Source organism: Hemitrygon akajei, chromosome 10 (assembly GCF_048418815.1).
Source record: "Hemitrygon akajei chromosome 10, sHemAka1.3, whole genome shotgun sequence".
Lineage (NCBI taxonomy): Eukaryota > Metazoa > Chordata > Chondrichthyes > Myliobatiformes > Dasyatidae > Hemitrygon > Hemitrygon akajei.
This window is the reverse complement of record NC_133133.1, coordinates 164390770-164892152: the sequence shown is the minus strand read 5'-3', so window position 1 is coordinate 164892152 and position 501383 is coordinate 164390770. Positions and strand designations below refer to the sequence as shown.

The window sequence follows — 501383 nt, the reverse complement described above, 5'->3', positions numbered from 1 at the left end:
TTCAGTAGTCTTAAAAGCTGTATATACCCTTATGGAGTTGGTGAAGAGATGGATAGAATTTAATGCTGAGAAACTTGAAGCATTGGAGTGTTCTGTTCTGGTGAGAAGAAAAGTGCAAAACTGAGGCTCAAATCTAAAAGGAGTTCAGGAGCCCTAGAGTATATTTGCACAGTTCATTGAAAGTGACAGAGCAGGTTAACAATATGCATTGGGCTGCCAGGCTTTATAAAAACACGTGACTAAGAAAATCACAATTAAAGAATTACAAGACACTGATATGGCCACAACTGGAGTATTGGACTCAGTTATGCCTCCCAGACATTAGGAAAGAGGTGAAGTTATGTGGAGAAAATGCAGCAGATAGATTGATCTTAGAGTAGGGTATAAGGTTGGCATGACATTGAGGGCTGAAGGACCTGTAATGTACTGTAGTGTTCTACATTCTATGTTCCAAGAGATTTTCCAATGTGATTCCTGGGAAGAGAGATGTTAGATATGTTGATAGACTGGATAACTTGGAATAAAGGAAGCTGTGAGATCTCGTCGAGGTACAGTATTTGAAATCATGAAGGGTAAAGGCAGAGTAAATAGAGAAAAATTCTCTCCATTGGTGAAGGGATTAGGAACCAGAGGACATAGAATAAAACTGACAAAGAATGGAAAGTGAAATGAATTTTATTTTAAACAGTGAAAATGTTTAGTACAGAAAACACTTTAAGGATAGATTCACTTGTGGAATTCAGGAGGGACCAGGTTCAGTTCAAAGTAAGTTTTATTTTCAAAGTACATCTTTGTCACCATCTACAACCCTGGGATTCATTTCCTTGTGGGCACTCTCAACAAATCTATAGAATAGTATCTATAACAGGATCAATGCAAGATCAACCAAAGTGCAGATGACAACAAACTGTGCAAATGCATATATAAATAAGTAGCAATAAATAACAAAAACATGAGATAAAAAGTTATTGAAAGTGAGATGATTGGTTGTTGGAACATTTCAATGATGGGGCAAGTAGAGTTGAGTGTTGTTATCCCCTTCTATTCAAGAGCCTGATGGTTGATGGGTAGTAACTGTTCCTGAACCTGGCTGTGTGAGTCCTGAGGCTCTTGTACCTCCTACCTGATGGCAGTAGCAAGAGCATGACCTGGTGGTGGGAATATCTGATGATGGATGCTGCTTTCCTACAACAACGTTTCATGTTGTTGTGCTCAATGGTTGCAAGAGCTTTACCCATGATGTACCGGGCCAAATCCACTATTTTTTAACATTCAAGAAGGTTATCGACACCTTCAAATTCTTCACAGTCCAAACTTGTTGAAGTAGTGAAATCATTTAATTTTTACTTCTGATGGTTTCTGGCATCTCCAAGCCTGAATGCTTGAAATCACAGTGAGCAAAACTGTTCTGAATTGTCTTACTGTTTATTCCTTGTCAGCTATCAGTGACAAAATGCACTGCTTTTGAACACAAATAAACACAACAGATGCTATTTAAAAGCTGTTCGCTGGAAGTATGGTGTAGCATTTAACAGCTACAAAAGTGCACACTACTAACATTAGCTTGAAACTGTTCAGCAACGGTCTGTTGACCCAATTAAGCAGCATGGTGTCCCAAATAAATGAAGGGAAGCCTGGAAATGTTCTTGATTGTTTTTTGTTCTTTAAGCATTGTCCCAATTAAGCAGCTGTCCAATTAACTGATGGCCCAATTAACCAGACTCCACCGTACTTACTAATAAACAGTTTTTGTGCAGTAAGAAACAGACAAAGTTTCTGCAGACGCTGCCTGATCTGAGTATTTCCAACATTCTCCCATTTCCAGCATCTACATTTTATCTGCTTTTATTTACTGATTCACTTTTGCTCCACCTTTAATTTTTTCAAATAATTGATTTTGTGTTTCATTCCTTAAGGTATATTGGTTCTTGAAAAGTTTAAAAAGACAAAGGTACTGCAGGTGATTTGGAATGCAACTCCACTTAAAATTCCCTGCACTGATTGTTAGTTACATGCAGATCTAGAAGTACACAAGCAGGAAATCTGTCTATTGGAGAAATTCAGAGGACTAGAGAAAAAGGGATGTGGAGCTGAATATTCAGGGCAAATAAAGCTAACTCCCTGTTTATGAGGTACAAGTGACCCACTCTGCATTTTATGTGCAGTGCAGAGCAGTACCCTGTGCAATGGACAGGGAAAGGCACTCTGTGAGGAAGTTGACAGGCACAATGATGAATAAATTTCTCATGCAGAATTTCCCCATGGGTGGTATCAGAATGTTGCAAACAATGTTTTCCCATTTTTGCACATACTTTTCCATTATTTACACCCACATTTTAGTGTAGGCTGAAAAATAAAAATTACTGCAGATGATCAGGACCCTCATAAAAGAACGAAATTCACACCATAAACTTCACGTGTGAAAATTAGAAATGCCATCCATTGTTCGTTCCCACACACTAAGCACAGCATGTTTCAGAAAATGCAATCATTTAGGCTTTTCAATGTTTATAGAGCATAATTTTGCATTATAAATATATTCAATGAAGCCAAGTATCAATTAGGTCTTTTGAGTTACTTAACCCGAAATGCAGTGTGATATTACTTGAGTGAATGGAACCCTTGTGAAACCATAATCCATTGTTTGTGTTATCAACATTCCAACCACAAGGTTCCAGAAAATCCGACATTAAAGAAGTTGCACAATTCATCGTTTTCTTCCAGCTTTGATCGTTAAAAACGTCCTCAATTTCAAATGTGTCTTTTTTTCATTCTTTTCTTTCTATAACATTGCCTAACCTATTTAAATTTATTTTTGATGTTTAATTTATTCATATGCATCCATCAGTTTCAAAACAACAGAGGCCAATTGTTTTCACTGAATATTAGCATTCTTCCATCATGTAGACCAAACTCTCTTACTAAACCAGGGGGTTCCCATTCTGGGGCCCATGAACATCTCGATTAATAGTGGGGGGGTCTGTGGCATAAAGAAGTTTGGGAAATCCTGAATTGAACAATCTATCCATTTACACTAATACGAAAGAATAAATCTGGATGGATGTGTATAATGAACAAAGTTGTCCAAGCATCACAAGAAAGAAAACTTTTAAACCTTCATTAAATAAGATAGGAAACAAAATCAGTATTAATAAATGCATGAAAATGTATACATGCTCTATATATTATATATGCTATCACTATTGTAGTTTACGTATCAAGGATGAAGAAGAAAATTGCAATTAAATTATTATTTTTTCCCTGCTGTGTCTAATATTCTGGATTGACATTTGCATCTTTTTGAACTAGAATAATCTTTAAAAATCTCTGACATATGTAGCATTTTGATGCAGTTTATTTCTATTTTCTCTTTCAGAGAAAAAACTTGCTTCACTCCCTGTTTGCATGTTTCAGAATAAGTGTAGTGAAAATTCTTTCCTCCCATGATTTTCCAACCCAGCAATTTGAACATAAATGTGCCAAAGAGATTAATCTTTCACTTCAGTTAACTCACAAGACAACTGAGAATTGTCTGGATCATGAACCTATCAGAATTTTATTTTGAATGTCTGGACGAGCAATCAATCCTACTGTGAGCTGTGATCAGCTAAGGAGAAGCAGTAATGGATTTATCAAGCTTCCTCAGATAAATACTCACAAGAGTTATACTGCAGCATTACCAAATGAAAGTTGACATCAAGGCACATTGAAATTTTTGGGAGGTGATTAAAAAGGATAAGTTTTTAAGGACATGTCAGTCCATGGACTCCTCTACTGCTGTGATGAGATCACACTCAGGTTAGAGAATCAACACCTTATATTCCATTTGGATAACCTCCAACCTAATGGCATGAACATCGATTTCTCGAACTTCAGTAATTGCCTTTCCCCTCCTCCCCTGCACCATTCCCCGTTCCAGTTTCCCTCTTTCACCTTATCTCCTTACCTGCCCATCACCTCTCTCTGGTGCTCCTCTCCCTTCCCTTTCTTCCATGGTCTTCTACCCTTTCCTATCAGATTCCCTTTTCTCCAGCCCGTTATCTCTTCCACCAATCAACTTCACCCCTCCCTCCCCTCTCAGTTTCACCTGTCACCTACCACCTTGTACTTCTTCCTCCCCTCCCCCAACTTCTTCCTCTGACCTCTCACCTTTCTTTCTAGTCCAGATGAAGGGTCTCAGCCCAAAACATTGACTGTTTACTCTTTCCCAAAGATACTGCCCAACCTGCTGTGTTCCTCCACCATTTTATGGATGTTGCTTGGATTTCCAGCATCTACAGATTTTCTCATGTTTGAATTTTTAAGGAGGAAAGTAAATCAGGAAGGTTTGCCCAACAAATTCCAAGGCCAGCATATATTGTTCTTCCTTGATAGCATAAATACTCTCGAAACAATGATTTTCATCTCCTTTTGGCTCCGAACATTCAGTTAATTGGAATCATTTCTCACCTGTACACAAATGCTTAGAAATTTGGCCTGTTCGTGACCATTTTGCATGCAACCTTTGCAGATTGGGACAGGTACTTCCCAGAAATATTAATCCTTGTTGCTGATTGTTATTCTTGGCCAGGTAACTCAAACTGTAGCATCCAAACATGCTTGGCAGCAGAAACCAGTATTTAAAATTTGTTCATGATTTCCCCTATCTGGACATTGCCAGCAAGTCCTTTACTGCCTGTCCCTAAATGCTCTTGAGAAAATGGAGTACTGGAACCCCAGAGGTCATTCTGGTAGGGTAAGGAGTTTGCGGATTTAGACCGTCCAGGAATCTATTTTCAAATCACGATTGTGTGCACCTTGGAGAGGAACATGAGAGTGGTAGAGGACCCATGTCCCTCATGATGGTGGAAGCTGTCAGACTGTTCAAGCAAGTAAATCATGCATATTACTGGCATTGCATCAAAGTAGTAGAAGGAATGAATGTTTTGGATGGTGGACAGGGTTCCATTAAGCAATCTGCTTTAATCTGTATGATGTTAAGCTTCCTGAGTGTAGAAGATGTCCTCGTCCAGGCAAGTGAACAGTATTGCATCACACTTCTTGCAGATAGTGGAAAGGCTTTGGCAATTAGGAAATGGGGCAATTCATGGGCTACTGAGCTGTCTTTGTGGCCAAAGTATTTGTGTGACTGGTCTACCCTAGTTTTTGTTTAGTGGTGAACCTATGTTATTGCCGGTGAGGAAATTCGATGATGTTATACCATTGAAAGCCAAGGGATGTGGTCATATTCTGTCTTGATGGAGAAGATTATCCTCCGGCACAAATGTTGCTTGCCAATGATCATAAACATGAAAATGTCTGCAGATGACAGAAATACAGAGCAACACACACACACAAAGTTCTGGAAGAACTCAGCAGGTCAGGCAGCATCTATGGAAATGAATAAATAGTCGACATTTTGGGCTAAGACCCTTCTCCAGGACTGAAAGGGAAGGGGGAAGATACCAGAATTGAAAGGTGAGGTGAGGGGAAGGAGGCAAGCTGGAAGGTGATAGGTGAAGTCAGCTGGATAGAAAAGGCCAAGTGCTGGAGAAGAAGGAATCTGAAAGGAGAGGGGAGTGGACAATAGGACAATTACCATTTTGTTAAATTGCCAAAGCTTGGCTGCAAGGAGCAAACACCCCTTCTTCTGACAGAAGGGAATGAAGGCCATTTATGCAACAGATGAAGATAATTGGGCCTAGAACTTTGCTATGAGGAACCCCTGTAATGATATGTCAATACTGGGATTGCTGACTTCAAATGAAAATACTATTTCTGTTTGTGTTAAATGTGACTTCAACAATTGGGGTATCTTCCACTGAAAATTCCACAGATTTAAATTTTATTAGGTCTTCTTCAATCTCTCAAAGCATTGCCACCTCGATTCACCTTTAGAATTCAACTCTGTGACCTATGCGATAAGATCTGAAGCTGGTTGGTGATGCTGAAACCCAAACTGAGCAGCTTATCAATAACCTCGTGCTGACAACACTTTCAGCAATAGCTTCCATTACGTTGTTGATGACTGAGAGCAGACTAATTGGAGAGTAGCTAGCCAGATTGGATTTCTCCAATCATCTAGCAATGATGGGCACAAAATCATCAAAAAAATTAACGCCAAATGATAATTCCCCACAAAAAAAAACAAGGAGGTTATGTGCAAATACACTATAGAGTATGTTAAGGTATGATATTCTGGCCCAGAAATTATAGTGTACAGGTGATGACTTCTGCACCAACCAGCACTGTGATTTTTCTTTCACACAACGCTAAACATTCCAAACCAAGGGCGTTTCTGGAGATTCAATGGGAATGAAGCATAGGCTGCTGGAGGCCTCATTAGAGGAGGGCTAATTCTACCATTCATTCACATCCATTTGAATAGTAGCTACAAAGAAAGCACGACGGCAGCTATATTTCATTCGGAGTTTTAGGAGATTTGGACTGTCACCAAAAACACTCTCAAGTCTTTATAGGTGTACCATGGCAAGTATTCTAACTGGCTTCAGCACCATCTAGAAATGGGGGGAGGGCAGTGGCTACTGCAAAGGAGTTAAGTAAGCTGCAGAGAATTGTAAACTTAGTCTGCTCCATCATGGACACTAGTCTCCATAGTATCAAGGACATCTTCAAGGTGCGATGCCTCAGAAAGGTGGTTCTCCATTATTAAGGTCTCCCACCACCCAGGACATGCCATCTTCTTATTGCTACCATCAGGAAGGAGGTACAGGAGCCTGAAGGCACACACTTAACAATTCAAGAGCAGCATGTTCTTCTCTGCCATCTGATTTCTGAATGGATATTGAACCTACGAACACTACCTCACTACTTTTTTATTTCTATTTTTGACTACTTATTTAATTTAACTATTTACTATATATATACTTACTGAAATTCACATTTTTTTCTCTATTATTATGTATTGCATTGCACTGTTGCGGCAAAGACGACAAATTTCATGATAACACACACAAGATGCTGGTAGAACACAGCAGGCTAGGCAGATATATGACACTGATATTACACCTGATTCTGAATTCTTCTCCACGTAAGTATTGTGAAGTTTAAAGCCTTAATTTCCATTCCTGCACCATACTCTGTTCCTGAGCACAGCCCAACACTATTCCATCAAATTATTCTGAAAGCAAACCAGACCATTTGGAAAATTTATTATCATATTGACAGCAAGTTGGGCTCCAGATAAAAAATTCATACCATTAATAAGATTTTCCTACCTTCATAACAAGATCTAATGAGTCCAAAGCTCAGAAACTCTGCTTCCGAATTCTCTCCCATGCTTTTGTTACCACTTGATTATTCCAACATAATCTTAGCCGAACTGCCCCATTCGGTGGTTTGTAAATATGAGATAATTCGAAATCCTATTGTTCAAGTAGTAATTCCACCATGTATTCATTCTGTGCATGCTGTTGTACATGGGTCCCTAGCCGAACAATAGGTCAATAGGTCAAATTAAAAATTCCCATTTTTCACTCATATTATTCTCTCTGTGTCTATGATGTCCTCTAACCTCGCAAGTCCAGCTCCTCCGAATTCCCCAAGCAATTTTAACACCACACAATTTAAACTGTGAAATTTTCTTTCTTAATCCCTTTGCCTTTTGGGCTCTCTTTCACTTTCAGAGTCATTCCTTAAAACTTTTATCTTTGACCTTTTGATCATCTGACCCAGTGGAATTATGAAACATACGACCCCTTTTCACTTAAAGCTGGGCGCAAATTAATCCATGACATTATTTCAAAGAAGAACAGAGCATTATATTTGACCCATTGTACAATTTTTCCCTGATTCAGTCACAAATAAATTTGGAGTTTGGCAGATCATTATTGTGGGAACTTGCTTTGCCAAAAACTGCTGGCACAATTCCTATATTAGAAGATGACTCTAATGCTAACCATTCCATTGGTTTGAAGTGCCTGGGATTGTCTGGAGCCACAAAATGTGCTGTATGGATGCACATCTTTCCTTAATGTCTCCCCTTTGGTACAGTACCCAATTATGTTTTATGATTTGTCTTAAGATATTATACTACATCAAATAGTACTGTATGATTTTGTTGCAATTTGAAACAAATTAAATAGCTGAGCTTTAGATTTAATCTTGCGAAATATAAATTTACGTTATTGAGTATGTGCTTGAATTTTGTGAGAATTCATTTATTGGAATCATAAACATTAAAATTGTTTGTGTCACGCATTTTATTTTACATTTGTTTTATGGGAAAATTAGTAGACCAGTAAATATACTGTTATACTTGATGCAACATTGAACTAGATGAAATCCTGCAAAAAAAATAGTGGTTTCTGTTTTGCACAAGATTACTATGGAAACTTGTTTTTGGAATTACAATTTGCAATGGTAAGATAAATATCCCAGTGGATTCACATTTCATTCTGAGGTATACTTAAGTTATATATTGATCATTTTTAATCACGCACCAAACAGGGGCACTTGTTCAGTTTCCTTATGAATTCTGGAAAATTCTGAGCTACCCTTATGTAATACAAAGACCATTTATGATCAACAGTACATGTAAACCAAAATAGTGGTACAGATTTTATCATTAAAATGACAAGGCTTGTTAAAAATAGCCTTTATTACTCTGAAACTTCCAACATCTAACCATGTGCAGATAAATTTCAAAATAGAGAAGCTACTGTTAATACATCCTAATCATCCACAGGAGGTACTATATAACCTTTGCAAAGGAATAATTTGAGTCTTTTCATTTCTTAGGTACTATTCTTGGCATAAATTCTACTGTCTTGAGATGATTGGAATATTTTAACAAAATAGCAAGTCCTAATTACTACTGAAACTGCTTTTGAGACCTGTAAAGATAATTGTACTTATGTACTATGTAATAACCTTAGATTAATTGTTCTAAAATTATCTGTATTTTAAATAGTAAAACTGTTTTTGAGTCCATATTTCAAACCTAATGAAATAATTAATGCTAAATTTAGATTTTCTCACTTCCTAGTTTGCTTTATGTCAGATTACTTTAATATAATTGGCTGATGGCATGGCTGTGACTAGATACAAAAATCTTCTGTGGGAAATGATTAACAAAAACTCATAGCAACACAGGCAAAATACTGGAGGAACTCAGCCGGTTAGGCATCTGCAGATCCTTCCTGTGTTAACAATAACTCATGTTAGGTCTGAGGAGATCCATTTTGCACAGACACTAAAGCTTTATAGTTAATTTTCTTCCAAGTCAACAGAAAGCAATATTCCAAAAATCTGGCTATTGAAGTCAGAATGTGTGTTAAGTGAAATGCGCGAGCAATATGCACTGCTTAACATGCTATGGTGAAACAGAAGTCTGCTTCATGAGACTATTAGGATTAGACGGAAATCTGATAAAAACTGTTCAAAGTTTAGAAGAGGTTTAATAAGATAAATGGGATAAAAACAATTTTGAGCACTGAGAGTTGAACACTATAATTGAAAAGAAAGAATTAAGGACATATGAGAAATTATTTAATGAAGGGGGATATAAGAAAATAACATGCCCTGCTAGAAAGTATGATAAATGCAAAATTAATAAATCTCTTAAAGGGCTTTTGAGAAAAGTCAGGTTTAAGATCAAGTGAAAAGTCCTTTCTGAGTCACTGGACTAAACATAATAAGCCCAACAAACAATTCCTATGTTGTAACTAAATGTAATTCTAACCTGGCTTCCAGTAGTGTAATACAGTGACTATAAATGGCTATAGATTACTGGCAAATTGGTTTACTATTGTTACGAGTATCAGGGTGCAGTGAAAAACTTGTCTTACATACCATCCATACAAATCAATTCACTACAACAGTGCATTCGGGCAGTAGAAGGTAATACAATTACAGAGTGGAGAAGGAAGGGTAATAGTACAGAGAAACTGCAATGTGCAAGTCACAACGAGATAGATTGTGAGGTCAAGAGTCCATCTTAGCATACTAGGGACCCATTCAGTAGTCTTATAACAGTGGGATAGAAGCTGTCCTTGACCCCTGGTAATCCATGCTTGCAGGTCTTTCTATTTTCTGCCCGATGGGAGAGGGGAGAAGAGAGGAGGTTTGAGGAGGGCGTGGTCTTTGATGATGTTGGCTTCTTTACCCAGACAGGGAAAAGTGAGTCTGCTGAGGTTGGTTTCTGTGATGTCCTGAGCTGTGTTTGCAACTCTCTGCAATATCTTCTAGATGTGGGCAGTACAGTTGCCATACTAAACTATGGTGCATCTAGATAAGATGCTTTCTATGTAATATGGATTAAAATTGATGGGTGTCAAAGGGTACATGCCAGATTTCATTAGCCTACTGAGAAAGCAGAGGCATTGGAGAACTTTGGTTTGCCACAGAGTCGATGCTGTTGGACCAGGGCAGGCGATGTTCACTCCCTGGAACTTGAAGCTCTCAACCCTCCCACTGCAGCACCGCTGATGTAAATGGCAGACTGTGCCCTGTCCCCCACCCCTTCTGAAAGTCAATGACCCACCTCTCTCCATCACTTCCTCTGGCAGTTTATCTCTTAAAGAGTCATCAAGCGATACGGTATGAAAGCAGGCTATTCAGCCCACGATGTCCATGCTGTATTAAGTGCTGTCCATGCCATGACTTGACCAATAGACTTCTATGTTGAGGAAATTCCAACGCTCATTATTTTCAGATAAAGGAAAAATATCTATAGGTATTATTCAATGAAAAATCGTGATTGTCAATTTTTGCCTAAGCTTTTCTCATCTGCTTATCATCCTCCTTCATTCTGTTACTTTCAGATTTGCCTGATTGCCTTTGTAAAACTCACTGAGATAAATACACATTATCCTGTTCAACATGCATTGCTGAGTCAAGGTCATCAAAAGTTGATCAACCTTAATTGAAGATGGAAATACTTGGAATGTCTTAAAGATCTAATAAATATAAACTTACTTATTTCATATTTTAAACACTCATGCTCCATTTCAGTTTCTTGACCACTCTGTTTATAAATATGATTGTTTAGACACTTAAACTACATTGAACATTCATATCTTTTACTTATTTTGGATTATGTTCAATTCTTTAACTTTTATCAAAATGGCTCTAGTGCCAGAGCAAAGAAGAAAATTAAATGAGGTAAATTCAGTATATGGTTGAAAGTAATCTCACATGAAGGACACCTTCTTATGAAAAGTGTTTGACGGCTCTGGGCCTGTAGAATTCAGAAGAATGAAGAGTGGCCTCATTGAAACCTATCGAATGGGTAAAGGCCTTAGTACACTGGATGCGGAGAGGATGTTTCCTCTGGTGGGAGAGACTAAGATCAGAGGACACAGCCTCGGAATAGAGGGACATCCTTTTAGAAGGAGATGAGGAGGAATTTCTTGAGCCAGGGAGTGGTGAATCTGTGGAATTCATTGCCACAGGCAGCTGTGAAGGCCACATCTTTATGTATATATATGGCAGTAGTTGATAGCGGTTGACAGGGCAAGAAGGAATATGGGGAGAAGGCAGGAGATTGGGTCTGAGAGAAAAATTGGATCACCCATGATGAAATAGTGCAGCATATTTGATGGGCCAAATGGCCTAATTCTGCTCCTATATTTTATGATCCGACAATCTTATATCTCATCAGAGTTTCCCTCTTCTATGATAACACCTTCCTTTTATCAGAAAATATCACCATCAGGAACCTTTCCATCACCATCATGCATTCTTTCCATTAGCATCAGGCAATCCCTCTATCATCATCAGTTAGTGTCCCCCCCCCCCCCCATCATCATCAGACATTTCATCACCATCAGACCTTCACTCCATTACCTTCTGTTCCCTCTTCATCGGTCACCTCCTCCAAAAGATATCCCTTCTTCACTATTTGACATGCCCTCCCTTACCATCAGTTGCCCTCTGCGGCAACATCAACCACCAACCCCCTGCACCATGATGCCCCTCAAAAGGAAAATGGATTGATGTAAGCCTGCAATTCTGACATGAATTGCTAAATGACTTGGTGGCGAGGTGGAGATATGTCCCTGCCAAAGGAAGTTTAAGGCACTCCTTCCCTCTGTTCGTCTACAGGTCACCTTTGGGCAAGGTGAGGCACCTGCTTAGTCCGCCAATAAGTGCCATGTAAATCCATGGGAGCAGGCTGTGGATGGTCGTATGAGCAGCTAGTGCATGTCACAATTCCTTGTTATGCAACCATTGATACCAGGCAGGCAATCTCTGAAGAGAATTGATAATGGCTGTGGTCGCCCATCTTGTAACAAAACTGCCCAGAAGAAGGCAATGGCAAACTAATTCTGGACAAAAACTTAGTAAGAACAATCATGATCAAAGACATGATTGCCAATGTCATATGACATGGCGCAAAATGAACAAACAATTTGCTAAATCTATACATCTAATTAGTGCATTTTGTAAAGGAAATTGCATGCTCATACAGTGTCAAAACAATGGAGAATGTGTTCATTATGGCAAATCGCTAGAAGAAAAATGGACTTCTAATGAATAAAAAGCATTTTAAAAAATTATAAATAATTTTCCCAAGAATAGCACATCTGCTGAGGCAGGGAGCTATTGAAACTAACGTCTCCGGATATTTTTCTAGTTGCTTCTATTGTACAAAAACGATGATAACATTTCTTCTGTCACCATGGGCATTCCACATCCATGGTTAAATTGCAACAAAAAATATTTCTAAAATTTTTATTATGCAAATTGTTGCCATGGAAAAGTCAGCAGACCAGAAGGCCGTGAGATTTACTTAAATGAAACTCGGGAAATGTCTCTAACGGCTTTCTGTCCCCACTGGAGTGTGAAGGGGCAGAAATATCAGTGCAAAGAAGGATTACACCTCACAGCTTTTATGCATTGTGCCATGGTAGTGCAGTGATTAGCATGACACTATTACAGCTCAGGGTGTTCTGGAGTTCAGAGTTCGATTCTGGCATTTACTCCTGTAAGGAGTCTCTGTACATATTCCCTGTGGAATGTGTGGATTTTCTCCAGTTTCCTTCCACAGTCCAAAGACATACTGGGTAGGTCAAATGGCCATTGTAATCAGGTGATTAGGTTAGGGATCGTCAAGGTTGTCAGGGATTGCTAGGGTGGCCCGGCTCAAGAAGCTGGAAAGGCCTAGTCCACGCTGTATCGCTAACTAGATAATAAATTAAGGGGACGTACGGCACATCCTCAATTCAGCCGCAATACAACATCGCATAAGATTGTCTAAAAGACATTGAGGAAGAGTCAAGTAGTTTCCAGGCACGTGGATTTGGCATGAGGGGGATTTGTTGTTGGGGCACTTGCTTTCTTTGTTTCTTGTGTGGTCTACATTATTTAACATTTCACTTGTGTGAAGATCTATTTGCATATATAAACGCCCACGCACATAGAACACTGCGGGTCAGATGCTGGGGGGTACAATCATTCTTTGCAGTGACATATGCTGCTGGTGCTGTTTCGCACTCCTGTTGGAACAGATGGTGATCGTAGGTGGGTGGGGGTTTATTTTAGAGAACACAATGTTGAACTAGAGCTGCATTATTCTACTATATATTTTTGTTCTATTTTCATGGTGCGAACGTTCTCAACTAAACATTTATCAGCTTTACTTGAGATCTTTCCCCCATAACTTATTTTTTGTTTGAGTTCACACATGAATTTTTCCAACTCATCAAATGTGGTGAGAAGTTCTATTTCTACACGTTTAACTGATCAGAGGACTGCTTTTCATTGTGTAAAAAATTATCCTTTCATCTTCCTTCTAATATTACTGCATGATTACTTTGTTCCAACTACTACACACTCAGTGACAACTTTATTGGTTACCTCCTGTACCTAATAAAATGGCATTGAGCGTGTGCTCATGGTCTTCTGCTTTTGCAGCCCATCCACTGTGAAATTTGACGTGCTGTGCATCTGGAGATGCATTTCTGCATGCCCAAGTTGTAATGCCATGGCTTCTTGAGTTAATGTTGCCTTCCTGTCAGCTTGGTTGGAGAGAGTAGTGTTTAGGTGTTTTTGATTTGCTCTTTAGCTGGTTCAGCACAACATTGTGTTCCAAGTTCAAAGTATGTTTTTTATCAAAGTTTGTATACAACATACAACCTTGAGATTGGTCTCCTAACAGGCAGACAGATGGCCTGCTCCTGTTCTGTACTGTTCAATGTTTGACGTTCTATGAACCGGTCTGGCCACTCCCCTCTGACCTCGCTCATTAACAAGGTGTTTTAAGTGCCGCTCACTGGATGTTTCTTTGGGGTTTCTTTCATCATGGTCTGTAAACTCTAGAAACTGTTACACATGAAAATCCCAGGAATTCAGCAGTTTCTGAGATACTCAAACCACCCCATCTGGCACCAACAATTATTCCACGGTCAAAGTCACTTGGACATAGAGACACATTTCTTCCCCATTCTGATGTTTGGTCAGAGCAACAATTGAACGTTTGATCATGTCTGTATGTTTTCATACATTGAGTTGCTGCCACATAATTAACTGAGTTGATGTTTGCACTAACTAGCAGCTGTACAGGTGTACCTAATAAAGTGGCCACTAAGTGAATTTCTCTTTATCCCATGTCTACACTATATGTGACATATGTGTAGCTTCAGCTCAGGCATGTACTCTGGGTGGAAACCCGTTGATCAACAGCGAATTGTCTATGCACATAAATCACAAAGTTTAACTTCAGAACTCTGAAGAGAATTAAGTCATTGTAGACCAGCAATAAAACTATGTTCCAAGAACATGTCTTTATAATCAGAATGAGTGATACTAACAATAATTAACAATAATGAGCTATATTTTAATCTTATCCCCTGCCATTAGCACTGCAGGATTTCCATGGTTAAGAAGCAATGGGAAAAGAAAATTTAACATTAACATCTCCCAACAGACATTGGGCTGTATCTTGACCTTCAACATCTGTTGACATATTACAAGTTAAAGTTCAGGTAATTAGTAATTAGAACCTATCCTATCTTAAAATACCAAACATGACAAAATCTACAGATTAAATATGCCCAGTTCTAATTCATACAGGTGACCAATCTCCTTGTGGAAGACGGGTTGTTAATTAAATGTATTATAAGAGGCTGTTTTAATTTTTACAGTTATTCCAATTTTAACTAATGTTAGCCTGCTTTCTCAAGCCTTGGTAAAGTTCAAAGTTTAAAATTTATTATCAGAGTGCATACATGTCACAACATACAAGCCTGAGATTCTTTTCTGCTTTGCAGTAAACTGTAAACATCAGGGACTATGAACTGCCAACAAACTGTGCAACTACAGATATAAATAAATTGTAATAAATAACGAACATGAAATAACATAATAACATCCATCAATATAACAAATAACAGAGTCCTTAATGAGAGTAGCTATCCCCTTTTATGGCAGCAGCGAGAAAAGAGCATGGCCTGGGTGGTGAGGATCTTTGATGATGGATGCTGCTTTTCTACAGCAACATTTCATGTAGATGTGCTTAATGGTTGGGAGAGTTTTCTGCTCAAAGGCGTTGGTGTTCCCATACCAGGCCATAATGTATTGAATTGAATTGAATGATTGTATTGTCATTATACATAGGTACAATGAAACTCTGTTTGGCTTCCTCTCAGGCAATCAAACAAAGCAGTAGATAAAAACAAGACAGTAATAGAAATTAAATAGATAAGTAGCAGAAATTAAGTTACAGCAGCACCAGGATGTCACAGTAATGCACAAAGTGCCATTAGTGCAAGTATTTGAGTCCTTGTGTGTGCTCACAGTTTCAGTCATTGTTCTGTGGGAGTAGCCAGCCAGCAATCTTCCCACCACACATCTACAGAAGTTTGCCAAGGTTTTTGATAGCATACCGAACCTTCACAGACTCCTGAGGAAGCAGAGGCCCTGTAGTGCTTTCTTTACTACGTATAATATTTAAATGATGGGTCCAGGACAGGTCCTCTGTGATAGTCACACCTAGAATTTTAAAGTTACTGACCCTCTCCACCTCTTATCCTCTGATGAGGTTCATGGACCTCTGGTTTCCCTCTCCTGAAGTTTACTATCAGTTCCTTGGTCTTATTGACATTGGTTGTTGTTATTAAACCACTCAGCCAAGTTTTCAATCTTCCTCTTGTGTGCTGATTCATCACCCCTTTGATACAGCCCACAACAGTGGTGTCATCAGCAAACTTGTTAATGGTGTTGGAGCTGTACTTAGTCACACAGTCATGGGTATAAAGTGAGTAGATCAGGAGGCTAAGCACACATTCCTGTGGAGATCCTGTGCTGATGGAGATGATGGAGGAGGACTTTTTCCAACCCAGACTGACTGGAGTCTACAAGCAAGGAAATCCAGGATCTAATTGCACAGTGGGGTATTGACACCCAGGTCTTGGAGTTTACTGCTTAGTTTTGAAGGGATGATGATATTAAGTGCTGAGTTGTAATCAATAAGGAGCATTCTGCTTTATCTATCTTTGCTGCCCAGATGTTCCAGGGTTGTATGAAGAGCCAACAAGATAGCATCAGCTGTAGACCTGTTGCTTTGGTAGGCGAATTGGAGCGGATTCAAGTCGCCATTCAGACAGGAATTGGTATACTCCAATACTAGCCTCTCAAAACACTTCATCACTGTGGATTTAAGTGCCACTGGGCGATAGTCATTTCGACAGGTTACCATGATCTTCTTGGGCACCGGTACGATTGAAGCATCATAGGCTCTCTTCAAAGATTGGGAGGAACAGCAATATTTTATTCTTGTCCAAATAATAACTCAATCAAAGAGCCCGCAAGCCCATTACCACCTCTCCAGAAGCTGGACCCCTCACCAGATTGGATACCCCTTCCAACACCATTGAGACACAACACAAATGCAATTGTAGACGTTGGAGTGAACTCACACAAACCCCTCCCTTCCTCAGCCCTCAGGTCCCTGTTTCACAAGTATTAAGACCTTGTGGTCTACAACCTACAAGATCTCTGCCACCCATTATTAAGATTTTTAACAACGATTAGATACCTTGACCACCATTGAACACCACTGCTTTCATATTTCCCCACCGTTCCTCAGCTGGACTCTAAATGCTGGGCTGCTTTACTTGACTGTGGCCTTTTATATTCAATAATCAGCCTGATTTTGTGACAATGATAAAAAAGACAAGCTTAAAGGAGTCTACCGATCAACTGCTGGACATTCAAGGAACACATTCTTTCAAATTTGTTGCTCTTAAAACATAAATCCTCATCTAGACCTCTCAGCTGGGTTAATAAACTGGTCTGACTTTCAGTGAAATTAAAAATAATACTTGATTTATTATCATTGAAAAACATTAATGAAATATAATTTAATTCAACTTAATTCATTGTTATAATAATTTAATGATCTCTGATAACACTGGGCAACAAAGATTTTGTGTCTTGAATACTTTTGGGTACACCTTATGGATTTTGGGCTGCTGATCATGAAAATCACCATGAAATTTCTCTTCCACCCACCTTTTTTAAAAAATTGCCTATAATTGTAATTTCAATTCATAATTCAAGTCAGAATAATTGATACTAAGATTAAGGAATGCACTTTTGTTGGTCCACCAATCAAACAGTTAATCAATGCAGACAATTTATCATTTGCCTACTGGGACTGGAGAAAATCACATGGAATGTATTCAAGGATGTTGAAAATAGTCTAGGCAATGACACAGCACCAAGCTACATGTAGCTGTCTGGCAACATGCTTCAAGCATACAAAACACTGAAGTACAATATGTCACTAAAGATTCATTTTCTGCTTTCACATTTAAACCTTTTCTCTGCAAACCTTGGTGTTGTCAGAGACGAGCATGGTGAAAGGTTTCATCAGGAGATTGTGCTCATCGAGAAATGGTATCAGGAAATTGGAATCCATCAGAATTGGCAGATTACTGTTGGACACGTAAGTGAGAAGCCTCAGACACTGAGTAAAAATGAAAATCATCAATAAAACATTTTTAGCTTAGTTTAGCTATTGCAATGTATCAGCACTATCATGTAATTAAAGACATTATATTCAATAAAAGTTAATTTCTTGTTTCTCCAAATTCCTACATGATGCAAGTAGTCTGAAATTATATTTGTGTTTAACTTCAAGCACCTTTACCTACTGTACACTGGGAAGTATTTCACAGGAGGCAATTAACCAGCACATCTTTGGTGCGTGGAAGAAACTGGAACATTTGAGGGCTTTGGAAGAACATGCGAACTCCACACAAGCAGTGCCCTAGGCCAAAATTGAAGCTGAGTCTCTGGGGGGGTAAGGTAGCAATGTTAACTACTGCGCTACCACATTGCACTACCATACTGTCCAGGATCATTTTTCTGTAAGACTCTTTAATGAACAGCTTTAATGAAATTGCAATAAATTAGTATTTTGTTTATTCATTATACGTGAGCGATCATGGCCTTTCCGTGACCATAATTGTTCTTGGCATATTTTTTATCAGAAACGGTTTGCCACTTCCTTCTCCTGAGCAGCAGTAATTAATCATAGTTCAAAATATTTAAAAAATTCAGTGATTGCATTTTTTTGAGTCTAGGCACTTTGTTGGCAAGGATTACATTAACATTTTGGGACTACGTAACCTATTATATTTGAGTTTGAAGGTGCTCGGTTCATTCCACATTGAAAATAAATTATATTTTAATGAAGGCTCTGGCAGGATATTATTGAGAATCTAGTGCCACCTGTAGGTGAAAATGTTACATGGTTTTGAAGACTTCTCAACTCAGCCAATGAGTGCTGCATTCAGTGGAAATATTAATACTCCATCTTGAGGGAGAGGTTTTACATTGAGAGCTGGTGGGCATGTGACTTATGGAGACAAAACCAAGTTTTCTCTTCGACATTGATTTTTTTGGGGAGCAGAACCAGGCCTACAATCTAAATCACACTGAGTGTCATTGATATATAGTATCTCTTATAACAGGGGTTCCCAATCTTTTATTATGTCATGAACCCCTACCATTAACCAACGGGTTAATTCCCACTCAAACTGCACTGAGAATACACATTTTCATTGTGTATTCCAACAAATTTAAAAATAAGTTGATAGGAGAGTTATGAAGATTACATGGACTGTGACCAGAGAAGCTACCTAAAACCAAACATCCTATCTCAATAGTGCACTGGGAAACTTGCAGGCCTTGAAGCATTTTCTTTGGTACTGAGGGATGACAATTTCCTGGAGATGGGCCTGGAATTTCTCCTGGAGATTTCCTGGACATGACATATCCTATGTTTCTCCAGGCACTGCAGAAGGCAAAAGAATAAAGAGAACTCTACTATCTCCTCACATTTCCCCTTCCCTTCTGAAGGAAGTTATCTGCAGCAACAGTATAATCATCCAGAGCATCCTGAAGGGTCCTCTCAAGCTAGCCAGTGCCCGGATCCAAGAGCTGAAGTTTACTACTGTGAGAAGTGAGTTTAATTTCATGCTCCTTTCTGTGACTCCCCTCATGTCCAAAGGCCTACTCATCTGCAGCTCTCAAGCCAATGTCACTCACTTACAAAAAACATTTATTTATCTTCAGATTCTGGCAAGTGGCTGAGAAATCTTCTACTAACATTCGAAGTTCAAAGTACGTTTATTATCAAAGTATGTACCTCAGAACCCTGAGGTTCGTCTTCCCCACAGACAGCCACGAAACAAAGAAGCACCATGGAACCTGTTCAAAGAAAATATCAAACAGCCAATGTGCAAAAAAAATGGACAAATCGTGCAAACGGCAAAGAGATGAGTGGAAAACACAGAATATAAAACATCAAACCACGGAGTCACTGAAACAGTCTAGAAATGTTCAGTTTAGTTCAATTCATTTTGATTTAGTGCTATGTCATTCGTTGACTGCAGGACACAGAGTCAGTCCAGTCCAATCAAAATCACACAAAATTGCAAAAAAAAAACTAGAAACCAGAAACACATCATGTCACGAACTGCAGAGTCTAATCCACAAATCGCATTGCCCACAACTGTGTGGCTACGCACAGCTCAAATTTCGCCAACGAACTTGCTAATAGTACAACCAGTGTTGGCAGAGTCTCAGATGGTGATGCAAGGGCATTACAGGAGTGAGATATAACAGTTAGCTGAGTGGTGTTGCAGCAACATCATTGTACTCAACGTCAGCAAGACCAAAGAGTTGATCATGGACTTCAGAAAGGATAAGATGAGGGAACACAAACCAATCCTCACAGGGGGATCAGAAGTGAGCAACTTCAAGATCCTGGGTGTCAATATCTCTAAGGGCCTGACCTATATGTAACATGTCGATGCAGCTATAAAAAAGACAAGACAGTGACTATATTTCATTTGGAGTTTGAGGAGATTTAGTTTGTTATTTAAAACACTTGGAAACTTCTACAGATGTACTGTGAGGATCATTCTGACAGGCTGTATCACTGTCTGGTATGGGGAGGCTACATTAGTCGATGGAGTCAGTTCCATCATGGATACTAGCCTCCATAGTATCCAAGACATCCACAAGGAGCAGTGTTTTAGGAAGATGACGCCCATCATTAAAGATGCCCACCACCCAGGACATGCCCTCTTTTCATTGTTACTATTGGGAAAAGGTACAGAAGCCTGAAGGCACACACTCAGGAACAGCTTCTTCTCTGCCATCCAATTTCCAAATGGACATTGAACCCATGAATGCCACCGCACTACTTACTTGTTTCTGTTTTTTTTTGCACTGCTTATTTTAAATTAACTAATTACAAGGGGTGATTGATAAGTTTGTGGCCCAAGGTAGAAGGGGTCAATTTTAGAAAACCTAGCACATTTATTTTTCCTACATTTAAACACTTAGTCCAGCGGTTGTGGAGCATACGGATCCCTACTTTGTAGAAGTCGGCATCTTGGACCTCCAGAAGTGGTCCACAGCAGGGGTGATTGATAAGTTCATGGCCTAAGGTCGAAGGAGATAAGTTATACAGCTCTCATTACATGCACGTGCAGTTCAACTCTTTGAGTGATTATGCAGAAAGTTTGAAGTTAGTAACCTTTGTAGTATCTCTGTTTCAGATAATTGAAAATTGCAAGTAAGCACTGTCTGAGAAAATGGACAACATCGGCCTCCGTGCAGTCATCCGCTACCTCGGTCTCAAGGGCTTATCACCCAGGGAGGGCCACCAGGACATGGTGGCAACACTAGGGGAGGGTGAAAAATAAATGTGCTAGGCTTTCCAAAATTGACTCCTTCTACCTTAGCCCACAAACTTATCAATCACCCCTCATAATAGACATATATATATATTTAGTGTAATTAATTTTTTCTCTATATTTATTTATCATGTATTGCATTGTACTGCTGCCATGGAGTTAACAAATTTCATGTCATATGCCAGTGATATTAAACCGGATTCTGATTCTGATTAAACCTGGTCCAAGACCCAAGATGCCCACACTATCCTCCAGCAGCACTGAATGAGAGAGACCAGTCAAACAGAGGCAAATGGCACTGAACACACGCTCATCTTCTGCTCTCGTCCTCGTTCATGTCCACCTTGCTCAACGCTTTCATCAGAAAACCCGGCGAGAAATGGAGTCGATCATGGGAACTCTAGGCCACACACTGTGCTCAAGTGCTCACCAAACTCCCTCAGAGTCAGAAAAGCACCAGATCATTCAATCAGCTCAACACACACCCGTCAAAATGTAAATCTCAGGTTCCAATAGTAGCAGAATCATATTTCAAAGAAGAGGTAAAAGGAGAAGAAGGAAAAGAAGTGGTTTTGTGAAGTGTCTGAAGGATGTTCATCACCTGCATCTGTCCCATTGATCGCACTTCTGCTCCCACCCTGCCTCCATCCAGACTGAATGGAGACACAGATGTCTTGATCCTTGCCTTGGTCCTTACTTCTCCTTCTACCAAGCCTCACATACAGCACAATACCCAGTTAATTACTCACATGAATAATACCAAAATGCAAAGAAACCTGGAAAAGCCTATCCTAGATTACCAGGATTGAATGAATGAATGGAATTAATTTATTTTGGGCGGTACAAACAACAAAAAGCATCATTTACAATGATGATTTCATAACGATGATTTCATGGGACAAAATTACAACAAAAACATAGATATTCTTTAAAACAGACCGAAAGGGCGTAGGCTGAAGCTACAGCTCATTACGCCTACCCCTCTTACTTATACAACAACATATTTGGCGTCAATCATCACATCAAAAACAAAAAAATTCATAATCTTTTAACACAAAATCCAATTCCAAATATCATTTATTTACATTACTCCCATTCATTTTAAATCATGCATTTTATATTTGTTCATTAAATAATTTTTAAATAATTTAAAAAACTTTTTAAGTGTGGTACATGTTTTTAAACTCTCACTACAACTGTTCCATGGATTCACCCCTCTGACTGAAATACAATGATTTTTTACATTTGTTCTTATCCTTTATTTTTGAAATAAACATGTTCCTCTCAAATCATGTTGACTTTCTCTCATTTTAAACATTGGATATTTTGTGGTAGCTGTCCATTTTTTACTTTATACATAATTTGTATTATTTTAAAATCTACAAAATCTTTGAATTTTAAAGTATTTAGTTGAATAAATAGTGGATTAATTGGCTCATAATAACTTGTCTTATTTACAACTCATATAACTTTCTTCTGGAGTAGAAAACTTCATGGGATATACTTCGTAGCCAGCATCACCACCACTCATGTCTATGGCACCATGCAAGTTTTCAGCAGCTTGGTCACATTGTAAGTCCATTTTAAGACCATGCTCCTGGATAAACCCAAGCAGGTGCATGACTGTAAGCCTTTTCTCAAGGTCTTGCCCTCTCTCTGCCACTTCAGTAAATTCCCTGGACCAGTGAGTGAGTGGGCTCAGCGACGTATGATAAATTCCCCTCCGGCTTCTGCTCTCTGGTAGCCTGAGTTCAGTAGCCTTCAAGCTCATATCTAATATTAAACACAAGAAATTCTGCAGATGCTGGAAATCCAAAGCTTCTTCATGGGCCCTTAGCTCCCAATGGAACACAGGCCACTGATGACCTCCGATATCTATTGTCCAACGTTGGTGGTATGGTTGGAGTTCATCAACACTTCTGCAAACCATTGCATCCACTGAACGGGGGAGTGGCCTATACAACTTCACCAGAGCCCTGGTGGTTGGCCTTACCCGATTCCACCTCTCATAACGGGGACATGGAGTTGGACTTTGAGAGGCGGAAATCCAAAGCCACACACACAAAATGCTGGAGGAACTCAGCAAGTCAGGCAGCATCTATGGAAATGAATAAATAGTTGACGTTTTGGGCTGATATGCTTCTTCAGGATTGGAAAGGAAGGGGGAAGATGACAGAATAGAAAGGTGAGGTGAGGTGAAGGAGGATAGCTCAGAGATGATAGGTGAAGCCAGGTGGGTAGATGAAGGAGTCTGATAGGAGATATCTAATATTGCCCACAGCATTAAATAACACATTGGCTTTTAGTGCTAAATGTGCTATAGAGTCATGGAATCAGATTCAGAATCAGGTTTATTATCACCAGCATGTGACGTGAAATTTGTTAACTTAGCAGCAGCAGTTCAATGTGATACATAATCTAGCTGAGAGAAAAAAGATAATAATAAATAAAAAAAATTAAAAATAAACAAGTAATTCAATTATGTATATTGAATAGATCTAAAAAAAAACATACAAAAACAGAAATACTGTATATTAAAAAAAAAGTGAGGTAGTGTCCAAAGATTTAGGAAGCGGATGGCAGAGGGGAAGAAGCTGTTTCTGAATCACAGAATGTGTGCCTTCAGGCTTCTGTACCTCCTACCTGATGGTAACAGCGAGAAAAAGGCATGCCCTGGGTGCTGGAGGTCCTTAATAAAGGACGCTGCCTTTCTGAGACACTGCTCCCTAAAGAAATCCTGGGTACTTTGTAAGCTAGTACCCAAACTGACTAGATTTATAACCTTCTGCAGCTTCATTCGGTCCTGTGCAGTAGCCCCTCCATACCAGACAGTGATGCAGCCTGTCAGAATGCTCTCCACAGTACAACTATTGGATTATATTCAGCCTCACAAATTCATTTAATTGTTCTGTCCCTGGTAAGACCTTAGAAGCAGAAACTCTCAACCACACGAACAACTTGCAAAGATATGAGCCATGAGTTGGAAAACTGAATTTACATGAAATTCATTATTAGCCAGAAAAGCATCATGAATTTAATGTATTGTGAACTTCCATTTTTCTATAAAGTCAAAACAATGCATGGACATACACAGAATAATCTTTTCTTTGGCAAAAATAAATAAAAGCCAATTATTAATTCTGCCTGTGTGATGAGGTCTTTGAATATATTAAGGTGGTCCATTCATTTCTTCCACTTAACAGACAACATAATCAAAAATTAAATATGAAGAAAGTTAATAGCATTCTACTAAAGAGTTGTTCTGTGATTGTAGGTTCTCCTTGGCAAGTTTGCAGAAGTTATAACATTTCTTATCCTGTTCCCAGGGTTCTGCAGTCAGCCTTTCTTAAGCTTATTTAGTTTTTATTGACATTCAGCAAGGGAGTAGACCCTTCCAGCCCTTCGAGCTGCACTACCCAGAAATCCCCCAATTTAACCCTAGCCTAATCACGGGACAATTTACAATGATCAATTAACCTACCGACTGGTATATCTTTGGACTGTGGGAAGAAACCCATGTGGTCACAGGGAGAATGTACAAATTCCTTACATGCAGCGGCAGGAACTGAACCCAGGTTGCTGGTACAGTAAAGCGTTGTGCTAACCACTACGCTACCATGCCACCCCCACTCTGCTTGACTGTGAAATTATTGTTGGCAATACTTGGCTATGGTTGGGTAGATAAAGAAAGACAGAGGGAGCTCTCTGACGGAATTGTACACAAAGACATTTGGGGGCACCACATTCTAAAGTCATACCAGTTGTAAGGTTAATAATCATTGTAAATTGACCTGTGATTAGGCTAGGATTAAATAGGTGTGATGCTGGGCGCCGTGACTCAAGGTGCCCGAAAGGCCTATTCTGCTCTGTATCTCAATAAATTAATAAATAGACCTTATAAATTTCAATCATCTCTCAGCTTCTGCCACTCCAGGGAAAATAACCCAATTTTATCCATCCTGTCCTCACAACACATGGTGTCTAATCCAGATAGCCTCGAGGTAAACCTTTTTTGTACTATCTTCAAGATCTCCACATTCTTCCTATAATGGGATGACCAAAATTGCATAAAATTCCCCAGTTACAGCCTCCCTGGAATTTTATAAAACTGCAACATAAATTCCTGATTCTTGAACTCAATATGTTAACTACGTAATAAAAGCAAGCATGTCTTTATTACCCTATCAGCCTGTGTCACCACTTTCAGGGAGCAGTCAGTTTGGACCACAAGATCCCTTTGTACATATCCTCTATTAAGAGTCCTCCCATTATCAGAGCTCTGCCATAGAGTTGCTGATTCATAGAAAAGTACAGCACAGAAACAGGCCCTTCTGCCCATCTAGTCTATGCTGAACCATTTAAACTGCCTACTCAGATCGACCTGCACCGGGACCATGAATCCCCATACCCCTACTACCCATGTACCTATCCAAACTTCTCTAAAATAATGAGCTCACATGCACCACTTGCGCAGGCAGCTCAGTCCACACTTTCACGACTCTCTGCAGGAAGAAGTTTCCCCTCATGTTCCCCTTAAACTTTTTATCTTTCACCCTAACCCAGTGGGAAAAGCCTGCTTGCATTTACTCTATCTACAGCCGTCATAATTTTGTATACCTCTATCAAATCTCCCCTCAGTCTTCCACATTCCAAGGAATAATGTCCGAACCTATTCAGTCTTCTCTTATAACTCAGGTCCTCCGGTCCCAGCAACATCCTTGTAAATTTTCTCTATACTCTTTCAACCTTATTTATATCTTTCCCATAGGTAGGGGTCCCTTTATATTTGATCTCCAAAAGTGCAACACCTCACACTTGGTGGATTAAGCTCCATCTATCATTATCCCTATCTGCAACAGATGCCTATTCCACTCTATCCCTTTGACTGTTCACAGCACTGGCAATCTTTGTATCATTTGCGAGTTACAGAATGTTTCCATCACATCATGTATTAAACCCTGGATGCATTCTCAAAATGTTTAAATAATTCGCCTTTGGAATGATTCCATTGTAGCGGTGTGCTACACACAGCGCTGAAATAACGACACAGAGTCGGTGAGCTGCAGTTGCAAAAATGGTTTATTCAAACTTCGCGACCTCGCTTTAAAGCCTTCCTGTTCCCGCCCTCCCCGGGCGGGAATGCTGTAGGGAGCACGTATTCACAGTCCCGTCCCGCGCGCGGGCTTTTCCCCTTGCTGGTGAAGCAGGCTTGGCGCCCTTTTTGGGACCGGCCTCAATCCCGGCGCGCGCCACTTTGTGAGCCGGTTCGAGTGCGCTGGGAAGTGGGTCGCCACATAACCCCACCCACCCAGAACCAGCGATACACCCCCCCCCCCCCAATGTCCTCAGTCTGGGTCGGTCCCTCTTTGGGAGGTCTGCCTCTGCGCCGCGGTGCCTGAGTCTCGACTGGCTGCGCCAAGTCCACATGGGCCAGTTTGAGTCGGTCCACTGTGAAAACCTCCTCTTTCCCCCCGATGTCCAGCACGAATGTGGACCCGTTGTTTCTGATCACCGTAAATGGCCCCTCGTAGGGCCGTTGTAGCGGTGTCCGGTGTCCGCCCCATCATACAAAAACAAACTTACAGTTCTGTAAGTCTTTGGGTACACAGGTCGGGTTCTACCCATGCTGCGAAGTGGGTACGGGGGCCAGGTTACAGAGCCTCTCGCGTAGTCTGCCCAGGACTGCTGCGGGTTCTTCCTCTTTCCCCCTTGGGGCTGGTATGAACTCTCCTGGGACGACCAGGGGTGTGCCGTACACCAACTCGGCCGACGAGGTTTGCAGATCCTCTTTGGACGCCGTGCGGATTCTGAGCAGGACCCAGGGGAGCTCGTCCACCCAGTTAGGCCCTTTGAGGTGGGCCATGAGAGCCGACTTCAGGTGACAGTGGAAACGCTCCACTAGTCCGTTCAACTGTGGGTGGTAGGCAGTTGTGTGATGCAGCTGTGTCCCCAAAAGGCTGGCCATAGCTGACCACAGGCCGGAGGTGAACTGGGCGCCTCTGTCGGAGGTAATGTGGGCCGGTACACCAAAGCGGGATACCCAGGTGGCAATCAGTGCCTGGACGCAAGATTCGGAGGTGGTGTCGGTGAGCGGGATCGCCTCTGGCCATCTTGTGAACCAGTCTACGATAGTCAGGAGGTGCCGTGCTCCTCGTGACACCTGCAGGGGGCCCACAATATCCACATGAATGTGGCCGAAACGTCGGCGGGTGGGGTGGAACTGCTGCGGCAGAGCTTTGGTGTGCCGCTGCACCTTGGCTGTTTGGCACTGCGCGCACGTTCTGGCCCATTCACTGACCTGCTTGCGGAGTCCGTGCCAAACGAACCTGTTGGCTACCATCCGGACGGTTGTCCTGATGGAGGGGTGCGCTAAGTTATGAATGGAGTTGAAAACGCGCCGCCGCCAGGCTGCCGGAACGACGGGGCGGGGTTGGCCGGTGGTGACGTCACAGAGTAGGGTCCTCTCAGCTGGGCCTACGGGGAGGTCCTGGAGCTGCAAACCCGAGACTGCAGTCCTGTAACTAGGGATCTCCTTGTCTGCCTGCTGCGCCTCCGCCAGTGCTTCATAGTTTACCCCCTGGGACAGGGCTTGGATGTTAGGGCGGGAGAGGGCATCCGCCACAACATTGCCCTTTCCCGAGACATGCCGGACATCCATCGTGTATTCGGAGATGTAGGACAGATGCCGCTGCTGGCGGACGACCAGGGGTCTGATGCTTTTGTGAACACAAAGCTAAGAGGTTTGTGGTCCGTGAACACGGTGAAGGGCCTACCTTCTAAGAAGTACCTGAAATGCCGGATTGGCAGGTATAGCGCCAACAGCTCCCGGTCGAAAGCACTGTATTTGAGCTCGGGTGGTCGTAGGTGCTTGCTGAAAAATGCCAGGGGTTGCCAGCGACCCTCAATGAGTTGCTCCAGCACTCCACCGACTGCCGTGTTAGATGCGTCCACTATGAGGGCGGTAGGAATGTCCGTTCTGGGGTGCACTAGCATCGCGGCATTTGCTAAGGCTTCTTTGGTTTTAACGAAAGCGGCGGCGGACTCCTCGTCTCAGGTAATGTCTTTGCCCTTGCATGATTCAGGCTGCTGAGGGGAGGAAGCGGTGGTAGAAATTCACCATACCCAAGAATTCCTGAAGGCCTTTGATTGTGTTGGGTCGGGGGAAATGGTGGACCGCGTCTAACTTGGCGGGCAGAGGGGTTGCCCCATCTTTAGTAATCCTGTGGCCCATGAAGTCGATGGTGTCGAGCCCGAACTGGCATTTGGCCGGGTTGATTGTTAGGCCGTATTCACTCAGTCAGGCGTAGAGTTGACGGAGGTGGGACAGATGCTCCTGACGACTACTGTTGGCTATGAGGATGTCGTCCAAATAGATGAAAGCGAAGTCCAGGTCGCATCCCACTGCGTCCATTAACCGCTGGAATGTCTGTGCGGCATTCTTTAGGCCGAACGGCATGCCTAGGAACTCGAAAAGGCCGAACGGGGTGATGAGTGCCGTTTTGGGGACGTCGTCTGGATGCATTGGGATTTGATGGTATCCCCGGACGAGGTCTACCTTGGAGAAGATCCGTGCACCGTGCAGGTTTGCTGCAAAGTCCTGAATGTGCGGCACAGGGTAGCGGTCCGGTGTGGTAGCCTCGTTCAGCCTGTAGTAGTCGCCGCATGGTCTCCAGCCCCCTGTTGCTTTGGGCACCATGTGCAGGGGGGAGGCCCATGGGCTGTCGGACCGCCGTACGATCCCCAATTCCTCCATCCTCTTGAACTCCTCCTTCACCAGTCGGAGCTTGTCTGGGGGAAGCCTTCGAGCACGGGCGTGGAGGGGCGGTCTATGTGTCGGGTTGTTGTGCTGTATGCTGTGGCTGGGCATGGCTGCCGTGAACTGCGGTGCCAGAACAGATGAGAAATCTGCCAGGACTCTGGTGCAGTCGTTGTCGAACAGCGTGATGGAGTCTAGGTGTGGGGCCAGCAACTGGGCTTCACCCAGGGAGAATGTTTGAAAAGTCTCAGCGTGGACCAGTCTCCTCCCTTGCAGGTCGACCAGTAGGAAGTGAGCTCATAAAAAATCCACTCCCAGGAGCGGTTGGGCTACGGTGGCCAGTGTGAAGTCCCACGTGAACCGGCTGGAGCCGAACTGTAGCCATACCGTACGGGTGCCGTAGGTCCTTACTGTGCTGCCGTTCACGGCCCTCAGGGTGGGACCCAGTTCTCTGTTGCGGGTGTTGTAACTCGTCGGAGGTAAGACGTTGATCTCGGCTCCGGTGTCGACCCGACTGCTTGTCCCAGGCATACAGGAGGCTATCCCGATGGCCAGCCGCCATAGCCATCAGTAGCGGCTGGCCCTGGCGTTTCCCGGGAACTTGGAGGGCGGGCTACAGCGGCAGGCTTCTGCGCCCCACCGCTGGTGGTAGAAGCACCATCATTCATTGGTCTCCTCACCCCTGCCTCTGGGGTTAGCGGGCTCTGCTGCCGGGCCTGGTCTGGTTTGCTGCTGGGAGTGTGGCCTGGTGATCTGTGCGATGGACGCCCCACTCTCCTTCTTGGCTTTCCACAGCACGTCTGCCCGGGCCGCCACCTTCCGGGGGTCGCTGAAATCCGCGTCGGACAGCAGCATGCGTATGTCCTTGGGCAGCTGTTCCAGGAATGCCTGCTCAAACATGAGGCAGGGCTTGTGTCCTCCAGCCAGGGACAGCATCTCGTTCATCAAAGCCAATGGCGGCCTGTCTCCCAAACCATCCAGGTGCAGTAAGCGGGCAGCTCGCTCGCGCCATGAGAGTCCGAAAGTCCTTATGAGCAGGACTTTGAATTCTGTGTATTTGCCATGCTCCGGGGGCGACTGTATGAACTCCTCACCCCGGGCGGCTGTCTCCTGGTCGAGGGAGCTCACCACGTAGTAGTAACGTGTGGCATCCGAGGGTATCTGCCGAATGTGGAATTGGGCTTCTGTTTGCTGGAACCATAGGTGAGGTCGCAGCGTCCAGAAGCTTGGCAGTTTCAACGAAACTGCATGAACAGATGCGGCGTCGTTCATCTCCGGTCCAAATATCGTTTGGGCCATCGGGGTCACCAATTGTAGCGGTGTGCTACACACAGCGCTGAAATAATGACACAGAGTCGGTGAGCTGCAGTTGCAAAAAAGGTTTATTCAAACTTCGCGGCCTTGCTTTAAAGCCTTCCTGTTCCCGCCCTCCCCGGGCGGGAATGCTGTAGGGGGCGTACATTCACAGTCCCGTCCTGCGCGCGGGCTTTTCCCCTTGCTGGTGAAGCAGGCTTGGCGCCCTTTTTGGGACCGGCCTCAATGCCTGCGCGCGCCACTTTGTGAGCCGGTTCGAGTGCGCTGGGAAGTGGGTCGCCGCACCATTACACTATTTTATCTAAATCCTCAGCTAACGACAGGTACAGGGAATAGTAAAATGATTCAGTGCTGCTGTAACTTCCACTATAACTTTTTCACATGGAATTTGTGGTTTTATTTCACCTTATACTATTCTGTTTAAATAGAAACTTGAATTGTGATCCTTGTGACTTAGATGATATTGTCCAGATGATGTCTCTGTTACACAGTTCATACAGAACCATCATGTAAGAAAGCAAATCTTCTCACACTGTGGCACAATTCCACATGTCTAGGGCAACAAGAAACTCAGTCTGCATTATTACACCAAATGCCGTCAGTGTACCAATGAGAGTAACGATTGACAAATATATCTATTGAAAGAATACAAATTCAAAGTAAATTTTATTATCAAAGTACATATATGTCATCATATACAACTCTGAGATCCATTTTCTTGTGGGTATACTTAACAACTCTATGCAATAGTATCTATAACAGAATCAAAAGAAGACTGCACATCTCGGGTGTTCAACCGGAGTTCAGAAGACAACAAAGTGAGCAGATGCAAATATAAATAAATTGCAATAAATATCGAGAACATGAGATGAAGAGTCCTCGAAAGTGAGTCCACTGGTTGTGGAAACATTGCGTGTACGTGTGCATGCGTGTACATGCCGATCTTTTTCCTACAAATCGATTTTGGCTCGCTGTCTTCCCAATTCTGATGAGTGAACCTACACTGTACATACATTATTTCTACTTTATATAGGCTGTGTATTTATCATATAATTCCTCCTTTTGCTATATGTTTGTGTTATTTTAAGTTTTATGTGTTATTTGGTATGATTTGGTAGGTTAGTTTTTGGATCAGGGAATGCTCAAAAATTTTTCCCATATAAATTAACGGTAATTGCTTTTCCACTTTACAACATTTCGGCTTACAAACGGTGTCATAGGAACACTCTACCTTTGGATAGCGGGGGAAACCTGTATTGGTGTTTCCATATCAGGCTGTGATGCAGCCAATGAATATACTCCCCTCCACAAACCTATGGAAGTTGTGGCACACAAGTGGATTCTACTTTTACTGATATCTATAACATAATGGTAATAATATGCATAAATAAAAATCTGTGTCCTTTTTAATGTTATTGGATTTGACAGCAGCCCACCCTGGCTGCCTGCACTGCAAGACACAGCAGTCTAATCTGGAAGGCGGCCCTGTATATGCCTACAGTCATTGTCTAAAAGCAGAGCTGCAGGTTGGAGCTTTGCTTTATGTCAAAGCCGTCAATTATTTTATTAGAGGCATCTGGAGACCGCTAGAATTAAAGTAATAAAACAAATGCATTGTCGGAGTTTTGAAATAAAGTTATTCAAAATATTGGAAAATGACTTAGAATACAATAATATCAAACACAATTAAAGTAATAGATCTTTCCCTTTTCCTCCTCTGCCACAGACCTAGAAATGTCAGTGGTATCAATACAATTTCGGGTCATAGTGGGATTTCTTCAGTGCAATGCAACAAATCCCAGCCTCACCATGATCCTCACTATCCAAAACCGTGGGCTGTTCAGCGGTGCCCGAGCGCTGTCCTATTCACCCCTGGAATTTGTTGGTAAGTCCTGGACTCATACAGTGTGACAGTATATCTCGGACTTCGTTTTCAAAGGCTGAATGCCGGTGGTTCCATTCATGAGAATTCAAATCAATCCCTTCCGATGATCATGCAGCAAGTATTCTTGTCGAGAGTGCTGATTTATGACAATTGAGAGGCTGGGAACCTCAAGAGAGCAGAATATTTTATTTGTTGTGGTCTTCAAAGAGATCATGAAAATTAATTCACTTTTTCATCATTAATTCACTACCTTGGTAGTGCTTCTGCTCAGAATTTGCTTATACTGTAGTTCATTTATTTTTATTAGTAAATCTTTGCCAGAGGCCAGAGTGGGAAATAGAAGAGGGGGGAGTGCAGAGGGAATTTTTTTTAACTGGAAGGAGAAATCGATATTCATGCCATCAGGTTGGAGGTTACTTAGACAGAATATACGGTTTTGCTCCTCCACCCTGAAGATGGCCTTACCGTGACGCAAGAGGAGGCCATGGAATGACATGTCAGAACGTGAATGAGAATCAGAATTAAAATGGTTCGCCACCGGGAAATTCCACTTTAGACAGATGGAGTGGCGGTGCTCAATGAAGCGGTCCTCCAGTTTACGACCAGTGTAGAGGCCGCAACGTCAGTAGATTCGGACACGATAGATGACCCCAGCAGAATCACAGCTGAAGTGTTGTCTCACCTGGAAGGACTGTTTGGGGCCCTGTATGGAGCTGAGGGAGGAGGTGAATGGGCAGGTGTTGATAAAGTCAGTGTCCCTCTGTCCCTCTTACAGGAATATGTGCCACGAGGTAGATTAATGGAGAAGGGTGAATGGATAAGGGAATCATAGAGGGAGTGATCCCTCCAGAAAGCAGGGAGTTGGGGGGTGGATATAGAGAGGTGCTTGGTGGTAGGATCCCTTTGGAGATTGCGGAAGTTCTAGAATATGTGTTGGATTTGGAGGCTCATGGTAAAAACAAGAGGAACTCTATCCCTGATATGGCTGTGGGACGATTGGGTGAGCATGGATGTCTGGGAAATGGAGGGGATGCGGATGAGGGCAGAATCAATGGTGGAGGAGGGGATAACCCATTCTTTGAAGGAGGACATCTCTGATGTCTTGGAAAGGAAAGCCTCATCCTGGGAACAGATGCGGCAGAGATGAAGAAACTGGGAAAAGAGAACAGCACTTTACTGGAGACAGGGTGGGAAGAGGCATAGTTAAGATAGCTGTGGAAATCAGTAGGTTTATAAAAGATGTCGGACAACAGTTTGTCTCCAGAAATGGAGACTCAGAGATTGAAAAGGGGAGGGCAGTGTCAGAAATGGACCAAGTGAATTTAAGGGCAGGGTGGAGGTTGGTGGCAAAGTTAATGAAGTTGATAAGCTCAGCTTCGGTGCAGGAAGCAGCACCAGTGCAGTGGCCAATACAGCACAGGAAGAGTTTGGGACCATTTTCATGGAAGACTTGGAGCATCGACTGCTCTACATAGCCAATGAAGGAGCAGACAGCTGAGGAACATGGCTACCCATTAAGTCTGGAAAAAGTGAGAAGAGCTGAAGAAATTGTGGAGGGTGAGGACCAGTTCTGCCAGATGGAGGAGGGGAACCAGTCAGGTCTGTTGTCAAGAAAGAAGTGAAGAGAGTTGAGGCCTTCTTGTTGGGTGATAGAAGTGTATAGGGTCTGGACATCCATGGTGAAAATGAGGTGGCCAGGGCAAGGGAATTGAAAGTTAGTGAGGAGATTGAGAGCATAAGAAGTGTCATGGATGTATATGGTAAGGTACTGAACGAAGGGTATAGATTGGATTTGAATATATATATATATAGGAACCAAGGGTATATATTGGATTCGAGGTACAAAGACTCAAATTCAGAAGGGTAGGAGCAGGCAGAGACAATGGACCTACCTGGACAGTCAGGCTTGTAGATCTTTGGTAGGAGGTAGAAACGAGCAGAGCGGGGTCAGGGAACTATGAGTTTGGTGGCAGTGGGTGGGAGTTCTCCAGGGCTGATAAAGTCAGTGGTGGTTTTCCGCTGATTTGGAGTGGGGTCCTATCCAATAGGTAGGTAAGAGGAGGTGTCTGAGAGTTACCGCCTGGCTTAAGCAAGTCCGTCACACTACAACAGCAAACCCCTTTGTCTGTGGGCTTGATGGTAGGGTGGGATTGGTGCAGAGAGAGTGGAGGGCAGTGCGTTCAGAGGGGGTAAGGTTCGAGGAGGAGAAAGCAGTGCTGAAGTTGAACCGGCTGATGTTTTGTCGGCAATCGCAGATGAAACGATCCGGAGCAGACCGTCGTAGAAGAGGAGGAGGGGTCATCAGTGCAGGGTGGGGAATTCGCATCAAAGAAGTGAGCTCGGTGACAGAGACAATGGAAGAAGAGCTCGGTGTTGTGGCAAGTGCGGGACTCACCAAGGTACAGATGTAGGGGCACAAAGGTGGAGCCTGTTGAGGACAGAAAGGTATGCCTCAGAGAGGGGAAGGTCAGAGGGAATAGTGAAGACACGGCAGGGATTGGAGCTGGGATTAGAGTGGGGAGGAGAGATGGTGGCATCAGAGGAGGTGTTCAGGGAAGGTAGGGTGAGAGGAAGATGGAGGTTCTGAAAATCCAAGGGATGATGGGGCAGCCTGAGAGACCAGGCATGGAGAGTGGTGGTGAGGGAGGTCTAGTGGCAGCAAGGAAAGTCTCAGTGTGGGGTTGAGGTCCAGGCTGGAGCTGGAGCTAGAGGCTGCATGCTATGCAGTGTGAAAGCGTCCAGGGTTGAAGGAACTGGAGTTGGTGGTGGTGGAATCCGAGGTCTGGATCTGCCTGGAACCGGTTGGCGACAAAAGAGAGCTGACAGCCATGTGGGACAAAGCGGTGGTGATGACAAAGTCTCAAGAACGATATATGATGGTGGTGTGATCACATGGTAAAAGGATTGGAGGGCAGCAGAGATTTCGGGGGGAACAGTGAGAGAGGGTTTCACTGAACTCTTGTCGAAGAGAAGATTTAAATTTCTTCAAAGTAGGCATCCTCCGAAGAGACTTTGCAGGTTCTCATGGTTCATTGAAACAAAAGTTGATTAAATTGAAATGAAGATTTATAAATGGTGTTACAACACAGCAGGCAGGTAACAACCTAAAAGTTTCTTTCAAGATAAAGTCACTCTCTGAAAATGACCTGGAGAGATACAGAGGATATTTTTCCTTATGTGCTTGGAGTTTTGGAGAAGTAGCTTTCCTCATAGTTAAACTAATTTTAAAGTACACAAGTTTCACTCATTCCACCTTCTTGCAAATAATATTTACCATTGCTTTATTTAACGAACATAGTTGCCAACTGGGTTGAACCAGAGTGTTATGCCAAAGTTCCATCTTTAACCCATGGCTTTAACCCAGGTAGACCAAGTGTACCCCAGTGCAAAGGAGACAAGAAATGAGGATAGAGTTCAATGAAGAATCTTTGAGCATTGGCTTGAGCAGAACACAGGCTTGACTTGAGAATCACTACTCACAAGGAAAGTAAACTCAAGTCCGAGCAAATGACAAAAAGTACAGAGGGGACTCAAGTAGAGAATCAACACAAACCATTGGTGCATTGATAACTAAAACAAGACAGAGCTGAAAATAATCAATTAATAATCAGGGAGGAAGAGCATCAGAGGATCCTGACACACTGTGGTGATCAGCCCATGTGGTAAACATGACGGAAACCCTCCAAGCAGTTTATGGCCGTGCCCGACAGCTCAGGGCGATCGGGGTGGTAACAGTGTCCCTGCTCAGGTCTGGGTCTAGGATGTCATAAGAGGGAACTCTCAAACTTTCCAATCCATCAAGAACTGGAGCCAGCTACAAACGAGATGGAAGTCCTGAAGCCATGGACCGTGTACACTGGCTGACCATCAATGATGTGAGGAGCACAGGGCAGTCTTGTGACTGGCGCCAGTGGACAGTTTTAGATGGGAGACCTGGAACGTGGATTTGAATTGGAAGGCCTGTGACAACTGGAGATGGTAGGTGAGTGGACTGATCCAATAGAGAACCATGAACAGTCCAAAGTAGCGTGGTGCCAGTTTCTAAGAATCAATCTATGGAGGAAGTTGTTTGGTGGGGAGTGAGACCCTTTGAAGGAATGAAGGGCCTAGTCACCTTCATCAGTTGCCGTGCCATTGTTGTTGCAGACAGGCTTTCAGCAGGGCTGCCTGAGCTTTTATTTTCCAGTTCTACTGGCAATGACAGACCAACTATTCAGCAGATGGAACTCCTACCTCAGAATCCTAATCAGAAACAGAGAGGCTGGATAAGCAAACTGACACTCAAAGGGAGATATATCCATAGAAGACCAGTGGAGAGTGTTGAGCAAACTCTGCCCAGAGTGGATGATCACCCCAAGTAGATGGTTGCCTGGGACAACACGTCTCCTCCAAGGCCAGGTTGGTCTTCTCCATCAGCCCATTAGACGGGAAGTGAAATTCAGATGAGAAGCTGACCACAGATTCAACAAGTCAACAGAAAGTCTTCCAGAACCAGGACCTAAACTTACCCAAGACATGCACTCTAACCTCGCAATACAGCATAAGGTTGGTTATCTCCCAAACTGAGGGAAGCTCGGGTAAGGCACAATTCGGCAAGTCTTGGAGAACTGATCCACCACCACCATAATCACGGTGCTACCTCACGGTGGTGACAGACCAATATGGAATCCATGGAGATATGGAACCAGGGATGGGAAGGAATGGGCAGTGGGTGTGGAAGCCCCTGTGGACTTGATCTGCGGTTCTTGTTCTGGGCACAGATGTATCAGGCTGCTATTTATGATTTAATATCCCCATCCATCCCTGGCCACCAGAACCACCACTTGATGAACTCCACCTTTTCAGCAGTCTCCATCTGTCCTGCAGTGCATGATGCATGACCCGAGAACAAGAAGACCATTTGTGGAGTGCGCCAGTGAACCAGTCAATTTGTGGATTGTGGAGGGCCAACCGAGAGTGTCCTAAGATCAATGGGAACTCAGGAGAATGAATAAAGTGAAACTGAATAGCCTCATTATGTTCTATATGGAGACAGATGGGTGGCAGGTCCTTCCAGGACCCAAGGGTCTTCCATCCAGAGCCATGGCCATTACCGGTTGGTCGAGGTGGACCAGGGGTACTCGCAGATGTCTTGCTAACCCAAGGTCCATGAAATTACCTGCTGTGCCAGAATCTATGAATGCTCCCAGGGCATGTTGTTGTTCTCCCCAGGAGATGGAGGTGGACGGCATGACCCCAGATGTAGTAGATCTGAGATGAATGGTGGAACCTGGCACAGACCTCCCTTCCCTGGATCAGTCTGGATGTTTTCCCGACAACTCAGGACATGCAGAACAGAAGTAGCATGGCTCATCACAGTAGAGGCAGAACTTTCCCTTCATTCTCTGGTCCCACTCAGCCAGAAAAAGTTGGGTTCTGCCCAGTTGCATCAATTCCTCTGGAGGAAGTTGAGGGGAGCTGGCGGGTGTGCATGACCGCACCAAGGACGTTCAGCCTGAAGGGACTGACAAACCTAAAGGACTCATCGTAATGCTCTCTTCCACTTTCCGGTGACCGTTGTCAACCCAGATAGGGATATTAATGAGAACTTTGAGATCTTCATCTGGATCTCTGGCTGCCAATTCATCTTTACTTTCAGCTGCAGTGCTGGTGGAACATGGCTATAAGGGCTTCATCGTTCCAGCCAGGGTGTGGAATTCAATTGCTTGGTCAGCCACGCTACGGTACCATGATGAAGTTGGAGGAGTCAGTTAGCCACCTCTCACCCACTGAATGGGTGGTCAGACACCTTCTTCATTTCCCTGAGAAGAGGGACACTTCTGCACAACTTTCCCAGAGCACCATCGCCCAGGCAAGAGCATTGCCAGAGAGGAGATGGAAAATATGGGCCACATTGCAACAGTCAGAGGGGACCTTAGTGGTTTGCAGCTTGAAAGCCAGAGAATGCTGAGTAAAGACCCTTCTGCAGGTCCCTGTTTTAGCTTCACATCATGCAGGCTCCAGCAAGTCAGGAGACGTGGGAGTCAGAGTGGTAGCAGGGGTTTGCTGGCTCAGCTAGATGATCTCTGTGAGTGTCTGCAGGGTGATCAAGATCTGCTGGAGCACACGCTCATGTTCATTCACCATGACTTCCTGGCTGGTCAGCACTGATCAGAGATCCTCATACTCTGCTGAGTCCATCTTGTGGCTCAGTCTTGCTGTAGTGAGGTGATTGCCAGGCTGGGTTGAACTGGAATTATTATGGTCAAGTTCCATATCTTTAACCATGGACTACCAGGAGAAACTTAGACCAGGTGCCAAGGAGACCAGAGACAAGGATGGAGATCATCAATGGGTCTTCACTTCCAGATTGGCTTGTAGAGGACACGGGCTAGAACTTACAGTGCAGGTAAACTCAAGATTGAGCAAAGACAAACAAAACAGAGGAAACTTAAGGAGAGACACAAAACAAAGTACAGGTGCACTGATAACTAAAACCAGAAGCAGGTGAAAATAATCAACCGATAATCAGTGGAGGAGGAGCATTGGCAACCTGGAAGAATCTGGTTCTCCTAATCTTCAGACCAAAGCATGACAGGTTTAGCTGTCACATCAGCTGACAAAGTGCTGCCTTTTTCACTACAGATGATTTGTGTATTGGAAATAACAGAGCAACACACAGAAAATACTGAAGGATCTCAGTTAGTCAGGGAGCAGACTTGGAGGGCAATGAACTGTCAACATTCATTTCCTCCCACTGATGAAGGGTCTTCACCTGAAGCATCAACTGTTCAATACCCTCCGCAGATGCTGCCTGGCCCCCGGGTCCATCCAGCATTTTGTGTATTGCTCTAGATTTCTAGCATCTACAGTCTCTCTTGTGTCTCCATGTTGAAAGTACCGGATTTATTTTTCTGGCTCCCATGTGGAGTAACATTCCATCCATGCCAACTCATAGATTCCGATCTAGCCACTGGCGCTGGAGTTGTACTCTCAGTTAGCACAAAGTCTCTGCCATCTCATTGTGAACAAATCTGTGAATTAAGTTAAAAAAAACTAAGAAAGAAATGTTATTTTCCTGAGTGCCTTGCGTCCCATCACTCTTGTTTTAAATTCTGTGGAGGTTGATTATTGCTTTTGCATGGTTGAGCATATTGTGCTGCTATTTTTGCTTTACAGCTATGCAGTGTCAGATGATACTCACTGCTGATAATAATCTGACAGTTATAACGTGGACTCTGGTGAATCATGTTCTCCTCCCACAACAATTTACACTGCTAAGCAGCACTAAATCTCAAAATAGCTCATTGGAACAAACTATAGATATAAAAAGACTTATGTATATAATGTTTTTTAAAAAACTATGGCAACCATAGTTCCCACTTAAACTATGAACAGCTATATTTTAAAGTTCTGGTTGAGAGAATTGTTCATTAAAAACTGAAAAAAGCGCAACACACACAAAATGCTTGAGGGACTCAGTGGGTCAGGCAGCATCAATGGAAAATAATAGACATTTGACCCTTTGGCCCAAGACCCTTCTTCAGGATTGAGAAGGGGGGAAGATGCCAGAATAAAAAAAGGTGGGGGGGAGGGAAAGGAGGCTAGCTGGAAGATGATAGTTGAAGCCAGGCGGGTGGGAAAGGTCAAGGGCTGGAGAAGAAAGAAAGAAGAGCAATTTAAAACATACTTTTACAGTTATTTTGCTGTGCCTTCTCATTTTGTAAATTACTTTATTGGATATGCTCAAAAGCTGAATTATACATATGTATTTGCTTGCAATATCTGAAGAATTCAGGTCAAAAATAAAGTTGATATATATGGATGCTAATATATTTATTTTGGATTATAGTTTGTAGATTTTTCCATTTTAACCCCAGTTAATACATTCAAGTCAAATGCAGTTTTAACTGGTCAAACAGGCAGTTATTCATTTAGGTTCCTTTATATTTCCCTTGCTTCTGGGATTCCCACAGAAAATCCAAAATTCTTCTGCAATATTTTTTGAAGTTTCTCTTAAGTTTCCTTGGTTTTATTTTATTTAATTTTATTTTACAGTGTTCAGTGATACTGCCTGGCATAGGCTTTTCTGGTCCTCCGAGCCATGCCATCCCAGCAAACCTCAACAATCCTAATTAACCCTAACCTAATCACAAGACAATTTACAATAACCAATTAACCTACATGGTACTGTTTGGACTTTGGGAGGAAGCCAAAGGACTCTGGGAAAACCCACACATTCCACAGGGAGGACATACAGACTCCTTACAGATAGCACCAGAATTCAACTCCAAATTCCAGAACACCTTGGGCTAATCCCCCACCTTCTGCAGTTGAATCTGAATGCTGCCATCAGGTCAACAGAATGCTTCCCACCATTTTACCTGGGGAAACTGAGTGGCAACACACAGCTGAGACAGGAGTTAATATCTTCCCAGCCTCACATGGCCAAGGTTAGGACAGTCTACCTACCACCTCAAACTAACCCCACACAGTATCACCTTGGACATCAAAATAGTACACCATGAAGTACAAAGCTGGTAAAAGATTATGAAAACTATAAACCTACTTTATTTTCTCTGATGTTGTTTGACCTAGTGTGTAAATTATGTTTGCTTCTTCTCACCTGTCTATTCCTACCCCTGGGTCCTCCCTTCCTTCCCTTTCTCCTATTCCCCAGTCTTCTCTTCTATCAGATACCTTCTTTTCCCACCCTTGACCTTTCCCATCCTCCTGGCTTTACCTATCAACTTCCAGTTGGGCTCCTTCCTCTCTCCCCACCATTTAATTCAGGCATCTTCCCCCTTCCTTCTCAGTTCTGAAGAAGGATCTCAGCCCAAAACATCAGCTGTTTACTCTTTTCCATTGATGCTGCCTGACCTGTTGAGTTCCTCCACCATTTTGAGTGTGTTACTTTGGATTTCCAGCATCTGTAAATTTTCACATGTTTGTTAAATAAATCAATATATGATTATAATAATGATATATTGAAGTGGATATGTTAACCATATTCCAAAGCACCCAGGTGAATAGTAGTAATCAAAGGGTGTGACTATTTGAATATTTAATCCTTCAAACTTCAAAAAACCTGTTAACAAAGGGTAAAGAAGAAATTGAGCTTGAACTATGTTCTGCTGTGGATGATGGATTCACAATGCCCATGGAACTAGAATCCAAAGAAAAGGGGAATCTTACCATGGGGTGGTTAAATGTACAGAAGTAGATGAGTGTCATCCACAAGAAATCATGTGTTAGCTGTTCCCCATTTAAATGTATTAAGCAGTTGCTTTTGGAAGATGTCTCATGTTAATTCAAATTCATATATGCAATACACTAGAAGTTATAGGGACTCAGCAAATCAGGCAACACCTATAGAGGGCAATGAGGACAATGAATGTTTTGGGCAAGACTCTTCATCTGGGCTGAAAGAGAAGAGGGGGGGTAGTCAACATAAAGAGGTGAGGCAGAGGGTGGGGCAAGGGCTAGCAAGCAGTAGGTGGATCCAGATGAGGAGATTCTGCTTTCAGATGGAATCAGGCGAGGAGAGGGATAGGTGGAAGTTGTGACAAAGTTTGGGAGGTGACAGGTAGAAGCAACAAAGGGCTGAAGATGATGGATAGGAAGGGGGAGCATGAAACCAAATAGGTAGGTTGGACAGGTGGGAACAGTGGGGGGTGGGGGTAGGATGTGTGGGTGATGGGTAGATAGAGTGCGTAGGAGAAGAGACAGAAACTGTTGATCAGAATCCAGAGTATGGGTGGCCTGTGAAGAAGTCAGAGCAGATTAGAAGGAGAAAGAAAAGGGCAGAAGGGGAACAAATTACCTGAAACTGGAGAATCCAATGCCTATGCTGTCAAGTTGTAGATTATACAATTAGAACATGAGGTGCTGTCCTTTAGTTTTATGCTCCAGATTCCAGCACCTGATTGTTAGTTGCCAAAGTAGATTTGGCTTACTCTTTGCAAACAGAACATACCTGAGCAGTGTTACATGTTGTTAGGTAGGTAGCACAGGTATAGTGTAATGTTATGTTCAGCAAGATGCATGGATAATTCTGGAGCACAAGCCTTCAGCATCACAGCTGAGATATTGCCTGGCCTCAGCCCTCTGTTATTATCAGCCAGAACTGAGCTGAGTGAAGTTTGGGAAATGAAAGTAACATTAGGGGAAAATTAAAACAGATCATCCACTCAGTGCTTCTGGCTGAAGATGGTTAAAAATGTTTCAGGACTATTGCTGGTACTCATATACTGGACTGAGTCATCATTGAGGATGGAAATGTTCTGCAAGAACCCTTTCTTTTTTACCTGATCAAGTGCATGCTATTATTCACAACTGTGTGGTTTATTATTTTATTATTGCTTAGTAATAATACCTGCCTTTACTGTTCAGCTGCCAGAGGGCAGAATGTGCCCAGGGAGTACTAGTGGAGTCTGGAACGTTGAGACTGTGAAGTCTCACTGGTTGGGCATGAATACCACCCAGGACTTGCTCCCTTCTCGCTGCTTCCATCAAGAAGAAGGTACAGGAGGCACAGGACTGACACCAGCAGGCTGAAGAACATACCACCCCATCAGGCTCTTGAACCAAAGGGGATAACTTCATTCAACTTCACTTGCCCCATCATTGAAATTATTCCACAACTAATGAATGCACTTTCAAGGATTCATCATCTCATGTTCTCGATATTTATTGCTTATTTATTTATTATTATTATTTCTGTGTTTTTATACTTCCACAGTTTGTTGTCTTTTGCACTCTGGTGGAATGCTCAAGTTGTGGTCTTTTATTGATTCGGTTATGGTTATTATTCTATAGATTTATTGATTATGCTCACAAGAAAGTGAATATCAAGGTTGTATATGGTAGCATATACAGTATAGTACTTTAATAATAAAGTTACTTTGAACTTTGAATATGTCTTGCTGGACAATCCACACAATTTAGAACCTGTTGCCAAATGTTAATGATGAGAACATTGGCAAGGCGACTGGACAATTGCCATGTCCAAATCTGGTGCCAAAATCAGTGCCAGATTATCAGTCCCATGTTATTCATTGAGTATTAAAGTAGGCGATTGGTACTGCTGATTGATTTGCTAGACAATTTCAGGAAATAGTTAACCATTTTGCAGTGGCTCTTGAGAATCTTTCAGACCAAGCCAAGTAAAAATGTCAAGCTTTCTTATCTGATTACTATTAGAGCAAGAGAGGTCCTTTTTTTTGTAAATTTCATGAACATCATTACTGAGACACAATTGAGAATTTTCTATCCCATTGTTCCATGCTCTGATTTGAACAGTTCAGGTAATTTATTCTACCAACTGCAAATGTACCCATTATCTTTCAGTTCCATTTAGTCAAGGAAAAAAAATGTTGACAATTGACTGAATATTACCATTGATAATTAATGTCTTTGATCAGAAAAACTAATGCCTCTTTAGGAGAGAATTGTTCAATCCACATGTGTTACCTATATTCTTCCTAAATTTCCTGGATTCTGGGGAGGTCTCAAAGGATTGGGAAACTACAGATATATCACTCCTCAAGAAAGCAGGGGATCATGCAATATTCAGTCCAATATCTCATTGAGACAGTGCAAGAATCCATTATTAGCTGGATGTTAAGATCATACAGAATCAATGTTTTTTAATTGATGTAATTGTTCATTATCAACCTTGGGTGGATATGGTGTGTTTGGATTTTCATAAGACATTTGACTGCCAAATAAAATCTTACAAAGCAAAAGCAAATTGGAGAGGGGTAATGTATTAACATGGATAGGAAGTGACTAAGTAACCTAAAACAGAAGGATGGTATAAATTGGTCATCTTCAGATTAACAGTCAATAACTGGCGAGGTGCCACAGGGATCAATGCTGGAGTCTCATTTAGTTATTCAGATTCTGATGAAGGGGCTGAGTGTACCACAGTCAAGTTTTCTGATGTTGCAAGAATAGATGGGTTACAAAGTTGTAAGAACACAAGCAACTTGCTGAGAGATGCAGATAGGTTGAATGAGTGAGCAGCATGTTTCCACGTGGGAACAGGTGAGGCTATATGTTTTTTTTTGTGACTCTGTGTGTGCTCACTACTTTGAAAATGCTTCGTACCTTTTGCACCTTGGCTCCAGAGGAATGCTGTTTCATTCAGCTGTATTCATGTATGGGTTGAATGATAATTAAACTTGAATTTGATTTGATCCAGCTTGGAAGGAAAAAATTAAAAAGAAAACCATTATTGAAAGAGAGTGCAACTATGAAGAATGTTGCAGTATAAAGTTGCCTGGGGTCCTAATACACACAAAATAATCAACAAGCAAATATAGTGTGTAATTGGGGGACAAATTGTTGTTGACCATCGATACAAGTGGTATGAGTACAAGAGTAAGGAAGCAGTGATGCAACTTTACAGGAAGCTGGTGAGGCCACACTTGAAGCATTTGGAAAAAATGGCCCAAAGGATCATTAGGGACCTGAGTCACCCCAATCACAATCTATTCCAGCTGCTACCGTCCGCGGCATAAAAGCCAGGACCAGCAGGCTCCGGGACAGCTTCTTCCACCAGGCCATCAGATTGATTAACTCACACCGATTTGAGTGTATTTCTATATTACATTGACTGTTATATTTATTATAAATTACTATGATTGCACATCGCACATGTAACACAATCCATAGAAGGTTCACTGAGCTGATTTTTGAAAAGATGAGTTAATGAACAAAACGAGTTTGAGCTGACTGGCCTACACTCCCTGATGGATAATTGTATTGAAACCTATCTGTTTCTGAAGGTGACTGATAACGTGGCTGTTTGGATGTTTCTCAAAACAGAATGTTTAGAACTCAGGGACATAGTTTCAGAATGAGGGGTCACCCAGTTCAGATGTGTTGAGGAGCTGGTTCTTCTCGTATAGAGTGGTGAATCTTTGGAATTCTGTATCAAAGGCTGACATTATCAGACAGTTAAACTACAAGGCATATGGTGATAGACCGGGAAAATAGTGTGGAGGCTAAGGTCAAATCAGCTAAGACCTTGTTGAATCACAGAACTGTTGGAAGGACTAATTCACTTTCTGCAATTGTTGTGACTGAGGCTGCCCAGTTGAATCACTGGTGGGGATCTTTTGGGACCACTGGGATAGGATGTGCAAGAGTATCCTTCCAATTGGTGTCAGTAGTATTTCGGAACAATTTGAGACCAACGAGTTACACAAGCCCACTTGTATTCTTCATGAACAAAAAACATTATTATCAATTACAAAGCAGCATTCAAATACGGGTGAGTGCTTTAATGTAACTAAATTCCAAAATTTAAAAATGTGAAGACGATTCAGCTCAACAATTGCATTCTTTTAACTAAAGCCTGAATTGGTTGATTTTGACCAGTTGCATTTACATGATCCCTGAAAAGACAGGACAGTGTGTGGTTAACCCCTTTGAGAAATGCCAAACTGGCAAGCTGGTTATGTTAGTATAGCTCTAAAACAGTTTTCGTTGAGATACCATGGGCGATCGTTGAAGTTGAATAAGACATTGGTAAGGCCTGTTTTGGATTATTGTCTGCTATTTTGGTCACCTACCTACAGGAAATATATAAATAAAGTTGAAAGAGTACAAAGAAAATTTACAAGGAAGTTGCTGGGACCTGGAGGGCCTGAGATATATGGAAATATTGAATAGGTTAGGATTTTATTACTTAGCACATAGAAGATTTGGTAGAGGTGTACAAAACTATGAGGGATATAGATAGGGTAAATGCAAGTAGGCTTTTTTTTAATGAGGCTGGGCGGGACTACAACCGGGGTCATGGGTTAAGGGAGAAAGGTGAAAAGTTTAAGGGGAACTTGAGAGGGAACTTCTTCACTCAGAGGATAGTGTGAGTATGGAACCAGCTGGCAACGCAAGTGGTGCATGGGGGCTCGATTTCAACGTTTAAGAGAAGTTTGGATAGGTTTATTGATGGTAGGGGTATGAAGGGCTATGATTTGGGTACAGGTCGATGGGACTTAGCAGGTTAAATGGGCCGAAAGGGGCTCCTCTGTGCTGCACTTTTAATGACTCTATGTACTGTCATCAGCTGCTACGGAATCACTTTTATTTTACCTCTCTGATTTAGCGAGCGACCATATCCTCCATTTCCTCTACCATCTGTTCCTGTCCTTTAAACACTGGGTAAAATCGCAGCTGATGAGTATTGTTGTGTTTCGAAGGCGCAGAAGAAATGGATATAATCTGGGGCCGGGTGGATCGGAGCAAACTGACTTTTCGTGTTTACGTTTCTAAGTGCGAGGTATAATGTTAGAATGAAGTATTTCGGTTTTATAAATAAGTACGGACATGTGCATTAACTTCAGTTCTAAAGTAACATGGAAAGGATCCAGAGGAGGCTCACCAGAATGATTCCGGGAATGAAAGGATTATATGGAGCGTTTCATGGCCCTGGGCCTGTACTCGCTGAGGTTTAGAAGAATGCTGGGGATGGGGATGGGAATGGAGGGGGGGGGGTGGAATCTCAGTGAAAACCGATAGAACATTGAAAGGCCTAGATCGAGTGGATGTGAATAGGATGCTCCCTGGAGTGGGGGAGTCTAGGAATAGGGGCACAGTCTCAAGACAGAAGGCCGTCCCTTTAGAACAGATAAGGAGAAATCTCTTTACCCAGAGGGTGGTGAATCTGTGGAATTAATTTTTATGGACGGATGTAGAGGCCATGTCATTGGGTGTATTTAAAGCAGAGGTGACACATTCTTGACTAGTAAGGGCGTCAAAGGTTACGGGGACAAGACAGGAGAATGGGGTTGAAAGGGATAGTAAATCAGCCATGACGGAATTCCGGAGCAGAATCGATAGGCCGAATGGCCTATTTCTGCTCCCGTGACTTATATAGCCTTACAGAAGCCGCATTAAACTATGATGAAACGCACGTCCCGCGAATTCGAATTAATTCTGTAAGCGTTCAGGTCTGTATTGCTGAATGATACTTCGTTAAGATGTAACTATGGGACTGAAATTCAGGGAGGCCACACGTCGACCCCCAGCAAGAAGCTGTGCACTCGACAAATGTTTATTTCACAGTCCGAAGGCAAGCTCATGAAGCCCAATTGTTCTGCAAACCGATGTTTGGCAGGAAAACCGGAAACTCTCCTGGGAATCGGCAGCTTCTGAAGGGGACAGGGTGGGGGAGAAGAATAAGGTTTCGGGGCGGGGATCTTTCATGAGAAAATTTGGGATCGTTTGCTGCTCTAAAGTGTAATGCTAGCCAGCTCGAAAATCATTTGTGTTTTCCCTTCAAAATACAAGCATGCCTCAACTTCAAAGATATCCTGGCGTGGCTTCGCAGCGCGTTCAAATAAACCAAAAGTACAAATAATTGGATTTATAAAAAATCTTTCGCGATTTTATTTAATTCTTAAATACAATTATTTTAACAGCGACTAATGAATATACCATTATTTACAAATATACAGTTCCTGTTTATAGCAGAGTTTTATTTCATTGAACTTTATATCCACATGATGGGCTATAATTTGCTTTGGAATTGATTGAGGATCTAAAGAACATGGTAGACTGGCTGGCTGGGAGTGGTAGGCTGCGAGGAATCGCTGACATGTGGGGATGTGGTCCTTCCGTCCGGTCCTGAAAGGAGACAACGCTCGGGGGACGGTGAAATCCGCTCCACTATGTTGGACAGATAGTCCAAGCTGGAAACAGCAAGACCTCGGCTGCTGGAACAAACTAGAGGAAAATAAAAGCGTAGAAAACAATGTAAACCGTCCTCAAGTTAGTATCGGAATAAATACTTGCATTTCTCTGTCATTTAAAAAATATTGTGGAGGAAGGCAAGTTAATCGGTCTCAAGACTTTTCACTGACCTGAACTGGCGCGACAGAACCCGTTACCCTATATGATACTCTCCTGTAAACAATGCATCATTTCCATCGGATGCATGATCTTTGTTCCAAATCTTTTCGATGATAGCGCACCCCATGAAAGACACAATTTCTAATATTTGTTTATTCTGATAAATGGTCAACCGCAAATATTTCATCAATTTATTTAAAAATGCTCCACTAAATCCTTCGGAGTTTCGTACTACAAAGATAATAATACTACAACAGAACTTTTAACAACACACACAAAATGCTAGAGGAACTCAGAAGGTCAGGCAGCATTTATCGAGGGAAATGAACAGTCTCGGGCCGAGACCCTTCATCGTGCCCCTTGAAAAAAAATTGTGTATACATAACCTTTAATTCTCTTCATTGATGAATTTCATCTGGGGAATACATTTTGTCCACATTTTGTGGTTTTTATTTCCTTTAATGTGTTAATCGTGGTCTACCTTTAGCGCCCCGGTTCAAAGTCAAAAATTTAACGAGTTCAAGAACCATTACAAAGTTGCGCATATAATTCAAATGGATGCTCGAATACAGTACTTAAAGTAAGAATATCTCTGTGAAGGGCTGAAGGAAGACTCCACCTGCGCTTAGCCAACAGTAAAAGTTCCATAAATGTATTTCGAAGAGGGGTAGGAGAGTTTTTCTGGTCCCCTGATCAATACAGATTCTTGGACTAATTCTACTCGACAGTTCACCTTGTCATTGTCATATCAACAGTGGGAGGTTGAGTATGCGTAAATTAATGTTCTCTGTTTAGGACAGAAGCAACTTGAAATGCATTTTATGCACTATAATGTTTTGGGGGAATATTTTGGATATTTGAAATACGTCAGAATTGCAAAATCACCGTATTTCTTCGATGTTTTATGAAATACCTACTGTATGTAACGTCAACCAACCTTCATCTAATCAGTATTTCTAGAACCTGCCTTAATTGCTGCCCTGTGTCAATATTTATTGTTAGCGTTAAAGCGAGTAAATTATATTTAGCGTTAATAAATCATTTCTAAAGGACTTCCAATGTAACGTGGCCGAAATTTTAGTCGCACCCGAAAAACCGTTTTGTTCTGACGGAACAACTTCCTCAACTTCACCTCAAATTCAGAATTCAAGAATTCATGGCGCTGGTTTCCTTTTGTTCTCACTAATTCACTGATCGCCGAGAATGGTTCTAGAGTAGTTTAAAGTACTTTAAAAAAGTGGTGACGGTAGATGGAGGGGGGAGTTCATTCAAGATGACACTGCCCTACCGCGTAAGAAGCCATTTGTAATTAGTCTGGTTAACTGTCTTTGGCAGGCGTTCTGATTTGCCGTTTCTCACAAGCTGTGAACTTCGGTGTACAGCAATTTAGTCTCGGCATCTTTCAAGACAGATTTACGAAGAGGTGCAAGCTGAGTTCATGGGAACAAGGACGTACCATTCTGTAATTCCGAACAGTAAATGCGGTCAGAGATGATGCTCCTTCTAGACCAAACGGGACTGTTACATACCATCTGCAAAATAAAAGGAACACACACAAGGAAATCAAAGTAAAGCAAACTGCAAGTTTAATTTAAGACTTCAAAAAGTTCGATGTTAAAAGCGCACTTTAAACGCCAAGTGTTTTGATTGCTCTTGGATGGAAGCAACCCCATCTGTTAATTAGACATAGTGAGTTCCTTCATCACACCATGGCTTTCTCACGGAACATTACATACTGTATGTCAATATCCCTGCACAGAAATGTGCATTGTGTTATCCATGGAAAATGGATTGCATGTCTATGCAGTAAACTTTAATTGCGCTGGTTCAGATTTTTTCCTATATTAAATTCACCTTGAAGTCTTGGCTTCGACTGTGAAAGCTTAGTGCAGTAAAGAGGCTTCACTGGTTGTTGCCTAAGATAACACTGCTGTTGCTGGCTCCTGTGGATAGCAATAGGTGCAGAGGTGGGAATGTCATTATCCCTGCCTCCAAAGAGATCAATGTGTGTGGCAGCAACTGTTAGTGAGGAGGCAAGAAGAAACACTCGGTCACACTTAATGGGACCCAGACATCATATGCTTCAAGCACTGAACATCAGCGAACATTACACCTAATTTCCAACGTGCTAATGAAGATGTGTAGCTATTGTTCCTCTCTCTCTCTCTGACACACTCATTCTCTCCATGATCTCTCTCTCTCTCTCTCTCTCTCTCACACACACACACACACACACACACACACACACACACACACACACACACACACACACACACACACACACACACACACACACACACACACACACACACACACACACACACACACACACACACACACACACACACAATCTTTCTCCTTCCCAAACTAGTTAAGGAAATATTTCGTTGGAAAGAATCTCCGACAGCTGTGAACGCAAAGTTTGACGATTCTCGCAGCTGTCCTCGATTTTCAACACTCGGCCTTTGGATAGAGTCAAGACAAGGCTCGGGGAGTGTTGTAGTTAAAACACGGAATCGGATCAGTGATTTTCGGGAGTGGTTTACAGCGAAAATATATTGACTTTATTCGTGAAAGCTACGGAATACCAGAATGGTCATAAGTGAACTGAAATACTGGAAATATTGCGTCAGAATAAACAGCGATGTCGTTAATTGCTTAAAGCTTGATTAATTCTTTTTTTTTGAAAAACATAAACAGACTTGACTTTTCGAAAGACTGCATCGTTTAGTTACAGGTATTTTGATAATGTATCCTTAAGTTTGTTAAATAATGCAATTGTTTACGATCGAAAACTGTTCAATTACATCAATCCTCTTGATGTTAATCCGTGGACGTTGTTCCATCGAGAACAGTTTTATAACTACCCCGACCTATTATTGATTCAATTCCACTGGGGAATGTAATGTATCAGGTGGGATGGTACTCAGTAGTCTAAGTACCATATTACATCTGGTAATCTTATGAATCAAATTGGGAAGTATTTCCTTTCACGCACGAGTATGTATTCCCCACTGTCTGTAATCCACTAATTTCTATTCCACTCAATGGAACGGAAAATGCAATCAGCTGTAAACTTCAGTCTTTGTTAGAAGAACAGATGAAACAGCTTTTGCATACAAGCATGTAATCGATATTTACAAACTCATGAATAACAGATTTTCTTCCAAGGCATGAAAAAGAAAGTTTTATGAGCAAATGTTTGGACTGATTACCAGAAGTTTTCGTTTTGCTTTATTGTACAAAGAACGCAGGAACCCAAAATACGCCTGTTAAACGACGGAATGAATGATTGCGTCTCATATACGAAGGAATGCGTTTCTACGGCAAATAAAGTGGATCATGGAAATAAACCTTTATGACGCACGATGCAATTCGGCCCATCCTGCATATACTGATAAGCACACAGCTTTCATATTGAGATCTCACATTGCTACTAATTGCATTTTCCTGATAATATAGTACAGTGTGTCTGTGTGAGAGGGAGAGTGTGAGTGTGTGTGAGAGAGCGAGGAGAATGGAAGAGGGGTTGCGGGATCGAATATACCGATTCTGTAAATTGGTGCTCACCATTCCGTCTGAACAATTTGATGTGGGGCTTCCCGGCTCCGAATTGCCATTGCCCGGGAGGTTATAATAGTTCGCCACCTGTTCTCTGAGAAGCTCCTGTAGGCTCTCGATGTAGCTGATGGCGTTCCTCAGGATCTCCACTTTGGGCAGCCGCTGATTCGGATTGGCGCTTGTGCATCTCTTCAGAGTCTCGAAAGCCTGGTTCACTTTCTTAAGTCTTCTCCTCTCTCTCATGGTAGCTGCCTTTCTCCTGTCGGTGTTGGAGCTTTTGCGTTTGCAAGCTTTGCAAGCCCACATCAGGCAGTGGCCCGCCTGGTGGTGGCCATTTGGTGCTTTGATATGCTCCTCTTCAGTTCCACGGGACTTCAGCTTGTGGTCCCCAAACACTACCGCGCCGTGCTCAGAATCATCAGCAAAGTCCGCCTCCTCGGGCGATGACAGACAAGAATTATCGGAGAACAGATCGGAAGGAGAAAAGTGGCAGTCGACCATGATATCCATTTGTAATAATAGCGAAACAAAGGCTTCGGTGAAACTCAAGACCTGCACAGACTCGTTTCCGTGTAACTACACTAGCCGGGGAGTTCAAAGACAAACATCGGTTCGAATCACAGTAAAGTGCCTTCGGCTCAACACTCAAGAGCTCTTTATATACACACGATGAGGTCCGTCACACCGGCGAACGCTCCGACTTTCCCAAATGTCATTAACCCCAGATCCGTCCCATGGGTATCTCATTAACCTCTGCTGAGTCGGCAAGGTCTCCTCCCACAATTCAAACGGAACACTGTGCGAGGAAAAAGGGAGTTCCAGAGAACCATTCCAATCAGAGGAGAGCTTCCAACTGCTGGGAAATAATAATATGCAGAAAGCGGAAAATTAGAGCGTTCCCTTGTTGTTTTTTGAAAATGCAAATCATCTCTGTCCACTTCCCAGAATATCTTTGCGAGGTTCTGTTAATGCCAATACTGCTTATTTGGGTCCTCTGCTAAAGTGCGCGACCTCAGTTACAAAGTAATTTGTTACGTGAATTACTTGATGTTTTATTCACGTTGGCTTCTTGCATATTAGTTAATATGTTTTCAAATAAAAAAATAACGGGAAGGGATCTGAATTAGTGAAACTAATGTACAATGCGTGGCGTGTTTAGTACGAAATGACAATTCGTAATCAATGGAAGGACAGAATAATGAGTGGATAGAGTGGAGAAAATCGTTTTTAAGCAATGTTACTAGTGGATATAATTCCTTGTTTTCATTTCCCCTTTGTCAGACTATTTTAAATTCACTGGAAAGAGAACCCTTCGAAACTGTGTGTCTATATTTAAAGCAAAGAATTTCGCGAGTTAATTTCAAATGTTGAGAAGGCCACGTTACGCGCAGCGCCTTTCTATATCAGAATGTGCTCCCCCCAGCCGTGTAGCTGTCTTTTAAGACTGTGGGTCAAATGAAACTTGTCGAAAGCCCTGACATGATGCTTCTCAGGCTGCAGATTGTAAAAGGGCAGCTCTACTGCTCCTTCGGGTTTGCTAATTTTATGGGTGAAACGAATTCGCACCGTTACAGATGCGTCCCAGCTGTAACTTCGCCAGATCTTTTAAAGGTGCAAGAGTCCTCTGCAAAAATGTGTCGGGGAAAATTCACGCACACAGGCGACATTTCTTACCCAAAAGTTTGTATGTATGGGTCAGACAACCTCTTAAGTGGTCATTAAATCGGTAATGGAGCGTATGGGTGAGTGTTTGTTAGATTAGTAGCAGGTGGAGGGACATTGAAAGCCACTCGTCCCTAAAGGAATAGATGTCCATTTGCGTGTAATATTTTGTTTGTATAATCTAGAGGGATTTACTGATTTGGGTTATATTCCCCTATTTAATTTTAAACAATTCGTTGTAAAAAAAAAACTTGTTCTCGACACCGCAGTTTTGAAGAAAGGAATTTGTAACTCAAAGGGAATCAATGAACAAAGTACAAATAAATAAATTGATCGCAGAAAAGAGAAAAAAAATAACTTTGAACCGTAATGAAAGTTGTCTACTAAAACTGATGTTTTTCTGACGAAGACTAGTTTACTAATTCATGAAATGAGTTTACGCACTGAATCCCTAAACCATACTTTAAATCCATTGGGACACGTTGCCTTCGTTTTTACTGCGGCAGTTTGGTATGCTTTCCGAAAGTGCTTATCAAAACAACCGCCAAAAGAAGTAAGCAACCGCTAAAGAACCGCAAAGGTGAAGACGGAAGGTGTAAGGCGAAAAAGACATTGGAAACTGAGGTGTTAAAACTCCAGCCATGACAGCAAACATATTTCTTTGCTTTTATAGCGCAGCATCAAACTTTCCCGAGCCCTAACCGATTCATTATTATAATTGGCAAGCCACACTTGCCAACTGGCATATTTTATAATCGCGTTTTATTATATATATATTTTGTGCCTAAGAAGAGCCACGTTTCTAAAACGGATACTTTCTTCACTTTTTAAATATGATTTAACCATCTGTGACAATCTTTTGCATCGTAAAATAGCTTCTGCACAGAATTTATAGAACTTCGAATGTCACGTAGTGTGCCCAGTCCGTGCCTACATCAGCACTCAAATGCATTCTTCTCACTGTCCGTAACTATGTTAACACGAGCTTGCTATCGCAATATTAGTTCCAACCTGCGTGGGGAACATACAGCAAAGTTGTCTTACATCTGTCAAAACATTCGAATGCTTGTCTTTGCGACCTTCTTTTCTCATGTTTTATCGGCGTACGCACTTGCCTGACACTTTCTGTTCGGTGTGGACGATACCAGTAGAAACACAGCTGAAGAAGACATTGAGCTTTGCTGTTCTAATCGTCTTCCAAGAGAGATCAAAGTGAGTTAATTTTCTATGACCCTCGTAAGAGTTAAGCTTGGCTGTATTTCTCATTTGAAGTGCGAGCAAGGACGAGCAGCTGGCCTATGTGCAAGTAACACATTTAGTTACAAGACTACTGAATAGTTCGCAGGAGGTGGTGTATGTGTTTTTAAGTACTGCCAAACCAATAAAGAAGCGCATTGCACCTAAACCAGGCAATGAATATATATATAATCCACCTGTTTTATCAATATACAAGTAGACTTGCAAACGCCCTATCTTCACTTTGGCGGTACCCGTAATCGGATCCGATGTGCAATCTCTGAGCGTTACCCGAATTGTGTAGTGGACACTGTCGGTCTGGCCGGAGAAACCCTGGATCTTGCAAAGTGCATCAGCCAATTAAGTTGAATCCAATTCAAATCGACTTTGCTAGATTAAACATTACTGCTCATTGATAAGATGTGAAATAGAACTTCTGTTTGCCACATGCCACGAATAAGAGCCCTTGTCGGGGCAGGAGTGTCCCTCCTGCAGTGGACTCAAACAAGCCACCTTCTGAAAATCTGGCACTCGGGTTTAGTGCACGCAATGGCGTCGATTCAATCCATAGATACGCCGATATAATGCAGCAAACGCAAACCAAATATTTGACCAATAAGTGCCTGCCCCCAACAGTTGAAAATACCGTTGAAAAACTTACTCAAAATCCGTGAGTTATTATACTTTGTGTTATTTTACTACTGAATTACTCTTTTTGAATCCTTAAGGCTTCAGGTTTGAGATATATTGCCTTTGGTTATTTAAAATGAAATAATCACAACTAAGCCGTGTTTTAGAAGACAAATAAACCTCATTTATTGAGTTAAACATTAAAGGTTAGACCTTGAAAACGAAACCTTCACTATTTCCTTAAACACTATGTACATATCTGATAAGATCTCCAATTCACTTTCATTAATTCTTGAGCTGGCAGTTCTCCAACCAAATCCCTCTGGAAATAGCATTGATTAAATCCCAACCTTTGATCCCGAAATCGTTCTTGGGAATCTCAGTATACCTGAGATAAATTTCTTTTCATATAAAGTAGACTTCTAATTGTCATAATTATTTTTGGACGCAAACAATACTATTGCCCTCACATTAAAGGGTGGCCTAAAAGATATGCGACGTAAAGTTATTGTATATAGAACTAATCAGTGATTGTATCCATTAGTTTTGAGCAATATGTCAGTTACCCAATAATACTGCATTCGAGATTGACTTCAGTCAGGTGATACTATTTTATATGTTATTATTTTAAGGCGAAGTAAGAAGCAAAACAGCCATTATTAGCGTAAGCATAATAAAAAAAAATCATCTTGAGTTCCTTACTAAAGGTAAACAGCATCATTGTGACAGGTAAATGAGCGACTATGAACATCGAACAAAAACATCAACTGCCAGCCCAAATCTCAAGATCGGGATTCAATTGAGTTGTCTTCGGGCAAACACAATCCTCTCCAACGCACGCAAAATGCTGGAGGAATTCAGCAGGCGAGGCAGCATCTGTGGAAAAGCGTAAACAGTCGACGTTTCGGGCCAAGACCCTTCATCAGTCCCCGTCACGGCCCGAAACGGAAATTTTTACTCTTCTACATAAATGCTGCCGGCCCTGCTGAGTGTCTCCTGTATTTTGTGTTTGATGCCTTGGATTTCCAGCATCTGCAGACTTCCTTGCGTTTGTGAATCTAAACCCTCTTATTTTTAAATGGACATGTTAGCCCCCAAATTCTAAAAGTGGGAATATTTTATGATAAATCTCTCCTGGCCCGCCGTTACCAATACAGTATACGGTAATAAATACAAAATTAACAATTGCCTTGGGTATGCTTATTGCTTTTCAGAATGTAACTGTATAACCTTTCACTTTTCTCCTAAGCATCCCAAAGCGCTTTCAACTAATCACGTACGTTTGAAGCATATGGAAGATATTCTATAAAGGTGCTGCATAAACAATCAGTTTAGGAAGAGTTGATAATAATTTATTGCAGTCAGCTAAACCAAAATAAATGTGCATTCTCAAACAACGGCATCTGAAGTTGCCAGATATTGTTCACTAAATTAGTGGGAACAGATTTAAATGATTTCCGAAAACATCCTCTTTCTTACACTGTAGTTTTTTCACCTCTTTTGAAAGGGTGGATAACAGTTAAGACATTGTCACTATAGGTATACAAAGAGAGATCTCTAAACAAATACTGTAGTTAAAAACTGAAGTAGCGATGATAGTTACGCCCATATCGTGAGCTTTTGAAAACTTTTTCTCTAATACACAATAAGGCAAGCCCCATGTCGAAGGAAGTGTAACTATCGCGAACGGGGTTTATAAAGAAAGTGAGTAATACACACGAAATGCAGTAGGAACTCAGCAGGTCAAGCAGCATCTGTGCGGGGGAATAAACGGTAGCCCAAAAGTTCGACTGTCCATTCGTGACCACTTGCTGAGTCCCTCCAGCATTGTGTATGTGTGTTGCTCAAGATTTCCAGCATCTGCAGAATCTCTTGTAAACAAAGTGAAGAGCTCTGACTGCGCTGCTGCCAGTTTAACACAGCATTTAAGTCCCAATCGGAAGCATGACTAGGAGATAAGTGTGCGTTACAATGATATTTATATCCATTCCGAAATAAGTTTTATAAAACTAGGGCGAATCTTCTATTACCGATTGCATTGCTCTTATTCCATGCGCGAGTCAGTAACTTTAATTAATTTCTGACACACTGGATAGTGTTTCTAAAACGAATTAATCTCGAGAGAGAGAGGGGAAAAAGAATCTAACAGTACCGCAGGAAACTATTCGCCACACCACGCTTTCTGATGGGGACAATCAGTCACAGTCAGCAAGTTTTGCCATTGCGTGGAAAAGTTTCTATTTCAAACATTTATCCAAAAAATCCCCCTTTAATGCTCCCTATTAAATCTGTCTTCTTCCAGTCGATTCAATTCAGATCATAACAATTGGCCAGCTAATGTACCTCAGCTCTCTTCCGATGCCGAACTTGACCTTGTGGTTACTGGCATTCTGCCAACATCGGTAAATTAATTAATCGAAAACTTCAGAATCATGAACACACGAATTAAATCTTCATCTATTCTTCTCTCTGGAGATTTCAGTTCCAACATCCAGTGATGTTTATGTAATCAAGGGATATCATCTATAGTGCAGGTCTAATAGATTTCATCTCCTCCCCTTGACACGACTTCTAATGTGCGTTGTCCACAATAGGCCACCAGACTCCAACCCCAATTATAAATCAGTTTCTAAAGGATTACAATAATTTGGCTAAACTTCTTTTCACGGTGTTTTCAACACCGAAGCCAGGAATTTTTAAGCAATCTTATCCCCCCAGCTCCAACTTCTCCGTGCCAGTCTGTTTGCTGGTAAAATCTCAGGTGACAATGATGAGGTGTGGTACATGGGATGGTTGAGGAATTGATTGCGAAATTCAGGACGATGAAGTCGGGATAACATAAACCAGCCCTCATTGAGGGTTCCACGGTGGAAAGGGTGAGCTTCTTTAAATTCCTGGGGGTCGTCATCTCAGAGGATCTGTCCTGGCTGGAGTCAGAAGGAAGTTTAGGAGTTCGCGGTGATTTGCTATGTCACCAACGACGCTTGAAGTTTTTAGAGAGGTGGAGGCGGAGTGCATTCTTACTGGTTGCATCATGCCAGGTATGGAGCTTCCAAAGCTCCAAGATGTTGACGAGAGCTGTAGACTCAGCCAGCTCCCTCAAGGGCACAACCCTCCCCCCCCCCTAGCGGGGACATCTCCTTAAGAAGGTCCTCAACACACAGGACATGCTCGCTCTTCATTACCACCACCAGGGAGAAGGTACAGTAGTCTGAAGACACAGATTCAATAAACCAGAAACAGCTTCGCCACCCACCCATCCCCATCAAATTTCTGAATGAATACTGCCTCATTATTGTTCTTTTCCGCACTATATTTATTTAGTAGTATTTTTATGTCTTTGCTACCGCAAAACAACAAATTTCGTATTATTTAAAGCATTGATAATAAACCTGATAATGAATTAGCACGTTCTCCCCGTGACCGCGTGGGTTTCCTCCAAATGCTCTGGTTTCCCACCACAGTCCAAAGATGCACCGGTTGGTAGGTTAGTTGGTCATTGTAAATTGTCCCGTGATTAGGCTAGGGTTAAATTGGGAGATTGCCGGGCGGTGATTCCGAGTGGCATCTCAATAAACGAATTAAGTAAATAAATCTGCGTTGTTTTCATGTCTAATATCATCTTTCTGACTGCCCGTCCATTTCTAATTTTCAAGTTTTTTGTAATGTTGAAAGGATTCCCTCGGGTACACTACCACATAAGAACCGCCCTTTGGAAAAACACGTGTAATTCCCTCACTTCTCCCTCGTAATCAATTTGAATTTCTTTCATCAGTTGTCCTTGTATTTTCAAGCTTCAGTGTTGCATGATATAACACTTCATGTATGCCAATATGTTAAGTTATAATACTGGAACCACTTAGTCAAACTTTTGTATTTGTTATCTACCCTGGCTTATAAAGGACGTTATGTCCATCACTACTTTGCTAGTCCCGTGTTACGTCATTCTACATTTGATGTCTACAGGTCTAGAAGTCTGAACCTGAGGTTGGAAGCCCAATGTCTGCGAGTTGGAGAGCCCTGGGCCAAGGATTGGAGGCTCCGAATCACTCTGTCCAGGGTGTGTGAGGGGTGGGAGGGTATGAAAGCGTCTTGTTTTGCTGTTTTGTTCCATTGTTGCTGATTGTGTTCTGTCTTGTGTTGTGTTGAATAATGTGTGCATGTTACGTTGGCACCAGAATGTGGGGTAACAATGTGGGCATGTTATGTTGGCACCAGAATGTGGGGCAACAATGTGGGCATGTCATGTTGGCACCGGAATGTGGGGCAACAATGTGGGCATGTTATGTTGGCACCGGAATGTGGGGCAACAATGTGGGCATGTTATGTTGGCAGTGGAATGTGGGGCAACAATGTGGGCATGTTATGTTGGCACCAGAATGTGGGGCAACAATGTGGGCATGTTATGTTGGCACCAGAATGTGTGGCAACAATGTGGGCATGTTATGTTGGCACCAGAATGTGGGGCAACAATGTGGGCATGTTATGTTGGCACCAGAATGTGGGGCAACAATGTGGGCATGTTATGTTGGCAGTGGAATGTGCGGCAACAATGTGGGCATGTTATGTTGGCACCAGAATGTGGGGCAACAATGTGGGCATGTCATGTTGGCAGTGGAATGTGCGGCAACAATGTGGGCATGTCATGTTAGCACCAGAATGTGGGGCAACAATGTGGGCATGTTATGTTGGCAGTGGAATGTGCGGCAACAATGTGGGCATGTTATGTTGGCACCAGAATGTGGGGCAACAATGTGGGCATGTTATGTTGGCAGTGGAATGTGCGGCAACAATGTGGGCATGTTATGTTGGCACCAGAATGTGGGGCAACAATGTGGGCATGTCATGTTGGCAGTGGAATGTGCGGCAACAATGTGGGCATGTTATGTTAGCACCAGAATGTGGGGCAACAATGTGGGCATGTTATGTTGGCACCAGAATGTGGGGCAACAATGTGGGCATGTCATGTTGGCACCGGAATGTGGGGCAACAATGTGGGCATGTTATGTTGGCACCGGAATGTGGGGCAACAATGTGGGCATGTTATGTTGGCACCGGAATGTGGAGCAACAATGTGGGCATGTTATGTTGGCACCAGAATGTGGGGCAACAATGTGGGCATGTCATGTTGGCAGTGGAATGTGGGGCAACAATGTGGGCATGTCATGTTGGCACCAGAATGTGTGGCAACACTTGTGGACTGCCCCCAGCACATCCTTGGGTGTGTTGGTTGTTAACACAAACAACGCATTTCACTGAAAGGTTCGATGTACACGTGACAAATGAATCCGTATCAGAATCTAAATCTGGACCCCAGTATTTTGGATCCCCACCCCCCAAGAGTAACAAATCAAATGCTGATATACAGATGGCATTTCTGATTTACCCATCTATCAAATCTCTACGACAGGCAAGACAGTACTGGATCAGATCTATAGAAAGAAAAGGTATATGACTATCTGAATTTAGTAACACTACATATAATTGTCACAGCGTCCTTGATTAAATGTCAAGGTTTCCAATTCAACTCTACCGAGTCAGCAGCATAAAATAGAATGGACACACTCAGTTGAAGACGGTGAAACATAAACGAACTGTTTTCTGGTTTAATCTAGGGAATTGTTTTGTTTCTAATCATTAAGTGAAGTAGCTGTATGTAATTCAGGAAGGATTGCGTTAATTTTCGTGAAACTTGCCGCGGAGAACATCTGGATCTAATAATTTTCTTACTCTTCAATATCACTAGTACACAATTATATTGCCACCTATTTCAATGGTAATAATTTAAAATCTGAAATCTATATTTCAAATCCAACAGTTTAACTCAGTCCCCACCTGTACTAATGCATCTGATTGGTAAAAGTTTCTTTCAAATGAATTAGTCATATTGGCCTCTGAAGGCCGGAAGTTCAGTGTGACTGGTGGTAATTGAAAGGTTCAAAGGTTAACTGCTCCCCTGGAACATCAGGAATGTTAGGACCGCTGTTTCGCGACGCAAACTTGAACCGAAGGCGGACTCCGAGGACACCGCCGATATCCAGTTCAGCACCGGTTCAATTAGGACAAGAACCGGGAAACGTGCTGGATTACTCTTGTGATATTTGGTCGTTGCTCACCTGATTTTGGCGCACGGTTGAGCCAAAATATCTTGCGACAAAATTGCAAATCCTCACATTTGCAATTTCAACCGCATCATTTCGATTAATAAATTAAAGTGAAAATCGTTTACTTAATTCAACCTCAAAATGCAAGCTCGTTATTTTATAGTAATACTGATTAATATTTTAAAACTTTTTTTTACCGCAAATAATGTTGTGCTGTTGGTCAGCAGCAAGTTCTCTACGTTCAACAGGGTCCAGGATTATTGTCATATGAATTCTGGAGCGTTTAGTCACCGACTTGTTCAGGCTGCGCCATCCTTACAGTTATCGTGAGATAAGTTGCTTATCATTCTTTTTAGGAAAATATTTATTCATGGATTAAAGCTACCTTTTCGGTACTTAAGAATTCAAAAGATGATAATCCTTGTCAAAGAGAGAAGCAAGGTTGAAGGGAATTATGAATTGTCAGATTGTGTTTCAATATTTTGACTAAGGGTATTCAGGACACTTCAGAATGATACTGGCGATTGGCCTGCTTTCCAGATCAATCCAGATGGATCTATCATTGGGAGATCAAACTCTTCCCATTTCATATCAGATACGCCAAAAAAAAATCAATATCAATACATAAACTTGCCTGGAGAAGTGAGAAAAAAGTTTCAGCCTGCCATAACATTTGTGAAATTAAAATTGAATATCCTCCAGGAGAACCAGGGCCTTATCGTGGTTTGGAGGCTTGTGTGTCTCAATGACCCGGAGAGCTAAGTTGGCTGGAGTCAGAGCTTTATGCTTTGGCTCTTGGTAGGGTCACCCATGCCAAACAGGTCAAAGGGTAGAGGCCAGACTAAGAGTGGTCCACTGGTCCTCCAGGTTTGGGGCTTCAGCTCAGGGCTAACAACAGTAGTATGGAAGCAACAATGAAGAATCATTCTACCTCTGAGCTTGACGGTATTCCTGAGTCTCCACCCAGGACTTGCATGACTGACAGTAGTGAAAACCGAGTTCCTGACATGATGAAGCAAGCCCTGAACACCACCAGAGATGGAGGACCTTCATTGCTGCCTTAAGTGCCAGGGTGTAACGGGCAATAGGTAGAGTCAATGAAACTTTTCAAAAGGAAACTTGACAAAGCGGCTTCGAGGAGGAAATTTCATGGTCATGGGAAAAAACAGAAATGGGGGAATAATAAAATAGTTCTTTTGAAAGACTTATCGGCATGGTTGGCCAAATGATGATCTCCTAGCAAACTTTATGGTTCTGGTTGGTAATCTCTGCTGTTTCTTCTATCCAATAATGAAACCATAATCACATGGAAATTTATGTGATGAAGGATAGCCATTTGGCTCACTGTAACAATGCTATCAGAAAGGAGCTGTGCTGTGCAATCCTATTTTCTGATCTTGCTCCATAGTCTTGCAAAAATTTATTGGGCAACACCAGGACACTTTAGACTTAAAGAGAAAAAAAAAATCAGCAATCAATAAGCAAGTCGGGCAGAACATACAGAAAGGGGTCCACACACATAAAATGCTGGGGAAATGCAGGAAGTCAGGAGCATCCATGGATGGGAAAAACAGTCTATGTTTTGGGCAAAGAAATTTCTTCAGTCCTTTAATTTCTAGTCCAAATGAAGGGTTTCAGCCCAAAACTTTGACTGTTTATTCCCCTTCCATAGTTGCTGCCTGACCTACTGAGTTCCTCCAGCATTCTTTGTTTGTTGCTCTGGATTTCGAGTATCTGCAGAATTGTTTTGTGTTCATGCCGTGGAAAGAGATGCAGAACTAGCATTGTCTCGTTTTCACTTCCTACACAACCCACTGAGTGTTTTCAGCATTTTCTGTTTCACTGAGCACTTGCAATGTGTTCTCCTATTACTTTTGCTTAGCACTGCAGTGGCTGCCTCTGCCATCTCTGCTGCAGAATACTGCTCTGCCCCATGACCCTGTGCCAACACCTGCATAGATGTGCAGCTAAATGCCATCCTGCTGATGCCCACTCCATTGCGGTTGTAATATGCCCTGACTGCTGATTATCAGGTCCTCGTTTGGATGCAAGCTGATTGTCCCAAAACCAGGTGTGGACTCGAGTTCCAAACATACCCCTTTCTTTTGTGCAAGACATCTCATTTCTCCATTTCCTATCTCCACATGTCAGCAAGTGGGTTGACTAGTTGCATAATAGAATGTGAAGGTTTTTAAATCATCAGAAGAAAAAATAGTAAGAATAATAACAAACCAATTCTGTTTCCATAATCTTCCTAGGCATTGAACCCCATAATTTGATAATTTTCTGAGAATTCTTCTCAACTTCTCTTTAAGCCTTTTATTGATTGGTTAAGGTATTTCTGATCCAATTTATATAGTTCTCTAATAATTTTCTGCAACTTGTTGTGTCTTTCCTCAGCTTTACTTCTTCCAATGAAAACAATTCCAATTTAGCTGACCTTTCCTTGTTAAAATGATCAAATTCTGGGAAGAAAAATCTAATGTGTATTCCCTCTATTTGTGTCACATCTCTGTAATATGGTGGCAATGACTGCACATGATTGTACTCTTCTAGACCATTTAATCCTCTATTTTGTGTTGTAACTGAAATGCTGATCCAGTTTGTGTCAGAACTGAATAAACATGATGAAAGATCCATAACCAAAACAATAACATAGTTTTACTCTCTCCACAGATGCTGCTTGGCCCATTAGATATTTGAAACACTCGATTTTACTTCAGATTTTAAGCACCTGCAATATTTTGTGTTCCATCATTTTAGAACGGTTGTTTGATTCTCTTTTTTTGTCCCTATTCATTGCCTTCTTCATACATTCTCTTCAGAAAGATAAGTTACAATATTTTTAAAAATCACCGGTCTCTCTTACAGTAGCTACACTCCAATTCTTTTGGTCTCCCTACTCCCTCTTTACACTTCTTCAGACCCCAGAATTAAAATATGTTTGATATTTAGCTTTCCTTCGTTCCACTGAAAGGCTATCAATCTGTAACATTAACTCTGTTTCTTACTCCACAGATACTATCCAACTTGCTGAGTACTACATGAGAAATTGAGAAACAGAATTAGGAGTATACCATTCAGCATAATCTGCATGCTGCACTTATTTTAGTGAGATCATGATGGAGCTTTCATCTCTGTGCCAATCTCCTGCTCAGAAGGAGATTGCACTAAATTCCTAGTCCACTAAATGCACTAGATTGCACTGAACTAAATTCCCCAAAACATTTATTAAAGTTTGTCTTCAGTATACTTAGCAACTGGACCCTCTACATTCTCCTTAGGGAGTGAATTCCTACACTGTCCTGAATGGTTAACCCCCTGTGATCCTTGATTCTAGACATAGCAGCCATGGGAAAGATCATTTCCACATCTGCCCTTGAAAGAATTTAATACAATTCTATGACACCATCTTTCGTTCCTCTAAGCTCAGAGATAAATATGGCAGTCTGCTTAATGTTTCATCCTACATTAAACTTTTCATTCCAAAATCTGAGAGAGCTCTGCTGCAATCTCTCCATCACAAGTGGTCTTCCTTAGATAGGGAGACCAGAACTAAACACAATATTTCAACTGCAGTCTTTTCATTTAAGTTTCATCTAAGTTTCTTATCATTTAAGAAGGAAATCTCCACTCATATGCTCGAATTTTCCTGACCAACAATTTTCACCTTTTTTAATTTTTGCTGTACCTGCATGTCAGTTTTCGGTAATTCATTAACAAGAATACTCAGTTGCTCCAACAACTTTGAAACTCATGATTGAAAAATGCTTTGTGTTTACTACCAAAGTGAATTACAGTGCTACATATTTTTCCACATTATATCTCATCTTCCATTTTCTTGCTCTATCACTTAACCCCTCTACTTCCCTGCATGAAGCCTCTGGGTTCCCTCTCCACAGCCCACACTGTCAATCACTTAGTATTATCAATAAACTGGGATATATTGTGCTGGATTCCCAGCACCATTTTCTGTACTCCAATTGTCATGGTCTCCAAACCCAAAAGCGAAATTAATTCCTATTGTTTTCTGCTCATTACTGAATCCCAAATTCATGCCAATATATTACTCCAATACTACACATTTTAATCATTTCTTATGCGGTACCTTAAAGGAAGCATTTTCTTGAACCATATCAGCTGACTCCCTCTTAACTGTTCTTATTATAACCTGAAAAATATCCAACAGATTGCTCCAATGTGTTTTCCATTTTAAAATCCGACTTAGTACATTCAATCCTCTTATTATTTACGAAGAGATCTGTTACCTCCTAAGTTACCGATTCCTGGCTATTTTCCTGTTGTTGACATCAAAGTGCAAAATTCAAAGTTCAGGCTAACAGGTCTAATATTTTGTCCTTACTTAACTAGTGGGATTATATTCACTTTCCTCCAAATTGTGGGACCACTTCAAGAATCCATGGACAATGATAGCCACTTTTATTACTTTAGTCAATGTCCTACAATCCCATCCCAAGGATTTATCTCTTTTCATTCCCGTCAATTTGTCTGAAACTAATTTTTAATTAATGCTATTTTTGGAACTCTATATTCACACCAGATCTGTAATTCTGCACTATTTCCAGAATTTTCCATTTATATTTTAGTGTTCAACTGCTCACCACTAGCCTTTCCTTCATATAAATAATGAAACAATTTTTGAACCAAGATGCCAGATTTCTTTGTGGAAAAAATGGGGATCCACCCGACTTCACTTATCACCTTCTAGCTTGTACTCCTTCTCCTTGCATCCATCTTTTTTATTTTGGCTTCTTCCCCATTTCTTTCCAGTTCCAATGAATGGACTCGGCCGAAACGTCCACTCTTTATTTCTTTCCATAGGTGCTGCCTGACCTGTGGAGTTTCTGTTAGGGTGGATGTTAAAAATGTTTCGATTATTGGGAGAACAGTTAAAACTGGGGGGGGGGGGGCACAGTTACAAGATTACAAGGTTGCAATTTACATGAGATTTTCTTCTCATAGAGGTCGATGAATCCCTGGAATTCTCTGTCCCAGGACATTATGGAAGCCAGATCATTGGGGACCTTTTAAAGTAGAATTGGATAAATTTATCTAAAAGTCAGGGATTTAATCACTATGGAGATGGTCACATGAGGCTTGGAGCTAATCAGCTATGCCTATTTTGAAAGGTGGGGTGGGTGTGATGAGCCCATTGACTGTCCTACTTTCTTATGCTCTTCTGTAGACCGGATTTCACCTGGTTCTAAAGCAAAGGGGAGTAAAACTCCTTGGAGGCCGCATCAAGTTGCCTTTCTTCAGCGTGCATAAAATGCACATCTACTGGGGTATCAAACTTGAACTGCTAAGGTATCTCTCACCCTTTATGTCAAATGCAGTTCTTCGTTTATTGTTTAGTGCTTAAAAAATACAGTGCTTCCAAATGATGGCCGGCTTCGCCCATGAGTTCCATAACGATTGTTGCCGTGATTCAAGCCACAAAGGAGAAAGAGACCATCCCAATGCAAACCTACCCTGCTGGCATCGGAACCGCGGCGTCGCAATAGTTACTGAAATGGAAACGCCGGGCAGCGGTAGAAAAGTTGTGTAACTCTAATTCAAAGCTCCAGGGGTTAAATTTTACTTTGATTCCAGTTGTGTTTCCAACAAGAAATAACAGGATTTAGAAATATCGACACAAATGCAACAAATCAGATTACACATTATAAAACAACATCGGCCGTCAATTGCCCTGGAATAAACGTCTTCGAGTGAGTTTGGATGTGTACTCCTTTCTGGATTTGTTCGCTCTCAGCCACTCATGCATCAGGAATTCCTAGCTGTCACCATCCGTGGCCACTGAACAGAAATTCAGTAAACTATGAAACAGCTGCAGTTTTGAGAAAGTGAACTAAACACAGTCTCCCTCCTACAGCAGTGAATTCGGCAGCATGGTAGCTAAAATGCTGAATATTTGAATTTATGCAAGCATATTCATCGTGACTGGATCACCTCTAGTCTTATCTCTGGATTAACTCTTAACAACATTAACCCTTGGAAGTCAATACCGGGGCCTTCGGGGCGACTATTCAAGACCTCGTCGACTGACTATATATTTACTGGGCTGTTAGTTCTGTTCTTCTCGGGGAAACAACATGACCAGACACGGCGCCCAAATATTTTTAAAACATCAAATAAAGGATTTTATTCCTTTTTTTTACAATGTAAATTCAATACACATCGCTTAAAACGAACATATCTTATAAAATTATGAAACGTCACTGGATATAAGCGCGCAGATTTTTTTTACAAACCTATTTACAAGGTATTATAACCCTCAAATCGTTGCTTTAGTGTTAATCTTGGTCGATTACATCGTTTTTTGGCCTTTTCCTGCTACTAATGGGAATGATTGATTTTTTTTTCTAAAATCGACATTTTCAAACAATATTACATTATTTCGTCCTGGTACAACACAGCAAAACGCTATAGGGCAAGCAAGTGCAGTTTAACAAACCATCACTATTTCATTCTAGTTCGAAGTGATCACTTGTAATGATTACTTTGCATTCAACTCTTGGTTGTATAGTGTAGTCGATTCGTCCGTTGAGATACTGTCTACTATGGAGGTCAGGTAACGAAGGCTGCTGGTTCCTGATGATTCCGAGTTATTTCCTGATTAAAAGAAAACAGTCGTCACGGAAGAAATTAGTGCCGGTTGTCAGAGGAGAGCTCGGGCGGTCCCAACTCGCCGGGGTGCTCCCGCGCACAAAGTTCGGAAAACTCAAACCGTGCCTCCAGATCAAGATTAAAACATCGTTGAAACTCGATTCGTTGTTTTTTTTTGTCAACTTGTTATGGGCAATGAGATATTTATCAATAATGAACTATTTACACTGGCAAATATTGTGGCGAGTAACTGCAGCCCCGTTGACAGACGGGTTACTCGGCGACGTATATTTACCTTCTTTGTGGAGTTTAGTCAGGATGTTGGAATGATCAGACAGGTTTCCCCATCCAGAAGGACAGGTGTTTGTTCCCCATCGGCCCTCAGTGTCCACCTGAAACGAAAGCGGGAGACGTTAGACAATGAACCCCTGAACGAGCCGGGGTGCCAGAATGCGACCGGTGTCCGGCACGTTTCTGACCGCCTACCTGTGAATGGGAGCCGATGCAAGCATTGGTCGACTCCACGTTTTCCCGAAGCTTATCTTGCTGGTCAAGACTTTGCAACAGATCCTGCAGTTTCTCGATGTAGTGAATGGCGCTGCGGAGAATCTCCACTTTGGGAAGCCTTTGATTAGGGTTTGGCACCGTCCTGCGCTTTAACGCCTCGAAAGCCTCGTTGATTTTCTTGAGCCTCCTCCTCTCTCTGAGAGTCGCCGCCTTCCTTCTGTCAGTAGTGGCTGATTTCCTTTTGCAAGCTTTACATGCCCAGATCAAGCACTGCCCGGGACAGTGGGACTTCAGGCTCGGCGGTGCATACACGTGCTCCTCGCCGCCGCTGTCACAGCTAGGTTCGGGTTGGCCAGCATCTCCGACAGGAGACAGACCGCCCTCGCTTCCCGGGTACAGGGGGGATACGGCAGTTCCATCCAAGTGTGTAAAAACCATACTCTCGCCAACCAGATATCGCTGATCGTGACAGAAAAAGGGATTGGTTTCAAACAGCTCCATCATTATCGATCCCGCGTCTTTATGATTGTATTGGTCTATGAATGTGTTTGAGAAATAGAGAGAGAGAGAGAGAGAGGGAGAGGGAGAGATAGAGCGAGAGAGAGAGAGAGAGAGAGAGAGAGAGAGAGGGGAGAGAGGGAGAGAGAGAGGATCAAAAGCTATTGAGGGGTTTGGATGGCATTTAAACAGTTGGATGACAAGTTCCTATGCTATATATACATACATACATATATATAGAAGCAGGTGTAATTCTATCCAACTATTAGCTGTCGCATTGCATCAAACTCCCAAGACCTGTCTTGCCGAGCTGTCTAAGTACTGTCATTATTACAGCGATTCTATTTTAGAAACCCAACATGTCCAGGACTGAAGAAACTCGCTTAGTTACTTTAGTGATAACTTCCGGAGAGCTCTTCGGTGTGAAAAGTTTCCTCTGAATGCTGAGTTCTGAATAAAGTCCGTTATATTCTGTTTATTTTTATCATGTTGATTTATTACTATATGGAATAAACCAAACGTAGATTAAAACTTTTATTCTTATTAATATTTAGTTTATTCTCTGGAAATATACAACCCATTTGAGCTCTATTTTAACGTTTAACAGAAATTTGGATGGGTGCGTGGATGTTAGGGGTATGGAGAGTTATGGTCCCGGTGCAGGTCGATGGGAGTAGGCAGTTTAAATGGTTCAGCACAGACTAGATGGGCCGAATGGCCTATTTCTGCGCTATTACGTTTTAACGTTAAGCGTGTCCTAAACATTGAGCAATTCCCTACCTGCAGGAGGACCCCAGGCCGAAGCCAGAAGCAGGTACTCAAGTCATAAATAGTGAAATCACAGTTTCATTTATCACCAGTCGATAATTAAACGATTCTTACATGTCGCGCATTTCAGATAATATTACTTATTCCCTTTTAGCTATTATAATACAACTGCTAATTTGTTTTACTTGTGATTTGAACAAAACTATCGTTAAACTTTTGTTCTCTTCACTTTTTCTTTTTAGTGACGCGGACTTGGAAGTGTAATACAGGATGTGGTCATCCTGTTCTTTTGAACAGTACGCCACGATGAATGCATAAAACTACAATTTACACATCGAAGTGTCTCGGGACACTGAAGTATTTTATTGGTCCTACCTTATAAAGAAATAACAATTTGTTTGGTTGAGGCAAAATGTAGGAAATTAGATTTGGATGAGCTTCAATATTTAGGGCGTCTTAGGGACACACTTCTTACTGACACAGGTGTTGGAAACCCACTGTCAAGTTCCCCTGATAAGCAGTCGTGACTGAGAAAAAAAAACACACCCAGTCGTTCCTGAGAGATTTCATTGGGCATTACTGGGGGCGGATCATCACTGATTGGGCATTTAGCAATCTGTTGCTGAGTGCTAAGTGTTCTGTCCTAACATTGCACTGGGTTTTAATTGGGTAAATCGTATATATAAATCTTACACTACTCTGCTAATGCTGTTTTCTTTTTAATGCAACAAACTGAAGCTGTATAACCAATATCCGTACTTCTAACTTTATTTTATATTTTTATTCTTCATAATTGTTGAATGAGTTTTTTTCCCAAAACACCACAGCAAATTCCTAATACATGTAAATATACATGACAAATAAAGTTGATCCTAAAGAAAAAAAATCGAAACAAACTCCTCCATCTGCCGTAATGCTGAAGTTTTAAAATGTTAATTCTTAATAGATTTTGGGTTGCTCATTTATTTGGAATGCGAGGAATATTCAATTTCAATGCTCTGTTTCTTCGCTGTGATATAGTTTCAGAGAATAGATACTGCAGCGTGTACACATGCATGTCTGTTTTTGTTTAACACGATTCAGGTGGCAGTTGGGACAACGCAAAACTTCCAGTGGTCCATGGAGAAGGGTCATCACTTTTCCGCAAGCTGATTAAAGACAAGCTACAAGTCTCGCCGCAACCGCGATCATCAGTAAAACGTACGTAAATGTTCAGAGAAAACTGTAGAAATGATTGAAAAGAATGATTCCGGGGACAAATGACTTTCGTTTTTTAAATAGGCTAAAGGAGTTCGGGTTGTTTTCCCTGGGATGGAACAGGTTGAGGGAGGGGTGTCACGGTCCCTTCTGGCATCGCCCACCTGGTTATTTTCCTCAGGAATTGGGCCTCAATCACCTCGTTTATTTCCCAATCATTCCCAGGTTCCACTAAGTACAAACACGTGCTTTCCATCAGCAAATGCAGTATAAAGATCCTGCGACCACAACTAGGAGCTGCCAGTTCGTTGGTCGATCGTGTACGAGTAACCTCGTTCCATGGTTTTTTAGGACTATCAGTTCTAGTCTAGCATCGTTCCTGAATTCTCTACTAAAACCAAGACTCCGGGTAAAGCCTCCCTTGGCACCGATTCCGCGCTCGCTACCACCGTAACGCCTCCCTACTCGGCCTCCGCGCCCGCGTTCAGCACTTGGGTTCGTCCTTGTAACAAGGGGGTCTGACAAAGGTATGGAGGGAATTGTCACAGCTCATACATTGAAACTGTTCTTCGTGATGGAAGGGCAAGGATCATGGGACTTAAAATGAAGAAAAAGTGCAAAAACCCAAAGAGAGCTGAGGAGAAGACAACTCCGACAACGCCTATGATTAGGGTCTGAGTTGGTCTGCCAGGGTAGCTGTGGAGGTATAACTGTAGTCTTTGAAAGAAAGCTTGATGAATATCTGAATGGAGATACATTGTAAAGTTTTAGGGTGATTGAGTGGAAATGAGCTTGAGTTGTTTTTATATACTCAGTATGGACACAATGGACGAAATAACTTTTTGTGCAGCTCATTCGCCGAGTCCCGTTTTGTATGGCATGGACGATCACGGTCTTTCCATGACCATGATTGTTCTCGGTAAATTTTTCTACAGAAGTGGTTTGCCATTGATTTATCCTAGGCGGTGTCTTTACAAGACAGGAGACCCCAGCCATTATCAATACTCTTCAGAGATTGCCTGGCATCAGTGATTGCATAACCAGGACTTGTGATGAGCACCAGCTGCTCGTACGACCAACCATCACCCCCTCCCTTGGCTTCACATGACCCTGATCAGGGGACTAAGCAGGTACTACACCTTGTCCAAGGCTAGCGGAGGGAAGAAGAGTCTCATACCTTCTTTGGTCGAGATGTATCTCCACCCCGCCACCCATTTTGTGCTGTTACTATTCTGTAATTCAGAGTGAAGCAGAAATCGAGCGAGGTAAGTTTTTTTAAATGTTTATGATACATTACTTTATATAAACTAATTTCAGAAAAAATATAATAAAACAGAAAAGCTGCAATGATGTTTTGCACATGATATAAGCTTACGAATGCCATAATGACTTTTATTAATGTATTTATTATGAAGGAATTTTACTATTTATGAATTAGTCATAGTTCAATATGACTCCAGATGTTTTTACAATTTTGACATGATTTGGTTTTGTAGAAAGTATATTCATTCTTAAAGAATGATGAAAGTTTTTAGTTACCAATGAAACTTTATTAAAGAATCAGTCGAAACATGTTGATATTGGTGTGGAGATATCTGGATGTATGTAGATAAGTTTATCCAATAATCACCTTGGGCAATGATATGTTTCTGATATATGAAAGCAATATGAGATTACACTAAACCTTCAGGAGCATAAGAAATAGGACTAAAAGTCCATTTAGCTCCTTGATTCTGCTCTCTATTCAATAAATCATTGGCTGATCTGATATTGGCCTCATCTCCACTTTCCTGATAGTTCCCCAGAAACTCTGAAATCCCTTTAGCTTAAAAAATCCTAGCATGTGTATACTTGGAGATGTGGAATACATATCCCTTTTGGGTTGAAATTTCTGAAAACTGACAATGATCTGAAAGAACATTGAAGAAACAAGATTCCCCTTCATCTCCATGAAGGAGTGCCTAATGCAAAAAAAATCTCCATGTCTTTGAATCTTCTAGGAGGGAAAACATTCAAAGTTCTCAGCATACAACAAATTTCAGTAAAATCAAGCTGCCTCCTTATAAACTTCAATGAGCAAATGCCCAACCTCTTCAGTTTTTCCTTGTTAGCATAACTTTTCATTCTAGAAATCAATCCAATGAACCTTTTCTGAACGATCTGTTTTCTGAAACTATCAGGCCTTAAATGAAGAGAATAAAATGCAGTTGTAATCTCATCAACACCTAGCATAGTCATAGCAAGGTATAGGATGTTGAAACAAATGAAAGGACTAACTACTAAAGAGTATGATATAGAAGTTCCAAAGTTATATAGTCTATAGTTAGTATAAAACCTTAACGAATGTCACCCAACAACAGAATAGCTAGATTGTCAACTCATTGTTAAAGAAAGCATTGAAACCTCACACTACCAGAGAAGATGAGAACTCCTGTGTCCCACATTCTGGCTATTAACCACAATCTTGCCAACTACATTTAAGCAAATGTGGAATCAGTATTTAAAGATCAGCAATTAAATTTTGTTCTATTTCTTATGACTCCCTGGTACCGTTCTATTATCCTTTGTCTCGCCTCTTCTCACTTCTATGTACAGGCCCTCAGCAGGTTATGAACAGTTTGCAAGTCAGAAATGCAGCTGTGAACCAAGTTCCCACTTGGCAGAAGATGCCCGCAGGACCACAGCAGTGAACAAATCTTTCTGGCTGGTTGCTCAAATGCTTGTTAATATATACTGGCTGAACATAGGTCAGTATTCATAAGCAGGAAAAAATTTGTACTGGCTAACTTCTCTCTACAATCAGTACAGATGGAGGGTCACAGCCTGAAATGTTGACCATTTGTCTCCACTGATGCTGCTTGGCCAGTGTTTTTTAATTCCATATTCCAACATCTGCAGTCACTTGTCTTTCATTGTGTATATATGTTGTCTGTAGCATCTTGGATTGCCTGAATTGGTTCCCATGGTTGCTACACCAAACAAATGACTTCTTCAGGAGTAAGTTACTAATTATGAAATGCTTTTTGTCATGTTGGATCCTTTTCACTCCGTCAAGGTTTTATGGATTTTGTTTTTCAAACAAACCGAGACGGCTTCTTGGAGACTAAGTACGGGACGGGGGTTGGGGGATGACGCGCTATCCATCCAATAACTAAGCTCCAAAGTCGAAGAATACCTTCGATATTCAATTAAGTAACCAGCAAATCAAACAATCTTGAAACGATTTTCAAAAAATGAAACTAAAACTAGCAAAATAATGGAATGAATAGTCTTAGCGTATTTAAATGTAATTAAGTTAATTGTTCTTAAACATATTCAAGGATATTCAAGTGTATTTAGTGATTTTAAGCGATCAACAAAATGATATCACCTCCGGCCTACTCTCTAGCTCTTCCCAAACTAGAATGACTAAAGACGAAGCCTGTATACCTAACTGAAAGCTTTGCTTCTACCAGGTGACAACTACAAGCAATAAACAGAAAAGTGGTTAAGGTGTTCATCTAGTTATCTGAAGGTTGCTAGTTCGAGCCTTGGCTGAGGCTGCGTGTGTGTCCTTGAGCAAGGTACTTAAGCACACATTGCTCTGCGACAACACTGGTGCCAAGCTGTATGGGTCCTAACGCCCTTCCCTTGGACAACATTGGTGGCATGGAGAGGGGAGACTTGCAGCTTGGGCAACTGCTGGTCTTCCATTTTTATATTTAAAAAAAAAAAAAACAATCTTGCCCAGTTTGCTTCCTGGAAACTTTCCAAGGTGCAAATCCATGGTCTATCAAGACTACTGGAGGCCTGCACACACCCACCCATAATAAACATGCAATATAACGTACAATGCAGATAGAAACTGGATATGTGACTCCTACAGATTTAGAGCTGGTTATAAAAACTTGGAGAAAATATTGCTGTCACATTTGCATATGTTAATTTTGGTTGGCTACACAAGTTGGGTGAACCCCAATCAGCTGTTTTATTTCGGAGGCTGTCCCATTTCCATTTCTGTTGTCATAGTCATAGAGTTCCACAGCATGGAAACAGGGTTTTGCACAATCTCATCCATGCTAACTAAGATGCCTACTAGGGCCAGTCGCATTCAGCCTGTGTTTGGCTGATAACCAAACCTTTCCTATACTGTCCAGTTACTGTACTTGTCTCTACTCTGGCAGTTCATTCTGTGTACCCATCATCCTCTGTGGGGGAAAAAGTTGCTACTCAGGACCTATTTACATTTTCCCCTCCTCCTAAACTTGCACCCTCCTGTTTCAGACTTCTCCAGCCAAGGAAAAAGACCATGACCATTCATCTTCCACAGACCTCCACAAGGTCACCTCTCAGGGTCCTTCATTCCAGGGATAATAGTCCCATCTTATCCACATTCTCCCTATAGCTCACGTTTTAGTCCCAACAACATCCCTGTGAATCTTTCCTGCACCCTCTCTAGCTCAATCACATCCTTCCTTTAGTATGGTGGCCAGAACTGCACATCGGTGAAAGCAGAAATGCTCCACCCAGCCCGGCAGTGAAAGGAGGAGGTTTGGAAATAGGGCTAGTAACCCCATCCCGTTTTTTTTTTTTTTAAAAAAAAAACCTAGTTCTACAGAAATGACAACAGAACCTCTAAAGGCCTCGTCCCTGAGCGAGGAAAGATCTTTACCTAGAAGACATATGGATGGACTACACCTGGACTTGAAAGACAGAGGACTATAATGAGCTGTTATTGGTGGCTTATGCCCCAATAGGGGTGATGGGATTCAGAAGGATGCCATATTCCTCCTTCACCCTCCTGTGCACATGTGACCACATTCAGGGAACTGTGTACTTGTGCACTTGGGTCACACTGTTTTTCAATGCTCTTCAGGACCCTGCCATTCATTGTGTATGTCCCGCCTTGGTTCAGCTTACCAAAATGCAATACTTTGCACTTATCCGAGTTAAATTCCATTTGCTATTGCATTGCTCAGACCCAGTTGATGCAGATCTTGTTGTAACCCTAGATAGCCTTTTTCACTGCCCACTAACTGTCACCCACAAGCTTACTAATCCTGTCACCTATGTTCTCCTCCAATACATTAATCTTTATGACAAACAATAGGGATAAGTACTATCCCTACAGCACATCACCAGTTGCAGGCTTCCAATCTGAAAAAACCTTTCATTCCCACCCGCTAACTCTTATTACCAAGCCAATTTTGTATCTGTTTGACTAGCTAACCCAGATCCCATGTGACCTATTTAATGACTTTGCTTAAGTCAGGGGTTCCTAACCTGGGGTCCATGGACCCCTCGGTTAATGGTATTGGTACATAAGATAGATTGGAAACCCCTGGCTTAAGTCCATGTAGACTATGTATATCACTCTAACCTTGAATTTCCTTTGTTTCTGGATATATAGATGTACATCAAAATAAAAAAAATCTTAAATTAACTTTATTGAAGTTACATGAAGCTGTTGAAATCTATTATTGAAACCTGAAGCAATTCCTCCAATGGGAGCATCTTTTATGTCTCCTCCCCTCCCCACCTCACCCAGCTTCACTTCTTTCTTTTCTAACTCCTGTTTATTGCTTGTATTTAATAGCATTTAGACAGCCATTTCAGCAGAGCCTTGGTTTCACCACTGGTGTAAAATGATATCGGATCCATTTCACTACTCTTGGGACAGGATATGGGCAAAGCAGAGGACACTCAAATTTCAAATCATTGAAATTTAGAGAAAACGAATACATTTCCTGCATGGAGAAAAGATGTTGATGAATATTCTTGGGTAATACAAGATTAAAATGTGTAGGGAATTCTAAACGTGCAGAAAATATTACAAATAAAGAAACCACACACAAAACTCTGGAGGAACTCGGCAGGTCAGGCAGCACGTATGGAAAAGAGTAAACAGTCGATGTTTTGGGCCAAGACCCTTCATCAGGAGAGAAAAGATAAGTAAGCTGGGGAGAAGGGAAGAAGAAATACAAGGTGCTAGGTAATGAGTGAAACCAGGAGATGGGGAGAGGGATGAAGTAAAGAGCTGGGAAGTTGATTGGTGAAAGAGATAAGGGCTGGAGAAGGGGGAATCTGATAGGAGAGGACAGGAGGCCATGGAAGAAAGAAAAGGGGGAGGCGAACCAGAGGGAGGCAATGGGCAGGTAAGAATATAAGGTGAGAGGGAAATGGTGAAGGAGAGGTGGGGATTGATGCAGATCCTGTTGTGACCCTGGATAGCTTTTTTTCAGTGCCCACTGTCACCCACAAGCTTACTAATTCTGCTCCTCCAACCTGAGTGTGGCTTCATCGTGGCAGTTTCAAGAAACTGATCGATAGCAGGTGTGCAAAAGGACAAGGCAAAATACCTTGGATTAAACTAATTAAGATGGTAATCATTTGCACAACAAATCATTTAACTGGGTAGGTCACTGTCTTTTTCAATAAGTAATCTGCTGGAAGAACTTGGGGTCAAGCAGCGTCTGTGGGAGGAAAGGAATTGTCCATGTTTCCACCAAACACTGCATCAGGGCAATTTATCTTCTTCTTGTTTATTATCCATTGGAAATCAATTATTAAAACGATTTTCATGCAACCAAGCAATGTTGGACATGTTTCCATTTTTCTGGTGATGCTGATAGTACTGCAGTTGTTCATTATTTTTAGGTTGAACAGAGAAGCATAGTTCACACACAAGCAAAAGTTAATGTAAGCTTGCCCTTGGTAGAAGTTGAACCGCCGGTGTATAGGATGTGGTAGAAAACATAGGGGATTATTTTGTTCTTTAGGAATTCATTTAACCATAAATATTCTTATTTCAGGAGACCCCCTCATATAGCTTTGTAAGGTCGCAACTGAATATTGCTTTCTGGAAATTATTTTATTAAGTGTTACTCCAAGGAAGGAAGCTGCTTTCCTCCTAACTGATGCATTCTCAGGAATTGGACTGGAGACTCCAAAAGCAATCTGTGTGCAAAATAGACCAAATGCATCGGGAAACCTCTTCCCAATTCCTTCAGGTATGCCTTGACTCTCATTCAAATACTGTTCAGAAAGCATTCAGGATTATTCTATTCTATTTAAGGAAGAGAACAATAGTTTTATTTCTTTTACTAAAGTACTATAAATTAAATATAATTAAATCAAAGAAAATCAGCTTAGGAATTCTGGAGGAAGTGCAGTTCTCCAGAGTAGTTAAAATTACATGTGAAGCAGAGCAAGCATTCTCAATCAATCCTAGTTCACAACTATTATTATGAACATTGCATACAATGATTTTAAAAAATGTAGTTTTAAACCACACTTAAATACTCTGAGTTCAACTATTGTTCTCCAGAGATCATTTATCCAAAGATAATGAAATCCTAAACATTTCTCTATTCACGCTCCTGTGTGTACCTGTTTTAGAGGTAATTAATTATTGGAGATATTACAGTTCAATTTTAGTGATAGCGAATTCTCCATAGATATTATATGCATTGAGGTTTGAGTTGTAGCAAAATATTGTTTTGGAAAACTTTTCTCAACACTTTCCAGTGTTTGCATGTAATCTTTAACTGCTTTGATGACCGAGTTTTAACATTGATTGTTTGTGTAAACTAGTTGACCTCAAAAGTCAATTCCAGTCTTATCATGTTGCTTGAAGTTTAGGGAAGTTGTTCAGGATACTACTCACACACACTCAAATTGCTGTATCATTGAAACAATTTACAACTGCCAACTACATGTAGCATTAAAAAAACATACAAATGGCAAAAATGAACATATGTAATTCCCATGAATGCAACATTTAATTTAGATCTTTTTCTCACTGTTAGCTGCCCTCAGAGGGTTTTGACTTTGACAAGGTGCTAGTTTCTTCTATTAATAAGCTATCCTTATCTTTGGTGATACTTTGAGCCCTATAATCAAGCACCTGAGGCAGTGCTGGAAACTACCTACCGGTACTTGTATTTGGATTTAGGGTGATGAAGCACTTCATTTGGCAGGAAGGGCCAAATTCATCAAAACGCTGAGCTCAGCTACTGTGCTTTTTAAATCTCTGGTGGCCGACACCAACTGTGCAACCACTTACATGCAGCAATTGTTCTTCAGTCAATAGGGCTATTGTGCTAAATAATCAGCTGTTCCAGTGAGATGTTCTGCTAAATTCAAAATGAGAACTATGAAGTAAAGGAATCCAAAACGCTATTGACATGACGAAACCTTACAAAATACTGAGTTCATTGTGAAAATGACTTGTAAGAAAATAATTTCTTTCCTGATATTGCACCTTTCAATACATGTAAGTCAAAAACTTTGGTTTCTGTATGGTGCAAAATAAAATAAATAGCAAAGTAATTAAGCAACAAATAAGATATTGGAGGGACCTTAGCGGGCCAGGCTGCATCTATTTAAGTGGAGAGAATGGGCAATCCAGATGAATGGACATGGCCCAAAGTGTCTTCACTGTCCATTACTCTCTAAACCGCTTCAGAGACAGCAAAGCATAGTGAGGTTTTAAGCGAAGCATGAGGCCTTGAAGCCTGGAGAAGGGGCGCGAGCACATGATCAATTTCTTGCCAATTAAAGCATCAAGGAAGATTGAAATCATGGAGGCGAGAGCAGAAGGTGAGCGGGTGCTCAGCGCTGTCTGCCAGGCTCTTACTCGCAGCTGCTGGGGGAAGGTGGCAGTTTCTCTCGTCCCTCTTGCTCCTCGTTTCCAGAGGAAGGTCCCTGTGTTCGAACGGTCTCTGTACCCCTTGATGCTACCAGAGTCCTGAGTCTTGGGCAAGGTTTAATCGACACATTCTGTGGATTGGACTCTGCAGTTCACGTTGTGGTGTGCTCCTGGCCACTCCTTTGCTTGGTGCCTCTTTGTGCGGTTTTTATCGGGATGGCCTGCTGATAATGAACAACACAGCACTAGACTGAGCTGAACTGAAAATGCCAGGACTTTGTGGGTTGGTGTTTGATACTCTATGCTTTTCTCTTGTTTTATTTTGCTGTCAGAACCATAGAACACTACAGCACAGAAAGCAGGCCATTTGGCCCTTCTAGTCTATGCTGAAACTTTATTCTGCTCGTCCCATTGACCTGCACCCAGTCCATAACCCTCCAGATCTCTCCCATCCATGTATCTATCCAATTTTTTCTTAAAATTATGTGCAATTTTAAAATTTTTGTACATTGGGTGGCATTGTGGGGGGCGATGTTTGGTATTTTTCTTTGAGTGGGTTCCATGGTGTTCTTTGTTTCCTGGCTGCCTGTGGAATAACAAATCCCAGGGTTGTATACGGCATACATACTCTGATAATAAATGTACTCTGAATCTTTAGATACTGCCTGACCCACTGAGTTTGTACAGCATCCTGTGTGTTGCTCCAGATTCCAGCACCTGCAGTCTCTTCGGTCTCTAGTGAAGTATTTAGTGCTTTGTACTCAGACAAATGTTTGTTCTTCAGGTACATAGCAAGGGAGTGACAGAAGCAACTCCGACCAGATACCATGGCTGCAATGCAGGACTTCACTGGAATTTTCAGTGCAATAAAATTACTCACATTTCACACCATTTACTTGTGCATTTATAGCTCTCATGTCATTGTAATGATGTAAGGACTGTATTCCATTTCAGTTTTCAATGTTGAGACACAAGTAAGAAATACCAACATTATGAGAAGGTTTATGGGTAGATGGGTGTAGAAAGGTCTTTGATGGTCAGAATGGACATGATGGGCCTGAAGGCCTGTTCCTGTGCTTTGCATCTCTAGAACTAAATGAATTGATATGAATCTTATTTTACAGTATTCTTTTAAAGTTTGTTAAATTTGTTATTTAAGAGATTCAGTTATTAGTTTAAAACACAATTTCAAATATTTCCAAGAAATATTTACTAACGTATCTTCTGTTTTATTACTTGAACTATTAAAAGTGTTTGATAACGTGCTGGTGACTATTTTTTTCAATTTTAGTTCTTTTGAGGTTTAGAAGTTCGTAGGACTTGTAAAGCGTAAATTAACGGTATCTATTTCCTCATATTGTGACACACTAACACTTACTAAGATTCTTAATATCAGGATAAATATTTCCTGGAAATGTGCTAGTAATGATAGTAAATTACTCACAATTAGATCACTATACTGATGTGCTTCTAGGCTAGACTCAGGCAAAACAATTAATATTGAATTGAACAAGCTAGACAGAATAAAGCCCAAATGAACTTCAAAGCTATTTCCTCATGCTCAAGTATTAATTAAAACAGAGAAAACTTGAGAAGTAAACATGGCAGAGAGAAAATACAGAAATACATTGGAACGGAAAACAAAAATGCTCTGTGTGCTTTGTAACAGATCTTTCACTAAGTGCATAGCTTATGGTATGAATAACTCTGATCTAAACTGAAGCAAATAGCAGAGCAATTACCCTGAAATTTTTCTGATGGACCATTTCAAGCATAAGCAATTGTGACAATTGCTTAATTCTGATGTCATAATACATATGATTTCTCTCACCTCATTATATTCCTATTTGATAGAACAAAACTAGCTAATGTATAATTTGACTAGAGCTAAGACTGCACCTTGTATTGTGTGTAAATTTTCACACGTTAACAACTAACACTAAAGTTATGTTTGTAAATATATTTAGATAGTAAAATAGTTATTTGCTTTATTCAGATTGAGTGTATAATGGATACTAATCTAGGACCTGAAACATTAAACAGCTTGACAGGATGAAATACAACAGATGTATATGAGGGTGTGGAATTTGGAGGGTTATGACACTTCATTAATTTTACAGTGCAAATAAGTTCCATTAAGTTCTGCCTGAAGTGGTGGAAGATTTATAATTTGCCTGCTTTAGTAAGAGGTTAGGATTTATGATGACTTTATTTTAGGATGACAGTATATATCTATTCCACAAATGACACTTTATGTACTGATCTAAAGTATGTGAGTATCATTTATGAATGAGGAATGCTACCACATTGAAGGTGAATTATTAAATAGCATCTGAGATTCCAATTAAAATAAAACAGTTGCTTTGGAATGATCCTTTTGGAAAACACATTAACAATAATTTTCCACACTACCTGCTTCATTTAGAAGTTTGCATTAGGACCTTGTTTTGGGATTTGCTCTCAGCAGAAGGGAAGAACAGGTGTTTTAATCCCCAGATTCCAGCCTTTTTGCTTAACGTGTTAAACGATGAAGTAGGTAAATTAGAAAGCAGTGTGCCTCAGGAGATTTAACCCTTTATTCAGACACTTTATTACCTTCAATGATCTCTACAGGGCTTTGTGTCAGTACTTTAGCAGAAGATACGCTCAACTTTGATTTGGGGGGGGGGGGGAGCCCTCTCTAGTATCTTCTGATTTTTGCTGCTATTAAATTCTTCTACCACTACCTCAACATAATTGTTTTGTCTTGGTAAGACTCTCGTGATTCTGAGACTTGAGGATATTTTTCCTCTTGTGGCAAAGCTGGGTGTTTCGCCTAATATCAGTTAGATTGTACATTACTTTCAAATGAGTTCCTTCAGATTTACAAATCTGTATAAACACAAGTTAAGCTATCTGGACAGGTGAATCTGAACACTGGACTCGTGAGAATGGATAGTGTTCTGTTGGAAGGCAGAGGACAAGGTTTATGGCAGAAATCTCAGCAGTGTGGAGGAGCAGAGGGGTCTTGGGGTCTACATACACCGATCCTTCGAATCTGCTGTGCAAGTTGATACGTTAGTTAAGAAGACATATGGTGTGTTGGACTTCATTAGTTAGGGGATTGAATACAAGAGCCACAAGCTAAGGTTGCAGCTTTATCAAACTCTAGTTAGACTGCACATGGAATTTGTGTAATAAACCATACAAGAACAATGATGTAATGCTGAGGCTTTATAAGACATTTTTGAGGGCTCACCTTAAGTATTGTGAAGAGTTTTGGGCCACTCATCTTAGAAAAGATGTGCTGGTATTGGAAAGGGTCCAGAGGAGGTCCACAAAGATGATTCTGGGAATGAAAGTGTTAATATACAAGGAACATTTGATGGCTCTGGGTCTGTACTTATGAATTTGTAGAATTTGTTGCCACATGCAGCTGTGGAGGCCAGGTCATTGGGTGTATTTAAGGCAGAGATTGATAGGCTCTTGATTGGACGTGGCATCAAAGGTTTATGGGGAGAAGGCCGGGAACTGGGGTTGAGGTGGAGCGAAAAAAGGATCAGCCATGATGGAATGGCAGAGCAGACTTGATGGGCCAAGTGGCCTAATTCTGCTCCTGTGTCTTATGGAATATTGTTTGTTACTGGTCACTGCATAATAATAAGTACATGGAAGTTTTAGAGAGGGTGCAGAAGAGATTTACCAGAATACTGCTTAGATTAGCGAGCATGTCTTATGAGTGACCTAGGGCTTTTCTCTCTGGAATGAAGGAGGATGAGAGGTGATTTTATAGAGGCATATAAAATGATGATAGGCATAGAAAGAGCGGACGGCTAGCACCTTTTCTCTACAGCAGCAATGGCTAATATGACAGGGCGTAAGTTTAACGTGGTTAGAGGAAAGCATAGGGGGAAATCGGAGGTAGGTGTTTAACACAGAGTGGTAAGTGTGTGGAACACACGGCCAGTGTGGTGGTAGAGGCAGATACATTAGGGACATTTAAGGGAGATAAGCACATGGATGAAAGAAAAATTAAGGGCTATATGGCAGGGAAGGGTTAGATTGATCTTGGAGTAGGCTAGAAGCTCTGCACAATGAGAGCCAAAGGGCCTGTACTCTCCTGCATTGATCTATGTTCTACGTGAGTGACTGAGGTTATTGGTTCCGCCATTGTTTACCTCTCTCGGTGAAAATGGATGTATATCTACTTTAGAGAAAATGCTTTCTTGCTTTCTTCTTTCCAGCTTAGCACACAAAAGGGTCACCATTAATCATGAAGTGTGAGGAAGAGCACAAAATTGTGATCTTTGACTATTTAAATGTAGTCAGCACAAATGACTTAATATACCATTAATATTGCCCTTGAACTTCTCCAGAATTTACAGCCCTGCCTGCATTATCTGTCCTGGTCCAGTCTGTTAGCTACTCATCTCAGTTAATTTCCTTTTCCCTGTGTTCCACTGGGCTCCTTGATTAGGGCACCTGATCCTCATTCGAACCGACAGCATAAAGACTCCGGCTTCCATCTACTCGCTGCTGGTTCGTCACGTCAGCAGAGCGGTGATGAAAGTTCCAAGCTCGAGTCGAGTTCCGAGCCGCCGAGAATAAGGGACCGTGTTCGTGAGCTTCTTTGTGTCAAGATTTGTATTGTCAGTCATTGGTTGGTTTAGTCGTCTTGTTCCCAGCTGAGTAGGTCCGGCCGTTTGCCGCTACTCTGAGTTGGGAATTCTGTCTCTTTGTATCCAGCTGAGGATTGCTGGCCGTTTGCCACTCCTCTGAGCCAAGATATGAATCGTCTGTCTTTATTTGGTGTTGTCATCTCTGTTCCGAGTTCCAGTCCAGTGAGGGCTTCATGGTCCAGTCCAGTCCAAGTCACGTCCAAGTCCGTCTCCATCCCAAGTCTCTGTGCCTGTGTCCTGCACTTGGGTCGCTCCAGCCACTTATTGCAACATAATCATCCAGCGTCTCATTTTCACAAGTGATCTCCCACCGTTAGGAATTGGAAGCAATTCCTGTGACAGGTGAACACAAGCTATTTAATCTGGTAAGTACTTGAGAATTCTAATCATATTATAGAGATAGGAGAATGCGACTTAACCAGACACACTTGATGCCAGGTTGAACTGAAGTCTGAGTCACAGAGCACTCGAGCAGAGAAACAGGACCTTCAACCCACCTACTCCATGCTGAACAATTAATCTACACGGTACCTGGACTATAGCCCTCCACAGCCCATGCATCCACGTTTCTATTAAATATTGAAATCAAACCCACATTTATCACTTCTGCTGGCAGCTCGTTCTATACTCTCACCACTTTGAGTCAAGAAGTTCATGTTCACCTCGAGCTTTTCACCTTTCATCCTTAACCCATAAAGTCTAATTCTACTCTTGCCCAAGCTCAATGGAAAAAGCCTGCTTACATTTCCTTTATCCTTTATCTATGCCCCTCATAATTTTTATACCCCCTATCAAATCTCTCCACATTCACCTACACTTTAGGTAATAAAGTCCTAAGCCATTCAGCCTTTCCTTATGGCTCAGGTTCACAAGTCCTGCAACATCCTTGTAAATTCTCCCTGCACTCCTTCAATTTTATGGATAATTCTCCTGAAGGCAGGTGACCACAATACTCCAGATTAGGCCTCACCAACTTCTTATACAACTTCAACATAACATCACAATTCCTGTACTTAGAACTTTGATTTATGAAGGCCAATGTGGCAAAAGCTCTTTACAACTCCATCTTCTTGTGATGTCACTGTCAAAGAATTGGGAATCTGTGTTCCAAGATCCCTCTGTTCTACCACACTCTGTAGTGCTCTACCGTTCACTGTGTAAGTCCTGCCCAGATTTATCCACCCAGAGTGTAACACCTCACACTTCTCTGCATCAAATTCTGTCTTTCATTTTTCCTCCCATTCTTCCACCCAGACCAGGCCCTGCTGTAAGCTTTGATAGTCTTCCTTGTTGTCTACTATGTCCAAATCTTGGTATCATCTTCAAATTTGCTGATACAGTTTACTGCATTGCCATCCAGATCATTGATATAAATGGACCCAGCACTGATCCCTGTGGCACTTCACTAGGTACGGGCCTCCAGTCAGAGAGGCAACCATCGATTATCACTCCTTGACTTTTCCGGCGAACCGATGTCTAATCCAATTTACTACCTCGGTGACTGGACCTTCTTGACCAACCTCGCATGTGGGACTTTGTCAAAAACCTTCTCAAAATCCAATTAGATGACATTCACTACCTTGCCTGCATCAACTTACCTGGTAACTTCCTTGAAAAGCTCTATTAGATGGGTTAGACATGACCTACCACGCACAAAACCATATTGACTGTCCCTGTCTATCCAAATCCTTAAATACTCAGTCCCTTATAATGCCTTCCAATAACTTATCTGACGACTGATGTCAGGCCCACGACTTTATAATTTCCAGATTTATTTCTAGTGCCTTTCTTAAAGGAAAGAACAAAATTGGCTATCCTCCAGTCCTTTGGCAGCTCACCTGTTGCTAAGGATTTTTAAAACATCTCTGCTGGAGTCCCTGCAATTTCTGCATTAGCCTTCCATATGGTCCGAGAGAACACCTTGTCAGGCCCCAGGGATTAATCCACCCTAGTTTGCCTCAAGACAACAAACGCCTCCTCTTCTGTAATCTGAGTAGGGTCCATAACCTCTCTGCTGTTTTGCTTCACTCCTATAGACTCTGTATCCATCCCCAAGCAAATACAGATGCAAAAAAATCTATTTAAGATCTCACCCCTCTCTTTTGACTCCATGTATAGATGACCACTCTGATCTTCCAGAGGACTAATTTTCTCCCTTGCAAACCTTTTCTCTTGTTATCTCTGTAAAAACCCATGGGATTCTCTTTCACCTTGACTTGCTAGAGCAACCTCATGCCTTTTTTTTAGCCCTCATGAATTCCTCCTTAAATTTTCTCTTGCATTTCTTATATATTGAAGTACCTCATTTGTTCCTTCCTGCATGTACCTGCTAAGTACTTCCTCCTTAACCAGAGCCTCAATATCTCTTGAAAGCCAAGGTTCCCTGAAACTGCGTTTTATTCCAACAGGAACATACAGCAGTATACAAAGTAGTATACCTATAATTGAGGGGAACAGTCACAGGGGTCCTCTGCACTGGCTGCCTATTCCCTTGTCCTGTCCTGACAGTCGCCCAGTTACCTACAGTACGTCCTGCACCTTGTGTGTAAATACCTCCTGACGGTTATCCCCTTAGCCTCTGAATGATTTGGAGTATATCCAGCTCCAGCTCCAGTTCCTTAACATGGTCTGTTTGAAGCTGCAGTTGAATACACTTTTACTTTTATTTTTATTTTATTTAGAGACACAGCGCAGTACAGGCCCTTTTGGCCCACCAAGCTACACTGCCCAACATCCACCGATTGAACCCTAGCCTAATCACGGGACAATTTACAGTGATCAATTAACTTACTAACTGGTACGTCTTTGGACTGTGGGAGGAAAGCGGAGCACCCGGAGGAAACCCACGCGCACCCAGGAAGAACGAGCAAACTTTCGTACGGAGGACACTGGAATTGAGCTCTGGCACCCTTAGCTGTATTAGCGACATGTCAACTTCCACACTGCCATGGTGCCCCACTTCTTGCTGATGTAGCTGTCAGGGACACAGGAGGTCTCCCTGCCATCCCACATCCTGCAAGAGGAGCATTCCACTACACTGTCTGGCATACCTCCTGTTCCAACAGTTTTGAAAAATCTACCTACAGCCTGTATTTCTCCTTGCTGAAGCCTCCATGAACTCCTCACTCTAACACTGGCCCACTCACAAAATGGCTTCCCTGCTCAGGCCTGACTTCTTTTTACTGGAACTTGCCAAGTGCCTAATATGCACAATCCAACATCTTGTGGCGTGTGGTGAGCAAAATGTTCAGACTGTCCCTGCTTGCTTCCTTAGAAATCCCTCTCTCACTACACACACTCAAGATTGAATATTCAAGATTGTTCAATGTCATTTCCAGTTCATAAGTGTGAAGGAGAATGAAATAGTTGTTACTGTGACTCTGATGCAGTGAAAACAATACAATAAATATAAACACACAAGTTAAGCTTGTATAGATAGATTGTACATGCATAAAGTGACGCTAGGCACAGGAGTATCTGTATAATGTGACTAACAGGAGATAATAAAGTAGTAGTGATTGGGGGTGTTGACAATAGACAATAGGTGCAGAAGTAGACCATTCGGCCCTTCGAGCCTGCACCTCCATTTTGAGATCATGGCTGATCAACTACTATCAATACCCGGTTCCTGCCTTGTCCCCATATCCCTTGATTCCCCTATCCATAAGATACCTATCTAGCTCCTTCTTGAAAGCATCCAGAGAATTGGCCTCCACTACCTTCCGAGGCAGTGCATTCCAGACCCCCACAACTCTCTGGGAGAAGAAGTTTTTCCTTAACTCTGTCCTAAATGACCGACCCCTTATTCTCAAACCATGCCCTCTGGTACTGGACTCTCCCAGCATCTGGAACATATTTCCTGCCTCTATCTTGTCCAATCCCTTAATAATCTTATATGTTTCAATCAGAGGACTGGGTTGGTGGGTGGCAGCGTTGATCAGCCTTACTGCTTGGGGAAAGTAACTTTTTTTGAGTCTGGTGGTCTTGGCATGGATGCTACATAGCCCCCTCCCTGATTGGAGTGGAACAGATAGTCAATGAGTGGGATCCTTTATGATGTTACTGGCCCTTTTCTGGCAATGTTCTGTATATATGTCCTTGATGATAGCTAGACTGGTGCCAGTGATGCGTTGGGCTGTTTTGACTACCCGTAGTAAGGCCTTCCTATAGAATGATGTGAGAATAGATGTCCATAGTCCAGCTCTTCTCAGCCTCCTCAGAATGTAGAGGCATCGGTGAGACTTCCTTATTGTGTAGAATGTGTTCTACACTCAGTGTTTCTCAGTGATGTAAGGCACACAGACTTTTAATGAATTGAATTTGTTTAAATCTTACATTTGTCCCACAAAATGAGGGAGTAAAAATCTTTGCGTTATGACTCTGTCGCAATGTGCAGACATGTGAATTTATAAGTCTAATGGCTTGTAGAAAGAAGCTCTTCCATAGCCTGTTGGTCCTGGCTTTAATGCTGCGGTACCATTTACCAGACGGAACCAAATGAAAGAGTTTATGGTTGGGGTGACTGGTTTCCCCAATGATTGCTCCTGCTCGGTAATTTTTAAATCTCTCTCTCACTACACACACTCCAATATCTCCTAGTGATGTGTACCACACAGACTTGCTGGAGTCACTATGGAACATTTGATGTTCATTCCAATATTCAGATTTGAGAAATTATCGTTAGCAGAAGTATTGATAAGAATCTACAACGTATAAAGTGATTCCAGTCTTCTGCCATCACACATCATGTTAACTATTAAACGTCATCAAGTTATGTGCCAAGGTTAAGTGGGTACTTTTCACTACTTATGCCACTCCCTTTAATATGATTTTGCCTGCTGCAGTTTTATGCCATCCCATTCCACTGGATCCTTTCTGCTAATTCTAATAACTAGAATTTTATTACAGACACTGGAAATGCTGCTGCTGCTGTTGGTGCTTTTGGTGTCAAGACTTCAACTTCCTTATACTTTAACAGCATTCCATCTTTTACTGGTACAGTACCACCACTAAAGTAATTCCTTCAGATTTCACAAATTATACTTACAATTCCATGATTTATAACTTTTTAAGTTTGGTAATCTGATTCTTGCCAGAGTTTACACAATCACTGCTCGACTGAAGTGGTCACACAATTTCTGGCAGGGCCCACAGTGTATGAACGGACTGGTGAAAGTGTAGCTCTCTTATCTTTAGAGAACAGACTGAAACAGCTAAAGTTTTGGGAATCATGTCAAATTTCAATGTTAATGCATTTATTAATATTTCCCAGTACAGCAGTTTTCATTGATAGACATTTCTGATAAAACATGATGAACAACAAATATTAAACAGCATCTACTGTGTAGTTCTTAGAACCCTTGTGTTATTATAATAATGCTTATGCAGCTGTTAAAGAAGGATTATTAAGAAATAATGAAAAATGCAATTTGATTAGAGAGATTAAAGTTTAGGGATTAACTATTAAATCTTTTCCTGGGAGATATGTTTTCATTTGCTGTAACTTTGCCTGCACTTGACCTTGGCATAAGTTTTGCCTTTGTTGGATATGTTGTAGGAAACTTTGGCCTCCTATGGAGCTTTAAGGTCTAATGTACTTATACAGTTTGCAGCACATGTCACCTGTTGAAATAAGTAGACATCACTTGATTTGAAGTTCTAAAGGAACTGTCGCTTGCATAATAAATACTACTGTGGCTAGTAAAGCAGCAGTTTGTATTTCACTGTTAACTTCTGTAGTTTAATATCTTGCATCTTAAATTTTGTGTAGTGCTTATTTCCTATTTGCAGAACACTATCAGGATGAATGGAATACTTTTAGGTATTTTAGAATGCTGGAAGTACATTAATTGTTATTTGAAAGTGCTCCAAATTAGGCAAGTGTAGTATATTTTGAGAATTTTATTTGCATTTTAACTCAACCCCGCAGAATGCAAATTCATTTATTTATCTAGCAGAATTATAATCTACAATCCACTTTTATACTTAGAGACCATGTAATGCACCTGTTTAAAAGAATCATATCCTGTTTAAATAAAATATCACATTTTAGATATTTCTGTTGAAGCTCTGCTTATGTTTTAACATCAAAATATATGTTTGTGAGATAACAAATTAAATTCTCATGCAGAAACTATTATTCTTGTCTCTCTATTATGCAGTCTCTCTATTGTGGCAGTACTAACAATCACGTCAGGTGTGAGATATATAGTTTACAATAATTTTATTGATATAGTTTACAATAATTTTAACAGAACAATTAATTATAATCCTTAGTTTTGGACCTATTTTGACATATGCAATGTTTAAAAAATATATTTCTAGAAGTACAATATCATAGGTTCAAATAAGAGAATAATAATGATATAAATGCATTATTTTATTGAATGGGATACGGAATAGGAGAGAGTAGAGCTTTTAAAGAAGGACTGGGAGGTGTAATATGCTATTTGATTCATAAGGTATGAGAGCATAAGTACAATAGGCCTTTAAATTAAACACTGCTCTATGGCAGTGCCTGGTGTGGTCATTCATTAGAGTCCAAAATCTATTTCAGAACAGAGTACACTATGAAGTAGTCCTAAACTGTTGTATAAATTCTAAGTTTAAAAAACTGGCTTAGATATTGTATGGTGTAATATTGTAATACACCATTCTATTGGATCATTCATAATGAAATATTCACGCCAACACACATTTGTAAATAGTTCGTCAGTTCTCTATGCAGTGCGATCAACATTTAATCAATGCCAGCTATCCTCTGTGCATGCAGTTTAATGATAGTGTAATGCTCAGTCACTAATGGGTCTCATTTTGAGCTGAACAAGACCTGCTCCTATAATATTTAAAGGAGCTGTCCCTACCTAGACTGCATCTGGTGAATCCAATTGTGAATATTCTTCTGGACTGGACATTCTTCCTTCAGCTACGTCCCCTTTAATTGTAATATCATCCATTCTACACCCATGACCGGGCTTTACTCTTCCCCACTGTCATTTTAATGTCAGCTATAGCTCTTTGGATCTCTTCCCTCATCATCCCTAACTGATCTTCCCCCTGACAGCACCCCATCCACCATATCTTTGCTGCAATCTAACACTTTTATCTTCCCCAACCTTCTCTCCATATCCCTCCTTAGGTTTCTCTAATCTTACCTTCATGATCTATGCACCCATACTCGCCCTACCACATGCCTGGGCAATAACCTTGTCTTACTGCCTAATCTTCTCATTGCAGCCATCACACAATTTATTTCATACAATCTCACACACATGCTGCCTGTTCCCACCATGATCTCCCTTTCCTGATCAATGCTCCTTGCCATACAATTTTTTCATCAATGGCATTCCCAACTCCCTATTGTCTCCTGTTCCCCAAACCTCCCATGTCTTTGCATATCCTACTGCACCTCCAAATGCAGCATTCTTGTTTATACCATGCACAAATAATTGGATGTAGGTCCTTGGCAGCCTCAATCCAAACTGGCCTAGGTCCTCTACACTGTTTCTTCAAAGCCTGGAAACACTTATTGAGCAATTTCTAGCCGATGTTGTTTCACTACAGATACAATGTGTTCAAGAACCATAAAAACGTAACAGGTAGGAGCAGGAGTAGGTTATCTGGCCAGTCAAGCCATCAATAAGATCATCCGTGATCTGTCTCGCCTCCATAGCTCTTAATTCCCCTACTTTACAAAATTTACCTAACTGTCTCTTACACATCTACTGCTTCCCAGGGCAGAAAGTTCCACAGATTCACTGCTCTCTGGCAAAGACAGTTCTTCTTCCTCTCCATCCTAAATCTACTCCCTCAAATCTCGAGGCTATGTGTTCAAGTTCTTGTCTCAACTTCCTTGCCTTTATCTTGTCTATCCTTTTTCATAATTTTCTGTTTCCATAAGATCCCCTCTCATTCTTTTGAATTCCATCAAGTATAGCCCAGGCATTTCAATCTCTCTTCATCTCTGGAATCTACCTGGTGAACATCCACTGCACAGCCTCCAAAGTCAATTATCTATTTTATCAAGTAGAGACCAAGACTGTATGCAGTGCTCCAGGTGCAGTCTCACCAAGACTGTGTATAATTGCAGCATAACCTTACTGCTCTTACATTCAGCCCTTCTATAACAAACGCCAACTTTCTATTTATCTTCTCGGTTGCACCTTCAACCAAGCTTTAGCGATTCATGTACAAGCTCTCCCAAGTCCCTCTGCACAACAGTATGTTGCAATTTTTCATCATTAAATAATATGCTGATACACAATTTTTCCTTATCAAGTGGATAATCTCACATTTATCAATATTGTACTCCATCTACAAGACCCCTGCCCACTCACTTAACCTATCCATATCTCTCTGTAGATTCTCCATATCTTCTGCACAATTTCCTTTTCTACTCAATATAGTGTCACCAGCAAACAGAAACACTACACTTAGTCCCCTCTTCTGAATCGCTAATGTATATCGTGAACAGTAGCAGGCCCAATACCAACCCTGCAGCACTCTGCTCACCACTGGCTGCCAACAAGAGCAACACCCATTTATCCCAACTCTCCAACTTCCAGTAATTCCCTCCCCCCTCCCTTCCCCCATCCCAGTTTCACTCTGCCTCCTCCAGCTGCCTATCACCTCCCTCATGATTCTGTCTTCTTCTACCACCCATAGTGCTTTCCCCTTACATTCCTTCTTCACCTTTCCTCCCTATCCCCTCCCTGCTTCCCCTCCCCCACCCCTTGATCTTTCCCCTTACTGATTTTTCACCTGGCACCTACCAGCCTTCTCCTTCCCACCCTCCCCCCACCTTATCTATAGGGCCCCTGCCTCCTCCCTCTTCAGTCCTGACGAAGGGTCTCGGCCCGAAACATTGACTGTTCGTTTCCACAGATGCTGTCCGACCTGCTGAGTTCCTCTAGCATGTTGAGCGTGTTACTTTATCCCAACTTTGTCTTTTATTGGTCATCAAATACTCTAACCATGCTTATACACCACCCTCAGCTCCATGCACCCTTATCTTTATAGATAGTATTTTATGCAGCACCTTTTAAAACACCTTCTGGAAATCTGTGTGTACAACACCCACTTGGCCCCCTCTATCCACCATGCTCAATTCATCCTCCAAGAACTCCAGTAAATTTGTGAGAATAGTATGGGCACTTTCCAGATGAAAGTGATAAGGAACTGCTTGCAGTGTTCACTTAGTAAACTTTTTTGGTCAGTCATGTAGTTTATAATTATGTTGTGATAAACTTGTTTGACAGTGCAGAAGAATTGTGAAATGGATCCGTTTCCTCCTCTTTTCGATGTCTAGTACAGTAACAAGACTCCCTGGAACTAAAGAATGGAACTTCATCAGGATGAGAACAAGGCCCAATCTGATAACTTTGAGCTGGCGCGGAGCAGTGAGTGTAAACAGCGGAGTGTCCCTGAAGAGCTACTGTCTGAACTGCAGTAAGAGATTAATCTCTGTGGTGTCAGAAGGGTGAGTGTTCAGCTGTTCAGGATCACAGACTGTTCTGCCTGTGAAGACTGAGCTCAACAACCGACTCCAGCAGCCAACATTTTGCTGCAAAGCATTGGATCAGAAGTAGAGATCATAGAATAATAAAACTTTTCAAATCTGCACACTTTAAATATATATTTACTTCAGGACCACATTACTTTCACAACAAAAGCACACTTCTATCTTAACATACGTGCTCCTAAACAAGATTATGTCATGAAAATTTTACATTTACATTGTATTTGGCTCACTTTACATTAAAGATTGCAAAGCTACTAAGTAAGCAGTACAATGAAATAAAAATGTAGCAATGTGATATATTAAGTGAGGAAAATAAATACAAAGAACTTATTATCCATCCAAGCCAAATACAAAAGTGTAATGCAGCATTTAATAAAGACACTGGTGATTATCATGCTTGTAATTTAACATTGCCTATTTACAGATTAATTTTGGCCCTTACTTGTAGAAGCTCTCGTGCTAATTTTTTCAGAGCAAGTTTAATAAAAGCTTTTTAATACTCTTTAGCAGGTCTGAGAACTACATGGTTGTTTCCTCCCATTCCAATTCCACGTCACCTAAAAGAAATTAACAAGATGAATAGTATAGTAATTTTAATCCATATTAGAGCCACTCATTCTTAATAACTAACTCTGCATTTTGTGGTCAATAACAAAGGAATTTCGCACCTTAAACTCTAGGGGAGGGTTTCCCAGTCTGGGGTCCACAGGTGCCTCGAAGAATGGTAGAAGTCCATGGCATAAAAATGTTGGGAACTCCTGCTCTAAGGAAAGTGTTTCTATATAGGTTTGTAAAGGTCAAAACAAGCAAGGATTTCTTATTCAGAGTAAGAGGCCTAGGGCATCTTCACCCACTGGCCTCGTATGTGGCCTCAGCCAATTCGTACTTCAAGACATTTGAAGGGGTGTGACACTAAGTTGGGATCAGAATTGTGGGTGATTGTTGATAGGACCGAGAAGTCATCACAGAGTCCATAACTGAGGGTGTGGGACGTACACAGGCAAATGATAGCTAAGATATCTTCACATTCGTAGTATGTGTAAATTTACACAGAATTTTTAAACATCTTGATTTTTTAAAAAACTTCCTTGGCCCTGGTTCCTTGATTTGGCTAACCTCCTAACTTGGACATTGTCAGAAACAACGTTAAAATTGTGCATGACTTTTATAAAGTAATCACATCATAATACTACTGTGTAAAGTTGGTTGGCTCTTTGAGGGTGAGTATTAAGTTAGTTAGGACTAGCTGGGGTCATAACTGCAGAGCAACACACTCACACCCTTACTTTTATAATAAAACCTTTTTTGTCATGCAAGAACAACTCAGCACAACTGATTGAACCTGTGTCACTTGTGGCTTTTGAGTCTCACAGGCTCATTTATTAATTGACAATTACAATTAATGATTAAAGGATACGTTTAATATATGACACATTAACTATAGTATATGGTTGTAAAAATAATCTCAACTGAAAAGCTTGTTTTTTGTAAGTATCCTCACTTATTATTTTCCATTCAGCAAAGAAGTGGAGAAAATGAGCACACTGATTTTAGTAAACCAATGTGATTTTTGGACCTAAAATCCATAGAAAATAAAGTTCTATTTTCTGATGTTTTCTATTTTTTCAGGTTTTCCTTCTTCACCTGGAAAGGAGTGAGGAGGGGGTGGTCTGAATTCACTCCTGCTGGTTTTATTACAAATGGCAAGATTAGGTGTTCTGCAGTTGAAGAGACTTGTACTATTGGATTTCCAGTCCATTTAATTAGATATAGGAGCAGAAGTAGGCCATTCGGCCCATTGAGTCTACTCTGCCATTCAATCATGGCTGATCCAATTCTTCCAGTCATCCCCACTCCCCTGCCTTCATCCCTTACTCTTTGATGCCCTGGCTAATCAAGAACCTATCTACCTCTGCCTTAAATGCATCCAATGACTTAGCCTCCACAGCCACTCATGGCAACAAATTTCACAGATTTACAGTACCATCCTCTGACTAAATCAATTTCTCTGCATTTCTGTTCTAAATGGATGTCCTTCAACCCTGAAGTTGTGCCCTCTTGTCCTAGACTCCCCTACCATAGGAAATAACTTTGCCAAATCTAATCTGTTCAGGCCTTTTAACATTCGGAATGTTTCTCTGAGATCGCCCTTCATTCTCCTGAACTCCAGGGAATATAGCCCAAGAGCTGCCAGACATTCCTCATACAGTAACACTTTCATTCCTGGAATCATTCTCGTGAATCTTCTTTGAACCCTCTCCAATGTCAGTATACCCTTTCTAAAATAAGGAGCCCAAAACTGCACACAATACTCCAAGTGTGATCTCACGAGTGCCTTATAGAGCCTCAACATCATATCCCTGCTCTTATATTCTATACCTCTAGAAATGAATGCCAACATTGCATTCGCCTTCTTCACAACCGACTCAACCTGGATATTAACCTTTTGAGTATCCTGCACAAGGACTCCCAAGTCCCTTTCCATCTCTGTATTTTGAATTCTCTCCCCATTAAATAATAGTCTGCCCGTTTATTTCTTCCACCAAAGTGCATGACCATACACTTTCCAACATTGTATTTCATTTGCCACTTCTTTGCCCATCCCCCTCAGCTACCTAAGTCTCTGTTTCCTCAACACTACCCGCTCCTCCACCTATCTTTGTATCATCGGCAAATTTAGCCGCAAATCCATTAATTCCCATAGTCCAAGTCATTGACATACATCATATAAAGCAGCAGTCCCAACAACAACCCCTGTGGAACTCCACTGGTAACCAGCATCCAGCCAGAATAGGATCCTTTTATTCCCACTCGCTGTTTTCTGCCGATCAGCCAATGCTCCACCCGTGCTAGTAACTCCCCTGTAATTCCATGCGCTCTTATCTTGCTAAGCAGCCTCATATGCGGCACCTTGTCAAAGGCCTTCTGAAAATCCAAGTACAGCACATCCACCGCATCTCCTCTGTTTACCCTGCTTGTAATTTCCTCAAAAAATTGCAGTAGGTTAGTCAGGCAGGATTTTCCTTTCAGGAAACCATGCTGGCCTATCTTGTCATGTGCCTCCAGGTACTCTATAATCTTATCCCTAACGATCAATTCCAACAACTTCCCAACCACTGATGTCAGGCTAACAGGTCTATAGTTTCCTTTCTGCTGCCCTTCTTAAATAGCAGAGCAACATTCACAATTTTCCAGTCACCTGGTACAATGCCAGAATCTATCAATTCTTGGAAGATCATTGTGAATGCCTCCGCAATCTCTCCAGCTACTTCCTTCAGAACCCGAGGGTGCATTCCATCAGGTCCAGGAGATTTATCCACCCTCAGACCTTTAAGCTTACCGAGCACCTTCTCAGTCGTAATTTTCACTGCACAAACTTCACTTCCCTGACGCTCTTAACCGTCCAGTATACTGCAGATGTCTTCCATTGTTAAGACTGATACAAAATATGCATTCAGTTCCTCTGACATCTCCGCGTCTCTCATTACAAATATCTCCAGCATCATTTTCTGTTGGTCCTATATCTATCCCCAGCTCTCTTTTACCCTTTATATATTTTAAAAAGCTTTTAGTATCTTCTTTGATACTAGTCGCCAGCTTCCTTTCATAATTAATCTTTTACTTCCTAATGACCTTCTTAGTTTAGTACTGCAAGTTTTTAAAAACTTCCCAATCCTCTATCTTCCCACTAGCTTTGGCTTCCTTGTATGCCCTCTCATTCGCTTTTACTTTGGCACTGACTTCACTTGTCAGCCACGGTGAGGACTGTGACTTTAACTCTGTTTTGATGATTAGGAACTCAGTAATATTCCTCAAGTACTTAACCACCAGAAGCCTCCTAATATTAAGCATCAGAAAGCACCACTTTACATCAGCTCTGCAAAGACTGTACTATAAGCTAGTATTTTGATTGTAGAAATTAATTTTACAGAGTGAGAAGCAGGAAACTGAGTTTCATGGAGTCATTATAGAACATAGAAATCTACAGCACATTACAGACCCTCGGCCCACAATGTTGTGCCGAACATGTCACCTACTTAGAAGCTTCCTAGAACTTCCCTGCTGCATAATAATTATAAATATGTACAATTTGCTGTTACATATTACAAAGTTAGGGAAAAAATCACTTACTACATGTGTGCTGCATTCCTTTATTACTTTAAATAGCAGTTTAAAACGGTATTAAATATTTAATATCTGCTTAAACTGGTACGAGTGCGGTTTAAATATAGGCTGATCTTCATTATGTTTCAATATATTAGATTCTATCATTGTTTAACGCCAGAAATGTGACAAAAAGTGTCCTTTTCCATGATAGTCACATTTACAGATAATGAAATTTATTGCAAAAATCTGTCCTATTACCTTCCATTGTATCTAGAGAGTCCATCTTTTGTAAAGCAGCATAATTTACGAACCACAGTGAACGACTGTTTCCTTTGTTATTCATCAGATCCAAAGCACACTGATGTAAGAACATATATTGAGCCTGCATTCAATTAGATGTTCAGATATTAAAAATGAAAAATTCAAACAAAATACAACTAATATTAGAAATTGAAAAGAAATAATTTATCAATAGAAATTATTTGGCACCACATAAATTCTTTAATAAATTCAGTATGTATAGATATTCTTAATTTCAACAGAGAATATTGAGCAAAGGATTTCTTGATCTCTTTTCTTTATAACATGCTGTGCAATGGTAACAATGACTAAAGAATATTAATCATCAATGTCAATTAAACTGTCAATATAACACTCATAATTAAAGCTGAATACTTGAGAATCAGTTGTTCAAAGTAAATTTATTATCAAAGTACATATATGTCACCATCTACAACACTGAGATTCACTTCTTGCAGGCATACTCAGCAAATCTATACAATAGTACCTATAACAGGATCAATGAAAGATAATCTAGAGTGCAGAAGACAACAAACTGTGGAAGTGCAAATATAAATAAATAGTAATAAATAATGAGAACATGAGGTAACAAGTTAAAGCGTCCTTAAAGTGAGATCATTGATTGGGGAAACTTTTAATGAGAGATTAAAAACATGGTCAACTGCCGGCTAACGTTGTTTTCAATCTTTAAACAGTATCAAGGAATTATGCAGCTTTCAGGTTGGTGTAATGTCATCATCACCTGTGATCTTTTTTCATATTTCTTTTAGCCTCTTAGATATGAAAAAATCCATGGAGCTTACCAACATCTGTTAGGAGGAGCTGAAATTAAAAGCTGTCATATGCGAAAGCTCATGGAAACAAGTCCATGACATTTGACTGTAGTGAGGGTGGAATTATTTTTGAAGTTTGCTTGTTCAGTATTTATCTTTATGCTGCCACAATACATACAACACACAGTAAAACAAATCATATAGAATGAGATGCTTAAAGGGGAAATACCTTCTGTGTTTCAAAATCTACCTAGTGGATCGCTGTTGGATTTTGTCTCAAGTTGCTACCAAGGGCAGAAAACACTTTTTATCGATAAAAATAAGATTGAAGCAGTTGGTGAAATGATGCAAAAATACAAACTGTAACTGAATGACCATTTTTGTCCTCATATTTATTGATTGATTGATCAATACCCAGTGCGGAATATAGATGCAGTGCTACGCAGCAACATGCAATTCAATCCTAGCCTAACCACGGGACAGTTTACAATGATCAATTAACCTACCAACTGAACGTCTTTGGACTGTGGAAGGAAACTGGAGCACCTGGAGGAAACCAATAATAGAACAGTGGAGTGAAAAGCCATCCATATAATCCTTTGGATTTAAGAAAACTCTAAACCCTTGGAAAGTTGTCAAATTAAGGCTGTGTAGGAGTTTGATATAGACTAAATCGATTAGTTAATTACGTTCAAGAGAAAATCGGCGGATTCTGGAAATCCAAGCAACACACACAAAATGCTGGAGGAACTCAGCAGGCCAGGCAGCATCTATGGAACGGACTAGTCGACGTTTCAGGATTACCCTTTTCTATAGATGCTGCCTGGTCTGCTGGGTTCCTCCAGCATTTTGTGTGTGTTGCTCAGTTAATCATCTTTGTCATCCTGTACATAAGTACATGCACTGCTTCAAAGAAACACGCATCTATTATTTCTTAAAATGTATTCTGCAGTGCAATTCAAGAAATGTATTCATTTATTAAGATACAAAGAACTGTACTGAAACTGCAACTAACAATTATAACAAACCCAGACTGACATTTTTAAGTGGTTCTTTTCAAATAGTGTTGAATCGTGACTTCATTCATTTATGATCATTTGTTTTATTGCACTTGTGCTGGACTGTAGACTAGGCCCTTCAATTTCATTTTACGGGTACTTTCAAGTTGGAATACAGTATTTCCACTATATCTTTTTGCTGATGAGACAAATTGACTCAAAGCAGCTATTTGCAAATTTTTCACTGGACCCAAATCCAATATCAACATTACAGAATTTATCCTGATGCATGAGAGCATGCAACACAGAAGGTCACCCTACAAAGCAGTACTGCTGAGTTACATTAAGAATCTATAGGCAATGTCAATACAATTAACATGCTGTGACAACTTGAATTTCAACAAAATTAAAATGAAACAGAAACATTGATCTGTCAGTTATCAACAAGAACGCAGAGCCCAAATATTACATTTTCTACATTCTTACCAAGTTCTGAACCATGCACATTCGTTCACTTCGTAAATCTGCCACAAATCCAAAGATATCCACAAAGTCATGGTGCTTCACATGTTGTATCAGATGATCGAGTGCAATAAAAACACCTGTCCTCCCTACGCCAGCACTGATGTGTAGAAATAGAGAAAAACAAGTCTTGGTCAGCTCTGTACAACATTCGTCCACTCATTCACTTAGTTTCACATGTTTGTCTAATGACACACTGATACATCCGTTTCTAACTCTCCATGATAAAGCTGAAATGGGGCAAGGAAAGCAGAGGGAAAATTCATTGGTAAACTTGAGAAAGTCTGTAGATACTGGAAATCCAATGCAACACACACAAAACATTGGAACTCAGCAGATCAGGCAGGATCTGGAGAAATGAACAAATAGTTGCCGTTTCTGGCTGACACCCTTCTTCAGGACACAAAATTCAGTTGGGTGGTTTTTGCTGCCTTAGTTTGCAATATTCTAACAGCACTGACTTCTAATTTCACAGTTCATAGATATCACTGGAACAAAATATTCAGGCAATGGTTTATAATTTTATGTGAAATATACACAATGGCAATAAAGCATAGATGGATAAAGAAATATGTCTTTATTTATAGAACATCCAGCAGTATTATAATGCATTATAAATAAATCTGTTAAACAATGACTTACCTGCAGTGGACAATGATAGGAGTATTATCATTGGCTCTGTTTGCTCGAATTAGCTTTGCAAAATGGATCAGAGCTGCACTGGTCTCTGGGACACCATGCTCAGGCCAAGACGTAAAGTTGAAATGAGTCACCATCATAAAATCACCATACTGTCAAATAGGTATTGAAGCAAAATAACATTAAGATCATGAAAACACTCAAGGGCAATATGTATCTCCAGTAACATTAAGGATACCAAATGAATTTTTAAGTAAGTTTTATAACGAAGGAACTTAATAACTGAGCTCTGGAAGCTGACTAGAAAGAGAGCACCAAGAAAGAGTGTGTTTAGCACCAATGACTGGAAATAAATTTCTAATCAAATGCTTGTAGCTGAGATCGAGTAGGTTAACTTGTAAATGCAAAAGGATTTTGTGCTTTCCTGGTGTATTCTTTGTTATTCTTTTTCAAAAGTGCAATGAAAATACAAGAACAAATTAAATAAAGGGGTTGTTTGCAATATTAGTGGAGGTTTGATCATTTGGGATCCTAAGAAGGGTTTGCTTTGGTTCTATTAATGTCTATTTGAATTTCATGGGCAGATTCTACTAAAAGCCACTTACACTGAGCTTCAATTTTTTAATGAAAAATGTTCCAGTATTTCCACTTATTTACTATATGGTTCAAAGGAATAACAATCTAAAACAGGTTCCCAACCCGAGGTTCACAGACCCCCATTAATGGTAAGACTCCATGGCATAAAGAATGACTGGGAACCCCTGATCTAAAAGTCCATTATGACAATCTCTGTCTTACAAGGTTATTTCACTATCAAAAATTTCACATAAAACCAGTGAAGTACCTTCTCAATTTTCAGTTCTCGGATGGTCCAATCTGCCTGAATGTTTTCTGCTAGTTTAGTGATCACAATATCTCCAAATACAGTAACTGGCTTGTTGTCCTCTGGCCAATACTGGTGGCACCGTATCTGAGTAAAAATATACACTGATTATGTATTGTTGTGGAATTCAGTAGGTTTAGTTACCATGGTAAAATATTGTATACAATGCAATTTGAACCATTTGATCAGCACTAGCCACTGAATTGTTCAAAATTCCCTAGGTATCCTTGTAGTTATGGGCCTATGCTATAAGTCCTTGGTTGGCCTCCTGAGAACCCGGGCTTGTGCCCACCTCTTGCGAAAACTCCAAGGCAGAATGGGGAGATTCCACATCTCTCGGCTCTGCAGGATCCAGTGTATGCTTAGGGGCTATTGTGCCCTATCATGGTAAAAAATATTGGCTTCACTCATTGGGCAAATTTGGAGCATTTTTAAAAATGCATAGATTTATATAAGTTTATAAATAAAATTATGGAGAACCCATTTCCTTTAGCATGGAGATCAATCACATGAAGGCAGTGATATAAGGTAATTGGTAGAAGAATGGAAAGATAGCTGCCAAGGAAACTTCATTTCATGCAAAGGATGACAGGTCCCTGAACATAATGCTGAGGCCAGATATCCTCATTATATTTTAAATATATTTCAATGTACATTAATGTAACATAACATAATGAGAGCTCCTCTGAGAGTCAAGAATTGTAATTAGATAGGACAGCCCTTTTTGGGCTAACCTGGATAAAATATATAGATTGGTCCCTTGTCCTGCAACTTCTATGAGTCCATGAAATAGAAAGCCAGGAGGTGGTGTGGGCAGATCAGAAGACCAGTCCACAGAAATGTGTTTGCGTATATTTGTAGTATTGGCCTTGTCAGAAAACGGACTCAGGAATTCTTAAACGCAAGAAAGTCTGAAGATGCTGGAAATCCAAAACAGCGCGCGCGTGCGCGCGCCGCGCACACACACACACACACACACACACACACACACACACACACACACACACACACACACACACACACACACACACACACACACACACACACACACAATGGTAGAGGAACTCAGCAGGTGAGGCACCATCTCTGGAAATTAATAAACAGCCAATGTTTTGGGCTGAGACCCTTCTTCAAACTCAGGAATGGAATTTGGGAGATAGGGAAGAGACAAGACATTTATCTGGTTAAGAAAGGATTTCAATTTCCAACAGAAGACTGACCCACTTGTGGTGCAGACACAGAGTTACATTTATTTGCTGGCCTGCTGGAAATAATCCAAAAATCTGCAGTGGGGCAGTGGTAGAGGCATGGGTAAATACAAATAAGGCATGACTGCATTTTTAATAAGTTCAAATATGATCTAAATACCACTAATTTTGCATTCAATATTATGTAAATGTTCACTAACCAATTATAGATGTGTTAAATCTTGCAAATTTCAGATTAATTTACCTGCAGGGATAAATAGTTTCAGATAATGAACGAGACAAAATGACATCTTCCAATAGTGACTTACTCTGCCCTTTTCAAAACAGTGAGTTAACATAACAATGGATTTTGATCTTGTCTCCCAAATCATCCTCCAAAAGTCTGCGACTGTTCCTGGTAAGGGACCTTGTGTAGCAATGAATTCATTTGGACAGAGGTAACCCTATAAAATAAAATTAAAAAGTAAATCAAACACATTAAAATATAACAACTACTTTTAAACTGTTTGAGATATTTGTAAATCTTAATTCTTCACTGGCTAGCGATGAGACGCAGGTGACTGGAGGACAGCAAGTACAGTACCATTACGTGGTCCTATTGCATTTTACCAGCAGATTGTTTACAGGAACAGGAAAGGTACTTTCCCAAAGGGAGTCATTATGCTGTTTTATTGTGTTTTAGTAGGACACTTGGGAATGGAAGTCATTGATTGAAATCTCACTGCAGTGGGTGAAATATGTAAAACTATGCTTTCTAGTACTCTTAAGAGCAAACACGAGGAAATCTGCAGATGCCGGAAATTCAAGCAACACACACAAAATGCTGGTGGAACACAGCAGGCCAGGCAGCATCTATAGAGAGAAGCCTACAAAGGGTCTCAGCCCGAAACGTGGGTTGCTTTCTAGTACTGCTCTGCACGGTCATGACACCATATCCGACGGACATGAAAGAAGTAAGGGTGCTACCTAAAGTAAAGCAGTGGACTTCTCCCACAGTTCTGGCAAACAACATGGAAAAACATTGCAACACACACAAAATGCTGCTGGAATGCAGCAGGCCAGGCAGCATCTATAGGAAGAAGTACAGTCGACGTTTCGGGCCGAGACCCTTCGTCAGGACTAACTGAAAGAAAATATAGTAAGAGATTTGAAAGTGGGAGGGGTAGGTGGAGATATGAAATGATAGGAGAAGACAGGAGGGGGTGGGATTAAGCTAAGAACTGTAAAGTTGTTTGGCAAAAGGGATACACAGCTGGAGAAGGGAGAGGATCATGGGACGGGAGGCCTAGGGAGAAAGAAAGGGGGAGGGGAGCACCAGAGGGAGATGGAGAACAGTCAAGGAGTGATAGTGAGAGGGGCAGAGAGAGGAAAAAAGAGAAGGGGGGAATAAATAAGTAAATAAGGGATGGGGTAAGAAGGGGAGGAGGGGCATTAATGGACGTTAGAGAAACCAATGTTCATGCCATCAGGTTGGAGGCTACCCAGAGGGAATATCAGGTGTTGTTCCTCCAACCTGAGTGTGGCTTCATCTTGACAGTGGAGGAGACCTGGATTGACAGAATGGGAATGGGACATGGAATTAAAATGTATGGCCACTGCGAGATCCTGCTTTCTCTGGCAGACAGAGAAAACAATCCACACATTTTAATTCCACATCCCATTCCCATTCTGTCAATCCAGGCCTCCTCCACTGTCAAGATGAAGCCACACTCAGGTTGGAGGAACAACACCTGCTATTCCGTCTGGGTAGCTTCCAACCTGATGGCATGAACATTGATTTCTCTAACTTCTGTTAATGCCCCTTCCCCTTCTTACCCCACCCCTTATCTATTTATTTATTTATTAATTGTCCCTCCCCCTTTTTCTCTCTCTGCCCCTCTCACTATCACTCCTTGACTGTTCTCCATCTCCCTCTGGTGCTCCCCTCCCCCTTTCTTTCTCCCTAGGCCTCCCGTCCCATGATCCTCTCCCTTCTCCAACTGTGTAGCCCTTTTGCCAATCAACTTCCCAGCTCTTAGCTTCATCCCTCCCCCTCCCGTCTTCTCCTATCATTTTGCATTTCCCCCTCCCCCTCTCAAATCTCTTACTATCTCTTCTTTTAGTTAGTCCTGACGAAGGGTCTCGGCCCGAAACGTCGACTGTACTTCTTCCTATAGATGCTGCCTGGCCTGCTGCGTTCCACAACTGTGCATTGCTCGAATTTCCAGCATCTGCAGATTTCCTCGTGTTTGCGTGGAAAAACATTACCTACTCACTTACCTCAATGCTGTTTATGAGACATTTCTAAGAGAAAATTTGATACTTTATATACCTATTTGATAAGAGAATATACAGCACAAAATCAGCTCATCAGGTTCATGTAGATGACTGTGATGTTTAGGACATGCTGAGGAGAGGATAGTCGCTTTACAAATGCAGTTCTTTGTTGTTGTGGCACACTGGGTGGCAACTTTGCTGCTTCTTTAGCATTTTGTCTGTTTTATTAGGAGGCTCAATGCTCAACCCACCACAGATGGGAAGTGTGCCAGGAGCCCGGCAGATTCGAACCTGTGACCACTCACTTTGAAGTCCGGTGCACATTTCACCACACCACCGGTTGACTTTATTCTCTAAAGGAAACTAAATCAAATGCGTGTTAAGTGCATTTATGGTTTTGTTAGACATTTCCTACTCAGTGTAAATCCTTTGTCTCACAATATGATTACATTCACTATCATTATGGTAGAGCAGCTGCGATGGGTCAAATGACCTAACTCTGTACCTATGTCTTATGGTCTTATGATGAAGTAACCTTCACTATTTCAGATATTGATAAACATTCTGTGGAAAAATTGGGTAGAATTAATTGATGTAACCTCCATTCCCTAAGTGGTAAGTTAAATAACATCCAAAGAGAGGATTTTGTAAGGGGTAAGGATATTAAGATGATACCCAGATGCAAATGAATATTTGATGCAAGTAAATAATACCCAAGTAATATAGGTAATCAATTAATTAATCAACCTGGGTGAAATAGGTAATTGATCAAGTAATCAATCAAGTTGCTTAGACAAGGGAGTGAAACCGATGGCATTTAAATAGAGAAACCAACATACAGATAAAATAAAGAATTTGATATTTGGGCAGTTGTTCTGAGATAGGAAACTCAGGTACATTTTTCAAAAAGTGGAAGAATAGGAACACTTTCTCTATTTTGTTTAGCATGTTCCTCTGTGGGCACCACTTCCCAAAAGAATGGACCTTGGCTGATGAGAATATGAAATACAGGTAGAATTGAACTTACCGACACATAGCTAGCATTGATGAAATCAGACCCTGGTACACTAGGCTCGAGCATGAGTTTCACTCTGTTGTTATTATCTATAGAAAAGTCAAAAAATAATCTTTATATTTGTTCCATGATTTTGCTAATAATCTTTCTCAAATCATTTAGTCTTTATTTATGGGGCACATCAACTCAGAACACCTGTTTCAAATAACTTAATTTGCAATCCTAAATTACATTAGATAAGGAACAGTATGTTCTCTATCTTGCACACAGTTAATGCTTAAAATAATAAGGGCATTGCTCCTTTATTAAGTTAAAAATGCAGTAGCATTGACGACGGAGACACAGATCCAATTTTAGCACTGATAAGATCTTAGTCTTAATTCATAGTCCATGACAAACACCATTCTGATCTTTGATCTACCGCAGATCATTCACCCCTTAAAATGCTTTGTTATTCTTCAAGGGATCACTAGCATGCAAGCAAACAGATTCTGCCTATCTTAGTTACTTTTCACTTGGGAAGGGGGAAGGACATATGAATAAGGAATGCTAAATTTGGATTAACAGTTACATCACAAATCTTGAAAGCTATTAGGTATAATGTTTCATGCACCTGTAGATTAACGTTTGTGTAATTGATATGGAAATCAGATTTTACAGTGCTAAATACCTTGCAGAAACAGATCTGGAAAAATCAAAATTGGTAAATATTGTTTTCTGATGGTTTACCAGCCAAATAAACTGTAATTATTTACAACACAGATCACACATTAGCAGTATTGTAAAGACCATATTACTAAGGTTGGGTAACACCTAAAAGACTTAAAACAATGTGAGGAATAAGAAATAGCTATTTTAGAAATATTAACAAGATGGATGCCATTGGGCTGCATCTTGCCAGAGTCCATGATAAGGATCTACCTCATTTGGAAATAGATGAGGAGAAATTTCGTCATTTAGAACGTTGCCTATGTTAAATTCATTGTCAAAGATGGCTGTGCTGTTAAATCGATTAATAGTTGCTTGGCCATCAAGGGAAATGACACAGACAAGAAAGTGGATGAGGTCTGATATCAGCTATGGTCTTGTTAGATGATGCAGCAGGTTCAGTGGGCTTATCATTAGTAATATTACTTTTCTGTTTCCTGTTTCGTGGCTGCCCGTGGAAGGATGAATCTCAGAGTTGTATTCTGTGTACATACTTTGATAAGAAATGTACTTTGAACTTTTGAAATGTTACTTTTTCTCTCTCCGTAGATTTGCCTTACCTTCTAAGTATTTCCAGCTTTTCCTACATTTCTACTCCTTATGTTCTCATCACATAATATTCAGTTTAACAAATACTTCCAGTATTTCCCGAAACCTTTCAAACTTTTTCTTTCCACTCAAAAATAAAATGTACCAATAATACACTAATTTGTTGTCCTTCAGACAGAAGAATGCAGAAAAATGTTTGGAAGACACTGCTAATTTTTCCTGGTTTACTTTTGTTTTCACAAGAAATATTGTTTTGATGCTTTTAGCTCAACTGGTGTGCCAGTGTGTACGGGTATAGATTTGATAGGGATCATTAAAATGGTGCACTTGCATTAAAAAATTCAGTAGAATGTGAAAAAATTGCTGCTTCAATTGCATGCTGTTCAGTAGAAGCAGGTCAGCTCCTCAGCTACAGCACAATGTTACTGTATTAGGTCAGGTTTGATCTTATTGAATGAAGAGCAGATTCCATCCATGGGGTTATGGTGATGGCAGTAAATGGGAGAAATAGTGTTCCAGTCCTTTCATAGAGATCTCCAACTGGCCTAAATCTGACTCTATATCTTATGGCCTTTTCTGGGGCTGTGAAGGAAAATAGATCAGCCATGATGAAATGGCGGAGCAGACTCGATGGGCCAAATGGCCTAATTCTGCTCCTGTAGCTTATGGTCTTAACTCCAAACTACGGGGTGCATAATCACTCAGATGCCAAATGTGGTCCCTGGTCACTCTGAGGAAGTAATAAGTAGTGTAAAAAGAGAAAAAAAATGTGAAGTAGTGTTCATGGGTTCAATATCCATTCAGAAATCGGATGGCAGAGAGGAAGAGGCTGTTCCTGAATTGTTGAGTGTGTGCCTTCAGGCTCTTGTACCTCCTCCCTGATGGTAGCAATGAGAAGAGGGCATGTCCTGGGTGATGGAAATCCTTAACAATGGATGCCACTTATTTGAAAAATCGCTTCTTGAAGATATCATGAATGCTGGGGAGGCTAGTTCCCATGATGGAGATGGCTGAGTTTACAACTTCCGGCAGCTTATTTCCATCCTGTCCAGTACACCCACCCCCTCATCTGTGTGTGCTGAAGTACTCAGCAAATAAAAATTAATCTGTGAGAGCCAGTGCCCAGAATGGACCCTTCAATTCAACTAAGGTTCTGTTATGTGGCTTACTCCTTACTTTGGTGTCAGTGTGATCTTCCGATCTAATTTCTGTCAAACTGAAGGAAGTAATGAGACAGAGTCAGATCACTGAGAAAGTGCCATTGGTGGGTACAATTGCAATGGGTACATGGATAGCAAACATTTAGAGAGGTAGATGGTAAATGCAGACAAATGGGACTGGCTGAAGTAGGCAAATTAGTCAGCATGGATGAGTTGGGCCACAGGGCTTGTTTGCACAACGAGCCTGATAAAAGCTGTCAATGCCATTGTGGGAACGAATAATGAGGGGAAATGACACGCATACTCAAGTGAATTATGTGTGCTCCAATTTCTTGATGGGTAGGATTTCAACAGGAAACAATGCAAAACTGGTACAAATGGCTTTTATGCATGATTAAGAATATAAAAAACGGAGAAATTGATCCAGTTTCTAGGCATACATTTTAACAGCTGTTTATTTTGATGTGATATGTTTGTAACTGATGATTCCATACATGGTGAGCTACTGATGAGAGTGTATGACCACTGCGAAGTGATGAGTAAAAATCAGCTGCTTCATACACAAGACCAGAATGAGTCATTTCTTGTGGCTCCTGTGCACCTCCTAGTGGTTATTTTAAGAGCAGACTGGGAAACAGAAAGTATGGAACTTTCCCACTAGACCTCTTAACTGAGGAATAGTGTGCGGTCCATGTGTATGAAAGAAATTAAAAACAACTTGCTAAAATAGAGGGATTGGATAAAACAACTGCAAGCTAATTGGTGAGCATTTCCAGATGTGGAAACATCTGATTTGGAAAACAGCATGTGAAAGTGGAGATGGAACTGATTTTTGGCATAACTCTACTGGATGTGTTGTGACAATTATGATTATTCTGGCTTCAACTCTAACTAATGTTATGCAAGAATTTACTCCAGTATAACTTCTAAATATTTTTCTGAACATTGGTCCGTGTTCTTATAAGAGAATTCTCCAATGAACAATCATCATGCATTTCTTGACATTATTTAGCATGAAGGTTTACTCATCTATAACATGAGTGAATAAAAAGTATTGTTAGCCAGTCTTACAAGTGTTTGGTTTAAAACAAATACTTTATAACTTATGGTCAGTCTGTTCAAAATTAAACTCTAAAAATTGTTTTGAAAATACCGTATACAAAATCCTTTACCAGTTTATTTTACATAACTTACACGGTTTTATATTTGCAAAGCGATTTTTGGTTCGGTTCCAAGGCAAGTCAGCATCAGATGATGTGAGCTCTTGGCCTATCTTGGGGAGTTCCTGTAAAGCAGAGTCTGATAAATAAGGTGCATAAGAAATGGGAGTAGGATTAGGCCTTCCAGCCCTTTAAGCTGGCTCGTGCTTCATAAACTTCTAGCACATCTGGAATAATTATACTGCATGAAAGATTTATTTTCAAGCTAAATGCATTCCCCATTAAACCTTATAACATATGGGACAATGTTTAAAAGTAGAAAGATTTGTCAAATCCATTGTAGAGATCCTAAATTTATTAGGTAGGATAGCAAATGAATATGAGTCCAGAGTGTGGGGCATGGTTTCCTAATATCAGTAAAGTACAGAAGGGGTCATCAACAATATAGTTAAGATATAGTTATCAACAAACTAAATATTCTGAGAATCATAACACAGCCTTATCCAAAGATGGATAAGGTGAAGCTCAGGGGTGAACTGAGAGTGACAGCCTCCAGCACAAGGGACGCGGAGACCCCATTGAACTGAATTCACAGAGAATCAGGGCAGTAAGTTTCTCTGGCTATAGTCATGCATTACATTTCCCAGCAAGTTCTAGCCCAGCAGAGTCTAATCCAAAGATTAAGGAAGTGAATTTTAATGTAAATTCGATTTGATGAAAGTCCCACTGCTGCCTGTAAGGAGTTTGTATGTTCATCCTGTGACCACATGGGTTTCTTCTGGGTGCTCCAGTGTCCTCCCCACAGTACAAAGACTGGTTGGTAGGTCAATTGGTCATTGTAAGATTGGGCTGGGATTAAATAGGGGAATTGCTGGGTGGTGTGGCTCAAAAGACTGGAAGGGCCTATTCTGCACAGTCACCCAATAAATATATTGTATCAGTTACTGTATTATAATGAACCAGTTATACAAAGCTGCCAGTTGAGTAGTTAGCCATTTTGGAGATCGCTGAGTCATTATTTTTCCTAAAGAAAAGTGCCACACACAGAGAAAAAAGTTGACTATTTGAATTTATTTTTAGTAATGAAGCAGCCAAGAATTGATACATGCACGTTACGTTGAGGATGCTTTCTATTTAATGAACTGGATCAAGATGTTTGACATCATGAGCTCAGCCAAACTGGAGTTCATATTCGAGTGCAGCTTAACTCCTGCACTTGCTTGTCTTACTCTTCAGACTAGAAGCAAAGCACTGAGATGCTGAGATCAGGGGTTGACTGCTCTTTACATACAGCATCTTTCTGCCAGGTACTGCAGGTGGCCTCATTTAAACAGGGTAATCAAACCATGGAAATGGCTAAGTGTGGATAAGTGTTTGAAATATTTTATTTTAATGAATTCGGTTATTAAACATTTAAAGTCAGTAGCAAAACTTTTCACAGCAGTAAGCTGTCGTAGGGAGCCAGGATACTCCATAGCCTTGGACTCAGCACTGTGCTGGTAGGCACCAATTGAAGCTCAATCCATTTCACAAGATCCCTCAGTTTTTGCACTGGCTGCCTTATTCCACTCTCAACATCTGGGGAAAGTAAGTCTGTATAGTGGGAGAAGCGCAGAGTAATTCAAGTAAACCGGGCCTCCTCGTTCAGAAAGAGTGTCAGCAGCAACATAACTCTTTTCATCAAAATGAAAGAAACTTAAGTCTGACACGGATACATTTTGGAAGTTAGAAACAAAATGAGCCAGAAAGCATGGATTCAAAGGACTATTTTCTCCAGACAATGTTCCTCTGATTTAAACCAAATCTCATTCTCTTTACAGAAGCCAATCCTCATCAGGGGATCAGAGGTGAAGGGGGTCAACAACTTTAAATTCCTCAGTGTTATCATTTCAGAGGATCTGTCCTGGGTCCAGCATGTAAGTGCCATTACAAAGAAATCACAGCAGCACCTCTACTTTCTTAGATGTCTGCAAAGATTCGGCACATCAGCTAAAACTTCAACAAACCTCTATAGATGAGAGGTGGAGAGTATATTGATTAGCTGCATCAAAGCCTGGTGTGGATACACCAATGCCCTTATATAGAAAATCTTACAAAACGGTCAAAGTGCAAAGTAAATTTACTACCAAAATACAAATATGTCACCATTACAAACCTGAGATTAGTTTTCTGGTGGGAACATTCAATAAATTCAATAACTATAATAGAATCAATGAAAGAACACACCATTAGAGCAGACAACAAGAGTGCAGAATACAATAAACTGTGCCAATAGTGTATACAGCCCAGTCCATCACGGTAAACACCTCCCCACCACTGAGCACATCTACAACGAGTCCTGTCACAGGGCCCCCAACATCCAGGTCATGTTCACTTCTCGCTGCTGACATCAGGAAGGAGGTACAGGAGCCTCAGGTCTCACAACACCAGGTTCAGGAACAGTTATTACCCCTCAACCGTCAGGCTCCTGAACCAGAGGGGATAACTTCACTCACTCCACCACTGAACTGTTCCCACAACCTATGAAGTCGCCTTCAAGAATTCTTCATCTTTTGTTCTCGATACTTATTGCTTATTTACTTTTTATTATTTTGTTTGTTTTGTATTTGCACAGTGTTGTTTTTTGCACATTGGTTGTTTGTCTGTCTCTGCCACATGTTGTTTTTCATTGATCCTATTCTGGTTTTTTGTACTTACTGTGAATGCCCACACAAAAATGAATCTCAGGGTAATATATGGTCATCCCCAAATAATATGAAACAAATATTAACACTATAATTTTGGACTAAGTATATTTCTTTTATATAATTCCTTTTATCAATTACATTTCCTTCTCTGGCCTCACTATCCCTTTTCAAGTAAGATCATGAGAGACCTGTATTTCTCCATTGCCAAAATTATAGACTGCTCCAGGAATTGAATTTCATGTTTTAAAACTAGATTACAAATGCAGGCTTCACTGAGGAGCAGTCCAATGTGTTGAAAATATCTTGATGCTTTTGCAGAAGAACGGAACATTTAAAAACCATAAACTACCTTTCTCTAATGAATGACACCCTAGCAAGGAAAGTGTCATTATGGGGTGGTCTGGTAGGGATAAGCCTACACTGACACGGTTGGTAAATGACTCCGATTAGGTCACCACATATAGTGAAGAATCTAAATCAGTGTAACATTACTAAATAAACATCAGATCTGGTAACTAGGTATTGATTATCAAGGCTAGTGTTCTTACCAGTCTCACATGCACTAAACTAGACATGAATTGTGACATGCAAAGCTGCCAAATTCTTTGTGTGTTGTGACAACTGTTGGGAGACATACCGCAAATTCTTCTTGAAATTTCAAGTTGTTGTTAACACAGAGCTCTTCCACATGCTGCAGAAATGATTTCTTGTTAATGGGCCTGGGGTAGATAGAAGTAAAAAAAATGACAAACTTAGTTCAATCCTGTTTAAAATTTGCCACCTACGTATAATATTTCTGCTGTAGAATATACTCCAAGAACTCCTTAAAATAAGGTGCAAGTCTTTTTGATGAAAACATTTTGAAATAATAGTGAACTTATTTGGAAAGATATTTATCAATACAGCAAAAGGATCCAACATTCTTTGAAGATAATATGTAAAACCGTGTTTTTTTCCCTGTAAATTGGAATAAATATGTGTAATCAAAGTATTATGATTCTAAAAGTCACATGCTTCTTGCACTCCAAGGGATTTTAAAAGAGCCAGCATTGCTTCCAAAGTTAAAACACAGACATATGAGTTCATTCCAGAGGGAAACAAAAAGCCCTTCTCCAGTTACCATGCAATTGGTCATGCTTTTATGATTTATACTCCATTTGGAAGTTTGGCTTCTAATCTGACAGAAATGGAAAAGAAATCACAGATCAAATGTTATCAATCTAGGAACAAAAAGCAAGTTGTAACTACTTACTTGAGAGACTTCCTATAACTGAGTAATCTGCAATGCAAATATTTTGTGAAGTGTTATAAGTGTTTCAACTCTTTAGGATATAAAATGAAGTACCATTAAGGGTAGTGAAGGGTAGTGTGCATCATGAAAATAGAAAAGAGATCATATTCATTTTTTAATGCATTTGATGATTACTTTCTAAAAACTAATGTAAAGTCAGTATGAGATATAACTAGAGCATATACTAAGCAATGTGGTTTTCAGTATTATTTATTAATGTTTAACATTTATTTTTTGTCACTGAATATTTTAACATAGAACAGCACATTACAGTACGGTCCCCTTGAATAATGATGTTTTGCCAACCAATATAAACAATCAACTTCATCCTTCCCTCTTACACAGCCCATAACCCTCTAACTTTACTTACATCCATGGGCATATACAAGAGACGTTTAAGTGCCCCCATTGTGTCAGCCTCTGTCACCATTCCTGGAAGTGCGTTCCAGGCACCCAACACTCTCTAAGTAAAAAATCTATCTTTAACATCTTCCCTAAAGTTTAATCCACTCACCTTGAATGGATATCCTTTAGTATTGGCCATCACTGCCATGGGAAAAAGATTTCTGTCTGTCCACTCAATGGCTCTCATAATCATATACACCTCTATCAAGTTGCCTCTCATCCTCCTTTGCTCCAAAAGAGTAAAGCCCTGGACTTCTCTACCTTCCCTCATATGCTCTCTAATCCAGGCAGCACCCTGGTAAATCTCCTTTGCACTCTCTGTTGCTCCATCTCCAGTGGATCAAGTGTAACATGGTTGGATTTGAGTGGGTTTCCCCTCAAAAGATCCCACAATGGATGAACACTGCAGATTGTGGCAAGGATGGGCAACTAGATAGATCAAGTGCAACCTAAGTGGTACTTGCACCCATTGCCTAACAAATTAGGTTTTCTCCATTGATCTGAAAGGTTTCTACAGAGTGACTGCTGAATGACACAACTAGAAATTTTACTGCAGGAACTTCAGGGCCATTATATTTATGTTTAGGACTTCTAAGGGTTCTGCTTTTCCAAAAAAAGATACTCTAATGTGCTCTTGTAACTGGAACACCACCTTTAATTACTATAGAATTTTATGCACTTTTTTTTAAACTTTAGAATTTTTGTAAGGTTCTACCCTTTAAAACCCATATAAATTACTGTCCTGTCCATTTTCACAGATGTTCTCATGATATATTTTAATGTTTTTTTCTAAATATGCATTTCACATTTAGAGTATTAATTTTACTTCAAGCAATTTTATAGCTGAATCTTGCAGCTGGGCACATAATGACTTTTTATTAAATTTGTTATGGCCATAAACATTATCCCTGTTTTCCATAACTACAATATAGTTCAAGGGTTTGTCAAAAAACTACACATCCACTAATTTTGTTTTGTTGGCAGCAGGAGAAAGTTCTGAAATTTAAAAGTATAAAGATACAGATAAATATTATCATAACTTCTGCTGTATGGGCTAGCATCACCTGATGCCATCACTATTAGAAATGAAAGAAACCAGCATATTGAACTCTGTAATGTCCATCTAGTTGTAAAATACATCAGTGAAGTTAAAATTTACTCAAGCAACTGTATAAAGCAGCACAGTACATAAAAATAAAAAGATTAATTTATGATTTTACTTCAGACTCTTACCAGAGTAAAACATCTCTTAAAAATTCTTATTAAATCATGAAATTTAATTATTTATGTCCTATTTGCTTCATTCAAATCCTGCGTTGTACAGTAATAGTTGTCGAGGGATACAGCACAGAAATGGCCCCTCTGGCCCACTGACTATTTTGCCCACCTACATTAATCCCATTCGCCTCCATTAGGAATCTACTTTTCAATACCCAGCCTATTGAGTATATGTCAAAGTGCCTCTTAAATGCAGTAATTGTATCTAATTCTACCACCTCATCTGGCATTGTGTTCCATAACCATTCTGTGTACAAGATGTACCACTCAGATCCTTTTAAAACTCCCTCCTAACTGAAATCCCTGCGCTTGCCTTTGACACACCTATCTTCAGAAATGGATTTTGACTACCTCCCTCTCATAACATTATACATCAATCAGATCATCTCTCAGCTTCCTTCACTCCAGGGAAAACAAGCTTAGACTATCCAATCTCTCCTCAATATCCAAAGTCCTCCAGTCCAGCCAATGTTCAGTTGAATCTCCTCTGCCATTCTTCCATCACAACCAATTCCTTTCTGTAGTGTACTTACCAGAACGGAACACAATACTCCAAGTCACTTAGTTTGAAAAAATTATTGCCTTATAAATGGTATACTTTTATTTCATCAGGTAATGCATTATGTACAGTATGTATTATTGGATACATAGTATTCAATGTTCATTTCTGGAATCCAAAAAAAAACCTTATCTAAAGAGCAGGATAAAATTAACAAAAATAGTTGCTGAGTTCACAGACAAAACTGTAGAAAATTAATAATTTTATAGAATCAGAATCAGGTTTATTATCACTGGCATGTGACGTGAAATTTGTTAACTTGGCAGCTGCAGTTCAATGCAATACATAGTAAGTAAATCGATTACAGTGTATGTATATTAAATAGATTAAGAATTGTGCAAAAAATATGTTTTTAAAAAATGAGGTAGTCTCCAAGGGTTCAAAGTCAATTTTGGAATCAGATGGCAGAGGGGAAGAAGCTGTTCCTGAATGGCTGAGTGTGTGTCTTCAGGCTTCTGTACCTCCTACCTGATGGTAACAGTGAGAAAAGGGCATGCCCTGGGTGCTGGTGGTCCTTAATAATACACGCTGCCTTTCTCAGACACCGCTCCCTGAAGATGTCCTGGGTATGTTGTTTTTATAAATTAAGTATTAAGTACTGTATAAATGTTTGTGGGCACATTTGATTCTGAGGAGAAAGCAGCTTATATGAAAAAAATATTTTTTCTTAAGCATTCCAATGATGTCATTACATGTTTACATGAATGAATTCAGTCATTTACGTAAACTTTTATCAGTCAACGTTCTCTGGTGTGTTGCAGATCAATACTGCAATCTGAGGATTTGATTGGTTTGGTATGAAGGTCTGCTGCAGAAACTAATGAGTCTGATTTCTGGACTGGGTGAATTAACACCAATCCCTGGGCATCAATGAAAAGAAGCCCAGAGATCCTGGGAGCAGCCAAGATCAAGGCTAAAGACCTCGGGAGTACTTCAAGCAAGAGATCATCAGCACAAAAGATGCAGAGGATCTGTAATTCCAGCAATATTCAAATGTATGTACTGCCTTGCTCATATACATATTACACTTCATTGTTAAACAAAAATTGTTTCAACAGCTCCTGAGAGCTTTGACCTTGACTTTGGCAGCTCCCAGGGTCTCCAGGCTCCTTTTTGTTGATGCCCAGGTCTTGTTGATTCACTCAGTCTGGATGCTGGACTCAGCAGTTTCTGCAGCAGTCCCTCAAGCCGAATCAATCACAACCCAGATTACACCACTGAGCCTAGAACTAGGGACTTAGCCTCAAGATTCAGGGGAAATAATTTAAGATTGAGATGAGGAGAAACTGTTTTTCCCAGAGAGTAGTGAATCTGTGGAATTCTTTGCCCAGGGAAGCAGTATTTGTAGGACTATTAAAACCTATAAGAGTTTAATCATTAATCACATTTTACTCTGTATTAAATTTAAGTGTTCTTTCCAGTTCTTTTAAAATTCTTATTCTATTGAATATGAGATACTGCTTTCAAATTACATTTCATGGAAGAGGACAAGAGAACATCATGAAGACATGCCAGGAAGATGCTCTCTAGAACAAACTCTCTAGATCCAAAAACCTGGAGGCCAGGCCCTGCAACTTAATAATAATCAAAAGAATTTTGCCATAGCAAAAACTAAAATGCTGGAAGAAATGAGTGGATGAAGCAGCCTCTGTGGAGGCAAAGAGATGGTTAGTGCTTTGGGTCAAGACACTGCATCAGTTCCTCCCGCAGTTTATTATTTACTCCAGTTTCCAACATCTGCAGTACTTGATGTCTATGGATAGAGTCACAGAATCATAGAAATGTACAGGACAGAATCAGGCCCTTTGGCCCATCTAGTCCATGCCGAAACATTTAAACTGCCTAGTCCCATTGACCTACACTGGGACCACAGCCCTTCATACTCCTACCACGTAGCTAGCTGTTGAAATCAAGCTCACATGTACCACTTGTGTTGAAAGCTCATTCCGCACTCTCATGCCCCTCTGAGTGAAGAAGTTTTTCCTCATGTTCCCCTTAAACTTTTCAGCTTTCACCTTTAACCCATGGCCCCTAGTTGTAGTCGCACCCAACCTCAGCGGAAGAAAAGTCTGTTTGCATTTACCCTATCTATACCCCTCGTAATTTAGTATAGTTCTTCCCATAGTCTTCAATCTGTTGGAAGATTGTTACAAAATGCTAAAAGTGAAGTTGCTACCAACCTCTATTAATGGCACAACTTCTCTAAAACATATAAATTCACTTCCTTCCTCAACTTTTTGTCTACCTCCTTCAGACTGCTAAATGTGTAATTAGTTTCCCTGCTATCAAATATAATTAACATCAACCTGTTGCATTGTTGAGCAAAGGCAGTATGTCTCATATCAATCGAATAGCACCAGAAGCATAACAAACAATTTTTGCATGATTTTACCATCTGATGGATTTTCTATAGGCTTCTGTAAGTTCTTACAGTAATAAAATAGATGGTGTTTTAAAAGCAAAGATCTAAAATATATTATATTCTTACTTTAAACATAGCACTCAAGGTAACTTTTAAGGCACAAAATTATGTTGGAAATTCAATGATTGTTTAAAACTTTAAATAAAAGAACAACATTTCTTGAAAAAGTTTCCTAAGGTCCCTGGTCCTTATCTTGCACAAAGTCTCTACTCTAAATGCTAAAACCCCTTTAGTATTCCATTTTCATATGCACTGCCTGGACCCTTCTGAATGTGTGGTGCTTATAGGCATGGGTGCTAATTACATTAGTATGTTGTATTTTACTAATGTCGCTTGAGTAGAACTTTGTCAATTCCTACAAAATGGATTTTATGTCTAAGACTTCATACCTTTGAAACAGGGGCAAAATGGCCAATTGTAATCAATTACAATCAATTACCATGAACAAGGAAACTTTCTATTCTGTGTATCCGGCAAAGAATTGTATTCCCTAGGCTCAAGTAACCAATGGGAGGCATTTTAATCATTTGCTGAAGTCTGCAATTTTCAGCTCAAAACAAAACAGACTTCAGAAACTTAGAAAGAAGTGAGCAATTAGAATTGACCAGTGATATTTGTAAACAAAATAAAGCACTACTTGGCTTAGGATTAGCTTGCAGAACAATGTGTCAACACTCTAAAGACAAGTCATTTTTTCCAGCTTGACATGTCACTGGTGAATCTCAGTGACTTCTGGCTGGTGGCTAACGAAACAAGGAAAATCACAAAATGCTTTGCTAAATCACTCTATTTCTGGCAAATAATCATCGCAAGCAATAGTCTGTATCTCCCTTTTGGATGGAGGCAATCCAACGTGGCAGAGCCGAAGCAAGGCAAGACAGCAGGCCCATCGCCAAGACCAAGGAAGACCCAAGGTTCGATTGATTTAAGCGCTGGGCTGAATCAGAAAGGTCAGGTACAGTTCAAATCAAGGTGGCTGGGTCCAGATCCCAGAGTGTATCGAAGCGAATGAATCCGATGTTCAGACGATTATTTAGGTGCTGGGCCAGATTGTGGTGAACTACATATACCTGTCTGGACACGCCCCCTTGCTGACTGCTCCTGTGGCTCCTCCCACAGACCCCGGTATAAAGGCGATTGAGGCCTGAGCCCGGCCTCATTCTCCAGGATGTAGTATGGTGGTCAACTATTGCTTGTTCTTTCTTCCAGTCAATAAAAGCCGATATCTTGACTTCACGTCTCAGAGAGAGTTATTGATGGTGCATCACAGATTGAAAAAGGTCAACGGGTGTCGGGGCCTGGGGCAAGGGTTGGCTGGTTCAGCTTGCTACTCTGCGACATTTACACAGCTCTGCGCGCAATTAAGGAAGTGTCTGTGGACAAATGCTCTTTGTGAACTTCAGTTCAGAACGCTATACGTTAGTGTTTATTGGTTCATGTTTTGTTTTTTCATGGATTCTTTTGTTTCATGGCTGTCTGTTGGGAGACCAATCTCATCATTGTATAATGTAGATACACCTTGATGATAAATGTATTTTGAACTTTGGTAGCTTGGTTTTATTTGATTCTTAATGAAACATGGGATGATAAGGAACTGATGAGACATTGGCAGGGGCACAAAACAGTTGACTCCTTGCCTGTGTCAGGATAACAGCACTCTTAAGAGAATGAATACTTCACTTACTGGATGACATAAATCTCCTTGCGTCTAAAGAATAGCGAGGAATAACTGGAAGAAAGGAGCCATCAGAATGTTAGTTTGGAGGTAACCAGAATTTTGAACCTGAAAGCCAATGTACCAGGCATGCTCTCAGATTTTTATGCATACAGTTGGAACAGTGGTTTGTAACATGCAGGTACTTTTGTCAGCAAGCCAATGTTGCTTCCACACAAGCAAATCTTCAACACTGCACCAGCATGACGTACTCATTACCAAACCACATGTATGACATTCATGCTGCAAAACAGGGCCACTCTTAAATTGATTTAGTGATAGTTAATTTACAGAGTATTTACAGATGCAAATATGCACATAAACCTTTTAAGGAAAATTTAAGTACATGTCTTAAGTTTAAACTATTCAAAGTTGTAGGTAGTAGAACTCTTTTATCTCAGGCAAACTCTAGTTGTATAACCTTGGAAACATGGAATTGCCTCTCAAAGTCCGACCCTACGTCACTGTTGTGAGAGGTGGAGATGGGTAAGGCCGGCCAACAGGGCTCTGGTGAAGCTGTAGAGGCCAATCCCCTGTACAGTGGATACAATGGACTACAGAAACATTGATGAACTCTAACCAGACCACTGACTTTGGATGAGGGGGGGGGCGGGAGAGTATCAATGGCCTATGCTCCATTGGGAGCTAGGGCCCAGGAAGAAGAAGAAGAAACATTGAATTTTAGATTTATTTTACTTGCTTCAGCTTTTCTCCCGCTTTATTGTGAATTAAATTGTAGAACTATAAAGTACTTGGTTCTATTAACTCTAACTAGTCTGCATTATATTTGCTGATTCAAACTTCCCCAAGGTTGCATTTTAATTCTGACATTTACAAATTCTATTTACAGGAAGATGAATGGCACTTGCATACAGGGACAATTCATGTCTGATCCATAATGTACAGGCTTACAAATAGACCTCCATCTAAATGAAGTAGGCTTTTGTCCTCCTTCAATGGATGGTGACAGGACTCACCATTAATGGCAGCCCAGTGATGAGAATTCAATGCACCATGAGGATGAATAAACCACACAAGATGAACAACCATTATCTGGATCATCTAGACCACACTGGGGAGTTTCATAAGAATAGGGATAGAATTTTAACAATGGCAAGATTTCAATGCATATTTGGGACTGAAAAGATGATCTAAATTTATAATTCTGAGTCCTAATCTTTGTAGGGGAAGAAGGCATGGGTGCAGATGTCAACAAAAATTCAATCCTGATTTCGGGCTATCAGGAGACAGTCATCAGATATTTGATGTGTAAAACCATCAGAGGACACATATCACCAGAAAGAGAATATCAGAAACACGTGCTTCAGTCTGAGCACCAGATTTTTGGCATGGTGATATTTCCTCCTCAACTTCAGTTTCCAAAAAAAAAAATCTGTATTAGAAACAATGGTTAAATGCTTAGGCCAATAAATTTAATTTTTACCTTTCAGTCTTACCATACTGACTTACAGATTACTCTCACCATTAAAAGCCATAAATATTTTAAATGTTGCATTCTCCAACATAATCTGTTAGGTACTACATTCCTAATTGTTTTAATATATATTTTTAAAATTTTACTGAAATACAGAGTGGAGTAGGCCCTTCCAGCCCTTTAAGCCATGTCACCCAGCAATCCTAGACTAATCCTAGACTAGACTAGATTTAGATTTAGATTAGATTTAGACTAGATTTTAGACTAGACTAGATTTAATCCTAGACTAAGCACGAGACAATTTACAATGACCAATTAACCTACCAACTAGTATGTCTTTGGACTGTGGGAGGAAACTGGAGACATGGAGGAACCACAGATGGTCACTGGGCGAATGTACGAACTCCATATAGGCAGTGGTGGGAATTGAACAAAGTTATTGAGCTAAACACTACACTACCATGATTTTGATCACTGTTTTCAATGAAAACATGTAACCTTAATGTTCTATTAAACTTAACAAACTGTATGATATTCAATTTCAATTTTATTTAATTTATCTGTTCTTCCTTGTAGAATTAAGGAATTTATAAAGAAAATGATATTTAATAAGCAAATTATAATCTCAATTTTAGGTCAGGGCACAGAACGACACAACACAAGTTGTTACACATTGAGGTACACTCGGTAATATACTCACACTTTTCAGATTAAGCTTGGAAAAAATTATACTTTTGACCAATTGAGACTTAGTTCGATTCAAGAATGAAGCTTAAGCATCATGTTAAAACAATAATTAAAACAATGTTATATATCCATGCAAATCTAGGGACATCCCATTTTTAAGCACAAACAATATTTTGTTGTGTTGCTTCATGCTCAAGGAGGTCCTTCATCTGTTTTTGGTGTGAAGCGGCTGAAAGATGAGATTTTGCCTTCTGAAAAGGAATTGAGTGACCTCAGTAAATTACAGCACCGCAAACACTTCCAAACAAGCAGTGGTCAGAATAGGGTCAGGACCCCTTGGTTACTTGCACATCTGAAGCTCACCGAGTCAGCTTCTCCTCCCTCAGCTCCAGGTCTGTCACTGCGATCATCTGGTCCAGTTTGAATTTAGTGTCAATAATTTCTGCATCCCTTGGAGAGTATGTACCACCTTCCTTCTGCTTCTGCCTTATTCTGTTTATGGATTACCAACACAAGCAGACATGGAAGATTATTAAATACAGCAAACAATTCCTTTGTCTTCAAGGAGACACAGACTGGAAGAAATTTGCATTCTGATACAAATTAAATTCTGACAAAACAATGTAAAAATACTGAGGACATTTCCTTGCCTAAAAGAAACTTGGAGTAAGATCGAAAGCTGGAGTATTTTCAAGCTTCTTATATACTTTGATGCAATAGTACAAATACATAGAGAAATTTTGTGACTAATTAAATAGTATTATCCCTAAATTAATAGCAGTATTTTGATTAACTATACACTGAAGTTGTCAGAATAATTCCTGGGTAAGTTAGTTTTATTAAAATAAGTTTGAGCATCTGTAAGATTTATCCATCCTACCTTGCAATAACGTAGCCAACAATCACAAGGAGGACGATAGAAAGCACACACAAAGTCACTGCGAGTACTATTTCAATCGTTCTTCCTGACAAACCTTCAGCTGCAAAATCAAGAGTGTGTTGGAAAAGAATACTTAATGTTTCTAATTACAGTTATCCAATAGCACTGCTTCTTTATACTACAATTCCACTAATAGCCTTATTCTTTATAATTGTGCCTTTATTATATAGAATAATGAGTTATACTGTACTTTGAAGTCTAGTATCACATCTGATTCTTTTCAAAACTGCAAATACATTTTGTCTTTAAAAGACAATAATCCGCCAAACAATGTTTCAGACGTCTTCCTGGAGCAGATGAGTAACATTCCAAATGAGAAACATTTTTGTTTTCTTGAAATAAAGTTTGGATTTTGTAAATCCCACTGACTTCATAGGAATGCTGTTGGGTTGGTATTCTTGCCATTAGTCGACAGGACAGAGGTTGTTAACTCTCAAATTCTCCAAGGAAGTGCAATAAACTCTAGGGCCCAAAATGCTCACTCCAAGCATTTCTCCAGCAGAGAAAGTGTAAATGATATACTTTCACAGATCTCAAGATCTCATTAAACTTTCTGGTAGATATAAGTACAGTGATTTTCCTCATTAATGAAGTGATAAAGAATCCATTTGCTTAGATGGGAATCAAAATCACGTAAATTTAAACTATAATTTAGGAAGTGAAATGTAATCCTGGTTCAGGAGAAAATCCTGGTGAAAGACTTAATGAAAGTGTACACTTTTATAGCATATTGTAACATAGCTGCTAAAATCAGCTAACTTTTAAAAAATCATTGAAGTCCTTGAAGAGTAAAACAAATGAACCAACAAAATCAAAGAACTGCAGAAAATAATTGGAAGCAAAATTAGGAAAAAACAGGACTCTGGTTTCACCATCATTAGTTGCTTTGAACTGCATGAAGCAACAAAGCTTTGTTTATACAGGTTCATTAAACTCAGTGAAATCAGTGCCCTGTATAAACAATTTAACTATTTCATACCCTGATTCTTATGACACAAGATACCTTCCTAATGATTAAGATTTTTAAAAACAAAATCAGAATAAATGATTAATTAACACTCTAGTACAAAGTTTGGTAGCTATAGTTAATAGTTTTATACATCAATGTTCCCACTGAAGAATTAATACTGAAAATGCTGTGGAATTAATTCTGTAACAGATAACAGATTACAAGCTAAGTTAATAGGACAATAATATTTGGCAGTTTTACTTTAACAATTACACTGACATTATTTTCTATGTTTTACAGTAACTAGTGAAATGTTTGTTGTGTTAGAAGTTCTACAATATATACCAAACTAATCAAAATTAAAGTGCTTTCTTAGTAGTGTTGCAGGATTTTGGCTAGCAGAACTCAGAATACCAATCAGATTGGTATGCACTATCAAAACCAATGCCTTTCCATTTCTGCTATAATATGAACACACTTTCAAGGACTCTTCATCTCATGTTCTCAAGATTTAATGCTTATTTATTATTTATTCTTTTTGTATTTGCACAGTTTGTTGTCTTCTGCACTGTGGTCGAACACCCTAGTTAGGCGGTCTTTCATAGATTCTGTTATGGTTATTATTCTACAGATTTAAGTATACCCACAAGAAAATGAATCTCAAGGTTGTATATAATGGCATAAATGTATGATAATAAAATTTCCTTTGAACTTTGAATATACAATTGATTTAATATAGGGTTTTGACTGGCTGAGTTTCTCAAGCAGTTGTTTGTCAATATAATTTTCAATTCCTGGGCCTGGCATTGATTCTTAAATTTACAATTCTCACATAGCTTATAAGTTCCAACGTTGATCTCATAAACAGAACAGTGGATATTCCTTTTGGTATAAACAGAATGCAGTCAGTTTTTAAGTTTCTCAGGCCAACATTGAAATTTCAATGAATGTTATTATCAGCACTGTAAATGAAAATTATTAACAGTTTTCAGCATTGCATGGTCAAAAATGAATTGTATATAGTGGCAAATTTTTAAATGGTAATCCTCTTGTCATATCTCCATGTTTCTGTAGAATCGATGAGGATTGAGCATGGGGAGATTTACAAACCTTTGGAGCCTAAAAGCTATTGTGAAAATGGTAAAATACTTTGACTGCAAATGACATGAGGGCCATTTAATGTTATAGCACAATCTTAGGCACAATTGTATGATAATTAGAGTGTATGAAACACAAGCATGAGCAGACTAAGATACTCGGTGATTTTTGTCTTCTGTTATTTTCCTGTACCAGCTCCATATTCCACTATTTCCTTTGTGTTCAAAAATATATTGATCTCTGATTTGAATATACTCAGAGAATAAGCTTCCACACCAGTCTTGGGTGGAAAATTCCAAAAATTCACGACCCACTGTGTGCATCAGTTTCCTCAATTAATCCTGAATGGCAGACACCTTATTGTGATCGCTGGTATCAGACATCCCAGTCAAGGAAACACTACCCCTATATGTATCCTCTCAAACTCTGCAAGACGTTTGAACTTAAGGTCTGAGATCAATTGTAAAAGTTGATTGGCATATATAGAGTAAAGTGCAACTCTGATTTGACCACTTCTGTATGTGTGATATGTCTACATATAAATGATGCTGTGGCAGAAATTGATTTGCAGAGGATGTTTGATATTTTGATTACTAGAGAAATAGACCTGGAATATACATTCAGAAATCATCAGGAACAGGAATGTAGATCATAGTGGATGGAAACAGAACCTCTGACTCTAGTGGCGATGAACAGAACAGGCATACGCTATTGAGGTGGCACCATTTTAGCACAAGCGTTAAAGAACTATATTTATGTCCTAGCAACTGAATTTAAGATCAACACCTTTCATCATCTCGAATGACTAACACTAAACACTCACACCATCATAAATGAAGTAGTCAAATATACACAATAATACTGCCAGAAAAGGGAAGGCTATTTTGCATGAATTACCTAGTGTTTTGACTGGATCAGAGTAATCAGAATCTGTAAATTGGTCTTGAAAGTTTGTTGCCCGAAATTTGAATCTAAGAAAAATGACAAAATTATGATAAATAAAGTTGAGTGGGAAACACCATTTTACTCTTTTCCTCACTAATATGTAAAAAAATGGATATGATACTCTCACATATTAATATTAGTCTACTCCAAAAGCAAGCCTGAATGTCTTATAGATATAGGTATACATATATTTATTGATTTATTTCGCGATAGACTGCAGAGCAGGCCTTTCCAGCCCATCGAGCTGCACAATCCAGCAGCTCACCTAACACACTCAAGTTGATCTCCAAATTCCAATGCCTCCAGCGGTGATAGCGTTGTGAATCCTGATGTAAGAACATTAGACTCCTGAGATCTGAGCCAACTCATCATGTCAGTTTTGGCTCAATGGTACCTCTATGCACTGAGGTTGACGCTTTCTTTCTCAGGACATCACAGATGTCCTCCTTTTTCAAACAGCAGGTTTTCCCTTCTTCCACCATTGATGCTGCCCTCACCCATATCTCCTCCTTTATCTGGATATCAGCACTTACCCCATATTCTCACTGCCTTAACAGGGATAGAGTTCTGCTTGTCCTCACCTATCACCCCACGAACTTCCACATCCAACACGTCCTCCTCTGTAACTTCCGCCATCTTCAGCAGGATCCAACCACAAAACACATCATTACTTCCCTTCTCTTCCACTCTCTGCCTTCCCCAGGGATCACTCCCTCTGTGATTCCCTTGTCCATTCATCCCTCCCCACTAATCTCCAACCTGGCACTTATCCCACAAATGGCAGAAGTACTACACATGCCCAATCACCTCCATTCTGGTCCTCAAATGGTTCTACAGGGCAAGGCAAATTTTCACCTGCAAATCTGTTGGGATTATCTATTGTATCCGATGTCTCCAATGTGGCCTTTACTATACTGGTGAGACCCAATGTAGACTGGGGGCATCATTTTGTCAACCACATCAGTTCCATCTGGAAAAAGTTGGATTTCCTGGAGGCCAACCATTTCAATTTCTCTCCCCATTCCCTTTCCAACATTTCAGTCCTTAGCCTCCTCTTCTACTTCTATGAGGCCACTCTCAGGTTGGAGAAGCAACCCCCCCCCCCATATTCCATATAGGTAGCCTCTAAGCTGATGGCATGAACATCGATTTCTCCAAATTCCAGTAATTTATCCCCCTCCTTATTCCCTTTTCATCAATTTCCCCACTCTGGCTTCTTACCTCTTCTCCTCACCTGCCTATCACCTCCCCTCGTTCCTCTTCTCCTTCCCTTTCCCCTATGGTCCACTCTCCTCTCCTGTCAGATTCCTTCTTCTCCACCTCTTTGCCTTTTTCACTCATCGACTCCCAGTTTCCTTCTTCATCGCCCCTCCCCCACCTATGTGGCTTCACTTTCTAGCTTGTCCTCCTCTACGCCTACCTAATTCCCCTTCCTTTTCAGTCCTGAAGAAGGGTCTCAGTCCTAAACATCAACTGTTCATTCATTTCCATAGGTGCTGCCTGACCTGCTGAGATCCCCCAGCATTTTGTGTGTGTTGTTCTGGATTTCCAGCATCTGCAGGGTCTCTTGTGCTGATCAAAATATTAAGTTTAATGCATCATGTAGTTGATTTCATTCATTTATTTTATCATGGTGTGCAGAGGGTTAATACTTAGATAAATTTATGGAATATGGCCCATATTGTCTTTGTATATTACCGCTTGAGAACTGATTCTACAGCTGTAATACTGAAAGAATTGTTTTGGATGATCTTCATGGCCAGCTGACAAAACTTAAAATTCCTGCCGTATCTCAGTACGTGACAATAATATCACAAAAACAATACCAATTCCCAACAATGCTATTTCCAAGATGTTTGACTTTATTCTCAGCCATGGATAACATCTTCAGATTCAGATTCAGTTTATTGTCATTTAGAAACCACAAATGCAATGCAGTTTAAAAATGAGACAACGTTCCTCCAGAATGATATCACAAAAGCACATGACAAAACAGACTACAGCAGAAAATCCATCTTACATAGTTGGATTACATAGTTACATAGAAAAAACATCTTACATAGTTGACAAGGCTCCTGACCATGAATTCTGCTCTCACTGTTTCTCCCCATTCCTAGAACCAGAGTAGGACAGGGCTATAAGCAGCACTGGGGCCCCACAGGGACTGTATTGGTTCCCGTCCTGTAAACCCCGTCTACCTCAGACTTTAGGTACAACACTGAGTCAGGTCATCTGCAGAAATTCTCTGATGATTCAGCAATAGTTGGATGTACAAAGGGAGGACGGGAGGATGTATACAGGGCCCTGGTGGAAGACTTTGTAGACCAGTCTGTCGCTACCAGTACAATCTTCTCCGCAGTGGTGCGCTGGGGCAATGGCTTCAACATGGGTGAAGCCAATTGGCTCAATAAATTGATTAGAAAGACTGGCTCTGTTATAGGAGTCAAACTGGACACACTGGAGACTGTGGCTGAACAAAGGACCCTACAAAAAATCCTGGCAATTCTGGACAATGTTTCTCTCTCTCTGCATGCCACCTTGGCTGAACAGAGGAGCACTTTTAGTAATAGACTAAGACAACTGCGCTGCTCCAAAGAGCACTATACGAGGTCATTCTTACCCTGGGTCATTGGGTTCTATAATGAGTCAACCTATAGCCGGGGAAGTGATGACCTCTCGTGTTAGACTGTTTGAGGCAACTTATTTTTTATTCCTTCTTACTTCTCTTGTAATATTTGTATATCTGTGCACTTGTAATATCCTTGGGGATCAATAACGTATCTATTTACCTATCTATCCTCCTTGTCCTCATTTTATTTGCCATTGGCGTTCTTGTTCCGTTAATTCTGTTCTCTGACTTCTTACACTTCCAAATGAATACCACGCTCAGATGCCTCTACACTCTCACACACTTCAGCAGTCCCGAGGGACCACTTACTCCAGATTTCAATTCACCCTTCTATTTCCAGCAGCTCCTTTTGACAAAACCTTCCAATGCAAAACTTCCTTTTACACTTCCCTCCCGACTGTCCAGCACCTGGGGCCCAGGGCCAAAATACTCTTTCTGATATTAGTGATTTAACTACATGTCCTTTTAGTTTAGTATATTGCATTCACAATGTAGTCTCCTATACAATAAGGAGTTCTATTGCAGACTGGTTGATCACTTTCTGTAACATCAGAATCGGGCTTAACATCATCAGCATATGTCATGAAATTTGTTTTTTTAAATTTTTTTATTGAATTTTCAAATAGGTTACAGAATAGAAAGAAAAAATATAATATCAGCCCTCCCCCCTCCCCTTAACCCCTCCCCCTAACATATCTCTATATATATGAAAAAGAGGAGAAAAAAAGAAAGAAAAAAAGAAAAAAGAAAGAAAGAAAGAGTGCCTGGATATTGGAAGATCCCCACATGCTCCATGGAGTTCAAAATAGCTTTAATATATATATTTATTTCTTTCCCCAGATGACCAATAATTTTATCTTCGGAGCACCTATATATTTAATCCTATCTCTTGCAAATAAGGGTGCCAAATTTTCAGAAGTAAATCATATTTATTTCTTAAATTATAAGTAATTTTTTCAAGTGGAATGCAGCTGAAAATTTCATTCTTCCAACGATTTATACTTAAGTATAAATCCGATTTCCAAGTAACTGCAATAGCCTTTTTGGCTACTGCCAATGCAATTTTTATGAATTCTTTCTGATATTTGTTCAATTTGGGTTTCGGTTTTATCCCTTCAATATCACCTAGTAAGAATAATATTGGGTTGTGTGGAAGTTGTGTTCCAATAATTTGTTCCAGTAAAACTCTTAAATTTGTCCAAAAAGGTTGAATTTTAAAACAAGACCAAGTAGAGTGTAAAAAAGTACCAATTTCTTGATTACATCAAAAACATTGGTCAGATAAATTTGGGTTTAATCTGTTTATTTTTTGTGGTGTAATATATAATTGATGTAAAAAATTATATTGTACTAATCTTAGTCGAACATTTGTTGTATTTGTCATACTGTCAAGACATAGTCTTGACCAACTTGTTTCATCAATTTTAATATTCAAATCAGTTTCCCATTTTTGTCTTGACGTCATGAAATTTGTTGTATTTGTGGCAGTAGTACATGCAAGACATAAAAAAACAAAAAAAGAATACACACGTGTATACATACATAAAAGTTAAATTAAATAAGTAGTGCAAAAATAAAAATAAAAGATAGTGAGGTGGAGCTCATGGGTTCACTGCCCATTCACTCCATAAGTATGCATGATCAGTTTTATTGTCCATGGCACCTTGTTTCCTAATGCTGGGATAATTTGTAGAAAAGTGGAATACTTGCTATCCTGGAACCACATACATTTCCTGCTTTCCTCACACACACACACACACACACACACACACACACACACACACACACACACACACACACACACACACACACACACACACACACACACACACACACACACACACACACACACACACACACACACACACACACACACACACACACACACTTCTCCCTGATGAATGGACATAGCACTGTTTCTGTGTACCCTTTCATGTGGCAACTCCAAAACTCTACTCATTTCTAAATGATTGCTGCATTTATTCTGCTGAAAATTATGTTGCAATATAAATCAAAATTTTACTTACAGGTATTCTTTATCACTCTTTAGAGGGCCATTGCAAATTTGTTTTACATTGTGCTGACATGAATTTTCAGCTCCAATGGTGTATGTCTCTTCATTAGCATTTTGTCTCTGTGTGTTCGTTCTGCTGCATGGAGGGTTTGTAAAGCCTTCATTTGCAAAGTATGGCTTTGGCTTCTTTACATAAGCATCATACCAAGTAGAAATATTTTTATCGTTCATAGCTGTTAAGAAATTAACCAATATTAATGCAAAATAAAAACTGTGAAACGAAACATTTTTAAAACCTGTACACCAAAATTTCTAACTCTTGGTGTGATCTTGATTATTGTGATAAAAATTTAAATCTATAGAAGGTCTTGAAAGCTTGATATTTTTCTTCCTTCTCCTAAGTTTAAACTTATAATGCATATTCTCCTTGTGGTGACTCAGAGGCCTGGATTACTGCTCATTTTCTTTCTTGATTATCCCTCCTTTTCAGCTTTTGCAGTGGAGACAGATTGACAGAGGACCTTCCTTCTTTCAGATGTTCAGTCTGAGGCCCACCCCTTTGAATGTTTCAGTGAAGTATCAACAGAGCTTTGCTTTCAGTGAATATAAATGCAAGTGTCATCTGAAGACTGTAAGCAAATGATTATGCCCATTACAACAGAGGGCCAAAATAGAGGTGAGATGCAGCGGCACATCACTGTGAAGAGCACTGAGGTGATGAAAAGGGACTTCCTTGACTCTGTCTGCACTGGAATTGTGTCTACGGTGAGCAGAATTTTCTCTGGTATGTTACAGGGGGAAGTCATACTCCAAATCAGGAATTCCATGCAACAGAATTCTGATATCTTCATGATTTTTATATCATTAAGCTTCACATTCACATCACCTCAGAAACACATAGGAAGATTGAAAAGAGGATTTTGGTGATGTGCCTGACACCAGTTGGATTGGATCTATGACGTACACTTTAGATTAGGGTCATAGTTTGCATGTTATGATATTGCAGGTGTAGAAAGTTAATGAATTTCTTAGAAAGCCAAATTTCAGAAGGCTGTGGCAAGACCCTTTTTCTTTGACAAAGCTGAAGGCTTTAGTGAAGCCAAAACAACTCTGTACAGAGGTTGATGCTTGTTACAGTTTCCTTGAATGTTCTGCGCAGTGAAGATCATATTTATTGCCTTTCCTGATGGGGGAATGTGGATTCTGACTCCAGAAAGACCTCTTTGGCCACTGGTAAGAGCCAGTGAGGAGAATCATTAAAATGACTTACCTTAAGGCACACAGGAGGGAGATCTACTTTTGTTATAGTATTTGGATAATCTCATTGAAGATGGTCATAATTATCAGCTATGCAAATAACGTGGCCTTCTCACAAGGCCTTAGTATGAGTGCATAGAATATTATATTTGCATATAATACATAAATAAATAAAGATCTACTTGTTGTATAAATGCACATTCCTGAGAAGATCCTTGCAGCAGAATCCACCCTGGAAGTTGGATTGCATAGGTTTGTCAACATTCTGCAGATATTGGCTTTTTCAACAAATTATTTAATCTGCTAATTCGACATACAATCAGAATGTAACTTCATCTTGCATTGGTTCTCTTTCCTGTAGTTCACTAAGTTGAAGGAGTGGCAAGAAAAGGGAATATATTGAGTGTTCATTTTTAATGCTTCAATGTACATAATTTTTCATTGGAAGTTTTTGACCTGGAAATCAGCTATTTATACTGATTATGACAAACTTCCTATTGAGTCACTTTCACGGATTTGATCAAACCTCATCATGGCAGTCTGGTACATTTTGTCAATGTATTTATATTTAATTTCTTGGAAAAGAATAATAAATTACCTCTTATTTCAGTCACGATTACTTGGATTTTCTTGATGGACCCATGTTCATCAGTGAAGTAGCACACAGGCATTCTGATTGTAATTGTTGTGGAAGTTGCTTTAAATATTCCATTTTTATCTAAAGCTGGAACTGGCTTGAGTTTAGGTTTAGGTGGAGCTGTAGAGGAAGAAAAGGCATAATCAAGGATCAACATTATTCACCATATTTATTTACATTTGCTGGGTTGGTGTGATAAGCAACAAAAGCTACATTCAGAATTATAATGAATGAAGAATTATATACAAATAAACATAAAATGGAAGCTTTGAACATTATTCTTATGTATTAAATTCTAAGACTATGACAATCCATATTAAGTTCAGTAATACAACCTAATAACTGCATAAGTTATATTATTTGTACCATATACACTACTGTGCAAAAGTCAGGCATATATATATAGCTAAGGTGCCTAAGGCTTTCGCACAGTACTGTAGTAATTTTATGTATTGTACTGTACTGCTGCCACAAAAAAAACAACTTTCATGACATACGTTAGCAATGATAAACCCGATTCTGAAATGGGTCTCTATTGTGGACTGAGAGTGAGAAGGGGACAGGGAGAGGAGAATTATGGTTGGGAAAAGAGGAAAGAAGAGGGGAGGGAGCAGGAAGCATCATTCTGTAATGAATAATAAACCAACCCTTTGGAATCAAATGACCTTGCCTGGTGTCTCAGGGCTGGGTGTGCCTACACCTTACCCTGGGATTCCTTCTCTGTCATCTGCCTCACACCTCTCCCGCAGCGTTCTACCCTTACCATTCCCAACATCCTATGCTCCTGCCAGATTTACCAACTCGATCTCTACTCCATGTTGATAAATACAGTACTGTGCAAAAATCTTAGGCACCCTAGTTATATATATGTGCCTAAGACTTCTGCACAGTACTGTACTGTTTATGTAATGTATTTACATAATTACATGCAATTATTACATAAGAATTTTTTACTTCCTAACACCATTTGAGTAATATTCTAGCACCAAAACCCCGTACTTTCATAGACCATATGATGAGATGTTTGCTCTGGAGGTGAAATGAATGGTGGTGGCATCCGTCGGTCTCGAGAGACCATGGATCTGCGCCTGGAGTTTCCAGGGTGCAGGCCTGGGCAGGGTTGTATGGGAGACTGGCAGTTGCCCAAGCTGCAGGCCTTCCCCTCTCCATGCCACCGATGTTGTCCAAGGGAAGGGCACTAGGACCCATGCAGCTTGGCAGAGCAATGTGTTGTTAAGTGCCTTGCTCAAGGACACAAACACGCTGCCTCAGCTGAGGCTCAAACCAGTGACCTTCAGGTTACTAGTCTGATGCCTTGCTCACTAGGCCATGCACCAATACTTCCTTCTGTATTCACCAAGGGGAAGGTTGTTACAGATAGAGACTAAGTGGAGAAGTATGCTTTTTTCTGGAACAGGTTGGTATTGAGAAGGTGGAGCTGATGGATACCACAGAACACAAAAGAGTTGGTAACCCAGGATGTTATGGGAAACAAGAGAGAAGACAATTGTAGCTTTTATAGAGATGCTTGCATTTTCATTAGCCACAGATGAATCCCAGATGACGAGAGGATAGCTGATGTTGTTCCTTTATCTGAGGGTAAGCGAAGTAAAGTTTACCCTTAAAGGAAGGACAGACAAGTAGGCTGATGAACCTGATTCTGGTGCTAGGTAACTTCTTGGAAAACTCTTGGGAATTAGATTTATGTACATTTGGAGAGGCAAGTGTAGGTTATCAGTATAGCTTTGTGTGAAAGAAATCATATCTCAATAATCTGATTGAGTGTTTGAGAATTTAGCTGAGAATTTTAATGAAGGCAGGGTGGTAAACATTAAATTTTAATGAAGGGTGGTAAACATTAAATTTAACTCACCAAATAGCTAAAGATTGTTTTGTGATAAGAAGCAGATATTGTTGGTAGAAGGATGTTTTTCTGGTTGGAAGTTTGGAATCACTGATGTACCACAGGGATCAGGACTGGGACCTTTATTGCTTCAGATATATATTAACAACTTGGAAATGTGTGCAGTCAGTAAGGCTGGTGCTTTTGAAGATGAGGATGAAAATTGGTCAGATTATGGATAGTGAGGAAGATTGTCTAAAGCTACAGCAGGATATTAATCAGATGGAAATTTGGGAGAAGAAATAAATGACATTACCTTATCCTTCTCAGGACGTACAGTATACAGTTAGTTTTAGGGCTTTACAGAATGTTGATGAACAGGGAATCCATGGGGTTTAAGTTCATAGTTCCCTGAAAGCGGCAACAGAGGTGAATAGCATGGTGAAGAGGTACATGGCAAGTTTGATTTAACATTTGTCTGTAATTGTACTGGAATAGCTGGGCTAGAAGCATAGTTAGTCGTGGAGCTTAGGTCTTAATTCAGCTGAGGTGTTAAATGTTTTCGTTGAACCTAGTACTCACAGTTGTTTGTTGATGATATGTGGAGTGAATTCAACTGACTTAAGGATGACACAATTGACACTGGAGAAGGTTCAGAGGAAGTTCACAAAAATGATTCCAGGATTGAATGGCTTGTTATACATAGAGCTCTGGGCCTGTATACACTAGAATTCAATGAGGGGTGACCTCACTGAAACCTATTGAACAGTGAAAGGCCTTGATAGAGTGGATGTGGAGAGGACGTTTCCTGTGGTGGGGGAGTCTAAGACCAGAGGACATAGCCTCAGAATAGAGGGGCTTCCTTTTAGAACAGAGATGAGGATGAATTTCTTCGGTCAGAGAGTGGAATTCTTTGCCACAGGCAGCTGTGGAGGTCAAGTCTTTGTGTACATTTAAGGCAGAGGTTTACAGATTCTTGACTGGTCAGGACATGAAGGGATACGGGGAAAATGCAGTGAGATTGAGGCCTAGAGGAAAATTGGATGAGCCGTGATGAAATGGTGGAGCAGTCTCGATGGGCCAAATAGCCAATCTCTGATCCTGCATCTTATGGTCTTAATGTCACTTACTCCTCAATAACCCACTAAGTAATTCCAAGTTTAGTTTTTGCAAGAATGACTTGGTTCCAGGTCTTATTAAGGCCATCAAAGTGGCCCAAGCTGGCATCAAGGAACTCTGGGAAATAGGTATCATGGCAGGAACACTTCAGTAGTTAGAGTCATACATTGCATAAAGGAAAGTGCTTGTGACTGTCAGATGTCTAATGCCCGAACATCACTGCAGCAGGTCCTTAGGGGAGTGACTGAAGAGTAGCCATCTTCAGTTGGTTCATCAGTGACCTGCTCTGCATCTCAGAAATGGGGTGGTTTGCTGATGATTATACAATGTCCAACACAGGGCAGTATGGTAGCACAGTAGTTAGTGTAACACTTTTTCAGTACCAGTGATGTTGCGGTCACAATCGGCAGTTCAATTCCCATCTCTGTCTGCAAGCAGTTTGTATTTTCTCTTCAGAACTCCAGGTGCTCCAGTTTCCTTCCACATTCCAAAGATGTACAGGTTAGGATTAGCATATGTGGGCACGGTCTGTTGGCACCGGAAAATAGTGCACCTTGTGTGCTGTCTTCAGCACGTCTTCCGACTGTGTTGGTTGTTGAGCAGATGACGCATTTTACTGCGTGTTTCAATGATTTGATGTACATGTGACAAATGAAGCTCATCTTTTATCTTCATAATTCTATTCACAACTCCTCAGTGAATTAGGTAATCCACATGTGCATGCAGCAAGAGTTGGACAACATTCAAGCAAGGGCTGGCAAATCACAAATAGTTTGTGTACCACCATAGTCAACGACCATCTCTAATGAGAGAGAGTTGAACCACATACTCTTGGCATTCAACCAGTCCCCCAGCACCAACATTCTGGGTGAGAGTCACCATTGGCTAAAATCTCACTGGACCAGCCTCATACATACTATAGCTTCAAGAACAGGTTATTGGCAGCAGCAACATCTCAACATTTTATACACCAATATTATTTCATCACCTACAAGGAACAGTCAGAAAGGTAACAAGAATATCATCCATCTGTCTGGATGAGTGAAGCTTCAATGACACTCAGGAAGCATGTCAGTGGCCAAGACCGAAGGGGAGAGCATTCCAGCACAGTGGGTGTGATGGTCACCGCCAATGAAATGTACCCTGTTTACTTAGGCTAATCTCAATTTAGGGCGGCATGGCTGCACACAGTAGTGGTTAGCACAAAGCTTTACATTAACAGGTGATCCAGGTTCAATTCCCACTGCTGTCTGTGAGGAGTTTGTTTGTTCTCCCCATGACCGCGTGGGTTTCCTCCGGGTGCTTCGGTTTCCTTCCACAGTCTAAAGACGTACTGGTTGGTAGGTTAATTGATCATTGAAAATTGTCCCACGATTAGGCTAGGATTATATCAGGGGATTGCTGGGCAATGTGACTTGAAGGGTCAGGAGGGCCTATTCCGCACTGTATCTCAATCAATCAATAAGTAAAGAATTTTTTTAAAAAGTACCTTCCAAACCCATGATCTCTACTGCCAAGGGGGAGTAAAGACTTTGGGTATTGAGAACACAACACCTTGACGTAAGATATATTTTACCGTTCATTTAAAATGTGTTCAGCTGTGTTATGGACTGATTTCAACTTCTAAATGTTAACACAGGGCCAGATTCCTGTTGCATTCTGATTCTTATCATGATCTGCCTTCTCTTCTTAATTCACTTAATGTTCGTGCATACAGATTAATGTCCACGTGTGAATGGCATATAGAAATACAACCAATACCTTCATGGAGACCTGAGAACACCCACAGTGTCCAAGATATCCACTAATGATCCTAACTTCTCACCAGAAGCATTCAGATGTGTTATGATGCAGCAAATAACTTCTTATTATTCTCACTTCTGATTTCTTACTACTCTCTCAAACATTTACATGGCGGTTATAATTGAGAGGTTAATTATGCCAAAAATGTTAAAAAGAAAACCTTTTACATCCATGGTGACTGTCTGTTCTGATGTCTGAGGTCCAATACCAGCTCCATTCACAGCACGGACCTTGGAAAATAAGGATTGGCATTCAAATAAACAGAAAAAAAGTCGTTCACTTAAGGAAGGTAGAATTTAAATAATATTAAGCAGTTTCTACCTCCAGAACAGGGGTTCCCAACCTGGGGTCCAAGCTTGATGGTATTGGTTCATGGCATAAACAGGGTTGGGAACCCCTGCTCTCGAATATGATCTCATTCAATGTCATAGTCCTCTTCTAAAGATTATTGCATGATTCTGTAGCAGTGCTTACCAATACACACTGAAACAATGTGATATTGTAAAACACACTATTCAAGTAATTATATCCACCATTCTCAAAAATGAACCAGAAATTTCAGAAGTATCAAATGACTGAAGCACTTTGAAATTGTTTTTCATAAAAATAATATTTAAAAGAGCTTTTATTTGAAATACTTAATAGCTCTCCAGTTATGAGGAGAAAAATCATCAATCTTTTATTCTACAAGTATCTAAGAGCCTATTTTAATTAACTGTTGGTTAGCTTTCTATACAAAGAAATGTATATCCATGCTTTTCTACAGAGACCAGTTCACTATAGGAAAACATGTTCTCAATTCTCCTAGAGTTGTCTAATCAAAGTTCTATCCAAGTTTAAACATAACTCCTCTCCTGCTCTTTTCTATCCCTTTAAGAATAAAGTACAGTGGTTTGTTATAAACACAAGAGCTTGTGCAGATGTTGGAATGGTCTGTTAGCTTTTTAATAAGCTCATTAACATTTAATGTTTGGTGATTTCCTCACTTCCTTCCATGCCTCCATAAGACAATCAAGATCAGTTTTCAATGAGAAAGTGACCTCTTAATTATTCTCCAAAAATGATTACAAGATAAACATGTATGTCTTATTGACATTCTGGGAACATTGACCGTTTTATGGAAACGGAAATGATAAGTTGTCTCTTACCCATATGCTGTATGTGTTTCCACCTTTTAACCCTTCTATGACAACACTGAGTGTTTCGTTCTTTTCCACAGTTGTCAAATTGTTTATTCTGGGTTCAGCAGCTGCTCCTTCTTTGTGAATGATAGCCTGGTATCCATGAATATTACCATTTGGCATAGATGGTGGCAGGAAAGATGCATAGACTTTCGTCACCTCATCTGGTATTTTCTGAAGGGTAAAATTCTGTGGTGCATCTTCAGGCACTAAGAAATAAGTGTTTTAGTGAGTTATTCTGACATATCAATCATGATCTTTGATAAGGTTTGGGTGAAGTGCATAACTTCCTGCCTTAATAGTTCTGGTGGGAAGCATAACTCTCATAATGGAAATGTAGATTTCCGCAGTACATGATCATATGGTAAGTATTTTAAATGGTTTAAAATGAACAGTTAGCACCTACACTTCATGTATGCATTTATGGTAAATTCACTGATGTTGCAGTTCCATTGTGGAGGGGACATTCAAAGCTGTGACCACAATGTTGCGGAACATATATCAGATACAGAGTATTGATTACTCAAATGCCCCACACGTTTCTCAGTTATTTCTACTGAACAAAATACAGTCTCATCAGAAACTTAACTCGGCTCTACCCATTCAATGTTCGATATATAATACGACTTATTAACAACAAAACCAAAACTGTACTTGGAAATACAACAAAAATCCTCATTCATAAATCATGAAAATATCTTAAAGTGCAACTTATGTTTTATGTACATACGAGTTTCAAGGGTCCTAATGGTGACTGGTTCACTGGCTTTGCCGTGAACTTTGGCTTCTTCTTCTCTGCCTGTGAATGCAGTGACGATTATAGTGTATCTAGTGAATGGCTTTAAACCAGAGATCTCACAGGTTTTGTTCTGCTTTTCTGTTCTAACAATGGTCATTGTGCTTTCTCCATTATCTGTCTGCAAGGAATTAAAAATATAGTGTTGGAATATGACATTAACTCATATATATCCTGTACACATCTCAAGATTGACATATATCCAAGACTAAGTAAGTATATACATTTTTTCCATGCTTTATCTATTTTCAATATAATGATGGATTTAAAAGCATTGCGTTCGTCAAAATAAATACCACCTTTAAAAATGGCCTATAACAATGCCAACCCACTGTCAAGTTTGTGAAAACACTTTCAAACTTACTTTAAAAAATTCCAAAGGAATAATCAAGCTAATAAAAATGGTTAACAAATTTAAAACATACAAAATGCTTATACACAAATTAAGGAAAGTTCAAGAAGTACTATTACTTATGGTGATACCTTGGAATTTCCTTCTTCTATTGAAATCAAATAAGAATTCCCTGTTCCAGATCTAACCTGGTGCAGTAATAAAAGCAGAAAATGCAGAAACATTCAGCAGATCAGGCAGCATCTGTGAAAAGAGAAAGAGAGTTAATTTTTCGGGTCAAAGACCCGTCATCAAAACGGGGAAAATGGAAAAATCAAATGAGTTTTAGGTTGCAAAGTCGGTGCAGAGAGATGGATAAGACAATGGGAATATCCCTGGTAGAGCGAAGTTAGGGTTGCCAAGATGATCCCATTTGGTTGCAAGATTAATAAGAGTAGTTGAGAGAGAGGAAAAACAAAGCAATGTATTAAACCTATGACATGAAGGTGAGAGCTGCTGCCAAGTCCTAAAACCAAAAGCAGAAGTTAGAAATGCCCAGCAAATCAGCCAGTGACTGTGGAGGGAGAAAAACTGTGTGTTACTGCAGGTGGACAACCTCACTGTAGTTCTGATACAGGCAGAAAATGTTATCTGAATTTGTTGAGTTAGATATTGAGTACAAAGACCACAAACACATTCAGATGGAAGATGTGTTGCTATTCCTCAAGCTTATAACTGGCCTCAATTGGAACAGTGCAGGAAGCCGCAAATAGGTCAGATTGGGAGGGGATGGAGAATTTAGCTGATAGGCAAGTATTAGATTACTTTGTGCCTATGGATCAAATGGCATTGTTTCACAAAGACCTCATCCAATCTGCTTTTGTTTCTCCAATGTAGACTACATAGTTAAGTTTTAAGAATTCAATTGAATCATAATCCTGCCTCCATTGAGACCACAGGGCCAAGCTTGGGTTTCCACTTGTCTGCTTACCTTTATTCTCCATCCGATTTCTACTCTGACCTGTCTGCAGCATCCTGCAGTGTTTTAATGAGGTCCAGCATAAGCTTGAGGAATAGGACATCATCTCCCATCAGGTCACATTGTTGTCTTTGAGACTCAATATCAAATGCAACAGCTTTGAAGAAATTGCTTCTGTTTCTTGTATCAGAACTGGCCAATTCTCTGTAAGATTATTCACCTGAAACATTAACGTCATGTTTCTCTCTTCACGGATCTGATGGGGTATTTCCAGCATTCTCCTTCCAGTTTCAGATCTTGACAAAAGCTCTGTCCTGCATTTCACAGCTTTATCAATCTCCTCTTGTTGTTTTTTACCTCTCTCTCCAATTACCCTGATTAATCCATCAACTAGGCAGATTTGTAAATGACAGGATCATGTGGGTAACACTAGCCTTACTCTAGCAGAAATATTTGCTTTGCCCTATCCATCCTACCTCTACTCCTTCCGCAATTTGAAGCCAGCCTCATTTTTCTCACTTTCCCAGTTTTGATAAAGAGTCTTCAATCTGAATCAATTACTCCATTTTTCTTTTCACAGATGCTGCCCGACTTACTGAGTGTTTCCAAAATGATGTTTCATTTCAGATTTACAGCTTCTATGGTATTTTAAAAATTTAATAATGCTGGTGGTGATTGTTCCAGTGGATTCATAAATGCAATGCTGGAATTGCCTTCTATTGTGTACTTTACTTTCTGAGTGTCATCAGGAGATTATTCTTGAGTAGATGCCAGAAAAACGGTGGATGCCTACATTCCCAAGTTTGTTGCCACTTCCATAGTAAAATACTGACAAGTTGTGTGTGGAACTGACAGCTATTTCTGCCAGAATGTGGCCATACTTTTCTCTCAGTCTCCTTCATCTCCCTGATGTTATGCTGATAACTATTTTTATTAGTAATCTCACTAAACTCAATTTTCTATCTTCATTTAAAAATCTAATATGGGGCACTATTATGCTACATATTATCAAAAAATGTGCTGATAAACATTTTGAATTGCAAATTGATTTCTATTTCAATTACCACAAGTTATTCTTCGATTTTTTTTAGATCCTTTATTGATCATATCAGTTATTTATGAGATTCTGCTTGAACTCAAATGCAACTGCTAAAATATTTAGACAGCTAACGCCATTTAATAGTGTTAGATGGTACACTTTAATGGATGTACAACTAACCCTACAGAGATCTAACCATGACTGAAATCAGTGATACGCTATTCAATCTTTTGTTTCTCCCATTGATAATTGCACTATTTCAGTTTTTCTGAAAAAACTAAAACTAATCATAGCAGTGTAACAACTGCTGCAGAAAATTTAAACAACCAACATTAAATTGCCCATGTACTTCGGATTAAATTTGCAAATGCTGTACTACGGTAATTTAAATGGAATTATATGTCAATATGACTTTTTTAAACAAATGATTCATAAAGATATTAGGAATGATTTTCCAAATTTGTGCATCTGGTTGGAGTGGTTTCCAGCTAGGTGATACAAATTCACCAAGTAATTATTCCACAAATTAGGTGAAAAATTGTTTAAAACTGAGCTTTTGTTTTACTTGATGTTTTACAAGACGGTGCCAGTGAACAACATGACCAACGACGACGTCCCACGGACAGTTCACAAAACTACCGGTACTTCTTTTACTGTGTGAGGATGACTCCCAGAGTTGTATTATGTATACATACTTTGATAATACATTTACTTTGAATCTTTGAACTTGTTTGTACTTTTTGCGGATTGTAGGATATGTGAATTGATTTCTTTAAATGCTTTCCAAAATTTTACATTAGTGGAGGAGAAATGCTGAAGTTCAGATGCCTCTCCTTATGTCAGGCTGGATAATGGCGGGGAGAAGGTTCCTGGACTACCTGCCCTGATGACTAGCTCAGAAAATGAGATGAACAGAAGTCCGATAACATGCATCCTTACCATAAGTGCTTATGAAAAGGGAAGAAAGTCACCTATAAATTAAAGGGTGATATCATCTGAAATTAAAAGTATACGGTTTCATGGACAAAACAATATACTTACTGTACTGAAGTAGCAAGATTGTCAATTAAACATCTGGCAGTTTATTTGAAGAAACTTGTCAAAATTGTTGTAAACCATCAGAGTACAGAAAACAAATGGCTTTCATTTTTTTCTTGCTAGCCAAGGCAAATCTCTTACCAGAATTACATCAATAAGATAGGAAGGTGGATCTGCAGGTATTTCCCAGGCAACCTCAATGATATCGTAGGATTTTACTGTAACAGTGACATTTTCTGGAGGGTCATCTGGATCTGCAGAATAAAATTATTTCTTCTCAAATGGTTCAATATTGAAAATGTTGTGCAGAGCAATTATAATATTACAATTATAATATTCATTATTCACATCAACTAATCATGATTTGATTTAAAACTATACACTTGACTGTGAATGTAAAATCTATTAGGTGATTATAAATGGGATTAGAGCAATGTATAAACTGTAGTATTTCAAATCAGTGATGCAGTACTAAACAGAATTTTAATTCATTAGAATATTATAAGGAAGTATGAAGAAAGGAGTTGAATAGTTAACATTTTGCCAGAAACATTTCTCATTTTGCACTTGATTCTCCTCTCCCAACAGCAGTTCTGGAAGTTTCACCCAAGGATTATGATTGTCGTAATGAGGAATTGGCATTAAGTGAATAGAAATGTTCAAGGAGAATGGATAAAAGGAAGGAGGTGGTTCCCTCCCAGCTGGATGTTTGGGATAATAAGGCTGCTTGTGGAAGTCAGAATACACCGGTATTGATGGGATTTGTTTCTATCGTCAGGCCCTGAGGAGGTAGAGCAAAAGAGGACTGTGTCCATCAAGCTTTCGATTGCAGTAACGTCATGAAGACTTAGATTTCCTTGCATACAACAATGTATTTTGAGATATGTGGTTAATGAAAATATATTTCTTTCCTTGTTATTCAAGTGGACCGTCGATCTGCAGCTCTACAGTATCCTTTCTAATGGCAGCCGTGAATTCAGCATTCTTTGAACTTCGGTGGTCCCTGTCTAGCAAGTTTCTTGGACTACCACGTGCTATTCTATCAATGCTCTGAATGACTCTTAGTTCACTTTTTTTTTAAAAGATGGTTGAATAATAAATTTTCCAGTGAATGTGGTACTTTTAACAGGAAAACGTGAAACTGAATCAAGTGGGTTTAAAGAGGTCCCAGCCAACAGAACTCAGTGAGTTTAAAGAGAACTGGGAATCAGCATCCTGGTAAGTGGCCAGGGAATGGGGAGCAAGGACCCAATGGGTGGAGAGGGAGTGCTATAACATCACTTGATGAACAAGATGTCGAACCATCAGGAATTTGCATGAACACAAGAGATTTTGCAGATGCTGGAAATCCAGAGCCATAGACACAAAATGCTCAGGGAACTCAGAAGCTCAAATGGTATCTAAGAAAATGAATAAACAGTTGACATTTCTGCCAAGGTCCTTCATCTGGACTGGAAATGAAGGGGGGGGGGCAAAGACACCAGAATAAAAAAGGGGTGAGGGGAAGGGGGAACAAGCAAGAAGGTGACAGATAAATCCAAAGTACACTGAAGATGCTGGGATCAAATCAACATGTACAACAAGCTGGAGGAACTCAGGAGGTCGGGCAGCATCCGTGGAAACGAGCAGTCAACATTTCAGGCTGAGACCCTTCGTCAGGACTGAAGAGGGGGGGGCAGGGGCCCTATAAAGAGGGTGGGTGAGGGTGGGAAGGAGAAGGCTGGTGGGTGCCAGGTGAAAAACCAATCAGAGGAAATATCAAGGGGTGGGGGAGGGGAAGCAGGGAGGGGATAGGCAGGAAAGGTGAAGAAGGAATGTAAGGGGAAAGCACTGTGTAGTAGAAGAAGGCAGAATCATGAGAGAGGTGGTAGGCAGCTGGAGGAGGAGGCAGAGTGAAACTGGGATGGGGAAAGGGAGAGGGAGGGAATTACCGGAAGTTGCAGAATTCGATGTTCATGTCAAGGGGCTGGAGACTACCCAGACGGTATATGAGGTGTTGCTCATCTATGTCCATGCATGGCTTCCTCTACTGCCATGATGAGGCCAAACTCAGGTTGGAGGAGCAACACCACATACACTGTTTGGGTAGTCTCCAGCCCCTTGGTATGAACATCGAATTCTCCAACTTCCGGTAATTCCCCCTCTCTCCCTTCCCCCATCCCATTTTCACTCTGCCTCCTCCTCCAGCTGCCTATCACCTCTCTCATGATTCTGCCTTCTTCTACTACACACTTTCCCCGTACATTCCTTCTTCACCTTTCCTGCCTATCCCCTCCCTGCTTCCCCTCAATCTTTCCCCTGATTGGTTTTTCACCTGGCACCTACCAGCCTTCTCCTTCCCACCCTCCCCCCACCTTCTTTAAAGGGCCCCTGCCCCCTTCCTCTTCAGTCCTGACAAAGGGTCTTGGCCCGAAACGTTGACTGTTCATTTCCACGGATGCTGCCCAACCTGCTGAGTTCCTCCAGTTTGACAGATAAATCCAGGTGGGTGGGAAAGCAAAAGGGTTGGAGAAGAAGGAATACAAGAGCTAAAGTTGAAGTTGAAATACCTGAAAAGATCAAGGTATTACAAGTAGAATACAAATTTCATATTTTGGTACCAAGATACAATATTTTTAGTTACACTAATTTTCATGAAATTTCATACACAGTGGCATTGGCTAATGAAATGTATATTCACCAAAAGTCATTATTTCTGAAAAGGACATCTTAAATGTATAACTGAAAAATTGCCTAGTATGACATCTTATATAGTGATTTTGATGAACTTTAGTTGGAATCCCAGGGGCTGTCACTGCTTTATTTAAAGTAGTGTTAAATCAAGCTCAGTAAGTACTGCTGGATATGGACATTTCTGTGTCTCTTCCTTATAAATCATAGTAACTTTCTGTGCAAGAATTCTCTGTTCTCATTCTCTCATTCCTAGAAAAGCTGTCCACTTCCTGTTCTGAACACTGTTTCTCTGCTTTCCACAGTAATGCATTTTCTGTAACTAATACCCATAATTTCCTGATTATCATGCTTCTATTGCTGCGATGGGATTTGGGCTGTAACAGAGGTCAAGGGCTGACTTTGTTGCCCGGCTGCAGAAGCTGGAGCTAGAACAGATTTGTTGGAAGGTAAATCTGGATATTATATCATTTCTGACTCATCCTCACAGTAGCTTAAACAGTTTCTTTAAAGGACAGGCTATGACCACTGAATGGGAATATTTGAACTTGTGTCAATAAGTACACTGTATATTTTTTATGTCAGCACGACATACTTTGCTATGTATGGAACAGTTATTAGTACATCTCAATCAAATATTATAAATAAAAAAGTTTTTAATGCAGGAGCACCTTAAAAAAACAAATATGGAATGCTATTTTATATATAGCATTACTCTTCAAACAGTATTTTTGTCTATAAGACCACAAGATATAGGAGCAGAATCAGGCCATTTGGCCCATCAAGTCTGCTCGCCACTTCATTATGGGTGATCCATTTTCCCTCTCAGCTCCAGTCTCCTGCCTTCTTCCCATATCCCTACATGCCCTGACTAATCAAGGATCTCTGAACCTCTGCTTTAGATATACCTAAAGACTTGGACTCCACATTGCCTGTGGCAATGAATTTTACAGAGTCACCACTCTCTGGTTAAAGAAATTCCTCTACATCTCCATTCTAAATGTACACCCCTCTATTCTGAGGCTGCGTCCTCTGGTCTTAGACTCTCCTACCACAGCAAATATCCTCTCCACATCCACTCTAGTAAGGCCTTTCAAAATTCAATAGGTTTCAATTAGGTCACCTCTCGTTTTTCTGAATTCCACTGAGTACAGGAATCAAACGGTCTTCATGTGACAAGCCTTTCAATCATGGTGTCATTTTTGTGAACTTCCTTTGAACCCTCTCCAATGTCCGCACATCACTTCTTAGATGAGGGGCCCAAAACTGCTCACAGTACTTCAAGTGAGGCCACACCCCCCCCCCCCCCCCCCCCAGTGCTTATAAAGACATAACCTTCCATCCTTGTTTTTATATTCTAGTCCTAGCTGTCTAGTTCACATTCATTTTTGCGGACGTCAAACATTTTACAAAGTCATCATAAAAATTTTCACAAGAAATTATTTTGTTAGTGGAATTCAGGGGAATGGAAAGTTTACTTGAAGGGAAACATATAATTTCATTGCAAAACAAGTAAACTATCATCGCTGTACATTTACTGACATATCTTGACAATTATTTCAATCCATACTTACAGCCAACAGTTGTTTTTGCTGAAATCCAATCTGAATAGTTGCTAAAGCCAGCGTTTGTACCAACAGAAACCCTAAATCTGTACCATCGAAACTTCTTTAATTTAGATACAATGGTGTCCATGGTGTTATTATCGCCCTCAATCTCATAGCTTTCAATTCTCTCAGCTTCAATGCATTCTTGATTTTGCCAGTCCATGCAAGATGCAGAACGTAACTGCAGGCTGATCCTGAAAAACCTTAAATGACCAGGTATAATATCCGGCCGTTTCCACCTCAAAATAACATGGGTTGATTGAGTGCCAACTATTTCGAGATTCCTAGGAGCACTTGGGACTGAAAGGTATAATTTCATTAATCATTGCTTCTGCTTTACAAATTTATTTTATAAATATAAAGATAACCCAGATCTTACATCTCAGTGTTATTCAATGAATCATAAACCTACATGAACTATGAATGACACCTCTGTTTAGAATTTCAACCGCTTTCAATTTCAAAGGCCACAACTGCTATATCTTACAAAGTAAATCTTTTTGTACCATGTTAATTTTATTCATTTACAGGCTGGGGCATCAATGTCAAGTTTAGCTTGTAACTCCTATTCCTAATTGTTTTTCAGAATTTCAGGTTACTTCTTGAGCCCTGCAGCCATCTGCTCAAGGCACTCCAATACTCCTGCTGGGTAGGGAATTTCAGGATGATGGAGATGGAGGAGGAGGAGAAGAAGAAAGCCCTTAACTCCAAGTGTAGTCATCGGGATGTCGTCATGACAGCGTTTTTTTTTAGCGGGCTTTTTTGATTTTTTTTCAAGTTGCTACCTTGATGCTCAACTAAGAAAGCGTGCAAGGGAACCGGCTGGATTCAAACTCGGGAGCCTTCGCTCCGAAGTCCGGTGCTGATGCCACTACGCCACCAGCCAGCCATCAATGATGATGGCAGTGGGGATAAACTTCCATGTCATGATGGTGTGCATCTTGAAGGGGAAACCGCAGCTGGCCTCATATGTTTCCTGTCCTTGTTTTTCAATGTGGCTGGGTTGTGAGGTGCTGTGAAAGAAACCTTGGTGAGTTACTGCAGTGCATTTTACAGATGGTGCAAACTGTGCCCAGAATATACTGGTGGTGAAAGGAATTAATGTTTGTGGTAGTGTTTCGATTCTTCTCATTTATTCTGAAGAACACTGCACAGTATAGTTGACCAGATGCTGATGGGACCATATTCTAATTTGTATGAACATGCAATATATAAACTATTACAATCTCCTTTGTAAGGTTCAAGATTTATTTTCATGAACATGTGTTGCAGAAATAGCCCAATAAGTAGTCTTTAAAGGGCTTACCCAAAGCTATTCCTGAAAATGGGAAGTCAACCATTTTACATTTATGTATTATCAGGTCAACAATCCTCTTGATCCTTTGCCTCCCTAGCAATTACTAATATGATTGCCTCTCCCTCTTTAATGCAGAATGTGAGGCCAGAGTACTATACTTCCTGCAGTGCAATTCCAACAAGGTACCCACTGTGTCCACTGGTTTGTCACTAACAGTCTGCAGCCATTATCAATGCAAACCCAGGGATGGATAATCTCAGGCCTCCTACCACAAGAAGTGAGGATATGGTGCATTCACTCTGTCCATCATGTGTATAGTCTGTGCTAGTTGTGTGAATTAATGATTTGGAAATATTAAGAAACAAGCAGTACAATCAGAACTTATTTCCATACCTGTCACAGAGTACTGCATTATTACTAGATAATCAGTGTCATCGGATTCATTAAATGGAGCAGAACTTTACAGTTCCATGACTGTTTCTGAATCCTTTAAGTGCAGTTATGCACAACATTCCCATATGCATAAGGTCAAAGTAAATTTATTATCAAAGTACATATATGTCAACATATCCATCTCTGAGATTCATTTTCTGTGGGCATACTTAATAAATCCATAATAGAATCAATGATCCTTCTTACTTTAAGCTGACCATGCCATCTGGAATTTCTCTAAGACCGAGTCATAAAGTTGGACCAATCCTCTTCCCTTCACATACTGTTGCCCTCTACTCCATTTTGAGCTAGAATGAACTGCACAGCATTTGATGCTTCTGCTAACTGATTTCTCAATGCACCTAGTTCCATATCTCCATGTATATCACTCAGGGCATTTTCTTTCCCGTTATTAATTAAAAATCGTAGGTCAAGTAATGAATTGTAACATTTTACTTTCAGAAAAGACAAAGTCAACTTGGATTTGTCTTGTGTCAGTCAGAATAGGAAATGATGCTGAAGTTATAACTAACCCAGAAATACAGCTAACAACCTAGATCTGAGAGTTCACATCCCAAAAGAGCTGTGAGGAAGTTCAAATTCAGGTATTTAACTGAGGTTTCCTCATGTGAAGGTAACCTGCTGCCGTTCATGGGTCTGGTCAATGTGTGACTCCAGTCCAGATGCGGTTGAATCCTAACTGCATCTTCAGTTCAAGAATACTTAAAGATGGATAATAAAATGTAACATACACATACTGTCAGCATATAAAACAAACAGTAACTTTAACAAAATTAAATTTTCTAATAAATGTAAACATAAATTTATTACACATCTTGGAGGTTTTCAGGGTGTGAATACTTCAGATTAAATCTTATGAAAGGTATACCTGCTTCTGTTAATGTCGTAATGGTACAGTTTTTGCTTTCTCCTTGGCCCAGAGAGTTAGCCGCTGCTATACTCAGCTGATAAGAAGTATTTGATTGAAGTGCTGTAAAAGTATACATATGATCTCTGGACAAAACTTTTTGAACATTATTTCCAAATATAAGTATATTATAAATGATAATTCCGTCTGATTTTAAGGGTGGGTCCCATTTGATTGTGATCGATTGCCAACTTGTTGCATTGCAGTGAAGATTTTGGATGGCATCTGGAACTGTAAAAGAGATTAAACTGAGGTCCAGATAAAGACAAGACTGTACTGACAAATTTTATCCAAACATTTTTTTCTTTTTTTGTATGTTGATCATTTCATTAAGTTTATTTATAAAAAATGATATTGAAACAATACATGAGCAGTGAGATTGTTATCTCACTGGATTAACAATATTTCTATTTCATTACAGGTGAGAGGGGTCAAACAGGGAAAGTGTGATCTGTAGGGGAAAAGGCTTGAGGGGCCTCATTCCTCATTGACATATTCCTGTTTCTACTTCTTAAGTTCCTATTAAAAGTGAAGACATAAAATTGGATTGGAGACAGAAACTAATGAGTCACCAGTTTAATATGTACATTTAAAGTTCAAAGTAAATTGATTATCAAAGTATACATACTATATACAAACTTGAGATTAATTTTCTTGCAGGCACCCACAAGAAAATAAAGAAATACAATAAAATCTACAAAAAAAACACAAAACAAAGACTTATGTAAAAGAGGTCAAATCATGCAAATAAAAAGTAAACAAACAATACAAAGAACACGAGTTGCAGAGTGTCTGAAAGTGAGAGTCCAGGCTGAGGAGTCCGTTCATCACTGAGCGGAGTGAAGCTGGCCCAGGGACCCGATGGTTGCAGAGTGTCTGAAAGAGAGAGTCCAGCTGAGGAGTCCGTTCATCACTGAGCGGAGTGAAGCTGGCCCAGGGACCCGATGGTTGCAGAGTGTCTGAAAGTGAGAGTCCAGGCTGAGGAGTCCGTTCATCACTGAGCGGAGTGAAGCTGGCCCAGGGACCCGATGGCTGCAGAGTGCCTGAAAGAGAGAGTCCAGCTGAGGAGTCCGTTCATCACTGAGCGGAGTGAAGCTGGCCCAGGGACCCGATGGCTGGAGAGTGCCTGAAAGTGAGAGTCCAGGCTGAGGAGTCCGTTCATCACTGAGCGGAGTGAAGCTGGCCCAGGGACCCGATGGTTGCAGAGTGTCTGAAAGAGAGAGTCCAGCTGAGGAGTCCGTTCATCACTGAGCGGAGTGAAGCTGGCCCAGGGACCCGATGGCTGCAGAGTGCCTGAAAGAGAGAGTCCAGCTGAGGAGTCCGTTCATCACTGAGCGGAGTGAAGCTGGCCCAGGGACCCGATGGTTGCAGAGTGTCTGAAAGTGAGAGTCCAGGCTGAGGAGTCCGTTCATCACTGAGCGGAGTGAAGCTGGCCCAGGGACCCAATGGTTGCAGAGTGTCTGAAAGTGAGAGTCCAGGCTGAGGAGTCCGTTCATCACTGAGCGGAGTGAAGCTGGCCCAGGGACCCGATGGTTGCAGAGTGCCTGAAAGTGAGAGTCCAGGCTGAGGAGTCCGTTCATCACTGAGGCAAGTGAAGCTGGTCCAGGAGCCCGATGGCTGGAGGCAACAAATACTCCCGAACCTGGGGGCCAGGAGAACAAGACGGCTGCACCTCCCACCAGGGTGAATTTTCCTGAACCACTGAATTAATCCAGTAGTTTGTATTTAGCTCCAGATAATAGCTTCGGCAGCCTTCTACGTCTCTATTTACGTTTGTAAATCGTACATATGCATGATCACTCGAGTTGAGTGTGATGTTCTCTTAAGGGGTTGTCTATTCCCTTAATGCAGAACCCCTGGATGTGTCTTTGTTTAAAGTGGGGAGACTGATGCACAGGAAGCCACCACACAGCCTTGACAGTTCAGGGTCGAGGCCCAATGCAATGTAAGGCGACTGGGAGCCCTTCACTGCTGCAGCCTTCCTCATCTATCACTGCTGTAGTGATGTGTTATCACCTTCTGCCAGCTCCACTGTTGAGGTCCTGGATGGATTGCACTTTGTCTGGAACCTCTCCCTTGACCTTACCACCATGGGTAATCCTAACAGTGCGTTCCATAATTCAACTTGGCACAACAAGGTTCCCATTGGAGATCAAGGTTAGCAAGGCATCTTTTTTTGAGGAAGATAAACCGGCATGGATTAGAATAGAAATGGACAAAATAGGAGAAAACGTACCAGAAGATTTTATATATAAATGGGAATCTAAATGGATACGGGAAAAGAAAGAATCTCCTATATTAAAACATTTGATTGATTTATGGAATAAGATAAATGTTGATGATGAGACAAAAAAATCTTTATTAGCAAAGAGATCTTTAATTCAAAATAGACTTATTCCTTTTACAATGGATAATCAACTTTTATATAATTGGTTTCAACAAGGGATTAAATATATAGGAGATTGTTTTGAAGGAGGTATATTAATGTCATTTGATCAACTAAAGAATAAATATAAAATATCAAATAACACTTTATTTTGTTACTTTCAATTAAGGGCTTATATAAGAGAAAAACTAGGTCAAACAATGTTATTGCCGAAATCTAAAGAAATAGAAATTTTAATTCAAAAAGGAAATATTAAAAAATTTATATCTTGTATGTATAATTTGATTCAAAACCAGGCAACTAAACAAGGAGTCCATAAGTCAAGACAAAAATGGGAAAGTGATTTGAATATTAAAATTGAAGAAACAAATTGGTCAAGACTGTGTCTTGACAGTATGACAAATACAATAAATGTTCGGTTAAGATTAGTGCAATATAATTTTTTACATCAATTATATATTACACCACAAAAAATAAATAAATTAAATCCAAGTTTATCTGATCAGTGTTTCCGATGTAACCAAGAAACTGGTACATTTTTACATTCTACATGGTCTTGCTCTAAAATTCAACCTTTTTGGACAAATTTAAGACTTTTATTGGAACAAATTACGGGAATAAAACTTCCTCATAATCCAATATTACTTTTACTAGGTGATATTGAAGGGACAAAACCAAAACTCAAACTTAATAAATATCAGAAAGAATTTATAAAAACTGCGCTGGCTGTAGCCAAAAAGGCTATTGCAATTACTTGGAAATCAGATACATATTTAAGTATAGATTGTTGGAAAAAAGAAATCTATGGCTGTATTCCATTAGAAAAAATTACTTATAACTTAAGAGATAAATATGAAACATTTTTGAAAATCTGGGGCCCTTATTTACAAAAGACAGGATTAAATATATAGGTGCTCTGAAGAGAAAATTAATGGCTACTTGGGGAAAAAAAAATAAATATATATACTAAAGTTATTAAGAACTCCATGGAGCATGTGGAGACCTACCAACAACCAGGCACTCTTTCTTTCTTTCTTTTCTTTCTTTCTTAATTTTTTTTTATATAGGGTAGTTAGGGGGGAGGGATTAAGGGGAGGGGGGAAGGGTCACATATCTTTTTTCTCTTCACTTGTAATCATTTAAAAATTTAAATAAAATTTAGAAAAAAAAAAAGGTTAGCAAGGGAGTACGGCAGGAATTGTCTGACTTTCATCAAAGCATTGAAAGCCAGGAACCTCTACACTTAGTTCACTGTGGAACTGTTATTCTAAGAGCAGTTTTTCGGACACTGTGGCATTCATGGTTTATACACGGAAAATGGAAGAATGTTGTATTGGGCGAAAGAAGACTAGCCCCGGCCATAAGGGAGAAGAAGATAATTGGTGACCAAAGAGGCACTAGTTGCAGTCAGGGGTAGGGTTAGCAGTGGGGTCATGCTTGGGAGTAGCCCCTCGCCACCAAAGCACAGAAATTCCTCTTAATTAACTTCTCTATGTAGCGAATACCTTTGATGCTTCCTCAGAAAGACACTAATGCCTTCTGGTCCCACTCCTTGTTATGTCACTGGCTATAAAAGACAGCAATATACTCCATTTTTATTTCTGTTTTCCAGGCAGGGACAGGAAAATGGTAACATTCATATTTTTGTTATTGGTCATATATAGATGTATCAGAAAGCAAATTGGTTAATTGTTCAGTCAAGCACTAAGATAAGCACATTCAAGGGCAACAGAGCATCTGCTCGGGTTGCATCTCAAGAGGGGTTCCCAGTTTCAGAATGGTGTTGTCTGGACACGTGATCAGAGCATGCCCTAAATTCACAGTAACATTTGTGAAACGTCAGAGATTTCACTCTTTCAATGATCACATATCTTGTGTGTAGCCACAAGAAAGCTCAATAAGTGAGTGCATAATTCCCAAGATTCTTCCATGATGCAGCTGCATTTTCTCAGTCAAATTTCTGCACAGGTTCCGAACAAGTAACGGTAATAAATGATGTGGATAAACCCTACCACTTCAGAGAGAATAATGATTTAATCCATACAAAGCTAGTGGATGAGTTACTGCTCCTGGTCTTATATGTCGTGGATTCAGATGAACAGATATTTAGCAGACTACACAAATTCATCATTGGCCCCTTGACATTAAAAAAAAGTTTGCTAAACAATTAACACTTTGCTTCAATATCCTCCAAGCCGTTACCACTAAGTATCTCCCTACTTTCCAAGGTGATGAAAAAAGAAACAGGCTTCTATGGCTACATTTGATCCTGGGTCCTATTGTAATGGTTTGAACGCCAAATGATTGACTGTGTTCCAAAATCAAATCAAATAATCAAAATTAATATAATTCCAGTACATCACGTGATTTATTTTGCCTTGCTATTTCTATCTTTATCAATTCTACCTGAGTAACCAATAGAGATGTCAGCAGCTGTGTATTTTTCACATTTTGATTTTGACAGAACACTGCAGGTTTGCCATACTGACATAGGTATGACAGACTGACCTGAGACCTAAACCTTACACATGTAAATTGCACTTCTAGTGGAAATTATGCTGAAGAAACTGCCAGGAAAGCAAAAACGTTTGTTGAAAAATTGCAAATCAAATATTTTCTGATGATTCTGTTTGGTAGAACCACATAAATCATATAAATTAAAAGGCAAAGCATAACTATTAGATGCCAATGCACAAGGGGTGGCATGGTAGTGTAGTGGTTAGCACAACGTTTTACAGTACCAGTGACCAGGGTTCAATTCCCACCTCTGCCTGTAAGAAGTTTGTATGTCCTCCCCATGACCTCATAGGTTTCCTCCCACAGTCCAAAGATATACCGTTTGGTAGGCTAATAGGCCATTATAAACTGTCCCATGATTAGGCTAGGATTAAATTGGGGAATTGCTGGGCAGCACAGCTCGAAGGGCCAAGAGGGCCTATTCTGTATCTCTATTAATAATAATTAAATAAAATTGACAGCATTATTTTATGATAGAACAAACTTACATACTTAAAACAACCTAAATTAAACATCAAGGGTGAACAAACCTGATTCATTTACTTTGAAAGTTACAGTATTACTGAATTGATCTCCATTTCCCATTTTTGTAAAAGCTGATACACTGATGAAATATTCATGCAGTAGTTCAAAGCCAGTGAGTCTTGCTTCCTGAAATGATCCTGATACATTCTTAAAACATAGAAGAAAATGGAGTGAGATTTTTAATATCATATTTTTTGTTGGTATTAGAATATTGTTCCCTATAATGTGTTTTATGTTGTGGACAAAGTAATACTTTGAAGGACTAAGCAAAAAAATTGATTGGAATATATAAACAGCAAATTATATTGTTAATTAATTACCATCAAGGAATTGCATAATTTAGCAGGTATTATGGTATTTATCCTATTTAGATCAGATATCTTCACATTTTGTTGATATAGAATTTGTATGGGTACTATTTCTGCAAATGTTGTTATGTAGAACAGGGTACATAGAGACATTCAAGAGTCTTTTTGATATCATTACTGGTTACCGTTATCTTTGAGAATGAAGTAAACATTTTACATACCTTGCATATACACTCTGTGACCATTTGATTAGGTACACCTGCTCGTTAATACACATATCAAGTCAGCCAATCACATGGCAGCAACTCTATGCATAAAACCATGCAGATATTGGTCATGAGTTCAGTTGATGTTCAGCCCAAATATCAGAACAGAGCTGAAATGTGATTTAAGTGACCTTGACAGTGAAATCATTGTTGGTGCCAGACAGGGTGTACAGTGTATCAGAAACTGATCTCCTGTGATTTTCACATACAACAGTCCCTCTATGAAATAATAAACATCCAGTGTGAGCAGCATTTTGTGGATGAAAAAACCTTGTTAATGAAAGAGTTCAGTGCAGAATGGCCAGACTGGTTCAAACTGACAGGAAGGCAACAGCAATTCAATTAACCATGTGTTACGACAGAGGTGTACAAAAGAGCATCTCTGAATGCACGGGCTACAGCAGCGGAAGACCACAAGCATACACTCAGTAGCCACTTTATTAGTTACAAAAGGTACTAATAAAGTGGCCGTTGAGTGTATATACAGTGGATATCATCGAGCCAGTGGGCCATCAGTTAATCAGGGCAGCCACTTATTTGGGAAAATGCTTAAAGAACAAAAATTAATCAAGAAAATAGCTAGGATTCCTTTTGTTTATTTGGGATAATATGCCACTTAATTGGGACAGGAGACGGTTTCTGAACAGTTTGCAACTAGTGTCAGCTCAGTTGCATCCGCTCGTGTGGCTGTTGGACACAACACCATGCTTAGAGTGAACAGTTTGAAATGCCATTATAGTTGCATGTTCTTGAGTATGTTCAGCATTTGGGCTGATGGACACCAATTCAAAAAGCAGTGATTTTTAAATATTTTGTTTTTTTATTTGACTTTAAATACTGTATGAAGACTAGGAAAGTGATGAAGAATCTGAACATGAGCTAATGACCTGCACAGGATGTCAGGAAATGTATTGTTGGGTTACAACACTACGTCATGCAGAAAGGCAATGAAGGCAGTTCATTATCTGCACTCAATGTCAGAGCTGATTTTTTTCATTTACAGTCAATCAAAAGAACATGGCAGTATGCACTTGATGAATTCCTCTGCCGATAACTATTAGGAACCAATACACAGATTTATAGTACTAAAATACCGGCAGTGTTCTAGTTTCATCAGTCCTAATGAAGGTTCTCTGCCTGAAAAGTTGACTGTTTACTCGTTTCCATAGATGGTGCCTGAGCTGTTAAGTTTCACAGCATTTTGTGTGTCCTGTTCAGTGTTCTGATTTGCTCTGTACTTCATTTAAATATATAAGTTGTTACAAGGTTAAATGGTAGCTTGTCTTTTTTATACCTTGATAACTATTTCTATGAAAAATTGGCATAACATCTTAATTGGGCGAAATGTAAAATAAATGTCAAAATGGCTGAGGAGACGTGTCTAGTGTGGTAGTGTGGTGGGAAGTGCTTGTTGTTCTCACTTTCAGCTTCCACTGCTGGCTAGCAGTCTTGCGAAAAGGAGAGCTGAATGTGTAAGTCTCTCCCTGCCAATACATAGCCTTTCCAACAGCAAGCCTCATGTAGTGCCTCCTCGCTGGCAATACACAGAAACTGAACTTCTGTTGGACTCAGGCTGAACTACAGAGGATGGGGAGGAGGTCTGGCCCCTGCATGCAGCACGCAGGCTCACTGGTGTGTGAACGCACGCTGGCACTTGTGAACCAGAACCCCAGCTATGGGTAAGCAGCCCCACTGCCTTGTGGGCAGGAGAGACGAAGGCTATGGGAGTAAACCCAGGCAGCAAATCTAGAGAGGAGCTCCTATGGCAGGTGGACATCATTGAACTTCCTTCCAGCAGCTCCTGCAGCTAAGCTGATAGCAAGTATATTGCTTTGCAGAGAGGGGTATCTTGATGACTGGGCATCTCAGGATCTCCATGCCTTCCACCCAGGCTTGTGATGACGATCATCTCTGCCCATTGCCCTTCAAGACAGACGGATGCCAACCAACCATATACACACACATACTTTGAGTATCTTGAGTACTTTGACTGGTATACCAGAATAAATAGAATACTCAAATCAAAACTAAAGCTTCAAGTGGTACCTTAAAATATATACTTCCATTTGTGTTGTCAATTATTTTAAAACTGTAGAGTTCCACAATACCATTTGGCATAGGACTAGGTTTCCAGCTAACCAAGACGGAATCTGCTGTATAGTTTATTATCACCAGGTCTTGCGGAGGAGCTGACGGCACTGAAAAAAGTTTCAAACCAGTCACAAAATTATGCACAGACTGCCTATCTTAATTGGCTAATTAAAATTTAGTTTAATATCTCAGTCACTATATGCTATTGACTCCCAAAACATCCGAATTACAAACTTACCATCTTCCTCAGTGTGTACATCAATCAGTTCACTCATCTGAATTTCATCTGTCAGGGAAGAGCAGGCTAACATCCACAGTTTATAGTGACTGAATTTGGTCAAGTTGGCTAAAATTACAGATGTATTAACACTGTCACCATTAATGACCTGCTCAAAATCTGTGACATTCTGAAAAGCAGAAATAAATATGTTATTGTTTGTTCCTTTTCAGGCATTTAACACAACAAAAATATTAAAATAAGTTAAACATATGCACTTCTATTTATAATTTAACATTTCATAATGCTATATTATATCTACATTTATATTTTAGGCCATAAGACCATAAGATATAGTAGCAGGATTATGCCATTTTGCCTACTGAATGGCAAGTCTGCTGCACCATTCCGTCATGGTTGACTTATTATCCCTCTCAACCCCTTTCTTCTGCAATCTCCCTGTGACCTTTGATGCCTGTCCTAATCAAAAATCTATCAATCTCCATCTTAAAAATACCCAATGATCTGACCTCCACAACCAATGGTAGCAATGAATTCCTCAGATTCACCACCCTCTGGCTAAAGAAATTCCGCCTCATCTCTGTGGTAAAGGGATGTCCTTCTACTCTGAGTCTGTGCTCGTTCGATCTTGACTCCCCCACTAGAGGAAACATCCGCTCCATGTCTACTCTATCCAGGCCTTTCAACGTTCAATAGGATTCTATGAGATCCACCCCCCCCTCCACCATTCTTCTAAAAACTCCAGCGAATGCAGGCCCAAAGCCATCAAGCACTCAAGCATTAAATCTTTCAGTCCTGGAATTATTCTCACGAACCTTCTCTGGACCCTCTCTAAAGCTAGCACATCCTTCCTTAGACCAAAAATTGCTCACAATACTCCTGGTGCGGTCTGACCAGTACCTTATAAAGCTAAGGTTTTATAAGGCATTGGTCTTTTTCTGATGTTACTGTATGCATTTAATCTTAGTATTTAAATCATAACTTTGAACCACTGAAAACAGAAAGACAGTGCTGGAGGACAGATAAGAAGATTGCTTAAAGAACAGAATAAGCCAGATAATTACTGAAGCGATAACCTGATGGTGCACAGGCTGACAAAATTCCAAATGAGTTACTCCAGTCCAGAGGCTGATGTGAAGATTGCTACACATTCTATTAAAGCAGTAATTTAGATTCAGAAACTCATTCCCAGCTGATTACATTAGTAAGGCATCAGTTGAACTGGAGACGATAACTTACAAATTAAAAATACATTGGAGACAAGATTAAACAACTAAAGGATGACAGAAATAAAGGTCATATAGTCCTTAAATTGTTCTGAAACAAATGAAGATTAATTTGAAGTAGGCCAGGATAGTTTACTATATTTAGAGTCCAATCAATGCCAAGGAGCAATCAAAATTACATTCCGGAAGCTTTATACTTTTGCACACTGTGCAACAGAATTTATATCAAAAATCTACTTATAATATTGTATTCAATAAGAACACGATCTCTGATATTATATATGCAGACAGGCAACTGGAGATGGACAGTATTCTCAACTGACATAGAGCACTCACCTATTCATCTGCACAAAATTCTGCTAGGTAACCAAGATTTGCAAATTTGCACAGATTTCATACATGGAAACAGGTCTGATGTGAAGGTTTGAGACTTACTTTGGAGTCGTTTAAAGAGCCTGCACCTGCCTGCTTTAATTGTTTGGTATTTAATAATCATGCCAACTCACTTCTCCTTCCCAAAGTTCCCATAGCCCTTTGTATTGTCATCTCCCAGACCACAGTGGTCAGCACCATCTACCCATTTTTCCACAATCTTTACCTAATCTGCTCAACGATTAATATCCCATAACCATCCCTGTCAAACAGTGTCTATCCAAATTAGTGCATGGTCTGCAAGAATTCTATGATATTATCTCCAGCAAGATGATTGAAGCTCTGTACAATATCATAAACATGAATTGTTAAGGTATTTTTTAGCAATAATCTGTATAATCTTACTTCAAATGTCATTGATATTCACAAAAATAATTTTCAGTCATATGGCTGGCTTATTAGGTAGTTGACTGATGCCCCCTTGCTGAAGCCAAGCACAGCATGAACACCATAGACTCTACCTCTGACACTGTCACTGTCAAATGTCTAGAGGGCTGCCCTCAGTTCTCCATCCTGCCCTCATGTTTTATGCTTTCTTCTCATGAAGGGAGCAAAATAAGAGTCCCAAGAGTGAAAGTATTTTGAATGAATGCACAAAGAACAGCTAAATTAATCTCTTTAATCTACTTTTTGCTGGAATCAGTAAGTTCGGCACCATTCTCCTTCTGTTAATCTCAAAGCAAATATTCAGTAATGCCTGCTGTAGTTCATTAGGGAAATTTTCCCTTCAATGCAGGGCAGTATCACCATATATAAAAGGGTTTCCACATCATTACCCCAATGTTTTCCATTCCATCCTTAATTTGCTGTATCCCTATAAATATCAGAGGTGAGAATCAACTCATTCAGATCGTTGTCCCATTAGGTGAATTTAAAAACTCTGACAAGTGTTTTGCATTTACCTCTGCCTTTCCTGCATGAAACCAGACTCCCTTTACCACTACGCTGCTCCCATTACACTGGGATTTATAAAGCAAGCCTGTTGTTATCAGTTTATTTCATATTCATAGAAACATAGAAAACCTACAGCACAATACAGGCCCTTCAGCCCACAAAGCTGTGCCGAACATGTCCTTACCTTAGAATTTACCTAGGATTACCCATAGCTCTCTATTTTTCTGAGCTCCATGTACCTATCCAGGAGTCTCTTAAAAGACCCAATCGTATCTGACTGCACCACCGTCGCTGGCAGCCCATTCCACACACTCACCACTCTCTGCATAAAAAATACTTACCCCTGGCATCTCCTCTGTACCTACTTCCAAGCACCTTAAAATTGTGCCCTCTCATGCTAGCCATTTCAGTCCTGGGAAAAAGCCTCTGACTATCCACACAATCAATTCCTCTCATCATCTTATACACCTCTATCAAGTCACCTATCATCCTCTTTGGCTCCAAGGAAAAAAGGCCAAATTCATTAAACCTGTTCTCATAAAGCATGCTCCCTAATCCAGGCAACAACCTTGTAAGTCTCTTCTGCACTCTTTCTATGGTTTCAACATCCTTCCTGTAGTGAGGCGACCAGAACTGAGTACAGTACTCCAAGTAGGATCTGACCAGGGCCCTATACAGCTGCAACATTACCCCTCAGCTCCTAAACTCAATCCCACGGTTGATGAAGGCCAATGCACCGTATGCCTTCTTAACCACAGAGTCAACCTGCACAGCAGCTTTGAGTGTCCTATGGACTCGGACCCCATGATCCCTCCGATCCTTCACACTGCCAAGAGTATTACCACTAATACTATATTCTGCCATCATATTTGACCTACCAAAATGAACCACCTCACACTTATCTGGGTTGAACTCCATCTGCCACTTCTCAGCCTTGTTTTGCATCCTATCAATGTCTCGCTGTAACCTTTGACATCCCTCCACACTATCCACAATACCCCAACCTTTATGTCATCAGCAAATTTACTAACCCATCCCTCCACTTCCTCATCCAGGTCATTTATAAAAATCATAAAATGTAAGGGTCCCAGGACAGAGCCCTGAGGCACACCGCTGGTGACCGACCACCATGCAGAATATGACCCGTCTACAACCACTAGTCAGTTCTGGATCCACAAAGCAATGTTCCCTTGGATCCCATGCCTCCTTACTTCCTCGTTAAACTTTGCATGGGGCACCTTGTCAAATGCCTATTCATTAAAAAATAATCAGACACTTTTACAGCTAAAGCCAGAAAATGCCATACCTGTGTAAAATAACCTGAAATATTTCTGTAGTGAACAATGTAGGACTGAACACTTCCAGCTGGTTTAAATGGATGATTCCAAAAGACCTGAATGGAGGTGGAACTTCTGTTGACATAGGAGATAGTGCCCTCAGGGTTTGCTGCAGAAAAAGGTGTGTATTAGATCTATAGTTTCCTTTGAACTTAATCCTTTGAAAACCAGGCAAGATTCCATCTGGAATACTGAGGCTAATTCTCAACATTTCAATGCAGAATCAGTTTGATAGTGTTCTCATAGACATACACAAGGGACAATGTCTTCTCCGCTAAATCACAGAATCATAGAAATCTACAATACATTACAGGCCCTTCAGCCCACAACATTATGCTGACCATGTAACCTCCTCTATCAACTTCCTAGAATTACTCTACCACATAGCCCTCCATTTTTCTAAGCTCCATGTACCTATCCAAGAGTCTCTTAAAAGACCCTATTGTATCCGCCTCCACCACTGTTGCTGGAGTGCATTTCACACACCCACCACTCTCGATGTAAAATCCTTACCGCTGACATCCCCCTTGTACCTACCTCCAAGCACCTTAAAACTATGCCCCCCCCCCCCACCATGTTAGCCATTTTAGCACTGGGAAAATGCCTCTGGCTATCCACACGATCAATGCCTCTCAACATCTTATACACCTCTGTCAGGTCACCTCTCATCCTCTGTCATTCCAAGAAGAAAAGGCAAGTTCACTCAACCTATTCTCATAAGGCATGCTCTCCAATTGAGGCAACATCCTTGTAAATCTCCTCTGCACTCTCTCTATAGTATCCACATCCTTCTTTTAGTGAGGTGACCAAAACTGAACACAGTACTCCAAGTGGGGTCTAACTAAGTTCTTATAGAGCTTTATCATTACCTCACGGCTCTTGAACTCAATCCCAAGGTTGATGAATGCCAAAACCCCTTACACCTTCTTAAGAACACTGTCAACCTGCACAGCAGCTTTGAGCATCCAATGGACACTGACCTCAAGATCTCACTGATCCTCCACACTGCCAAGAGTTTTGCCTTTAATGTTATATTCTGTCTTCAGATTTTACCAACCAAAATTAACCACTTCACACTTATCTGAATGAACTCCATGTGTTACTTCTCAGCCCAGTTTTGCATCCTCTGGATGTCCCGCTGTAACCTCTGACAGTCTTCCAGACTATCCACAACACCCCCAACCTTTGTGTCATCAGTAAACTTACTAACCCACCCTTCTACTCCAGGTCATTTATAAAATCACAAAGAGGAGGGTTCCCAGAACAGATCCTTGCAAAACACACACTGATCACCATCCTCCATGCAGAATACAAACCATCTACAATCACCCTTTGCCTTCTGTGGGCAAGCCAATTCTGGATCTACAAAGCAAAGTCTCCTTTAATCCCATGTCTCATTACTTTTAGAATGAGCCTTGCATGGGGAACCTTATCAAATGCCTTACTGAAATCTATATACATTATATCTACTGCTCTACTTTCATCAATGTGTTTTGTTACTTTCCCCAAAGAATTCAATCAGGCTCATAAGGCACAACCTACCCTTGACAAAGTCATGCTGACTATCCCTAATCAAATTATGTCTCTCCAAATACTCATAAATCCTGTCTCTCAGGATCTTCTCCAACAACTTGTCCACCATTGAAGCAAGACTCACTGGTCTATAATTTCCTGGGTTATCTCTACTCCCTTTCTTGAATAAGGCAACAACATTTGCAACCTTCCAATCCTCTGGTACTTCTCCTGTCCTTATTGGTGATGCAAAGGTCATCACCAGAGGCTCAGCAATTTCCTCTCACAGTGGCCTGGAGTAGATCTCATCTGGTCCCAGAGAACTTAACTGACTTAATACCTTTCAACAGCTCCAGCATATCCTCTTTCTTAATGTCTATACACTCAAGTATTTCAGTCCGCTGTAAGTCATCTCCACATTTCCAAGGTCCTTTTCCCTAATGAATACTGAAGCAAAATATTCAGTAAGAACCTCCTCCGACTCCCGTGCACATGTTTTCACTATCACACCTGACTGATCCTATTCTGACACGGCTCATCTTCTTGCTCTTTACATACTTGTAGAATGCTTTGGTGTTTTCCTTAATCCTGCTCACCAAGGCCTTCTCATGGCCCCTTCTAGCTCTCCTAATTTCATTCTTGAGCTCCTTCCTGCACCTTTGTAATTTTCTAGAGCTCTAACAGTACCTATTTTCTTGAAACTTTTGTTAGCTTTTCTCTTCTGCTTAACTAGATTTGGTTCTTTTACCCTACCATCCTTTCCCTGCCTCAATGGAACATACCTATGCAGAACACCATGCAAATGTTCCCTGAACATTTGCCACATTTCTGCTGTGCTTTTCCCTGAGAACATCTGCTCCCAATTTATGTACCCAAATTCCTGTCTAATAGCATCATATTTCTCCCTACCCTAACTAAATGTTTTTCCCAAATTGTCTGCTTCTGTCCCTCTCCAGTGCTATGGTAAAAGAGATAGATTTTGTGTACAAGATTTAATGGATATTTAATGTCCATAATTGAAAGTACAAAGAGAATGTATTGTTTTATTCATGTATCATATTCATCAATAATATAATTTTTTAAGGATAATCGTATAAGAAATATAATTGCACGAGCCCTCAAGTTTGTTCTACCATTAGCAGAAATCATGCTTGACCTTCTACTCAACACCACTACCTGCCTGATCTCCATTTTACAATTCACCTGGATTACAAGAATCCTTTGATTTAGCCTTGACTCTACTACCAACTGATCCACTACAGCCCTCTGGAACAAATAATCTAATTGATTCACAAACTTGCAGGTGAAGGAATTCCTTTTGACTTCAGTCACCTATTACTCAAAAGCTTTAAGAATCAGGAAGGATACTTACAACTTTCAGAAGTTCGAAAAGTGATGTTGTTACTTTTCATTCCACCATCACCAAATTTAGTACTTGCAGTTACAAAAGCATGATATTCAACATTACTCAAGTCCTTCAGAAATACAGAAGTTCCTGTCTCATTTACAATGAGTTGTGTTGTTGCATTCCTTTAACAAGAAAAGGCATGGAAGTGAAAGCAATTACATTATTCCAGATCATAAGATCACAGGAATCAGAACCAGGTTTAACATCACCAGTGTATGTTGTAAAAAATTTTAACTTTGCGACAGCAGTACAATGAAATACATAATAATAGAGAAAAACAAGAATTACAGAAATTTATTTTTTTTTTTAATTTCTATTTATTTATTTGTAACAAATACTTCATGGCACTTAATCAAAGAGACCAAAGCCCATGTCATCATCAGACTCCTCAGATTCTTCCTGTTTCTTCTCTTCCTTTTTCTCTTCCGCAGCAGGAGCAGCAGCAGTAGCAGCTGCGGCAGTGGGAGCAGCAGCACCTCCTCCACCACCACCAGCACCAACACTACAGATCAGACTATTAATGTCAATGTTTGTCAAAGCCTTAGCAAACAGACTGGGCCAGAAAGGCTCGACATTAACTCCAGCTGTCTTGATGAGGGCATTAAGCTTGTCTTCGGTCACGGTGACTTCATCGTCGTGCAGGATGAGAGCGCTGTAGATGCAGGCCAGCTCGGATGTGGATGCCATGGCGGGTTGGATGGTGCTAGTCGCCGGCTGGGATTCGGCCTTAGCTTCGATCGAAGGACAGAGCACCTCAGAACAGAGTCAAGGTAGGAAGAGCTACAGAAATTTGATGGCAGAGGGGACAAAGCTGTTGCTGAATCGTTGAATGTGCATCTTCAGGCTTCTGTACCTTCTTTCTGATGGTAGAAATGAGAAGATGGCATGTCCTAGGCGATGGGGATTCTTAATGATGGTTGCCACCTTTTTCAGGCACTGTTCCTTGAAGATATCCTGGATACTACAGAGGCTGGTACTCATGATAGAGCTGACTAATTTTACAACTCTCTGCACCTTACTTCGACCCTGTGCAGTAGCCCCCCCCCCCATCCCCCACCAACACCAGGCAGTGATGCAGCCAGTCAGAATGCTCTCCACAGTACATCTGTAGAAATTGTGGGCAGAAAGCTCACCTTAATTTTTCCATTCACTTTCCAATATAGAATCCAATTATTTCTGATATAATTCTGTTTTTTTCTCACACTACCCTCAAAAGTCTAATCCAAGAACAATTAACTGTCTCTGGCATTATTTTAAAGATAGTAGGGATAAGCTCCCAATGGCACGCACCTCAAATAGCCTCTGAAAACCAAGTCCAGCTCTTGGCCTTCACGTGTGGCTTCTCTACTAAGCCCAATGGAAACCTTTCTACTGACAGGAGTTGGAGCCAAGGCGGGTTACCGGTGCCTTAATCCCAGTCACTTTGTGCAGATGGGGTTTGTTAACTATGTTGGCAGCTCATCTACAAGAGGGAAGACTCTGATCTCAAACCTCCACTGCCTTACAGCTAAACCTCTTCATGGGGAAGGCTTTGGGAGTAAACCCTGAGGAAAACTCCAGGGCTAGAGTCCCTAAGGCAGTCCTACATTGAGTTCAATGCTGAGTGGCAACTCCTGCGATGCTGCTGGTGCCAAACCGCATGGGTCTCTGCTGTTCCTCTTTGCTCTCTGTATTGTCCTTGCTTACTGACTTGCATATCACGTAGATAGCTGGCATGCTACATCCGTGGTTGACTCCAACCAACAGAGAGCCACAAAAATTTTTTAAAGAGGCAGCTGATACAGACTTTAGGAATGTGGAACCTTTAATGTTGGAACTGGCATACAATAATAGAAGGAACATATTAAGAGGTTCAATATCTTTAAAAGTTCTTGAAGCACCTAGCTCTGATGAAATATACCCATATTCTTAACAGGAGAAAAGTGAGGGTTGGGAAGAAATAAGTGGCAAATGGAGGGTGGTGGGGGCAAGTGAAGTGGTAAAAAAATTATTGCTTTTCTAATCCTGTTTTGACAGCAAGGAATTTCATTTGACTTGGTATACATGACTATAAGCTAATGTGAGAATGCTGGAACACCGGAGAGTGTGTACGGTGGTTTCCTTCTTTGCAAAGAGAGAGAGAGAGATGGTTAATTACAGACCAGTCAGCCAAATATTGGTGTGGGAAATTAATCAGTTAAAAAATTCTGAGAAAATAGCTCAGTGGAACAACAAGTACGTGAACAGACATTTATTTTCGCAACTCAGCAGTATGCAGCTACATTTAGCTGCTGGCTTTCCATAAACATTGAAGATTTGGCCAATAAAGGGTTAAAATTAAAACATCATTATATCAGTGACATGCGGACTCACTGTCGTAAATTCTGCACAGAACTGCTGGCAGTTCAGCATAAATTGGCTGCCTTATTTCTGCAGGGCTACATAGTTAAGTTTTCGAAATATTTGTGCAAGAACACAGAATTTTTGAGCTTGTTGACCATTCTTTTCTAATATTTTCCTCAATGTTCACCAGTGGTAAAGTGCAAAGTTGGGCTAATCATCCAAAAATTGTGATGTGGGATCCTCCCAAAACATCAACATTAGGTTTGCAAACATGAGAAAATATGCAGATTCTGGATATCCATAGCAACAAGCACAAAATGCTGGAGGAACTCAGCAGGCCAGGAAGCATCTATGGAAAAGAGTGAAAAGTGATTGTTTTGGGCTGAGACTCTTCATCAGGTCTCATAGAAACATAGAAAATAGGTGCAGGAGTAGGCCATTCGGCCCTTCAAGCCTGCACCGCCATTCAGTATGATCATGGCTGATCATCCAACTCAGAACCCTGTACCTGCTTTCTCTCCATACCCCCTGATCCCTTTAGCCACAAGGGCCATATCTAACTTCCTCTTAAATATAGCCAATGAACCGGCCTCAACTGTTTCCCGTGGCAGAGAATTCTCATTTCCATAGATGATGCTTGGCTTGCTGAATTCCTCCAGCATTTGGGGCATGTTGCTTTGGATTTCTAGCATCGACAGATTTTCCCCTGTTTGTGAACATCAGGTTTGACTGGGCACAGGAAATGACCCTGCCTTTATTTGAATGAAGTGAAGTGGCTGCAAGGTGAGACTACCTAAACTGAAAAAAACAAATAATTAAAAATTATAAAATAGTTTATATTTCAGTGAACTGTTGTAGTTTGTTTAGATGTTTGTACTTAATATGTCCTTAAATGATTTAGCTTTAAAACATCCGTTTTTTAATATTTTCACTAATATATGCGTTCTTAACTGACAGATTTTTAGAACTTGGAGACTGCAAACTTCACACAGGAAGTATTAGGTCAAGGTTGATTACAAGAATTACATAGTTTTTTTTAAGAACAGCTAAGGCAAGGGGATGTTAGATCTGGTTGTTAACGCTATATTCAGAAATTGATGCACATACATGGTCAACTTAAATGTTCAGGCTACTAAAGTACAAAGTAAATTTATTTTCAAAGTACATATATGTCACCATAGACAACCCCGAGATTCATTTTCTTGTGGGCATACTCAATAAAAACCTATAAAAATAGAACAGTGGAAGACTGCACCAACTGTGTGTACAACCAGTGTGCAAAGATAACAAACTGTGCAGATACTAAAAGAAAGAAAGATAATAAATAAATAAATAGATAGATAGGTAGATAAATAAGCAAGCAAGCAATAAATATTGAGAACATGAAATGAAGAGTTCTTGAAAGTGAGTCCATATATTATGGGAACATTTCAGTGTTGGGGCAAGTGAACTTAGGTGAAGTTATCCCCACTGGTTCAAGAACCTAAAGGTTGAGGGGTAATACCTGTTCCTGAACCTGGTGGTGTGAGTCCTGAGGCTCCTGTAACTGTTTGCTTGCCCCTACCCCAGTGCCAGCCTCTTCCCCAAACCTAACCAATGCCACAGTCTCACTTCCATTATGATCAGAAATGAATGGGTTACATGGCTGAAGTTCATTGTCCTGATTTTAATATTCCACCTAACAGAAACCTCTGTTTCTACAACGTTAAAATGATTCCCACTATCTTGGAGATAACCTTAAGTAGCTATCTATTCTATTTCAAATGCTAACACTTTAAAGTAAGTGGAACAGAAATCCTTCACTATCTAAAAAGGATATTAATGCATCAGTATGTGAAGTGCCCACACAAGTTTCCCAGACTATGAGATTACATGGTATTTAAATCTTTAGAAATTGTGTACAACAGAACAGGTCCTGCCACCTTGAGTCATCAAGCTGCATGCTGTGTGATGAAGGTAGGAGGGAGAAGGTCAGGCTGTTGAGGTGAAAAGGTGTTGGGACATTGGGTCTGGAGTTGAGAGAGTCAAGTTGGTGGGTCTCAGCAGCATTGGGAACCTGTGGAATGGCTATGATAAGAACGGGATTCTGGTGGAGAGGGTGAGTTAGCAGGGTAGTAATGAACAACAGTAGTACTTATCAAGCATAAATTATTCCATGTCAATCTGTTTTTGGTTATTTAGGGCTCCAAAGTACATTAGAACAAACAGACCAAAAATCCATATAAACATGGTATTTTTTGGTAGAATTATTTTGCAATAGATGTTTTAAAATAGACAGTTAATGTTAACCAATGCTTTAAGTCTTACCATATAGTGACTGTGTAACGCAGAAGCACTCCATTTGGTTCCAAAGGGGGCTTCCATGACAAAAGTACAGTGGTAGAAGACAATTGCTTTGCTGTTAATGATTGAGGAGGGGAGCCAGGAACTATGGATTGTGGATAAAAAAAGATTCATGTGCGCTACATGAGTATAACACAATATATCAGCAAAATATGAACAATGATATGCATTCATATGAACAATGATATAATTAAAGACAAGTTTAATTCTTGTCTTTGTGAGTTAAAAATTAAGTACTGTCGAATCATAAATCTTGGAGTAACAGCTTAACAAAAACATTTAAGTTTCTCCACAATGCTTACCACCTTCCCCAGTCAAAATATATATTGGTTGACTTTGAACTCCTTCACCCTTGCTTGTACTTGCTGATATTTTTAAGGTGTAATTTTCATTAGCACTTAAGCCTGTAAAATGTGAACACAGAAATTAGTTTTCTTAGAATTCTATGTATATAGAATAGTTATCCCAAAATAATCTTTCCAGTCATGAAATTCATTTAGCTTCCAATGAAAGTTTGTTGCAACATGTTTTTGTAATCCACCAGCGGATTAAGATCAGTGTCAAAAACATGTTGCAACACTTACACCACGGATGAAAGTAAATGAACAGTAAATATAAACTGTATCACACAGACTAGAATTAAAAAGTGAGAGTTCTCCTAATTGCTTATATTCAATCATATTGTAAATTATATTTGCACAGATTTCTTATATTCAATATTTATAATGAAATTATTAATAAACTCCAAAGGAGAAAATGTAGAATTTCATTGGAATGATCAAGTACAGAAAGTTACAGTAGTATCCTGATATTATCACAGTGAACAGTACTGCTACCACACAGTTTCAGCACCTTGGCTTGATCCTGACCTAATATTGTCCATGTAGTTTGTATATTCTCCATGTGACTGGGTAGATTTTCCCTGGGTGCTCTGGTTTCCTAGCACATCTCAAAGACACTCTTTTAGGTTAACTTGTTGTGTGAATTAACAATGATGTTGGTGGGTGGAAAGAGAATAATGTTTGTGAGAGGAACTTCGGAGCTGCTCTGAGAGAAAGTAGGGTTCGAAGGGCTGTATGGTCTCTTGTGAATTTAATGTATTAAATATAGGAATTTAATATAACAGGTAGATAGGGTAGTTAAGAAAGCTTAAGAGGTGTTAGCTTTCATAAATTGAGGGATCGAGTTTAAGAGACGCGATGTAATGATGCAGCTCTATAAAACTCTGGTTAGGCCACACTTGGAGTACTGTGTCCAGTTCTGGTCGCCTCACTATAGGAAGGATGTGGAAGCATTGGAAAGGGTACAGGGGAGATTTACCAAGATGCTGCCTGGTTTAGAGAGTATGGATTATGATCAGAGATTAAGGGAGCTAGGGCTTTACTCTTTGGAGAGAAGGAGGATGAAAGGAGACATGATAGAGGTATACAAGATATTAAGAGGAATAGACAGAGTGGACAGCCAGTGCCACTTCCCCAGGGCACCACTGCTCAGTACAAGAGGACATGGCTTTAAGGTAAGGGGAGGGAAGTTCAAGGGGGATATTAGAGGAAGGTTTTTCACTCAGAGAGTGGTTGGTGCGTGGAATGCACTGCCTGAGTCAGTGTTGGAGGCAGACACACTAGTGAAGTTTAAGAGACTACTAGACAGGTATATGGAGGAATTTAAGGTGGGGGGTTATATGGGAGGCAGGGTTTGAGGGTCAGCACAACATTGTGGGCCGAAGGGCCTGTACTGTGCTGTACTATTCTATGTTCTAGTTCTATTAATATAACTGTGTTCAGAGGAGTTCCAGCTCCATGATGTTTCTGAGATTTTATGAAGTCAGGGATTAATTGTAATAATACAGAACTTTATGCAGAATGTTATCAACAGTATAAGCCACTTTGCTCAAGATTGTTGGTTCATACCCAAGTCAAGTATAAGCAAAGTAACAGTAAAACTTGTCATAGGATATGGAACTCTACAGCACAGGAACAGGCCCTTCACCCCATCAGTCGGTAGCCAAACAATTTATCTGTCTATACCCATCAAACTGTATCCGGATTATAGCCTTACATACCCCTTCCATCCATATATCTATCCAAATTTCTCTTAAACATTGAATTCAACCTAACATCCTCCACTTGCACTGGCTGCTTGTTCCACACCCTCACCACCCTTTGAATGAAGACATGCCCGCTCATGTTCTCCTTTAACATTTCACCTTTCACCCTTAACCTATGACCTCCAGTTCTAGTCTCACCCAATCTCAGTGGAAAAAGCCTGCTTGTATTACCCTCAATTTTGTCATACGTCTATCAAATCTCCCCTCAAATCTTCTACGTTCTAGGGAATAAAGTCCTAACCTATTCAACCTTTCCCTATAACTCAGGAGCTTAAGTCCCAGCAACGTCCCAGCAACTTGTAAATTTTCTCTTATTTTTCAATCTTACTTACACCTTTCCTGTAGGTAGGTGACCAAAACTGGACACAGTACTCCAAATTAGGCCTCACCAATGTCTTGTACAACGTCGACATAACATCTCCTATGCTCAAAATATTGATTTATAAAGGCCAATGTGCCAAAAGCTTTCTTTATGGCCCTATCTACTTGTGATGCCACTTTCAAGGAATTATGGGTCTGTATTCCTAGATCTCTCTGTTCTACTGCACACCATGCAAGACATATTCTGCTTGGTCCTCCCAAAGTGCTATATCTTACACTTGTCTGCATTAATTTCCATCCACCATTTTTCAGCCCATTTTTCCAGCTGGTCCAGATCCTGCTGCAAGGTCTGATCATTTTCCTCACTGTCCACTACACCCCCAATCCTGGTGTCATCCGCAAATCTGCTGATCCAGTTTACGGCATTATTATCCAGATTGTTGGTAACGATGACAAACAACGATGGACCCAGCACCAATCCCTGTGGCATTTGTGATAGAAAATACATTTCTTTTTGTGCTTACACAGTGTGGTGCATCATACCTTCTTTGAAATTTACTACCACTCTTATTATGGTTTAACACGTTAGACATGCAGTCTCATATATAATATCACAATTAGGAGTCAAGAAATGTAATTTTAATATCAGCTCTGAGAAAGCGTTCCTGACCTGAAATTTTAATCAGTTTTTTTCCACAGATGCTGGCTCACTGGCTGAATTCTTCCAACATTTCTGTTTTTACTTATTACTACTACCTGGTATTAGAAGCTATAAAGTCTCCCACACGGCAATCTATCTTATTTTTGAAAATTGTACATCTTATTCTGATTTACTGAGTGTTATGATAACAAAACAGGGTTTTTCAAAGATTACCATTTAAAAATTTAATTCCTCCTCAATTCATTTTGCACCATTCCTCTGAACTTCATTCCAAATTCAACTTCAAATTAATCACAACCTTTCAAAGGCCCCAATTACATTGACAGGTTTCGCAGACTATGAAGGTGTGGTGAGGTCTCACCAGCAATCAAAATGGTTCTGCGAATCTACATGACTGTCAGTGATGAGCCAGCCCCTGTACCATGCTAAAATACAGGGAGCCAAGATCCCAATACAAGGTTGTGCTGAAAGAAGCAGTGCAACGAGTTAGCAGAATGACGAATAAAAATGCATTCAAATTTAATTACTTTAACCATCGAGAAACCTCGACATGTATTGCATTGCAATACTTGTATCAGAAAGGGTTTCCAAACAACACACACAAAATGCTGGAGGAACTCAGCAGGCCAGGCAGCATCTATGGAAAAAAGTACGGATGACATTTCAGGTTGAGACCCTTCAGCAGAGTTTCCAAGCAAATGAGAAAATCATGTGATTTACTAATTCTGTAAAACTGTCTATGAAGTATGCTCCTTTCAATATACATCCTGATTAAACATGGACTGCAAGAAAGGACAGTTGAGATAGATATAAATCAAATCTGTATCTCACATGTACCGTTTTATCATAACAAGAAAGACCTATAGCTTTTCTATCATTTTGCATTTTCTAAAGAACATCAGCAAAAGAAATCCTGCACATTTTCATGAGGTGTGACGTCCCTTTAAAAGATCACTTATTCTCTTAAATAAAATCCTGTGAGAGCTTCATCCCAATTAGTATGCTATCACACTATTTGAAAACGTTTGCTAATTCTGAAATTTTAATGCTTTGTAAACAATGAAAAAAATAAACTTTAAGATTAAGCCTATAATCAAAAGGTATCAATTAATCTCATTGATCTTACTTTAACTTACCTCTTACAGTGATGGACAGATTTCTATGGTGCGCAGTGAACTGCTCACTATAATTTGGGGCAGTCAGGTATAGTGTGTAATACTGTACAATTCCATTAGGTGTTGATGGTGGAAGAAATGATATTAAAACATCCAAAAGAGCAATAAATACATAAGTGATATTTTCAGGCGCACTCTCAGGAACTGTGAATAAATAATTAAAAAAAACATTATTCAGCTCTGCAATAGCTTTTTATTAAATAACGCAGAAAATGCTCAAACAAGTCGACAGAAAAAGAGTTAAAGTTTCAAATCTAAAGAATACAAAGTTGCAACTTCTGATGTTTTAACTCTTTGTTTCTTGCCTAACCTGTGAATATTTTCAGTGTTTCTATTTTATTTCAATTTTTCAGTTTGATTATCAGGCCCTGGTGCAATTTCAGTGTTTGCCATCACTAATATTCTGGGGTTGGCTTGTTTCAATTTCTTAAAATCCAGAATAGGGGAGGTAAACTAGAAGGATTTCCTGTTCCTAATGGTTACTATGTCTTCTGTCTGGAAATGCCTGCAGTAGACAGACAATCAGCCCAAAAATTGACTAAGCCAAGCCGTGATGAAAATTTAGCCTGATGATTTCCATCCTCCCACCAGCAGACACGTGAGTCTGCAAACTGTATGTCCACTACATACGAAGCACCTCAAGAAACAGGAAAGCATCTTCATCTTCAGCGATGAAGGCCTGATTCTGAGCAGGTCCCTCGGGCAATGCCTCCATTCACAATGCTTGGCTGACTGCAATCAGAATCATGACTAGGAGCTTAGAAGTGAGCACTTCCACCTTATAGAGCATTCACTTCTGACTCCAATCTCCGTACACCAGTGGCTTTATGAGAAGAAGAAATTGCTTCCTCTTAATGTCATAAAACAAATTTTAGAAAATTTGATTACGTTAATCATGATACAGTCCTCCCATGACAGTACTGAAAATTATAACTGAAAGTCATTATCACAAGAAAAAAAGTTTGACTAACAAGCAGTGTGACTGCAAACATTGAAGGGAAAACAAGAAATTCGAAGACTAACTAGGGGCTGAGTTCAAACAACAGATGAACCATTATCACAGCAATGATTCTATTTACAGTAGATAAACACTATTTGAACAGAGGGTTAAAATTCCTTCCCCATTAAAGTCAGGCAATTTCACTGGACAATGGTAACCTAATTAAATAAAACTTTTGAGCAGGCAACTTCTACTGACATTCATCAGCATCGGGGAAAAAAGGACGCGAACAATAATCCTATTGCATTAATTTGGTGGGTTAAGATTAATGCTGACAAAAATAATTGGGAAGATATTTCACTCTAGTCTTGACACTAAATGAAATCAGTCAAAGATATATCTGTTATGTGATATCCACAACCAAGACTTAAAGTGAAAGATAGAATGCAGAAGTGGCTGTGAGTAAGCACAGAATGAGTAGATCATACTTGATGAGTACAATTTTGGAATGAGTGAAACTGAGAATTGTACAAGGCATCTTTTTTCTTATACCAAATAAAAGACCACATATCCCAAAAAGAATGATCTGAAGTGAACATTTTAGATAGATAGATAGATTCTTTATTGATCCCAAAGGAAATTACACCGTCACAGTAGCATTACAAGTGCACAGATATAAATATTAGAAGAAAAGTAGAAAGAATAAAAGATAAGTTACCACATACACTCTAACAGGAGGTGGGGGGAGGTCATCACTTCCCCGGCTATAGGTTGACTCATTATAGAGCCTAATGGCTGAGGGTAAGAATGACCTCATATAGCGCTCTTCATAGCAGAGCAGTTGTCTTAGTCTATTACTAAGAGTGTTCCTCTGTTCAGCCAAGGTGGCAAGCAGAGGGTGAGAAATATTGTCCAGAATTGCCAGGATTTTCCGTAGGATACAACACATTTAATTACCAGTTTAGAACACAATGCACATTTACAATCCATTGTTTTTAAAGTGTACTCAGAATTTTAGTTGCAGCATTTCCGTTTTAACATATTATGCAATCAGCAATAGTAAAGATTTACTGGGAAAAAAAGTAATGAAATTTCACTAATTTTTGGACATCTTGTCGACGAGGATTTGACTGGAGTGTGAGACATTCCAAAGGTTTACTGTGTGGAATAATATATAATGGCATTGGTATTCAGTGGTGGGTTCCATGAAACTGCTACTTCAGTGGAACTAATGCACTTGTGGATCACATTAAAACACAGACTACTAGAAGCTGTAAAGAAATCAAGAAAAAAGTTGGAACATTTTCCACCGGAAAGATTATGGAAGGAGTATTTTGCTAGTTTAATGTTAACCCTTTGCCCTTACTGTAAATGAAAAAGCAGGCCCCAGTGAAATTAATAACTCTTGAATGAAAGCAGTTCTCCTGGTTGAGCAAACAGTTAAAGGCATATCAACTTCCACCACAGATGGCTTTTTACTGGATCAAAATTGTAATCCAGCTGCAGAAAATATGTTTGATGTATTTTCCTAGTAACGGCAGTGGACTTCCACTTTTTTTTGGCAAAAATCTAAACTCTTAATAGCCTAGAACCATCTTAATAGTACAGAAAAGCACTTACTGCCTTGTTCCGTCAACAGAAGCGCAGTTAAGGAGGTTTGATTCCCATGGCCATACTTCGTATATGCTTTCACAGAGATGTTATAAGGGGAAAACGGCTTTAAGTTTTCTAGATAAATACTAGTTGCTGTACTATTCAGTACAAAGGAATCAGTATAATTGGCATACATGACTTTGTAGTATATAATAATTCCATTAGGTTTCTCTGGAGTTGACCAGCTCAAGTGAGCAGATTTTGCCGTTATGTTATTAAAGGTTAAGTTTTCAGGAGGCGTCTCCGGTTCTGCACAGCACAACAAAAAACATAAATGTGTTTTTCAAAGATTGTTTTGCTAGTACTCATAACATTTAATTATAGATCTGAATATATAAATGGAGTCAATTGAAATCTAAATATTTGACTAAGATTTGAAATAGCAGCACAATAAGATTGTAATATTTGTCACCAACGTTCACTGCAAATCTTTCAAAAACAATGGCAATATCACAAAGGATGTTGGAAGGGGAAAATCTCCATTGGTAGATTGTGTTTCTTTTCATTATTTTTCTTTCTTGTCACTTTTCAGTTAATCAGAAAGAATGATGGCATTGTTAAATAAATTTTACCACTTTTAACAAAAGGATTGAATTGAAATCCCCTCATGGATTTGGGTTAAACATCTCAAACGCATAGCCAATTTACTTCATTCCACTTGTTCAACCTTTAATGGAGGAAAGATTGGGGGAGAGTCCAGAAAGTTCATGAAGAAATGTCTGCAATATCATCAGGTGCTGTCGTAACTTTTAACAGAAGTATCCTAAAGTACGATAATGACCTGATGTTTTACTGCCTTTACTGATTCAGCCTACCCATTTAGGATACAGTGAGGTTGAACCAACAGGTTTAGGCATTTGCACGGTAGGAACCGATCTTAAGACTGAGCCATAAAGCATGTGCAGTCGTAGCGATGCATTTATAATAAATTAAATTTGGCTGGCGTCTGAGGATTTACGTGGTCCATGGTATTAATGAATTCATAGCATTCACTGTCCAGGATCTCGAATGGCCAACTGGCCAACATATTCAAAGCAAATCAAAACCGCTCAGAGACTAGGCCGGCGGGGGGGGGGATGGTGGTTGACACTGTTATCTACAACAACAAAGTTCTAAGTTGAAGGAAGTACATTGGATCTTTTATTAAGAAACCACCAAAGATGAACAATCTTGTAATAATAAAAAAACTAACTAAACTAAAATAATGAATTAAGCATTCTAAACAGTAGAGTTGGAAGTCTTAGCATATTTAAGATCATTTACACATTCCTAAGCAGTCAACAAAATAAATTATCATTCCAGCTGCCTCTACCTACACTAAACTGCCCTGAAACAAAGCGTGAATACATAACTATACTCATTCGCTTCTACCACGCCCCAACTCACCTGACAAATTACCATAATAAATATGCAAAACAAAATGCAGTACAGACAGAAAATAAATACATAGTTCCTACATCCAACTTTGTGGCACTGAATGTAGGTAATTTAATGATGGAATTGACTGCAAACCTAGAATTCATAGATAACAAAATTGTTACCCTGCAAAAAGTCATTCAGCCTGCATCACCATAGATCAAGCCCATTCTCCTATTCCGTCCCCACAGCCATAAAGTCACTTGCTTCAAGTGCCTATCCAATTCTCTTTCAAAAACCTTGAATGGTCCTCTGTTATCACTGCAGTCACTACTACTCTGCCTGACAAATTTTTACTTCACATCGCCATTTTATCTTTTGCCCAAAGTTCTATATCCGTGCCCTCTGATGTTTAAATCATCTGTTAATGGGAACAGCTTCCCTCGGTTTACTAAATTTAAACATGACCTTGTTCATTTCTATTAAGCCTCCTCTCAGCCTTGTCTGCTCCTAGAAGAAGAACCCCAAGCTCAATTTCAATAGGTACATTTAATGTCAGAGAAATGTATACAATATACATCCTGAAATTCTTCTTCTTCGCAAACATTGTCCAAAGCTCAAACTACATTTATTATCAAAGTATGTACAGATTATACAAGCTCTAGATTTGCCCCTTACAGGCAGCCACAAGAGCCCCAAAATAGCCCATTTTAAGAAGACCACCAATCACCCAATGGGCAGAGTGAGGGAAAAAAACACAAATTGTGCAAACAACGAAAGCAGGCAACAGAATTCAGAATGAAAGTGAGTCTATCGACATGAAGACCAGTGGAGGAAGAGAAGGCCCACAGCCATTGGTCAAACCTAACAACTTTGAATCCATTGTCATAAATCTCTTCTGCATCTGCTTGTAATGTGTGCAACCAGAACTGGAAGGTATATTCTAGTAATTTGCACAAATCTTTTGCTTTTGTACTAAACTCTATATTTTTATTTATGAATCCCAGGATCCTCTGTGTTATCAACCATCCTTTCTTACCATCTTCAAGAGTCCACACAAAAACATCATCTTCTCCAGAAACATCACTTTCCCCCACAGAGGTAGATGCTGTCACTCTCACTTTATACTTTGTGAACTTTTTCAAACCTACAAGTTAAAAACAATTGTAGCTTGTGAAGGAAAACAGACGTCATTATGTCTCTATGTAAAAATTCTGAGATGAATATATTGAAGTTATCTCAATACAATGCACAAACTTGTATGTGTAGGATTAGCTGTCAACTATCAGGTACAGCAGTTAAGGCCAGGGTCACACAGTGAACTAAACTGCATGTTCTCATATGTGAACTCTTATACATTGCACAGAGATTTTCACACTAGTAACTGTCTCTAAAATAACAGGAGTATTTATTTTCTACTATTCTTAAAACTCTTATTTTCTATGCTAATTGGAGGATCTTGGAAACTCCCACTGATAATCACAAACTGACTCAAGCTATAAAAATGCGATGCTTTCAAATACAACGAAAGACACAATATCTATTATAAATACCCATATTGTTGTTCTTTTCCACATCAGGTGGCAACCTTGCCATTTCTTCAGCATTCCTCTGTTTTTTATGAGGCCGAGTTGCTAGCTCAAAGCTCCACTCGGCATGGACGGAAAGCACACAAGGAGTCGGGCGGATTCGAACCCGGGACCGCTCGCCTCGAAGTCCGGGGTGGGTGCCACTACACCACTGGCTGGCAAAAATACCCATACTTTCCATACTAACTGGTGGGTCTTGGAAACTCCCACTGATACTCACAAAGTGACTCAAGCAAAAAAAAATGATTCTCTCAATTGCAACGAGAGTCACATTATCAGCAAGGAATCACCCAACAACTTTATTGAAATGAGTGCTGAATAAAACAATGCCACTTTGTGGTGCTACCACTCTGCAATGGTCTACATCTAGTTTACAAATGTTAAGTTATAGCGGAACTCTAAGGACAGAGAATCTGCCTACAACTGAAAGGTGAACTGCAGTTCAAACAATGCTATCTTTCTTTGGTTAACTTCAAATTTTGTTTTCCCAACATTTAGACACTACATTTTTAACTACAGTACTTAATGGTGTGCATCATAATTTTACAATTTGTCTTTAAAATTGTCCAGATTGATAACTTGCCAAAGATTAAATTTTCCCCTAAAATGGCATTTTCATATTTAAACTTATTTGCTTTATTAAAAATACCTGTTAGAGTAATGTTGTTGCTTATCACAATTCTTTGGAATGCTTCATTTGTGCCTTCCTCCAGAGCATAGAGTGTATAATGAGTTATTATGCCATTAGGTGTAGCAGGTGGCTCCCATGATATTAGTATTGACGTAGAAGTGAGATTTTTATAAGTTACATTCTGCACTGAACTTGGTACTAAAATAGCAAAAAGAAATGTACAGTCAACTTTAAAGAATCCAAAATATTATTTTATCTTCTTGAACAAACATCATGGTTTCCTTAGTAACATACCATATTGTTTTGTCTTTAAAGAGACACTGCTTGGTGGCCCCTCTCCGACAACAGTGAACGCTGATACATTAATAATGTAATCAGTATAGGGTACCAGTTCTCTTACAACATATGACAGCTGCTCAGATGAAAGGTCGATGACCTGTAGGCTGATTTCACTCCCTGCATTATGTAGAAAAAGAACAACCTCACCACACTTCACTTTCTCATATTTAGTACAATTCAGAAAAGTTAGTTTTTGAAAACAGAATAAAACAGGAAAGAAACTGGGTAAAAAAAAACAATAAGGAGCCAGGAGAATGAAATGCAGTAATAAATGCCATTCACAGAAGTACAGCTTAAGTAACATTTAAAATTCCCCTCATGAAATTTAACAATTGCAATTGGTTTTAAATAAAATACAATTTTAAAATTATTACAGAAAATAAAATTAGTTAAATGCTTTTTATAACACAGAAGCCTGCTATTATTTCTTAAATCTCTCTTTTCTTCTAGAAAAGATCAAACATTACTCATGCTGTTAAATATAGGTACATTCAATAGAAAATATTTTGTTGACTTTAAAGAGCAAGCGTGTATAGTAATTACATCACCATGTCACTGGGTCATCCCCACCTGTTGTAGCCACATACTGGAGCTGTGACCTATTTACCTTTGGAGATATTTTGAAGGCCATTAGGCAGAAGCCTCCATTGAGGAAGAAGAGGTGAAGAACTTGGAGGCAGGGAAATTCCACCTGCCTTGACAACTGGAATAACTGATCTTCTATGCAACACTGATCTCAGCTTGAAATTCACGCTGACTGTAGGAAGAGATTCAAGAGGTCCCATGGGGCTGACTGTTTGTTTAGTAAAGGATGTAGTGGAGCCCATAGCAGGCATTGAGTGCATTGTACTAGGGAGTGCAGTTTTAGTATATGTTAGTGGAGAAGAATATATTTGCTCATGTGATGTTAGTTGATCAGGCAGAGATGGAGCCAGACTTTTCTCACGTATAGTAGATGTTCCAGATAGATCTGAACTAACAGTAAACAATTTTTCAATTAGTGAAGAAGTAGACGGTAATTCAGAAAACAATTCAGCGGAGCCTTCATCAAACTCTGTAATAATGACTGCATCATTTTCTGAAGTCAACGTAGTGGAATCTGTTACCAACATACCAGGATATATGGATTCAGTCGAGTTTCTACTTTCCTAGATGAAAAAAAACTCCATTAATTTATCTTGCAAATGATTTATATATTTTTTAAATTTAATTTTTTTTGCTCAGCATAACAAAATTTTCAATTTCCAGATCCATTTACATTTCTTCCCCTTACAGATATCAGGTATCAGAACACTTCCGTCAAAATATAGACATCACCTATATACAAAAGCCCTTATTAGTTTAGCAGATAGGTTTACATCTATATATTGCAGAAAAGGTTGAAACATGGGAAGATATCTGTGATAATGCAAAGAATATTTCAGTTTGTAATAGAACTAAAGCACTGCAACTCAGAATTCTGCATAGAGCCCATCTGTCTCAAGATCGTCTCTCGAAATTTAAGATGGGGATTTCTCCAATGTGTTCTAAATGTAAAGTAAACACTGGAACTTTCACCCACTGATTTTGGATTTGTCCCAAACTTCAGGCATACTGGAGTGATATTCTGGGTGAAATGGAAAAGATTCTGAAGATGGAGCTTGAACTGGACCCAGTGTCTTTTCTCTTAGGCTTACCCAGCAGTTGTATTATTAACGCACATCAGAAAAAACTTTTTAACATCCTGACTTTTTGTGTAAGAAAGAACATTTTACTTCGTTGGATATCCAATGAGGCCCCTGAACTTTTTGGTTGGCGTAAATTAATCATGGAATACATTCCTTTGGACTTTTTGACATGTATGGTCCACTCAAAAACAAATAGTTGTCATAAAACATGGCAACCTTTTCTGCGGTATATAGATGTAAATGATTTATATATTTAAATAGAATCAAAGTAAACAGTCTTCAGTAATACAGTAATCAAAATTGTATCATTACTAATACTGCTGTCTGAATTAACTTTAATTTCAAATTCTATGCTTCATTTGATTACCAAAGTTTCACCTTCAACTACAATTTGATTTCTGATAAGAATCAATTTTAAAAATGGAAGAGCTACTACCCTGCAAAGCTAATGGTAGGAGATGTCGAATCCAGAACAATTACAAAGTGGTGACGACTGCATCTCAATTATGATCACTCACAACCCTTGTCATAATTGGGCATGGTATTGTCAGAATTCGGGACACTCTTTCCATTATCAGAGTTTATTTTCTTTCCTTGATTACTTACCTTGCATTGGTTAACATTCATTGATATTTACCGCACCTCAGTCAAAGTTCTCAATCAACCAAACATCACTACAACATTCATTGATCGTGTTGCCTAAGATGTACAACAAAAAGCAGTCGAAGAGGATACCAACCCAAGAGAAAGCAAATGAGATTATATTGATCCCAGTTTAAAAGATGGGTGTTAAGAAAGGTGAAATTGGGAGGTAGAGAAGGGGAGAGCTTTATTGCAGTTTCATGGCAGGGAACCAGGTAGTTGAAGATGAGGCTGACAGCGGTTGGGCGGAGTCCAACAGGGATTGCAGTGGAGATAAGAGCATCCCTTCATAAGTGGGGGAATGGGTGCCATACATTATAGAGCTAAAGCAATTCAACTAGTCCATTCCACTGCTCTCATGGCTACTTCTCCAATGCAAAGGTTTGATGAGGTCTAAACATGAGTTACTGGGCATCAGCAGTCAAAGCAGGCTAGCAGAACAGGATGGCAGAAAACAGTGCTGAAAAGGAACAAAATGGAGGAGGGGTTGGAGTTTTGATACTCAGCAGATTACACAGGAGAATAAAGGAATTAATGAGATGGAGCAATATTATGGATGTGGAAGTAGGAACCTGTCTTATTCCATCTAAAATGAATTTTGGATCAGCAGCCTGCAAGACAGGAAACAGTGGCTTAAGCAAACTGAACTAATATGAGGTGTACACTACTGGTGATGAAACATGCATATAACCATATAACAATTGCAGCACGGAAACAGGCCATCTCGGCCCTTCTAGTCCGTGCCGACCGCTTGCTCTCACCTAGTCCCACCGACCTGCACTCAGCCCATAACCCTCCATTCCTTTCCTGGCCATATACCTATCCGATTTTTCCACACAACTACCACTCTCTGAGTAAAGAAGTTCCCCCTCGTGTTACCCTTAAACTTTTGTCCCCTAACTCTCAACTCATGTCCTCGTTTGAATCTCCCCTACTCTCAATAGAAAAAGCCTATCCACATCAACTCTATCTATCCCCCTCATAATTTTAAATACCTCTATCAAGTCCTTCTACGTGCATTGTACTAGGGAGTGCAGTTTTAGTATATGTTAGTCCACCTCAACCTTCTACACTCAAATATGATGGCAGATAACTGGTTTAAATTAAAGAAATGTGGACCAAAAGGTAAATATCAGTAACTGTGATCATGAAACTACCAGATTCTCATTTTAAAATATGTCTTCATATTCATTGTTCTTCATATAAGGAAATCTGACATTTTTTATCACTCATCTATATGTGGTTCTAGACTTCTAACAATGTTTCTGATCTATTACTCTGAAAGTAGAATGAAATTTTATGGATTAAGTTATTTTATTGTGTACTATTTCTGCACATGCCAAGAAATAAAACAGGTTATGATCTAGGAAATGTTTGCCTGCCTTCCTTTAGAGAGCTTGAAGACACACACATGCAAAAGACATAAATGTCCAATGCAGATGACAAGAGGATATTGTTTTTACACCACACACACCGCAGGTCACACTGTCACGTATGCAGAGCATAAGTCAAGTCACATAGAAATTAGACATTCGAGCAGCTGGTGATATTAATGGCTTAACTAAAGATGATATCTACAGGTGACTAAATTTTTTAAAACTTTCATCTGTTATTGCCTTCAGTTATTTTTGTTCAGCTTTTCCTCACTATGTAGTATTTCAAAATAAGACATTTCTGTGTTGTTTCCATGGCAAACACTGCAATTAAGACCAGCTTCCTTAGCTTACCATTGCTAATGTTCTTTCTAAATATTGCTGTCATTGTCTTCACCTTCATAACTCTAATCTTAAATTCTGATTATATATAACTGTTGCCAATATAATTTCTTACTGTGCTCTATTTCATCATCTTTCACTTTTATTTATTACCTGTCCTGATAACAAGAGTCTCGAGCTGAAATATTATCTCTTTTCTCTTTCCACAGATGCGGCCTAACCTGATAAGTTTTTCTAGCAATGTTCTGTTTTATCTTCAGTTTCCTAGCTGCTGAAGCTATTTTTATCTCAATAACAACCCTACCCACATAGGTTCTACAATTGTGCTACCATAACAACTAATTCTCTACATGCCAACATCAAATCAAGTTTAATTATCATTCAAACCATACATAGATACAGCATTCGTCTGGGGCCAAGGTGCAAAATATTCAAAGTAGTAAGCAAGCATTCAAAATTAGTGAGTAACATAATTCAAATACATAAAAAATATTTTTTAAATATTCACTTTTTACAAAACCATATATAGTCCAAAACCCTGAGTGATAACATCCAGCAATCGACAGGGCAGTCTCCTGGCAGTGTACAGATGCATGCAATCTTGCCTGTCATTCCACCACTTGAACATGAGAGGGCAGCATCAATGGGCGAGGCCAGGTCCCAGTCGAGCTCAACTACGCTGTAGCACTTCCACATCTCTCACCTGGTCCGTAGCAGGTTTGAGGCCTAGTTCTCACTACAACAGTGCTCCCGTGTTAACTGCCCCTCCACCAGACAAGGGTAACAGGCCTGCAGCAACTTGCATTATCACTGTCCAACAGAGTCTTGAAATCGCAAGTGAAACGTCTGAGACAATGGTTATACAGCACCAATTCTGATGCTTCCAATTAGCGGTCAGCAACATGGTCTGCAGCCAGGTCAGCTCTTCTGAACCCAAACCGGTTCTTCTGACACACCGGTGAGCTTCTCTGATGTCCTGACGGTCTCCTCCAATATCCCGACCAGCTCCTTCAACACTTCAGCTGGATCAAACAACAAAACAAGTCCAGCTACTCCAATCAACCAGCAGCTCACTGACGGAGTAGCCCTACAATGCCCGATGTTCTTGGAGTAAAATTGTCTTTGGATCATAAAAAACTAACTTTAATTGGCTCCAGAGAGGCTGCTGCATCTGCACATGCTGCCAACTTACTGGAGGTAAAGTAAATACATCACACGTAAAGACCTCCCAACCATTGAGCTCATCTACATGAAACGCTGTTGTAGTAAAGCAGGAAAGCAGCATCCATTATTGAAGATTCTCACCACCCAAGTCATGCAATTTTCTCACTGCTGCCATCAGGTAGAAGAGCCTCAGGGCTTGCATCACCAGGTTCAAGAACGATAACTACCCTTCAACCCCCAGGCTTTTGAACAAAAGAGGAGAAATACACTCATCTACTGAGATGTTCCCACAATCAACGATCTCACTTTAAGAACTCTTTCATGTTATTTCATGTTCTCGTTATTTATTACTATTTAGTTATATTTGCATTTGCACAACTGTTGTCTTCTATGCTCTACTTGATCTTTCTTAGTTATTATTCTATAGGTTTGCTGAGCATGCCCACAGGAAAAAGTCAAGTCACTTTTTATTGTCATTTCGGCCATAACTGCTGGTACAGTACACAGTAAAAATGAGACAACGTTTTTCAGGACCATGGTGCTACATGAAACGGTATGAAAACTACACTGAACTACGTAAAAACAACACAGAAAAAAAGAACTACACTAGACTACAGACCTACCCAGGACAGCATAAAGTGCACAAAACAGTCCAGGCATTACAATAAATAATACACAAGACAATAGGCATGGTAGAGGGCGGTAAGTTGTTGTCAGTCCAGGCTCTGGGTATTGAGGAGACTGATAGCTTCAGGGAAGAAACTGTTAAATAGTCTGGTCGTGAGAGCCCGAATGCTTCTGTGCCTTTTCCCAGATGGCAGGAGGGAGAAGAGAATCTTACGGTTGTATGTGGTGACATATATGTACTCTGATAATAACATTTACTATGAACTTTGAAATTATAGGATACATAACAAAATATCAACAACTTCTGGACAAATTTGAATACTTTGCATCCTCTGCTTCAAAAATGTTTGACCCAAAATCAGAACATTAACAGGGGTATTATTAAAAAACAACAAAAGCTTAACAGATCTAACTGAAATAAAATGATGTAAATACCTGGAAATTTTCTGGGGTCAATGTTATATTTTGTACAGGTAGTTGAGACTCCAGCAGAAGAACAATGATTTGATACTGGATAATCATTCCATTTGCTTGATGAGGCTTTCCCCATTCTATTTTCGCTGATTTGCTTCCAACTTCTGTTGCCTTTAAATCAAACACTTCTCCTGGAACTAAAAAGCCAGAGTCAGTATTGCTGATAAAATATCGAGTGAAATTTGAGCCATAATACCTATTGTAAAAGTAATTTTGAAAATATGCACCATATGTTATCAGACTCCTGGTTAGTGCTATGACATTTCATTTTGATTCTGTAGAGCATATCTGATTCAAGGATGGGGCATGGTACTTTGATGGGATGGAAGAATTTGATTCCAAAGCCCAGATTCCCAATTCTTAGATCTTGGTCATACTCTAGAAAGATTAACCACCATAAATGTCACGTGTCTCCATCGAGGTGACAGTAAAGTAAGTCCAATCTCCCACTCTTTATAGTACATATTGAGTTACTTAATATTGAGAAGAAATAAGCAAATAAAATGGTGCATTTCCTAGTGGTATAATGGATAAAAGTACAATTGTTTCATTCAACAAAATAAACCAAACTGCTTGATGATTAATAACTATCCTGGAATTAATCAACTGATTTCCAGAAGACACCACAGATTGCAGGTGCTACAATCTGGAGCAAAACTCGAGCTGCTGAAGGAATTTTGTGGGTCAGTCAGCATCTGTGGAGACAAAGGGACATCTCAGATCAAGTCGCTGCATCAGGACTGATTTCCAGGATCCTGATCCTCCAGCTTGAGTGGGCAAAGAAGAAAACAGAATCATCCTGATGAAGGGTCTCGGCCCAAAATGTCGACTGTTTACTCTTTTCCATAGATGCTGCCTGGCCTGCTGAGTTCATCCAGCATTTTGTGTGTGTTGGTTGAGTAGAATAGAATGCTTGCAAAGGTCCTGGTTCCCAGTTGGCACTTTGGGGGAAACAGATCGGCTGTAGTGCAGTGTACAGTTGAATATCCCCTGCCTCTGATAGAGGATGACTATGCTGAAGTTACAACAGCTGCTAGGAATTGTGAAAATATAGTTTCAATCAGCCTCTTCAGGGGAAGGACATAACACAGGGGCAAATTTAGAACATGAGAAGATTACTATTGTGGTTTAGCTGATTTTGAGTAAATAGCAGCTGACACGTTGGAAGTGTGCCACTAACTCCATGGAAGTTTGGTGTTTCAGTTCCCCAGCTTCACAAATGCCTGAAGTTAATGATTCCCATCAGCTAATCAAACACCTTTGAATAAATAATTTAAAGCCGGTTTCCAGTAATAATTAGAAAACAGCATATACTATTTTTTATTAAATAGCATTCAGATATTCCTTTACATGAGAATAGTATTTTTGTGTTACTGTAAGCTCTATAAACACTGCCATCTAATGGTGGCCAATCAGTCACATTTGTGTTTTCACTCTCATTGGGATATTTCACAACAAAGCATCACACAGCGAAAAAATGGTTTCTGCTTGACAATTTCACAAATTACATGAAAGACTGGGAAACGGAAAAACAGGGAAAAGAATTGCTGCCGTGGTTATCAGTTCACAACATATCAGGATTTTGTACTGTTTCCAAGCAGGAATTCTTAGACAGACATGGAAAACTACCACAGGCCAGTAACTGTGATGCTCAACTAACAGTACATTTTCTTTTTTCCATAATCTGTAAAACCCTAGATCTTTAACTTTCAGTATAACATCTTGTCAGCTATAACTCCCATCTTAGCTCTTTGTCAGGAGGATGAGGGTAGATAGGACATCGCGAGTGTCCTGTCTGGTTGGGTCATCATGTGGTACGGAAGCTGCCAGGCTTCAGAACGCAAGACTCTACAGAAGACAGTGAAAACGATCACTGGGGTCTCCTTCCCCATGATTTGTGACATTTAACTGGGAACATAGTCGGTGAAGGACCCGAAGTATTGTTGAGGATCCCTACTACACATCCCACAATCTCTTTGACCCACGACCATCAGGATGGAGGTACACGAGCACCAGGACTAGGACTGCCAGACTGGGAAGCAGCTTCTTTCCTCAGACTGTGAGACTAATGAATACACTGCCACCACCAGGGTCCCATCACAAGGACAGCGAGATGTTTATTGTACCGTTTACTCTTTAACTCCGCTGCATATTACATGCATTTTATAGTTATTGACTTATTTGCGATAATATTTAGCTCTTGTGCTGTGTGTGATATATTTGTGGACGCACTGTGGTCTAGAGGAATGTTGTTTTGTTTGGTTGTATGTATACCCCAGCTACACACACGCGCGCACACACACACACACCCATACACACACACGCACACACACACACCTATTGTGTGTGTGTGTGTACCTGTGACAATAGGAAACCAATTTATCAAAACTCAGTTTGATAATAGAAAAGCTTATATTTGACTCAATAATGAACTTGACCTTCACACCTAACCTGTCAAAAAGTGTACGAGTTACAAGATGAATACTGTTTCTGTGATTTGAAGTAGTTTTCCATGAGTTACCTTCCGATACTGTTGTAACTTTGACGCTGTCCTTTGGTCCAGCTCCCACTACAGTCTCAGCAATGACAAACACTTCATATTCCGTAAATGGCAGCAGATTAGTAAAAGAATATGTCATTTCTCTGGTGTTGTTCTGAGATATTTGCCCTGAATGCAAAAAATAAATCATTTACATTTAATAGATCAACTTCTTTCTAACCAATTATGCAAAAATAAAGTTTCTATCTTTGTTACTTTCAATATATTTTGAAAATACAAATGATAGTTCAAAGTTCAAAATCACTTAATATCAAAGGATGTATACTCTATAAAATCTTGAGATTTGTCTCCTTACAAGCAGCGATAAAACAAAGAAACCCAAAAGAACCCATTCAAAAGAAGAGACCGTCAAATACCCACTGAGGAGAGAGAGAAAATATAGGTTGTAGAAACAGAAGTAAGCAAATAGCATTCAGAGTGAAAGTGAGTTCACAGACATAAAGCCCAGCGCAGCAGGAGGCAGCCTCACCAGCTTTCATCTCTAATCAAACACTACTCAATAAATTCAATGTGCCCTTTCTCCATATAGTCAATGCTCTTAATAACAACTGCATTGTAACATAAGTGACTGATTGTGTTTTCCCTCATGTTTCGCCCAGTAAAGATGTTGAGTTACAGTTGGGCAACAATTCCCACTTCATTGAAGACAGTTTGCAGAACCAATCTGGACAGAACCATGCAGGGTTCGTGGCCCCGCCACACCCCACAGGGATCCAGTGAAGTGAAGCAAGGTCCAAGTGGGAACTCATCCCCAGGCACTATGTCCTGAGACTCTGCGGAACAATGTGACCACTTGCCAACCACCAAAAACTGTTTTCAAATTTGTCTGAGACATATAGAAAATACATTCAAGCAGCGAAGTAAAAAAAAAATACTTTTTTTAAAATGAAAACAAATTAACTTTAAACATATTTCATTCTAACAAATAACTAGAAGCATTAAATAAATCAAAATAAACTAACGCAAACAATCATCTACATTTATTTTACAGGATTGGTGGTTACATTCAAAGAAACGGGAGTCTGAAGGATCGACGCAAGTGCAGATGGTGAATGCCAGTCGCCTGACTTTTGATGGTTCTGGTACCGGACAGGGGAGAGCCTGCTGCTATGCTTGGGAGTGTTGCCCAGGTTTTCTGCATTTTGGATGTGGACTTGGACTATAGACTTTTTTTTCAGACTTGTAGTGTTTTATATAGTCTCTGTTTTTTGCCCAATCTTCCTCGTTTTTTTGTGCGAGTAGGGGGATTTGGGGGTCGATGTGCCTGTTCCATTTTGTTCTTTTTTTTTAGTGGGAGGAGGGATTGGGGGGGGTGATGTACCTGTTCCGTTCTGTTGGTATTTTTGTGCGGGAAGAGGGATTGGGGGGGGTGTTTAGATGTCTGTTCCATTTTTATTTGGTTTTTTTGTGCGGGGAGGGGATTTAGGGGTTGATGATTATGCTGCCTTTCTTTTCTTTCTTGGTTTCATAGCTACCCGGAGAAGAAGAAGTTCAGAGTAGTATAGTTTGATCATAAATTAACCTTTGAACCATTTAGCCATCTGGCAAAAGGTACCGAAGCATTCGGGCTCTCACGACCAGACTGTGCAACAGTTTCTTCCCCCAAGCCATCAGACTCCTCAATACCCAGAGTCTAGGCTAACATTGTAATGTGTCCTCTACTGTGCCTACTGTCTTGTTTATTAATTATTGTACTGCCCTGTACTGTTTTTGTGCACTGTATGTAGTCCTGTGCAGGTCCATAGTCTAGTGCAGTTTTTATGTTGTTTTACGTAGTCTAGTATAGCCTTGTGCTGTCTCACATAGTCTAGTGTAGTTTTGTGTTGTTTCATGTAGCACCAGGTTCCTGGAGGAACATTGTTTTGCTTTTACTGTGTACTGTACCAGCAGTTTATGGTCAAAATAGCAATAAAAGCAACTTGAACTTGAACTTGATTTATAAACCAGCCATCCCTGATATATAGCTAAGGAGCCAACTCAAAGTATATGTTCTGGGCTCAATGTTAAGCCTAGCAGTGGAATGAATGCCAGAAGAACCAGCACCTGATCTCAAGTTCAACTTGGACGTCTATCTTTGATCATTCATGTGCTGAGCTATGAAGGGCTGATAGCCAGCAGACATGAAGCATACATCAGCCCAGTGGACACATAAAAGAACTTAGAAATAAGATATTGGGGCTGGTCCAGAGGTAAAATGAGAAATACTGAAAACAAATGGATAATTGAGAAAATAACTGGCACTGCCTGGGTACAATACTACAAAGGGAAAAGTGTGTCCATAGTAATTATTATTTACATCCATTGTGATTTTGTAAACAGTAAAATAAAGACCACTTACCTAATGGACTGACTAGTTCAACTTTATAAAAGAGTCTTCCTGTTATTGTTAGTGGTGGATCCCAGCTAATCACAAATGATCTTGATGAAATCTTACTGACAATAATGTTCTGAGGTGGTTCTTCTGGAACTGCAAGCACACATTCAACACCTTTACCTCCAGTTTTTTTTTGTGTGTATTGACTCATTAATGTACAAATAGACCAAAAGACCTGGACTAGAATTCTTTAATGTCTGCAGAGGCACATTAAATGGTGAGTGTTTCATCGAGGCCTGCAGCAATAACATTCTCTTGGACATAAAGTCTGAGGCACCGAGTCCTGCAGAACAGGCCCTGCACAATTTACAGGATCAAAGGCCTCTCTCAGCAAGCAAGTGCCTAGAGGCCTTAGAGAGAGCTTAAGGGCAAGGCATATATTTATATTTTGGCTTATTGAGTACTTACGGACCTAACTTACAAATAAAAAAATGGTGAAGTAATTAGTTTCAATTGCATTGTTAAATAATACACCTTTTAACCTACATGAATTTGATATCTTTGTGTTTTAACTTTTAATTTTTCAGATGGAAAGGCATTGAGAAATATTCACATGTGTTGAGAAACATGTGATAGCCTTTTCAACTTCACTGGCTAGGAGAGCTATCTTGCTATACTGGAAAGACTCTAACCCACCTACTGTTTTTATTGGCTCTCCTCCATTATGTCACGTCTAAGCTTGGAGAAAATTAGAAGCCGGACATTTGATACATCTTTTAATTTTGAACCAGTCTGGTGACCCTTTATTCAATATTTTCACATGATTTAATTTATTTTTTATTTATTTATGTTTCTTTATTCTCTTTAGGGAAAATCCTTATCCGTGAAGGTTCGGAGATGACTGGAAGGATGTTTTTTTTTATCTTTCTCTTTTTTCGAATTTTATTCTCAAATGGACTGCCCAATCTTTCTTTTCCTTTCTTATTTTTTTTTGTTTTAGTTTAGTAAGTGGGGTTTTTTCCCTTTATCAAATAAAATTTCCGATTTTTTTTATGATTGTTTTGAGGAGTTGTAGTTTTTCCGACTATATTGTATATATAACAGCGTAACATTTTACCTATCTGATTTTGACAATATATACTTTCTGTTTTTTATTGCTGTTTATATGTCTTTTGTATTATCTGTTTGCTAAACTTCTCCTCTGATTTGTATATTCTTTATTGGAAAATCAATAAAAAGATTGAAAAATGAAAATGAGAAATATTCACAGTATCTGCAAAAGAGCCAGCTAAACTACGGCCGTCATCTGGATGCCTGTTAATATTTTTGAATTTGGAGTATGGTAAAAGATATTAATCACCAGCAGGATGATTAGCTTTCTGTAGCATAGCCCTGAGTCCCAGACATATGATTTTGGCTTTAGAGTCCCATCCTTCACTATCAGCACCCTGCATCACCAGTCTCCTCCTCAACCTGTGGATCAACTCAGGCAAATCCTCAGTCCCACACTGACACTAAAGGCCCACGTATCCACCGTCTCCTGGAACCCAACAGCCAATTACACCCTCTCCATATCAGCCCTTACCAACTTCATCTGGGCAATCCAAATAACCCCAAGTCTTGAGCGGACCCACAATCATGGCCTCTCCAAATTTTTAGATGCAATCACTAATCCAAGAAGCATATCTCTATAGTTTGGAAGACCTGTTCAAGGTGCTACTGATGTTTGAAGCTACATACCTTTGACTGTAACAGTTATTTGCCAAGCTACTGCACAACCGTGCAGCAAACCGATGCAGCTGGCAGGGCTATGCACAATAATTTCTAAATCACAGCTGGCATTACAACTACCATCTTGCCTTAATCAACTAAACTTTATAATAGTGTTTTCCAGCTTGTATTTTACTTTCTCCTCTGTTCTCTTTTGTCCCACTTACGCTCAGTGGCCATTTTATTAGGTACAGGAACTAAACCCGACTGGTGTACTGCTGCTATCGGCCATTCACTTCAAGGTTTGCGTGTTGTGCATTCAGTGATGCTCTTCTGCACACTTCTGTTGTAATGTGTGGTTATTTGAGTACCGTTTCCTTCCTGTTAACTTGAACCTGTACGGCCATTCTCCTGACTTCACTCATTAACAAGACATTTTCGCCCACGTACTGCCATTCGCTAATTTCTTTTTGTTTCCCTGTAAACTCCAGAGATGGTTGTGCATGAAAAACCTAAGAGGTCAGCATTTTCTGTTAGACTCAAACCAACCCATATGACACCAACAATAATTCCATAGTCAAAGTTACTCACATTTCTTCCCAATTCTGATGTTTAGTATGAGCAATAGCTGAACCTCTTGACCATGTCTGCATGCTTTTATGCATTGATTTGCTGACACATTAATTACTAATTAGATATTTGCATTAACAAGCAGGTGTACAGGTATAAAGTGCCCACTGAGTACATTTTGTCCACCCTCTGCCTCTCTCTTTTCTACATCTATCATTGAACAGTAATATAATTTGGGCTTAAGATATTTCATTGCATATATAAAATGTTCAAACATTGCCATCTGTTTTTTAAAACTGTAATGAATGTACCAAGAAAAGCACATTTAAAATTCAAATTATTTATCAAAGACTTACTCCACTCAGGGGTTCTGAATAGAGCACTTGCAGCCTGCCCTTCCCCTTCCTTTGTGAACGCAGACACCTCACACAGGTAAGTGGTGTAGGGTTTCAGCTGATCCACCACAATGCTGGCAAACTCAGAATCCTCTTGTGTTAGATACCCTAATGCTGAAGATACGTCGCTAGGAGTGGAAGATGAAATCAATGATCCAGGGGTAGTACTTGTTGGGCTGTCACCCTAGATAATAGAAATTACTGATTAATTATACTGAAACATACCTTGGTACTTACAGCAATCGAAAAAGAAGATAAAGATCTGCAGATGTTAGTAATTGAAAACTAAAAGAAAAACGGTTAGAAATTTATTTTGAAAGCCCTTATGAAAGATCATTAAGCTGAAAAATTAATTTTGTTTCCTGACCTGCTGAATATTTCAAGCATTTTCTGTTTTTATCTTAATATTTAGAACCGTGATATTATAGGTTGCTAAATAAAAACTGTGGAATGGAAACTATATGTTACATAAAGACAAGAACATTCAGGATGGGAAAATACTTCTTCCCTCAGGCCATTAGGCTTCTGAACTCCCTGCCACATCACGTTTGAAGTGTCACTGGTGAACTTGTCTGAACCCTACAAAATTTAATTTACGCACTTTTGTTTATTTATGCATACTTCATTTGTAGATTTAATTCTTACTTTCCTATTGTGCTTTATATGTCGGTGATGTGCACTACTGTGCTTCACACCCTGGTCTGGAGAAACGTTGTCTCATTTGAATGTATGCATGTATATAGTTAAATGACAATAAACTTGACTTTGTATTTACTTTTTAAGCCCATTGGTGTAAAATCCTGACACGAATGGCTTGGGTTGGAAATTCATCATCCATGTTCATACTAAATGCACAAAGCATTCTTTGCACCTTATACTCTGCCTCTGCAAGATATTTCAATATGGCTTTTTTAAATTTAGATCAGGGATTATAGTTTAAAGATGGATATGCTTGCAGTCCGTTCCTAGCACTATTTGTCAAGTGAGAATGCAAATTTCAAAGTAACATTAAAAGTATAATCTGGGATATTAGTGTGGAAAAATAAATGATTCTTCTAGAACACAGGCTAATAAAAGTTATTCATTACTCATTAACTCAGAAGAGTTTTGTATATAATCCATTCTGCATACTGGTATATAAAAGCAAATTCAGCAGTATTCCATGTTTCCTTAATATAAAGAAAGATGCCATTCTGGTCCATCGAGTCTCTGTCAGCTCACAGACCAATCCCATTCACATGCTGATGTTGCCAGCTACCTCTGCATCCCACTTGCCCATCAAATCTCTCCCAGGTCCTATCTCTTACCCGTGCATCAAGCATGATTTACAGTGGCCAATTGAGCTTCCAAACAGTACTTTTTTTGGCGATGCAAGAAAAAGAGCAGCCAGGTTAAACCCACATGATCAGAAAGGGTAAGACATGAACCAATCCTCATAGTGGGAACAGAAGTGGAGAGATTGAGCAATTTCAAGCTCCTGGTGCCAATATCTCTGAGGATTTAACCTGGTCCCGAAATATTGATGCAGCTATAATGAAGACAAGACAGTGGCAATACTTCATTAGTAGTCTGAAGAGATTTGGTTTATCAAGTAAAACACACAAAACTTCTGCAGATGTACCATGGAGATCATTCTGACTGGCCGCATCGCTGCCCGGTAGGATGGGGTTGGGGGAAGGGGTTGCTACTGCATAGGATCAAAAGAGGCTACAGAAAGTTGTAAAATTAGTTTGCTCCATCATGGGTACAGCCTACGCAGTATCCAAGACATCTTCAAGGAGCGGTGCCTCAGAAAGGCGATGTCCATTTTTACAGATCCCCCATCACCCAGGACATGTCCTCTTCTCTTTGTTACCATTAGGAAGGAGGTACAGATGCCTGAAGGCACACACTCAGCAATTCAGGATCGGCTTCTTCTCTTCTGCCATCCAATTTTGAAATGGATATTGAATTCATGAACACTACCTCACTTTTTAATTATTTCAGTTTTAGCTCTATATTTAACTATTTAATATACATACATATATTTGCTGTGATTGGTTTATTTATATATTTTTTCTATATTTGCTGTGTATTGTGTTGTACTGCTGCTGCTAAGTTAACAAATTTCATGACATATGCCGAGGATATTAAACCTGATTCTGATTCTGACTTGGAAAAATATGCAAAACTTAAAGCAGACAGCAGCAAAAGTTCGGATTGAATCTGGATCACTGGAATTGTGAGGTAACTGCTAAATGAGTTGTGCCACCAAATCACAGTATAGGTGGATTAATAATTAGTGCAAAAACCTGGTAAAATTATAACATTTGACGTGTGGTCAGCAAAAAGCAGCAGGAAAACTGTAGTTAAATCAATTGAAAAGGTAATTTAGACGCAACAAGGTGGGATCTCAGAGCCATGAACTATATCTTAGATGCACCACCAGTTACCGCTATCCTTCAGTAGCTGTTCAGGAAGATTGTAAGCTGGAACACATGTGAATGGATCTTTGTAAGTTTATGATTAAAGTATCTCATCAAGAAAAAAGGTACTGAAGAGAGTTGGGTGGTGGGGTCTCTACCAAAGAAGAAGTAAGGCACTCCTTCCCTCTGCTAGTCTGCAGGTCACCCCTGGGCAAGGTGTAGCACCTGCTCAGCCTCCTGATCAGGGTCACATGAAACCATGGGAGCAGGTGGTGGATGGTCGTATGAGCAACTGCTGCATATCACAAGTCCTGGTTATGTGACCTCTGTCGCCAGGCAGACAATCTCTGAGGAGTATTGATAATGGCTGGGGTCAGCCATCTTGTAAAGACACTGCCCAGAAGAAGGCAATGGCAAACCAGTTCTGTAGAAAAATATGCCAAGAACAATCATGGTTATGAAAAGACCATGATTGCTCACGGCATAGGACATGGGACATAACAAGCAAACAATCTAACCCACCTGGACAAAAAAGACACTTAGGTTCGGATGCTGCTCATAGACTTCAGTTCAGCATTCAACACAATCATCCCTCGAAACTGACTGGAAAGCCGAGCCTACTGGGCCTGAACACCTCCCTCTGCAACTGGATCCTAGACTTCCTGACTGGGACACCTCAGTCAGTCCGGATCGGGAGCAGCATCTCCAACACCATCACACTGAGCATGGGCCCCCCCCAGGGCTGTGTGCTCAGTCCACTGCTGTTCACTCTGCTGACCCACGACTGTGCTGCAACACACAGCTCGAACCACATCATCAAGTTCGCCGATGACACGACTGTGGTGGGTCTCATCAGCAAGAACGATGATTCAGCTTACAGAGAGGAGGTGCAGCAGCTAACAGACTGGTGCAGAGCCAACAACCTGTCTCTTAACGTGAAGAAAACAAAAGAGATGGTTGTTGACTTCAGGAGGGCTCGGAGTGACCACTCCCCGCTGAACACAGACGGCTCCTCAGTAGAGATCGTAAACAGCACCAAATTTCTTGGTGTTCACCTGGCGGAGAATCTCACCTGGTCCCTCAACACCAGCTCCATAGCAAAGAAAGCCCAGCAGCGTCTCTACTTTTTGTGAAGGCTGAGGAAAGCCCATCTCCCATTCCCATCCTCATCACATTCTACAGGGGTTGTATTGAGAGCATCCTGAGCAGCTGCATCACTGCCTGGTACGAAAATTGTACCATCTTGGATCACAAGACCCTGCAGCGGATAGTGAGGTCAGCTGAGAAGATCATTGGGGTCTCTCTTCCAGCCATCACAGACAATTACACTACATGCTGCATCCGCAAAGGAAACAGCATTATGAAGGACCCCACACACCCCTCATACAACCTCTTCTCCCTCCTGCCGTCTGGGAAAAGACTCCGAAGCATTCCGGCTCTCACGACCAGATTATGTAACAGTTTCTTCCCCCAAGCTATCAGACTCCTCAATACCCGAAGCCTGGACTGACACCTTGCCCTACTGTCCTGTTTATTATTTATTGTAAATGCCTGCACTTTTTTTGTGCACTTTATGCAGTCCAGTGTAGGTCTGTAGTCTAGTGTAGCTTGCTCTGTGTTGTGTTTTTTTATTATGTAGTTCAGTCTAGTTTTTTTGTACTGTGTCATGTAACACCATGGTCCTGAAAAACGTTGTCTCATTTTTACTACGCACTGTACCAGCAGTTATGGTCAAAATGACAATAAAAGTGTCTTGACTTGACTTGACTTGATTTAAGGAAAGACAGGAAAATGGATCTAATGCACTTGAACAATTCAGTGGAAGATAGAGATTAATCAGGGAAGGTAAACCATTAAATACATTGCGTTCATTCAGAGGGGCGATCAATAGATTTCTAATTTAGAAATGAATAAAAGGATATGGGAACACTGCAGTAGCATGGCATTGAGTTAAAAGATCAGTCAAGATTTTTTAAATGCTGAACAAGCACACTCCACACACCAAATAGCTTACTCCTGCTCTCATTTCTTATATTTTTATGATGCATAGATAGATTGGTCTAAAATTATTTCTTACATATTTTTAACGTGCAGAGTAAGTAGTTTTGACACACAGATATTAGCAACTGACGACAGATTGTCAAGCTGCATCTTCCACATTATCAAATTCCTGAACAACTAGCTTGCTCTAAGCTGTCACAGGAACAGATTTGCAGGTGAACGGAGAAATTACTTCAAAATCCTCCCTTATACGGGAATTCTTGGCCTGTAGTCATTCAAAATTGAGAAATATAACTGGGAACAGACAAAATTTCACAAGTTTCTATGACAGGAGCATGAAAGGCTACTACAGACAGTAGGGAGAATACACCACAACTCAATGAGGACTTCCACCTGCTCCCCATTAACCACTTGCCCCTCTATCAGACCCCACAGAAGCCTCCAGTCTCCTTAGAACTCAAAGTATTAGAGGGGAAGCAAGGCATCATTTTCTTAAGGCAAGGCTAACTACATGGAGCTTAGATGCAATGTCAAAGTCAAGCTTACACCTACTTACAGTCATTATAATTCATCTATATAATATTAAGACAAAAGACATTTCAAACTAATTATATTCAAAATGTGAAAAGTGCAAAATACATATTTAATTTTCATTAATTTGACATTAATAGTCATATAAAATAATATGCATTACTGAAATAAACACACAACTTCAGCCTTAAGAATATGAAAAAAAAGCTCCTGATTCTTTTCACTTACCTCACATTCTAATAATGTGTGTGGAAAAAGTGCTTCTGCATTCACTGATATGTTTTTTGATATTTGTCCAGTCCTTACAGACTTTATAATTATGCTGAATTGTGTAATTTTCCCATTTGGCCGTTTAGGTAGAATCCATGTCACATTGGCAGCCGTGTGGTTGACTGCTGTTGCAGTAAGAGCTAAAACTGGGCCAGGAGCTGGGAAACACAAGTTTGAAAGTAAAAAGTTAATGGTCTGTGAACAATTATCCCCAAGCAGTAGATTTATGAAAAGATTTAATGTATACATCCAGTTGAAACATACAGATATCATCATTAAAAAATTGCATTTAAAATATGTATAATGTGACATGGAGTGGCGGGGTGGAGATACATCTCTACTGAAGGGCGGGTAAGGCACGTCTTCCCATCGCTGGGTCACCCTTGGTCAAGGTGTAGCACCTGCTTAGTCCCCGATTAGGGTCACGTGAAGCTAAGGGAGCAGGTGGTGGATGGTCCTATGAGCAGCTGGTGCATATCAAAAGTCCTGGTTATGCCACCATTGATGCCAGGCAGTCAATCTCTGAGGAGTATTGATAATGGCTGGGGTCACCCATCTTGTAAAGACACTGCTCAGCAGAAGGCAATGGAAAACCCTTTTGTAGAAAAATTTGCCAAGCACAATCATGGTCATGGAAAAACTATGATCGCCCACGTCATGGTACATAATGAACAAACAATGTGAAATTATAACACAATTGTGTTCTTACTTTAAATTTGGACACTACCCTCTGTATTTTTGGCAAGTGAAGAACAGACTGCCTGTTCACGCTACTGAGCAGCTTATAGCAAAGCTCACAGTCTTCCATCTATAATGAGTAAGCGGTCTTGGCTGTTAATCTGGCAATTAGCAAATGAGGCTGTCAATGGGAAACAATTTGATCATTCCCAGCAACATAACATAAATGAATCAAGTATAATTTCAAATGAGAACAGGGAAATCCAGGGGTTCACAAATAGGAATCTTTAAGGATAGATGTTTTAAAAAGTTTTAAAAATATATTAACAAGAATGCAAGAAAGAGAAATTCTGAGATCTGCTCAATCAAGATTCCATTTTTGAGGGAAATGCCCTTGACTCCATCCCACAGAACACTATCCTCTTCAATAGCCAAGCTGGAGGTTAAAAAGGCTGAAAAACAATGTATTTGATGAAAACAAAATCCTTGCTACACTATTAGGAGCAGATAGGACTATTAGGACCAGACAGGACTATTAGGACCAGATAGAAAGGTACTTTTGACCTCCTGTCCTTCATCTAGATAGAGCAGAATATGCTAGCAAATTTCTTACTAGAAATCCATAGAGTGAAATTCTATATGTAATACTGCACATTTCCACTGAGAGGTTTGCTGTCACATTCCGTTCAATCCTCATCTTATCTACTCCAGAATGTCAATGCATCTATGGCATTAAGGATCTAATGATCCTTAACCAGCTGCAATGGGGAAGCCCTACTATCTGCAAATCTACCGCTAAAATACTAAAACCAGCACTGCATTCCCATCTCCAATACAGCAAAAGACAACATGAACATTATCACAGTCTGAGCAGATGCAACATCCTCAGCAAGACATGTGAATCCGTTGTCTATAATGAAGAAGAGTTGGGTAGGCACTGAGCATCTCAGGGGCTCTGGGAAGCCAACAACACATAGCAGTCCCATCTGTGCAGAATCTGTGGGCCCTCATATATGCATTAGAACACATAGAACTCGGCATGAAAACAGTAAGTTTGGCAGACAGAAAAGTAGAAGAATGAAAAGAATAGAAGCACCAGAAAACTTTGGTAAAGTTTTACAGATCACACTTGGAGTATTTTCCAAGAACCACACCTTAGAGTAGGGACTCCCAATCTAAGCTCCATGGACCTCTTGCTTAATAGTACTGATCCGTGGCATAAAAGAGGTTTAGAATCCCTCTCTTAGAGGGAAGATAAAACCTTATCAATAAGATAGAGAAGATTTACTCAAATTATTTAAGAGAAGAAGAACCTTATTTACTTGGAGAGACCAGAGGAGCATTCCTTTATAAGAGAGGTTAAGAGATCTGTTCAAATTAATGAAACATTTTGGAGAAGCAAATACAAACAAGCTACTTCCATTGGCAGTAGGATTAGAAGTTCCTAAATCTACGAACATTCACAGATCATGGAAGTTAATGTGAAACTGCTTATTATGCAGTGAGCAGATTTAATAGTAACTCTCTAAAGGAAATTGGAGATAAATTTGAAAAGGAAGGATTTGCAAGGCTACAAGTAGAGTTGCTAAGGAGAGCACAGGTGAGACAGCGGGCTTGTCACCAGAAGCTAGGAAAGATCCAAGGTTCAAGCGATTTAAGTGCTGGGCTGAATTGGAAAGGCTGGGTGCAGGCCGAATCGAGGTGATGGGGTCCAAGCCCCAGAGCATATTGAAGCGACAGAACCCCCAATGGTTGAACAATGATTTAAGTGCTAGGCCAGGGTGGTGGGGCCAGAGGTGAAGGATGGGCCAGTTCAGCTCACTGCTCCATGACAACAGAAACTGTTCTACATAATTCTCAAACCTTGTCATTAAGTTGTGTTCACTTTAAGAGAAAGTATCTGACGTAATGACATCGGCGTAACGTGACTTGGTTTGTTCATAATGGAAGTAAAGGGCTTTGTTAATCACATAAAACGACTCTCACATGATTTAGTTATAAACTCCTACATTAGTGACCCTGACGCTCTGGGACAATTCCAGTGTTACTCAATGACGTGTTGACCAACAGTCACTTTGAAGCTGCTGGAGTTTTGGGAGCAGCATGTTACTGCCTGGTTTGCAAAAGCAGGAGCCCAGTTCGCACTGCGAGAAATCACCATGCAAAATACCAAATTTTACTAAGTCATCGCATTGCTAAGTAGTTTCACTGTACCCAAAGTGGTCAGTCTACCAGAAGACCTGCCTGCATGTGATCAATACGAGGGGTGATTGGTAAGTTTGTGGCCTAAGGTAGAAGGAGTCAATTTTAGAAAACCTAGCACAATTATTTTTCAACATAGTCCCCTCCTACATTTACACACTTAGTCCAGCGGTCGTGGAGCATACAGATCCCTTCTTTGTAGAAGTTGGCGTCTTGGACCCCAGAAGTGGTCCACAGAGGGTTGATTAATAAGTTCGTGGCCTAAGGTAGAAGGAGATGAGTTATACAATTCTCATTACATGCACGTGCAGTTCAACTCTTTGAGTGATTATGCAGAAAGTTTGAAGTTAATAACTCATCTCCTTCTACCTTAGGCCACGATCTTATCGATCACCCCTCATATGTCACTCTGAAAACTCAACTATAACAGACTTTTGGACTCTCGGTGCCCACCCTGGGTGATGCTAGGCTTTCAGAATTACAGGACCACATGCTATCTTTTCTGGGCAATTGTCATTCTTGTTTGATTTTAAAAGTGCTTGATGCAACAATTGCACGATCAGCTTTTCACAGCACTCACTAATACACCCATGAAAGACTACAGGGTGCTTGCTAAAATGGCCGATAGTCTATGCTCAGCAAGGCAGAGGTATGTTGTTCCTCTTCCTTGCTCTTTTTCAATAAGCCCTGTCAGCAGAGCCTCCAGCAGATTCACACCCATGTCTCCAAAGCAAACAAAACTGAGTCTATGTTTACACCACGCACGTTTCAGCATGAATGCCAAGACTGGCACGCAGCTTCAAAATACCAGCGCATCCGGACATCAGAGGTCTGTGAATGCCGTGGGGTCCGGCTGCCAGGGTCACCTACTGGTCACTATGGCCACCTCTTCTGGGCAATGCTTCCTGGTATCACGGGCTCTCAAGTGAGTGTGCTGCCAGTATCGCCCATTGATGTTAAGGCAGAGAGTGACAGAGCCTCACTGGAGGCTGCCAAAGGATCTGGACTAATGGAACAAAAATGCGTGACACTCTGCTGACGTGGACAACGGTACAGATGGGACTTTGTCTAGGCAAAGTTGCATTGGGCTGATTATTTGCCCTGCTAAATGCCAGTTCCGGTTGCCTACTATTGATTTCCTTCCCACTGCATCTCTGCAGAAATGCAACACCACCACCCCCACCCCCGCAATCAAATGTCGTCACTATTATGGACTTGCCACTCCCCCACACTACCGAAACACCGCAAGAGTTTTCAGGTATGGTGAATTACTATCATTGTTTCATTCTGTGAGCTGCTGACCCTATGCTTCCCTTGCTTAGTGCCCTTAAAGACAGTGCCCCAAATCGCATGCTTGAGTGGGCAGCAGACATGAGCAGTGTATTTGACAACATCAAAGAAGCTCTCTAGAACACAACCCTACTGATGCACCCGCTCCGCAGCGCACCCACAGCCGTCACTACTGACGCCTGAAAAATCTGTTGGAATTCTTTGAAGTAACAAGCAGGATAAACAAAAGAGAATCAGTTGGATGAAGACCTTGTCAGAAAGCCTGTGACAAGGTGCCACACATGAGGCTGCTTCTCAAGTTATGAGTCCAGTATTCCAGGAAAGATTCTAACATGGATAAAGCAGTGGCTGATTGGCAGGAGGCAAAGAATGGGAATATAAGATAGCTTTTTCTAATTGGCTGTCGATGGCTAGTGGTATTCCAAAGGAGTCTATGTTGGGACTCATTCTTTTTACTTTGTATGTCAATGATTTGGATGCTGGAATTAATGGCTTAATTGCAAAGTTTGCAGATGATATGAAGATAGTTGGATAAATGTGTGGCTGAGGAGCTGGTGCAGGGGGCATGACTTCAGGTTCTTGGATCATTGGGATTCCTTCTGGGGGAGGTATGACCAGTACAAAAGGATGGGTTGCATCTGAACCCAAGGGGGACCAATATTCTCACAGGCAGGTTTATTAGAGCTGTTGGGGAGAGTTTAAACTAATTTGGCAGGGGGGTGGCAATTGGAGTGAAGGGACTCAGAATGGGATGGATGGTAAAAAAGCAAAAATAGCATGCAGTCAGGCTGTCAGGAAGGGCAAGCAGATGATAGGACAAAATTACAGCCAGCAGGGGGTGTGTCAGTGCATTAGAGATGCAGAATCAAAAAGGGTAGCAAATACAGTACTCCAAGTGTTATATCTCAATGCATGGAGTTTAAAAAATGATCTTGTTGCACTTTTACAGATTGTTGGATATGATGTTGTGGCCATCACTGATTCGTGGCTGAAGGTTGGTTGTAGTTGGGAGCTGACTGTCCAAGATCACACATTGTATTGGAGGGATAGGAAGGTAGGCAAAGGTGGAAGACACCAGCAGAGTGCAAGGTATTGAAGGGTGTGAGGCAAGAGAAGTGAGTGCAGTTACTATTTCAAGGGAGAAGGTGCTCAAAAATCAGAAAGACCAAAAGGTACATAAGTCACCCAGACCAGATGAACTGCACCTTAGCATTCTGAAAGAAGTAGTGGTAGCGGTTGTAGAAGCACTAGTAATGATCTTTCAAGAATCATTGGACTGGCATGGTTCCAGAGGACTGGAAAATTACAAATGTCACTCCACTCTGTTGGAATTCTTTGAGAAGATTATAAGTAGGATAGATAAAGGGGATGCAGTGGATGTTGTATATCTGGATTTTCAAGAGGCCTTGGACAAGGTGCCACACATGAGTCTGCTTACCAAGTTAAGAGCCCATGATATTACAGAAAAGTTACTAGCATGGTTGATTAGTAGGAGGCAGCGAGTGGGAATAAAGGATGCTTTTCTGGTTGGCTGCCAGTGACTAGTGGTGTTCTGCAGCGGTAGATATTTGGACAGCTTCTTTGTATGCTGTACATCAATGATTTAGATGATGGAATAGATGGCTTTGTTGCCAAGTTTGCAGATACGAAGACTGGTGGAGAGGCAGGTAGTGTTGAGGAAACAGGAAGGCTGCAGAAGTACTTAAACAGATTAGGAGAATGGGCAAGAAAGTGGCAAATAAAATACAATGTCAGAAAATGCAGGGTCATGCACTTTGATAGATGAAATAAATTTTCTAAACAAGGAGAAAATCCAAAAATTTGAGATGCAAAGGGACTTGAGAGTTCTTGTGCAGAACACCCTAAAGGTCAATTTGCAGATTGAGTCAGTGGTGAGGAAGGCAAATGCAATGTTAGCATTCATTTCAAGAGCTCTAGAATATACGAGCAGGGATGTGATGCTGAGGTTTTATAAGGCACTGGAGAGGACTCATCTTGAGTATTATGAGCAGTTTTCGGCTCCTTATCTAAGAAAAGGTGTACTGGCAATGGAGAGTGCTCAAAGGAGGTTTAAAAGGATGATTCTGGGAATTAAAGGGTTATCTTATGGGGAACATTTGATGGTTCTGGGTGTGTACTCACTGGAATTTAGAAGGATGAGGGGGGATCTCATTGAAATCATTTGAATGTTGAATGGCCTAGACAGAGAAGATATGGAAAGGATGTTTCCCATGGTGGGGGAGTCTAGGACAAGAGGGCACAACCTCAGGATAGAAGAACATCCACTTAAAACAGAAATGTGGAGAAATTTCTTTAGCTAGAAGGTGGTGAATTTGTGGAATTTGTTACCACAGGTAGCTGTGGAGGCCAGGTCATTGGGTGTATTTAAGGCAGAGGTTGATAGGTTCTTGTTTGGCCACGGTATCAAAGGTTACGGGGAGAAGGCTGGGGAGTGGGAGCTAAGTAAAGGGAGAAAAAAAAGGATCAGCCGTAAATGAATGGCAGAGCAGACTCAATGAGTGAGATTGCCTAAATCTGCTCCTATGTTTTATAGTCTGTGGTCTTATTTCTTCTGTTATGGGCTTCATTGTTCAGTAACAGAGGATTTTAGTACTGATAATTTGAAGCAGTGATGAAGTAAGGATGGACTTACAACATTATTAAGGGATTGGACAAGATAGAGACAGGAAATATGTTCCAGATGCTGGGAGAGTCCAGTAGCAGAGGGCATGGTTTGAGAATAAGGGGTAGGTCATTTAGGACAGAGTTAAGGAAAAACTTCTTCTCCCAGAGAGTTGTGGGGGTCTGGAATGCACTGCCTCAGAAGGCAGTGGAAGCCAATTCTCTGGATGCTTTCAAGAAGGAGCTAGATAGGTATCTTATGGATAGGGGAATCAAGGGATATGGGGACAAGGCAGGAACCGGGTATTGATAGTAGATGATCAGCCATGATCTCAGAATGGCGGTGCAGGCTCGAAGGGCCGAATGGTCTACTTCTGCACCTATTGTCTATTGTCTTGAATGGAATGGACTTACCACTTTCTGCAGTTACTACCTGACGAAAAGTACTAAAAGCTCCGATGCCTGCGCTGTTCTCAGCTGCAACCTAATAGGTGAAAAATGCAGATTTAATAAATTCTGTTTATTAATTTAATTAATTCAGTCTAAATCTCTGAATTGGCAGCACTTATGATGATAACAGAAGCAACTTCATGAAAATGTTATACTATGAAAAAGTTCATAATCTGAATCAGATATTGAAGGAAAAAACACACATTGCAATTACAACACAGCTCAAAGGATAATCATATGATTTTTACATTTTTTAGTTGAAGATGTTGCTACAAATTGGGTAACGCAATGTCAGATTTATTACTGGACCACATTTGTAAGTAAACTTTGTTATTTAACAAACAAACAGAATACAGAAATAGATGGTGTCCATTCAGATACACTCATTTTGACAAGACATTTTCACTAAAGTGAGCATTGCTGTTCAGTGGCAGAAAAAAATGGCCTTATGCACACACAAATTGAACAAATCCAATGCAAAACAGTTGCACATTATTTATCACTGGACTTCATTCTAAAGCAAGCAACTAGAAAAACGGAACTCATAAAAATGATTTATATCGAAATAATGCATTTCCCTAAGGCAAGGTGAGTGGATCTGGTGATGCAGGAACTAGAAGAAACTGCAGCCAAAAATACTTCAATATATATCCTTTTAATAAAGCAATTTTTCAAGGTCAATCTGTTCTTGGTTCTTTATGTTTCTACATTTGACCAGGTAGTTTACCCTGTTCTAAATATCAATGGTAATTTTGATACTCAATGCATGATATATGTGTTCTACCAGCATTTTGTGTGTGTTGTTGCATGATACATACTGTTGTTCTAACTGCTTGTGGAACGTCCATGACTTTAAATTCTTGCTTTGAAAGAATATGCAAACCATGCAAAAGATAAGTGAAATGAGCAAGTTAGAACTCTAGGTAAAATGTGATGTGACTGCTATTGTTTTATGTAATCTCCTGTGACACTCAAGGTAGTAAAAGATCAACATAGTACAAACTGGGAGTGAACTGTGAACAATTTGCAAGACATTTAGATAAAGCTGCTCTGGAGAGCAACCATAGTTATCTCCATACCTAAAAGGAGAACAGTCACAAGGTAAAAAGGCACACTTCTATCTTTAGATACTGCAAGCTGTTAAAATCCCAGTGAAGAGCACTACTGGAACAGTCTGAACAACAACTACTGAAATAGTCACAAGGTAAAAACTCACACTTCCTATTTTTAGATACTGCACACTGGTAAAATCTCAGTGACGAACACCACTGCAACAGCCTGAATAATAGGCACTGAAATAGATACTGTGATTCATTAATCTGTGTATGTTCACGAATTTGGTGCTCAGCTGGTCACAAATATGGTAATTTACTATTGCTATATAAAGCTATTGATCCAGTCAACATAGTTCTGATGAAAGATCATAGTCCTGAAATGTTTACTCTTTTCCTCTCTCTGTATTGGCAGATCTTCTGAACATTTCCAGCATTTTCTGTCTATACACAAAATACAACTGACATTATACATATCTTGTATGCCCTTCAACAAGAGAAACATGTCTTCTCCTCCTTGGTTATTGAAAAGGACTTTTACTACCTGGGCCATTGTAAGTGATCAAGTAGTGAACAATCTTTCAGTATATGTTATTCTTTCTGAAGATCATTTTCTCTTTACTGATTATCAATCACTCTGTAAATGGATTCTACTCCCCTCTAGCACAGTTCATGGAAGCTCAGCCCTTCTCTCCCCACTTAACTTCAACCTGACGTCTTCCTAAGTTTTATTCCTTGTAAACTCAACCTTCCCTCTGATGCTCCGTTTATATTTTACTCCACTCTCCTACCTTTCCTTCACATGTCAATCTTCATAATGTCCTATGTAACCTTAGTCATAGCCATAATGCGATACAGCATGTATACAGACCCGTTAGTCCATCAAGTTCATGCCAATCAGGTGCCTACCCAGTAATCCCAGCTACCTGCATTTGGCTCATAAGCCCCAAAGCCTTGCCCTACGTGTATCTATCTGTCTTCTCAAGCAAACATTTCAGTTCCAGTTACTTCACCCAGCCTGTAATCTATCTCCATTCTTTTCATCTCCTACTTGCTCCTCCGGATCATCTTGTCATTTTCACAAACTTTACACTAATACTTCCTTCACCAATTTTCCCTTTCTTTATTAGGGAATTCAGGGAGGAAACCCTTACCCAAATATTTGTGTGATTATACTCTTGCAAGTGTTATTTCTAATTAATACCATGTTTTGGCATTGAAGAAGCTCCAGCTCATCACATTTTTGGGAACCAGGTCATAATTAAATGTTTCAGTGTTGGCAGATGAGAATGGAAAAGAAGTTCAGCTGACTTACTCCAAGAAATAATACCTCTCATACTTAGGGATGCAACAGTATACAAGCCAATGTCCAATCACTCTGTTACCCCAATGGATTAGAAACATTGTGGTGAATTTCATTGCCATGGGTAATGCATTGTCTATGGTAAAGATAGATTGCAGGTAAGACTTGCAATAACTCATTCGTGGCTACTTTTACAAAATTTAGCAAAAGAAAAGGTCTTACTCGAATCTTATAAGCAGCGCCTGGTTTTAGATTGTTGAGAAGAAACTCTGTGGTGTCTGCATGTGTTGAAACTTGAATGAAGTTGGCTTGCAGAACAGGACAAACCTCTTTGTACTCTAGCACATAGGATAAAATTCTTCCATTTGGATGGGAAGGAACATTCCATATCAGCATTATAGCAGTTGCACCAATGAGGCCGACTGCAAGACCATCAGGAGAGACTGCATCTGTTAAACAGAACATGTTTCTTATCAGACTGAGATACTTCATTGCTATACTTTGTTGAATGATGAAGTATATAACATACTTTGTGAAAAAGAACAGTATAGGAATAAGGATGAATATGATATTAGATGCAATTATTCCACATTTCTGGTGCATTCGCTCTTTCAAAGCATCCCAGTGGCAAGGCAACACATAAATTAAGCCAGCAGTCAGAAATTCTTGTGTTTTTAGACTATGACAGGTCCGTGTAAATGGAACCTTTTATATGGCAGTAACAAATAAATATATTAAGACAGCATTAATAAAACTTTAGACACAAGAGGTACGGCAGATGCTGTAAAAGTAGAGCGATACACACAATGTGCTGGAGGAGCTCAGCAGGTCAGGCAGCATCTATGGATGGGAATAAACAGTCAACGCTTCAGGCCAAGATACTTCACAAGGACAACAATAAAACTTTGTTCTTGCAGCTTATGATCCTTCTATGTCTCCACAGTTCCTCTTACTGCATAAGGCAAGCTAAAGTAAGTCTGTTCTTAGTTACTAATAGTACTTGTGTTAGGTGAAGAAATCTTGTCTTTCCTGTCCTTCTCCACCTACTTGCAGCTTTGCCATTTTCTCCAATGCTTCTCCACTGTCATCATCTGGTTCCATTCTGATTTGTCCAATTACTTATCCTTCTGTATATGCATCATTTGGGACTGTCCCTCAAAAGTCCAGACTTGACCTCTTCCAACTATATATCTGTTGCACTGCTTCTGGAAAATCAATCAAGTCCTTGACATCAGCTTCTGCATGTAAGGACATAAGAAATAGTTGGCTCCTCAATCAATATCTCGGCACCACTTCCCTTCACTAATCTTACATTCCCAGATTCCCTTAATATCTAAAAATCTATTGATCTCTGTCTTGGACATAACACATCCTCCATCATTCTCTTCAACAGAGAATTCCAAAATTGCATTATCTTCTGAGCAAAGCATTTCTCTGTCTTGAATGAATAGTTCCTTATTTGGACACTGAGACAGGACAAAGATCAATTCCTCATCTACCTGGTCAAGCTTCATAAGCATTTTGAATATTTCAAGAGAACACCTTTCATTTCTCTAAATTCAGTGTTTGGTAATTAAATTCTCCTTCACCTCAGTAACCTTTCACTTAACTCCTACACACTTTTTAAATAGTGAGGCTATTTGCCCAGTGTCTATTATTGGAAAGGTAGGCAAATTTACAAATTAGATATTGATCCCTGTCACAAAGTCTGCTTTCTATTTGCTGTCTTTATCCTTCTACCAAGAGGGTCTCCAGAAGAATGCCTGCTTGTCGTGATGAATGAAGATCTCTAAATCACCAGCTTCAGAGTCTTTCCATCCAGTGACTTAGATCACACTCACAACATCTTCCAGTCAAGGTGGCGTTGAGCCAAGTCCCCGGTTGAGATCATGCCTCAGACTTAGATGTTACTTAGGTTTGTAGGGATGGTTTAGGGGGCAGAGAGGGAGGGGTGATGCACCATCAATAACTCTCTCTGAGACGTGAAGGCGAGATATCGGCTTTTATTGACTGGAAGAAAGAACAAGCAGTAGTTGACCACCATACTACATCCTGGAGACTGAGGGCCGGGCTCAGGCCTCAATCGCCTTTATACCGGGGTCTGTGGGAGGAGCCACGGTCAGTGGGAGGGGCCACAGGAGCAGTCAGCAGGGGGCATGTCCGGAGAGGTATATATAGTTCACCACAAGTGGGTTAGGGGATTGGTTAGGAATTAGGGGCAGAGACGTGTTAGAGGTCAGGCCAGAGTCGAGGCTTCCACTCTGCAATCCACTGTTCCCTCTAAACTGTGCAGGTGTGAGGCCACACAGTAACTAAAATACGCCCGGGCACACAGCCTTTGTTGCTGCTTAGATGGAATATAGACAGATGAGATACAGTTTATGAAACATGAAAAGTTTTCTCTGGGTGTACTGTATTTCATTTAATAAATAAAATCAGAAGTATGTGATTTTTAGCATTTTAAATATTCATAGCATGCATATTACAAAAATATACATTTAAAGTGCCGCCCAGTTTTCAGGCCACGTAAAAATTTTCTGCTCAGAGCAGAACATCTGTAAAAAAAAAATTAGAGGTAGCCTTGCTGTGTTCTGCTTTCGAAGTCCAGCAGTGTATACAGGTGATGAAGGACATCCGCAGTTTAGGCCTCTGCTTTGCACACAGGTGACAAAGGGCATCTGTTCACAGTTTGTTTCAATGTACATGTAATAAATAAATTAAACCTGAACCTGTATCTCTGAGTGACCGTGTACAACTGATTCCTTTGCAATTTGTTCTGTTTGAAAACTTTAAACCGTGGAACTAAGAAAATGCCTTTTCAACACCCTGCTACTTTTAATCAGCGGAAGCTGCACATCACTGTCACCTTTGGAACCCCACAGAATCTTGCGTTGTGATATTTGGCCTTCATTTTTATTCATAAAATGCAAAATAGATACATTGCTACTTCAAAGTGTATGTTACTGCTTGAGGTGTTGTTACATGAATTAGGGGGGAAAAAATCTGCTGTCTCCATTGGGAAATTAGGCTGGGCATTTCCTATAATTCACTCAAACGCTGGTGTTTCTTACCTATCTTATTTCAAGCATATAATGGCATCAGCAAAGAGTGTTACTTATGACCTTTGTTTTTGGGGCTCAATGCGGCAGTGAGTCATGCTTGAACATTATATTCATATATACATATCCTACCACCCATGTCCCTAACAAAGTTAACTTTAATGTTTTTAAAATGCAACACTAGAAGTCCTGAGGACAGATGAAGGCATCCACACATTTATTCTTATGGTTTATGTTAACTCAAAGTGTTGTGCTTCTTTTGGTCACCCTTGCCATAACCAGAGTCTCCATATGTCATAGGGAACTCCAGAACAACGTTAACTTCCTCACCAACTTTTTCCTCCCTCTGATAAAATTGCCACAGTTCCCCTGCCTAAGACCTGTATTCCCCATCTCCTTTGCAGGCCGTGGAGAGACTGAGTTCCCGTAAGTCCATTAATAATACTGCTTCTGCCCAATTAATCATGTACATCTTCTTAAAGGGATAAATTCATGACAGTGATTTTTTTTTAAGACAAGTGGCTCAATATCACAAAATTTGGGGTATCTATTTTGGTATTGGTTCCATTAATATGAAAATCAGATTAAATTAGAAGTTCTAAGCTCATTCCCACCCCACAATGCATTGTGCATTCCCAAGGTTACAATAAGTACAAATAAGAATTGCAGACAATATTTAGAAGTAACATACAAACATGGCCAGAAGCTTTCAACAATGACCCTACTGCCTTAGTTAACCATTAGTTTGCACAAAACTTTCCAAGTAATTAACAGAACCATAGAACACTACAGCACAGTACAGGCTCTTCAGCCTTCCATGTTGTGCCGACCCATATAATCCTTAAAAGTACTAAACCCACCCTATCCCATAACCCTCTATTTTTCTTTTATCCATGTGCCTGTCCAAGAGGTTCTTAAATAACCCTAATGTTTTAACCTCCATCACCATCACTGGCAAGTCATTCCAGGCACTCACAACCCTTTGTGTAAAAAACTTACCCCTGATGTCTCCCCTAAACGTCCCTCCCTTAATTTTGTACATATACCCTCTGGGGTTTGCTATTGGCGCCCTGGAAAACAGGTACTGACTATCCACCCTATCTATGCCTCTCATAATCTTGTAGAACTCTATCAAGTCCCCTCTCATTGTTCCTCGCTCCAATTCTTTTATCTTTTGTTAGACTTCAATCAGTTGAATTGATGGGACCTTAAAAGTATTTGTGAATTGGTCTCACTGCAAAAGAGCTAGAAAATATCACATTAACTTGTATGGGTCTAAGTGAGTGTTTAATACTTTACTAAGCTATAATTACTGCTTAGAGAAAGTATCATGTTGTAAATTCCTTATGTGTACCACATATATTTTAAAACAATAAAATTATATTACATAGTCAAGATTATTCAAGATCTTTCAGTTGCTACCTAAAGCTATTTACAGTATATGTTCCAACATTTAATGCTTTTTCTTAGGCAGTTCCTCATTTGACAATGACTTCTTCCTATTCTATGTCTCTTGGTTCCGAGGTGGTTGATGCTGCTAATATGGAATGCACAGACTCTGTCACAGATGCAGCAGAAGATGCTGTTCAGTCAAGATAGTGGGGGGTGGATGATACTGTGTTGCTACTATCATTTAAACTGGCCTTCTGAATGGCCCCAACAAGTGGGCTTGAGGTTCTCGTTGCCATCCTGAATTTGAAACGGTTATGGGAAAGGGATTCTCATCAGTTGGTTTAAATGTTATTCTTTTACAAGAAACTTTGAAAATATTCTTGAATTGGCTCCTCGGTCCACCTGATAATCTCTTGTCCTGATGGAGCTTGGAATAGAGTGTTTGGTTTAGGAGATTGATGTCAGGAATGCTAGCAATACAGCCTCTCAGGGTTAAATGAGTATAATTAGGATCCCATGCAGCGGTTGTGATGTGGGAGAGGATGCTGTATAGGTTTGCATATCCTGCCAATGTATTTGGAGGATTTTGAAGAAATAACATTGATTCTGTCTCTCCGTTGTTCTGGGGTGCCTGCAGCAGGTAGTCCATGTCTCAAAATCAGAAAGGCAGGCAGGATCATTGTCGCTTGGTAAACTGTGAGCTTTGAGTTGTGTTTAACATCTCGACTTCCAAACACTCTTTTCTTCAGATGGCTTTAGGTTACACAGGGATAAATCAGAAACAGAATCAGGTTTAATATTACTGGTATATGTTGTGAAATTTGTTGTTAAGTGGTAGCAGTACAATGCACACAAATAATTTAAAAACTATAAATTACGATAAGAAATATATATGGCAGCATCCATCACCATAGATCTTCACCACCCAGGCTGTGCCCTTTTCTCACTGCTGACATCAGATAGAAGGTACAAGAGACCCAGGACTCACACCACCAGGCTCAGGAACAATTACTACCCCTCAACCATCAGGCTCTTGAACAAAGGGCATAAATACACTCATTTGCCCATCCATTGAGATATTACACAACCAATGATCTCACTTTAAGAACTCTTTATCTTGTTATAATCATGTTGTCATTATTTATTGCTATTTATATATATTTGCATTTGCACAGTTTGTTGTCTGGCTGCACTCTGGTTGATCTTTCACTGATCCTGTTATAGTTACTATTCTATAGATTTGCTGAGTATGCCCACAGGAAAAAGAATCTCAGGGTTGTATATGGTGACATATATATGCACAGTACTTTGATAATAATATTTACATTGAACATTACCTTGAGGTTTGATATATATATCTGATGACTAACAACACACACAAAATGCTGGTGGAACACAGCAGGCCAGGCAGCATCTATAAGGAGAAGCACTGTCGACGTTTCGGGCCAAGACCCTTCGTCAGGAATAACTGAAAGGAGAGATACTAAGAGATTTGAAAGTATTGGGGGGAGGGGAAATGTGTAATGATAGGAGAAGACCGAAGGGGTGGGATGAAGCTAAGAGCTGGAAAGATGATTGGTGAAAGTGATACAGAGCTGGAGAAGGGAAAGGATCATAGGACGGGAGGCCTCGGGAGAAAGAAAGGGGGAGGGGGGAGCACCAGAGGGAGATGGAGAACAGGCAGGGCAATAGGCAGAGAGAGAGAGAAAAAAAACTGAATATGTCAGGGATGGGGTAAGCCTGCTGTGTTCCACCAGCATTTTGTGTGTGTTGTTTGAATTTCCAGCATCTGCAGATTGTTTGCTATCTGATGACTGGTAGGGTGAGTCACAATAGTGTTCTGACCAAGGAACGAACTGGAAGCCGCTAACATCAACAACCAGAAACTACGAACAATACATGAGGATTCCACCCAAAGTTCAACCTCGAGCGACTGTACACCCTCTGGAATAAAGGAGGACGGGGACTTGGAAGTGTCAAGGCCACAGTCCTGGAAGAAATGTGAAACATCGATGAGTTTGTCAGGAAGATGGGCCCTAAGGATAACCCGCAAGGAGAATACCTCAGACAGCAGGCAGGGGACATGGAAACGGAAGCAGAGCCAGAGGACCAGAGGCCATGGTGGGACAAACCACTGCACAGATGTAGCATCACCAGATATCAGAGGAGGCTGACATAAGAAAGTCCTACCAATGGCTGGAAATGACAGGGCAGAGGGACAGCACAAAGGCACTACTCCTGAATGCACAAGAACAGGCGCTGAGCACAAGAGCAATAGAAACAGGGGTCTATCACACCAGACAAGACCCAAGATGCAGACTGTGCAAGAATCCGTTGAAAGCCTCCAGCATATACCAGCAGGGTGCAAGATGCGGGCAGGAACAGCATACTCTGAATGGCACAACCAAGTTGCAGGAATTGTGTAATGAAAATCTGCGCTGAATATGGATTGGACATTCCCAGGTCCAAATAGGAAACACCTTAGAAGGTACTGGAGACTGACAGAGCTAAGATCCTGTGGGACTTCCAAATACAGATTGATGAGCAGGTACCGGCTAATCAAACAGTCTTAGTAATACCATACAAGGAACAGATGAAAGCAATAGTAATAGATGTAGCAATCCTGAATGACAGTAACATCAGGAAGAAGGAATATGAGAAGCTGAAGAAATACCAGGACTTGAAAAAGCAGGTAGAAAGGATGTGGAAGGTTAAAGCCAGAATAATTCCGGTGGTGAGAGGAGCACTTGGGACTGTGACACCTGGATTGGGAGAGCGGCTCCACAATCCTGGGAACAATATCTAAGATCTTGGTCTAGTCTTTATCACAAGACTGTAAGATATAGGAGCAGACTGTGGAAGACTCTAGCTGTATGCCAGAAGTCCATGAGTGTTAGGGAGCAGGAATGAGTGCCACTGCTATTACAAAGGAAAAAGTTCTAGGTAAACTGGAAGGTCATAAGATGTATAAGTCATCTGGACCAGATGGACTACAACTCAGAGTCCTGAAAGAGATTGCTGAAGAGATAATGGATGCATTGGTCATGATCTTTCAAGATTCATTTGACTCTAGCATAGTCCCTGGAAAATTGCAAATGTCACTCCAGTTTTTAAGAAGGGAGGAAGACAAAGGAGAGGAAATTATAGGCCAGTTAGCCTAACTTCAGTGGTTGGGGAAGTGTTGGAGTCCATTAGTAAGGATGAGGTTTTGGGGTACTTGGAGGCCAATGATAAAATAAGTCAAAGTCAGCATGGATTCTGTAAAGGGAAATCTTTCCTGATGAATGTGGTAGAATTCTTTGAGGAAGTAACAAGCAGGGTGGACAAAGGAGAGGCAGTGGATGTCATTTACTTAGATTTTCAGAAGGCATTTAATAAAGTGCCTCACATGAGGCTACTTAACAAGGTAAAATCCCGTGGCGTTACATGAAATATACTGGCATAGTTAAGAGGAATTCCTGCCTGGCAGGCAGGAGGCAGTGAGTGGGAATAAAAGGGGACTTTTCTGGTTGGCTGCCAGTAACTAATGGTGTTCCACAGGGATCACCACTGGATTCGCTACTTTTCACATTGTTTGTCAGTGATTTAGATAGTGGAATTGGTGGCTTTTTGGCAAAGTTTGCAGATGATATGAAGATAGCTGGAGGGGCAGGTAGTGCTGAGGAAGTAATGTGATTGCAGCAAGACTTAGGCAAATTGGAAAGATGAGCAAAATAGTGGCAGATGGAATGCAGTGTCAGGAAATACATGATAATGCATTTTGGTAAAAGGAACAATAGTGCAGACTATTATCTAAATGAGGAGAAAATTCAAACATCAGAGGTACAATGGGACATTGGAGTCCTCGTGCAAGACTCCCAGAAGATTAATTCACAGTTGAGTCTGTGGTAAAGAAGGCAAATGCAATGTTGGCATTTATTTCAAGAGGAATAGAAACACTGAAGCTTTGTAAGACACTAATCAGGCCACACTTAGAGTTTTGTCAACAGTTTTGGGCCCCATATCTCCGAAGGGATGTATTGCCATTGGAGACAGTCCAGAGGAGGTTCATAAGGATGATTCCAGGAATGAAGGGGTTAACCTATGAGGAGCGTTTGGCCACTTTGGGCCTGTACTCACTGGAATTTAGAAGAAGGTAGGGGAGATCTCATTGAAAGACCGTATGTTGAAAGGTCTAGATAAGGTGGACGTGGAGAGGATATTCCCTCTGGTGGGGGTATCCAGAACTAGAGCGCACAGCCTCAAAATTGAGGGGCAATCTTTTAGAACAGAAGTAAGGAGGATTTTTTGTTTTTTTAGTCAGAATGGTGAATCTATGGAATACTCTACACAAATTGTGGTGGAGGCCAAGTCCATGGGTATATTTAAAGCGAAAGTTGATAGATTTCTGATTGGTCGGGGTATCAAGGGATACGGTGAGAGGGCAGGTGTATGGGGTTGAATGGGATCTGGGATCAGTCATGATGAAATGGCAGAGCAGACTCGATGGGCTGAATGGCCTAATTCTGCTCCTATGTCTTATCATCTTTTGGTCTAAGAATGCACCACTAGGAAAAACAAGGATACTGTGCTGAACCCTCAAACTCCCAGGCCTCTGGTAGAGAATTTGAGATTGAGGGAATAGTACACAAACACACCGCCCATAAATAGTGCAAAAAGAGACATAAAAATAGTGAGGAAATGTACTGTACCCAGCTTCATATCTGTTGAGAAATCTAATGATCTGATGGCAGAGGGGAAGAAGCTGTTCCTAAGACGTTGAGAGTGTGTGTCTTCAGACTCCTGCACCTCCTCCCTGATGGTAGCAATGAGAAGAGGGCCTGTCCAGGGTGATGGGGGTCCTTAATGATGGATGCCACCTTTTCTGAGGCATCGTCTCTTGAAGATGTCCTTGATGATGGGGAGGATAGTGCCCATGATAGAAATGGCTAAGTTTCCAACTTTCTACAGGTGTTTCCAATACTGTGCAGTAGCTCTTTGTTACCAGATGGTGATGTAACCAGTCAGAATGTTCTCTACAGTAATGTGTATAATTTGTGAGTGTCTTTAATGACATACCATATCTCCTCAAACTCCAAATGAAATATAGTCACTGTCTTTTCAATTCTTTGGAATTGCATCAATATATTGGGACCAGGATAGCTCTTCACAGATGTCAATGTTCAGGAACTTGAAACTACTCTACTTTCCACTGCAGGTCTCTTGATGAGGCCTGATGTGTGCTCCTTCAACTTCTTTTTCCTGAACATCACAATCAATTCCTTGATCTTACTGATGATGAGTGCAAGGTTGTTGTTGCAACACCACTCAACCAGATGATTTATCTCATTCCTGTATGCCTCCTCGTCATCATCTGAAATTCTGCCAACAACAGTTGGGTCATCGGCAAATTTATAGATGGCATTTGAGCTATCTATCCACACGGTTGTGGGTGTAGAGAGAGTAAAGCAGTGGGCAAAGCACATATCCTTGAGGTGGGCCAATGTTGATTGTCAGTGAGAAGGAGATGTTATTTCTAATCCACACTAGCAGTGGTTTCCCAATGAGCAAGTCAAGAATAGAGTTGCAGACAGGGGAGCTTATTAATTAGTACTGAGAGTATGATGGTGTTCAGCATTGAGCTGTAATCAATAAACAGCATCCGGACATAAACATTACTATTGTCCAGGTGATCAAGGCCAAATGGAGGGCCAATGTGATTGCATCTACTGCAGACCTATTATGGCAATAGGCAAATTTCAGTGGGTCCAGGTACTTGCTTAAGGTGGAGTTAATTCTGGCCAGGATCAACCTCTCCAAGCACTTCATCATAGTAGACACGAGTGCCACTGGCTGATTTTCATTGAGGCAGCTCACTCTTCTCTTCTTGGACACTGGTCAGATTATTGCCCTTTTGAAGCAGGTGGGAACCTCCAACTACAGCAGGAGAGACTGGAAATATGGTCGAACATCTCAGCCAAGCAGTTGGCACAGGTATTCAGTGAATCCTTCACACTGCAACAATGGTAAATTCATCGTTTATGTCTGCCTTTATTGAGAGGCAGTTTCTGAGAAACAGAAAGTGGTCCAGGTCTCACCACAGGTCATTATTGTTGAGGGTGTTATGGTTCAGATGTCACGTTGACCTTTGTTTGTCTCATTCAGTAAATAAATCAGCAGAGGTTTGGAGTTCAACCTTCAAATACAAGAATACCTATGCAGACCACTACTTAATTGCGTGATGCCTGTGCCCAAGTTGGACCTCACCTTCACAGTACAATTTTGCAAAAGTCAGGTCCTGCATGGAGTTTGACATCAACACACATGTCCAGTGGCCTCCATGCACATATTCCCAACATTATGGGAGGGCCAGCAAAAAGTATTTGGCTCCTTAAGGTTGTTATAGCTGGGGGAAGCAGTAGCGATGAGCTTCCACTACCTATTAAATGCTCACAGTGATGATTACCTCCGATAGCCTCTGATGACCAAGTCCAGCTCCTCGCTTTCACATTTGGCCTCGCTACTAAGACCACCAGAACCATTTCTACCGACAGTAAAAGGCACACAGGCACGTTGCTGGCGCCTTCAAACCAGTTGCTTTGGGCAGATGGGGCTCATAAGCCATGATTGGCAGCTTATCTAGGAGAAGGAAAACTCTGATCTCAAGCCTGCACTGCCCAGCTGCTACACCCACTCATGGGGAGGCTTCAGGAGTAAACCCCGAGGGAAAAATCTGGAGCTGGAGTCCCTAAGGCAGTCCTACATTGAGTTCAATGCAGAGTGGCAACTCCTGCGATGCTGCTGGTGCCAAACTGTATCGGTCTCTGCCATATCTTTGCATTCACCAGATGTGTGAGAGGGGGAGCCTGCTACATCAGCAACAGCTTGCTCTCCATATTGAACTGCCCTGGCTTTGCAAATTTAGACAACTAGGAACCAACATCCAAGGTCAACCCTGACCAAAAGAGACTTCAGAGCATCTAACATAAGGAAATAAGCCACTGGCAACCAGGTACCTTCTTGAACTTCGCAATTAGGTTTCTGCAAACTTCTATCATGGAACATCAAGAACCCTTCCGCTATGTAACAGAATATCTGGCTCACTACCTTTCACAAACAGAACATATTAAAACTGCTTTAAAACCAATTGCTCTCCAGACATTATTATCACTTCTATAAGCTGAATTCACGTAAATACTCAAAATACTTACACAGCTGTTGTTTCTTAAATCTTTGCAAAACATACTTTTAACTTCACTTAAAATCAGCTGAAGGATGTACCATTTGGCCCAAGTTATTGAACATCACAAGTTCACTTACAAGTTTCATTTGTCGTAAACGATCTGCTGACAGACTTGCTGAATGATGAAGAGACCGAGGAGACCGTGGCAGTGTACTTTATACCTGGGGTAGCATCAAAAACATCAGCCTAGAATGAATGATACAAAAACAAAATATGAGATACAATTGATATGAAATTCCAATAAATACTCGTTCTTACTAAGCTTATATTGGTAACCATTTCTATCTAATTTCCTAAGATCAATTTTAATTCATTCACTTGCGACTGCTTTCTCCTTAGGGTTGTTCTCAGTTTCAGTAGACAGTTGACCAACTTATGTATAGTACAAATAAATCACTAACTATGAAACAGTTATGATTTTACAGAAAAAGTACCTTTGTCTTCGCAGATCCAAATATGAATGCAGTGAAAGATAAAATGAGCAGTTTCGTCATTATTGCATTTTACATTTCACCTTAGTCGGACAAATTCGGCTGTGCTCTGTCGATCAGGTTGTGATACGAGTCATGTTATTAAATATTTAAGGAACTTGCTAGCCAGGTATGTAATTGATCTCATTGTACTGAATATCACCATTACACTGTGTTACACTATTCATGACTAGCTGGATATTTAGAACAAAGTAAATCTTGGGCATTATCCTACACACTTACCCAAAATTAGCAAAACTACATGAAGCAAAAATAATCTTATTTTCAGTAGACCTGGTGCAGTTCTACCTCAAAACATGGATATACACACAACTATGGAAGAATTTTAAGAAGCACTAATTGTGATAGGCATCATGAAAGTTATACCTTGAAGCTGCCGTTCCCCAGGTTTGTGATATTAACAAACCCGTGGTCTGGAATGAGTTCCACTTTGTAATTACCACTATTTCCAATAGGTGCTCTCCAGCGTAAAGTAAATCCTCTGGCGAAAATATTTGAAACTTCCAACATTTGAGGTTTTTCAGGTTCTTGAAATAAATGGAAATTTTTGTCATAAGCTTCAATGAAAATTAAGCAATAGTACTATAGTGGAAAAAATATTAATCAATTTATTGCACTGTTGCTCAGTCGAGATTAATTGGACTCATTAGATAAAGCAGTGTTAGATGGCTGATGAAAATCAGACCACAATATGATCCAGGGCCTGCACTTGTGCCAAGATAAGACTATCCTCAGGGTGGAAGAGCAACATCTTATATTCTATCTGGGTAGTCTCCAACCTGGAGGCATGAATATCGATTTCTCCATCCAGTAAACAAATTCCACCCCCGTCTACTCCCCACTCTGACCTTTTGCCTCTTCTCACCTGCCTATTACTTTCCCCTGGGTCTCCTCCTTCTTCCCTTTCTCCTATTGTCCACTGTCCTCTCCTATCAGATTCCTTCTTTGCAGCCCTTGACTTTTCCCTCCTTCCTGGCTTCACCTTTCACCTTCCAGCTAACCTCCTTACCCTCCCGGGGTAAGGACTTATTCTGGCGTCTTCTCCCTTCCTTCTCAGTCCTGAAGAAGGGTCTCAGCCTAAAACATTGACTGTTTATTCATTTCCATAGATGCTGCCTGACCTGCTGAGTTCCTCCAGCATTTTGTATGTGTTGCTCAACGTATTTTAACTCCCATTTTAAAGTCATAAAATGTCATAGAGTAATACAACCTGGGAATTGGGCCACGGGCCCAATTCATACATACCTGCTGACCAAGACAATACATTTGGCCAGTAACTCTATGAGTGTTTTCTATCCATCTACCGTACCTATCTAAAAGTATTTTAAAAATTGTAACTGTACCCATTTCTACAGCTTCCTCTTGCAGCTCATTCCATATACCCTCCACGCTGTATGAAAAAGTTTCTTCTCAGGTATCTATTAAATCTATCCCCTTTCACCTTATATCAGTGTTCTCTGGGTTTAAACTTCCCTACCCTGTGACTGACCATCTACCAGATCTATGCACCTTATGATTTTTTAATGCCACTATAAGGTCACCACCTTCTTTGCTCAAAGGGAAATAAATACCCCAGCCTATCTAGCCTCTCCAGTCCCAGTAACATCCTCATGAATCTTTTCTGCACACTTACTGGCTTAAGACATTCTTTCCATAGCTAGGCAACCAGATGTGTGCACAGTACTCCAAGTGTGGTCTCACCAATGACTTGTTAACCTCTCGCCTCCTGTATTTTGTGCCTGACTGAGGTAGGCAAGGATGTCATCTCCCTATTCACCAACCTCAGGGCAAGCACATTGACTTTTTTTATTTTGCATTATTTATAGATAATTGAAAATGATTTTAGAAAATGATTTTTTAGGATTTTTCATTAAATGTCCCAGGAAGAGAGGATAGAGAGGATAATAATGAGGATAAGATACAAAATATATGGCAAAAAATGATACCAAGGAGGAACAAGTGCAAAGTTAGATCATAGAATTGAAAACTACATTCAGAATCAAACTGAAAATTGTCAGCTAGAAACTGGACACATTAATGTCAATTGTTTAACCATTGTGAGCCCATTGGAAATCTATCAACTATTATCGATTATTTTCCTGAGAATCGTTCTATTTGCATAATTCAACAAAGTGCACACTTTTTTTTTAGTTGCCTCAAATTGAAAATAACTCTGGCATGGAAGGTCCCAAGCCCAGCTGTGAGAGGAGGAGGGCTGGTCATGGGACCAGTAACCCCACCTTGTAAAAACACGGTGCTACAGAAATGCCAACAGAAACCCCAAAGGCTTTATCCCTGGGAGAGGAAGGATAAGCCAAGAAGATGGGCTATACCTGGAGACAACTTGGTAGACTAGCCCAGATCAAAGGACTCTGGCAAGCTACTGCCAGTGGGGTGTGCCCCAGTGGGGATGATGGGGCTTAAGTAAATAACTAACAGCAAGTTGAAAAGCACTACAGGGAATATTGTGGCAGTGTTAAAGTGTTAAAGGTCTCTAATGACAAAGACTTCTGCACAGACCATTCGTTTTGCATTTCCATTGGAATGCAACGTAGCTGGTGTATCTATCGGCATGCAGACCACCACAAGGAGCTGAAGGAGGAGAATGGGGAGGGAGACATGATGTCTCAGCACGAAAACACATCCACTCTTGATATTCTGGCAACGGTTCCCTTACCTGAACAAGGAAAGGTATATGATTTTAATCTGTTTTGATAAATAGGTCTTCACAAAACTGCGGGAAAAAAACTGCCCTTCGTCACTGATCACTTTGCTGGCTGTGTGCTAAGATGATCCAAGCAAGTGAAAATGTCAACGTTTATAAGTTGTGTGCAAATGGAAAATCAAATCAATCATCCTTGAGGAATTCTTTGTCTTTCATAACGCTTTGCCTACCCAAGAGTTCCGATATATCTTAACTCTGTGGCTGCACCTGGTCCTCCAAAATTACTTTGAAAGAATCTCATTGGTTGTAAATTGATTTAGAATATCAGGTGTGAAAGTTTAGTTTTTTGCACGATGGTCTTCTCTTGAATCAAGTTTTAATTTTAGTAGAAATTCTTTACAAAGTTTCTGGAGCTTCTCTAAACTTTAAGGACAGGCATGAAAAAAAATCTAACAGAAACACCATCGTTGAAATCTGATTTGAGGAAAGAGGAGATTAAAAAATAACATTCCAGGCTCTTACTTGTTTTTAACCTCTTCTCAATCACTTCACTCACATCCATGCCTTTAACCGTTTTTATTTGGAAAACATATTCTACTCCTGGAATTAGATCTTTGATCCTGAAATTATTGCCACGTAAAGTTGTTCTATACGTTGTTTCATTGGTCCCTGGAATATTATACCATAACTGTGTAGAAAAATAAAAGTACAATTTTGTTAGCAATACTTAGTTTTAGCTGCTGTATGCCATTGGTAATTTTGCCTTATTTATGAACATGCTAGGTGTAATCTGTCAATTGAAAGTGGACAGTACAGTGGATTCTGATTAACTGGGCTATTGGTTAATTGAAAGAGCTGCTTAGTTGGGACAAAATCTAATTAAGAAAATAGATGTGATCCCTTCATTTATTTACCACTTAACTGGGAGAGCAGACTGTTGCTGAACAGTTTCTAACTAGCGTTAGCATCATGCACCTGTGCAGCCATTAGACAATACTTAGATCGAACATTTTTAAATAACATCAGTTGCATATGTTTCAGTTCAAAATGCAAAGATTTTTGTCACTGATAGTTGACAAGAAATTAGCAGTAAGACAATTCAGAGATGTTCTGCTCACTGCAATTTCAAGCTTTCAAGCTTGGAGGTGCCAGAAATGGCCATGAGTGAAAATGAAATGATTTCATTACTTCAGCAAGTTAGGAACTAAGAAGAACTTGAAGTTAATGACAATCATCTTGAATGTTACAATGAAAATGAGGATTTAGAAGATGCAATCATTAAAAGCGTAGTATGAAGGCAGTCCATTATATTCACTAGGTGAATGTGGTGATTCTGTTCATTTACAGTCAATCAAACAGGATGAATTCTGCCGTCAATAACTATTAGAACCAATAAACAGTGTTATAGTACTGTAGTAGCATTGGTAGTGTTCTAATTTGTTTTGTATTGCATTTAAATACATAATTTGTTACTCAGTTAAATGGTCATTTGTATTTTTATACCTTTTTGACAATTTCCATGACACCTCAGCTGATCGGGCCAGCTGTTTAATTGGACCAAAAGGTACAGGTCCCAATTAACTGGAATACACTGTATTTCTAAAAAAGTAAATATGTTAACTTTCCTGCTTCATTAAAAATCTATCATGTAAATACTTAGCATACAGCCTGAAAGCATGATATTAATTGTATAGTGCTGACAAATTTATTTACCCCATAGGCAAAAAATCAAAAATAGAGATATTGGAGACTCAATGCTTTTTTTTCTTGCTGTGAAGTCTTCTAAGCCACTCTACAGCAGATGGCACATAAATATCCTATTCACATCCGGTTATGAAAAGATTCAACGGTTCATTTAAATGCAATATACAACTCTGAGATTCGTCTTCTCCATATAGCCATGAAACAAAGGAAACCATGGATGTTGTTCAAAGAGAAACCTCAAACCCCCTCCCACCCCCCACACAAATAAAAACAAATCTCACGAACGGCAACATGATCATCAACCTCCCCACCCCACGGCAAAAAAAAAACAAATTGCACCAAACGGCAACACGAACATCAAACCCCAATTGATGATAATCAATTGCTGTTATGATAAATTACCAGATTAAGAGATTCAGTTATGAAACAAAATCTGATTAGAGCAAGATAAAACCAAAATGAAAATAATTTGTGAACAGTTTATAAATATAATGATAAATTAAATTTGATTGGAGACATAGCCACAATTATTCAATTTAGATTTTACTCTTCAAATTCATCTGCAAAGCACCTGTTCAATTATTATGACACATTCCAAAATGACTAAAGAAACATATTGTTCGATAATTAATTTTGAATGATAAGGAACTCAATCTAGCTAGTGTTAGACCACATTGTTAGATGAGCCACATAATGACGCTTGTTCATTAAATATTAAAATATAGCTTCATTTCCACTGAAGATCATTTGCTCTCACTGAGTCAAGCAACATTAAATTTCCAGAATCAAACATAAAAATTAGAGCCCTACTTAGTAAACAGCTGTCCTCTTAAGTAGTTAATTAAGTAGTTAAGTAGAAATTACAGAAATTGCCAGGACTGGGAATAAAGGGAGCCTTTTCTGGCTGGTTGTCGGTGACTAGAGGTGTTTCACAAGGGTCTGTGTTGGGACCAATCTTTTTTACATTATACGGCAATGATTTGGATGATGGAATTGATTGCTTTGTTGTAAAATTTGTAGACAATATGAAGATAGGTGGAGGGGCAGGTAGGTTTGAGGAAGTAGAGAGGCTACAGTAAAGGCGGAGCAAATGGCCTAATTCTGTTCCTATGTTTTATCGTCTTATGGTCTAAATTAAAATCAAAGCTTCATTTACCTCAAAATTATCAAAATCACCTCTTGGAGGCTTCCAAAATAAGTATGCAGAATTTTCATCCTGTACAACAAACTGCAGGTCCATAGGAGGCTCAGGAACTAGGAAATACATACAAAACCTTACAGGATAATATACAAATCTTGTCTGTATAAATATTTGGCTATAAGAAAGTTCAAGTAAGCACTAGAAACACAAATCAAACATTTAATTGCTTGGCACCCATTCCTCATTACAGATCCAGGGTCTTCTTCGAAATCAGCACTGAGCTAGATCATAACCCACTGCTAGTTTCGCACCCTGCTCATGGCTACACGCCATTTGTGCCAAACAGCTCTCAATGGCTTTAGCCACAACGCAAGTAAAGTGGGAGTGGATTACAACCAGGCATCTGGATGGCTCCCAACCATCCTGATGGGTCAATGACCATTTCTCCCAACAAAGGCCTATTTCACCATTTTTAATATATCCTGAAGGACAAAGTTAAAATTAACTTAGATGCTTTAAAAAAAATCAAAAAATAAATTTATCTAACTATATTAAGCCACTGTTAATTAACTTGAAAATAGTGAAAAAAATCTAAAACCTAGTCAAACATTAATGAAGTCATGTGATCTCATTCAGATGAACGGGACGGTTTAAGATGTGGCAGATATGGCTAGGATAAACCTAGGGGCCAGGTACAAAGTATTGTTGGTTCCTGAGCAATGCTCAAATCCCTTTTTTTTTACATTTTTAGGTGATTTCTTTCTTCTTTCACTCTTTGCTGGTGGGAATGCTGTAAAAACATCGGTACGGAATTCATTTCAATGACCATCATGATTTTCCTGCTTTCTTATTCCGTTGTTGCCGGATACCTATGGTCTCCACCCCAAATATATGACCATGTGATTAGTGGTAAAAGCTCACTCCCAAAAAAAAAATCAAGTAATTTTTTGAACTCCCCCTCCATAATTTAATTCTGACAAAACCTAGTCTGTCTTTCTGAATCAGAGTCTGGATTGTTTCTGAGAATAAATCCACCATCGATGTTGGATGGACTGGCTTGTTATTACCCATCTATCCCTTCCTCTCCTTTACAATAATGATCAACCATCTAGGCCTCTTACACCAGTGTTTCAGCCTGACAGGTGGAGGTAGAACAGAAAACTAAATCTGCAGTGATTAGGTTGATACAGAGCAGCACAGCGGTTAGCATAATGCTTTACAGTACCAGCAACCTGGGTACAATTCCCACCCCGTGATCGTGTGGGTTTCCTTCAGGTGCTCCAGTTTCCTGCCACAGCCTAAAGACATAATGGCTAGTAGGTTAACTGGTCATTGTAGATTGTCCCATGATTAAGCTAGGATGAAATTGGGAATTGCTGGTTGGCATGGCCTGAAGAACTGGAACAGCCTATTCTACACAATATCTCAACAAACAAATAAATTAATTAATAAACAAACAAACAAACAAAATCCTGCACATTATTCTGACTTTGGAAATTGGAGGATTAACCAAGTCATAACCTTATTTAATAACTTTGGCTCTTTAGAAAATTAAAGGCAGTAAAATTACAGTTTAAGAAGTTCAGATGTTTCCTTCGGGATTTAACATTCAGCATTTGATCATATAACTCTTATGTGCAAAACAGCTCAGTGTAAAGTTCTAACAATACAGACTAATTATTAAGTATTTTTACTTTTGAAACTGAAACTCACCTGTTGTTATACTAATTGTTATGGGATGGCTCTTCTTTGTTACACTTGTTGTCTCGATAGTTATGGAGTAGGTGGTACCTGGCATTAGCTTGTCAAAGTGGTATGTTCTGTACAATATGCAAACATACAAAATAAAGTTGTAACATTATTTTAGTTATATCCTCATGGAAAAGTCTTGTTGCATTAGATAACTTACTCATTTTGCTGCTTGTGCTCTACTTTTATTTCACAAACAGATCAGTATCAGTAAAGATAATTAGACAAAGTAATTTTGTCATACTGATTTGCTCTTAAATGGTATCATATATATCATGAAGATGCAGAGAGTTTAAGATCTTATTATTATTCTAATGTGTATATTAAATACACAAAATACTCCATTCATGACCAATGAATTAATTTTGAGTGCAATCACAGGTATAAAATGTACAGTATTTATTACCAAGTTTTCTAATAATGCCAAGTTACTTCATAAATATTACTTTACAAGTTACTGCACAAATTACTTTACAAATATTGTGTAAAAGCAAAGAACTAAATTTGATGGATAAATAACATTAATAAATTCAAATGCTGGCCAAAACTCTGGACAAGAGAGTGTAGGCATATATCTGAGATCATCTGCTTTTCATCCTAAGAAAGATAAAGTATTTTCTAAACCATAGGAATGGAAAGTGGCATTCTGTCTCAAGGGGCTGGAATACAATGGGATGGAAGTTAAGGTACAGTTATATCAATTTTGCCTGAAGCCCTTTTGGAATACTGCAATCAGTTCTGTGCACTCTTCATCAAAAGGGATTTACTAACTTTGGAGGAGGGGCAAAATTGAAACATCAGCATCATACTGGTTCAGAGAGTTAAGTTATTAGATTTGCTCTGTCTTATACTTGACTATAAGAGATTACCAGATGATCTATTAAGCTATTTCAGATATTTAAAATACCTCATAGCATAAACAGGGAAAAACTGTTTCTAAAAGGCTCTAATCTTCATATCAGCACTAAGTCATTGGAGGGCAGAATAAAAATCCTAGATTAAGTAAAAAATATTTACAGAAGCCTAAGAAGGAGGGTGGTTTGGCTTTGCCAAACCTGAGGTTTTACTATTTGGCAGTTAATATTCGATATTTAATATTTTAGACACAAGAATCGATTATAGTATCTTGCCCACAATGGGTAAATTTGGAATGTAAATCTGTACAAGACTTCTCATTTTTTTTTATTTTAGGATCTTTGCTTCCTTTTGCTTTATCTAAATTGAATAAACAAATAAACAATCCTATAGTTAAACATACATTACGAATATGGTTTCAATTTCATAAATTCTTTGACTTGAATAAGTTTATCTTATCAAGCCCTATTATATCTAACTTTTTTTTCGGCCCTCTTTTATGGATCAAGCCTTTGTATTATGGAAAACAAAAGGTATAACATGTTTTCGTGATTTTTTTTAGACAATAGTTTTATGTCCTTTGAACAGCTATCTAATAAATATAATTTGCCTAAAACTCATTTTTTTAGATACTTGCAAGTTAGAAATTTCTTGAATAACATGTTACAGTTTTTTCCGAAATTATGTCCAATGGACATTATGGAAAAAATTTTAGCTCTGAATCCTTGCCAGAAGAGTTTAGTGGCCATCATTTATAATATGATCATGAAAACACAGCCAGAAGTATCAGGAAAAATTAAGAAGGAATGGGAAAAAGAACTTCATTGTCTTATACCCACTGAGCAGTGGGAAAAATTTTTACAATTAGTCAATTCTTCTTCTATTTGTGCTAAACATGCCCTAATACAATTTAAGGTTGTACATAGGGTTCATATGTCTAAGGATAAACTTGCTCGATTTTATTCTTATATTAATCCAACCTGTGACAGATGTCATTCTGAAGTTGCTTCATTGACTCACATGTTTTGGTCTTGCCCCTGCTTGCAAAATTATTGGAAAGATATTTTTGGTATTATTTCAAAAGTTCTGAATATTAAATTGCAACTGCATCCTATTACTGCAATTTTTGGTTTACCAATGGTGGATAATAGTTGTTTATCCCCCTCAGCTCAGCGGATGATTGCATTCGTTACGTTAATGGCTAGAAGATCTATCCTATTGAATTGGAAAGAAATTAATCTTCCAACCATATTTCAGTGGTTTTCTCAAGCTATTTCTTATTTGAGTTTAGAAAAAATTATAAGTGTTGTCTTTGACCCTTCAATTAAATTTGAAGAAACTTGGAGACCATTTATTCAACATTTTCATATGAGCTAAACTGACTTTTCCTAAACCTTACTTTTATTATCCTTAATTATTTGGATGGAGGCACGGAGTTATTGACGCTGCTCTGTATATTTGACATAATACAATGGCCCATGTTGGTTAGGTTTTTTTTGGAGGTTTTTTTTTCTTATTTACTCCTTTTTTCGTAATCACTATGAGTTTGGGAGGTTATTATATATCAATTATCATCTATTTGTATTTATACTTTAACCTATTAATTATGTATTCTCAATCTCTCTGTATCTGTTTCTCTTATGTTTGTTTAAAATTAATAAAAAGATATAAAAAGAAAGAAAAAGAAAAGTCACTGGAGGACAATATCAGGAAGTACATCTGCACACAGGAAGTGGTGGAAGTCAACGTCCATCCCGATATGTAAATTGAGGATAGGTCAATTGAAGGTTTTGAAACTAAAATTGATGGTTGTTTGTCAGCAAAATTATTATGCTTTCTAGTCAAGACAAGCAGACTTAAAGTAGGGAATCAACTGTGATAGAACTGAATGGCAAATTAAACTCAAAGACACAGGCAATCACACTCTTACGTTGTGGACAAATGCATCAACCAATTTCTGCAAACAACAGGTATTAAATGGTATTGATATAGTCTGGTAGTATTTATAGGAAGATGAACTTTGACATTCCTTCCAACAGAGCATGTCATTCATATCTTTGGATCATTAACACCCTCTTGGATCAGCAGAGACCTTCACAAATACATCATTATGTTATGATGAACAGGCATAGCGCTTGAGCATCGATTTACAAAGAAGAGTAATTTGATTAATCACATTGTAGTGTTAAAATTTCCATAAAGTATAAAATGAAATGCCTATTTTTATCTGATTGATTTAATTGCAATCATCTAAGAAAGTAACTTGATTCACAATTATATATCTTATAGAATCATAACTTTCAAAATAGCATTAAATATCTTACCGTGAATGAGTAAAAGGAATTTCAACAACCTGATGCATAACTTTGCTGGCAAGTGTAAGATTAAACCCATCAAATACACCAACAGGTTCTGTCCAGCTCAGCATTAATGAATATGAAGACTTGTTATAATTTAGATTCTCCACGGGACTTGGCACTAAAATGGCAAAGATGAACAATGATTATTGGCTAATATGAATTCACCAAAATTACAATTAAACTTTGTTTATTTTTAAAATCATTATGGATTTGTTAAGAATAATTCCTTTTCTAATGATAGGGTTGTTATCGCCGGGGTGATAAGCTTTCATCATCTTTTAAATGTTCCCAATGGTATGCGTCTCAGATAGCCTCTAACAACCAAGTCCAGCTCCTGGCCTTCAAGTGTAGCTTAGCTACTAAGCCCGGCAGGAGCAGGGACAAATGCATTTTACTGTTGCCTTAAAACCAGTTGCTTCCGGCTCATCGGCCGTGGTTGGAAGCTCATTTAGGAGAAGGAAAGCTCAAACTTCTGCTGCCTTGCACCTATATCCAATCATGGGGAAGACTTTGGGGGTAAAACCACAAGGAAAAATCCAGCGCTGAAGAGCCCAAGGCAGTCCTATGTTGAGCTCCACACTGACTGGCAACTGCTGTGGCACCAATGATGCCAAACAGCGTCAGCTTCTGCTATTCCTTTGGATTCATCAGAGAATGGAGAGGGGGAGACTGCTAGATCTTCATATCGTACTGTCCTAGCTTGCGTATCATATAGACAGCTAGGACGCAAGATCCATGGTCAACCCCAACCAATAGAGGGCCACAGTAATAGAGCTGTAAATTCCATATATGTTCAGAAACAACCAAATAGCAGCCATATTTAACAGGGAAACTAGATATACTAGCCTACTTCGGAAAAGGAAATTGTTTAATACAAATTCTGAAAATGCTGAGGATGGCTGTACTTAATAAGCTAAATGATAATTTATCACTCCAGCTTTGTTACACAGGACGCCTGAACGATATCTCAGTTGAGATTGAAGTAATGATATAAGAACACAGCCATTTTATACAGAAGGAACCAGGCCGATGATTGTATACGTTAGAGCTTTAATAAACCAACATCACCACAACATATTGCATACGATCAAAATGAAGTAGGTAACTAATAACCATGGCAGATCTTAGCACATTTTTTTAATGCATCTGCTGCCTTCAACTCAATATTCAAACTAAACTGTTTGATCAGAATTGCTATCCACTGCACTCCAAACCTACACCAACGCAAAGTTCTATCCAGAATGTCATGCTTCAGCTGAAATTTCCACTCCATTTCATCAGCAAGGAAGTCTTAGCCAGCATTTAACATCATATTCCTCAGCTAATCTGGGTGGACATGAATACCCTATCTGGTTTCGTGTTTAATCCCATGGTATGCTTCAAACTAAAATCTTATTTATATATATATATATTAAATTTAACTATTTATCTTGGATTCCACCATAGAGTTAGCTTGTTTAATTTTCAAATTCTCGCAGTCTAAAGGCACAATTTTTACACCTCAAGAATTGACTTTTTTGATTCCTCTTTCTCAAATGAATTGTCTGTCTTCATTACAACCACACTATTTTTAAAACTTCCAGCTGCCTATATTCCATTCCAGCCAAGTTCATCCTTAAACAACTTAACTTACAGACTTCTTAAATTGTCAAAGTAAACAGAAAGCAACTCTTCACTCAATGTCACACACAAAATATGAGAGGAACTACATCAATGGAAAGGAATAAACAGTCAATGTTTCAAGCCAAGATTCTTCATCAGGACTGAAAAGGAAGAGGGAAGAAGCCAGATTAAGGTGCAGAATCTTCTGTCTGGTAGCCTCCAACCCAATGGCACGAACATCGATGTCTTTAACTTCTGGTAATTTGTCTCCCAACCCCCTTCTCTCTTTTGCATTTGTAATTCTGGCTCCCCACTTATCCCTTCTCTTCTCCTCACCTACCCATCATCTCGTTCAGATGTCCCCCCTCCTTCCCTTTCTCCATGGTCCACTCTCTTCTCCTATCCACCTTTCACCCCATAGCTTCTCACTTCATTCTTCCCCACCCACCCACTTCCCCCTCACCTGACTTCACCGATCACCTGCCAGCATGGTAGCATCATCTTCCCCCTTCTCTCTAACTTGTTACCTTGGCTTCTCCAGTCTTTTACAGTCCTGATGAAGAGTCACCTGTTTATTCCCATCCATAGACGCTACCTGACCTGCTGAGTTACTCCAGCATTTTGTGTGTTGCTCTGGATACCCAGCATCTACAAAATACAATGAAAAGTAGTAGATTTGGCCCAGTATATTACGGGTAAAATCCTCCCAGTCATTGAGCACATCTACATGAAATGTTGTCGAAGGAAAGCAGCATCCTTTCATCAAAGGTCCTCACCACCCAGGCCATGTTCTTTTCTCACTGCAGCTATCAAGTAGAAGGTACAAGAGCCTCAGCACTCACTCCATCAGGTTCAAGAACAGTTAGTAACCCTAAACCATCAGGCTCTTGAACAGATAGGGTTAACTACACTCATTTAAGGACATATTTCATGCCTGTTATTTATTACTATTTACTTATATTCGCACTTGCACAGTTTGTTGTCCGTTGATCCTGTTTACAGTTACTGTTCTATAGATTTGCTAAGTATGCCCGCAGAAAAAGAATCTCAGGGTTGTATGTGGTGACATATATGTACTCTGATAATAAATTTTATTTTGAACTTTGAACTGTAGAATCTCCTGCTTATGATCTCTCAATAATTTTAAGTTTAGAAAAAAATGTAGAGATCAGTTAAGAATGAAAGAAAAATCTATAAGCTAAGAGCTTCTCAGCAGTTTATACATTTCAACTACTTTACTCAAGTTAACAGAGAGAAAAATATAATGCAAAGTATTAAAAAAACAAAATGAAACTTAACATGTGCGTATTAATTGTTTCACAGGAATGCTATCTTGATAGTTTTCCTTTTCTGTCCGTAGTGAAATATTATACAGTTTTCCTGGAGTCAATTTTGTAAATACCACAAATTCTTGTTTAACCTTTTGAACCTGAAACAAATAAATCAATATTTTTTTTTATTTTTAATTCAATGTTAACAAAGCTGGAAGATCTTTTAATCACATTTGCCAAAAAAAAAGCTCTATTAGTTTAACTACATAGTCTACTTCTGTCTTTTCCAAACTGAAATTGACAATCTGCAGAACTACATATTAAATTTGTTACATGCCATGTTACATATACTGTGTGATGTATGTTTAAATGCACTGAGTAGACTGAGGTTACCACAAGCTGCTTGCCACAATTTAAACACAGCACTTCATATTGGTTGAAATGTCCTTCTGCTTTATCCCACACTAACTCCAGTGATGTTTCTGTGACCGTCCCTTCACGTAAATTAGTGGGAGGTACCAAATCTGGAATATGAAGAGAATCAATAACACCGTAAGTTATTGTTTCAGCTTATAGGGAAGAAATACCATTATAGGTGTAATAAACATGCAAGATTTCATGGCAGATAAGACTTGGAGAAAAGATATTTCCCATTCAGAAAAAGAGTTCTAATTTTAGTCACTTTATCTTGAAAGATTTATTGATGGAAATTAATGAACAGCAAGTGAATTGGAATTGGAAGTGGCAAGACGACTACATGAGGTTCTCACATGATGAAATGTACATTCTGAAAATCAGACCAGAGGGTCTGCAATTTCAATAGGAGAACAATGAGTGCCAATGCTCAACATAGAAAAATGCTTTATCATGGAAAATTCTTTTCCCTGTGGTCAGTCTCCCCAGAAGACTGAGTGTGAAAATTAAACAGAGTGTGAAAAGGAGAAGGCTGGGAAATGGGGTTGAGAAGGAGGAAAAAAAGGATGAGCTAAGATTGAAAGGCGGAGCAGACTCGATGGGCCAAATGGCCTAATTCTGCTCCTATATCTTATGGCCTTACGGAAACAAAGCACAGACATTTTCATGTATCAGAGTCAGAATCAGAGTTAATATCACTGGCACATATTGTGGAATTTGTCAACTTTACAGCAGCAGTACAATGAAATACATGATAAATAAATAGAGAAAAATACTGATTTACATTAAATATATATATAAATAGTTAACTTCAAAAGAAATTAAAAGAGCAGTGAGGTAGTGTTCATGGGTTCAATATCCATTCATGAGTTGGATGGCAGAAAGGAAGAAGCTGTTGCTGAATCACTGGGAGTGTGTCCTTTCAAGCTTCTGTACCTCCTTCCCAATGGTAACAATGAGAAAAGGGAATATCCTGGGTAGTGGGGGTCCTTAATGATGGACACTGCCTTCCTAAGATACCACTCCTTGAAGATGTCCACAATCAGCTCTTTGGTCTTGCTGACATTCAGTGCAAGGTTGTTGCTGTGATACCACTCAACAAACAGGTGTATATCACTCCTGTACACCCTCTCGTCACCATCTGAAATTCTGCCAACAATTGCTTCATAATTTCAGAATTTAAATGTGCATTGCACAGTACTGTATTTGTCAACAAGGAGAGTGAGTTTGTAAATCTGGCGGGAGCAAAGGATGTTGGGACTATTGAGGGTGGAGTGCCGCAGGAGGAGCGCGGGAGCAGAGAAGAGGTGCCGGGGCAGGGGGTGGTGTGGATGCTGACACACCCAGCCCTGAGACAACATTTGATTCCAAACATTGGTTTATTGATCTTAACAGAATGTCTCTCTCGTGCTTCTTGTTCTTTCCCTTTCCCAACCATGATTCCCCTCTCCCTGCCTCCTTCCCACTCTCAGTCCACAACAGAGACCCATATCAGAATCAGGTTTATCATCACTCGCACATGTCATGAAATTTGTTCTTTTTCTAGCAGCAGTACAATGCGATACGTAAAATTACCACAGTAATGTGCAGAAGTCAGGCACCAAAGCTCCATACTATATATGCGCCTAATATATGTGCCTACTATATATTTGCACAGTACTGTACATACTTCAACATCAAGTTTCTATAACGGACCTGTTAATGAATCTTTTTTGCCAATGCATGGGCATCAACTACTGCAACAGATCAGAAGCACTCACTACATGTTCTTTTATTAAGTTCCCTTTCACTTTAAACCAGAGCGCACACACACATCTAATTCCAACTCTAGTTATCAGACTTGTCTCCTATTTGACCATTATGTTTAAATACATATTATTACTGAAATATTTCTGGGCAGCAAGTTTGAAAATCTCTAAGTATAAGGTCATCAACTATATGTGGATCTATTGTCATTTCTAAGTCAAAGCTAAAACAAAAAATCCTAGTCGACAAGGCCAGAAAATAATTGCTAAACTTTTTAATTCACAGTAGAAACTTTTATTTCAAGTGTCAACTATATTTCTAACTCTATTTTATCATCTTCTGTTTATAGCAAAAAGAGAAGGCCTATGAATATCTTATTCCTTATCCCTATTGCCTGAGATTTTCTAAAATAATGGATGTGAAATGTTATAATTATTCATTTTAAGGAAAGAGCATCAAAATTTATGTTGTGAACTTAGTATTTCAATAATACTTGAGTGATCATGTGTGTGTGTGTGTGGGTGTGTGTGTGTATGTTTAATTAAATATTCTTGTTCATTTAATTAAATAATTAGTTTTGAGTTGTTTGTGTCAGCCTGAAAGAACAGAATCAGTCACCAAGGAATAGAGTTCATAAACAGAATCAAATGTTTAATTTATTTTGCACCTTAGAACTCGCATTTGGTTTACTGTAAATACAGCCAGTAGCCACTTTATAAGATACATCTGCTCTTTAATCTAAAAATATGTAATTTGCATACATCATCACACTACCACATGATACATGTGCATCTCGCTTAAAGTAAACTCAAAGTTAAACCCACATTTCGGACTTGCGTGGCTTATTTTGAGCTAGTTTAATGTTGTGAAGTTACAAGCAGATTAGCTTGTTAGTAATTCTACCAATTTTCTCATACCCCTTCTTGATAAACACAATCCTTTCAAACACTGAAAATTCATCAAAAATTGTGAAGTGAGAATTACAAATGAGTGCAAGATGAATTTAAAGTCATGTTTGTTATGGATGTGTGGACATTGCTACTTTTAATACTCACGGGTTTTCACAGCAGGAACTCTGTACACTTTGCTCTTCATGTTGCCACTGTTTGAATACACAGCAAATTTATATTCTTCACCAGGGATCAATTTTTCTATTGTTATATTAACATCTCTCCTAAATGTAGCCATTCTTTTAACTTCATCTCCATATATAACGATGACTTCATCAAATATGCCAGTTTTTGGCATTCTGACATACAGTACTGTTGAGTGGGTCTGAACATCAATAGGAAAGACAATCTCAACTGGTAGTGGCCCTGAAAAAAATGATAATGCTGTTATTTTATAAAATGAGTTGTCTAAATGAGGAAATACATAGCATACATGAATGGGATATGGGAAGGGAGGTTATTACTGAAATAAAAAGTGTCATTTTTGCATTGGAGACTAAAAGGACAGTGAAGGATCAAATAATGGTCTAGAGCATATATGTCAAACTCAAGGCCCGTGGGCCAAATCCGGCCTGCGGTGGAATTATCTTTGGCTCGCGAGATACTATCTAATTACTATTAAAGCTGGCCCCAGTAATCGAAGCGCCTATGGCGTATGATATGGCTAATGCTAAGTTTATTCAGGTACCAGGTTTTCAGGGTTTTTAGTGTTTATTCGGCAGTCTTCTTCATAAGAAACGGAATTTGTAAAGTGAAACACTTTGTAGTTATAACAGAGACTGAGACACATGAGAGCAGGCTGAAAAAACGGAGGCAACGAAAGCTGCGTTCGCACGCGTCCGACTGATCCGGCCCGCATGAAGCTGCATTTTGCTCAATCTGGCCCGTGACCTAAAATGAGTTTGACACCCCTGGTCTAGAGTTATGAGTTGTCTGTGTCAGCCTGAAAGAAGAGCCCAATCAGTCACCAAGGAACAGAGTTCATTAACACAACCAAATGTTTAATTTCTTTTGCACCTTAATACTCACTTTTGGTTTACCATAAATACAGTCAGTAGCCACTTTATAAGATACACCTGCTCTTTAATGCAAATATGTAGTCAGGCACTCATGTGGCAGCAACTCAATGCATAAAATCATGTGTATCATGACCGAGAGGTTCAGTTATTGTTCAGACCAAACACCAGAATGGGGAAGAACTAAGTAACTTCGACAGTGGAATGATTGTTAGTGACAGAAGGCATGGTTTGAGTATCTGAGAAACTGCTGATCTTCTGGGATTTTCACACAAAACAGCCTTTAGAGTTTACAGAGAATAACAGGAGAAGCAAAAAAAAAAACAATTCAGTAAGTGGCAGTTCTGTGGGTGAAAACGCCTTGTTGGTGAGAGAGGTCAGAGGAGAATGGCCAGACTGGTTCTAATTGACAGGAAAGGACTGTAACTCAAATAACCACACATTACAACAGTGGTGAGCAAAAAATGCACAATTCATCAAACCTTGTGGATGGTCTACACAGCAGAATACCAGGAATAGGGGGTATCTAATAAAGTGGCCAATGAGTGTTCTTAAGGCAAACCAAATGTGAGTTTTAAGATGCAAAATAAATCAAACAGCTAGAAGAACTCAGCAGGATGGCAACATTTGTGGAGGCAGCTACAGGTGGTGAATCCAGATTGGGGGGGGGGGGTTCATATGGGCAGACTTGATGAGGGGGAGATATGGAGCTGGGAGACAGAGGTTGGTAGGTAATAGGGAACAACTGAGAAAAGGGAGCAGATGAATCCAGGTGGAGGATGTGCGAAACTACAGGGGGAAGGGTGTGACAGAGATGGAGGCTCGTATTTGATAAGTAAGAGAGGTGGTGAGTAAGTAGATAAAGGAAGGTTAATGGTTATGTGGAACCAGTAGGTGGAAGAGATGGATAACCCATTAGGTAAGGTGTGGGGGTGAAAGCAGATGGAACCAGCAGCAAGGAGCAGAATGAAACTGGGTGCTCGGTTGGGGAGTGAAGATAGGTGGGAGAACCTGGGTAGATAACAGAAAGGAGCACACGGGGTGTGTGTTATCTGAAATTGGAAAATTCAATGTTTATACCATTGGGTTGTTCAATCCCCAACCGAATTTGAGTGCTGTTCCTCTGGTGTGCATTTCTCACCATGGTGAGGGCCAGACAGGTGAGTGTTAGAAGAGAGTTGAAACAGCTTGCTCAGCGTTTCCCTGCTCATTTAACATTTTTTTCTGCTCTGTTATACCCTACAAATTAATGTCAACTGCCTTGATTCTATGAAATATTTTTAAACGTTCTTACTACATTTTCAAGTAAATGCAGTAACATATTCTAAAGGGATTGGACAGGCTAGATGCAGGAAGATTGTTTCCAATGTTGGGGAAGTACAGAACGAGGGGTCGCAGTTTAAGGATAAAGGGGAAGCCTTTTAGGACGGAGATGAGGAAAAACTTCTTCACACAGAGAAGTGGGATTCTCTGCCACAGGAAACAGTTGAGGCCAGTTCATTGGCTATATTTAAGAGGAAGTTAGATATGGCCCTTGTGGCTAAAGGGATCAGGGGGTATGGAGAGAAAGCAGGTACAGGGTTCCGAGTTGGATGATCAGCCATGATCATACTGAATGGTGGTGCAGGCTCGAAGGGCCGAATGGCCTACTCCTGCACCTATTTTCTATGTTTCTATTTCTATGTTCTTAAGATATGTTAAATTATCGAATTTTAGGTTTACAGTGTCTGGCATTTATAGAATACTAGAAACACAACAGCAAGAAGAATTTGGATACTATCTTCATGCTCTTCTTATTCACCAAACTGATATTCTCTCTCCTAATCTCACTCCCCTAAACTACATACTGATTTCTTATCCTCCTTTCTTGGATATTGAAAATGCTTCTACCTCTTCAGTATTGTACCATTTTCTTTCATCATGATTCTCCTCAACTAAACTATCCCTGGTCACAGACTAGCTCCAATGTCTTTACCTCTGTAAAATACTTCAATATGTTATAGTCTCCAAAATGCTTCCCAGACCTTGGGGCCGCATGGTAGCACAGTAATTAACACAATGCTTTACAGTACCAGCAACCTGGGTTCAATTCTCCTGTGTTCTCTGGTGCTCCTGTTTCCTCCCACAGTCTAAAGATGTACTGCGTGGTAGGTTAATTGATCATTGTCAGGTTAGGGTTAAATCAGGAATTGCTGGGTGGCCTGGCTTGAAGGGTTGAAAGGGTTTATTCCATGCTGTATCTCTCTCAATCAATCAATAAACATAAATAAGACAAGATAGATAAAGGGATAAATAAATAAATGGGCTCTTAGTATGAATTCCTACAGTTTACTTCTCCTGTCAGAGCACCAATTTGACACTTTTCACGGTCATTAGCAACACCCATTGTGTTAGTGGCAAAGAAAAAATCTACCCACATCATTCTACCCAATTTTGCTGCAGTTTTGGACAGGAATGAACAAATTATCATCCCCCAGTGCTTTCTCTTTATTTTGTACTATTATTAACTGGGACCACTTTTACCTGTTTGTGAGATTGTTCTAAAAAAAAGGAGTTACAAGCATCTGTTTCTTTTTTTAAAAACAAAATAATAAGCATGATGGTCAATTCATCTTGATGATCTCAGTTGCTGAGCTCTCCTAATTGATACCAACAAAGGCTTGCTGGATGACTGAACATCCATGGAAGTTTCTATGAGTATTTGGAAACATTGCACTTGGCACTAACCTCGCTGGAAATTTGAACAATCAGGCAAGTCCAACCTCAAAGCTGTTCCACATGCCTTGCAGATGATGGATCAATCCAGATAAATAATTTATTTTTTCTTCCTTCATCACCAGCCAGCTGCTCTACCTAGACTCCACCAGTGTGCCCCTGTTGTAATCAGCATACCGTGGTTTCGTAGTACCCAGTGTCCCTCAGCAGTTAGAATACTGAAAAACTCTTTACTTTTAAGGCAACCGCGAAACAGAGCACTCTTCATTTTCTTCAGATTTGTTAATTTCCTGCCACAGTGCAGCAGGAGACAAGGAAAATCAATAATGTCAGAAAATCCTCTCAAATAAATTATAAATAGATTCTCTCACTCACTTGTTGTCTGTGTGATACATTCTGGCTTGCTTCTCTTCCCATTCTTTACTGCCATCACCTCAATGTCATATGTGACTCCAGGGATCATGAAATCAAATTGAAAGAGTGTTGCATTTATTACTGAATACTCTTTTACTTCACCGCTTTTATTACTCATTTGTATTCGAAGGTGGTATTCGTCGCATCCTTCCAGTGGAGACTCCCAATGTACAATGATTCTTTTCTCCCAAACTTCTGCATTATCAATGTAAATACTGACTGGAGAGCTGGGATCTAAAGTCACAATGTACAGCACAAAATTACAGAAACACAAGTGTAAGAATAGTTCCAAAGCTCAAATACTAAAGACTTCATTTGAGTCAGGTTTATCTATTCGATTTGAATACTAATGTCAGAGTCATAGAAAAGTATAGCCCAGTAATATGCTCTTTGGCCCATCGAGTCCATAACAAACCATTTCAACTGCCTCCCCTATCAACTTTGTACCCCTCCATATCCCTGCCACCCCTGCTATCTAAACAACTGGTAGCTCATTCCACACTTCCACAATCCTCTGACTGAAAAAGTTTCCCCTCATGTTCCCCTTAAACTTTTCACCTTTCACCCTTAACCCATGACCTCTAGTTGTATCCCCACCCAATCTCAGTGGAAAAAACCTGCTTCCTTTTACCCTATCCATACCCCTCATAATTCTGTATACCTCTCTCAAATCTCCTCTCAATCTTCTACGCTCCAAGGAATAAAATCCTAGCCTATTCAATCTTTCCTTATAACTCAGGTCCACCAGATCCAGCAACATCCTTGTAAATATTCTCTGCACTCATTCGACCTTGTTTACATCTTTCCTGTAGGCAGGTGACCAAAACTGCACACAGCACTCTAAATTAGGCCTCACCAACGTCAATCGCAATTACTTCAATGTTGTGTTAAATGATCTTAAGTTACAAGTAGAGGTGAATTACATGCTACATGTGAAAAAGATCTAGATTGACAGCAGAGTGAAACTACGTTAATGTAAATTCAGGTCCTTTTGTTTGAAAATAGATCTCTCTCTACCTGTTATTGCAAATAATGGTCCTTCAGCACAACTCAGTGACCCTCCCTCCGTCACTGCTTGGACATAGACTTCGTAAGATTGGAATGGCTTAAGGTTCCTAAGTACCACAGAGGTCTTATCTCCGGGAACGTCTTCAGTTACGAGATCGCTTGATTTAAATGGCGTAACACTGATGAGGTAATGATGAAAGGATTCAGATGGTGATTCCTCTGGTGCAACCCAGAACAATTGTAGTGAAGAGGATGTTACCGCTCCAGCTGTAATATTTCGGGGTGGATTTGGCCCTGTTTAAGATCAAATGTATAAATTTGGAAATTAAACAAATATCTAAGGATAAGGCAACAGGGTATCAACTGAGCATCTGATTTTGCATCAGAAAGCATTTTTAAAAATTACAAAATCAAACAACATAATTTAGAACTTAAATATAAGGAACACCAAATGTTCATTCTATTTCTATTCCATTAGGCAGATGTTGTTTTAATGTCTTTACTTATTGTTATTCCAAAAGAATAACTTGCTAAAATAAACTCTGGTCTGGCCTACAATGATCCTACCCTTGCTTTACAGACACCACCAGCATCAGTTCTAGAGCCGCGCTAAATATTTGCAGCTACAGCCCAATTTTTACAGCACCATCTCCAGTGGTTTTCGGCCTCTTATCTTAGAGAGGATGTGCTGACACTGGGGAGGGTTCAAAGGAGGTTCACAAAAATGATTCCAGGATTGAAGAGCTTATCATATAAAGAGTTTGATGGCTCTGGAACTGTATTCACTAGAATTAAGAAGAATGAGGGGTTGAAACCTATTAAGTGTTGAAAGGCCTTGATGGAGTGGGTGTGCAGAGGATGTTTCCTATGATGGGAGAGTCTAAGACCAGACAGCACACCCTCAGGTTAGAGGGGCGTCCTTTTAGAATGGAGATGAGGAGGTTTCTCTTTAGTCAGAGAGTGGTAAATCTGTGGAATTTGTTGCTACAGGCGGCTGTGGAGGCTAAGTTTTTATGTATATTTAAGGCAGAGAATGCTAGATTGTTGACTGGTCAGGGCATGAAGGGATACGGGGAGAGAGCAGGATACTAGGGCTGAGAGGGCAAATAGATCAGGCATGATGAAATGGCAGACCATACTTGATGGGCCAAATGGCCTAATTCTGCTCCTATATCTTATGATTTTATTAACATGCTTCCACAAGGCACTGCAGGTGATGAGTGCCAACTGGGCTGCAATTTACACTCTTTTCAAACGTCTCTGATTTCCAAAGTGGAAATATTAAATTACAAGAATGCATTAAAGATTTGTGTTGAAATGTATTTCACATGTCATTGCTTGGAAGTAACAAAATACCTGTAGTTTTGAGAATCAGAACTGTTTTAATATTATAATCTTCTGTAATTAATATTAAAGCATTATCTTCTATAGTCAGTGCAAAAAATGATACTGCTAATTGTATTACATTATCTACTATCAGTGTAACACCAAAAAAAACTTACTTGTTTTCACACTCAGAATAGGACTAACCATTCTCTGCATACCCATATTATCTCTCATCATTATTGCAAAGTAGTAGTGGTGACCAGGTTTCAGCCCAGATATGACTGCCTTAGTCTCATTTGGTAATATTTTACTGCAATTTTGCTTTTCTGCATCAGAATTTGGTCGGTACCAAATAAATAACTCAGATGTTGTGGAGAACAAGTCCTGTAGATCATCCCAGATGATAGTTGCCTCGTTTTCATTAACATCTTCTGATTTTAGTTTAATTGTCCTGGGGAGAACTAAGACTGAAAAACAACACATTTAAAATTAAAGACAAGAGTTCTCAGATGCCGGAAGTTCAGAGCAATGCACACAAAATGCTGAAGAAACTCAGCAGGTCAGGCAGCATCTATGGAAATGAATAAGCAGTCGACATTTCAGACCAAGACCCTTTGTCAGGACTGGAAAGGAAGGGCAAGATGCCAGAATAAAAAGGAGGGAGGAGGGGAAGGAGAACAAGCTAGAAGGTGATCGGTAAGGCCAGGTGGGTTGGGAGGAGGGATGAAGTAAGAGGCAGGGAAGTGATGATTAGAAAGGCCTGGGACTGGAGAAGAAAGAATTGAATAGGAGAGGAGAATGACCATGGGAGGAAGGGAAACAGAAGGGGCACCAGAGGGAGGTGACTGCATTAGTGCTGCTTCATGCTGAAATCGTCAATTTCATCAACTTTACATCCAACTTTCGCCCTGCCCTTAAATTCACATGGTCCATTTCTGACACCTCCCTCCCCTTTCTCAATCTTTCTGTCTGTTTAAAAGACAAGAAAATCTGCTATCCTGGAAATACGAACAACACACCCAAAATGCTGGAGGAACCCAGCAGGCCAGGCACACCCAGAGTGTGAATCATCATGGCAGAAGAGGCGGCTCTGGCCCAACATGTTGGAATGGGAATGGGATAGGAATTAAAATGGTTGGCCTCTGGGAAATTTGCTTTTGGTGGACGGAGCAAAGGTGTTCTACAAAACAGTCCCCCAATTTATGTCAGTTCTTAAAAGCGGCCGCACAGGAAGAACCAGATACAATAGACAACATCAACAGATTCGTAGATGAGTGTCGCCTCACCTGGAAGGACAGATGAAAAGAAAGCATTGGTGCTCAATGAAGCAGTCAGCTGTGAGTCTGTTGGGGTCATCTACTGCATCCGGTGCTCCCGGTGTGGCCCCCTTTATATCGGTGAGACCCAATGGAGATTGGGAGACCATTTTGCCGAGCACCTATGCTCCCTCTGCAAGAAAATGCTGGATCTCCCAGAAGCCACCCACTTCCAATTCTGCTTCCCATTCTCATTCCAATCTGTCAGTCCTTGGACTCCTCTACTGCAGCAATGAGGCCACACCAGAGCATCTGGGTAGCCTCCAACCTGATGGCATGAACATCAGTTTCTCAAACCTGGTAATTGTCCCTCCTTTTAGCATTCCCATTCCTGTTTCCCTCTCTCACCTCATCTCCTAACTTGCCTATTACCTCCCTCTTTCCTTTCTTCCATGGTCTTCTACCCTCTCCTATCAGCTTCCCCCTTCCCCAGCCCTATATCTCTTTTACCTATCATCTTCCCAGCCCTCCGCCTCTTAATGGTTTTACCTATCACCTACCACTTTGTACTTCTTCCTCCCACCTTTGTGCTCTAACTTCTCATCTTTTTTTCCAGTCCAGATAAAGGGACTTGGCCTGAAACGTCAACTCTTGACTCATTTCTATGGATGCTGCCTGGCCTGCTGAGTTCCTCCAGCATTTTTATGTGTGTTGTTTTCTGTCTGCATCTCTGGAAACAAATTGTCTACCAGTACCTTTTATAAACCTACTGATTCCCAATGCTATCTTGACTTTACCTCTTCCAACCCCACCTCCTGTAAAAATGTTCTTTTCTAGGACTTTAGGGTTGTCCTCCTCCTTCAGAGAATAAGGTTTTCCTTCCTCGACTATTGATGCTGCCCTCACCTGCATCTCCTCCATTTCCAAGACATCCATGCTCACCTCATCCTTCCACCACGTTAACACCCTATTGCCCCATGAGACTCTGCATCCAACACATCATTCTGCTCAACTTCTTCTATCTTCAATGGGTTCCAACCACCAAACTCATCTTTACCTCCACAACCCCCTCCACAAAATAATGCAATCCCCTACAATGTATACCTACTGTACATATATATCACACATCGGAATAATACCTATAAACTGCAGTATTGTATCACCTCATCAGAATTAAAGCAGATCACTTCCATACTATAATCTAACATGTCCAAAGAAGTCACTAAGTATAAATATATCAATAACTGGTTCAACAACAAAGAAGCACCTTTAACATCAATGTTAAAGAGTATTTAATTAAAAACTCAAGTTACTCAACAAACTTAAAAACACCCGGATATTCTTTGTAAATGGTTTCCCGAGTTATATTCTTGGAAAGAATTCAGCAAGAAGTAGAAGCAAAAGTTAAGTTTGGAAAGAGCAATGTTTTCAACTACTACTTATGGCTCCAAACTCAGGAAATTTAAAGTTATTAATAGAGAAACCACTGCCAAGCCAATTCAACTACCAAAGTCTTTTAATCCTTCCAACGCCATTGTAAATATAAAATAACAAATTATCACTTAAATAATTTTTCATTATATACAAACTTGAGTCTTCACTCTTATGAGGATTAAATACAAACAAACTTTGCTTCATATAAAATTAAGAGATTATGAATTTCAAATGATGAACAGCTGGTCCCATAATAAAGACAAAAAAGACAACAAAAGGGTGAGAGGTGGATTGTGGTTTTGCTGGACTTGAACAAGGTTATGGTAAGGATTTGAAGTTTTACTTCTAATGGTTAAATTTATTTAAAGTAATAATTTAATCACACTGTCTAGGATTCAATTATTTGCTGCAATTTTCTGATCCTGAAAATTCCTGATATTGTACAGAAAATAACTGAAAAATATTCTACTATTATACAAAGTATAATCTATGGAGATATTTTCTATATCTATTTATATTCATATAGAAAATGATGCCTTCCACCATAGTATCTTTCCAGAATACTCCATGATGTGATTTTAGACAATGAAGCAAAAAATTAAATAATTTTGTCTCAACGCTGTTCATGCACCAGTTTGAAATAATCTTTGAAAAGCTGAATCTGCATAATAATTGCTTCAACATGACTTTTTTTTTGCTTGGCCACAAACGCACATGAGGTAATTTCTTTAATGGTCCACGCAAACAAAATACTAGATTTGCTTTAGTCATCGAACATGCTTGTCTGTGCCAGTGGTGTAGTGGTATCTGCATCCTTGGAACAAGAGGCTCTGGGTTCAAATCCGGCTGGCTCCTTACACACTTCCCATTCTTGCTGGATTGAGCATCGAGCTAGTAACTCAGCCTTGTAAAGCAGACAAACGCTAAAGAAACGGCAAGGTTGCCACCCGATGCGCCAAACAAGGCATGGGGAGGGGGAAAAAAATCCAACATATTTAGTACAGATGATCTAGTATTGATGTAGACATCTAAAAGTAAATTACCTTCATGTTCACAAATATATGGCAGAGCCAAGAAGCAGAACAGCTCAGTAAACACATAGTCTGGACCCAGTGGGTTCAGCTGTAATGCATAGCAGTCGCTCTCATTTGATGGCAGAGTTTGCAGCAAGATAGTGCTTAAATTAAAGGTCGTCCTATCAGTCCACTTCAGATCATTTTCTGTCTGAGTAAAAAGAAAGTATTTATTGTAAGTGACCATATCGGAAGGCTTTCCTATGGTAACATTTTAAAGGAGAAATATTATGTCTTCCATTAAAATCTGTCAATCTCTCATTTTGAAAAGTTAACTAAGAAGACTTTCAGTTGTTGAAAGGTATTGAAGATATTTAGAAAATTACACTGCATCAATAAGCTACCCATCACTAATATCCTAGGGTCACAATGAATCTGAACCTGAATTACATAAACCATACTTAACATTTGCTTAGAAGGGTGCACTCGTAAGGGCAGACCAGCAGACTGGATCAGTGTCTCTGCTGCTGAAGATAACATTCATTCCTCCAACGCCTGCTCAACATGGATCATGTTCAATATTCAGGATGTACTACAGCAATTCATCAAGGTTACAAATAACACCTAAATGCAGTACAACTCCACCATCATGCAAGGCTAGAGCAGTCCGTTTGTCAAAATACTCGCCAACTTCCCCTTTAAATGTCACAGTATGCTTTCCTTAGAGATATATTGATGATTCTTCATTATTACTGGGTTAATATCTATAAAATGCCCTCTTTACATTATCAAGAGGATACTATAAGCATAATGAGGCCCTCCACTGGTCGGGGTTGATCATGGATATTGCATCATAAATGTCTACGTGACACGCAAGCCAGTGCACAAGCCAGGGCAGTACAATATGGAGAGCAAGCTGTAGCCCATAATCCGCACAGCTGATGAATCCGAAGGAACTGCAGTAACCAATACAGTCTGGCACCAGCAGCATCACAGGAAGTTGCCAGTCAGCATTGAACTCAAAGATAGACTGCCTTAAGGATTCCAGATCCAGACCAGACTGTTCCCTCAGAGCTTACTCCTGAAGATTGGGTATAGACACAAGGCTGCAGAGGTCTGAGATCAGCTTTGCTTCTCCTAGATGAACTTCCAACCACAGCTCATGTGCTCTATCTGCCTGTAATGTTTGGTTTTAAGGCACCAGTAACCCATCTTTGCTCCTTCTCCTGTCGGTAGAAACAATTCTGTTGGACTAAGTAGCTAAGGCACATATGAAGGCCAGGAGCTGGACTTGGTTGTCAGAGGCTATTCAAGACAAACATCTTTGGGAGCATTCAATAAGTAACGATAGCTTATTTCCACCATCTCCCACAGCTATAAACACAAGAAGCAAATATTTATGGAGGTCTACCACTAGTTTATTAGGGCAACTATAGATGGACAATAAACTTATAATCCACATCTCAAAGACTTCTCAAAGTAAAGCACTCTCAGCATTTATTCATAATGACATAACAGCTTTATTAAGCTGGCATGCACATTGGAATTCATTCTGTAAATGACCCACTTATTTTGCTTTAAGCAATAACAGCAAATAATTAAAAAGCTTGATCCTATATTCAATTAAAATTACAAGAATCTGAAAGGTTTTCTGATAGTTCAGTTGATTATAATTAAAGCAACCATTTTAACCAAAACAAACACATGCAGCACTAGATTACATTTCTGGTAGATGAGTTAAATCTGACAATTAAGAAATGAAGAAGCAATGTAGATCAAGACAGATGTTTACTATTGGCTGAAGGAATGCAAAAAAAAAAGAAATTTGAAGATATTTCTTTGAGAAGCTATGAAATCTACTACCATGGCTGAATAGTAATAGAAATAACAGTAATTACGGCATTTAGAAATAAGTTTCCATGTGGCAAAGCAGATGAAGGCATATTGCACAATGGCATTACAACTAAAGCCCATGGGAAGGATAAATACCACAATATACTGGTTGGACCAAATGTTCTATTTTCACATTTTCATATTTATATGCTGTTAAGGCTATTGTTACAATTTATAAAGTATTTATTTTTCTAAATCAAATGTTTGTGCACTCAGAACCTTGATAGCAAAGGTTAAAAATGTAATTATCTGGTCAGAAAATAAATATATCATAATTGGCATCCACTAAATCTCCATGATGATCTCAATGCAGGCAGGAAGTACTCCCTTGGCTAATTAACATTCACTATCTCCCACAGAAAGTGAGGGATGTAAAACAGCTGTCTACAACAGGCATCAGCTTCATGTCATGAACACAAGCATAGATTCCTGGGACATGACTGACCAAAATAAACCCTACAACAATAACACTTGCCGTAGTACTTTTTAAACAGGGTGCAAAATCGACTTAATCCTCTTACTGTTTCATAATCATTCTTTGTTTCTAATGAACTATCTCACACTAAGAAAATAGTGAAAACTGACACAACATTTGTTTGTGACAGGAAATTTCACATTCAAATCAATAACTGCGCAAGGAAACTGATCTCTCTTTTCATGAAGGCAGATCACAGCCTGCTTTACAGTTTTCAACAACTCTGTGGTGCTCTACCCCAGTGGATGTTCTTTATGTTGATGGTTTCAAAATATATACAAAACAGAAGACTTCCTACTTACATCAATATCATTTAGACCAGTCCATAACATGCTGAAGTCATTCAGCGACCTCAGGTAGGAAGACAGAAATCTATACTCTTCTTCAGTGTTGATGTCAACAAGGTGAACGGCATTAGCTACTGACTCACAGTAGTTTGAAGCATCTCTCCATTTCTTGTAGTCTTTTCTAATCCAGTAACAACTGTAAAATGACCCAATCCAACCAGGAGGACATGGTGCTGCAAGTGCAAAAACAATTATTCATTCGTTCATCTCTAAGAGCTCCATAAATAGAACGATAGAAATTTGGTCCTTTAATACAAGCTCTGCTGGATGAATGCAAAAAATATACTGTTTATGGTAAGTGGTGCTGTAACCTATTCAACATCTGAGAAATACTCCAGAATTCAAAGTTCAAAGTAAATTTTGTTATCAAAGTACATATATGTTACCATATTTATTTTCCAGAGATTCATTTTCCTCTGGGCATACTCAGCAAGTCTATAGACTAGTAACTATAACAGGATCAATGAAAGATCAACCAGAGTGCAGAAGACAACAAACTGTGCAAATGCAAGTATAAATAAACAGCAATAAATAAAGAGAACACGTGATAATGAGATAAGGAGTTCTTAAACTGAGATCATTGGTTTGAGAACATTTCAGTGTTGAGGCAAGTGAAGTTGAGTGTAGTTATACCCTTTTATTCAAGAGCCTGGCAGTTGAGAGTTAGTAACTGTTCTTGAACCTAGTGGTGTGAGTCCTGAGGCTCTTGTAGCTTCTACCCTGATGGCAGCTGAGAAGAGAGCATGGCCTAGGCGGTGGGGATCTCTGCTGATGGATGCTACAGCATTTCATGTGGATGTTCTCAATGGTTGGAAGCACTGGCAAGTGTTTCACCTTTATCTACTGTACAATTGCTAATTAGTGAGCATTTTTCATGAGACCAAAGGAACAGAAAAGCAAATATAAAATGAATTTATCACTTGCAGTAAACTGGCTCCAAAAATCAACAAAACTGGCATCATCTCTCTGGCAGACGCAGCAATCTTGCATCTGAACTGTGCTAGTCTACAAGTCCTCAACCAGCATTCCTGCTTCCACATCTAACATTACCGGAAAAATTTCCACCGATCTGCAGGTAGTTCTGAATGCCAGAGCCTTAACTTACAGAACTATTCATGAATCTTATCACTGATTAGTTTTAGCTAATTTTGGTAGTATTTCAGTAGAAAGTTAGGTGGAGAATTGGCAAATGGGATTTAATTCTGTTAAGTGTGAGGTAATGCTTCTAGAGTTTCAAATAGGAACAAGACATATCTGGGAAATTGGCAGGACATTAATGACATAAATATCATGAGCCTGTGCACCTTTATTTATTAATTGTTTTCTTATCTAAAGTGGTTAAGCCCATGTATTTTCGGTTTCATCTTGCCAAGTTTATTTTGACTGGTACGGATTTTCCACGTATTATGATTATTTAAAGTGGACTCTTGATTATCACGGTTCCTTGTGTTTCAGAATTATCTGTCTTGCGGTGTCACTGGATCAAGCCACTGATGTTCTGTTGTTCCTTTACACCAGGGTTCAGTCATTTGTCCGCGTACAGCATGACAGGATAGCTAATGAAAAGAAAAGATAGTTTCCTAAAGATAGTTCTCTAAAGATGGCCTCACAGGTCAATAGGAAGATGAAGAAGATATATGACAATGCTAGCCTTCATTTGTCAGGGCACAGAATATAAATGAAGGGACATTATGTTGTAAACTTATAAAACTCTAGTTTGACCGTACTTGGAGTATTGTGTGCAATTTTGGGCACAATGCTATAGAAGCAATATTGTATCAGCAGAGAATGCAGAAGAGAATCACCAAAGTGTTTCCTAGATTGGAGGATTTAAGTTATGGGGAGAGATTGCATAGACTGGGCTTGTTTTCCATGGAATGAAGGAGACTTCAGGGGTGTCCTGATCTAAGTATCTACGAGGTATATATGGGGTATATAGTGAAAAATCTCTTTCTCATGATAGGAGTATTTTTTAAAATAGTGCTCTATGAGCACAAGAGCAATTTCTTTTACTAAAAGGAAACATTTTTAGTTTAATTTTCCATCAACAACAGAGTTGTGTTTGAGTATTTGATTCAGATAATTCACTTGCACCTTCTTATAAACTTACTTATGAATAATCATTAATATGCACATCTATACATAAATTCTCTTTAATATATCAGTCTGAGGAACAAAGCATGCTTTATTTTCTCTCATTTAAAGAGGCATACCTGCTTTCAAATTTGTCTCATATGAAACTCATTTGTTCATTGATTAATTGAGCTATCATAATTATATTTTAACCTTTATGTCAAAATTGTTTCCTATGAAACAATACTTCCAAAATTATCAGAATGATTAACTTTATAAATTTAAATTGACTGATTATCCATGCTCTAAAGAATTGTTTCTCATACCTGTTTCAATAATCATATAAAATACTTGTGTCAGACTGAGTCCAACATGGTGTGTTTGCTTGAACTCCAAAGAGAAACCATACAGAGTTCCAGGCTTTAAACGATTCCAGATGTAATTATTTGTAGTTGGTGGCACAATATATGAAGTGAAATTTAGACTTATCGTAGTTAAAAATCCTCCAGTCCTAAACTCACTCCAATCGAATGTAACAGCAGTTGTTGAAACAGTTGTTTTTATGCCAAGTTCTCCAAACAAACCTGAAAGATAGAAAATATTCCTCCCACCAGATAATGAATTACCATTTTTATAAATGTCAAATCTGTAATGCTTTTCTTCCACATTTGTTTAACATCACACTAGCAGACAATCTTCAACAATAAATAGTTTAAAGTGTAAAAAACAAATACCTGCATTAAAATACAAATTCTTAACATAAAATACTTCATGAAAAAAATCCATGGCAAACAAAAAAAAATGCCATGACGAGTATTTCCCCTTCTTTCACACAGTGGTAAATCAAAAGCATGCAGTACACGGTGAACTAGTACTTACAAGTAGTGAATGATTTGCTGTCTACGATTTTCCCATTGGTCACTGATTTTATGGTAAAATAATAGCTCATATTTTCTTGAAGGTCATTCAAGATGATACTTGATCCATGAACAGATCTCTGCCAACAAAATGAAAATTAACTGTTAACGATGGGAAATAATTAAACAGCTTGGAGACTATCCTTAACAAAAAGATTTTGTGGAATAACTGATGTGCATGACATAATAAATTCACTCAAATATACTTATTACAGTCACAATGTATCCAAAAAAGTGTAACAATTTATTGTTACAAATAACATACCTGACGGCATGAATATTGATTTCTTCTTCCGGTAAAGTAATTCCGCCTGCACCCCCCCCCCCCCTCCCTTTTTCATCTATTCTCTGCTCTGACCTTTTGCCTCTTCTCACCTGCTTATCACTTCTCCCAGGGTCCCTTCCTCCTTCCTTTTCTCCTATGGTCCAATTCCCTTCCTCTCCAGCCCTTGACCTTTACTACCCATTTGGCTATCAGCTTCCAGCTAGCCTTCTTTCCCGACACCAAACTTTCTATTCTAGCATCCTTTCCAGTCCTGAAGAACGGTCCCAGCCAGAAATGTCAACTGTTTATTCATTTCCATAGATGCTGAGTTCCCCCAGCATTTTGTGTGTGTAGCTTTGGATTTCCAGCATCTGCAGAATTTCTCATGTTTATAATTTGTTGTTACTTGTTTTTATTCCAATCTATACAATTTTTTCATTTACTGTAAATTATAATAAATTAATGCATTTTAAAATATGCATTTATATTTTAGTGACTGAATTTATTAGATGTGTTGATCACTGCTTTTGATAGATAGATCACGGCTTTTGTTCTCATTTGACCTTCAATAACTCAGCTTACTCCAGTAAAACAATGCTCTCCAAATCTAAAGTTACCTTCTTCATGAAATACAAGTGCATCCTTTCATAAGTATCTCATAATCTCAAACTAGTATTTAGTAATGCTACTGAATCCATCGTCAAAGATCCTCACCACCCAGGCCATGCTCTTTTCTCACTGCTGCCACCAGGTAGAAGGTACAAGAGCGTCAGGACTTACACCACCAGCTTCAAGAACAGTTACTACCCCTCAACCATCAGGCTCTTGAACAAAAGTGGATAACTACACTCATCTATTGAGATGTTCCCACAACAAATGATCTCACTTTAAATACTCTTGTTTCATGCTCTTGTTATTTATTGCTATTTATTTATATTTGCATAGTTTGTAGCCTTCTGTTTTCTGGTTGATCTTTCATCGATCCTGTTTACGGTTACAACTCTACAGATTTGCGGAGTATGCCCGCAGGAAAATGAATCTCAGGGTTGTAAGTATTCTGATAATTAAATTTACTGTTACTTTGTTTTTACTTCACTTTGAACTCACCACAGTGCTGGAAAATTGTGGAGATAATGTTCCATATGTAATCAAGTAAGTGTCTGCACGCATTCTGTCAGCGAAATGATTCCATTCCACCAAAACACTCAGCGTTGATCTATTCGTAGCAAATTGGCAATCTGTGCAGTCTGTCATCTAGAAACAATGTGCTTTTTAATTTGTGTCAGAAGTTATGCAGTGGTAGATTGAAAGCTAAGTTAATTTTCTAAACTGGCTCTGATTATGTGGGGATCTTTTGTAACACAACATTTAAGTAGTTGAACATCATCATAGAAATAAAGAGCTTAAAGTACTGTTCATTAATTCATGTTGTCCCAAAATACTTAAAGCCACTGTGGTACCTGGTGGTGTCAGCACACAAGCCTCATCATTTTCTCTGAACCTCATTGTCTGTTTTGCTTCAACTGCCTTCCTTCCAACTTCTCAGAAATGCCCATGTTCTCCATATATCAGCATTTGGAAAGAATGTGCTATCAAAATGTACCTCAGGAAGAAATATGTCAGTCAGTAGTTCATTATAAGAGCTAAATGAAGGAAATTGCATAATACTACCCTGTACAATCTGTTTAGGAAGACTATAGCTCTCCAAAATAGATTCAAGTTCAAAGTGGCAGTGCTTTAGCTCAGACGAGTTTGAATGGCTCTTCAACAGCAGCAGGAAGCTGTCCACATAGATAGAGTGGATGTGGAGAGGATGGTGGGGAGTCTAGGGTCAGGACACAGCGTCAGAATAGAGGGATGTCCATTTAGTATGGAGATGAGGAGGAATTTCTGGTGGAGGGGCTTGTCATGTCCATTCTGAGGCAACCCACTCACCTTTAATTCCCTACCAGACGCCACGCTCTCACTTGTAGCTGTTAGCATGCAACAGTGGCCACACCCCGGTAAACTGCTTCGACAGGCAGGCTAAGCCAGGTGAAGCTAGCTGGCGGGCCTCATGTCTGTCCTAGCATGTGAAGTCAGCTCCAGTGCACTAAGGTCAGCAGTGAGATCCAATGGCCAAGAGGTCAAAACAGCAATGTTTGAGAGTGAAGGGCATGATATGGCACAGAAGTCACGTTTATCTACTGCAGCCAAGGAAGACCCCAGTTTGTTATGACTACACATGCCATTTGACCCAGACTTCCAAGGATGAGAGAGTGGAAATGTCCCATTATAATGGCTTATCCACTTTATCCACTGTGCTCATTGGCTATGACCAACACACATTGACATGTTCTTTTGATTGACTGTAAATTAACAAAACTAGTGCAGATAATGGACTGCCTACATAAAATCCTTTCAGCAATTGTATCCTCCAAATCTTCACTTCCATTGTAATATTCAAGATGATTGTTGATATTTGTGGTTCCTATCTTGATGAAGTAGCGAAATCACTTCATTTTCACTTCTGAATGCTTGAAACTGCACGGAGCAAAACAATTCTAAGTTGTCTTATTGCTTAGTTCTCACCAACTATCAGAGACAAAAATCACTACTTTTTGAACTCAAAGTCACACAACTGATGCTACTTAAAAACTCTTTGCTCTAAGCACGTGCAGTCTCTAACAGCCACACAAGTTCACATGACTGAAGTTAGTTAGAAACTGTTCAGCAACAGTCCATTGTCTTAATTAAGTGACATAGTGTCCCAAATAAACAAAGGGAGTCCCAGCATTCTTGGTGAATTTTTGGTTTTTAAGAGTTGCCCCAAATAAGTGACTGCCTGATTAACCAATGGACCAATTAACAGGAACCCGCTGTATTTAGAAATAATTGTGCCGCTGTGTTCTTTTATACAGCCCTAATCTGAGGACAGGTCATAAAATCTGTCATTGAAATGCTTTATATTCAAGTAAGTATCCTTCTAAAAAAAAAGTAAGTATCCTTCTATCAATTTTAAAATCTAGCTTTGTAGTGGGTAAATCACCCTCAGTGTATGAAATACTGGGGCTGCATTTTCTGAGCTCTCTTGCAGCTCACCTGGTTCCAACTCTATGCTTATAATGAATGCATGAATGTATTTAAAATGTGTTGAAGTAGTAAATGAAATTGCATCCAACAATCCCGAAATCTACCATTCCAGCACTACTAAAGTTCTGAGCTGGATTGACAGAGCTTTGCTGTATTTTCAGTGTTGTTTGCAATGAGGAAAGATCTCGATTTGCCTATTTCAAAGATCTAATTTATCCATTAAATGAAAAAGTTCAGCTGGCTCAAATGGTTCCATATATTATCAGAGAATGGATGCCGTATACAACCTGCAATTCTTACTCTTCTCAGACATCCACAAAAAAAATAGAAGAGCCCCAAAAGAATGAATGGCAGAAAAACATTAGAACCTCAAAGCCCCTTTTCTCCCCTCCCATGCACAACCAGCAGCAAAGCATCAAACTCCCCCCTCCCCTCCAATCATTCCAGCAGAATGGGTCAGCACCCACCACCCACCAAGCAACAGCAAAGCCCCCTAAGAGAGACCATGATGTGCAGTCAACAAAAACCATTGTTTACCCAACAGTCCGACATGCCACAGGCTCCCTCCCTCACTGACAAGGGACAAATTTCTTGACAACCAACATCTGTGGTACCATATAAAATGTTTACTTTTGAACAATTATGAACAGCAACTAACTCTTTTCAAATTACTCTTATGCTGATCAATGTGCAACAGCACAATCCAAGACCAACTAATAAAAATCAAACTTATTATCCAGCTGTTATAAAAACAATTTAGCCAACATTGCATTTTACAATCACTTTAACATTACGAAAAAGTAATTATAATTCAAATGTACATAATATACAGTCTTACCTGAAATGCATGCTTTAGAATATTTAAGAATATATAAATATAAACAGCTCTGTCCAATTTTGTACTTCTTTCCTTCTGCTCCATGTCATATTTAACTTCACTGCTGAATGTGCACTTTGTACACCAGGGGCATGCTGTAAAATTTAAGAGTTAATCAACAATAAGCTATTGTAAAGATCACGATTTTCCTGTCGGAATCTGTGTAGACTAAATTGCCTTGGGATGTACAAAACTTATTGCGTATAATTAACATCTAATTAGCATACATATTTGAACTCTCACCTTGATGTGCATTTTATAGCACAATGTGTTCTAGCCTCAGAAAGTCATGTCCAGGTCAATCTAAATAAATCTCTTGCAATCTAGTATTATAACTGTTACCTAAGTGTCCTCATAGAGGGATCAGAAGTGGAAGGAGTGAACAGTTTCAAGTTCCTAGGTGTCAACATCTCTGAGGATCTATTCTGGGCCCAATATTTTGATGCAGTTACAAAGAAGGCACGACAGCTGGGTATGTTTCATTAGGAGTTGAGGAGATTCGGTACGTCGCCAAAAGCATTCACTAATTTCTACAGATGTATCGTGGAGAGCATTCTAACTGGCTGCGTTACCCTTAATATGGGAAGGCCAATGCACAGGATAGAAATAAACCGCAGAAAAGTATAAACTCAGTCAGCTCTATCATAGGCACTAGCCTCCCCAGCGTCCAGGACATCTTCATGGAGCAGTGCTTCAAAAAGGTGGCATCCATCACTCAGGACCCCATCACCAGGACATGCCCTGTTCTCATTGCTACCATCAGGGAGGCAACACAAGAGCCTGAAGGTACACACTCAACAATTCAGGAACAGCTTCTTCCTCTCGGCCATCAGAATTCTAAATGGACATTGAATCTATGAACACTACCTCACTACTTTCTTTGCACTACGTTTTTAATTCAAGATTTCTGAGGATCTAACCTGGTCCCAACATACTGATGTAGTCATAAAGAAGGCAATACAGCAGCTATACTTAATTAGGAATTTGAAGAGATTTGGCATGTCAACAAATACACTCAAAAATTACTATAGTTGCACTGTGGAGAGCATTCTGACAGGCTGTATCACTGTCTGGTATGGAGGGGCTACTGCACAGGACTGAAAGAAGCTGCAGAAGGTTGTAAATCTAGTCAGCTCCATCTTGGGCACTAGCCTACAAAGTACCCAGGACATCTTTAGGGAGCGGTATCTCCGAAAGTCAGCGTCCATTATTAGGGACCTCCAGCACCCAGGGCATGCCCTTTTCTCACTGTTACCATCAGATAGGAGATACAGAAGCCTGAAGGCACACACTCAGCGATTCAGGAACAGCTTCTTCCCCTCTGCCATCCGATTCCTAAATGGACATTGAAGCTTTGGACAATACCTCACTTTTTTTAATATACAGCATTTCTGTTTTTGCACATTTTTAAAAGTTTATTCAATATACGTAATTGATTTACTTGTTTAATTATTATGTTCTATTTTATTTATTGTTTTTTTCTCTCTCTGCTAGATTATGTATTGCATTGAACTGCTGCTGCAAAGTTAAGAAATTTCACTTCACATGCCGGTGATAATAAACCTGATTCTGAATTTAACTATTATATATTTACTGTAATTGGCAGTTATTATTAGATATTGCAATATACCGCTGCCAGGTAACAACAAATTTCACAACATACGCCAGTGATATTAAACCTGATTCGGAAGGGTCAGTTAATCTCTGTGTCACAGTAAACGAACATGTGTGATGGTGTCTTTCCTGCAGGTACTTATAGAATATTTCCCAAAGTCTTTTACTTTTTGTATCTCCTCCCACCGTCCAATCCCCGTGCCCCTGAAATATGCATCTACTTTAGCATTATATTTTTATTGTAGCTTTTTATGGATTGCTTAAATGTGCTATCTCATACTTTTTACCATAATTAAAGCCTGCAACAGATAATTGCTGCGCATCTCCAGCGGAAGGTTAGTTGCGCAGTATTAAATGAATTAAAACAACAACACACACAAAATGCTGGTAGAACACAGCAGGACATGCAGCACCTATAGGGAGAAGCGATGTCGACGTTTCGGGCCGAGACCCTTCGTCAGGACTAACCGAAAGGAAAGACTGTAAGAGATTTGAAAGAATTATGAGTGGTGACAACCATCAGAAATTACGTATTTCTGAAATAGCCAATTATATACTGTTATCGAATTGCATAAATGTCCATTCAAATGGATAATATAAATCCATCGGTTTTACTGTTATTTTAACTGCTGGAGGTACTTAGCGACTCAGTCCTGATACAAGGTCTCGACCCAAAACCATCCTTTCGCCTCCAGAGGCTGCCTGGCTCCCTGAGTTCCTCCAGATTTTTTTCCCCGCTACAGATAAATTCCTTTCACTGGAGAGGTCATACAAATCTTTGACAAGATAAATAACGTAAATAATAAGAAAGTCACGTTCAAATTAACACGATGTCATTCATGGTCAGGTACAGCAAAATATACATGTTCGTAATTTACAAATTGCTTAAGGCAAGGTGGAGCAATGCAACTGCAGGTCTGAGGCCCGATATCGTGGAAGAATGCACATGTTGCAAGGTCCTCATTCTCCGCCTACGTTAATTCCACAAAGATTTAAATAAAGTGTATGCAGGTGACCAGGAAGCGCCTCGGATTCTCTAAAAACAGGCTTAACGCCACACCTGTTTATAAAAGGGGGAGTGATTCTGTACTTCTTATTCATTTTTTAAAAAAAAACAATGTTAGTTCTTTTTTTTAACAAACTTACACTGGAGAGTAACTAAACATCCGACCTTGATCGTCAAATCTTTAAGTTAAGGCATAATGTTGGAGAATATTAGTTTAGCGCCAAGGCTGTGTTATTGCAGCGTATAGGAAAAGATGCGTGTTGTATAATTGCTAGAAAGTCGTATCCTTCAGTATTGGGTATTATTAATCCTGAAGCGTTTGAGAGTGAAAGTTTCAACGGACGGAATGGGTAAAAAATTAAACGGAATTACCTTCAACTTGGAGCAGAGTTGGCGATCTTGAAAAGACCGCGCTTTTCCACGTACTGCTTCAGCGCTCTGGCTTCTCTTTATCAACCTGGGCTGTTTCCCTCTCCTGCCTGGTCGACCAGTTAACTAGCACAGCCCCTCTCGCTCTGGATCACCTTTGGTCACTGCTCCCCCTCGTTTCCTTCGTTCCGCGAGGATGGTGTCGCCATGGGGACACCTGCCCTCCGCTGGAGAATTGACACCTCCCGGGCGCGGGGATCCAGGCGAAATTGGCCAAAGCCACTCGCTGCCGCCTGCTAACAGCTATACAAAATCTTACAAGGACACCGCCACCTCTTTGTTGCCCAGTACTGAAAGAAAGCGGTGCTGCCAAAACTCTGCATATGCAGTGTTGACATATTATGATGAATGCATTTCATTCTCCGCATGTCAACTGTTCCAGTGACCAGTTAAGATTTTTCAAATTAGGAATAAAATAGAAAATGGTGGACGGTGTTTAAGGGACAGGACCAGCCTTGAACACAACTTCTGTCATATATATCTACATCAGTAACATTATACTGTCTTATAAACTCTTCTTGGGCTTTCAGCTGATACAGGTACCATCTGTAACCGGTGTTTGGATGACAAATTCTGCCATTTTCATCCGGGTTGGCGCCTAGGCATGTCTAGTCTGGTGATATTTATACCCCCTCCTGATTAGGGCATCCACCTCCAATCAGGTTTGCGCTGTCCCACCTTGTTTACAATGAGGACTAACCAATCAGGAGGGACGGACGATGGGGGTATAAATACCACCAGACTAGATGTGCCCAAGCATCATCCCTGATGAAGATAGCAGAGTTTGGCATGAGATGTTTGTTAAAATCGATACCTGTACCCAGCTGAAAGCCAGAAAAAGGTTCATACGTCATATATGCCAGGAAAGCACAGATCCTTTTTCATTATATTGTCTTACAAGAACATGCACCTTGCACCTTATTTCAACCTGTCAATGTATAAGCCATGCCACTCAGAGACTTGTGCTAATATTATTTTGTACTGGATCGAAGCTATATGTGCTGTATGTGATTATATGTGCTGTGTTTTGCACCTTGCCCACAGAGGAATGATGTTTCATTTAGCTGTATACATGTGTTTGAATGAATGACGATCATACCTTGGGATGTTATGTTGAAGTTGTATATGGCATTGGTGAGGCCTAATTTGAAGTACTGTGTGCAGTTTTGGTCATCTACCTACAGGAAAATGTAAATAAGGTTGAAAGAGTGCAGAGAAAATTTACAGGGATGTTGCCAGGTCTGCAGTACTTGAATGATAGGGGAAGATTGAATAGGTTGGGACTTTATCCTTTGGAACATAGAAGATTGAGAGGAGATTTGATAGAGGTATGCAAAATTATGAAGGGTATAGATAGGGCAGGCTTTTTCCACTGAGGTTAGGTGGGACTACCCTAAAGATCATGGGTTAAGGGTGAAAGGTGAAAAGGTTCAAGGGACATGAGGGGAAACTTCTTCACACAGGGGTCATGAGAGTGTGGAATGAGCTGCCAGCACAAGTGGTCCATGCGAGCTCAGTTTCAATGTTTAAGAGAAGCTTGGTTAGGAACATGGATAGTAGGGGCATTGAAGGCTATAGTTGATGGGAGTAGGCAGTTTAATGCCTCAGAATGGACTAGATGATCCAAAGGGCCTGTCTCTGCACTGTACTTTCCTGATGCTTTTCTATGACTTGAACTGCACTCAAGGTTGGATCCAAAATGTGAAAGATAGAACTTCAGAGATAGTCCCTGACAAAGGAGATATGGCTGTGAAACCATGTTTTGTTCTTTGCCATCAAAATAAAGAAATAAAACAAAGTCCATTGAAGGTGAAGAAGGTAAACATGACAAATGGAACTTGCATTAATTTGGCTTAAGGATCAAGCGCTAAATTCAACAGTAAGAACAAAACAAAAACTCTAGGTGCTGGAAATATAGCATAGGAAAAGGCTGGAAATAATCAGATGGTGGTACCTGACCTTGTGAAAGATTCAGCATACTCTGCATTCTATTTCTATTTTCTGCATCTGCCACTTTCTGTCTTTCCAATTAGAAAGTTTGGTGCATCGGTGTACAGCAATTAAGTAGGTGCAAAACTGCAGACCCCAGCTTGCTGAAATGGGACAAGTTTGCTTCAATTTCTTTTAAAGCTTCATATGGGATAATTTTTTACTATATATTGTGAGAAATGTATAGTGATGACCTTATGGGAGATCACCAGAATAAATTAAGTGTACCTAAGTCACAGAGTGCACAGGCTTATATACTTGACATACAAAGAGCCAAAAACATTAATTGTTTGTTCAAGAGCTTGGCAGAATGGTTTTGAAACCTCTTCTTTGTGGTGGCATGTTGGGGAGGAAGCATTAAGAAGAGGGACGCCTCACGTCTTAATAAGCTGGTAAGGAAGGCGGGCTCTGTCGTGGGCAAAGTACTGGAGAGTTTAACATAGGTAGCTGAGCGAAGGGCGCTGAGTAGGCTACGGTCAATTATGGAAAACTCTGAACATCCTCTACATAGCACCATCCAGAGACAGAGAAGCAGTTTCAGCGACAGGTTACTATCGTGCAATGCTCCTCAGACAGGATGAAGAGGTCAATACTCCCCAATGCCATTAGGCTTTACAATTCAACCGCCAGGACTTAAGAACTTTTTAAAAGCTATTATTAATGCTTTTTGAGATAGTGATTTAGATGCATATCATATTTTTTACTGAGTTAAGTATTGTATGTAATTAGTTTTGCTACAACAAGTGTATGGGACATTGGAAAAAAAGTTGAATTTCCCCATGGGGATGAATAAAGTATCTATCTATCTATCTATCTATCTATCTATCTATCTATAAGTATTGTTCAAGTTTAAAGGCTGACAGCTGCATGTTATAGTCCAACAATTGACAGCCTTTACACAATTATTGTTCACACCCACCATTACTTACAATCATAGAGGTAGTCTTAGAAATGGACCCTTGAACCCAGCAAGACTTCATCAACAATCTCACAGCAGAATTGAACTCAGATCACTTGGAGTTGTGAGACTGCCATTTATCTTTCCTGTAGGGTACCTGGCAGTCTTGATCTAGGGCAGGGGTTCCCAACCTGTGGTCCATGGACCCCTTGCTTAATGGCATTAGTCCATGGCATAAAAAAGGTTGGGACCCCTAGTCTAGGACAAGATTAAATGGCGGCCATAGTTATAGAGGTGGTCATATGGGCCACCAAAGCTTTAAAATTGACCTCACTTCTGTTTCTTCCCAAAACCTAGCAAATGTTTCCATTACAAATGTATCAGCATATTTTCAGTGCATTCAAAAGGATGCAGAAAATATTCAGAAGATTATTAAAAAGGTTTACAGAATCCTTGGTTTTATAGATAGAGAAATAGAGTGCATAACTAAGGAAATTATGCTAAACCTATATAATATGCAAGTCAGGCCTCAGTTGCATTCAGTCAAGAAATATGTTAATGCTATGTTTATTTATTATTAATATTATTTTTCCTCTTCTTCTATATTATGTGTCACATTGAACTGCTGCTGTTAAGTTAACAAATTTCATGACACATGCCAGTGATAATAAACCTGATTCTGATAATACTTTGCCAGATATTGGCTAAAATCATTAATTTAAGGAAGTTTTTGTTACAAAATGTTTCATTAAGCAAAATTTTGTACATCAGCAAGGATGGGGTAAAACATGTTGTGAGTATTACGATACAGAATTTTCCCCATGGTCACATAATTTATTTTGGTGAAAAATATATTTGTAAGTGGAAGATATCTGCTACACTCACTTTGATTCATTTGTCAATTATCTTTAATTTTTGTTCTCTGATTTCATCATCGTTAGAAGGTAAGAAAAAAAGCATAGACTGTGCCAGAAGGGAAGATCTCTGAAATTTTGTGAGGCTGGGCCAACATTGGACTCAGCATAAAGTTGAATAGGAACATCTCTACAATGTCTGCATCAGAACAATCCAGTGGGATACCACAGATAGTGATAACATTGAGGTCCATAGGCTGTGAGTTGACACTCAGGAAATTCGAGATGCATTTGGACAGAAGCTTGAAAAATCTTTGCCAGAAAGTTTACTGGAGTGATTACGATATTGTGAAGGTGCCAAAATCTCTGACTTATGCCCATGTAACTTGGTAACATCACCAGTTGCAACAAGTTGTGAATATACAGTATGTGTCCATCTATATGCACCTAACAGTCTATTTTCCTGGGTCTATTCCTCTGTATCACAGACCTCACTTGATCATTCCACTTGGGATTAGTGCCCATCATTACAGCCAGACCTTCAAAAAAACAAGCATAGTGTTATAAAATTATTGCTCAATTTAGATTGAGCAAGCAGTCTTATTTGGAAAAATAATGAGAAAGTAGTGTTTTATATGAGAAATACTTAGGAGGGTTGTTTATAAAATTTATAATCATCCCTCCATACGCATCCTGAGCCTACATCTGTCATAACAAGCTTTCTGCGTGAATATTCTCTCAGACAATGATAGCATTTCTAAGGATATTTCATGTTGCAATATTACAGCTGTGTTTTGTATACCCGAGCAATGATATTTTATGTATGAAATTTCCCTTCAAACTTGTTTTAAATTAACTTACATTAAAGATTAAATTACTTTAAAAAATAAATATATTATTATAGAAAAGTAACAAAGTCGGTCAATAAAATTGGGACTCACACTTGACAAAATTTCTCATTTGATTAAAAATATTAATAATTCTAAATATTAGCATTGTGTGCATGAAACCTGTAGTTCAAAGATTCAAAATACATTTATAATCAAAGTATGTATACAGAATACAATTCTGGGATTCATCTTCCCACAGGCAGACATGAAACAAAGAAACACCATGGAACCCGTTCAAGAAAGCATCAAGAAATAAATGTGAAAAAATAACTTTCTTCCTTTTATATTTGAATCAAATTGTCAGATAGTTTAATGCTATGTGTGGCTTTTGTATTCTGACTTATGTTACGTAGTAGGAAACTAACATTTCTAATATGATCTAAGGTCATTTTAGATATTTCATTGGCTGTTAGTGTATAAATACATTTGGAATTTCACCCAAAAGAAACAACATTTCAAGAATTGAGCAGGCATTCTCTAGTTTGCTTTACTTTAATTTTAAGTAGAACTTGAATCTAATCTCTAGATTTTCACTTTTGACAAATGTTGTTCTGCAGTCTTTGACTTAGCAAAGCTTTATATCATTCTTTTCTTGGTTTACATTGCAATGTTTTGACCATTATGGCAAGATGGAAAGTACCCAAATTGATTTACATCCAAGAAGCTCAGAAGGTCAATTTACCTAGTTTATATTTAATAATTACAGGTTGATGTAAAATTTATAACTTCCGTCCCAATACATTAAACTGTCAAATTGATAAATTATGTTGTTTGACATCACTTGCACTTGAGTATAATTCCGTAACAGTGTAATTACATGTGTAATTGCATTTAAATGTATACTGGTATTCTAAATGTATATTATATAGCAGATTGAAACAATGGGTTACAGTCTTTCTGTTCATATTATTTTTGCCAAGAAATCTAGTTGCATTGCACTTTGTCTACAGCAACTTTTATAAATGTACGTTGCTGTATTTTCTGAATTGAATATCAATAAATTGGTTCTTTGGTTGAATTGCAATGCATTTCATTCTGTGGAATGCTCTGCCTCAGATGGCAGTGGAGGCCAATTCTCTGGATGCTTTCAAGAAAGAGTTAGATAGAGCTCTTAAAGATAGCGGAGTCAAGGGATATGGGAAGAAGGCAGGAACGGGGTACTGATTGTGGATGATCAGCCATGATCACAGTGAATGGTGGTGCTGGCTCAAAGGGCCGAATGGCCTACTCCTGCACCTATTGTCTATTGTCTGTTGTATGGGAAATTCAATCAGGCCCTCCAAAAATACTAGATACTTTTTTACTAAATTTCCTACATTAGATACAAATAAAATGGGGGTGATGTGATAGTGCAGTTGTTAACACAATGATTTACAGTACCAGCGACCCTGGTTCATTTCCTGCTGCTGCCTGGAAGGAGTTTGTACATTCTCCCCATAACCACAGGGGTTTCCTCCGGGTGCTCCATATTCCACCCACAGTCCAAAGAAATACTGGTTAATGGATTAATTGGTCATTGTAAATTGTCCCATGATTAAGCTATGGTTAAATCAGGCATTGCTGGGTGGCACAACTTGAAGGGCCAGAAGAGTCTATTTCATGCTGTATCTCAGTGAGTGAGTGAGTGAATAAGTGATATCACTCCCTGTGCTTGTTTAAGATATTTCCACAAGAAATTAGTCCATGTGGAAATAAAGTTTGTTTTCTGTGGGGTAATCTATAAGTACAGGTGTCAAAATAGTGTGGTAGTGTTGTTGGTAGTGCTTGTTGCTCTCACTTTCACCTTCCACTGCTGGCTAGCAGTCTCACAGAAAGGAGAGCTGAATGTGCAAGTCTCTCCCTGCCAGTACATAGACTTTCCAACAGCAAGCTTCATGTAGTGCCTCCTCGCTGGTGACACACAGAAACTGAACTCCTTTGAGACTCAGGCTAAGCTACAGAGGATGGGGAGGGAGGCTGACCCCTGCACACATAGCACGCAGGCCCACCAGTGTGTGGACACACCCTGGTGCTCATGGACCAGATCTCCAATTATGGGTAAATAGCCTCACTGCCTTGTGGGCAGCCTCGGGAGAGACGAAGGCTACAGAAGTAAACCCAGAAAGCAAATCCGGAGTGGAGCCCCTAAGGCGGCTGGACGTCATTGAACATCCTTCTGGCAGCTCCTGGAACCAAGCTGGTGCCAAACGTATTGCTTCATAAGCTTTCCTTTGGACTGCACTGGTGAGGCCGAGAGCGAGAACTTAATGACTGGGCATCTCAGGATCTCCATATCTCTGGCCCAGGCTTGTGATGATCATTATCGTCACCCACTGTCCTTCAAGACAGATGGATGCCAACCACCTATAAGTACATCTAAGAGTAATGGTATTTATTTAAAAATATGAATTTCAATAGAACTTATGATATATCAATAACCACATGGGACTAACTGAGAGTCAAGATATATTTCATGGGACTTGGAAATTTCAAATGCAGGAATGACTTCTTTCCTTGAATCATTCTTCAATAGGCTTCCTTGCCATTCACTATACTACTTGCCACCTGCTGAGAATGCTTCCCTTTAACGTTCGTGCATTATGCAATGTTCATGTGTCATGCAAATGAAATCAAAGTGATTTTTGTCATTTGCAGTACCTGGGACCTGCTAATTCAAGATTGACAGAAATTTTCACAAGATCTCAAGACAAAGGAGGTGAGGTGGTCCATTCGGCCCATCGAGTCTGCTCTGCTACTCCACCATGAGCTAAACTATTCTCCCATCTAATTCCAATTTCCGGCTTTCTCCCCATATCCCTTGATACCCTGACTAATTAAATACCTGTCAATCTCCTCCTTAAACACCCTCAATGATCAGGCCTCCACAGCTGTATGTGGCAACGAATTCCATAAATCTACGACCCTCTGGCTAAAAAAATATCTCCTCATCTCTGTTTTAAATGGGTACCCTCTAATTCTAAGACTGCGGCCTCTTGTCCTGGACTCACCCACCAAGGGAAACAGCCTTTCCACATCTACTCTGTCCAACCCTTTCAACATTTGAAATCTTTCTATGAGATCCCCTCTCATTCTTCTATACTCTAATGAATACAGTCCAAGAGCCGACACACGCTCCTCATATGCTAGCCCCGCATTCCAGGAATCATCCTCATAAATCTTCTCTGAACTCTCTCCAACATCAGTACATCCCTTCTAAGATAGGGGGCCCAAAACTGCACACAGTATTCCAAATGATGTCTCACCAGTGCCAAGAATCCATGTCTGATTGACATTTGGCCATTCAAGCCGATTCATTCCAGTTTGTCCTTTAAAATACAATGCCTGCCCTCAACTTTCCTTGGTTCACTTATTGCACATATTTATTGATGCCATTGCTAAATTTAATTTTTCCTCTTTTATACTCAAATGATAAACTGCTTTCAACATTGGAATGCAACATACATTAATTCAACTAGTCATTTTGCTATTGTTGATAGATGTTCAATGTCATAAGACCATAAGATATTTGAGCAGAATTAGGTCATTCAGTCCATCAAGTCTGCACCATCCAATCATGGCTAAAGAATTGTTCATCTCAACTCCATTTTCCTGTCTTCTTCCAATAACTTTTGACACCCTTACTAATCAAGAACCTATCAACATCCCCTTTAAATATACCAACGTCATTTTCAAACTATATTGTTAACTCTTTTTAAAATAAGTTAAAGTTGTTGTTTCGTGAACCATCTGGAAGATGTTGCCCTTGGTGGCATTGTCGGCTATCTTGGTTTCAATCCAACAAATGTTGAAAATAAATTTAGTTGTCAATAGATGTTCTGAAGTCACAATCATTTATTGCGATTTTCCATTTTATTATTTGTTGCTTAAATATGAGTTTATCAAGTAATACTACACTGTAATTTACAATTCATAATGCTAGCAATTCACAAACAATAGGGTTTATTAAAGGTAAACTGCCTGGCCTGGCACAAAATCAGAAATCTATGTCATATGCTCAAAGCAAAGATAGTAATGCATGTATCACTATTTTAACATACATTTGTAATACAAATCAATGTTTATTACATACTCAAAACATTAATAGGTATAAAGTATCATTCATGAAATATCTAAAATTGGTTAATACAAATTTTATTTGATTATGCGTACATCACTGTCACAGCTGAAAAATTACCTTAAAATAGTTACTTCATTCTATAGTTAATTTACAAAAGTTAATTGTAAAGCACCTAACATAACAATTTGTTGATTTGTATTTAAATTTTTGAAAAGTGGACTTGAATGTTGATTGGCCTAGAAATTTGCTTGCCTTGAAATGCTACTTCTAAAAAAAACTAGTAGTCCTACGCACCCCATCGATGGGCATTGGTACTAGTAGTCCTACGCACCCCATCAGTGGGCATTGGGTCTTTTTTAGGGAACGAAAGCTGCACATGTCTGCCTGTTGGACATTGGCTGCTCAATGGTGAAAGCCTCTTTCGCTTGCAGGTGTTATGATGCCTCCTGATCGGCTTTCATTAATACCTTCTGTTATGTCATGTTGAGCATAGTTCTAGTAAGACAACCACCAATTTCTAGGCCATTCTCCAATCACATGTTTGACCCATACTTTAAGCAGTTTAATTCCATCGACAGGAGCAATCTGTCGGCTCTTGAAATGTGAAGTTAATCCAAGTGGCATTTCCCGCACAGTAAAGAGGCACGGTCTGGTCTATGAGGTCAACTTCCCGACAGCACTTGCAGAATTTGGCATAGCTGTTGATATTAGTGTTGAATATCATGGCGGATGGGCACCTGCCATCACAGGAAGCCACAAGGACCTGGAAAGAATTAACCATCAAGAATTATAATATCCATCTTTCAGGAGAGATTTATCATGCAATAAAGGTAAGTAGTATACTTTTATTTTCAAATATTCTACATTATTTTCCTGAAAGAAGATAAGGTTTATTATACTTTAAAACTTATTCATTACATTCTCTGGTGTGTGAATGAGTTAAACAATCATTAATAAGAATTAGATTAGTTTAGCTGGCAACCACTAGACAAAACACTCTTTCAGAACCTTTGGCAAGGAAGTTTGCACGCTAATCCTCTGCATTATAATGCAATTTTTTATTAAAAGCAGTAATTTGCAAGATGTGGGTTTATGGAATAGAATAAAAAATAAAGCTAGGATTTTACATACAGCGCCAGTGGTACGACAGTCATCTTTTCTTATGATCATTTTGACATCTAATTTCCGACAAGGCCTTACATCTTCTTTGCCTAGTAGCAAATGAGCACATTAAACCTTTTGAAATGTCAGCACAAAGTCTTTATACAAAACTTTATTCCTAATTGTTTTATGAATATTCATGGTACTGATCAACCCAATCATGAACATATTTATTACAATATATCAATTTAAATGGTTGTCATCAAGTCAGATTTCAATTGAATATTTTAAAATATTTGTGTAAAAGAGGTATATTTCCCAGAAGTATAACTGCTCCAATATAATAAAACACTATTATTTACTGTATTTCCATTAATTCTTAGGGTGTTTAAATTATTGATAAAATAATGATTTTCTAGTCTGGCCAATTAGCTTATAGAATGAAAGTTGTATATGCAAAAATCAATATAAAATTATAACATTATAAGATTTCAATTTTTTTACAAACTTTAAAAGTAATTAATTCCAAAGGAATTTATGTGACAGCCGAAGATGCAGCAAGATGTTCTATAAATCCAAACATTTATTGACATTCTTTGGAAGAGATTATGTGGCCATCAAACTTTACAACTCCTCCCTCGGAGTGTCAGACACCCCGAGCCAATAGGCTGGTCCTGGACTTATTTCCACTTGGCATGATTAACTTATTATTTAATTATTTATGGTTTTATATTGTTATATTGCTTCACTATTCTTGGTGCGGCTGTAATGAAACCCAATTTCCCTCGGGATCAATAAAGTATGTCTGTCTGTCTGTCTGTCTGTCTGAAAATCCAACTGACAAAAACAAATACTGGGGATAATTAGCAGCATCTGTGAACGGAACAGCAGATTTTACATTTCAGACCATTGACCAATTTCAGATTGTTGTTCTGGCAACTGGGTTATTAACCCAAATTTTGAACTTGATTTTTCACTCTCTGCAGATGTGGTCTCATCTTCACTGCATCTCAACCACTCTACTTTATTAAAGATTTCTAAAATCTATAGAATTTTATTTTACAATTCACAAACTCCAAGCAAGCATTTAACATTGTGAACAGTTTGTTTCAGTTTTTAACTAGTTCATATGATTTTAGAAGAGGAGCAACCCTTGCACTCCTCACACTGATGAAGCATTCAACTAGATTATGCCGATCTGCCCCAGCACCATGTTCCACAACAGTTACTGCCGTTACTTAAAAATCAGTTATAGTTTTGAATTTTTCTATTGATTATAATCAGCTTTTTGGAGAAGAGCATCCCATATTTCCCATTTCATTTGTAAGGTGTGTTTCCAAACATAACTCCTGAATGTCTTGCTCTAATATTACAAGAGTCCTATTGCTCTGGCCTCCCAAGTAGAAAATAGTTTCTGTCTACCCTAGGTACTTTTTTTTATCTTCTACTCTAACAATTCCTTTAAGACCTCTATGAGTTTACCCTTAACGTTATCTGCTAAAGCTAATACAATACTGGTTCATGAAGCCAGATCTGATAATTAAGCCCCTTCAACCACAATATTATACTGCGCTCCTCCAAAGTGTGTATCTTTTCTGAGGTATGGTTCCTTGGAGTCAATACAACCCTCTAAATAACATCCAATCAGAGATTCATTTCACTGCAGCTCAAAATCTATTCATTTGTATTTTAGCCCCTTTGGGAAAATAGCCAACATTGCACTAAATTTATTATTTGTACTTGTGTGCCTGAGTTTACTAATGTGCATGCAGGTCCAGCTACATTATTTTGGTCCTTCAGCTTTTGTAAACTTTTGCCACTTGGAAAATATTTAACTTTGTTCCTTAGGATCCAGACTTGATAATTCTACCCTAAACACTCTCAGACACAGTCCTAGAATCACACAAAATATATCAATATGGGTACTAATATGGCCAGGCAGCATCTATAAGGAGAAGCACTGTTGATGTTTCGGGCCGAGACCCTTCGTCAGGAAATGTCAACAGTGCTTCTCCTTATAGATGCTGCCTGGCCTGCTGTGTTCCACCAGCGTTTTGTGTGTGTTGTTTGAGTTTCCAGCATCTGCAGATTTCCTCCTGGGTACCAATATTGTCCCATTCATCTTCTGGCATACACGCAGTCACATGGTACAACATTAACGTAGCTGTTGACCTATCTTGTTAATCAAATTCTGTCACAACAGACCAGTCAGGAGGATAATAAAATGCCTGTGAATGAATTCTTTAGAAACGATGGGTTAAATATCACCTGTTTCTTCCATGCATGCAAATTTTATCATTCAGCTTGTGTCATGGTTACTCATGTACTTTCTGAAAGTTCATCAACATTTGCTTCTCTAGTTAGCCTGTTATACAGACTCACTGCTCGCTGAATTAGTGTCCTAAAAATTATCTCAAATTTTCTTTAAAGATTTGATGCTAGGTGAAATAAGATAACGGCATCTCAAAGCCCAACCTTATATCCCCATCGTAAGAGATAGAAATGGGTAAGACTGGCCAACAGGGCTCTGGTGAAGCTATATCAGCCAATCCCTGTACAGTGGATGCAATGGATTGAGAAGCTTAGATGAACTAAAATCATCGACTTCAGAGGACAATGAAGACGGGAGGTCATCAATGGTCTAAGCTCCACTGGGAACTAAGGGCTGAAGTTAGTAAGTAGGAGATATAAAGAAGGGGTGGGGGGGGGGGGGAGGTAGAGAGAATTGTAAAACTTTGTATTCATTTTACTTGTGTGATGGGAGTGATGATGTAAAGATTCACTTTAGTGTTTCTCCAGCTACATGCTCGCATATGCCATGATGAGCATTGATTTGGTACGAGTTGTAAAAGGGACGATTAAATAATAATGAATAATTTGAACAAATGAAAATATTAATGGTGAAAATTTTATTCCTAATGTTCTCTGTTGTAAGAATTTCTGTGACAGAACATAGAAAAAATATTGAGGAGAGTGCATGCCCGTAATATGCTTGCTGGATTTTCCACCCTTCAATTTAAATGCATTGAAAATCTGTCAAGCTGCATTACAGGAATGCATTGGCCTCCTTCCAGCGCTATGTGCTGTATCTATGCTGAAATGTACTGGCTGCAAATGCTGTGAGAACAAATCTGTTTTACTTGCAATCCATAATGCTCCCACACACAATCACAGTTTTGATAAAATGCCACATAATTGATTCATGACAAAGGCATGTGGAACCAGATTTCAGGAAACAGAGAATAGGAGGAATTATCTTTCTCTGACCAAAGGGATTTGATAACAAGGTAAAGGGAATTCATAAACACAAGAGATTCTCTGGATGCCGGAAATCCAAAGCAACACACACAAAATACAGGGGGAACTCAGCAGGAAAGTGGCATCTTCGGGCCAAGACCCTTCTTCAGGACCGGAAAGGAAGGGGGAAGATACCAGAATAAAAAGAGTGGTGGGGGGAGTGGAAGGAGGACTAGCTAGAAGGTGATAGGTGAAGCCGAGAGGGGGTGGGAAAGGTAAAGGGTTGGAGGAAAAAGGAATCTGAAAGGAGAGGAGAGTGGACCATGGGAGAAAGGGAAGAAGGAGGGGCACCAGGGGGAGGTGGTATGCAGGTGAGGAGAAGCAGCAAGAGGCCAGAGTGGGGAATAGAAGATGAGGGAAGAGGGCAGGAATAATCAATGTTCATGCCATCAGCTTGGAAGCTACCCAAATGGAATATGAAATGTTGCTCCTCCACCCTAAGAGTAGCCTCACCAGAGCATAAGAGGAGGCCGTGAACCGACATGCCGGAAAGGGAATGGGGTTAGGAATTAAAATGCTTGGCCACTGGGAAATTCCACTTTCAGCAGATGGAGCAGAGGTGCTCGACAAAGCAGTCGCCAGTTTGCATCGGGAGTCATCAATGTAAAGCAGGCCACTTTGGGAGAACTGGATACAACAGATTTGCAGGTGAAGTGTTGCCCACTGTTCCCTCGAAGCTGCACAGGTGCGCGGTTGCGCAGTAACTGAACTGCACCCACTCACGTCGCCTTTGATGGCAGGCAGCTGTAAATAATTTTATTATAATGAATCGCACAGATTCCAAGTCATGTGATAAGTGTCCTGCTCAGAGCAATGATTAGTCTGCACAGCTGTAAAAAAAAAATTAGAGGAAATGTCAGTGTTGCCTCACCTGGAAGGACTGTTAGGAGCCCTGAATGGAGTTAAGAGAGGAAGAGAGGAGGTGAATGGGCAGGTGTAGCATTTCTGTCACCTGCAGGGAGAAGTGCCAGGATGTAAATTAGGTGGGGGGGATGATTGGACAAGGGAATCATGGAAGGAGAGATCCCTGTGAAATCAGAGAGTGGGGTGGGGGCGGGTCATTAAGATGTGTTTGGTGGTAGGATCCCACTAAAGATGGTGGAACTTGCAGAGAATGATGTGTTCGGTGGGGATGGTAGGTGAGACAAGAGGAAATCTGCTCCTGTTAACATGAACTGTATATACATTTCCATAGATGCTGCCTGACCTGCTGAGTTCCTTCAGCATTTTGTGTGTGTTGCAAAAGGATATATAATAGTTGGAGGAGCCATAAGTGAATTGTAAAAGCTGAAATGTTTTGGGGTGAATAGTTTTGTCTGTTGTCCATAGTATATGCATATGAATCAGTACCAGATGATTTTTTTGTTCACCAAATACTTAAATGATTTGATCTCAGAATTTAAAGACATGTCTTGAAATATTTGCATGGCACTGAACTGTACAGTCGCACGATATGAGTAGAATGAAAGTAAAGGCAATCCGTGAGACAGTTTATTCTGGTAAAATGCATAGAATACAGAAGAGGTGGAGGATATGTGAATTTAATTTCTCTAATTCTGTAATATTGCAGTCTCCAAAAGGGAATTAGATAAATATGCTGTAAGAATGATTTGGAAGACCATGGAGAAAGAGGTGGTGGGCGGAATTAGAGAACTGTCCTTGTAGAGAGCCAGTGTGCGTATAATGGGCTGAATGGTTCTCTTCCATCTCTCCTGTTAGATATTACTTGGTATTCAGACTGCAGTCCCTGTCCAATTGACACAACATCACTTGAAATACTGGAGAATGGGTGAATATAATCCACAAGAGATAATTAGAATGTTTTATTGGGATTGTAAAGACTAGTAGAGGCAATTCGGGATGTATGACTGCATCTGCAAAGTAGCTTCCATGTAGTTCCATACAACATAAAACTTACTCTGTGCTTGTTGTAAACAACACCCAAACCATATAACTCACAGAAAATAAACTTAAAGAACATTTTGCTATTGATAAAATACCAAAATTATAGAGAAAGTACATAATGGGAATAGTACCTGTGTCACAGTTAGTACTACCAGTTGGGACTACTGGACTAATGGTAAAAGGTAATAAACCCAGTCCAGAACCTGGCAGAATTATCAATATCAGTTTAACATCAAATGACAGCAGAAATTACAATTAAATCTTATATATCTGGCATGCATTAACTCAAGCTGGTGTGAATAAAAAGGTGTCACTGCCAAAAAGGAACGCATATGAACAGAAGCTGGTGATGAAGTTGAAAGGCCATTCAACTGCACATGCTTTTAGTCTGTGATGGCATGTTTATAAATCAAAATAACACCAAAGAATCACGTGTAAGCGGGTGATTTGTGGATTTAGGTGCATTCCCTGCAGCCACATCAGTTTAAACAATATGCAAAATTCTGAAGTATAACAGTTTTCATACTCTCATGAACTAGATCCTTTGGAAAGCTCTCCATTGGAATATAAGCGTGTATATTTTATGAAGCATACTGAAGATTCAAAATAAATTGGCCCGTACACTGTAACCTATTGATAGCATCTCTTTGTCCTATATTTCCCAACAGCCTACAACAAATATTTAACTCTCATAGAATTATGATTTTCTTTGAGTAACGTAGCAGTAACTAATACTACCACTAGCAATTGTTTAATGTAATGTGGCACAATAATATCAGGATCAACAAAATACTCAAGCAGGCCACCTAAATTTTAGTATTTCATGACTACCCTCAAGTTCACTCTCAGTACCAAATGCAAAGGAACTTGTGTATCAGTCCCACTTAAACTTGTCAAAACTCTCATGTAACAATAATCCTCAGAAAAACTAGGTGTCGATTCAAATTCCACCTCTTCCATCCCAGAGTTCTAGGATACTGATCCCAAAGTAATTTGACAGATTATCAAACATGTTTACAGCATAACTGTCAACTTGTAATCATTCCAGCTATTAGAATTCTGGAAAATATTTATTTTCAGAACTAGTAAATGGGCTAATATTACTAGTTTGCAAGCCCTTCCTTTTATCATTGGATCTTTTAGCATTGGACTTCACAATTAAAATGGAACAACAGAGAGGTTAGTATATCACCACATGGAAATGAAAGTGGTGCTACCCACTAAATTAAAAGATATTGTCATTAAGAAAAGTTGAAAGAAAAGATCAACTAAAAAAATGAAAGCTGACAGAAAATACGGTAGCAAAATTAAAGACAGACATGTGTAAAACAAGGAACCAAATATTAGGAGGAGAAAGTCAAGAATTTCATCGTTCTATTTCCCATCTATCAAAGCTCTGTACTACATTTATTGTCCAGAACATAATCAAGATTTTTTAAGCCTATAGATAAAACACAAGAACTTGAAACTTTAACATTATCTTTCAGAATTATGCCAAGAGTTTGGGGAGAAATTTATCTTTGGCCACTGGCAATAACCAAAGACTTGACTGATACATTCTCATTGAAAGCGATGGTTAAAACACAACAGAACTGGCTACAAGTATCCTCGCAAGCATTTGGTGCCTGGCATCCAGAGATGAATTTCTCCTCCTCTTTTTCAAATGGAATTGATTCATAATTGCTCCTTTCCTTATCAATAATATATAACATTCCCAAACTGCCCTTTGAAAGAGGATTAGAATAAGCAATCCCACTTTTCTTTATATAACAGTTATACTCCAGAATAAATTTGAGATTCACCACATCAGCAGCCTGCATTTATGAAACAGCAGCCCCAATAAGCAGTGCAACAAATAATTCATAACTGTTGCTTATCATTTCACAGGCTGATTTTAATTTCTACAAGCTTCTGTCACTCCATTTTCCCAGCAATTCAGGATTGAACCACAGCTCTCCAAAATCAAAGCCCAACAAGCATAATATGCAGCCTTGTTCACTTACAAGTCCAGCAGCAACCATCCATGTAAAGCTTTGCAATTCCCCCTTTCTGTATAAAAGGAAAAACAAACAGTACATATAATAAGAAACAGAGGACATTGTACTAATTTTCATTACAGAACAAGAGAACTCTTGACTAAACTTTTCATGTAAGTTTCTTTGACATGTGTTCTGTTCCCAAACCCTGTTTTCTGTGGGCATAATAATTTCTGGAGCTGAATGCTGAAACACATACCACTAGGCTTAAGGGCAGTTTTTCTCCTGCTGTAATAAGACTATTAAATAGTTTCCCAGTGAAATAAGTTGGACTCTTGACCTCACAATTTATGTTCAAGGGCAAAGTAAATTTATCATCAAACTGCATCGCGTACTGCGCAGAAGTCTTAGCCTTAGGCACTAATATAGCCAAGGTGCCTGAACCTCTGGCACAATTCTGTAGTAATTTTGTGTATTGCACTGTACTGCTGCTGCAAATAAAACTAATTTTCTGACCAATGTGAGTGATGATAAACCTGATTCTGTTACAGGTCTCTGTTGTGGACTGAGAGTGTACTCACTGGAATTCAGAAGAATGAGGAGGGAATCTCATTGAAAACTATGGAATGGTGAAAGGCCTCGATAGAGTGGATGTGGGGAGGATGTTTCCTGTGGTGAGGGAGTATAAGGCCAGAGGACATAGCCTCAGAATAGAGGGGTGTCCTTTTAGAATTGAGATGAAGAGGAATTTCTTCAGCCAGAGAGAGGTGAATCAGTGGAATTTGTTGTAGTAGGCCACTGTGGAGGCCATGCCACTGGGTATATTTAAGGCAGAGGTTGATAAATTCTTGATTAGCCAGGGCATGAAAGTATATGGGGAGAAGGCAAGAGATTGAGGCTGAGATGGAAAATGCATCAGCCTTAATGAAATGGTGGAGCAGACTCAATGGGCCAAATGGCCTAATTCTGCTCCTATATCTTATGGTCTTAAGAGTGGGAAGGGGGCAGCATGTCCCACATTCCGCCTGCAGCAAACCGCCCTCACCATTCCCACCATCCTTTGCCCACGCCAGATTTACAAACTCACTCTCTGCCCCACGTTGACAAATACAGTACCGTGCAAAGGTCTTAGGCACCCTAGCTATACATATGTGCTCAAGACTGTTGCAGAGTACTGTGTATGACCCTATATGCTAACCTGAGATTCATTTTCTTGCAGGCATTCACAGTAGAATGAAATACAATGGAATCAGTGAAAACTACATCCAAAAAGTGACCAACAATCAATGTGTAAAAGACAAACTGCAAATGCAATATATAACAATAAATAAATAATATTGAGAACATGAGTTGCAGAGTCCCCAAAAGTGAGTCTATAGATTGTGGGATCTGCTCAGTGATGAGGCAAGTGAAGTTATCCACGCTGGTTCAGGCGCCTAACGGTTGAAGGGTAATAACTGTTTGTGAGCCTGGTGGTGCGGGATCTACCTTGTTATAATTAAACAATCTGCCTTGTTCCGATTGCAGGTAAATGAGAAGCACATCAGACTGTAGCTGTTATACTTTATTCTGCAATGTTATTGTTTTGCCTTGTTCTATCTCAAGGCGTTCTGTGATGATCTGATCTATATCAACAGTATACAAGACAAGCAGTTCACCATATCTCAGTGCATGCAACAGTAATAAACCAATCCCACTGAACTAATTCCAATTAGAGCATTTAGAGGCTCCTCACAAATAAAAACAACTTTAATTGACAAAAGAGAGACTGCAGATGCTGAGACATCAGGAACAGCACACAAAATGCTGGAGGAACCCAGCAGGTCTGGCAGCAACAATGGTAGGAAATGAACAGTTGATGTTTTGGGCTGAGACCCTTCATCTGCCAAGTTTCTCCAGCATCTTGTGTGTGTTACCTTAATTGACAAGGCTTTATTAAAGTATTAGTTTATTTACATTCTTGAAATGGGACTAACTGGCTTTTCCAGACATAGTAAATAATAATCAGGAGAGATGTGAAATGAGATGCTGAGTCAGCCAATCATATTACACTGTTGCTTTGAGTGTAAATATCCCCCTCCATGGGCTGTGGTGGAGGGAAGAATGTGCTAATTAAAGATAGACACAGGGGATGCTCTAATCAACAATAAAGACATGGCAAAATTGTCAAATAATGAAATCATTTTGAAGAATTAATATCAGCCTGAAGCGTTAACTTGTTTTCTCTCTCCACAAAATAGATTTGGACAACTGAGTCTGGTCCAAGTCTACTTGCTGCTTGATTACATTTAGATTAATGTGTTGTGACTACCTTAATAGATTATGTCACATTGCTTTGCACTCAGTGGCCACTTTATTAGGTACCTCCTGGAGAAGTTGTTCCGCACAACGCTGTGTTCCTGTCAGTTTGAACCCATCTAGCCATTCTCCTTTGACCTCTCTCATTAACAAGGCACTTTAACTTACAGAACTTGCACTCATTGGATGATTTTGGTTTTTTGCACCATTCCCTGCAAACTCTAGAAACTGTTGTGCATGAAAATTCCAGAAGATCGGCAGCTTCTGAGATACTCAAACCACCCCATCTGGCACCAACAATCATTCCACAGTCAAAATAATTTGGATCACATTTCTTCCCCGTTCTGATGTTTGGTCTGAACAACAACTGAACCTTTTGACCGCATCTGCATGAGTTGTTGTCGCATGATTGGCTGGTTAAATATTTGCATGAATGAGCAGGTGTATAGGTGAACATAAAGTGGCCACTGTGTGTGTCTTGTAATACCATTTGTACCATTCTGGCTGTTCAGTTACAGACTAACTGACACATATATGGTTTGTGTTTACTATAAGTTCTGTGTCTAAGCTAGTGATAGTCATTGTAGAGGAAAGTGAAAATACCATTACAGCAAGGTAAACATAAATATTGTTTATTGAGATACAGCGCAGAATAGGCCATTGAGCCATGCTGTACTGCAATCCCCAGATTTAACCCTAACCTAAATCATAGAACAATTTGCAATGACCCATTAACCTACCAACTGGTATGACTTTGGACCATGGGAGGACGCCCACATGGTCACAGGGAAAACGTACAAACTCCTTACGTGCAACAGTGGTAATTGAGCCCAGGTCACCCTTACTGTAGTGTTGTGCTAACCACTACACTACTGGGCCATCCCAATTATGTCCACATGAGCAAATTATTGGACCCCTGCTTCAGCAGGGAGCTGGACCCATTGTAATTTGCCTATCGCCACAATAGGTCAGTAGCTGATGCAATCTCAATGGCCCTTCACACGGCTTCAGCCCACCTGGACAACACAAACACCTACGTCAGGGTGCTATTCATCGACTACAGCTCAGCATTGAATCTCACAATCCTGATTCAGAAGCTGCACCTCTGTACCTCCCTCTGCAATTGGATCCTAGACTTCTGAACCAGAAGACGGAAATCTGTGTGGATTGGTGATAACATCTCCTCCTTACTGATGATCATCACTGGTGCACCTCAGGGGTGTGTGCTTAGCCCACTGCTCTACTCTCTATAGACCCATGACTGTGTGGCTAGGCATAGCTCAAATACCATCTATAAATTTGCCGATGACACAGCTATTGCTGGTAGAATCTCAGGTGGTGACGAGAGGGTGTACAGGAGCGAGATATGCCAACTAGTGGAGTGGTGTCGCAGCAACAACCTGGCACTTAATGTCAGTAAGATGAAAAAGCTGCTTGTGGACTTCAGGAAGGGTAAAACGAAGGAACACATACCAATCCTCATAGAGGGATCAGAAGTGGAGAGAGTGAGCAGTTTCAAGTTCCTGCGTGTCAAGATCTCTGAGGATCTAACCTGGTCGCAACATATCGATGTAGTTATAAAGAAGGCAAGACAGCGGCTACACCTCATTAGGAGTTTGAAGAGATTTGGTTTGTCAACAAATACATTCAAAAACTTCTATAGATGTATCTTGGAGAGCATTCTGACAGGCTGTATCACTGTCTGGTATGGGGGGGGGGGGGGGGGGAATGCTACTGCACGGGACCGAAAGAAGCTGCAGAAGGTTGTAAATTTAGTCGGCTCCATCTTAGGTACTAGCCTACAAAGTACCCAGGACATCTTCAAGGGGCGATGTCTCAGAAAGGCAACATCCATTATTAAGGTCCTCCAGCACCCAGGGCACTATTCTCACTATTACCATCAGGTAGGAGGTACAGAAGCCTGAAGGCACACACTCAGCGATTCAGGAACAGCTTCTTCCCCTCTGCCATCAGATTCCTAAATGAATATTGAACCCCTGGACACTACCTCACTTTTTTAATATATATTATTTCTGTTTTTTGCACAATTTTTAATCTATTCAATACACATATACTGTAATTGATTTACTTATTTATTAGTATTATTACTTTATTTTGTTTTTTTCTTCTTCTATATTATGTATTGCATTGAACTGCTGCTAAATTAACAAATTTCACATCACATGCCGGTGATAATAAACCTGATTCTCATTTAAGAAGAATATGAAAAATCAATCAAGCTATTGTAAATCTGTCAGTCTAACTTCATTTAAAGTGAATGCTATTTGATCATTTGATCTAGATTCTGCCATCTAGAGGCAGAGTGACTGATCACTCAACAAATTCAAACAGATCAAAAATGTGAAATGTTAGTGCAAAAACAGGAAAAAAGAACTGTATACCATGGGACGGGCCATTTGACCCACGATGTTATGCTGATCTTGATGCCAATTTATACTAATTATCCTCCTCCTGTGTATTATCCATATCCCTTCTTTAACATGTTAGCATGGCCCACTCTGCCTTCCCTATCCTCTAAATTCTTTTCCTTGCTAAATACCAACAGAAAGTACTCACTTTATACCGCGGCCACTTTCTGTGACTCAAACTCCAAATTCTCTCCTTTATCCTTGAGTGGACTTGCCCACTCCTCAGTTATTGCCTTTTTCATAGCACATGTACAAAATGACTTTTCTAAATAATTTAATTTGTTGATGTGATTTAAATGAAAGTTTCAACTTAGACATCCAGAGGCGATTGATGTTTCCACACAAGAAATGAGTAGGAAAGGTTAAACAGTGTGGAGTTGAAGACAACCTTGTTAAGCAAAATGGTTGAGTGTGAACGGTCAGTCAGGAACAATAGTATGTATTCTGATCCACAGGCAGGTCTACAGAGGTCTTAGTTTCTAAATAATTACTCAGCTAAATGAAAAATAAAATGGATGTCCACATTTTCAGGCAGTAAATTTAGAAGCATAGCAATGCTAAAGAAGGGTGCAACTTATAAAACACATGGGCAGATAAAATGAATGGAGATAATGTTGATGGATGTAGTGATATGCGAGTAGATTTAAGAATATCATTTTGAAGGAAGTCAAATCATGATATTTTTGAAATGCCTAATAACTAGGAACAGTGAATGGCCAAACCTAATTGATGTCTATTGATATAAATCAGTAAGAGCTCATGAATAAGTTTAAAAACAATCAATAAGACTATCAATTATTGGAGTTTGGGATACAAGGGAAACTCATGAGCCCCAGGTAATGTTTTGTTTTTGGTAAGACTCACCAGCAGGGCTGTGTTTCATCTTGAAAACACTTCTTCAAACAGTTACAACAATGGTTTTTTGTAGTTTCCAACCTAATGGCATCTCTAGCTTCCAGTAACCACTCCTCTCTGTTTTTGTTGTATCACCCAACCCCTCATCACCTACTTTGTTTTCCCTCATTCTGATGGCCCTCTTACTCCCTTTCTTCCTGACCCCTGCCCTCATGACTTGACCATCACTTCCCTCTGGTTTCCCACCTCCTTTCCTTAATTCCATGGTCTTCTATCCTCTCCTATCAAATTCCTTCTTCTTCAGTGCTTTGCCTGCTCCACCTTTCACCTCTTAGCTTCTCACATCATTCACTTCCAACCCCTCTCTCACTCCCACCTACCCCGCCCATTTCCTGCCAGCATGTGCTTCTGCCTCTTCCCATTTCTGGCCCCCTCTTTTCCAGTCCCGATAAAGGATCTCAGCTCAAAACGTTGACTGTTCATTTCCCTCCATTGATGTCGCCTGACCTGCCGAGTTCCTCCAGCATTTTGTGTGTGTTGCACAAAATGGATGAACCCTTTCAGTCCAACTTGTGTCAGTAGGCAAGAAAGTAGAGCCCAAAAGCTAACTTTATAACCAATTTTCAAATATTGCTTTTATGTTTACTAAACAAAGAAAGCAACTTGGTTTAAACTATTCACACATTCCTGATCAACTGGAGTATGAGTCTTCTAACATTGTCAAATAGGGTAAGCAATTGAATGCCATCTTCAACTCTCCAAATTCGGAGCCTGGAGATAAGAGGAATGATCCTTTATCAGTTTTAGACTATTGGAGACATGACTTTTGTAACACTAGTGGCTACTAAACACCCTAGGTTCTAATGTTTCAAGAACTGAGAATTCTCTTCAAGATTTCCTCAGCTTGAGAGCAGGGGCTTTTATGTGGGGGTTAGTTTACTTGTTGGTTGAAAGCAGCTTCCAGTGTGTTGGTTATCAATTGGCCTGTTTGAAGGGTGTAGCAGCTCTTTCCCATTGGTTGCCTTGTGTGCCCCAGCACTGGTGTCTGGTTTTAGACACCTCAGAAGAATAAGAATAGCACGTGCAGGAGGCTCGGCCTCAATCTCCGTTTGTTCTCAGGGCGTGCTTCACACTGAGGTCGTGACCAGTGCATTGGGAAAGGATGCTCCGGACTACAGGGAGCCAATGTGCACTCTTAGCACGTATCTGTTCATTGAATATTTAGTTGTGTAGTTTGTATAACTTGGAGGGACTTAGATATTTCATCAGATCTTTAACTGATTGTAAATAAATGATTAATATGCTTATTCATAACCAGTGTTGTCTGTCTTACTCACCAAATCCATGAACCTGCTTTTACGTTACAGAGACACAGGAAAAGTATCATGAAATACAACCCATTGTTGTTGACAAGACCTGACATCAACAGGTGAAAAGCAATAAAAATTCATGTATAACAGACAGCTAGGATTCATAGGGGATGTTTGAATATGTGTCCATATGTGAATGCATACATACAGGGTTGGTATCTGGGGCAGGCTTTGTTTGTTGGAAGTCTAAAATTTTATTGGAAGTCTGGATTTTTTTTGCCTCATGATTTTCTCTATATTTGGAGCTTTTTCTCTTTTGGGCAATGATACAAGGTTCACCTTCCAAAAGCTGGCCAAGTCTCTGAAGATGGTCTAACTCTGCAGAAGGGACATGGTATTATTATGATGACAACGTACTGACCTGTATGCATTCAGTCTCATTAAATGGTGGGCAGACAATTCCAGAGCCAATCATCATGACTCCAAAGGTTGTCTCCAGACATTCATATCTGATACAGTCAGCAATCCAGGAGGTTCCTGCCTAGAGTGGAAATAAAATCATATAAATGAATTTAAACATTTTTTAAAGTCAACATACAATTTCCCTAATACAATTTATTTTATAATTTATTAAGGACTGCAGTCCACTGAATATTTAAGAAATAAATGTCTAAACCAATAGAGAACAAAATATATCCAAACAATGTTCTCTTTGGGAATCTACCGAGGAAATAACATCGATGTAGGATGTTATAAAATTTTGAGTATTTTAAAAGCTTTAGAGCATTTTACAAATATTGATCTGTATATTCTTAAACTAAATTCTAAAAGTAATTAATCCGGAGCAGAATCTCGCCCCAATTCTTGTGACATTACTGGATATCACTTACTTTGCAATCCAAGCCTTAGAAATTTGTGTTGTGCCTTTGCGTTCAAAAACAGAAAATATTAGGAGCACCCAATGGGTCAGTCTTTCTATCTTCTGTAATGACAACCAGGGCCCTTTCTGATTAATCCACATCTTCAAACCCCACAGGTTAAGTATCGCAGATGGCTGCTTGTAAATGTGTGTAGTGAGCAACATGTGATGTTTTAGAGTGTGGAAGACATTAGTACTAGCTTAGCCCTTTTTCAGTCTCTTGGAAATCATTCTGTTTAAGAAAGTCTCCTAGTGCAAACTCAGGCCCTAAAAACAGATTCACATTTTTCCAATTTCAAATTCACAATTTCATAGATTTACTAATGCTCACACATATGTCTGAACATATCAATTCTAGGGCAAAATGATTTACGTGTTATTGGTACTACAGGAAAATGCAAATTGGTTAATATAGTACACTGAATGAACTTACATTATGTAAAACTATGATCCCATCTTCCTCAAAAGGACATGACATATTCTTACACGTTCCACAGCAAATATGGGGATCAGTTGAAGGAACATAGACTTGATGCTGTTGATTAATACAATCATTACCTTTATCTCAAGAAAAACGCAGGGTTGGTTTATTGAGAAGTTACCAAAAAATTGTTATCACCTCTGTACCAAAGTTTTCATAAGTAACAATGACTTAGTAGACCTTTACACATCTGCTCAACAAAACTTATCACAGGTAATTTTACATAAAATAATTGAATAAAAATGTAATTTAATGTGCACACAGCAATAAAGTTTTCAAAGTGGTGCTTTCTGTAATAGATTTTTAATAGATTGCTGAGGAAAATTTGTTATGAATCACCATTTTACTTTTATTCAGAACTGAATATCAGCAAATGTTACCACAATTGACTATGATGTTATAACAACAGTTGTACACAAGCAAATTTGTAAAGGCAAATTATTAACCTCATCACGTTAAGCTTATCAACATATGCAGGGACATGACTCAAAATATGTTATCAGTGGGGGGGAACTGCCCAGGATTAAACAGAACATCAAAGCTACAAACATCCTGGTTCTGCACAAGTATGAACGGGGGGAACCAGGCAGAATCAATTTCATGAGAAAAGGGTTTTTTCGTTATGAATGAAAACTATTACTTCTGTCTTCTGAATAGAGGTTAGAATGATGGATACCCACACAGAGGCAGTCAGAGTTCAAGTGCTATGGACAGTAGCTGTGGTGAACTACATATACCTGTCTGGACACGCCCCCCCTGCTGACTGCTCCTGTGGCTCCTCCCACTGACCGTGGCTCCTCCCATGGACCCCGGTATAAAGGAGATTGGAGACACAGCCCCGGCCTCAGTCTCCAGGTTGTAGTGTGGTGGTCAATTGCCTCACGTCTCCGAGAGTTATTGATGGTGCATCAGTAGCAAAGTGATTTGGTGGAGAAATTGAGTGGCTCATTTTTGACAGCCAATTGAAACTCACGGGACTCAGCTTGCAGTTAGAGAGGTGTTCTAAAGGGGTTCCAGAAGATGGTGTCGGATTGGGAAGGGAAGAGATCACTTAAGATTTGTAATAACTTAACCAAGAGAAGGGCACACTGTACATACTTGAACAACAATCCTGTCTGTTATGGTGGACGAAGGTATACAAGAATTCTTCTCAACATAGAAAAATTGAGTTACTAAGGAAAACCTTATGGAAACTTTATTCCAATGGCAATATTTTGAAATTTTCAAGATCAAATCATCATATTTATTAACTCACAGGTTGGCATTTTGCTGAACAGTTAACTATTGATACTTCCATTGAAGGAGCTTCGGTGGCTGAAACTGTACTCTGGAAACAACTTGCTATGTAACACTGGTCACCTTCAAGATGCTGAAATAGCGACTGGCCAGGATTCAGTGCAGTGACACCTTGGAAGAGGCAGACATTAGCTTTTCCTGAAACAATTAAATGCATAATCTAATTAATAATTATAGAAGAGGGTCTCTGCCTGAAACATTGACTGTTTATTCAGTTTCATAGACACTGCCTGGCCTGCTGAGTTCCTCCAGCAGTTTGTGTATGCTCTCTGGATTTACACAATCTGCAGAATCTCTTGTGTTAATAATTACAGATACATTATTATTAGAATTATTCAGTGAATATAGTCTGAGTTGTTGGTATCTTTTCCAAAATTAAGGATTTTAGCCAAGTACTATTTAATTGGTTTCTTAAAGTTGTCATAGCCAAGGTTGGTAATGGGGACAAGCTCCCACCATCTAATAAATACTCCCAATGGTGTGTGTCTCAAATAGCCTCTGACAACCAAGTCCAGCTTCTCGCCTTCACGTATGGCTTAGCTACTGAACCTGGTGAAATCATTTCTACTGACAGGAGAAGAGGCAAAGGCGGGTTACTAGTGCCTTAAAACCGGTCGCTTTGGACAGATGGAGCTCATCGGCCATGGTTGGCAGCTCTTCTAGGAGAGTGAAAACTCTGATCTGGAACCTCCGCTGCATGGCGGTTGTACCCACTCATAGAGAAGACTTCGGGAGTAAACCCCAAGGAAAATTCCGGAGCTGGAGTCCCCAAAGGAGTCCTACTTTGAGCTCAATGTTGACTGGCAATTCCTGTGACACCATTCGTGTCAAACTGTATTGATCTCTTTTGTTCCTTTGGATTCATCAGCTGTGTGGAGAGGGACAATAGCTTGCTCTCTGTACTATATTACCCTGTGTGGGTCATACTACCCTGGCTTGCAGACCATGTAGATAGTATCCATGGTTGACCCCAACCAATGGAGGACCTCACTATTTAAATTCAGGTCCACTGGTCCTCCAGGTTCAGGGGTTTCACTCAGGGCTAACAAAATTGTTATGGAAACTTCAATGAAGAATCCTTCTACAACTGAATGCTATGCTATTCATGAGTCTCCATCTGGGTCTTACATGACTGACAGTATTGAAAACCCAGCGGAAGCCATTGCTAAGGTGAAGGAAGCCCTAAACCCCATCAGAGATGGAGGACCTTCATTGCTGCCCTAAATGCATCATCATTGATGGGGACGGGAGAGGTTCCAGAGGATCGGTGGGTTGCAGATGTTGTTCCCTTATTCAAGAAAGGGAGTAGAGATAGCCCAGGAAATTATAGACCAGTGAGTCTTACCTCAGTGGTTGGTAAGTTGATGGAAAAGATCCTGAGAGGCAGGATTTATAAACATTTGGAGAGGCATAATATGGTTAGGAATAGGCAGCATGGCTTTGTCAAAGGCAGGTCGTGCCTTATGAACCTGATTGAATTTTTTGAGGATGTGACTAAACATGTTGAAGGCAGAGAAGTATATGTAGTGTATATGGATTTCAAAAAGGCATTTGATAAGGTACCCCATGCAAGACTTATTGAGAAAGTAAGGAAGCATAGGATCCAAGAGACCTTGCTTTGTGGATCTGGAATTGGCTTGCCCACAGAAGGCAAAGAATGGTTATAGATAGGTCATACTCTGCATGGAGGTCAGTGATCAGTGGTGTTTCTCAGGGATCTGTTCTGGGACCCCTACTCTTCGTGAATTTTATAAATGACCTGGATGAGGAAGTGGAGAGATGGTTAGTAAATTTGCTGATGACACAAAGGTTGGGGCTGTTGTGGAAAATGCGGAAGACTGTCAGAGGTTACAGCGGGACATTGATAGAATGCAAAACTGGGCTGAGAAGTGGCAGATGGAGTTCAACCCAGATAAGTGTGAGGTGGTTCATTTTGGTAGGTAAAATATGATGACAGAATATAGTATCAATGGTAAGAGTCTTGGCAGTGTGGAGGATCAGAGGAATCTTGGGGTCCAAGTCCATAGGACACTGAAAGCTGCTGCACAGGTTAACTCTATGGTTAAGAAGGCATATGGTGAATTGGACTTCATCAACCATGGAATTGAGTTTAAGAGCCAAGAGGTAATGTTACAGCTATATAGGAGTACTGTGCTCAGTTCTGGTCACCTTACTACAGGAAGGATGTGAAAACTATAAGAAAGGGTGCAAAGGAAATTTGCAAGGACATTGCCTGGATTGGGGAGCATGCCTTATGAGAATAGGTTGAGTGAACTCGGCCTTTTCTCCTTGGAGCGACAGAGGATGAGAGGTGACCTGATAGAGGTGTTTAAGATGATGAGAGGCATTGATTGTGTGAATGGTCAGAGGCTTTTTCCCAGGGCTGAAATGGCTAGCACATGAGAACACAGTTTTAAGGTGCTTGCAAGAGGTACAGAGAAGATGTCAGGGGTAACTTACTTTTTTTTTAAAAAACGCAGAGCGTGGTGAGTGCGTGGAATGGGCTGCCGGCGGTGGCGGTGGAGGCAGAAACGATAGGGTCTTTTAAAATACTCCTGGATAAGTACATGGAGCTTAGAAAAATAGAGGGCTATGGGTAACCCTAGGTAATTTCTAAAGTAAGTACATGTTCAGCACAGCATTGTAGGCTGAAGGGCCTGTATTGTGCTGTAGTTTTTCTATGTTTCTATGTTTCTAAACGCCTGCGGTAACAGGCAGTAAGTGCATAACTAGCTTTCAGATAGCAGACTGTTGAACTTCTCAGCCCTCAATATTCATTACAGTGTCAGTGGAACTGTATATCTGGAAGTGTAGATCATGAACCATTTAGAGTCACTAGAAGCAGCCTGACTGCTTACATTAACTTTCTGGTGGTAATTGGACACTATTGTCTCTTAAGGACACAGGCTTCCCATTTCATTACAGGGAGTTATTTAAGAGAGTTCTTTTGGAAATTGACAAGCAATGGTCTCTATTGGCACTTGTGCAATGGTATTAAGCAGTGGAACATCCACTGATACTCAAAGAGTATAAAATCCATGGGGCATCCTATTTCTGGACTGTTGTAACAGAGCAGAGTAAGACAATAAATAAAGATGCATGTGAACTGGACAACATTTATTTAGAAAGTCATAGTCATAGAAAAGTACAGCACAGAAACAGGCCCTTTGGCCCATCTAGTCTGTGGTGAACCATTTAAATTGCCTACTCCCACTGACATTTGCTGGGATATCAGTGCCAGCAACCAAGATACATTTCTCCTAAATAGTGTGCAAAATCAACTGGAGATAAAACAGGCAGCATGTTTGGGAAGTTATGACTAAGCTGTGCGGCATACAGCTTCAATTTTGATGAAACAGCAAACATCTAAATTAAGAACAAATTAAAAGCAAAAAGCAGGATTTCAATCAATTTCATAATGAACGTATTACAGTACTGTACAATATGTTGGCCCATTTAAATGGATGGGCAGACTTGCTGTATAATATTTGTGATCCAGCAAGAGCAGACAATGCTTGAAAGTAATCTAACAGCTGCTAAATTTCAAGTAAACCATAGGAAACTTACTGCAGATGAAACGACTACAGCCACAGACATCCTGAAAGCCAGGGTCCTCTGCTAGAACTTCCCCCTGATTTGGCAGCAAGACAGTAAATTACTTGAGAATCACAGGCAAGGAGACAAAGCTACAAAATTAAAGCTAGTCGTTTAAACCTGAGGTTTGTAGAAAGTGCTTCTCTCAGAAGATTAGGAATTTCTAGAATTCTATAGCTCCTGAACAGGGTGGTGGCCATTTCATTTGAGATAAAGGTTTGAATGTTCAAGGAGCTGAAGGTTTTGGGGAACCAGCACAAAAGAGGAGTTAATGCCAGCAGAGATCAGCCATAACCATACTGAATGGAAAGGCAGGCTTGAGGGAACTGCATTGGGAATGGGAATTTGCGAAACATATCACTCAGGGACTTGGGTTATATATATATTTTTTTGCGTGACTATGTTTTTATTTGCTCACCATCTTGAATGTGCTGTGTGTGTTTTGCACCTTGGCCCCAGAGGAATGCGGTATTCATGTATGGTTGAAGGATAATTAAACTTGATTTGATTTGAATTTGAACTATCGGTGTCCCTTCTGGGGCAGAAGTGGCCGATATGACAGAAACAGGTTGCATCTGAACATGAGGGGTACTGGCAGGGGGGGTTTGGATCAAAAGTAAAGTAGAAGCAAATAGAGAATTAAGGTTGAAGGATTCGAGAGGAATTATGTGGGTCTTTTATTGGAGGATGCTAATGAGGATAAGCTCCCACTGCTTATTAAATGCCTTCAAGGGCATGCATCTCAAAGAATCTCTGACAACCAAGTCCAGCTCCTGGCCTTCACGTGTGGCTTACCTAGTTAGCCCAGCGGAACTGTTTCTACTGACAGGAGGAGGGGCAGGGGCAGGTTACTGGCGCTGTAAAACTAGTTGCTTTGGGCAAATGGAGCTCATCAGCCGTGTTTGGCAGCTCATCTAGAAGGAAAATTCTGATCTCAAACCTCCGTTGCCTTGGGGCCATACCCACTCACGGGGAAGGCTTCGGGAGTGAATCCTGAGCTGGACTCCTTAAGGCTGTGCTACGTTGAGTTTAGCGCTGAGCAGTAACTCTTGCGATGCCACCGGTGCCAGACTGTTGTTAGGGTTAGGGTTAGGGTTCTGCTGTTCCTTCGGATTTATCAGCTGCATGGAGAGGGCGAGCTTGCTGCATGGACAACAGCTTGCTCTCCATATGGTACTGCCCTGGCTTGCGAATCCCATGGACAACCCTGACCAACAGAGGGCCTCAAACATCCTTTTAAATCTAAATCTAGTCCTATCAAAGAGATACTTTGGAGTCAATCTTTTATGTTCTTAATAGGCTCGTTCCGATGACAGACTAGATTGCAATATGCCAATTCACAACGTACCACTTTACACGTCTTACTGGTAGTGTTTTCACAGGTGCAGTCTGTAAAACAAGAGAGTAATTAACAGCAAGTTTTGACCTAAAATAATTAGGTTATAAATAATTCATTTCATCGTTACCACACTCCCAGCCAGGACAGCAGACTCCTGAAATGCTTCTCTTCACTAGTTTCATTCCGGCTGCACAGGCCTTGTCAGGAGGGGGGCACAGATTTTCATCACAGACTGCAGTTAAGAAGGAAATAAGAAATAATGAAATTTATTAAAATATTTGAATTGGAAAGGGAAGGCATTACAGACTATTCAGTTCAAATGGTATGTATTAGTTTCCCTTTAAACTACAGGATAAAATGAAATTTTTAAAAAACATGATGTTATAATATTTACCCGCATGCCATTAAAACACTTATTTAGTAAGTTCCAAGTTGATTTACTATCAATACAACCGCTTGCCACAAACAAAGAACTGAATCCACGAAAAGCCACACACAAAGATCGCCACACATCCAAATGTGCAAAAAAGAACAAGCCACTCAAACAGTAAAAAAAATAAACAAATAACACAGAACAGGAACTGCAGAGTTTCGGAACGTGTGGAGTCCACCGCTGAGGAGCCAGTTCAGTGCTGAGGTGAGTGAATCCAATCCAGGAGCCCAGTGGCTGCAGAGGAATTACTGCTCCTGAACCTGGTGACCCGAGACTCCTGCACTACCCGTCTGATAGTGGCAGCACGGAGAGGGAGAGAGAGACCAGTCAACTGCAGGCACCTGCTCATCTTCCACTCTCAAACTTGGCAATCTAAAATTTGCTCAGTGCTTTAACTTGCACAGAGCAATGGAGCCGAGCACGGGTTCGTCTTCCGCAGCCAGGCCTCGACACAGTGACCACCCTCAGCAACAGCTGCCCCGCTATACCTGCACTCTTGAGAGTCTGCTTCACTGAATCCTCCAAGAGATCATAAAATCACCAGTTTGCTCATATGGTTCAAAAGTATATTCTTTAAAGCAGGGGCCCATCCTTTTTTGTGCCTTGGAGCCACACCATTAACGGAGGGGTCTGTGGATGGGTTGGGAACCCCTGCTTTAAAGGGAAATTGCAGCAATACCAGTTCAGAAAACATGTACCTAGTCGAGTATCTAGTCATTTTGTGAGCTGCCCACAAAAAGTCGCTGTAGGTGGCCAGTGCCATCTTTGACAATTGATTATCCTATGGTAGAAGTTTCTAATCAATCTCTAAAGAGCATTGATAATGGCCGTCTTGTAAAGACGCTGCCCAGAAGAAAGTAATGGTAAACCACTTCTGTAGAAAAATTTGCCAAGAACCATCATGGTTATGGAAAGACCATGATCACCAACATCATATGACATTGCCCATATTGAATAAGCCTTAATGATGGCCCTTTATCCAACGAAAAGCTGAGGCAGAAGGTATAAACCCAATAAAGTCTAGTTAGAGAAGCACATGAAGAAGGAGGAAATAAAAGATGCTGATAGCGTTCTGTGAATAATGGTGGAAGGAGATTCATACAGAACACAAACACCTCATGGAGCTGAATGCTGCAGTGAGATTTTATAATCCTTTGTAATCATATGGTGTCCGGCACCATCACACTCACTCAATGTCTCTTCCTTCCTTCTCAACTTAACATACACATTTTTAAAAATCCCACAGCTTCAATAAAACAAATTGCTTCCCCCATGTATTTTGGAACTTCATAATCCAACCTTGTTCCCACAAGTCTTCAGTGCTGCAACATAGAAAAGCAGACACCAGGAGAAGATTTCATTCTGTTAATATTACCCCTTGTTACAAGTGCAAAACCTAATTGCGTACAGGTGTCCCCGTTTTTCGGACGTTCACTTTACGACAGCTCGCTGTTACGAAAGACCTACATTAGTACCTGTTTTCGCCAACCAAAGATGATTTTCGCTTTTACAAAAAAAGACGCTCGCTTTATACGTGTGTTTACCCCGAGAAAGACTACAATGACTGTGAAGCCTTGTGCGGGCAATCGTTTGCGCATGCGTGTACGTGCGTAGGCGTGTACATGCCGATTTTTTTTCTCCAAATTGATTTTGGCTCGCTGTCTTCCCGATAGTGATAAGTGAAACTACACCGTACCTACAACATTTCTACTTTATATAGGGTGTATCCTTATCATATCATTCCTGCTTTTACTATATGTTCGTGTTATTTTAGGTTTTATGTGTTATTTGGTATGATTTGGTAGGTTATTTTTTGGGTCTGGGAACGCTCAAAAATTTTTCCCATATAAATTAATGATAATTGCTTCTTCGATTTACCACATTTTGGATTACAAACGGTTTCATAGGGACGCTCTACCTTCAGATTGCGAGGGAAACCTGCAATACAATTCTGAACAATGATAATGTTGAGAAAGAAAAACAGCAGAAAATGGCTTTAAACCTTTTAATACATTTCAAGCAAGAGTCTTGCCAAAGATGGCAAGCTATTTTTTTCCCTCAGGAAGTTATTAAGATTGAATTACCATCCTGTAATGTCCAAAACAGCAACAGAACATTACATAGCAAGCAGACATTTCACTCACCACAATGGTAGAGTGGACAGCAACGATCCACAGTATTGAGATCTATTGCAAGAATATCTCCTTCGTTGCAGGTAGGAATTGGGTCAATGCATGACTCGCACACTACAAAAGTAGATAGTTTTAAAATTTACATTAAATACCTCATTAAGAGCCTTAAAATAAGGTAAGGTATCTAACAGCCAACTATTATCATACAGGAGACATGTTTTCAAACAACTGTCTGATGGAAGAAACAATCTGTGATATCTTTAGCTATAATATATAACCGTGACATTTCCTCCCAATATGAATGAACATTTTATGTAAAGTTCAAAATAATTCCTAAAGAAAATTGTTAATTGTACTGACCAATTGCAGCTCTTTTTAAAAATTGTGCATTAGACCACCTTTCCAGGTGAACTTTCTTCACATCATGCTTGGTAACAGGGAAATCAATTCCTACAAGAAGTGCCTCTTATGAAAAATTTTGGACCAGAAATATTAACCGGTCCCCTTTCCGCAGACACTGCCTAATGTGCTGAGTTTTTCCAGGACTTTCTGTTTTTATTTATGCCTTTTATTGTGAACGACAAAAAAAACCTTAACTGGTGGAGAATTTCACTGTGACTTGTAAATAGAAAGTATGCAAGCCAGACGATTCTATAGTTCAAAAAGGTGCATCAAACCAATATTAGAAAAAAATATTTTTGTGGTATGTTTTATTAGTTAAGAGATTAGTCAGATAGAATAATGTAATTTTTTTTTAAAGTCTCTTAGTTAAAAACACAAGAGAAAAGAATTTTTCTACGACAATCTACAATTCCAGCTGACAGAATTCAATGGTGAGGTAGTATAGTGGTCAGCACAGCGTTTTACAGTACCAGTGACCTCGGTTCAATTCCTGCTCTGTCTGGAAGGAGTCTGTACATTCTCCCCATGACTGCATGGGTTTCCTCCCACAGTCGAAAGACGTACCGGTTGGTAGGTTAATTGGTCATTGTAAATTGTCCTGGCTAGGTTTAAGTCGAGGGTTACTGATCGGCACTGCTTGAAGGGTTGGAAGGGCCTATTTCGTGCTGTAGCTCAATAAATAAATAAAATAACAACAAGGGATAAAATACTAGATAACAATAACATTTCCCCTGTACATTGCTAGTATTATTGATACATGGGAGGCCTAAAGCATTTTTGCCTTTCAAAGTGGACAATGAAGTATGATAGGTTTCTAACACACAATCCATCAAGCTGTATACTGGAGATGGGTTATAATCCCATGGTGAGTCACCTGATTCACATAATGTGGATACAGCGTTTCGCAACATAATTATGTCCATACATGGAGGCTACCCTTTATAAACCAGGCTTCTAGTGCAAGAACAACTAACTGGAACAACATTAACTCACCGCACTGAAACTGGAAACAGCAAGAGTCGCCTGTTCGCACCTCAACAAGAAACTGGTCCTCCCTGCATGCGGGTGGTGAACTGGTTGGGCATGTCAGAGGATCGCATTCTAGATTTCAACATTAAAATTAACAACACTATAGTATATATTGAAAACAGCAAGAAATATCTTTTTAAGTTCCAATCTATTTAAATAAATGTATTTAATTAAGAAAATAATGAAAACTATGGCAATTTTGTAAAACCAAGTTTTTGCATGTGGCTATACAGTTCCTGTTTAACCCATTACTTTACTCAGTAACAGGTACATACTCTAGAAATGTGTCTAGAAAAATTACTTCTTGTATTTATTCGATGCTTTTAAACATACATATATGGACCTTCACCAGGGGATGCTTCCTGTCATACATGGCTTATGATTCCAGATTGATCAACAGATGTCTGGTGTATTGCTCAAAATATCCAGCATCTGCAGAATCACTTCTTTTTTTTTTGCTAAGTGCTTATCTAACTCTTTTCTTTATTCCATTGGCTTTAATAGAAGAAATCTCAGGCAAGGCTTTCAAATAGGCCCTAATCCACAATTGTTAGATTTATTCTTTTTGCAATGTGGAAATGATTTCCTACATTTCTCAAACGTTAATCTGTATTTTAAATTTGGGTAGACTTACCACATCGGTACTCAGGACAACAAGAGGTGGCACTGTAGCCTATCAGCAATTTGTCTCCATTTTCACACATTGGCGCATCACTTTCACATATGGTCAGATTGCATTCTGAAGAAATATAAGTAGATAAAACTCTTCCGCTGTTTCATACTTGATATTTAGTTTTCCAAAAACAAACTATTTTACACAAAACTAAGTAACGCATACCACAAATCTTCTTTGGACAACATGCTCCCTCTTCAATGACGTCAATAATTATCTCTCCTTCTCTTTCACAGATTGGTGATGAGACTTCACTACATTCAGGTTCTACAGCAATGATGGTACTATTTTCCAAGCACTTGTACATACAGCACCCTTTATGAGATCCATTCCAGGTCTCACCTGCCGACCGTGGTCGTCCTTCATTGTCTGTACAAGCTGGAATAAAAACAGTGACTTAATTAGTTAAACTCAACATTTAAGCTCAGATCACATGATGCTCAGATCTCAGATTATAATGCTTTGTATTTATTTTGAATTTAATTAATACGCTAATTTAGGAGCTTATTTTTCACTTTGAGCGAGTGAAATTGGGTGTAGTTTTCCCCTTTTACTCCTAAACCATCAGGAAAACTACACTCAACTTCACTTGCTTCATCATTGAAATGTTCTCACAACAAACAATCTCACTTTCAAGGACTCTTTTTCTCAAGTTCTCGTTATTTATTGCTATTTATTGATACTTGCATTTGCACAGTTTGTTGTCTTCTGCACTCTGGTTGATCTTTCATTGATCCTGTTATAGTTACTATTTTATAGATTTGATAAGTATGCCCACAAGATGGTGAATCTCAGGGTCATATACGAAAATATATATGTACTTTGATAATAAAATTTACTTTGAACTTAAGTGCACTAATTTGTTCAAAGTATACCAGTCATCTTTACACAGACAAAGGCATTCACGTTCTTGTAATTCACCTGTGTTATAGACAAGGGGTCTGTGAATAATGTCATGATACACACTAAATTCATTACTGTATTAAAATAAATTAAATGGGAGATAATTGCTGATTAGGAGATTAGCTCAAATCCTAAGATGGATACAGACGGATCATTTTCATTTGCAAAGTATTTTTAGACAATACAAACCACATTTTTCCTCTGAAACACAATAGTTGGAATCTGGTTGGTGCAGCACAGTCCCTCGTGGGCAGACACAGCTCTCGCTGATAAATGAACAGGTGGGATCATGTTCCAAATAGAAGTCCTTATTCTGACACATTTTGCTTTCGCAAGCTGGCACACAGGGTTGGTATTCCATGCCAACAGGGCAGCTAAGTGCTGTAGGCACAAAAGTGGAATCAATTGGAATTAGAGTCAGGTTTGATATCACTGGCATATGTCGTGAAATTTGTTGTCTTTGAGGTAACAGTACAATGCAACATATAATAATAGAGGAAAAGAAAAAAAACCGTGAATTACACATATATAAAACGGTTAAATTAAATAAATAGAGAATTTTTAAAGAATTCTTTAATTCTTTAAAATTTTTTAATTTTTTAAAAAATTAAAGAATTTTTTTAAAGAATTAAAATGAAAAATGTTCATGGTTTCACTGTCCATTCAGAAACTGGATGGCAGAGGGGAAGAAGCTGTTCCTGATTCATTGAGTGTGTGCTTCCTTCCCGATGGTAGCAATGAGAACAGGGCATGTTCTGGGTGATGGGGGTCCATAATGATGGATGCCGCCTTTTTGAGGCATCACTCTTTGAAGATGTCCTGGATACTACAGAGGCTAGTGCCCATGATGGAGCTGACTATGTTTACAATTCTCTGCAGCTTATTTTGATCGTGTGCAGTAGCCCCCCCCCCCTCATATCAGACAGTGATGCAACCAATTATTGGAAGAATATAATTTTAAAAGTGTAACCTTGAAGCAATCAAATTAAAATTAGACATTTTACCTAAGAATATTTTATAATTCAAAATACTATGTGGTGCTGTTTATCAAAACCAACTTCAAATGCATACTATTAAGATAAGTCCTTTTAAAATATCCTTTTAAATTCTACACAATTATAATTCAATCAAAATTGTACTTGTGATTTTTTATTGTAAAAGTTTCAGCAAAATGCCATGTGCTATAACAATGTACTTCTTTTGTGTTATATTGCTGCTTGTATCACAACAAGATGCATAGCTTCATTTACAGTTACAATGAGTTAAAATAATACTTGAATACTTTAATCCAATAGAAGAGTAAAGCAAGGATGAGTAATTTGATATTCCGGGAACGTCTGAACAGGAAACATTTAGACAATGAAATCTTGCTTGGAAACTGCAATAAAATTCTTGCTTCACCTGAGTGCAGGTATCCACTGGGAGACAATGTGGCGGGTTATGTTGAAAGGCTTCGCGGCATTTCTTTAAATTAAGCAATCATTCTCAATCATTCCTTCACTTCCAGTCAGAGTACAGAAAATATTTGTTAGCTTTTTTCTGTGCAGGGTGGGGATGGTTTGGGGGTTTGATGTTCTTGCCGTTTGCATGATTTATTTTTCTGCATGGGAGGGGGTGGGTTGATGCTCTCATTGCCATTGCTTGTTTATTTTCCACATGATGATAGTGTTGCCATTTGGCGCAATTTGTTAGTTTTCTTGTGCGAGGGGTTGGGGTTCGATGTTCTTGCCGTTTGCACAATTTGTTTTTCTGAGTTGGGGGGGCGGGATTTGATGTTGCTGTTTGCACAATTTTTTTGTGCGGGGAGTTGATGCTTTTCTTTGAATGACTTCCATGGTATTTCTTGTTTTGTGGCTATTTAGAGAAGATGAACCTAAGAGTCATATACTGCATACATACTTTGATAACAAATGAAACTTTGAAATACATATGTAGTCAGTTTGGAGAGAAAGCCAACCTGAGAGTTGATACCAGGAAAACAGAATCATATCAGAAAAGGCGAAACAGGGTTGCAGACTGGAGTAATTTGCTATCTCTTAAGTACTTTTCATATGATTATTGGATCAATGGGTCTTAATTAAATCTTTCATCATATACATTCACTTAATTTCAGTAAAACTGCATAAAGTTCAGTTCAGTTTCGGTTTATTGTCATTTAGAAAACACAAATGCAATGCAGTTAAAAAATGAGACAACGTTCCTCCAGAATGATATCACAAAAGCACACGACAAAACAGACTACACCAGAAAATCCACATAACGTTTGGCAATCCCCAAATCCAGAGTCCAGAGAGGCTGCTGCGTATTAATATCGCACTACCATCTTAGTGTATTCCCAAGTTTTTACTATTATTAGGATTCAAAATAATTATGAAATAGCAAGAAAAAAACTCCGCTCTAACGTTTTCTTCATTTTCATTTTGTATGTAAATCTAAGAAGATTTGTTGAATAAACTAATGCTGTCCAAGCAGAATGAAGAATTAAGCACTGTAGTTTCATGATGGTTAAAATAATGGTAAAAATAGTCAGTACACATAAATACTTACGACAAAATTCTGGAGTTCTCCAGGGAATACAGACATTGTATTTATTACAAGCAGCTGCATATAACGCCAGAGCATCACACTGATGTGTCACATAGTGAAAATCTCTAATCCAGAGTTCACAGAATATTTCTGGGGTGACCTTAACGTGAACAAGACAGACATGAACAAAAACTTAATGGAACCTTCTTATCCAAAACTTTCTGATCTGATAGACCAACAATGAATGTTCCTCCAAATAATTATATTTCATTTCAATTTAGTTTATAAATATAAAATATTACTAATCACAGAATCAATTTTCATGAAAATCGAAAGAAAATCTCAGGAGATTGAAAACATAGGAAACACACTCAACAGATCAAGCACAATCTCTGGAAAAAAGGAAGAGTAGCGTTTCAGAACATTGACAAAGATCGGAGGGCCTATGGCCTGAAAAGTGCTGTCCTTTCCAATAAATACTGCCCGACATGCTTGCTGAGTGTTTCCAGCTTTTTTTTTTGACTTTCATGGAATTACTTTGCCATTGTACTATAAATCAGAAGCTAGGGTTCCTAGAAAATAAATTACATTAGTATTACCTACTCAAGCAATTTCGAACTGAAAATGTATATTGTAAAGTGTTCAAGAATGCAAAGATGATTGAAAGCTACTGAATTGCCTCAGGATTTATAGAACTGATTTCCTGGTGCATTTTCATTCTGCAATGATTATTGCCGAAACCATTTAAATTGCTCTCCTACATTAAACCATGTTGTTCAATCCTATCTACTTCACAAAATTAAATAAATTCAAACCATAAAGGGGCAGTGAAAAAGAAAACAACAGTTAACTTTTCATCTATACACGAGTACAACTCCGCATATTTCTGTTACACAAGAACTGGAACAATGTATAATTCAAGAATGGATGGAGATTTTCTCCACTTACGTGCTGATGGCATAGGGTCCAAGGATTTTGATTCAACATTTCAAAGCAAGCAGTACAGTTACCAGTGGTGCAGTTCTGTTTTCGACAACGAAAACAATCTCTCTCCAGTCCAGATGTCTCAACCATCCAGCTTTCAAGAAAAAGTCCTATGTTTTCTACTTCTGTCACAATGGTCCCATTCGGCAGCTTGAGATCATCAGCAGGGCTACCATTGCAGCAACCTGGAGCAAACAGTCATTGATTGGCTCATGGTGTTTACGTTAATATTATTAACTTCATGGTTACTTTATAATGGCCAGTTCATTCAAGGTGACATCCCACCTCCACACATCACCATGGTTTTGTTTGCAGAAATCACTATTTCCCAATGAATGTTTAAACAATATGGTTTGTGACAGAGTTATAAACTAATAAATATTACTTAATAATTATTTATAATCATATATTTATGCAATTTTATATTTGGCAGTTCAGATACTATCCAATGCTGTGCATATTCTATACGTTAAGACCAGAAAGTCACAGGTTATGATTGTTAATCTGTGCTGCGGTACAGATAGGGTAAATGCAGGCTCTTTTCCACTGAGATTGGGTGGGACTACAATCAGAGGTCATGGGTTAAGGGTAAGAGGTGAAAAGTTTAAGGGGAACACGAGAGGAATCTTCCTCACTCAGTGAAGGTGTGGAATGAGCTGCCAGCACAAGTGGTACATGCGAGCTTGATTTTCAACGTTTAAACAAAGATTGAGCAGGTACATGGATAGTAGGGGTGTGGAGGACTATGGTCTCTGTGCAGGTCAATGGGAGTAGGTAGTCTAAATGGTGTTGGCATGGACTAGATGGGCTGAAGGGCCAGTTTCTATGCTGTACTCTCCTATGGCTCCATGACTCTCTGAATGCAATCAATGTGTTAGTTATGGATGTTTTATTCAATATCACGAACCTCTCAGCTCAGATAAAATCTGTCAAAGGTTCCTCCTCCTGTCAAAATCCAGAGAAATTCACCGGATTGTACTTGTATTGCAGAATCATTAAAGACAGCATTACTCTGACTGGGATTCCCTCTGAGTGAAAATGGCCTCACCATGTGTGAAGTTTGAGCCCTTCCATAAATGTTAGAGAGTTGTCAGTATGAACACAACCACAGTTGCCAAATTGTCAAAGTCTTTAAGAGAAAGTGGTGAGATAATGGTGTACGAGGAAAGGGTGAGTGGAAATGGGTCTGCTCCTTTGTCATAATCTGCATATACTGATATATTTTTACTCTCCACACACCCTTCCAAAAACAGTTAGAATTATATTATTACATATTCTCCCATTTAGATAATATGACTCTTCCAAATACATAATTGTTCCTTGATAATTTCTAGCTGAACCATGCTTCAAAACAAAAGAGTTGCTTTTATTACAGTGGAGTACTGCACATATCTTGGGTCCCTCATGTAAGAAAGAAAATACTGCCATTGGAGCAAAGACAGAAGAGATTAATTCCCAGGATATGAGGATTGTCTTATCATGAGTGGTTAAAGAAACTGGATTTGTATCATTTAGGAAAATGAGATGTGATCACATTGAACCGTCCAGGATCCTCCCATCCAGGAGATGTTGCCATTAATGAGAGAATCGCTGACATGAGGATGTAGTTACAAGATGAGGACACGTAGGGACTTCTAACATACGTGGTGAATCTCTGGAATTCTCTACTCCTATGTGTTGTGGAGGCTGGATCATTTGGGATATTTAAAGAAGAAGCAGATAATATTCTGAAAGATCAGGGAAGTGAAGGTTATTGGGAACTGGTACAAAAGAGCAGATAAGGCGTATAGCATGCAGATGATAGAAAAATGGAGAACTATGTAGAAGTGAAGGGTTAGACTGATCTTAGAGTAGGTTCTAAGATCATCACAACACCATGGACAGAAGGGCCTGTACTGTGCTCGAGTGTTCTATATTCTAAGGCCTGGGGCAGGTCATATTGAATGATGGGTTATGTCTGAGGGGCCAAGTGTCCCACTCCTGTTCCCATTTTCCTATGTTCCTCTATTTAATTTGTAAACTTGAACATTGTACAATAAGTACAGCAATAGTAATTTCAATGTTGACAGTTAAATTGATCCATAGACAATATGCTCTTTGATACAAGAACAATTTATGACTTTGATTACTCCGCCATTTTAGTTCACAATTTAAAGTAAATTTATTACCAAAGTAGATAATTGTCACCACTTACAACCCTGAGACTCAGATGTGTCTTTATTACTGTAGCGTGATTTTTTCTTTAGAAAATGCAGCAACCTTCTAATTCCTTCTTTTCAATTATTCTTAAAATGCTGAGCAGCACAAGTTTAAATCAGAAGCTTTTATGTCCATTTAAACTGGCTAGAGTACTGTTGTACAGTGTAAAGCTTTTAAGTCACTGTGACTAACTTTTATCTGAATCTAGTTCATATGCGCTCAAAACATGTTTCTGAACTTTTTGCATGGTGTATATGCTGTATGAATGATGAAACTATATACTACAAAATTGAAATTATTAAGCACAATCATCTTAAACTGGGAGTTGCATTTAGTATTTTTTAACCTTAATATATGGCATAGGTTTTGACTGATGCAACTATAGTACCTATAGTATAGCAGACTGATGTCACTAGGGAAAGCTGCAGGTATGTCCATTCCTTTGAGACGCCCCCAAGGACATCCTTCTTCTGAGCAACTTTATTTGCCCCATCATTGAAACGTTTCCAACCAATGGACTCACTTTCAAGGACTCTTCATTTCATGTTCTTGCTTTTATTGATAGTTATCTATATGTGTGTTGGCACAGTTTGTTGTCTTCTACACTCTGGTTGAACGCCCTAGTTGGGTGGTCTTTCTTTGATCATGTTATAGTTATTAGTCTATAGGTTTGTTGAGTATGCCCATAAGAAAATGAATTTCAGGGTTGTATATGGTGACATGTATGTACTTTGATAATAAAATTTACTTAGAACTTTGATAACGTCCCATGAGATGCCTAACCTCTGATCTCCTGCTACATAGGAATAAATCTTGTGCCCACACCACCCACCTCCTTTGCCATCTGTGCTAGTCTCCTGCATTGTTCCAACTTACTGTCTTTTTGTCCCTTTAAGAATCTTTAGGCCTTGTATCTATGGTGACACTCACCACATAAACCTTTAGTTCTGATGGTTCTGTTGGAAGGCAAACCAAATTCCAACACAATGACGCCTGTGCTGCGATACCACTGAATGGTCACACCGGCTGGGGTTCCAATCAGGTACATCGCTCCAGTGTCCTGTATGTGGAAACCCAATTTTGTGAAGGGGAGGCGAGCAGGTCTGGAGTTTACTGTTGTCTGTAAATAAAATAAACACAACAAAAACTTTGTGAAATCTGAGTTGAGTAATGCATTTTGATTAACTAATACGAAAAGATTGCAATATATGTATTTAAGCTGCAATGCCATCTTGCCTTCTCCTTTTAGTCTACAGTTAGGTAAGCTAACAGAAGTCACAATACTTAATTTTCAAAATTAATAGCACATTATTGCAGAGCAGTTAGTGTGACACTTTGCAGCACCAGCAAACCCGGTTCAATTCCTGCCGCTCTCTGTAAAGAGTTGGTATGTTCTCCTGGTGCGTTTCCTCCGGATGCTCCGGTTTTCTCCCACAAAGACGGATTAGTCAGTAGGTTAATTACTCACATGGGTGTAATGGGCTTGTTGGGATAGAAGGGCCTGTTACTGTGCTGTAACTCTAAATTAAGCTAAATAAACTCAATTAGGAACATTATGAATTTTTGCTGACTAGGAAATCTTCCACTAGGCCCACTAGGAATCTGTATGGGACTCTTCAAACCTAACCCACAAGTGCTTAAAAACTGGCAGAGATTGCAGATTTTGATACCTTTGATTGGCTTATGGTAAAATCCAAGACTCAAAGATGTTTACTTTGTTGTGTCAAACTTTTCCCAGTTTAATTGCAGTCCTGCAGATCCTGGTCATCCTCACTGTTCACCTTCCTTCCGAATGCATTTTAAAATTACACTCCTGCCCACTTCCTTTGTTTCCTCCTCTCAGTCACCTTCCCCATTGTAACCTCCAAATTGTCTAATTGTTCTGCTCCTTCTTATCGTTTTTCCTGTTCTTTTTCTATTCCAATCTCCCGAACACCTCTTTTCCTAGTCATTCCCTTCTCAACCACTTCCTCTCCCATTTGCTAACCTCCCATTTCACACCATCTTTCACCTTTGCCAATTTTTGCAGTTATCACTGTTCTATTTAACCTAATTTCCCAGCTAAGCTGCACTACTATCACCTCCTTTCTCCGTAGCTCCCATCAATTATCTTCCTTTTCAATCCTCAACTCTCCGGTTGCTTGTTTTCTTAGATTCACTTCACACCAACAGGGCCTTCCTCAGCTCACTTCACAATGATGGTATCTTTCTCAGTGCACCTCTCTCTGACAGGACAATTCTCAGTGCACCTCTCTCTGACAGGACCATTCTCAGTGCACCTTACCCTGACGGGACCTTTCTCATTGAACTCCACCCTGATGGGACCTTTTTCTGTGCACCTCACCCTGATGGGACCTTTCTCAGTGCACCTCACAATGACGGTATCTTTCTCAGTGCACCTCACCCTGACGGGACCTTTCTCAGTGCACCTCACAATGACGGTATCTTTCTCAGTGCACCTCACACTGACGGGACCTTTCTCAGTGCACCTCTCTCTGACGGGACCTTTCTCAGTGCACCTCACCCTGACAGGACCTTTCTCCGTGCACCTCACCCTGACAGGACCTTTCTCAGTGCACTCCACCCTGATGGGACCCTTCTCAGTGCACCTCTCCCTGACGGGACAATTCTCAGTGCACCTCTCTCTGACAGGACCATTCTCCGTGCACCTCACCCTGACAGGACCTTTCTCAGTGCACCTTACCCTGACGGGACCTTTCTCATTGAACTCCACCCTGATGGGACCTTTTTCTGTGCACCTCACCCTGACGGGACCTTTCTCAGTGCACCTCACCCTGACAGGACCTTTCTCCGTGCACCTCACCCTGACGGGACCTTTCTCAGTGCACTCCACCCTGATGGGACCCTTCTCAGTGCACCTCTCTCTGACGGGACAATTCTCAGTGCACCTCTCTCTGACAGGACCATTCTTCGTGCACCTCACCCTGACAGGACCTTTCTCAGTGCACCTTACCCTGACGGGACCTTTCTCATTGAACTCCACCCTGATGGGACCTTTTTCTGTGCACCTCACCCTGACGGGACCTTTCTCAGTGCACCTCACCCTGACAGGACCTTTCTCCGTGCACCTCACCCTGACAGGACCTTTCTCAGTGCACTCCACCCTGATGGGACCCTTCTCAGTGCACCTCTCTCTGACGGGACAATTCTCCGTGCACCTCACCCTGACGGGACCTTTCTCAGTGCACCTTACCCTGACGGGACCTTTCTCATTGAACTCCACCCTGATGGGACCTTTTTCTGTGCACCTCACCCTGACGGGACCTTTCTCAGTGCACCTCACAATGACGGTATCTTTCTCAGTGCACCTCACCCTGACGGGACCTTTCTCAGTGCACCTCACAATGACGGTATCTTTCTCAGTGCACCTCACCCTGACGGGACCTTTCTCAGTGCACCTCACAATGACGGTATCTTTCTCATTGAACTCCACCCTGATGGGACCTTTTTCTGTGCACCTCACCCTGACGGGACCTTTCTCAGTGCACCTCACCCTGACAGGACCTTTCTCCGTGCACCTCACCCTGACGGGACCTTTCTCAGTGCACTCCACCCTGATGGGACCCTTCTCAGTGCACCTCTCTCTGACGGGACAATTCTCAGTGCACCTCTCTCTGACAGGACCATTCTTCGTGCACCTCACCCTGACAGGACCTTTCTCAGTGCACCTTACCCTGACAGGACCTTTCTCCGTGCACCTCACCCTGACAGGACCTTTCTCAGTGCACTCCACCCTGATGGGACCCTTCTCAGTGCACCTCTCTCTGACGGGACAATTCTCAGTGCACCTCTCTCTGACAGGACCATTCTCCGTGCACCTCACCCTGACGGGACCTTTCTCAGTGCACCTTACCCTGACGGGACCTTTCTCATTGAACTCCACCCTGATGGGACCTTTTTCTGTGCACCTCACCCTGATGGGACCTTTTTCTGTGCACCTCACCCTGACGGGACCTTTCTCAGTGCACCTCACAATGACGGTATCTTTCTCAGTGCACCTCACCCTGACGGGACCTTTCTCAGTGCACCTCACAATGACGGTATCTTTCTCAGTGCACCTCACCCTGACGGGACCTTTCTCAGTGCACCTCACAATGACGGTATCTTTCTCAGTGCACCTCACCCTGACGGGACCTTTCTCAGTGCACCTCTCTCTGACAGGACCTTTCTCCGTGCACCTCACCCTGACGGAACCTTTCTCAGTGCACTCCACCCTGATGGGACCCTTCTCAGTGCACCTCTCTCTGACGGGACAATTCTCAGTGCACCTCTCTCTGACAGGACCATTCTTCGTGCACCTCACCCTGACAGGACCTTTCTCAGTGCACCTTACCCTGACGGGACCTTTCTCATTGAACTCCACCCTGATGGGACCTTTTTCTGTGCACCTCACCCTGACGGGACCTTTCTCAGTGCACCTCACCCTGACAGGACCTTTCTCCGTGCACCTCACCCTGACAGGACCTTTCTCAGTGCACTCCACCCTGATGGGACCCTTCTCAGTGCACCTCTCTCTGACGGGACAATTCTCAGTGCACCTCTCTCTGACAGGACCATTCTCCGTGCACCTCACCCTGACGGGACCTTTCTCAGTGCACCTTACCCTAACGGGACCTTTCTCATTGAACTCCACCCTGATGGGACCTTTTTCTGTGCACCTCACCCTGACGGGACCTTTCTCAGTGCACCTCACAATGACGGTATCTTTCTCAGTGCACCTCACCCTGACGGGACCTTTCTCAGTGCACCTCACAATGACGGTATCTTTCTCAGTGCACCTCACCCTGACGGGACCTTTCTCAGTGCACCTCACAATGACGGTATCTTTCTCAGTGCACCTCACCCTGACGGGACCTTTCTCAGTGCACCTCTCTCTGACAGGACCTTTCTCAGTGCATCTTACCCTGATGGGACCTTTCTCAGTGCACCTCTCTCTGACGGGACCTTTCTCAGTGCACCTCACCCTGACAGGACCTTTCTCCATGCACCTCACCCTGACAGGACCTTTCTCAGTGCACTCCACCCTGATGGGACCCTTCTCAGTGCACCTCTCTCTGACGGGACCTTTCTCAGTGCACCTCACCCTGACAGGACCTTTCTCCGTGCACCTCACCCTGACAGGACCTTTCTCAGTGCACCTCACCCTGAAGGGACCTTTCTCAGTGCACCTCCCTCTGACAGGACCTTTCTCAATGCACCTCACCCTGATGGGACCTTTCTCCGTGCACCTCTCTCTGATGGGACCTTTTTCAGTCAGCCACAAACAATTGCTACAGTTTCTCTTTGCTCTTTTTTAATAACTTTCTTTCAAATTTCAAAGTAAATTTATTACCCGTACATACTGTCTATCACCAGATGCAACTCTGAGATGGATTTCCTTGAAGGTATTCACAATAAAACAAAGTACAAAAGAATCAACGGAAAACATCACACTAAAACTGATAAACAACCAATCTGCAAAGAAGACAAACTGAGCCAATAGAAATATAAGTAAATAAATAGTACTGAGAACATGAGCTGTAGTGTTCTTGAAAGTAAGTCATTAGGAATAATGCTAACTATAATAATTGGGCATAATTCTGTAGTGAAGATATCCAACTCTTGAAGTTTAACATTTATAGAAAATTCATAAAAATGCATAAAATTTATTATCTTATTTCACCTGCAATGCCTAGACAAAGACTGTGTAATGTCCACAGTTTCAGACAAATTGAAATATTTTGCTGTCAGATGGCATGATTCTACTTTGTACCCCTTGCCCTCCTCCAACTTCTCATTCAAAGTTCGTGTACTACCCTGGGATTCTTTCTCTTGCAGACAATTCACAGGAAATTCAAAGGAACAATAGAATCAATGAAAGACCACAACCAACTGGCTGGACAAACAACCAATGTGCAAAAGACAACAAACTGTACAAAAACAAAAGAGAAAATAAATAAGCAACAAATATTGGGAACTTGAGATGCAGAGTCTTTGAGAGTGAGTCCCTGTCATATCTCAGTTATTTTCTTTCCTACCTGCAGTTCCTCTGCAATTTCTTGCTCCCCTGTCACACCAAGACCCACATCCTGGCCACACTCAGTCACCTTCTTTCCAAGTTGTTTCCCAGGAATGATTTACAGCATAAAAGATGAAGGAGAAGTTGGAAGAGTGGCTTCCATCCACCCACCTTCCTCCTCATCTATCACCTATCAACTCGTACTCCCTCCCCTTTCCCCATCTTCTTATTCTTGCTTCTGCCCCTCCCTTTCCAGTCCTGATGCAGGGTCTCAGCTCAAAACATCAGTTATTTATTCCCCTCTGTAGATACTGCCTAGTTTATTGTTGAGTTTATCCAGAACATTGTGTGTGTGCATTGCAAAAGATTTCCAGAATATGCAGGATCTTGTGTCTATGAAATACAACAGTTCAGCTCATCAAATTCATAACAGTTCAATTCAAGAAATCTACTGCATGCTATCTACCTCCGCAATTCACAATTCATCTCCTACCTACCTTCAGAAAATAATCCAATGTCATATTTGGTTCTTTTGCCAATCCCTTCATTCTATTTCTCCTAGTTCTTGTCCTCTCTACCAATAGGAGCCATTTTTCTCTATATATCCTGTCTCTATCTTTCAAGATTCCAAAAACCTATTTGTTTATTTATTTAGAGACACAGCGTGGAATAGGCGCTTCTGGCCTTTTGATCCACACCGCCCAGCAGCCCTCCAACTTAAGCCTAACCTGATTTACATTGACCAATTAACCTACTAACCACTATGCCTTTCGACTGGCGGGGAAACCGGAGCACCAGAGAAAACACACGCATTCCATGGGAGGACGTACAGACTCCTTACAGAGGATGCCAAGATTGAACTCAGAACTCCAATGCCCCAAGCTGTAATAGTGTAGCACTAACTGCTAAGCAACCATGGCACCCTACCTATACACTAACTATATCAGATTTGCTTACAAGTTCCTCAGTTCCAAGGAGAATAATTTTAGTTTCTAAAGTTCTCCTTGTGGCACATCTTTCCAGTAAATTTCTTCTACACTTTTTCCAAACCCTATACATCTTTCCTAAAGTGAAGCACACAGTATGGTTCTCCAGTCTTTACCCAACCAATATTTTGTTGAGATTCAACATCATTTTCCTCAGCCTTCCTCCTTCCCAAACAACTTCTTAACAAATTTCAATGCCCCGACACTAGAAAGCAGAACTGCCCAATGAATCTATTCAGGACTGGGAATAGTTCCCTGCACCAAATAGATCTGGAAGGCCAATATTTTGGCCAGCTTTTGAGGCAAAAGGAAAATACTAATGCTTCTTGAGTGTAGTTCTGTTTTGTCAAGGGTATCATATTTTATGATTGATTAACTTATGAACCATTTTCCCCAAAGCTGGGAAAGTGAATTTTGTGAAATAAATAAAAACAAAATCATGAAACGATCAGACATCACAAGAATGGCAAAGAAAAGTTAGTTTATTATTTCTATGGGTTATTGTTTCTGGGATGCCATTGAAAAGGCAGCTCATGTGAGCAGCTCAGATGGAAATTGCAACAAATTTCACAACATATGCCAGTGATATTAAACCTGATTCTGATTCATTGTTATCTAGATAATATGTTTGTTTTGCATCTGTAACTTATTAGTAATAACAGTAAATTAATGAAATTAATGCAAAAGTCATCAGCAAAAATACTTAAATTTTGTTAGTTTCACACTCACCAGCCTGTCAAGTCTATCGATGAGAACTCTGTGGTTACGTGAGGTTATGTTCAGCTTTTTAAAGCATAATCCAGAGTTTCCTCCCGGCACCTTAATGGCAAAAACAATGAGATTGGGTGAACAAAATTACAAAAATAAATATCCTACGTTGCTAACAATGTGAAGTGAGCCATATCCAAATTTAGTTAAAATAATTCTCATTTACTTACAGGACGCCTTATAGAATTTGCACTCTGTAAATAATAAAAATTTATTTCAGAAACATTTCAATATCTCAACAATCAGTGAATAGTTTTCATTTTTATATATTATGTTAAAACAATGTCTTAGTAATTAATTTCAAACAAGAATATATAAATTATAAAGAGCAGTAGGTCATATGACATCATAAGACTGCTCTAACATCGAAAAGGATCATGGCTGAACCAATCTATCGCTCAGCTCTACTTTCTTGCCAGCCTTCCATAATCGTTAAGTATCCCTGACCAATATGTTAACAGGTTTCTCCTTTCATGGATGCTGCTTGAACTGTTGAATTCTGGTATTTTCTGCCTTGTTAACCTATGACTCCCCTGTTGATCAGAACTCTCTGTCTTATTGCATGTACTCAATGATTCAGCCTCCACAGTTCTCTGAAATGCAAAATAATTCATGACATTCAGTGTGAAGAAACTCTTCCTTCTCATTTCAATGAATGATTCCTTATTTTGAAAAAAAGGGCTTATCATTCTCGATTCCTCCACAAGGAAAAGCATCTTTTTAGCATCTTCTTATCTAGCCACTTGATTATTTAGCAAAGTATCTCTCTTTGTCCTGAACTACAGTGAATATAGGTCTTTCTAAATTCTAATGAATAAAGGCCCAACCTGGTCAATTTTTCTTCATACAACAATGTCTTCATCCCAAGAAACAATCCAGTGAACTTCCTATGATCTTCCAATGCAAAAATAGCATCTTAGATTCTAGTTCTGTGTAGAATCTTAAATCAGGAGATCAGCTGTGGTCATACCAACCAGTTGTAACAAGATTTCCCTGAGGGTTTTTGCACTCCACCTCCAATCAAAATTGGCTAATTTTCCACTGGACTCCTTCATGATTTGTCGTGTCTGCAAACTTTCTGTATTCCAATACAAGGATTCCTTGTGTACAGCAATATTCTGTAGGCTCTTTCCACAAACAATATTCTGTTCTATTTCTTGGTGATACCCTCACATTTACTCACTTTCTACTCCAAATGCTAAATTTTTGCCCATTCACTTAACAGCTACAAAGATGCATTTGATAACACTAATGATTATCAACATACAATTTTAGGAACTCTGATGATGGTTGCTAATTTAAATTAAAGCATTGTTTTTTTTTATGTAAGTTCTAAATTTCTTTTCCATGTTAGGTTCTAGTTTTACAAAAGTCATTAATTACCTCACGGGTTGGACACTGTTCAACATGGGCAACAATAGTTTCTTGTGGTAACAGAGTCAGTACGTAGGCTGCAGCATCATAAACTCCAACGTCATTGCCGTCGAATGTAATGATGTGTAGGTCAGAGAATACTGAGCAGCGACCTGGCAAGGTAATTTTTAATAAAGTAATTACTTTAAATTTTTAAAAGTTATAAAATAAACAGTACTGTGCAAAAGTCTTAGGCACATATACCATATATAGCTAAGACCATTGCACAGAACTGAAGTAATTTTATGTATTGCGCCATACTGCCGCCACAAAAAAGCTTTCACGACACATATGAGTGATGATAAACCTGGGTCCCTATTGTGGACTGAGAGTGGGAAGGGGAGCACGGAGAGCCGAATCATGGTTGCGAGAAAGGAAAGGGAGAGGGGAGGTTAGCAGGAAGCACCAGAGAGACATTCTGTTATGAACTATAAACCAGTTGTTTGGAAGCAAGTGACCTTGCCTGGTGTCTCAGTGCTGGTGTGTGTCTGCAACCCCGCCCCCCCCAGCATTCTTTCTCTGCCACCTGTCCCACACCCCTCCCGCGAACATCCACCCTTACCATTCCCAACATTTTTGCTCTTGCCAGATTTACAATCTCACTCTTCATGTTAACAATACATTACTGTGCAAAAGTCTTAGGCACCCTAGGACTTCTACTGACTAAGTAGAAGACTATATTTACTGTATGTGCCTAGGACTTTTGCACAGAACTGTAGGATGTAATATTGTATTTGCATGGGACGATTGTAAACATAATTGGGGACCTGTGGTTCACATTTTCCAGGCTAGGAAAGGGATAAATAGGAGAAGGAGATTTATTACATTGGGTCTCTTTTTACACTGTTTTCATGTGGCTTACCAAAATGACACAGTACAGAGGCCCACATCACCCCACCCACAGGAGTTAGCACTACTGCCTCAGCTCAGTATCAGTGACCAGGGTTCAATCATAACTTTGCTGAGTTGAGTTTGTGTCATCTGCCAGGTTTCTGCTGGCTGATCCCACATCCCAACCGAGGTGCTGGTAGATCAACTGGCGACGTGTGTGACTACTTAGTGTAAGTGACTGGTAAAATAATCAAAAAAGAGTTGACGGAAATGTGTGAGAGAACTAGTTGGGAGGTGAAAAGGGAAATGAGGAAAGTGGAGTGGCCTTGCTCTCGTGAGAGACGGTGTGGATTTGATGGGCTAAGTATTCTGTATTGTAATACACAAGGAAATTAGAAAGGCAGTGATGGAGGTAGAGTTCTGGCTTCAGTCAAAGGTGTTGTTAAATGTCTGAAATTCAGGCATTATTAAAATCAAAAATAAATGATAATTAAAATTACTCTTCTTTATAATGGCAAGAGTTAACTTAACGATTCAACACATTAAACCAATGTTAAATTATCATAAATAAAATTAACAGTTTCTCCAATGAAAAACAATGTTCTCTTTGCTGGCTATGCCAGATCTAACCTGATGCAGGGTACAAAAGGGAATTCCATAATGCAGCGCTGGGAATCTCAGCAAGACTGGACTCCACGGATCGTGCAGCGGCAAAACCAACTGACAGCACTGGGACTCAAAGAAACCTACACCTGTACATTTAGAATCAATGACACTACACTCTAATAAACTGAATTAAAACTGGAATAGATCATCAAACCACCACACAAGAACAGTAAGAAGTAATGTCCTAATGATCTGATAGAAGGTCTTCTATCCGAAACATCACCTTCATTTCTCTCTCTCTGCAGATGCTACCCCAGCATTTTCTTTGTTTTATTTCAGATTTCCAGCATCTGCAGATTTTTAGCTTTTCAATTTCAGAAACAAATATACTTGTTTTATATTTGTGCTTTTCCCCCTTTTGCATCCTGGTGTGAGTGATAAGGTTTTCTGTAAAAACATTGCCTAATAAGGAGCAGAAGGCATCCAAAGCCATTACTCACATGGACACTCCCACTGTGGGCAGCACCTATCATTGTTGACTTGGACAGGCATTCCCAAAAATCCACAGCTTGGCTGTGTCACATTAAAAGGACACTGGAAAAAAATAATACAGAATTGTAAAGAAGGTCAGAAGATAAATATAGTGCATTCACTAAGAAGCTTTGGGTAATACTTGGTAAGAAGGCCTCCAAATTGTGACAAATCTGTTACAGTGCTTTGTTGCAAATGCAAATCAGTATTCGACAAATAATCTGACAAACTTTGGCACAAATTGTGGAAATTAATGTAAACATTATAAGAGCTATGTCCATTTAATTAAGAGTTTATTTCATCAAGTGCTGATTTCATCAAACAAAAACTCACAGAAAAAAAACAAATCACTTTAGAGAGAAGAGCATAAAGCAACAACTCCAGGTCCAATCAATTCTAATGTGTACTTCAACTACTTTACGCACTACATTGTAGAATTGGATTGAAAACCGAGTTCTGTGCATCCATTGCCGCATACTGTATGACGATAATGTGGCATACTCCTGCATACACACAAGTACTAATATTGGATGCGCAGAGAGCCCTCAGCCAATACACAATGCATGGATGACATCACTCAAATGATTTTCTACTGCAAAAATGCAACTTGAAAGTGGGGCAGGCTGACTGCAGGGGCAGAACTTAACTAGAGTGTGGTAACATAACCCTACATTAACTGAAAGAGTTTGTTAGAGTTGGAACGCCACTGATAAATTTGCCAGTGAAGGGAATTTCTCCGTGATGGTTCTGTGATCACCTTCTTCAAGGTTAGTGGAATAATACCTTATTGGACATTGGAGATGTGTGGCAAATTCTCTATGTGTGGCAAATTCTCTGCCATCACCCAATCCATGGGCACAGACACCAACCACCTACCACCCACACACTCCTCCATCTGAAAACAAACCTGCATGAAAAGAGACTTCACAATTTAAAGTGCCGATTCCAACATTAGAGCAGGTGGTCACAGAAGCAAGGCAGCACTTGAAATTATTGTGTAGCTTGAAGGTAACCTCACAAACATGACCCAAGAATTACAGTCATAACATCTACATGGCAGCAGCCATGGTATGTATTAGAAAATTATTCAATCACCATTAACACCATGTCCTTATATATTATTTCTCTATGTTAAAAAATTTCGAAAATGGTGAAATAGGTTGAATCCAGAAAGGTAAGATCAGGCCTGCCATCACAGTTCCAAAAATTACAATAATTAAAATAAGACAAGACTGTGGAGAACATTATTAACCTCAGCTTAAATTATACATCTATATTCATGCCAGTCCATATGAAGTTGGCTAAAAAACAAGGTTGGAGTTTTCAGTGGATCATCACAGACTAAAATCTGCATTAAGCTGTTGTTAAACTACCCAATGTTCAGGTCCATTGATCACAAGGCAAATGAGACCCAGATGCTTTCTCTATTAGGCAGCTGATTCTTCTTAACTGAAAATTAATTCTATAAAAGTCTTTAAATGGAAGTAGCCCAAAGACAAAATGAGTCCATCACAAGCTTGTAGATTGTAAAGACAGAGAGGCCAAGAATAAATAGAGAGTATAATGAGCGGCATTGGAAAAGGGAGAAGCTTTCACATGAGTCAACAACATCACAAAAGCTTTGCATTTTAGTTTTCACTAAGGTGTACAATGGAATTATTGACTAAAGGTTTGGTAAGTAATTAGGTAGACATGCTCTATAAAGCCAGCAGAGACATGATGCCAAATAATCACCAATGTTGTAAGAAAAGCGTAAAAAATGTGAAATATGATGCATTGCAAAGATAGCCTATCATTAAGTTTTAACTTTCAAATCAATTACTTTTTCTAATATCATTCTGGTTTGGAGATGGTCTTTTTGTTACTTTAGGTCATTAATTGATCCCCAATGTATTAAATAAATGCATTCTCCACTAGACGAGTTAGACTAGATTTTATGATGAACTTAATGATATATTTTGAGCCAAATCCTAAGAAAATGAATAAGGACTTTATGCCTTCTTAAGGAACTGAATGGTTAGGGGTAACACATGGCAATTTTTTTAATTATTCAAACTATTCAGGCATTATGAATGTTACTTACTTAGCACATCTATCTTTTGGGAAAAAAAGTGACTTTCAGTCTTCCCACTAAAGGCCTCAGACATTTGGTTTCCAGCCAAGACAACTCTGCAAAGTCCTCCTCATTGACATTTGGGGATGTGCTAAAACTAGAATGGCTCTTCTACTGACTAATTATGCAAATTCCAGATTGCACAATTATACCCATCAGCAAAAACCTACATTACATCCTCACCTTTCTGGGCATGTCCCCCTCACTAAGAGCACAATCCACCGGTGGGAGCAGTACAGTCGTCAGGGGAGCCAGGAAGTCTATCTTGTCAACACCGCATCTTGTGAAAGACTTGGGGCATCAGGTCAAAGTGGGGATAAAGGAATCTGCTCTTTTGACTGTCTACTAGTTTCTTCCATTGATATGTTAGTGCTCCTTCATGTTGACCACTACTTCAAGCCTGATCCTTAGGTTGCGGGATCACTAATATAATCAGCTTGAAGACATCAATGACCATCGCTAAGTAAACCTCGGTAGTGCCTCTAGTGACCAAGATAACTGCGACTTGAAGGGCATAGCTGTCAGAGAGGGATTGTGATTGCTGGTTAAAATTCTGGAGCACCCTACCTAACCAGAATACTTACCCCACAGAGACTGCAGCTAGTGAAGGAGATGGGAACGGTGATCTTATGGGTGGTATCCACAGTTCATTAACTAACAATGTTAATTTGCCTGCCTAAGTATATAAGTAGGTATATGATTTGCAACTATCCAAGCTACTCTGCCAGAAGTCCTCAAACTGGAGTCCAGGGACCCTTGCTTAATGGTATTGGTCCATAGAATAAAGATGGTTGTGAACACCTGCTTCTACACACTGGTTGGGCATTTATTTTCAGGAAGTATAAAACTGGCAGGAAAATATCCTCTTGTTCAGAAACTTCAGTGATGTTGAATGATAGTAACTTGGCCTGCTCTTAATTGACAAACTAAAAGCTTAGTACTAGAGAACTGATTGGGAGGAGTAATTATCAGCAGAATAGGGATAATGAGAACAATATCAAGTATTGAGGTTTGAAGATCTATGAATCTACCCTTGAATGTGATGGTGCAGGTAGATAACATGGTGAAGAAGGCATATGGGATGTTGGTCTTCATTAGTCAGGGTGTTGGATACAAGAACAGGGACAGCGTGCTCCAACTTCATGAAATATTGGTGAGATTTCAGCTGGAGTACTGTGAATTTCTGTTCACCGCACTATAGGAAAAATATCCTGGAGAGGGTGCAGAGGAGATTTAGAGGGTAGACTGCAGAAAACCCAGCTCCAAATGAGAGGTAGATTTTAGTAAAAGGATATTGATTTAGAGTAATGGGTGCAAGATCTAAAGGTAACTTTTCACACAGAGTGAAATGGAATGCATTGCCTGAGAGAATGGTAGAAAAAGCGTGGCTAACAGTATTTAAGAAGAAGTGGCTAGATGAGCACTTGAATCGCCTAGACATAGAAAGTGATGGGCCTTGTGCTGGAAGCTGAGATTAATTACAGATGGTTCCCTCTGGTGGGTGAGGAGGTGAAGGACTGAATCCCAGCTTCCGTGCTGTAGGATTCTATGATTCCATGATGGAAATATCTATTGTTCTTCTGAAGGCAACATATCAAACAGTAAAACATACTAATACAGGTCCTCCACAGGTTATGAACCCCTGACTTGGGTACAGCATATACATACTGTACAAACAAGCATTTGGAAGGCTGGCTTGATGGATATGTTGGATGCTGCAAGGCTGTCAGAATCTTCTGCCAAGTCAGAACTCATCTAGTGGTAATATCATAAGGTTTGAGTTAATTTTCCTAATTTAGCTATTCCCTACCCTTGGTTTGCCAGACAGCAGATCTTCCAATGTGCAAACTCTTTGGGTTATGAATACTTCTTAGGAACAGAATCCTGAAGTAACCTGGGGAGAACCTATATGAGTCAATATAAAAAATTCTGAGTTTATTCAAATTTCCAACAAGCACTTAAAGGATTCTAGCACTTTTTTTAGGTTTTTGTTTTACAGGTTTTGTTCAAGGAAAAGAAAGCTTAATGTGCCCGTACTGTGCAAGGTGCTGGAGTCACTGATGGTGGTGCAGTTTGAGAATAAGAGGGTATTGTTGAGATACCAAAGGTAATTGCAGCTTCTGGCTGAGAACGAGATGGAGCTGCAGAAATAGGTGCTGTTGGAGTAGATGGAGAAGCCGGTGATGCAGTGGACAATTCCAAGGTGGCTTTCTCCTGGACACTCGGAGAGGAAGCTGGAACTGGAGAAGTCGGTGTGGTTTCATGGATGACAGGGATTTCTGGAGTGAGGGTAGTTGCCTTGCTTGCGGTAACTGGTGCTGCAGGCTGGCTGCTAATCGCCTCTGTTGTGATTTCAGCCTTCTCCACTTTTGTCTGTCCACTCAACGTTGTACTTTCACTGGGTGTACTATACTGAGTCTTTATAACTTCTGGCTGAACAGTAGTTTCTGCAGCACGTGTTGAGGAAGTTACCACTTCAGACCTGTTGCTAGTTGGAAAAGCAGTGCTTATGGAAGGCAGCACCTTCTCAGTAGGTGAAATGGGGGTTCGAAGTGGACCTGGAATCACTGTTGTCCCATTCATTGCACTAGTCCTCCCAACAGATGGTAGACTGGCCTTTGTAGAACTTAAGGTTGGAAGTTCCGTGGATGAAAAAGATGTTGTGTAAGCTGATGTAGAGGTAGTTACCACGGGTTTTGAGGGAACTGTTGTCATTGTTGAACGAGATGTTGATGGGCCAGTAATGGAAGTCGTTAACTGTCTTACTGTTAGAGTCATTGGTATGGTAGATGATCTGGACACTGCCTCAGTTCTTGTAGATGTTGTTGGTGTTAGATAAGGTAAATCTGTTGCAGTTACCTTGATACCTGTTAGAAAATAAACAATTAATATATCTTCCATTGTTACAAGTATCCATAAACTTTATTGCTTTCTTTGAATTTTCCATTATTTCCCCACTTTTATTGTAAGAAAAGGAATCTTACACAGTTGGTATTTTTCAGTTATGAATTATGGATCTAGAGTAGGGTTCCCAACTTTTTTTTTGCCATGGACCCCAACCATTAACCGAAGGGCCCATGGACCCTAATTTGGGAACCTCTGATCTAGAGACGTACCTCTTTACGATGTCTTTAGCTCTAAACTATTTTAATTTTTGTAAGGCATTAATTAATTTAACTATATAAAGTATTATAAGAACTGTATTGTTTTAATTTAGTTGCATTATAGTTGATATTTCTACAATAATATGCCAATGATCTGAGTTACCAATGCTCAATAAAATAAATAAAGACCTGCATTTATATAGCAACTTCCACATTCTTTTCAGACCCCAAAGCAGTTCAAAGTCAATGAAGTACTTTGGTACGGTGGTTGTGTAGTTGTAAAATGGGATTACGTACAGTGTTCACACTAACAGCAATACAGTACAATGATTATATAGGTCACCTGTTCCAGTAATGTTGGTTGAGTGATAAGCATGAACGAGGAAACAAAGAAATATTTTCAAAGGCAAACAAAGATTTTCATTGCAACTTTTACCTCTCACCTTAATGAATAATAACCAAAGAAATGGAATACAAGGAATTCAATAAACTGAGACACTCACAGTCCACTGGATGAACACATCTGAGTGTGACTTCATCAAACAGCATGTCCTTTGGGCAATGTGCCATACATCCCTCCACCCTGTGTGATCAAAAAATATATATATAATGGTTTATTTCTTCTTCTTTGAGAATGATGACACAAGAAAATGGAAGCCAGAGTAGTCCAGTCAGCCTGCTCTGCCACTCCACATGACTATGGCTGATAAGCATCAGGCTTCACACCTCTTTAGCGCCTGTCCTCTCTAACCCCCAAGTCCATGATCTTTCAAAAACAATTCCTCCACCTATTTAAGCAACTCCAATAATCTCAGCTCCACAGACCTCTGAGATGAGGAATTCCAGAGACTTGCCACGCACTATAAAAAGAAATTCCCACACATTTCAGTTTTAAAAGACCAACCCCCTCATACTGTCTTCATGACCCCTCATTCAAGATTTTCCTACCAGTAGAAATGCCTCGGCATCTAACTTGCCATGTCCTTTTAGAATCTCATATACTTCAAAGAACCCCCTCTCTCATCTATCTAAACTTTGACCAAGGAGTCCACTATCTCTGCCACTTTGTTTAAACCCCTTGGGGTGCAGATAATTGGACAAGATCTTTGTACTCCCTCTGCTCTTCTCTTTAATCTCTCTGGACCTTCCAATGGCAGATTAGGTGGTTAAGCTGCTAATATGCTGCAGCCATTTGGCAATCACTGAAAGGAGGGAAAAGCCTGATGGACAGTGTTTTCTTCCACTTCCCTTCAGGAGCAGTTGGGCAGTTCAACATTTCCCTACAATAATAATCTGAGGTCCATAGCTCCCAATCATAACCCACATGTCACTGAACCATTCTACCCAGGGTGCTCCAAGAAGCCAGCTAATCCACCACCTTCAGAATTAAGACTTGCTCCTCTGTAAGGTGAAATGGTAAGTTTTATGTAAATAGGTGTAAGAAAATACAGTTATTAATCTAAAATAAAAGCAAAATATAAACAAGATACTTGGCAGCATTTGAGGAGTGAGAAACAGATAACATTGACCCGAATTTTGTTTCTCTTTCCACTGATGGAGTCGCTAGTTATTTCTATCATTATCTACAACTATTTCACGTTGCAAAATTTTTCTTCTAGATATATAAACTTTTCCCTTACCATCCTAACAGATAGTTATAAATGACTATGTATTTAAACATTTTACATAAAATCTTAGCTACTTCTTAAATATAAAGCTCCATTTGGTACCATATATAACACATATGTATATGATGTGCATGTAATGGTATGGTACTTGCTGCCTATAATGCCACTGGCATTCAGAGCAGCAATGAAGGTATAGTCTGTCTGTATAGAAAGATTCTTCATTGCTGTTTTTGTAACAATTGTTTCTTGACCAGGCAGGGTAGTTAGCCCTGAGCTGAACCCCTGAACCTGAAGGACCGGAGGGACTGCCCTACCCTTTGACCTGTTTGGTATGGGTGACCGTACCAAGCGCCAAAGCACAAGGTCTGACTCCAGCGAACATAGTTCTCCGGGTCACTGAGGCACACAAGCTTCCAAATCCCACGACAAAGTTGTGGTTCTCTTGGAGGTAGTGGTGTGGTACCCCTACATTACTACATACACATCTTCTAGCGGCACTTTATGGACATAATATCAGTCTATGTATATAAGACTTGTACATTGTGTTTTATAGGATTGCTTTTATATTTATATTTATTGTGATTTTATGATTATTGTGGTTTTTTTATGCTTCATCAAATCCAGGGTACCGATCATTTCATTCTCCGTTACACTGGTGTTCTGAAGAATGGCAATAAACAATCTTGAAATGTTCGAAATGACAATGCTGCAGAATGTGCCATCTGGTGGTGAGGTGACAAATTACATGTCAGCTTTGATAGTCTTTCTGGGACGAAAATAGCTTGTTTCCCCTCCAGCTCTGCTAGTTCTGAGGCGAGTGCAGAGTCTTACGTGGGATTCGTCGGCTCTACTGCAGGTTGGCAAGTGATATCTGATGAGGTGGATGCTTTTTTTTTGGCATGTTGTCCACTCCTCCTGCTGTGTGCAGTTGGCCTCCAAGTGCCCCCACTCTAGACTCGAGGATCTCATTACCTTCTTGGATTCTTCTCTATTTTGAGCTATCACAGACTAGGGATTCCAAGGAAATGGAACGGATGTTACTCGTTCTTCAAGCAGGCATTGAATACATCGTTTATCTTCTGTCCTGAAAATCTCTGTCCATGATGGGGCTCGGGTAGTGCTGGATTTGGATGTCAGGTACATGGATGGTATACCCCTATCTACCTGACGTTCTTCATGGGTGGTCTACAAGGATGTTGCCGGGTCTGGAGGAGCTGAGTTACAAGGAAAGACTGAATAGGTCAGCACTTTATTCCCTGGAAGGTAGAATAAAGCCCATTGCTTTGTCTGCTTCCACTTTCAGACTGGTAGACTACAGAATGCCTGTTTGAATTGTTCAGAATATTAATTGGGCCATAGTTAAAGATGTTTCTCTGGCTGTGGGACAGGAAAGGAATGGAGGGTTATGGGCTGAGTGCAGGTCGGTGGGACTAGGTGAGAGTAAGCGTTCAGCACAGACTAGAAGGGCCGAGATGGCCTGTTTCCGTGCTGTAACGATATGGTTTATATGGTTCCCCGCCACGTTCCTGTTCACTGGTTTGTAAATTGTAGTTATTTCTGGGCAGCAATGTTGTGCACATCTCTGAAGCACATGTGATGGCAGGAATCACAGCTTCTCAGTAGAACGAGTTTGCTGTTAGGATTGACGTTTTCTTCTTTGAACAAGATTTCCGTCGCTCAGCTGAAACTGTGCTGGCACACTGGAGGCAGTGCAGCAATTTCTCATGGGTGCCTCCTAAGGGCAGCTTGGTACGCGTTGTTTGCCTCTTTGATGCTGATTATGAAGCATCACTGTTGCCTGTGAGCTTTGCACCAAACAGTCTTCATCTTCAAATGTTATTTTCTTCAATTAACCAGAGGTTGTGCTGGTATGTGATGGTTATATTCACCATTACCTTCAACGTCCGCCTTTGCCAAGGGCTGCTTACCAATATATGCAAGTACACATTTCACTGAAAGTTGTGCCACAGGTAGACAGGATGGTGCAGAAGGTATTTGGCATTCTTGCCGTTCTTGGTCAGGCATTGAAAACAAGAGTTGGAACGTCATGTAACATTAGTAAAGTTACATCTAGAGTATTACACGCATTTCTGGTCTTCTAGCTACAGGAAGACTATCAAGCTTGGAAAGGGTGTTGAAAAGGTTTACAACTATGGTGTTGGGACAGGACACCCTGAGACTGGATATATTGGGATATTGGGACTGTTTTCCCTGGAGCCTAGGAGGCCGGGGGGGGGGGGGGGGTGACCTTTTAGAGGATTATGAAATCATGAGCAGGGGGCATAGATAAGGTGGATGGTCATAGCCTATTTCCCAGGGTAGGGGTTTTTAAAACTGCAGGGAATAGGCTTAATATGAGAGGAGAAAGATTAAAGGGACACAGTCAGTAGTGGGTATATGGTCACTTGCTGCCAGAGGAAGTGGTAGAAGTGGGTATAATTACAATACCTAATGGACATTTGACAAGCATATGGATAAGGAAGGTTTCAAGGTATATGGACCAAATGCATGCAAGTGGCACTAGCTCAAGAGGACACCTTGAATGGTAATGGATGAGTTGGACAGAAGGGTTTGCTCCAATCACAAACCAGAGAAAATCACACACACAAAATCCTGGAGGAACTCAGCAGACCAGGCAGCATCTACAGGAAAAAAGTACAGTTGATGTTTCAGGCCGAGACCAACCCTTTGGCAGGACTCTTCACCCTGCTGTATACAATGGGTGTTCACAACTTTCAGACTCTTTACTGTCAGTGGGCAAGGTGGAGAGGGGTAGACTGTTCAATGATATCTATCATGCACGCATTGAAAGTAAGGCCTATTATTCCCCTTTCAACAAGTCAACGATGGCTTGGAATTCCATCTCTAAGCATGCACAAAACCAGGCATCACTGCACAGTTCAGCTTCAAATGGAATTGCTGTGCATTTAATATCTTAGTTATATTTGAGTAATCTTCTGTGTATATGTGCATACGTATAGATTAAGCATTCTTGTTTATTTAAATAATTACAGATTATATATTAAAAACATTAATTGCATACATCATCACGTTACAACATGATACATGCACACCTCGCTTAAAGTAAAGGCGAAGTTAGGTCCTCATTCTTGGACACTCGGTCTTTCGTTGAATTAGTTTTATGTTTTGAACTTACAAGACATAACAGGAATGACTCATCCAAAATGCTTGTGCAAGTTTCAAAAGGAAGAGCCAACTTTACACAACTTCCAGACAGTTATCTCTGGGAATGAAGTGCAGGTTAAACGGCCTGCTTAAATTCTACTTCATTTTCAGATACTCTGCACTACAAAAGAAAAAGAGAGGTTGAGGAATTCGAGGACTCATTTGAAAGTTGGAGATGGGGAGATGGTTTTCAAGACTGTAACAACTGTAGACAGGAGTATGGGGACTGTTCATATTTAGAACAGATTGGCAAGGAAAGTAGGTACTTCATGAAATGATGGAATTATTTAAAATGTCAATGAGAATTAAAATCTCAGCAGAATCTTTTTAGAATGTGTCACAGGACCAGCAAACTGATCTCGGTGATCAAATGGACTCAACGAGAGCTGGTGGAAGCTGGCTTGAAAAAAAAACCCCATGGCATGAGGGCCAGGTAACATGGAATTGTAGTGAGCCAGAGCAGATTTTAAGGTAGAAATGCAGACACAAAAACAAGAAAAGAGTGACACAAAGTTGGAATGAGGGATGGAAGGCGACAGTTTAGGTGAGTGGCTTGGGAGAGAAGTGGGAGTTGGCATATCTGCTGAATTGGATACAGAAGCGATGATTGTGAGAGAGGCTTGCAGGGACTGAGACAAGTCATGGGAATAAAGGAAGTGGTGGGTCCAGGAGGTTTTTATCAACAGGGCAAATTGTAAGTGTATGATTCAGCAAATGTCTCAGTATTCTAATGATGAGATGAGCAATGTTTAGATTTTGAAGCAATTTTATACATAAATAATTATGGGTAAATTAAATAGAACATAGAATAGTACAGCACATTACAGGCCCTTCAGCCCACAATGTTGTGCCGACCCTCAAACCCTGCCTCACATATAACCCCCCACCTTAAATTCCTCCATATACTTGTCTAGTAGTCTCTTGAACTTCACTAGTGTATCTGCCTCCACCACTGACTCAGGCAGTGCATTTCACGCACCAACCACTCTCTGAGTGAAATACCTTCCTCTAATATCCCCCTTGAACTTCCCTCCCCTTACCTTAAAGCCATGTACTGAGCAGTGGTGCCCTGGGGAAGAGGCGCTGGCTGTCCACTCTGTCTATTCCTCTTAATATCTTGTACACCTCTATCATGTCTCCTCCTATCCTCCTTCTCTCCAAAGAGTAAAGCCCTAACTCCCTCAATCTCTGATCATAATCCATACTCTCTAAACCAGGCAGCATCCTGGTAAATCTCCTCTGTACCCTTTCCAATGCTTCCACATCCTTCCTATAGTGAGGCAACCAGAACTGGACACAGTACTCCAAGTGTGGCCTAACTAGAGTTTTATAGAGCTGCATCATTACATCGCGTCTCTTAAACTCTATCTCTCGACTTATGAAAGCTCACACTCCGTAAGCTTTCTTAACTACCCTATCTACCTGTGAGGCAACTTTCAGGGATCCGTGGACATGTACCCCCAGATCACTCTGCTCCTCCACACTACCAAGTATCCTGCCATTTACTTTGTACTCTGCCTTGGAGTTTGTCCTTCCAAACTGTACCACCTCACACTTCTCCGGGTTGAACTCCATCTACCACTGCTCAGCCCACTTCTGCATCCTATCAATGTCTCTCTGCAATCTTTGACAATCCTCTACACTATCTACAACACCACCAATCTTTGTGTCGTCTGCAAACTTGCCAACCCACCCTTCTACCCCCACATCCAGGTCGTTAATAAAAATCACGAAAAGTAGAGGTCCCAGAACAGATCCTTGTGGGACACCACTAGTCACAACCCTCCAATCTGAATGTACTCCCTCCACCACAACCCTCTGCCTTCTGCAGGCAAGCCAATTCTGAATCCACCTGGCCAAACTTCCCTGGATCCCATGCCTTCTGACTTTCTGAATAAGCCTACCGTGTGGAACCTTGTCAAATGCCTTACTAAAATCCATGTAGATCACATCCACTGCACTACCCTCATCTATAAATTACATACAACATTCGCTCTAACTTTCTTACAGCTGCATGGACCTGCCATTGCTCTGAGGAGGAAATTTTTACATGAACTGAAAATTCCAGCTGGGCTGCAACAAAGCCTGCATGCGTGGGAGCATTTCCATTACTGTGCGGCCGTGCGCATCACAGCTTAAACGGAATACACATAATCAGTAAGGAGGGTGGGAATGGGTTAAACTTTCAACCTGTTACAGAAATCTCCATTTTCACCAAGCATTCAGTAACCATTAAGTATTGTAAATGTTACATATTAGATACAATGTAGCAAATGGAAAAAGTAAATCCTGTGCTCTCCAAGTTGAGTAAAACATTACACTTACGGTGATAAAAACTTGCAGGATATTGCATGAGGGTCACTGCATGTCTTGATGCAAGGACTGGCGCATGCTACATATCGAAATTCACACATGGTTCTGTATGGTATAACCTCGCTGCTTTCTGAAAGAAAATTTGTTATATTAATAGTGGCCTGTTCCCTATGTTTAACACCACCATACCCCCCTCCCAGAAAAAAAGAACAACAAAATACCTAATTCCTACACAAAGCAAATCAAATTATTGTGCTCTGGGAGAAAAAGTCCTCTCCTATCGTGTTGTTTTTACTAGTTGCAAAACCACCATTACAAAGAATCACTAGGAACTCCCCAGGGAAATCTTTCTAAAGCGAGCAAAGTTATTGATGGAATGAGGGGGAAAAAATTCCTCAGTACACAGTATTATCAATTCTGTGCTAAAAGAGCAACAAGCTGATTTGCATGAAAAGCTGTTGTGGCTTAAATGGAAAGGAACCAGTACAATGATATCACTCATTACATTTCTCATAATCCTGTCCTTAATGAAATCACCATCCAGAAAGATACCAAGGCCCACATCGATGGAAAATGTGGAGTCCACAAAGTGAGCTGTTCCTAGACAAGGCCTCCTACACTTTAGAGGATTCTAGGCAATAGACATGCTATAAAGAGGACCAGTTGTTACAGATCTTTAATATTGTAGCCAGCAGACTAGCTTCTGTCCGAACCCTGCATAAAGTCTTATTCTTCCCTAAAATATACCCCAAATTTCTCCATTCTAATGTAATTCCCATCATGTTTATATCATTTTGATCCTCAATACTTTTTGAACTGGATAGTTTCAGTCAACAGAAAGTTTAATGAAAGCTAAGGCATGCAGTTGGTATATCCCAATGTAACTTTCCAAAGATTGGTACTGTAGATACTTTAGGAATAGACTAGGAAGCCTAATGTATAGTTTTAAATATGTATAAGCATGAAACATTTGTGGATTGACTGATTCTGTATTCAATACCCAGAATTAAATAATTAATCGAATCTTTAAAACATTCAAAAATTCATCTCTCCACTTGATTTGTAGTACAGGAAGACAAACCTACTTAATACTTGACTACAGAGAACTCAGTATCATTTTGGAAAGCAATATACAAGTTACTTTGCCATCCTGAGCATCAATGCACTCTTAAACAACTACTCAAAATTCTTAGCTTAAACATTAAACTTATTTTCTTTTATTTTTAATTTTCACATGTATGATTAAGAATAGAAAAAGAATTGTACTTCTGTATAAAAGTATAATTTTTATTTTTATGTGATTTTTAAAAAATATTTTTGGAGTGACCACAACTTTATTATCACGTTTTGCTTGTTTGAATTGAACTGTAGATTTCTCCAATAGAGTTGCTCTGTGCCCAGCTGCTGTGTGTACTCCTGCTTCTACCAGTACCTTAGCCCTCTCATTAGTCACATAATCAACGTGCAATGGTCTATGTGGTGACTTCTGTAAGATTCAGAAGCAATAAGAATGAAAACAAATAGAAAAAATTTCACATTCAATATGCAATGGGTGATCTAACCTGGACCCACAGCAGCAACTCACTAATCAAGAAGGCACAGCAGCATCTACACTTTCTGAGGAGACTGAGGTGTGCACGTCTCCCTGCCCCCGTTCTAACGGCTGTCTATAGGAGCACCATCGAGTGTCCTGTCTGGCCGCATCATTGTGTGGTAGGGAAGCTGGAAGGCATTGGGCCACAAAACCCTGCAGAAGATGGTAAAATTGTGACATTTATCCGGAGCAATGCAGACAAAGGCCAGAGCATTGTTAAGGACTCCTACTACCCATCCCACAATCTCTTTGACTCACTACTGTCAGTAAGGAGGTAAAGGAGCATCAGGACTAGGACTGCCAGACTGGGTAACAACTTCTTTCCTCAGGCTGTGAGACTAATGAATACCCTGCCACCACTGAGGTCTCGTCACTAGGACAGCGACCTGTTTACTGTTTACCCCTAATGCGTACTACATGCAATTTGATAACAGTGGGTTCCAATTAATTGAGACACATGAGGACCAGTACATTTTGGTCAAATTAAACTGCTGTCCCAATTAGCCGAAGTTTCACGTAAGTATTCAAGATGATGCCAGCGAATAACAATTCCTCAGGTGACATCTTTCAGACTGCAAATCTCTCCAATTATTTCACTTTTTCTGTCTTCTACTTGGTCTTTTTGTCTTGTACGTGTTATGGAAACAGTGAAGTACAGTTTAGAACTCAGTTGAAGGATCCAGCACTATGCTGTGTCCAGAGAGCTGCCCCATGAAGATCAGAGACGGGGAGCCAAAAAGGACCGAGAACACAAGCTGACTCATGGAGAAGACCAGAGACGAGGCGCGGGATCATGAACAACGTCATCTTGAAGCGGTGAGTAAGATTGAAGCGTGGAGGTGAATATGGTGCCCAACATTGGCGCCCAACAGAGATAGTCAGCAGCCAGATCGGTGTGTTTGGCCCTGGGTCGGTGGCATTAGGACCTGGTTCAGCAGTCACTCTTTTTGTAAGGACCGAGTTCCTGCAGCTGCTCTCCTCATATGCAGGCAAAAAGATGTTTCTGATACTTACAGATTTACTGTAGGTGATGTATCGATTTCCTTCAGTTTTTTGATGTTTTCTCTCTTGTGTCTGATTGGTGGGTGGATGATCTGTTAATGTTTTTGTGTGTAAGAGGGGTTTGGTATTACTCTGTTCTGCGAGTGAGGGGGTCGGGGACTGTTATTGTCGCTGTTCTTTTCTGCGAGTGAGGGGGTCGGGGACTGTTATTGTCGCTGTTCTTTTCTGCGAGTGAGGGGGTCTGGGACTGTTATTGTCGCTTTTTTTGCTGCGGGGAGGGGGGATTTTGAAGTCTGTGAGTTTTGTTTCTTTTCTTTTTCATGCTGGGGGGGGGAGTTGATGTCTTTTCTTTCATCAAAAACCATGGTTTTTCGGTACCTATCTGGAGTAGACAAATATCGGTAGTATTGTACATGCATACTTTGATAATAAAATGAATCCTTTGAACCCTTTGGAAGGTATAAAAAAGACAAACTACCATTTACCTAAGTAGCAAACTATGTATTTAAATAAAATGCAGAACAAATTCCAACACTGCCTATGTAGTAACAGTTCTATAAAACAGTGTATTAGTTCCTAATTGTTATCGATGGAAGAATTTATCCAGTGTACGCTGCTATACACGTAGGGAGGGAGGAGAAACACCTCTGGTGGAGGGGCTTGTCGTGTTCGTTCTAGGACTCCTCACTCGCCTTTGGGTACCACTGGACACTCAGATCCCACCTTGGCTGCAAGTACCTGTTTGCATGTGACAGCGGCTACTCCCTGGTACACCCCTTTGTCAGGTGGACTAAACCAGGAGATGGTACCAGTGGGCCTCATACCCCAGTGAAACAGGGACTTCCCTGTCCTAGCATTTGAAGTCAGCTCCAGAGGACTAGGATGAGATCAACAGTGAGATCCAACGGCCAAGAAGGTGGTCCTGCAATGCTTCGTGGAGAGTGAAGGCCGTGAGAAAGCACAGAAGTGTTATCAGTGTCCATTACAACCAAGAGAAATCCCAGCGTGTAATGAGACCCAGACTTCGGAGGTCAAAGGAATGGAACTGTCCCATTGCAATGGTTTTTCCACATTAAAAGCTCTCCCATTCAGTTTTCACTGCCATCATCAATAGGAGGAGTAACTACCACACACTGCTGTGTTCTTTTCATTGACTGTAAATTAACAAAATTAGCATACACCGAGTGTAAAAATAGTCTGTCTTCATACAACGCTTTCAACTATTGCAAATTCCAAATCTTCATTTTCATTGTAATATTCAAGATAACTACCGATACCTTCAAATTCTTTGTAGCTTCTAACTTGAAGTAGTGAAATAATTTCATTTTCACTCCTGGTTGTTACTGACATCTTCAAGCCTAAATGCTTGAAACTGCAGTGAGCAAAACAATTCTAAATTGTCTGACTGCTTATTTCTCGCCCACAATCAGTAACAAAAATCTCTGCTTTTTGAACACAAATACACGCAATTAATGCTATTCAAAAACTGCTCACTCTAAGCACCTGTGGTGTCTAACAGCCACACAAACTCACGCAACTGCTGCTAGTTAGAAGCAGTTTGCCATTAGTCTTCTATCCCAACTAAATGGCACAGTGTCCTAAGTAAATGAGTGGAATCCCAGATGTTTTCTCAATTAGTATTTTGTTCTTTAAGAGTTGTTCCAAATAAGCAGCTGTCCCAGTTAACGTGAATCCACTATATATTCTGTTAACTGCTTTATAGTAATATTTTGTTTTGGGGTGCATTGTGGTCTGGAGGAATTCGGTTGTATATATGTACAGTCAGATGACAATAAACTTGAACTTGATTTTTCATAGTGTGTGGGAATGTTGCTGCCTTTCCAAAATATTAGTGACCCACAAATGAAAGAAGGTTAAAGAATCTGAATGAGTCCACATTCATTACTTGAAACTGTCTGTAAACGGCCAGAGGAGCATTTTTAATAGCATTACTACAAAGGCAAGCAAAGGGGCAGGAGCAGATGTCACTTGATAACAGAGCCTGCCTTGAGGCTTCTTATAGTTGTTACAGTGTACAAGAGTTCATGTGGAATCTAGGAAACTAACAAATGGTTTGTATTAACTAAGAGCTAAAGCTTCTAAACAATAGGATAACAGTGCAAACAAAAAAAAGTTGAAATGTTCTTTATTTTAAAATGTTTTAATAAGTTTAGATATCAAATTGTAAAATACCAACTTACCGGAGAGTCAAACTATAACTCTGAATAATATATTTGAAAAAGTGTACTTCCCACTTAAATAGGAAACGTAACCTTGCACAGTGAAGTAAAAACCGATGCATAAAGCATCCACAAAATGTGATTTTATAGTAATATTGCTATATAAATATGAACTTCCAGAAACAGACGCACTGAAATATTTTCCTTATCCTTCTATGTAGACAGCTGTGGTAGTTAGAAGATATGGTTACAGGCAACTTCCGTGAACAGCACAACCTTTTCCCCTTTAGAGTATAAACTGACTCTTTATATGCAGAGGGTCATGGGTAAAAAGCAAGGGCTAAATCTATGCAGCAAAACAGCCTTGAAGAGAGCATTGTTCAGAGAGCAATGCTGAGTAGTGTTAGTTTCAGCAATATATCCCCGACTTGCAAGGCTACTCCTTTTACATTTCAGTGCTTCAGGATTATTCAATTGCTTTTGTACCATAGAAAATACATGGTCTAATGAAAGATCCAACCGCAAGAAAGCAAAGGGCTCAGTCTTGTACTTTATATGGCCATATCTATTTGCCATATGTGAATCCAGCAGTTATTTTATAACATCTATTATACAGCAAGTGGAACTAAGTGGTATTCATAAAAAGATTGGGAAAAAAAGGACTTGGGTAATGATGTCTGCATGCACTTGTTTCCCACAGGGATGGAATGTAAAAGTAACTTGAAGAGATCAAAACTGACAAGAACACTAAAAATTCATATTAATTGAGACATCTTGAGTACAATTTTGTTTTTCTTCCGATAAATGACAATTAAAATAAATGTATAAGATGATAAGATATAGGAGCAGAATTAGGCCATTTGGCCCATCGAGTCTGCTCCGCCATTTCATCATGGCTGATCCACTTTCCCTCTTAGCCCCATTGCCCTCTTTTCAAATCATTTCTATTCACCATTTCCATTGAACAGAATGATAAGAATGTCTAAAGCATCCAACACCAAGAAAGGGAAATATCATGATGTGGAATTCTACCCTAACGAGAAGTTAAAGCCTGACAAAGATTAGATCATGCACTGCATATTTCTGTTTCTCACACCTCACCCCTTCAATATTTAGTTGTGTGTACTTAGTAACGTGGCTACTTACAGACAAGCAAAATATATTTCTATTAGGAAATTAAATGGAAGCTCATTTGGGATTTGATACAAGCCAAAATTTGATAATCAGAAATACAATTAAAAATGGGAACTTTGCTGGTTACTCAAAGTGCAGCTCAGAACTATTAAACTGTTAATATTTCAACTTCAGCATTATTACGTTCCGACCCAGATTCAGATTTGCAATGAAGTAATCTATACATGATACATTCAAGTGAAAAAGTGGGTGAATTACAGCTAGAAGGAATGCTAATACATGTTTCTGATTCACTCCAGTTTGTATTTCCATCTCATAACGTACCATAGATATGTGACTTTTCTTTTCATAAGTGGTTTTCCAGATGCAATTCACACATTTTATTTGTAAAGTGAGAAAGTAATAAAAATACATTTGATCTGATTGGTACGTTACATAGAATCATATAGAAACATAGAAAACCTACAGCACAATATAGGCCCTTCGGCCCACAAAGTTGTACTGAACATGTTCCTACTTTAGAAATTACTAGGGTTACCTATAGCCCTCTATTTTTCTAAGCTCCATGTACCTATCCAAAAGTCTCTTAAAAGACCCTATCATATCCGCCTCCACCACCATTGCCAGCAGCCCATTCCACGCACTCACTACTCTCTGCGTAAAAAAACTCACCCCTGACATCTCCTCTGTATCTACTCCCCAGCACCTTAAACCTGTGTCCTCTTGTGGCAGCCATTTCAGCCCTGGGAAAAAGCCTCTGACTATCCACATGATCAATGCCTCTCGTCATCTTATACACCGCTATCAGGTCACCTCTCATCCTCCGTCGCTCCAAGGAGAAAAGGCCAAGTTCACTCAACCTATTCTCGTAAGGCATGCTCCCCAATCCGGGCAAAATCCTTGTAAATCTCCTTTGCACCCTTTCTATGGCTTCCACATCCTTCCTGTACTGAGGTGATCAGAACTGAGTACAGTACTCCAAGTGGGGTCTGACAAGGGTCCTATATAAATTCAATTCCACGATTGATGAAGGCCAATGCACTGTATGCCTTCTTAACCACAGAGTCAACCTGCGCAGCTGCTTTGAGTGTCCTATGGACTTGGACCCCAAGATCCCTCTGATCCTCCACACTGCCAAGAGTCTTACCATTAATACTATATTCTGCCATCATATTTGACCTTCTAAAATGAACCACTTCACACTTATCTGGGTTGAACTCCATCTGCCATTTCTCAGCCCAGTTTTGCATCCTATCAATGATCCGCTGTAACCTCTGACAGCCCTCCACACTCTCCACAACACCTCCAACCTTTGTGTCATCAGCAAACTTACTAATCCATCCCTCCACTTCCTCATCCAGGTCATTTATAAAAATCACGAAGAGTAAGGGTCCCAGAACAGATCCCTGAGGCACACCACTGGTCACCAACCTCCATGCAGAATATGACCCGTCTACAACCACTCTTTACCTTCTGTGGGCAAGCCAGTTCTAGATCCACAAAGCAATGTCCCCTTGGATCCCATGCCTGCTTATTTTCTCAATAAGCCTTGCATGGGGTACCTCATCAAATGCCTTGCTGGAATCCATATACACTACATCTACTGCTCTTCCTTCATCAATGTGTTTAGTCACATCCTCAAAAAATACAATCAGGCTCGTAAGGCATGACCTGCCCTTGACAAAGCCATGCTGACTACTCCTAATCATATTATACCTCTCCAAATGTTCATAAATCCTGCCTCTCAGGATCTTCTCCATCAACTTACCAACCACTGAAGTAAGACACACTGATCTATAATTTCCTGGGCTATCTCTACTCCCTTTCTTGAATAAAGGAACAACATCCTCAACCCTCCAATCCTCCTGAACCTCTCCCATCCCCACTGATGATGGAAAGATCATCGCCAGAGGCTCAGCAATCTCCTCTCTCGCCTCCCACAGTAGCCTAGGGTACATCTCATCCGGTCCCGGCAACTTATCTAACTTGATGCTTTCCAAAAGCTCCAGCACATCCACTTTCTTAATATCTACATGCTCAAGCTTTTCAGTCTGTTGCAGGTCATCCCTACAATCACCAAGATCCTTTTCCATAGTGAATACTGAAGTAAAGTATTCATTAAGTACCTCTGCTATTCCCTCCGGTTCCATACACACTTCCCCACTGTCATACGACACTGTTGTTCAATACACTAAACGGAATTATTAACTGGAAGCACCAAAATTAATTGTATCATGTGATATAATAAACATTGATCTGACATATAGTATATTTTAGAATCATAGAGGACTACCGCACAGAAACTGGCCCTTTGGCCCATCTAGTCCATGTTGTAATGCTATTCTGCCTAGTCCTATCGACCGGCACCTGCACCATAGCCCTCCATACCACTCCCATCCATGGACTTATTATCTTTGAGAAGTTTCAGTTGTTGATTCATGTGTTGATATTGTGGTATTGTAATATTTAAGGGTTGATCTTGTAACTCAAAGTACTGTGTGATAATGGAAATGTTTGAAATAATCAATATCAAATGTGCAGTGAGCTGGGCTCACTGCAATCAGTGTTTTAGTCTTTCTGCACCAGTCCCTCTCCAGCCAGGAGGTAGGCAAATGTGAATGGCCAGTAAGAATGGGCCGAAGTCCATCTTTGATCAGGCTCAGCCTTGTTGTTAAATAATACAATTGCACTTCTTGCATTGAGGCTTGCTCAGCTGAAGCATTGCAAGGCTGTATCGTATGCTCTGGTATCACGAGCAACCATCCGTAAGATTAAAATAAAGGAAAAGGCCATTTTGAATTGTACTAAACCAGCACTTGTGTAGCTTATATTTTAATGTAAGTATTATGAGTGAAGCATTACTGGGAATTATGCTACTGGCAAGGCGGACATGTAATTGACAAGGCGGACATTCATGGAGGAAACCAGTGGCAAAGTGTCAAAATAGCAAAATGTCCTGTGTTCCCTTAAAACACTTAACACAAAATACAATAACTCTTCACAAAAAAAGACATTTTTAAATATTAGATCTGTTTCTACAGGCAAAGTTATTCCATCAGTCTAATAAATCCTACCAAGTGCATTCATTGAGTTTCAGGAAGTTGTACAGGCCTTCGGTCACTTACCCTCAATTCTGAAGCTACTTGAGAACTTAAATGATTCTGCGTACTCATACTGTGCTACTTTCACCACTGATGGTGTCAGCGAGATGAAATATCCTTTCCTGCTGTATAATTCAAAGGTACTGTAGCCTGGGATCCAGTTGCTCTGGTGATGGATGAATGATGCGGCTTTCTGGAAATGTTGGTTGTCCTCCCATTGCACTAATCGTAGATTATCACTTTCACCAGTGTGTAGGAAGTAATTTGGTCTTTCAGCAGACTCAAGGGAAACAACAGGCAGTGCTGTAAGATGACAACAATACATAAATCAATTTCTGGCATCTCAACCATAAAATTAGGTTAAAATGTTCAAAATACCATGCAAAAACTATGTTCTGAATAGAAGTGTAAATATCCTGCAGCTTAAAGTACCATAATACACTTTAATTGATATAGAAAGTTGACAGCAGTGTTTGCTTTCCCTGAGGCTCCATGCAAGTATGATAATATAAAATATATATTATAACCAAATACAGACTTACATAGAAGGAAATCTTTCAAACTGTTTCATCAATTTAATTCAGCGATGCCACAAAATATTCAACACCCTCAGATACAATCTTCTTTCTTACTTCTCACTCTGTGATTTCAACTTTGAACCAATTGACATAGATAAATGATCAACAGCTGCCAAATGAACATTTAGGAATGGTTCAGGGATCTTCATTACATCAGAGAAATTAAGTTCATGACTCCGAGCCAGAAATGATGAGAAGGAAAACTCTATTCTGACCATCTTACCTGAACTTATGAATGATTCTTCCAGTCAAGAATTGAGTCATTCAAATTCTACAAATTAATTCCTTTTAACAAAACTACACTTTACCTTCAATTTGGATAAGAATGTAAAAGCTAACTTTCTTAAGATTACTCTTTGCAATTTCCTACAGAAATGTTTCTCTTTAACAAAATAAATACAAAATTTCTTCAATATTATAGTTGATACAATATTTTTTAAATATTTGTCATCCGTGTATGACGGGAAGTTTCCTTAAGGTGGGACACAATAAAAAACATTTTTTTTAAGAAGTGTGAAAATAACAACTTCTCTCATTACATTTCCAAGCTCTCATTTTCCTTCTATCATAAGCCAACAAAATGTCAGCCTCAAGATGTAGCCATATTAAAAATATAAAGCAATTCTTTATTTTATTACTTATGTTCTGCATTTATTACTGCAATTAATCATGAACTTTCTGCTCTCTGCTAATATTGTGATTATAACAAAACTACTTAGGACTTGATGGCATATCATATCTGTGCAAAGGAAGAAAACACCAGTTACATTCTTCAAGGTTGAAAACTCTTCCTGTCCTTTCTCCTTCCTGTGGAGAATCTTCCATCACTTCGTCTGCATCTGTGATACATCCCTTTGGGTTCTTTCAACCAATGCATGGAAAATACTTATTTATTTATTGAGATCGGCCCTTCCAGACCTTCCAGTCATACTGTCCAGCAATCCCCCAATTTAATCCTAGCCTAATCACAGGACAATTTACAATGACTAAGGCTACATCCACACTAGACCAGATAATTTTGAAAACGCCGGTTTCGCATAAAAACAATAGCGTCCACACTAGATGTTTTTTAAAATATATCTGTCCACATTGAAATGGATATTTCGGTCAATCTCCTCCTACTGGGCATGCACAGGACTCATCTACCAAAAACAAGCGACATGTTTGGCGTTGAATCTCGCTGTGAAAGTGCGTGTTTGTGGAGTTACAGACTAGAAAAACTTAAATGACGGGCAGCTGTTGGCTCTCGTGCAGGAGGACTTAAGATTAAAAAAAACAAATACTGAAGCATATGGAGGCAACCAACAGGGAGTTCACAGAAGTATGACCCGGCTGACGACAAACATTGAAAAACTGACTAACTCTGTTGCACTAATAAAGCCGCTTGTTAAATGTATAAAACATGTCTGCATCAGTATTATCTTGTATTTCCATACAATGTTACATTAGGCTGTTACACATCTATTGTCAGAGAAGTACTTGCATAAATAGGTAAACCACCTTCATACAAGCAAGGACAGAAAACAGGGCAAAGTGAATATACTTATTTATTCAGTAAGTTATGGGTGAAAGTATTTGGTGAGTACATTTCTAACTCTTCTGGCTTCAATCTCACTGCCGTCTGTTCTGAAATTGTTAGGTTGAGTTCAAGAAAACAATGAAATGGCGCGCTGCCGTTTGCTAGCGTTTTCAGATTTCTCCGGTTACCCCGTCCACACTGATCTGCCCCAGCAATGTTTTCAAAATTACGCACCCTGGAAAGCTTTTCTGAAAAGCTCCAGTTTCGGGGGACAAAAATGCCGTTTTAGTGTGGATGGAGGGTAAAAACGAAGAGAAAAAGCTTCGGTTACGGATTTATCCGGTGTAGTGTGGATGTAGCCTAAGTACCTACCAACCAGTACCTCTTTGGACTGTGGGATAAAACCACAACACCCAGGGGAAAGCCATGCGGCCAAAGGGAGAATGTGCAGACTCCTTGCAGGCAGTGGCAAGGATTGAACCCTGTACTGTAAAGTCTTGTGCTAACCACTATGCTACTGTGCCAGCCCATCCACGGACTCAACTGGAAATGCACCTGTTTACACAAGGATCAAGTTCAACAGTCAAATGCCTGTCAAACTACTAATATATAATTATATCCTTAAGCTGTCATGTCACATCATAGCAAAAACCACGGTGTCCAAGACGGAAGATAAGAAAACTTCAAGATGTAAGTTGGCATACATCAATTGGTTTAGAAGAGGAGTTCGCAGTTCTATGAGAGAGAGTCAAAGGTTTCAAAGGTACATTTAATTTCAGAGAAATGTATAAAATATACATCCTGAAATGCTTTTCCTTCGCTACCATCCACGAAAACAGAGGAGTGCCCCAAAGAATGAACGACAGTTAAATGTTAGAACCCCGAAGTCCACCCCCAGCTCCCCCCTCCCAAGCACAAGCAGCAGCAAGCTACAATCCCCCTTCCCCACACCGGCAAAAAGAAAGCGTCAGCACCCACCACCGAAAACTCAAGTGTGAGCAAAGCAACAGCAAAGACACAGACTTGCAGTTACCCCAAAGACTTTGCGTTTCAGCCGGTATCCGCTGTACCACAGGCTCTCTCTCTCTCCCTAATAAGGGAGAAAGAAGTGTCTCCGTTTCACAGCGAGAGGGGAGACATAACAAATAACTCGCAGGTTTACAATGTTAAAAGTCTGTTACATTGCTTTTTTTGAGATCTGTAGGTCAAAGGGGCGCTACAACATTTAAATTGTCTCTTTCAGAATCTAAACAATTCATTCCAATCCAGAAAACTTCGGAACATATAAAGTTCCAAATTTCAGCATCACAGAAATTTTAGAGCAATGAACCTCGTCACTGTTTTTTATATATTTTTAATCTCTTTGTTTGTGTTTTCCACTTAATGTATTATCAAGCACAGTACAAAGTTCAGAGAAAGAGATTGACAGCTTTACTCTGAACGGGATAAAGGGATAAATGAGAGAGCATGCCTAATGGAAATGCATTCTATACCTCCTCCTAGTTACACCTGGTCAGAGAAGCAAAAATCTGTGTACAGCAGCATTCACTAATTTATTTTATGATATCCAACTACCTGTTATATCTTTACCAGGACCTGAAGAGCAGTCAGCTCTGAAACCAAGCAAGGATATTAAATTTAAATTTAATTCAGTCTGTCTTTTGTACTTCAGATGGTGTGAAAGTTGAAGGTGCAATATCACATTGCACTGCAAACAACAATGTGTGTTCAGCACCCCAGTTACAACTTCTCAATTTTTGTAACATCAAAATGGCAGTTTAACTGAGCCACTGAATGCTTATGTTTAACCACATCTGAAAGTTTTTGTGGAGATGGACGTTTTAACTCCCATCAAAATGCTTTCACTAACTGAATTTGCACCTGATTTAAATGGATACAATTGATTTTCTTATTCCGTAAAGTGTGGATAAACAAAGGTGTCAGTTCTTGCTGAATAACAAGCTCTTACCTCTGGGAAATACACTCAGTGGCCATGTTATTAGGTACATCTGAACCCCTGCTCATTAATGCAAATATTTAATCAACCAATCATGCGGCAGTAACTTAATCAATAAAAACACGCAGACATAGTCAAGAGATTCAGTTGCTGTTCGGTCAAAAAAAATTGGGGAATAAGTGTGACCCAAGAGATTTTGACTGTGGGATTTGACTGACGAATAGCCTATTCCTATGTTGTAGATACTTTCCATTTCTCTGAAATGAATAAGCAGCGGTTTAATTCAAATTCTTACACTCCTTTCAGGAGCTTGCTTAAGACATTAAGATGCATCATTATATACAACACAGAGTCTTTGGACTGAGGAGCTGTATTTTTAGTAAGTATGGTCAACTTTCATTGGAGTTTGGGGAGTGTACCTAATCTGTATAGAGTGTTTACATTGGATACATTGTAACGCACACCTTCAGATGGATTATATAGTGTGACAAGGTCTGCTCAAAGAGTGCCTTTGTCTTTCACAAGGCCTTTGAAGGATGTGGTTAGGAAGAAAATCAAGGTGGAAGACATCAGTTTCTATGACCTGTATGGATTTAATAGGAAATCATTTTCCACATCACGATTCCTGAAAATAAATTTTTGTGTTCCCTACCACCACATCAGTTGGACTCTATGGTAAATAATGTCCTTCTAAATCTGGGGAAAGTATCAAACTGAGGTGAAATTATCGAAATGAGGCCGAAAAATGCCCATTGGGTTTAGAAAGTGCTCAGAATTCTACAACATACTTCAGAGACTATAGGTGTCAGAAAAGACCTGACATGCAATGAAGTACTTTGGTTTTGTAAACTCTCTACTTGCACGCAGGCAAATGGTTACTGAATAATCTCCTTTTGCCAGTGAGAGTTGATGGACAAACATTGGCAGGTCTCTATGAGAACTCTCTGCTGTGATTCAGCAAGTGCAGAAGGACATTTTACCTCTTGCACAGATATTCAGATTGGCACTTGGTTCAACAACTATTGGAAAGATGGTACTTTTGGAAAAAGTAGCATTTCTCAGAATGAGACTAGAGGCTGCATCAACAAAATATGTGTCTACAAGTGTTTACATGGAAGATTATTTTAATAAGTAATATTCTGACCGCGAGGTTATCAACTCACCATTAAGAATAAAAATTGTACAGTACTTCTTTGCCAAGGGAATATACTCCAGTCTATTATTCACATATATTGTGATTCAAGACTGAAAGAATTAGCTTAAGACAGGGGTTTCCAACCCAGGGTTCATAGACCCCCCCCCCCTCAGTTAACAGTAAGGCTCCATGGCTTAAAAAGTTCGGGAACCCCTGGCTTAAGGTGATACAACATGCCCAGAATAGACTGAGATATATAATGTCATTTCTGCGCTGTCCAAACCAGTAGTGCTGGACTTTTTATATATGACAAAGTATAGTCCTTAAATATGGACGGCTGATTATGAAAACAACTATCCCTTATGGGAAAAAAATTATATGCAGCAGATAGCCCTCACATCTTAAGCTATTGATGAAAATCTTTAAAACATGCATAACTCTGAAATAAAAATAGAAAATACTGGAAACTCTCAAGAAGGTTAGGCTGTGCATTTGGAAGTGACCATGGCTGAGCAAAACTTGCTGAGGATTTAGAGCATTTTTTTTTGCACAGGAGACTCATATCCGTAGGCAGGATGAAAACCATTTTTTTATAATAACTGCATGAAGTGTTTTTAATCTCTTAATTTTTTTTGTTACAACTATTGATAACCGGAAATGGACAACAAATTACTCAAATTGAAGAACCTAGATGAATTGTAGCTACTGATGACTAGTGATGCAAAACCACAAATAGACTTCCCTAACACTTTTTATCCACAAGGATTGAAAATCAAAAGCTAATCTGCATTGTTGGATACTTATATAAAAACAAAGGCAATATATTTCATAATCGTATGTTATGACAGGAAATGTGATAAATCCCATTATCGTCCATTTAATTTTTACAAATTGCATTGAAAATAAAGCTCACTTGATTGCTTTGCCTTGTACAATCCCGGTGTAATCATGAAATTCATTAAATTGTTCTCGCCAGCATTGCTTATTTGCAAAGGTATAATCTCCCCATTTATCCTGTTGCTTGCAATAACTGTGTTATTCCACAAGTAGTTAATGAGCAAATATGGTCCTTCTCCAAGATCTGAAATGATTCAAGAAGAACTTGAAATTTTATACCACAATAATTTTTGTGACACTACGTGCCAGAAAATAATGAATTCAAAATGTAATTTTTCTCTGCTCTCCCACCCAAGGTAACAAGACTACTTTCTCCCACATTCCTGGACGGAGTAACTCATAAAGGTACTATAAGAAAGCCCAAAAGTTTCTAGAGACAGAAATGGCCAATGCTCAGTGCCCACAACTTTCAACTCACCTCGATCTGTCACCTGTTGATTAAACGAAGCAGAGGAATTAACAAGTTAACAGAGATTTTAATGGTCCTTGATTGGGGAAAAATGGGTCAGCATTAACGAGAGATAAGAAGCAGTGAAAAGAAAAAGAAAAAACATTGTTTTCCAAGTATCTGTGACAAGACACCACATGAAATACCATTGGGTTTAAGTAAAATGATGTGTAATGTTTAAAAGGGACAATCACTGCATCCAGTTACAAAATTGGCATAAATTAGAATGTTACCACTTAACAAAAAGGAGACAATGAAGTAATTTTCCCTCCTCAATGTCTGTCTTTAAAAGATTTCATGGTGAAGTGGAAAAATAAAGAAGAGGAAGAGTCCGATTTTCTTTCCACTAATTTAAAATGTACTTTATGGGCTCTCTGTAAACACAGGAATTACTGGGCTACTCAATCCTGAGGACCCACAGCCTGATATCTGGGATATTCTGAATTTTACTCAGGTAACTGACTAGATGCTGTAAGTTGTTGTGCTCCTGCATATAGAGGTGCTTTACATTTACAGCAAGACATCACAATCTGTGTTAGATTGAGGAGAAATGCCTTACTTGCAAGAGAAGATAAAAAAAAACAAAAATGGAGGATATTAGGAGAGTCAAGAGACCAGCAGAGTCGGGCTTCAAGGTAGGTGCTGTAAACAAGCAATGTGGAAATACTGTGAATCTTTTTTTAAAAAAAAAGACATACTTTTGCTGATGGGTGACAGGGTGGAGATTCATCTCTACATCCTTCCACGAGCCTGCAGGTCACCCTTGGGCAAGGTGCAGCTCCTGCTTAGCACCCCCCACCCCACCCCCATCCTCAATCAGGGCATTGTGAAGCCATGGGAGCAGGTGGTGGATGGTCGTATCACAGGTCCTGGCTATGTGACCACTGATGCCAATACTCTGAAGAGTACTGCTAATGGCTGGGGGCACGTCTTGTAAAGTCACTGCCCAGAAGGCGGCAATGGCAAACCACTTCTGTAGAAAAATTTGCCATGAACAATGATGGTCATGAAAAGACCATGATCCCTTGTCACATGACATGACACATAACGAATGAACTTTTCACTTAAATTTGAAGAAAGATTCCTAAATGTATTTAAGTAGGCATAAAAATGTACATACCTCGATTGTAATATTCACAGTCAAAAGCTGAAAGATGTCAAGAATACAGAATAAGTAAAAATCATTCTAAACACTGATTCTGCTATAAAATGTTAGTTTCCATTTGCATTCATGTTTCAGTTAAAAATCAAGAATTCAAACCACAAGTTCACTGCTTTATATTCATTTTATGGTCTTCAGAGATAGCACACAAGTGGATTCATGAAAATATGAGTTAAATAGATTTTTTCTAAATATTGTAATTTCTATAAACTGTGGTCATATGGGATTTATATTTCTAATTAAAGTTACAAATGTTCTCCCCACAAATCATGATGGCTGATTTCCTGAGATTCTGATCTTTTGATTTTTGCACTTCCTACTATCAAATCAAGAGAAAATTTTCAATTATTCTCCTACTGCAGGAAGTGAGAACACAGTTAACTGCATTAGCATGCAAAACTAACAAGCCAAATTGTTACAAAATTGCATTATTCTAAAATGCCGTATTGTATTGATTGAGATGAGGGTAATCGATGTTATTCCGGTGTTTGCAGTGCCCAGTAAATGACCGAATTCTGGTTAAAATTATACAGTTCTTGCTATTCATTCATTAAATATATTGTCAAGTCAGTACTATCATCAACTTACAATAAGCTATTGTAATGTCTATTTTCTTCTATATTCCTGCCCATTTTGAAGCACAGGTTTTGTGTGCCATATCGAACATGTATCCATTAGTACTCACGGCAAACACGAGGTGACCTCCAGCTAATTGCCACTCCCTTCTGACAGCATTTGTGTGCATAAGCTGCCACGCTGGTACAGAAGCATTCACAGTCCCCACCACGGTTACAGTTACACGTGTCAGTGAGGCAATTCTTGTAAAACCAGGTGACGTCAACCTGAAAAAGACCCAAAGCCTTTATTACTTGCACAGATAAACAAAGCAAAGTGAATTCTGGATCAAATGATTATTAGTTTTTAATGCATATTTTAAGGGCACGAATGGTTGTATGGCACAACACTGCCACCTAGAGGATGTCAGGCAACTACATTGCCTTACTAAAGCAAATAATTGAAGTCATTTCAATATCATAGTTAAGTTATGAAACAAATGCTCTGAATAGAAATCAGATTAAACAGTCATCAGTGAGGAGCTTTTTGTTAACATTACAATATCTTATAGCCCAGTGCTTTGTTATTGAAAGTCCAGAGTAATGGGAAACCAAGCGCTCAGTTAGCTCACGACCAAGATGGCTTCCAAGATAGAGCAACATTTCAACCTCAACCATTCATTCAAGGGTTTTAACAGCTACCATTCAGGTGATTTCTTATTTTCTCACGAACTGTGCAGCTAAACTTCCATTTAATTTTGGCTTGACCAAGATAGTTAGGATGCCTATACAGTGGCAGGAATAATCAATAAGAAAAGCTGGGAAATACTGTAGGTCAAATAATCTAATTTTGAAGTTAGACCTTTCAGATAAGTGACAATTCAGGTGCAATGTGGTGAGATCGATAGAAACCCCACCTAATTATACCAGGCCCCAGAGAAAACTTAGCATTGGCCTTGTAATAGTGGGAGTAAGGATTGAAGTTTAGGAAGTTATACTGCCAAAGATTCAAAATGCATTTATTATAAAGTCTGTATGCAGTATACGACCCTGATATTCATCTTCTCGCAGATAGCCACAAAGCAAAGAAAACCATGAAACCTATTTAAAGAAAGACATCAAATCCCCAACGTGCAAAAAAAGAACAAATCGCGCAAACAGCAAGAAAAAAAAACAAGTGGGAAACACAGAATACAAAACAACAAATCACAAAGACGTCGAAAGAGTCTAAACATCTTCAGTTCAGCTCAGCTCAATGCAATTCAGCACTGCATCTCTCACTATCGGCAGGCCACCACGCTTGTCCGCCTTATCAAAATCATACAAAGCAGCAACATAAAAAAAGAGTATCCAGATACTCACTCCATGGATTAAATCAGGAAACATTTTACAAGTTATAGAAAAAGAGAAATGAGTTGTTGCTGAAGATTATGTGATATGAAGAGCAGCTAATTGAATAGATGGAGGGAAACCATTTTAGTGGATTTGGGGAGTCAGGAACTAGGAGAACGATTAAAATAATACAACCAAAACGTAAGGTAGCGTACATTGACTGCCCAGTAGTAAAACCTAAAATTGGGTAGGGCTAATCCCCCTTTTTTTTAGTTTTCTGGAGATGAACTTTGTTTTTATTCTTTTTTTAGTTTTCTGGAGATGAACTTTGTTTAATCGGGGGGTTTTATTCTTCCACAAATAAGAAAATATAATCGAACCTAAAGAGTCAAAAAAGGATTTAGGAATAAAAACAGGTAGGGCTTGAAATAAATATAAAAATTTGGACAAATATTCATTTTAATAGAATTGATATGTCCAACCAGTGATAAAGAAAGGGGAGACTAGTTTGATAGTACCTTCTTAACATACTCCAAAAGAGTGATAAAGTTTTCTTTAAAAAGAGATTTATAATTCCTAGTAATTGTTATACCCAAGTAAGTAAATTGATTCCTTACAATTTTAAAAGGAAAGTCAGAGTTGACTGATACCAAATTATTCAAAGGAAAAGTTCACTCTTATGAAGATTAAATTTATATCCTGAGAACTGACTAAATTCAGAAAGTAAAGTAAGTACTGAGGGTAAAGAGGACTCCACATTAGAGATGTAGAGCAGAAGGTCATCAGCATAAAGCAATATCTTATGAGTGATACCCCTCCTTAAAATACCCGAGATGTCAACGGATTCACGAAACGCGATGGCAGAAGGCTCTAAGACCAAATCAAAAAGCAAAGGACTCAAAGGACATCCTTGTCTGTTCCATGTTGGAGAACAAATGGTTTAGAACTCTGAGAGTTAGTAAGAACCTGTCTGGACTGTCCGGTCTGGGTTTGCTCAGAAGTTAATTCTGTTAATAAATGTTCTATTATTTCTCTTCTTGGTTCTTCAATTCCTCTATCCTTAAGTAATTTAACTGATAATTATGTAATTAAACATTCTTTGAGGATTTGGTTACAATTTAGAAAATTCTTTGGGTAATTTGGATTTTCACTCTCTAGTCCCATTTTTTCTCATTTTTTTTAAACCTTCTTTGACTGATGTAGTTTTTAAAGAGTGGAATAAACTAGGTAGTAAATGTTTTCAGGATCTGTTTGTTGGAGATAGTCTTTCCTCATTTGATCAACTATCTATTAAATATAATCTTCGTAAATCTCACTTTTTTAGATATTTACTAATTAGAGACTTCTTGTGTTCTCAACTTCATACATTTCCTAAATGTCCAGAAAGGAATTTAATTGATACAATTTTTACTCTGAAACCCTTTCATAATGGATCTAATTCTAATATTTATAGTATGTTGTTGGCAATGAGAAACATTCCGTTAGACAAAATTAAAAACCTCTGGGAACAAGACCTACACATTTCAATTGATGAGGATACTTGGAATGAAATGTTTAAACTTGTTCACATCTCCTCGTTATGTGCACGTCACTCTCTTTTACAATTTAAAGTGGTTCATAGAGCCTATATGACTAAAGATAAGCTCTCTCGTTTTTACTCAGATTTTTCTCTATAGGTGTAATGTTGAAGAGGCCTCTCTAATTCATATGTTTTGGTCCTGTCCGCGGCTTGATAAATTTTAGAAAGAGTTATTTCAAACTTTCTCGGAGCTTTTTAAAGTAAACTTTAAACCCAACTCTCTGACTGCCTTGTATGGCATTATTGGAGGAAATGATTTTATTCTTAAGTCAAATGATTTGCATATTTTGGCTTTTATTTCTCTTTTAGCCAGAAGAGTTTTGTTGCTTAAATGGAAAGATGCTGCTCCACCTGCTCATGCCTATTGGTTGATTGATGTTATGTCATGTTTAAATTTAGAGAAGATTGGGTGTTCTACTTCTATACCTAGACAAGATTTTTTCACATTATGGGGATCTTTTTGGAACTACTTTCATAATCTTTGACTTGTTCAGCAATGATGATGGCTATTATATATTTGAATTTACGACTATATGTCCAGGACTTTTTTTCTTTTCTTTTAACCAAACAGCTGTTTTTTCCTTCTCTTTTTATTTTTTGTTATGGGGTTTTGATTTTGTTTTAGATTATGATAAAATATACCTTTTCAATATTATGTTTAATTTACTATACACAGATATGGGGCATTTCAACCTTATTTCTGTTTTCATAATATCATAATGTATTTTGTATTTGTCTATGCAAGTAATCAATAAAAATATTGAAAAAGTAAAGAACTAGGAGAACACGCATTTTAGGAAGAGAAGGGTAAAGAAACCTGGAGCCCTCTCGGCCAACAGAAACTGATATTAGGTCCATTGATCATTTTAAATATGTAATTAATGTATTTTTGTCAACCAATGATATTAAAGGATATTTGGAAAGGAGGTATATGTGTATTTTGAATGTAGTAAAGTTTTGAGCAGGTAAACGTGTACTCGTGTGGACCAACGTATTCCAATGAAATAATGAGATTTCCAATCGTACCTAACACTAACACATGCACTGAGGAGGAGGTGCCAGGTACTCCCCAACCAAAATACATACCCTCCACCTGACCTATTAGGTACTTCAAACATTGTCAGATTTCTGGCGTCTTCAGGATTCTCTATTTTATCTGCTTTTTGACAGGGAGATGGTACTTATTTGCAAACTAATGCAGCAGTCAAGACAAAAATGCCAAGTGTAAAGTCAGTAAGAGAAATAAAATCCACATACTTACCACATTATGACAAGGAGCGAACACTTCACTATAAAGAACAGCACATTCTCTCTTTGCAAATGGTTGCCGGATTAAGTCTGCTTCACATGGCCGAGTGATACCATTTCTACTCACACACTAGCATAAAATAAAAGAGTAAGGTATTAATATTTGAATTGTTATCCATGAATAGGATTAATTAATTAGTTATAGTAAATAATATGATTGATACAATTTCAAAAGGAAATTGGGAGAAGTGTAGAACTATGGATAGCATTTGTCTCTGTCTCTATGATAAACAATTGTGAGCTAACCCAAAACCTACATCAATAATAACACTCTAGATAATGAGGCTTACTCAGCTCAAATCTTACCAACTCTTAGCCTTGTAGGAGAACATAACACAAAAGAATCGGAAGGCTTGTGTTGTCCTTAGTACCTTGAACCCAAAGATGGCTCATGCCATATCCTCACTATTACCCCCCTTACTGATGCACCAGAGTACCTGGGGTGAGGCCCACCAGTAGACAAGGGCTAAATGCCATCTGGGAACAGCCATGGTGGAAAGGATTGTTATTCAAGCCTTAGGACCTTCACCTGCAGTACTGACTGACTGATTTTGTCATGTCACCCTTCATCATTTAAGATGTTGGATGACTTCCAATCCTCTGTCAATTTGCATTCTGCAATTCACACAAAATGGTGGAGGAGCCTAGTGGGTCAGGCAGCATCTATGGAGAGGAATTAAACAGTCAATGTTTCAGGCCAAGACCTGTAGTCAGTCCTGTGTTCCTCCAACACTTTGCTTTGGATATCCACATCTGCAGAATCTCGTGTGCTTATGGATTCTTCAGTTACTGAGTTTTTATTCAGGCTAGAAAGAACGAGAATAAACCTGACCTATTGCTCAAATTCTCTAGTCAGTTTTCCAAAACCCATGCAATCCACCCTGCTTAAGTTATTTTTCCAGTCATTTTAACCAGCAATTCAAAATACCCAGTGATGTTATAGTACCTAACAGTACCCACTCACATCTGATTAGCAGATGCTTATAGTCACCAAGTAGAATTTTCACCAGCATTAACACATTGAAACTGGGAGTAGGCTCATTGGGACTCAACAATTTACAGCCCACCTACTCTCTTCCAATCTGTGTGGAAGTTACAGTTGGGCTGCCATCCAATTAATTTCACTATGAACAACAGGAATGGAAAGCTCCTGAGTTAGCACAAGGAAATCACGACAGTGGATCACGACAGTACTGAATGACCCCAGTTCGAGTACTGCCTGTTTGAGAATAGAGGACCAGCCATTTTAAGATCAATTCCAAATTATTTTTGGATGACCTCAAGGTGTCAAATGAGCCATGATTTATTTTTGTCTTTCTTCTAACTGCTGACCATCCTGTTTCTCAGCATAAGATGAAAAATTCATGGAAGAAAAATTCCTCAGACTTTTTTTTAACTTAATGCTACACATTTGAAACAGAGTGAATAGCTTCGGCCACTCTGCTTTTTAGAAAGGCAATGCTGCATGAAAGGACAAGAAAACGATTCATATGTTTATAAATTTGAAGTAACAGAAGCCTCAGTTTAGATTTGCTTAATGGTATTGATCCATGGCATAATAAATGTTGGAACCCTGAGTAGATGGATCAAAATTATAATCCTGAACAAATATAAACACTTGGTTCAACTGCATTGAGGAGAGTTTTTTAACCTCATTGAGGTATGAAAATCTCACTTATCTATAAAAGCAACAGAATTGCATAGTACATTATAAAATCAGACTAGGGGGTTCCAACCTGGAGTCTACAGACCTCTTGCTTAATGGCATTGGTCCATGACATAGAAAAGGTAGGGAACCCCTAGACCAAGGTAACATTGCAGTTCCTAATTTCATCAGTTTGAGAGCCTGCCCTGCAGATGACTAACGCAATTATGATTAACTGCAATAGACTGCCTCAAAATTTCAATCTTTCTACATTATATCCTTTATCATTCATACCTGTCCAAGAGCCCAGCTATCTCCAAAAGATTGGGCATTGCTTACTTCCATGTTGCTTGATGTTGTCATGTCATTCACTGTGATTTTGTCAAAATTTCCACACAATCCCGTTAGCTTACCCTGTCAACAGTTGGAATAACAATGATTATTATAACACAACTGCCTAGAATTCACTCATTCATTATATAGCTACTGCATGTTGACCCAATGATGGTTTTGATTGTGAACTTCCACTCTGGCCTAAGTCCCCTTCCACCAAAGTTCAAAGTACGTTTATTATCAAAGTGTGTATACATTGTACAACATTGACATTTGTCTCCTTACATACAGCCACAAAACAAAGAAACCTAATAGAACCCATTTTTAAAAAACACCGAACACCCAATGTGCAGAAAACAAAAAAAAAATCTTGCAAACGATAAAAGTAAGCAAACAACATTCAGAATTGAATTTCACAGAAGTGAGTCCACAGCCATGAAGCCGGTTGTCATTGCAGCCGATCCAAGAGCCCGTTAGCTGCTGGCCACGGCTTCAGTTCAGCACAGAGACGAGGAAACCTCACAGAACATCAAGCTGAACACCGGCCTGTCCTCTCCTCTCCTGGGCATATTCTCCAGAACAGTGAAAGAAGCAAGTGAGGAGATTCCTGGGGCTTTAAGCTTTTGTCCTCTCTAGCAACAGGTGAGGTCCCTGGGGACTGGACAGCAGAAAATGTGTCTTTGTTCAAGAAAGGAAATAAGGGCAATTTTTATAAATTCTTTCTGATATTTATTAAGTTTGAGTTTCGGTTTTGTCCCTTCAATATCACCTAGTAAAAGTAATATTGGATTATGAGGAAGTTTTATTCCCGTAATTTGTTCCAATAAAAGTCTTAAATTTGTCCAAAAAGGTTGAATTTTAGAACAAGACCATGTAGAATGTAAAAATGTACCAGTTTCTTGTTTACATCGGAAACACTGATCAGATAAACTTGGATTTAATTTATTTATTTTTTGTGGTGTAATATATAATTGATGTAAAAAGTTATATTGCACTAATCTTAACCGAACATTTATTGTATTTGTCATACTATCAAGACACAGTCTTGACCAATTTGTTTCTTCAATTTTAATATTCAAATCACTTTCCCATTTTTGTCTTGACTTATGGACTCCTTGTTTAGTTGCCTGATTTTGAATCAAATTATACATACAAGATATAAATTTTTTAATATTTCCTTTTTGAATTAAAATTGCAATTTATAAAAATTGCGCTGGCTGTAGCCAAAAAGGCTATTGCAATTACTTGGAAATCAGATACATATTTAAGTATAGATTGTTGGAAAAAAGAAATCTATGGTTGTATTCCATTAGAAAAAATTACTTATAACTTAAGAGATAAATATGAAACATTTTTGAAAATCTGGGGCCCTTATTTACAAAAGACAGGATTAAATATATAGGTGCTCTGAAGAGAAAATTGATGGTTACTTGGGGAAAGAAATAAATATATATACTAAAGTTATTAAGAACTCCATGGAGCATGTGGAGACCTTCCAACAACCAGGCACTCTTTCTTTCTTTCTTTTCTTTCTTTCTTAATTTTTCTTATATAGGGAAGTTAGGGGGGAGGGATTAAGGGGAGGGGGGAAGGGTCACATACTTTTTTTTCTACACTTGTAATCATTTAAAAATGCAATTAAATAAAATTTAAAAAAAAAAAAGAAAGGAAATAAGGGTAATCAAGATAATTAAAGGCCCATGAGCCTAATATCAGTGATCAGGCAGCCATTGGAGAGGATCCTGAGAGAAATGGATTTATGCCCATTAGGGTTGGTATGGCCTGCTTAGGTCAGTCAGCGTGGACTTGTGCAGGGTAGGTCACACTGAGCAAAGGTGATCAAATTTATTGAGGAAATGACAAAGAATTAGATGATGGTCGGGCAATGGATATTACTACATAGATCTTTGTGAGGCATTTCATAAGGTCCCTCATGGTAGTTTGATTCAGAGGATAAAGATGCATAGGATCCAGGGTAAATTGCAAGGTTGGATTCAAAACTGGTCTGTCTGTAGAGGACAGAGAGAAGGGGGTCTCTCTGTCTTCTACAAACAAGGGGTGGAAGGCTGTTATTCTGACTAGAGCTTCGTGACTAGTGGTGTTCTGCAAGGATCAGTGCTAGGATCTCTCTTGCTTGTGATATATATCAATGATTAGGATGAAAATGTGGAAGATTAGATCAGCAAGCTTGCGAATGACTGGTGCATTTTCAATAGTGTAAGTTATTATCAAAGGATACAGCAGAATGTAGATCAGTTATAGATGGTCAGAGAAGTGACAGATGGAGTTAGGCAAGTGTGAGGAGTCGTGCTTTGGGAGGTCAGCATATAGTTAATAGTAGACCCTTTAACACAGGGGTTCCCAACCTGAAGTCCATGGACCCTACGGTTAATCGTAAAGCTCCATGGTATAACAAAGGTTGGGAACCCCAACTTCAATAGCACTGAAATTCAGAGGGATCATGGGGTCCAGGTCCATAATCCACTGAAAGTGGATGTGCGAGTGAATCTTCTAATATTTGTATCTGTGCACTTGTATTGCTACTGTGACACCGTGATTTCCTTTGGGATCAATAAAATATCTATCTATCTATCCATGGTGGTTAAGGAAGGAGTGTGGAATGTTTACCTGCATTGGTGGGGTGTTGAGTATGAATATAAAGCAAGATATGCTGTAACTATATAAAACTTCAGTCAAACCACACTTTGTTGCTTTACTTGCATTTCTGGTCACCCTTTTAGAGGAAGGACATGGAGACTGTGGAGAGGGTGAAGAATAGGTTTACCAGGATGCTGCCTGGATTAGAGAGTAATGAGCTATAATGAAAGGTTAGTCCAACTTGGGTTGACTTCTTGGTATAGTAGGAGCCAAGGGGAGACATGATATAGGGTTTTTTAATTATTAGAGGCATCGATAGAGTACACAGTAAGAATGTTTTCCTTGGTGGGGGGGGTGGAATCAGTGCTCTGCTGGCGCAAGTGAGGGGAGGGGGAGGGTCAGTGCTACTGCTGCTACTTCTGTGGGGGAGGTGTAGGGGCTTTGGGGTTCTGCTATTTCTATCATTCATTCTATGTGGTTTCCTGTGTCGTGGATGTCTGCGAAGAGTAAGAGTTTTGGGCTGTTTTCTGTATACATTCTCTGATATTAAATTGACCCATCTGAAACATCAGAGGGCGTGTTTTTAAGTTTAGAGTGTGATATATAAACATGATGTGAGGGGCAAGCTTTTTCTGGGGGGGGGCAGCAAGTAAAAAGAATTAAAGTAGCTAAGTTAGAAGGGGACTTGCTGAGTCTTGTTCCCAGAACCAGGCTGGCACCTGCTCATTCAGTCTCCCTTTTCAACCTCGTATCTGCGCACTCGGTCACATCATGAAGACCTGAACATGCAGTCCTGCATGTGGTGCGGGGCAACATGACCCAAGTTTCCCTGCCTGTATTCTAAACAAGCATTGAACGCTACTGCAGCAATTTTATGCATTGCTCTGCACTGTTACTGCAAAACATAAACAACAAATTTATGTGCGTTTATTTGTCTGTGTCTAAAACTTCTGCACAGTACTGTATATGATGCCATTGTAGACTCAGTTGACACAGAGAAGATCTCTTCGACACAAATGCATATCATAAGAAGAAACATCTTCTTGAACATCCAGAGGCGTAGGATTACAGTGCAAAAATAAACAGTTCAACTTCTTACCAATTCAGAAAGGCTTTGGAATATGACAGAAGCTTTAGCAAAATACCTCATTGTCAAATTTTATTCATTCCCATTTATTTGCTCATTAAGAATTGCAAGGTATTTAGGTGAAAAATTCAATCCATTTTTTTCTTTGTTGAATACGCAAATTTACTTTAAAAATCTAATTTGTGTGTGTTTTTTTTTAAATCAGGGCAGAGAAAGAGTTAAGGGGATAATGTCGTTGCATGTGTGGATTTTCAGTAAGCGTTTCACAGATTTGCAAATAAAACCCTGGCTAGCAAATGGGACTAAGAAAATGGAGTCGGGGAAGCAGAGTGGTAGCAAATACTTGTTTTTTTTAAAAGGAGTGACAGAGATGGTGGTGATTGTCCAGGGTTTAGAGGCTGGGAGCAGTATTTGTTTGATCTGTGAAATAACTTGGGTATAAATTTCAGCCTAAATATTCCAATATTTGTGAATGGACATGACACTTGGAAAACAGAAGTAATAGATTTCTGAAGCATTTTGTGCTGGTGGAAAGGGCATGAACATAACAGGACATGTAATGCTGCGATGTGCGAAGTGATGTATTTCGGCAGGAGAAATGTGAATTAAAAGTTAATTCCCAGATGAAGCAGAGAAACAGGAAGACTTTTAATGCAGACGTGCACAAATCATTAAAGGTGGATTGTGATATTATTTAATAAAATATGTATATTCGATTCTGGTCTTCAATAACAGAGTGTAAAATCAAGGAGCTTATGTTGCAAATTCATAAAAGATCAGTTAGACCACAACCCAGAATGCAATATCAAATTTGCTCAATTTAGAAAACCTTTTAAGACCCTGAAGGGATATGGAAATGATGTATTGGAATTATTCTAGAGATGAAGAATTTTAGTTAAGTGAGTAATCCAGAAAAATTAGAGTTGTTCTCCTTGGATTGGGAGGGGATTTGCTAGAATACATAAAATCCTGATGGGGTTAGATAAGGCAAGTATAGAGAGTGGAACCTCAATGGGCAGAATGGTGCTGCAGTAGGAGAGCTACTCTGCTTACAACAACCCCGGTTCAAAATCCACCTTGGATAGTTTCTGTGTGGAGTTTACACATTCTCTGTGAGACTCCATGGGTTTACATTCAGTGTTCCTGTCTCCTCCCACATCTGAAAGACATGCAGGTTGATAAATTACCCCTTGTGTGGAGGGGTAGAATCTAAGACAAATTCATGGAAAGGTTGGGAGAATAAAACAGGATTAGTTCAGGAGTAATGTAATTGGTGTTTGCTGGTTGGCGTAGACGATGGAGTGAACTGTCTGTTTCTTTGTTTATAACTTTAATGCTCTTTAAGTGCAAAAAAAACCCCAGATAAAGTGATTGACAAAAGATCGAGGGTAACATGAGGCATCTCTTTCATGTAACAAAATCTTGAAATCAGGAGTGCACCAACTGGAAATCTCATGGATGTCGGCTCAGCTGCAGCTTTCAAAAAGTAATTGAGTACATTACTGCAAGGAAAAAGTATTATGGTGAAGTGATTGAGTAAAGAATGGGAATTGAGGATGACTGAGTTACTCAATGTGCCAAATTACTTCCACTGGTATTTGTAAAGCTGCTAAAATTCTATGCAACATTTTTCTAGACTTTCAGATTAAACAGATACTATCTAATATAACAATGGGCTGCTTTTTAAGTTCAAACCCCTCTCAGAAAAGTGCAGTCAATGTTTCATTAAAATACAAAGGGTGTAGCAATGTGCTACACACAGCGCTGAAATAACGACACGTAAGTCGTTTCGAGACTAGTTTATTCAAACTTCGCAGCACTTGCATTTAATCCCTAGCGCCCACCCTCTCCGGGCAGAAATGATGTCAGAGGCGCATTACCAAAGTCTCCCCCCGTGCGCTGGCTATTTGTGAGCCGATTCGCCTGCGCAGAAAGTGGGTCACCACATAACCCCCCCCCCCCTCCCCCAGAAGACCAGCCGGACGGTTGTCCTGATAGATGGGTGTGCCAAACCGTGTAAGGAGTCGAAAACTCGCCGCCTCCAGGCTGCCGGGACGATGGGGCGAGGTTGGCTGGTAGCCACGTCGCACAGGAGGGCCCTCTCACCTGGGCCTACAAGAAAGTCCTGCAGCTGCAAACCCGAGACTGCGGTCCTGTAGCTGGGCATCTCGTCGTCTGCCTGCTGCGCCTCCGCCAGTGCTGCATAGTCCACCCCCAGGGACAGGACCTGGACAGCTGGTCTGGAGAGTGCGTCTGCCACGATGTTGTCCTTTCCCGAGACAAGCACTGTACTTGAGTTCGGGTGGTCGTAGGTGCTTGCTGAAGAACGCCAGGGGTTGCCAGTGCCCCTCGATGAGTTGCTCCAGCACCCGACCGACTGCTGTGTCCGATGCGTCCACTGTGAGGGCAGTCGGAACGTTCGTTCTGGGGTGCACCAGCATCGCGGCATTTGCCAAGGCTTCCTTGGCTTTAACATAAGAGGCCGCGGCCTCCTCATCCCAAGTAATGTCCTTGCCTTTACCCGACATCAGGGTGTACAAAGGGCGCATGATACAGGCTGCTGAGGGGAGGAAACGGTGATAGAAGTTCACCATACCAACGAACTCCTGCAGGCCTTTGACCGTGTTGGGCTGGGCAAAGTGGCAGATCGCGTCTACCTTGACGGGCAGAGGTGTTGCCCCGTCTTTGGTAATCCTGTGGCCCAGGAAGGCGATGGTATCGAGACCGAACTGGCATTTGGCCGGGTTGATCGTGAGGCCGAAATCACGCAGGCGGGAGTAGAGCTGGCGGAGGTGGGACAGATGCTCCTGACGACTACTGCTGGCTATAAGGATCCAAATAGATGAACGCAAAATCCAGGTCGCGTCCCACCGCATCCATTAGCCACTGGAACGTCTGTGTGGCATTCTTCAGGCCGAACAGCATTCGGAGGAACTCAAACAGGCCGAACGGAGTGATGTCTTCATTGATGCACCAGGATTTGATGGTACCCCCCGGACAAGGTCTACTTTGGAAAAGATTCTTGCCCCATGCAGGTTTGCTGCAAAGTCCTGTATGTGCGGCATGGGGTAGTGGTCTGGAGTTGTAGCCTCGTTCAGTCTGCGGTAGTCGCCGCATGGTCTCCAACCCCCGGCTGCTTTGGGCACCACGTGCAGGGGGGAGGCCCATGGGCTGTCGGACCTCCGTACGATCCCCAATTCCTCCATCCTCTTGAACTCCTCCTTCGCCAGGCGGAGCTTGTCTGGGGGGAGCCTTCGTGCGCGGGCGTGGAGGGGTGGTCCCTGGGTCGGAATGTGGTGCTGTACCCCGTGTTTGGGCATGGTTGCCGTGAACTGCAGTGCCAGAATTGATGGAAAGTCCACCAGGATTCTGGTGAATTCGTTGTCCGACAGCGTGATGGAGTCCAGGTGTGGGGCCGACAACTTGGCTTCACCCAGGGAGAACGTCTGGAAAGTCTCGGCATGTACCAGTCTTTTCCCTTGCAAGTCGACCAGCAGGCTGTGAGCTCGCAAGAAGTCTGCCCCCAGGAGTGGTTGGGCCACGGCATCCAGTGTGAAGTCCCACGTGAACCGGCTGGCACCGAACTGCAGCTGCACTGTGCGGGTGCCGTAGGTCCATACCATGCTGCCGTTTGCGGCCCTCAGGGTGGGTCCTGGCTTCCTGTTGTGGGTGTCGTACCCCGTCGGGGGCAAGACGCTGATTTCCACTCCGGTGTCGACCAAGAAGCAGCGTTCCGACTGTTTGTCCCAGACGTACAAGAGGCTGTCCTGGTGGCCTGCCGCCATAGTCATTAGCAGCAGCTGGCCATGGCCCTGGCCCTTGCAGGGCAGGCGACAACGGCGGGCTTCTGTGCCCCACCGCTGGTGGTAGTAACACCACTGTTCACTGTCCTCCTCACTCCTGCCTCTGTGTTGTGTGTGCCCCGCTGCCGGGCCTGGTCTGGTCTGCTGTTGGGCGCGTGGCCTGGTAATCTGACCGACGGACGCCACGCTCTCTCTCTTGGCTTTCCACAGCACGTCTGCCCGGGCCGCCACCTTCCGGGGGTCACTGAAATCTGCGTCAGCCAGCAGCAGATGTATGTCCTCGGGCAGTTGCTCTAGGAACACTTGCTCGAACATGAGGCAGGGCTTGTGTCCGTCAGCCAGGGCCAGCATCTCGTTCATCAATGCTGATGGCAGTCTGTCTCCCAAACTGTCCAGGTGAAGCAGGTGGGCACCCCGCTCACACCGTGAGAGGCCAAAGGTCCAAATGAGCAGCGCTTTGAATGCTTCATATTTGCCTTCTTCCGGGGGCGACTGTATAAAATCCGCAACCTTGGCGGCCGTCTCCTGGTCAAGGGCACTCGTGGAATCAGAAGATTATCTGCCGAATCTGGAACTGGGCTTCTGCTTGGCTAAACCACACGCGTGGTTGCAGCGTCCAGAAAGTCGGCAGTTTTAGCGAAACTGCGTGAACAGATGAAGAGTCGGTCATCTTTGGTCCAAATTCCGTTTGGACCATCGGGGTCACCAATGTAGCGATGTGCTACACACAGCGCTGAAATAACGACACGCAGTCGGTAAGTCGTTTCGAGACTAGTTAATTCAAACTTCGCGGTGCTGGCATTTAATCCCTAGCGCCCGCCCTCTCCGGGCAGAAATGACGTCGGAGGTGCATTACCAAAGTCTCCCCCCCGCACGCTGGCTATTTGTGAGCCGGTTCGCCTGCGCAGAAAGTGGGTCGCCACACGGGATTAATTTGGGATGCAATTGAGTGGAAGAAAACTGATTTCATTAATGCTTTTTCCCACAGAGACAAGTCACAGGATAGGCTGCTCCAAGAACAATTTTCATAATAATTATTTCTTTAAAATTTTTATATAATTTTACTTGGATACATTGAGTAATTTTTCCATTGAATGAATGGAAGTTTAACTGCTACTGTAAATATTTATTACAGGGATTTCCATAAAATTCCTCAGTGTATTGTAGACTACTGTTCCCTCTAAGTTGTGCAGGTGCACTGCCACGCAGTAGCTGAAATACTCCCACTCACATAGCCTTTGTTGCCATGCAGCTGGAGTTTTCATTTATATAACCTTAACATCATTTTAGTATTACATTAACATTATATTAATGTGTTAATGAATATAATCCATAAACATTCTAAATAATATATGTATCACAACCTTTACTGTGAAGCATTTTAGAGCTTCAATATTTTTCCATTGCCTGTGTTCCAAGTTACAACACTGTTCCAAGTTGTAACAATAAACACAGAATGGAAGTCAGTAGCTCTTTGTTAATAAACTACCAATACAATACATGTCAATGTCACCTAAGTTTAAAAGTTTATGAAAACTGAAAGATTTTCTTGGTTGTACTGTATTTCATTATACCATTCAATTAATAAATAAAATCAAAAGCAGGTGGTTTTTCGATTTTCTTTCTAAATATTCATGGTATGCATATTACAAAAAAAAATTAACGTGCTGCAGTTTTCAGGCCACGTAAGGGTTTCCTGCTCAGAACAATGGCTGGTCCACAAAGAAAAGTTAGAGTGAACGTTGCTGTAGACAGCTCAAAGTGGCACAAGGTACTCAACATACATTGCCTCGGTTGAGCAATGTTCATTGAGGAGATGGACAACTCAAGGATAGATTAATTGGAACAGCTACTCACGTGGCTGCTTGGTTTTGAGTTAATAACAATACAGAATAAAGATACTGAGCAAAGCTACATGTTACGGGTTGTGAGCCTGAGTCTACAAACAACAGGAGCATCCCATGTTTACAACACACAGGGATTTACTCCCAGATTTAATTTTTCATGTTGTATCACAGTAAAACAGCAGCCAGCTACATAGGACTGCAACATTAATAGTGTCTTGGATGAGTTACAAGTTGAATGTTCGAAAATTATTATCCATTTTGTTCATAATGGTACAAAAAGAACACTAGAATCATACTGTGTGGAAACAGGCCACTAAGTCCATGTCAACCATCATGCATCCATTGGCACGAATCACATTTTTTCTAACAATCCCATCAATTTCCTTCAGATTTTAGCATTCTGGTGAACAATTTACAGTGGCCAATTATCCTAGGGTGGCAGGGTGAAGATACTCCTCTACCAAAGGAAGTTCCTTTCCTCCACTAGCCTGCAGGTCACCCTTCGGCAAGGTGTAGCAGCTGCTTAGCCCCCTGATCGGGGTCACATGAATCCATGGGAGCAGGTGGTGGATGGTTGTATGAGCAGCTGGTGCAGATCAAAAAGTTCTGGTTATGTGACCACTGACACCAGCCTGGCAATCTCTGAAGGGTTGGGATCACCCATCTAGTAAAGGCACTGCCCAGAAGAAGCCAATGGCAAACCATTGGTACTTAATGAATACGAGGTACTTAATGAATACTTTGCTTCAGTATTCACTATGGAAAAGGATCTTGGCGATTGTAGGGATGACTTACAGCAGACTGAAAAGCTTGAGCATGTGGACATTAAGAAAGAGGATGTGCAGGAGCTTTTGGAAAGCATCAAGTTGGAAAGTCACTAGGACCGGACAAGATGTGCCCCAGGCTACTGTGGGAGGCAAGGAAGGACATTGCTGAGCCTCTGGCGATGATCTTTGCATCATCAATGAGGACGGGAGAGGTTCCGGAGGATTGGAGGGTTGTGGATGTTGTTCCCTTATTCAAGAATGGGAGTAGAGATAGCCCAGGAAATTATAGACCAGTGAATCTTACTTCAGTGGTTGGTAAGTTGATGGAAAAGATCCTGACAGGTAGGATTTATGAACATTTGGAAAGGTATAATATGATTAGGAATAGTCAGCATGGTTTTGTCAAAGGCACGTCATGCCTTACGAACCTGATTGAAATTTTTTGAGGATGTGACTAAACACATTGATGAGGGTAGAGCAGTAGATGTAGTGTATATAGATTTCAGCGAAGAATTTGATAAGGTACCCCACGTAAGGCTTATTGGGAAAGTAAGGAGCCATGGGATCCAAGGGGACATTGCTTTGTGGATCCAGAACTGGCTTGCCCACAGAAGGCTGAGTGGTTGTAGACAGGTCATATTCTGCACAGAGGTTGGTGACCAGTGGTGTGCCTCAGGAATCTGTTCTGGGACCCTTACTCTTCATGATTTTTATAAATGACCTGAATGAGGAAGTGGAGGGATGGGTTAGTAAATTTTCTGATGACACAAATGTTGTGGGTGTTGTTGATAGTGTGGAGGGCTGTCAGAGGTTACAGCGGGACATCGATAGGACGCAAAACTGGTCTAAGTAGCAGATGGAGTTCAACCCAGATAAGTGTAAGGTGATTCATTTTGGTAGACCCTGTTCAGATCCCACTTGGAATACCGTGCTCAGTTCAGGTCACCTCACTACCGGAAGGATGTGGAAACTATAGAAAGGGTGCAGAGGAGATTTACAAGGATATTGTCTGGGTTGGGGAGCATGCCTTATGAGAATAGGTTGAGTGAACTCAGCCTTTTCTCCTTGGAGCAACGGTGGATGAGAGGTGAGCTGATAGAGGTGTATTAGATGATGAGAGGCATTGATTATGTGGATAGTCAGAGGCTTTTTCCCAGGGCTGAAATGGCTAGCATGAGAAGGCACAGTTTTAAGGTGCTTGGAAGTAAATACAGAGGAGATGTTAGGGGTAAGTTTTTTTACGCAGAGTGGTGAGTGCATGGAATGGGCTGCTGGCAACGGTGGTGGAGGCAGATACGATAGGGTCTTTTAAGAGACTCCTGGATAGGTACATGGAGCTTAGAAAAATAGAGGGCTATGTGTAACCCTAGGTAATTTCTATAGTAAGGACATGTTTGGCACAGCTTTGTGGGCCGAAGGGCCTGTATTGTGCTGTAGGTTTTCTATGTTTCTAAACAACTTTTGTAGAAAAACTTGCCAAGAACAATCATAGTCTTGGACATGGCACATAACGAATGAATTATCCTATCAACCTGCACGCGTTTGGGGCACAAGAGGAAATCAAATGGCTCAGAGGAAATGCACACAATTGCAGTGAGAAGGTGCAGGCTCCACTTGGGCAGTTCCAGACAACAGGATTGAACTGGGGGCAGTAGTGTTACGCACCGCACGACTGCGCAGTTACCCATTAATGACACAGGCTGGTTGCAGATTGTATTGCTGTAAGAGGCAGTATGATTGGGAATGCTGTTTGAAATGAAGGCACTGAGCCTTCAATCTGCAGTCAAGGACCAGACCTGGATATTAAAGAGCAAGATAGGAATTCAGATTCAGGTTAGGATTTTGCCCCACCTACTTTCAAAACTTAGGAGCACAAACACGAAAAAAAAAATCAACAGATGCAGGAAATCCTAGCATCACACACAAAGTGCTGGGGGAATGCAGCAGGCCAGGCAGCATCTCTAGAAAAGGGAAAACAGTCAAAGTTGAGTTCCTCCAGGTTTTTGTATGTGTTGCTTCAAAGCTTAGTCTTGCATTTCATGGTGGTATGTATCTACAGGTTATAAAGATGCATGTCTACTTCAGTAAACCTTATCTTTGATATTTTCCATTTGATATGGTCAACTGTTTCCTTCAGTTTGTTAACTTAATACACTTCAGCTGGGTGAGGTTAAGTTGAACAAGACTACCTACCTGCCACTGGGGTCCAACCTGAATGTGAATCGTCGTCTTTTTGTCCCAGAACACTGTAATCTCCTGCTCTGGATAGTATATCACTGAGTAGTAACCCGCCTTCCACAGCTGAAAATCATTGGTTCCCCTTCTCACTCCAGACAGAGTCTAGGAGGAACAACAAGCACCATGAATAATTAATACTGTCTGCCTCTTTGGAGGTTTCCTAAGAACTTTTTTACTGAAAGGTGAAGTTGGTAACTTCTGTCATTAAAGCATTTATTGGTAGAACAATTGTCCTGTTCCCCAGTACACTGTTAGTCATTTTCAGTGGATTCTGGTTAATTGGGCCATCAGTTAATTGGGACAGCCAAGATTAGGACAATTCTTAAAGAATAAAAACTAATCCAAAAAAATAGCCAGAATTCTCTTCATTTATTTGTGACACAATGCCGCTTAATTGGGCCAAGTGACTGTTGCGGAAGTTTCTGACTAGCATGTGTGTGGCCATTAGACACAACACTGTGCTTAGAGCAAACAGTTTTTATACAGAGTCAGTTGCATGTGTTTGTGTTCAAAAAACAGTGATTTTTGCCATTGCTAGCTGTCAAGAAATATGCAGTAAAACCATTGGGAACTGCTTTGCTCTCTGCGGTTTCAAGCAATCAGGCTTGGAGATGCCAGAAATGGACAGAAGTGAAAGTGAAACAATTTCACTACTTCAACAAGTTAGGACCTATGAACAGTGTGAAGGTTTCGACAATCATCTTGAATGTTACAATGAAAAAGAAGATTTGGAAGATGCAATCATTGATAGCAATGCATAAAGGGAGTCCATTATCTACACGACAGTCAATCAAAAGAACACGCAGGATACACTGGATGAATTCCTCCATTGACAGATGTTAGGAACTTCAGTTTTATAGAACCATAGAACATTACAGCACAGAAACAGGCCTTTTGGCCCTTCTTGGCTGTGCCGAACCATTTCTCTGCCTAGTCCCATTGACCTGCACCTGGGCCATATCCCTCCAAACCCCTCTCATCCATGTACCTGTCCAAGTTTTTCTTAAATGTTAAAAGTGAGCCCGCATTTACCACTTCATCTGGTAGCTCATTCCACACTCCCACCACTCTCTGTGTGAAGAAGCCCCCCCTAATGTTCCCCTTAAACTTTTCCCTTTTCACCCTTAACCCATGTCCTCGGGGTTTTTTCTCCCCTAGCCTCAGTGGGAAAAGTCTGCTTGCATTCACTCTATCTATACCCATCATTATTTTATACACCTTGATCAAATTTCCCCTCATTCTTCTACGCTCCAGGGAATAAAGTCCTAACCTATTCAACCTTTGTCTGTAACTCAGTTTCTCAAGTCCCGGCAACATCCTTGTAAACCTTCTCTGCACTCTTTCAACCTTATTAATATCCTTCCTGTAATTCGGTGACCAAAACTGCACACAATATTCCAAACCTGGCCTCACCAATGTCTTATACAACTTCACCATAACATTCCAACTCTTATACTCAATACTTTGATTTATAAAGGCCAAATATGCCAAAAGCTCTCTTTACGACCCTATCTACCTGTGATGCCACTTTTAGGGAATTATGTATCTGTATTCCCAGATCCCTCTGTTCTACTGCACTCCTCAGTGTCCTTCCATTTACCTTGTATGTTCTACCTTGGTTTGTCCTTCCGAAGTGCAATATAGTACTGTAATGGTATTGATAGTACTATAATTTGTTTTGCATTTCATTTAAATACATTTCTTACTCAGTTAAATGGTATTTTGTCTTCTTATGCATTTTTAATTATTTCCATGAAACTTTGGCTTTAATTGAGTCAAAATCTACTGGTTCTGATGCATTCCAATGAACTAGAATCCACTATATTACAGATAAACTAACTGGCTCCTGAATAGTAACCTTAGCAACTAGCATTGCAAAATAAATACAATACAGTGCTCATTGTAATAATTTTTCATTGTCATATTGTACTGGGTAAGCAAATGTGAAAATATGTTTGATCCTTTCTGTTGCATTATTCACTGTACTGAAATCAAATGCTTTTGGATGGCAGAAATTCATTTCATATTTAGGTTACTGATCACTAAAAACATTGTCCACAATAAATTAGGCATTTATTTATTTATTGAGAAACAGTGTGAAATAGACCCTTCCAGCCCTTCAAGCCATGCCACCAAGCAATCCCCTGATTTAACCCCAGCCTAATCACAGGCTCCAAGGGTAGTCATAGCTGAAGGGTGGTAGTGGGGACAAGCTCCCACTGCTAAACAAATGCTCTTCATGGCGTGCGTCTCAAACAGCCTCTGACAACCAAGTCCAACTCCTGGCCTTCATGTGTGGCATAGTTCTTATGCCCAGCGGAGCTGTTCTCACTGACAAGAGAAGGGGCAAAGGTGGACCACTGTTGCCTTAAAACCAGTTGCTCCGGGCAGATGGGGCTCATTGACCACGGATGGTAGCTCATCTAGGAGAGGGAAAGCTCCGATTTCAAACCTCCGCTGCCTTGCGGCTATACCCGCTCACGGGAAAGGCTTTGGGAGTAAACCCCGAGGAAAAATCCGGAGTCCCGAAGGCGGCTGACTGCTGTACCCAGCACCGGCTCGGCAACTCCTGCGATGCTGCTGGCACCAAACTGTATCGACTTTCGTCGTTCCTTTGGACCCCGCATCAGCATGGAGAGGGGGGTCCCACTGCATGGGCAACAGACGGATCTCCATATCAACTCTGCCCTGGCTTGCGCGCTGGAGAAGCCACTCTCAGTGACTACCAGAGGCGCAGTACCCATGGTCGACCACGACCGACGGAGGTCACACAAACACAGGATCATAAGACAACTTACAATGATCAATTAACCTATCAATCAGTACACCTTTGGACCATGGGAGGAAACTAGAGCACCCAGAGGAAATCTACATGGTCACAGAGAGAACGTACCAACTCCTTACAGGCAACAGCGGGAATTGAACTTAATCACCTGTACTGTAAAGCACTGTGCTAATCACTATACTACTGATATGCCAGAACTACATTCAAAGGTATACAATCAAACACTAAATCTAATATTCTTCTTATAAAGTGAATCTGTGGAACACAGACAATTTTGGAAAAATGAAAAAGAGTGTTAAGTTTAACGGGATTTTGCTAAAACAAAAATCAGTGAGAGTAGGGCAGATAACAGACTTTCAGTGTGGACACTCTCCTGGCTTCCGTCCTGACTTTGGGTGATAATGGTTAACTTCTGTGACTTCACTACAATCCATTGTGAGAGTTGCCTGTGTTCAACGCATGAAATAAATCAGAATGTTTACTGGAAAACAGATCTATAACCAAGTGAGTAATTTGTGCTTCTGCCCTGATGATTCTGTGAGGCCTATGGGACTTGTTACCTACACCCAGAAGTCTCTGTGCTGGGTTTCACCAATCAGATAGGAGCTGGCTCCCTGAAGAAAGTTCGCATCACGTGACTCACTCAAAGTAAGAGGAATCTTTCGGGCAAAATCCTACAGGTATGAGAGCTGCCACGCTGGTAAACTGAACTGCGGTCTTCTGGTCTTCCAATCACAATATGAGCTGCAGTAACCTTCTTAACAAATCAATTCGATGGTTATTTTATTGATTTATTTATTTGTGGGATCTAGACATTGTTATCATTTAAATACGCATTTACTGTTCATCCCCAATTGCCCTGGAAAGGCAGTGAAACATTTAGAGTCACACAGAGAGTAAAATGGGAAAAAAATTACATCTTTGTTTACTTGGCGACACGAGATTTCCTTCCCTGAAGGATATTAAGAAACCAGATGCTTTTTCATATAATAATACAATAGAATTATTATGATTATTAAGACAGGCATTTTGTTTAAAATTTAAGTTTATTTAATTGCTTCAATTTAAAATCCTTAGCTGCCGTGGTAAATATGAACTTCATTGGAGTGTGAATTGTTTGTACTCTAATTTGTTTAACTTAATTGACTCAGAGTCATAGGAAAGTACAGCACAGAGAGACACTATTTTAAATGATCCATGCCGAACCATTTAAACTGCCTACTCCCACCAGCCTGCACCAGGACCATAGCCCTCCTTACCACTACCATTCACCTACCTATCTAAACTTCTCTTCAACATTGACATGCTCACATGCACCACTTGCTCAAACAACTCCTTCCACACTCGCACGACCCTCTGAGTGAAATCTCACCTCATGCTCCCCTTAAGCTTTGTACATTTCACTCTTAACTCATGACCTGGAGTTATAGTCCCACCAAACTTTAATGGGGAAAAGCCTGCTTTCATTTACCCTATCTCTGCCCCTCATAATGTTGTATACCTCTATCAAATCTCCTCTCAATCTATGATATTCCAAGGAATAAAATCCTATCCTATTTAATCTTTCTTTATAACTCAGGTCATCCAGACCCTGCAATGTCCTTGTACATTTTTTCTGTACTCGTTCAATCTTATTTACATCTTTCCTGTAGGTAGGTAACCAGAACTGCACACAATTCTCCAAATTAAGCCTCACCAATCTCTTACACAAAGATGCCAAAGATGTAAAATCCTGCAAAGGTGCAAAAGCCTTCAGGTATCATGGCTTGAAGATCCAAGATTCCCTTTGAAAACTTCACCCACATTTCTTTCAACTCTATCCTTCTCACCAAGGTTTTGATTCTTTGCCCTCATGTTTCCTTTGTTGCTGGTTCAGTATCAATGCTTTGCTTTAACAATACGTTTGGCGATGCATTGTGAGATAATTGGTTGTATTGAAGGTGTTATTAATTGGTGCTTCTAAACCTAGCAAATCGATTCCCACCACAAAACAAATCCATATCAGGTGGTTGGGGTGATATGAGATTAGAAATTTAGAAGCAGAAAATTATAATTTTTGGATATTTATGAGACAAAAAAAAAGAAAAAAGATCAATTTGGACACTTACTGGTTTCCCAGAGTTGTCATTAAAATTAAGATGGGTGCTTCCAACAGAAATAATAAGGGACTTCATGCAAATTATTCCATTATCATAACAATCCACATTTTGAGCTGTTATGGAAACATTCAAATTGTTGGTGCTCTGGAAAATAGAGAAAAAATTGTTAGTTTCTTCACGATTCCATACTGTATTACTTATGACTGCATGACTCTATTGCATATTTGTTTCAATATATTACAGAGTATATAATTTATTAACGAATCATGAACAAGTGTAAGTCTTCTGATGTCACACATTAACCCATGTCAATGCTTCTTAAAACCTCATTTTGGAAATACCATGTTTCATCAAGCATCATCAGCAGTTATTGAAAATAGATAGATAGATAGATAGATAGATAGATAGATAGATACTTTATTCATCCCCATGGGGAAATTCAACTTTTTTCCAATGTCCCATACACTTGTTGTAGCAAAACTAATTACATACAATACTTTTGAATTAAATATATGATATGCATCTAAAAATATGATATGCATCTAAATCACTATCTCAAAAAGCATTAATAATAGCTTTTTAAAAAAAAGTTCTTAAGTCCTGGCGGTAGAATTGTAAAGCCTAATGGCATTGGGGAGTATTGACCTCTTCATCCTGTCTGAGGAGCATTGCATTGCATTGCATTGCAAAATAAGAAGTTTTATCTTGAAGCATGAATGTTTTGACTGACTAATCAAATTGAAATAGCAACAAGCAGTTGGACACAAACTACAGATGTTCAAATGTAAAAGTCTTTCCAGTACAACGTAACTGAAGATAATTTAGTTCCAGCATGGAATGGAATAACAACCATTTCTGAGTTGAACTGAGCTATTTCAGATATTTGACCGGGTACTTCCCCTTGCCATTTACTCTTACACACTTTGTCGTGTTCTCCATTTTAGTCCCACCTTTCTTCTGCAACACCTTGATATCAAATAGTTCATGTTATTCTGAGGGACACCCATTGTCAAGTGCTCCTTGGAATTACTAGATTTACAAAGATTGATTTAGAGAATTTGAATTTATTTAAATCTTACATCTGTCCCACAATGGGAGGGAGTAAAAATCTTTGTGTTATGACTCTGTCACAATGTACAGACATGTGAATTAATAAGTCTAATGGCTTATAGAAAGAAGCCGTTCCGTAGCCTGCTGGTCCTGGCTTTAATGCTGCGGTACCATTTACCAGACGGAAGCAGCTGAAACAATTTATGGTTGGGGTGACTGGTGTCCCTGCTCTTGTCCTCACGTACCACCCCACCAGCCTCTGCATCCAGCACATAATTCTCTGGAACGTCTGCCATCTCCAACGGAATCCCACCACTAAGCACATCTTCCCTCCACCGCCCCCCACCCACATCCTGCTTTCTGCAGGGATCACTCCTGACATTACTCCCTTGTACATCCATCCCTCCCCACTCACCTCCCTCCTGGCACTTAACCTGGCAAGTGGAAATAGTACTATACCTGCCCCCTACACTGCCACCCTCACTACCATTCAGAGCCCCAAGCAGTCCTTCCAGGTGAGGCAACACTTCACTTTTGAGTCTGTTGGGGTCATTCACTGTGTCCGGTGCTCCTGGTGTGGCCTCCTGAACATTGGTGAGGGCCGACGTAAATTGGGAGACAGCTTTGCCAAGCACCTACACTCCGACTGCCAGAAAATGCGGTATCTCCCAGTGGCCACCTGTTTTAATTCCGCTTCCCATTCCGCTATGTCTATCCATGGCCTCCTCTGTTGTCACAATGTGGCTACACTCAGGTTGGTGGAGCAACATCTTATATTCCGTCTAGGTAGCCTCCAACCTGATGGCATAAACCTCGATTTCTCAAACTTCAGGTAATGGCCACCACTCTCCTTCACCATTCCCCACCCTCTTTTCCCTCTCTCACCTTGTCTCCTTGCCTTCCCATCGCCTCCCTCTGGTGCTCCTCTCCTCTTTTCTTTTTTCCATGGCCTTCTGTCCTCTTCTATTAGATTCCTCCTTCTCCAGCCCTGTATCTCTTTCACCAATCAACTTCCCAGCTCTTTACTTCATCCCTCTCCCCTCCCAGTTTCACCTATCACCTTGTGTTTCTCCCTCCCTCCCCTCCCCAATCTTTTAATTCTACTCCTCATCTATTTTTCTCCAGTCCTGCTGAACAGTCTTGGCCCAAAACATCGACTGTTCTATTTTCCATCGATGCTACCTGGCCTGCTGAGTTCCTGCAGTATCTTGTGTGTGTTGGCCAAAATTGTCTGGCCTAGTTTTAGGACAGAGAAAAGGTAACTTATCAAGTTGAAGATGGCTGGTCTAAGGATATTATCCTGTGCGATTCTACCAACTGAAGTAGAATTTGCAAGCTTTCTTTAAAATCCATTAACATCCTCCAGTTTGGTATATTATCAAATTAAACCATAGATGATCAGTGAACAACCTGTGAACAATTTTGCTCTGTTCCTTAATATTTATAGAGAAGCATTAAATGTTATGGTTATATCTTGAAAAAAAATGCAGATCTGGTGAAAGAAATACAACTTTAACATAGAAAGAGGCACTAAATAGAAACCTCCATGTCCCCGAGTTTAGCTCTGGGAAGCAGAAAGCATAAAATTACTGAAACAATTTGCCCTTTGTTGTCCTTTCTTAACTTTGAGCTGTTTATCCATTGGATTTGACATTTCATGGGGTTACATTACCACAATCCCGTTCTAATTAAAAATGCCTCTGATTTTCCCAAGATTAAAGCTTTGAAAATGTGCGGGTATCCATTTCTGAATTTACCCAAGACTGCTGCAAGGTAGGAAATATTCTCTAACTTTCATGCTTTTTTCCTCATGATTTGTATTCCAAAATCACAAATTTTATAAAAATTCGCCCATCCTGAAAAATATTCATTAATGTTCAAAAAAAAATTGCAGATAAAGAAATTGGAAGAGCATGTTTGCTGATCTGCTAGTTAACTAAATGACAAATTTACATCACTGAGGCTCATTCACACCAAGGTTATTGAAAGATGAAGGCCAAAATACAATCTAACAGCTGAGAAATAATGGAGATAATGTGCCTGACCCATTTTCATTGACATCCTTAATAACAGGCAGTAAAATACTCCTGGCAGATCTAGTGAAAAGTTGTTAACCTGAAACAGGAGCTTCTTCCTCTATTCAATCTGCCTGACCTGTTGAGCACAGTTTTCCACCATCTGCAGTATTTTGCTTTCGCCTTCACTAAAGAGACTTAAAAATTATGCTGATTCTTTCAGGCCTATGGTCCTGTTACTAAACAATAATAATTATTAAAAAAAATTAAATCACAATGGATAAAGTTAAAAGACTTACAGATAATTACCATGCCTATGAATTATGAACAAGGGCATGTCTTGTTTGATTGTTTAATAAAACCATGGCTGTTTTGATTGCAACCTCATCTTCACGTTCCTGACTATCCTCTCACCCCTTGCTAATCAAGAATCTCTCGAGATTGATAAATATTTCCCTCTGTGAGGTTAAGGACTTTGCCACAAGAAAGGAGTAACAAAAAAGGGAGTAAGAATTTAGCACCTTGACATGCTCTTTGGACTTGTGTTATTATTTTATATTGCCTGCTGTCATCAGTTAATCCCATGAATTGTCTTGAATCTGCCATGACTACAATGTCACAGGGTCATAACAGGAAATCTTAACTGTGCACCAGCGGCTGGAATATACTACATGGTACTACACTGGCTGGATCTGGTGGTTCCTATTGGAACTGCTGACTTTGAGCCACTGGAATTTCAGTAAGACCTAGACTTCCCTTACATGCGCTATAAAATGGGGAATTCTGGGATTTGCACAGTCTTGCAAGACTGGAAGATTACCACTCAACACATAGGCTGGGTTAGACTTTGAGTCACACCTAGGATGAGGCCTGTTGATTGGCAAGGAGTCCACTGCAGTTACAGGGTTTAAAAAATAAAGCATTGGTCAGCTGAGGCAGAGATTGTGCTTTTTGTCTTTTTCCCTCTGAGCTCTGTAAGTCTTCAGAACTTTCTACCTCAAAGTGTAATGGGCGCAAAGTCTAAATAATCTTAAGGTAAAGAAGAGTGATTCTTGATAAACAAGGGGTGACAGGATAGTCAGGAACATGAAGATAATGTTGCTATCAAATCAGCCATATTTTAATTAAGCAATCAAAGAAGAGACCACGTGAAATACACCTGTTCCTATTTCATATGTATGCTAGTTATCTGCAAGTATTTTAATGTTTTTATTAACTTTATCCTTTGTGATTTTGAAGGTTTTAACAATAATTCAATAGTTGATATATGTCACTGACTATCAGAGACATTCAGAAACTCTTCATATCATTGCCAAATTTAACAATGACGAAGTTCTGCCTCCTGTCAAAATATTTCCGGAATGTTCTAGGGTGGGGCCACTGCATCATCACCTGCAGTCTGATCATCTCTGGTACCTTACCTCCTGACTGAAAGGGCACGGGATCAGCTCTACAGCCTCAAATGAGTGCACAAGGGAGAGGAGCACAGGCCAGGTGTTGGGCTGGTCCTGAAAGATTCAGCATCACAGTTTTGTTTCTCTTTAGTGAAGGCAAGCCCAACGGGGTCAGGCAAAAGAAAGGTACGACAGATGGTGGAAAACAGCACGTGCTCAGCAGGTCAGGCGGCATCAATGGAGGGAGAAGCATTTGTTTCAAGTTAATAACTTTTCGCCAGATCAGGGGTTCAATGACAAACCTGGGGGTGGCCCATCGTGAGCAAACTGCAGCATGCCTAGGCAGAGGCAGGTTAATGTGAGCACGGCAGTGAGAAATTAAGATGACAGATGCATGCAGACGGTTTGTCATAAAAAAAAATTTAAGAGCTAGTCCTGATGAAAAGTCATCAGTCTGAAACAATGTTTCTGTCATTCAAAAGATGTCTTCTGACCTGTCTTTTTTATTATCTGCGGTATATTTTTTTAAATCAAACATAGACTTTGTAACTATAAGTGGCTAATTTACATAAAACTATGAATAAATAGTATATTTCCATCATCAGATTATAAGACCATAAAACCATAAGATATACAATTGGCCCAACGAGTCTTCTCCACCACTTCATCATGGCTGATCCATTTTCCCCCAAGCCTCAACTTCCTGCCTTCTCCCCTATCCTTTCATATCCTGTCCAATCAAGAATCTATCAACCTTGAAATGAAGTCACTACCTACTGAAATGTCAATCACAGAGTGTTTCTGTTTGCCTTTCTCTCCTCAAAGTTCAGAAAGATCAGCGTCAGTTTTTGTATGGGAACACCAATCCTCCTGTCCATCAGCCTGGAGTCTCACACCTGTTTGTGACTGAGGTTAATTCCGTTTGCATAACTTGCATAAGCCTGCAGAAATCAGCACATTGTTTCTGCATAATCTCTTGTGTTCAGGCCGGAGTTCTGATTCTAAAATAGATATTGTGTAACAATGTAGTTACTTTCCAAATAAATAAACTACTGGCTTTGCTACTTTAATTGCATTCTGGAAAATATGTTTGTTGCAAGTTCACCTCACTTACCACAATGGGCTGGCCTATTGATATTAGTATAAATTATCTGGAGTGTTTTTGTTTGATAATTTGCTACTGTGAAGTTCCTTTGTATCTGGTGTACATTTCTCCTGAGCTTCAAACACTAGGCAAGTAGACAGAAACCGGAGGCTTGACAACGGGAAAAGTAATCCTATGTATGAAGGGTTCCAACCCTGGTCACGAATCCAAGCAATTACAAACCATATTTTCAAATTAATTAATTTCTGAAATTAAGGTTATAAGAACCTAACAAATAACTTGAGAAACTCCATTGGACAAAGAGGTTCCCACTGATAACTTCAATAAAGCAAAAGTCCACAGAGTTTCAGTTCTGAAGAGTTAACCTCTCATATTCTTGTGGTAAAAGCAATATGGATAAGTTATTAACTACTGTAAATCTCCCTCAATGTTAATAGTTGGCAGGAAAACTGGGGTGGGGTGTGGGGGGGATGAGACTGGCAAACTTGTGACAGAGAATAGGTGAAAGAGAAATTAGTGGGGAAAAGGGAGTGTGGACATAGATACAATGGATCAGACTTACTCCTGTAAGGAAAAATATAAGCATATCTGATATAAATATACAATCTGGAAGCAATGTACATTTTAAATATGCAACATTGCTTTCTTTTAGCCTAAAGTAATGAACATTGCTACCAACTCCAAACGTAAATCTACATTGGTGGAACAGATCCCTCAATGCGATGGAAAATTTTGCAGGAACCCATATAATGGTCACTGTCAAGTGCAGCTGTTTTATATGTGAAAACTCTAAGTACTCCACTGGCAATTCAATCCGTTTGGATACACACGCAGGACACCTGCAATTCTTCAATATGGGTTTACCAGCATCATGGATTTAAATCTATGATCTTTCATTGTGATAAAAACTATTTCACAACATGATACATAATGTGAGTAGTTTTAACTGTTGTTGCAAGTTAATTTGTAATTATCCATGTCTGGGAAATAACATTAAAATGACCTTCAACACACACAAAATGCTGGTGGAACGCAGCAGGCCAGGCAGCATCTATAAGGAGAAGCACTGTTAACGTTTCGGGCCGAGACCCTTTGTCAGGACTCAGTGTGTTTGCTCTTAAAATTACCTTCAGTGTTTTACGCTGTTAAGATAGAACTAGTTGAGGAATCCCCCTTCCCCCTTCCTTTATTCCCCACTCTGACCTTTTATCTCTTCTCACCTGCCAGTCACTTCACCCTGGGTTCCCTCCTCCTTCCCTTTCTCCTATTGTCCACTCTCCTCTCCTATCAGATTATTCCTTCTCCAGCCCTTGACCTTCCCCACCCACCTGCCTTCACCTATCACCTTCCAGCTAGCCTCATATCCCTCCCCCCACCTTTATATTCTGGTGTCTTCCCCCTTCCTTCTCAGTCCTGAAGAAGGGTGTCAATCCAAAATGTTGACTCTTTACTCAGTTCCATAGATGCCGCCTGACCTGCTGAATTCCTCCAGCATTTCGTGCCTGCCACCTAAATCTTTATTGAAATAAATTGCTCCCAAATGTTATTGGGTCTCTAATGCAATTATGCTTGTTCACTGAATTTCCTCCAAGTTTTTACATATGGCTTATAAAATAGTTTTACAGTCTTCATTTTAACTAGGTAAAAAAAAATCTGTTTATCTTCATTCATACTGGCATATTGTCCATCTTTGATTTGATCTTTTGGGAAGCAAGTATAAATTTTGACAGTTTTCACCATTGTAGCTCCTAAATGTTTTGTGTGTGAATGATGGTCAACCCGTCTTTAGCAAAATGGGTCCAACACTGTGGTGTCTTCTAGTCCAACTTTTCCTCATTAGTAATGTTCATGTATAATTAAAAGCAATGAGAAATATGTTGGCTGTAAGTGTATGTCTGTAGTATGTTTTGAAATGAAATTTCTCACCATTAAGATTAAATTGATGCAATTTTTCCACAACATTGTTCCCACAACTAATGATCTCACTTTAAGGACCATCCCTTGATCTCAAGTTCTTGTCATTTATTGCTATTTATTTATATTTGCATTTGCAAAGTTTGTTGTCTTCTGCACTCTTGATCTTTCATTGATTCTGTATTAGTAACTATTCTATAGATTTGCTGAGTATGCCAATAGGAAAATGAATCTTAGGGTTGTATATGGTGACATATATGTACTTTAATAAAATTTATTTTGAACTTTCAACTGCAGATTGTAACATAAAACATTAAAATGTAGCTCATATATTTCCATCGCAGTTCTAACAATTTTGAAACAAGTGTCTGTAGTGTTTTTAAACGCTGTTTCTCAATGATCTGTGCTGTTACAGGAATATTTCAACAACTGAGATAATTTGGTGATGTTAGGTTTACGGGCCATTTTGCATGTACACATGACTAAAAACAAAGCTGTCTTTCAGTGAAAATTAATAAATGCAGTGGTGTTTCCTAACTTTCATCAATGGCTGTTGAACAAACAACAGAACAATTTATAGTTCTTTTATCCCATTGATTCCTCTCAATTTCCTTCTTAATAATATTAATTTAATCTTAAAATAAGCTAAACTAATGGAAAGTACAACCAATAGATAGGCTAATTGCTATATTGCCAGATTAATTAACAAGCTTGCAATTCTATTTCTCAAGTTAAACTTCATTAACTTTACTATGTGCATTTGAATAATGTTCCAACTTATTATATAATATACTCACAAAAGCAAATACTTTGAATTGTTGAATGATAAATTAATGACAAATGCAACGACAGACTTGATTGCCTGTCGAAATTTAATCTGCCGTCCTGCTGAAAGACAATTTTCAACTTTGGTACCAATTTATTTCTGCTAATTCAAGGCAAATGGCAGAATACAGTGTGATGTTATTAAAGTTTCATGGCTAATTTAATCTCTAATGAACTAAATCTGACAAAGATTATCTCCAATATGAACACTGTCTCTTGTGAGCTAAAAATGCAATGAGTCAGAAATCCTTTAGAAGCATTAGAAACTGCAGCATTTCATTACAAGATCTGCTGTGTCACAATCTATTGCACAAGTCCTGCCCGTCAATCCCACCTGCTTTCTTGATGAGTAACCGCAGGTTATTAAGAGGTTTAAGTAAGTCCATGAATACAAACTTCCAATGATTCAGCTAATGTCCTATATAACTGCAGTCATACTGCAAATGATGACAGCAGCAGCTGATCATAGAGTCATATAGCCCAGAAACAGTCCATTCAGCTCACCATGCCATGCTGACCATCACCTTTCTATCTTGGCAGCACTGTAGTGTAGTAGTAAGCACAATGCTTTATAGTACCAGTGACCCAGGTTCAATTCCTGCCACTGCCTGTAAGGAGTTTGTACGTTCGCCCCATGACCACCTGGGTTTCCTCCGGGTGCTCCGGTTTCTCCCACAGTCCAAGGACATACCAGTTGGTACATTAATTGGTCATTGTGTAAATTGACCTGCGATTAGGCTAGGATTAAATCAGGGGATAACTGGGTAGCATGGCTCAGAGGGCTAAACAGGCCTATTCCATGCTGTATCTCAATCAATCGATCAGTAATAATCCCATCTACCAGCACTTGGTCTCCAGTATTCCATGCTCTGACAATGCAAGTGTTCATCCAGCTACTGTTTAAATGTTGTGGGAGTAGGTACCTCCACCGCACTCTCAACCAGTGTGTCTCAGATTACACCTACTGTGTAACTCTTCCATCCTGCCGAAGGGTCTCAGCCCTAACTATCGACTGCACTTTTTTCCCCATAGCTGCTGCCTGGCTTGCTGAGTTCCTCCAGCATTTTGTGTGTGTTACTGTGTAACTCTGTTTCTTTAGGCACTTGCAACTCATGCCTTCTTGTTTTAGATACCTGTGTCATGGGTAAAGGCTCCGGATGTTGGGTCTCAACCCAAAACGTCGCCTATTCCTTTCCCTGCACAGATGCTGTTCAAGCTACTGAGTTTCTCCAGCAGTTTGTAGTTCATCCCCATCAGCCTGTCCTCGTAACTGAAACATTCCATGGCAGGCAACATCCCGGTAAATCTCTGCCGAATTCACACCCTTCCAATAGTGTGGTGACCAGAAGTAGGCATATATTGTAGGGGTGGCCTGATCAAAGTTTTATAAAGTTGTAACATGATCTCCATGCCCTTGTTCATGAATACAAGTGACCTACAGTAAATGCCTTCTTCACCATTATTTCAACCTGTGCTGTAAGCCTTAGGGATCCAAGGACTTGCCATCCAATGACCCTACAGTTCATGGTGCATGTCCAAACCTTCTTAGACATCCCAAAATGCATCTCTTTGCACTTACCAGGATTAAATTCTATACTCAATTTACCGTTGAACAATATAATTCTGCAACTCAAGGCTATGTTCCTTCCCAGCAACATCATCAATCTGCCTGTCATCTGCAAACTATCTTCTATATTTAAATGCAAATCATTAAAGTATATAACAAATAGCAATGGGCCCAGCACCAATCCTCTGGGTACAGCACTATTCACAGGCTTCCAATTAACAAAGCAACCCTCCGCCATTAGTCTTTGTGTCCTGTTGTTCACCCATCTTTGTATCCAATTAGGCAACTTGCTTTAAATCCTATAAGCTCTAAGCTTTTGGACCAGCATTTCATGTGGGATCTTGTCAAAGGCCTTGCTAGTGACAAGTAGCCTACATCAACTGCACTTCCCTAATCAATGTATTTTTTTTACTTTATACTTAAAAAATTAATAACTTGATAATTAAAGTTATCAATTTGTATTTGACTTCAGTCACTATGGTTACACTTTTGACTTTAAAAACATCAGAGAAGATAGTTGGAATTTTTTGTATTCTTCCTGTTAATCTATTCTTCTTTAGTTAGTTTACCTTGTACTTCCTTGTTCTGGCTAGAATTATCATGTTTAGTCAACAGTCATACTTGTTTTGCCTTAAAGCATCCACTCTCAAGCTGAATTTTGAATCTGATTTGAGTTGATCAAACCTTCTCCATTGAGAGCAACATGATTTTCAATCTACAAAGCGGCAAATTGCTGAGAACTTCAGTAACAGTGGTACGAATCTATAATTTCCATCAATTTCCTATCACTTTCACAATGAAGTGTTTTAATCCACAATATAAAGCATGATTGAAAAATACTTACTAAATTATTAGAATAAAACAGCATTTTGGGAAACACATGTCCAGCATTTTCATAATAAGACCAAACTTCCAGAATTGTAGAAAATATGCCTATTTATCACACTCTTTCATTTAGTTTTTGATACTTTTTTGTCAAAGCTGTTACTCAGACTTCATAATTTTATCTCTTAAATTCAGATCTGCATCAGAATCTAGCCAAGGAGAGAGATATTGTTTCACTTGGTGGCTTATGAGAATACTAATATTGGTGTTTAACTGATAAGATGGACACAGAGAAAATCAACCTTAAAAAGAATCAGGTACAGTGGAATCATCTCCAAGATTACAGCATTAATTGGATTAATCTTATTTGCCTTTACAAGAATTTCTCTCATCCTACTCTTAATGCAAAAAAATAGTGATTATTTCCATTCTTCTAGTTCAAGTTTAATTGTTATTTGACCAAACATGAAAACCCAAGAATACAGCCAAACAAAACAATGTTCCTGGGGGGCCAAGGTGCAAAACACAGTAGCAACAGACGTACCCAGCACAGGGCACATGTATCACATACAAGACAGCAGTAATCACACAGTCACACAAAAATATATAATATAACCCAAATCCAGACCTCCATGTTCAATGAACTCCGTTCTACCATAATCTCGAGATGTTAAACATCTCCTCATCTGGCCATTTTATTTTAGACATGAGCTGACTAGAGTACCTAATATTGTAAACCTCCTTACCTTTACTAAGTATACTTGGCAGTCACTGACATAATCGTACTCCAGGCCATCAAAGCTGCGATAATGCCGATCACTATAAACGGTACACACTGCAGGACACGGGTGGTATGTGCAGTTAAAAGCTCCTCGCTGACATATACTAAGGAAGGAAATTATCATTCAAGTTAGACTAAGCTACATTATTTTCTTCAATTAATGGAAAAACCCATTGGAATTAATACAATTATTAAATTGTGAATTGCCATCATCAATAAATTCGGAGTGATACGAGTTATCAGAACAAATCATCATTAATTGGAAGACCAATGGATCAGCAACTGCTCAACAATTACACAATCTGTAAAATAAGTAGACAAATCCCTGTATCTGTTTTCAAGAGAATGCAGACAGCTCTGTTTACTGACCAAATTTTTGCTGAGAAAATCTATTGCAAAAGATGCAATGGCAATAGAGTTATGGAGAAACTTTCAACTATTTGTTACTGATTACTATAGGACTGTGAAGATCTGGTGTCTGATTGTTCATATATGTCACTGGTTCAGCATCTAGCTCACTCCTCAATACTCTTATAATAAGAGGCTTTATCCACAGATACTCATGAGGTTGATCAAGTGTTATTGGATGTGTGGTCGAGTTGTGAAGCTACTGTGTGGTCAGGAACTTGTCTGTGGTGGGCGCCAGTGTCCCGTGTAGATCAGGTGAGCACTTAGTATTATGCTTCATAACTTCAAAACATTAAACTAATTCAAAGGAAGACAAGGGAGTCCAAAGTGCAGGTCTAACTTTGAGATGTGCATGTATCATGTGATAGCATGAAGATGTATGCAATGCACATATTTATACATACAACACGTAATTAATTACTTAAACAAACAAGAACATTTAATCAACCATATATATGCAAGATTACTCAGATATTACTGAGATATTAAATTCGCAACACCTAGAGTCAGGGTCAAAAGTAGAAGCCCAAGAGCTGAAAGTCACCAGGTTCAGTCACTGGGTTTAGTTTCTAACTCCCTTTAACCTTCACCTTCTAGTTCACTGGAAAATGTATTATACTACTATGTCAGATGTAAGAGAAAGGTGAAATAAAAGTGTATTGATAACAAGACTAACATTTAACTGGATAAAATCTTCTGGTGCAGCAGCATAAGAGTCCAATTGGTGCTGGATTTTCAGTTTTATATCATATAGATTAAGAACATTATATATTAAATTAATGATTTGTACATGCGTTGGTGGGAAAAGTTTCTAAAAGTTAATAACACCTCAAATAACTATATTTTTGGAAAATTCACCAATGGATAATCCATTTTAATTTAATAAGAACAGGCGTGCACGTACCAAGTGTAACAGCGTGTGGAAACCACTTCCCCAGGCAAATATTCCTGCCCTTTCCAGCTGCATGGGCAACTTGCAGGCAAAAAGCAGTCATCACCATGCTTAATCAATCTAAAGCATGAAAGAAGGAAAAAATCTAAATTTTCAATTGTACACATAAAGAAGAAATAACTTTGTTCTGAAGTATCATGTTTAGAAAACAGCGCAAACAACAATTTGACAACCAAGGAGGGTTATCAGAAAGGAATGGGAGATGAAGCAGCTCTCCCGATTATTTGTGAGATACGGAGTTGGTGAGGCCATGACTTTGGCTCAGAAACACAACATGAAGGATTGCTTTGGGATTTAATTATGATAAGAATACTGAGGATAAGTACCCTGGGAAGATTAGTGAATAGACTCTCTAAAAGTAGCTATACTTCTGTATAAATCAAGAAATTATGATGAATTGTAATAGAGGTGGTACAACAGTTATAGCTGATTTTATTCATTAGATGGATTGGGTAAAAAAGATTACTACACAAAATATGAACACATAGGTTTGGCTACAATATGGAAAGGGGATGAATAGGGGCATGGGTAGGGGATTACTGTATGAACAATCAGGATTAATAAATCATTTTAGGTGTGAGATGTCATGGGATCAATACTGTGGCCTCACGTAATTACAATCTATATTGACAATTTGGTGAAGGAATCAATCTACCGTAGCCAGACTTGACATAAAAATAGGTAGATTAGCAGACTGAGGACACAAGCAGCATGCAAAAGGATTTGGATAGATTAACTGAGGTAAAAAGTTGACAGTTGGAGTATATCCACACTATAACAAATAATAATAAAGCAAATTATTATTTAAATGGAACAAGGCTACAGGATGTTACAGTACAAACGGATCTGGGAATCCTGATTCATGAATCACAAAGGATTGACAATTGGATAGGGTAAGCAATTGGGAATTTTTTTTATATATATTGTAAGGGGTAAGGAGTGTAAAAGTAGGGAAGTCTTGAAGGAAAGTTGCCAACCACTGATGTAGTGACTGATGCACCATCAATAACTCACTCTGAGACGTAAGAAGCAAGATATCGGCTTTTATTGACTGGAAGAATGAACAACACTACTTCCTGGAGAATGAGGCCGGGCTCAGGCCTCAATCGCCTTTATACAGGGGTCTGTGGGAGGAGCCACAGGAGCAGTCAGCAGGGGTCTGTGGGAGGAGCCACAGGAGCAGTCAGCGGGGGTCTGTGGGAGGAGCCACAGGAGCAGTCAGCAGGGGTCTGTGGGAGGAGCCACAGGAGCAGTCCAGACAGGTATATGTAGTTCACCACAGTGACATGGTGCATACTGAGCTCCATGTTTCAGGAATGATAGCTTGCATTTGAGGCAACGCTGATAAATGCACTAGATTGATTCCTGGGATGAAGAGATTGATGTATGAACGGAGATTGAACATTTGGATTACAAAGGAATGAAAGGTGATTTTGCTGAAGTCTATAAGAACTTAATCGGTTAATAAAGTAGATGGTCAGAGGATGTTTCCACTAGTGGGGTACCTAGAATTAAGAGACACAGATTCTCAATAAGGTGTTGCTGATTTAAGACAGAGATAATGAGGAATTTCTTCTCTTGGTTTCATTGGAATTGTCAACCCCAAAGAGCTGTCAAAAGACAGAGGGTCTCAGCCCGAAACGTCAGCTGTACTTGTTCCTATAGATGCTGCCTGGCCTGCTGCATTCCACCAGCATTTTGTGTGTGTTGCTTGAATTTCCAGCATCTGCAGGTTTCCTCGTGTTTGCATCCTCAAGGGAAAAAGCTGCTTTGGGCATCTTCGCCATCTCTTCTTAAGCACAACATTCCGGTGCCTCAGACAGCAATGATCCTGTGCTCTGTGATGAGTGGACTCTCACAGACTAACCCATTATAAAAATAAGCTGTGTCAGACTTCAGGACACCTTAATGCCCTTTACACTAAACAGAGTTTTCCTGAGGTGTGATCATTGTTGTATTGTAGAAAAAGCAGCAGGCAAATGTTACTCTGCAAGCTGCAGTATGAAGATTGTGAGTTAACTTATCTTAGTGACATTGGCTGAGGAATAAGCATTGATCATGATAACTTCAATACTTTTCTTTGAGCCAATACCTGAGGTGAATGATATGGGAGAACAAACAATGCCCCAGTTTCAAATCTTAACCAAAGTACCACTGGGAGTGTAACTATCTTGCTGTACTCTAGTGGAATGGCAGTCTAAAGTTCTGGGTAGAAAAGTTTTATATTGAACATAAACCACAAGCTTCTGTGACTGAAATGGGAGAGCTAGTAAATACGCCACAATGATGCAACACAAACTATTGACACCTGAAAAATATCATGGTAAGCATTCAGATTAATGTCTGTCTGCTGGTATTTCACTTACCCAGGAGGACAAACACAGCCGGAAACGCATGGAGTCATGGGTGAACAGGTAATGTTCATCATCAGGTTTTCACACGTGACCTCACATGCTGCTCCAGTCCAGGGCAGGCCAGGCTGAGGGTCTCGACAGTCAAAGTATCTTTTATTCTGTGGGCAGGCCCCTGGTTCAGGGTCTGTATAAAGTTGAAGTGATGCTTGTTTTAACATAGTTCACAAATCAAAGGGGTAGTAATTAAAACAAATTACTTTATCAAGCAGGTCAGAATTGTATTCCCTTGTCTAGTGCCCCGAAATAAACGAAAAAATGGAGATCTTTGATTATTAGTAAACACCGAGGCTACTGGAGTTTGATATATCAGTTTAATCCAAGAAATGAAGGTCGGACTAAAATTAAACTTCTCCAACACATAAAATAAGTAGGGCCATTCAACTCTATCAAATGCTTTTTCCGCATCTAATGATATAACACATTCTGAAGTATTATGTGAAGGAGTATAAACAATATTCAATAATCTCCTAACATTGAAAAAAGAATAGCGATTTTTAATAAAACCGGTTTGGTCTTCCGAAATAATTTGGGGTAATACCTTCTCCAACCTAGAAGCCAGCAACTTGGAAAAAATCTTAGAATCCACATTCAATAAAGATATTGGTCTGTAGGATGCACAATCAGTAGGGTCTTTATCTTTCTTCAGTATTAAAGAAATGGAAGCTCTATAAAAAGATTGTGGCAACTTCCCCAATCTAATTGCTTCTTCAAACACCTTGCATAGCCAAGGAGATAGAGTATAAGAAAAACATTTTAAAAATTCTACTGTATACCCATCTGGACCTGGTGCTTTCCCAGAATTCATTGAGGAAATAACCCCTTTAATTTCCGCATCCGTAAACGGAGTATCTATTACTGAAATATCATCAGATGATAGTTTTGGAAAATTCAATTTCCCGAGAAAATCACACATGGTATTATGATCCTGAGGGAATTCAGATTTGTCCTCTTAGTTGTCCTCTTAGTCCATTACTATTTAACATCGCTTTAGAACCTTTGGCAATTGCCATCAGAGAATCACAGGATATTTTGGGTATTAATCGTGGAACAGATATTCATAAGGTATCTTTATATGCAGACGATTTATTATTATTCATCTCTAATCCTGAGAAATCTATTCCAGCAGTCTTATCATTGTTGGCTCAATTTAGTGAGTTTTCTGGGTATAAGTTAAATCTTAATAAGAGTGAATTGTTTCCTTTGAATAGACAGGTCCCAAATTATGGTATTTTACCTTTTAAATTAGCTAATGATTCTTTTACTTATTTAGGGATTAAAATTACCAAAAACCATAAAGAATTATTTCGGTTTAATTTTTTACCCTTAATTGATCAGATTAAAGGTTTGTTTACTAAGTGGTCACCATTATCTTTATCTCTGATAGGTAGGATTAATGCTATTAAGATGGTTATTTTACCTAAATTTTTATATGTTTTTCAAGCGGTACCAATTTTTATTCCGAAATCCTTTTTTACTAATGTTGATTCAAAAATTTCTTCATATATATGGCAGAATAAAAATCCCAGGTTAGGTAAAATATACTTACAGAAGACAAAGAAGGATGGTGGGTTGGCATTACCCAATTTCAGATTTTATTATTGGGCAGTTAATATTAGATATTTGATATGTTGGTTGAAAGAATGGGATGGTCCTTTTGGCCCTCATTGGGTGAGTTTGGAAACCAAATCGGTTTCTGCTTATGCTCTGGGTTCTATCTTAGGGACATCTCTCCCTTTTGCTCTTTCTAAATTGCCGAAGCAAATTGACAACCCGATAGTTAAATATACCTTACGTATATGGTTTCAATTTCGGAAATTTTTCGGGTTGACTCAATTCGTGTTAAATAGTCCTATTGTATCTAATTGTTTTTTCCATCCCTCAATTATAGATCATGCTTTTTTGGCTTGGAAAACTAAGGGATTATTAAGATTTTCCGACTTATTTTTGGACAACTGTTTTATGTCCTTTGAGCAACTAGCTAATAAATATAATTTGCCTAGATTTCATTTTTTTAGATACTTACAGGTTAGGCATTTTTTAAGTACGGTACTTCCTTCGTTCCCAAGTTCTCTGTCTTCAGATACTTTGGAAAGTTTGTTTGAATTAAACCCTTTTCAAAAAGGGCTTATATCAAAACTTTATAATATAATTATGAAGATACGTTCAGTGCCCTTTGATAAGACCAAAAATGATTGGGAAAGAGAACTTAATCTTATTATTCCTATTGAGAATTGGGATAGAATTCTTAAATTAGTTAATACATCATCTATATGTGCCAAACATTCATTATTACAATTTAAGGTTGTACATAGGGCCCATATGTCCAAGGATAAATTAGCTCATTTTTATTCTCATATAAACCCTATTTGTGACAGATGTCATTTAGAAATCGCTTCTTTAACTCATATGTTTTGGTCATGTCCACTTTTGAGAAAATATTGGAAAGATATTTTTGATATTATTTTGGCGGTATTGAACATTGATTTACAACCCCATTCTATTACCACAATTTTTGGTTTACCGATGATGGACTTACTTCACTTATCTCCTTCCGCCTGTCGAATGATTGCTTTTCTCACTTTGATGGCTAGAAGATCTATTTTGTTGAATTGGAAGGAAATTAATCCTCCCACGGTATTTCATTGGCTTTCTCAAACTATGTTATGTCTAGATTTAGAAAAAATTAGAAGTGCTGTATTTGATACTTCTATTAAATTTGAAAAGATATGGAGACCATTTATTCAATATTTTCATATGATGTAATGGCCCTGTGCCGGGCTTATTGGTTTTTTTTCAGCTTTAATCGTATGTATGTTGAGAGGATCGGAGTTGACGTCATTGATGTTTATGTATACTCGTGAGATACTATGAACAGCCCTTTTTTTTTCTCTTTTTAAAAGTTTTTTTTATTTTTTTTTCTTCTTTGTTTTTTTTCTTTTTCTTGATACTAGATTAGTAGATTAGCTAACTTTCTTAGATAGATTTTTTTTCTCTTTTTTATACTATATATTATGGAATATCTAAACTTACCTTGTTCATATATATACTATATGGTTTATGTTTTGGGAAACTTACTTATGCTGTATTCATTGTTTATGTATTTCTTTATGTATAATGGGAGTCTATATATTTGTAATCCCTTACCATTATTTGAATTGTATCTCATTCATAATATTCTAAATATTAATAAAAAGATTGAAAGAGAGAATTGTATTCCCAATCTTCATATGCTAAGATTTATTCTTAGAATTGAGTACTAAAGCTATTATATACATTATATGATCTGAAAGAAACTGAAGGTTTGTAGGTTGCACTGGCTTTCTCCCCTTTCCCCTTGCATACAGATCAGATTGTGCATGTTTCTGGTTTGTTAGAGATATATATACCTGACATAGTACAAGGCATATCCCATGGATGAGTAAGACTTAAGGAAGGGGATCTTAGGCCAGATAGTCTGATACTACAGCAACAGAGTGCAGCTCAGGGCCTTCTGCTTGTTGTTTAGAATATCTTTCAGTAACTTAAGACTACCATATCAAAGGATTTTCCTGCTAACACTAAGAAACATCATTGTGTTTAGGTACTCATCCATCCCAACCAGCACCTGAGGAGGAAGATTCTTGTGAAGGCCCCTGTCTCATCTGTATTACTGATCTTTAATTTTGCTTCAGACAAATCCAAAAACTTTGTCTTCTTTCTTTCTATTCCACCCACCCAGGCATTAACAAGCTGAAAACTGAAAACCCCTGAATAGGATTTCTGTTTTCTCAGTATCCACCTGCAATGTACTTGCCGGAAGCAAAGGGCAAGAGGAAGAACTGTAAAATATTGGCCTCTATGGATCATGGTGATACTCCCTTATGAAATCTCAAACAAAATCAGGATATGGTTCTGAAGCAAATTGTTTGACTGTTACTGTTAGTCATGTTTTTATTCAAAGGATTCCAAGTGCAATTATTAAGGTATGATGCAGTATACACCCCTTAGATTCATCTTCCCACAGACACCCATGGAACTCATTCAAAGAAAAGCACCAAATATCACCCCCCATCTGCAAAAAACAAATCACACAAACGACAACAAGAACATCAAACCCCCTCCCACGCAAAAAAATAATCACAGAAACAGCAACCAGAAAGGAGGAGCAAAAACACAGAAAGTAAAACACAAAATCTACTGTGAAACAGTAATTATAATGCATTTGGACCAGGATGTAGTTATATGCATTTCACATTAATGACTTGTTTCCTTTAAATATTAGCTCTCAAAACTATAAACTGAACAATAGATACTTCCACATAAATGTCTCCTCATAGGTTCTGGACATATTTACTCAAAATTAGTTTAAGAATAGTAGCAGAAGAACATTTCCTGTAAATATGATTCACCTTACAAATGCTTAATTTCATAAAATTTAATGCAAGTGATGGCAAATTGTAATATACCTGGCTCTGTGGGAGCACACCCTACTCTTCCATTCTTGCACAAACTGGAAAATAAGGAAAATCCCATCAGCTCTGCTGGAAAACATTCACCTTTCTTTTAAAATTACCATAGAATTTCTGTAGCCAACTTAAGGATTATGTTCACTACCAACTGAACAAAACTAATAACTGAACCTCACAAAATAATCTGAACAAATATTGTAGCTGGTTTCATTCAGCGGTACGGTGCATAGTATTTAGCACAATGCTTTACAGCACCAGCGACCGGAATACAATTCCTGCTGCTGGCTGCAAGGAGTTTGTCTGTTCTCCCCACGACCACATTCGTTTCCTCTGGGTGCTCTGGTTTCCTCTCACAGTCCTGGTTGGTAGGTTAATTGGATAACGTTTTAGGGTAGGATTAGATCAGGGGTTGCTGGATGGCATGGATCGAAGGGCCTGTTGTGTGCTGTATCTCAATAAATATAAATAAATAAATAAATAAATAAATAACCAGATCAAGTGAATTGAATAGCAGAATCTGAATAGCAATTTTTAACAAAAAACCATCGTAATACCATGGTCCCGAATTACTGAATGTGACCTCTCCTGCCTGAAATATTCCTCCCATAAAGTGACAGGAGCACTGCGATCTAGAAGAAACACAAGAGAGATATTGAACCATTTTATTATCATGTATAGAAGAATTTAAAGACTAATGTATAAAAACCTAAAAAACATTTCAATGGAACTGAATTTTTGATGTGAAATTCACTTGCATATGTACATATAGTATTAAGTCAAACATTATAATGGGGAGCATTATAATGGACAATCATTTTCACTGGAATGCACAATGTGTCTGTTCATATTACAGTTCAGCTAAAGAGCAATAGTGGTGCCCTGGAGAGATTGACCATGAGGGATATTCACACAGCAAACACATAATGTTTTGAACAGTTCTAATTCCTGATGCACATGTTCAGCATTTTCTGTAAAACAGCCTCTCTTGATTCTCTTTGTTCTCATTATAAAAAGCATTTTCCTCTTCAAAGACAGAAGAGATTCTGTCGATGATGGAAATCCAGAGCAACAAACACAAAATGCTGCAGGAACTCAGGAGGTCAGGCAGCATCTATGGAAAAGAATGAACAATTTTGAACCGAGACCCTTCTTCAGGACTGGAAAGGAAGGGGGAAGATGTCAGAATAAAAAGGTGGGGGGGAGGGGAAGGAGGACAAGCTAGAAGGTGATAGGTGAAGCCAGATGGGTGAGAAAGGCAAAGAGCTGGAGGAGAAGGAATCTGACAGGAGAGGAGAGTGGACCATAGGAGAAAGGGATGAAGGAGGGGCACCAGGGAGAGGTGATAGGCAGGTGTGGAGAAGAGGTACGAGGCCAGAGTGGGGAATAGGAGAAAAGGGAAGGAGAAATCAGTGTTCATGCCATCATGTTGGAGGCTATCTAGATGGAATATGAGGTGTTTCTCCTCCATTCTGACAGTGGCCTCATCATGGCAAAAGAGGAGACCATGGAGTGACATAACAGATGGGAATGACTAAAAAATTTTCACTATCTGAGCACTGCTATGAGTAAATAAGTAAGCAGACCCATTGATACCAGTCTCCTTTCTCATTAAACACCACCAAGTTGGACAGGATTGGGCTTATGTGGCTGTCAGAGGCACATAAAGACACTGAGCCTTGTGGTTGAACCTTCTATGTAATCTTCAAGAATAATCTGAAGATCAAACTAAACTCTTTCCATTCTCTTCTAAATGTTTGGGTCATTGTGGCTTCTGGGTTTCCTTCCCAACACAACCAGTAGACCCCAAAACAATGGCCATGCTGAAGACTTTGAATCTACTGTTATTCCCCATTTCCATCTTGTCCCATTGAAGACAAAACATGAGTGAGCAGAATCTCAGCCTAGTGCTCAGCCAGAGGGTAGTGGGTTATGGAATTGGGTCAAGGGAGAGAGTTTTAGCAGAATCTTCCCTTACTGACAAGGAACCCCGAGTCTGGTGGCTCAGGAACACGGGAGACTGCGGGGAGATCTTATAGAGGTATATGAAATTACAAGGGGGAGAGATAGGGTTGGTGCTTACGGGCTTTTTTCTCCTCAGGTTTGGTGAGACTAGAACTAGAGCTCATATATATGGAGTAAAAGGAAGAGGGGACCAAGTGTTGTGTATCTAAGTTTGCTGATGATATTAAATTGAGTGGAAAAGCAAATTGTGCAGAAGATACGGCGAGTCTGCAGAGAGATATAGATAGGTTAAGTGAGTGGACAAGGGTCTGGAAGATGGAACACAATGTTGGTAAATGTGAGGTCATCCATGTTGGAAGGAAAAATGGAAGAGCAGATTATTATTTAAGTGGTAAAAGATAGCAGCATGCTGCTGTCCAGAGGGACTTGGGAGTGCTTGTGCATGAATCACAAAAGTTTGGTCCACAGGTGTAGCAGGCTATCAAGAAGGCAGATGAAACATTGGCCTTCATTGCTGGAGGGATTGAATTTAAGAGCAGGGAGGTTATGCTGTAACCGCACAGGGTACCAGTGAGGCCACACCTCAAGTACTGCGTGCAGTTCTCATCTCGTTACTTGAGGAAGGATATACTGGCTTTGGTGGCGGTGCAGAGGAGGTTCAACAGGTTGATTGAAGAGACGAGGGGGTTAGACTATGAGGAGAGATTGAGTTGCCTGGTACTCTACTTGCTGAAATTCAGAAGAATGAGAGGAGATCTAATTAAAACATGTAAAATCATGAAAGGGATAGATGAGATAGAGGAAGGAAAGTTGTTTCCACTGGTAAGTAAGACTAGAACTAGAGGACATAGCTTCAAGACTCAGGGAAGTAGGTTTAGGACGGAGATGAGGAGGAACTGCTTTTCTCAGAGAGTGGTGAATCTGCGGAATTCTCTGCCCAATGAAGCAATGGAGGCTGCATCAGTAAGTATATTCAATACAATGTTGGATAGATTTTTGCATAGTAGGGGAATTAAAGGTTCTGGGGAAAAGGCAGGTAGATGGAGGTGAGTCCATGGCCAGATCAGCCATGAACTTATTGAATGGTGGAGCAGGCTCAATGGGTCAAATGGCCTACTCCTGCTCCTATTTCATATGTTCTTATGTAAATAAATAGAAATTAAAATAAAGTTCAGCACTGATGGAACACCTGAAACATTAACACCATGTACTGCTCTGCAGATTCCATCCAACCTGCAGAGTATTTCCAGCATTTTATTTTCAACTTTCTGCAGTTAATATTCTACACAAGTCATCTAAGTGACCTGACACAACAAAGTGATAAAGAGCTTTAGTTCAGTACTGAAAACTAATGATACACTGAGACAGATTCGTACATAAACGAAACTCACTCTGTTACACAGCGATGTACTATTTCGTCATAAAAAGTTCCATTGGGGCAGTTGCAGCCTTCGGCACAATCATCACCACAAACTTCATATAAAGAAAGGGACTGGCAGGTGCGACCACAAGAGGAAGAACAAGTGTGGTACAACATGTTAGCCGGACAGATAACACCTGTACAGAAGAGATACAAGCAGAATTTTACTGAAAATGTCATAAACTTTTCCAGTGCACATCTCAGCAGCAAAAACACTGTTGAATATATGTGCGATATAATATGTAAACCATACTGTCTCTCCTTAACAGCCAGAAATAATCTAAACAGGTGCAGATTACCGGGAAAGTAAGCCGGTCAATGGAATTGCTTTGAGAACTGGAATAGACATGATGGGTCACAAGATCTATTTCATAATAAAAAAAATAAAGAAACAAGTATTAATGCAAGTGCAGATTTTACTCTATTCATTTTTTTTTAAAGGGGTCAAAGATTCAAAGTACATTTTATGTCAGAGAAAAGTACAGCACAGAAAATGGCCCTACAGCCTATCCAGTCCATGCTGAACCATTTACACTGCCTACTCTCGTCGACCTGCATGGGGAATCATAGTCCTCCATATTCCTACCATTTATTATCAAAGTATGTATGCAGTATACAGCCCTGAGATTCATCTTCCTGCAGACAGCCACGAAACAAAGAAGTACCATGGAACCCGTTCAAAGAAAATATTAAACATCCAAATCGCAAGAAAAAGATCAAATCACACCAATGGCAAAAAAGGAGTGAAAAACACAGAATATAAAACATCAAACCACAAAGTCATTGAAACACAGCTGTTTAAAGAAAGACAGAGAACAATTATGAACCGGAGGACAGTAGTTCACCCTCAGCCCCAAGTGCAAAATGTATAGTTAAGAAATGGCTCTTTTGTAGTATTCCACTTCTAAATCCAGTTTCTCGCACTTCAAGTTTGACTCTGAATTTCCACTGAAATTTTTGGTCTCGGCTATACTATAACTGCCAGGAAGGGAACACAGTTGGTTACCAATAACTTGGACGAAAATTAAAGCAGAATCTTCTTCGTAGCATCTTCATGGATCTCACAAAGGGAGCACAGATCAGAGAGGAACAGCTAGGACTTTCAAGGACATATACTACCCAAGTAAAGGAGAGCAAGTGGAGAGAAAACACAAATTAAACAAAAGAAAGGAAGTTGTACATCTTAGTTACAAATAATTACCATCAATGTTAAAGCCTTTGTGCTTTAAAGGCTGCATCACAGCCTGGTATGGAAAGACAAATACATTTGAATGGAAAATCCTACAGAAAATAGTGGATTCATCATGGGTAGTGCACTCCCCACCACTGAGCAACTCTATACGGGGCGTTGTCGTAGGAAAGCCATGTCTATCAGCAGGGATCCCCACCACCCAAGCCATGCATTCATCTCACTACTGCCATCAGGAAAAAGGTACAAGAAGCATTCGACTTACACCACCAGGTTCAAGAACAGTTACGTCCCCTCAACTATCAGGCTCTTGAACCAAAGGGGATAACTTCACACAACTTCACTCTCCCCCGCCATTGAAATCTTCCCACAACCTATGGACTCAATTTGAAAGACTTCATCTCATGTTCTCAATATTTATTGCTTATTTATTTATTTATTTATTTATTATTATTTCTTTCTTTTTGTATTTACACAGTTTGTTGTCATTTGCACACTGGTTAAAAACCCAGTTGGTGTAGTCTTTTATTGATTATGTTATGGTTATTATTCTATTATGGATTTATTGAGTATTGTACAAAAGTACAATAAATTGAGTACAATAAATATATTTATTGTACTTCTGTATGTTGAAGTGCACATCCCTTGAATGAACATATAACTATTAATCAGTATTTGCATTTCCAATAGCTGAAAATGATGATCTGGAAACAAAAGATACAGTTTTTTTAATTAATTTTTTTATAAGAAAAGATACGGTTACATTGAAGATATTTTCATTTACTGTAACTTGTTCTAAATAATGAAAAGTATCTTATAATTTAGCACAACATTTTATATCTATAATATTTGTCTCTAAATGTTTCCACTTATTTTTATTTTTTGACCTTTTTTGGTGTCATCTTCTCCCTTTTTGAGTCACAATTCATTGTTAATTCATAATATGTTTATTCATTGGCTTCAATCCTTTCTAAATTATGCTAACTTACAAAATAATTGAATTGAGGTAGACAGCCTTTGTGATTTCCTTCTCACTAATCTGGAATACATAACAGTAAGGTCTTCAGCCCTTACACCAATCAACTTCATAGCTCTTTACTTCATCTCCTCCCCTCTCACTGTTTCACCTATCACCTACCACCTTGTACTTCTTCCTCGCCTCCCTCCACCTTCTTAGTTGAACTCCTTCTCCCTTCCTTTCCAGTCCTGATGGAGAGTCTTGGCCCAAAACATCAATTGCTCTTTTGCATATATGCTGCCAGACCAGCATTTTGTCCGTAATGCTTTGGATTTCCAGCATCTGCAGATTTTCTTGTGATTTATAACAGTAAGATGATCACAGAGGAGTTGAGAAAATAATGATTTACAAATAACCCAAGTGACAAATAAACTGGTGCTTGTGATGTTCCAGCTCAACACCAAAGGCATCAGGACTGAAGAAAGCAGAGGAAGGCATAACCTTACTCACTTTCCTGTTTATCTCATTGGCACCATTATTATACCATTTCTCTTTGAATTTTATTTATTTATTTATCGGGATACAACATGAAATAGGCCCTTCTGGTCCTTTGAGCCACACCATCCAGCAATCCTCTGATTTAATCCTAGCCTAATCACAGATCAACTTACAATGACCAATTAACCCAATAACTGGTAGGTCTTTGGACCGTGGGAGGAAACCGGAGCTCCCAGCGGAAATCCATACTGTTAAGGGGAGAACGTACAAACTCCTTTCAGGCAGCGACAGTACTGTAGAGCGTTGTGCTAACCACTATGCTGTCATACTTACCACAGTCAGACACTTCCGATCTGAAGTCAATGAAAACTTTGTGTTTGGCACAAAGATAGGCATAGTGTGCAAGGGCAGTGCACATGCAGAAACTTCCACATTTGCAGGCATCGTAGCGACACTGCTGATAATAGACGCTGGGATTCACAAAGGTATGACATGGTGCAAAGAGTTCTTGATTGAGTACATCACACATTGTGGTTGCATATAAAGCTAGATTCATAAATAATCCAAAAATAAATTTAATTAGCGGATGTTAGAAGTTTTGAAGTTATAAATTTACAGATAGAGTTGAAATTGAAGTTAATATACTATTTTGTATCAAATGAATTAGGTACCATTTTGTTGGTTGGTATCACAGGGATCAACTAAAGGAATATTTACTGGGGCTATGCAAGCAGATGAAATCTTCCATGCATTGGCATGTAACTGTGGAGTACCTTCAATCATACCTACAGGGGAACTAGAAGTGAGAGGGAATCGTTAGGATGTTTCTCATCACTAAATAAACTGATAATCTAAGAAATCTTAAACAACCAAATAAGCACATACTGGGAGATTAATTGCACTGAACAGTTCTGCATGTAATTTGAACAATTCTGCACTGAATATGTATTGCATTGCTTAATCGTTCAAGCACTTAATGCTAATAGCAATGAGGAAGATTTCCAATAACACCGTTTCCAAGGATCATGCTCTCCTGCTTCACATTGCACCAAAGCATACTCACCTCTGGCTGGTGGTTCCACAGGGAACTGCCAGTAACATCTTCCTCGTGGGTCAGTTCATCTCTGACTTCTGCACCTGCGTAGTGAAATGCAGCAGTCAGAGATGAACTAGACCCTCAACACTGAGTCCAGGGACCATGCACAAACTGACCGAGCTGAGGGCCCAGATGTGATTCACATCGTCCCCTCAGCTTTATCCAGGGGTGGCTGGAGTGCCTGTCTTTGATTAAGAACTACAGGTTAGTAACTGTTTTTGTTTTTAATTTTACATTCTCGATGTCTTGAATAGATTTTTAATAGTTTAAGTGAACTGTAAATAATTTTTTTCCTAATTTTAACTTATTTTAAAATGATATTTATTTGGGCTGTTCTGAAATGTTTCAAATAATCATTATTTTATTAATTGCAACATGTTTAGAACAATTAAATTTATCATTCAGTGTCTTAGACCAATAACCAAAGTTTAACACTGTTGTAACTTCTGCAAGCCAAAAGAGTCCTGTGCCTGATGCAGTCATTGTGTCAGCCAGGGTCTCGACTCAATTGGAACCATTGAGCCACTAACGGCCCTGCAAAGAGAAAAAAGATGAAGGATATGCTCAAAGCTTTCTCAAAGAAATACTTCATTGATTGTTGGGAATCTCCAGTCCACGACTGCTCAAAGTGGAGAAAGAACATTCAGAGAGGCACTGCAAGCCTGCAGTCGTGCATCAGGAGCACGTCAAGCCCTGTATATCCATTGGCAAGGACAAGCAGCCTCACCAAGGTCACAGAACCTGCTGTGTCAGCCCCCTCCTGCTCCATCTGTGGAAGAATCTGTGGTTCCCATACGGGTCTCCTTAACCATCTCACAGCCTACAGAGAGCAAGTGGCAGACCAAGTTGAGCTCACTTGGGCCTTTCATTATCCGAGTCAATATCCCATTCCTTTCCTACGATGCAATTGTTTACGCCCACATCTTCAACCTCTCATTGCCCCATTCTAAGGTTCCCACCTGCTTTAAAAGGGCAGCAATCATGCCGGTGCACAATGAAATCAGACTGGGCTGCCTCAATAACTATTGCTCACTATAGCAGATTTATATTAAAAGGTTGGTTGTGGCTATAATTAACTTCTACTAGTCCAAGAATCTGGACACCCTGCAATTTGCCTACCACTGCAGCAGGTGGATGCAGTCGCAGTGACTCTTCATTCTGCTTTGGAACATCAAGACAAGAACAAAACATGCATTAGTTTATCAATTACAGTTTAGTGTTCAATACCATTATTCCCTCAGTATTAATCAGCAAGCTTCTAAACCTGGACCTCTGAATCTTTGACTTCCATATCAGGAGAGCACAGTCAGTGCAGATTAGAAGTAATATCTTCTTGCTGATAATTAACACGGGTACTCCTCAAAGCATGCTTAGCCTACTGTTCTACTCCCTCTACACTCATGACCGTGTAACTAAGCACAACTCAAATGCTATCTACAAATTTGGTAAAATCTCATACAGCAACGAGGAGGCGTGCAGGAGTGAGGAAGATCTGCTGGAGAAGTGGTGTTGCAGCAACAACCTTACATTCAGCGTCCACTTGAACAAGGAAGGGGATATCGGGAAAATACCCAACGGTCCTCATCGAGGGGTGGTGGAAAGAATGAGCAGCTTTAAGTTCCTGGGCACCAGTTTTGGAGGTTCTATCCTAGGCACAACACATTGATGAACCATGAAGAAGGCATGCCAGTAGCTCTACTGTATTTGGAGTTCAAAGAAATTTGGCATTCCACCAAAGACTAATAAATTTCTACAGTTGTATGGTGGAGAACATCCCGACTGTTTGCATCATAGCTTGCTATGGAGATTCCAGTGAATGGAATCACAAGGGGCTGCAGAGGGCTATAGAGTCAACCAGCTCCACGATGGTCACAAACCCAACCCCAACCACCCACTCTACTGAGGACATATTTAAAAATGGTAGCGCCATAAGAAGGTGGTATCCATCATTAAGGATTCTCACCATCTAAGAGATGCCCTCTTCTTGTTTCCACCATCAGGGAGGAGGTACAAGAGCCTGAAGACCCACACTCAATATTTAGAAACAGCCTATTCCTCTCCTCCAGCAGGTTGCTGAATGGTCCATGGACACAAGAACATTCCCACATGATTTCTCTTTTTTTTTTGCAATGTTTATTTATTTTTTATTTATCAAGATACAGAGAAAGGTTGAACAAGTTAGGTCTTTATTCTTTGGAGCGTAGAAAGTTGAGGGAGGACTTGATAGAGATATTTAAAATTATGAGGGGGATAGATAGAGTTGACGTGGATAGGCTTTTGCCATTGAGAGTAGGGGAGATTCAAACAAGAGGACATGAGTTGAGAGTTAGGGGGCAAAAGTTTAAGGGTAACATGAGGGGGAACTTCTTTACTCAGAGAGTGGTAGCTGTGTGGAACGAGCTTCCTGTAGAAGTGGTAGAGGCAGGTTTGGTATTGTCATTTTAAAAAAAATTGGATAGGTATATGGACAGGAAAGGAATGGAGGGTTATGGGCTGAGTGCGGGCCGGTGGGAGTAGGTGAGAGTAAGCGTTCGGCACAGACTAGAAGGGCCGAGATGGCCTGTTTCCGTGCTGTAATTGTTATATGGTTATACAGCATGAATAGACCCTTCTATCCCTTCAAGCCATGCCACCCAGCAATGCCCTGATTTAATCCTAGCCTAATCACAGGACAATTTACAATGATCAATTACTCTACCTATTTCTATAGAAATAATAGAAACTGAACATCTTGTACTGCATTCCTGCTGCAGAACTATTTGCATGTCATAAAGGACAGCGTTAATAAACCTGATTCTGATTCTGACATACATAGAGTGTGTGTACATCATGTGATTGATGGTTACACAGATTCCAAGTTATTTTCATATACAGAATATGTTTAGCACAAATAAGTTGGATGAACTTCTAGGAATACTTTATATTATTTAAGCTTTGAATTTAGGGTAAACGTGAGTAATTTTGGATCAGCAATACAAACTCACTGAAAGTCATCTCGTAGATTTCCATTATACGTTCCACACAGACCCACGGTGTTTCCTTTCCATCTGCTGTCAACCTGGAGATAGAGCCTTCCACCTTCATTATCAAACTTCATTGAGAGTCCAAAGGCTGTCTTCACTTGTATAAATAAAGATGACAACCTAAGGATTTCAACTATTCCTGGAAGTAACAAGATATAAATTTTACAAACTCCACTTTATTGTGAGTGCAGAAATTCTATCCATAGCCATGCTTAACAATGGATATTAGGGTGCAGCACAGCAGTAGGTGTGGAATTACTTTTAAAAGTCTAAGCTCAGTTAACATAATACGAATTAGAAATTCACCCCTTGTAGGCAGACCTGAATCTGCTCTGAGAAATACATCACACAGTTGCAGAGCTTTGCCATTCACTGCTGCTACTACCTAGCAAATTCAGCACGACTAACAGGAATTAATTTCTCATCTTTGATTATTAAAACGATTTTTAATTATCAACTAGCACAATCATTTGTAACAATTCAACTAGTTGGAGGCCAACAAAAAGCAAAAAAGCTTTGGTACAGTAAAGTGTTCCACAAGCCATGATACACAAAGACGCTTGGGGTTGCCTTCGCCCAAATGGACCAAAAAAGCCAAAGATCATTATCTTTTAAAGCTAAAATATTAACTTAAGTTTTTTTTAATGCATGTTTATCTCAGTTATATGTATTGCAAACATTTGATGTCACGGGGAAATATCAGCACGAAACAGGAGCTATACTTAAATATTAATGTGTATATGAAGACATATTCTATCCCTTCCTCAACAACATGCTGCAATTAGTCATCATTATGCTTCATTTGCATAATTATGACTAGTTCCTTAAGGTTGTTATGGCCGGGGGTGGTAATGGGGATAAGCTCCCACTACCTATTAAATGTTCCCAATGGTACGTGTCTCAAATAGCCTCTGACAACCAAGTCCAGCTCCTGGCCTTCACGTGTGGCTTAGCTACTAAGCCTTGCAGAACCATCTCTCCTGACAGGAGTAGGGGCAAAGGAGAGTTACTGGTGCCTTAAAACCTGTTGCTTCGGGCTGATGTTTAAAATGAGAGAAAGTCAACATGATTTGAGAGGAATATGTATATTTCAAAAACAAAGGATAAGAACAAATGTAAAAAATCATTGTATTTCAGTCGGGGGGTGAATCCATGGAACAGTTGTAGTGAGAATTTAAAAACATGCACCACACTTAACAAGTTTAAAAAATTATTTAAAAATTATTTAATGAACAAATATAAAATATATGATTTAAAATGAATGAGAGTAATGTAAATAAATGATATTTGGAATTGGATTTTGTGCTAAAAGATTATAAAAATTTTTGTTTTCAATGTGATGATTGACGCCAAATATGTTCTTGTGTAAGTAAGAGGGGTAGGCGTAATGAGCTGTAGCTTCAGCCTACACCCTTTCAGTCTGTTTTAAAGAATAGCTATGTTTTTGTTGTAATTTTGTCCTATGAAATCATCATTGTAAATGATGCTTTTTGTTATATTTGTACTGACAGAAATAAATTAATTTCATTAATTAATTCATTCATTCATGTGGCTTATTAGCTGTTGTTGACAGCTCTTCTAGGAGAAGGAAAACTCTGATCTCAACCCTCCACTGCCTTGCACTAAACCCACTCATGAGAAAGGCTTCAGTAGTAAACCCAGAGCTGGAGTCCCTAAGGCAGTCCTACATTGCATTCAACCCTGACTGGGAACTCCTGTGACGCCACTGGTACCAAAGTGTATCGGTCTCTGCCATTCCTTTGGGTTCATCAGATTGTGGTGAGGGGAGCTTGCAACATGGGAACAGCTTGCTCTCTGTATCGCACTGCCCAGGGTTGTGTATCTATGCAGTTCGGACGTAACATCCATGGTCAACACTAACCAAAGGAGGCCCACATATTTGCATAAAGACACAGACATCCCTAGATAAGCAACACTTGCTGCACCTCAATGGGGTGGGGGGTAATTGCCAAATTTCAGTAATCACAGGCATATTCATTATATTTCAGAAGAACCTAGACAGGTACTTGAATCACCTTGGCATAAAAGGCCACGGACCCAATACAGATAAATGAGATTAATGAGATCAGTAATACAGGCTGTATGGACACAGTGGGCCAAAGAATCTGTTGCTGTGATGTATGATTCATGGCTCAAGTTGGGAGCCCTAGCAAAGCCAAAAGGATACGTGTCAGTTTCTGTAATGACAGCTAGATTAAAAATGCACTGCACGGGGAATAAATAACAGGATAAAACATTTACATGGAGAGACAAGATAATAAAACACTGGGAAACATGTAAAGCGCCAAAATAGTTCAAAATAAAAGGAGGGATCAGAGAAAAAAAGTGCAACGCAGTTTACAGTGCATTTGAAGTACATACTGTATACGTGAAAGCACTTGGGCAGTAAATACGACTGATGGGCTGTAGGTGTGAGTCACTCCCTGACAAGATAGTGTCTATAACAGTGAATTCGTCTGGAGAAGGGGAGAATTAGATGTAGTACTTTTTTAGTAACAGTGCATGTTCTTTTGCACTGTATTAATTCAAAGCAATTTTATTTTTCTTTCTCATACACCTGCACTACATGACTTGTTATGTAAATTGCATAGCAAGTCATTTTGACAAATGAGGTATAGCTTTCTCGCCTGAAATGCTGATAATTCCCCTTTTATTCCCAGTCTTCTGTATTAGTAATACCATTGTTATATGGCAGGCCAATTGCCTGGTGGATGCCAAGGTGGATTTCTCCTGCTCTGGTTAAGGTTACTTGCTTGCTTGTATCACCTCCTATCACCAGGGTTACAGACTGAATGCAGCTGTGATCCAGGTTCTGCAAACATACAAGAAATATTACTTATGAGATGGACAACGGTCTTCATTGGCTCTATGTTGTTTTACGTTATGAGCTTATGAAATTTATTGGAAACCATGAGCATGATGTATGTACTGCAGTTTTGAAATTTGATTCCATTGGCCTAGGAATCAGGCCACAACACACACCCATTCTGTAGAACACGTTTAGTGTTTCTGACCAAGCATAGAATTCTAGGCAGTACCACCAAACAAAATTCAGCAACTACTTTCATTAAATACACAGAGGCATGTGGCATTTTAGAATATCCTGCAATACACGTTTTGTGGTAATTTTAATAAACCCATGATTAAATGAAATATCATTCTTGCACACAATGTAAATGTCAAATGCTCCACACTGAATTAGATCTCTTTAACCCTTTTTAAACCCATGGACAATATTCAGTGTAGGCTGGAAACTGATTGCAGGCAATTAAGTTGCTTAAAGAGAAATTGCATGTTTTGGATAAAAGTATTTTATCAGAATTGCTTCACAGAGAAAGAAAGCATTTTTGTATGTGGTATATTAAATTCGGCCTCCCAAATTCATTCCACTGACTTCAGAAAAATGAACTTCAGGCGCATAAACCAAGGTCCATAAAGTGCTGAGTCCACAACTGTGGGTTTATTAAAGACAGATTTCAGATAGATGGTCTCAGAAGTGTACTTAAGACTTTAACCTTTTTTTTCTCTTTCTCGGATTATACGTAATTTACACTCCATCTTCCCTATTTTAATTTCAGTACAAATTTTTAAAAAGGCAATAAATTTTTAAGTGGGTATTTGTCTTTAGTCGCTAAGACTTGCTGTAGGGAGGAAGAATCAGCCACTGAAAGTGCTCTCACTGGAAGTGTGATGGTTGGCACACAGGGAAGTGAGAAGTAATGCATTTTGGCAGGGCATAAAAGGTGAGGGAATAGATGAGAAATGATAGAGTATTAAAAGGTTTGGAGAGGCAGGTGTGAAGATAGCATGTCAGCAGATAGTACTACAACCTCTCTCACTGCTCCCACTCTGTGTTAATTCTATTCGACAGGAGTTCAGTGAGACTGTCTCTCACTGGTCCCCCTCTGTGATCCCTGCTGCCCTCCGACTCATCTCCTCTCCAGTCAGATTCCTTCATCTCCAGCCCTTTACCCTTCTTACTCATCTGGCTTCACCTATCATCTTCTAACTATCCTCCTCCACCCTCCCCACATCTTTTTACTCTGTCATATTTCCCCTTCCTTTCCAGTTCTGAAGAAGGGTCTCAGCCCGAAACATCAACTCTTTATTCATTTCCATAGATGCTGCCAAATCTGCTGAGCTCCTCCAGCATCTGGTGTGTGTAGCTTTGGATTTCCAACATCTGCAGAATGTTTCGTGTTTATAAAACTACATTTCTACTTTTTAGCTAGCATGTATGCCATAGAGAAGGGCCCCTTTTCTGCCACAAGTTTCAATGATTCGGTGAAAATAAGTGGCCTATATTTTCACATGTGCAGAAATATATTTTGAAATATGATCATCCTGTGCCATCAGCTCAGTTATTATAACTACAAATTAATTACGTTTGAAATTATTTGAAATAGATGACAACTTTGGTGACTTGAAAGTTACCAAATGACCAGATTACAAAGTGCTTTTGTGAAACTGGCAACTCTATTGCAAAGCATTACTTCTCACACAGGAACTTTTAAGGTAACAACCAGTATACAGAATGTTTCTTTGATTCCTACAATATTAACTTCATTGTCCTCTTGTACAATTCTGAAGAATTCCCTTACATTATTTAAATTGCAAGTAAATCTAGTAAAGCTAGCAGAGCTGTAAGATTTTGGATTGTGGACTGCTCGTTCGTGCTCTGGGTAATCCACTGAACAAGGATAGAATCAGCTATAGACAAAGAGCATCAAGTAATCCAATGGATAAATACATTGTCCTTCATTCCAAAGTATAAATATCATTTAAGATCTGTTGAACTATAGTTATTGTGATTCTAATCATCAATATCATCCTCAGTAGAAAACATAGCAAATATGACGTACCATAATAATGTTATCATTCATTTTCTTTAGTCTGTCTCTAGCAAAGAACTATTTAAGGAAATACTTAAGGTTTGAACAGAAATAAAAACCAGAGATGCACTAGAATTAAGATGAAGCACCTGATCCAGGTGCTAGAACCCTCTGTATATGGATGAGAACTAAAGGAATAAATATTATTACATGAGATATTAATAGATATTAACCTCATAGGAAAGGCAGATGAGCTCAGGGCAAGGATCAACAGCTGGAAATATGATAATTGCAGCCATTAGTGAGACTTGGTTGCAGGAGGGGCAGGACTGACAGCTCAATATTCCAGGGTTTTGTTCTTTTAGTGGGAAAGACAATAGGAGGAGGGGTGGTGTTACTGGTGAGGGAAATGGCATGGCAGCACTTCATCAGGACTGACTGCAGAGCTTATCTAGTGAGGCATTATATAGAACATAGAAATCTACAGCACATTACAGGCCCTTCGGCCCACAAAGTTGTGCCGACAATGCAACCTACTCTAGAAACTCTAGAATTTCCCTAGCGCATAGCCTTCTGATTTTCTATCATGGGTCAAACTGAGGTATAAGAAAGGTTAATGTGGCTATATTACAGACTACCCAATAGTCCAAGAGATATAGAGGAATAAATCTGCAGAGAGATCACACACTGTTGCAAGAAACATAAGGTTGTTATAGTAGGTGATTTTAACTTTCCACGTATTGACTGAACTCCCATACTGTAAAAGGGCTCAATGGAATAGTTTATCAAATGTGTTCAGGAATGTGTCCTTAGTCAGTACGCAGAAATCCCAACTAGAGAGAGTGTGATATCTGCTGTTAGGAGAGAGACAGAGCAGGTGACAGAATTTGTGTAGGGTAACACTTTGTGATCGCAATGCCATGAGTTTCAAAGTAAATATGCAAAAGGATAGGTCTGGTCCATGGATTGCGATTCCAGATTGGAGAAAGGCCAATTTTGATGGTATAAGAAAGGATCTGGCAAGTGTGGATAGGTATAGGCTGTTTTCTGCCAAAGGTGTACTAGGTAAGTGAGGGGCCTTCAGAAGTGAAACTTTGAGAGTACAAAGTTTCTACAATATTAACTTCATTGTCCTCTTGTACAATTCTGAAGAATTCCCTTATATTATTTAAATTGCTAGTAAAGCTAGCAGAGCTGTAAGATTTTGGATTGTGGTAAATTCAAGCAGGCTTCTTTTTCCACTGAGGTTGAGTGGAACTACAACCAGAGATCACGGGTTAAGGGTGAAAAGTTTAAGGGGAATATGAGTGGAATCTTCTTCACTCAGAGGGTCATGAGAGTGTGGAATGAATTTGTATAGCATAAGTGGTGCATACAAGCTCGATTTCAACGTTGAAGTGAAGTTTGGATAGGTATATGGTCGGTAGGGTTATAGAGGGCTATTGTCCCTGTGCAGGTCAATGGGAGTAGGCAGTTTAAATGGTTTCAGCATGGACTAGATGGACTGAAGGACCTGTTTCTGTGTTGTACTTTTCTATGACTATGACATTTTCATCACAACTGGGAAAGCAATGAGCTTTGTAGAGTGCATGAATTTTGCAGTTGATATTGGTGACTTCAATTAACCATAATAAACTGGGAAGTACAAAAAGTAGGTGCAACAGAGAGGTAAACATGATCATGGACACAATAATGTATTGTTACCGGAGCAATGAGTCAAATGACCTATGTGAAAGTGGGGTATTAGGTCTCATATTAAGTAACAAGTAGGAGATGATGGAGTAGAGCAGATTTGGCACCATTGCAGTTTAAGCTTCATATTGTAAATGAAAACAATAGAATCATTCAACTTCAGAAAGTCGAATTTTGAGCCTTTAGCCAAGAGAGCTGCAATTTAAAGTGAAAATGACTGAAATGAAATCACTATACGAGTTTTCAAGTGACTTAGCTTCAATAGCTTTCTGGGAGAGAGAGTTCCAGATTTCAGGTGAACAATGAGTGCTAAGGAGTACCTGTGCTGGAAAAATATACTAACTGTCCTGTTGTTCAACAACTCATCACTACACAAGAAGGAAACCTTTAGCCAGAGAGTGGTGAATCTGTGAAATTTGTTGCCACAGGTGGCTGCAGAGGCCAAGTCATTGACAATAGACAATAGGTGCAGGAGTAGGCCGTTCGGCCCTTCGAGCCAGCACCGCCATTCAATGTGATCATGGCTGATCATCCACAATCAGTACCCCGTTCCTGCGTTCTCTGCATATCACTTGACTCCACTATCTTTAAGAGCTCTATCTAACTCTTTCTTGAAAGCATCCAGAGAATTGGCCTCCACTGCCTTCTGAGGCAGAGCATTCCATAGATCCACAACTCTCTGTGTGAAAAAGTTTTTCCTCAACTCTGTTCTAAATGGCCTAGCCCTTATTCTTAAACTGTGGCCTCTGGTTCTGGACTCCCCCAACATCAGGAACATGTTTCCTGCCTCTAGCGTGTCCAATCCCTTAATAATCTTATATGTTTCAATCAGATCCCCTCTCATCCTTCTCTTCATACTTCATTGAGTATATTTAGGCAGAGGGTAGTAGATTATTGATTAGTCAGGGCATGAAGGGTTACAGGGAGAAGGCAGGAGATTGGGGCTGAGAGGAAAAATGGATCAGCCATGATGAAATGGCAGAGCAGACTCGATGGGCCAAATGGTCTAATTCTGCTCCTGTATCTAATGGTCTTATAAGTACAGAGCTACAAAATCAGGACAGATGTTAATTGTCCTAGAATGAGTAACTCACTTTCTGATACCTCAATACCTTTCTGCTCTTCGTAAAGCATGGCCGGTGTGCACTTGACTTATTGAGTTCAAAGCCAATCACTCTCAAAAAGCTCAAGATGACAAAGCTGCCCAGGTGATGAGAATCCATCACCTACACTAAGCATTCATTCCTCTCCATCACCAACAGACAGTGACCGCATTGTGCAGCCTTTGCAAAATGCACTGTAATTACTCACCAACAGCACCTCCCAAACTCACAACCTCTACCAAGTAGCACAAGGCCAGCAGGTGAATGGAACACCACCGCCTGCTGGCTCCCCTCCAAGGGCAATGCCAATGCTGACCTGGAGATATTCTACAGATCCCCCATCACCCTGGAACTTCCTGTCCTATCTCACTGCAGGGGTCTCCTCGCCACAGGTTTGTCGCCTCCTTCTCAAGTAATGGGCAATAAATATTGGCCTCACCAGTGACATTCATCCCCTAATATCCTGAGTGCTTTACCCTCTTGATTGCAGCTTGTACTTCCACCAGTTTACAGAGAAATGAAAATATTTGATCTGATAGGTACTAACAAACTGGATTCCAAGAAACTCTGATCTGCTATAAGACCATAAAATGTAGGAACAAATTTAGGCCATTTGGCCCAATAAGACTGTTCCACCATTCCAACATGGCTGATTTATTATCTCTCTCACCCATTCTCCTGTCTTCTCCCTGTTGCCTTTGTTGACCTTTCTAATTAAGGACCTATCAACCTCTGCTTTAAACATTCCCAATGACTTGGCTTCCACAGCTGTCTGTGACAATGAATTCCACAGATTCACCACCTTCCGGCTTAAGATATTCCTCTTCATCTCTGTTCTAAAGGGGCATCCTTGTATGCTGAGGATGTGTCCTCTGGTCCTAGCTTCCCCCACAGTAGGAAACGTCTTCTCCACATCCACTCTGTATAGGCCTTTCAATATTCAATAGGCTTCAATAAGAGCCCCTTCATTCTTCTAAACAGCAGTGAGTACAGGCCCAGAGCAATCAAAAGCACCCCATTATCTTTCTTGAGCTCGCTTTTCTTCAGAACCATCACAGATTATTCAAATGACCTTTTGTTAGAGGTCAGTAGGCTGAATTGTTTCCATTATCTAGGTATTTTATTTTATACCAATAACTGTGTGGTCGTACCATTGTTCTCCCATACTAAAGGATTTATGCTGTATCATTCTAGCTGCACCTCCAAGATATATTATTTTTATTTCTCATAAGTACATCAAAACATAAGGTAAATGCATCATTTGCATCAAATCAAACCAGCTAGGATTGCCCTGTGCAGCCCACAAGTACTGCCAGACTTCTAGTGGCAACAAAGCACGCCTACAATTTACCAATACTAACTGTACATCTTTAGAATGTGGGAGGAAACCAGGGCACTCAAAGAAAACCAATGCAATCATAGGAAGTACGTACAAACTCCTTACATCAAGTGGCAGGAATTGAACCTTGATTTTATATCAGGTGTTATGACGCATTGCACTAATCGCTATGCTACTATGTACGTTCCCCCAAGAGGACCACAACCTTGTCATGGTTTGGAGGCTTGCGTGCCTCAATGACCCACAGGGCTATGCTAGCTGGAGTCAGGACTTTATGCTCTGGCTCTTGGTAGGATCACCCATGCCAAAATGGTCAAAAGGTAGAGGGCAGACCAAGAGTGGTCTACCACTCCTCTAGGTGTGGGGGTTCAACTCAGGGCTAACAACCGCGACTGCCCAAACAAAATTGTTTCAGAAACAGCAATGAAGAATCCTTCTCCATCCGAGTGCAACGGTATTCCTGAGTCTCCACCCGGGACTTGTGTGACTGACAGCAGTGAAAATCGAGAGGAAGCTATTGGAATGATGAAAGAAGCTCTGAGCATCGCCAGAGGTGCTGCCCTAAACGCCAGTGTTGTAATGGGCAGTAAGTAAGTGCCATATATGTTAATTGCTGTCATCAAGTTTCATTTCAGCAAGTTATCTTCAGGTCTGAATCCTATGCAACATCATATGGCCTGCCTTTAGCTGTTTACATTCCTTTTGGTGGGTTTGTCAAAAAGACTGCCCAAAGCCAATGTGAGCAGAAGAAACGGAAAATCTCAAGAGAAGACGGAAAAGCCATTTGAGGCGTTGGCTGGTACAGACAGGCTACATAAATTTCTTACTCTCTTCTGCTCCCTTACTTTTGAATGTCGTCATGACTACAAAGGATGATCTCAGTATTAAGAGAGATTAGAAACAAGTTCTATCTTACTCCTGGATTTTAATGAACCAAATGTTATTTTTTTCAAAGTATTCATAAAATGCTACGTTCTTAGTTTGTTTGGAATGTTTTAATTTCCTGCCTAAAGGTTTCAAAAACATTCATGCCAACAAAAGTATATTTAGAAATATGGTCACCCTGAGCCAACAGCTCAAGTTATTTAACTACAAATTAATTCAGTTTAAAGTTATTTGAAATAGATGACAGCTTTGGTGTCTTGGAAGTTACCAACTGACCAGATTACAAAGTACTTTTGTGAAACTGAAGACTCCATTGCAAAACATATAATAACTACCTGGCTTGTTAGTGGTCATTTTACATAGCACGATTGTACTCTCGTATTTCCTACAGTAAAGGTAGGAAAGAATACAGAAGGAATTTCAATATTACAAGAATTTTTAACACTACATTTAAAACTTTTCGATCATGTAAAAAAAAATTATTGTGTTACCTGACCACAAGGTGTATTTTGTAATGTCACGGTAAACTGGTTACTTCTGTGGCTCTTTGCAAAGATGTACTGACAAGTGCCAAGAAAGGTAAAAATCCGACCATCAAAGGTGGTAAAATGCATGTCTCCTGTGACTGAGCATTCAGCTGGAAGAAAGGAGTGTTTGTTACGTTCTCAATTTGGAATCTCAAGTCTTTCATATCCTCAAGCTACTCCAAAGCTTCTTACAACTAATGAATAATTTGAGTGAATCATAGACAAGAGTCTGAAGACCACCAAATCCCCAAACACAACTGAAGCCTTTACTTCAGCTCTTCCACAGCTTTTTGATTTAATATTCAATCCCAAAGAAGCAGTTCATTATTATTGCTCTGGATTGTTAGCAGAAATGACATGATCAACTTCTGGAGAGAGAAATTTCAGAGTTGGTGGGAGTGCTACTAAGAAACCAAACTAATACTTAAGAAAAATAATTTTCCTTCAATATCAGATTTGATAAGATAGTTTAAATTTATTGCTCATTATTAATCCACCTGATTAGACAATTTGGTAACTTATTCTAAAGTGGAATGTTTTGTCAACATGTTAGAAGATAATCAAACACATTATATCACAGGAAACATGTTACCTGGGCAATCGCTGTCTGTACAATTCCAAACACCACCTCTGCAAACACTGTAAATATTAAACAGGTTTTGTTAACATTTAGTGATTATATATGATTACAGTATATAAATGTACAAAATAATCTCATGATTTACTTTAATAAATATAGAGAAAAATATTTAATGACCTTAAAAACAATTAAGCATAAATCAATAGAAAAGTTGATACATATCTAAAAGGAAAAATCATGTTGCAATTTTTCATTTTTACCATTCCTCAAAATATACTTAACACCAGTATGTTAGTCCTCTGTGCAGTAACATACCACATATTGCAACCCTCTTGTAAATGCGATCCAATAGGATAGACTATGCCATGGAATACACATGGACAATTAGATACTGATATACACGTTCCATTCTCCAGGACAAGTCCTAAACAAAATTAGAAAAGAACACACAAAATAATTATTGCCTTAATTTGATGACATGGATACAATTGCAAAATCTGCAGGAACTTCCATGTGCTGAAGAGATTGTACAAGCATTAGTAATGATCTTTCAAGAAACACTAGATTCTGGAACCATTCTGTAGGATTGGAAAATTGCAAATGTAACTCTACTCATTAAGAAGTGGGGGGACAGGAAATTACAAGCCAGATAGCCTGCCTTCAGTGGTTCAGAAGATGTTGGAGTCCATTATTAAGGATATGGTTTCAGGGTGCTTGGAAGTGTATGATAAAGTAGGCCAAAGTTAGCATGGTTTCCTTAAGGGGCAATCTTGCCTGATATCTTTCAGGAAATAATGGGCAGAGAAGACAAAAGAGAGTCAGCGAATGTTGTTTACTTGAATTTTCAGAAGGCCTTTGACAAGGTGCTGCACATGAGGCTGCTTACAAGGTAAGAACTCATGGCACTGTAGGAAAGATACTAGGATGGTTCAAAGATTGGCTGATTGGCAGGAGGCAAAGAGTCAGCGTAAAGGGAGCCTATTCAGGTTGGCTGTTGCTGACAAGTGTGTGTTCTGTAGGGGTCAGTAATGGGAGCACTTCTTTTCACCTTATATGTCAACAATTCGGATGATGGATTTATGGCTTTGTGACCAAGTTTACAGATGATGGAAAGATAGATGGAGGGGCAGGTAGTATTGAAGAAGTAGAGAGTCTGCAGAAGGACTTGGACAGAATTGGAGAATGAGCAAACTGGCAAATGGAATATGGTGTAGGGAAATGTATAATCATGCATTTTGATATAAGGAATAAAGGCATAAACTGTTTTCTAAATGAAGTAACAAAAAACAGAGATGCAAATTGACTTGCCAGTCCTTTTAAGGATTCCTCAAAGGTTAACTTGCAGGTTGAGTCGATGGCAAGGAAGGCAATTACAATGTTGGCATTGATTTCAAGAGGTCTAGTATATAAGAGCAAAGATGTGAGGGTGAAACTTTATAAGGCATTGGCCAGACTGCACTTGGAGTACGGTGAACAGTTTTGGGTCCCTTATCTACAAAAAGATGTGCTAGCATTGGAGAAATTCCAGAGGAGGTTCATGAAAATTGTTCTGGGAATGAAAGGGTTAACATATGAGGAGTGTTTTATGACTCTGGGCCTGTACTCACTGGAGTTTAAAGTAAATGAGGAGTCATCTCATTGAAACCCATCATACATTGAAAGGTCTGGACAGTGTGGATGTGTAGAGGATGTTTCCTATAGTGGGGGAGCCTAGGACCACCAGAGGGCACAGCCTCAGAATGGAGAGATGTCCGTTTAGAACAGAGATAAGAGGGAATATCTTTAGTCGGGAGGCGGCGAATCTGTGGAATTCATTGCCGCAAATGGTTGTGGAGAAAGTCATTGAGTATAATTAAAGCAGTTTGATAGGTTCCTGGTCCAGTCCGAAAGGCAGAAATTTCCAATGGTACGTTGGTCATTCTGAGAACCTAATCCATTCTGAGGGCAACTTAATTCAATTTGAACACCATTGGAACTTGGTGCTGATTTTGACCAAATAACACCTAAAACAGATCAATCCAATTTACTGGAATGTCTGTAAACCTCTGTGTATTTTTAACACTTTAAATATTCATGCTTGTGTTAATCACATTTTTGAACATCTAGAGTGGTATTAATGGCCTAAAGTGAAGGCAAATCTAGAGTTTCTTTCTGGTAGTGATGAAGCAACTGAACCACTGACACCAAGTAACTGATGCTGCATTTTCAGTGACACACAAAAACTAAAAGAAATAAATACAGTTAGCTGATATAAACATCGTATTACACTGCTAATCTGAATTTTGTCTCACAACTTCTCTTATGGTGAGTTTATCTAGGCTTTTGAATGAATTTGGAGAGCAGCAAAATTATGCAAAATCAAAGTGTCTCTCTCCCAGATTCAATACTAGTAAGGTGCTATCACTCTTGGCCAGGGATCACTCATGACAATAAAAAACAGAATCTTTTTACTTAATTGACATTTTTAAAAAGGGAATGTTCTTACCATCAGGGCAATAACATCCATCCAGGCAGTGTAAGCTACTCCCCAAGCACTCCTTTTCAAATGTACAAGTTGGTGGACAACAGCTAATACAGTCACGATGAACAAAACTATCTTCACACTGGTCGACTGAAATAAAGTAAAAATTCAACGCAAAAGTTTTGATGCAGCATAACTTATAGAAAATAGAAATTGGTAATATGCAGAGGATGATGCAATGCCTTATGCTGACATTACATACATCATCAGTTAAAAATTACATCCTGTCAGCTGTAAGTCGCAGTATTGCAATTAAAACGGTACATGGTTTTTCTAAATTTTCTCTTCATTATAGAAATATATTCTACCTAGATGAAATATTAATCAGTCTTTACCATAGACAATAGTGTTATTTTGTAAATCTGTTTCCCACTCTTCAAGTAACAGGACAATATCATGCTCCACGTTTGGAATGAAAAGGATTTCCGATACTATTACAATGGTAGATCACTTTCATAAAATATTCAAAAATGCAATGAAGCAACTGGGGAAGTTTGTTTTTCAAGCTCTTGTTATAGACTGATCTGTATTACATTGCTAAGTTATTGTGACGTTATTACCAAGCAGGCACCCATGTCCTACTATATCATATTGTGTCCATACACCAGGATACAGACATGACGGTATATATTAAAGCTGCAAATCAGATCTTCACCATTACTTGGCAAACTCCTTACAGGCAGCAGCAGGAATTGAACCTGGGTCACAGTTACTGGGAAGTGTCGTGCTACGTTCTTTCATGGGGTGCCACAAACCCCACAAATTTAAGTCTGACCATTCCCACAGACTGACAACACACTCCCTCACAACTAAAGCATATCCAAGAAAGTGCTGCTAAATGTCTCAAGTGACTAACTTCTGTACTGCATTAAATGGTCTAACAAAATCTACGGTACTTGGTTTACACATAAAGCAAAAAAAAAAATCCTTGCTGTGTATTTTTCTGGAATGTTCACTGAGAGATCATATTATATCATCATCATCACTACATGCCGCGTCATATGACATGGGCAATCATGGTCTATCACCATGTTCGTTCTTGTCAAATTCTACACAAGCAGTTTGTTGGTGCCTTCTTCTGAGCAGTTTCTTCACAAGGTGAGTGACCTCAGCCATTATCAATACTCTTCAGAGATTGTCCGCCTGGCGTCAGTGGTCACATAATCAGGGCTTGTGATATGAACCAGATGCTCATATGACCATCCACCTCCTGCCCCCACAGCTTCATGTGACCCTGATCTTATTAAGCCACGGGTCAGATGGTGGATGTTCACATGAGCAGCTGGTCCAATGAGAAGCTACTAGTTTGGAGGGGGTAAGCAGGTGTTTCACATTGCCCAAAGGTGACCTGCAGGCTAGCGGAGGGAAGGAGCACCTTACTCCTCCTTTGGTAGAGACATATCTCCATGCCACCACCCATGTTATACAAGCATGGTTTAAAAGTCATACGCAGTTGTATGTAAAACAATAAAATTAACTTACTACAAGCAGGAAAATCATCTCTCCAGTCTGCAATGGGGTAGCCTGCATGAGAACATGCCCTGGCATACTCCTTTAACGCACGACAATGAGTTTCAGAATCATCTAACCTGTTCAAAGGAACAGTAAACCTCCTTAACATGCAGCATATAGCATATTAGCTTACACATGTAACTTTTTTATTCAATTAACCGTAATAAATTTAGTTACACTTTGATTACTTACTCGCACAGATCATTAATACAACTGGCGACATACGAATTAGGCTGAACATTTTCACGACAAGTGAAAAAAGGGAAACCCAGTAGAGCTTCACATTTTGCAATGATATCCTGAAATAAATTGAAAAGAATCACATTGAATAACTATTCTGCACTATTTTTCCAAAACGTTTGTACAGGAATAAAGGTTATAATCATGAACACCTAGTTGACAAGTCAACTATGATTAGGCTGCAACTGTCAATTGTAAAATGCAAAGCAAATCAGCGTACGGTGCTAAATTCTTCCTTATGCTTTCTTATAGAGTCCTGAAGGAGGGTCTCAGCCTGAAACCTCGACTCTTTATTCACTTCCACAGATGCTGCCCGACCTGCTGAGTTCCTCCAGCATTTTGTGTGTTGCTTTGGATTTCCAGCGCCTGCAGAATTTCTCGTGTGTGTGTCTTCCTGATACTTTTAACTTTATTTTAATAAGATTAAAGCATTCCCATTTGGTAATTCAATCTTAAGCTAATGACATAGAGAGCATTACTTTGTCACTTTGTGCCCCGTTGGCTGGCTAGGCAGGCATCGTACTCTGAATGCATAATATTAAAATTAGAGCCAAGGTCAATTGTTGATGTTGTTCCATTCGGCGCCTTGTGGTGCATCAGGTCACAACCTTGCCATTTCTTTAGCATTTTATCTGATTTTTACGAGACCGAGTTGCTACCTCAACGCTCAACCCAGTATGGATGGAAAGCAAGCAAAGAGCTGGCCAGATTCGAACCCACGATCCACTCGCCCTGAAATCCAGTGTGGATGCTACTACACCGCCAGCCGACTAAGGTCAATTCGGTGTAGAAACTATTCAAAGAGCTGAATAGCTTCTATAGATGTATAGCGGAGAGTATATTGACCGGCTGCATCACAGCCTGATAGAGAATCAACAATTTGACAAGCAGTAGTGGAAACATCCCAGCCTATCATGGGTAAAGCTCTCCCAGCCAAAGAGCACATCTACATGAAATGCTGTTGCAGGGAAGTAGCATCCATCATCAGAGACCCCCACCACCCAGGTCATGCTCTCTGCTCACTGCTGCCAACAGGAAGAAGGTACAAGAGCTTCAGGACTCTCACCACCAGGTTCAGGAAAAGTTACTACTCCTCAACCATCAGGCTCTTGAACAAAAGGGAATAACTTCACTTGTCCCATCATTGAAATGTTCTCACAATCTGTGGACTCGCTTTCAAGGATGCTTCATCTCAAGTTCTCAATATTTATTGCTTATTTATTTTATTATTATTATTATTACTATTTCTTCTCTTTTTATTTACTCGGTTTGTTGCCTTCTGCACTGTGGTTGAACACCCTCACTGGACAGTTTTTTCATTGATTCTGTTATGCTTATCATTCTATAGATTTATTGAGTATTCCCGCAAGAAAATGAACCTCAGGGTTGTATATGGTGGTATATATGTACTTTGATAATAAAATTTACTTTGATCCATTTTCCACATCAGAAGGTTTGACCCTCAAACAAAACTCATTGCCTATCAAATTAACTCTGACCCTTTCTGTTACAATAGGTTTAATGTGGTACTTTTCTAGCTTTCTGTATCTGTGTCATCCCAGTAGATCTATATTAATCTCATAAAGAACATACAATATTAGAAACATAGAAAATAGGTGCAGGAGTAGGCCATTCAGCCCTTCGAGCCTGCACTGCCATTCAGTATGATCATGGCTGATCATCCAACTCAGAACCCTGTACCTGCATTCTCTCCATACCCCCTGATCCCTTTAGCCACAAGGGCCATATCTAACTTCCTCTTAAATATAGCCAATGAACTGGCCTCAACTGTTTCCTGTGGCAGAGAATTCCACAGATTCACCACTCTCTGTGTGAAGAAGTTTTTCCTCATCTCCGTCCTAAAAGGCTTCCCCTTTATCCTTAAACTGTGACCTCTCGTTCTGGACTTCCCCAACATCGGAAACAATCTTCCTGCATCTAGCATGTCCTATCCTTTTAGAATTTTATTCTTTCTATAATAGAAACCCCAGTGTATTATTTGAACCCAATGCCGGAATTGAACTATAAGCTACAGAATCATGAATAATTCTAGTACAGAACACATTTCAGTATTTAGATACCATATTTCAATGCAGTATTATAATATTCAGGATTGCAGAGGTCCTAAATGTTTGTAAAAGTAATTCAGACTGCACTAACATTAATTGTTGCTCCTTTAAACCGGCATGGACTAGGGAAATCAAGTGGAACAGATTCACATGGGGAATCGAAAGGAGACTGTGACATCCAGCTGTTTCCAAAGACTGCAATATCCTCAGTCAGCATACCTGTAGAAACGACAGGTGTATCTTCATAAGGTTAATACAATATATTACATTTTATTGTCTGAAGTATCACTGCAAAAATTGATGCGTACTCACTTCCACCCAAGTCCTAACTTCTGTAAGAAAATGTCATATACACAAAATTAATCAGTGCTAAAAAATCAGAAAACAACATACAAACCATCACAAGCAAAGGGCTAGTGGGCAGAAAAATACTAAATATAAAGATGAGCATTTAGAGGCATGGACTTATAGAAAAGTACAGCACAAAAGCAGGCATTTCAGCCCATCTAGTCTGTGCGGAACCATTAAAACTGCCTACTCCCATCAACCTTCACTGGGACCATAGCCCTCCATACCCCTACCATCCATGTACCTCTCCAAACTTTCTTGCCATTATACTCAAAGTACTCTAGCCGTTGATAAAATTGCACGACTCTATGAATTCTATAGACCTTAGTTTGCACATAACAAGGTTATTTAATTTGCTACCAACACCTAAACTTATATAAACTTAAAAAGCACTGCAAATACACAACTGACATTAAATCAAATATCTCCATCTTCAAATAAATCTATAATGCAAAAATAAAATGGATATTTATATAAGGCATATTGTTCAATGCCACACCAGATACACTGCCTTTGTTAGTTTCAATATTGAGTATATCTACATTCAGAAAGGTAAGTTACAAGTTAGATATTCAGACCATTATCCTTGATCTTATCAACACTCTCAGGCGACCAGGCACAGAAATTCCCAGACACATCTCAAAGACAAGCAAGGATATTCCTTTGTTATTCATCCAAATGTTTATTCTGCAACCAATTTAGCTAAAATAGATAACCTGGACATGCATCTCATTATCCTCTGGGAATGTTCCTGCACAGAAAATTTTGACTCACATTTCCCCATTTTATGACATTGATGACACCTTAGCTGCTTCAATTCCTAGGATGGATTGAGATAGTCAGAGGTTGTTAAGGCCACATACAAATAGAAAATCTTTCCTTCCAGATTCCTGCAGATTGATTAGAACTGTTCTGCTAAGCAGAGACTTTAAGAACATGTTTCTAATTCACCTGCCAAGTGATCCATTTAATAGTACACTTGTTCATATCTAAATTCAAACAGTATGCTGCATGACACTTGAATGAGATTTTTATTTCTACATGGCCTGTGATCACATCTGACTACTTATATTGGACGCTTTACTAGAAATCTGAGATGCGGGTTTACAGTAAGAACAAAGTGAAGATTTAAAAGTTTTTCATTGTGCTGCTCTCAAAGTCAACACATTTTATGAGCAGTCAATCTCACAATGTTCAAATTCAGTTGTATTATGATTCAAGCCATTTTTAATGGGCTTCACAATCAGAGAGTTGAATACCTTGAAAAAAAATAACCTTTCTATTCAGGGGTTCCCAACCTTCTTTTATGCCATGGACCCTAACCATTAACCGTGGTGTCTGTGGACCCCAGGTTGAGAACCACTGTTTCTATTAATGTTGGACATCTTGATGCCTGATCTTGAGAATCCAGGTTGAGAATGCAGGTATTCTCCTGCACTTTTCCCATATCCCGAGATCAAAACCTTAATCCGTCCATCAGGATATGTTCTGCTTCAATGCAGAAAGGAAACATTTACTAGTTGTTCTAGCCATATTTTATTTTGGCCAAAAAAAAAGGAATGAAGATTAAAAATTTGCTTAAAGTTCAAGTCTTCTGTTTCTGCAAATTTCTTAAGAAGCCACTTAAGAGCAATCACATGTTCAATGTTAATCTTCTGTGAAGAGACTGTGGATGGAGTGTGCGTTTTAAGAAAAGGAAACCATAACCAGCAAGGAATACTTACTATAGCTTGTATTGAGATCATCAGACATATCTCCATTGTAATTACCACATAGACCACAGGGTTTGCCATTGTGTTTCTCTGTAAGCTTGATATAAACACCAGAGAGCCCATCCCATGCCAAGGAAAATCCAAATGTTGTCTTAACAAGTATGTAATCAGCCAGGCGCTCAAAGAATGCATGTCCAATCGTCTGAGGCAAGGGCAATCTGAAAGAAAGGCAACGGTAAATAAATAAAAATGCTAATTAATTTTAGTGACTAATGGAATTAGAAAATACTTAACTTGTCTAAAGTCACATTCAATAAAATCTAAACACGAGGAAATCTGCACGAGGAATTCAAGCAACACACACACAAAATGCTGGTGGAATGCAGCAGGCCAGGCAGCATCTATAGGAAGAAGTACAGTCGACGTTTCAGGCTGAGGTCAACTGTACTTCTTCCTATAGATGCTGCCTGGCCTGCTGTGTTCCACCAGCATTTTGCGTTTAATAAAATCTGCTTCTTTTTATCTATATCATGAATTATCCAATCACTGATCCCTGTATCACCGGATATCAGCCTACTGTACCAGGTATATATCAAATCCAATTGATGAGCAATCTATGTCCCTGTATCCAAGTGATCTATCTCGAAATGATGAATAATTAAGGTCTATTGATGGCTTATCATTTATAATATATTGTCAGTGTAGTTCATGTACAGTATGATGAACTTCAATCCTGAGAATGTGTAAGTCATTCAGGATGCTTGCAATGATAAAATCCTTGAAATTATACAAAAGCTACAAATGGTGATGAGATCCAAAACTATTAAATCCTAGACTAACATATTTATTCCTTAATGAGATATAATTTCTGTGGCCTCAGTGCTCTTTTTTTGGAACAGGATGAATGATAACTGAATTTTTGGATCAAATTTCCGGCCCTCTGAAACTCAGTATGTATTGAGGGGACAAAGCACAACATTAATGGATCGGTTGGCATGGTTAAGCAGAACCACAATATTATGGTCTGTTGGAGCTTCTATCTGATCCAAACATGAGGAAAGGTAACAAGACTGGGGATGGGTGCAGTGGGGCTAAATATTTGGGAGCAAAGACAAGAAGGGTGTTACAAAAGGAGGCTAACAGAATAAGGGATTGGAGGGAAGAGAGAGGAGACTAAGCTCCCAAGATAGAATTTCTCGGCAACTACAGTCCTGTGCAAAAGTCTTAGCCACGTATACGTATATAGCTAGAGTGCCTAAGACTTTTGCACAATACTGTATTTGGAGTGGAGAACAAGCTTGTAAATCTGGCGGGAGCAAAGGACATTGGGAATGGTGAGGGTAGAGTGCAGGAGGGGTGTGGGACAAGTGGCAGAGAAGGAATGCCAGGGACAGGGGTTGGCACAGTTACAGACACACCCAGCCCAAAGACACCAAGCAAGGTTATTTGATTCCATACAATTAGTTTATTGATCATAATTCTGCTGAGCTTCCTACTCCTTCCCTCTTCCCTTCCCATTTTCTCAACCATGAGTCCCTTCTCCCTGCCCTTTCCCACTCTCCATCCACAGTGGAGACATTTCAGAATCAGGTTTATTATCACTCACTTATGTCATGAAATTCGTTTCTTTTTGTGGCAGCAACACATTGCAGTACACGAAATTACTACAGTACTATAGTCTTAGCATCTTAGCTATATATATGTGCCTAAGACTTTTGCACAGTACCGTATGTTACAACATTTTTAAGTTCAATTAATATTGTAGCATGAGGCTACTCTACCGTTACTGAAGAAATTAAACAAATATTTTGAAACTAACCTAAATCAACATAACAAGCATCAAATAGTGAAATAAATTACAAATGACCTGATCCACTGTAACATTATATTTAGTGAGACAACTTTACCCATGAAATATTTATCTTTATAGCCTTTCTATCAGTCCATTGTTCTGTAATGTAGTAAGTATAACTGACATTTTCCATGTAAGATAGAGGAAATTCTGTTAATGTTGGGCTTTGTGTCTGTCACCAAAGACGAGACAAAAAATTCTTTCAAAACTGCAAATGTAATTGGAATGCCAAGTCATACTTATTTGCACCATTTTAGCAGATTACAATAGACCTCTGCCTGGTAAATGGGACTGCAGTCCTTCCAAAGTCTCCAATAAATAAATGTATTTCTAAACAGAAGATCATAGCAAACAAAAGGAAAAGCCAAGTGGCTCCTCAACCTTCCCTTGACATTCCTCAAAGCATGGAATGGTTCATAGTAACACAAGTGGTTAAGTTATGAAAACAAAAACTTCTGAGAAAAACTCAACAGGCCTAAAAGCATTTCTGGAAAGAGTAAAAGTCCTGATGAAGGCTCTCAGCCCAAAACATTGACTGTTTATTTGTTTTCATAGATGCTGCCTGGCCTACTGACTTCCTCCCATTTCTAGCATCTGCAGCTTCTCTGGTTTTCTTTAAATGGCCAAGTTACTGGACAAATATTTAGAAAACTGACTCTTGATCTTTGGACAATGTATTTCAGAAGAGGAAATTTCCTTCCTTACCAATTTATAGCATACAATATGGTCACATTGAGTGTGTTGCAATTTTATTTTATTTCATATTTGCACAGCAGAAATCTATTTTTCTCAAGGAGTTATGCTTTTGTAAGAATTGTACCTGGTTCTTCCTTTTGTAACTGAATGACCAAGAATAGTTATTTCTTCTTCATTTGGGAAAAATAAGCTTAAAGCCCTGGAGCAAGAGTAATGTGAAGATGTGCACTCTGCATTGTTGTGTATCTGAATAAAAAGAAGCAAAACAATAAGATAAATGGAACTATGTGACAAGATATGCAAGTAATTGTTCAATAGACTCAGATACATCTTACCTCCACCATATACTGAGGCTCTGTTCTCCTACAGTCTTTTGCAAGAATATAAGAGCATTTCCCAGGAAAATAAAAATAGAGACCATCGAAAGTTTCAAAATGATATTGGCCCCAGGACTTGCATATTCCTTCTCTGTCTTCTCCAAGATTTGGAACTAAGGAAACACAAATTGAAAAGTTTGATTATAAGCAAATATAGCTGTGGCTGAAAAGGGAATTCTGCCCCAGTTGTCTGATTTATGCAATCTTTTACTTTATGGAGTGAATAACTTTCCCAAATTCAAATAGTTAATTCAGATGCACTCATTAAATATACAGGTAAATAACATAAATCCTGTATTTTATATATAAAACAACTTGACACTATTATAACTGGCGTGAAGAATTAGAATAGAATATTGTAATTAAAGGAGACTTTCTTGTGTTTCAAGAAATTGTAAATATTCTGGCTTTTCTGCAAAATATACTTTGCACTGACCTGTCTGACAACGACTTCCATTGGCCTGGCGCTCAGTGCAGTCACATGTATCATCCCCACTGCAAAAGCCACCATTGAGACAATCACGTGAACAAACACCTGGAAGTCCAAAGAATTGTTCATTTAGCAGAAATGGTCAAAAATACCAAAAAATTAGGTACAACATAACATCCCAAATTATTTAACTGTTTTTAAGAAAGTACTTAAAGAGTTTGGCAATTCAAATAGCATCTATGTAAGGAGAAACTTGAGCACTCTTTCGGAAAATGCCAGGAACATAGTTCAGGACTTGGCCCTCTGCCTTTTCCGCCATCTAATGAAGAAATGGCTGATGTAACAAAATGCCATAAATAAAGATACGCTCATATCCTTTATTAGGTTGGTTAACACAAATGTACGAGTTTCAGAGTTAAAATTAGCAATTCCATAATACCATAAGACTATAAAATCTAGGAGCAGAATTGGGCCATTTGGCCTATCGAGTCTGTTCCACAATTTCATCATGGCCGATCCAATTTTCCTCTCAGCCCCTGTCTCCTCTCTCCCCATATCCCTTCATGCCCTGACCAGTTAAGAACCAATCAACCTCTGCCTTAAATATACATAAAGACTTGACCTCCACAGCTGCATGTGACAAAGAATTCTACAGATTCACTACTTTCTGGCTAAAGAAATTCCTCCTCATCTCCATTCTAAAAGAAAGCCCTTCTATTCTGAGGTTGTGTCCTCTGAGACTCTCCCACCTTAGGAAAAATCATCTCCAGATCCACTCTATCAAGGCCTTTCACCATTCAATAGGTTTCAATGAGATCACCCCTCTTTCTTCTGAATTCTAGTGAATACAGGCCCAAAGCCGTCAAACATTCCTCATATGACAAGCCATTCAATCCTGGAATCATTTTCGTGAACCTCCTTTGAACCCTCTTCAGTTTCAGCAGATCCTTTCTAAGGGGCCCAAAACTGCTTTATAAAGTCTCAACATTACATCCTTGATTTTATATTCTACTCCTCTTGAAATGAACACTAACATTGCATTTCCCTTCTTTACCACAGACTCAACCTGCAAATTAATCTTTAGGGAATCCTGCACAAGGACTCCCAAGTCCCTTTGCACCTCAGTTCTTTTGTATTTTCTCTCCATTTAAAAACTAGTCAACCTTCTCATTTCTTCTACCAAAGTGCATTGACCATATACTTCCTGGCACTGTATTCCATCTGCTATTTCTTTGGCCGTTCTCCTCATCTGTCGAAGTCTTTCTGTAGCCTCTCTACTTTCTCAAAACTACCTGTCGCTCCACCTACCTTCATATCGTCTGCAAACTTTGCAACAAAGCCTTCAAATCCATCATCCAAGTCATTGACATACAATATAAAAAGAATCGGTTACAACACAGACCCCTGTGGAACACCATTAGTCACCGGTAGCCAAACAGAAAAGGCTCCCTTTATTCCCACTCTTTGCCTCCTATCAATCAGCTACTGCTTTATCCACATTAGACTCTTTGCTGTAATAACGTGGGCTTGTATCTTGTTATGCAGCCTCGTGTGTGGCAGTTTGTCATGGGCTTTCTGAAAATCCAAGTACACAACATCAATCGATTCTCCTTTGTATACCCTGCTTGCTGTTTCCAACAGATTTGTCAGGCTAGATTCTTCCTTGAGGAAACTGTGGTGATGACAGCCTATTTTATCATGTATCTCCAAGCACCCTGAGACCTCATCCTTGATAATCAATTCTAACATCTTCCCAAACACTGAGTTAGACTAACTGGCCTACAGTTTCCTTTCTTCTGTCTCTCTCCCTTCTTGAAGATTGGAGTGACATTTGCAATTTTCCAGTCTTCCAGAAACATTCCAGAATCTACTGATTCCTGAAAGATCACTCCTAATACCTCCATAATCTCTTCAGCCACCTCTTTTAGAACCCTGGGGTGTACACCATCTCATCCAGGTGACTTTTTACCTTCAGTCCTTTTAGTTTCCCCAAGAACCTTCTTGCTAGTAATGTCAACTTCACACAGTTAATGACCCCGACAGCTGGAACTTTCATCATACTGCTAGTGTTTTCCACAGTGAAGAATGATGCAAAAATACTTATTCAGTCATCTGCCATTTTCTTGTCCATCATTACTACCTCTCCATCATTGTTTTCCAGTCGTTCAATATCCACTCTCACCTCTCTTTTATGCTTTATGTATCTGAAGAAACTTTTGGTATCTTTAATATTATTGGCTAACTTACTTTCATATTCCATCTTTACCTTCTTAACGACTTTTATTGCCTTCTGTTGGTTTTTAAAAGCTTCCCAATCCTCTAACTTCCCACTAATTTTTGCTCTGTTATTTGCCTACTTTTTGGCTTTTATGCTGGCTTTGATTCCTTTGTTAGCTGTGGTTATGCCATCTTTCCTTTAGAATACTTCTTCCTTTTTGGGATGTATATATCCTGTGCCTTCCGAATTGCTTCCAGAAATTCCAGCCATTGCTACTCTGCCATCATCCCTGCCAATGTTCTTTTCCAATTAATTCTGGCCAACTCCTCTCTCATGCCTCTGTAATTCCCTTTACTCCACTGTAATACTGAAACATCTGTCTTTGGATTCTCCTTCTCAAATTTCATGGTAAATTCAATGATATTATGATCACTTGTTCCCAAGAGTTCTTTTACCTTAAGCTCTCTAATCAATTCTAGTCCATTGCACAACACCCAATCCACACCAGCTGATCCCCTAGTGGACTCAACCACGAGCTGCTCTAAAAATTCATTTCATAGGCACTCTAACTCAAGAAGTTCCCCCATCTGTAATCCAGCACCAACCTGATTTTCCCAATGTACCTGCATATTGAAATCCCCCATGACTACTGTAACATTGCCCTTTTGGCATGCATTTCTATTTCCCATGGTAATTTGTAACAGCCTTACTACTATTTGGGGTGTCTATACAACTCCCATTAGGGTCTTTTTACCCTTGCAGTTCCTTAGCTCTATCCACAATGAATCAGTACCTCTGACCCCTCTTTCTAATGATTTGATTTCATTTTTTACCAACAGAGTAACACCGTCCCCTCTGCCTTCCTGCCTGTCCTTTCGATACAATGTGCATCCCTGGACATTAAGCTGCTAGCTATAATCTTCTTTTAGTCATGATTCAGTGATGCCTACAATGTCATACCTGCCAATCTGCAACTGTGCTACAACTTCATTTACCTTAGTCCGTATACTGCGCACATTCAAATATAACAGCTTTTGTCCGGTATTCACTTTTCAATTTTGTCCACTTTTTACATTGCAACTCATCCTGTTGACTGAATTTTTCCCGATTACCAGCCTCTCTTCACTACACATTGCCTCTGTTGTAAACCTGCTACCTCATCTTCAGCACTAGCTTCCACCTTTCCTAAGATATCTTTTGCATTGAAATATAAGCAGTTCAGGACACTAGTCACACCATGCTCAACCTTTCAATTCCTACCTTTGTCTGAGGTCTTACTAACATCTGCCTCCACAACCTCTCCACTAACTGTTCTGGCACTCTGGCTCCCATCCCCTTGCAACTCTAGTTTAAACCCCACCAAGCAGTATTAACAAGTCTTCCTGCTAGGATGTTAGTCCTCCTTTAGTTCAGGGGGAAACTGTTCCTTCTGTACAGATCGCACCTTCCCTGGAAGAGAGCCCAATGATCCAAAAGTCTTACGGGATCCCTCCTACTCTAACTCCATATATTAAACTACATAATCCCTCTTTGTAGCCTCACTAGCACGTGGCACTTGTAGCAATCCACCTGTCTCTTGTGTCTCCATCAATATGCACTGCAGCTTGCCAAAGACTCTTTCAAACATCTATCATCCTTTGCATGCAAGTTTGTTGAACTGCTACCCTAATCTCCTCAACCAAAATTGTTTCTTTCTATGTACCTGGCAGTTTATTGTATTGTCTTGGCAATGTTAATTGTCACAAAAATTTTCTTAAACCTATAGATGGCTACCCCAGTTGACGTCATCTGCAATTTAACCGTTGGGTCCTGGTATAGTCCTGGTAATTCTGCTCCACCTTTACAATAATTCGAAGTTGTAGTACATCTCTGGAGAAGTAAGTTCCTACATAATGCAATGCACCTCAGGGGTGTTATGATAAGAGGCTCTCCAGAAGAGACTGAATAAATTAAGTTTGGAATGAAATGTAACCCTGACAGAGAATTAAGGGTTATCTGTATCAGGGATATTTCCTTTGCGCTATCCTCTCTCTCCACAATGTAAAACTCACTTATTTTCTCACTTTTCCTCGGATATGAACTTTATTTCTCCATCCACAGATACTGCCTAAACCTTCTGAGAATTTCCAGCATTTTCCATTTTAAATCCAAACTTTCAGCTCCTTGAGAATTTTTTGATTTTCAAAATGGACTTCCTTTGCCAGTTGTGTATCACAAGCAGGCTTTGGATATTTTGTGTGTTCCGAAGGAAACTGATAGATGATAGGGGGCCAAGGAGTGTTATAATAATATTTTTGGTTACTCAATGCTTTCTCTAGGTCTGGAGTCTAGAGTTATGTTAGTTAAAAAGTTAAAGTCTGTCCCTGAGCCTCTGTGGTTCATCAGGCCGGTGCTTATGCTGGTTTCCGTGGCATGAAGCGACTGAGAGTACGAGACTCCCCCCCACCCCACCCCCCCCCCCCCCCCCAGATAGGACACCAGTCTATCGCGATGTTAACCCCCAGCAGTTTGCCGGTACCCATTTTCAGCTGGGTGGACTGGAGCAATGTGTGCTTAAGTGTCTTGCTCAAGGATACAACACGCTGCCTTGGCTGGGGCTCAAACTCACAACCTTCAGATCACTAGTCCAACGCCTTAACCACTTGGCCTCACGCCACCTAGACTTATACAATTCCTTTGTCATGGCTGCATCACATGGGAGCTCCTGTATATCAGTGTAATTCAGGGCAAATATATCTGCCTTGTTTTCATCTCAGTTACCTTTAGTTCACTATTTAAACTGGAGCCAAGTAGCAGATAGGGAAGGGTAAGGTTACAAAGATACTTTGCACCCCAATGATATGGGGTCTTACGATTTGCTCAGTAGTCATGGAGAGATACTGTGACTGAAAATGAGGTAATGGAACAAGAGAGCTTGGTAACTGTCTAGAGCGTTTGAGGTTCTGATGAGATTGAGTGAGGCAAGGTATTAACCATCTGCAAAGAGGAAGCAAACAAATATATGTGGTGACACAAGAGAATGCAGATGCTGTTGGCTTGTGTACAACTGAAGCCAGTAGCAACAGTGAGGAGAGTACTTTGCAGACCAAACGAATGAACCAAGCTCTTTGACAAGACCAATGTAGTCTACAAAACCCAATGCAGTGACTGCAGCAAATAGTTTGTCAGCCAAACTAGGAGGGAACTATCCACAAGGATTCATGAGCATCAACTGGATGTAAAGCAGCATGACAAACTCTCCCTGGTCTCTACCCATAAGGATCAAGAGGGGCACAAATTCGACTCAGCATCAGATACATTATGCAAGAGAATACCTAGAAGCATGTTTTTCTGTAAACAAATCTATAAACGAACATATAGACCTTGACCCTATTTATGAGCCAATGCGGGGCAAAATTTCAGACCACAACGCACGAAGTTCACCACACAACCAATCAGCAACAAGATTTCCTCCCCACATCACAATTGAGTTTCCAAAATGACGTCCAATCAGCTGATTGAAAAGTATGTAAAGGCCAATCATTCGGCGGACACACTACAGTCAACAGTGCACTGATGATGTCTCCTCACATGGTGATGAAACGTTTGCAAGTAAATTGCCAAGATCCGAGAACAACTCAACTCGTTTTGAAATAAGGCCCTTCATCTGGATTCATAGTAGGGGATAGCGTTGTGCAGGGTTTAATACTGTTCCCCAAACATACAGCAGAAGTATTGTAGATTGTATTACATGCCTGGATCTAAGCTTTGGGATATTTCCTCTGGGTTCGAGCAGCTTTGAACAGGACGTGGGGAGGATCCAGTAATTATAGTGCATACTGTTCAGTGGGAGCTACTCCACTGAGACAATCCACATCTCAATCTTTCTGGTACCAGAGATGTAGTGAATAGCTAGGGAAGTGGAGAGGATTTTAAACTAAATAGAGGGAACAATGAATCAAAGTTTCTAAGCTGTTGTAAATCAAACAGGAGTGACAATGCTGGAGTGAAAGGTATTAATATAACAAAGAGACAGAGATGAATGCAAATTTAATAGTAAATATGGATGTGAGGCTAGATGTTAGAACAATAATGAAATGTCAAAATTAAAGGTTCTGTAACTGAGGGCACAGAATTCAAAATAAAACTGATGAAAGGTATGTACAAATTTAACCTGAGAGCTTTATAAAGACAATGTTACAAGATGACATTGATTAGGAGCTGAATATATGAAATTAAAGAAGGACATAAAATTATTTAAATGTGGTGGAATGACTCTGCCCGTTCATTATGCCATTTGCATGCCAAAGAGAGGTGACCAAAATTCAGGAGACAAGGATCTAGAAGTGGTTTCAGATATATTAAAGGTAAGTCACTTGCAGGAATGATTCAGGCTACTTAACAATAAGCACAGGAGATTCTGCAAATGCTGGAAATCCAAAGCAACTTACACAAAATACTGGAGGAACTCAGTAGATCAGGCAGCATTTTTGGATATAAATAAGCAGTTGATGTTTCAGGCAGAGACCCTTCATCAGGACTGAGAAGGAAGAGGAAAGACAGCAGAATATACTGGGGGGGGGGGGGGGAGAAGGGAAGGAGGCTTGCTGAAAGGTGATAGTTGAAGCCAGTTGGGTGGCAAAGGTCAAAGGCCGAAGAAGGAATCTATTAGGAGAGAAGAGTGGACAGAATAAATGTTGCATTCAGTTTGAAGTAGCAAAGAATAGGTTCAAAACATTTAAAAAGGACAATTATGAGGGCATGAAAACAAAGCTAGCTGAAGTAAGCTGGCAGTTTAGTTCAATGGACCATTTGGTCAAAATGCACTAGTAGACACTGAGAGGATCTTTCAGAATATACACATAAAATAGATACATTCGATTGGTGAAACAGTTTTGAGCAGCTAAGTAACTTACTCCTCTTCCTAATTTATAGGTTCATACAAAGCAGTGTTGAATCTAGAGCTGAATTTGGCTCATACATTTGATCATATAAGCAGAATTATATCTGCTGCAGATTACATTCAAGAATGAAAACATTTGGAAGCAAGTTACCTCTTCACCACAAAACAATTAAACACACAGATACCTGATCACCTCAACGAGTTTCAACAAGGCAGTTATCTGAGGCTGCTGCTCACAAACTTCCAAACTAATTAGCATCACTAGTATCTTGAACCATAATCTTGAATCAGTCATATTTAAAAATGATAGATCCTTATTAATATTATCAATGCTTTAAGGAAAAAGTACTTTGGTGATAACTGGCCTCAGTCAATACAAATCTTTACAAATATGTCAGTACTTGAAGACAAAGGGATTTGACAACTCTGAATTGGGTTTACATTCATTTTGAGATACCAATAATGGCTCAAATTATCACTTTCTGCTGCAAATCATCAATGTTCTAAAGGGTGAGAAATAACAGTACAATAATTACTGATTTCTGTCATACCTTCAGAGTATGTAGAATTGTGTGTTAAACTTGTCTGTTGCACAACAGATGCACTATAATCCTGTAAGGTATATAAAACACATTGTTAATTAAAGATCAATAGAAGCAATCTTAACCTGTGCCACCTGTACAGCAATAATTATCACTCAACAAAGAAACCTGATTCAACTCTTTCATGAAAGGCCCACATCTCCATACGTTTAAAATGGTCTGCAAAATGATTGATTCTTGGCAGTTTAAAATTTTAATTCCAATTAATAACCAATTTATAACAAATACTCCTGATGAAGGACAGTAGATTTGATTTGTACTACAATGCTCTGAAGCTCCATTAGTAAATTTACAATTACATCGAAGAAGAAGTCATCACTAACTCTCATGGCAAATAAAACATTATTCAAATAATAATACTGTAAATGAAGGAATCCTAAAATATAAAATTAAAATAGAAGCCAGATCAGCAGTAGATCTGAACATGAAGGAATTAAGACAGGTCAACAATTCAAGTACAATCAGTTTTAATAAATAACTTGGTGTACCATATCATGAACCTAATTCTGCTCAGTTAGACTATTGGACATTCACAGAATTTTCAACTTTATTTCTGATCTCTTTCATATATCTTTAACAACATCTACATAATCGTTATCACTACATGCCTCCACAGTTAAGAACAAAGAAAAAAATCTTTTCAGATTTTTCTCATTCAATTAGAGATCCATTGCGATAAGAGCCAAGTTACATCCAGCTCCTAGAGATGTTTTGAAAGGGTGCTTCAAAAAGAGAGAATTTGTGCCAACAACTTTTTCCACCTAAGTTTGCCTTCTTCCAGTCTGCCTCTTATTCTTCAAAATGCTCAGAGCATAAACAAGGCACCAGCTGTAGTGAAATACTGAACACTCTCAGCTACCTTCCCTGTAATAAGACCATAACATATAGGAGCAGAAGTAGACCATTTGGCCTATCGACTCTGCTCAGACATTCAGTCATAGGCTGATCCAATTCTTCTAGTCTTCCCCACTCCCCTACCTTCTCCCCATATCCATTGATGCCCTAGCTAATCAAGAACCTATCTATCTCTGCCTTAAATACACCCAATGACCCTACACAGCCACTCCTGGCAACAAATTCCACAGATTTACCACCCTCTGAATAAAGTAATTTCTCCGCATCTCTGCTCTAAATGGATGTCCTTCAATCTTGAAGCCATGCCCTCTTGTCCTAGACTCCATACCATGGGAAATAACTTTGCCATATCTAATAACATTCAGAATGTTTCTATGAGATCCCCCCTCATTCTCCTGAACTCCAGGGAATACAGCCCAAGAGCTGCCAGACATTCCTCATACTACTGTATACTACCTCATACTACCTTTTCATTCCTGGAATCATTCTCATATCTTTCAATTCCTGGAATCATCCTCGTAATACATCATGTTAGATCTGCTTCACAAGTTAGAATGGACAAACTTGCAAAAACAGGATTTGCTGCTCAAGGTTGAGAGTAACAAAGAACAAAATTTAGGGAAACTAGAAGATTAACTAACTGAAGAAGAGAGTATTTGGACACAAATACAAGAAAATCTGCAGATGCTGGAAATTCAAGCATCACAGACAAAATGCTGGAGGAGCTCAGCAGGCCAGACAGCATCTATGGAAAAGAGTATATTCAATGTTTTGGGCCAAGACCCTTCATCAGGTCCTGTTTACTCTTTTCCATAGATGCTGCCTAACCTGCTGAGTTCATCCAGCATTGTATGTGTGTTGCTAAGAGAGTAATAGGCTTGGATAATTCTAATAGCCCTCTCAGATACAATGAGGTTCAGAATGACCTGGGTAAATTAACCTTAGAATAAATGAATGCCATTGTGAAACGTTCTGAAACAAAATATATGAAATGAAGTTGAAATAGTCATGTCTATTTTCTTGCTTCTTGAACCAAGAGTATTCCTTTGAAGTTCAAAGTTCAAAGTATGTATACCATAAGCTACCTTGAGATTTGTCTCCTTACAGGCAGCCACAAAACAAGGAACCCCAATAGACCCCACTAAAAAAAAAGACCACCAAACACAGAATGTGCAGAAAAAAGACAAATCACACACACAGTCATGTAAACAATGTACAGATCCATGATTGAATACAACACTAATTATTTTCTGCTGATAATTGTAGGTGTGTAAAGCACGCCAGGTTCCCATCTATAGTCATTGGCGCTGTCTGTTTGCACTCCTCAGTCGGAGCCAGAACATCACAATCTTGGAGGTAATAGGTTCACATCATTCCTTCACTCCTTCTGCCTGGTGAAAAGCCTATGCTAGATTTAATGCAGATGGCTTGGAGCAGGAGATGCTGGTATTGTTGGGTAAGAATAGCACACATTATCTGAAAGTCAGATTGGAGGAAAAGACAAGCTATGCAGAAAATTAGTGAATATTACAGAGAGCAGGCATGAGTCCATGCTTCCTCCATGCATGCTCAAGAATAATTTCCATTTATACGCAGCCATTTTTATTCTAAGATGCTTCACCTGGAAATGCTACCAAGACCTAAGATATTAAAAGCTTCATTTTGAGGACTATCACAGGGGATATAGAGGCAGTGGCAGAAGTTTTCAGGGAAAAGGGGGAAATGAGTAACAGTGGAAGAGAATTCCAGACTTTATAGCTGAATGCATGGCTGCAAATGGTAGACCAAATGATGCAAAGATACATCGTAGGATGTCAGAACTGGAAGAATGTAGAATTCTCAGTATTTTACTGTTACAGAGCAACAAAAGGAGAAGCCACAGAGAATTTTTAATAGGAAGATGGAAGTTTAAAACTGCAATTTTAGGGGAATGGTAGCTATTGTAGGTCAATAAAGTGGGAATATAATAAGTGAATGGAATTTCAAATTGGCATTGGAAGTGGGCTACACACTTTTTAATGAATTCAAGTTTATCGACTATGGAAGAGATCAGGCCAGCTGGGAGAGGTTTGGAATAGTGAAGTCTGTAGATAGCAACAGAGAGAATATTTCAGTATCAGGTGGACTGGGGCAGGAACACTGATATAAAAGAGATTAAAGTGGACAATTAACATTACACAATGAGGATTCAGATGCAGAACTAGTGCGAGATACAAACAATGAATGGCATGGAGCTATAATCCTGAGGGCCAGTTCATTAGTAGTATGTGTTACAAGATGAATGATGTTACAGCATGCAACAGTTTTAAACTATTGTGCTCAGACAACTAATGGATCATAACATCATCTTCAAAGTTAAGTATTCTGCTTAATGCAATCTTTTGGGCCATACACTACTAACAGAGCACTGACATGGCACTCAGAATGAAAGAAGCTTAAATTTCTTATTAATTACAGTAATGGCATTGTCATTACAGATCACATTATATAAAACAATAATTGTTATCTTTAAAATGTTTTGCAATTTAAAAAATAAGTTCCAATAATAATTACAATAAGTGCAACTTCATTTTTATTTTTACAGCTTTGTCTTTATTGTTAACTTTCCGTACCCATGCCTTTTATAACTCCCAGAACCCTTTACGTCTCCTCTTACGACCATTAATCCCTCCGAGTCAATTAAGGTTCTGTAACTTACATTCGTTTATAAATTAGTTTTAATGTTGGCATTTTATCAAATGAAGATGATATTTGATTTCAGATAGCATTTCCAAAATTGCAGAAAACTGGTATCTAAACATTATTAAAAATGCCTGCCTAAGCACAGTATTGAAACTTCATCTTTTAAAGCTTTTATTGCCTCAAGCTGCACAAAGAGTTCATTGTCACGACAGAATTACTTTAGAGTTCATTTTAGCATACCTCTACCGCAAGGAGATTCCGTTTCTGGAGAACTGCATCAAATCTGCTCCTGTGAGAAAAGAACCGCATCAATACGTCAAATCCTTCTCCAAAAATATGTGATACCTGACTTGGCGAACAGAGGGTCAGAATAGAACAATATCACATTCTGCGATTTGATTCCACTTCAGTTATTCTTAAAATTAAACAGCTTTATGACTTGCCTTCTTGATCGGTTTTGCCCACGAAATGAGGTTTCACAATGAGATCCTATTAGAAAGATACGAAATACTTGATTAAGTCCCTTCTGGGTGTGTAGAATACAGTAAATCGCGTTGAATACCTGTTAAATTGCAAAGTCTTAAACGCTAAACCTGCATTTAGACACAAGAGAGTTTTTTTTAATAAAACTAGACCGTAACAGTTTTATAACGGAAACAATTTGCACTGCAATACCACCATTACTTGTTGATATTTACGAAGTTTCAGACTTAGAATAGGTGCACTTGTTTCAAGATGCATCCTTGTAGATATCTCTAAACATCCGTTAACATCGTTTATACACTTCCACATTAAATCAAATATTTTGCGATTGACATTTAATAAAAGCAAGCAAAAGGAAAATAAAACCAGGTGCGAATACGTAATAACTTGGTTTTCCAGTAATTAAATTCGTTTCCTTCGCGCTCTGTATTTTAACAATATCCGCTTTAACGCATTCCCCTTTATAATCAAACAATTCTCCTCGAAAAAAAATGGCTGGCTTCGAAAGATCCTGTAACATACTTACGTGCTTACCTTGAAATAACTGAAGGAATGAGTAAAGCACTAACACACTCCACGGTAACATTAATTTAAGTTTCCGAGCAATGTTCATCTCAATGGATCTGTGCTGTGAACGAAGAACGATTCGTTCTAATCAAACGGAATTACAATGTCATGTTAGACCAATAGGTTTACAAAATGTTAGGTTTTTTCCCCCCCCCCCCCGAACAGAAAAGGCAAGCTATCAGTTACGATGAAATGTTCAGCTCCGTGTGGCGACGTTCCGCTACGCCTGGGGGTTCATTAATTATGCGTCCCTGAACAATGCAGGTTTGTTGCTGGAGGCAGCCGGCGGAGTGACTTTGTAAATGCTGCAGTTCAGCTTAGTTTACTAAAGTTACTCAACTAAATATCTATTTTTAAAAAACTTTGTTTGGTCACCAGAGATGAAAACCAAAATACTAATCGATATTATCTATTGGGGTTTCGTGTAATAATCAGCCGAACCTCTTCTTATGTCGAGTTCAAAATTTCCAAACTCATGAACGGACAGCAAATTACAGTGCTGGAACAGTTTTGGAATCAGAATCCTACGGATACAGCAGCACTTCTGTGCTTAGAGTCTGGGTGTCCTTAGCCTTGGCGAATCAGGGAGCATAGAGCTCGCGTCTAATATTTTCCCCTTTCTCAACAATAAACGGCAAAAGTAAATCGACAAGTATGGCCAATATACATTCTGCAGCATCATTCGTACACTTTTGTTTTGGGTGGGTGGGGTGATCTGGTAACTCCTGGAACAGAGACGCGTTTCCCTGTTTTATCTGAGCCGCATTTTAAAGTTCCTAATTATGCATTGAAAGTATGGAAGTAACGCCAGTTAATGGAACTAGTCAAGAAGGCACTGAATAGCAATTAAACTGTGCTACTTCAGACTCTAGTGCGTTTTATTGTAAGAATGACACATTGCATTGATGTTACATCAAAGACCTGTAGTTATATAACACACTGGATCATTTGATTTGGAACTGCAAGGTTCTATTTGAATATCACTGTCTCTGAAGAGTTAACTAATGATTTACACCCACCGGTCTCCTTGGAATCCAGTACCTGAACATATCTCAATAATGTCAGAATCAGAATCAGGTTTATTATCAGCTGCATGTGATGCAAAATTTGTTAACTTAGCAGTAGCAGTTCAATATAATACATAACAGAGCAGAGAGAAAAAATAGAAAATAATAATATATAAGTAAATTAATTACAGTATACATATATTGAGTAGATTTTTTAAAAACGTACAAAAAACAGAAATACTGTATATTAAAAAAGTGAGGTATTGTCCAAAGCTTCAATGTCTATTTAGGAATCGGATGGCAGAGGGGAAGAAGCTGTTCCTGAATCAGTGAGTGTGTGCCTTCAGGCTTCTGTATCTCCTACCTGATGGTAACAGTGAGAAAAGGACATGTCCTGGGTGCTGGAGGTCCTTAATAATGGATGCTGCGTTTTTGAGATACCGCTCCCTGAAGATGTTCTGGATGGCTTGTAGGCTAGTGCCCAAGATGGGGCTGACTAGATTTTACAACCCTCTGCAGCTTCTTTCAGTCCTGTGCAGTAGTAGCCCCACCATACCAGACAGTGACACAGCCTGTCAGAATGCTCTCCACGGTACATCTATAGAAGTTTTTGAGTGCATTTGTTGACATGCCAAATCTCTTCAAACTCCTAATGAAGTGTAGCCACTGTCTTGCCTTCTTGTCACACAATATCAGCAACTGTTGTCCCTCATCCTCTGGCTTCTCTCCTGAACCCAATTTTGCATCCAGTTTACCAATCTGCTTTGTCTTCCTGGGATTTTACCTTTTGGATCCATGTGCAACCTTATGAAAGGCCTCGCTGAAGTTCAGGTAGACTGCATCAGCTGTATTACCCAAAACAAGACATTTACAATATTCAAAATCTTAAAACTCAAGTTGTTTCTGAAAGTCTTCTCTATCTCCTGTATTATCTCAATCATCGTTAACAATATTTATTTTGCTAGAGATAGTTTAAAGTTATTATAATTATTTTCATTTAAATAAGAGAACAGAAGAGCATAAAGAATAGGAGCAGGCAATTTGATCATGGCTTGTCTACCCCAGGCTTCAACTCTTATTCTCCAGTTTATCAAAGTTCTCAGTACCCTGACCTTTCATAAATGTATCTGTTTCCACTTTAAATACACCCTACTAGTAGTCTAGACCCGAAACTCTTGCAGGGTAGAGAATTCCAGATATTCAGCAACCTCTTTAAGAAATTCCTACCCACCTCAATTTTAAATGACTGCCCCTAATCTTGTAACTATGACCCCTCATTCAATATTTTTCTGTTGGTAGAAACATCTCAATATCTGCCTTGTCCTGCCCCATCAATTTTTTTTATTTCTATAAAATCACCCCTCATTCTCCTAAACTCCAAAGAATTTCTTTAGCTAGTTGTGAATAGGGAGGGAAAAGAATCACTTGTCCCAGGTATTAGCCAATTATTGGACTTCTTTTGGATTGCCTTCAATGCCAATACATCCTTTCTTGTATAGGAGAACCAAAGCTGTGCTCCAGCTGAGCCCTTATCAGTACCTGATGCAAATGACACGTATCACTATATAGCTGACCTTTAGAAATACATGTGACAAATAAAACCAATCTTTAGTCTTTAACCTACAGTATATGCTACTTGCCTTCCAGGTCGCTTGCTGCAACCGCCTTCCGTTTTTAATGATGCGCAAGAGCATCATTCTATACTACATTTATCTGCCTTCTTCATTTAGATTATAGCCTGCCTTTAGATTCTTCTTACAAAAAATGTGTGACCTCAGACTTCTTTACATTGAACTCCATTTGCCAACCTCATTCAAGTGATCTCTGTTTTGTAGCAGTTTTGATATGTTTATCACAATATGTGCGCTAACAGTCTCCTGTCATTGGCAAATGTGGATGTTGTATACTCTTCATCCGGGTATTGCTATAAATCATATATACATATGAGGGTCAGGTATTGATTTTTGGAGCACTCCAGGTCTTACGCTTATCCAGCTTGAGGAATACCAGTTTATTCCGACTTAGTCTTCTTTCTGATAACCAAACTTTAATCCGCAGTAATACAATTTTTATTTTGTGCACCAGTATCTTATGTGGCAGAGTAACGCAATAAATTGCTGGAGCAATGCAGAAGGTCAGACAGCATCTATGGAGAGGAGCAAAGAGCCGATGTTTCGGGCTGAGTCCCTTGGTCAGGGCTCAGGAAGGAATCGTGTCCTGATGAACGGTTCTGGTCCGAAACGTCCACTCTTCCTCTCCATAAATGTTGTCTGTCCTGCTGAGTTCCTCCAACATTCTGCGGGTGTTACTCCGGATTTCCAGCATGTGCAGAATCTCTTGTGTCTTTTATGTGGCATTATGTTTACACCGCTCGTTGTCCATTTTCAATTGTCCTTGAGAGAACAAAAAAAAACAGGTAATGGACTACTGGAACTGCGGCGATCTTTTGTAAGGGACTCTCAGGGATTCATGGTCTGAGGAGTAGATTTTCAGACAACAAACAACCTTTTAAACCATATAGATAACTGAAAGAAATAATAAATTTGCAATCATAAAGCGCCTCCCAAGCCCCAATCTACTCAACGAGATAAGTTGCTGTTTTAATTCTATCAGCTTGCCCACAGGAAACTCTCACAAACAGGAATGTGATGGTGACCGAGTGACTCTATTCTTTGAGTCATCTTTAATTGAGAATGACTACTCAAGACGCGGAGGCTGAATCCTTCACGTTCGCACGAATTGTGTACAATGGTGTAAAGTCCCATTTAAAAATAAAATGACACCTTCGATTTGGCAGTCCCCACTTTGAGATTATGGGCTAAAAGCACAATCTGCCGATTTAATAAAAGCGCGAGTACTCTCCCACCAGAATTGATTAACACCCAAGAACTGTGCTCGGAAAAACTCGTAGGTTGCGTTTGATCAGATGCGGAGTGCCATGGCGATCTTACGCTGTATCTCATTCCTCGGTACGGTGGATTACTCGCTATCGTTAGATTCTCCTTATTCTAGCTCTTTCCTTGTGCTTTGGATCGCTTCTGCTGTTTCGATTAGAAATTGAAATGAACCGAAACTAATTCAGAACTAGTTCTTGAAGGGTCGTATTCCTTAATTCTGTGAGAGAAATAAAACTCCGCGTTATCGCTCGGTCGATTTCTCGTTTTGAATTAAAGCATTGTTTCAGTCCCGTCTTCAGTAAAAATCACTCGCTTTCGCAACACAGAGGCTAGTTCGGAATCGGGTTTCCTTCTTTAATTTTAGATTTTAGATTAGAGGTTTTTTTTTAATTCAAATACGTTTCAAAAAGACGAGTATAACAAACTAGACAGAAGCTACATAGGGAACAATCGAATTTAAACCACAGGTCTTTGAAAAACACCCTGCCCGCTCTCGATCAAAAATGGATAGATGGGACAAACATGAATCATTCCGCCTACTGGCATGGGGATTAGACTGAAGGAAATACTGGGATTGAAAACTATTCTTTTTATGCCTCAGTGGAATAAAATTGCGCGTGAAAATAAAGAGATCGGCAATAAACGTGAAGGTGAAAATGATACATGCTCTGTAAAGCCTATTTTGAGGAAATGTGTGTGTGTGTGTGTGTGTGTGTGAGAGAGAGAGAGAGAGTGAGTGTGTATTTATTAATGAGAGCTATTTATTAATGCTTTTTGAGAGGGTGATTTTAGATGCATATCATATTTATACTGAGTTAAGTATTGTATGTAATTAGTTTTGCTACGATAAGTGTATGGGACATTGGAAAAAATGTTGAATTTCCCCATGGGGATGAATAAAGTATCTATCTATCTATCTATCTATTTATATATAGTAATCATGTGCACGGGTATTCTTCAAATTTTTCATCCAATTCAGATGGATGTTTTGTATTATTTTATTTAGTAAATGTTTACGTTCATCACGAGACTAAACACGGCTTTGTCAATAAAAACAATCTCAGTTTGATTTGTAAGTTAAATTTTGGCCACTTTCTTCGTCCACATTAAAATAAGGCAAAAATATGTACGTTCGGATTATTATTTTATTTTTATTATATATTTTATTTCTGTCACTGTCACTAATCGATCGATAATCGCGTTGCTAATTTAGATGATTCTAAACATTTTTTTTGCAATTTGATTGGCAGACTGTCAAAACCCCTCGAGAAGTTTTGGGGAAATCATGGCGCCCAATCAGCTGCAATTGATACAGGTTCCAGAATGGCAGACTTTAACCAAATCCAAGTCATAAACCGATCAGAATGTGTTTATCTATGCACGTGTGTTAATTAGAAGCATTGGAACGCCCGACCTGAATTAAGGTAGTTACAATTTATGTAAATATAATTATCGCCTTTGCGCGCCATACAAACCTTAATCACTAATACACTTGTAACTAATTGATTTTGATTTTGTCAATGGGAATGTAAGATTTGATGTATTATCACATTTATTCGTTTTTTGTTGCTTCAATCGGTTATTGGTATGTATTCCGACAGAATGATAATCGGAAAATAGAGCAAGTCAGCGAGACATCCCATCCCTGCCCTCCCAAAACATGTCTAACTCTTCCTTCTCCTTTTTCCTCTTATTGTACAAAGCATCTGAATATATCTCAGTTCTTTTTTTTTAAATACCCTGCTTGTTCACTACACTTCGATTGCAGTTTTGGAGCGAGAATTACCAGAGGCGACGCCTAACCACAATTGTTCGATCAACGCAAGAACCTTGCGTGCAGCGGTGCATCTGCTCTCTTCCTCTGCTGCATTTTAATAAAACATAAAGCGGATAGACACGTCTCAATATTTAAAATAAGTCAAAACTTGGACGTATAACATCCGCGTCGCGATTAACAAACTTTGTACCCGGTTTCCATTACATCCGTGAAGCAGGTGGACCCAACGCCCAGTCAATATGCCATGGCCCGGTTACCTCGATTTGTATAAACAGTTCCATACCTAACGCTAGTTACTTAGCCATTCCACCCACCTGTGTGCTTAAAATTAATTTAAAATTAAGATAATTTTGATAATAATAATCATGTAGGGGGTTTGACGTTCGAACGTTCCTTAAGCAGCCCAGCTTTGTTAGGAGATTCATTTCTATCAACATCTTTGTGTGTCCTAACATTAGGCCTTATAACCATATAACAATTACAGCACAGAAACAGGCCATCTCGGCCCATCTAGTCCATGCCCAACACTTACTCTCACCTAGACCCACCTACCTGCACTCAGCCCATAACCCTCCATTCCTTTCCTGTCCATATACCTATCCAATTTTTTATTAATGACAAAATCGAACCTGCCTCTACCACTTCTACTGGAAGCTTGTTCCACACAGCTACCACTCTCTGCGTAAAGAAGTTCCCCTTTGTGTTACCCCTAAACTTTTGTCCCCTAACTCTCAACTCATGTCCTCTTGTTTGAATCTCCCCTACTCTCAATGGAAAAAGCCTATCCACGTCAACTCTATCCCCCTCATAATTTTAAATACCTCTATCAAGTCCCCCCTCAACCTTCTACACTCCGAAGAATAAAGACCTGACTTTTTCAACCTTTCGCTGTAACTTAGGTGCTGAAACCTAGGTAACAGTCTAGTAAATATCCTCTGTACTCTCTCTATTTTGTTGACATCTTTCGTATAATTCGGTGACCAGAACTGTACACAATACTCCAAATTTGGCCTCACCAATGCCTTGTACAATCTTAACATTACATCCCAACTCCTATACTCAATGCTCTGATTTATAAAGGCCAGCATGCCAAAAGCTTTCTTCACCACTCTATCCACATGAGATTCCACCTTCAGGGAACTATGCACCATTACCTTCCACCTTCCCTTGGAACTGCACCAATATTTGTGACACCCACCATGGTATCGTAGAGGAATGTTTAAGACATTGTCCCAGCAAACTGACATTTATCCATCACAGGTTAGTGTTTATATGGATGTGAAATGAGTTCAAAAAGCATTGTAAGAATGACTTACATGCGATTCACTAGGCGTTTTACAATCAATTCAGTCATTTTAAATTATATATATTATTGCAAGACACTCAACATCTAATGTGTGCACCTGAAACTAAATATAATGCCTCGACTAATGCAAATCCTTCTGAACATGTTTTTAGCATTGTCTCTAAAAGACACCACTTCAAATAATTCAGCACTTTATCACCAGTGGGCACGACGTTTTACAGTACAGACGAACAGGGTTCAATTCCGCCTTGCCTGAAAGGAGTTTGTACCTTCTCCCCGTGACCGTGTGGGTTTTCTCCGGGTGCTCCGGTTTCCTCTCACAAAGGTGTACCGGTTGGTTAATTGGTCATTGTAAATTGTCCCATGATTAGGCTAGGATTAAATCGGGGGATTGCTGGGCGGCGCGGCTCGAAGGGAAAGGCCTAATCCGCGCTACATCAATAAATAAGTAAGTAAATAATCCTCAGCCTCGGGGCGCCAGTCAGGATCATTGAACAACACGGGTTCTGAAAATGAATGGCCTAGAATATAGTTCATTAATTTTACAATATAACAACAATTTTACTGTTATATTTGTTATAGTTAAAGCCAAATAACCAAATAACGACCGAATTACCAGCATTTTGTTACGGAAAATTTTGTGGCGTGCTATGTTGACACCGGAATGTGCGGTGACACCTGCAGCACATCACAAGGTATGTTGGCTGTTAACGCAAACGAGTATTTCACTGCACACTTCAATGTACGTATGATAAATAAATCTAAATCTGAAAACTGAAATAACACACAGGTAATCAGAAAAACACGAAACCATTTCGTTTAGAATAAATGCAATTAAAAAGCACGATCGTCTGACTCAGAGAGCAGATTGCATCCAACGGATCCTTTCTGCTAAATCAGAATAACCTATTTCACTGCTAAGTCATTCCCAGCAAAGAAGTAATGGATTATGGTAGAGAATTACCTGACGGTGCCCGGTATGTCCAGATTTGACGATTTGGGACCTTTTTAAACGCGTGCAGGACGCCTTGTACTTTGAACGTTGTATGGGTATAAATTGATCTCATTAGGATGAATTTCTGAGATGCATCAGCACTACAGTGAAAGTGAGATTTAACCCCATACTTTTATGGCCAATATATTGTGGGATTTTCTTCCCTCTCAAGGTTTAATTGTCAGTAGGGTACAATTGTGTCTCACGGAGCATGTTACTGCACTTGTTTTACGCTTAATGTTAACTCCACCTAAAGATATTCCAAATAGCATCGCATAAAATAGTCCAGATTTTGGAAGGTTGCAGCGAAACTTTGAATGAGTTAATTACCGTTGACATCGTTGACGTTTCCAAGTTTTGCGGACTGAGAGAGCGCTCAACAGCGCGGTGAAAGGCTTCTGTTTTAAGTTTTTGTCTTAATCGACGTGGGATTTTTTTTAAAAAAGTGAATGGTTGACCGTTCAATTGCGAGTAAAAAATATTGGAAATAACACCCTCAAAATTTGGAGTCACGATATATGGTGTCCGCTAGATTATAGATCCCACAATATTTAAAGAACTATTATTCTAAAAAGCCAATTGTGTTGCATATAACTTTTTCTTTCAGTTTTAGTGCTAAGGTTAATAAATAATCCTTCACGCGGCCAGCTTCGTTTATTTTCCGAAAATCACTAACTATTTGGAAGGTGCAAGTCGCAGTTAGAAAATGCGAAACCTAGGATACAATCCCAATTAAAAGTTGCGAAAAATTGGCTGCATTCCCGTTTGCTCTCACATACATTGCACTCTTCATCCACTCTACTTGCTGATTTCTGTAATAAATATACATAATTAATTCTAATATATATTAGAATCGCAGTAAACAATGACCATATAACCAGGATCTTCATACAGAAAAAATATTTAATCTACAATTTGAGACGGATTAGTTTTCAGATCAAGCGAATTCAAGGTGCAAAAGTATTCATAAGACCATAGACATCGGAGCAGAATTATGTCATTCGGCCCTCGAGTTTGCTCCTCCATTCGATCATGGCTTATTTATTATCCCTCTCAACCCCTTTCTTCTGCCTTCTCCGCATAACTCTTGACGCTCTTGCTAATCAAGACCTAGCAACTTTTACTTTAAATATACAAAATGATTTGGCCACCACAGCCGTCGCTGACAATGAATCCCACAGCTTCACCAACCTCTAGCTAGATTCTTCATCATCTCTGCTCTATTCTGAGCCTTTGCTCTCCGGTCCTGGACTCGCCCACTAATGCAAGCATCCTCTCCACATCCGTTCTGCCTAAGCCTTTCAACATTCGGTAGGTTTCAATGAGATCTCACTCATTCTTCTGAACTCCGGCGAGGACAGGCCCAGAACCATCAAAAGTACAGCGTCATCAAAAACCAACAGTCATTGATCGCATGGTGGTCTACAAATCAGATTTTTTTTTTCATTTACGCCAAATTAATGTGCCTATAATGCTATCACCTGGTCGGAAATTGATAGGCCCGATAGAAATAACACCATAGCACTTTTCAGAGAGGAGCACCTGCCACAACAAAACCTGTCAATAGGAGCTGCTTGAAAAGCTAGCAGCTGCGATATCACTGCTGCTCCAGTCGCTGGGAGGAGAATCAGATCTTTAAGATACGGTCCTCAAGACAAACATACAAGAACTAAGGTGGAGGTCAGGGAAAAACGATCCTTTGTGCGTATGTGAACAAATTTTACAGCACGATCTTCCCCTCGCCAAGATGAGGCTCGGGAAAATCGAGAGAACGGGTATCGCGGCGTGTTAACTACATTTGACAACTTAACGGGCGCTGTGATCACTTATTGACGTTTCATTGCTGGCAACGCAATGGGAGAGTCCTAGGTTTGAGCCTGACCTTTATCTGTTTTCCATGCAGTTTCTCTGTGGCTGCTTGGCTTTATACAACCACACCCCAACTAGGCGCTTGTAAATTAAAACCTGGATTTCTAGCACCTGCATATTTTCTCTTACTCTTAAGTTATCACTCAGTTTAGGTTCATGATAAATAGAATTAATGGGTATGCCTGTGAGAATAAGAGCGAAAAATGGGACTAATGGGATCGTACTTCTGGGGGACAGCGTGGACACAATGAGAAGACCTCCTACGCCATTATGTAAATTTTCTGATTTCCCTACGTTGTAAATAGACAACTGACGTTTCGTGTTGATTCTTTATCTGGACTAGGATTTTCCATAGAAGTTGCCCAACCAACTCGAGTTCCTTTAACATCTCAAGTGTTGCTCCAGATTCCAACACTTGCAGTCTCCTGGAACTCCAGGTTCTCTCTTGTACACATATTTCACCTTGGTTGGTGCATGATTTAACACTATTCCCATTCCCTTCAACAGAATGCCACTGCGAAGCAGCACTTTTACATCTCCACAGCCCTTTCCAGCTGCGGAAAACACTGTTTTCCAGTTCCCTTCGCCCAAACAACCCCTGCAGCGCACCATATAGTTCACACATTGCAGAACAGTACTTCATTTCTACCTTGCTCTGCTCAGGACTCCGGAATTTCAGATTCCCTTAATTTCAGATAACCCTTTCCAGTTTGTTTTTATTTATATTCATCTCTCTCTACATGCAATTCTTGAACCCAAAAGTATTTCCAGACATATATTCTACATTCTAAGAGTCAAATATCTTAAGGCTGATTGATTACACTTCCCATCGTAGGTAATTTGATACAGAATTAAAATTGCAACACTTAAGTGTGATAATTGAACATTTTAAAACAAAAATGTTTTGTGTAATGTGTTATAGAAAAGTGAAGATTTCAAACTGGTTATTCATTTAGTGCCCACTAACTTGTTATTGGTACTCACCCTATTCTACAGTACTGCATCAAGTAATCTTAGGAACCCTAGATTTTTTTAATATTAATTTTGTTTTCTATATTAATGTATCAGTTTTAGATCTCCAAATATTCATTTTTCAAAAAATATAATAGTAGAGAAATCTGCAGTTTTTTATAAAAAGTTGATTATTTTGTAGGTATATAGCCCAGTGCATGATTAAACAAAGATAACAAACAGGATGCTAATAATTAATGACATGAGTTGAATGAACTAAACCATCCAGAAATGGGAACAGAAGGAATTAAACTGGGCAGAGAACAACCAAAGTAAAAGATGAGGGTGTGGCAGTGTAACCTTCAAATCATCAATTCTTACACTATGGCAAGAGTGAGCATTAGAAGGTTGTCAGCCTGCATCAGCAATGTCTCTCCCAAGCACGTTTTGTGGCAGACAGAAGTTCCAAGATGTGCTGTCCAAGCTCTTCCAATGAGGCACAGAAATCCGAGTGCAGCAGACAAGAGATACAGCAAACTGACATTTTTTCCTAAATCAGAAGCCCAGCACTGCTATCAACTCTTAACTCTCAGAATCCACTGTACACCCAAGTCCATAAGTAGTCTTCATGGAAGAGTTGCTGCCAAAAAGCCATTCCTGTGAAGTAGAAACAAAGCAAGAAACTAACCTACACCTAAAAATACAAGGACTGGGATGCTGAACAATGGCAGCCAGTGCTCTAGACTGGCAAGTCAAAATTAAAAGTTTTTGCCTCAAACAAGAGGCAGTTTTTTCTGTGGAATTGCTGGAAAGGGCATGAATGAGTGTTTGCAGCCAAAAGTGAACCACTGCTGTAGTTCCCTGCAGGTTTGGGGCTCCGTTTCTACAAACTGAGTTTGTGATCTGGTCAGAACTAATGAAATCCTCAATGCCGAGAAGTATAAGCAGATTCTTAACCATCACACAGTACCATCAGGGTGATGACTGATCGGTCCCAACTTCATTCTGCAGCTGAACAATTATCCAAACACAAGGCCAAATTCATAAAGGATTAACTGCAGCAAAATGAACAAGGTGTTTTGCAACCGATGGCATGACCTTCACAGAGCCCTAATCTCATCATCATCAAGGCTGTCTGGGATTACCTGGACAGAAGCAAACAAAACAGCCAGTCTACAGACTGTGGCAAATTCTCCAAGATGCTTGGAACAACCTAGCAGCTGATTTTCTTATAAAGCTGCACAACAGTGCTCCAAAGAGAACTGATGCTGTTTTAAAGACAAAGGGAGGTCACACCAAATGTTGATTTGATTTAGCTTTTTCCTGTTTACTGTTTTACAGAAATTTTTGATATTTAGAAACATCTCACTTATTTTTGAAAACATCTACTCTTACAGAACTTTTTTGACACCGCACCCAAGACTTTTGCACACTACTGTATATTCAAAGCTTTTGTCACTACATATTTAAGCAATTAAGAACAGCAGGGTCAGAGAAACACTATCACAGACAAGTCACTCCCTCCAATCAATTTAATACAAAGCACCCCATTATTTCACTTTGATATGAACTCACAATTTAAAAGCCCATTCCTTTCAGCTTGCCCAATTTGTACATCCTTCATACTCTGAGTTACACTAGTTTGTGTTAAGGTCTAATGAAAAGTTATTCCTTTGACAGAGTAAAACTTGACCCATGTCTTAGTGATTGATTTATCCCGGAAATCTTTCTCTTTGATCAGCGGAGCAGTAATTAAAAGAAATAAATTTAGATCATCAGCTAACGTTTAGAACAGGGATTCTCAACCTGAGGTCCATGGACCCTCAGTTAGTGGTAAGGCTGCATGACACAAAAGGAGGTTTGGAACCCCAGCTTGGAATTACTTTCTGCTTACACAGACTGCAAAATTCATTTATTTAAATAAAAGTACTTGGAAAAAAAGTCCAATCCCTGTATCCTCCATAGGGAGTTTGTATGTCCTTCCAGTGGAATGCGTGAGTTTTCTCCGGCTACTCGTTTCCTTCCACAGTCCAAAGACTTATTGGTTAGTAGGTTAACTGGCCATTGTAAATTGTCCGTGTGATTAGGCTTGGGCCTAATCATGCTGGGTAACATGGCTTGATGGGCCACATTATATTTCTAATAAATAATAAAAAAAATTTAAAAGACAAGTGTAGAAAGGAAACCCAAAATTAGAACAGAAATATATAATAAAAATCCTACAAACCATGATATATTACGTAATCAATATGGCAAAACAGGCCAATAAAGAGAAGCATTTCAAAGATACCGAACAGGCTGCATGACAGTTAGATATTTATTTGCCACAAATCAAAATAAAACATTTTAACGGTAAGATTTCTGGTAACGTGCACGGGCACCAGGTCCACCGAATTTCTTGGCCTCACAACGACGAGGATCAGCAACCAGCAGAGTCCTGTCATACTGGATGAGGATGTCCTTGATCTCCTTCTTGGATGCTTCATCTACATCTGCACAGCAACAACAGAAGTCATTTTAAAATTGCCCAATGGGAAAAAAAAATTCAGAAAATATTTCCAAGATGTTGTCAAGTACATACATTTCTGGTAGTAAGCCACCAATGCTTTGGAAATGGATTGACGGATAGCTGTTAAGAAAACAAAAACACATTAACCAGCTTCAGAAGAAGCATATAGGGAACAACTATCACAAAAAAGAGCATTTTAGTTCTGAAATACATATTAATTTGCAACAAAATTTTTAATTCAACGACCATTCCCTTCTCATTTTACAACAGCAGTGTCACCCCTCTCCTGCCCACAGCTGGACATCTCCAGGCTTAAACAAAATTCACTTATGGGACTACTGGCATTTATTTGTCCCAGAACAGAGATAGCAATGACAACTGCACAGATGGAACCGAATCATAGGTACAAATGGCAGGTTTCCTTCCTTGAAGGACATTGGTAAATGAGATGAAAATTCATGAGAAATCAGAAGTCTTGTGGTTAACCTCATTCATCTTACATTTCCCCTTCAGATTTATTTAACAAGTTAAATTTGAACTCCCCAGCTACTATTGGATGATTCAAACTCTTCTCTCCAGATCAACAGTTCAGGGCTCCGAATATTAGTCTAGTAACTTAACCATTACTTGTACAAGTAGGTTAGTTTGGCAGCTGGACCTTGGAATCCATGTCTTGAATAGAATCTTTCGCTCAAAGGAAGATACCATTCGCACAATTCCATCTCTCTTTTGAAGCTCCCAAATCTCATGCCTCCACATTTGTGCACGTGGTATATAAACAGTAAACAGCCAATAAGAACTAAATATTCTACTTTATGAGTGGGCTGTAATTGCTGAGGCAAATCCCAATGGTTTTTACTTGGACTACTATTTTTTTTCCAGGCAGTATAACCAGCAAGTAGGAGAATTTCTGAAAATGAATAAAGTATAGAATACATTGATTATAATACCATAGATTTGAGCTACGTGACCACCACCCTTCACACGAACTCTGATGTCGACACCAGCAAACCTTTCTTTGCCCAACAGCAGAACTGGCTCCAACAGCTGTAAAGAATAAAATGATGTTCTTTTAAAATCTTATTTACACTTTGTTCAGTGTAAAATACACAATAAACCACCACAGAATGAGTATTAAAAGCCTAGAAAGACCACAATTATTTTGGCTCTTCCGGTAAGTCAGCATCTCCCCCTATCAACAACTGATCGTATTTCATGAAGAGTAAAACACATACGTTAATGAAAAAGATAACGTATGTTATCTTCATGGACATTTAGGTAACAAACTGAGAAACTTAAAAACATTGCAGAGTTGAATGCTAAATTATATTAAAAAATACAACTTTTCTAATTCATATTCCAATAGCATCACTGTTAATAGCGTTTTGTTGCTTTGTGATTTGCAGGATGAAATTTCAGGCTTGTATTCTGTATACATATTTTGATAATAAATGTACTTTGAATAATGTATTACAGAATCCAAGTTTATTCAGTTACAAGTCAGCATCCTGAATGTCACTGACTTGAAACATCACCTGTTTCTCCCACAGATGCTGCCAGCCCCACGGAATATTTCCAAAAGAACCTAGATTAGTGCAATGCAGTACAGGCCCTTCGGCCCACAATGGTATGCTGAACTCTTAACTTACTCCAAGACCAATCTAACCCTTCCCTCATACACAGCCCTCCAGTTTTTATTATGTTTACTATTTTTTTCAGATCATCATGGTCCGTCACATTTTGCATTTAATCAGGAAAACTTCTCCATTGCTGCCTGGCATAAGATGCAAACTCAAACAATGATCTAGAAACACTTTTGAAAACTAATAGTCTAGTGGAATGAATGCATCAAAGACAGAATTCTGAACACGGAAATACCTGTTAGCCTTGGTCTCCATCAGTGTAACTTTTTATACATGGAATGCTGCTTACAGAAAATGTTTGAAAACCTATATGCTGTTTGATTCACAGGAGTGATGGCCAACAAGACCACCACCTCCCCACCGTATGTTATATGAGAAGCTAACTCAGAACAGCTTTCCACAAGAAGAATAAAGGCCAACAAATTAGTGACATACAGATGCAAGAAAAAGTTTATGAACCCTTTGCCATTACCTGGTTTGCTGCATTACTGATAAAATGTAGTCTGGTAGTGTGATCTTCATCTAAAACACAAAAATATGATAAACACAATCTGCCTAAACTAACAACACAAACAACTGTACTACTTCTTGTCAATATTGAGCACACCATTTAAACAATCACAGTCTAGGTTCAAAAAAAGTATGTGAACCCCTGGGGTAATGCCTTCTACAAAACAAAGACACTCAAAGTCAGGTTACTGACAGAACCCGCTCTTCAAGTAAGATCTGTTTGTGTGCACCATGCCTCAATCAAACAACTTTTAGAGGACCTTAGAAGACGAATTGTAGAGATGCATGAAGTTGGAAAAGGTTACAAAAGCATTTCTAAAGACCTGAGTGTTCATTACTCCAGTTAGAGAAAGTGTCTCTAAATGGAGGAAACTCAATACTGTTGGTACTTTCCCTAGGAGTGGGCATTCTGCAAAGATCATACTAAGAGCACAACCTGCAATGCTGAAGAAGGTGAAAAAGAAACCAAGGGTTATAGCAAAAGACCTGCAGAAATCTCTAGAACTTGCTAGTCTCTGTTCATGTTAGGACACCACAAAGGAAATAACTGCTCTCCAAACAAAAACATTGCTGCACATCTCAAAGTTTGCAATAGACCACCTGAATGTTCCACAGCACTTCTGGGACAAGGTTCTGCAGACAGAAATTGTTAACATTTTAGCAGAAATGTACACTGCTATGCTTGGAAGGAAAAGGACACTGCACTTCAACACCAAAACCTCATCACAACTGTGATGCAACATGGAAGGAGCGTCATGGTTTGGGGCTACTTTACTGCCTCAGGGCCTGGACAGCTTGCAACTGTTGAGGGAAAAATGAATTCAAAATTGTATCAAGACATTTTACAGGCAAACGTCAGGGTAGCAGCCCTACATCTGAAGCTTAATAGAAGTTGGATGATGCAACAACTCAATGATCTGAAACACAAGAGTAAAAACAACAAAATAGGTTAAAAACAAGAGAACCCATGTTTTAGAATGGCTGAGTCAGAGTCCAGACCTTAACCCAATTGAGATGCCATGGCATGACCTGAAGAGAGCTGTTCATACAAGGTTTCCCAGAAAAATTGACGAGCTGCAAGTTTTGTATGGAGGAATGATCTAAAATTCATCTTGCCGTTCTGCAAGTCTGTTCAGCAGCTACAGGAAACTTTTGGAACTTATTGCTGCTCAAGAAGGTTCTACAAGGTAACAAATACAAGGGTTCACACACTTTTTCCAGCCTGGACTGTGAATGATTAAACAATGAGTTCAAAAAAGAATGAAAAGTACAATTGTTAGTGTGTTAATAGTTAGGCATATTGTGTTTGTCTATTATTGTGACTTAGATGAAGATGAGACCACATTTTATGAATAATTAATACCAAAAACCAGGTAATTGTAAAGGCTTCACTAATTTTTTCTTGCAACAATAATCAGCATTAGCTCCAATTATAACATACAACTGAAAGTGCACAGTACATGTTATAACTTCTGCTGAAAACGAATTCCAATAAAGCTGAAACTCATCGAGACCTGTGATCACATAAATACAGTTTACCCAGTTAAACATTACCACTGAAGATGTACCCAACCATCAAGTAAACTAGACAAACAGTGAAACAAAATAACATGCACATAAACGGTTCTACCAGATCCAGGTAACAAAGTGCACAATACATCAAAATATGAAATTATTTTTTTCTGGAATATAGTTCTGCAGTTCGATTCATAAAGAAGATGTGACTTTTTTTTTACTAACATCAAAGCTTGAGCAAGGGCTGTTCAAGCAGGTCACTCAGTGCCACCACCCTCAGCTCTGAGACAGTCAAATGTATGAAAACTCATTACAATTAATGACGACACCAGCACCAATCCTTGGATGAGTCATCAGAATGAACACTGACCCTCTGTTCTGAGATGTTAGAAAAACTCTCAAAACACTCGTCACTACAGGTTGAACACCCCTTATCCAAAATGCTTCGAGCCAGAAGTGTGTTGGATTTTGGAATATTTGCTTCTGCACAATGAGATAGTTTGGGGATGGGACCCAAGTTTAAACACAAAATCCATTTACAAAATGTTTGTGAAACCTATCAAGAAAGATGTTTTTGGCGATTCATGCCCTTTTGATAATGGACTGGTAAGGTACTCACTCCTTCAAACAGTGAGGACACAAGTTTTTACCAACCACAGTAGGTTTGCACTTATGCATGGATGCTGGATTACCATATCCCAGCAGTTATACCATCGTTGGCAACCTTAATTCCTGTAAAAGCTTTCTCATCAGCTGTGGTCAGTGTCTTCCTGAGGCAATAATGCCAGCACAATTATTTCATCAGCTTTGAAGACGCGTTCATCAGTGACAATCTTGATAAACTCATCAATGAATTTCTCTGCTGCTTCACAATCAGCAGAGGTTTATCATCACAAATATTTCAAAATTTAATGCTGTGCTTTTTCTTAAATTTCTGCAATTAGCCTGCTGAATATTAAATTACCTTCAAATTATCAGTACATGGCAGATGCTTCTCCCTATAGATGCTGCCTAGCCTGCTGTGTTCTACCAGCATTTTGTGTGTGTTGTTGGTAGATCTTTGCTTGTTTCATGATCAGCATACCATTAAGCAACATATTCAACACTGACAATTCTACTTTTTCCATCCACGATTGAGATTTCATTTACTGCTTTATGCAATGTTTTTCTATTTTTCCTTAACTTCTGTTTGCTCAGGCTGCACAATGCCACACTCCTCAGTGTTAGATGCTTCACACTTACAAGCTGTCGTTCTTCCAACAACTTGACTTTCTGTGTCATAAATGCTTCCTCTTTTCCTTTTCACTATTACCTATTGGGGTAACTGCAGGCCTTTTAGACATTTTCAACAATACTTTCACAGCACAGGGCAAGGAGTAAGTACAAAACACATGGTAATCACTGTGAGTAACACACGAAGGTCTGGCTACAACTGCTGAAAACAAATTGGCGGCAGCAGGCCCCACTCAGGATATGTGAGGTCGCTTCACAAAACTCTCTGTGGTGCACAGAGCTCCTTGGATTACCTGGGAACTTTCCCAGTGTCCTGTGGAATTTTCCACTTGTGGTGCCATGTCAGCACTCAAAAAATTTTGGATTTTGTATAAGGACTGCTCAACCTGTATCCATATCTAACAAAAACATCACTGATGTTTAAGGGATATTATGAACAATTTGGCACTAATTGCAAACCACTGAGATACAACACCTGAAGACATGCAAGGTCATTGTTGAAGGAACACTGTACTAGATTCTTCTAATGTCAATCAAGGATATGGGAAGCATCTGTATCACAGAGAAGAAGTTCAAGTGCTCTGAAATATATTTGTGCTAAATAAAAACACAAAATGCTGGCAGAACTCAGCAGGCCAGACAGCATCTATTGGAGGAGGTAGTGACGACGTTTCGGGCCAAAACCCTTCATCAGGAGTACCAACAAAATCTTTCACAATTCCATTCAATTGACTTGTTCAGTGGTGCCAACAACATGGGGCACCAAAGGTGCAGCTCTACACCATAGAGGAGCAGTTAAATCTCAAGATCACAAGACAAAGGAGCAGAAGTAGGCCATTCAGCCCATCGAGTCTGCTCCGCCACTCCTCCGAGCTAAATTATTCTCCTACCTAGTTACAATTTCCGGCTTTTTCCCCATATCCCTTGATATCCTGACTAATTAGATACCTATCAACTTCCTTCTTAAACACCCTCAATGATCAACTGGTTATTCAAATGTTGTAGGCTCAAATTCTCATTTCAAACCAGCATGGATGGAATCTAGGATCGCCTGTTTGTTGGTTATTGCCGCATAGCAGAAAATTACAAATTTACAACCTCCAACTTCTTCTAAAGCAAGCAACTTACAAAAAGCAGAGCCTGCATACGTTTCAGAATGCTCCGACAGTCAGCAGGCATTAACAGGTACAGATTGTTTCATATGAATCCCTTCACTTACCTTGTACTGTAAAGTCTTTGGCTCAATCTGTTCCAGAGGCCTGCCATTCACTTTGATGAGGCCATTTCCCCTTTTGCAATGGGCAACAGCAGTCGCTGTTTTCTGTAGAGCAGAAAGGTTTTAAGTTGACTTCAGAATCAGAACCAAGTTTATTACCTCTGATACAATGTGAAACTTGTTGTTTTGCAGCAGCAGCACAGCGTGAAAGATAAAAAACATTGTAACTACAAAATATAGTCCAGAAGTGTTCTTTGATTATGGACCATTCAGAAATCTGACAGAGAAGGGGAGAAGCTATTCCTACGGCTCTTCATCTTTACATCTGCAAGTGAGCTTCATGGACAAAACACAATTTTTTTAACGCTGTAGTTAGGCTGAAGTAGTTAAACCATGATAGACTAGGATACTGGGGTAGAAATCTGACTGGCTTAGGCATTTTACTTCAAACTTCTGCAGAACATAGCAGTGGACTGGAGAATGACAATCAGAAATCTACTTTAATCTGGACACCTACAGTAGTTTACCCGCATCTTTGATAAAACATCCAGAAAGTACAGTCAGAAGCAGCCCGACAGGTTTCAGGCAATAAAGTCCATAAATTATTTACAGCAAGAGAACACATCACAAAGGATATAAATGTACTAAATAAGATATATATTAAGTTAAAGACTTAATGTTTCTGTATAGTCTATCTTGTGATGATCTTGTTAAGTCCTATCCCTGGAGATCTCGGAGTATAGTAAACTGAATAAAGATTTAGGAAGGTTTAAACAGAATACAGGTACTCAGTGCAAGTAATCTATTGCATTAGATATTTCTTCAGAATGATTTCTGTGCATTGTTTATTGATTACTTAAGACATGCAAAGAGTTCTAAAGAGGCTCCTCACTGCCCAAGTAGAGTATGTGATCCCTTCAGGGGTGTGAACTTTCAGATCGTATAATGTGGATTAACTATCAAGTACAAAATGGTTGAAATAATGGAATAATTGAGAATTGTTGAAGAGATGAAAAAATGTTGTGCATATTGTTTAGAAATTGAGGTCAAGTGGCTAGATCAGACTAAATGCAGGACACTTCAGAGGAGGAGAAACTATTTTCATCGGGGCTTACAATGCAGTCAAATTCACTTCTAGGGTTAAAATGCAAATCAAAATTCAATACTGAATTGGCTAGATGAAGCAAACAAAATCACCGGGGAACTATGCAAGTCAGTGTAATTTTAACTATTACTGAGATTAACCTAGCTGAATAACTGCCTAAATAATAACATCGACCATGTCAAAAATAGTCAAGTTCCATGCTCTACTTAAATAGCTGTATTTATATTGTTTTAACCAATTCAAATATAATCCAGAAGATTCACGTCTCAAAACGAACTATTTGTGTCTGAAAGAGAACACGTATCGATGACATTTCAGGCTTTTGGGGCACATGAAATGTGAAGATAAAGAATGGATGGGGATGCTCACACCAAAGGGGAAATGGCAGGCCGCTGCCTCCCGTCAGACTTGCCCCGATCGCCCGGGACGGCCTCGGGTTCGAACTGAGAACTCCGACGGCGGAGAACAACGAGAAACACGGGCATCGCGATCCGGGGCCGCCCGAGGTTGCAACTCAAGAAACACGAGGCCCAGGAGCGATCGCTGCGCCAAGTACACGCGGGGGAAGTCCGCCCCGTAAAAAAAGCTCACCTTTCGCCCAAAAACCTGAACAGATTGCAAAGGTCCTTTCGCAGGCATGTTCCTAAAGTTAAATTAAGAAAAGAAACACAGTTACAACGGCCACAGAAGATGTGCAAAGTCCTAAAGGTCCCACATCCGACAACTAGGCCCACTCACCCGGCGGAGCGGCAGCAGCTAGAAAGACCGTACGGGGTTTCCGACCCAACAAATCAAGAGCTGTTTTACGGCAGCCGCTCGGTTTTGCGACAGCTGAGGCCGAGGAAATGACGGCTGTCCTGCTATTGGCTGAGAGTTTGGATGACGTTGTCAATCAGCCGGCGCAGCGCGCCGAAGTTGAAGTTGGGATCCCTGTCGCTTTTAGGACTTTTTCCTTCGTTAAAAGGGCACTTTTTTTTAACAACTAATTTCTGCATAAGTATTTGGAAGGAGAAGCTATGGAAACAAGAAGGGCGAAAGGTTGGATTGTTTTTTGCCGAGATCCGACGAAAGCCGCCTGTGCAGTCTTGCGGGCAGCCGTCAGAATTGGTTCTGGGGGAAATGAAGCCATGGATCAGCAGTAGAATGAATCACGTGTTTATTCAAGTCCTTTGTCAATCTCAGTGAATTTCGACGGGTATAATGTACCAACTAATCTGCACAAAAAGGATGCCACAAAATGACGTGAGATAACGGAGATTTGGTCCATTCCCAGAGTTTAACTCTTTACGTACTTGCTTATATTTCATCACTAATTCCCATAGCTATCAAAAATGCATGAACAAAATCTTTCTACTCTGCCCCATCACTGAACTGTTCTCACAAACAATGAACTCACTTTCAAGAACTCCATCTCATGTTCTCGATATTTATTGCTTGCTTGCTTATTTGTTTATCTATTTCTTTCCTTCTTATTTGCACAGAGTTGTCTTATTGGTGTGGTCTTTCACTGATTCTGTTATGGTTATTGGATTTATTGAGTATAGCTGCAAGAAAATTAAACCTCAGGGTAGTATATGGTGACATATGTGTACTTAGATAATAAATTTCAAAGTTTTTTGAACTTTGCCCATCAGTCTTTTTCTATAAGTGGGCCGAGGAATGGCAAATTGAGTTTCACTTGGATAAGTGCAAGGCATTGCGTTTTGGAAAGACAGATAGGACCTTCGCAGTAAATGGCAGGGCCCTGGAGAGTGTTGCAGAACAGGGGAACCTCGCAGTACAGGTACATGGTTCCCTGGAAGTGGAGCCACAAATAGACGGTGGTGAAGAATGTTTTTGGTAGGTTGGCCTTCTTCAGTCATGGCATCGACTGAAAAAAAAAATGGGAGGTCGTCGTGCAGTTGCACAGGGTGCTGGTGAGGCCACAATTAAAATGTTGTGTTCAGTTGTGGTAGCCCTGCTAATTGAAATACATTATTAAACTAGAAAGAGTGTAATGTTGCCAGGACTCGAGGGACTGAATTTCAGGGCAAGGTTGGACAGGCGAGTACTTTATTCCTTGGAGAGAAGGAGACTGAGAGGTGATAGAGTCACAGAAAACTACAGCACAAGAACAGGCCCTTCAGCCCATCTATTCCATACCAAACCATTTAAACTGCCTACTCCCACTGACCTGCACCCAGACCATAGCCCTCCATACCCCACCCATCCAAACTTCTCTTGAATATTGAAATTGCATCCACCATTTCTGCTGGCAGCTTATTCCACACTCTCACCACCCTGTGAGTGAACTTGTTGGTGCCAGATGAGGTGGCTACTTTATTAGGTACAGGAGTGGAATCTGGAGTGGAGTTTAGCTGCTGTAGCCCATTCACTTCAAGGTTTGATGTGTTGTGTGTTCAGAGATGCTCTTCTGCACATCACTGTTGTAACGTGTGGTTATTTGAGTTACTGTTGCCTTCCTGTCAGCTTGAACCAGTCTGACTATACTCCATCTCTCTCATTAAAAGGCATTTTCAACCACAAAACTGCTGCTCAGTGGATGTGCAAACACGAGGAAATCTGCAGATGCTGGAAATTCAAACAACACACACAAAATGCTGGTGGAACACAGCAGGCCAGGCAGCATCTATAATGAGAGATACTAAAGAGATTTGAAAGTAGTGGGCAGAGGGGGAAATGCGAAATGATAGGAGAAGACCGGAGGGGGTGGGGTGAAGCTAAGAGCTGGAAAGGTGATTGGCGAAAGTGATACAGAGCTGGAGAAGGGAAAGGATCATGGGATGGGAGGCCTCGAGAGAAAGAAGGGGGGGAAGCACCAGAGGGAGATGGAGAACAGGCAGAGTGATGGGCAGAGAGAAAAAAAAACAACTAAATATGTCAGGGATGGGGTAAGAAGGGGAGGAGGGGCATTAACAGAAATTAGAGAAGTCAATGTTCATGCCATCAGGTTGGAGGCTACCCAGCCGGTATATAAGGTGTTGTTCCTCCAACCTGAATTTGGATTCATGGATGTTTTTTTTTGGTTTCTCACACCATTCTCTGTAAATTCCGGTGTTTGTTGCGTATGAAAATCACAGGAGGTAAGCAATTTCTGAGATTCTCAAACCACCCCATCTGGCACCAACAAGTTCACTTAGATCAGATTTCTTCCCCATTCTTCCTCTTGACCATGTCTGCATGCTTTTATGCTTAGAGTTATAACTTACAGTAGATATACTGCATTAGCGTGCAGGTGTACATGTATCTAATAAAGTGGCCACTGAGTGAAGCCCTCCGTTGGTTGAGGTGGACCGTGAATATTGTGTCCTGGCTGTCTTCGTGATATGCAAGCCAGGGCAGACCCTTGAGTTTAGATTGGAAATTCATGGGCCACACACAGGCAAATGGTATTAGCCTTGCTGGGACATTTTGGTGTGGAGCTGTTGAGCTAAAGGGCCTATTCTCTGCAGTATAACTCTATGAACTCCATGAAGTTGTAAGTTTGGGTGACAGATTGAGTTGAATCCCAACAAATGTGCACTTTGGGAGGTCAAATTTAAGAGGAAAGTGCACAGTAAATGGCAGGAAACCTCACAGCATTGATGTATGAGGGAACTTGGGATGCAGTCCCATTGCTTTTGATTTTGCAGTGTTCACCGAGCTCAGCAGACAGACAGACATACTTTATTGATCCCGAGGGAAATTGGGTTTCATTACAGCCACACCAACCAAGAATAGTGAAGAAATATAGCAATATAAAACCATAAATAATTAAATAATAAGTTAATCATGCCAAGTGGAAATAAGTCTAGGACCAGCCTATTGGCTCAGGGTGTCTGACACTCCGAGGGAGGAGTTGTAAAGTTTGATGGCCACAGGCAGGAATGACTTCCTATGACGCTCAGTGTTACATCTCAGTGGAATGAGTCTCTGGCTGAATGTACTCCTGTGCCTAACCAGTACATTATGGAGTGGATGGGAGGCATTGTCCAAGATGGCATGCAACTTGGACAGCATCCTCTTTTCAGACACCATCGTCAGAGAGTCCAGTTCCACCCCCACAACATCACTGGCCTTACGAAAGAGTTTGTTGATTCTGTTGGTGTCTGCTACCCTCAGCCTGCTGCCCCAGCACACAACAGCAAACATGATAGCACTGGCCACCACAGACTCATAGAACATCCTCAGCATCGTCCGGCAGATGTTAAAGGACCTCAGTCTCCTCAGGAAATAGAGACGGCTCTGACCCTACTTGTAGACAGCCTCAGTGTTCTTTGACCAGTCCAGTTTATTGTCAATTCGTATCCCCAGGTATTTGTAATCCAGGTATTTGCGGTTAGCTTGCAGACGTTTCACCACCAGTCAAGGTGACATCCTCAGTGTGTAGTTGGTGTTTCTGTCTGGGAGTGCTCCTGTTTATATAGACCCCCATTCGCTTGCCTTGGGCCTGATTGGCTACCCCTCCAGTTGACCTTTAAATTCTATTGGCTTGCATTTCTTTGGCAAATGAACGGGGGCCTATATAAGCACAAGCACTCCCAGAGAGTAACACCAACAGCTGCGCATCAAGGGTGTCACTTTGACTGTGATGAAACACCTGTGAGCTAATTGTCAAGTCGGCGAACATTGCAACAGCAAATGCCCCAGCCCGAGCTACAAATATTCACCACCATCCTAATTCCGTGGGTTCCTGAAAGTCACAACACAACAGATAAGTTGGTAAAGAATGTGTATAGCATGCCTATTTTCATCAGTTGAGTACAGTGGAATGGTAAGTCATGTTGCCAGTGTATAATACCTTGGTCCAGCCACATTTGGAGTTTGCAGTTGCAGTTTGTGCATTACAGGTAGGCTGTGGAGGCTTGACAGAGTCATAGAGTACCGCAGCAAAGAAACAGGCCCTTCTGTCCCTCCAGACCATAGGTGCAGAAGAGATGTTAACAGCACACACAAAATGCTGGAGGAACTCAGCAGGCCAGGCAGCATCTATGGAAAAGAGTACAGTTGACATTTCGGGATGAAATCCTTTGGCAGGACTAGAGGAAAAAACCTGAGGAGTAGATTTAAAAGCTGGGGGGGGGGGGGCAGGGGAGAAAGAAACACGTGACAGGTGGTACAACACCTTATATTCCATTAGGGTAGCCTCCAAACTGATGGCATGAACATTGATTTCTCAAACTTCTGGTAATGCTCCCGTCCCCCTTTCACCATTTCACATCCCCTTTTTCCTCTCTCACCTTACTTCCTTGCCCACCCATCACCTCCCTCTGGTGCTCCTCCCCCTTTTGTTTCTTCCATGGCCTTTTGTCCCTTTCACCAATCAACTTCCCAGCTCTTTACTTCATTCCTCTCCCTTCACTTGTTGCCTGGTGTTTCTCTCTCCCCTCCCCCCACCTTTCGAATCTACTTCTCAGCTTATCTCCGGTCCTGCCAAAGGGTCTCGGCCTAAAACGTCGACTGTACTCTTTTCCACAGATGCTGCCTGACCTGCCGAGTTCCTCCAGCAATTTGTGTGTGTTGCTCGGATTTCCAGCATCTGCAGATTTTCTCTAGTTTTGTTCACCTAGATGTTGCCTGGATTAGAGAGCATTCACTATAAGCAGAGGCTGAACACACACTTAGGTCAACTTGATAAGGAATTTATAATTATGAGAGCATAGACAGGGTGGATGTCAAATACCAGATGACGTAATTTAAAGGTCAGAGTGGAAAAGTTTGAAGAAGATTTACAAGGCGGGTTTTTTTACATCGAGATCAGCTGGTGCTGGGAATGTGCTGCAGAGGAGACGGAGGAAGCAGATATGACAGTAATGTTTCAGAGACATTAAGACATGCAGGGAATAGAGGAACATAGACCATGTGCAGGCAGATAGGATGAGTTTAATTTGGCATTGTGGGTGTTACATTCTGTACAAGGTTATATATGTTTTGGCTTGTTGGTGATTCATTGCCTATCCCTAATGGCTTCTCTGTCTGGGTGTGATCACTGGAGTCCTGGGTCTTGGGCTAGGTTTGATCAATGCGGCTTGTGGATTGGACGCTGTAGTTTATGTTATTATGTGTTTCTGGTTCCTGGTTGCTGCTTTTTTTCTGTTGCTATTTTGATCGGGGCAGACTGCATGTAAAGAATGACACAGCATGAGATTAAACTGAACTGAATATGCCTGGGTGCTTTCGATGACTTTGTGGGTTGGTGTTTTATATTCTGTGTTTTTTGCTCATCCTTTTTCTTTGTTTTGTTGCTGTCTGTGCGGAAGAATTTCAGGGTTGTACACTGCATTTGTACTTTTATAATAAATGTACTTTCAACTTGAATTGCCCGTAACAAAGGGAAAGATGGTAGTGACTCATGTTTTTGAACTGCTGCCCTGTTTTTAGAGTGAAAGTTCCAAGATTTAGACTTAGACTCAGTGACAAAGAAGGTCATTAATATATTTCCAAAGCAACACACACAAAATGCTGGAGGAACTCAGAAGGGGATGCAGCAACTATGTAAACGAACAAACAGTCGCTGTTTCAGGCCAAGGCCCTGCTTCAGGACAAGGCATAAGAACATAAGAAATAGGATCAGGAGTGGGCCACCTAGAGTCAAGCCTGCGCCACCATTCAATAAGATCATGGCTGATCTGGCCATGGACTCATATCCACCCACCTGCCTTTTCCCCAGAACCCTTAATTCCCCCTTTTTATTTATGAAGTGATACAGCACTATAACAGGCCTTTCTGGCCCAACAAGCCTACGCTGCCCAATTATACCTATGTGACCAGTTAACCAACCAACCATACGTTTTTGAAATGCAGGAGGAACCCAGAGCAGCTGGAGAAAACCCATGCGGTCATGGGGAGAATACACAGTACAATCTCCTTACAGGCAGTGGGGAACTTGCACTTGGGTGGCTGGCCCTGTAATAGTGTTAAACTAACCACCTCGCTACTGTGTCTGGACAGAGTCTTTCCAAGACGGGTGACCCCAGCTGTTATCGACACTCTTCAGAGACTGCCTGCCTGGTGTCTGTGGTTGCATAATCAGAACTTGTGATGTGCTCCACCTGCTCACGTGGCCCTGATCGTGGGGGGCTAAGCAGTTGCTAAACCTGGCCCAAGGGTGACCTGCAGGCTAGCAGACAGAGGGAGCGCCTTGCACCTCCTTTGGTGGAGACATCTCTTCGCCCGCCATTCAGGCGGAACATTTACATTTAAGGGGATGTTTCTTCTTCTTGTGCCTGTTACACTGCTGGCATTCAGGTCAGCACTGAAGGTCCTTCATCTCTGGCGGCATTCACAGCTTCCTTCATCGTGCAGTAGTTTACTGTCAGTCATACAAGTCCCTGGTGGAGACTCAGGAATACTGTCACACACAGGCGTAGAGGGATTCTTCATTGCTGTTTCCATAATAGTTTTGATTGATCAGTCAGGGTTGTTGGCCCTGAGGTGAACCCCAGAACCTGGAGGACCAGTGGACCACTCTTGGTCCGGCCTTTACCCTTTGACCTGTTCGGCATGGGTGACCCTGACTCTAGCCAGCATAGCTCTCTGGGTCGTTGAGGCACACAAGCCTCCAAACCCTATCACAAGGTTGTGGTCCTCTTGGACGAAGGGTATATTTAGGCTAAACTTAAAAGTCACAATTGGTGTCAAGAAATCCTTGCAGTTAATTCAGACCAAAAGCACAAGCAGAACCAAGAATCACACTGAAAATCTCAAACCATTTATTGAATTTTATTTCCTTCGTAAACATGTTGTAAGATTTAAATCTTGTAGATAGTGAAGAAAATAGTGGAAGTACTCAGCAGGACCAGATTACTTCCAGCGTTTTCTGCTTTATTTACAGATTTCCATAGTCCAAAATATCTTACTTCAATTTATCTCACACATTTGGATAGGAGAGAGTGATGTCATCACAGGTGGCAATTATTATACATTGTGCAGAGCACACAATTTCCGTGGCTCCATTCCAATAGTAAAGAGAAGCCATTGGTTAGGGAGTTGGAAATATATCAGCGTTGATTTCACAGAGATTGTAGAAGCCTTGTGGCAAAACAGTTGTGACTGGTTTGAAGGGGAAGTCATAGGGAGGGACAGGAGAGGAGAAATGATACACAAGGTGTTATAGCCTGGTGCAATGAACATCTGTTTTCTCAGATATTCTCCCTATACACAGGGTGCCTCAGCTGAACTGAATGTAGTTTATAGTAGGAAATTGCACAAGGGCAGCTGAGAGACACAGCATATTACCCAAGACAAAACAATCGCAAGGTTTATCTACACAAACATTCTTCAGGATATCTAATCTTACAGTTAAAAAAAAACTATTCTAGTGGTTTGAATCCAATTGAGATGATGTCATTACTAAACGGGGGGGGGGGTGGTGATTGGGTAGATTCAGGTTGTATGGGTTCTACATCTGGAAGGCAGAGCTCTTCTTGCATGGTTAAAAATGCACTGCACAGCATATTGTAACAATTGAAAATTTAATGTATCTTCTACTGTCAAGTCATGGTTATCATCCTGGTTGTCACACACAGTTTCAAGGTATAGGTAATGTGCTCCAGGCTTCAGCAGACTCCTAATTCATCCCTGGTTAGATAGGGAGAAACGACCACCAGAGCTTTGCAATGCTCAGAGTTTATACCTTTATTTGGTATCATAATTGGTAGATTCAAAAAGGAAACCTTTGTTAGTTGATCCTGCATCTCGACTGGTACATGCCAGTCTACAGTGGCCTTCTCCAAACTCTCATGGTCCAGTCCCTGTCTACCTAGTAGAATCTGACAGCCCTATCTCTTTTTTTTTGTGCTGGAGTCACAAAAGGAAATGATATGCCCCAGAAAAGATAACATTACCACATCAAATTTAATGGCTCAGTCTTCCTGAATGGATCATTAAAAATAACTAAAACTTGTAGAAAATAGAAGGCTTTGGTTAGGTAGACTTACAAGAGCCTAAAATAAAAACAGAAGTCTTCCTTGACCATTTTCCAAGATAATGTGACCTGTACACTAACAGCTCTATTAAGCTTGCCTGTATGACCCTTGTTCACTATACAGTACTGTGCAAAAGTCTTAGGTTCATGCATATAGCTAGGATGCCCAAGACCTTTGCACAGTACTTTAGTAATTTATGTAAGCAAAGTTTGGATAGGTACATGGATGGTAGGGCAATGATACCAGTGCAGGTCGATAGGAGTAGGTAGTTTCTTTGGTTTGGCACAGACTAGACAGGCAGAATAGGCCTGTTTCTGTGCTTTACTTTGCTATGACTGTACTGCTGCAACAAAAACAAATCCTGACGTATATGAGTGATGATAAACCTGATTCTGATATGCATCTCTATTGTGGACTGAGGGTGGGGAAGGGAAAGTGGAGGGAACAGGAAGCACCAGAGAGATATTCTGTGATGATCAGTAAACCAATTGTTTGGAATCAAATGACATTGCCTGCTGGCTCAGGGCTGGGTGTATCTGAACCCGTGCTACCCCCACCCCTGGTACTCCTCTGCCACCTGTCCCATATCACCATTCCCATCAGTCTCTACTCCTGCTAGATTTACAAACTTGGTCCCCGCTCCACATTGACAAGTGTGTCTAGGGCTTTTACACAGTATAGTCACTGGAACAGTTATAGATTTGAATGTAATCTTCTGTTACATTTCCTCAAGTGCTTTTATTCCCACCCCATACATGATATTGCAGAATATGTAACACCCATCCCAACAGGCATTTCTATTCTATTAATCTAAAGACTACTCATTTTAATAATAATAAGTGAAATGTCAACTGGTCTCTGTAACTGCACTCTCTGGTTACATTTCCTCACAAAAAACACTCAAAGTTAGTACACATCACTTATTCAGAGATTGATATCTAATCCAAACAGGTAGCTTAAAGTCAATTATTAATATATTATCCATTGAATGTTTTAAGTGCTTTCTTCCAGTTAACTATTGTAACCATAACCACATTCATTATGCTTTGTTACTACTGTAGAATCAGGGAAGTGAGCAGTTTGTTAACGTGAAGATACACGTAGTCAAATGAGCAGCATGGTGTGCAGATTTTTGCATATGAGAATATTCATACACGTTAAGATATTGAGATGGCACGGTTGTGTAGTGGTTAGCACAAAGCTTTGCAGTACCAGTGACCCAGCTTCATTTCCCACCGCTGCCTGTAAGGAGTTTGTACATTCTCCCCGTGACTGCGTGGGTTTGGTGGTATAGTTTCTTCCCACCATCCAAAGACGTTCAAGTTGGTACATTAATTGGCCATTGTAAATTGTCCTTTAATTAGGGGGTTTGCTGGGCACCATAGCTCAAAGGGTCTATGCTGTACTGTATCTCAATAAATAGATAAAGTTGAAAAAACTAATTTTGCCAAATTAGTTCATAACTATTGTAAAATAAATTCTGCAGCCTTAGCAGTTGGTTGTCTTGCAGTTCATGCTACAATAAGTTTTATTTTTAATAACCAGCAAAATGTTTTAAAATTAGCATTTCCAGGATCTGAATGGCTATAATTTGTGTACTGTATATTAATATACAGACATACTTTATTGATCCCGAGGGATCAAGATGGTGGAAATAATGGCGAGAACAGGATGTACGATGATATCAGAAATATGAAATGTTTGTCAGGAAAACAATGAACAGAATAGCTCTCTTTGAGAGAAAGCTGAATTGAAGCCTTTCAGGACAAAAAAGCTTTGATAAATAAAACCATTTCTTTCTGCATGTAGGAAAAGCTGTTATGAGTTATTGATGCAAGATGGTTATCCAGATTATTTACCTGTGTGGAGCAGCTATAGCATGTACCACCTACAAATTGAACTGCATTTACTCACCATGACTACTCACACAACGACGACCAAACCTGTAACCTTTATCCCCAAGCACAATGATTTAAGAGCCGAGTCAAATGGGAAAGCCTCACGTCTTAATAAGCTGGTAAGGAAGGCGGGCTCTGTCATGGGCAGAGTACTGGAGAGTTTAACATCGGTAGCTGAGCGAAGGGCGCTGAGTAGGCTACGGTCAACTATGGAAAACTCTGAACATCCTCTACATAGCACCATCCAGAGACAGAGAAGCAGTTTCAGCGACAGGTTACTATCGATGCAATGCTCCTCAGACAGGATGAAGAGGTCAATACTCCCCAATGCCATTAGGCTTTACAATTCAACCGCCAGGACTTAAGAACTTTTTAAAAGCTATTATTAATGCTTTTTGAGATAGTGATTTAGATGCATATCATATTTTTTACTGAGTTAAGTATTGTATGTAATTAGTTTTGCTACAACAAGTGTATGGGACATTGGAAAAAAAGTTGAATTTCCCCATGGGGATGAATAAAGTATCTATCTATCTAATTCAATGCAGCAGAGCAGAGGCAAGAAAAGATCCAAGGTTTGATCCATTTAAGACTGAGCTGGAAAGGCCAGGTACTGGTCATATTGAGGCAACAGACTCCAACCCTGTGGGCAGGGAAACAAGCTGAGGTCTGGCTGATTTTAAACGCCAGCGCAGATTGAAACAGTCAGAGTCGGAAGTGAGCAATGGGCCATTCAGCTCGCTGTTACATCGGGTTTACTCAACTCGTGTTGGACCGAGGCTGTGTCCTGCACCTAGTAGACTTCGGAATTGGCTGCAAACAGTTCTGAATGTTGTTCAATTCTTTGTTTTTCCCCCACACAATTTGTTTTTTCCTCTCCTCTCTTGGTCTTTTTACTGGGTTCTATTGGAGTTCTTTCATGGCTGCTTCTAAGCAGACAAATCTCAAGGTTGTATAAAGTATACATGCTTTGATAAGAAATGTACTTGAACTTTGGTAACAAGCATATGGGAAACCACTGCCCACTGGTTCCCCTCCAACATACTGCCATCCAGTTTTCATCACACTGGGTCTAAACCTTGTACCTGGACTAGAAGAACAGCTGTATTCCAGAGGACAGCTTACCACTATTTTTTGAGGGCAATTAGGAATGGATAATAAATAGTATTCTGCAAGTATGGTCAAATTAATGTTCTATATAAGATTAGTGCAAATTCCTTTCCCCCCCCCCACCCCCCCCCCCCAATCCTATTGCTCTGGAAATAACTCGTAATACATGCTTCTCCCTACACCCCCACACACTCCAGAGCCTTGCTGATCTTTAGTGCAAATTTTAAGGATCCATTTGTATTTACAAATCCATTTGTAAACTAACAACTGACCTCTCTATTCTTAATATATTATTATCTGTGCCAATTTTCTTTTAAAACAAGAGGGTTTATTGTGGTCAGAAAATTCACATTGCAGTAATGGATGGAATATCATTCTCCTGGTTAACCTCACTTGAATTACAAACAGATTAGCAGCAATGTATTTATCTTCCCATCCATCAGAATTGGATTTGATATTTCTCATGAGTAAATTATGGCTACAAAACACTTGGCCATACTGAACCCATGTAGATAAACTTGTATTTTCCTTCAATAGTTGGTGGGCCTACCATCTACTGATACAATCAAGTAGTTAATAATCTAACAAAATCTACTAATTCTGAAAAGGGTTTTAATATACTAATTCTTATAAAACTAGTTTACTACACTATGGGATCTGACCATACTATAGACATTGGGGGGAGTGGGGGGTGAAGAAATAGCAGATGCTAGAAGTCTGAAATAAAATAGAAAATGCAGGGAAAAACTATAGATCTGAACAGTTCCTACAATTTCTACTCAAGGGAAACTTTCAAGTTTGCTTTAAAAACGGAAGGAAATTGCTAAACATTTTTTCCCTGAAATAACATTAGATATCCTAAAAGAAACAAAGCTACATCAAATTTCTGCAAGGAATTTGTTCACTTACATTGGGATCGCACCAAGTTTGAAATTTGTTCACACATTTCATGTCATATGCAGGTGATATTAAACCCGATTCTGATTCCTTAATATTGCAAAGCAGGCTTCTACTGCTGTTTATCACATTCCAGCAGGAAGGCAACTAAAGACAAGGCTGAACCAAAAAGGACAAGTACAATCTTTAAGCTATTGAAAAGGTCAAATTACAATTCAGAATATCATAATTACATTCCATGCAAGGCTGCCTTATTTTAAAAAACCTTTTTCTATATATAAATACTGAAATCTACCCCCCCCCCCCAATGAAAACATGCAGGTGAGGCACAGGACTAATTATAGAACTGAACCTTATGAGGGGGCATTTTCTTGCTTTTTGGGTGCCGTTGACTACAAGGCTCTAACTTTTTTTAAAAGTAGCAGTAGTGGGATGGGAGGATTTAAATAATCAAAGCTTGAAATTGTAAAGTAGTTTATTAAATAAGTGCAAGATTTGAATTCAGCCATCATAAACACGCATACAGTCTCAAAAATACAATCAAGGGCACTTAAATCATCTTTGGAAAAAGCATGAAATCTCAATTCAAACCAGCATTACAAGTGCCTCAGGTCTAAACCTCCTTAATACTAATATTTGTACAAATAGTTATTCAAACTGTATGATTTACTGGTTTAGGGAAATAAAAGGAAATCTTAGTTTAGGACTGAATACAAGAGATTTGTAATCAGTAACGTAATACTGTGCAAATTGCTTTCTGAGCCCTGGTATTACAGGGCAAGTCGGACGCTTGCTCTTTAAGTGCTTGATTACTTGCGATATGCCTTTCTGTGGTTTAACCCAAGTCCTCAAGCATCGCTAATTAAACTTATTCACTAATGCACATAAAAACTTAGATGCCTAATGCCAATCATACACTAAATATTTATGCCAGTGAAAAGAAGCCTAGTTGTTTTGTTTAAACTTCAGACAATTTGCATTGCTTTATCATTCCACCCAGAATTAGTTTGCACTTTAACATAATCATCAAGCCTTTTACAACACTTGAAAATATTAACGCAAGTGTAAAACATAAAAAAAAAACAATTTCACCCTTGAATATAAAGACAAGATATTCTGATAGTTTTATACAACAGTGCAGGATACTATATTAAGTGGTTAGGTTTAGTGTACAATTGATCATTTAAGCCAACACTTGATAGACAAAAATATGGAGGTATTTTGATAGCCAAATGGCAGATTAACAAGGATGGTGGATACGGTTGCCATTCTTGTCATATTTTGTAAGCAATGAATAGCCACTTTGAGTGGCAAATCTTTCTCATGTTCAGCTGGGAAAAAGAATGCACAACAGCAGAGATCCAGCAGGTTTGATGACTAAGTGGGGACCCCAAATCCTTCAGTGCAATTATTTGAATTATATGTCATTTGAAAGTAATCTCCATTTCATTCTATTGAAATCAGGTTTTATAGATAAGCTTGAAATATTCCAACAGGTTCAGAAACTTAATAACACAACATTTCCATCTTTAAAAAAAATTGTATGATGCATATTGGAAGTAAACTTGACAATACTAAGTAAGTTACCGTACTTATCCACAATTCCCTAACAAAAGAATCAAAGAACAGGCAAGCTAGCCAATTGGTGGCAATATGACTTAAAAATACAAAATTCTTTCCATTTTTAAGGATGCAACAGAAAGAGCCACAACCAAGAGATTGAGAAATCTTGTAGCCCAGAAACAGTGGAGACCATGTTAATGATCTGCAGTTGATAATAAAAACAAAAATCAACTGGGGTAGAACAGAAATAGTGCCATTGTGCCCAAGATTAGAACAGAGTATTTAACACTGGGGAATGTTCATTCCAATTCAGGTGAATTTATTCCACTGGCACCAGTCTGAGCCCAAAAATGCTAGAGGGAAATTATTTATCATTCTTCAGCATTGAATAGTTTGTTCCATTCCAAGACAGGGAATGGCAAAGGCAACAAATTAAATTTTGAATAGATTTAAAAAAAAAAAAATCAGTTATCTGCCTCCTGAGCATAAAAATGAAGATTCTACCACCGTGGAGCAGAATTCACTTCAATTCCCTGCCGTCTATAACTTGTTCTTTTACAACAAAGTTTGTGCAGGATTTATATGCAAACTACCCATGTCATGGTGTTCAAATGCAGGGACTTCACTGGCAAGGAAACGCAGTACTCAGCAAAGAGGATGCGGTAGCTGCTGGTTGGCAGATAACAGTTCATGCAAAGAGATCAGAAGCCCAACTGTCTGATTTGGGTCATATTTCACTTGAGTGATTATATGCACACATTCCTTTAACTTAAAGACGATAGTTCTCACAAATAAATAGCTGCTGAAACAAAACTAAAAGTATTAAAACTTCTCATTACTTTTTTTGAAGACATGGAAAGCACATTTTTGATAGAATGAAGGAGATTGTAGGAAGGAAAACAAAAAATCCTCAATTTAGTCCTGGCCCCACAGAGAAGGGAGATGGCATATCACAATGACAACTCACAAATAGATCTCATAAGATTTTACGCAATAGCTTGGGTGCAACAGAACCATGATGGAACATTAGTCTAGGATCAAATCGGTACCTAAAATACAAAATAAAATCTTGTTAAATTGAATAATGATCCAAAATAAAAGTAGCATTAACATGAGCACAACAATCACGTTGAATCTGCATACATGGATTGATCAGAACTGAAGGCCCTGTAACTCTCAGCTTAGCCAAAGGTGGCGGACATGTCAAGTTACACAAATTGATGTACAAATGTGGCAGTACCAGCTATTCCGATCTGTCAAAATTACATTCTTTCAAATAGCTGGGAATTGCCACATGTACTGAAAAAAGGCAGACGAGCTGGACGGGAGTGAAATTTATGAAGAATTTTTACTTTAATGTACTGTAGGTGAGGCACATATACAGGTGTAAATCCATAATGCAAAGGAAAAATCATTAATATTTACAATACAAACCACAATAGAACCATAATAGAATAGTTTCATTGAGTTCTACAAGGTTGAATTAAAAAAACAAGCCAGATAGAAAATGGTAAAAAACTGGAGGTTTTTTTCCCTTGGAAAGTAGAATAAAGGGATCCCATGTCCATTTATTATGAGCATGGAAAGCCATCTTGTAGATACTTGGTGGATCTGCATGACAGCAGTCAACTGCATTCTCTGCAATAGATTTACTGGTAGCTCAAAAATACATACAGAGAGAAACTGTGCTTGAACAACTAGGATAATAGAATAGGGCAAACTTCTATAGATGTGTGGAGGAGAGTGTGCTGACTGGCTCTTTGGAGTGATTGAACATTATAGAGGTGTAGAAGATCGACACACAAAGAGTGGGCGGCTGGCACATTTTTTCCAGGGTGGCAATAGGCAATAGCAGGAGGACAACATTTAAGGCGAGTACAGCAAGTTTAGGGGAGATGTGAGAGGACAAGAAAAAATGTTGGTATATAGGCTGTGTAGAAGTGAAGGGCTAAATTAATCATGGATTAGGTTTATATAGAGTAGGAAATTTGTGGAATGCTCTGCCACATACTGTGGTGGAGGCCAAGTCCGTGGGTATATTTAAGGCAGAAGCTGATAGTTTCCTGGTCGGTCAGGGCGTCAAAGGATACGGCAAGAAGGCACATCTGTGGGGTGGAGTGGGATCCAGGATCAGCCACGATGGAATGGTGTAGCAGAAATGGGCCATTCTGCCCATGTCTTATGGCACTACACAATGGCATGCAGGACCCATACTCTGTTGTACTCTTCTATTTTCTCTAACAACCATTGACCATTTTGCCTCAAACCCTGAAACAAAGCCCTCTTCCAAGTTAAGATGCAGGTGCTAAAAAAAAAAAATCAATTCCACTCTTCTGTTGCATCTGGACACCTGTCTGAATGCCCAAGACTTAGATCCAGAAAACAGGCAACAGCAGCTATTCACAAACATTGGCTACCTATATTGATTGCTGTTATACTGAGACAGAGCAAGGGACTGCAGGAAGTCACTACTATCTCCCATTTGTAATTGTTCAAGCAGCATGTCGATAGCAATGGAAATACTGCATTAGTGTTTACCACTGCTGCACAAACAATTTTTCCTTACCTTGGATCATATACCCCAGGCGTATGACATGTTGATCCAGAACAAGACTGTAACATCATTAGACGATGGTTCATCTTCTCAAGGATTTCTTGATCTATAGTCTTTGCTATATTATTGATCTGGTGTGGGTCAGAGGTTAGATTATAGACTTCCACAAAGACCTAAGTACAAAAGGAAAAAGACTCAGGTGAAGGAAATGGGTTTGCTTTTCTGTGCAATGATGTACAGGCTACACCTTCATTAATTGTACATTGTAAATATCACTGCCTTAATTTTTTTTTTTAAATCCTCATTTCATCATTAACTAGGCATTGGAAAATTTAACCCAGTGTCAAATATTTGAAAATCAGAAAGAAACTTCACTTGCTGCTGACAAATAAATTACAACTGTGAAAAAGGAAGAAAATAATTGCCAGAAGTAATCCCAGAATTTACTCAGTTACATCTGTGAATATACATCACGTCCACATCCACCTTGAATCTCGTCCTGTCATCTTGCACAAGGAAATTCCTGCGGATTAATCAAAGACAGGACAGAGGGGGCCAACATCCAACAAATGAGTTTTCTATCAGAAGATAATCTAGCCAGGTTCATTTACACTTCACCGGCACTACAAAAGTTGCCATTAGGCCAATTCCAGGTTCAAAATCATTGCTATTTAATGATCACAAGGCCTGCTATGTTAAAAGGTTAGATTTTGTGGCAACTTATCCATTCAGTTCTACCTCACTTCCTACCACTGCAAGTAGACGAGACCAAAAAAAAAAAAAAAATCAGTAACTCAGAACCTACCAAAAGAAATGGCATTTTCATTACAGGAAATCAAATCATAAAGACTGACTAATTGGAATACTTGCATCTGATTAGAAATGTGGACAGAGGTAGGCAACTCAAACCTGTAGTTAATCATCAAGACAATGGTTGACCCCATTACAACTTCTTCCTACATATCCTAATAATCTTTAAATCCCTTGCTTATAACAAATATCAACCTCTGCTTTAACAGCAAGCAGACCCCATTTTCACAGTTCTTTGAAGGGTTCCAAAGACTCTACCTACAGGACTACAAAACAAAATGCAAAACATAGCCTAGTATGGAAATACCAATGCTCTCACACAGAAAATCCTACAAAAACCATCAGATACAGCCCACAGCATCACGGGTAAAATCCTCTGCACCCCGAGTACATCTTCATGAAGTGTTGCTGTAGGAAAGCAGCATCCCTCTGAGACCCCCCAAATGGCAGGGCATGCTCTCTTCCCATTGCTGCCATCAGGAAGGTGGTACAGGAGCCTCAGGATCCACAACACCAGGTTTAGGAAATTATTACCGCTTAACCATCAGATTCTTGAACCAAAAGGGGATAACCTCACTCATCTTCACTTGTCCCATCACTGAAATGTTCCCACAACCCATGGACTCACTGTCAAGGACTCATCACATGTTCTTAATATTTATTGCTTATTTATTATCTCCATCTTTGTATTTGCAGTTTGTTGTGTTTTGCACATTGGTTAAACGCCCAGGTTGGTGTGGTCTTTCATTAATTTTGAGAGAGTTTTTGTTCTATTATGGATTTTCAGCCTCCAAGAAAATGAATCTCAGGGTTGCATATGGTGGCATGTATACATGTACCTTGATAATAAACTTACATTGCACTGAAATTACAATTCAAGTACAATTACAATTCAAACTCAAATCTTGCTGGAAAATTTCCCAAAGGTTCATCAAGACTAATAATTTAAAGTTAGCCTACAAACACAAATTGGGTAGAACCTTCATCTTCAGAAGTTGGTCTTATCTTCCAATGAAACTGCCCCAATTACATTAAAATGTCACCATAACGACAGACCATTTAAACCAGATATTCGTATCATGACTAAAGAAACTCCAACTGTCTTGAATAGTTTAATGGAGAAAACAGTGCAGATAAAGCATCATTTTAATGAACAGACAACACCCCCCCCCAAAAAAAAAAAAGGACAATGGAATTGTACAACTGCACTCACCTCACTATCATCAAATTCACAGTACTGTAGGTCAGCTGGGGTGGCAATAGTTCTCACACAAGCATAGGTGTTGTTATATGCATCTTCACATACACAATCAGGGAAGCAGCTCTACAGGAAAAGGTTAGATACAATAAGTGGAGTTAACGTATTTATTATCATACAATGCAGCCATTCGGTCCATGGCTCTATGCTCACCCCCACAGAAATCCCTTTAGTTCAATTCCCCTTTCCTTATTTTCAAGAGGCCCCGCAATTTAATTTCCCATTCCCCCCTTTTTTTAAAAAAACACAACTCCCCTTTAACATTTTGCCACTCCCCTTTAACACCAAGGAACGTTTTACAGCAGGCAATGGAAGTATACAACCAACTTGACTTTCTTACCACTATCAACCCTTTTACTTCTCACCTGCCCATAAGTTCCCCTGGGCCCCCTCCTTCTTCCCTTTCTTCTTATGGTCCACTCTCTTTTCAGATTCTTTCTCCAGCTCTTTACCTTTCCCATCTACCTGGCTTCACCTGTCACCTTATAGCTAGCCTCCTTCCCCTCCCCCCACTATTTTTATTCCGGCGTCTTCCCCCTTCCTTCCCAATCCTGAAGGGTCTTGGCTGGAAAATGCTGACTGTTTTATCATTTCCATAGCTGCTGCCTGACCTGTTGAGTTCCTTCAGCATTTTATGTGTGTTACCTACTCCAAATAAATGCTTGGTGGAAGCTATGACAACTTTTTAAAAGGACTCTAGGCCTTTTTACAACCCCAGGACAACTGAAGTTTCAAACACACACTCCAAACTTACTTAGGAAGTTTCCTCAATTTTGTTAAAGCCTGCATTTAAATTATTTATGTTACAATTGCCTTCAAATAGCATACAAACTTTACAGCATCAGAAATAAAACTTACTGTCACCCCAGGCCCTAATGAAGGACAGGTAGGGTCACTTTTATTCCGTCCCTCCCCTTGATACTCCACAAGGAGGTCAGTCCTCCAGGTCACGTTTTTTGCCGCATCATTCTGATGAAAGAAGAATGACGAGTCACAAAGTGAGTTTCAGATATAGTGTAAAGCATCCTTAAATATGCACATTAACCCCCTCAAAATGTATTTATTTATTTAGTGGTACAGTGTGGAGTAGGCCCTTTGAGCCCTGCTGCCCCAACCTAATCACGGGACAATTTATCATGACCAATTAACCTACCTGGCATGTGTTTGGATTTTGGGATGAAACCGGAACACTTGGGGGAAGATCCACACATTCCACGAGGAGGACATAGTGATTCCTGATAATACGGTGCCAAAATTGAACTCTAGAATGCCCTGAGCTGTAGTAACTGCTATGCTGCCAACGTACCCAAATTATGTTTAATGATTATTGAGTTTTATCATCATAAAATCCAACTTCTTTGTCATGGATTTGCAGCCAAAATAAAGCTTAAGGTAGATCTGTGTTAAACTGATGATGAAATTATCTCAGAGTTACCTTTTTATATGATTGGAAATACCTGAAAAATGTTATCTGTAATAAATGTTATCTATTTAAAAAAATAGATTTTAAAAAAATCTATTGGCTACACAAACCTACCAGCAGAGGCAGGAGAGACATGCCATCCATCCTCGTCTTGTTAATGTCATAGCCAGCAATATCCAAGATCGTGGGAGCCAAATCAATATTTGCTACAAGCAGCTGGAGAAGAAAGAAATATTCTCAATTTAGACTTTGCTAGAGTCTTTCCAATTAATTTTAAAAAGATTGAAGACAGTGCCAAAAATGAGAACTGGTTGCTACATTCAGAGATTTATCAGTAGCACAGAAAAAATCAGAAAATGATTCATTTCAATCCAATTGCTATAGATCTCACTCTCCTCACAATATATTCAATAGAATTTATTTCAGTGGTTGACCAATTTTAGGGGAAAACAACTGTCACATAATTTTAAAGAGATTATCATCCAAATCAATATGCATGGGGAATAGATACAATTTATGAAGGAATTTCAATTCACAGAATTAAGTCTGAATTTCGAGAACCATAAAAATATGGAATGCAAATATACATTAACTCATTTAAATGAATTTGATGAACATTATGCAGTAGGGAAATTCTAGACAGCTTCTGGATTAGGTTACACGGTCAGCAAAACATTGTGGGCGAAAGGACCTGCAATGTGCTGTAGATTTTCTATGTTTCGACAGGACGCTATTATAATGCCTTAAATGTTTTTTGGTTTCTGCATGAGTGAACACGTTTCTAAGTTCAAAAGAGAAAGCAGATTGTTGAAATATTGTGGGTCAGAATATCCCACCCTTGGCTGTAACTGCTCATTTAGTTTACAGTCCTGCTGGAAGCAAGTTCGATTGGAGATGGTCACCAAACTTGTAGTTGCTTACACCACAGAATGAGCAGCTCTGGTTTAATAACACCTTGGGAAAGGACAGTGTCTCAGGTCTGGCAGGGAACCCTGATGTAAAACCTTAGAGGCAAGGAAAAGAATTCAGTGCTTCATGCTGCTTTCTGGTTTGCATAATCCAGTCTTGCTTTCCGAGACAATAATTTCATGGTTGCGCAAAATTGGAGATTGCATTCTCTTAAAAAGCAGGTCATTAGTTTGTATCAAATTTTAGCACTTCAAACAAGGGAGAAGATGAGCAAGCAGAAAAATCAGATTTTGAAACTGGTTTATTTAATGGACTGATGGCTTCAAACAGAACTTAACGCAAGTCCACAAGATATAGGAACAGAATTAGGCCATTTGGCCTATTGAGTCTGCTCCATCATTCAATCATGGCTGGTCCTTTTTTACCCCTTCTCAACCCCATTTCTTGGCCTCCTTCCAGTAACCTTTGATGCAGTGTCCAGTCAAGAACTTATCAATCTCTGCCTTAAATATACCCAACGATCCAACCTCCACAGCTGCCAGTGGTAGCAAACTCCACAAATTCTTCACCCTTTGGCTAAAGAAATTTCTCCGCATTCCTGGTTTAAATGGATACCCCTCTATCCTAGGCTGTGCCCTCTTTCCCTAGACACCCTCACAATGGGAAACATCCTTTCCACATCTGCTCTGTCCAGGCCTTTCAACATTCGAAAGGTTTCAATGATCCCCCTTCATGATCCTTCTAAATTCCAGAGTACAAACCCAGAGCCATTAAATGTTCCTTGTATGATAACCCTTCCTTTCTCAGAATCATCCTTGTGAACTGCCTCTGGACCGTCTCCAATGCCAGCACATCTTTTCTACAATGAGGGGCCCAAAACTATTCACAATACTCAAGGAGAGACCTCACTAGTGCCTTATAAAGCCTCAGCATCACATTCCTGCATTTGTATTCAAGATCTCTTGAAATGAATGCTAACATTGCATTTGCTCTCTTCACCACTGACTCAACATGCAGAATACCCTCAAAAGTTAACTTGCAGAAGGACTCACATCAGATTATTGGATTTTTGCCCAGTTTAGAAAATAGTCTGCACACTTATTTCTATTACCAAAGTTCATGACCATGAATTTTCCCAACACTGCATTTAATTTTCCACTTCCCTGGCTATTATCCTAATCTGTCCTTCTGCAGCCTACGTGTTTCCTCAACAGAACCTGTCCTTCCACCAATCTTATCATCTGAAAACTTGGCAACAAAGCCATCTACTCCATCATCTAAACCATTGATATACAGCACAAAAAGCAGTCCCAAGACCAACCCCCTGCAGAACACCACTACTCACTGGTAGCCAACCAGAAAAGGATCCTTTTATTCCCACATACTGCCTCCTACCAATCAGCTAATGCTCTAACCATGCTAGTAACTTTCCTGTAATATCATGGGCTCTTAACTTGGTAAGCAACCTCATGTGTGGCACCTTATCAAAGGCCTTCTGAAAATCCAAATATACAACATCCACTACATTCCCTTTATCTATCCTACTTGAAAACTCCTCGAAGAATTCCAAATCAGGCAAGATTTTCCATTAAGGAAACCACGCCAACTTCGTCCTATCTTGTCATTAGTCACCAAGTCTCCATAACCTCATCCTTAACAATTGACTCCAACATCTTCCCAACCACTGAGGTCAGGCTAACCGGTCTATAGTTTCCTTTCTGCTGCTTTCCTTTCTTAAAGAGTGGAGTGACATTTGCAATATTCCAGTCCTCTGGCACCATACCAACGTTCAATGATTTTTGAAAGATCACTGTTAAATGCCTCCACAATCGCAACTGCACCTATTTCAGAACCCCAGGGAGCAGTTCATCTGGTCCAAGTGACTTATGTACCCTTAGGTCTTTCAGCTTTCTGAGCTTCTTCTCCCTTGTAATAGTAACTGCACTCACTTCTCTTTCCTCACACACTACAACATCTGGCACACTCCTACTGTCTTCCAAAGTGAAGACTGATGCAAGATACTCAATTCAGTTCATCTGCCATCTTCTTGTTCCCTGTTATTATTTCTCCGGCCTTATTTCCTAGCAGTCCCACATCCACTCATTTCTTTTAAAAAACATTCTTGAAGCAGCTTTTACTATCCACTTTGATATTGTCTGCTAGCTTGCTTTCATATTTCATCTTTTCCCTTCTAATGATCCTTTTAGTTGCCCTCTAGGTTTTTAAAAAGCTTCCCAATCCTCTATGCTCCAGGTAATTTTTGCCCCCTCTTTTGTTTTCACATTAGCTTTGACTTCCCTTGTCAGCCACAGTTGTACTATTTTGCCATTTGAGCATTTCGTAGTTTTTGAAATACATCTGTCCTGCACCTTCCACATTTTCCCCAGAAACTCAAGCAGCTGCTGCCCTGTTGTCATCTCCGCCAGCAGCTCCGTCCAATTTACTTTGGCCACCTCCTCTCTCATACCACTGTAATTTCCTTTACTCCACAGAAATACTGCTATTTCAGACCTTCAACAGCTGACTTTCTGTAGAGCTATGCATAATCTATGTAAATAGGTTGATCAATTCCCTTCTAATCAATAAACTTCCTGTAATTTTATCTGTTTGTTGGACAGAAAAATCACTTCAGAGATTCAGTATTACAAGAGGGGGCAAGAAGTGAATTGTTATATTTTAGGATGGAGACAGCAAATGGGAAGGGGATCATAAACTAAAGAGAAAGGGGTTTTTTTTTCCAAGAGAGGGAATCAACAATGTTGCTTGGGTACATTATCCAGAGAACATATTTTTTTGGGCACTGATTGGAGAAAGGCAGAGAGGTGAAGAGATGGAGGCAGTTCAAGAAACCTATTATTCAGATACAAAATAATGTTATTCATATGCAAAAATGGTCCTCGAAACTCGTTTACTCAATGCAGAAAAAAGCTGCAAATAATTAGTTTCGGAAAATTTATTGATACTTGCACCTGATAAGCAGATGAATGTGACAGCAGACACAGGAGAACCCAGCAACAATTTTTACCTCAAGCTATTCTATCTCCATAAGATCGCTCTTTAAGAACAACCTATATCTCTCAGAGTGCAGAAGGTATGCTGGAACCAGCTTACAACTTAAGTAAGCCGAAAATATTGTGCCAATATTGACCAAAAGGATGTTGTTCACTGAAATGGGCATATTTTTACAAGTGAAATTAGTTATGAAGTAGGCTATCCAACCAGCTGGAATTACAATCAAAAAATACTTTGTCATTTTCTATAATGTTAAGTGAGTCAGGACACTGCTTCCTAGCCATAAGTTTATATCCCCACAAGTATGCAATGGAAAAATGGAATTAAAGTAAAATTCCATATCCTGTTTAAATCTAGAATACATTTTACTCTCATGTTTAATTCCAATATTCTTGAATAATAAAGGAAATCTGGATGTTAGCAACTGCTTGTGATGCTAAATAATCTTTTAGTGAACTCAGAGGCTGGGAGAGGCCGCAGGCAGATGGCAGCAAGAGCACAGGAGGGTCAGTTATGAGTTCCTGCATGTATTAAGTCTAGTATGATATTGTCAGTGAGAGACTGACACCAGACAAAGTAAAACAAAAAAAAAATTAACAGATGAATGGTTGGTTAGACTGTCTTTCCCTACAAGTCAAAGAGATGGCTTCAAAGACTACATGCTGGTTCAGACGAGCATTTAAAAAAAAACAACAAAATCACACTTACAAAAGAATTACTACCCTTGAATTCATAAAGCCACTTTGGCTTCTGAAACATCGCAGATGCATATAAACAGATTAAAATATTATGCCTGCATTCTTCTTTAGATAATTTTGAACACAAGTCTTGGACTGAAAATTCAGCCTGCAGCACATACCTTATTACTAGTGTTAGATTTGATGTGAGGTCCTCGCACTAGTAATGGCACTTTGATATCAAACTCATACAGCTGTCGTTTGTCAATTGGCAAAGAAAATTGACCTGAAAAACATTTAAAACAGTATATTACTATAGCAGAAAGTCCCATTAAATATAAATTTATAGCAGATAGTTTTATTTTTACTAGTAAATACTCTGAAATAAGACTGACTTTGCATCAGATCAACACCAATCATCTTTCATTTAGATGCTCTCTAATTTGAGTATTTACAGAACTTCTGCTTTTATTTTAATATTTCTGCTATCCACAGCATTTTCTTTAGAACAGAATAAAACAATGCTGCCTCAGTCTTGTATTATTACATCAAGCGGTTCTGAGATGAGTACATTGATAAATGGCAAAGGATGATTTATTTATTGACATACAGAACGGAGTAGTCCCTTCCAGCCCTTCCAGCCAAGCCATCCAGCAACTCCCCGATTTGTTCCTAGCCTCATCACAGGCAATTTACAATGACTAATAAACCTATCCACTGGTCAGTCTTCAAGACATGGGAGGAAACTGGAGCACCTGGAGGAAACCAACGTGGTAACAGGGAGAATGTACAAACTCCTTATAGGCAGCAGCAAGAAAAGTTTACAAATTCTCAGAGGAGCAGAAGATTGCTGAAGGTGAGGCTGAGAAGACTGCTTGAACAATTTAAACCCCAGTTACAATGCAGACCTATCCATTTCAAACAGGATATAAATATAAAAATTACACAAGTACATGTTCAGCACAGCATTGTGGGCCAAAAGGCCTGTATTGTGTTGTAGGTTTTCTATGTTTTTAATCATGCAAACAAAGAATTCCTTATTGATGTCAAGCCAAAATGTAAACATTAATTGTAGAAGTATTTTCTGAACTGTACTGGCCATACATTCCATCTCAAAGCATATTGATAAACCTTTGTATCAGTCTTTCATGCAACCATCCAAGGTACAAAGTGGTACATGTTCCATTTATAATCCCACTATAGGCGTCCCCCACTTTATGAATGTTTGCTTTACGCCACTTAGCTTTTAGAAAAGACCTACATTAGTAACCTGTTTTCACATTACAAAGCAGATTTTCGCTTTTACGAAAATTTTTCCCCTATAAATAATGGTTCTTCGCTTTATGCCATTTCAGCTTAAGAAAGGTTTCATAGGAATGTTGAACCTTGGTAAAAGGGTGGGGGGGGGGGGGGGGGACAACTGTACACAAGAAGGCTCCTAACTGAACATACCTGGCCAGCTTAAATAAAGCTCAAACCTTGTCACAGCATAAAGTTCCTAGTGTTTACCTGTATGGTAGCCATTATCCGATGTAAAGAAAATATAGGTGTTTTCCAACTCTTTGATTGCATCCAGTTTCTTCACTACTTTTTCAACAAGGTCATCCACTGATAATAATGTTTGCCATCTAAGGGGGGAAAAAAACATGTACTTAGGATTGAGAATTCATCCTTTGCAAATCTGCAAAAAGTTAAGCGTGAGAAAGAACTGTACCTTTTCCGAAAAGCATTATCCAGAAATTGAATTGAAGAGTTGGACATGGGTGTCTTTGCTTGCCTGATTAGCCAATGTTTATCCTTTGAAGAGTTCAAAAGGATGGTTAATTAAGACATGACCACATTAAAGTACATAGAATAGATACACCAGTCTTTTAAATGTATTAATATGCAAACTACAAATTGAAAACTGTATTTTCCTCATCTACCTTAATACAAAGTTTATGAATGTATACTCAAACTTTTACAGGAGCTTCCAAAGATAATGTTTTAACAAAATCCATGAAAACCCATCCAACAAAGCTAAATTAGTTGTCTTTAAGTCATACTACTCACGTTACAGAAAGCATATTACAATATCAATACAAATGATTACAGCCCAAACCAGAAATGAGTCTTAATAGTTAACTTATGCAAAATATTATTCAAAATTATTTTTGGTTCCCAGTTTATTGCACAAATAAAATCACTCAAATTTTTTTTTACCTTTCCATGTATATTAAAGTTATTGTTCCTTGGTGCTTTCACTTTCATAAAACTCTTCTCATATTGTGGGGCAGGAGTCCAAGGGGAGTGTGGTGCTGGAGTTGAGATCATCATGAAGAAAGGCACATACTTGGGTCTGTATTCCAAGAATTCCAATGAAATGTTCGACTACCAAACAAAAAGTGTGGCAATTATAAATGTGCCATCAAGTTCAAATAATGATTTTAAGATCACAGTCTGTAAACAGAGGGCAACTTGTAATAAAAATACCACATACTGCCCATTCATTCCACTGGACCAGGAACAAAGAAACTATCGTAGTCCAAAGCAACATGCACTCACAAAGTGGTGGAGGAACTCAGCAGGTCAGGCAGCATCTATGGAAATGAATAAGCAGTCCATATTTTGGGCAGGGATCCTTCTTCAGGACTGAGAAGGAAGGGGGAAGACACCAGAATAAAAAGGTGAGGAGAGAGGCGGCAGCTAACTGGAAGGTGATAGGTGAAGCCTGATGGGTGGGCAAGTTTAAGGGCTGGAGAAAGATTCTGATAGGAGAGGAAAGTAGACCATAGGAGAAAGGGAAGGAGGAGAGGTCCCAAGGGGAAGTAATAGCCCAAATCTCTCCATGTTACATGATCTTAAATATTACTGATTCTGTGCACTAATTTATTATCACAGTTGAGCTTAGCTCATTGAAGAAACCTAGACTTGCAATTCATCCTTGAACAATAATCATTGCTATTCTTGCACAATTGTGTTCCACCTCTGATACCTCCTTTGTTGAATGTAACGAAGGCAAAGCAGCAAGGTGGAGAGAGGACAGGATGGTGCATATGATTCAATACCTTAAAGCTTTAGGTACAACTTGAAAGCATTGAAAATAAATATATGCAATTGGAAAATATTAAAGTATAAAATCTAATTTACAGCATTTATGCCAGTCAAAAACTAGTCCTCCAGTCATGACAATAGATTTAAAGTCTGCTCTAGGATTTAGCAGAATTAGGCTGTTATCCAAGAATATCACAAATGGAATGTTGCATGGTCAATGCTACATCCTTTCCAAGGAGGTATGAAAAATCTCCAAGCTAGCAAGACAACGTAATGCAATTGACGGCACTCTGAAAAGTTTAAACAAGTCACAGGCATGCTACATTGCAATAGTTCTTCATTTGGATTCAAAGCACATTGGGACAACAAAAAAGTAGTGAGAAAACCTTGAGAATTACAGTAGTTGTTTCCTTCTAACTAGGCAGAGACTGGATGTAGGGAAATACTTTTCCAAACAAATAAATTTTACTGGCTGCTCAGGAATGGATCAGAAGACTGAATGTTACCAACATTCCATATCACAGCAGTTCACTCAAGCAGCTGATATGGATTAACACGTTTGCATGGTACCTGAACTCATCAAGAAACTTGTGTGCTCTAGTCATTATTGGTAAACAAGAAAGATTAAGTTACTTACTAGTAAATCAGTTAGATAATCTTTACTATAGTTCTGGCCATGATACTGCGGCTTTCCATTGACAGAAAGTGTGTAGTTATAATATCTCGAATTCTTCACCTGTCAGAAAGGAGTAACCAGCCAGTTTTGAGATTATACTCAAGTACACACAAACGTCCCATTCCAAAATAAAATACTAATAGCACAGAAATATGATAGTGAATTTTTTAAAATATTAAATGCAACACATTACATTTTTGTTTCTTGTGAAATTGTTATAGACCTCTCTTCCAATTTTACATTATTTTTAAAAAGTATTCACACTTTAAAAAAAAAACATTTGGAATACACTCTAAAGAAATCCATTAGATTTATCCCAATGATTAGTCTACAGTCCAACACAAATTACACAATTAGGTCATTAATTTGTAGACAATACAAACTCAAAAAAAAAACCTACCAGAGCATGCCAGTAATCCCAGCCTGGTGGGACGTGCTCAACCCCACCTGCAGGCCCTGATCCATACTGTGGAAGAAGCAATACACAATGTGTAACCAGACCAGTTTTAATTCCATTTACAGATCAGTTAATACTGAAGCAAATCATCTATCAGCTGAAAGCGGATGCCCGGAAAATACAAAGGTTATCTTGAACTCCAGCAACCACATCTGGGGTTGTCCGGCATTATATTGGATGTTATTTCGATCCATCTCCTCTACAAGAGAACTGAAACATGCAGTGGCAGAGAGGAAAAAAAAAGCATCACAGTGGAAGTGCAGATGGAGAGCTGCAATTTGAGAATATAGTGGCTTCCAGTTGATTGGTTAATCAGAGCAGCGACTTATCTGGGACAACTCTTAAAGAACAAACCCAATTGAGAAAAGAGCCAGGATTCCCTTCATTTAGAAAGTAGAATAGTACAGCACAGTACAGGCCCTTCAGCCCACAATGTTGTGCCGACCCTTAAACCCTGCCTCCCATATATCTCTCCCCCCCCCACCTTAAATTCCTCCATATTCCCGTCTAGCAGTCTCTTAAACTTCACTAGTGTATCTTCCTCCAACACTGACTCAGGCAGTGCATTCCACGCACCAACCACTGAGTAAAGAACCTTTCTCTAATATCCCCCTTGAAATTCCCACCCTCACCTTAAAGCCATGTCTTCTTGTACTGAGCAGTGGTGCCCTGGGGAAGAGGCGCTGGCTGTCCACTCTATCTATTCCTCTTAATATCGTGTACACCTCTATCATGTCTCCTCTCATCCTCCTCCTCTCCAAAGAGTAAAGCCCTAGCTCCCTTAATCTCTGATCATAATCCATACTCTCTAAACCAGGCAGCATCCTGGTAAATCTCCTCTGTACCCTTTCCAATACTTCCACATCCTTCCTATAGTGAGGCGACCAGAACTGGACACAGTACTCCAAGTGTGGCCTAACTAGAGTTTTATAGAGCTGCATCATTACATCGCGTCTCTTAAACTCTATCCCTCGACTTATGAGAGCTAACACCCCATAAGCTTTCTTAACTACCCTATCTACCTGTGAGGCAACTTTCAGTGATCTGTGGACATGTACCCCCAGATCCCTCTGCTCCTCCACACTACCAAGTATCCTGCCATTTACTTTGTACTCTGCCTTGGAGTTTGTCCTTCCAAACTGTACCACCTCACACTTCAACACGGGTTGATCTCCATTTGCCACTTCTCAGCCCGCTTCTGCATCCCATCAATGTCTTTCTGCAACCTTCGACAATCCTCTACACTATCCACACCACCACCAACCTTTGTGTCGTTTGCAAACTTGCCAACCCACCCTTCTAAGAACCTTTTCCAACAGCTTTCCCACCATAGACACAAGGCTCACTGGTCTATAATTACCCAGACTATCCCTACTACCTTTTTTGAACAAGGGGACAGCATTCGCCTCCCTTCAATGACATAAAGATCCTAACTAGAGGCTCAACAATCTCTTCCCTCACCTCGTGGAGCAGCCTGGGGAATATTCCGTCAGGCTCCGGGGACTTATCCGTCCGAATGTATTTTAACAACTCCAACACCTCTAGTACACTTAGTACACATTTAGTACACTTTGATAGGAGACTGTTGCTGTTGCTGAACAGTTTCTAGCTAGTCTCAGTACATGCAATTGTGTGCCCATCAGATAGTACACTGCGCTTAGATTAATCAGTTTTTAAATTAGCATCAGTTGCATATGTTGGTGTTCAAAAAGCAGTGATTTTTATCATTGACAGTTGGTGAGGGAAAAAAATGCAGTAAAACCACTCAGAACTGTTTTGCTCACTGCAGATCCAAGCATTCAGGCTTGGAAATGCCAGAAGTGAAAATGAAATTATTTCACTACGAAGAATTAAGGTATTGACAATCATCTTGAATGTTACAATGAAAATGAAGATTTGGAGAATGCATTTTCTGAAAGCAGTCCATTATCGGCACTAGGTGTCCACACTGACTCTTTTCATTTACATTCAAAAGAAAACACAGCATACATTGGATGAATTCCTCCATCAATAACTAATAAGAACTAATACACATTTTAATAGTACTGTAGTAGTATTGGTGCTCTAATTTGTTCTGTATTTCATTTAAACAATAAGTTGTTACTCAGTTTGTCCTTTTTTACCATTTCCACGAAACTTTGGATAATTGGGGCAGCTGCTTAATTAGGCCAAAATGTACTGGTTCCAATATGACCCAATTAGTCAGAATCTACTGTAATCTGCAGCTAGTCGTTCAATGTAACAACAGACATTTGACTCTTTCCACATAACTACTTCATAAATGTTAACTTTTCAATGCAATTGCTCTATTTTTGGACCTACATCAAATCTTATCAAAACAAATGGAGACATGGCAAGGACAGCAAAAGAAACAAATCGTCCTCTGATTAACTGTCCTAAAGATAGAATTGGTGTATCTAAAATGAAAATTCCCTAATGTTTCTAACAGATTTGTGAACATCCTGGTAAATACAACACTGAAAAGCCACAGCACACAAAGTTATTACATTTTAAAAGTGAAAGGTTTTTTTTTAAATATGCATGCTTGTTGGCAGTTGGGATTTTCCAACAACAAATTTGAAATTTAATAAAAAGATTGGGAAAGAAAGAATAAGTGCTAACATTCTACATTCTTCTCTTTCACCTTATCAACCCATAGAGCCACTTTCAGAGAGTGACACATGTACTTGGATCCCAAGACCCCTCTGTTTATCAACACTGTACTGCCCCTTACATTCGAACTTCCCGAGTGCAATACTTCACATTTGGCCTGGTTAACCTCCTGCCATTTCCCTGCCCATATTTGCAATTGATTTACTCTCTTTCAATCTTTTTATTAATATTTAAAATATTATGAATGAGATACAATTCAAATAATGGTAAGGGATTACAAATATATAGACTCCCATTATACATAAAGAAATACATAAGCAATGAATACAGCATAAGTAAGTTTCCCAAAACATAAACCATATAGTATATATATGAACAAGGTAAGTTTAGATATTCCATAATATATAGTATAAAAAAGAAAAAAAAATAAATCTATCTAAGAAAGTTAGCTAATCTACTAATCTAGTATCAAGAAAAAAAAACAAAGAAGAAAAAAAACTAAAAAAAAACTTTTAAAAAGAGAAAAAAAAAGGGCTGTTCATAGTATCTCACAAGCATACATAAACATCAATGACGTCAACTCCGATCCTCTCAACATACATACGATTAAAGCTGAAAAAAAAACCGATAAGCCTGGCACAGGGCCATTACATCATATGAAAATACTGAATAAATGGTCTCCATATCTTTTCAAATTTAATAGAAGTATCAAATACAGCACTTCTAATTTTTTCTAAATTTAGACATAACATAGTTTGAGAAAGCCAATGAAATACCGTGGGAGGATTAATTTCCTTCCAATTCAACAAAATAGATCTTCTAGCCATCAAAGTGAGAAAAGCAATCATTCGACAGGCGGAAGGAGATAAGTGAAGTAAGTCCATCATCGGTAAACCAAAAATTGCGGTAATAGGATGGGGTTGTAAATCAATGTTCAGTACCGCCGAAATAATATCAAAAATATCTTTCCAATATTTTTTCAAAAGTGGACATGACCAAAACATATGAGTTAAAGAAGCGATTTCTAATTGACATCTGTCACAAATAGGGTTTATATGAGAATAAAAATGAGCTAATTTATCCTTGGACATATGGGCCCTATGTACAACCTTAAATTGTAATAATGAATGTTTGGCACATATAGATGATGTATTAACTAATTTAAGAATTCTATCCCAATTCTCAATAGGAATAATAAGATTAAGTTCTCTTTCCCAATCATTTTTGGTCTTATCAAAGGGCACTGAACGTATCTTCATAATTATATTATAAAGTTTTGATATAAGCCCTTTTTGAAAAGGGTTTAATTCAAACAAACTTTCCAAAGTATCTGAAGACAGAGAATTTGGGAACAAAGGAAGTACCGTACTTAAAAAATGCCTAACCTGTAAGTATCTAAAAAAATGAAATCTCGGCAAATTATATTTATTAGCTAATTGCTCAAAGGACATAAAACAGTTGTCCAAAAATAAGTCGGAAAATCTTAATAATCCCTTAGTTTTCCAAGCCAAAAAAAGCTTGATCTATAATTGAGGGGTGGAAAAAACAATTAGATACAATAGGACTATTTAACACGAATTGAGTCAACCCAAAAAATTTCCGAAATTGAAACCATATACGTAAGGTATATTTAACTATCGGGTTGTCGATTCGCTTCGGCAATTTAGAAAGAGCAAAAGGGAGAGATGTCCCTAAGATAGAACCCAGAGCATAAGCAGAAACCGATTTGGTTTCCAAACTCACCCAATGAGGGCCAAAAGGACCATCCCATTCTTTCAACCAACATATCAAATATCTAATATTAACTGCCCAATAATAAAATCTGAAATTGGGTAATGCCAACCCACCATCCTTCTTTGTCTTCTGTAAGTATATTTTACCTAACCTGGGATTTTTATTCTGCCATATATATGAAGACATTTTTGAATCAACATTAGTAAAAAAGGATTTCGGAATAAAAATTGGTACCGCTTGAAAAACATAAAAATTTAGGTAAAATAACCATCTTAATAGCATTAATCCTACCTATCAGAGATAAAGATAATGGTGACCACTTAGTAAACAAACCTTTAATCTGATCAATTAAGGGTAAAAAATTAAACCGAAATAATTCTTTATGGTTTTTGGTAATTTTAATCCCTAAATAAGTAAAAGAATCATTAGCTAATTTAAAAGGTAAAATACCATAATTTGGGACCTGTCTATTCAAAGGAAACAATTCACTCTTATTGATTTACATGCTGCACAATTAGCATGTTCTACACTAATCTCCCTCACATTCTTCTCGTTGGCAAATGTCAATGAGAAGCAGCAGTTAGGACCATTTAAAACAGGGGTTCCCAAACTTTTTCTTTTAAAAATGTCATGGACCAATACCATTAAAGCAAGGGCTCTGTGGACCCCAGGTTGAGGACACCTGCTTTAGAACTTTCTATCTTATAGTTGTCTCAAGCAGAACTATAGAAGGAATAAAACCTGCTAGTTTTGTTTTGAAAAGCATGTTTTGAAACTTGCAAATGGCATTTAAAGTAATCCATCGAGTCTCAAATATAATATGATGACATTGAACACAAGAATAGAACAACATGCAAAGGCAACATTGTTTTGTGGAATTAATAGAATTGAAACCATATGAAAATAGAGCTTTACCTCATTCAAGTATTTTCCCGCAAAAAATGTTCGATATCCACAATGATTATGGAGGATAGCTGGGAAGGTGTTTGGCTCTTGTGTTTTCTGCCATGCTTTACTACTGCAGTTCCCTTCAAGTGTGTTGTTAAATACACGATGATTGTGGGGATACTTCCCAGTCAGGATACTGGATCTGCTGGGGCAGCACAGTGGGCTGGCCACATACTGCACAAACACAAGCAAAATGCATATTAAAACAAGGAAGTAGACTGACATTGTGCACGTTTCACCATTTTCAAGACTTCATTAAAAAGTAAAAAACCCTCCCAACCATTGCACATATCTACACAAAACACTGCTGTAGAAAAACACCATCCAAAGATGGACACTACCCAGGCCATGATCTATTCTTGCAGCTGCAGCCATCAAAATGAAGGTACAAGAGCCTCTGGACTCACACCACCAGAGTTAGGAACAGTTACTACCTCTCAACCATCAGGCTCTTGAACCAAAGCAGATAACCACACTTATTTAAAGACTCTTTATCTTGTTATTTCATGCCTGTTATTTATATGTGTATTTTCACAGTTTGGTTACAGTTCCTGATATTTACAGTTCACAGATCCTGTTTACAGCAACTGTTCTACAGATTTGCTAAATACTGTATGCCCGCAAAAAAGTAATTGTATGCGGTGACATACATGTACGCTGATAATAAATTTTACTTCGAACCTTTAAAGTAATTGTTTCATTTATTTCAAATATTTTAATAAAACATTTTATAAAATAATGAGATTAGCAAATTTTAAGCACTAATTTTGCAATTAGACAGAACTACAAAACAAATACAACTATACAAATTCAGACAAGCATTGAAAACAGACGAGACTCCGAGACCGGTTCCTAAATTACCCTTTAATCCTACAAAAGATTACAAGAAAAGTAACTCACCACATTAGTAAAGGTTATTCCAAGGTCTCCGATAAGTTTTCTGGTTTTCTTCAATGGTGTCTAGAACGGGAAATATTCGCAATAAAATATACCCGAGTTTACATCCTACATCGCACATTCTACATTAACGCGGATAGAGCCTTAAATTGGCCACTGAAGTCACAAGCAAAGGACTTACATATATGGTTGGCTGGTTTAACTACGTATTTAATGAAAACAGAATGCTGAAAATGCTGGAAACTCTGCACGCCAGGCAGCATCAGAGGGACGAGACACAGAGCTAATGTTTCAGGTTAAAGACCCTTCATCGGAAACTGCAGAGTTTCCATTGTTTACCCCCAGATTTCCGGCATCTACGATTTTAAAAAAAACCTTTAATGGCATTTTTAACCCAGGCCTAACGTAGCAGGCCTAATCGTTGTGATAACATGACCAGGCCTGGCGATACTATGGACGTCCGTTTTGTTCATTAAAAAAACCCCTCTGCTACTTTAAAGCAACCCCCAGTCGCATCCTCCCGTCAGCCGAGGCTCCGCTCGGTCGGTCGCCAGCCCCCGCCGCCTCTGCCCTCCACTCACCATTCCGCCCAGGAGAACATCCTGATCGTCCGTCAGGATCAAAACTATGTTGGGTTTCTTTGAACTGACCAGTGCAAATGCAACGTAGAAAAAAAGCAGAGTGGCAGCCGAGTACACTGTGGACAGAGCAGCCATCGCACAGGACACAGCCACTCCACGTAGATTTCCTCACTTTAAATTCAGAGCTGCGCACTCTGCTTTCTTCAATGATTCACCAGTCACATGCGCCTCCAAAACAGGAAAGGACCATCAGCTGATCGCAGCACCTGGCGAGACCTTTCAAAGGGCAACGACAATGCGAGAGCCCAGCGGGGAATGCTTATTTTCCGCAAGGTTTTTACTTGTAACCACACGCCAGAGGCTGCAATAGTTGAACACTGATACATTTAGTTGGTAATTTTGCTTACAATCTGTCGGTGGGGTCCGCATACTTGCACTGGTGCTAACTAGTGAGAAAGTGCAACAACTGTTTCAACCCATTTGTTACAGAGGGATGTGAAGTAATTTTAAACCGCTATTCCAAAATGAGGAAGGATTTCCGATAAGCGTATGCAGCAACCGTTTATCTCAGGGTCATCTTTTGTGAGTATACAAAGTAATTATTTATTTTGGATTGTTGCTGAGAAAAATCGCTTAGTTGATTTATTAAGGGGATTATGAATAATAATCCTTTGAGAAGTATGCGCAGGGGAGGGAAGTCGTCATCATTAATCTGTCAGATATCCCACCAATCTCGTTATTTATTGCTATTTATTCATATTTGCATTTACACAGTTTGTTGTCTTCTGCACTCTGGTTCATCTTATATTGATTCTGTTACAGTTACTGGACTACAGATTTGTTGAGTATGCCCGCAGGAAAATGATTCTCAGGGTGACAATGTATGTTATTTGGTAATAAAATTTACTTTGATCTTTGAATGTATCAGAAATGTATAAGGAACCACCTGGTTCCATTGGTCCCGAGTTTGCAGTTGACTTTGTAGAGGTTAGTACCTCCTGTGGGTAACCAATAATGTTCAGGTACTGGAGCTTGGAGATGTCGAATAAAGAATTTCCTAGACCATTAGTCTCTACCGTCTCTGCCCTTTCGTTCTCTTAGTGGTTTTTTTTGCCTCTACATAATGGAAGATTAGATTTTTCAGAAGTAATCAGGGAAAACGTAGGAAGGAGTTCCTGCGCTTCAAAGAAAAATAATATTAGATTAGATTAGATTCAACTTTATTGTCATTGTGCCGAGTACAGATACCAAGCAAAATGAAATGCATTTAGCGTCTAACCAGAAATGAAAAGAACAGTGTTATTTACAAAATAACTGCGAATAAAAAGTGCTACAGCACACAAATATAAAAGTACTGAGACTGTACAATATGGGTGCAATACTGCTTAGCGCTGTGATGTGAGGTTCAGCAGGGTCACAGCCTCAGGGAAGAAGCTCTTCCTGTGCCTGCTGGTGGGGGAGCGAGGCTCCTGTAGCGCCTACCGGATGGGAGGAGAGTAACAAGTCCATGGTTAGGGTGAGATGCATCCTATCAGGGATGAATTGTAAAACATGTCTGCAAACTGTGTTGCAAAGCCTTGAAATGGTAAGTACATTAAACTGTAAATGCTTATAGTGCTGACGGAGCCTTGAACTGTTGTACTTTTCTGAAACAATCAAGCTTGCTGTCGTAGGCTGAATCAAAGCCGGTGATGAATCAGCTCATAGGAGGGAGATTGAAAACCTGGCTGAATGGTGCCTCAACAGCAAACTCTCACTCAAAGATCAAGGAGCTGTTTGTTGACTTCAGGAGGAGGAAACCGGAGGTCCATGAGCCAGTCCTTCTCGGAGTATCAGAGGTGGAGAGAGTCAGCAACTTCAAATTCCTTGGTGTTATAATTTTGTAATACCTGTCCTAGGTCCAGCACGTAAGTACAAGTCCGTAGGCAAACATGGCAGCACCTCTCCCTCTTTAGGAGTTACTGAAGATTTGGGCATGGATCTCAGAATGGCCGTGCAGGCTCGAAGGGCCGAATGGTCTACTTCTGCACCTATTGTCTATTGACATCTAAAACTTTAAGACTTCTATAAATGTGTGGTGGACAGTACAAACAGCCTGGTATGGAAACACCGATGCCCTTGGAAATGCCAATGCCAATGGAAAATCCTACAAAAGTAGTGGATACAGCCTAGTCCATCACGGGTGAAACCCTCGCCACTATTGGGCACAACATGAAGCGCTGTCGCATGAAAGCAGCATCCATCATCCGGGGCATCCACCATCTAGGCATGCTGTCTTCTCGCTGCTGCCATCAGGAAGAAGGTACAGGAGCCTGAGGTCTCACACCACCAGGTTCAGGAACAGTTACTACCCCTTGACCATCAGGCTCTTGAACAAAAGGGGATAACTTCACTCAACTTCACCTGCGCCATCACTGAAATGTTCCCACAACTAATAGATCCACTTTCAAGGACTCTTCATCTCATGTTCTCAAGATTGATTATATTTGCACATTTTCTTGTCTTTTGCACACTGGGTACATGTCCAAATTGGTGTGGTCTTTCATTGATTCTATTGTGGATATTGCTCTACAAAAGGGTTAATTGAGTATGCCCACAAAAAAATTAGTCTCAGGGTTGTATATGGTGACATTTATATATTTTGATAATAAATTTACTTTGATCTTTTAACTTTTTAAAGCTGCCTTGATAATCCTTCATGACCCTCAATAATCATTTGTTTCTATTGGTGATGAACTTCTATGAGATTCCTGAAAAGAGGACATGTTTTCTCACCCTGCCATTTTAAAAACTGTGATCTGACCACTGTTACTCATAAATCTTTCTCCAGAAATCATTTCTGGTTTGTCATTAAACTTTCCTCTCTCTGGCTTCATCCCAATAATAGTGATGTTTTTAATTTCTCCATGAATTAATGCACTTTTCATAATTGCACTAACTATGATACAGTCACTATCACTGTAGGTTTTTAATTACCTCTTTGCTGGTTTATTCTGCATCATCATTTGTAAAACCCCAAAGTCTTTTGGAATCCATCTCTGCCTTTTTCTTTCTGCCATCCTCTTGCATTTACCTGTCCATTCGGTCTTGCTCTACGTTCAGATCCTTCAAGGTTGTGATAAATGTAAAAGCTCCATTTCTTGTGCTTTTACTCCCAAAATGTAAGATCTTGCACTACTTAGCATTCAATTGTTTCAGTTGTAGTCTTTTGTTCTAAAACAAGTGTCAGTTTGGTTATTTTTACAGTTGATTTTTGTTGTTCAAAAATCCTTTGTGTCATTGGCAAATAATAATAGTTTTATATTACAGTCAACATCTAAAGGCCTCTGAGGGATATTATTTCAGAGATGAATGACCTTTACTTGTCAATCAATATTCTCTCTGTGTTGCTATATTTTAGAATGTATAATATATTTCAAAGTGTACTATATGTTAAACTTTTACAAAGGCATTCTTTGTGCAAGCCTGATAGAGCAGGGTTCAAAGTAAATTTATTATCAAAGTACATACGTCACCATATATAACCCTGTTTTTCTTGCAGGCATGCCCAATAAATCTATAGAATAATAACCATAACAGAATCAATAAAAGACCACCTAACTTGGGTGTGCAACCAGAGAAAGCAAATACAAAAATAAAGAAATAATAAATAAATATACAATGAATAGCAAGAACATGAGATGAAGAATCCTTGAAAGTGAGTCCATTGGTTGTGGGAACATTTCAATGATGGGGCAAGTAAAACTGAGTGAAGTTATCCTCTTTGGTTCGAGAGCCTGATGGTTGGGGGGTGTAGTAACTGTTTCTGAACTTAGTGGTATGAGTCCTGAGGCTCTGGTATCTTCTTCCTGATGGCAGCCGTGAGAAGAGAGCATGTCCCGGGTGGTGGAGGTCCCTGAGGATGGATGCTGCTTTTCCAGTGATAGTGTTTTTTGTAGATGTGCTCATTGGTGGGGTGGGCTTTACCTGTGATGGATTGGGCCACATGCACTACTTTCTCTAAGATTTCCCATTCAAGGGCATTGGTGTTTCCATACCAGGCTGTGATGCACACAGTCAATATACTCTCCACCACACATCTATAGTTGTTTGCTAAATTTTAGATGAAATGCCAAATCTCCACAAACTCCTAAGGAAGCAGAGGCGCTGTTGTACATGCAGAGCCCAGGACAAGTCCTCTGAAATAATAACACAGAGGAATTTAAAATTGCTGTCCTCTGATCCTCTGATGAGGACTGGCTCATAGATCGCTGGTTTCCTCCTCCTGAAGTCAATAATCAGCTCCTTGGTCTTGCTAACATTGAGTACGCCAACTCTTGCCTCTGTTACTTTTTGAAATAATTTTTTACTGAATTGGAAAGTAAAGAAAATGCTCCGACTGAATGTTAAACTTTGTAAAATGTGTCTCAGGTCAATTAGCATTTGAAAGGGATAAAGTCACGGTGTATGCATTCATTAGCTTGCTCTGTGGCATCATAAGAAATTGGTGCATAATATACAAGTCAAAGTTGCATTTCCATTCATTTCTATCCATCTCAAGATACGGATACTGGCATATGTAAATATTCCAAAGGTTAATGATTAGCATTAGTGCCACAGTACCGTAGCAGTAAGTACAATGTTATTACAGCTTGGGGTGTCTGAGTTCAAAGTTCAATTCCAGTGTCGTCTGTAAGGAAGCCTCAGTATATCCTTCCCATGGAATGCTTGGGTTTCCCCCCCCCGGTGCTCTGGTTTCCTCCCACAGTCCAAAGATATACTGGGCAGGTTAATTGGTCCTGTGATTAGTTTAGGGTTGCCGGGCATTACTGGGGCAGCATGGCTCGAAGAACTAGAAGGGCCTGTTCCACACTGTATTGCTAAATAATTAATAAACAGTAAACATGGAAGCATACCGTGAAATGTGTCACTTGCCTCAGTAACCAACACAGTCCAAGGATGTGTTGCGGGGGGGCAGCCCACAAGTGTTATCACCATTCTTCCGGTGCCAAATAGCATGCCCACAGCTTACTAACCTGTATGTCTTCGGAATGTGGAAAGAAACTGGAGCACCGGGAAGAAAACTATGTGGCCACAGGGGAAATGTACTAACTCCTTACTGATAGCAAAGGGAATTTAGCCTGATCGCTAGCACTGTAAAGCGTTAGATTAGCTCCTACACTACCATGTTACCATCTGATATAGGATTGATCAATCAAAGAAACCGCAATGTTTATACCTATCGTCTGGGAAAGTGAACGCATACAATGCTTGGTATCTCTTGGTTTAAGATACTGTTTTTATTGAAAATTGGAAATTGGATTTGGGCTACCAAGGTCAGGCCACGTCTATGGAAAGGAATAAAGAATCGATCTTTCCATAGATGCTGCCTGACCTGCTGAGTTCCTCCAGCATTTTGTATGTGTTACCCTGGATTTCCACCAGCATCTGCAGAGTCTCTTGGGTTCAGGCTTCCTATCCATTTCATGATAATTAAAGCATATTACATGCTAATTGTCCAAATTGAGTCCAATTTATACTCTCTGTTACAAACCAAATCAGACTCCTGAGCTTGTCTATGCTGATGTAATGGCATCATAGCTATTTATAGCTTTGATTTAGGTCATTCTAACTATAGGTTAAAAATTAATTTTTAACTTCTTAGTCAATGTTTGCTAGGCTTTGCCTTTAACTCGCAGAAGCTATTTTACGAACAACTACTTGAATTTAAAGCAACCTTAAAGTACTGAAACTCTTAAAGTATGACAATGGCAATGGAGATGTAGAACAACATATAATCAGTATGGGAGTTGCCCACAAACGAGAAACAACAGTAGGTGTATCCCAGACCATTCCTGAAGTGATGTGTCAAGGGATTAAAGGTCAGATATTTAAATTTGAGCTCTTGGTGTGGTTTTAACCAAAATATATGACCTGAATTAAACAGATTCAAATTCATGCAAATGTCAATTGTAGGATGTGTATGCATAAAGTGAATAAGGATGGGAAGATGGACTGTAGCCCACACAGTTGCCACATTGCTTAAAAATGTTTGTTTATTTATTGCCATACAGTGTGGAATGGACCCTTCCAGCCCTTTGAGTCATGCTGTCCAATAACCCCCGATTTAATCCTATCCTAATCACGGGACAATTTACAATGACCGATTAACCTACCAACTGGTACATCTTTGGACTGTGGGAGGAATTCCACACAGTGACAGGGAGAACTTACACACTTCTTTCAGGCGGCAGCGGGAATTGTACCTGGGTTACTGGAACTGTAAAGCATTGTGCTAACCACTATGCTACCATGCCATCAATTGAATCCTTGTACTGATATGGTATTGAAATTGTGTGAAATACACATCAGTTGTGAAATATTTTAAAAAAAGAATGTTTGGCCAGATCAGCGCAGGGTTAGTGATGGCAACAGACTCATGAACTTTATGCTGAAAAGGAGATTCAGTGATACTTAGAGCATAAGAAGTTGAAGATGGAGTTACTTTTGAGCAAAGAGTTTCTGCAGCATGAGAAAACTGCTCCCAAGGAAAAGAAACTACTGATAATTCTATGCAGTCGGGGCAACATTCAGACTGAAGCTGAACGGTTAAGTGTTTCATTTAAAGCTCTAGGTGGCAGTAAAGACCAATCTCCCATTTGTAATGGTGAATCCTTAGGCTGTGGTGGCTGAGGGGGGTGGGGGGGGGGGGGAACCTGACACAAGTGTTTTTTTTTTAAATCCAAATAAACTTTATTCATAATAAAAATTTACTTACAAGAATAAGTGGTGACATGCTTTTTCATTCTTGCATTCATAGTCAATGGTTTCAGCACTATTCTATTACATTCCTACACACTGCTGCCACTAGTGGCCCTCTGGGGATGTAAACTACTAAAATAATTGAGGAGCTCCCTTGCGCCTCAATTCCCTGTGAAATAATGGGAAGTGTAGATAGTCAAACTCTTTTTCCCAGGATGGCCAGGTCAAATATTCAAGAGTAGAGCCTTAGGACGACAGCAGGAAAGCTTGAAGTAGATTTACAAAGCATGTTTTCAAATGCATAAAGTGGTATGTACACTGGCTGTGTCGCCAGGGGAAATGGGGAATGTTTAAGGAACATTTGGGCTATCACATGAACAGGTAGGGAATGAAGGGATAACCATATCTTGGCAGATGGGATTAGTTCAAATTGACAAACTCAGCATCTATGTGGTGGGTTGATGAAGCCCTCTCAGTGTTACACTGTTCTATGTTCTATCTACATTCCGTTTCCTATTATTGAGCCAGTTTTCAGCCTCAGGACAGCTGTCTCTTTCTGGGCCTTCATTATTGATAATAAACCTATTACATTCCATCTTCTGAAATGCCTTTTGTAAGTCCATACATCCTACATCAACATCATTCCTCTCATGGACTGTATCTGGTATGTGATCAAGAGTTAGGTTGACACAATTTATCTTTAACAACTCCATGTTTGTCCGAATAACTGCTACTTCTGTTCCTGAAGAAAATCTATATACTGAAGTTAAAGGGGAAACTTAGGTAGTACAGTACTACCTTCTTGTCTTTTTACACCCCACCTCAGAACCCAGGACATGCCCTCTTCTCATTGTTACTGTCAGGAAAGAGATACAGAAGCCTGAAGGCAAACACACAGCGATTCAGGAACAGCTTCTTCCCCCCTGCCATACAATTCCTAAATGAACATTACTTCACTTTTTAAAAAAAATATATTATTTTAATCTAATCTCTCTATATATTTACCTACTTACTGCAATTTATTTATTTTCTTTCTATATTATCATGTGCTGCATTGAACTGCTGCTGTTAAATTAACAAGTTTCACGCCACATGATAATAAACCTGATTCTGATCTTCTCTCGCCACTCTCTTTCTCCTCTTTATACAGTTTCAACCCAAAACATCAACAATTCCCTTCGTCACACAGAAGCTACTTCATCAGATAAGTTCTTCCAGCAGAGTGCTTGTTGCTGTTGAAAATTCAGAGCACTTCAGTTTATCGCAGACATAATAAACGGAGCGTGGAGAGATAATAGACTGTAGACTCCTTCATCCACTGATGACTGTTTTTGTTCGGCCTAGGAGTTTGTGCTGACAGAGGTTAAATGGATTAAACAAATGACATTCTAATGAGACTGTACAGAAACAATTAGAATGACACTCACCACACTGGGCAGCAGTTTTAAATGTATATGTGTACTATAAGTCTTGCATTGCAACTGATGGAAAAAATAACAAATGTCAAATATGTGGAGCATTTGATGGCTCTGGGCCTGTACTTGACTTGCTGGAGTTTAGAAGAATGGGGGGGGGGGGTGTCACAATGAAACCTGCTAAATATTGAGAGGCCCAAATAGAATAGACGTGGAGAGGAAGTTTCCAATATTTGAAGAGGCTAGCATCAGAGAGCATGGCCTCAGAATACATGGATGTCTCTTCAGAACAGGAAGGAGCAGGTATTTCTTTAGCCAGAGGGTGGTGAATCTGTTGAATCAAAGGTTCATTTATTATCAAAGCATACAACTCTGAAATTCTTCTTCAGGTAGCCATGAAACCAAGAAAGAAAAGAAAGGCAACACGATCATCAACCCCCAAGTTTCCCTCCCTACAAAAAAAATGAACAAAAATGGAAAAGGCACATCAACCCCAAAATCCTTCCTCCCACACAAAAAATAAACAAAATAGAACTGGGACATCAACCCCCTAATCCCCCTCCCCCCACAAAAACAGGAGAAAAACAACAAAACATTAAAGACCATAAGACTGAAAAAGGTTTATAGTCCAAGTTCACATCCAAAACGCAGGGAACCTGGGCAATGCTCTTCGGGTACAGGGGCAGGCTCTCCCCTCTCTGGTAGTTTATTGATCAAAAGACAGGCAGCTGTTGCTCACCCCACACTTACCTCAATACTCCAGTTCTCCTTGTCACTTTAATCGGTGAAATGGACTCAAACTGCTCACATCCCATCCCACATTCTGCCCACCATGAGGTTTCTGCATGCTGCCTCTGGCTCCCAGAATCCTCTTGGAGACTGCAGAGCCCTCAAACACCCAAACAATCCCCAAATCACAGGCTCCAATAGTTCCAAAATTTAACCAAAATGGAAAACAAACATAACGGACATAAAATAACTTAAATATATGGTTTCATGATCTATCCAGAAGATGTCAGCCAAAGGAATGTTGTATGCAGGCATCATCTTGATGAAAGTATTGTACAGATGGAAATGGAGGCCAAGGCATTGGGTGTATTTAAAGCAGAGGTTGATATATTTTTGATTAGTATGGGTGTCAAAGGATACAGGATGAAGGCAGAAGAACAGGGTTGAAAGGGATAATACATCAACCTTGATCGAATGGTGGAGCAGACTCAATCGACTGAATGACCCAATGCTGCTCCTATGTCATATAATTTCAAATATTATTACAATCCTGTGAGATTCATGTGCCATTAGATTTTTAAAATATTGCTTATGAAGTAATATAGTTGAATATTTTCCAAAACATATTTAAGCTGCAATGAAAAATAAATTGAACACGTTTTTAGAAGCAGTTGTGCATTTTTTCATTTTCAATTTTTTCCATCAATTTCCTTCCTCAGAGATGTTAAATATGTTGATAACATAGAGGTAGATGGCTCTATAGAAGTGCAAGTCATTTCACCTACCTACACAGGTGAGCATTGATCAGTTTCACCTACCTACACAGGTGAGAATTGGTCATTTTCACCTACCTACACACTGTCTTGACCATCGACTTAATCTACATTGTTTTATTATGCTGTTGTGAAGTGCCCTGCTTTTTATGAAGGGACTTTGTTATTGTTTACAAGGGCATAACAGTTAAGCTTTTCTGTCATGGGTATCAGAGGTTGTTGGATAATAGTCAGTAAACCTTTGATAACAGTTCCATCCCAAATCCAGAAGCATTGATCATAAGATCACAAAATGCTAGAAGAACACAGCAGGCCAGGCAGCATCTATGGAAAAGAGTACAGTCGGTGTTTCGGGCTGAAACCCTTCAGCAGGATTTTGTGTGTTTTGCTAGGATTTCCTGCACTGTAGATTTTCTCTTGTTTGTGTTTGGATCACAAGATCAGCTGTGCTTCCTATTTTAGTATTTGTTAAGATCTCCTTTCACTGTTTTTTTAAATGCAAGCAGTGACTGACATACATACCTCAGTAAGTTATTCTTCCAAATTAGTAGCAGATTGAATCTGTACGTGTAATTACTTTGGTGTTTTGACACCAAGGATCTATGCAGGACTCAAAGGATGAGGCATTGCTGTCTTTTGTCCAGTTTATCCAGAGATTTGTACAGTTTGTACTTAGAAACATGTTATACTTTGAGTTGCCAAATAAAGTGGAAGCCAGCTTGGATGCCTGCTACATCACAGATAGCTGGTGTGTCCCCGTCTTATACAGGTTGACCACCCATAATTTGGTTCCACCGCTGGTTCAGGCATAATTTTCACCAGCCTAATTTCAAATTGCCTTTGTCGCCGCACCAACCCGTCGCCGTGTCCAGGTGGCGCCATTGGCAGCATCAGCTGTTGGCATGGTCTTTAAAAGAAGCAAATCGGTCTCCCATACTATTCTGCACTTGTTTTTATAACCTATGCTTATCTAGCCCCATTCACGTCTTCATGGAATTCGCTTCTCATGGTGTAAAGCGCTTCTGTCCAAGATAAGGTGGAAGTTCTGAAAAAAAAAACTCGATAGTGGTGTGTCTGTGAAAAGCATATGCAACTGGTATAACGTTGGCTTTACAGTTTATGATGTAAAGACACAAAAAGAAAAGTTGCTCCAGTTCGTAGCTGACAGTGAATTTAATTAAAAAAAAAATTCTGCGTAAGAAAAACAATGGAAGATAGAAGATGTTCGCAACTAGATAAAGTTCTCATAAAGTGGTTTAAACTCTGCATCAGCGAAGGCGTAGAACTACCGGGAGAGATGGTGAAGGAGCAAACAAAATTATTCCTTGAAGAATTAGGACTGGATTGTGTGTGGTGAAAAACGGTCAGCAGATAAGCAAGCAGCTGCTGAGTTTGTTGATAAGTTCACTAAGTTTGTTTTTGATCAAAATTTAAGTCCCGATCAGAACAAAACCGCCTTATATTGGCGTTGTACTCCAAGGCGAACACTGTCTACAGAGGATGCAGCCTCACCAACGGGTTCTCAAGCATCCAAAGATCCTGTCACTGCAGGAACCCACAGGTGTAAGTTGTTAGACATAGGCAAAAGTTTACGCCCCAGAGCTTTCAAAGGTATGAAGCAGGTTCCAGTTATTTACTGTGCCAACAAAAGAGAATGAATTACAGCTGAACCAAGAGAAAATCAGCAGACGACTGACATATTGGATTGGTCTGAACATTACTTTGTTCCAGGAACTAGAGCGTACTTTAAAGGTAGGGTGAGGTGATCATCAAGTGGGTTAGAGGTGATAATTTCCACCTAACCACCTGTGATACGCAATGTCGGCACTGCACAGCTCCCAATCATTCCGGATTTGTGGTGGTCAACTAGCACCTGGCACACTGCCATCTGGAACACCTTGTACTTGATAGTAAGATCCTTGCAAATCGAGCAAAGCGCTAAGGACACAGGCATGTGGTGCACCTGTACTGTTGGAAATTGTTGCCAATCCAAACTGACTGGAGTCTGCAAGTGAAAAATCCAGGATTCAACTGCACAAGGAGATAACTGCTTACTGATTACTTTTGAGGGAATGCTAATACTGAATGCCTCTGTTTGCCATCTCCACCCACTTTGTCCCAACTTTAGCTTGTATTCATGAATTCTTCCTTGTAATTTTTGGTGCAAATCCCCACTTATCAAGATAAGATGCATAGCTTCTTCAGCTGGTAGGGAATGACCATGAAACGGAGAGAGGATTCTCCCTTTCTCCAGCTCTAATTCCAAAGGATACATTGCTTCTTCTTCAGCCTGCAAAGGTTATTTAAAATTCACTCTGGATGGAAATGTGTGTCAATGTGGCAATGTGAAGATCTGAGTAAAAGAAGTAAAATTATCCAGAACAAGGACTTTTTGTATTTGGTGCTCTCTTTGTCACATTTTTACCTTCATTACAGACCACATAGAAAATAAATACATCATCTGCACACGATAATGAAAAAAGGGAATTATTTTCTGCACTCCATCTTAGACAGTTCTTCCATTATGAGAATGTATGAGTTTTAGTTTAATGTCCTTTCTTGGTACAAGTTTAATTTTTTTGTTCTGAGTGTCA

At 39.8% G+C, this 501383-nt stretch overlaps 7 protein-coding genes across 8 annotated transcripts; all 7 read right to left on the bottom strand.

Annotated features, from left to right (window-relative positions):
- Nucleotides 1-47459: 47459 nt before the first annotated feature.
- Nucleotides 47460-52421, bottom strand: myf5 (myogenic factor 5). The gene is made up of 3 exons (XM_073059609.1): nucleotides 51521-52421; nucleotides 49407-49482; nucleotides 47460-47824 (listed from the first exon to the last, which is right to left on the bottom strand). The coding sequence occupies exons 1-3, from the start codon at nucleotides 52019-52021 to the stop codon at nucleotides 47640-47642; spliced, it is 762 nt and encodes a 253-aa protein (XP_072915710.1). The 5' UTR covers nucleotides 52022-52421; the 3' UTR covers nucleotides 47460-47639.
- A 14857-nt stretch (nucleotides 52422-67278) lies between these two features.
- myf6 (myogenic factor 6) lies at nucleotides 67279-70021 on the bottom strand. 2 transcript variants are annotated; one of them, XM_073059605.1, is made up of 4 exons: nucleotides 69919-70021; nucleotides 68257-68813; nucleotides 68066-68162; nucleotides 67279-67776 (listed from the first exon to the last, which is right to left on the bottom strand). In XM_073059605.1, the coding sequence occupies exons 2-4, from the start codon at nucleotides 68779-68781 to the stop codon at nucleotides 67661-67663; spliced, it is 738 nt and encodes a 245-aa protein (XP_072915706.1). In that variant the 5' UTR covers nucleotides 68782-68813; nucleotides 69919-70021; the 3' UTR covers nucleotides 67279-67660. The 2 variants fall into 2 exon arrangements, with proteins under 2 accessions (XP_072915706.1, XP_072915705.1); XM_073059604.1 differs by lacking the exon at nucleotides 69919-70021 and having other exon boundaries at nucleotides 68257-68899.
- A 23625-nt stretch (nucleotides 70022-93646) lies between these two features.
- ptprq (protein tyrosine phosphatase receptor type Q) lies at nucleotides 93647-260882 on the bottom strand. The gene is made up of 61 exons (XM_073059606.1): nucleotides 260769-260882; nucleotides 257738-257871; nucleotides 254935-255081; nucleotides 253525-253642; nucleotides 252972-253229; nucleotides 250528-250745; nucleotides 247888-248068; nucleotides 244331-244621; nucleotides 242838-243122; nucleotides 241782-242054; nucleotides 237781-238041; nucleotides 234959-235089; nucleotides 234594-234723; nucleotides 231657-231810; nucleotides 228442-228548; nucleotides 226744-226841; nucleotides 224406-224571; nucleotides 221585-221745; nucleotides 220805-220913; nucleotides 209277-209503; nucleotides 206664-206733; nucleotides 199416-199615; nucleotides 194212-194434; nucleotides 191600-191728; nucleotides 189223-189369; nucleotides 186663-186838; nucleotides 181020-181560; nucleotides 180368-180529; nucleotides 180092-180271; nucleotides 178893-179000; nucleotides 176465-176746; nucleotides 173866-174048; nucleotides 169943-170044; nucleotides 169605-169725; nucleotides 164940-165097; nucleotides 162025-162164; nucleotides 158167-158335; nucleotides 157884-158035; nucleotides 155269-155410; nucleotides 149797-150066; nucleotides 147146-147478; nucleotides 143043-143155; nucleotides 139449-139635; nucleotides 138686-138927; nucleotides 137698-137767; nucleotides 132734-132892; nucleotides 130892-131111; nucleotides 126188-126261; nucleotides 123184-123283; nucleotides 122667-122795; nucleotides 120152-120196; nucleotides 113765-113791; nucleotides 113150-113231; nucleotides 109860-109950; nucleotides 106261-106337; nucleotides 103286-103420; nucleotides 101731-101856; nucleotides 100890-101038; nucleotides 100212-100347; nucleotides 97913-98036; nucleotides 93647-94104 (listed from the first exon to the last, which is right to left on the bottom strand). Exons 2-61 carry the CDS (start codon nucleotides 257819-257821, stop codon nucleotides 94067-94069), a joined length of 9711 nt encoding a protein of 3236 aa, XP_072915707.1. The 5' UTR covers nucleotides 257822-257871; nucleotides 260769-260882; the 3' UTR covers nucleotides 93647-94066.
- Nucleotides 165269-165758, bottom strand: LOC140734915 (large ribosomal subunit protein P1-like). Its single transcript, XM_073059607.1, has one exon. It carries the CDS (start codon nucleotides 165660-165662, stop codon nucleotides 165324-165326), a length of 339 nt encoding a protein of 112 aa, XP_072915708.1. The 5' UTR covers nucleotides 165663-165758; the 3' UTR covers nucleotides 165269-165323.
- An 8415-nt stretch (nucleotides 260883-269297) lies between the features above and the next one.
- On the bottom strand, nucleotides 269298-434447 carry otogl (otogelin-like). The gene is made up of 59 exons (XM_073057619.1): nucleotides 434435-434447; nucleotides 432611-432727; nucleotides 432037-432082; nucleotides 431834-431882; nucleotides 428006-428066; nucleotides 420361-420459; nucleotides 419883-420037; nucleotides 419672-419793; nucleotides 417012-417217; nucleotides 415031-415158; nucleotides 412823-412929; nucleotides 412601-412707; nucleotides 411083-411208; nucleotides 408913-409021; nucleotides 408610-408656; nucleotides 407982-408127; nucleotides 400319-400451; nucleotides 397580-397757; nucleotides 394171-394295; nucleotides 393833-394045; nucleotides 390826-390991; nucleotides 388027-388101; nucleotides 387470-387513; nucleotides 382977-383148; nucleotides 380563-380670; nucleotides 379216-379354; nucleotides 367784-367918; nucleotides 362846-362992; nucleotides 350512-350631; nucleotides 348526-348642; nucleotides 344485-344641; nucleotides 343758-343784; nucleotides 342206-342373; nucleotides 336128-336406; nucleotides 327105-327222; nucleotides 320469-320548; nucleotides 318899-319728; nucleotides 314718-314811; nucleotides 312751-312893; nucleotides 311538-311561; nucleotides 311329-311418; nucleotides 304525-304714; nucleotides 301360-301580; nucleotides 300433-300571; nucleotides 298075-298266; nucleotides 297148-297360; nucleotides 296944-297048; nucleotides 296274-296381; nucleotides 294891-294992; nucleotides 292441-292545; nucleotides 292323-292363; nucleotides 290948-291011; nucleotides 287340-287518; nucleotides 286037-286138; nucleotides 285106-285225; nucleotides 277820-277865; nucleotides 275948-276019; nucleotides 270645-270724; nucleotides 269298-270276 (listed from the first exon to the last, which is right to left on the bottom strand). The coding sequence occupies exons 1-59, from the start codon at nucleotides 434445-434447 to the stop codon at nucleotides 270076-270078; spliced, it is 7800 nt and encodes a 2599-aa protein (XP_072913720.1). The 3' UTR covers nucleotides 269298-270075.
- Nucleotides 434448-445743: 11296 nt separating this feature from the next.
- Nucleotides 445744-453997, bottom strand: rps16 (ribosomal protein S16). Its single transcript, XM_073059603.1, has 6 exons — nucleotides 453914-453997; nucleotides 453767-453818; nucleotides 452074-452175; nucleotides 446904-447000; nucleotides 446026-446073; nucleotides 445744-445936 (listed from the first exon to the last, which is right to left on the bottom strand). The coding sequence occupies exons 2-6, from the start codon at nucleotides 453812-453814 to the stop codon at nucleotides 445791-445793; spliced, it is 441 nt and encodes a 146-aa protein (XP_072915704.1). The 5' UTR covers nucleotides 453815-453818; nucleotides 453914-453997; the 3' UTR covers nucleotides 445744-445790.
- A 12446-nt stretch (nucleotides 453998-466443) lies between these two features.
- Nucleotides 466444-489360, bottom strand: gnsa (glucosamine (N-acetyl)-6-sulfatase a). Its single transcript, XM_073059602.1, has 14 exons — nucleotides 489132-489360; nucleotides 488554-488613; nucleotides 487621-487827; nucleotides 482302-482367; nucleotides 481863-481961; nucleotides 480395-480562; nucleotides 479907-479989; nucleotides 479702-479820; nucleotides 478375-478478; nucleotides 473709-473810; nucleotides 473030-473140; nucleotides 472127-472237; nucleotides 470116-470276; nucleotides 466444-468598 (listed from the first exon to the last, which is right to left on the bottom strand). Exons 1-14 carry the CDS (start codon nucleotides 489264-489266, stop codon nucleotides 468526-468528), a joined length of 1599 nt encoding a protein of 532 aa, XP_072915703.1. The 5' UTR covers nucleotides 489267-489360; the 3' UTR covers nucleotides 466444-468525.
- Between the last annotated feature and the right edge of the window lie 12023 nt (nucleotides 489361-501383).

Coding starts and splice junctions, on each gene's coding strand:
- myf5 (XM_073059609.1), bottom strand. CDS start 52,021: ATGGATATCATGGTCGACTGCCACTTTTCTCCTTCCGATCTGTTCTCC. Junction 49,483..51,520: donor CAAATTGTTCAGACGGAATG/GTGAGCACCAAT, acceptor TTTATTTTGCAG/ATGGTATGTAACAGTCCCGT. Junction 47,825..49,406: donor CTGTTCGGAATTACAGAATG/GTACGTCCTTGT, acceptor ATTTTCCTCTAG/TTTGTTCCAGCAGCCGAGGT.
- myf6 (XM_073059605.1), bottom strand. CDS start 68,781: ATGATGGAGCTGTTTGAAACCAATCCCTTTTTCTGTCACGATCAGCGA. Junction 68,163..68,256: donor GCATCGGCTCCCATTCACAG/GTAGGCGGTCAG, acceptor CTTTCGTTTCAG/GTGGACACTGAGGGCCGATG. Junction 67,777..68,065: donor GACTAAACTCCACAAAGAAG/GTAAATATACGT, acceptor TCTTTTAATCAG/GAAATAACTCGGAATCATCA.
- LOC140734915 (XM_073059607.1), bottom strand. CDS start 165,662: ATGGCATCCACATCCGAGCTGGCCTGCATCTACAGCGCTCTCATCCTG.
- ptprq (XM_073059606.1), bottom strand. CDS start 257,821: ATGGAGCAGAAGGAAAGAAGTACAAAATTGGACAGAGCTGTTTATATT. Junction 131,112..132,733: donor AATCGTGACTGAAATAAGAG/GTAATTTATTAT, acceptor ATTTCTTAACAG/CTATGAACGATAAAAATATT. Junction 101,857..103,285: donor ACTGTTTTGAAAAGGGCAGA/GTAAGTCACTAT, acceptor ATTTTTACTCAG/ATACGGTGCCACCAGTATTG.
- otogl (XM_073057619.1), bottom strand. Junction 417,218..419,671: donor GTTACAAAAGGAAGAACCAG/GTACAATTCTTA, acceptor CCTTTCTTTCAG/ATTGCCCTTGCCTCAGACGA. Junction 412,708..412,822: donor TGTATTAATGATCTGTGCGA/GTAAGTAATCAA, acceptor TCCTTTGAACAG/GTTAGATGATTCTGAAACTC.
- rps16 (XM_073059603.1), bottom strand. CDS start 453,814: ATGCCTGCGAAAGGACCTTTGCAATCTGTTCAGGTTTTTGGGCGAAAG. Junction 452,176..453,766: donor TTCAGGTTTTTGGGCGAAAG/GTGAGCTTTTTT, acceptor TCTGCTCTACAG/AAAACAGCGACTGCTGTTGC. Junction 445,937..446,025: donor GGTGGCTTACTACCAGAAAT/GTATGTACTTGA, acceptor GTTGCTGTGCAG/ATGTAGATGAAGCATCCAAG.
- gnsa (XM_073059602.1), bottom strand. CDS start 489,266: ATGGCTGCTCTGTCCACAGTGTACTCGGCTGCCACTCTGCTTTTTTTC. Junction 488,614..489,131: donor ATGTTCTCCTGGGCGGAATG/GTGAGTGGAGGG, acceptor TTCCCGTTCTAG/ACACCATTGAAGAAAACCAG. Junction 487,828..488,553: donor GAATAACCTTTACTAATGTG/GTGAGTTACTTT, acceptor GTGTTTGTGCAG/TATGTGGCCAGCCCACTGTG.